Source organism: Antechinus flavipes, chromosome 1, assembly GCF_016432865.1.
Source record: "Antechinus flavipes isolate AdamAnt ecotype Samford, QLD, Australia chromosome 1, AdamAnt_v2, whole genome shotgun sequence".
Taxonomy (NCBI): domain Eukaryota; kingdom Metazoa; phylum Chordata; class Mammalia; order Dasyuromorphia; family Dasyuridae; genus Antechinus; species Antechinus flavipes.
The window spans coordinates 710,392,430-710,818,310 of NC_067398.1; the positions used below are offsets into that span (position 1 = coordinate 710,392,430).

The window sequence follows — 425,881 nt, forward strand, 5'->3', positions numbered from 1 at the left end:
CCTCCAATTTATTTCATTCCCAATCCACAAAGAACATTCTTGAAGGCTGCTTTTTAACTCCTTCAAATGTTACCATTCACAGCTGTGGAGGCTCTCAGAGAATTGACCTGCCCCTTGGCTTAGGCATATTCTTTAACATTTTCTTCCTTCCTTTCTTCCTTTTTGCCTCTTTTTGCCCACTTGCTTCTCTCTCTTCCTCAATTTACACCCCCATTTACACCTACTCTTTGTAGTCACTGGGGCCTACAAAGAAGAATAAGACCCCACAATCTGCTCTCATGGAATTTATAGTCTATCATAGAGGACAAGACAAGGAACAAGGATCATGACTATAACTAACAGTGAATTCTAATTTACATAAGAAAGGAAATAGATACTGTACAGAAGATTCCAGAGGAAAGAGACATCACTGTGGTACTCATGGAATGCTTGGGATTTAAGTTTGATTTTAAAGGATATCCGGGATTTGGATTCTCCCCTTTCAGTGAAGTTCAAGATAAGTGGGAAAAATACTCTAAATCACTATTGATTATAGAAATTCCAATTCAAACAACTCTGAGGGTACCATTTGTACTTATCAGATTGAATAGATGCCAAGAAAAATTTATGATAAATGTTGAAAGGGATGTAGGAAAACTGGGACACTGATGTGTTGTTGGTGGAGTTGTGAACTGATCTAGCCATTCTAGAAAACAATTTGGATTGCTACCCAAAAGATTATAAAACCATTAATAACTTTTGACTTAGCATTGCCACACTAGATCTGTATCTCCAAAGAGACAAAAAAAACCCAAGAAAATGGGTGTATATGTACAAAAACATTCATAGCAGTGCTCTTTGTGGTAGAAAAGAATGGTAAATTGAGGGAAAATCCATCAATTGGGGAATGGCTGAACAAGTTGTGGTATATAGATATAATGGAATATTATTGTTTTATAAGGAATGAGGAGCAAACAGGTTGTAGAAAAACCTGGAAAGACTTACATGAATTGATGCTGAGTGAAGTGAGCAGAACCAGATCATTGTACACAAAAACAACAATATTGTGTGATGATCAACCATGAGTGACTTAATTCTTCTCAGTAATACAATAATCCAAGACAATTCTCAAACACTCATGTTGAAAAATGCTATCTTCATCTAGAGAAAGAATTATGGAATTTGAATGCAGATTGAAGCATGTTTTTTTCACTTTTTTGTTTTATCTTTCTCATGATTTTTTCTTTTATTATATTTCTTTTTTCACAATATGTCTAATGTGAAAATATGTTTAATATGATATATTGCTATATAAAGCTATTGCTTTAATATATATATATATAATATATACATATACATACATATATATATATATATATATATATATATATATATATATATATTGCTAAGGCAATTGGGATCAAGTGACTTGCTCAGGGTCATACAGCTAGGAAACGTTAAATGTTTGAGACCAGATTTGAATTCAGGTCCTCCTGATTTCAGGGCCAGTGCTCTATCCACTGTGCCACCTAAGTTCCCCAATAATTTTTTTTAAAAAAGATAGGTAGACTGTATATTTAGTTCTGAATCATATCTTATAATTGGACAAAATCTCAGACATCATCAGGTCCAACTCAAACCTAAACAAGAATCTCCCATAAAAAGTCCCTGAAAAATCATAATCCTGACTGCCTGAAATATTCAAGGGAGAGGCACTCCATTTTATCCCAAGAAATCTGGTTTCATTTTTATTGATACCCACTGCAAATCTCCTTTTTCTAACTCTTTTCAATTACTTTTACATTTTGAATGTGAAATGTTAGAAGTCATCTGGTCCAGCTACTCATTTTTTAAATGAGGAAACTGAGGAAAGTTAGGTAATTTAGTATCATAGTAATAGAGCCAGTAGAAAATTTAGAGGATATCTAATCCCAAACTCTAACTTGATAGATGAAAAAATTAGAGTCCAGGTGTAGAGAGCAAACTCTGAAAAGGTGTACTTAAATGAAGGGGAATGGAATACTTATAGTTAAGCACCTACTCAGTGTGAGATAATGGTTCCTTACTTACTGTGATAGTGATGTAATGGTTGCACATGCTCAGTGTGCTATAGTGATGTAATCATCCTGAGTTATTTAAAGAAGTCTCAGACACAGAAGGTTCTCTCAGCCACAGACACAGAGCAGACTTGAGACTCCAGATTTGAGACTTCAGACTCCATCTTTGACCAGCCTCATGATGGCTCTCCTGCCTTGACACTCCTCCACTGAGACCAAGGACTCAGGCTGATCCCGAGATCCTCCAGAGAGCTGGTCCAGACATTACATCCAGGGATATTAATTTATTTGTCTAAAACCACACAGCTCTATTGGACTCAAACCATTCTCAAACCCAGGCAGGTCTTTTTCTGATACTTCCAATAGCACATTTTGCCTCCCAGAGCTAGAAATCAGAAGAAAGGAGGGAGAGAGAATGTGACATAGTGGGGAGGGTGCTGAATTTTGGGTCAGAAGACCTTGATCAATTTCTTGTTTTGCTGATTACTACCTGTGAGTCCCTTTCTCTCCTGTAAAGTGTCTCACTTTACACTTCTGTAAAATGAAAGTGATGGATTAGATGATAAAGGTTGTATCTGGCCAGAAAGTTAGAATTCCCAACTTTTCCCAATGTGTGTGCGTGGGGGGAACAGAGCTGCCAAACAAAATGAGCCCCACCTCATGGAGGACATCTATACCCCAAAGTCATTTAGCTGGAGTCTGCCTCTGTGAGATCTTTTCTGCTCCTTTCTCTCATGTTATCTCCAGCAACTAGAGTATGACAAGCTTTTGAGTGTGATATGGAAGCTGAGAGGAAGGTATGGAATGAAAAATGAAGGCTTTCCTTTTTTGCAATCACCCCTCCTCTGAGCTTGAGGAGGGCAGCCCACCACATTTTTATCTTCATCTGCAGATGCATATAAAACATGCTGTTTAGGGCAATGATGGATGAGGACCACTTTGTAATAGCCCAATTACTCCAACATAGGTTGGGGCCTCTTTGGGGATGGCAGATATATCAAAGATAGATTCTGCTAGGGAAGCCCAAGTTTTATTGTCACTGCCATGCATGAAGGAGCAGGAGTCAAGCTGCCCATCATGCTGATTCTAATCCATAGTGCCATTTCTATTCAAAGTGCCAGAGAAAAGGTCATAAGAATACCTTCACTTCTCTGCCCTCCTTTACCCCCCTGAAATTTCATCTTCTCTTAAGACAAAAAAGGTGTGAGGTGTTGATCTCAGGTACATTGAGTGAGAGAGAGAGAAAGAATGACCTTTTCAAGTCGTGAAGCTGAGCTGGTGAGACCCTATTCTGGTCAGGGCTCAGGTCCTTAGCTAGTAGCACTAGAAGAATTTGTAATCAAAATCTACTCCTTCCCTCTCCCACCTAACAATTCCACCTCTCCAGGTACATCATTAGATATCCCTAGAAAGCTTTCTTTCTTTTTTTTTCTTTAAAGCTTTTTATTTCTCAAGACATATGCATGAACAATTCTTTAACACCAGCCCTTGCAAAACCTTGTGTTCCAATTCCCCCTTCCTCCACACCCTCCCCTAGATGGTTAAGTAGTCCAATATATGTTAAACGTGGTAGAAATATATGTTAAATCCAATATATGCATACATCTTTGTACAATTATTGTGCTGCACAAGAAAAATCAAATCAAACCCTGGTAAGCTTTCAAGGGATATTTTTAATACCTGCAAATTCTCTTCATTTTCAGGTCAGTGATGAGGCAGATTTCTGAAAACTGGGGCCCCTGCTGTCCCCTCTTCTCTCCAGAGAAATATCCTGGAGCATAAGAATGATTTTTGCTTGAAGAGATTCTATAGCTTCCACATTTGTTGTCTTTTTGATCTCTCCAATAGCACAGAGAGGTAGACAGGAGAAGTATGATAATATGTAGTTGTTGGGCATTGTGCCCTAGAAGAACAAATATTCTCTTTCTTGGATTTGTTTCCTGTTCTTGCATATGGAGTTCAAATCCCACCACTGCTCCCTGATAGCTATGTGACCTAATATACCCCTTTTGATCTCCCAGAATCCTTATCCCATCTCACACTGACACTGATGAGTTGGGTTCCCTAGCAAGGCTATACCTCCTCAGAATTTAAGCAGTACCCATGAAGGGAAGTGGGGAAGTCTTTCTATAATATCATTAGCTCAAACCCTCATTGTGATATGTTCTCTCCAATATCAATTGCTAGTGATTAGTGTCCCAGTTTCATCTAACCAATTAACATCAATTGAGTCTTACAAAGTGATATTCCCTCAGAAGATATTGTATGAACAGAAATCCTGAACTAGGACACATTTTCCCCTGTATGACCTCAGTCCCAGGGAATAGTGGGATTAAAGCAATTACTACAAAGCATTTACCCCACCACATTTACTTCCAACTGTGGTATAGATGATGGATGAGTAGCTGTAGCTCCCTCTTGGCTGTATTCAATATAATTTTATGCTGGATCATGCAGGTTACTGGAGACTTTGCTCCTAATCAGGCTTAGCTGTTCATAAAATCAAGCATGCACTACAGCTCCTAGATCTCTGGTGACTCCATCTCCCAGTCTTTCAAAACTCACCAGGTTACAGCTTAGTCTGCTACTTGATTAGGAAGAAACAAATGCAAAGAGGCAATGAACAGAGACCCAAATTCACAGAATGCATGCAAGTCTGGATAGGGATATTAAAGCCTATTGGAGATCTCCCTCCCTACCCAAAGGCTTACATCATATCTTCTCTCAATCATAGCCAGGAAGAAAAGTACCATACTGTTCAATTAGCGTCTTTAGAGCACGCTCAGTTCTGGATCAGTAGTCAATTGAACAATTCCTCTTCTTCACATCATAAGACTGAAACCAGTGCCGGTGTACTCTCCAAAGACCACAAGAGTTATAATGTCACACAGAGCAAATCAAACATATCCTTAAGAACTGAGATTCCATTGGCCAGTCCAAATCTCCTTTTATACTAGGCAAGTAGCTTCAACTCCCCTGCCTTCAGCTTCCACATCTGGAAAATGCAACCAACATTCTTCACTCGGTAGATACCTACCCATCTGCCTGCTTAGGGAGAAGTGTTGAACTGATCATCCAGAACAGTCCACACTGGGCACATATGGAAGAATGGAGAGGAAGAGGTAATAGTGGCTGATGGCATGATAGGGAACTATGCTGCTCTTCTATCTCTAACATTCGTTACTCATTTGATGTTAGGCAAATCTCATAACCTCCCTTTGCCTCAATTTCCTCATCTATGAAATAAGTAGCTTGAATTAGATGTACTCCATTCTCTTTCAGTTCTAGAGCTATGAGTCTATGATTCTCAGGCATTATGCATCCCAATGGACTATTTTGTGTAACCCATTGGCAGATCTCTGTTCATAATTAGAGCTCAGAAATACCTTGGACAGCGGTCAGGTTTTGTGTTTTCAGATAGTACAAGTATTGTCTTTCCGTGCTGTAGACAAAACCTCATTCTATTCAATGTCCTGTCTTATCCAGTTCTTAAATCTCTATTCTTTCATTTGGAGGTCCATCTGCCTCCTCCATTTTCTCTTAATTCTTTGAGGCTTTGAACATTAGCCTTATTTCCCATTGAGTTTCAATGCTTTGTTCTGACTCTAATGAGAGCCAAGATTATAAACACATCCTAGTAAACACATTCTCATGGGACTGGAATCTCTTTTTCTCTCATGTTGTAAGTTTTCATAACATTGTCTGGAAAGTTTATAAATTCATTTATTGGAGAATTCTGGATCCATGTGCTTCAGTTCTTGACAGGATTAGGAATCTCCCAAAAAGTTTCCTGACAATTAACCAGGTTATTGAAGTCAAAAGAAGATTTTATTCTTGTTTATCTAGAAAAGGCATATTTGAGAAATAATACATGCACTTGTATCTATATATGTACATGAAACAATTGTAGTGTATGCATTTGCATGTGTGTGTAGAGGGGGGAGAGGGAGGAAAGGAAAAAAAGGAGACAGAAAGAAAGGATAGGCAAGGAGGAAGGAAGAAAGAGAAGCAGGGAGAGGGAGAGGGAGAAGAAGAGGGAGATGCAGTGTTTGTCTAAGACAGACACATGAAGAGTGAGTATCTGACAAAGGTACATTGTGTTAGAGAAGGAAATATTTATGTGAAAGTCAGATCCAAAGGATGTGTGTGAAAAAGAGGGACAGAGATAAAGAGAGTGTGTGAAATAGAAAGAGACACATGGGGAGAGTATGCATCCTCTAGAGACACAGTGTATCTCTGTGAGATAAACACAAAGCATGTCTGTGAGAGAGTCGTACACTGAGGATTGTGTTACTGTGGAAGCAAAGGACTGAAAAGAGAGCAGATTCCCATTAAGTGAGGAAAGGCTTATAAAGTATGGCACATAGATGTCATGAAATGTCATCATGCTATAAGAAGGATTACTAGGGAGATTTTGGAGAAATATAGGGAGGCTCATTTATATGATGCATGATGATTCTCTGTCTGTCTCTGTGTCTGTGTCTCTGTCTTTCTGTCTCTGTTTCTCTCTGTCTCTGTCTCAGTCTCTGTCTCTTACATACACATACACACATATACACACACTGGCCACAACAATGAAAATGGAAAAAAATAAAGTGAAATTTTATGCTATAATCTTCAATCAGGGTTTCAGAGAAAATACATAAAGAGGCACATATCTTTCTTCTTTGGAGAGGTATATCTATTGGGGTGGAGGGATAGACTACAAACGTGTAACATTCCATATACTGTCATGCTTGATTGATGTTTTGGCTAGTTTTGCTGAAGGATTGTTCCTCCCCCTGCTTTTTTCCCTTTGTTAAAAGAAATGATTCTCTCTGTGGAAGAGCCGAGACTTGTAAGTAAATAAAAGTAAATTAAGGGGATGTAACAAAATATATTAGTAAAATATTTTAAAAGAATATATTTAGGAGACAGGGGTATGGTATATGTATGAGAGACAGAAGGAGAAATCATACAGAGTGACCTGAGAGGAACACAATGTGTATGTATGTAACTGGAGGGAGGAAGAAAGGAAAGAGAGAGAAATAAAGACAGAGGAAGGAAGGAAACCAATAAAAAAGAAAGAAAGAAGGGAGGGAGGGAGGAAAGAAGGAAGGAAGAAAGGGAAAGTGAAGGGAGGGAAGGGAATATTTGTTTTTATGAGAGTTATAAAGTGTTTATGAGAGAAATGGATACTGTATATCTGTGTGGGAAAGATGCATTATGGATTGAGACAGAGACACGAGTGTAAGAGACACAAAGTGTGAGTATGAGGCATTTAAGTGTGAGAATAAGAGATTCAGAGTTTATATGTGAAAGAGACGAAGAGAATGATCATAGAAACAAAGTGTGTGTGTGTGTGTGTGTGTGTGTGTGTGTGTGTGTGTGTGCATGTATTTGCTAAGTAAGAGAATGTAATGATAGACTATATAACCCAATGAATTGAGGCAACAGCCCCTTCCTCCACCCACTTTCCACTCCTCTGGCTTTTTGGTACCCGAGTGTCCTCATTTCTAAATTGGGAAGAGTGAGATAGTTGGGATGGGGATTAGGCAAAGAAGACAAATCTGGGTTACAGCATTACAAATTAGGAAACAAGATGAGGGAGACAACAAAACCCTGGCCAAATAGAAAGGACAACAAGAACCCAGCTATTGAGTTAAGCTTGAGGTGGTGAAAATTGATTAAAGCTTCAATATGTTATCTCCAGAGTCTTACATAAGTCTCATTAGAAGTCCTTCCATGTAGAACAAAAGAGGCCTCTAGACAATGAAGAAAAGTAAAGAATAAGAATAAAAGAGGGGGTTATTCATGTAATTCTGCATTGCTAATACAGAGCAGCTTGGAATCCATAAGTGGAGTGAGCTAATTGGGGAAGACATAAATTTCCCTCTCTTCCTTGTCCTTCTGGAGGTGGTCTTCACAGATGGGATGACCATTTGCCAGGGATCTAATGAGATTTCCATCCATTTGCAGATTAGATCAAATATTTCTGGGATCCCTTCTGATTTTTCTGTGGTAGTGAAATTGATCACCAAATGAATGAATAAATGAACACTTAGCTTCTTTCTCTCCATAAGAAGAGGAATATGTCATCCTATCTGTCACTTCTCCTTATAATGACATAGTGTATTAAATGTCATTGTTTGCTGAAAGGGTACATTCAGGAAGTTTTGTTACATTTTGGTAAATAGAAGAAAATGTCAATGATGAGGTATGAGATGTACAAATCTTCAATAGTGAGTGACTGTTGCTATTCCTGTTTTTGGCTCCCATCCCTTCCAAAGATTCTCTGCCATATCTGATAGTCTATGTCTAGCACAGTGCCTGGCTTACATTAGACACTTAGTAGATGTTATTCATTCATTAATTGGATAAAATTAGAGATACATCCAGGAATATACTGAATCCATTTCAATCAAACAAATAAATAAATAAATAAAGCCAAATGGTAAATTTCCAGTGTGAGCATTTCACCTCAAAGATTAGCAAATGCTACAAATCCGGGCTTGACTTATTGTTCTGTCGATTTCTGGGCCTGAGAAAGTGATGAAGAAAATGTTAATAAGGCAGATTTAACTGAAAAATACATTCTGCAGAAAAAGGGAGGGGAAATATCCACAAATTATTTACAGCAGTTTTGTGGTATAAAAGAATTGGAAAGTGAGGGGAAGCCCATCAATTGGGTAATGATTGAGCATATTATGGTACATGAATGTAATGGAATACTATTGTTCTATAAGAAATGATGAGAAGCTGGATTTCAGAAAGACTTATGATGCTAAGTGAAGTGAGCAGAACTAGGAGAACATTGCACGTAGAGTAACAAGAACACGGTGTGGTGATCAACTATGATAGGCTTAGCTCTTCTCAGAAGTATAATGATCCAAGACAATTCCAAAAGACACATGCTGAATAAATGCTATCCACATACGAAGGAAGAACTATGGAGTCTGAATGCAGATCAAAGCATACTATTTTCACTTTCTATTTTTTTGTGTTTTTTTCCTTTTTCATGAATTTCCCCTTTTGTTCTGATTCTTTTTTCACAAAATGACTAATGTGAAAACATGACTGTACAGGTATAACCTATATTAGATTGCTTGTTTTGGGGGAGGGGTGTGGGAAAGGAAGGAAAGGAGGGGAAAATTTGGAATTCAAAATTTTACAAAAGTGAACGTTGAAAATTATCTTTGCATATAATGGAAAACATAAAATACTATTAAATGAAAAAAAAAGTGATCATGCATATATTTCCTCTACTCCCCAAGACTTGATGGTCAAATGTTTCCCAGTATGTCCCTTGATACAGTCTATTCTCATCACAGAATATCCAAGTTGGAATGCCATCAGAGACTAGATAGTCATACACATACCTAAAAAGAATTCTCTTTAGATGTATAAGAGATCATCCAGTCTTTGTTTGAAGATCTCCTGTGAGAGCAACATCCTACCTCTAGGAAAAGTCTGTTTTCTCTTAGGATGGATTTCTTTTTTAGGAAGTTTTTTTCCTTCTATCCATCCTGATTTTGCCTTTTTCTATCTTCTACTCATTGTTCTTGTGTGAACTCCCAAAATAACTAGGTCAATTCTTTCATTCAAATCTGTGAGATTTCATGAGATCATAGATTTGGGACTAGAAGAAATTTTAAAGACTTATTTTATAGATGGGTAAACTGAGGCCTAGAGAAGTGAAGTGACTTGTGTAACATCTCATAGATCCTAAGGGGTGAGATTTGAATCCAGGTTCCTTTCTCCCTCTTAGATTAGTTGAAAGAAACTTTGGCTGGTTCCTGTCCTTCATTCTTGAAGAGTATCAAAATGGCACCATTATGTTGGAGTCAAGATATCCTGTGTCCAACTATGGCTTATTAGACCAATATGAGCTCAGAAGGTCCTACCCCCATGGTCAAGTACAAATAGTTCATATGAACACTGGAGTGGATACACATAGAGGGCTGAAACTCTAAAAATGTATGCTTGAATCAAGGACAGCAGGGAACTTAAAGTTAAGCACCTACTCAGTGTGAGATAATGGTTCTCTAAACATATACTTAATGTGAGGTAATGGTTGCACATGCTCAGTGTGCTATAGTGATGTAATGGTACTGAGGTGTGTAAGAGAATCTCAGACACAGAGGCTCTCTCAGTCACAGAGAAAACTTGAGACTCTAGATTCCAGATTCCAGACTCCATCTTTGACCAACCTCGTGGTGGTTGTCCTGCCTTCATCACTTCTCTGCCTAGAGACCAACGCCTATCCAGAGATCCTCCAGAAGCTAGCCCAGGCATTACAGAGATGTCTCTAAATTTGTACATCTCACATCTCTTTTGAACAATTCCTCTTTGCTCACAGAGCATAGTGCCTTTTTGATCTGGGTGTGCTTTGCTCAACAATCCTATTGTCATGAATTTGCCATGAAGTTGATTCCAAAGTTCTTAAGAGTGTCCTTGAGAGTCTCCTTGTATCACTGTTTCTGACTACCATGTGGATGCTTGCCTTATGTGAGTTCTCCATAAAATAATCTTCTAGGCAATCACACATTTGACATTTGAACAACATGGCCAGACGATTAGAGTTGCACTCTCTGCAGTAGAGTTTCAATATTTGGCAGTCTAACTTTGAGAAATAACTTCAGTGTCTGGTATTTTATTCTGCCAGAAGATCTTCAGATTCTTCCTAAGATAATTCAAACAGAAGCACTTTAGTTTCCTGGCGTGGTGCTGCTAGGCTGTCCAGGTTTCACAGGTATACAATGTGGTCAGCACAATGACTAGAAATTCAATTTGGTAGACAGTCTAATATTTGTTCTTTCCCATGCTTTCCTTTGGAGTCTCCCAAACACTGAACTAGCTCTGGCTGTGTGTACCTCAGCCTTATTATTTTTGCTTACATTCCTTCAAAGTGTACTGCCAAGGTAAATAAATTTATGCCCAACATTCAAAATTTCCTCCTTTGCTAAACCAATGGTTCCATGTATGGATGGTGTGGTGCTGGCTGGTAGAACAACTGTGTTTTTTGGTGTTAATTGTTAGGCCAGAACAAGCATAGAAAATCAATCCATATTTTATTTTGTTGCATCTCAACTTCAAAGACTTCATTGACTACATAATCATCTGCAAACAAAAAATCATGTACCAACTCTCTCTCCACTTTCGTCTTGGGTTGTAGCCTTTTCAAGTTAAATAATTTACCATCAGTGCTACATTTTTCCTTGTTGAAAGCATCTGATAACACAGCTGAAAACATCACGTTAAAAAGCATGGAAGCAAGCACACAGCCTTGTTTCACTCCATCGGTGACTGAGAAAATGTGAGAGCATTGTCCATTATCAAGCCCCCCGACAAGTTTATCAGAAAACTGCTATGTGATACTGACAAACTTTTCCAGGCAATGAAATTTGGACATAACTTTCCATAATCCCTCATGACTGACCATCAAAGGCCAGAGCAAAGATCAGGTCAACAAACATTATATACAGACCTCTGTTCTGCTCCTGGCATTTCTCCTGAAACTGTCAGGCACCATACACCATATTGACCATTCCTTGGTCCCTTCGGAAGCTATACTGGCTCTCAGATAGATGAACATTTTCCATTTGAAGGATCAGCCTATTAATGAAGACTCTGGCAAGAATCTTACTAACGATGATTAAGAAAGAGACCCTCCCCTCTGGGATTGTCACAGAACTATTTCCTTAACTTCATAGAGATGGATAATCTGTCTGTCTCTTCTCCTTACAGCTGGATGGTTTATTAATTACCAATGTTTGCCACAAGAATGCATCCTTAAGGTTTTATTGCATTTATTGCATGAAAGACAAGGTCATGAGATGCACACATCTTCAGTAGTAAAAGATCATTACTAGTGATGTGTCTGAATCCATTTCTCCTAAATACTCCCTGCCACGGCTGGTAATCTGTGCCTACTCTTGCATTAAAGTCATCCAGAATTACAAGCTTCTCTTCTTATGGCACATTGATGATGAAACGCTCCAGGTTTTCCTACAATTTTTCTTTGACCTCATCAGGATCCGTCATGGTGAAATAATACACATGGATGATAGTGGTGGAGTGCTTTCCTACAAGGGGCAATTGCATTGTCATGAATCTGTCATTCAGTCCTTTTGGTAGGTATATAAGCTTGTTGACTAGGTTAATTTTGATTGCAAAACCTACACCAGCTTTATGATGTCCCTCTCCCCTGTGACCACACTAGAAAAATGGTGTATCCAGTCCCGATTTCAGAATTCTTCTCTTCATTTGCCAGCCTTGTTTCACTCAGCGCTGCTATTTTTAATACCTGTTGAGTTCTCTTACAAGAAGAGCTATTTCTTGTTCATATCTACTAGATTTCATGTTGTGTATAAGTGGGAGCACATTGTATATACTGATGGTGACCGGAATCATCTTTGTAGGACTTTGGGTACATTTTTGTATGTGTTTTGACCACAGGGTAGGATACCTGCCCGTCGTGGTAATCAGACCCGGGCTGGATAATAAAAAACAACTTTAGGGCACTTTTTCTAGCCTCTTTCTCATATCAGATGAGCCATGTGGTCTTTTTTATTTTTATAGCTTTTTATTGATAGAACATATGCATGGGTAATTTTTCAACAATGACCCTTGCAAAAACTTCTATTCCAATTTTTCCCCTCCTTTCCTCCACCCCCTCCCCCAGATGGCAGGCAGTCTCATACATGTTAAACATGTTAAAGTATATAATAAATACAATACATTTGTACATATTTAAATAGTTCTCTTGTTGCACAAGAAAAATCAGATTTAGAAAGAAGGTAAAAATAACCTGGGAAGAAAAACAAAAATGCAAGCAGTCCACAATCGTTTTCCAGTGTTCTTTCACTGGGTGTAGCTGGTTCTGTTCATCATTGATCAATTGGAACTGAATTGGATCCTCTCATTGTTGAAGAGGGCCACCTCCATGAGAATTGATCCTCATATAGTATTGCTGTTGAAGTGTATAATGATCTCCTGCTTCTGCTCATTTCATTTAGCATCAGGACTTTGAGATAGGTAAAAATATTAAAATGGCATGGGCAATTTGAGCATAAATTGGATTAAATGGGGCAGAGTTGCTCAAAGTCTTTGACCTCACTCTCTCTGCCAGAATATTCCATGTCCAATGGTAAAATAAAGTCAAGAGGACTGGTGATGGCTCAGGGTGAAGTAGACTTTGATGTCTTCAAAGTCTAACCAAGCTCTAAGTACTCCAATCACCAGTTTCAGCCACCTTCATGGCTTTTGGAACAAATTATTCTCATTTGCCCACTCTACTGGACTGGAGGGAAGAGAATCTTCTTGCTCTTGGGTTAGATATTCCACTATCTTACCAATAACTCTGAAACCCCTTGAGTATCCTTTTTCTGATTTAGCTTGTCTGAGGAAATTGTTTACATGGATGTGGCTACTGCACATTTTATAGCTTCTCGAAGTCACAAGTAAAAGTTGACTGAAGCAGGTGAACACCCAAAGAGATAAGCAGCTCTGAAAATGGCTTGACAGCCCTCAGAGGTGCTAGTTCTCCCTACATCTATGAAAGAATCATACAAAAAATATGAAAGAACTTTGTTTATAATTCTAAGGAAACATCATCCATCTTTAAGTTCTCACCTGATGCATCTTGGAGTGTTTTCACAGAATCCGTGTTGACAGCACTTTGATGCCATCCCAAGACTGATACTTCAATGGTATTCTACTCTGTGTGTATTGCCTGAGGTGATGGCCAGTCAGAAATAGTCAAAGGATGTAGTCCGGTGCATAAAGGAAAGCACATTGGACTTGGAGACCTGGTTTCCCAAGCCCCAATTCTGCCCCTAACTCCCTGTGTAAACTTGAGCCAGAATCAGGCCCTCTCTGAGCTTCAGTTTCGTTATCTGTAAAAATAAAGGATATGATAATTATGAGAAATTCAGAGAAACATGGAAATTCATACGAACTGATGCCTCAGTGTAAAATAAGCAGAAACAAGAGAACAACCTATTCACTCACTACAGTGAGCAAATGAAAGGACTTTTAAGAGGAAGTTAAACTCTGAGGAATGTTAAAATCAGTGGAGAACTTTGAGAAATTATTTATAATGAAATCCATCTCCCTCAGAGTGAGCCATTGGGGAATCACTAGGACGGCATATTGGATACATCTCAAAAAAAGTTTTCTTTATGAGATATTTGGGGATAGTTACTTTCTCTATCATACAGAGGGTTGAATCTGAAGACTAGGACATGTCTATGATGTAAAGACAAAAGATCTGAATAAAACCAATTAAAAAAGAAATGAAGGCACTGGACAAGATGATCTCAAAGGATCTTTCCCACTTGAATAGTCAATTTGGCACGAATATTCTTTGTACCAGAAAGGAACCGTGTTTTCAAGGAAAACGCCATATCTTCTAAGTAGGAATTTGGCACTAAATGTAGCAGATGTGAGATTGCTTTGATTGAAATCCAGGCCCTCCCAGGGGTACTCACTATAATGAACCAGCCCAAAGTCTCACTGCTGAGGAAACACAATTCATAGCGGAAACAACATCTCTATTGTTTGGGGGAGGGGAGTGAACAAGGGGACCCAGGCAGAGAAGCTTCTGTCTGCAAACAAGGACCATTTCCCACTGGAATCACTTTACACATTCTCTACATTTACAAGACTGATCTCTGCCTTTTGAAAAGAAAATGTCACAAGCAAATGTGATTCCACAATGAAAGCATTATGGCACCCAAGCAGAGAACATGGAAACAGTTGGCTCAAAGAAAAATGAATGGCTTCTTTTGGGTGAATGAACAGACAGGGATTTTCTTTCTCATCCATAAGCCATGAAGGATAGTTAAACAAGGCATGGAGACACAGGATTCAGGAAGCATGAAGGGACCTTAGAACATAGAACATTCAAAATGGAAAGAACCGCGTTTATAAAAAGGAAAATAGATCAGACTTTGGCATTGAAAGGGGTGTTAGAATAGAGAACATCAGAGCTGGGAGGGGCCTTAGCACAGAGAATGGTTGAACCAGAAGGACCTTAGAACATGGAATGTCAGAACTGGGAGGCATCTTGGAGTAAAGAATGTCAGTGTCCTAAAAGGGGTTTATAGAGAATGTTGCCTAACCTCTTACTATACCAGGTCTTACTGGATCAGGAAGGGGAATTAACTTAAGTCCAGGTCATGTTGATAATTAAAGGTAGAATTGGAACTAAATCCCAGGTCTCCTGCCTGTCCCTTAGGACTTTCTTTACCAAGCTATAATAATTTAAAAACTCTTTATCCATTTAAGCTGGCACTCAAAACCCCAATTCAATAAAGGGAGAGAGGAGTGTCAATCTGTCATCCTCTTCATGATCTCAATTCTCTACAAGTGGAAAGGAACGAAAGGTCATGCCTTTGTAGTTGACATTTCAGCTCAAAAGGAAAGGGAGATGGGGAAGAGTCTGCAAAGGAAGGCATACTCTGTTTCCAATATCCAAAGCAAGCATTTCTTGAGTCTCTGCTCAATGCAAGGAGAGAGATCATAGCATCATAGGCCTGGTGCTGGAAGAGACTTAAGAGATCATTTAATTTTATTTAGAAGGAAATTAAAACACTGAGATATTAAATGGCTTACCTAGAATCACCCTTCTAGTAAGGAAGTGTCTGAGGCAACATATGAACTGAGGTCTGCTTGGCTTCTGGCTCAGTGTACTATCCATTGTTCTCCTAGCTGCTTCTTTTAGGTTAGAGAATACCTGAAAATGTTTTTTAAATTAAATTTATTTAATTTATTGATTTAATATTTTCCCCAGTTATATTTAAAACAACTTTTTACATTTGTTTTGAATACTTTTGAGTTCCAGATTCTTTCTTTTATCCCTACTCCAGTTCCCATTAAGAAATCACATGTGATGGAGACTGAATATGGATGACAGCATAATATTTTCACCTTTTTTTTTTTGGTTGTAGGTGTTTGTTTGCTTACTTATTTCTTTTTCATTTTTTCCCTTTTGATCTGATTTTTCTTGCACAGCATGATAAATGTGGAAATATGTTTGAAAGAATTGCACAAGTAAATTGGATTACTTGCTGTCTAAGGGAGGGGAGAGAAGAGAGAGAGAGAAAAAATTGGAACACAAAGTATTGCAAGGATGAATGGTTAAAACTATTTTTGCATGTATTTTGAAAAATAAAATGCTATTATTGTTTAAAAATAAAGTAGTGATGTGAATAAAAAAGAAACCACATGTGAAGTTTATAAAACATTTCCCAAAAAGTCATGTTGTGAAAGAACACATAGATTTCCCATCCTAAAAAAAAAAACCTCAAGAAAAATAAAGGAAAATGTTCTTAAATGGAGGATGTGGAGGGAAGTAGAAATTCTAGAGTGTATTGGTGATGGGGGGGGGCAGGGTTTGAGGTAACAGAAGCAGTGGGAAGGGGTTAGATGAAGAGTGTTGGTATGGTAAATTGGGGGCAGAAAGAGGGTCAGCAGTCCTCAGACATAGAGAAAGAAAGAGAATATGGATGACAGGAAGTGGAGAGGGCAGAAACTGGGGGAAGTTAAGCCACATCATTTTATTTTTTTCAACAAGGAACAGACAAGATTATCTACTGAGCTTGGTTTGAGATCATACATTTAGGAAATGCAACTCAATCAACTTTTCTGAGCTGCCTTGTCTCTTTAAGGAATAGATTGCAATTTGGTGTAGTACATGGAAGGAAGGCTACAGAGTCTGGAGCCCAGGAAGACCTAGAGTCATGTCCTCTCTCTGACACTGGACAAGCTGGACAAGCCACTTAAATTTTGGGTGTTCTAGAAAACTCTGAACTGATTAAGATTAATAATAAGAGAATTCCCATCTTGTAAAAATGTAATACAAGGTCATGGAGTTAGTACAGAGCAGATTGGGGCTATACGTTTTGTTCCTTCTGTTTCCTACTATCTGTTATCAAGAGATAGGCAGACTGGCAACATGAGGGAAAACCAGAAAGGCATGATGGATCTGTTCCAGGCAACAAACAGAATGTGGTGCCAAGAGGATCAGGGTTTCTGGTAGTCAGAAACTCAGGCAGGGAAGAGGAAAACCCAGTGTTGCTCTGGTATCAGGTAACAATGAATAAGATTCTGAACACAGCGGCCCATCCTTAATAGAAGCATTGAAAAGAAATGTACATACAAAGGACACAGGAATGGAAATCAGGAGACCTGGTTCAAATCTTGTTTTTGTCATTTCTTGCTGATGCAACACTGGGCATCATGGAGCATCCATGGGATTCAGTGTCTTTGATCAAACAGACTCAATAGCCTTTTAGGTTCCTCCTAGCCCTAGACCTGTGATCCTATTCTTCTTCTTCTTTCTGAATCTATTTCCTCATATGTAAAATGTTTATAGGACTAGATGACCTTTGAGGTTCCTTTCAAATGTATGGCTAAGATGTTAACATCTCATTCCTATAGGAAAAAGAATATTGAGCTCAATGGAATAAAATAGACACCAAGTTACTGGAACTGGGATCCAAGTGTAGAGCTTGGTCACAGTGGACCTTATAAGAACACAGTTACTGGACTATCTCATTCTACTCATTCCAGTCACAGTTATACATAATGGCAAAGAATCTTGGGGTAAGGAAAACCTGGGTTCAAAAGCTGCCTTTGATGTTTACTAGCTGTGGGAAAATGGACAAGTCACATAGGAAAATGGAACATTCATTTCCTCATCTTTAAAAAGGGGCAGGTAGGTGATACAATGGATAGAACTTGAAATCAAGATTATTCTTCACGAATTGAAATCCATCCTCAGACATTTACAAGCTGTATAAAAATGGGCAAATGACAGTAGAAATTGGTGCATCCATTTCCTCATCTATAAAAGGAGTAGCTACTTACAATGAATAGAATTTGGAATCAAAAAGATTCATCTTCATGAGTTGAAGTCCATCCTCAGATACTTACTAGCTGTATGAAAATGGGCAAATGACAGTAGAGATTGGTATATCCATTTCCTCACCTATAAATGGGGTAGCTAGTTACAATGGATAGAATTTGGAATCAAAAAGACTCATCTTCATGAACTGAAATGTATCCTTAGACACTAGCTGTGAGAGAATGGGCAAGTCACTTCACTCTATTTGCCTCAGTACCTTCCCTGTAAAATGAGGAGAAAGAAATGGCAAATGATTCTAGTATCTTTGCAAGAAAATTTCAAATGAGATCATGAATAGTTGGACACAACTAAAAAATTACTGAAAAATGGATTTAGTAGAACTTAACCCATGGTGTGGTGTGGATGTATAAGGCTCAAAAGAGATAAATGATGATCTGTGCTTTGCATCACAGTGAAATTAGAAAATTGCTTATACTCTGAGGACCTAAGCATCAAACACATATATACTTAATTCTATGCAATTATCACAAATGGGAATATCTGGAACACCCCACTGTCCACAAAGCACCCTTCTTTGACCTGAACTCCAAGCTGGTTCTCTTCCAACATAACACATTTCTTTGGAGAGCATATATCTATCTCCTGATGTTTTTTTATGCTATGCCTGATATTTATGATCAGAGGGTCATTGAACAGGTTTATTTCTACTATTAAAGCTTGCAAGGAATCTTGAAGGTTTTTGATGTATGGAGGGAAAAATACTTTGTTTAAAAAAACCCTATAAGTTAGTCTTGTATTTTATCAAAATAAATGTTTTCTCCTAATCAACAAAAACCCTGCACATTGTGATCTTATATTCTCCCTATCTTTCAGTTACTTGTGATATGACAAACATATGGCTCATTATTGATTGTTGAATCTAAAAGCCTACCCAGTAATATTTGAGGATGCTCCTTACTATTCCTGATAACTCTCTTAAAGGCCTGTCCATCTACCCAGAAAAGATCAAGAGGATAAAGAATTGTTGTTGTCCAGATTTCATCTTATATTAGTATGGAGAGCCTAAAACTTGTATAGTAGTATATATGCTGCTATACACACATATACATATTATATATAGAGATATAGATATATATCTATATCTAGATATCTAGATATAAATATAGATAGAAGAGATATAGGGATAGAGATAGATAGATATATAGATAAATAGATAGATAGATGATAGATATAGATAGATCATCAGATCATCAGATGGACAAGGGACTTAGAGCTTAAAAGAAGAGAGAAAGCTGGGCTGTCTTTGGGATGTTGCAGAAATCCCTTATTGACCTCAGTGTCTCCATAGAAACAAATACACATCTATGAAGACCAATAATAGCTAGCATTTACATAGCTTTAAGATTTGCAGAATACCTTGTATATGTTATCTAATTTGATCTTTTGAATAATATTAGTCTACTGGTATTGTTGTATGATGACAAAACATGGCACACAGCAGTCTTCAAAGAATCAATGATGAGCATCCCATAGATAGTAATAGTGAATCCCTTGGGGTCTTGAGCAGGCTGCAGCATTGAACCAATGGGAAATTCCAAAGAAGAACAGATAGAAAAAAATATCACCAAGGAGTTTTGTGCTTGGGAAGGGATATTCACATGGCAAAAGTGAAAGATGACCAATGGAAAGCCAGGACTCTATTACTACTTTTGAAATGTTGAAGAAAAGTAAGGAAAGCCTTTGGGACATTGGGATAGACCTACTAGGGTGAACTTATGGAAGGACCTCATAGACAGTTTCCAAGAATGGGCAAACCTTTGTAGTGTGCCATAATCATGCTCATCATCCTCCCTCTAATTTATATATAATAGTAATTGGCAGCACTTATATAGTGTTTTAAGGTCTACAAAGTACTTTACAAACACCTTGTTTGATACTCATAACAACCCTGAAAAATAGGTGCCATTATTATTCCCCTTTTAGAGATGGGGAAAGTGAGGCAAATAGAGGTTAACTGATTTGCCCAGAGTCACACAAGTAATAAGTGTCTAAAACTAGATTTGAACTCAGATCTTCCTGACCCCAGGGACACCTCCTTCTTCGTTGTATCACCTGACTTTCTTCTACTGTTGTTTTTCATCTTCTGATTTTTTTGGGTGGCAGTCAGGGTTAAGTGACTTGACAAGGGTCACACAGCTATTTCTCTGAAACTGTGTTTTAACTCAGGACCTCTTGATTCCAAGGCTGATGCTCTATCCATTACACCACCTCTTCATTATTGAAGAGGACCAATGGCATCATGGCTGGTGCCTTGACTTTCTTTTGAATTGGATTTCAATGAGGCAGAGTTGGTCAAAGTCATCTTCCTCTGGAGTTATTAAAGAACAGTAGCAAGACAGAAGCTAATTGGTGATGGCCCAGAATGTAGGAGATGACCTTTAAGGTTTGTAAAGCTCTTTACTTATCTTAGGGGGCAGGTAGATCACTTAATCTCTGTCTTTTTTTTTCTACCAAGTTTTTTTTAATCTACCAAGTGGGAAAATAATATCATCTACCTCTCTGTGTTGTAGTAAGGATAAATGAGATAATGAAAAAGATTTTGCAAAACTGAAAAAAAATGCTAATTATTATTATTAGCTCATGTGTATAGAGGAAAATAAATGGAATCAAAGACTTTTTAAGTGATCAGAAAATCTTATCACTATATAAATCTCAGTAAACAATAATAAAATCCAACTTGGGAGGAAGTTTTAGAGTTCATTTGGTCCTATCTCCCCATTTTATAGAAGAGAAAACTGAGGCAGAGAGGAAGTATCTTTTCAAAGACCCATAGCCAGAGAATGTCAGAGAGGGGCTTCAAACCTAGGATACCTGTCATCAGACCCAAGGTATAATCATCATCTCTTCCTATTTCTCTCCTGAGTAATAAAGAGAGTGAAATATTTAGAGTTGTTAAGCTATCATGGGTCCATGCCCAGCTATTGTTGGCGGGGAATCGGATATCGAATGACCTAAGTCAGAACGAATCTTCTCACATCTTGTTCTACTGCAGTTGTTCTATTAATAACAAATTCCAATTTCCAGCATAAACACAACTCTCTATAATCTGGAGGATGACCAAAGGAGTGAGGGACAAATAATTACCCTGAGGTGGAGGTTAAGGAGAAGTCTGTGGCTGGATGCAATCCTTCCAATCCTCTCACCTGCAGAGGGAAGACAGTGATCCGAGGCTCATTAGAAGATATTAAGTGGAGCTCAGACCAGGAGAACCCCACCAACTTCAGTCCAGGAGCAGCTTGTAAGGCATTACCTGCTGACCTGGGACTTTGCCCAAGAGAGTAAGAGAATGGGACATAAACAAGAACCCATTTTTTGGCAAGAAGCCTTCTTGATCTTTCTTAATGCTTTCCCTATTGACAGCTAAGGGCACAGTGCACAAAGCCCTATCTGAGAGTCTTTAAGATTTGATTTTAAATCTGGTCTCAGGTATTTCTTAGCTGGGCAAATTACTATGTGCCTCAGTTTCCTTAGCTAGAAAACTGGATAATAACAAAGCCTATCTCAAAAGATTTTTGTGAAGATCAAATGACATTTATAATGTACCTGAACATAGTAGATGCTTATTCCTTCCCTTTTCCCATCCTATTCATTATCTCTAATTTACTCTGAGAAGATATCTTGTTTGTATCTAGTTATTTGTATATTTTCACCCATTAGAATGTGAACTCCTTGAGAATATTTTCTCCTATTAGAATGTGAACTCCTTGAGAATATTTTTGTCTTTTTTATATCATTAGCACTTCCTCCCAAATTGGATTTTATTATTGTTTACTGAGATTTATATAATGATAAGATTTTCTAATCACTTGAAAAGTCTTTGATTCCATTTATTTTCCAATATACACATGAGCTAATAATGCATTAGGGATATGCGTGTTCAAGGAGAACTAGTGTGATATTCTGAGCCGTTTTCAGGACTGTTCATTCACCTTTGGTGTCCACTTGATTTACTAAACTCGCATTTATTGCTCTGAGAAGCTACTGCTTGCAAAGCAGCCATGACACTGATAAAATGCTTTGGCAGACAGGCTACACCAGGTTAAGGGTAACCAAGGCATCTCAAGCCATTGGTGAGTTGGGAGACATCTACACCCTATATATGAAGACTTCCCCTGGTAGAATGGGTGGATGAGAATAACTTGTTTCAATGATCCGTTGGTATAAGAAATGTCTTCTTACGTCTTCAACGATCGTGAAGGTGGGTGAAGAAGATGACGTGGAAAGCTTAGAGCTTGGTCGCACATCTAAGACGCCAAGTTCATCCACTGCATCCTGGACCGTCACAAGTCATTCTGACTTTTGCCTTGCCACCTGACTTGGATGACTTTGAAAGAGAGTGAGGCTGATGATTTTGTGCAACTCTACCTCATTTAAATCTAATTTATTCAAGCGTCAAGACAACCATTCCTCAATTGAGAAATGATCAAAGGATATGAAGAGACAATTTTCAAATCAAGAAATTAAAATTATTAATAGGTATATGAAAAAATGCTCTAAGTCACTATTGATTGGAGAATTACAAATTAAAGCAGCTCTGAGGTACCATCTCATGCCTCTCAGATTGGTTAAGACGACAGGAAAAGATAATGATAAATATTGGAGGAGATGTGGGAAAACTGGGACACTAATGCATTATTGGTAAAATTGCAAAATGCAACCGTTCTGGAGAGCAATTTTGAATTATGCTCAAAGGGCTATAAAACTGTACATACTCTTTGATCCAGCAGTGCTACTAATGGGTCTGTATCCCAAGGAAATCATAAAGGAGGAAAAAGGAACCACATGTACAAAAAATATTTATAGCAGGTTTTTTTTTGTGTGTGTGTGATGGCAAAGAATTGGAAAATGAATAGTTGCCCATCCACTGAGGAATGGTTGAATAAGTTATGGTATATGAAAATAATGGAATATTATTGTTCTATAAAAATGATGAACAAGCTAATTTCAGAAAGAACTGAAAGGATTTCCATGAATTGATGCTAAGTGAAATGCCAGAACTGTTTTAGTCAGAATGGGGTAAAATTACAAAGCTTTAGTCAAGATCCCTTTTCGGACCTCTCTATTTCCACTTGGGGCTCCTCTCTTTCCAGATACCTATATTTCCTTTTCCTATGTCAACATCTGCTCTGACAAATTCATACATGCTGAAGACCAGCAGTTTCATAAGGGCTCACCTTTCCATATGCTTTATAGTCTACAAAGTGCTTTCCTCACAACAACCCTCATAAACACCAAGTTATATTATCCCAATTTTACAGGTGAAAAAAACAAAGCTAAGAAAAATAACTTACCAAAAGCCAAACAACTGAGACTTTTAGAGCAAGAATTTCAACCCAGAAATTCTGAAACCAATGTGAGAGGACTTTCCACTTTAACACATTTCTATTCAAGTGTATCATCCCACCCAACATCCAAGAATCACAGAATTTTAGATTAGATCTGAACCTTATAGATTCTGACTAGTCTGACTTTTGCATTATTGAGAATTCCTATTACAACATCTCTGGCAGAAGGGTCTTTAGGCATTGCTTGAAATTTTCTAGTGAAGAGTTATCTCTGAATCTCTGCTTTTCTCTGAGACAGTTTCTTCATCAGTAAAATGAGAGAGCTAGATTTTTGGTTTGACCTTAGAAGCCATTGAATTTCAGCTTTAAATTTCTACTTTTCTCAGTCACAGAAAAGCTATTAATTTATTACTGTGGTATAAATGTCTAAATCATTACACATCAAAGTGACCACAACATCTGGATCAAACTACTTATCAATGTCTATGTCTTGTCTCCTCAAAAGATTGTACTCATTGGGGCCAAGAATTGATTTTAGTTTTGTTTTAGTGTCTTCTGCACCTAGTCAAACAAAATAGTTAATAAATAACATTAGACTGGACTTTATTGACCTACCCCTACTTTTCTCCCAGTTTCATAGATGAGGAAATGTTAAGTGTCTTGCCCAATATCACACAGCTTGCACTTGAAGGGTGACCAAGTGGAGGGGCTCTATCTCTGAGTCAGAAGATTTGGGTTCATCTACTCCTGACATTTATTTTTGGTGTGATTTTGGCAACTTGCATCACTTCCATGCAGCTCGATATCTTCTTCTGTTAAATAAAGATGTTGGAATAAATGTTCCCTGTTACCTCATCTAGCTCTTGAGCTAGAATCTTAAGCCAGAACTCAAACCAGAGCTTTCTGAACCTTCACTCAAGGCAGATATTGTTAGATAATGACAGAAACCATAATGTGTGTGTGTGTGTGTGTGTGTGTGTGTGTGTGTGTATGTGTGTGTAGGGTAGGATAAAACATGACTAAACAACACTGAGGGGAAAAATTGCTGCAGAACTGAAAGTCTAGAAACCATTTCTACAAATGTTGTAGACTCCCTCATTTGTCCCTGGGTCAATGCTCTTTCCTGAGCCTGGGGCTCTTGGCATCTGCTAGAGCTGACTAAAGTGGAAGTGTCCCAGTGCCAAAGGGATTACCAACTCCTCTCAACACACCAGAAAATTAACTTTCCAAAGTTCTTCACAATTGGTCAAATCCACAAGCAAAGAGTGAATTAGAGCAGAGAAGCCAAGGCTGAGTCACCTCCTAAGTGATGACACTAATTCCAGATCACAAAATAGTCAACATCTTTTGAGGATCTTGGAGTATTGGTAACTGTAGATATTGGCACATATGACAACAGGAGATATGGAAGAGAGATCTGGATGACAAAGTTAGTGATCCTTATGCCTTGGAAAATGATTAGTTCTTTGGTAGAATTATGGTTAAGAAGATAACCTCATTTCTTTAGCATGAAAAGATTTACAAAGTACTTTCTTCAACAATCCATTGACATGAATTTTATTTATATTTATTTATTTTAAATGTATATATTTGTCTGTATATGTATTTAAAATATTTATTTTATTTATATTTAATTTTATTTAAAAGTGCCTTCTGTGTGCTAAGTACTGGGGATAAAAAAAGATAAATGAAATAACCTTTGCCTTCAAGGGGTTTACACTTTCCTAGAGGAGACAATGCATACATATGTATACAAAATAAAGCAAGCTAGTTTGACAGGAACATAGTACAAGCACACAGGATCATTTGGAATTAGTGCTTGAGCTGAATTTGAAAAAAAAAAATAGGAATTTTAGGGAGCAGCTAGGTGACACAGCGGATAGAACACCAGCTCTGAAGTCAGGAGGACCTGAGTTCAAATCTGACACTTAACACTTCCTAGCTATGTGACCCTGGGCAAGTCACTTAGCCCCAATTGCCTCAGCAATAATAATAATAATAATTTAGAAATGAAAAGGTAAGGATGGAGAGCATTAATAGTGAGGGAACAGGTCATAAAAGAAATGAAGATATCACATATGATACCTGCTTTTGGTTCCATGTGCCATGTGGGATATACACATGTCATATACCATTGTGGAACAATGCTTTTTTTTTGTAAAAAAACAAAAAAAAATGACAAGATTGTAGAGCATGTTAAGGGGAGTATATATGAAAAATTAGCCAGTTGTGGGTTTTCATTGCCAAATAGAGGACTTTAGATTTGAGCCTAGAAGTACTGAAGTTTATTGAGTAGATGAGTGATAGCTCTGTGATTTAGAAAAATCACACTGGTATCTGTGTGAAAAATGAATTAGAGAGGGTGAGAATAATCTATGACTGAAAGAACAATTATGAGGCTGTGGCAATGGTCAAGGTAAGAGATACTGAAGGTTTGAAATAGGGTAATAACTAAAGAGAAAGAGACCTGTGGAAGTAGAATGCAGAAAACTTGGTTTCTGACTGAATAATAATGGCTAACATTGATATAGCATTTACTATGTGCCACACACTGTGCTAAGTGTTTTACAGATATCCATCTCATTTGATCCTCATAGTAACCTTGGGAGATAGGTGTTATTATTATCCTCATTTTACAGTTGAGGAAACTGTGGCAGATGAAGATTAAGTGATTTACTCAGAAACATGCAATTACTTTGTGTCTGAGTCCATTTTGAACTTCCTCTTGCCAGATCCTACAATTTTAGGCTATACTAAGAATAAATATGGCTTCTGGGAATAAGGAATGATAGTTTTCTTGCACTCACTCTAATCATACTGTATCTGGAGTATTGTATTCCTTTCTGAATGCCATGATTTAAGATGACATGACAATGTTTTTCAAATAAATGAAAGATTTTCACCTGGAAATTTTGGATATGTTATTTGTAGTCAGAGAACATATCCAGGAGCAATGGGTAGATGTTGTAATGAAACAAATTTGGGTGGGCTATGAGGAAAATCTTTCTAATAATTAGAAAGGCTCTAAAGTAGAATGGAATATATCTGGAGATAGTAGTTCCCTATCATCAGAAGTATTAAAAAAAAAAAGGTTGAATGGTAACTTACTTGTCAGGGATGTTGTAAAAGCAGTTCTCTTATCAAATATGGATTAAGCCAGAGAATAGCTAGAATCCTTTTCAATCCCAAGATTCTGTCAAAACCCACTTCAATCAGTTAGTCATGAACATTTATTAAATACCTACTATCTGCCAAACATTGGGGGAACAGAGAAAGTCAAAAGACAGACCTTGTTCTCAAGAAGGTCGCAATCTAAAAGGAGAGGGCTCATACAAACAACCATATATAAAGAAATATGAACTATTAATAACAAGTGAGGGGAGTAGAGCCAAGATGGCAGAGAGTAGATAGGACTGCCCTTTTCCTGGCTTTCTTCAGAATCAACATTAGATCAAACCTCTGGATTTTGAGGTGACAGAACCCACAAATATTTGGAGTATAGCAAAGTTCCATCTGAAAATATCTTGAGAGGACTTTAGGAAAGGTCTATCTCAATTGGGCAGGGGGGAGATGTGGCCCAGTGTAGGCATAGCCTGGGGAGGTCCAGGACATAGAAGTCCCACATGGGAATCTAGTGGGAGACTCTTAATCAAAATACAGCAACATTGGCTACTCTGTTCTGATTCAGAAGTCAAGTGGATCAGCAGACTAGCTGTGAGACCTCCAACACAACTAAAGAAGGCAAATAGTGAGCCTCTGAACTCCAGCATTACAGGCGTGACTTGGCCAAACCTAACCAGCATAGGGGAAGCCTGCAGCACCAGTTCCAGTGCAGCATGAAGCCCCTGTCATCCTACAGAGGAAGCTCAGGACAATCTCCCAATTCCTTAAGAATGGAGTTCAATCTTTTAAAATGAGCAAAAATTAAGAATTGGACAAATAGAAATATCAATGACTCAATGAAATATCAATAATCTGTGAAACAAAACAAAACAAATAAAAATAGAAGAAAATGTAAAATGCTCATTAGAAAAACAACTGACATGTGAAATAGATCCAGGAGAGACAATCTTAAGAATTACTGGACTACCTGAAAACCATAATGAAAAAAAAAAAAAGCTTGGATAACAACTTTCAAGAAATCATCAAAGAAAACCTTCCTGATATCCTAGAACCAGAGGGGAAAATAACCTTTGAAAGAATCCATTGGTCATCCCCTGAAAGAGACCCCAAAATAAAAACTCCAAAGAATATTGTAGCTAGATCCCAGAATTATCAAGGAGAAAATATTACAAACAGACAGAAACAATTCAAATAACAGGAAGCCACAATTAGGATTTAAGACTTAGCAGCTTTCATTTTAAAGAATTGAAGGGTTTGGAATAGAATACTCTGGAGGGCAAAGGAACTTGGACTGCAGCCAGGAATCAACTACTAAGCAAAACTAAGCATTATCTTTCAGAGAAAAAGATGGACATTCAGTGAAAAGGGGGATTTTCAGTTATTTTTGATGAAAAGAGCAGAGCTGAACAGAAAATTTGATCTTCAAATACAGAAGTCAAGAGAAGTATAAAAACGGAAAAGGGGAAAGGAAAAAACTGTTTTTTAAAGGTTAAAATGTTTACTTCCCTATATAGGAAGATGACTGTAACTCTTGAAAACTGTCTCTTTGTTAGGGGCATACTTAGAAGGTGTAGGCATAAGTTGACTTTAAAAAAGAAACTAGGGGTCAAAAATGGATCAAATGGATTATATGGAAGAAGAGGAAAGTGGAGGTAAAATGGGGGTAAATTAATTCACATAAAGAGGGAGGAACCTATTACAGTTAAGGGACAGAAGGGAGGGGAGTAAGCATTGTTTGAATCTTAATCTCATAGGATTTAACTCAAAGAGTGAATATCATACATATTTAAGTTGATACAGAAACTTGTCTTACCCTATAGGGAAATAGGAAGGGAAAGGGGAAAGGAAAGTGAGAGGTTTATAGAATGGAGAGCAAAAGAAGAAAGGGAAAGGGATTTAAAAAAAGGTGGAAGGCACTGACAAAAGGAAGGCAGATTGAGTGTAGGAGCAAAAGGGAAAGGGGAAAAGGAGAGAGAAAAGTATAACTTGGGAAAAATAGGATGATGGAAAATACAGAGTTGGTAATTTTAACTGAATATGAATGGGATGAACTCTCCCATAAAATGGAAATGGATAGTAGACTGGATTAAAGACCAGAATTTTATAGTATGTTGTTTACAAGAAATGCCTTTGAAGCAGAGAGCTACATACAGAGTAAAGGTAAAATGCTGGAACAGAATCTATTATGCTTTATCTGAAGTAAAAAAAAAAATGATCTCAGATCAATAAAAAGCAAAAAATGCTACCATAGAAAATGAAGTAATATCAATTGCAATCATATATGCATCAAGTGGTATAGTGTCCAAATTTTTTAGAAGAGAAGTTAAGAGATTTGCAAAAAGAAATAGACAGCAAGTATATTAGGGCATAAAAACTCAAAATCAAATTAGAAGGCAGAAATACTTTTCTTTTCAATCATGATACAATAAAAATTACATGTAATGAAGGACCAGAGAAAAATAGACCAAAAATTAATTGGAAACTAAATACTTTAATCCTAAAGAATGAGTAGATGAAATAACAAGCCATAGGAACAATCAGTAATTTCATCAAAGAGAATCATAATTATAAGACAACATATAAAAATTTATGGGATGCAGCCAAAGCAGTTCTTAAGGGGAAATTTTGTATTTCTAGAAGCTAACATGAAAAAAAAAATAATTAGAGAAATAGAAGAGCAATGAATTAAGTATGCAACTAAAAATAGTAGAAAAAGAACAAATTAAATACTCCCAATTAAATACCAAATTTGAAATTCTGAAAATAAAGAGAGGGATTAATAAGACTGAAAGTAAGAAAACTATTGAACAAATAACAAAACTAAGTTGCTCTTAAAAAAAGAGAAGAATTAGAGAACATTTTGGAATTCAAAGTGTGTAATTTTGGTTATATTAAATTAAAAAAATTTATTACCAAAAAAACACAACCAAGATTAGAAGGGAAGCAATAAAGTGGGGAAAAAATTTACATGCAAGGGTTCTGATAAAGGCCTCATTTCTAAAATATATAAAGAATTGATTCAAATTTATAAGAATATATGCACCAATTCATAAATGGCCTAAGAATATTAGACAATTTTCAGACAAAGAAATTAAAGCCATTTCTAGTCACATGAAAAGTGCTCTAATTCATTATTAATTAGAGGATGCAAATTAAGACAACTCTGAGGTACCATTTTACACCTCCCAGACTGGTGAAGATGACAGGAAAAGATAATGATAAATGTTGGAGATATAGTGGGAAAACTGGGAAACTAATACATTGGAGTCATGAACTGATCTAACCATTCTGAAAAGCAATTTGAAACTATAAAACTGTACAAACCCTTTGACTTACTAGTTTCCCTACTGGTTCTGTATCCCAAAGAGGCCATATAAAAGGGAAAAGAATCTATGTGCAAAAATGTTTGTAGCAGTCCTTTTTGTAATGATGAGGAACTGGAAACTGAATAGATGCCCCTCAGCTGGGAAATAGTCAAATAAGTTATGGTATATAAATGTAATGGAATATTATTGTTCTATAAGAAATGATGAGCATCAAGGGAAAGTCAGGAACTAAATGAACACAACTATAAAGCACTTTCCATACAAATAAAGTCAGATTTAGTAAGTTGGACTTACTAGACTTCAGCTTTGGGGTAAGAATTCACTATCTGACAAAACCCGCTGGGAAAATTGGAAATTAATATGGTAGAAACTAGGCATTGACCCACACCTAACACCATAAACCAAGATAAGGTTGAAATGGGCTCATGATTTAGACATAAAAGAGTGATATAAGCAAATTATAAGAACATAAGATAGTTTACCTCTCAGATCTATGAAGAAGGAAGGAATTTGTGACCAAAGAAGAACTGGAACTCATAAATGAACACCAAATAGATGATTTCAATTATATTAAACTAAAAAGTTTTTGTACAAACAAAACTAATGCAAAAAGATTAGAAGGGAAGGGATAAATTGGGAAAACATTTTTGCATTTAAGAATTCTGATAAAGGCCTCATTTCTAAAATATATGGAGAATTGACTCAAATTTATAAGAATCTGAGCTATTCTCCAATTGATAGTCAAAGGATATGAACAGACAATTTTCAGATGAAGAAATTAAAATCATTTCTAGTCATATGAAGAGGTGCTCTAAATCTATATTAGATTACTTGTGGTTTAGGAAATGAGGGAGTTGGGGAATGAGGAAGAAAAATTTGGAACACAAGACTTTGCAAGGGTAAATGTTGAAAACTGTATTTTGCATGTGTTTTGAAAAATAAAAAGGTCATTATAAAATATAAAAATAAAAACATCCAGAGCTTAGCCTCACACACACACACACACACAAAAGAAAATAACAAATGAGGTTATAAGTATAAAGGTCTTTGCAAACCTGAAAGTAATATAGAAATATTCACTCTTCTTACTGTGCAAAGAAGCACAGAAACACAGAATAGAAAGGATCACATAAGTCATTCTATGCCTGAAAAATAATGCCCTCTTGGGTTCCCCATAAAAGAAGTCTTCTGGCTTTTATAACACACTATAGTGGAAAGAATCTTGGCTCTGAGATCAAAGGACCTGACTCAAATTCTGATTGCTACTTTCTACCTGTGACATGTGTGAGTTGGAAGATCACCTCGCTGCTTGTTTTCTTCATCTGTAAAATGAGGAGATTGGACTAAATGACCTTTAAGTTCTCCCTTGCCCCCTGTCATGTTGGGGTGGAATCCATAAGGGAGAGTCCTCACTATTATCCATTGGAACCTTCCTTTACATTCCCTCTGGCTAGATGTGACCACTTTTCTCTCTACATCTACAAACCTGGGCTGGGTTCCCCCCAGCAGGAATCAATAAGTGAATAATCAATTGATTGAAAAGGAATTACTGTTTGCCATGTGTCAAGCAGGGGCAGCTAGGTGCCACAATGGATAGAGTTCCAGGTCTGAAGGCAGGATGCCTCATCTTCCTGAATTCAAATCTGTTTTCAGACATTTACTAGCTGTATGATCCTGAACAAGTCACTTCACCTTGTTTGTCTCAGTTTTCTCACTTGTAAAATGACCTGGAGAAGGAAATAGCAAACCATTTTTTAACAAGATAACAAATGGGGTCATAAAGAATTAGACATATTATATATGCTTTCTTGAAATGGATATGTTACATATTTTGAATCCTCTCTTATGTTCTACTGTGTACATTACATTTTTTCTTTTTTTTCTATTTTGTATTCAAGTTTTAAATAAATACTTTAAAAAATCAGACATGGCAGAAAAATGATTGAATATGTGTCAAGTACTGTGCTTAAGCTTTTAAGATATAAACACAAAAGCAAAAACAATCCTCACCTTCAAAGAGTACAAATTCTAATGAAGGGAGACAACACATATAAGAAACAATGGCTAAGAAAGAGTATTTTTGTTTGGAAAGTTAGAGATAGTAAGTGCAACCACAGCATGACTGAAAGATTGACATGTAGTGTTGGTTTGAGGATGATTTCAGAATTGAAAAGGAGTAAAGGAAATCAGAGGAGATGTCTATAAGGAATTATGTATGAAACTTACTGGGCAGGATGAGATGCAAAATATAGTTTTCCTGAATGCTGGGTCCATTTTTTTTTTTTTTTGCCTTTTCAGTTTTTGCGAATCTCCTGGATCCTGACCTCTGGCTGATTTTTATATTCAAGATTCACCTTACTCTTTTCTATTGATTCTCATCTGCCTTCCTAATTTCTATTAGGGCAGCTCATGCAGATTTTGTGGGCCTCCAACAATTAGGCAAATTTTTATTTCTCCTAAATTATAAGATCTAAATTTGCCCTATGACTTTCACTTTAGCTTTTACTTCTGCCCTCAGGTTCCAACTTGAACAAGGTTAATCCCTCTTTGGTGGGATAGCCCTTCAAATATTTAAGATCAAACTTTCCCCATCAAAGCAAAACTGTGCAGTCCTCAGCACTAAAGTCTATGTTAAAATTTCAGTGTGTGCATTTACCCATTGGGGCACCAGCAAATGTTACTTATTGTTTTGCTAATTGTCTGGACTTAAGAAATGAATAGAGAAAATTACAATAATGAAGATTAGACTTAGAAGTTTGCTGTATGTAAACTTTGTTTTTTGAGAACTGGTGATTAAAAATTTAGCAGCATACTATTTCTAAACCCTTATGTTTATAGGCAAAACATAGAGATCAAAGGATTCAGATTTGTAAGTAACCTTAACATTCTTATAGTCTTATCACCTCTCATTTTATAAATGAGGAAACTTGAGGTCCAGAAAAAGTAAATAACTTTCCAAGGAGAGATTGTTGTCAAAATCCATGACTCCTTCCCTCCTTCCCCCCAGGAATTAGGGAGACTAATGAACTTTTCTATATATTTGCCTTGAGTCCCCTCACTTTTGTTTCTTATTCTTTGCTCCTCTATGTTCATGTTCCTTCTGCAATGTAGTGCCCAACTGGACCTAGTAACTGATCAGTGGGAGGACAGCAGCCCAATGTCCTCTTTTTCATCTATTAATATAGTCTAATGTTGCACTGGGTCCCACTGTGGGGTGGATCAATTCCCATGACTATTCTTCTCTTTGGATGAGGACATTTTTAGTCCCTGTTAAAATGAAAATATTACCTGGGAGCCTGAATCCATTAAAATAACAGCTCAAATTAATCAGATTATCTATTGGGGGAGGACTCTAGGAAAATAGGGACCTAGGACTAACAAGTTTTGATGGAAGGGAGTAAGTAAGGAGAGTTTTGAATGAAGATAAAGAAGAGTTATCATGGTGAAAATGTCAAGATACTGGATCTGAAGTCCAAAAGGAATGCTAGGGACAAACTATTGGCTGTCATCTGCTTGCTGTGTAACTTTGGGTAGGTCACCATACCTCTCTGAGCATTAATGAGTCTCTTAGATGAAAAGTGTTTAACCTCAGGTCTCTGAACTTAAAAAAAATAAACAAACAAAACTTCATAATTTGATAATAACACCGTGTTGCTGTATGATACCATTTTTTTTTACACCAATGGGATTATATAAGTCAGGGAAGGTAGACCTTTAAAATGAATTTTGCACATAGCGTATATATCTCTCCCAAAGAAAAAGAGTACAAATAGGTTTAGACAGTTGATACAAAATGCCCTGAAAAATGTTTTTCTTTTGGAAAAATCTCCAACAAATGCAATATGAAAATCTTCCTCTCCTACACTCTGCCTTCTGTCAAGGAATAATATCCTCATACATATTTCATCTTTTTAATTAAAAACTCTCACATATTTATTTTCTGGTCTACAGCTCAATGATGGAATGGAATCTTCAGGCATGCTTTATAGTGGGGCAAACTCCTTACTTTTTGGCTCTGCCCTGTGCTTATCGCCATGTTATGATTTGAGTCCAATATAAGAGACCCCTATGGGCAAACCAGATTATTCAGAGGATTTGTGAGCTCTATATAGTTGGGCAAGAAGCCTTCTGAAGTCATCCAATAGTATAAATGATTTGGATAGATAGTTCAGTTTAAAGGGATATAGTTCTTACTGAATGACCAACTACTAGACTTGTATCAAATGGATATTGAATATAGGTAGGCAAATGAAGAAGATGATTCAATTTGGAATCAGATGACCTAGGTTAGGATTCCATCTGTCTGCATTGCTCATTACTGACAATGACTGGTATGCAAACAGTGGTATAAAAAGCAAACCCAAAGACATGAATGACAAAAGACTAGAGCCTATTATATAAGGAGGGCCAGTAATCGTATTATATGTGTATTTCTATAGACAGACATTCAGTTATACATTGGTATCCATAGAATAGTCAGACTTAGAATGATAATTTCTTTAAAGTAGGGTCTTTTTTTCTCAAAAAAAACTTTGTGTCTTCAGTACTTTGGACAGTGTCAGTCACAGAGAAGCTGCATTATCTTCATCATCATTATCTTTGTCTTCATCATCTTCACCTTTATCATCTAGCTGAGAGTTATGTAGCACTTTAGGTTTACAAAGCAATTTATACATATCTCATTTGATCCTCACAATAACCTTAGGAAGTGAGTGTGATCATTACTCCCATTTTACCAAAAAAAAAAAAAAAAAACAAAAAAAAAAAAAAACAGGAAACTGAGTCTTAGAGAAGTTGTGACTTTTTCAGGATCACATCACTGGTATGTACCTGAAGCAAGAGTTAAACCCTGATCTTCCTGATTCCAGGCAAGATAGAAGAACAATAGGAAAAAGAAATGAGAGCCATACAGGAAAATATGAAAGCTTACAGGTGAAAGTCAACAGCTTGGAAAAGGAAGTATAGAAAAAAGTGCACAGAATCTCTATGGAAAATCCATGAGAAGACCTGAATAAGAATCAAATTAGTGGAGGGACTCATTGCATAGATAAGATCCACTGAAGTCTTGACCTGTATACCAAAGGCAAAATCAGATTCTCCAAACATCTATTTATGGAAAAGACCTAAGCTTAAAATATAGTTATAATTTTTTTCTCCTCAAACATAATCATAAAATAGTATGAAGGGTGGTGGCAGATTCAAGATGGCAGAGAGAAGCCAGGATATTGCCTGAGGTCTTCCCAATTTCCCTTGGAATATGCTAGATCAAGCCTTTGAACAATGTTTGAAGTGACAGAACCCACAAACATTCAGAGTGAAACAATTATCCAGCTTAAGATATCTTGGAAGGATCTCCGGAAAGGTTTGTCTCATTTGGACAGGAAAAACTCAGTCCAGTGCAGGTGTAGCACAGAGAATCTAAAGTCTCCCAGTTCTTAGACAAAGTACAGCAGTGTTGGCCATTCTGTTCTGGTTCAAAAGACTAGTGGCTCAGCTGTCTAGCTGTGAACCTCCAACCCAATCACAGAAGACAAATTGCAAGCCCCTGAACCCTGACATAACAGACAGGACTAAGCCAGTCCAACTTATTAGAGTGTTCCCACTGTGGTCAAGAGCCCTAGAGTGGAAAGTCAGTGAAAGACCACTGTTTCCCTGAAAAAGAAGCTTGGAACAATCTTCCGGGGCACCCCAAGAGAAGAACAAGAGAAGGGAATGAGGAAAAATGAGGAAATTTTTAGAAATGAGATAAAAAATAAAAAGAACTTTGATCATGGAAAGCTACTATGATTACAGGGAAGATTAGACTATAAACCCAGATGAGTACAGAAATGGCAAAATGCCTCCATGTGAAATCTCAAAGGGGAACATAATGGCTCTCATGCTCAAAGAGTTCTCTTGGAAGAGCTCAAAAAGGATTTTAAAAATCAAGCAAGATAGAAGAAAAATAGGAAAAAGAAATGAGAGCCATACAGGAGAATATGAAAGCTTCCAGGTGAAAGCCAATAGCTTGGAAAAGGAAGTATAGAAATTGAGTGAAGAAGAAAAAACTCTTTAAAAATTAGATTTGGTAAAATGGAAAAAAATACTCTGAAGAAAATGATTCCTTAAAAAATAGAATTGGCAAAATGGAAAGACAAAACAACTTTAAAAATAGAATTGGCATAGTGGGGGAAAAATCCACTGAGCAAAATAACTCCTTTAAATGTACAATTGACCAAATGGAAAGGAGTCAGGAATCAGGGGGGAAAAAAGCTAACCAAAGAAAATAATTCATTAAAAATAGTAATGGACAAATGGAAGTGAATGATTCAATAAGACATCAAGAATCAGTCAAACAAAACCAAAAAAAAAAGATTAAAAAAATAGAAGAAAATGTAAAAAACTTAATTGGAAAAAAACAATTGGAAATAGCTCCAGGAGGGATAATGTAAGAATTATTGGACTAACTGAAAATTACAATGAAAAAAAACGCCTGCACTACATGTTTCAAGAAATCATCATGGACTGACTACCTGCTAGCTAGGGAAGGGGGTGGAGGGAAGAAGGGGAAAATTTGCAACAAAAGGTTATGCAAGGGCCAATTGGAAAAATTACTCATGCATATGTTTTGTAAATAAAAAGCTTTAATAAAAATTTTAAAAAAAGAAATCATCAAAGAAAAATGTTCTGATATTCTAGAACCAGTGAGGTCTAGTCATTAGAAGAATTCACCACTCACTTTCTGGAAAAAGACCTCAAAATGAAAACTCCAAGAAATATTGTAGCTAAATTCCAGAATTATTAGATCAAGGAGAAAATACTACAAATAGTCAGTCAAAAAGAAACAATTCAAACATTGAAGAACCACAATCAGAATTATCCAAAACCTAGCAGTTTCCACATTAAAGAATAGCAAGTCCTGGAATATTATATACTAGAAAGCAAAGGAGCTTGGACTACACCCAAGAATCAACTACCTGTTATGGAATATTATTGCTCTGTAAGGAATGACCAGCAGGATGAATACAGAGAGGCTTGGAGAGACCTACATAGACTGATGCTAAGTGAGATGAGCAGAACCAGGAGATCATTATACACTTCGACAATGATATTGTATGAGGATGTATTCTGATGGAAGTGGATTTCTATGACAAAGAGACCTAACTGAGTTTCAATGGATAAATGATGGACAGAAACAGCTACACCCAAAGAAGGAATACTGGGAAACGAATGTGAACTATTTGCATTTTTGATTTTCTTCCCGAGTTATTTTTACCTTCTGAATCCAATTCTCCCTGTGCAACAGGAGAACTGTTCGGTTCTGCAAATATGTATTGTATCTAGGATATACTGCAACATATTTAACATATATAGGACTGCTTGCCATCTTGGGGGGGGTGGAGAGAGGGAGGGGAAAAAATGAAACATAAGCCAGTGCTTATGTAAGGGATAATGTTGTAAAAAATTACCCTAGCATGGATTCTGTCAATACAAAGTTATTATTAAATAAAATAAAATTTAAATAAAAAAAAGAAATTTTGCTAAATAGATTTAGCTAGTAATGAAATGTTTGGTGACCTATACACCTCATAAATAAACCAGGAAGACATTTATTTTAAGGATGATTTTTTTCCTATAAAAATTGATGGTATTGTGATCTTTCTCATTTTCTTTTAATTCTACAATTCAATAAATGCCATGGCAACCCAGAAATAAAAATAATCTAGGTTCTTTTTTTCTTTTGTTTTTCAAGGAAGAAAAAAATAATAATAAAACCTTGTTTCCATTCATAAAAAAAAAGAATCAACTACCCAGCAAAATTGATCATTATCTTTCAGTCACTGAATGAAATAGGGGGTTTTCAATAAGGCCAAAGCTGAACAGAAAATTTGATCTTCAAATACAAGATTCAGGAGCATAAAAAGATAAATAGGAAAGAAAAAAAAAACAATTACTATGTTTTAAAGGTTAAACTAAATTCCTACATGGAAAGATGATACTTATAACTCTTTCAGAACCATATTTTCATCAGGGAAGTTATAAAGAATACACATAGGCAAGGAACTGGAAATGGAGTGGATGCCCATCAATTGGGGAATGATTGAATAAGTTCTGGTATATGAATGTTATGGAATGTTATTGTTCTATAAGGAAAAATCAGCAGGATTATTTCAGAGAGGCCTGGAAAGATTTACATTAACTGATGCTGATTGAAGTGAGTAGAACCAGGAGAACATTGTATATAGCAACAGCAAGATCATGCAATGATCAAGTCTGATGTATATGACTCTTCAACAGTGAGGTTATTCAGGTCAGTTCTAATGGTCTTGTGATGAAGAGAGCCATCTTCATTCAGAGAGAGAGCTATGGGGACTGAGGGTGGATCAAAACATAGTATTTTCACTTTTTTTGTTGTTTCCTTTCATTTTATTTTCTTTTTCATTTTATTTTCCTTTTGATATGATTTTTCTTGTGCAGCATGATAGTTGTGGAAATATCTATAAAATAATTGCACATGTTAAACTTATATTGGATTACTTGTTGTCTAAGGAAGAAAGTGGGGGGAAGGAAGGGAAAAATTTGGAACATAAGGTTTTGCAAGGGTAAATGTTGAAAAATTATCTATGAATATGTTTTGAAAATGGAAAGCTTTTACAAAAGAAGGGGTATACATAGAGGGTGTCTATTAGTTGTCTTTAATACGATGATATAAAAAAGAAATTGAGGGTTGGAAAATGATTGTACTGGGAAAAAAGGAAAGGGGAGGTGAAATGGGGTAAAGTACATCACAAAAAACCTCTAATGAGCATTGTTTGAATCCTAATCTTATCAGATTAGATTCAAAGAGAAAATAGTAAACATATTAATTTGGTATAGAAATTTCATTTCACCCTGTAGGGAAGTAGAAGGAGAAAATTAAAGGATAAAAAAAAGTCTGTTATAATGGAAAGCAGATTGAAGGAGGTGGGGGGTGTCAGAAGCAAAATGCTGGTAAAGAGGGAAAAGGTGAAACTCTCTGGATAATTGATCATATTAATAATAAAATTAACAGAAATCATATGATTATCTTAATAGATGCAGAAAAAAATTTGACAAAATACAACCCTCATTCATTAAAAAAAAAACCACTAGAGGATAGTAATAAGTAGAATTTTCTTTAAAATGTTAAATAACATTTATCTAAAATTATCAGCAAGCATGATATGTGAGAATAAGCTAGAAACATTCCCAATAAAGTCAGGGGCGACAGAAGTTGTCCATTGTCACCATTACTATCCAATACCGTATTAGAAATATTAGCTTTAGTAATGAGAAGGAAAAAAAATTGAAAGAATTAGAGTAGGTAATGAAATAAAACTATTATTCTATGCAGATGATATGATGGCATACTTAGAGAATCCTAGAGAATCAACTAAAAAAAATTAAAAACAATGAATAAGTTTAGGAAAGTTGCAGGATATAAAATCCACACAAATCATCACCATTTCTATGTTTCCAACAAAGCCCAGCAGCAAGAGATAGAAAAAGAAATGCCATTTAAAATAACTATAGACAATATAAAACATCTATGAGTCTACCTGCCAAGAGAAAGCTAGAAAGTGTAAGAATACAATTATAAAACATTTTTCACACAAATAAAGTTAGATCTAAATGACTGGAAAGAATTGTTCCTGGGTAGACTGAGCTAATACAATAAAAATGACAATTCTACCTAAATTAATCTATTTATTTAGTGCCATACCAATCAAATGGCCAAGAGATTACTTTATAGAGCTAGAATAACAAAAATAATCTGGAAGAACAAAATGTCAAGAATATCAAGGAAATTAATGAAAAAAAAATGCAAAGAAAGTTGGCTTAGCTTTACTAGATTTAAAGCTACATTATAAAACAATAGTCATCAAAACCATTTGGTACTGGATAAAAAATAGAGTAGTAGAGTAATAGAATAGATTAGGCATAAAAGATACCTTAGTCAATGATTATGATAATCTGTTGTTTGAAAATCAAAGACTCAAACTTCTGAGTTAAGAAATCACTATTTGACAAAAAATTTTGGGAATGTAGAAAAAAAGTATGGCAGAAACTAGGCATTGACCAACATCTCACACTTTATATCCAGATAAGATTGAAATGGGTTCATAATTTAGATATTCAGGGTGATACTATAAGCAAATTAGTAGATCTGTGGAGAAAAGAGAAATTTATGACCAAAGAAGAACTAGAGAACATTGTGAAATGCAAAATGTATAATTTTGATTACATTAAGTTTAAAAAGTTTGCACACATAAAACCAATGCAGAAAATATTAGAAGGGAAGTAGAAAGCTAGGAAAGAATTTTTATAACCATTGTTTCTGAGAAAGGCCTCATTTCTAAAATGTATAGGGAACTAATTCAAATTTCTAAAAATACAAGTCATTCTCTAATTGCTAAATGATCAAAGGTTTGAACAGATAATTTTCAGTGGAATTAAAGGCATTTCTTAACATATGGAAAAAATGTTCTAAATCACTATTGATTAGAGAAATGCAAATTAAGGCAACTCTGAAGTACTCTTTTATACCTCTTAGATTGGTTAAGATGACAAGAAAAGACAATGATAGATGTTAGAGAAGATGTGGGAAACTGGGACACTAATGCATTGTTGGTGGAGTTGCAAAATGCAACTCTTCTGAAAAGCAATTTTGAATTATGCCTAAAGGGCTACAAAAACTGTGCATACTCTCTGATATAGCAGTGCCATTGTTGGGTCTATATCCCCAAAAGTTCATAAAAGAGGAAAAAAGGCCTATGTGTAAAAATTTTTGTAGTAGCTTTTTGTAGTGGCAAGAAATTGGAAATTGAGTGGATGTCCATCAATTGGGGAATGGCTAAATAAGTTATGGTATATGAATGAAATGGAATATTATTGTTACATAAGAAATGATGAGCAGACTGATTTCAAAAAAGCCTGGAAGGACCTACATTAACTGATGCTGAGTGAAGTAAACACATTGTTCACGATAACAGCAAGATTATGTGATGATCAGTTGTGATAGACTTGGCTCTTCTCATAATGCAGTGATCCAAGAGAATTCCAGTAGATTTGGAATAGAAAATACCATCAACATCCAGCTTTTTTATTTGTTTGTTTGCTTTTTCTTCCCCCCCTCCATTTTTTTTTTTGCCTTTTGGTCTGATTTTTCTTGTACAACATTATAAATATGGAAATATTTGTTTAAAAGGATTGTCCATGTTTAACCTATATTAGATTGTTTGGTGAGAGGGGCAGGCAAAGGAGGAAGGGAGAAAAAATTTGGAACACAAAATCTTATAAAAATGAATGTTGAAAACTATCTTTAGATGTATTTGGAAAAATAAAATATTTGAGAAAAATAGCATAAAATATTTAGTTACAACAGAATCACAAAATTAATTTTAGTTAGGACAAGATTTACAAACAGAATTAAGAATATCAATATGGAATAAACCTTAGAAATACAATGTCATAACTGGGAGGAATCTTAAATTGTTTTAATTGGGAGGACATTAGAACATAGAATATTCTATAACAAAAGGAAAGGGTTTTAGAAAAGAAAATATCAGAAGGAAGGGGACCCAGAATATATAATATCAGGATTGGAAGAACTCTTATACCAAGTATGTCAGAATTGAGAGTAATATTAAATATTGCATATAGGATTTGAAAAATAAAATCTTGAAATCATAGAGCAGAGAATGTTAGGCCTAGTAAGTATCTCAACACAGAGAAATAGAATAATGGAATTAAAAAGAATCTAAAATAATGTGAAACACGGGAGTCAGTATCCCCATTCTGAATCCTCTTAAGACTTTGCTCTCATATGGATGATGTCTGATTTTTGTGGCAATGGATGGTGTGCTAGACTGGAGTAAAAAAGGCTGGAATTCAAATTCAGACCTAAATTTAATTTCAAATCTAGCTAAATGACTCTGGAAAAATCACTTAATCTCTTTTAGCCTCATTTTCCTTATCTGAAAATTGGGGATATTAATTTCCCCCACCTCCCTGAATTATTATGAGAATCAAATCAAATATTTATAAAGCACTTAGCACAATGTATGGTACAGAATAGGTCAGTTCTTCACTCTGGATTATTGCCTTTTCTGACCTTGAGTTAATAAAGGAAAATTTCCCAAACTAAAGCTAAGACATTATACTCTATATTCCCCAAATAGGGATGTCAGGATCTCCAAATTTTCCACATATACTCACAATACAGTCTAGTTATTAGGCATTTGAGGGCAGTCTTCATTTTACCCTAGATAAAACACGTAAATGTTAAGGGCTCACAGGAGCCCAGGAACAATTATAGAAACAAAAAGGCACTTCAAATAGTCTATAGGCTCCCCTTGGTAGAAAGGCAAGTTTGGATTTGCTGTCAAGGCAACCCTCTGTCAACTCTCAAAGTCCCTCTTTTCAACAGAGATAGCCTCCCTGAGATTTGAAATCCAGCCTTAAATGCTTACCAGCTGTGTGACCCCAGGCAAGTAATTTAACCCCTCTCTATCTCTATTTCTTTACCTATAAAATGGGGATAATAACATAACCTACCTCTAAGAATTCTTATGAAGAAAAAGATGAGATGATATTTTTAAAGGCAATTGCAAAGCTTAAAGTGTTGTAGAAATATTAGCTATGACTTAGCCGTTGCTATTACTAATCTCATCATATGGATTAGAATCCCTTTGAAAGGAAAACATTTTCAGATTGCTGAAAAAAAGCAATTCTTTTTTCCATCAAAACTATATTATCCAAATAATTTACTTTCTTTGCTCTATAAGTAGGATTGTGTTCAGGATTATGTGAATTGTCCCCTGCTTTCTCCAAGGAGTATCCTGCATAAAGAAATCTCTCTCCAGAAGATCTAGTCATGGAGTTCTTTGACTCCAGAACGCTCAAATTTTGGGGCAGCCAGGTGGCGCCATAAGGGATAGAACTCTGGGCTTGTAATCAGGAAGATATCTTCATGTATTCAAATCTGGCTACAGACACTTAATAGCCATGTGATTCTGAAAAAGACACTTAACCCTGTTTGCCTCAGTTTCCTCATCTATCAAATGAAATAGAGAAGGAAATGGTTTATCACTCCAGCATTTTTGCCAATAAAACCCAAAATGGGGTCATGAAATGGCGGACATGACTGAGCAACAAGCTCAAATTTGGGGCTTCTGATGAGGCCATTTCTTGACAGGAAAACTAGATTCTAGAGTTACTTTGCTTAGCAAGCTAAAAAAATATTTCCTTTACACAGTTCAGAAATAGAGTCCTTGAATATCTCAGGTTCCATGTTTGTGCAATAATACCTAGTCCTCTTCTGAAGGAATGGAGAAGGGCGTGTGTATGCAAGAAAAATGAAGAGCTAATAATGGGAATCCAATAGAGAGCAACCAAGTTGTATTTATAGACCCTGATTTGGGGTGGGTAATCATTAGCCAGAGAGCCAATAGAAATTCCATATGTCTAATCAATAAGGTTCTAGGGGACATCCCCACATATCTGTTGTGAGATGCTCTTCAGTTGCCTCCAACTCATAAACAACATTTTTAAATTTCATCATCTCGATTTAGGAACTCTTCATTTTGCTGAGAGAATTCTTGATCCAGCCATCCTTCCCCAATACGTAGATCATACAATGTCTTTGGTGATAGGAAACTTAAACAATCTCGTTTCCTATCATTTTATAAATCTCAGGTACATCATCTATTGTCCTCTGGGAGCTTGCCTGCCCACAGAAATAAGCTCCCAGAGGACAATAGATGATGGAAATCTCCTCTAGAAATATTTATTCACTAAGATTATCAGAATGCAATTTTAGAACTGGAAAGGATCTCATCGAATCCTATTGGGAGGTGAGACTTAGAAAAATTAATAATTAAAATATTAACAATTATTGCTTTCTGATAAACACTTTATGATTACTATTTCATTTGATCTTCATAATAAAACTAGGAGGTAGATGTTATTCTTCACATTTTGTAGTTGAGGAAATTGAGGCAGACAGTGGTGAAGTGACTTAGCCCAGAGCCAGATAGCTAGTAAAATGACTGATGTAGGATTCAAGCACAGGGATTACTGACTCTCAGTGCAGTTTGCTGCCATTATAATCAGATGATCTTCAAGATGGAAGATTCACTAAATAGGCAAGTAGAGAAGCAGTAGAATGTACTGAGCTCGGAGTCAGAAGACTTGGGCCTAAAACTTATCTTAAACACCAGCTATGACTCTGATCAAATCCCTTCATCTCTTAATCTCAATTCGATCATTTGTAAAATGGAAACAATAATGCTTATGGTGCTTACCTCACAGGAAAGTGATTTGTATCTAGGTAGTCCAATGGATAGAGTAGGGGGCCAGGAATCAGGAAGATCTGAGTGCAAATCTGGATTCAGACACCTAGTTGTGTGAACCTGGGCAAGTCACTTCACTCTGTTTACCTCAGTTTCCTCAACTGTAAAAAGAGCTGGAGAAGGAAATGACAACTCCAGGATCTTTGCAAGAAAACTCCAAAAAAGGCCACCAAAATCCCATGGACATGACAGAATAGTGATAAAAAAGAACAAAATTATTTGCAAACTTTAAAAAACTATGTAAGGGCTATTACTAAAATTATTGTTATTATTATATTTTCAAATGTAGAAAGATTGGCTCTGCAATTACAATAGATAAACTTGATCTACTTGACTTGGTTCCGTGGTTGTATTAACACACTCAAAAGAAGTTAAGGAATGAAAAATTATCTGGATAATTTAGAGAGGGAAAAAACCCAACATCTTGACCTTCTTTGTCAAGCCAAGCCAAGTCTTGATCCCACATCTCCTTGGAAGACAGCAGATTTCCCTTCACTCCTGTGCTGTGTGTGGATGATGACAGAGACAGCATTTCTCTTTTTGGAGCCTCCATATTGGGTGAACCAGCCATCCCATTGGATCCATGCTTTAGAATGTCATTAGTTTGGAGTTCACAAAATCATTCCCTCCATCTCCATCTTTGATGCATCTCTATCAGAAAGACCCTTTCAGCCTCCACCTTTGGCTCCTTTGATAAGAACATTTCCTCTTTCTGGTTTCCATTTTGTTCAGCACTTTTAAAGCCTGTGGGGAAATGGATTCTGCTGGAAACATAGCAACAAATTTTAGCAAACCTGACCTGAATTTTTGGGGAGGCTCCAAACCTCCTGGGCCTTCGAAGTAAGATAGGGAGTGAGCAAGCAGTATGCATCTCTGGGAAGAAATCGGAACAGAGCCAGAAACATTTATTCTGATTCTTCTAGCAACAAAAAGCATTTCTTGCTTAGTTATATAATAACATTTCAATGGGTCTGTGCTCTCATAAATGTGGGTCAACTTTCCATTGCTGCAAGAGACATCTCCTCCTCATCCTTTGGGACTACTGGAGCAGGATATACACTCCTTGGAAGAAGAGCATTTAGATTAGTGCCTAGTTTGATAGATAAAACATTTATTAAGCATCTGTCATGTGCCAGGCATTGGACTTTCCTGGTGTCACATACACAATAAGTGTCAGATATAGGACTTGAATGCATGAATTTGAACTCTGAGGCTGATTCTTTATAGTATTCCAGGCCTTTGGATTTAGCCAATGTAGATCATTGATCACTTGGAAAGAGAATTGTATGGAGGATGGAATTGTAAGGAGAAAAGTCACTTTGGGAGGGGCTGAGAAGTGACAGGAAGCAAACCTGGAGCACTTCATCATTATATCTACCTCTAGTGGAAAGGACCAGATTACTCTGACTCTCTCTGTCCCAATAGTGGAAGTCTGTATAATGAATTAAGCTTGTAGTATCAATCTGAGATTTTTCAAAGTAGCCTTTGATCTTCACAATAAAACTGGGAGGTAGATGTTATTTTTCACATTTTGTAGTTGAGGAAACTCAAGTAGAGTTTTGCCTCTCTTCCTCCAGGTACCAGTGCTAGAGCCCACAAACAAATCAAATCCTTTTAAGCTAACTATACCCTTAAGCAAGTTTCAAATAGGACGTGAAGATAATTATAATCTGCAGGTATTTAAGAAGTAAATGTTGAATTGGGTGCAATTTGTACACAGTAGAAATATACTCTGTAGCTCTCAGATGATTGCTTTATACTATTAGGGGTACCTAGATTACACTCACTGTTGAGAGTATATGGGATACTCAGGGAGGACTGGCGTCTCTCTTCTGGTGACTTGCTGAGCCCTTTTCAAGCCTGCTCATCCACCTTTGGTGTCCAACTGCTACTCAGCTCTTTCCAGCGATTCCAAGAAACTGTAGCATAGGCAGTAGTCATGTCCTAGTATACCATCATGGCCAGAAAGCTAAAGCAGGTTGGCAGTAACAGAAGGGCCTCAAATCTGTTGGTAAAATGGGGAGTTGTCTACCCCAAACATGTGAAGACTTTCCCTGATGGAATGGGCAGATAAAAGTACTTTATTCCAATGGCTATGAGAGTCCCTGATTTACATGGTGGAGATATTAGAGTTTGAGATGACAGTGAAGATACTAAGGCTATCCACTGCATTCTGAGCCTTTGCTAGTCCTCTTAACATTTGTCCTGCCACCAGACTTTGATGGACTGAACTCTGGAAGAAAGAGTGAGGCTGATGGCTTTGTGCGATTCTGTTCTCCTTAAATCCAATTTGTGCAAAAATCAAGACCTATGAGGTCTTTTGAAAGTGAAGAATGGACAACAATACACTGATCATGAGATCATATAGGATGAATATTAATCAATTTTATCTAATGGATTAAAATATCATTGTTGAGACTGATGAATCTTGTCATTTGTTGCATTTTTGGCTAAAATTGAATACTATTAGAAGTATATGTGGCACATAAAAGAGCTGTGGATAAACAGATAAACTCATACATTGTTGATAGAATTGCAAAAAACCAGACTTATTTTGAAGAGGCAACATACTGATTTAAAAAAAACAAGCATGTGTTTCAACACATTAACTCCATCAAAAGTAAGATAGGTAAGGAAATTTAGAAAATAAATTTAAATAAAAGATAAAAAATTAACTATGTATTTGAGAATTATTTCCCCATTTATCAATTCTTCAATATGCTTCACTATTTCAAGAATCTGTAATTTCATAGCAGATCGTAACTTTTCTATGTTTATTAAGCGTCTCCCGTGTGCTGATAAGTACTAGAGATTATAATGATAAAAAATGGAAACAATTTTTATATTCAAAGTCAGATTCTAATGCTTTTCAAGGTGGTCTTTGATGGGATGTGGTAAAAAAAAATTCACATATACACACACAAACACATACATACATACATATACAAATACCCCCATGGCCAATCTGGTAATAAGCTGTTATAAAATTAGTATAGGGGTCTAGGTGATGTCAAAATGATAAATCATCAGACCTGGACATAGGAAAACTCATATTTGTGGGTCCAAATTTGGCCTCAGACACTAGCTGTATAAACCTGGGCAAGTCATGTAACTTGTTTACTTCAATTTCTTCACCTGTAAAATGACCTCGAGAAGGAAATGGCAACTACTCTAATTATCTTTGCCAAGAAAACCCCAAATGGGGTCAAGAAAAGTTGGCTATAACTTAACAACAAAATTTAGTTATTCTGGTATGTTCCAGTCACATGCTCCATCACTAGTATTATACTGAAAAACTCCATCATTATTTTTTGATTTGTTTTAAAATATACATGTTAAGCAATAGAAAATAACTGAATAAATTATAGTATATGGAAATTTTTAACTAGTGGGACTCAATTGTGATAAAATCTGGCGAACTCTGAGTTTGGAGTAAGCAGATTTCCACCTGAAGATTGATTCCACTATTTACTTCTTTTACCTTGATTATCTCTTCATATTTGGGCCATATTCCTTCTGCCCAGGCTTGGGCTAGCTGCCCTGAAAAGCATCCTAAATCTCTAAAGATTTCAAGGTGAATTTCTTTCCAACTTGGGAGAGGAGGATTCTATATAGGATTGGAACTGAAAGGTAGAATTTTCTGTCCAGCAGCATTTTGAAATATAATTCTGGAAAGGAATGCCAGAGAAGAATAGGAGTCTGCGAAGTTGGAGACTTTCATATGTACATTCAATCCTGGCTCAAAGTCACACAAAGGATACTTTTCATCATATAGTAAGTAGATAGAAAATACTTAAGGAAAAACCTTTCCATGGTCTGAAATGGAGCACAGAGCCCTCCCTGAAGCAGCCTCATAAACCATCCATTTAGAGGACTGTATAATCCAGACCACTCAGCACATGCCCTGAGCACATGGGCTTTCAGTGGTCAGTCTTTTCTTACTTTTGAAATGGTCACCCTCCTCCTCTCCATCTGTTAGAATCTCTACCTCTTTAAAGTACAGCTCAAGTGCCACCTTCTACACAAAGTCTTTCCTGATCCAACTCCTCCCCATCCCAGAATCCACACTGTTTTCCCTCTTCCAATATGTGTACCTTCAAGAATAAGCTCAAACATCACCTCTTCAGAAGACCTCCCCTGGTCCACCTCATCCCATTCTCCTAGCTATGACTTTTCCATACAGGATGACTTTGTATTTACTTTGTCTTTTCTATGTGCTCATGACTTTTGTATTTGTGTGCGTGCCTTATAATATATACATATTGTTCACCACATCAGAATGTAAAGCCCATGGAGAACAGGGATTATTTAATTTTCATTTGTATTCCCAACTTTTCGCACAGTGCATGGTACATAGGAAATACTTTATAAATGCTTGTTGATTGAATTTAACTTTGTACATAATTAAAATTTATATAATAAAGAGCAGAAGCTCTTTTCCTCTCCAGCCAATGGAATGGAAGCTCCTTGAAGTCAATATCAGTGTCAATTTTTGACTCTGTGTTCTCAAGTGTGTGCTTTTCAATTTGTGGGCACTTAATAAATATTTGGGGCAGCTAGGTGGTGCAGTGGATAGAGTTCTGGTCCTGAAGACAGAAGACTCTAAATTCAAAAACTGACCTCAGACACTTAAACTTAGTTTTAAGTTACTTCACCCTGCCTGTTTCAGTTTCCTCATTTGTAAAATAAACTGGAAAAGGAAATGACAAATAATACCAGTATTGTTGCCAAGAAACCCCAAAGGAGGTAATAGAGAGCCAGACATGATTGAAACAACTCAACAAAAAAAAAAGTTTGCCATATTTGTTGGATAAAATTTTAATCAAGGCCCACCCATCTTCTCTCTCTGAGCCTCAGTTTCCTATTCTGGATATTATATAATGTCTCTACCAGATCTAGACTGGATTATTGATGTACGACAATGGCAAATGATGAATAAATGCTTTCCTGTCAAGCTACCAGATTAGACAAATCCAATTCAACCTTCTCTTCCTAATGCTCATCATCTTCCCCCCCTGGAAGTCACATGGGCTTTTAAAAGTTCTCCTGTGAGGGAATAAAACAAGAAGCTAGCATGTGTTTGGAAAGGTCACAGAATTCAAATAAAGTACACGTTGCTTCCCATTTCCTCGCAATAAGATCAGGAAAATATCATAGAATGGCATAGACTTTGCATTCATTAAAAAGTTAGCTGTGGAACTGTAGAATGCTCTCGGATTCCTGAGCGGTCTGATGCCTGGAAATGGGGCTGGAGGGAGCTGAAAGGTCGAAGAGGAAGCAGGCTAATGGTCCAACTGAGAAATTGACCTCATGGCTGCCTGAAAAAGCTCAGATTTCCCAACAGAATTAGAACCATGCTTTACTGGAAACACAGAAGTAGGAAGAAGTACAAGGAGTGGAGTTTTTGTTTTTTGCTTGTCAGTAATTAACTTTTTCTGACTCTCTGTGATCTTAGGAAATCCCCTTCCCCTTATTTGGCCATCCTATGTGAAGTGGAGAGATTGGATTAGAACACAGCTTCTTAAACTGAATTGCGACTTACATGTCCTCACATAACTGAATGTGGATGGTCACAAAAAATTTGTCAACAGTTATCATATATTCCACCCAGATTTAATTCTTTATGCAGAAATAAACAAGCACATCTATCTCACTAGTAAACAAATTTGTTTTCATCTTTAATAAATGGTAAAAATCATATGTATAGCAAAGAATTGTTTGTAATTTTTTATGATTTCTTATCAGTAAATCTTTGATTTGTATTCTTATTTTATATGTCTATTTACCAGGGGTCATGTAAAAATCTCTCCAAGGTCATACAAAAATTTCTCAGGTTAAAAGAGGTAAGTAGAAAAAGTTTAAGAAGTTCTGGATTAGATAGTTTTTAAGGTTCCTCTCAGCTCTGACATTCCCTGTTCTGAGCCCCCCAACAACTTTTCTCCTAACCTCCCTCTCACTGTTCTCCAGTTCCTTCCTCCATCATTATATATAGTGTTATTGTATCATATCTGAGATGATCTTTGATGCCTCTTTTGGCCTCCTGAAGCTCACAATGGTAGCGTGTTATAATTCTTCAGTAATTCATCTAAGCTTAAGGAAGGAAAAAGCATAATGAAACAAAAGAAACAAAACATTATGTGTTCATGGCCACATGGTAGTTCAATGAAGAAGTAAGATAGCCATAAAAGGCCACTGATGTTATCACTTAACATGGACTGTATGACATGGGAGAAAATGGCACAGGATGGCCCAACATGTTGTACCCTCATCAGATAAAGTTCTGTGCTCTGTGTGCAAAGCAGAGTTGAACTGGCTCAGAAGAAATGTGAGATGCACAAAATTAGAGCATCTACCCCAATGTTCACAGGAGCTATTTGTGCCCGACCGAGCTTATGTTCATCTGATCAGCCACTACCATAACATGACTCTAACATAGTAATGCCATTTTGGTCCATTTTGAGAACGGACAACCACCATCATCCCAAAGACCTCTTTTTCTTCCTTCTTATTTAAAAGCTTCCAAGGAGACAGAGACAGAGAAACAGAGACTGAGAGAAAGAGGAAGAGAGATAGGAGAGAAACACAGAGACAGAGACAAAGATAGAAATAGAGAGAGAAAGAGAGAGAAGAGAAGAAGAGAGAGAGAGAGGAGAGAGGCTACGGTGAGAGGGAGGGAAAGAGAAAAGGAAAGAGGGAAGGAAAGACATAAATTGTCCATTTGAATATTTTGTTGCAGTTCTGGATTAGCAAACCAACTAAAAGACTTTTCATCACCATGGAGTAATTAACAGGAAACAATCAGAGGATATCTGGATGTCCTCTGAAGTGGGAAGAAAGGTTCCTTACATATGGAAACAAACTCAACAACAGCAGGTTTTATGTGGCTTGATGCCAGGCAGACCAGATAATAATGAGTGGCCAATCCTTAGTTCTTTCACTAAAAATTATCTGAGCAAGATATACATGGTAGATTTGTAATTTCATGTGCAGCTTTTTTATTGTATTGTTATAGAAATGTTTGTTTTGTTCCCAGAACTGAGAAAAATTAAAAAGAAATATTTTCTCTTTCACTATTAGCTAACATATTGGAACAGACACTATTTGAGGAGACAAAGGACCTGACTTTGAATTCGCCACCTGCCATTTAATACTTATGTCACCTGAGGCCAATTGCTGTCTCTCTTTTATCTATAAAATGAAGGGGTTGACTTAAATGACCTAAAACCTATTGACACATTGAGGTCATATCCTGACCCCCTTTTTGGGACAAATGATAAATTCTTGGGTAGTGAACATGCTGGTGGAGTACACCATGAAAATTGGCATTCACATCCAAACTCTGACAATTATATGTGACAATGAGCAAAGCATTTATTTTTCTGATGCCCAATTTTACCTTCTATACAACAAAGAAGCTTCTAATTGCACCTACTTTCAAAACTATTGTAAAAAAAAAGCTTTGTAAATTTTAAATTCTTATAGAAATATGCCCATGGTTATTATCTCTCTACATTGGACTGGGCACATTGTAGAGATTTGTGGGAGTGAATTAAATTTACCCATGAGAGATTGTAGGTCCTAATCTCCCAGACATTAGAGGATCTCTGAGATCATCTTCCAGTTACTTTGTTTTAATAGAATGGTTTTCTCAACACCTACGCAATCCCTAGTGAACAACTATCATTAATGTGCATTTATTAAGCACTTACAATTTGCAAGGCACTGTGCTGTGTTGGATATACAAAGAAAGGCAAAAGACATTCCCAGCTTTTACAGTCTATGCAACAGACAACCATTTAGGAAGTGTTAGAACATGTTTGTTGGATTAAATTGCAAAAAAGCAAACATATAGATAGGGGAGATGACCTGCCTAAGGACACATAGCTAGTAAACAATCTAGCTTTCAAAATCAGATCCTCTGAATCCAAATGCAGTATCTTTTTTATTGTATTTGCCAGATTACTCCTCTTTCATTAAAAGAATCAACCAAGATCAGGAAAAGAGAAATAATTTTTCAAAGGTTATGTAGTTAGCTAATAGCAGAATTTACACTCAAATCTCATTTCTTGGTTTCCAATCCACGGTTCATTAATCTCTCCCACACTGCTATCAGTGTTCCTGAGGAAGCATTCCTAAGGCAATCCAGATGGCTACCAGTAGAAATGTATGGCAAGGTCCATGGTGGGCACAGGCCAGCTGCCAGCCCCATTGACTGATCTGATAATTATCACCTCTTTCTCATTAACCAATTGCTGATCTCATGGCCCACACAGCTCACTAGACTGATTTGGCACTGAAGATCCCCAGGATTTGTTTCTGAATCCCATGAATGGGGTACAACTTCATTAAGAAGGAGAGGATTGGAGGGCTCACTTTCATAATCAATCAAGCAGAAAGAAAAGATGCATTTTCAGAAGGGGGTTCTCAGGGTTATGATGGAAGTCAGCAGTAGGGAGATGAATGGACAGGATGGCAAACCACTCTCGAGAGGGATAAAAGAAAATCCTTCAGCCCAATGTGATCCTTCTGTTGCTCAGAAAAACAGGTTTAAGATTAAAAAGGAAAGAAAAAATTGATCCATTCTTCTCTTATCCTTGCATTGTAGAGTTGTAACAAGGAAGTCTGGTTCCTGAAATAAATCCAGCGGAGAATGGGGAAAGGGAAGAATGGTTTGCCCTAGTCTGATGTGGCTGTACCAAGAGGGATTTGTTTAGTCCCCTAATCTTGAGGATATGGCCTAATGAGAAGAGACATTCCTTGTTACTCTGTAGGTAAAGATGAGTTGCCTTAACCCTGGAGCAAGGTTTAACCATAGGTGAGAATACAAGTCACAAAGGGTTGGGCATGGCAGTAAAAAGAAGGGAAACAAGCATTTATTAAGTGCTTGCTATATGCAAGACACTCTGTTAAGCACTTTGCAGATATTATATTATTTGATCCTCACAACTGTAGGAGGAAAGTGTTTTTCACATTACAGATGAAGAGATTCAGACAGACAGATCTTACACAGGATCATACAACTAGTATCTGAGGTCATATTTGAACTTGTTTTTCTGAGACTTTAAGCCCAACACTCTCCATTCACTATGTCACCAGTGGGGGTGATTGTTTGGCAGAGGAATGTACAGTTATCCCTTCCACATCACAACTTTCCCTGTCTTGGTTTCAATATATCATGAGTTGGAATAAGAAACTGAGGGAGAATTTGGGGGAAGTTTTGCAGAAACCACCGGTCCCAGTGACCAATCCTAAAAAAGCTAGAAACTCAAAAATGTATAATATCAACATTATTATATCTTCTGATACTATAAATAGACATATTTTTTTTCCTTCTCTGATATGAAAGGACTGATTTTCCAGCTGATAGGAATGTTATACCCTTGAGCACCATTATATGGTGCTTAGTCAAGATTGTCATGTGAAAAAGCACTTAGGGTCCTGTTTGGTCCCAAAGGGCAGGACCAAGTCCAGTGGGTGAGTTGGTGGAAAACAAGAGGTTTATAAAACAACCGGTTTAGGCTTGAAATGAAAAAAAAAACTTCCTAATAATGAGAGGTATCCCTAAGTAGAAGGCTGACCCAAGAGCTAATAGGTTCTTCCTTACTTGAGGTCTTCAAGCAGAAGATGAAAGACCATTTCTCTATAATAATATGGTATAGATTTTTTTTTTTTTGCTATGGGTTGACCTAGAAGAACTCAAATTCTTTCCAGCTATAAATTTCTATGATTCTGGGACAAATCAGTGGAAAAAATGGAAGAGAAGCAGGGATAGTGACAAGTATACCAGACTGGTAATCAGCCCACCTTCAAAATGAGTCATGTTTCTTTTCCAGACCTTAGTTTCCCCACATCTGCAATGGGAGTCAGGGAAGGATTCATATTTTCACAATCTACTTTCCCTGGTCTAATTGTCAGGCATGTCAGAATCAAATGGGTTAATGACTTTGAACAACCTAAAATATCAGAAATAGATGAATTCTGCTTATTCTCACTCTTTTATTGCCAAGTTTCATGGCTTCCAAAAAGTCAATTTCTCCTGGAATGAATAACTACTCTAATGATTTCTATTTCTCCAAACATCCAAATAACCTTCCCCATCAGCTATTAAACTTCTGTTCTCCATATGCAGAAGAGATGAGACCATTACCCGGATAACAGATCAAGGATGGCATTCCAACTGGATGATTCCAATTTCACATGATAGTGGTTACCCATGAGCCAATCAACAAAAACCTTTTGGATCCCTACTGTGTGCCTGAGTGCCCAGAAGGAAAGCAAAGTGTGAAACAATTCTGATTCTCGAAGAATTTACAAACAAAGCATATCGGAGTCTATATGGAATAATTACAAAAAAAGAATAAATAAAAGATAGTTAAGTATCAGACTGTTTAGGAGGAAGGGCAGACAACATCAGCTGTTAATAGATGGTAAGGTTTGTGTGTATGTCAAGGAAGTTGAGAAATCTATGAAGTGGAGACAACTTTTGAGAGAGTCTTCACAGCTGTGATTTTCTTAGTGAAGAAACAAGACCTTATACCTATATAGAGGCAGGTATGCTCTTAATCACATTTTATTGATAGAAAGTCCAGATAGATGAAGTAACATCCCCAAAGTCATTTAACTAGTAATAATCATCATCTGGATTAGAATTCAGATCTCTTGAGTCTTTTATTTATTAAGCACCTACTATGCACCAAGCATTCTGCTGGAGATCAAAAGGTAGATGAGGGAGAGAATTGGCATCCCAATTGAATGATTCTAATAAATGAGCCAATCAAAAAAAAAACTTGAGGGTTCTTATTGTGTGCTCAAGTGCTGGAAAAAGAAAGTGATGTTTGTGTGAACATCAATCTCTATTCTCAAAGAATTACCAACAAAGCAGATTGGAGTTTATACGGAATGGGGTATAGTATGGAGAATAAGTCAGAGGAAATATCAGAGAAATGGAGTGTTTTGTTCATGGAACAGCTAGGAGCCATTGTCACTGGATCAAATAATAGGTGGCAGATAGCAAGGTATAAGTAAGGGTTCGAGATTATGAAGGATCCCAGTCTTGTACACCTTTCATTATACTACATTGCTTCCAACAATCAAAATTATACCTATGGTAGTGCGAATGGTGTGTTGAATTTAAAGGATATCATGTTTAGAATTTGAATTTGGAAGCTCCTTCCTGATTTTACCCAGTCTATACTTCTGCTCCAGTAAATAGACTTATACTACTTCCTATTATAGATACCTTTCAAATCATTTGACCTCTACGTAAAAATTTCAACTTAGAGCTCTACTATCAATATCCTTTTTTGTTGTTGTTGTTGTTTAAAAAGTCCCCAAAGCATTTTAAAAGCTGTTATTCAGATAAGGGAGTAAGAATTATCCCAAATTGAAATGGGCTCTTTAGAGAGGCAATGAGCTCCTCCCCATTGGAGGTATAAAAGCAGAAACTGGGATAGCCAGTTGTGGGAATTGTTTGACTCAGGTTTCAGGTTTGGGTCGGATTATACTTTGCACACAAGGTTTAGGATTTAGTAACTCTTAATTCAGTGACTTTTCTCTAGGCTATGATGAAAACTTCCTCAGTTTTTTTTCACTATAAATTAGGAGCCACTCAAGCCCCAATAAAGGGAAACTAGAACCCAAGAAGACAATAGGAATGGAATGAAAAGGCTGAAGTCATTGCCCCTGGAAATGACTATCATTTCCAGAAAGGACACATACACCAGAGCAATATCTCTGTCTCCTCTCCCCAAGGGCTCAATGGAGAGGACACTTTAATTAGCAGGATGGTGCTGTTCGGGCCAAAGTAAAGAGACAATAAAGCTGCTCTCAGAGTGGATAAACCATGTGGACTCAAGCCAAGCACTTCATTCTGACATGGAAGTAAGATTAATGCCCCATAAAACAATGGGGCTGAACTATTAGTATTAGGCTGCTTGGCTTCCCGAGCAAATCAGAAAGCCACAAAGACTCCTGAGGTCTCATCAGCTTTTCCACATTCTCCTGTGGGTAAAGAGCCTCCCATTTTTTTCTGTTTTGGGAGAACATCCTCAAAGCTAAAGGCCCTATGGTCTACTCATATCAGGACCCCCATGTCTGCTAAGAAATATCTGCCAGAATTAATAACTGACTTTCTGGGTGATTGTGAATGAATAATGTTTGCTTTTTGGACCTCAATTTCCACATTTGTAAAGTTAAATATGCCCTTTCCTTTGTTTACCAACAGGTAAGATCGTTTACAACTCTGATTATTATGAGATTCTTTTGGGTACCATTTTAGGTCTCTTCATATTCTGATATCTCATGCTTTTAAGTCCTTTCTAGATTTATTATTCCATATGCTTTGTTCTAAGGTCCATTAGCATGAATATTCTATGCATATAACTTATGATTCCTTACTATAGTAAAATTCTATGTTCTAATGTCCTCTCAAGCTTTGATGTTCTCTGTCCCTGCCCTTCCCTCTTCCAATGCTTCTCCCATTTCTGATATTCCTGGTTCTAAGGTCTTCCTAGCTCTGATATTTTATAACTATTCTAAAGCTTCTTCCAAATCTCATTCTCTAATTCTCTGTCATCGTGAGTCAAAAGATTGCTAACCCTAGAGACAGAGGTCTGGCTTCAAATTCTCCCTATCGCTCCCTCTCTGATGTTAGAGAAAAGGCATTGAAAGTTGCCCAAGCAATCCTGGTGACAGTATCATATCACCAACTGCCAAATCCTGGGAATATTCATTTATGAAGCCACCTGGTGCTCCCTTCTCATGCCAAGATCTGAAGCCCAGCATGGCTGAGACCCCTGGAGACATTTGTGGCATCTCTTCCCTATCTCTCTTTGGATGTGTTAGTTTTTGTCCCAGTGTGATACTGAGGAGTATTTGTAGAGCTATGACAGTCTCAAGGTATGGATGTGTGGGAGAACAGCTAGCTTCTCTAGTTTTAGAGATGGTGCAGTGGGTAGAGTTTCCTTATCTGTAAAAAGAGATATAATAATAGGACCTATCTCACAGGGTTATTGGTACAATAGCCAATAAAAGCATCTGCTATATGCCAGGCATTGTAAGTCCTGGGGGATATAAAGAAAGTCAAAATATAGTTACTACTCTTAAGGAGCTTACAATCCAGTGTGTGTGTGTGTGTGTGTGTGTGTGTGTATGCGTAACAATACATAAAATAAGGCTGAAAAGGACAAAGAGGGTAGTAATGAAGTCCTGCAGTCAAATAGGAAATGCTGAAATGGCAGGTCTAGGTCGCCTCCTTAAATATAGTGAATATCTGCAAAGTCCTTTGCAAACTTTAAAGTGTTATATACATGCTATTTATTCATTCATTCATTTTTATTTGTTCATTTATTTGTATGCCTATTTATTGTTCCCTGATTGTCACCACCTTATCCCCTATTCCCTTTTAGGTGCTTTCAATCAAGTCATGTTGCTTTCCTTTAAATAGGTCAAATATAAGCACTTATGGCTTAAAGAGAATCAAGAAAGAAAAGATATTCAAATTTATAAGAAGACAAATCATTCCCCAACTGATAAATGATCAAAGGATTTGGCCAATTTTCAGATGAAGAAATTAAAAGCATTTCTAGTCATATGAAAAATGCTCTAACTCACTATTGATTAGAGAAATTAAGACAACTTGGAGGAACCATTTCACAGCTTTCTGACTGGCTAAGAAGACAGGACTGAATGCGGATCACAACATAGTATTTTATCTTTTTTGTTGTTTGCTTGCTTTTTTTCCTTTCTCATTTTTCCCCTTTTTGATCTGATTTTTCTTACGCAGCATCATAATTGTGGAAATATATATAGAAGAATTGTACATATTTAACCTATATTGGATTACTTGCCGTCTCAGGGAGGGTGTGGGGTTACGGAAGGGAAGCAAAAATGGGAACACAAGGTATTTGCAAGAGTGAATATTGAAAACTATCTTTGCTTATATTTTGAAAATAAAGAAATTGGCTAATATTAAAAAAAGAAATGAATGTTGAAAATTATCTTCATATGTGTTTGGAAAAATGAAATAAAATAATTTTTTTAAAAAGAAAGAAAAGGGATCATTGAACCTCTATCAATTTCAGTTTCCTTAACAGTGAAATGATTTATTCAGTTACATTACAAGATCCTATTCACATGGAGATGTAAGTGACATATCAAGATTTAGATTCACATGGAGCTGTAAGTGACATATCAAATCCTTCCCTGAGAGCAAGGAATTACAGAAAAGATTAGACAAATATTCCAGATCTGAGATCAACAGTGAACCAACACTATTGAAGGAAAAAATCATAGGGAGAAGAGCTTGTGGCTGCCCAGTTAGAGTGATTCAATGGAGAGATTATTGATTTGGAGATCAAGGGACTGGGTAAAATCCTGACAACTGTAAGATTCTTTGAGAACTCTTTGTTTATGTCTCACACTTCTAATCACTTGCCAGAGAAGAAGAAAAGGGGATGAGTTTTCAAATGGCATGTATTATGTGCCAGGCATTGTGATAAACACTTTAGAAATATCTCATTTGATTTTAAAAACAACCCTGTGAGGTAGGAACTATTAAGATCTTCATCATACAGTTGAGGAAACTGAGGCAAATAAGGATTTGTCCAAGGCCAAATAACAGCTAAGTATTTGAGGTCACATTTGAACTCAGATCTTCCTGACTTCAGATCTGGTTCTCTATCCACTACACCCCCAGAAAAGTGAGAGACTCAAAAGGAAGAACAAAATATAAATTTTGAGACATGGCCAATGTATGCATTTGTTTTGTTGGACTATATATATATATTTGTTATAAGTGCTTTCTTTTACCCTTTTTGTTTAATGTCGTGGCATGGAGGCCAGTGGAAGGAAGAACAAATAAAGACACATAAAATAATTAAATTCATTGGAACAGATTTTTTTTAAAGATGCTAGGTCACAAAAACATGTGAACCCAGATTCTTCCATTCCTCTTTTCTTCATGATTTTGCCTCTTTCGACATGAATACTTTCAAAAATATAACTACACTTTTTTGGTGCCTTGATTTCTTTCTCTGTAGAATGAGAGGTTGGACTTGGTGGCTTCCAAGGTGCCTTTCAGTTCACAAATTACAAAATTGTTTGCTTTCAGGGAGGTCTGCGGTGTCCTGAAATCAGCCCACTAAATTTCCCAAGGTCCCTCAGAGTCCCCTCTGGGAGATCTGTTCTGGAAGAAAAGTCAGGCTTTGGTTTTGGGCAAGCCACCTGGAATCTCTCCATAGCTGGAGTTGTTTTTTGCAAAGTCTTCCGCAGTTCTGAGTCACTCTGTCAAAGGAACAGCTGCCAGCACCTATCACTGCAACAGGGTCAGAGATTTCCTCCCAGAAGGCTGGACCTTTGTCAAGGATGCCAACTCTTTGGGAATTGAGGAAAGGTTCTTTGAGTGACAGCACTAAGGGGACAGCAAAAAAACTAAAACTCAGCAGATGTCCCACCCTATCATTCCTCTTTTGCCTCAGCATGCAAGCAGAATCTGAATTACAGCATGTCAGAGCTAGAGAGAACTTAAGTGGCTTCTAGTCCAGACCTTAGTAAGCAATCTTTCTACAATATTCCCAATAAAGGGTTTTTCAGCCCTGGTTTGAAGACCACCAAATGGAAGTAAGAGATGACCACCAGTTCCAGAAGCTTATTCTACTGCTATTCAACTCTTGGTACTAGCAAGGTATTCTACATTCAACCTAAATCTGTCCCTTTGGCGGCTTCCCTTGTTTTCTAAAGTCAAGGAAACAAGTTTAATTTCTTTTTCTAATTGACAATTTTCAAATATTCACAGACAAATAGTGTAGCCTACCCCCATTTCCCACCAGTTATCTCCAGGCTAAACATGGCCAATTCCAAACATACTCATATGGCATGAACTTGAGGCCTTTCATCTTTTTGGTTGCCTTCCTCTGGATGTTCTGTAATTTATCAAAGTTCTTTCCAAAATGGATGAATGGATGAATGAAACATTTACAAAGCTCCAATTCTCTGTCATACGTTGTGCAAAATGCTTAGATTACTAATAGAAGAGTAAGATAATCCCTTCTTTCAAAGAGCTCAATTAGAAAGGGGGAAACAAGACATAAGGGGGATTTCAGCTGAAAGTCAGATCTAAAGGTCCCATGGTCCTTAGGGAAAAAGCTAAGAAGATGGTGATACCTTTTCTTTAATGTCATTTCCAGTTTAGTTTCTAATGCTAAACCCTTTGACACAGTCAAGGATTTTGGTGACAAGAACTTTCTGTTATGGGTCTTCAATAGCTGTGACCATAGGAGCAGTTGCCAAATTGCATCTCCATTGGGGCTGCTTGTCTAGAACTGTTTTGAACTGGGATCAGTGCTATTCTCCAAGTTCTTGAGTTGAGGGTCCTGGGATATCTCCATCAAAATCCAAGGGGAATGGAGGGTCAAGTATCATCATCATCATCCTCTCACACGAAGAGATCCATTCTACATGTCTGAGTTAGACCTCCAGCAACCACAACAGATTTGTCTCCTGTGGTTTCTTCAGGGTGGCCTGCCACTTCCCTAGAATACTCTGATTACAGCACAGTAGTTCAAATAGGGTCTGATCAGGGCAAAAAACTGTAAGATTATCACCTTCTTTTTCCCAGATACTATGCCTCTCAGTAATACAACCCAACTTTTCTGGCTCCCTGAAGATACTACAAAGTCATATTAAGCTTGTAGCCCATTAAAATCTCTAAATCTTTCTCTGATAACTACTGTTTAGTCATACCTCCTCCAACTTATGCTATGAACTTGATTTTTTGATCCCAGTGATAAGATTTTACAGTCAAGACTTATATGTCAGACTAAATATCAGTTTTGAGATCTTTTAGAATCCTGACTCTAAGATGTTAGCTATTTAAATGCAAATTTAAACATTTCAAAATGTGCATAAAAGAGGTATGCCAGCTGGATGACTAACTTTGGGTGATATTTGAGAGCGTACTCCTAGTTATAGTTCAGCTTAAGTGGCCCTCTCAACTTCCAATTTGGAAAGTCTATGAGTCTAGAGTTTAGCCCTATTGGGGTTTTGACATGCATTTTCAAGCCCCGAGTCACCTATCTCAGGGGGATTTTAAAAATGATTCTAGGAACTCCTTGGGTCAGTCAGTCAACAAATATTTTATGAAGTATTTACTATGTGTTAAGCACAGTTTTAGGCATTGGAGATACAATGACCAAAAGAAATAGTGCAATCCTCACTCTAAAATTAGTCCATAAGTTACCAAATATGGGTAGGTTCTGTGCTGAAGGTTGAGGATTTGAAGAGAGGCAAAAATTCAGTCTCTGTCCTCAAGGACATTCTAATGTAAAGGTCCTTCACCTTTCTTTAAGTTATGGAGTCCTTTGGGTTCCAGTGAAGCTGAGAGGCTCCTTCTTAGACCAATAATTTTAAATTTGTAAAATAAAATATGTAAAATTACACAGAAAGTATGTTGAAATATAGTTATCAATTTGTTAAAAAGGTTCATGTGAACTTGAGGTCAAGATTTATTGTAGAGGTCTGGTTTCTACCACATGGTCTGTTAATGGAACAAAATTTGATATACAATTAAAAACCATTTGTTAAGTCAATATCTACTACATACAAGTCATTCCTTCAAGTACCAGAATGTGAAACATGATGTCAGGCTCAAGTAAATGTCCTCACATAAAACCTCATAGACCAATGAAGCAAAGAAGAATGATTAAATGCATCTTTAAAAAAACCACAATGCAATAAAAATTGTACTGAAGAAAAAGTCTTTGAAACAAGGATAAAAATTAATTGGAATTAACTAAATCCTAACGAATGAGTGAGTCAAAGAACAAATCATAGACATAATCAATAATTTAATTAAAGATGACAACAATGAGACATTATACTAAAATTTGTGGGCTTCAACCAAAGCATTACTTACTGGAAATTTTATATATCCAAATGTTTTCAGCAATAAAAGAAAAAGTAGATCAATGAACTGAACATGAAAATTATAAATAATAAATTAAATTTCCCCTATTAAACACTAAAATAGAAACCTAGAAAAGTAAAAGAGATTAACAAAACTGACAGCAAAACAAAAATTGTCATTAATTACTTTTTAAAAAGGAAAAAAATAACCAATATCTAAAATGCAAACAGTTAATTCACAGTCAATGAAGAAGAAATAAAAGTAAATATTTTGCCCAGTTAGAAAACTGATCATCTAAATAAAATGAACATTTACAAAAATTAAACTGTGTAGATTAACAGAGTAGGAAACAAAAAACTTAAATGACTTAATCTTAGAAAAATACATTGGACAAATAGTAAATCCAGTACCAAAAGAAAAACAAAACTGGAAGTAGATGGATTTGCAAATGAATTCTGTCAAACATTTAAAGAACAATTAAGTCCAATGATACCCAGAGTCTTTTAAAAATAGATTAAAAGGATTCCTACTAAGCACAAATATTGTCCTGATATCTAAGCCAGGGAGAGTCGAAATAGAAAAGGACAACTTTACAATAATTTCCCTAATGAATATTGATGTATAAAGTATTTAAGTAAAATAAAAACAAGGAGATTGTAGTAATATGTTACAAAGATGATAAAATTATGACCAGATACAAGGCTGGTTCAATATTTGAAAAACTATAAACACAATTGATTACATTGATAACAAAAACAATAAAAATTATATGATTATTTCAATAAATGCAGGAAAAGTTTTTGACAAATACAATACCCATTTCTGTTTTAATAAAAATGCTAGGAAGTATGGGAATTTTATGTTTTTTTTTTCCTTTAAATGATCTAAAATCAAGAGCCAGCATTATTTGCAATAGGAATAATTTAGAAGCAGTCTTCCCAGTAAGATCAATGGTGAAACAAGGATGTATGTTACTATCATTACTATTTAATATTGTATTAGAAATGCTAGCTATAACAATAAGACAGAAAAAAGAAATTGAAGGAATAAACATAAGACAACAAGAAAACAAAAATATGCTTTTTTGCAGACAATTTGATGATTTACTTTAGAGAACTCTAAAGAGTCAATTTAAAAAATTACTTGAAACAATGAACTTCAATAGAATTGCAGGATGTAAAACAAACCTATACAAATCACAAGCATTCTGTATGTTATCCACAAAATCCACTTGAAAGAGGTGGAAAGAGAAATGCCACTTAAAATAATTACAGACAGTATAAAATACCTGGGAGTCTACTTGCCAAGAGACATAGGAATTACATGAACACAATTACAAAATACTCTTTACACTAAGAAAGATCTAAATAATTAGATATTAATTGCTCATGCATAGGCTAAGATAATATAACACAATGAAAATGCTACCTAAATTAATTTTCTTATTCAGTGCCATATCAATCAAATCACACAAAGGATAGCTATATAAAATAGCAACATTTATCTGGAGAAAAATGTTCAAGAACATTAATTTTTTTATAGTGGGAAGAAGTAGGGTCTAGCAGTACCAGAAATCAAACTATACCAAATATATCATCAAATATAATCATGAAATATACACTAAATATACTGAATTTTTGGTATTCAGTAAGAAAGAGAGAGGTTGGTTAGTAAGAGAGATCAGTTACACAATATCCAGAAGCATATAAGTACAGTAATGTAGTAGTTAATAAACTCAAAAATTCAGACATAAAAACTAAAGAGTCTGACAGAAATTAGGCATGGATCAATATCTCACACTCTCCAACTTAAGTTCTAAATGTATACATGATTTAGACAGAAAAGGTGATATCATACACAAATTAGAGAAATATGGAAAAATTACCTATCAGGTTTATGGTTAGAGGAAGAGTTCTTAACTAAACAAAAAATAAAGAAGTTGGATATCTCAAAAGAGATCTTGAAGGAAAGGGACCCACATGTGCAAAAATGTTTGTGGAAGCCCTTTTTGTAGTGGCAAGAAACTGGAAACTAAGTGGATGCCCATCAGTTGGAGAATGGCTGAATAAGTTATGACATATGAATGTTATGGGTTCTGTAAGAAATGATCAGCAGGATAATTTCAGGGAGGCCTGGAGAGACTTACATGAACTGATGCTGAGGAAAGTGAATAAGACTGAGAGAATCAGCAACAAGATTATATAATGATCAATTCTATGGACTTGGCTCTCCTCAACAATGAGATGATTCAAACCAGTTCCAATTGTTCAGTGATGAAGAGAGCTATCTACACCCAGGGAGAGGACCATGGGAACTAATGTGGTTCACAACTTAGCATTTTCACTCTTTTCATTGTTGCTTACTTGCATTTTATTCTGCTTTTTTTTTTTACTGGTTTGATGTGATTTTTCTTGTGCAGCACAATAATTGTATAAATATGCATGCATATATTGGATTTAACATATATTCTTCCATGTTTAAGATATGTTGGACAACTTGCCATCTAGGGGAAGGCATGGGGGAAGAGAGGGAAAAAGGTTTTGCAAGGGGTAATGTTAAATAATCGTCCATGCATATGTCTTGAAAAATAAGAACTTTAATTTAAAAAAAAAGACAAAGAAGTTCACAAAAAATAAAAGGAGAAAAATTTTAAATTCTTTAACATTTTTCTTTAAAGTTTTGAATTTTAAATTTTATCCCTCCCTCCCTTCCCATCTTCCTTCCCTGAAACAGTAAGATATAGGTCATACAAGTACAATTATGTAAACCATTTCCATATTAGTTATTCTGTACAAGAAAACTAAAATAAAAGAAAAAAATGAAAGCGAACAATAGCATGCTTCAGTCTGTATAAACAGTATCAATTCTTTCTCTAGAGGCAGATAGTATGCTTCATCATTAGTCCTTAGAACAGTCATGGATCATTTCTTTGCTCAGAATAGCTGTCATTCACAGTTCTCCATCAAACAATATTGCTGTTAGTGTGAACTGTTAGTGGGAACAGCATTGTTCAAGTTCTGTTCACTTCAGTGGATATCAGTTCATGTGAGTATTTCCAGATTTTTCTGAACTCATCCTGCTTGTCATTTCTTATAGCACAATAATATTCCACTACAACCTTATACCACACTTTGGTTAGTCATTCCCTTAAACAAATTACAGTGTCCAGGAATTTGTTTTACTTGACTACACATAATTGTAAAAGGTATTTTTGTCTTGCTGTCTCAATGGGTAGAAGAAAAATTTGGAAGTGAAAAGAAAAGAAAATTAAATTTAAAAAAGAAAATGTTCTCCCAGGTAAATTATATCACGATATATCACCAAAGTTAAAGCAAAAACTTTTAATTTCATTGTTATTTATGTTTTCATCCATTTACCAAATGTTTATTATGTACCAAGCACTTTGTTAGAGTCTGATGATATGAAAATAAAATACAATGATATGAAAATAAAACACACAGCAGCCCCTGTCCTCACAGAGGTTATGGTCTATTTATTCTGCACACAGAAAAGCAAAGACAAAATATATGCAAAATAACTGCAAGGAAATTTCTGGAGGAGGAGAGAGCTAACATTTAGTAGGATCGGAACATGGTGCTTGAGCTGTTTTAAAAGAAGCTTCGTCTCTGTGAGACAGAACTGAAGAGTGAGTGCATCCCAGGCATGAGGCAAAGCTTATGTAAAAGCTCAGAGATGAGAGATGGAATAATGTGTCCAGGGAACAATAAGTTGTACAGTTTATCTATATCAGAATACATAAAGAATTGTAATGCACAAAAACTTTGGAAAGCCAGGCTAGAGACAGTTTGTGAAGGGCTTCAAAAACCAAACAGTTCTAGTTCAGTTTATCCTTGGAGTAAGTGGGAGCCTTCAGAGCTTCTTGAGCAGTACAGTGACATGGTAAGATCTGTCTAGCCATGTAGATATGCAAAAGACATAAAAGGAAACCCATATGCCAGGGCTTGTGCTATACTGACATAGCCGTAGAAAGCTCAGGGCTCCTATTCATAGGCATTATGGGAGGACAAATGGAGAAACAAGGGCATATATATCCACAGAAATGTTCCTTGTGATCATTCATGGATCAAAGACTGTCAATAAAGTGTGGAAATAAACTCAGTAAAAATCTTGATTAAGTTAGGTTAATTGGGGTGATCCCCTGACTAAAATTAATGAAAATCTGATCTCCAGAATTTTTTTTTAAAGCTTTTTCTTTTCAAAGCTTATGCACGGATAATTTTTCAGCGTTGACCCTTGCCTAGCCTTGTGTTTCAGATTTTCTTTTCTTTCCCCCTCTCCCCTCCCCTAGATGGCAAGCAATCCAATATATGTTATACATGTTAAAATATATGTTAAATACATCGAGAATTTTTTTAAAAAGAAAAATAGCTCAGTGATTTCCTAATGAAAATATAATTCAAGTAAGACAACACAAAACTGCCTGGTCCCAGCTTGAAGTTCTTGGGATTTTAAGACCTTAGGGGACCTGTTTTAAAGAATAGGGGCAGCTAGGTGGTGCAGTGGATAGAGCACCAGCCATGAAGTTAGCAGGACCTGAGTTAAAATCTGGCCTCAGACACTTAACATTTCTTAGCTGTGAGACTCTGGGCAAGTCACTTAACCTCAATTGCAAAAAAAAAAAAAAAAAAAAAAAAAAAAAAAAAAAAAAAAAAAGATATGAATGATTTATAATTAGCATGTGTTTGAATCCTGAAAACAAATAAATGAAATACATATGCATGTATAGATGGATACACAAATCTATGTATTTCTAGTATATTTTAAAATATTTCCTCCTTCAAATTCATTTATGGCATAGATCCACTCAAAGAAATCTTTTCAATCTAGCTCTGGATTTGTTCTCATTGTTCTGACTACCTTCTTTTCCACAGTAGAAACAAGCAGGAGCTCTAACCTATGCTAATCTGATCCCACATCTGTCACAGCTTTATCATCACAATCTCCAAAATGTTAATTCACTCCATGGAGATTGACATTAAGACCAAACGTGCCCTAAAGTTTAGCACCTGGAGGAAGCTTGCGTTCAATCATTTCTTTTTTTTAATTGCCTCCAAAACCCCCAAGTGGAATTTTGCTTGAACGAATGACCATCATACTTTCCACCATTACCAGAGATCACTTTCAAAGTCATAAACATTTTAAATTGCCCAGAGATCTGTACCTGAAGAATACCAGGCTTGCACCCCAGCTGACACTTTACACTGACTTGCACACGCTTGTGGTAACAAATCACTTTCTTTGCCTCCCGACACTCTCTGTCTTCCGCACCCTCAAACACTACTCACAATATATTCCATCACACATGACTAAGGACAAACCATCTCCCAGCTATGGCTATCCCCCTGATGGTCGACATCAGGAGAAAATCTTACCATTCTCTTATTGAGGATAAGGATTAGGTGGAAGAGGGACATTAGGTTACTTCTATGAGCAATTGTGAGCCCTTTTTACTATAATGTGCAACTTCCTGCCTTAATTAATCATAACTCCCCAGAATATAATATTTAATGCCATTAATTTAGAGTTTTCAACAAGCACCTACAATGTTCCAGGTATGATGCTAAGTTCTAAGAAAAACAAAGTCAAAAGAAAAAAAAATCTTCCAGGATGTTTACAATTTAACAGAGAAGATAAGTGCAAAAAGCTATTTATAAACAAAATATAAACAGTTAAACCTGGAGATGGTCATCAGAGGGAAGGCATTAATACAATGAAGATTGCGTGAAGCTTCTTGTACAAAATGAGATTTTGTCTGAAACTTAAGGAAAGTCAGGGAAGCCAGGAGGTTGGAATGATAGGAGAGAAAATTCAAGATGTGAGGTACAGTCAGTGAAAATGCTCAGATTTGAGACATCGGAGTGTCTTATGTGAGAAACAGCAAAGAGGTTAATATTACTGGATATGAAAAGAAGAATCAAGTGTAAGAGGACAGAAAATTAGGAAGGGGTTAAGACTTTAGAAGCCAAAGGATTTTTATTTGATCCTGGGGGTAATAGGGAGCTACTGACATTTACTGAGTGAGTGACATGCTCAGACTTGAGCTTTAGGATGATTATTTGACAGCTGAGTAAAAGATTAACTGGATGGGGAGAATTTGAGGCAGGGAGAACCACTAGCAGGGTTTTGTAATAGTCCAGCCAAGCAGTGATGAAGATCTGTACCAGTAAGAGGAGAGAAGAGGATGTAATAAGAGATATTGCAACAGGCCTTTGACACAGCTTGGATGGTGGTCCCCTTAACAATAACAGAGAAACTGAGAAGAAGGGAGAGTTTGGAGTGAAAGATAATGAGTTCCATTTTGAACATGGTGTTTTTAAGATATTTTCAAGACATTTACTTGGAGATGAGAAACTAGAAGTTAGGAGAGAGAATAGGGTTGTATAAATAGAGCTGAGAATCATCTGTATAGAAGTGATCATTGAATCCACGGGAGCTAAAAAGATCACCAAGTGAAATAGTATAGAGGGAGAAGAAAAAAGAGTCTTAGAACTTAGTTTTGGGAGACAGACCATTAGTGGGCATGACCTGGATGAAGTCCAGCAATGGAGACTGAGGAGATTCTAAACTGTTATCCTTCAAAACTTATCTTTCCCCTCCCTCCCCAGTCCACTCCCTTGTTCCCACCTTCCTAAATCCACCAATACCTCCATATGACTCACTCTAAAGTTATCCAACATTTTGGAATATAACAAACTTGTTTTCGTTTTGTGTACTCATTTAATTTAATTTTGTTTCTATGTTACTTCATTTGTTACTGGCCTCTTTTTCCAGGATTGTTTGTATCTTAAATATTCCCTGCTCCTCATTGCTTTCAGGCTTTTGCTCTACCACCATCATTTAGTCACATCTCCTCCTTGAGGTTCATTCCATCCATATTTATTATCCAATAAAGATCCTGAAAGCTGTTGCCTACTGAACTCCCAGACACTCTTCTTCTAGTCTCAATTGATTCAAGGCCTGGCTCATAGTCTTTCTCTCCTCCTCACATCCTGCCTTCATACCAAGGGACTTCAACATACAGTATATATTACTATTCCCACAAATACCTTAACCTTTCTGTTCCTTGACTTACCAAGAAAATCCCCCCAAAATATATATCCTTAACCACTTTTACCACCACCCCATCTCTGATTCCCTCAGGTGCATGGGATGTTCGGGACATCTGACGTGAAGGCTGTTAAGTTCTTTCCAGGGCTGTTCATCCACCTTTGTGTCTACGTGACATTATCCAACTGTCATTTGTGTCATCAAGAAGTTGTAGCATTCATAACAACCAAATCCTAGCAAACCACTAAGCTAAACCAGGTTGGGAATAACCAAGGGATCTCAAAGCCATCAGTGAGTTATGGGGATGTCTACCCAAACATGTGAAGATTTTCCCTGGAGGAATGGACAGATGAGAACAATTCATTCCAACAATCATGATGGTGACTGAAATAGGTGCTGCGGGATTCTTAACAGCTTGGTCAGACATTGAAGATGTCAAGGTCATCCACTGCATTATGGGTCATCACCGATCAGCCTGACTTTGGTTCTGCCATTGGACTTTGAGGACTTAGGAACTGAGACTGATAACTGTGCAACTCTACATCATTTAAATCCAATTCAGCTATGTCAACATATCACCTATGATATCTTTGGTCTTGTTTGAAATGAAGGACAAAGATACAATGATTGCAAAACTTCTCTGGGTTCTCAACATCTATGGGAACATATCTAAACTCCATCTACTGGATGATCCAAGGCCTTCTATAAATGAATCCTCTGTCCCCACAAAATAACTCCTATTTACACATCTTTGTTCATACTGTGCCCTCTGTCACAAACATCCTCCTTCCATCATTTATCCAAATCTTTGCCTTTCTTCACAGCTTATATAATTTCAAAACATCCCTCCCAGTTCTGGGGGTGGGGGATGGGGGAATAATCTCTATTCTATAAATGTTGCTCCCAGTCATAGAATATAAGAAGTGGAGCTGGAGCTAGAATCCAGTTCCTGATTCCATGCCCTGTGTTCTTTCTACTACTTTGGGGGTCTGAACCTTTTTAATTCATTGGCATAGCAATTTCTCAATGCGGATCCCTCTCTGCCAATGCAAATTGGCAACTGCTCTACAGTTTATACTTTTAGAGAGTTGTCTGAGAAATACAGATACTAAATGACTTGGCCAATGTCATATAGAAAGTACATATCAAAGAGAATCTTCCTTACTCAGAAGACAGCCCTTTACTAGTATATCATAGTACTTCCCTCCTCCTACATATCACTTGAATTGAGCAACTAGCAGGTCAAGTGGACAGAGCCCTGGGCCTGGAGGTAGAAAGACCTGTTTTCTTCACTCAGATTCTTACTAGCTCTATAATGTGTGTTCCTTGGCAAATCACTTTCCCCCTGCTTGATTCTCTTTTCCATCTGTCCTTGTGGGCAGGTTCCTACCTCCCCAGGTTGTTGTGAGGATCAAATTAGATCTTTTAAACTACTCTATGCATTTTAAAACACCATACTACTACACATACATACTACACATAAAACACATACTAAAACACCATACAAATGTTAGTTTCTATTTTTATATGATGACAAAGTTTAGATGACAAAGATGACCTTTGGACCACATTCTGTCCTCTCTAGTCTTTGTATGTCCATAAATACAGTGTATCGCATACAGTAGGTACATAATAAATGTGTTTTGTACTGTATCTCAAGATGAAGGGACAATATGGTATGGTAGATAAAGTCCTAGCCATGCGATCTTCAGGTTCTTTGTCTTTGTATAGACCATCCCTTTTGATTGGAATGCTCTCCCTTCTTATTCCTGTGACTTAAAGCCCTTCAAATCTCAATTCAAGCATCACCTTCTCCATGTAAATCAGTAAACAAACATTTATTAAGTGCCTACTATGTGCTAAGCACTACAAAGAAAAGTAAAAGATAGTATCTCCTCTCAAGGAGCTCACGATGCAATGGAGGAGACATTTCTTCTATGTACAAACAAACTATAGACAATCAATAGGAAATAATTTGCAGTGCAAAGACACTGGTGTTAAGATGGATCAAGAACTCTTTTCATGGAAGGTGAGAGTTTATCTAGCATCTCCAGTCCCCATCTTAGCTGCTAGTGGGTCACCAAAGAAAATTGCCTTATATCTTTTGGAATCTATTATGTACATATACACATATGTGTACATTATGTACATATATATGTGTGTATGTATAGGTGATTATGTTGTTTACCAAGCTTCTTAACCACTAAAACTGTTTCATTTTTAAAATCTTGTTAGTATCTAACTCATAATAATTCTTAATAAATGTTGGTGTATTGATTGGCTGATTGAGTTGGGGAAAATTGGATTAAAATCCCAGCTCTAACACTTACTAGCTACATGACCATGGACTGGTCACTTTATGTCTCTGAGGTCATTCTTTAAGACTTATCTAGTTAGTGATAGGTGGTTGGGACCAACATTAAGGAAGAAAAATGACACCGCAAGAGAATCAGAGAGCCCTGATTTGTGTTCCCCTATCCCAGCCGAGGAGTGCTTCATTATTCATAGCATGCTGAAAAGCCAACCTGTAGTCCATGAAGTGGATTCTCAGGGGTAGATGGAAAGAGGAACAAAAATCCAGGAAACTGGATTAGGCTCTGCACTGATGGAGAAAGGACCCACCCTGAGGAGATCTTATAGTTATCCATTTGAATTCTGTATTCAAAATTCTAAATGAGTAGGGCTTGATTATTTGGACTTCTTTGTAATTAGAAAAAAAAGTAATAGACACTCCCCTGGGCTGCAAGAGGAATGGTAAGACTACTACCTAGTTCAGCAGCTTCATCCCATGGATCCTAAATATTTATAAGTTTCTCAGTGGAAATAAAACTTATTTCTTCATAATTTTAAATACCTAACACTATAAATTAAAATATCTAGTGCTATAAATGAAAATCCTGATATTTAATGTATCTAACCAAAAAATGTCCCATGATTCATACCCTTTCATACATACACTTACCTTCCCCGCCCCCCAAGAAAGTAACACTGTCTCTTTAAACCATCCAGAAGACTGTGGGGGAGAAATGGCCCACTTGTCTACTAGTAGACCCACAGGGAAATTTCCTAATTCCCTTCCCTTTCCTTCCATCCCCATTTATCTTGGCAGAGATGGTAATAAGAGAATCAATGAAAGAGCTGTCTGCCCCAAGGTGATGGCTACAGAAAAGGGAACTCTGCCAACCCAGACTGATGTGAGAAAAAGGTCAGATCTGGGTTAGGTGTCTGTCCAATCAATACCGCAGCCAACTATTCTACAGTCAGATAGAGGCAACAACTCAACTCCAAGAAATAGGAAAGTCAGGAATAAGATTGCAGAGAGGGGAGTTGGAGTTAATCAGAAAGATAAAGCATAGCATTATTTATCAAGCTCTATTATGCTCCAGAAGAATGAATAATAATAACAATCATCATTATTATTATGATTATGGGAGTGCTGGTGACAGTTATGATTGCTGTTAAAAAAAGGGGAAGGATGAGGAAGAGAGATAGGAAGGGAGAGAAAAATAAAGAGGAGATAAAGGAAGAAGAAAGGGAAGAGGAAGAGAAACGGATGAAGATGAAAAGGAAGAAAAAGATGAAAAGGAGGAGGATAAAAAAGAGGAGAAAGAGGAAGAAGAGAAGACAAAGATGATGATGATGATGATGACAGAGATTTGACCTTTCTGCAGCATTTGGCACTGTTCACCATACTCTTCTCTTTGATACTCTTTTTCTCTGTAGCTTTTTTAGAGCACAGATTTCTCCTGGTTCTTCACCTACCTCTACTTCTCAGTCTCTTTTGCTGGATCCTCAAGAGCACTCACTTTATAATTGTAGAAGCACAATATCATGATTCATCTATTGTTCTTCCTTTCCTGGAGATCTTAGAGTATGGTCTTTACTCATATGCTATAGACAAGTACTTGTGCATACCCAGTATCCAGAGGAAGCAAGTTAAGAGTCTTTTATCTTATAAACAATGTTGACTTCTTCTCTGGTTTTCCCATCCCAGAAGAATCAGTTGCTGAAAGGTAAAATGAGAAAAGCCCCAAACATTTCCACTTAGAAAAATGGGTACAGAAAATTCTGTCATCAGGAGCCCTGCCCTGCAGCAACACTGTACTATTAAGGGCTAAGTGAGTCAGGTCAGACCAGCCTTGCCCTTTGCCCTGGAGATTCTCTTTCTGTGTATATAGCCCCTTAGTTTGGAATGGAGCAGTGTTTTATGGCATCTATGTCACTTTTAATATAGTCTATGCTCGCTTTTGTGATGATCATACTACATTATCACTTCCAACTGAATTTACAGAGCACTAATATTCCCAAATCTTTATTTCATAAACTATTTTCATAGAATGATCATCTGTACACAGGAAATTTTTGAACCGATGCATTTGTCTATCAAATTTCATCTTATCGACTCGGCCCAATCATTACTCCGGCCTGTGGAGATTGTTTTGGATACTGATTCTATCTAATAACATGTTGATTGAGTTTTCCAATTTTGTACTAACTGCCAGTTTGATAAACATGCCTTTATCAAAGTCATTGATACATCAATGATATTGACACGACATCGATACATCAAAGTCATAGAGACATTTCCACTCCAAATGTTCATACCGACTATTTGTGGCTAACCTGTGATAAAGTCTTCTGATCTCATCTTGAGCTGATCGGCCACAGTAAGACACACTACTTTGACCCCAATAGAGTAATGTCATTTTTGGTTCTCTTCAAGAACAAAGGAAAACTACCACTACACGATATTAGATTGAATTAAGGACAAATTAACATCAACCCTTTTAATGACTATTTTCTGTCTTGTTATTCAACTACTTCTGAGTTCATCTATCTTTTTTGTCTCGCACACATTTACCCATCATGTTCTCAAATATGGTATGGAGGACTTTATCAAATGCAATTAAATCTACACAAATTATGCCAAAACATTTTCATGAAATGTCAGCCCAATAACCTAGTTATTAAAGGAAAGTAGGTCATGCTAGAATGACCTGTTCTTGATGAACAGCCAGGCTGACCCAATGAACAATTCACTTCCTAAAATTTTGCTAGGATTCTAATTCAAACTTAATGATGTATAGTTTTCAGAGTCTAGTCTCTTTCTTTGGGGGGATATTTTAGGTAAAATCAACCTATTTCCAGTCTGATATCTCTCCCAATCTCCATGATATTTCAAAGATCTCATTGATTACACTTTCCATTTTAGTTATGGTATCTGTCAGTTTAATCATTACATCTGCTGTTTTAGCACCCAAAATTACATTTTCTCTGGGCTCCCTTCTTCCACTGGTGAGTCTTTCTGGGTCTTCTGTGCTATGAAAGGACCTAGGTTTGCCAATTTCCCTTATCCTCCCAGCTATGGTGCCTTCCATCAACACCATGTTTACTGCTATAGTTTCTCCACCCTCTTGTGGTCTTTCCAACTCATTTTTATTTTTTTTTTCTCATTAGATTGTAAGATCCTTAAGGGCATTTTGTTTTTGTTTGCATTTGTAGTCCCAGGCTTTAGTACTGTGCCTGGAACATAGCCAGTGCTTGATAAATACTTAGTGTCTTGCTTTGCTTTGCTTCAATTCATTATCTTTTCCCAATCTAACTTTTAAAAATCTCTTTTTTTTGTCTCTAGAATTCAATTCTAATCTCAGTTCATTATGAACTTTGGAGTTCCTGTCTGTCTTCTTAAAGGAACATATTATGGTTTGTATTTATTTTCTGTAAATTGTTCTTGCTTCCATCTAGGCTATGTGTAGATTGGTGAAGATATCAATTCATCCATACCAGTTCTTACCCACGTTTCCATCAGTACTAATGCTCAATCCTCCCAAAATGCTGGTACTATCTCCTGCATCTTTTCTGTATTTTTTTTTATTTTGTGGCTACCAATGTCATATGCTGGCGTCCAACTGCCATTCCTTGCTCTTGCCACAAAATAGGCCCACCTAACTCTCTGATCAGACATTTCCATTACAACATCTCTTATGCATCTTCTGACTGCATTCATCTTCATTTAATATACACTGTAGTTATCTTGAATTCACCATGGGTCTCTCCATGATTCTTTGGGCAATCTGCAAAGTTAACTAGTAAAAGATTGTGCTGTTCAAAGATTCATGAGCATACATCATTCGCAAGATTATTCCTTTTAAAAAAGATGGTCTCTGGGGAATCAGCTTGAGGTCTTCTAAAATTCTACAATTTTCCAAACTCATTCCAACTCTCTCTTATTTAACTTAGGACCCAAATCATTACTATCTTTAGTGTTTATCCCTAAAATTATACATACATACATAAATACATATGTATGTATATGTATATGTATTGTATATGTATGTATGAAACATATTGGTCAGACAGTTGCATATTGTAGTCTAGATAAAAAGCATATTATATGCATTATCTTTTCTTGTATAGATTAATAAACTGATATCTTTTAAACAATCAATAGTCTCATTGAGAAGTCCCATAATGCAGTGGATTCCAGTAGATATGGGAGCATTTCAGGGAACCTTACCATCCAAAGAGAATCCCTCTTCCATTTGGATCTTAAGAAAGCATTCTTTCTGGAAATGGGGAAAACCTTTGGCAAACATATATCTTTGTTTGTATCCTGCCTTATGTTAAATAGCGAGTCACTGAACAGAATGAGCCCTGTGGTCACCTTTAGTAAGTTCAACCTATTCATGAAAGAATCTGTTGAGGGAGAAATTTCAAACCCGTACATTAGTCTATTGAGTCAAAGGCTTTTTAAAATAATCAATATTTGAAAAGCACAGCAGCATCTTATATTCCTTGAATCTTTTATTGTAATGTTGAAATTAAATTTGTAGTCTGTTGAAAAGAATTACTTGTAAATATATCCTTATTCCATATTGGATTCTATCTCTATTTATTTAGACCCATACCCATATAAACACACAAAGGGTGATATATATACACACACACACATATGTGTATGTATGTATGTATTATGCATGTATCAAGGAAACCCTTAATAAGAATGTAGACCATTCTCACAAAAAGTCTTTTTTTATAAAATGAAGAAAATAAGCATATCGAATAGTCATTATTGATGTTCTCTAGTCACCTTGAGAAGTATTAATATCAACTGTAATTTTTTTCATCTTCCCCTTCCTGAGATTTTTTAAAAAACATAATCCCTCAAGAAGACCAAGAAATCTCCTGTGAATATATATAATATTTGTGCAATAGTTATGTCCAAGGGACATGCATAGAAATCCATTGTCTGGTTTCAGCCCAAACAAACCTGTGGAAATTTGGGACAGGTTTGGGTGGGAGGGATGTGGATTGCTTTTGGTCACATGTTATTGTTAGGGTGATGTTGTGTGGATGATGAAAAGTCTTTTAATTGGCTGCTGAACTGGAAGAAGTGATGACTCAAAGGTTGCTAAATCAGAACTGGGAGTATCCCTAAGAAGTAACCCTCTTTCCATGTTGTTTCCTTTCTGGCTGCAGGAGGCAGTATCAATCCAGGTCAGGCAATAGTGGCTATAAGCATGGGAGCATGATGCCTCCTAGTGGGGAGGAGAATTATAAAATCAAGAAAAGTGTGATACTTGGGATCCTGACTGGGCACCTCACTCCATAGAGAGTTATGTTGGGAAGGCGAGGCAAAATAAAACTATAAGTATTCATTAAGCACTTTCTATATGCCAGGCACAGTACTAAAGACTGGGAATACAATCTAAGAGGAATTCCACGAGGATTCCATTAGTAAGAAAAAGATCTCTGGGTTACCTTTTTGCTCACTTTATGCTGAGGATATCTCATGTATTTGTGGGAGAATGGGTCCCCAAATTGGGAATGATGGAACAATTGTTCTTGCTATATTTTCTCAGTAAATACCCTTTGTAAGAGCTAATTAAATCTGACTTCAAAGTCAAGTATGATAGCATGGGAGAGAAGGATTGGGAGGAGAATTAAAGAGAAAAGAAAAAGTTTAGAATAGCCATTGTAATGTATGATAAAGAATGAATTAAAGAAGAGTAAAAGGATAGTCTTGCTGGGGCCAGTAAAAAACAGATAACCTAAATGAATAATGGGCCTAATCTATAGCACACTTGTATGATTTCTTCAGGGCCATTTCATACACAGTGCTATTTCTTATCTGATGACCCTAAGTGCAAATGCTCTCCCACTTCTGAAATTATCTTGTACTTACTGATCTGTGACTATATTGGGTCTTCTGACTGCAGTGTGTTCTTCTTAAGGATGGGGATTATTTTTTTTTCCTTTCTGTTCCTATTCGTGGAGCAATATGTACAATATACTGGGTGCCTAACAGGTGTCTATTGGGTAGAAATCAATGTGAATAAAATGAGACCTAGAGTGGCAAAGCAATTTAGTCAAAGTTACACGGGTCATGAGGATCTCATAGGATCTTAGATCCAAGCTAAGAAAGGACCTCAAGGGTGACACAGGAACATCGAGTTAGAGAGAAAAAGATATGGGGTGTCAACCTTTTCATTTTATCATTGATGAAACTTAGAGCAAAAGAAAACAAATGGTTTCCCCAATATCCCAAAAGGAATAAGTATTTTAATTCAGGTCCTCTGATTCCAAAGCCAGAACTTTCCCCACCACACATGAAATTGTTTAGGTCACTGCTATCCTGAACACCAGATTACAATCTGAGGTCCAGAGTTGTTAACTATATTGTCCAAGGTCACATAAAAGTAGGTAGATAAAAAGGTAGGGATAGATAGAAAACATGGAAGGGAGAGAGAAGTAGAGACAGACAGACAGAGACAGAGAAAGAGAAAGAGAGAGACAGAAGGAGACAAAGAGAAACACAGAGACAGGGAGAGACATAAAGAAAGCAGGAGGGAAAGAGGAAAGAAAGGAGGGTGAAAGAAAGGAAGTGAGGGAGGGAAAGAAAGACAGAGACAGTGAGAAACAGAGATAGAAAGGAACAGAAAGACAGAGACAGAGAGACAGAGGCAGAGAGAGACACAGAGAGAGACAGGGACAGAGATAAAGAGACAAGGAAAGAAACAAAAATAAAAAAGGAGAAAAGGATGAAGGGAAGGAGAGAAAAACACACATAGAGAGGTAGAGACAGAAAGACAGAAAGAAAGAGACAGAGAGAAAAAGGAAGGAAGGAAGAGTGAATAGATAAATGAATGGATAGAGCAATGGATAGACAGATGAATAGAAATATAAAGGGATGAATAGATAAAAGGATAGATATATAGACAAACAGTTATTTTTTTTAGTGAATAATAATGCTTATTTAGAAGGTAAAGTGTATAAAAAGTACAATTAATATTAAATAAGTCTGGAAATCCAAGTTGGCACCAGATAATTTTTCTTTCTTTTTCTTTTCCTTCTCCAATTCATTTTTTAATTATAACTTTTTATTTACAAGATATATGCATGGGTCATTTTTCAGCATTGACAATTGCCAAACCTTTTGTTCCAATTTTTCCCCTCCTTGCCCCTGCCCCCTTCCCAGATGACAGGTTGACCAATACATGTTAAATATGTTAAAGTATAATAGTCAGACACTTATTAACCACTTATTATGTGCCAGGCACTATTTTAAGTGTTGGGGAAACAGATACAAGCAAAACAAAGAATTAGAAAACAATCTATCCTCAAGGAGCTTACAATCTAATGGGGATAAGACCATATATGAAAGAAGAGAGAGTCTAGAGAGTCAGAGGAAGAACAAAGCTGTCCAGAGTTCTTTGTGGAAGAGAGTTCTGGACAGGACCTCCCCACTCAGAGGAGGAGCCAGGAGGGCAAAGGTATCTTCAGGGTGAGAAGGCGATTGGCTCAGAAATAAAGGGTAGTAAATTGGAAGAGCCAGATCTGTGACTCCAAATTAAGCATGTTTCCATGGTACCATGCTAGTCTCATCTATCAAGTCTAGGTGTCTCCTATGAAACAATGATTTCAGGGTTTATTTAGTTTCTTTAGCTCTTACATTGACAGAAATAGAAATTTCAGCCACTGATAATCATGTTTTTCCCAAAATTTGCCCTACAATTTATGGGTGACGGTGTAGTGTGCTTTTCATGCTGAGGTCTGACTATTCTAATGTCAAGGAGTATTAATTCTGGTCACTGTGCATGAAAGAGGGCCATTTCCATGAGGATTATATAAATAAGATATGGTATTGAAAGAAAGAAAAGCTGTAAAAAGAAAATATTGCAGGCTAGAGTGATTGGAGTCAGATTATATAGGACCTTGAATATTAGGTTAAGAAATATGAATTTTAACCTATGGGTCCTAGAGAAAAGCAACTCTGAGGTAAAAAGTCTACACAAATGGGAAATTGTAGATCCAAGGATGAAGTAATGAATATGACTTTGTATCTGTTGAGCTTAATCTGATTGTGGTGAACCCAAATGAAACAGCCCAATGTACAATTGGGAAATTAAGAATAAAAGACTGGAAGAGATCATAGAGATATCAAATCCAATCCCCCATTTTTACTGAAACTTAGAAGGGTTAAAGGACTTATCCAAGGTCATATTGGGTAAATTTCAGAGGTTCAATTTGACCCTTGGTTCATTTTGAGAAAATATTCAATCATATTCACTCCTTTATTCTTCTCCCAGTTCTACTCCTGACTTTTGATATTTCTCAACCATATCTCAATAGCTTCCTCACCCTAGAACATAGCCCCTCCTCTGGCTAGGAAATTTCAACTAGAATCTCTATTTTGAAGTACTTGATCCATCCAAGCATACACTTTCACTCCCCTCCCTCAAATTCTCCTCTTGATTATTCCGACTTCTTCCCCATCCCCCTGTTAGTGTATCTTTTCCTCACCCTTACCCACTTTTCAACTCCTTCTAAAGTAGTGTTTTTTCCTATCAGGATGTAGTCCTGGAGCGAAGGGATTTCTTTTTGCTCGCATTAGTATTCACAGTGTTTAGCTCAGTTCTCACCAGATAGTAAGTGTTTCATAGCAATTTTTACCTTTCTAGCCTGATTCCAAGTCCAGCACTGTATCCAATAAATGCAACACTGGACTAGAACTTGAAGAGAAGGAAGAGCTGCAGAAATATTAGGGTGTCATCTGAGTGAAAGTGAAAGTTGAAGCCATGAGGAAAAAAAAATCAACAACTTAACCTTGGGAGACACACGTAGGGAATATGATGAGAAGACTATAAAGAATGGGAGAGGATAAGTCAGAGAGGTAAAAGGACATCCACAGAATGCCAGATCTGGGGATAGCCCTGATATTTGATGAAAACTAACTCGGCTCTATTTTTATTCTGCTGGTAAAAACAGGCCCAACTCCCAAACCTGGTTAGCTGTCTCAGAGGCCTCCATGGGCCCAAACAAAGAACTATGGAAGACTCATAAATAGTTAACTGAGAAAATCTTGGCAGTTTGAGTCAATCTGTATTACTTAAAATGAAACTCAAAATAGTTTCCCTTCTGAAGTATAATAAGTATTATTTTCACCTACAAGGAATAACCTGTGTATGTATATTTTTATTGCTCATCCAAGAAATTAAAGGAAGACTTTTATTTATTTATTTATTTTGCAGAGACAATTGGGATTAAGTGACTTGCCCAGTGCCACACAGCTAGGAAGTGTTAAGTGTCTGAGGGCAGATTTGAACTCGAGGGCTGGTGTGTTCTATCTACTGAGCCACCCTGCTGCCCCAAGGAAGACCTTTTTAATGACACAAGTATATAAATTTATGATGGAATACTATTGTACTTTAATAAGAAATAAGGAAGGAAATATCTTTAAAGGAAGCCTGGGAAGACTGGTATAAACTGATGCAGAATGTAGTAAAGAAAGCCAGGAGAAATAAATAGCCATTAGTATACTTTGCATGCAAATCATTATAAAGACACCAACTGCACTGTAAAGATAAATGATTTTGAAAGACTTAAGAACTCTTACAGATATAACGAAAAACCTCAATTGCAGAGGAGCCATGATGAAGCAGTCATTCAAAAACAGACATCATTTATTTCCTTATTAGCTACTTTCTCCACACCAGACACTGTGCTAAGTGTGAAGACACAAAGAAAGGCAACAAATAATTCCTGTTTTCAAAGAATTCACAGCCTAAAGGGGAACACGACAAGTAGGCAACTGTACACACAAGATATATCTGGGCTAGACTGGAGATTGTCAATGACAGAAGATGCTGGCATTTTGCTCCCTATATTCTAGAGAGAAATGATAGACTTGGGTTTCAAATTGAAACATTCATTTCTCCTGGACAAGGTCAATGAGAGAATCTATTTTGTTCGACTGTGCAATCGTGGTACAATTTGTTACGAGGCTTTTGTTTACCTCTTCTTTTCTTCAGAGAGTGGAGGAGAAGAGGAGACGAAAAATAGATTTGTGTTAATTGAAAAGCTAATTTAAAAAAAAAAAAAGCCTCCTTCCTTCTCAGACTCAAGTACCATGACAGCCCCTTGCTTTCAATTAATACATGTTTAACATGAATAGGAACATTCTAAATGATGTTTGAGTGAAAAATCCTGTTTCAAAAGAGAATTCTAATGAATTAAGACATCTTAGGTTCAAATTCCTATCTTATTATTTACTATCTCTCTCAATATGAAGATGTCACTTCCCCTTTGTAGAGTTGGTTTTTTGCCATCTGTCAAATAAAAGGGTTGGATTAATTGCTAAGATCCTTTTAATATCTAAAGCCTATGACCACAGGGATCCTTCCTCCTAACTTTCCTGTATTTCCCAGGAGTGGACAGCTCCATCACAGGTACTAAAAATCTATCCAATGCTTTGGTTCCTTCCTTGGGCTCTTCAATACCTCCCTAATTTGAACCTCAACTTGTTTCCAGGGAACATGGCTGCAAATGTGATAATAGTACTTAATGTCCAGCTTAATTCAGTGGCTTTTTTTCAGGCCAAAAGCAACAACAGCTGTTCCCAATGTTCAACAGGTCTGAGATTCATCCACTTAGCATCATGGACTTGGCAGGGATTGGGAGGTGGGAAAGTGGCCTGAGCCAAGGTCATTCTCTCCTCCCCAATCTTCAATTAGATAATTTCCTCAACCCAAAGTACTGTAGGAGAATGAACAATACATTTTAGGGTCAAAAGACTTGGAATTATATCCTGGCTCTGCTGCATATTAGCTATATAATGTTGGACAAAGGATGTACCCTCTCTATATCTCAGTTTCCTCTTCTGTAAAATGAGGCTGTTTGTACTAGTTGGTACATGGGTTTCTCACTTATGAAATCTTCTTCTGAGATTGAGGGATACATTCAAGGTTTTGATTTGTTTTTTTATTTAAAAATTCATAAGAAAATTGTACAATTAGGGAAGTTAATCATCTCTCCTGGTATCTTTTTTCTTTTTTGGTCTGACTTCTCCCCACTTCTAATTCCACAACTCTACCAACATTTTTCACCACCAATTAATCAACAAATATTTCTTTTTTTATTAAAGCCTTTGATTTTCAAAACATGTGCATAGATAATGTTTTAACATTGACCCTTGTAAAACCTTGTCTTCCAAATTTTCCTCCCTTCCCCCCAATCCTTCTCTTAGATGGCAAGTAATCCTATATAGGTTAAACATGTGTAATTCTTCTATACATATTTTTGCAATTATTGTGCTGCACAAGAAAAATCAGATCAAAAAGGGAAAAAAAATGAGAAAGAAAATAAAATGCAAGCAAACAACAACAGAAAGAGTGAAAATGCTATGTTGTGATTCACACTCAGTTCCCATAGTCCTCTCTCTGAGTGTAGATAGTTCTCTTTGTCACAAGACCATTGCAACTGGCCTGAATCATCTCATTCGACAAAACATTTCTAAAGTACCGACTTTGTACCAGACACTAGGTTAAATATTGGGTTGTTGTCGTTTGTCCTTCATTTTCAAAGAGCAACAACCAACAATCTAGGAATACAAAAACAAAAACTGAAATAATTCTTACTTAAAAAAAAAAGTTTCATTCTAACATTCAGTGTTCACTAGGGCTTTCTCCTACTCCCATTAAAATCTCTTTCAAGGAAGGGATCCAACATCAGTGAATTGTTCTTCAGAGTGAATAGTGGTCTTTTGCATTATCTCTGCCAGAATGATTTGTACTGTGGCTAGAGCAAAGTAATGTTCCCAAAGAAAAGAAGCTCCTTTCTTGTAAAAAAAGAAAGAGATTTTAGATTTCAATAAGCAAGTGGATGATGTGATGGTGTTTTAAGAAAAATAGCTTCCATTTATATAGAACATTATAATATTTGGGCTCACACCAACTCTATGAGGTAGGAAAGGAAGAAATTACCTTCCCCTTTTTACTGAAAAGGAATATGAGGCTTGGAGAGGCAAACTATCTAGCCCATGATCATAGAACTATTAAGAATTTTATTCTATATTTTCCTCTCTCCAAAATAAGCACCTTATCCCCTATTGGCGGACCTTCCTAGGGATTCTGAAATTAGAGTACTAGATAGTTATAGATAAAACCAGCCCATAGAGGCAAGATCCTCATGAACACAAGACCCTATTTTCATAGCTAGATTGATGGAGAGATATTAGAGATCATCCAGTCTCCTCATCTTAAATGTAATCTGATCTGAGATAAACAACTTAATTTTCTCCTTAAAAGGCCTAAGGAATTCTCAGAGGAATTTGTTCCCAGATTCATAAGTTTGGGAGAGAGTAATGATGTGTATCCAGGACTATAATCACTAGACTTCATACTGTTGAGCTTCAGAGCTGTTATCTCTCTATGGAAAAGTCTGAATAAGATGAGGAAACTGAGGCACCAGGAGTTTCAATGACATGCCCAAGATCACATAGATAAGAGAGTTTGATGGGGGAAAGTAGCTGAATATGGTAACAAGATCATTGGACAAGGAGAGAGACTCCCTTCACCTTTGAATAGAGACACAGCTTTGGAGGCAAGAAGATTTGGGTTCAAGTCTCACCTCTGCCCCAGCCTGACTGTGTAACCTTGTTCAAATTATTTAACCTCCAATCCCCTTACCACATCTGGGCTAATGGTCTTCAAAGCTTCTGGTGGTGCTGTTGGCATGGACTCCTCCAAGGCTTACTAGTTGTGCTCCTGACATCTTGCAGGCCTGTGCCCATGTTTGTATTGTAAATCTATCCTATGAACCTCCTAAATTCTTAGACTGAAAAAAATTACTCCCTCTGATCTTTTCTTTGTTTTGTGTTTCAAAATTAGGTTTGAAGTGTTATTTTCAAGTAGTTAAGAGGGGTCCATTGGGTGTATTCATCTGGGTCTTGACCAGTATTCTTCCATATTGTGCCCAAAATTATTAAATAGTTTTCATGAGATTTTTAGGAATTGGAAGGAACTTTAAGACATCAGTCGATATAGGAGAGAAGAGGATTCTGGGATAATTGTGGAGCAGGTCAGTAAATTTCAAATTCTCCAGATTTCCCCCACAAACAGAACAAATTCATGCCATAGAGATACATAGACTGGTAAAAAACCAAAACAAAAAAGAAAATTTGGGATAGAAGAGAGGTCCTCCTGGGAAAATTCAACAAGATTCAAAGAAAGACCCCAGACCTAGGATTAACCAGTGAAGTGAAAACACCTCCAGGCTAGTTCCAAGAAAGAGCCAGCAGAGATCCCTGGGGCTAGCCAGGTTTGGCTAGAACCTCAGCTTTTACTACAGGAACTTTCACCTCCAAGACAGCTTGAGGAATAAGGACTCTGAATTCAGAAAGACTTAGAGAACCTCTGCTAATTAGATATGCCAGGTCCATTTGTGCTGCTGAGACACAGCTCTGAGTAAGAAGGAACCAATACAGTGAGAGTGCAGAGGCAGTGGAGCAAGAACAGTCCTGGATGTGGGTACTTGGAGGAGGGTGGAGCTTTCGGGGTCCCAGATTAGAGAGGAGAGCTTAAGTGAAACCAAAGCACCATCCTTCTCATCCCAGGTTAGAAGTGCTTACCCTAATACTTCTCTCTCTTTTTTTAAAGAACACACAAAATAGAAAAGACCCCAAACATAGAAACTTACTATAAGAATAGGGAAGGTCAAGGTTCATCTCCTGTCTAGGAAATGATATATATATATATATATATATATATATATATATATATATATATATATATACATATATATATATATATATATATATATTATATTATATATTATATATATAAAACATGGAGGATATAGCAGCCTTCAAAATCTATAAAGAAATAAGGCGCAGAGGGAATAAGATAAGGTGGAGGTACAGAAGAATATTTAGATTAACAGGAATGGGTTAAAGTGTGTAAATTAATAGGAATAGGATAAAGAGGGAAGAAGGGAGGGTGGTGGGAGAAGATAAGGGAAGGATACATAGGATGGGGGAGTTAAGCAAGTTAAGGAACAGAATTAAAATAGAAGATTTAGCAGATATAGGAAATAAGAGATATACACAAACATTACAACAAGGATCAGGATAGAAAATATTTGAAAAAAAATTAGGACTAGTAATCATTGATTTTATGCAAGATCAAAGCTTAAAGATTTAATCATGTGAGAAATCTACATTATGTCAGCCCTATTAATAATGCTTTAGATGCATGTTTATAAAGAGTAAATGTGTATGTATATAAATGTGTGTCTGAATATATATGGATATGTATGTATGTATGTTTGTACATATATGTGTATGTATGGGTGCATTGGTGGGTGTAAATATATATGTGTGTATATACACACATATATACATATATATTTGTACACACATACATATGCTTAATTGTAGCCTGTTTAAGAGAAGTGGGGGGAATGAAAGAGAAAAAAAGAATAAAATAAAAAGTGCTCAGCAGAGTACAAAAGAATAACTTACCTGGAAGCAAAGGAAAGATGGACATTCATAAATGTAATCTTTTCTATTATTATTTATGCTTTCTTGAAAGGGAAATTTAATTATACATTTTGAATTCTTGCTGATGTTTTGCTGGGCACATGGCAATATTTTGTTTTGTTTTTCTTTTTTTTGTCTTTCTTTTTCTATTCTTTTTTTCTTATTTTCTATTCACTTCAATGGAAAAGAATTTAAAGATTTTAATTATAAAAATGAAATATTATATAAATAATATTATGAATAGAAATATAATATATTATATTATATTTCTATTCATAATATTATTTATATAATATTTTAATATATAATATTATTATATAATGTATTATTAAATTAATAATATAAAATATAAATATAAATAAATTATATAAATATAAAAATAAAAATAAACATTTCAAGATAAAAAAAGAGATCATTTAGTTTAACATTCTCATGATACAGATAAGAAAAAAATGAGATCCAGAGAAGCTGAATCTGTGAGTTAGCAAACATTTATTAAGAATCTATTAGAAAGCATTCTAGTATCCTTGCTAGGAAAATTCCAAATAGGATCACAAATAGTCTGAAATGACTGGATAACAAGCACCAGGAATTGACTAAGGATCAAAAAAAAAAAAAGGGGGGGGAGGGGGCAAAAATTAGCTGATTCAGGATTTGAATTCAAAGTCAGTGTAATGACCAAATCCAGGTCTTGATTCTCTCCTCTCTAAAAGTCAAGCTCTCCAAGAATTCTTTGAAACTCTAAGATGATAGTTGAAGATACAATTGAGCAACAGGGAGGAGCCCAGGAACTGGTCGTTTCCAAAAGTAACCCAAAGAGCTGGGGCTTCCTGGCTTGGAGGAGGATTTCCCTCTCTGTATTAATGCAATGACTCAGATCCTCCTAGAGGAACAGAGGGAGTTCTTCTCCCACCGATTATTACAGGAGTGTGAGAACAATTCAACTGCTAAAGTAATTAAAAACATAATCTGTGCTATTAAATTCTTCATTTATTTTTCCAGTGTTCTCTCTCCCCCTGTGAACCATTATCTGCCTTCCCTAATCACTCCTGACATGTCAGCTCTTCCCAACTCCCTCCAAAGTGCCATCAATGACAGGGTTCTAGACAGTTTGTTTTAATGTCATCATCGACAGCTCCTGTAATTACATACACACATGCCCGACCGCCCTCATTCTCAGGAATTTACTGCTGAGGAAGGTGTAGGCTTGACAGTTCTGAGCGATTCAGGGGCCCTGGTGAAGTCTGAAAAATGCACACTCTGATGTGAAGGGCCTCTACGAATGTTAGAGGATGCTCTGAAAGGGCTTGATTCTTGACTGGGAATCTAGATTGGATTCTGGAACCCCAGCTGCCCCAGCCTCAAACCAGCCCTACAGGATGACAATACTTCAAGATCTGAGAGCTCATCAGACAAACATTAAATAACTATTTGCCAGACACTGGAGACACGAAGACATGATTGAAACGCTCCCTGCACTCAAGGAACTTACATTCTCTCTGGGGAGACAAGAATATGAGTATACAAAAATACATTGAAAGCAATTAATGGGGAGCAGTGGAAGGGAAATTAACATTTAATTCAGTTGGTAAAGGACATGTCTTCTTCCCATGGAGATTTTCACCTGTTCTGTAATGTCAAGTCTTGGAGGGTTTGGGATACTAGATTTGGATTTCTCCAAAATCACACACACATAATGCATCAAACATAGGACTTGAATCCAGAGATTTCTGGATCTGGTAGTTTGCTTTTTACACATTACCTTTTCAGTTAGAGGAAATGGTAGTAGTAGAAGTAATAGTAGTAATAGTAAAGTAGTGGCAATGGTAATAGTAGTAATGCCACTAGTAGTAGCAGCAATAGTAGTTGAAATAGTAGCAGCAGTGGAAGGAGTAACAATAATAGTAGTAAAAGTAATTATAATAGCAGTAGTAGTAGTAGTAGCAGCAGCAACACTAGTAGCAGTAATAGTAATAATAGTAGAAGAATAGTAGTAGCAACAGCAATCGTAGCAGTAACAATAGCAGCAACAAAAATTGTGGCTGCAGCAGCATTAGCAATAGCTGTAATAGTAGCAACAGTAACAGTGGTAGCAATGGAAGTAGTAGTAGTAGCAGCAAAGCAATAGTAGTAGCAGCAGTAGCAACAGTAGTGGTAGCAGCAAAAGTATAGTAGCAGCAACAGTAACAGTAGGAGCAGTAGTAACAGTAGCAGCAATAGTAGTAAGAGTAGTATAATAGTAGTAATAGTTGTAATAATAGTAGTAGAAGCAGCAGCAGCAGCAACAGTAGTAATATTAATAACAGTAGCAGCAGTAGCAGTAACAGTAACAACAGCAGCAGCCAGTAATAGTAGTAATAGTAATAGCAGCAGAATAACAATAGTAACAATAATATTTATATAACATCTAATATGTGCTGAGCAATGTGCACAGATATGATTTCATTCGATCCTCACAAAAATCATGGGAAATAAGGACTATTAATATTCCCATTTTATGTTGAGAAAATGGAGAAAAAAAGTGTAAATGACCTGCCCAAGAGCACATCACTAAGTGTCTGGCTCCCAACTTCAAACTCCATCCACTGCTCCTCCTTAGCTTCCAACCAAATAAGCCCATGTTATGGGCCAGAACTTGAAACAAGGTGTTAAGTCACTGGAAATGATAGACAATGCTTATGTACTTACTTCACACCTTTAGAGTTCACACCTTTAAGAGAATTTATATAAGGAGGAACCCATTAAAGGACAAGCCCACTAGGGACTCTGGGAGAGTCACAAGTCAGGATTCAGTCAGGAGATTCACAAGTCCAGGAGATTCACAAGTCAGAAAGACAAGTCCACTAAAGGACAGCCCACTAGAGGAAGAGCCCACTCTCGGAGGCAAGACTGATTCATTCCATATTCCACCTTTGTGCTGGCTGGAGGCTTTAGATTCGGAGGGAGCTAGAGGCTGAAGCTGGAAGAGACAAAGGACTAGCGGCAAGAGGTCTTGGAACCAAGGAGAGAGATAGGCCTTTAAGAAAACTAACAGAGCTATTTTGAAGGAGACAATAAAGGATCTGGACTTTAACTGCTGACTGAATTTGAGGTGATTATTACCCTGAACTGAAAGGAAGGTTGCTCCCAGAAGCCCCACAAGAAATCTGCTCCCAGAGAACATTATATTTTAGAGAAGTGAACATTACAAGTCCATACTTGCAGAAGGAAGTTGTAATCATAAATAATAATGGAGTCTTATTAAAACAAGAGAAGGACAGTGGAAAGAAGGTGGTCTGGGAATCAGGAAACCCTGGGCTTAAGTCTTGTTTTTGACCCACACTAACTGTGTGATCCTGGAAGAATCATTTAATTTTTCAATGCCCTAAGGCAACTTTCCAAGAGAATTAAGTAGCCTGCCACCTCTCTAAACTGAGACCCCACTGAGAGTGGAGAAAAGTTTTTTGATCCTTGGACTCTCAATTTGTGGCCATTGATGAAGTCATAGTGAAATGAGCTCTATGAGTGTTGTTTTCCCCATTTAAGAAATATGGAAATTGAGGCTCAGGAAAAAGACAAAATAAGTAAAGACAAAGTTAGAAAACTTTGGTTTAAATCCCATTTATGAAACTTACTACCTGTATGACCTGGAGCAGAGTGCTTAGCATTCCTGGGACTCAGTTTCCCCATCTGTAAAAGGAGAGGCTTAAGAAAAATAGCTTTAGAGTCTCTTCCAGCTATAAATCTAGAAGCTTCTATCATGTTACCGAGAAGTTTCCAGACTGCATTGGTGAACGAGTTTCCACACATGACAAAATTAGAAGTCTATACTCAATCCATCAGGGAAACGGGATTATAAGGAAGATTCCCTCAGTCCATAAACTCAGACTCTTCATGGGGAGGCAAGAAGTTTTTTTTTTTAATTCTTTCTATTTTCCCACTTCTCTAAAGCTCTGGAAATGGGCAGCCTAAAACACTGAGCTTATTGGGATTGTCCAGCATTGTAGATTCATCCTGGGGCCTGGCAGCCTTGACTTCTGTATCTAATTTGTTTTATCCCTCAATTTTAGGATCAGTGAAGCTTCCTCAGGGCCATTACCTTGTTTCTCTAAAGCCCAGATCATAAGTATCTCTGAGCCAATAACCTGTCTCACCTCTCTGATGATAAAAGTAAATATAATTAAAAAGTGATTATAATCCGGCACCAGATACCTAAGCTTTCCCAGGCCTAATTAATAAGAAGCATACTAGCCTTTGCATGGAAGAATCGCTTTTAATCCAGTTCAGTGTGATTCAACAAGCATTTGGAGAAGCAAGTACTGTGTGTCAGGCATTGTGATGGGCACCGGAGAGGGCACTAACTCTCAGCTAGGTGGAATAGGAGATAGATCGCTGGATCTAGAATCAGGGAGACCTAGATTCAAATTCAGTCTCAGATATTTGCTAGCTGTGTGACCCTGGCTAAGTCACTTGAGCATGTTTGCCTCAGTTTCCTCATCTGTAAAATGAGCTGGAGAAGAAAATGGCAGACCATTGTGGCATCTCTGTCAAGAAAACCCAAATGGAGTCAGGAAGAGTCAGATGAAACTGAAAGGAATGGACCACAAACCTGTCCTCAAGGAGTTTACAGTCTGTCGTGTAATTTACCAATATTGTGTAAATTATTAACCACTTGTTAAAGCAAAACTAGTACTGTGTGGCTCTCTCACCAGTCTCAATACTGGGTACAAAGTATGAAAAGCTATTGGAACAACACACTGTATGATAGAATCAGAGTTCAAAAAATATCCCAGTGAATGGGATCATTAGGTCAAGTTTGGTAAAAAGGGGAGGCTAGGGACTGAATTTATGATTTCATCAGTACAGGAAGTTCCCTCTACTACTCAAGGGTGGCCCTTCTCTGCAAATTACAGGACAATTGCCTGGAATACAGTGGAGTTCAGTGATTTCTCTAGATTTGTGATCCACTAATGTCCCAGGCAGGATTTGAACCCAGATTTTCTTGGTTCTGAGGATGGCTCTCTATCCACTATGCCAGGGATTCCTAACTTTTTTCTGTCATGGATTCCTTTGCCAGTCTGATGAAACCTTTAGATCCTTCAGAAAATGTCTTTAAATACAAAAAAATACACAAGGTTAATAATAAAACACAGTCATAACAAAGTTTATAGAGCCCAAGTTATGAACTCCTGCACTATATATACCCTGCTGTCTCCAGCTTCAATGTCATGGGGGTAAATTTAAGTCTCATGTTTAAGTTTAAAGAATCAGCTTCTCTTGTAGAGGATGAAAGACACCTTGGCTAGGAAGAAATTTGTCCAAAAAGATCTGGAGGTTACAGTGGACCAGAAACTCAGTTTGAATCAATGGTGTGGTTTGAGAATGAAGAAAAGGCAAATGTGATCTTGGGCTTCATTAATATGACAATCGCTTCCAGAAAGAAGGACATAATCATCCTGCTGTATCCTACACTGATCTTGCCACATCTGGAATACTTCTGGACACCATGTTATGGGAGAGTCCAGAATAGGAAACAAATTAGGAATCCCATGCTACAAGATTACTTGGAATATAGACTTTTCTCTCTAAAGAAAAGATTCAGGTTTCCATAATAGCTGCCTTCAAGTATTTGAAGAGCTCTCCTATGAGGAAGGGATTAACCTTGTTCTACTTGAGAGATGGATGAGCTTTGTTCTCAGAAGGTGGAAACAGGAGAAGTGGATGCAAAGACTTGATGTGAGAAACAACTTCCTCACAATTCAAGACATGCCAAAGTGGAAGGTGCTATCTCAAAGAGGTAGTGATTTCCCCTTCACTGGAAGTCTTGGAGCCAAGACTGGAGGATCGCTTATCACGTATGTCATAGCAGAGATTCTTTTCAGTTACGGTATAGAGTAGGTGGCCACTAAGGAGCTTTCTAATTGATATTCTGGGATTCTGAGACAATCACATCCCATGACTGCCCCACAGTTTCATAGTCTTCACCAGTGGCAAGATAGCATGGTGAATGGAGAGCCAAGTCATGAAGACAGAAAGACCTGAGTTCAAGTACTGTCTCTGACTGGTATTAACTGGATGTCCATGAATAGACTATTTAATCTCTCAGGGCTCCAGACAGCTCTTTGAGTCCATAAATTACAGATGAACCCCTGATCTGTACCTGTGGTGGTCATTTCCCTACTAGGATCAATGATGGCACTTATTGTAAATATAAGAGAAGGCAAAAAGAAGGCAAAATTATTTCAAAGTAAATAATTACCACTGGGGGGCAGCTAAGCGGTGCAGTGCATAGAGCACCAGCCCTGAGGTCAAGAGGACCTGAGTTCAAATCCAAACTCAGACACTTAATACTTCCCAGCTGTGTGAACCTGGGCAAATCACTTAACCTCACTTGCTTCAGGGAAAAAAAAAGAATTATCACTGGTTCCTTTTGAATATATCCACATTTGTAAAATATTTTAGAAGGGAATGGTGGACAATTATGAATCATATCTCATAAAACAGCAAAAAGTGGTCTTAGGGAAAATAAGCTTACAGAAGGCTTAGTGAGAGATCCAATTAAGCCTGCTCATCCCAAGAGCATTTAAGGATGATACCGGAAAGAGGAAAACAAACAGACAAAAGTGGAAAAGATCTGTAGGGATTTCTATAACAAACTCTTTTCTCTAACAAGGAAAATAGAACTGCCACAGCTTGACTCTAACAGAGTCCTTGATGTGCTACAAGGGAAATAAAAGAGGGAAAAGTGAGCAGGAGAGGTCTACTTTGGAGGGGACAATTTTCAGGACACTCCATACTGATTCTCAATATACCTAAAAACGAGGAAAATACCAAAAGCCCCAGTCTCACAATTCAGACATTGTAATTACCAAAAGACTAGTTAAAATAGCAATAATCACTTGTCTGGATGCTTATGTACCAATCTCTAAAAAATCTTTATAAGAATAATCTACTTTCTTCATGAAGCTTTCCAGCATTTCCTCAACTGCTAATGCCTTCCTTCCCCAAAGTATCTTGTATTTAATTACTTTGTGTTCATAGGAGTATATATGCAGATATCTATATGTATGTATATGTGTGTGTGGGAATATATACATATTATACACATACATATTATATATATACATATGTAAATATATATACATACATATATATGTATATATGTATATGTATGTGTATATATATACATATATATGTGTGTGTGTATATATAGTATGTTGTTGTTGAAATGCAACAAAGTTTGATTCTCTGTTGCTTGGGTTAATTTTGGCCTAACAATCAGCATCAAAAAATATAGGTACCCCATTAGGCAACACTATACCATCCATACATGCAAACATTGGTTACAGCAAATAGAGAAGTTTTAAATGCTGTAGATAAATTTATTTTCCTTGGCAGATACTTGCCAGAAATGTCCAAATTGATAATGAGGTTGATAGACACATTGCCAGAGTTAGCTCAGTATTTGGGAAACTCCAAAGGAAAGTGTGAGAGAGAAGAGGTAATAGTTTGAGTACCAACTGAAGTTTTATAAAGCTGTTGTGCTGAATTGTTGTGTGTTTGTGAAATCTGGACACTCTATCAGCGCCGTGCCAGGAAATGGAATCACTTCTATTTGAATGTCTTACAAAGATTCTGAAGATCTCTTGGCAGAAGAAAGTACCAGACCCTGAGGTCCCTTCTTGAACTAAACTGCCAAGTATTCCAACTCTCTTGCAGAGAGCACAGCTCTACAGGGCAGGCCACGTTGTTCAAATGTTAAACATACACCTGAGAAAAAAGACTATTTTATGGAGAATTCACACATGGCAAGTGCTCATAAGGTGGTCAGAAAAAGTGATACAAGGACACTCTGTTAAGAACTTTAGATTGATTGTATGACACAGGAGACACTGGCACAGGACTGGCCCACATGGCGTACCTTTATAGTGCTGTGCTTCATGAGCAAAACAGAGTTGAATTAGCTCAGAAGAAATGTGAGGTGTGCAAAGTTAGAGAAGTCACCTCAAATGCTTGTAGGGACTATTTGTGTCCAACTGGAGATGGAAAATTCTGAGCTTAGTCGGATCAGTCACTGTCGAACACAGTGTTACTTGATTGTAAGCCCAGTAGTAACACTGCTGGATCAAAGGGTTTGCAAAAGAATCAAACATTTACTGATAATAAATCACAATTTTGTGATCCCCATATTCAGTTACATAATCCTGTATTGGGCTGCAACCCACAATTTAAGAGGCTTTGGCCAAGTGGACAGAGTCAGATCTAAGAGTTCAGATGTGACCTCAGATACTTAATGTGGCCAAGGAATAGCAATGGGCAGCACAGGATTTTAAGAGAAATTATCTGCCAAAGATGAAGGCCATGGAGTTTCCTCCAGTTTCCTCACATCCAATCTCTGTTTTTCATGGAGGATTCAAGGTACAGTGTACTTCACTGAGCTGTATGACCTTAGGCAAATCACTTCGTCTCTCTTTGTTTCCTTCAGTTTCCTCAATTGTAAAAGGTGATAATAATAGCACTTACCTCTTAGGACTGTTGTGATGACCAAATGAGATAATAGTTTTCACACCTGCAACATAGTAGGTATTATACATGTGCTTATCTTCTCCTTCATGGATTGGTTGATTGTACATGACTTGAAAAGTTATATGGAGCCATCTACCTCATGCCATACTTTAGAAAGAACGTTGAATTGGAATCCAAAGTGCTGGATTTGAATCATGTTTTTCCCCAATTTCAATTTGATGCAAATCTTTATTTTGTGCCCCCTAAAGGTTGAATTAGGAGATCTCAAAAACCAATCCCAGCTTCAAATCCATAATCCTATAATCCTGTAAGGGATTGTTGACCAATTATTTCTACCTTGCAGAAGTTATAGTCTAATAGAGAGCATACTAAGTTTAGGCATTTGTATCCAAGTCTGGGTCTCCTATCTTTGTGAGATGGGGTAGTCAATATCTGGTTCTAAAGTTCCTAAATTGCAATAAACAAACAAACAAATAAATGAATGAATGAATAAAATAAACAAACAAATAAGTAAATAAAAGAAATAGATAAATGAATCAATGAATAAATGAATAACTAAATAAATGAAATTTGTTGAACTATATGTTTCTAAGACCATTCAACTCTAAATGGCTCAGCTTTCTCATTTATAAAATGAAGTGGGAGAGCAAGACTGTCTTTAAAATATCTTCTGGTTTATATGCTATGATTCTAACAATGGATTGAGGGGGAGAAAGAAAGTCACCAGTTGCTTAAAAGATTTCTGCAGAATCTTCATCCTTTACTGACTCCTGTCCTAGTCTTTTCTGAACAGGGGAAGTTTTCTTTAATATTTTCCTTCCTGCCATCACTTTTTATCTTGCCTTCTATTCTCCATTAACATTAATTAATTTGATTCAATTAATTTCTGAATCTTGCCAAGACAAGTTCTGGGATTGAGAAAATAATTTCCAAACTTTTCCTGTTTTATGACTGTTTCAAAACTGGAACCTGCTTTCCACTATTATTTTAAAAATCCAAACAAATATCAGCTGAATTAGTAGATGGCAATATACTTTCATTTTTCAAAAATTACCACAAGATTCCTTTAAATAGTAAGATTTCCATGTGTGTTCAAAAGAGAAATCTTGAAAAAAACCAGATATGCCAAATCTACTTTCAGTGGATATATGAATTCCCAAACTTCCATTTTGAAAAGAAATTCAAAATTATAGGGAAAGAAGAAATGATTCACACATTTATATTCTTCGATCTAGAAATTTCACTAGTAAGCATAAACTTCAAGGGGACCAGATATAAAGAAGAGTATATATCGAGCCCATAGCAACACTCTTTTAAGGACTTAGAAACCATGAAAATGCCCATTGATTGGGGAATGGTTAAATAAGCTTGGTATGTGATGCTATATATATAATGTCAAACTCAAACAGAAATGAGAGTCACTAATCTGTATACAATCAACCCTGTGAGCCATATGTTGACTTAGTTTTAAAAATGTAATAATATCTATCTTTTTATTGTGCTTCTATTTATTTCACTAAATGGTCCCCAATGACAACTTAATTCAGTTAGGGCTTAATCTGGGGAATGTTGGCCAAGGTGCATGTTTGACACCTCTAGTATAGTGGATAGTATTGAACCCTAAATCAGGAAGAGGTGTTCAAGTATTACTTGAATCAATTTATCAGCTGTGGGATCCTGAGCAAACCACTTAATTTCTCTATGCTTCATTTTCCTCAACTGTAAAATGGGGGAAAAATCCAAGATTTCCATCTACTTCATAGAATTATTGAAAAGATCAAATGGAATAATTTGTATTAAACACTTTGTAAACCTTCAAGTACTGGATAAATATAAGCTATTGTAATCATGACAAGGAAAAATTCATTTGGTATTTCCTTTCTCATTTTAATGAATTACTGCATCTCCTTAATTAAATTTATGAGTACTAGATTGTGTCATTAGAAGAAACATCCTCCTTTTTGTTAATGTTGTTTAAGCTGAATCCTGCAAATTTATAAAATAAGGTTGATGGTTTTTCTTTGGACTAATAGGAAATAAAAATGTATCTTAAGTACCCAAAGCAATAAAAAGCCCATCCCTTCCTACCTTTCAGTCCCCCTGGGCCTTATTAGGAGATGGCATTCTACTGTACTCCACTGAGAGACCCAGAAAAGTTGTTTTTTGGCAATTCAGAGGTCCAAGAGGCCTGGAAGCAAGCAGCCAGACAGGTAAAAAGCTGGTTTACTTTTCAAAATAGATACTGGTGAAAGAAGATGTGAGATTGGCCCTATTAGTTATCTGAAGCCAAAAGTCTTTGGCAGACAATAAGGGGATACTAGAGGGTCTCTGGAAATCTAGTATTCAGAGCCCTTCTTACACAAAATGGCTTCTCCTTCATTTCCCAGTAAAGCCTCATGACTCCCTTTTATAGCTCAATGAGCTTGTTGAATTTGATTGGTTAATCCCCATCCATGGGCTCATAAAATGTCAGATCTGGGAGGCAACTTAGAACAAAGAATTTTAGAACCGAATAACACCCAAGAATCAATGATTCATCGAATGTCAGATCTGGGGGGAACTTAGAATGCAAACTAAAACATTGCATGTAAAAGCTTAAACCTTAAAACATAGAATGCCATGGTTGTGAGGCATCTTAGAAGACAGAACATCAGAGTTTGAAGGAAACTTAGAAGGTAAAATATCAGCGCTAGCAGAGACCTTAAGACGTTAAACATTGACTTGTCAGAACTGAAAGTATGGCCCTTAACTGAATAAGAATCTTTGCTATTATTTCTTCAACAAGTGATCATGTTTCTTCATTGAAAAACCTCAAGGAAAGGGGAATCTACTATATTCCAAGACAGACAATCCTACTTCTGGATGGTTCTCATTGTTAAAAAGCATTTTTCTTATAATGAATCACAATAAATAGAAGCGCTGATATTTAAATCCAGGTCTTCTGAATAAAATTCTAGCACAGGAGTTTTTAAATTTTGTGATATTGTGAATCCCATCACCAGTCAATCTGGTGAAGCTTTGGGACTCCTTTTCCACATGTATTTTTAAGTGCATAAAATGTAATACAAAGATTACAAAGGAAACCAATTATATTGAAATAGAACTACACATGTAACAGACAGCTAGGTGGTATAATAGATAGAATGCAGGGCCTGGGGTCAAGAAGATTCCTCTTCCTGAGTTCAAAACTGACCTCAGACACTTACTATGTGAGTCTTGGGCAAGTCACTTAACTGTGTTTGCCTCAGTTTCCTCATCTGCAAAGTGAGTTAGAGAAAGAAATGGCAAATCACTTCAGTATTTTTACCAAGACAATCCCCAATTAAGTCACAAAGAGTCAGACATAATTAAAAATATGACTGAACAAAATAACAAATATATATATAATATATGCATCTCTATCGATTTACATATAAAGATATAGACTTCCTGTATATAAACATGTGTACATTTATATATACGTACATATATGTACAGTAAATACATTTATATTTATACATTACATTTACTATCTCTATCTATCTATCTATCTATCTCTCTCTATATATATATATACACATAAATGTAGATAGATAGATAGAGACAGGATAAATAGAATAGATAGATGGCTAGATGGATGGATGAATAGATAGATAGATAGATAGATAGATAGATGGATAGATGAATAGATAGATGGATAGGAAAATAATGGACTCCGGGTTAATAGCCTTTGCTCCAATAGTACAATTTGATGACTCAGGCTGAGGGAAGGAGGATTTCTGTCACTCTTGAAATCACACTGTAAAATAGAAGGCAAGCTCTTTTCTCAGGCCTAAGTTGATCCTAGCCCTGTTTCAATCCAGGAGGAGTAATATCCTGTCAAACATGGGCCTCTCTGGTCATCAGCTTCTCCAGGTCTCCCTGCTAGGTTAATTGCTAGAATCCATTTGCCAAAATGCTCCTTCCTCCTTCATCTCCCGCTGGGTCCTGTTTGTCAATCTGATGATACTGAAATTGACCACAGGTAAGAGAGGCAGTTAGTGAAAAGTTCATTATTATAGCAAAGCACAGACAGATGCCCCAAATCTGGGAGGCTGCCCAACTCCTGCTGAGATTCATCCTCAAATGATGATGTTTAAATGGCCCAGAAGTAATGAAAGCAATTATGGGAAGAAGAAGAATCTCAGACCTCATCCTACCTTTTCAGGCATTTTTAACTCTGGTCCACTGTCTTATGAATCTGAGTCCAGTGCTCTTTTGACAACGTCAAACTACTTCGTGTCAAGAGTAGCCAGAAAGCACATGCCCCGCCATGTCACTATCTTGCTCTAAACCCTTCAGTGACTCCATAAGATTTCTAAGATGAAATAGAAAATCCCTGATTTAGAACTTAAAAAGTGACCAGAGTTACAGGCCTTTGTCATGTGAGGTCAGGAAAGAATATGTTTGGAGTGTCAAGTGAATCGCCACTGGGGCCAATCAGAAAGAGTGGGTCATGGGAGCAACTCACCAATAAGAACAATGCAGACCCCAGATGGAAGTTGTAGAGCTAAACAGATCTAGTCCCAGGGCACAGAAGCTGATGCATAAGATTTAACAACTGCTCATCAGGAAATAAGAGAGCTAAGGTGTTCAGATACCATCAGATGATAATGGCAATTCTACAACTTTGGAGGTTTGCATTCTCCAACATGTGTTCCATGCATGTGTAAGAAACATGTGTATCATTGTACATGCTTCTCCATTAACTTTATCTGGCCTCATGTATTCCCACGTATATGTTCTCCATGTGTTTCTTTGTTTGCCTGAACTGATGAAATAGCAGTCTATGGAAGAACATGTCTAATGTCCATAGTGAAAATCTAACCTTGTCACTTTATCTTCTCTGTTTGTTGATTAATTTTTTTGAGGGAGAAGGGCATTAAGAGTTTTTTACATGGATAAGTGCCATATGTGTCCAAGAAACATAGGGTAACACAGATCTTCAATGCTAAAGAGTTCCCTATGTTCTCTAGTAATGTCATAGCATCTTAGTCATCTATTGTTGGTTGGGCATTTGCTGAGTCCTATTTGGGATTTGTGACTTGTGACTTGTGACAAATCCCTGTGACCCTTGAAAAAGGCTCCAAAAGAATGGTCTTCTAATGGCCTCGGGTTTAGAGATGCCTTCTCTAGATGTGGTTGTTCCTGTTGTGTTGTTATTTCAGTCTGACTCTCCCTAACTCCATTTGGGATTTTCTTGGTAGAGATACTAGAATCCTTTGCCATTTCCTCCTCCAGTTCTTTTTACATATGAAGAAGCTGAAGCAAATTGGGTTAAGTGACTTGTCCAGAATCACACAGTTAGTATGTGTCTGAGGCCACATTTTAACTTAGGAAGAGAAGTCTTCCCAACTGCAGGACTGACACCCTATTCACTACACCACTGGCTGAATTATTTCATTGTCCTCAGTGATTTCTGGGGGAAGAAGGGATTTGTCCCTATTTTGTGTTGGGCTTAGCCATGCATCATGAATTCCTCCCAAAAAGATGAACTGGAGAAATCAATGGAAAATACTTACTTCACATTCAGAGCAAAAACCTAATCTACAGCCCAGAGAAATATACCTATCTTGTACCTGATTCGAACCCTCCCCATTAGTGTTGTCTACAGTCACACTTATCCTACTGACGAGTTTCAGACCCACTATTTCTCTATTGAAGACTGGTTAAGGTATGGAATGAATCTGCATTATGATATAAGAATAGTTGGTATTTTATTTATATATCTATTCACTTATTCATTTGTTTGCTTTAATCTTGGTGCTTGAAGAAACCCCAAGGGCAATTTAAGTAACCCCTCTTATTTTTCAGAGACCTAAACAAGTGTAGTAATTTGTCCAAGATCATCCAGGTAGCTAATGTCAGAAGTGGAATTTAAACCCACCTCTCTAACTCCAGAGCATGTCTACATCTGGCCATTGGACACAGATGTCTCTGGAGGGGAAAGTGAGGCAAGTGCCCTTGCCCAGCCCTCCCTTACTTAAATCCAATTCACTTGCATGTCATGGCATTACCTCTCTGACATCACAGTCCTCTTCAAGAATGAAAGACAAACAACAACAATAATAGCCTTTCTACCACTATATCCCATACGTGATCTTACTTGAACTTCACCATAAAGGAGGTGCTGTTATTATACTGATTTTTCCAAAGAATAATCCAGAACTCAGAGGATATATGACTAGTCCAGTGTCACAGAATCTGGTAAGTGGTAGAGTTGGAGTTAAAATCTAATTCAATTCAATTAATAAATTATACTTAGAAAAAACAAAAATGACTTGTCATAATCCTATTTTGAGTTCTTTTGGCAAAGATACTGGAGTGGTTTGTCATATATATAATCAACTCATTGTATAGATGAAGAAACTGAGGCAACCAGGGTGAAGTGACTTGCTCAGGGTCACACAAAAATGTCAGAGGCCAGATTTGAACTCGGTTATTCCTAGCCCCAGGCTCAGTGTTCTTTCCATTGAATCACTTAGATACCCCATGAATGCAAGTTAGTTAAATACAAATGTAATCCTCTTCCTACTACTTTTGGTGTATACTTAATTGCCACTTTTGAGTGTTCTTATGAAAACTTAGGGTATTGAGGAAGCATACAGTAATGGATGGCTCATTACTGGTTTGAATCCCCATGCATGAGCACCGAGTAATTTCCAAGGAGGAGGTCACAGGTCTAATATGAAGGACAGATACTCCAGAGGACATAACTGGAAGGATCCTCCCAGCTCTGAAATTCTCTAGCCCTCTAATTCTAATACTCATGATAGAATATAGGTTTATGGGATAAGTAGGAAGGGTAAGAGGGTAGAGGGAAGGGAGCAGTTATTTAAGTGAAGGAGATTTTCCTGGAACTTTTCTAGGTTACACTAATTCTACTACACATAAAAACCTGCCCTCTATGAAGCTTTCCAATTTGTTTTTCCCTTCATTATAATCAACTTACTTTTTTTTTTACTTACAGACTCTTCAGAGGGCTTCTCGACACCCAAAGATTTTTCCATCCTGATGGTATAGAACATCTTTGGATATATTTTGTCAAATTCAGTGATACCTTCTAACCAGAGATTCCTTTAGTTCAGGACCTAGAGCTATAGTCTGTGCATCAGAAAGACAGGCTGCCAGGTAGAGAAGGAGAAATATACATTCAGCCTGCAAAAACTGTTTCCCGGATCTTCTGATTGACCTCCAAATCATGAATTTGTAGGCTGGGAGCATTCATCTCATGAAAATGGAAAATAAAATCAGAGGCATTGAGAGCTTCAAAGAATCTTAGCCCTCCTTTATTAGAGTACAATTCTTTCTTTTTACAGAGGAGGGAACAAGATGTTTGTTTCATTCACCCTAAAATGGACTTTTTAGATTATGATTTCTTTTAAAATGCTAGAAATTACAAGGCACTTTAAGATTTGAAAATTGCTTTGTAAACATTATTTCATTTTATCCTCAGAAATAATGTTGAGAGGGAGACGCTATCATTATCTCCATTTTACAGTTGAGGAAATGGAGACAGATATTTGTTAAGAGTTCAAATGTTGGAGTTTGTTCTTCTCAGAGCACAGCCGGTTTAGAGGCTTGGAGCCCTTCGGATGTCTCCAAATCCAAAGGTTCTGTCCTTCAGCCTCTGCCTCTGCTTTCTTCTGCCTCCAACCAAGACAGAGATGGAAGGTCTCTCTTATCTCGCTCTGGGGAGCCCAGCCACCAACTTGCCGCGGAGAGAGGGCTTCTGGCGTCCAGCCACCAACTTGCCGCGGAGAGAGGGCTTCTGGCGTCCAGCCACCAACTTGCCGCGGAGAGAGGGCTTCTGGTGTAGCTCCCCTGGAATCCGTCAAAAGTGTTCTCTGCACCAGAGTCGTTCCTCTCGAGTCCAGCGCGATCAGCCAGCCAAGAGGAAAAAGTGTATTCTGGAATGGCTGTCTCGCCTTATATGTGAACCTTCTGAGAGAATGGGATTATGGGTTTTCTCCCATAGTGCTCTCTGGCCCAAAGAGCTTTAAGGTGTGGACTCTCTTGAAGTTAGAAAGTGTACTTTGTGAAGCTAGCATACTTGTGGACTCCAATGAGTAAAGGTGTGAACACAAGCCTTGTCTTAATTAGTTCTACTTAGTACCTTGTTTCAGGTTCTGGCCAAAACATCTTCTTGTAAGATTAGATCAACTCTAATTACTTAGCAGTTAGTAAGGATTCCAACAGATATTAAATGACTTTTCCAGAATCACAGACACCCAGTAAGTTTCTGAGGCCAGATTTGCACATAGGAATTTCTGACCTGTAGAAGGCCACAGATAGTGGGGAACCCTGAGCGAGGTATAAGACCCTTTAGTCCAGTAAAAGGAACCCTGCTGACAGTGTCTGATTTGGCTTGCCATCTCCCCTTAAGGGCTCTTGTTTTTCCTGAGAAGTCAAGGGGTGGTGAGTTGTAATTAAAGCAGAGTGATACTAAGTGGCAAAGAGACATTTACACACAATAGCAAGTTGTTTGTATGGTCCTTTAGTTAGCACATGCACAGTGTGCTATAGTTAGGTAAGGGTATTAGGGTATATGAGACTAATAGAATTTGTAATAAATGGACTCCATGTTTGACCATCCATGTGAGTCCTTCTTCATCACTCCTCTTCTAAGACAAAGGACTTGGATAGTTATCAAGAGCCTCCAGAGAGCTAGTCCAGACATTACACTGACCAGATGCAACACTTTATCTACTACATATTTAAGCTGCCTCTGATTTCATTCATGAAGATATGATTACAGAATTGCTTTTTAGCTATGGACCAATGGCACTAACAGATAATTGCACCCAAAATCAAAATAAGCAGACTAAGGACAGGCTCATAGTAGTTACACTCTCCAAAAAAAAATTATCCCTTCCCCATTAGCTTGTCACTAATGTCTAGCATTTTAGAAATTAGACATGCATCATCTCTGAATTATTGTAAAAGTCAGATACAGGTACTGGGAGCACTTTCAGGGGTTGTCTGATCATCAGGATGGTCTTAGAGTTCAACAGTCTTGGCGAAGATGAACTTCCTACCCCAAGCTTCTCTTGGAAATAACAGAGATCATTTTAGGAACAAAGCTATGTTTATGACTAGGTGAATTATTATTGTCTGTGGGAAAATAGACACCTAAGTACAAATTGAGTATGCTTGCCATCACGTTACTGTTATGGACTTCCTTCACCTCCTACATCAACTACTTGGTTGTCAGTGTAACACTAGGAATCTCCAAGAAAAAAAAAGTGGTTTAAGTCAGTTTTTCCTGGTCCGGCTAAAGATTATGGTTGCAGCAGAATGAACCCATATTACTCCAACATCTGTGTAGAAGGCACACTTTCCACAAAGGGTGACCCGTCATCACTGCTAAAGCATGATAATCATTCACGGGGAAAGAGAGAAGGAAATAGTAAGTTTTTGATTCTAGGGATTCTTCAGGCCAAGGCTAGATGAATTGCTGTGAGGGACAATGTCAACATTTGTTTTGAAGATGTGTTGGATGTCTCAAGAGTTGCTGTGAATCATTAGTCATGCTATAGTTCGTATAAAGCTGATATCGCCAATTCGGTTATAGAGGATGGCTTGTAGGGCAAAAGTGTTGCATCCTGCCCAAGTCTTGTTACACAAGATGCCCTCTGAAAACATGGCTTTTCCAATTGTTAGAATCTAGCATTCCATGACCTTCACTTCCTTAAGAATAAAAACTATTACCCTGGACTCCTTATGGTCCATCAGGAGAGATTCTCCCCCACTCCCTTGACTACAACATAATTCAGGGGAACAGCAGACTTTTCCTTGTGGTATTTTCTAAAATGAATAACCTTTTGGTTCACTGCAAAGCAATAATGTCTCCAACATTGTGACAAGACAAAACCTTGAGAGACAGAAGGGAAAAAAAATAAAGCATTGTCAGGGCAAAATGGGATGCCTGCAAAGTTGCCTGGAGCCAGTTTCTTCAGAAGGAAAGCAGAATCCCTGCCTGTGGGGAAAGCAAAGGACACATCGAATTCATCTGCTTCTTGGAAGGCTGGGTGAAAACTGTCATTTGGCCCAGACTGATGAGCGGCATTATTAGATTCTTTGGGCTTCTCTGCCCAGACTCTGAGGGACCTCATCTGCCCACGCCAGAGAGAGAGAGATGAGCTGCCGATGCATTGTGACAACGCATTAGTGGGGGAGACCTGAGCTGCTTTGAAAGGAGGAACATCAACTGGAAGCTGGGACTGAGGGAGAAAGGTTGAGCTATTTGAATTTCTGAGACTAGGACTTCAAAATTCATTTGGAGCCATTGAAGTAGCCACAGATTTGGAGTCAGAAACTTGACTTTCTTAATTGCAGCAATGTAAGAGGGTCATTTAAGGTATCTAAGTCTCAGTTTCCCAATCTGAAAAATAGGAATAATAATTTGGGCACCCTACATTAGAGTATATATATAAAAGACAGTTATTATTAAGAAATACATTTAAGAACTGTATTTGAAGGGAAGTATAGTAACTTTGGATTTGTTAAGAGAGATGTTGAATAGCTTTGCTGGAATGACTTTGATACCAAGCTGGAAACTATGAAATGACTACTAATAGCTGACTGCTAAGGTTAACACATAGAAGTTTCAAAGCCTTTTGTCTAAACTGAAGACTTAGAACACCTTGTGAGATATTATTACTCTTGTTTTTCAACTGAGGAAACTGAGGCTCAGGTTGACTTACCCTTTTACCTATGGTTACAGAGTTGAGTTATTAGATATCTCAAGAGGGATTTGGACCTGGATATCTCAGATTCTAAGTCCAGGTTTCATCCCACTATCCTATACTGGTTTCCAATGATAATGTAACATTTATGAAGAAACTAAATTAATAAATAGAAATACCAGGTTCACACAGAGAGAGACACAGAGAGAGAAAGATGAGAGAGGCAGAGAGACAGAGAGAGATCGAGATGGAGAGAGATCTGGGTTTGAATCCTACCTCTGACTCTTTAGCTATGGAAACATTAGTAAGTCCCTTAGCATTTCTGATCCTTGATTGCATAATCTGCAAAATAGAAAAATCGAATTCTGACATCTAGAACCCCTTCTAGGTCTTAACATGGGATCTTTGATGTCTAAAATGAAAGGTTAAAATATCTGAAGTGCTCACTTCCCAAATTAGTTGTCTCTTTGGAATCGCCATATCATGAAAGGAGCAAAGACGGTCTGCCTTTATTCTCCTTCCCATCATGTCCCTGACATTTAAATTCTGCCCCTCCTCCAAGCCACATTGGACCCCCACTTTTCAGCTACCTTTGGATGCTATTTCCCTTAAGAATGGAAGCTCCTCGAGATCAGGAGTTAGTTTTTTTTTCCTTATTATCTTCTTATCAGTTAGCATAGTGCTATAGCATATACCATATAGTAAATACTTTAAAAAGATTTGTTTCCTTTTTTCCTTGTGAGCCTTAAATGAGATCATCTGTGTAAAGTGATTTGGAGATTTTAACCCAAATGTCAATTGTTATTATTGTCCCCAGCCTTCCCTTTTTTGGTCCAACTTGCATTCTCCCCACCAGTTGGATAGGACCCCTAGAATATACCTTACCTGCCTCCATAATTGCTTACATGATTTCTCTCATCTCAAATGCCTTCTCTGTTTCTTTTTAATCCCTATTCAATCTTCAAAGCCCAGTCCAAATCCATTTCCTCCACGAAGGCTCTCAGCTCTCAGTAATATTTGCCTCCTCTCATTTCTTCTTGCTTTATTGGCTGCACAGACATACCTCTCCTCTCCTGACTGCCTGAAATGGTCATCAGTTTCTCTATAATCCATTTCCCTTATCTGACAGTGAGCCCCACTAGGTCAGGGGCTTTTATATCTCTCACAGCCCCCCCAGTATAGTACATGGTAGATGCTCAAAAAGTGCTTTGTTGATGGGCTGATAAATAGGTAATTTATTTCATCCCACCCACTATCACTCAATAGGGCTTCTTTAATTTCCCCAAGGTGATTTCTTACCTCCTCAGAGTGGAGTTGAATTTCAGAAGTAAAGGATCCCTTTTTTAAATGACTCTCTGTCAGGCTATACCACTACTCCAGTCACAGTGCAGATCAAATCACATCCCCCTCAGACACAGTGCCCTGCAGTACCTCTCTCACTCCTAGACATAAAAAGCCAATAATGCAGGTATTAACCTTGTCCCTGGCTCACATTTCTTTAACGGAGTGTTGACTGACTCAGGATTCCATGAAAACTGTGGAGTGTTTTATCAGGGAGAACAGCCCAGAGTCCTCCTGTAAGAGCCTCCTTTCCCATCCCACCCCTTCCTAAACATTCATGTATATTGCATCCTTCAGACTCAGCTCAAAACTTATATTAAAATCTCTGCACACATATATTGTATCTAGTATATACTGTGACATATTTAACATATATAGGACAGCTTGCCATCTGGGGGAGGGGATGGAGGGAGGGAGGAAGGGGAAAAGTCAGAACAGAAATGAATGCAAGAGATAATGTTGTAAAAAAATTACCCAGGCAATAAAAAGTTATAATTATTAAAAAAAAAACTTATATTAAAATCATAGGACTGAAAACTTTGAGTAGCCCCCTGGTTTTAGAGAAGAGAAACAGAGACCATGAGAGGGAAAGACTTGTCCAGTGTCATACATGTAGTGAGCAACAGAGCTGAGATTTAATCCTAAGTCCTCTTGGAGACAGTATGTCCAAGAAAATAAAGCATTGTGTTTGAAGTCAATAAGGCCTAAATTTGAATCACATCACTGTCATATACAAGCTGTACCACCTAGGGACAGTCATGTAATCTTGCTCAGCCTCAGGTTCTTTTTCTGTAAAATTGAGATAAGAAATAATAATGTGAACTTCCCAGAGATCTGGTGAGAATGGAGCCGGATGATGTATCTTTCTTTAAATTGCTATATAAATGTGAGCTTTTGTTATTGTTCTGACTCTAAATTCAAGATTCTTTCCATATACCATAATGCTTTCTCCAGGAAGCCTTTTTTTCATTAATTTAACCACTATCTAGTCATTAGGAGATACTCTGATACAAGAGGAATGGTATAGAGTGAAAAGACTTGGGTTCAGATCTCAGATCTGTCAATTTATGTGAGCCCATGGGCAAATTATTTCCTGCCTTTGAGCATCCTTTCAGGGTTCAATACAGCATTAAGCAGATTGCTTCCTACTTTGCTCCTTTCTTGACTTAATGTAAAGAAACAGCTTCTTAATCAAAACTATTGAAAAGTGGAATGGGTTTCCAAAATGGTAGATGGATATGAACAATTTTCAGATGAAGAAATTAAAACTATTTCTAGTCATAGGTGCTCTAAATCACTATTGATCAGAGAAATGCAAATTAAGACACCTCAGAGGTACTACTGCACACCTCTCAAATTGGCTAAGATGATAGGAAAAAATAATGATGAATGTTGGAGGGGATGTGAGAAAGCTAGGACATTAACACATTGTTGGTGGAGTTGTGAACTGATCTAATCATTCTGGAGATCAATTTGAAACTATGCTCAAAGGGCTATCAAAATGTGCATACCATTTTATCTAGCAGTGTTTGTACTGGGCTTATATCCCAAAGAGATCTTAAAGGAAGGAATGGACCTATATGTACAAAAAATATTTGTGGCAGCCCTTTTTGTGGTGGCAAGAAACTGGAAACTGAGTGGCTGCCCACAAATTGGAGAATGGCTGAATAAGTTATGGTATATGAATGTTATGGAATATTATTGTTCTATAAGAAACCATCAGCAGGATGATCTCAGAGAGCCCTGGAGAGACTTGCGTGAACTGATGTTAAGGGAAGTAAGCAGAACCAGGAGATCATTGTACACAGCAACAGTAAGATTATATGATGATCAATTCTGATGGATGTGGCTCTTTTCAACAGTGACATGATTCATGCCAGTTCCAATGATCTTATGATGAAGAGAGCCATTTATACCCAGAGACAGGACTGAGGGAATTGAGTATGGATCACAATATAGCATTTTCCCTCTTTTTTTTGTTGTTTGTATTTTATTTTCTTTCTCATTTTTTTCTTTTTTGATTTGATTTTTCCTGTGCAGCAAAATAGTTGTGTAAATATGTATGCATATATCGAATTTAATAGGTATGTTTACCATGTTTAACATATATGGGATTAATTGCCAGCTAGGGGAGGGAATGGGGGAGGAGGGAAAAATTAGAACAAAAGGTTTTGCAAGGGTTAATGTTGATTTTGCTGGCTCTTGCAAGTTTCAGCTAAAATAACAACCCTCAGCAACTAAAGCAGTGCATACAATGTAGTAGATGCCTTAAAACATTTGTTCATTTATTAATGCTCCTTTTTCTTCCATGTCTAAAGCATAAGGTCCTTGAAGGTAGACACTTTAGTATCTTGATCTTTGCTTGATTTCGTCTTTGCCCTGTAACTATTTAATGGATATTGTTCTTTGTTTAATATACATGTTACCCACTCTGGTTAGATTTTAAGTTTTTGAGGGCATGAACTATTTTGTTTTGGTATTTTGATCCTCAGTCTTTAGAACAGTATAAAGGGGTGCTTAATAAATACTTGATTATTGATTTAGGGCTAGAAAAGAGCTTAAAAGCTATTTTGTCCAATTTCTCTCCATTTTTAATAGATGAGTTTCATAGAGGTTAAATGATTTCATTCAGATCATACAGTTAGGGACAGAGTAGGGCTTTGAATCCAGATCGTCTGCTAACTTTCTACCATACTGATTTCCATTACCCCATATCATCTCTTTCTTGAGAAGAGTGAAGTCACTGGGGAAGAGAAGACCTTAAGAACATTTTTTAAAAGTAATGTTATATTTTTTCTCCAATTACATGTCAATACAATTTTTAGCATTCATTTTTACAATATTTTGAGTTCTAAATTATTCTCCCTCATTTCTTCCCCTTCCCTCTTCAAAATGGTAGGCAATTTAATGTAGATTATATATGTACTATCATGTAAAACATATTTCTATATTACTCACAGTTGCAAAAGAAGAAACAGATCAAAACTGAAAAAATCATGAAAAATAACAAAGCAAATGAAAAATGTATACTTTGTTCTGCATTCAATATCCATTCCTATTTTATTTGAATGTAGATGATACTTTCCTTTGTACTTGTCTTAGATCATTGTGTTTTTGAATAAAGTTGAATCATTCAGGGTTGACGATCACACAATGTTGCTACTCATTTTACCTTGCATCAGTTCATACAAGCCTTTCCAGGTTTTTCTGAAATCTGTCTGTTCATCATTACTTATTACACATATTACTCCATTACATTCATATATCACAACTTGTTCAGATATTCCCAGTTGATGAGGAGCCCCTCAATTTCCAATATTTTGCCACCACAAAAAGGGTATTATTTTCCACATGCAGGCCATTTTTCCTTGTTTAATTATCTCTTTGGGATATAAAGCTAATAGTGATATTGCTTGATCAAAAGGTACACACATAATTTGGTTGCCCTTTGTGAATAGTTCCAAATTGTTCTTCAGAATGATTGGATCAATTTTCAACTTCAGCAACAATGCATTAGTGATCAATATCCCCACATCTTCTCCAACATTTGTCATTTTCCTTTTTTTTGTTATATTAACCAATCTGATAGGTGGAAGGTGGTACCACAGAGTTATTTTAATTTTCATTTTTCTAATCAAAAGTGATTTAGAGCACTTCTTTACATGCCCGTTCATAGCCTTTGATCTTTCATCAATTGAAGAAGGGTTTGTACTCTTATAAATTTGACTCCATTTCCTATATATTTGAGAAACGAGGCCTTTATAAAGACATTTGCTATAAAGATGTTTTCCCAGTTCTTTTTCTTTCTTTCTTTCTTTCTTTTTTTATTATAGCTTTTTATTTACAAGTTATAATCATGGGTAATTTTACAACATTGAGAATTGCCAAACCTTTTGTTCCAATTTTTCCCCTCCTTCCCCCATCTCCTCCTCCAGATGGCAGGTTGACCTATACGTGTTAAATATGTTAAAGTATAAATTAAATACACTATAAGTATACAAGTATACAGTTATTTTGCTGTACAAAAAGAATCGGACTTTGAAATAGTGTATTATTAGCCTGTGAAGGAAATAAAAAAAAATTCTGCTTTCTTTCGAATCTTCGTTGTGTCGATTTTGTTTGTGATGAAGCCTTTTAATTTAACATAATTAAAATTACTTACTTTACATTCTATAATTATTTTTATCCTTTGTTTGGTCATGAACCTGTGTTTCACTTAACTTCTGCTCTAAGAATTTAGATGTGCCACCAATGAAGAGGAAATTAGAGCAATATTTAGGAGCTATTTTGCTCAATTGTGTGCCAATAAATCTGATAATCCAAATGAAATGGATGAATAGTTACAAAAATATAGATTGGCCACATGAACAGAGAAGGAAATAAATTACTTAAACAGTCTTAGCAAAAGAAATTGAACATGCTATTAATCAACTCTCTAAGAAAAAATCTCCAGAAACAGATGAAATAACATGTGAATTCTACCAAACATTTAAAGAACAATTAATTCCAATATTATGCAAACTATTTGGAAAAATAGAGAAAGAAGATATGTTGCTGATACCTAAACTAGATAGGGCCAAAACAGAGAAAGAAAATTATAGACCAATTTCTGTAATGAATATTGATGCAAAAATCTTAAATAAATTGGCAAAGAGATTGCAGCAAATTATCACCAGAATAATACACTATGACCAAGAAGGATTTATACCAGGAAGGCAAGGCTGGCCCAATATTAGGAAAACTATTAGAATAAATGACTGTGTCAATAACTAAATTAACAGAAATCTCATGATTATCCCAATAGATGCAGAAAAAGCACTTAACAAAATCCAGGACTCATTTTTATTAAAAACACTAGAGAGTATTAGAATAAATGGAGTTTTCCTTAAAATAATCAGTATTTTCTACTTAAAACCTTCAGCAAGCCCCATATATGTTGGAGATAAACTAGAACCATTCTCAAGAAGATCAGGGGTGAAACAAGGTTGAGCACTATCCCCATCACTATTCAATATTGTGACAGAAATATTAGCTTTAGTAATATTAATTAAAGGAATTAGAATAGGTAATAAGGAAACCAAATTATCACTCTATGCACATGATATGATGGTATACTCAGAAAGTCCTAGAGAATAAACTCAAACAATTACTAGAAACAATTCACAGAAACTTTAGCAAAGTTGCAGGATACAAAATAAATCCACATAAATCATTAGTATTTCTATATGTTACCAACAAAGTCCAGCAATAAGAGATGTAAAGAGAAATTCCATTTAAAATTACTGTAGATAATATAATATATTTGGGAGTCTACCTGCAAGACCAAGTCAAGCACTATATGAACATAATTACAAAGCACTTTCCACACAAATAAAGTCAGATCTAATCAACTGGAAGAATATCAAGTGCTCATGGGTAGGCCATGCTAATATGATAAAAATGAAAATTTTATCTAAATTAATCTACTTATTTAGTGCCATGCCAATCAAATTCCCAGGAAATTATTTTACAGACCGAGAAAAAAATAATAATAAATTTCATCTGGAAGAAGAAAAGGTCAAGAATTTCAAGGGAACTAGTGAAAAAAAAAAAGCAAATGAAGGTGGCCTAGCTGTACCAGACCTAAAATTATATTATAAAGCAGCAGTCATAAAAACCATTTGGTACTGGATAAGAAAAAAAGGTAGTCAATCAGTGGAATAGATTAGGTTCACAAGACACAATAGCCAATTAATATAGTAATCTTATGTTTGATAAACCCAAAGGCCCCAGCTTCTGGGGCAAGAACTCACTATTGGACAAAACTTGGTGGGAAAATTGGAAATTAGTACGGCAGAACTAAGCACTGACCCACACCTAACACATTTAGATATAAAAAGCAATACTATAAGCAAATTAGAAGAAAGGATAGTCTACCTCTCAGATCTGTGGAGAAAGAAGGAATTTGTGGCCAAAGAAGAACTGAAGTACAATACGGCATGCAAAATGCATAATTTAAGTGTAGAGGGCTGGAACTCCAAAAAGGTATGCTTGAATCAGACAACCAAGCACTTAAAGATAATTGCCTATCCAATGTAAGACAATGACTGTAATATTCTCTTTAAAATGTAATGTTCTCTGTTGAGGTTTTCTTGAGGTCTCTGGGAGCAGCCTTCGTTTCAGTTCAGTAATCACCACAAATGCAGCCAGATGTTAAAGTCCAATGCTTTATTGTCTCTTTCAAAGTCCTATCTCCTGGGGCTCTGCCAGTTTTTCTGGAGGCCTATCTCTCTCCTTGGTTCCGAAAGCTTGAGCTCCTGCCTGCCTTCTCTGTCTTCTGAATCTCCCCAAATTCATAGGTTTGTGCTTGAGCCTCCAACCACTACAAAGGAGGATGATGGAAAGGAGGACTAATGCACTTGTCCTTTTTTGGCCCTGAGAGTTTCTCCCTTATATGCTCCACACTGAGTTTACACCAATCATTATATCACTAGGAAACCATTATTTATTATAGGATTAAATCAGTGCTAAACCAGATTTAACCATTGTCTCCTTGATTCCATTAGTAATTCCACTTAATACCTTGTTTCAAGTTTTGGCCCATAACATCTCCTTGTAGGATTAAATCAATCATACCGAACCATGCTAAATTAGATAACTATTGTCTCTATCAATTCCATTGACTTAGTATCTTGTAAGAATCTTTTGTTTCAAGTTCAGAGTTCTGGCCTATAACAAATGACTTTATTAGCATATGTTTGGATAAATGGCTCTTCTCACCATTCGTGGTTACTGAATGTTTGGTGTTAAGATAATGATAGGCAAGGATTGGAGGGCAGAGAGAGAGGGGCCAGAGAGTCATTTGGTAGCAGGAAGAGGAGGAGAGAGGCTGGTGACTCAAGACTCCAGAATGCAGGAGAGATCTTTGGCAAGCCCAGTGGCAGTTTGCCTGCCTCATTTACTTTTCCTCCTAAAGAACAAGGATTAATTTATCCTGATTCTGGCTGACCCTGAGGACCCTGAATCCAAGGAACCAGTCCATACTCTACATTAAGTTAAAAAGTTTTTGTACAAACAAAACCAATGTGGACAAGATTAGAAGGAAAGCAATGAACTGGGAAAAAAAAATTTCACATCCATGAGTGCTGATAAAAGCTTCAAATGTAAAACATATAGAGAATTGACTCAAATTTATAAGAATATAAACCATTTTCCTACTGAAAAATGGTCAAAAGATATGAATAATTTTTAGATGAAGAAATTAAAGTCATTTCTAGTCATATAAAAAAGTTTTAAATCACTATTGATCAGAGAAATGCAAATTAAGACAACTCTGAGGTACCACTTCTCACCACTCAGATTGATTAAGATGACAGGAAAAGATAATGATGAATGTTGGAGGGGATGTGAGAAAACTGGGACATTCATACATTATTGATGGAGCTGCAAACTGATCCAACCATTTTAGGGAGCAATATAAAACAAAGAAGTATCAAACTGTACATATGCTTTGATCCAGCAGTGTTTCAATTAGGTCCGTATCCCAAAGAGATCATAAAAAAGAGAAAAGGATCCATATGTGCAAAAATGTTTGTAGCAGTTCTTTTTGTAGTGGCAAGGGATTAGAAACTATGGAATATTATTCTATATGAAACAATCAGTAGGATGTGAACTGATGATAAGTGAAGTGAGTAGAACTAAGTGATCATTATACATAACAACAATGAGATTATAGGATGATCAATTCTGATGGATATGGCTCTTTTCAACAACGAGGTAATTTAGGCCAGGTCCAACGTTCTTGTGATGAAGAGAGTCATCTGTACCCAGAGAGAGGACTGTAGGGACTGAATGTGAATCACAACATAATATTTTCACCTTTTTTATTGTTGTTTGTTTGCATTTTGTTTTCTTTCTCATTTTTTTTCCTTTTTGATCTGATTTTTCTGGTGAAGCATAATAATTTTGGAAATATGTATAAAATAATTGCACATGTTTAACATATATTGGATTACTTGTTATCTAGAGGAGGGGATGGGGAAGAGGCGGAAGAAAAATTGTAACACAAGGTTTTGCAAGGGTGAATGTTGAAAACTATCTATGCATATGTTTTGAAAATAAAAAGCTTTACAAAAAAGAATTTAGATGTAAGACTTCTGGGGGTGGAGCCAAGATGGTGGAGTAAAGTCAGGAAGCAGCTTAAATTTTTTCAGTTTCCCTCAAAAATCACATGAACTGAATCAGATGGAATGAAACCACTCTTCAGCTCAAGATAGATTGGGAAAACATCAAGGAAAATCATTTTCACTGGGGTGAAAAGGGTATTCATTCGAGCTCAGACAGACTCTGGGAAAGCCAGTGACAGGATCTTAACCACAGCAAATCAGCAGATGAGCAACTGAGATGTAAAAGAAAAAACAAGGGCAGCAATTCTGATTTCAGATAAAGCAAATATAAAAATAGATCTAATTAAAAGAAATAAGGAAGGAAAGTACATCTTGATAAAGGGTACCATAAACAATGAAATTGTAATACTAAATGTATATGCACCAAGTGGCAGAGCTGCCAAATTCCTAGAGAAGATTTTAAGCCAGTTACAGTAAGAAATAGACAACAAAAGTACTAGTGGAAGACCTCAACCTTCCCCTCTCAGAATCAGACAAATCTGACCATAAAAAAAAAGAATTTAGATGTGATACCTCTTGGTATATATATGTTTAGTGTTGATATTACTTATTTCTTTGTCCATGGTCCCTTTTATCAAGATGTGGTTTTCTTTCTTATTTCCTTTAATTAGGTTTATTTTGCTTTTACTTTGTCTACAATCAGGATTGCTATCTCTGCTTTTTTTTTTCACTTCAACTGAAGCATAGTAAGTTCTGTTCCAGTCTGTTATCTTTATTTTATGTGTGTTTTTCTGTATCAAGTGTGTAACTTATAAATAACACTGTGTAGATTCTGGTTTTGACTCCCCTCTGCTATCCATGTCTATTTTCTGGGAGAGTTCATTCCATTCACATTCTATTTCCCTCTCCTATTTTTCCTCCTATTTGTCTTCTCTCCTTTCACCTTTCCCTAATCAGTGTTTTGCTTCTGTCTACAGATTTCCTCAATCTGCTTTCTCTTTTATCACTTTTCCCCCTTTACTAAATCTCCTTTCCTCCTACTTTTCTATGGGGTAAGATGGATTTCTCTATTCAACTGTTTGTTCTTATCGTTTCCTCTTTACATCAGTGCTGATGAGAGTAAGGTTCAAGCAATATTCATCACCCACCCTCCCATTTTCCTTTTATTATAATAGATTTTTCATGCCTCTTCATGTGAAATAATTTACCCCATTCTACATCCCCCTTACTTCTGCACCCAGTATATTTCTCTTTCTCATTCTTTAATGTTTTTTTTGTCACTCCCTCAAATGTTTTTTATACTTGTATTCTGTGTCTATGTATATTCCTTCTAATTGTATTATTGGTGGAACAATTTTGAAAAATCACAAGAATCATCTTTCCATGTAAGAATATAAACAATTCAGCTCCATTGAATCTTTTATGTTGTACTTTTCCCTTTTCAGTTTCTCTTGGGTCTTGATATTGGAGATCAATTTTTTTATTCAATTATGATCTTCTCCTTATGAAAGTTTGAAATGCTTCTACTTCAATGAGTGACCATTTCCCCCTTGAAGTATTATGCTTAATTTCATAGAGTAGAGACTTTTGGAAGGTTCCTTTACCTTCCAAAATATTATGTTTCATGATCTCTTGTCCTTTCATGTTGCAACTACTCATTGCTGTGTAATCCTGATTGTGGTTCCCCATATTTGAATTATTTCTTTCTGGCCACTTTAAATATTTTTTCCTTGACCTGATGGTTCTGTAATTTTGTCTATAATGGTTTTGGGGGAAATTCCTTTGGGGAAATTTCTTTCCTGAACTGATCACTTTTGTATCTCCTTTTCCATTTGGCTAATTTTCCTTTTTAAGCAGTTGTTTTCCTTCTGAAGTTGTTGACTCTTGTTTATATAATTCTTTTGTATTACTCTCATCTCTTTCCCCAGTTTTTCTTCCACATCTCTTTTATGATTTTAAGCCCCCTTGTGAGCTTTTTCTTGAATTCATTTGTCATTTCTCTTTGGGATTTTGCCCATAGATGCTTTGATATTGTTGTCCCTTTCTAGGTTTGTATCTTGATCTTTTCTATCATCATATTAGATTTCTATGGTCAGATTCCTTTTTTTTATTGTTGTCTTTGCTCATCTTTTTTGGCCTTTTTCCTTTCTTTTAAATTCTCAGCTAGCTCTGCTTCTGGGGTGGCAGGGGCACCATCTCAGGATTTTTGTGCCAGGAGACACAGGCCTGGGCTGTTTACCTGATGCTGAACTGATGTGGCTCTGAGGCCCATTGGGGGGCGGGGGAGGGCTTTTGTGTATAGTGCTGCTACACTAAGGTGAGGTGGTGGTAATGATGGTGGCAGCTACCATTACTGGAGACCACAGGGGTCTGGCAGTCCACTTGATACTGAACTAGGTCCAAGTATCTGACATATACTGAGGCTTATGAGTTTTCCCAGGGCTACAGAGAAGCAGGGCAACTACCTGTTTGCCTGAGGCTACGCTAAAACATGTGGTTCTCAGAGCTGAAGTCTGCCCATTCCCCTGGCTATGTTGAGGCATGTGGGGGTTCTATTGTTGGCATTTGCCTGATCTACCACTGGGGCTCAGGATCTTCTTCTGGTTGGCTTAGATGGGATTTCCTGCTGGCTTATTGTGATGCTTCCTGGATTTCTTTCCCCTTTTGCTCAAGTGAAGCAGATATTTCTTGCCAACCTTCCAAATTTCTTGAGCTAAAAGAATTTCACCTTTTCTTTTTGCTTTTCTGTTGTTCCTGGATTTGTTTGGGGATACAAATTTTATAGTTGTTTGGAGTTGAATATGGAATTATGAGTAGAGTTATGGTGATTTACTGTTTACTCCACCATTTTTCTCCAGAACATTTTGGAAGTAAATCTTGCTTGAATTCAGGCTCCTCTCTGTCCCTCTCTCCACAGATTCTCCCTCTCCAATATCTGTTCCAATGATGTGAGCCACCTTAAAATTCTATTAGTTCAACAAGCACAAGCATTTACTGTATACACGGCACACTTGCTGCTGAGGATGTGAAAAAAAATTAAATTGTTACTTTTGAGGTTTTAATGATATGCAGATGAGAGGCTTGGGGATGATACAGCATGTCAAGATCTTTGAAGAGCACTCACTTTGGACTGAGGCAGAAGTGCCATCTGGCTTAGGACTGATCATGGCTAGATCTGTTGTCAGATGATGGAGAACTACACAATGACAGACAGTGCACTATCCATCGTGCCCCCTAGCTGCCTGGTTTTGGGGATCAAAAGACCAGAAGGACAGTGGATAGAGCACCAGCTCTGAAGTCAGGACTCAGACACTTAACATTTCCTGGCTGTGTGGCCCTGGGCAAGTCACTTAACCCCAATTGCCTCAGCAAAACAAACAAACAAAAACTAAAAAGAAATAGTACCTGTCCACCAGAAACTTACAGTCTATTGGTGGAAACAATATGTACACATGTAAGATATACATAAGATTTGGTGACCTGACACAAAATGCTAGATCTGATACTTACTAACAATGTAACCAAAACCAAATCATTTTCTTGTTTTGAGTCTCGGTTTCCTCATTCGTAAAATGTTCATCAAAATTAAAATTCTCTTCCTTGTACCTTCCAGGGTACTTTGAAGAACAATGATTTCTAAACCTAAAAGGGTTAGAGAAATGGAAGTGATTACAATTATTTACTGGGCAATCTGCCCTGCGAAGGTGGCAGACTCAATGACTTCTGCCAGAGGGGGCTGGATGGGCTGTCTGGTCCTGTCTTGGAGCCTTTGATAAGGTTAACTTCATTGCTAAGAAAATGAGATCCTGCTACTAGCTTTTATTGGTAATTTTTTCTTTTCTAATGCAGCTGGTTGGTATCCACCAAAGCCCTTCTGTGGGGTCAGCACTGCTCACCCAGAACCAGGGTGCTAAGCAATCTTGTCTGCAACAGCTGCCAGACTACCCCTCTCCACCCACTGTTTTGGAAACTCCTCAATTGTTGCAGTCCATCTGAAGAAGGCAGGGGGTGAGAAATCAGAAGTCACACTTCATCAAGGCCCACAGGGCTTCCAGTCTGAAAGGAAAAGGAGAAAAGAAAAAGAAAGACCTCAGGGAAACAGTTCTAATTTTCTCAAATGTTGAAGGGGCTCAGACCTTGTGTTAGAATCAGTCTAGGAGTATCAAGGGGAAAACTGGAGGAGAATAACTTCTCTTGGGCTTGCATCACTTACAGGCTGTGTTAATATGATCAATCACTTAATCCCTCTAAGTCTCAGTTTCCTCATCTGTTAAATGAACAAAATAATATTTGAAGTGCTTAATTGTTACATAGTTCAGTTGTTTTTATTGATCATCATCATCATCATCATCATCAAACAGCATGGTACAATAATTAAAGATTTTGGCATCAGAATCAAGAAGACTGTTTCATATATTGTATCCAACGATTACTGTCTGGATGATCCTCAGCAAATCATAAGTTCTGAAAGCCCCCAAAACCCCTTTAAAATTGGAACCTGAAGTGACATATCTGCATTGATAAGGGGAGGTTCTTCACTGGAAGTTCCCTACACTAATAAAATCATAGATCCTCCCTCCCAAAGTTTTATTATTGTTGTTGTTGCTGTTATTCATCCGTCTCTAGGCTGCACTCTTGATTTATGCATGTGAGACCCACACCACAAAAATCTCCTCACCCTGGAAGCTCACTGCACAGCTGGACAGCTCACATTGCAAGTGCCTTTTGTCCCTGCGGCCTCTCTCTCTGATTGGCTGGTTCCTCCCCAAACTTCCATTTTAAGAAGGAGCTCTGATGGCCATATCTCATTACTGATAATCCTGGATTTTCTCTCCAATACTTTCAGTGGATAAGAGCTGGATAGCTTCATCTCTTCCCCATGCCATTCTCCTTTTCCATTTCCTTTTATGTATTATCTCCCCCTCCTTACACTGTAAAATCCCCAAGAGTATGGACCACCTTCCTTTCTGCTCGTATTTGTATTTCCAATATTTAGCACAGTGTCTGGCACATATAAGAGCTATTTTCTTAACTCATGATGATGATGATGATGATGATGATGAGTAGGGGAGAGATAGGACATCTTGTGGGATTTCAAAATACTTAAATAAAAAATCAAAACATTACATCCAGAGAGAATCTTGGAAGCCATCTAGTATAACTTCCCTCAATTTTAAAATGAGGACATTGAGATCAAGAGGGATGAAGTGTTTAGCTCTAGATCACATGGGTGCTAAGCATCTGAAGGAGGATTTGAATCCAAATCCTCTAACTCCAAAGACATGGTTCATTCCACTGTACCCTGCAAAGAAGTAGCACAGGACAGTGAAGGAATAGTTGGCTCCAAAGGCCAATACTGGTACTGATGTGTCATCTGCCTGTGAGATCTTGGGTCAGTCATTGGATTTCTCTCCCTCTAGAAAAGGAATGGGTTGGACTGGGTAACCTCTGAGGTCATTGCTCTTTAAGGAGCCAGGATTTGGTAAATCCTCCACATAGTTATATCAAAGCCCATGTGTAATTTGGTGAACAACGTTTGAGAAACCCTCTGGTCAAAAAAAGTCTCCTAATTATAACATGGTTCCATACACAGAGGTAGCTTGGTTCTTGGTAACAGCCACAGGGCCTGTCGCATATGCAAAGTCTAATGTGTTTCAATGTTGCTGCTGTTTATATACCACATATATGTATATATGGTACATAGATAGTATATACTATAGTATATAGTACATGTATACACATATGTACATATAGTATAGTACATATATAGTATATATTTATACATAAATATTGTATATATGCTACATGTGTATTATGTGCATAAATGTATTTAAATATAACATACATGTGTGTGCATGTAATAGCACAGATGTGCACATATTATGCATGTTTTGCTAAAAATTTGCACACGTGTGCATAAACAATAAGTGCATATATGTTTGTGTGCAGGAAGACCTCATACATGGTGGGATGTATAAACACATATGTATGCCTGTATTGTATATGTCTACCATCTCTCTACATATATACACGTGATCGCATATACATAATCTCTATGTGTAGCATGTATGTGTGTATGTATATAGCTTCTCCCCTCAGTTGCAGCTCAAGCTCTCCATCTCCATCTTGCAGACAGAAATTCTTATAAGCACACCTTGTATCTAGCCCAGCCTGGCTTATCTTGCAATTTATAGGAGCTACAATGAGCAAAAGCCTGCAGCCTCTTCGTATGAATACCAATCCCAGAATAAACACATTTGGCTCTCGGATGCAACCTAGCCAAGAACAATATTCCTCCTGCATCAGCACAGAGAGGGCCCAGGAGCAGAATTCTTTATCCACAGAGCCAAGGCTAGACAAAGGTACAGCTGACTCCAAGGAGATGCTGCTCTCGGGGAGCAAGGAAATTATTTGAGAGATGAGACCCTCGTTGGTGAACAGGAAATGTCAACTGGAGGCAGAGACCTCCCCACGATTAAAGTGGGAGGAGGATCAGGTGGGGGCAGAATTTGGCAAGAGTTAAGATTGAGGGGATGGGGAGGAGGGGAGATCATTAGCAATGTTTTACTAGGAGGCAAATACAATTGTATTGGATTTCTGTGGGCTCTGCCAGTTCTGCCAGTTAACGTCTTGTGCCAACAAGCCTTCCTGTACTCACGTTCTAGTCTAAGGCTTCTTCACCTTTTGTGTGTATGTGTCAAGGACACACAAAACTTCCACCTCTGACAGCCTCATGAAGCCCGTGGATTTCTTCTCATTTTAAAAAGAAATTTAATGCATGGAATTAAATGCACACAATTGCAAAGGTAACAAAAATTGAATGAAATTAAAGATGTAATTCTTCCCCATCCATGTTTCTAAAGAATCCTTTTTATTTATTCTCATTTCCCTTTTTTCTGTGTTATTATCTATTCTTTTATTCATTCAAGAGGCTCTTGATGAAGAGCCTACTGGTTGCAAAATATTGTTAGTTCTCTCTTCTAGAGTCTCTCCCAAATCTAACACTCAGTTCTGCATTCCAAAGACTCTTCTCTCTCTGGTTATGTTCTCAAGTTCTAAGGTATTCTCCTAGATTTATGTTCTAAAGTTCCTTCCAGTTCAAATATTCAAGTATTCCAAGTGTCTTTCCACTTTAATCTTCTATTTTTAAACACCCTTCCAGCTCTTATAACCTGTGTTCTAAGGTCTCTTCTAGCTCTCACATTCCCTTTTTCTAAAGCTCCCTTCCCCCCAGCTCCAGAAATCTATGATGCTGTTACCTTTCTTCCTGTCTCTCTGTCTCTATCTCTCTCTGTCTCTCTGTCTCTCTCTCTCTTCCTCTCTCTCTGTCTCTTTGTCTTTCTCAGTCTCTCTCTGTCTCTGTCTGTCTCTCTGTGTGTGTCTCTTTCTCACACACACAAACATACATTTCTCACAAACATACACACTCAAACACACATTTCAATAATCTAAGACATAACTTGATTAAGTGAAAGAGAGGATGATAGGATTTTAGTAGAGGTAGAGAAGACTTCCAGCTCCTAGAAGAATTGAGAATGATACTGGGTCATGAAACTGAGCCTTAAGTGAAGGCCTGGAGTAGGACAAAGGGAGTCCCCCAAAGGAGAGAGGATAGGATTAGGGAAGCATGAGGAAGGACCTTGGGAGCACTGATGGGAATGAATGAGCATGGTATGCTTAGGGTTTGGTCATTGGATGTGTCTGACTGGATCACAGGCACATTACAGACTGAGGCCAGACTGTAAAGGACCAGACAAGGTAACTATGGCAACTAGGCTTAGTATCTTCCTCAGTAATCCTGACAGTGAATCAAGGACAAGACTAGTAATTCATACATTAAAGAAAAACTAAGAGTGTCTCATTAATTCTCCCCCCTCACACCTCAGTGTTTCTCAGGCTTACTGGAGTATTCAGGAGGATGGGCACCTCTGGGCTGAGGAAAGCCAATTCCTTTTCATTGCTGCTTATCCACCTTTGGCGTTCACTGTCACTCAACTTGCACCTGTGGCTCCAAGAAGCTGTAGTGTGCACAGTAGCCACACCCTATAAAACCATTTTGGCAAACTAAGCCAAGGTAAAGGTAACTATAAGGCCTCAAACCCAGCAATGACTAAAGTGGACAAGAACAATTTGTTCCAATGGCCACGAGGACAGGCAATGTGGAATGTTTAGAGACTGATCAGATGACCAAAATCAGCCACTACATCCTGATTTTTGTCCTGTCACTGGACTTCAGTGATCCTGAAAGAGAGAGTGAGGCTAATGACTTTGCCCAGCTTCGCCTCACTTAAATCCAATTCATGTCCAAGTCAAAATATTATCCTGCAATGACACTTGTCCTCTCTGAAAATGAAGGACAAACACTAGACCTCTTCTAGATCATGTTTAGTTCTCTGATCAGGCTGGGACTGCTTGTTAAGAAACACTCTGGGTTTTCCTACCTACTTCAACCAGGCCAAACCTCTGGCTTCCCAAGATATGGTGTTTTTTTTTAATTCAAGCCATCCATTATTGTTTGAAAACTTAAAGTTTCCAAACTTAAATATTGTGGTAAACATTAAAAAGAAATGCTCACTGTCCCAAAGAGCTTTACAAGTTAGCTATCAACCAATCAGCAAACATTTATTAAGTACCTGTTATATGCTAAACGGTGGGGAGAAAGGCAAGAATGAAATAATCTAGTTCACTTCTCTCCAAGCTCTGCTTCTAACTCAACTGAGTTTTACATTGCTGCTTTTACACCACTCTCCTCATATTCATAAGATTCTGTCAAAAACCTCCATTTTAGAAAGTGTTCAGGGCATATTTGCTCACTTCTGTTTCAGCTCTATTCTTGGCTCTCTGTACTTTTTAGTCACTCCTCCACACTTCAGTTTGTTGCTTCCCCCTATTAGAATGTAAGTTCTTTGACAGTAGAGATTGTCTTTCTTTTGCTTTTGCTTTTGCTTTCATTTGTATTCCTACTACTTAATTCCTAAGTTCCTGTAACACACTAAGAGCTTAAAAATACTGTGTATATATCTATCCATTCATCCATCTATAGATAAATAAAGCTATATCTATAAACAGATGTGGTTATATACAAGTGGGGTCAAGGACAGAGATAGAGATAGGGATTTGGGTCTTAGCACTATTGTATAAGAGAAAGATGAAGCATATGTATAAACAGCTTGACTGAACACAAATACCACCAGCAGAGATGAAATTCCAGATCCCAGGTCACCCATAACTGAAACCTTCAGGATATTTCACCAAAAAGTAAACTGTTCCAGCTTCCCAACCTGATCCAGACTCTTTTATCTTATATAGGATATTTATTGCCATTTATTGTTTCCTGACAAAAAGCATTTTGGGATGAACCCGCCTAAAATCACTCACTTAGTTATGTTCAATAGACCTTGACATTCTGGATTCTTGACTTTCTTGAGATACTCGCTCCCTGAAGCAGATTAAATTCTTAATAATGTTTGTTGAGGAAGTGATCAGTCTACTCTTTTCCCTACTCCTTCATCCTACAGAGAAGGTTTACAAGAGGAGGTGGGGCTTTGGCTGAGTAAGTTTTAAAAGATGGAGGGGGCAGGCAATTGGGTGAGCAGAGGAGAGGGAATAGCTTGCCAATGGGGAAAGCTGGTCAAGCAATGTCACTGAAATAAGAATAAAACAAGGAATAGGCACTAATAGGCTGGAATAGAGGGTTAATGTTGGGAAGGAAGGGGAAATAAAGCTTGAAAATCATTTAATGGAGCATCCATTGATTCATGAGTGATGGAGGAAAAAATCTGGATTTGAAGTCAAAGTATTTGAGGTGAAATTCCGCCTTTCTCACACAATGCTTGTGATAGTTTAAGAAACTTACTTTTCTCCTCTGGAATTAAGAAAAGGAAAAGTTACGGAATTGGACAAGATGATCTTCAAGGTTGTAGAATATTGGACAAGTCACTTAACATGTTGCTATGGCCTAAGTGGTCTCTAAGGATCCTTTCAGTTCTAGGTCTAAGCTTGCCTTTTGTGTGTCTTGAATAGACTAGCAGAAACTGAGCTCTCCAAGGTCCTTCCAGTGGAGAGAGTCCTGAATCTCTAAACCAAAAGATTGAGTTCCTATCCCAGTCATTTCAGTAATGGCTTGTGACTTTAGCTATGATACTCCTATCTCTGGACCTCAGTTTCCTCATCTATCCAATGGAAGTGGTCAATCTTGATTTAATCTTTGCATAGAGGTTTACAGAATAGTGAGGCACCAATGCACAAGTAAGAAGGCATGTATAATCTCATCACCCTGAATGCTCTGCCCATGGCAGAATTAAAGATTAAGAGTCCTTTTGGGCAAATCTCTGTTTCCCTGCTGGTCTTCCACTGGAAAACAGGAGATAGTTCTAGGTGACTCTATCTTCTCCTCAAGCCATCTTTTCCAACCTCTTCCTTTTTCAGTTACCCAAAGGAAGATATTACCTCCCCCTAATGGCCATGATGAAATATTGCAGCCCTATGTCAGGCACCATCTGTAGTATTCATTGGATCATGGATCTAGAACTGGAGGTCAAGTAGTCCAACTTATCATTTTTTGTATGAGAAAACTGAGATGTTTTCCAAGATCTTTTTCAAGCTTTCACAAGCTTCTCCAAGCTCTTACAGATAATAAATGATAAATCTGTTATTTGAACTCAGGTCCTCTGACCTGATATTCTTTCACCTGAACTATCTCACTTTCAACCCTTCATCCATCCATCTATAAATTCATTTATCGATCCATCTATCCATTTGTCCAATAATGTTTGAGAAGCTAAACATTAATGTAAAGCATGGCATTCCCTGTGCTAAAATCCATAGATTTAGAGATAAGTAAAATATTCTGTTTTCTCAAAGGTCTCACATTCTAAAAGGAGAAATAATATACAGATTACTGACACATAAAATTTATACAAAGTAAATTAGAGGCAATATTAGAAAGAAGACATTAGAAAGATATGGGGAAGACTTCTTGTAAGAGGTGGAATTTTATCTGGGACTTGTAGAAAGCCAAGAAGCCAAAAGGAAAGATGAGGAAGAAGATCATTCCAAGTATAGGGGACAATCAGGGGAAAGGAATGGAGTGTCTATCTGAGAGGAAAAGTAAAAATGTTAGTATTATATCATAGAACATGTGGAGGAGAATCAAGTATAAGAAGACTGAAAAACTAAGAAGGAGCCAGGTTATTAAAGGTTTTAAAACCCAAACACAGGATTTTATATTAAATCCTCAAAGCAATGGGAATCATTGGAATTTATTGAGTAGGGGAGTCAGACATCAGACCTGTATTTTGGGGAAATTCTTTTGACAGCCGAGTGACAGATAGATTTCAAGAAGGAGAGATGTGAGCAAGGACACCAGTCACAAGGAAGTTGCAATAGCCCAAATTTGAGGTGATGGGTTCATGCACCAGGAGGGTGGTATTCAGTAGAATAGAGAGAATGGGGAGAAAGGAGGAGTTTTTGTGGGGAAGGATAATGAATTTTATTTTGGGCATGTTAAGTTTAAGATGATTACTGGACATCTAATTTAAGATGTATAATAAGCAGTTGGAGTTAAGAAGAGAGGTTACAGCTGAATAAGTAGATCTGAGAATTATCAGCATAGAAATAGTATGGAAATCTGAGAGCTGATGAGATAATATGAAAGGAGAAGAGAGCCCAGGACAAAACCTTGGGATTATTCCCATTTAGTTAACGTGACTTGGATGAAGATCCAGCAAAAGATACCAAAAAGGAGTTGTTGGATTGGTAGGAAGAGAACCAGAAGAGAATGCTCTCGCTCTCTCTCTCTCTCTCTCTCTCTCTCTCTCTCTCTCTCTCTCTCTCTCTCTCTTTCTCTCTCTCTCTCTTTCCATTTCCCTCTCCACCCCTCCCCCACTCTCACATACACACAAGAATATTAAGGAGAGGAGGGTGAAGGAAAGTGAATAAATTCAAAGCAACAGAGAGATTAATAAAGTTATTGAGAAAGGTTATTGGATTTGACCATTAAGATATCACCAGTAACTTTGGAGAGAACATTATTAGTTAATGATGAAGACAAAGACAGACAACGAGAGGTAAGAAAGAGAATGAAAGGGAAGGAAGTGGAAGTACTGATCCCAGATGGTCCTTGGAAGAAATTTAGCCAGAAAATTGAGGGGAGATACAGGACAATATTTAGCTGGGATGGACAGATCAAGCAAGTTGTTTCTTTGGTTTTGGGGGGAGGGATTGGAATGGTTTTTTCTTTCTTTTTCCCAATTACATGTAAAATATTTTAAAATTTTAAAAATTTGAGTTCCAAATTCTCTCTCTCTCTCTCTCTCTCTCTCTCTCTCTCTCTCTCTCTCTCTCTCTCTATATATATATATATATATATATATATATATATATATAATATTTGTGAAGTTATGCAAAACACATTTCCCTATTATCCATATTCCAAAAGAAAACAGTCCTTCACCTCTCCTCAGAAAAAGAAGAAGAAAGTCGATTGAAAAAGGTCTTCTTCAATCTGCATTCACACTCCATCAATTCTCTCTTTGGAAGTGGATAACATTTCTCATCATAAATTTTTGGGATTGTCTTGGATCATTATACTGCTGAGTATAACTAAACCATTCACAATCTTCACTGTATGATATTGCTGTTATTGTGCACACTGTTCTCCTGGTTCTGCTCATTTCACTTTGCATCAATTCATATAAGTCTTCCAAGATTTCCCTGTACTCATTTCTCTCATCATTTCTAGCACAATCACATTCCATCACCACTATATACCACATTTTGTACAGGCATTCCCCATCTGATAAACATCCCTTCAGTTTCCAATTCTTAGCCATTACAAAAAGAACTGCTGTAAAGATTTTGTACGTGTGGTTCATTTCCCTCTTTCTCTGATCTTTTTGGGATACATATGCAGTGGTATTGCTGAATCAAATGTTTGTTTTTAAATGCTGGAGGAGACATAAGCACGTTTGTAGGTAATAGGGAAATAAATCAGTAGACAGGGAGAGATCGACGAGAGGCAGCTTTAAGTTACTGTAAGGAGAAAATCCCTAACAATAAAAGCTGTGCACTAGTGAAATGTTATGCATCAGGAATGAGTGAGCAAGCCCTCACTGGAAATTGTGAGGCACAGGTGGAATGCTTATTTGTTGGGTGGGTTTCAAGAGAATGCTTGATGGAGCCTGGATTAAATATTCTGGTCTTCTCATTTGCAATTGCTCTGAATATGCACTCCATTGCCAATTCTTGTCATTTCTTCCCCACTATAAACTGATCACCTAAAATCTCACTGCCATGCAGATAGACTCAGTGTTTGTTACTCAACATCACAAATTCTTCAATTTCCTTTCCCTTCTGATTGGGTAATTGGAGGGTGGACCAATAAACTGTCCCCAAAGTCTTTTTTATAAAAAGCTTTCTTATAAAAGCTAAGAACTTTGCTGGAAACTCCATCGAACACCTGCTTCTCTGCTTGATTTCTGGTTTCTTTCCTCTCCCCCTTCACTGCTGAATTTTTGATTCTTTTTTGTGTGTTGCTTTGTGTGTAAGCTCCTTGAAAGTAGGGAATAGCTTTCTTTTTATTTATGTCATCAGTGCCTGGTGTATAGAAGGTGCATATTGAATACTAATTGACTTGAAATCAATTTCTATCTTCATAACATCTCTGTTATATGTCTTCCATATTTCCTTTGCCATCACTACCACTCTGGTACATGCCTTCAGCTCCTCTTCCCTGAACTACTGCAAGAGCCTTCTAATTGGTCTTAATGCCTCAAATACCCCTCCCTCAACCCAATCCATCTTTCAGTTAGCTGCCACAATATTTTTTTTCTAAAACATGTCTAACCATTTCTTCCCCACACTTACTCCCTCCTTCTCTCTGTCTCTATCTGTGTGTGTGTGTGTGTCTCGCTCTCTCTGTGTGTCTCTTTGTCTCTCCTTTCTCTGTCTCTCTTGTCTCTCTCTCTCTCTCTTTCTCTCTCTCTCTCTCTCTCTCTCTCTCTCTCTCTCTCACACACACACACACACACACACACACACACACACACACACACAATCTACTCAATAAAACCCAGTGGTTCCCTAGTAGCTCCAGTTTCATACATAATGTCCTTCAGTTGGCATTTACAATTCCTCATGACCTTGTCACTTCTTACTTTTCCAGTCTTCTTACATCTTATTCCCCTCCACAAACTCTATGATCCAGCAAAAATGGCCTGTTTTTATTTCATCACACAAATCACCTCCCATCTCCATTCCTTTATCCTGGTTCTTCTCTATGTCTGGAATAATGTATCTTTTCACTTCCACTTTCTTGTCTCTGGACCCAGATGGCTCCCGGATGGAGGAGATGGTGAAGCTGGTGACTTTGCACAACCCTCCCTCACTTAAATCTAATTCACTTGCAAATCACATTGCCTCATAGATTGGAACCATCACCTTCCTGTCACGGTCCTCTTAGACAAAGAAGGGCAAATAACAACAACAAGAACAATTCATTTCTCTTTCTTCCTTCAAAACACAGCTCAAACCCCAACTTCTGCAGAAGGCCTTTCTGGATCTCTCTCCCACCCCATCACCTGATAGTACTTTTCTTTGAGATTAGCTCCCATAAATTCTTCATATAACTAAACTCATCTATTTACATGTTGTTGTTGTTTTTCTCCAATAAAATGGGAACTCCTTAAAGTCAGGGACAGTTTTTTTTTTTTTTTTTGGTATCCAGAAACAAGTATCTAATATGTGCTTATTGATTAAGTGACTACACAGACAACTCCTTTGTTTTTCACAAGGAAAATAAATCCTAGGAAAATGAATTAACCTGACTCTGATCACAGAGGTAGCAAATAGCAGAATCAGGATTTGAACCCAGACTTCTGATTCTAGATCCATTGCTCTTTTTTGTATTTATTTAACATTCCTACTGTGAAATGCTCTTGAGCGAACGCAAGCTCCTTGAGAATAGATAGGCATTGCTTTATTTTATTCCTTGAATCCCCAGGGCCTCATTCAGTGGCAGCACACAGTAGGCACTTGATGAACAAGCGCTGAATTAAATTGGAGTGCTACCGACAGATAACAGAGTAGTTGATATGTTGTTTGGCTTCCCATTGTAAATATTTGGTGAACTAAGGTCTTTTAATTCATTAGGCATTCATGCTGTCAGTCACAGATAATGTGCTTGAACTTCAGAAGTAGTTAGTGACTGGCACTAAGGAGAGACTCAGAAAATCATTGGTCTTTGAATAATTCTAATGCCAGATTCACTCAAAAGTTTTAGTTGTAATGAAGGCATAGGATCTTTTAAAGCTCTTACTCCCCCCAAAATGCTCATAAATGAACATTAATGGGTGGATTTCCTGGTTTTCCTTCTCTAATTCTTTTTTTTTATTTGAAGGTTTTTTATTTTCAAAACTTATGAAGGATAATTTTTCAACATTGACCCTTGAAAAATCTTGTGTTCCAATTTCTCTCCCTTTACTCCCCACTCTAGATGACAGGTAATCCAATATATGTTAAACATGGTAAAAAAAATATATGTCAAATCCAATATAGATATACATATTTATACAATTATCTTGCTGCACAAGAAAAATAAGATCAAGAAGAGAAAAATGAGATAGAAAACAAAATGCAAGCAAACAACAACAGAAAGAGTGAAAATGCGATCCACACTCAGTTCCCACAGTCCTCTCTCTGGACGTAGATGGCTCTCTCCATCACAAGATCATTGGAGCTGGCCCGAATCATCTCATTATTGAAAAGAGCCAAATCCATCAGAATTGATCATCATATCATCTTGTTGCTGTATACAATGTTCTCTTGATCTTGCTTCAGCAACAGTTCATTTAAGTCTTTCCAGACCTCTCTGAAATGATGTTACTGATCGTTTCTTACAGAAGAATAATATTCCATAATATTCATATACTACAATTTACCCAATCATTCTCCAAATGATGGACATCCACTCAGTTTCCAGTTCCTTGCCACTACACAAAGGGCTGACACAAACATTTTATGCACATGTGGGTCCCTTTCCCTCCTTTAAGATCTCTTTGGGATATAAGCCCAGTAGAAATACTGCTGGATCAAAGAGTATCCTTCTCTAATTCTTGACTTGAAATCAGAGTATAAGAGTTGGATAGTCAACCCCAAAAACATTTATTAAGTACCTACTATCTGCTTGGCATTGTGGTGTATCCCTAACCTTTAGAGAATTACATTCTTCTCCTGAAGTAGGTGGGTGGGAATGGGGGAATCAAACATATAGGAAGATCAGTTAATTCAAAATATATGGCAAGGAAACACAACTTAATTTTGGCAGTAAGGACACTACCAATTGAGAGCATAAGAAGAGGACTTTTTTGAAGATTGTGCTTATGTTGAGCCTCAAAATTAAAGCTTCTAAGAGGTGATGGTAAAGAAGAAATGCATTCAATCAACAAATCAATAAGTATTTATTGATTACTATATAATAAGTATATTGATAATATAATAAAGTATAGATATATAATAGATAAGTATATATGATTATATTGAATATGATACAATAAGTATATTAATTATATAAGTATATATGATTATATTGAATATTATACAATAAGTATATTGATTATATAAATATATATGATTATGTTGAATATTATACAATAAGTATATTGATTATATAAATATGTATGATTATATTGAATATTATACAATAAGCATATTGGTTATATAAGTATATATGATTAAATTGATTATTATATAATAAATATAACATGCCAGGTACTAGGTTGTATGGAGGCAAGAACAAGGAATGAAACCTCCCTCCTCCCAATCAACTTATATCCTAATGGGGGTGAGACACATATATGAAAATACAAAGAACATAAAATGAATAAAATACAAAATATATGCAAAGCTGCTAAATACAAGGCAGTTTGAAAAAAAGGGCAGTGGCAGCTGAGGGGATCAGAAAAGAATTCATGCAGAAAATAAAAAGGCAAAAGGACTTGGAAGATGGAATACCAAATTTGAGGCTGAGCTAGTAGAACACTTTGGCTGTGAGTACACAAAGGCGGAAAAAACAAAATAAGGCTGGAGAGGACTGGAGTGAGAAATAAGGTCAGAGGCCAATCAACTCAGTTCCTTCATTTTACAGAGGAAGAAACTGAGGCTCAGAATTGAAATGACTTGCCCAAGATCATCCATGAAATCAGTCTGTATGGAGATTTGTGTCACCGATTCCACATTGCTTCATAGATTGGAACCAGATGGGGAGGTTGGAACAAGATTGCAAAGGGCTTTTGATGCCAAGCAGAAGAGCTGGTGTGCAAAAATGAACCATAGGAGATTTTTCTTTCAGCCAAGTGGTCAGCCTGAAACTGGGGAGGATTATTTAGGAAATTGTGAGGACATTGCATTGGAAAAGGTCTGAGATGTTGGAAGCAGGGAGATCAAACAGGGAATTGGTTGGTTGTTGATTCTCGAAGAGGTCCAAAATGGTATCACTTTGGTGGAGTCAAGGTAAAATTATGGATGATCAGACCAATATGAGTTCAGAATGCTCTACCACAGGTCAGGCATCGACACTTGGAGTGGAGATACCACTTAAAAAAAAAAGAAGAAGCTACTGTCCAGGTAAAAGGTGAAGGGATTTTACATTCTAGACAGGAGTAATAGCTTATCTGAAAGCTCAAGATGGATGGATGGATGGATGGATAGATGGATGGATGGATGGATGGATGGACAGATAAATGAATGATTTGATGGGTAGATGAACGAATGAATGAAAATCATTTATTGATCATTTTCTATGTTCCAGTCAGGCATTGTGTTAAGTGGTAACGATACAGAAAAGGGCAAAGGACAATCTTTTTTCTCCAGGACCTCACAATCTACTGGGGAACTTTTTATAACTTTAGGGAAGTCAAATTAGAGCTCTAGATCACAGTTCCCTCCTTAGAAGGATTGGGGCATGAGGGAGATTTTAAGTTCTTGTTCAGTTCTAGATCTATAATCCTCCAAACCCTATGAGGTATATGAGGAACAAATGTAACACATGCCATTTTATGAAAGGAAACAAACTAAAACTAACATCAAAGTGTCATCAAGGGGAGGTCACTTCTGTTTCTGAAGCTCACCATTCTTGAACTCCACTCCTGCTAAGGGAGCATATATAACTATATACTCCTTTAATTCTAATTTAATTTAATGCTAAGGGGCAGTGTGAAGTAGTGAGGAGTGAGTTGGGCTCTGAATCAGGCTGATGGAGGTTCAAATCCTGTCTCTAACACATATACAAACTATGATACCCTCAACAAGTCCCACTTCCTCAAGTAAATCTATAAAATTATAAACTGAAGGGAGCAGCTAGGATAGAGCACCAATCCTGTGATCAGGAGGATCTGAGTTCAAGTCTGACCTTAGACACAACACTTCCTGGCTGTGTGACCCTAGGCAAGTCACTTAATCCCAATTGTGACAGCAAAAAAAAAATAAAGTGAAGACCTGTGTCTATACCTTACAAGATTTTTTTTTTTCACTCCAGGGAATCACAGGTCAGGACCAAACCCATCATCTAATAATAATAAAAACAATAATGACAATAATATTATTTTACTCCCACCTCTGACACACACACAACAACAACAACAATTTATTATAGAATAGCAGACTTTAAAGGGACCTCCAAGGTCAATTAGATCAACCCTCACCCAAGTGGTTAACTTTTCTACAGCATCCCAAAAAAGAGGCCATCTAGCCTCAACTGGATGACTTCATGAGAAGGGGAGCTCACCACCTTCCAGGTTTCCTATTCCACTTTTGAAAGGTTCTAACAATTAGGACTTCCCCCACGCCCACCCCACCACACACACACACACACACACACACACACACTCACCTTTTTCCTACTTTCACCTACTGTCCCTAGTTCTGTCCTCTGGGGCCAAACAGAAGAAATCTCCCATGTGAATTATTAATGTGGCTAACTCAGACCTGAGTGCACAAGGCATTCATAAGCTTATATTTTGTTGGTTTTTCCAATCCAGTGGAAAAAAATTACCTTCCTCGGGCTTGGAGGGGGAGGGGAGGAGGAAAGAATTTCCTTTTCTCTCCCTTTCTTCTTTCTCCCCTTCCTGGAGGAAGAGGAGAAGGTTCTTGTCTCACTGGAAGTGGGAGGGGGGGACACTCTTTGGATGTAAACTTGCCTTTGCTCTGGCTTCAGGCAGGAAGAAATGAGAAATTACAAATGCAGCTCCCATTGGCTCCCATTGAGGGCAGCTGCCCCTGCCCTTCTCTGGGAGGTGACTCTGCAGCCTGGACTCTTGCCCAGCCTCGAGCAGGAGCGGGGGCCACATGGCCTCCCATTGGCCGCAAACAAAAGCCAGAAAGAAAATCGTTGGCACATCCAAGAATAGCTCAGGCCTGGAGAGCCAACAAAGGCGCAGGCGGCCTGGGGAGCTTGCCCGAGACGCCAAGCTTGGCTCTGGCCCCAGCTTTGCTGAAGGCCACTAGCTCTCCCTGAGGGAGGGCTGCTGAGGCCCTTCTGCAGTGGCTGGTGGAAAACTTCAGCACAGAGCATCCTCCTACTACATTAGACTCATCAGTCAACCACACACAGCCATCCATCTGTGGAGACTAAAGTTATGCCCTACTAGGGAAACTGCATGGTATCATGGGAAGGATGTGGCTTCTAAAGCCCAAGGTCCTGGGTTTGAATTCTGCCTCCTAACTTAATCAGTTCCCCTCTTGCATCTCACTTTTCCTGTCTGTAAAATTAGGGAACCAAACTAAATGGCCTCTGAAGTTATCTCTAGTGCTGGGTTTGTGAGCCCATGGTCCTATGGAGATCAGTATTTGATCTCCCGGGGAAATGGTACTGTGGGTATGGTTGGGTACCGGGTTCAAATTCTGATCTTTTGTTTCCCATCTCTCTGATCTTGACCACATTTCCAGTAGATCATGATAAAAAGATAAATTGTATTCAAAGTAACTTAGAAACCTATTTAACAAGACACAGAAAGGAACTCTATGAATACAACTATAGAACACTATAAAAATAAAAGTAGGTATAAATAAATAGAAAAATATTAAATGCTAATGTTTTTAAAAATTAAATTTTTAAATGACCATTAAAAAAATAACAAGACCTTGAATAAATAACTTTCTCATTGGACCTCAATTTTCCCATCTGCAAAATGGAGTTCAACTAAATGACCTCTGAAATCCCTTCTAGCCAAAGATTTATCATTATGACATCAGTGACTGTGGGACTCTGAGCAAGTCACTTCCTTTGTTCAGATTCCAGTTTCACCATCTGCAAAATGATGGCCTCCAAGATCTTTTCATCTCTAGACCTAGAATCCTAAGTCCTATGAAACTTGAGATATGACCTCCCGTGTTGGAGGGAGGCAAATTCATCTTTGACAAGTTATCATAATGTTAGTATAAGATATTAAAACATACTTTGGGGTTAAAAATATTGAAAATATTCTTGTATTTGCACAATTTGATTAATAACATAACCATGTTCATATCTTATATTGGATTTGATTTAGATGAAATCCCTCGAGTATTTAAAAATATATAGTGCTGATATAAGAGGGGAAATAATTTTTAACAGAGCTAACTTATGAGAGAATGACATACTTTGAGAAGAAGGGTATTATATTTCCTTGAAGGTCTTCAGACAAAATTCAGTCTATGATATGGGGATTCCTTTCAGATATGAATTATATTAAATGAGCTCTGATGTCCCTTCTGGGGATAAATCTATGACCTTATGAGCCTTTCCTGGCTGATTAAACAGTGGGCATCACTGGTGGAAATATGCTGATAGCTGTCCACAAATAGGTTGTCTCATCCAATAGTGATCTCTTCCTCAGTGGAGGTTTCCAAATAGAGGCTCAATGGCACTTATCTTCATGAACTTCATCATCTAACCACCAGCACCACCGCCATCATTCATCACCATCTTCGTCACTCTGGTCCACCAGGACTGGGGATATTGCTCACCTCCAGGGCTGGCACTTACATTAGAGCCAACCCTTTCCTGAATCTTTCCCCTCCTCATCTGGGCCAAGGCCCCTGCACTCGCTTTCCTCCTCTTGATCCCCACAGCATTTCTCCCCCGCCAAATTGCAGAGTGAACCCCAAATCTGGAAATATCAATGACAAAGTCGCCTTAGAATAATAACAGCATCTCTTCTCTCTTCCAGCCAGCCCTGTCACATGCAGCTTAATTATGGTAATTAGGATCAGCATTAAAACATGATTATAACATAAAATCCGAATTAGCCATAGAACACATCCAAGTTTTTTTTTTTTTTTTTGGTAGGCTTATTGATTTTTCCACGTTAATCTGAGGGATACAGTAAATTCCAATGGATCTTGTGGTAATTATAAAGGAGCCTGGGACCAGAGTTCCAGAGGAAAGCCTATTAAGATCTATGTTTGGCAACTGAGAGAAAGATATTGATGAACATTTGAAGAGAGAATACAGTCCAGCTTTAGAGGAGGGAGCCAACGTTGAAGACACATAAGTGGGCTCAAGACCCATTTCTGACACATTTCAGTGGCAAGTCCCTTCACTATCAGTGTCTAGGTCTGAATAAGGTGCAGAGCAGGTGCTAATCGGCATTGGTAGATGGAATTCGCCGGTGGGATTTTCCTTTATCAATAAAGTCACAATAAATTTTCCTTTACCTAAAAAGGAAAGGGAGGGAGGCAAGGAAAGAAGAGGAAGGAGGGAGGGAAGCAAGAAAGAAAGGAAGGCAGGAAACAAGGAAGGAGGGAAAAAAGGAGGGAGGAAGGGAAGGAAGGGAAGAAAAGAGGGAGAAGGGAGAAAATGAGGGAGAATAAAAGATGAAAGGAAAGAAGGGGAAGGAAGAGAAGAAAAGGAGAGAGACAGATTACTCTGTAGTGGATAGAGTATGATGTTGGAAATCAGGAAATCCTTATTTCAATTTCTGCCACTGATACTCATTATGCTGTGTGCCTGACCCAAGGTTGCACAATAATTCTGGATATGGAAGGAGGATTGGGTCCAAATCCTGGATTTACTTTGTCTAGATGACCTTGGACTTGGGGCTTCCTTTTGTGACTCTTGATTATCTTTTCTAAAAAATGAAGGGTTGGATTCTAAGGGTCTTTGAGACTCCTTCCCAGTAGAAACCAGTAGAATCTATGATTTTGTGATAAATCTCTTAAATTCATTGAGGTTCCAGCTACACCCAGCAAAAGAACTCTGGGAGATGACTATGAACCACTAAATAGAATTCCCAATCCCTCTATTTTTGTCCACCTGCATTTTTTATTTCCTTCACAGGCTAATTGTACACTATTTCAAAGTCTGATTCTTTTTGTACAGCAAAATAATTGTATGGACAAGTATACATATATTGTATTTAACTTATATTTTAACATATTTAACATGTATTGGTCAACCTGCCATCTGGGGGAAGGGGCGGGGGGAAGAAGGGGAAAAGTTGGAACAAAAGGTTTTGCAATTGTCAATGCTGAAAAATTACCCATGCATATATCTTGTAAATAAAAAGCTATAATTAAAAAATGAAAAAAAAATCATTGAGGTTCAGAAAATTCCATAAAACTTAGCTATGGGTTTTATAACTATTGATAGGTAAGATAATCTCTTACAATGAGAGAATACCTCACCCTAAGAAAATCATAGATCATTCACATATTTGCCTATGAGGTCATTTAGTGTGCCTTTGAGCTATAACCAGGGTGTGGGGGAAAAAACACTCTTCTTTGCTCCTCTCCTTTTCTTTTTTCCCTCCCTTCCTTCCTCCTTCCCTTACTCTCTTCCTTCCTCCCTCTCTCCCTCCCTCCTTTCCTCCTTCTCTTCCTTTCTTCCTTCCTTCCTTCCCTCCTTCCTTCCTTCCTTCCTTCCTTCCTTCTTTCCTTCCTTCCTTCCTTCCTTCCTTCCTTCTTCCTTCCTTCCTTCCTTCCTTCCTTCCTTCCTCCTTCCCTCCCTCCTTCCTTCCTTCCTTCTTCCTTCCTTCCTTCCTTCCTTCCTTCCTTCCTTCCTTCCTTCCTTCTTTCCTTCCTTCCTTCCTTCCTTCTTCCTTCCTTCCTTCCTTCCTCCTTCCTTCCTTCTTTCCTTCCTTCCTTCCTTCCTTCCTTCCTTCTTTTTTCCCTCCCTCCCTCATTCTCTCCCTCCCTCCCTTCCTTTTTCTCTGTCTGTCTCTGTCTCTTTGTCTTTGTCTCTGTGTCTCTGTCTCTGTTCTGTGTCTCTGTCTGCCTGTCTCCCTCCTTCCCTCCTTCATTTCTGTCTCTGTCTCTCTTGTGTCTCTGTCTCTGTGTCTCTGGGTCTATCTGTCTCTGTCTCTGTCTCTGTCTCCCCCCCTCTCATTTTGGGGTTTCAAACACCGTCCTTCTATTTACTTCCTGTGTGACTAAGATATGTCACTTTACCTTTACCTGGGTTTTAGAACATATGAGTAGAGAATTTTTTGGGTTGCTTTTATTTTTGTAATTCCAGAGTCTAGCACAGGTCATGATGCACAGTAGGTTCTTTACAAATACTGACTGAACTTTGACTAATTAAATGTTTAGAGCTCGTGGGTTCTTAGAACAGCAAACAGAGAATATCTGTTTGCAAACATAGAACAGAGAATGTGTGATCTGGGAGGGACTTTAGCACAGAGAACATTCAGGGAATGTCCAAACTGGGAAGGGGTCTGGGCTAGAAGGGACGTTGGGACATATTGCAGCTATTGTTCTTATATAAGTCCAAAATGTGTGAGACATTTTGTAATATGATCTCTGACACAGCAGCACTAAAAGGCAGGTGTGGCACATAGACCTGTATTTCCTAAAAGAGGAAACAGTTTGAGAAGGGCTAAAGTGCCTTCCCAGGGTCACCCACATAGTTTTAGAGATTGGATCTGGACCCAGTTCAGTGTACTGCCAGTTCAGTGTACTATCCACAAGTACACATAGAATACAGACTCTCAAAGCTGGGGAGGGGGCTCATATTCCACTCCCATCTTTTTACAGATAGAGAAACTGAGGCTAGGAGAGAAGGGATGTGCCCCAAATCACAAAACAAGTAAATGGCAGGATTCCAAAACATAGCTCTTGTTTCAGCCTTTCGAGCTTCCTAGAAAAGAATCCTTTGCTTTATGAAGTTCTCCAAAATCTATAGAAAACAAAAACCAGATATTTCCATTTCAGGAATTCCCAGGCTCCTTTTCACAGGTCATTTCTCAAAGAATCCACTTGTCAGCTTCACCATAGGTTTTGCTACCTACCAGCAGAGATTCATTTCAATCTCCTGCGGCCTCCTGTGCTGGCCTTAATTGACCAAATGTGCTCCAGTGAGTGTAATTGGTCTCTTTGGCATAGACTGTCTTGTGAACTATTATTAATCAGTTCAGACCAGGGAATAAATGATCGTGGTGGCCAGTCCCAGAGGTATTGGATCTTAGTTTCTTTGTCTCAGGGAGTAAGGGAAGTGAGGGCAAAGAGAAGAGGCCTCAATTTCTCACTCCTGGATGGAAATGAAATGCTCATCAGGTTGCACTCCTCTCACCCACTGCAGAAGAAAAACAATCCACAAGAGTGTGAGTGAGTGAATGTGTGTGTGTGTATGTGTTGCTATGGAAAGAGGAAAGAAATGAAAATGATCAAAAAAATGTTATTTGACTTTGAAGTATGTTGTATGATCAGAAAAAAAAGAAATGAAGATATATGGTTAACATGACTTTCCTTAGGATCCCAGTTGTGAAATTATGATCTCTCTATTCCTCTATCCATTGAACCATGTTTTCTAAATATGTGGAAAAACTGAGATTTCTTAGAATCTCCAAGCTGCAAAGGACACAGAAGGAGCCGGGAGGGGCTTTAGAACATAGAATTTGTACCCGGAGGAGCTCTTAGAGCACATGACACAAAATTTCAGGGCTAAGGAAGATTTTAGAAATCCCTTAGTACAAACCCATCATTTTTAGGAGACTAAATTGAGGATTGGAAAGGAGAGTTGACATTGCTTAAGGTCAGATAATATGTTAGTGGCAGAGTAAGGAATCAAAGGTCTCCTGATTTCCAAACCATGTTCCTGGACACATACAAGCAAGGAAAGAAAAGAGAAGGGAGAGGAACAAACATTTATTAACTGTGCCAGACACTGAAGAGTTTTATTATTTCATTTGACCCCACAACCGCCCTTGAAGGAATTACTATCTATTATTATTTCCATTTGACAATAGAGAAAACAGACACAATCAACAGATAGATAACTTTTTCAGGGTCACACAGCTAAGTGTTTAAGATAGAATTTGAATTCAGGTCTTCTTGATACTAGGATCAGCACTTTATCCAATGTACCATCTAGCTTCCCCCAGAGAAATGCATATATAATAGCATCCATCATAGATATTCACTTTGCATATGTCTTGTATTTATATAGCTGCTTGCACCTTGTCTCCCTCATTGGAAATTAATTAAGAACAATGTCTTTGTCTTCATTTCTATCCCTAATGATTAGCACAGTGCCTGGCTTATAAAGTATTTGTTGACTGATTAATTACTTCAATGTTTTAATATACATGTAAATGACTTTGTTAATGAATATAATAGTACTCTTTAAATTATTTATTCTTGTCAAAATTTGTCCACATGTGTGCTTCCTCCATGTAGTGGGCTCACAGTGTAAAGTTCCACCATCATCAATGTAGATGGGCAAATTGCCTGTTACTTCTAGAAATGTTAGAGAGCTACCTAGAGTAGAGTTGGCAAATTTGTGGCCTACATGTGGCCTGCAAAACATCCATGTGAAGCTTGAACTTCATGTAAATGAGAAATGTTTAATAAAATAAATGAAAATACAAAAACATAGATAATGTCAATTTGTGGTTTTCCAAGTCAATATATGGCCTGAGGGATTTCTTCCTATCTGAGTTTGACAATACTGCCCTAGAATATTGAAAAATTAAATTATTTTCCCAGGGCCATTTAGTCTATATGCGTTTAAGGAAGGAAGTGAAGCTGGGTCTTCCTAATTCCAAAGCTTTTTCTCTTTCCATTTAACCATACTATCTCATTTAATATTATAGACACGCATATATATACACATGTTCATAAAACATTGAATATTGATAGAGACAGATTCCAACTGACACATAATATATAACATTAATTCCTTTTTTTTATTAAAACTTTTTATTTACAAAACATATGCATGGGTAATTTTTCAACAATGACCTTGCAAAACCTTCTGTTCCAAAATTTCCCCTCCTTCCCTTCACCTTCTCCCCTAGATGTCCAATCCATCTACAATCCAATATAATAACATCAATTTCTAATAGATGCATTGTAACAGTTCTAAAATTCCATGTTCTTTTTCCCAGTCCTGACATCCCCTGTTCTAAGGTCCCTCCCAGTCCTGACATTCTCTGTTCTAGGCCCCTTCCAATTCTGAAATTTTCTATTCCAAGCTGCTGCTGCTGCTGCTGCTTCTTCTTCTTCTTCTTCTTCTTCTTCTTCTTCTTCTTCTTCTTCTTCTTCTTGTTCTTCTTCTTCTTGTTCTTCTTGTTCTTGTTCTTCTTGTTCTTGTTCTTCTTGTTCTTCTTGTTCTTGTTCTTCTTGTTCTTGTTCTTCTTGTTCTTGTTCTTGTTGTTCTTGTTGTTGTTGTTGTTGTTGTTGTTGTTGTTCTTCTTCTTCTTCTTCTTCTTCTTCTTCTCTTCTTCTTCTTCTTCTCTTCTTCTTCTTCTTCTTCCTCCTGAGGCAAATTTAAATTCGCGCTGGTGCTCTATCCACTGTGCCACCTAGCTGCCCCAAGAGACCCGTTTTTCAAGACCAGGAGAAAAATCAAGGCTTCCCAGTTCAAAGACCAAATTTCCAATGAAATCTCGAGGAAAGAAGAGGACCTAAGTATTACTAACTGGCTAACAGCATCTTTGGTCGTTGCAGTAAAAGAATTCCATTAGTGGGGGTATTTAGGCTTGTTCGTTTTAGCCTGTCACTGTTGGCTAAGTCAGAGTAAGAAAAATAAATAAATAGCCATTCTGTACATTTCTACACAATAAATGCATTGTTTGTTTCTCTTACAGTTACCATGGCAGTGATGTCTTCCCGATAACTTTAGCTTTCTAACGTGATAGAAGCCAACAGAATAAAATTGCTCAAGGAAAATTGTTAAACAAAGACATTTCCTTTGCTTTCACCTCCCCTCCACTATCCATAGCACATGTGTATCTTTGGGGCAGAAAATGATTTCTTCCTGCAATCTGTAATTCTCTGAGGAATCACAGAATCTAAGAACTGAAGGAGGGGTTAAAGCTATAAGCCCTTAGATTGGTAGAACTGGAAAAGACATAAGAACCTAAAAAGTTAGAACTAGAAGAAATATTAAAACAGAGATTATCAAAATTGAGAAGAATGTTAGAATCTAGAATGTTAGGAGTGGAAAAGATCTTAGAATAGAAATTAGAACACAAACTATCAGATTTGGGAGAGACCTTGGAACATAGAATGTTAGAAGTGTAAGGGATTTTAGAACAGAGAATTAGTTTTGGAGAAGATTAGAACCTAGAAATCAGACTATCAGAATTGGGAGAGACTTCAGAACCTAGAATGCTAGTACTGGAAAAAACCTTAGGATAGAGATTCCAAGAGTAGGAAAAGATTTTAGAATCTATCTGATTTTAGAATCAGAGGTGGGGGACCTCAGAAACTGGAGTCTTAGAAATGAAAGGGACTTTGAACACAGGATGTCAAAATTTAGAAGAACCTTAGAACCTAGAGTGTTAGAACTGGAAGACACATTAGACCAGAGAATGGCAAGGCTGAAAGAAATATTAGAATATAGACTGAAAGACCTGGGAGAGAACTTGGAATTTAGAATGTTAGAATTGGAAGGGATCTTAGGACAGAAGATGTTGGAACTTAGGAAAACTTTTAGAATTAAGAATATTAGAACTGAAAGGGATCTTAGAACAAAGAATGTCAGAGCTGAAAAAAATTAGAAAATAGATTGTCAGTCCTGAGAGAGCCATTGGAACCTAGAATATTAGAGCTGGAAGGGATCTTAGGACAGAGAATGTCAGAGCTGAAAGAAATATTAAAACATAGACTGTCAGACTTGGGACATACCTTGGAAACTAGAATAATAGAACTAGAAGAGCACTTGAACAGAAAATGTCAGAACTTAAGAAAACCTTAGAACAAAGAATGTTACAACTTGATGGGTTTTAGAACAGAAAATCTCAGAGAACTGGAAGAGAGTTTAGAACAAAAATTATTAGAGTTAGGAGAGTCTTTAGAAAAGAGAATACCAGAAATTAGGAGAAACTTAAATGTTAGAACTAGAAGCAATCTTAGAACATAGAATATCAGAGCTGAGGTATAAAGATATTTCTAAAATATAGAAATAGTCTAGAATATTAACATAGAGAGTATAGAATCATTATGTGATTAAGCAAGTTGATGTATCTCTCTGAATCTTGGTTTCTTCATCCTTAAAGTATGGTCCACAGAAACATAGAATCTAAATTCTAGAAGGAAATCTCAGAGCATAGAATGTTGGGGAAGGCCTTAAAACAAATGAAAGGACATAGGCCCAGAAAAGTCAAGATAATTATTCATTCAGTCAATATAGATTCATAATGCACATACAATGAATCAATCTCTGTGGAAGTAAGGGGGATACAATTACACAGGTAAAATATTCCTTGCTCTCAAAGAGCTTACATTTTATTGGAAATATTTACAGATAAAGAAATAGAGATAATATAAAATAACTAAACAGTGATTGGGGGGGGGAGCACAAATCAAGAGGAAAATCAGGAAAAGCCTCTTGAAGGAAGTAGCACCTGAGCTGATCTTTGAAGAGAGCTAGAGTTTCTCAGAAGCAGGGATGAGAAACAAAGATATTTCAAATCAAAATGAAACCCATTTTAGCCTCAGTTTACCTATCTGTTGAAGAAAGGAATTAGATTAATTGATCTATGAGGACTTTCCAATTTCAATCTTATGACTCTGATATTTCCCTGATTCTAGTCAATTCAATCTTTTTTTAAGCTCCTACTGTTTTCAAGGCTTTCATCCAGTGACCCTAGATGCCTCCTAAGCTATCCTCCCTGCTCTAAAATATACGATTTTATGATTGACTTCGAAGAGGGCAAACATCTGAAGATATCACCAAGTGAAAAAAAACATTAAAGCAACCCAGAATTATGTTTTATAAGGCCAGAGGTTTTTATTTGTGTTCTGAAAAATGTGTGTGTCACGTTTTATAATGAGAGAAGTCTCCATAAATATACACTACTGAACCTTTTTATTGATTTTTTTCACCCTTCTGAGGATACTCAGATCTCAATCCTTCGATAGGGCAAACTCCCCTTGACATTGGAGGGGAATTTGACTGAGGTAAGAGGGTTAGAAGAGGATCTCTGTATTTGTCCTTCCTTCACTAGCTCTCCCTGAGCTCCTGTGGGTACCTACCATCCTATTTCAACCTCAGCAGGCATGCCTCTGGGAATGCAAATCAACCCATCACATCAGGGCTCCTGGATTACTTTGCATTCTGTAAACTTTATTTTGGAAATTTGGGAATTGGCTTCTGGTGAAATCTTTCCCGGGCAGTAACATCTCTCATGGTCCAGAAAGAACAGAGATAGCCTACCCTGCATATCAATGGGGGAACCACAAAGGCCTCAGAACATAGAATATGGGCAGATGCACTTAGCCAGGGCGTGAGCTTTCAGAGCTGATCCTGTTCTGGTGAGATAAGTTGGAGTTACTGTTCCCAATGGCACTGAGCATATCTGCTGGTTTTTAAGGACAGAGAGAAAAAGGGCTGATAAGAACTTTGATCAGACCCTCCCCAAGAGACTTTTGCAGTCAAATGTCTAGTTTATTCTCATCAAAGGACCCAGAGTGGATTTCCCTCTGCAGTACTAATATTGCTGCAAAGATGGCATTCTCCCTTTTTAAAAATCTATTCCAAGGCTTCTTTGTGATTTGAAGATGAAAGTTTTTTTTTCTTTTTTTGTCTCTTTTCTTTTTTGGTATTAATGTCCATCAGATACCAGAAGTTCTGATAAAAGATGGAGATATGGGGGCCATAGGCAGTGGGGTGTGACTTTTACTTACCAGGCATCATGTGGGGTCTACCCCAAAAAGCCTGAACTTGATATCAGAAAGTCTTGGTTTCCCAGATCAACTATGTATCTTTAAGCAATTTTTAAAAAGCTTTTTTTTTCAAAATATATGTATAATTAGTTTCTAACATTCAATCTTGGGTTCCAAATATTTTTCTCCCTCCCTTCCTTCTATCCCCTTCCTTAGATGGCAAGTAATCCAATAGATGTTAAACATGTACAATTCTTCTCAGTATATTTCTACATTTATCATGCTGCGCAAGAAAAATCAGATCACAAGAAAAATCAAGTCAATAAGGAAAAATGAGAAAGAAAACAAAAAGCAAGCAGATAACAACAAAAAAAGTGAAAATACTATGCTGTGATCCACGTTCAGTCCCCTCAGTCCTCTCTCTGAGTGCAGATGGTTCTCTCCATCACAAGTCATTGGAACTAGCCTGAATTACCTTGCTGTTGAAAAGAGCCAAGTCCATCAGAATTGATCATCATATAATCTTCTTGTCGCTGTGTATAATGATCTCCTGGTTGTGCTCATTTCCCTCAGCATCAGTTTCTCTAAATCTCTCCAGGCCTCTCTGAAATCATCCTGCTGATCGTTTCTTATAGAACAGTAGTATTCCATAGCATTCATATACCATAATTTATTCAGTCACTCTCCAACTGCTGGGCATGCACTCAGTTTCCAGTTTCTTGCCACTACAAAAAGGGCAACTACAAACATTTTGTATGTGTAGGTACTTTCCACTTTGTTATGATTTCTTTGGGATACAAGCCCAATAGAAACACTGCTGGATCAAAGGGTATGCACAGTTTGACAGTCCTTTGAGACTATCCATATCACTCTCCAGAATGGTTGAATCAGTTCACAACTCCACCAACAATGCATTAGTGTCCCAGTTTTCCCAAATCCCCTCCAACATTCGTCATTATCGTTTCCTGTTACCTTAGTCAATCTAACTGGTACCTCAGAGTTGTCTTAATTTGCATTTCTCTGATGAACAATGATTTAGAACATTTTTTCATATGACTAGAAATGATTTTAATTTCTTCATCTGAAAATTGTCTGTTGCTATCCTTTGGCCATTTAGCAATTGGAGAATGTCTTTAAGCTATTCTTTAACCTCTCTGTGTAAAATAAGAGTCACAGAATCACAAGATCTCAGAAATGTCATTTTAGAGTCTTCTAGTCCAACCAGACTTCCAACCAATTAATTAATTCACTCTTTACCAAGCATTCATTTAAGCAACCACTGTTTCCCAGTCACTGTACTGGGTACTGGGACTACAAAGACAAAAAAATGAAAAAAAGTCTCTCTAGGAAAAAAATAGTCTATTGGAGAAGAGATACATATACTGTGTGTGTATGTGTGTGTGTGTGTTTATACACACACACACACACACAAACACACCCTATATACATACACACACAAAATAAATACAATATAGCTTTGGGGAGAGGTCACAGCAGTTCCCCTCCATGACATATCTCAAAAGCAGCCATCCAGTCTTTGCCTGATGGCTTCCAATGGGATGAAACCCTACTACCACTGAAGATAGTCTGTATATGCTCTCCTAATTCACAGGGCTAAGAAAAGAGCAAATGGAGTCAACCATATAATGATTGTGACAGGATTCTGTAAGTCACAGTATCCTATAGAAATCCAAGAAATTGTTCTTTTATATATATATATATATAAATATATAGATAGTCCTACTAGATTCTCACTGTCTTCCCTCTGCCCTGGTTAGACACATCTAGAAGGCAATATTCATTTCTGGAGATTGAATTTCAGGTAGGTCACTGTATCTTTACTTGAAAAATGAAAAAGTTGATCCCTAAAGTCTATTCCAACTCTCAGTCCCAGGAGGGAACTTACTGTAACGTGGAAGTCTAATGAGGATGTACAGGGTCTGGAAAAATTTTCAATGAGGATTAGTCAAAGGGTCTAGAGATGTTTATGGGAGAAAAAAATAAAGACATAGGAATGGCAGGAGAAGTGACTACGAGTATTTGACTGCTGTGGGATTAGATGTGGTACCCTCAGATCCAGAGGGCAGAACCAAAAACGCAGCTGGATATCAACAGTAGTCACATTTAGATTTGATGTCAAGAACAATTCCCTTACAATGACAACTTTCCAAAATGAAATGGGCTATCCTTGTGGGGAGAGGGGAGGGAGAGTGATTTTGCCTTTATTGGAAACCCAGTTGGATAGTATCTGGTCCCTCCTAGTTCAGGTACCACTAATACCCACCAAATAACAACACTCCAGTGTCTTTTGGGTCCTCAACAGCTTGGGGGCACTTGGGGGCAGCTAGATGGTGCAGTGAATAGAGCACTAGAATCAAGAGGACACGAGTTCAAATCTAGTTCAAATACTAAACACTTCCTAGCTGTGTGACTCTGAACAAATCACATGACTCCCACTATCTCAGCAAAAAATTAAATTAAAAACAACTCAGCATCTTTTGATATTATGGTATCACATTATGACTCTTCATGATTCCATTTGGGGTTTGGTAAGACACTAGCGTGGTTTGACATTTCTTTTTCCAGCTCACTTTAAAGATGAAGAAATTGAACCAAACAGGGGTACAGTTCTTGCCCAAGGTCACACAGTTTGTAAGTGTTAGAGACTGGATTTGAACTCACAAAGATGAGTCTTCATTGCTCTAGGTCAGACACTCTGTCCACTGGATCAACCAGCTGCTCTTTTGGAATCAGAAGAGTTTGATTCAAACACTACTGACTGATCATGCAAATGAACAGAGTAATAGTCTAGGAGTCAGGAAGACCTGAGTTTAGATGTGACCTCAGACTCTTCCTAACAAGTTTCCAACTTCTATCTATCTTAATTTATTCTCAAGGTTGTTGTAAGCACAAATTGAATTAATATTTGTAAATCCTTTTGCAAATGTTAAATATAAATGTTAGTTATTCTTTAACATATTTAACATATATTGGTCTACCTGCCATCTAGGGGAAGGGGTGGAGGAAGGAGGGGAAAAATTGGAACAGAAGGTTTGGCAAAGGTCATTGCTGAAAAAATTATCCATGCATATGTCTTGTAAATAAAAAGCTAAAAACAAACAAACAAATAAATAAATAAATAAATAAATAAATAAATAAATTTTAGTTATTCTTGATGATGATGATGATGATGATTGTGGTAGTGGTGTGGTGATGTTGACAATGATGATGGTATAAATCAGGGCAAATCAATAAACCACTGGCTTTCCAATTTATTTTTTTGTAAAATGAAGACATTGGACTGGATGACATCTAAGGCAACTTCTAGCCATAAATCTATGAACTTATGATTACCGGGAGACCATTGCTTTTAAATTCTTTAGTCTCATCTCCTACTGATCAAATAACAAGCATTTATTAAACATCTATTATAGGATAGCCACTAGAAATTGGAGATTAAAAGACAAAAAGTGAAATGAAATCATTGTTCAAGGAGCTCACTTTATATCAGGGGGAGGGAAAAGACAATATTCATGAGATTGACAAAGATGACAAAAGACAAAAAGAATCAGTGTCGGAAGGGATGTGGAAAGGCAGAACTAAGGTAGTATTGGTGGAGGTGTGAATTTGTACAACTCTTCTGGAAAATGATTGGGAATTACACTGGAAAAATCACTAAGTCTTGTCTACCCTTTTCCCTACTAATAAAACTAAGAGTATATACACAAGGATATCAAAGTCAAAGGCTCTTTCTGTGTGTGTCTCTGTCTCTGTCTTTCTCTCTTACATATATCTGTTTATATCTTATATATTATCTGCTTAGCTATTATTTATATATGTAACATAAACACAATGTATGTATGCATTATATATGTAATATATATATATGCCTATATACATGTGTATACATAAACATATAAATTCTATATATGTTTGTATATAATCAAAGAATATATACAAAAATTCATAGTAGTACTTTTTATAGCAGCAAAGAAAACAAAGTAAGCACCCATCAACCAGAAAATGCTTTAGCAAGTTTTGATGTATTGATATAATAGAATTATAATAGCCAACATATATGAAGAGTCCAGGGAAACTGATTTGAAATAGTGAAGAAAAGAAAACCAAAGCAAGAAAAGAGTTTACATAAATAATTTTAAAGGTCAATAACAACAAAAGCCATCAGAACTCTGATGATTTAGAGGAATACCTCACTCCTCTCTACAATGGGTTAGCGGACTATAGCTATGGAATGGGGCATAAATTGTCAGACCAGGCCAATACAATGGGATTATTTTGCTTACTTCTCCTTCTTTTAAACAGATAATTTAAAACTGTAAACAAAGCTAGAAAGACACAGGGAAATCATCTAGTCTAATCTTTCCCCCATTTAATTGAGAAGGAAACTGAGGTACAGAGACGGTAAAGGGATTTTCCCTTAGCCATACAAGTAGCAAGCAGCAGAGTGAAGATTTGCATCCAGGTCTTCTGATTCCAATTATAGTACACGGTCCATTGCTCAACACTGTCTTTCCTGCCTCTTCCAAATATGAAAATCAAAAATGCAAGTACAGATTCACTCTGAAATGACTTTCTCCCTCTAAGCATCAGGCATTTCTCTTTCTCACTCTGTGTATGTGCCTCTGATTTCCTCTTTTCTCCATCTGTCTCTTCTTTTATTCTGTCCCCTTTCCCCTTTTCTACACATTCAATGTTCAAATCAACAAACATTCATCAAAGGCTGGCTATTTTTGAAGTGTGCGTTCCTTGGTCCTCTATTCCTTGTGCCTACAGGTGTTTCATCCACCCACTAGATGCCTTTCTAGTTCAAGAGATTTCTTAACCATGTCTAGGAACTTTCTAGGGTCCTTCTGTTAGAGCTGAGGTCAGTAGAGAGGGAAATTACGAAGATAGCAGACAATCGAATCCATTTCAGCCCTAAGGAGTACAGTAGAACAGAAGCTTGTGTGTGTGTGTGTGTGTGTGTGTGTGTGTGTGTGTATGTAGGGGTTGGGGGTAGGGGTGGGCAGCATCTTATTCCATTGGTTGTTTTTGTTTTTCAGGTGCACAGCACAACCCCTGGAACAAAGTAGCTGCTTAATCAATGCCAGTGGAATTGAATTGGGAAAAACAAATGAAATTCAGGGTTCTCCTGATAGCACCAACAAGTACATATTGAGAATGGGCTGCTATGACCCCGGGCAAGTCACTTAACCCTAATTTCCTCCAAAATAGAGAGAATGGATTTAAAAAAATGAAATTGACAGTGTTTCCATGATAGCAGAATGACTTGAAGTCTAAGTCCTGAGTTCAAAGCCTCTCTCCTCTACTGTGTAGCTAAGTAACGTCTTCACTGTAGGCTCAGTTTCCTCTTCTATAAAATGAAAATTGAACAGATAACCTCTGAGATGCCTTTCAGTTTTCATTCTGTGATATGGCCATGGGTCTCAGTTTCCCTATTCTATAAGGCAAATAATGATTAGGAGCTATTAGAATTAATTCTTCAATGAAGATAAGGGCTTCATGATGACATAAGAAGGAAATAAATTCTCTCTCTCTCTCTCTCTCTCTCTCTCTCTCTCTCTCTCACACACACACACACACACACTCACACACACACACACACAGTCTTTAATAAGGATTTCCAGCTTCACTGCTCCTTCTAAAGTAACATTTCTCCTGTTGTTGCTTGTGAGAATGCTCTCCATCTGCTCATTCTGCCTGCTAAAGAGGCCTGTGTATAGACACATTCAAACAAATGAGGGGTCTTCTAAACTGGGGAGAGCCAGGGATAGGAGAGACTCCATCAATTCAGAGGGAAGGCTTGACCAATGACTGACAGGTTCAAAGCCCAGAGTCTCCCTTATCCCATTCCTTTCCATTCCTCAGAGACAGAGGATAAGTCATTAGTGACTCAAAACAAGGCCTTTTCCCAGCAGGCAGGGGAAGCTAAAGGCTTTAACCTTTCTAGTTTTATGTGGATGGGAGCTCGAAGTCCTTTGCTCCACCCTGGCTCTGTGTGCTGGGGAGCTGGGGTGAAAGGAAGTCTGGGAGGGGATTGTGCCAACCTGATTAGAAAGGACTACTTGATTTAAATGGGGAAGTAAAGGCTAAGGAGGGAGAGACCTTTTAAGATCAAGTGTCATAGGCACTGGATCTGGAGTCAAAAGCCTTTGCCTGGAAGCCCAAGGCGTGTGACCTTGCACAAGTCATCTGCACTCTCTAGAACCAATTGTCTCCTTTGTAAAACCAGGTGGAACTCCGTGGTTCCGATCCCGTGATTCTATTGGGTGGAGGGGCGAGTGGAAATTGAAAGGAAGGATGGTGAAGAGGAGAATGTGCAGAGGGGGAGCCCAGGGTGAACTTTGAAACGAGGGGAAACCTTAAGGTGAAAGTCAAAGGAGAGGGCGAGAGCCACCAACTGGGATTCCCTACTGGGAGGCTGAGGGAGAGGGAGGGAGACTGGGGAGGTGGAGGGCGCCTCGAGAAAGAGGAGGAAGGCTGGGGGAGACCAGGCACAGGCTGGGGGAGGGCGCGCTCCGGCGGCCACGAGGAACCTCTTTCCCCCGCTCCCCCTGGACTCCCCTCCCTCCTTCTTTCCTTCCTTTCCCTCCTTCCCTTCCTGCTCACCGTTTTGCACAGCCTCAGCCCCAGCCCGGCTCCCTCTAACTGGCTCCCTCCCTCCGCCCGTCCCTCCCTCCCTCCGGCCCTCCCCTCCTCCCTCTCCCTCCTCACTCTGCCGCCCGCCCGCCCGCGCTCGCTCCCTCGCTCTCTCTCTGGCTGGCTCGCTGGCTGGGCGCTCCACAACAGCCGCCGGGATTGCAGGGTTGAGCGCGCCTCAGTCCGCCTCCCGCACGCCTGCCGGAGCTCCCCTGGCCGGCGCCCCCTCCCCCCAATTCGCCCCTCCCCCAGCCCGACGTCCCCTCCCCCTCACTTCCCTCCCTCTCTCCCCACGCGCGCCGCGGGACCGACCCGGAGCCTCCGAAAGCCTCAGCCCGAGAGCAAGGGAGCCGGCCGAGCCCCAGCCCTCCCTCCCTCCTCTTCCTCCTCCCCCCTCCAGTGTCTCCTTCCTCCTCTCTGTTTCTTCTGGTCAGCCCGCTCCGTGGGGCTCCCACTCGCTTGGCTGGTGAGCCCTCGCAGCCGCCGCCACCTCCACGGCGGTCTCCTCCAGGATGCCCGGGACCCGGCCGCCAGCCGCGGGGCTCCTGCCGCTCGCGCTGCTGCTTGTCCTTCTGCTGGGGAGCCAGGCGGCTCAGCTGGGAGGTAGGAGAGAGCTCCCCCCTCCCCCAGTCTGTGCCGTGGCAGGGGGCTGTGGAGGGGGCGCGGCGGGCAAAGTTACGGAGAGTGGCGGGCATCGAGACGCCGGGGTGGGGGTGCGCTGGGGAGTCAGTCCCGACCTAGGGCTCTGCGACGAGAGGGGAATTCCCTGTTTCCCTGCGCTCAGACCCCACGGAGAGCCAGGACGATCGACGTGGTGGTCCCGGGCTCCTGCCGGGTCAGGGCTGTCCCGGGCTCTCGGGATCCCTCCCCTCCGCTACACACCCATGCGCGTACTCCAGGCCACAACGACCTCCCCACCTGGGGTCCCCGGGATACGAAAGCGCAAACCGGACTCGGGGCGGAGGGCTGAGCCTGGTATCGAGGAAGGGTAGATGGCATCGGGACGTGCTGGAACCGTGACAGAGGGTCAAGGAGTTTACCCCGAGACCACTGGTTCTCCCGTCCAGGCGTTTTCAACGAGGATGTCCCGGATTGGGCGTGGGGGAGGGCTCAGATCTGTGTCCCCGCTTGCATCCCAGGGGAATCGAGCTCTCTGCGGGGACACCTCAGCTTACGGCCTCCCAGCAACTTCTAGGGCGTAGCTTCCCGAGGGGAAGGGCTGCTGTGAGCTGGGAACTTTAGGGGAGGGGGAGGGGGAAAGAGGGAGTCAGGTTCCTAGCTTGAAAGAACTCCCATATCAGAGAACCCTAGTGAACTCCATCTCGCCTCCTTTCTCACAGGCTGAGATCTCCAAGCACCACTAGCTTAGAGCGCTGAATAGAAAGTCAAGACTGTTTTCCATGACCCTGCGCTTTCCTGAGGAGATGGAAGGGTTTAAGAGAGCGCGGCTCCTTCCAACCCTCCCGGCTCCCAGTCCCTGACCCCACCCTCTTCCCTACTCTCTTTTCCCCACAGGTCCTTAGGATGGTCTCTTCAGAAAACTTGAGGGGGAGGGGGAGAGAACATTCCTAAACTCAGCCAGGGATGACCCGCAGAGTTAAGGATCTGGAACTCAAGGACTCTGAGGAGGCTCCATTATTATTTCTTTTTCAATGATCCCTAGCTACACACTCCCCAATACCGGGAACAGCGCCCCTCATGTTGAAAGAACTAACAGGGCTGGGGCGGCCCAGGTTACGGGGAGGGGGAGGGCATCCTAAACAGAAACGGCTTGGAGACAAACATTTGTCTAGTTTTGCTCCTCGTCCGAGCTAACTCTGACCCCAGGCTGTGTTGAAGAGGCTCATCTTTTCTCTTTGGGCAGAGCCCGGGTTCTTTCACACCTGCGTGTTCAGCACCGGAGCCTGCGGACAGCTCCCTACGCGGGGGCGCCTTGCATTTTCTCCTTCAAGTCTAATTTTTCCATCCAAAGCAGGCTTTTGAATGCATCCAACAGGCGCTATTATATCCAGTTGACTCTATGACTACGTGTGCAGACTAGAGAGAAAATAATGCATAACCCTTTGTTTAACAAAGCATATCGTTAAAGCCCCCGGGGTTGATGAGCCAGTCATATTCACAATTTACACCAGGCTTGGACAGTCTCACTCAAAACAATTGCTTGATTTAAATAAATCCCTTCTTGCCACAGCATGCCCCCGTCCTAATTAGCTGTCTCTTTCGCCACAAAGGCTTAATGCCTTTGAAATTTTCTCTAGCCCACCAGACCACCCCCTTTTGAAACTGGGCACTCATAGGATAAAGAGAATCCACCCTGTAGAGTCCCAAGATCATAGAAGTCATCAACCAGAGCGCACTCTGCCCTGGAGCCATCATTATCTCTGCCCATCGACCCTTCCCCCGTTCTTCACTGGACTCCCCTCTCACAGAAGGCAGGACTGAAAGATGAGATGATGAAAATTTGCATCAAGCCAGGAATTTTGATGGCGAGTTGTTTTTACCTTTGACAGATGAAGAAACTGAGTCCCAGAGAAGTGAAGTGATTTACCTTAGTGCAAACAGCAAGCTGGTGGCAGAGTCAGGGATTACAAGACTCCTGACTCCAAGTTCAATGTTCTTTCCACTCCAGATCCCTACTCTTCCCATGATGTCTCCCATTTTGTCCAGCTTCCCAATGTTGCGTGGCTAGCCGGCATGTATTTTTAATTAACTTTAGGTCAGCAACAAATTAAAGTCAACTGATGTAATACTTACCATTAATAACCCATGCTATTCTAACTTCAAGACATTGACTCATAAGAGAGTGAGTGAAGATAGCCAAGATATAATTCCTGCTAAGACGGTAGCATCAAAAATGGCTTTCATTGCCTTTGACCTTCATATTAAATTTCTGTTTTTAATGTTAAGAGGCATAAAGAAGCAATTCTTTAATGCTATGACATGACCTTGAGAATTATATAACATGACCTTTCTGGACCCAAGTTTCCTCATCTAGCCCAGTGTTCCTTCTGGATCTGATATCCTATGTTCTAGCTTCCTTTCTGAGCTTCAGCATTCTCTGTTTTGTGTCCCAACTATCCCGTTTTGTGTTCCGAAGTTTCTTCCAGGTCTGACGGTATCCATTCTGTGTTCTGAGGTTCCTTCCAGGACCAATGTCTCTTGTGAGTTCTCTTCTATCTTTCACTTTTCTGTCTCTTTAATAAAAGATCCCAAATCCATTCATGCTTGATCTAGAAATAGTCACTGATGGATAAAGCTTAAATCCTGGAGTCCCTTTTGGAGAAATTTGTAGTACTTAAAAAGTCCTTGCTTCCATGTGACTCCTCTTTTGTCCACATGCCATTTTATTTTAAGACATGAAAAAGCAAAATCTCATTCTTGGTAATATATCATGCCAGTGGTGGTATATCTTATGGGAAGACTTGTGGAACAAAATGGTAGAAAAATGAAGGCAGATAGTACCATAAAGGTGAGGTTTTATTAAATGAAATACTCCTTTGTGAATCTGAAATTTGCTCTTTCTTTGTTCTGAGTTAAAATGCAAGCTCAACTACATGTATGACCTTGGACAAATCCCTTTCTTTCTCTGGACCTCAGTTCCCCATTCTGTAAAATGAAAGGGATGCCCTCTTAGGTTCTTTCTGGTTCTAAATCCTTTGGTGCTATAAAATCCAAACTTAAGATTTTGCGGCCACATGTTTAAGCAAAGTCATTGCAAGTTTGTGTTTACTCTATGTTTCTTTATGAGTCCCTTGGATTCCCATTTATAGTTACTTCCCCAAGAAGATCTCTGCCTTTTGGCTGATGGAATCTTACTGGTGTTCAGATGATTCAGTTGGGCACAAATAAGTCAAATGATTCATTCCCTCCCCCCTTCCAGGAATAAATGATGTATCTCATCAGGCTGGGGTGCTTTGTTCTCTACATCGTGTTCCAAGATATATCCCTGCAAGTTGCATGGTGGGGAGTGGGGAAAGCTTATTTTTAGTGACATTTGCATTTTCCACTTCCCAGTACTGATCTCCACTAGGGGGTGCTCAAGTTAAGGGGGATAATAGATTGGAGAAAGCTGGTACAGAAGGAAGACAGATGTGATAGATTCTGACCCACTCAACCCTCAGATACATAAATGAAGTGAACCACTAAGAGAGAGCCCTGCTCTGATTTCAAATTGTTTTTTGTTCCCTCTGAAGGATCAATGTGGTGTAGGGATCAGAAAACCAAGATTCAGATCCTAACTCTCCTAATTCACTAGCTGGGGATTTTGGATTCGTGACAACATCTCTGAACCTCAGTTTCCTCCTCTGTAAAATGGAGGGGTTGGACGAATATGATCTATGTTCCTTCTAGCTACAAGTATATTAAAGTCCTATGATCTTCAGTGTCATATTCATATGAGAAATATTCATATTCAAGACAACTCAGGTTCTACATATTTTTGAGACATCACTTATAACCAGCCTGGCCCCAAATCATAAATCTATCCTCATATCCCACAGGCTTTACTTTGTATGTCTCTTAGTACTTACTGCTTTTATTATGGTTGTTTTCCTATGAATGATCATCTTCTATTAGACATGAAGTTCCATGAGGACAAGAATCAGGTCACGAAATGCTTAGTATAGTTCTCCGAACTCAGCAGGTACTTAATAAATGCTCGTTGAGTTGAATTGTTGAACAAGAATAAAGATGGTCTTTTTTGTGTCAAGGAGGAAGAAGAGAAAAAAGGAGATGTGGGATGGTGATTGGAATGACTATGAGGGAAGATTCTCCCAGAATGCATTTCTCTAACAGCAGGGACAGCATAAATGCACAAAGGTCCTTCTGTCCTTTCACCATTTCACAGCATGCAGTGGTTTAATGCACTGAACTGGATGTGAAAGGCCATGAATGAGCTATTAAAGGAGCCTGGTTGGCTCTGGCTTACTTCTTAGGGGCCTCAGGTGAGTGAATGCTTTGGAACAGGCAGTCAGAGCCCATCATGAGAGTTGGACTGACACAAAGAAAGCAGACCCCTGTTGCCAGAATGAAGCAGATGGCTGTGACAATTATCTGGGTGAACTGGGCCAAAGTCACGGGGTTTGAGAAGGAGAGGGAGTTGCCTGGATTACCCCACATGCTTGCCTTTGACTGCCGAGAGTTTGGCATCGGTTAATACCGATGATCCAGTTCCTTGGTGCTCAGCCTCAGAAACTGAGAGATCCCTTGTCTCAGTTTGCCTCCAAGAAGATATGGATCCTTGTGGACCCTTGCAAGGAGGCAATACACAGAGCAGGCTCATAGTATAGAAAGAGGTTCCTAGCTAGATTGTTCTTGCCTGGAAGAAAAGGATAAAAATCCAGAAATATTGTTTAAAAATACACATAAAGTAGGAAATGTCCTGGATATAGCAAGATAGAGAGGAGGAGGAGAAGAAACATAAGTGCATATTGACTATTGATAAAAACACCAGACGTAGAATCAAACCTCTCTCAGTCTCAGTTTCCTCATGAGTAAAATGGGTAGTTTAATACCATCTATATCAAAAGACTCTTATGGGAATCAAAGATCATTTATCAAAATATTCCAAAATTCTTTTTAAATTAATTAATTTAATAGTTTTCTCCAGTTCCCCAAAGTTCTTTATAAATATGAGTGATTATAGTATTAAAGCTGGTAGTTTGGTAGACAGGATCCTCAAAGCCAGGTTCATATACTGCCTCTGACATTTACTAATTGTGTAACCCTAAATGAGTCATTTAAAATTTCTGACACTTCTGAGCATCTGCCTTCAGTCTTCCACTAAAAATCCACTACCTTATTACACGAACTTCCCATAGCTCAGACTGTTTTCTCTTTTGTAAAGTGGGAAAAATAATCTCTACTCTCTTTTATCATAGATGGAAATATGATCTTAAAGGGCTGCAAAAATTTAATCCTTAAAGCATTAGATAAATGCCAACTCTCATTATTATTATTATTATTCAATTAGATAATAATCCCATATTAGACTGTAAACTCTTTAAGTCTGAGACTATCTTTTGCCTTTCTTTGTATTCCCATCATTTAGCACCGTTCTTGGCACATAGTAGGCATCTGATAAGTAGTTTTTGATTGAGATGAGGGAGGGTTTGTTCTGCTTTACAAATGTAATATACAGTAGTGATTATTATTATTCACCAACACGATACACTCAAAGTGACATATCCAAAGGAATGGAAAGAGGTGGGAGTCTAAATAGAAGGAGGGGCTCATAGAACTTGTCTGATTTTGGTCAGGGAAGTGCACTGGGCCCTCAGTTTTCTGCCTTGGATCCCTTAAGCTCAAAATGAGGAAGATGGAAAACTATCAGAACATTTGTCATAGAGGGTGATGTAGACCACTGTCCACTAGAGGTTGTGATGAGACCGCAGAAAGCCTCCTGTGCTCTGGGAATGAGGATTGAAAGAGCTCCATAGCTGAGCTCCTGGGCCCCAGGCGGTCTGTGGTTCTGGTAAACACCACTTTATTTGTCTGCAGTGGGCACCTGCCTCTTGGTGACTGAGTTCCTGCAAACATTGTGTACTGTATGTATGTAAATGATGGCTAAAGGTGTAGATGGTGGAGAAAATAGGAAGAAAATTCAGGGGGATCTGCCAGAGTCTAAGTGAGAAATAATCACTCAGACTGATTAATGTCATGATTAATATTGACAAGGCGTCTCCCACCTTTCTCACCACTGCCCTCATCCCATAACAACTTTTGGAGATCACAAACACAGGCATTAATATCCACTGTGTTATACAGAGGATCCAAGATTCAGATTCAGATTCAAATTGGACTTTACCACTTCCTAGCTGTTTGTTATAAGTAACTAGATGGTGCCATAGGGCATAGAGCATTGAGTCTGGAATCAGGAAGACTCATGTTTCTGAGCTCAAATCTGGCTTCAGACACTAGCTGTGTGATCCCGGGCAAGTCACTTAAGCTGTTTGCCTCAGTTTCCTCATCTGTAAAATGAGCTGCAGAAAGAACCACTCCAGTATCTCTGTCAAGAGAACTCCTAATGGGGTCATGAAGAGTCGACGTGACTGAAAAATGACAAAACAATAAAAACCTGTGTGACTTTGGGCAAGGCATTTGAATCTCTTAGCTTCCGATTTGGACAAGATTCCAAGGTTTCTTCCATCTTTAAATCTAAGACCTCTGTTTCATAGATTAGCAAACTGAGGCTCAGAGAAGGAAAGTGCCTTCCTCTGGATCATTCAGTAAGTGCAAGAACCAAACTTCAGGTCCAATTTCCTTACATAAAACACATGTTTCTTTTCTTTGTACTGAAGCCAAAATCCACTGGGATAGTTCTTGTGAATCCTAACACCAGAATAAGGGTATCTGGGACTGTATCTGCACTTTGGGTTTTAGACTGAGAGTTAAGAAAACTTTGATTCATATGTCACTTTGAATACTTAACTAGCTGTGTGGTCCTGAACAAGTTATTTAATTTCTGTTTGCCTCAGTTTCCTTATTTGGAAAATAAAGAGATTGGACTAGTTGGACTCCAAGTTTGCCTTCAAACCCAAGGTTTTGATCTAAAAATCTAGATACCCATATTTTATGTATCCCATGATGCTCCCTGAGTCTGCACTGGTACAAAAGAAAGCTATGGGATTGAGAAACAATGGCCTAAGAGCCAAGAGACCTGATTTTACTGCTCACTGGATGCCCATTGTATTGCCTCTATGAGCTTTAGTTTCTTCCTCTAAAGTGAAATGGCTAAACTTGTAGAATTCTGTTCTAGGGGCCCTCCAACCTCTTTGTTCTAAAGTTTTCTCCAGCTCTGATATTCTGCATTCCCAGGTTCCTTTTGGTTCTTATACTCTTATATTTTTGTCTTCCTTTCTTTTTGACATGCCTTGTTCTAAAACTTCTTCCAGTTCTGATATCCCCTGTTCTAAGGCCCTTTCTTTCCCCAATATGCCCTGTTCTAAGTCTCCTGTCAGCTCTGATATTTTCTGTTCTAAGTCCCCTCCCAGACCTAAATCTGGGATTTAGACCTTAAAAATTTAGACCTTTGATCTAAAGCCATCCCAGCTCTGACGTTCCCTATTCTAACATCCTTTGTTCCAAGAACATTCTCAGTTCTGATGTTCTTTGAATATCCATTCCAACTTTGGCATTTTAAGTTTCTGGGATTCGGATGCACTTATGCACAGCCTTCTGTTATCAGAGACTGAAACACATCCCTCTTCCCCTTCATACAGAAAGGCCAAAGTGTGCCCTTGCAATAAGTAAACTGCCAATCTTAGGAAACCCAGGAGAGAGAAAATCTCCCAACCCCAAACCTTCTGAAGTCAGGACTGCAGCAAGGCTGGGCTTTCCCAGCACATCACAGTCTTTCCCTATAGCTAAGTGGCTGCATTTCCCTTGGCAGCCAGGAAATTAAGAGACTGTCCTTGAAAAAGAAAGGCTCACACTGGTCCTTTGTTTGAGTTTCTCCTACATATACTCATCTAGCTCAAGGGATGGACCGCCTAAGCATACAGGTGTAGGAATTTGTGCGACCAGAGCTCCAGGCAGACTTGTAGGACATGCAGAAGCAAGCTTCCCCCAAATATACAGCAGTGTGAGAAAGCTTATAATTTGCATGACATGGTGTAATGGTTACTTAACTGGCATAGTGTCATTGGTGGGTCAGATGTTTGATTGGCAAATCAACTAGCCAGTCACAGAAGATGCAGGGACATTAAACACATCCCTTTCTCTTTTCCTCTCCACTGATTCATTGCAAGGAGAAGGTCCCAGGCAGCAGACTGAGGATGTAAAGTTTGGGCTGTTGCTCTTAAGATAGGCGCTACTCCTGAATCCTGAGATGGATGCTAAGTGGGATGCGGCAGAAAGCATGCTGGATTCAATTCTTTATTTTTTCACATATTACCTGTGAGACCTTGGTCTTTGGGTCTGGTTTTCTTCACATGCAAAATAAAAGGACTTAGATTAAATGACCTCAATGGTCCCTTCCAGTTCTACTTCCTGTCTCTACTCCCCTATTCCTTCCTACGTTATTGGAGTAAGTAGGAATGGGATCTTACCAACTGGAGTTTGGATATTCCAAAGTGTGGCAGCATCCCTCAAATGCCCTGGCCAGAAATCTTAACAATGACTAATGTATAATTGTGTTAGTCATTAGTCTTCTCCCCCTCACTCTCAACTACACTGATTCTTCTTGGATCTTGAATAAGAACTAGGACCAATGAGAGAATGACAGAAATGCTGATTTTACCTCAGTGAAGAGACAAATGACTAATGACAAACAATGCAACAATGGAAGAGATAATAATGCTTGGGTAGGTAGTGAGTTCCTTGTCACTGGGTGTATGGGGAGGGAATGTACTGGATGTGCCTTATGTTACCTCTATTGTAGAAGGACTAGACTACATGTTCTTTGAGCCTCTTCTAACTGAGACTACAATTTTTTGGACAGCTTCTGGAGTTCTCAAGCTGGTTGCTTACCTTCCTTTGAGAATCAAGTGCCCTGCTTTCACAACTAGAATACTATTAGCTTCATTTTCTCCAGATTCCTTCCCTATTCCATAAAGGATGGAAACTACTTTGCTCTTTCAATGTTTGCTCTCCATCCTCTTGCCAATGTTCTGATGATGTCCTCGGAAAATTAATGCCATAGGGGCAAGATCTCCTGCCTCAGAATCATGTGACTTGGGGTTAAGTTCCAACTATAACATTAATGCTATATGTTATCCCAAACAGGTTATTTTTATTCTGTGTCTTCATCTACAAAGTCACAGGGTTGACCTGGATGGACTTTTAACGGTTCTGACAATTCTATTTTGAAGTCCCTCCCCACTATGTTCTAAGGCTCTCTTTAGCTTTGACATACAGTGGTCACCGTTTAGTGGTAAACTTTTTCCACTTGTGACCCTTTTTCACCAGAGAAATTTTTATGTGACCCTGGGTACATAGGCACATCAAAGACATATATAAATAAAACACTTACTATAATGAAGCATACTCTCACAGCCCCCAGTTACATGACCCTACATGGGATCATGACCCCTCAGTTTAAGAAGCTTTGGTCTGTATGCTAAGAAGCTCCATCAAGCTTTGCCTCTTGGAGTCACTGATGTTAAGGTCAACCAATCAAGCAAAAACACTTGTTAAGTGCCTATTATATTCTAGGCCTGCTGTTAGGGGCTGGCAATAGAAGAGGAGGCCAAAGATAGTTCCTAAACTCGAGAAATTTACAATCTAATGGGGGAGACAACATATAATGAAATATATACATACATAATCCACATATATATAATAAATTATAGTTAGGATAAATAGGAAACATTTTACAAAAAAGATACTAGGATTAATCGAGGCAGGGGAAGGTTTTCAGTAAAAGGCAGAAGTTTATTTGGGATTTAAAGGAAGTCAGGGAAGTCAGTAGTCAGACAAAATGAGGGAGAGTATTCCAGTTGTAAAGTTCTGAAGAATGCTGGCATTTTAGGTCTTAAGTTCCTTTCAAACACACACACACACACACACACACATACACACACACATGTGTATATATACAGATATGTATATATAAATATCCGTGTTTTAATTTATTAATATATCAATAATTTAATTAATTTATCTTTAAAAATAAATTTAAATATTATATATATATATATATATTTGCTGAGGCAATTGGGGTTAAGTGACTTGTCTGGGGTCACACAGCCAGGAAGCATTAAGTGTCTGAAGCCAGATTTGAACTCAGGTCTTCCTGATTCAGAGCTAGTGCTCTATCCACTAGCACCATCTAGCTGCCCCGAAACACTAATATTTTTTTAATAACATAAGAAGCCTTTATTATATACCTGCTATATGCCAGGCACTGTGCAAGATTCTTAAAATTTAAAAAAAAAAATATGAAGAATGAAACAATCCTTGCTCTCTACCTATATACCTTCCATTCTAATACAAGGGACTTGTATAAAAATATGTATGTAAAAATAAAGTTAAGAAATGTAAGTAAATAAAAGGTTTATAAGATAGCAGGGCAGCTAGGTGGTACAGTGGCTAGAACACTGGGTCTAGAGTCAGGGAGACTCATGAGTTCAAATCAGGCCTTAGTCACTTACTAGCTGTGAGATCTTGGACAAGTCACTTCTCCCTGTTTGCCTTAATTCTTTATCTGGAAAGGGAAATACAAATGGCTCCCATATTTTTGCCAAGAAAACCCCAAACGAGGTCAGGAAGAGTGTGAAATGACTTAACAACAACAAAAGACAGTAACAGTTGGAAGATGGGAAAAGGCTCTATATAGGCGATGATGCTAGAGCTGTGTCTTAAAGAGAGGGATTTTGTGAAATAAAAGTGAAGAGTCCATTCCAGCTATAGAGAACAGTGATGAAATATGGAGTGTTAATGAATGAGGGATTGCAGAATAAAGGAAGGAAAGAAAATCATGCTTCAAAGCTAGATTCAGACCAGGTGGCGAAAGGCTTTGAAAGTTAGAAGAGTACGGATTTGATCCTAGGAGACAAAGGGAACTAGCTCCTGGGTTGATTGACAAGAGTGACATGGTCAGACTTTTAATTAAGGAAAATCACTTAGGCAGTACTGTAGGAGAGAGATGTCAGTGTCCCAGTATCCAATAGGCAGCAGGGAAGAGACTGGGACTGGATACCAAGATCTTGGAGAACATTCTATGTTCTAGGCTCCAGATTCTAAGAAGCCCAGGCCAGATCTGACATTCTGTGTCTTGATTCCAAATTCTCACAATTGTATGATTCCATTTACTCCAGAACTATTAGTCCCTTCAAGAGCCACCTATCTTAGGGAAATTTGTATTTTATGACCCCTATGGATAAAAAGCAAGACTTAGTGCAAAGGGATCTGGGAACAGGGAAATTTCAGGCATTATCTTGGGGAAGATGGTGAGAGAGAGAGCAATATCTTTTGGCAGGAACCAAATGGCCCCCATGAAAGAGAAAATGGGGATTAGAATGGGAAAGGAGAAGGTAGCATAGATTTTTAAAAATTTTTTATTACATATCTAACAGATAAAAATGTGCACTTTCCCCCAGGGCCCTATATTTGCTTGATATCTATTTGGCTTAGTTTGCTCATCTATAAAATGGGAATAATAATAGTATCTGCTTCCCAGAGTCATTTTGAAGAGCAAATGAAATATTTGTAAAGCACTTAGCACAGTGCCTGGCACATAGTAGGTGCAATATAAACTTTAGCTATCATCACCATCATTATTATTCCTAATCTTACGAGCAAGTCATTTTATCTCCTCAGTTGCTCAGTTTACATATCTACAAAATGAGGCAATTGACCTGGCTGATCTCTAAGGTTGCCTTTGATCCCTCAGTAGCTAGTGTTGGACTTAAGTCAGAAGGATTTGGAATCGCATCTCTGCTACTTGCTCAGACAGTTACTGAGCTGTGTGACTCTGGGAAGGTCAATTTCTCTCAAGTTCACTTTCCTCAGCTATAAAATGGGGCTAATAATAGCACTTTTCTCACAGGATTATTATGAGGATTAAATGAGATAATAGGGCTAATGCTTTGTAAACCTTAAAGGTCTAGCTATTATGATCAATCTCAGGCACCAAATATCACCAAGTAGATGGCCACTTATCTTGTGGAGAAGGTAGAAGGTTGACACCCTATAGGAGGTTTGAAGCTGAGTGAAAGGGGTCTTTGACTCTCTTAATTAGACCATTGTACTAGGCATAACTGAGGCTGACTGAGATTGCCCATGGGAAAGGTAGACATTGGACAACTGTGTGGGAGAGTCTGCCATGTAGAACCGTGCATCTTGAGAGCGCGATATTGAGCTTGGAAATGAAACTGAGTTGGGTTTTCCCAGAAGGCACGTGGCCTTTAAGAGGCAATGCTGACCGCTCACTATTAAATAAGTTGTATTTGGTACTTGTCCATTTTTTTCCTCTCCAACTACCAGTGTTTCAGTAAGCTTCCAGTTAACGATTGAGGGTAGGGAAAACTCTTCCCCAACTCCCTCCCAACAGTTTCTTTCTAACCACTAAGCTGTCTTTAACCTCAACCTTTGTTAATTGTTGTTGAGTCACTTCATTTGTGTCCAACCCTTTGTGACCCCATTTTTGGAGTTTTCTTAGCAAAGATACCAGAGTGATCTGCCACTTTCTTCCTCAGCTCATTTTACAGATGAGGAAACTGAGGCAAATGGGGTTAAATGACTTGTTCAGGGTCACACAGTTAATAAAATCTGAGACCAGATTTGAATTCATGAAGATGATTTTTCCTTATTCCAAGTCCAGTACTCTACCCACCATAGCAACTATCAGTTGCTTAATTAAGCAGGTCACTTTTCTGGGAAATTAGGTGACACAGGAAGTCATTTGTTCAAACGTACCTTCAGATTCTTGCTAACTGTATAACCCTAAGCAAGTCATTGCTCAGTCTCTTTTAGTTTCCTTCATTGTAAAATGGGAATAATAATAGCACGTTACCTCTCAGTATTGTAAGGCTCAAATGAGTTCATCTCTATAAACTGCTTAGAAAATATTAAACCATCATATAAATGATAGTTATCATCATCATCATCATCGATGGGGTCACCTCATAATTCAAAGCCTTTCCCAAAGACAACGGGTCAGTTCTGTGTAGGTTTCAAAAAGCTTGCTCCTTTCTTTCCTCCCCAGAGATGTAGTACAGATGGTTGAGACCATACATGGATATGAGAAGGAAGGTGATGTCATAGAGCCCTTGCTCTAGAGTGGAGTGTTAGATTACCTGATGTTTCATCTTCTGCTTTTTGTTTACTTCTCTATGAGCCTCAGTTTTCTCTGTGTAAGGTGGGAGATTTGACCAGGGCTTCTTAACTTGGAGTCAGTGAACTTTAGATGGATAGATAGACAGATGATAGATGATAGATAGATAGAGAGATAGGACAGAAGGATAAATATATAGATGATGGAAGGAGATAGATGAATAGAAGGAGAGATATATGATAGATGAATGGATAGATGATAGATGGATAGATAGAGGGGAGGATAGAAGGATAAATATATAGATGATGGATGGATGGATAGATAGATGAATAGGAGAGATAGATGAATAGATAGAGAGATATATGGATAGAGAGATGGGAGGATAGAAAGATAAATAAATAGGAGAGATAGATATATGGAAGGATAGATAGATCAATGTTGTTGTATCATTTCAGTCATTTTTGATTCTCCATGATCTTATTTGGGGTTTTCTCGGCAGAGATACTGGAGTAGTTTGCCATCACCAGCTCTTTTTATAAATGAGAGTTAAGTGACTTGCCCAGGATCCCACAACAATTAAATGTGTGAGTCCAGATTTGAACTCAAGTTTGCCTAATATCAGGGCCGGTGTTCTCTATTCACTGAATCAGATGGGTAAGATAAGATAAGATGATAGTTAATTATATTTCAATGAGATTGGCTTCATTTGTAATCCTGTTTTATTTTACGCATTTAAAAACATGACTCTGAGATGGAGTCCATCAGCTTTGCCAGATTGCCAAAGAAGTTCATTTATGTCACAGAGAAGGAAGTCACTTCCTTTTGGGAAGATGGTTTCTCCAATTTCCAACAGTGGGAAGTGGAATATGTTGCCTGAAGAGGTAGGAAGTGAGGCCCCTTCTTGTTAGAAGTTTGTAAACAAAATTTGGTTGAGTGCTTGCCAGCCAGCTTAATGGAGGGATCACAGAATGTAAGCATCAGAGACTGTCTAATTCTCTCGGGTTCCCTAGAAAAAAGTCAACATTTAATAAATGCTTGTTTATTGATGATGGATCATCGATTAATCACTTTGATTAATTGATCACATTTGATTGGAATTGATTAATTATCCATCCCAACCTCCTTGATTCACAGATGAGGAAACTAAGTACCAGAAACTGGAGTATGCTGGAGCCAGCTCGAACTTCCAATGGATTGCTGAATTTTCAGTCTGAACATATACTCCTTGGAAATTGGCAAATGCTAAAATCAGGGCTTGATTTATCATCTTATTGATTGCCTAGACCTAAGAAAGTGATGGGAGAAATACAGATTAAACTTAAAAGTGTGTCATGCAAACTATTTTTTCTCAGAGAGCTGATTGTTAAATACTTACCAGAACACTCTTGGATGCAGGGACTTTCCAAAAGTCACACATGTAGTAAGTTAAAAGCAGTAGGTGGTGCAGTAGAGAGAATCTTGGATGTGGCATCCAAAAGCCCTGAATTCAAATCTTGTCTCAGAATCTTACTAATTTCGTGACTCTAGGCAAGTCACCTAACTGTTTCTGCCTCAGTTTTTTTATCTATAATAATAAGAGCATCTACCTCCCTGAGCGTGAATAAGATAATATTTTAAAATGACTTTGCAAACTGTGAAACACTATATACTTATTAACTGCTGTTAATTGATAAGCAGCGGAGTCAGAATTGGAACTCAAATCCAAAAATGCTTTTTCCTCCATGTAACAAGGCCTTAGAGCTCTTTCTCTTTGCTCTTGCTCCTTGTTTTGTTTGTTTTCCCGTTGAATCTGGAAAAAGAAACAAATCCCACCACTGACTTTTAATATCATTGTGTCCATTGACCAACTAACTGCTAACTCTTCGAGTCTCAATTTTCATCTTTAAAATGGGCCCATATTTTGTCTATAAGACTAACTTCACATTGTTGCCACAAAGGTCACGTGAATTAGTGTGTCAGTCACTTTGAATCACTTTAAAAATCACTATAACCCCTAGATGAATGTCAGTCATTTTTAACGTTTATGTCATGGAAAGGATTCTCTTTCAGGTCTGGACCAGAAATCCTCCAGGGTCTCTTTTAGTTTTGAACTTTCCCAGGATTACATGGTGCTCAATAAAATCCATTCACAGGAACTAAAATGTCTCTTCTAATTCAAATATTCTCTGATTTTCCCCCCAAGAGTCAGGAAAACAGAAGCATTATTAGTAATGCTAATTAGCATTTATATAGCACTTTATAAATATTAACTCATTTTATACTTACAACAATCCTAGGAGGGTGGTACTATTATTACCCACATTTTACAGATGAAAAAGTGGAGGCACACAAAGGTTAGCTTTAATATAGTTACACAGATGGCAACTATCTGAGGTCAGATTTGAATTCAAGTCTTGCTAATTCCAGCTGCATCCTGCCTTTATCTACTCTATTACTACCTCCGTGGCCCTGTATTTATATGACACTCTTTAAGGGCATCCATTAAATAAATCAGGTATTTAAGCTATATAAATAAGTGGGATTCACCCCCACAGGATAAGGTTTTCTATAAAAAGATGAATCCAAGTCATCTCTGGCTCCTTCCCTGTCATCTTGGCCTATGCAGCTTGGAGACCTCCACGGGCCATCTTGCAAGTGGGAATGCTGCCATCTTACCAGATGGCCCAAATCAAAAGAAGCAAGATAGACCCAAGGAGGATCTGGATGGGCTGAGCGCCAAGCCAGAGATGACGAGCCAGGTACCCTTCTTGAGCTTCCTTGATGCCCTGCCTGAGTCCGGCTGGTGGCAAATCTAAGAAATAGGGCAGGAGGCCAGGACAGAGAAGGAAGTGATAAACACATGGAGGAGGCCTACAGAAAGCTGGGAATCAGTTACTAAGGGCAAGGGATCCAGAATTAATAAAAACAATATAGACCAGTAGGAGCCGGTGAATATAGACACAAAGGTCAAACTCAGGTTTGAATAAAAAAGTAGAGGGGAAGGAAAGGAGGGAAGATAAAAGGAGACATAGGGGAAGTGGAGAGGGAGGAGAAGAGAAGGGGAAACAAAAGGAGGGGAGAGGAGAAAAGGTAGAGTAGAGAGGAGGAGAGGGAGAGAAGAAGAGGACAGGAGAAGGGAGGGAAAGAAAGGTAAGGGGAGGGGAAGAGAGGAGAGGGGAAGGGAGGGAAAAGGAAGGAAGAAAAGGGGAAATATGAGAAAGAAGAAAGAATAGGGGAAGATAGGGGAAGAGAGGGAAAATAAAAGGAGGGTGAAAAGTACACAGCTATTGCCTCATCCAGAAAGCCTTTTAGATACTTCTAGTTGGGATCAGAAGTCAATCTTAAGAGTATGACCATTTAATGAACCCATAGCTGAGGTACAGTAAGGAAATATTAAGCGACATAACCTTCCTGAAATAGAAAATCAAGGGACAAGGGGCAGATCTTGACATCTGTTGATGGGAGAAGATATCACACACTCCCAGATTAAGCTTTCATCTAAGGTATCTTTGAACTTTGGGTGACAATATCATAAGTCTCAGAGCAGAAATAGCTCTTCAAGATGACCTGGTCTAATCCCAACCCTTCTCATCCTCCTAGATGAGGAAACTGGAACTTGGAAAAGGGAACACATTTGCCCAGAATCCTACAATTTGCTAAAATTATAAGTAGCAGCACTGAATTAGTCCTCGATAAAATGATGGGAAAAAAAGAAAAATAATAATAATAAAAAATACAATGATGGTACAGAGTGCACAGAGAGAAGGAAAGGAGCTTGCCCCGAATCACTCAGGCAAGTAGTGGCAAAACAAAGTCTAGAATCTAGGTTTCTTGATATCCAGTTGAATGTTCTTTGCTGTATGTTCTGCTATCTCCTATTTTCACATCATCAATATGATTCAGGGTTGAGTATATGGAGTATATGGAGAATGGAAAACATATGACTTCCAATAAGTATCAGTACTCTAAGTCCTTTTGGCTTAAAAAGGAAACATATTTTGGCTAAAAGATTCTTCGCAATTACCCATGCATGTTTTGTAAATAAAAAGCTTTATTAACATTTAAAAAATAAAATCCAAAATCCAAAATCCTTCATTTCACAAAAGGATTCAGTCTAGTTCACAATAGGATTCAGTCCTATTGTAGGAGTAAGGAATAAAGGAAGAAAAAAAGGTGCCATAGCAAAAGGTCAAAGCCCCAGCCAACAAAAGGGTAGTTGTGATTGATGTAAAAGTAACATAGAAATAACTGTTGTAAACCATGGGGAAATGAGGCTTTGACTACAAAAAGGTGATCTGCACCCATTTCTTAGGATCACAGTAAAATTTGAAGAATGAGGCACAAATGCCCCCATATCTACAATGGATTGAGTTTTCCGCTACAACAATCTGGGTGAGTATGAGAGGGTTTAATCTCCGTTATAACTTGCCATTTATCCCCAGTTGAACTAAATGGAAATTGTGCTAATTAATCTTATCACATCATTTTTATTTATTCCACAAATTAGTCATAAATCACCCTGTTCTGTTTCCAGACTCTTCATGGTCCTTTCCAGACTGGTTGGCCCTGAATTAGTTACACAGATCTGATCCATTTTCTCTAAATAGGGAGGAGAATGCAACCACAATTAGGAATCGGGAGCCGAGATCTTGGCTTCCAACTCCATCTGATCCTCAAAAAATGTTTGCTGTCCTAGTCACCAGTAAGCAAGGGTTTTATGGAAAAGATAAAGAATATTTATGAGATGGGGACAGGAAAGAAAGGGACCAGGCAAAAAGAGTGGGAGGTTGATGAAATATAATACTATCTTCTTGATAAAAAGATGAAAAATCTGGTCCCTTCCTTCTGCAATTCCAAGTTATCCCATAAATAGAATGTTTCTACAATATTTCTCACATATTAAAATGTGAGCTTCTTGAGGTTAGGTAGTTAGTTTTTGCCTTTTGTTATCTTCCCAGCATTCAACACATTGCTTAGCATACAATAAGTGCTTAATACATGCTTGCTGACTTCAGTTAGCATCAATAAGTATATGCAATTAGCATGAAAAACCTATATTTCACCCTTGAATTTGACCAGAGGAGCCCAGTATTTTAACATTATAATTACTGTCCAAGTTCTCGTCTGACGCTTCTTTGTAGTGTGAAGGTGATCCATCATTCCAAAAAGCTATGCCAGGGAAACCCTAACTCTAGCATGTCCTATAAAGATAGAAAGACTTCGAATACCATTACAATGAAGAATAATTTGTTATTTAACTTGGGGACAGGATGAACTAATTCAGAAAGGTTCCTTGCCGTGTTCGTTCTAAAAATAGGGGTGATGGAATCGATGGCCACAACAGCTCAAGAGAGTTTTAAACTCAGCTACGGAGGGGCCGTGATCTGAACAGGTGGAAGGTGAACCTCCTCACCAAGGAACCCAACTATTGGACAAACTATTATCATCAAGGTGCGAGAGCTTTCTTAAACTAGTGATTATCATTCATCATGGAACTTAACAGGTCCCCGAACCCCTTCTAAAATAATCATTCATGTTTGTGGAGAACTTTTTTGATTTTGGGGGGGTTTTGATAAATTTTTAAAATTTATTTTAAATTAAATTAAATTTTAATTTTAAATTCAAAATGAGAAAAGAATAAAAACATTGTTATCTATGTGGCAGAACATAGGAGAAGATTCATGAGCTCATTTGTTAAGTTTTCTCCAGATTCTTTGTAAAGAGGCCTTTCTATTCATTATCTCATTTGATCCTTATAACAACCACGGGAGGGAGGTAGTACAATTATTTTTCCCCACCCCATGACCTTCTTATTTCTTTTTTTATTTTAAATTTAGAATTATATTTTGTATTTTCATCACCACAATTTCTAAATATTTCTCTTCCTTTCCCTCTGTGGATTAAAACTTCCCTTATAATGAGGAATAAAGAAAATAGGTCAGTTCATCAAAACTGGCAACTCATCTGAATCTAAAAATCCATGCCCATAGAATCCTATATCTTCAAAGGAAATAAAATCCCTTTTCCTCTTCCCTTCTCTTGGTTAATATACTCACATAGTGTATGGCATTTGTTGTTATTGTGGGTCCTTTCATTTATGCTATTATGGTCCTTCTTTGCCTATTTTGTTTCCTGATTCTATTTGCTTTATGCTACTTCTGTTCAAGTCCTCCCATGCTTCTCTGAATTTTTCATAGTCACTATTTCTTACGTTGCCACGATATTCCATTATATTCATATACCATAATTTATTCATGTATTCCTCAATGGTTATTACCTTCCCATTTTAAAGATAAGGAAACTGAGAGCATTAGTTTGTCCAAGGCCATGTAGGTAGTAGGTGGAAGTGTTCATATCTATGTGATATGAATCATAAATCCAGTGCCCTTCCCATAACATCAAATTGTCCCCCTTGCCTCGGTATTGCATCCTGGCAATTTATGGTCAGCCTCTAGCAGTGACTTGTATTGTTCAGTGATTGTAATTGTGCTTTGAGTAAATTTCCCTGTATGTATGCAAGAGTGAAACTGCAGCATCTTGTTGCCATAATTAAGCAGGGAAAGTTGCTCTCAGCATGCCTGGGCAGCCTTCTATTCTCTTGCTGTGAAATTTTGAAGATTATTGATTACTCACTTAACATCATACATTTATATTTCTCTTTTTAAAAGAATTAACTCGATCTTCCTTGAAATGAGAAAAGACCAAAGTAATTAACTCACCAGTATAGGCAAATTGCCTAGACTGGCTTGCCTTGCCCCATCTCCTATGACCGTGCTTTCCATAGCTGAGAAAGGCTTTAGAACGGAGAATTCCAGAGCTGAGAGGAGACTTAGAACTGAAAATGTCAGAGCAGGGAGAGAAGTGGGTTAGAACAGAGAACGTCAGAGCTGGAAAGGACCTTAGAAGAGGAAATGTTAGAGCTGGGATGGGCTTTAGAACATGGAATGTTAGGGCTGAGAGGAGCCTTAAAATAGAATATCAGCACTAAGAGGGAATTTAGTACAGAAATGGTAATGATGGTAGAACGTAAAATGTCAGGACTGGGAAAGTTCTTAGGGCATGGAAAGTCAGAACTATGAGGACTCTTAGAACAAAAAATATTAAAATGGAAGAATATAAAATATATTCTTGAGCAGAAATACAAATATTGTTCAACAATCAACAATAAAACAATATAGAATATATATTACATATCAAATTATATTATATGTTAGAATATGGAATTATAGAATATAGAACTTTTACTTTTAGAAGACCAGAGTTGTTAAGTTGGAAGGGGTTTTAGAACAAAGAGTGAAAGAATAAGGGAAAGGGGAAATGAGAGATCTTCGAACATAGAATGTTGGACCTAATGGGACTTGAGAACAGAGACAGTAGATTTGGAAAGACAGAGATTGATGTGTGTATATATACATGATTCATCTCTACAAATATGTGAACTACACAACTAAAATGATGTATATGATAATACATTTGCAAAATATGAAGCTATAGAAATATAAAGTGATGACAAGAATAATAATTTCCGGGATTTCATCAATGTGATGATTTTCTCTTTCCACTGGGAATGGGAGCCATTCTACACATGAGGAGATGGTCTTTGAAAGACACCATGGCCAGGGACTTCATCCCGCTGGGGGTGACGAGGAACCTCTCTAAGGCTCAGCAAGACAGATACAGAATCTATCACGAGGCATGTATTCAAAGCCTTTTCAGCTTGGGAAGAGGTATAAGAGCCGCTTCCTAGTTATAACCACATCTAAATTATTGTATTTAATTCTGGGGAATCCTCTTTTATGGAGAACATTGATTTGTTGGCTCAAGAGAGCAATCAGAATGATAAAGGAACTCAATATTATGCAATATGCTGACCAACTGATGGTTCGCTTGGAAAAGTTAAGGTTTTGAATACCCACAATAGCTCTTGTCAAGTCTTTGAAAGGCTGCTACATAGAAGAAAGTTAGCCTTTTTTCTGCTTGGCCCCAGAGATCAAAACCGTGAACAATGGTTAGAATTTTCAGGGAGAAAATGTGAAGTCTGATGACAGGAAAAACTTCATAACGTCGAAAACTATCCAAAAGTGGAATGGCCTTTCTTGGGAGATAATGAGTTTCTCCTCAATGGACACATTGAAGGCTGGGTGTATCTTATGCTAAGGGAGGTGGATTTAGGGTGCTCCTTTAGTTCCAGGTTGGAATACATAGCCCCTGAAGTCTCTTCCAACTTTCAGATTCTGTGCTTTTCTGAAAGCTACAGGCAAATGTCATGCCATGTTGAGGCATTGGATAAGAGCATCAGGGGAAGTGACAACCCTAGCAATATTGATAATAACTGTAATAACCATGGCAATAATAGCCCACCATTCTAACATTCAACAGCCCAGCTCTCATCTGGATCATCTAATGTACTTCTTTCTTGCCGAAGATTCCATCCATCCATCAAAGCACGGGCTCCTTCTAAAGCCACTGAGAGCTCCCTTGAGGCTGTGTAGAAAAATCAGCTCATGGAGATGCTTGACTTTACTTGCTATTTTCTCTTGGGGCATTGCTTAGGTTTCCTCTTTTTCCTCTCCAAGGAAAATCCAGTTAATTCTTTTTTAATGAAGAACCAAAATGGATCCCATTAAGGAGGTAATCAATAACATCCTCCCCCAACTTTGCATGAGCAGAACACCAGACCGACCAGGCCTGCTGAGAACAACTTGCCTGCCTTTAATTACTGCAACAAGATGTTTCCGTCTCACTCTCTTGCACACTGAACAGAACTGTTGAACAACATTTGTATTTCTGCTCAAGAATCTATTTTGTCAGAATTTGGGACAAACGGGAATAACTAGTGGGCCCTTCGTAATTAAGAGACTGGGTACTGTTCTCTTGTTAAGGGTAGTCATTTTTTAGGTTGAGGGAGATCCTATGCCTTATGGTCAACTGTTATAGGGTGGGCTATTGATTATCAGATGACAGGATAATGAACTTTGACTCAGGATAGAAAGAAAATGGTGTAGGTTAAAATGTTACCTCTGACACTTTTTGGCTTTGGAAACACTAATGATTCCCCAGTATTTCCTGTCCTTGTCTGTAAAATAAGAATTATAATAGCTGTAGAACCTCCTGCATTGACCCACTTCATTGACCTACTACGATTCAAACAAGATAGGGTAATGTGCTTTGAAAACGTTAAAGTGTTATATAAATTTCACCTGGTGCTATTAATTGTTATTGTTTCACTTATGCTTATTTTCTGTGTGAGCTTAGGTGACTAATTTAACCACATCCCCACAGGCCTTCAGTTTCTTCCCTTGTAAAGTGAAGAATCCTTCACTCAATCAATCTAGAGAACTATAAGGTGCACTTATTCAAGCTCAAGATTTATGGCTCTGTGACTTTTTTGGGTCTCAGTTTCCTCCTCTGTAAAATGAAAGAATGGATGACATGGCTACTAAGTTCCCTTTCAGTTCCAGGTCTAGGGATGCTAGTTGCTGTAGTGGATATAATAATGAAATTGGAATCAGATAGATCTGAAGTTGAATCTTAGTAGCTGAGCAAATCATTCCATGGCTTTGTGACTCAGTTGGTTCAAATATAGGGATTGAACTTAATGTCCTCTAGGGCCCCTTCCAAGTCAAAATCTATGATTTTAAAATCCTCATACAAGGAACCACACTTTTCATTGGTGATGTTCCTTTCATTAACTCAGGTCATGACTTAAGTCTTCATGAATTGCTATGACTGGAAAAACCCCAAACTAAAAACTGAGCTAGGGGCCAGATTTCTGGAGATGAGCATCTGAATAAGTAGGCGGATTTTCCTAAAACTAGATCTAGCAGTGTTTCTCACCTTATCCTCATGGACAAGACGGTGTGATAGAAATTAAATATTGATAGTTAATGGAGTTAGAACTGGTTGAAGACTGGGTCCTTTTGTTGAAAGGAGCTCCCTGGTGGAAGACACCAAGCCCTGTATTGTTTGTCATTTTACTGATGACCTGAATGAGAGCAGGGATGATGTATTTATCGGATTTTCAGATTACGAGACCCAAAGAGGGACAGCCAATACATAGGATGACGGAGTCCAGATCCAAAAACTCTGGACAGGTATAGCAATAATCCAAGCCTTATCAAATGTAATTTAACAGAGACAAATGGAGAATGTTAGGTCTATGTTCAAAGGTACAGGAAGAGGATGGTGTGGTAAGATAATAAATAAGCAAGAAAAAAATCTGGAGGTTTTGACAATCTATAAAGAAAAAAAAGAGATGATTGTTTGAAAAGAGAATCTAAACAGATGCTTTGATAGTAAGATATATGAACAGAACCTTTGTCTGAAAAAAACAATAATTCTCCATTATACACTTCCCCAATAGGAAAGAACTATGAATTTATCAAGCACCTATTATATACCCCATACTGTACTAAGCACTTTAAAAATATTATTTCAGGGGGCAGCTAGTTGGTATAGTGGATAGAGCAGCAGCCCTGAAATCAGAAGCACCTGAGTTCAAATCTGGCCTCACACACTTAATACTTCCTAGCTGTGTGATCCTGGGCAAGTCACTTAACTCCAATTGCCTCAGCAAAAAAGAATACATACATATATCTGACCCACACAACTGCCCTGGGAGACATTGCTATTATTATTTTCTCTTTTCAGATGATGGAACCCAGGCAGATAGTGTTGAAGTGACTTGCCCAGGATCCTTATTACCCAGCTACTAAGTGTCTGAGGCCAAATTTGAACTCAGGTATTCCTGATTCCCAGTCTCGGACCTTTTTGTCACCACCAGCTTCCATGTCTCTGATAAGACTATACCTGGATCACTGTGTTCAGTTCTTCACACCACAATTTTATAATGATATATTAATTAATACCATAATTAATATTAATATCAAATGACATTAATAATGAATCTATAGAATTTCATAATATCCATTTATCAAAGCTAGAAGTTCCCAAAAGAGGCTAGCCAGATTACTGAGAATCTTAGAGAACATGTCATATGAGGATCATTGAAAGGAACTGGAAATCAATTATGTGACTTCAGGGAAGTCAGTTCCCTTCTGTAAGATGAGGGGATTGGTCTGTAAGATCTCTTCCAGCTATATATGGTTCCAAATCCAAAAAACCAATATTTGCCCTGGAGAAGAAGAGATCCTGGGGGCATGAGAACTGTCATCAAGTATTTGAAGGGCTGTCACTTGGATCAATTTCCTTCCATCCAGGCTTTACACACACACACACACACACACACACACACACACACACACACACACACACACCAGGCTTTATATATATATAACCTGGATGGAAGGAAATTTTTGTTTTAACATTTGATAGTTAGGTGGTATAATATATATGGAGTTGGATGAATCTGAGTTTGGATACTGCCTCAGATATTTACTAGGTGTTGACCTGTGGGCAGACACAGAATAGATGTAATGTTTTAAATGTTTAAATTAAAATTCACAGTATTCCAAATGAAGCCATATGGTTTGTTCATTGTTCAGTCTGACTCATTGGGGTTTTCTTGTCAAAGATACCGACATGGATTTCCATTTCATTTTCTAACTCATTTTACAGATGTGGAAACTGGGGCAAACAGGGTTAAATGACTTACACAGGGTAACAAGTGTCTGAGACTAGAGTTGAATTCAAGTCTTTCTGGCTCCGTCTATTGCTCTATCCATCTATGTGCCACCTATAGTTACCAAACTGTTCACTCATCTCAGTTTAAGAACCTCTGTTCTAATTTAATCCCTCATTCTATACCCAAAGAGGCAACTGAGTAAAAGTAGGAGGCCAGATGGGGGGGCCATTTAAGACCTTTAAAGAATACACATGCAAAACGATAAGGTGATGGGTGATGATCCAGCAAAAGAAAGGAAGGAGAATGGACAGACCAGGAAAGACATTGATATGGGCATCCAAGGGATGAGAGAGTATTCAAAAGGAGCATGGCAGTAAAAGAATTCAAGAATAAGCTCTAAATAAAGAAACAAACAAATGGCTTCTTCAATTTAGCAGCTAATGGATTCCTGGTAATTTTGCAAAGTTCAGTTTCATTTGATTAGTGATTTTGGAAACCAAAGTATAAGGAAATGAGAAGTGAATGGGATGTAAGAAAAGAGAGGCAACAAAATGGAGACGAGATTCCTTACGAAAGTTGTCAGTGAAAGGAGATTGGACAACAGCACGAGGGGATGCAAAGTCAATTGGTCCTGTCACAATAGGCTCATTATTGTGAGACTGTTATCCTTTTCAGAATGATAAACCAAGGCTTATACCCTAATGGTTAGAGTCTTTGAGAATCCACTGTCACTTCCTCTTCAAAATGGAACTTTAGGAGGGCACAATAATAATAGCTTAATTAATGAATTGGTTAATATTCTTTGCATAACCCAAGTTTAGATTTTAGCTAAAATTTATACTCTTGTGCACACATAACACATGAATCTACTTGTTACTCAAATAACAAACGTTTGTTTTTTATAGCTCAGACTGAGAAAAATGTAGGTATCCTAATCCCCCCAAAAAGGCAGGGAAATCCTCTCACAATGTCTCTAGGAAGATGATAATAATAACTATTATTTATATAGCACCTATTATGTGCCAAACATTTTAAAAATATCTCATTTGATTCTCACAACTCTGGGAGGTGATGCTCTCAGTATCCCCGTTTACAATTGAGGAAGCTGAGGCAGATGTGCTCACACAGCTAGTAAGTATCTGAAGCTAAACTTAGTCTCAAATTTTCCCAACCCTGAGCCCAGTGCTCTAACCATTGCACTACCTACCTGACTCACAAAGATAGCATCTGCATATAGATTTTGTGGTCTTCAAAGAAAGAAGCTGCCTGTTAGTCCCCTTACTAGAAGTCTTCATGCGAAGACTAGATGATTGTAAGATACATTGCAAGAGTTTTTTGGCTTCATTTTATTTTGTTGTTTGGACAAAGGAACCTCTAAGATCTTTTCAACCTATAATATTTTGGCATCCATACTGTTAAAGAATGTTAAGGAATCCCTTGTTGCCATATTTTCCAGAAAAACTGGATCTAGAAAATGCAAAAGACCCTGAGTATATTTAGGATGAAACCCCTGGTCTTGCCATAACCGATATGGTTTTTGGGGGGTTTGTATCCCAAGGACTGGGATCTTCATCGTTGAACAGTCCATGCAAAGTCCAAGTCAAGATTTATGATCATCAGATCCTAATACAGGGAGCCACACTTTCATTGTCACTGCTTTGCTCATCCCCTTTGGGATGGGTTTTGTACTTTTTCCATCCTTACTATACTTTCCTCCCTTCTCTTCCCCTCCCCTTTAGGAGAGTTCTGCTGTCTCCTACTTCCTTTGTTATACTGTTATAAATGTACAAACTCCTATATGGATTATGAACTCTGGGTTGCACGTGTGTATTCATATGTCCTGTCCTCAGTCTATCTGTAACACAATGCCTCATGGATGTGTGATGTTGTTTTTGATTAACGATGGTGAGGTGATGGATAAAATTCTCAGCCTTTCTCTCTGAATACACAAGAAGGGGGGCTGGCTGTCTTAAGTAGGTACATCTATTCTTTTAGGCGGTTAAAAGAGGGGAATTTGGGGGCGATGAAAGGATATATCTTGAATGGGACCAGAGCTTAAAGGAGTTCATGTCTTTCCTCTCTTTTTATTGACTAGCTAAGCTTTTTAGCCCATTATCCATTTGAAGTCTTTTTGACTTGTCTACCTGTGGCTGAGCCACCACCCTCAAACAGGACTGCAGGAGAGATGATGGTTAGATGCGCTAAGAATACATTAGAAACCAATGGCCAAGAGCCTCTTGAATGCCAGCAGGGCACAAGAACATCAAACCAGAGCAAGTGGGGTGAGTGCTCGATGATTTCAAGCCTCGTACTTGGGCTGACATAAAAGGACTGGTTTTTTATTACCACGAACAAGAAAAGTTGGCAGAGCGGATGAGAATGGAAATCAGTAAATGATGATTAAATCTGCTTCCCCCACGGCCCCAACCTGCCTGCATATTTTTTTTAAAAAACTATATATTATTGCAAGCTTATGGTTAACGTTGCTGTGTAAATTAAAAGGCATTTATAACAGAGCCTGACTGTAAAATTTGCTTCTGGCAAAAATTAGAAATCCCCAGTCTTACTCAGAGAAAGACATTTTTATAAATGTAAAGTTACCTGAATCAATTTCAAAACCCTCATAATTTTGATTAAAAAGAATGTGAATGTGGCTGGGCCCTGAAGAAAAAGAATGATTAGCTGAGTGAAAGAGGATTTTAATTTTCTAATTTCAATCTTTCCAGCACTCCGAGATGGTTCAGAGTTCTTCATGTTCCCACAATTTTCATTCTTTGGAGATTATAGTAGCCCATGATTTGTGGCCATAGCATATTAAATATAATCTGGCCAGGACAGGGGAAGGCAGAACTATTTCCTCCTTAAAAATTTTACCTGTCTTATGATCATATTAGCTTTTTTGGATTGTCATACTGTGCCATTGATCCATGCTGAATTTTGCGTCCTTAAGATTCTAAGATCTTATCCAGATGATCTACTGTCCAATTTCCCCATCTAGCCTTCTGAAGTTTCATATTATTAAATTTAGTCCAAGGTTCTAGACTGTCAGTTTTTTTAATTGAATCTATCACTGTCAATAAGAGTGTGAGCTATTCCTTCTTACTTTGTTTAATCTGGAAATTTAATGATCATTCCTTTTATGCCTTTTTCCTCATCATTAATAACAATATTAAAAAGCATGGGACCAAGTAGTGATTTCTGGAACACCCCATTCTCTATATGTGCTTCTAAAATACCATTAGAGGCCTTGTGACAGAGAAAGTCATCTGCACCTAGAGAGGACTGTGGAGACTGAGTGTGGATCACAACATAGTATTTTCACTTTTTTGTTGTTATTTGCTTTCATTTTATTTTCTTTCTTATTTTTTTCCTTTGTGATTTGATTTTTCTTGTGTAGCATGATAACTGTGGAAAAAATGTATAGAAGAATTGCCCATGTTTAACATATATTGGATTGGAACACAAAGTTTTGCAAGAGTGAATGTTGAAAATTATCCATGCATGTTTTGAAAAGAAAAAGCTATAAAAACAACAACAACAAAAAATTAATTAATTAAAATACCATTGGAAAATAAAATAAATTAAAATACCATTGTTCCATTAATGAATGCTCTTTGGACCCAGCCATTCAATCAAGTCCAAATCCACTTAATATACTATTTATACTATCTACCTTTCACTATCTCTCCCCCCACCCATCATCACCCCACCACATAAATAGAGCTCGAGAGATGTTACTGTCAGACTATTTCATATCACTTTTAATCAGCATCTTGTTATGGAAACTAAGTTACATCTGTACTGCAACGCAATTCATTAAATTTCACTTTAAAGCAACTGTTGTCTTGAGGAAATAAATCTGGGTATAGCCACTGGATTTTGGATATTAAAGGCATAGAAAGAAAAGAAATGTCTTCAACATAATTTTTACCTCAGGACCTCAGGAGCCATAATTATAGCTAGAAATTAACTCCTAGTCCTTCCTATTTGTCAAGTACCTTCAATATTCAACCAAACTTGCTGGTCCCTGCACATGAACTCCATCTCCCAGCTCCATTCTTTTGCATTAGCTGTCACCCATGCCTAGAATGCACTTCCTCCCCACCTGTATCTCTAACTTCCTTCAAGGCCACTTCTTATACAAGGTCTTTTTCTAGTCTCGTTACTTTTTAATTCACTTAGCCCATTCTTTCTCCAGTAAATTGATCTAGAGATAGAGGATCCCCATCTAGTCCAATTGTCTTTTACATGTAAGGAAATGGAGGCCCAGGGAGAGGGAAGGTTGCATAGGGAATACACATCAAAGGCAGATTTTGAACCCAGGTTCTCTGATATCAGAGCCAATGTTGTTTTCATTCTGCCCTAATTCCTCTTATTTATTTTCTATATTTTTATATTTACTTCTTTGTCTGCAAGTTGTTTTTCATATAGCCCCTACAATAAAATGTAAGTTCTTTGAGAGCAGAGATTATTTGATTTTTGCTTTGGTATCCCTAGAATCTAGTCCAATACTTGGAACATAATAGTTCCCTGATAAGTTATTATTAGCTTGACTGAAATGGAATGGACTTTAATTGCATTTATTTGAAGGTAATCTTCAGGAAAAAGTTCTGGTTTTTTCCTGACCTGCATTTCTGAAGTCGTTCAGTCATGGAGGCAGTGTTGCCCTTCTCCACCTCCTGTTCCCTGAAAGGCCCCACAGAGATGTTTGATAGGCAGCTCCCTGAGAATGAAAAGACAGGCAGATCGCCAATTTTGCAACAAGTTGTCATGAATGTCTGGGCTGTGAAATTCCACCCTATAAATATGTACACTGTATACAAAATTGGCATGTGCCATGCTTTTCTGAGACACAAACATCTGAGCAACGCCGGCCTATTTAACAAGAGAAAGGAAGCTGCCTGACCACTTAGGCTCCTCCCTCCTCTCTGGGACTCAAGTTCTTCCTTTGGAAAGTGAACAGCTTGGATCAAATGAGTTCTAAATCCATGGTTATGGAAGGAGGCAGAGGCACAGAGAATCATTTTTTTTTCAAAAATAAATATTCCAGAGGGCAGAAATGCCCATGCTCATGTTTATTCTGGACCCTGCCCTTCTGTCCTTCCAGCTTGTACTCTTTTATTTTTATTATAGCTTTTTATTTTCAAGACATATGCAGGGATAATTTTTCAACATTGACTCTTGCAAAACTTTGTGTTCCAAATTTTCCCTCCTTTCCTCCAACCCCTCCTCTAGATAGCAAGTAATCCAATATATGTTAAACATGGTAAACAAAAATTATATATACAGAAAGAGAGAGAGAGAGAGAGAGAGAGAGAGAGAGAAAGAGAGAGAGAGAGAGAGAGAGAGATGCTAAATCCAATACATGTATACATATTTATCTAGTTATCTTGCTGAACAAAAAAAAAAAGTCAGGTCAAAAAGGAAAAAAAAATGAGAAAGAAAACAAAATGCAAGCAAACCACCACAAATAGGTGAAAATGCTATGTTGTGGGGACACTCAGTCCCCACAGTCCTTTCTCTGGGTGCAGATGGCTCTCTCCATCACAAGATTATTGGAACTGGCCTAAATCACCTCATTGTTGAAAACAGTCACTTCCATCAGAGTTGATCATCGTATAATTTTGTTGCTGCTCTTTATGATGGTTCAGTTCAGTTCCCTTCACATCAGTTCCTGTAGGTCTCTCCAGGCTTCTCTGAAATAAGCCTCCTGATCATTTCTCATAGAACAATAATATTCAATAACATTCGTATCCCATCATTTATGCAGCCATTCCCCAACTGATGGGCATTCGCTCAGTTTCCAGCACTTTGCCATTACAAAAAGGGCTGCCACAAACATTTTTGTCCCCATGGGAACCCTTCTCTTCTTTATCATCTCTTTGGGATATTCTGGCTTACACTCTTGATTCAGGAGTCTGAATCCCACATAGGACAACAAATGGGAAGTTTCCAAGATAAACAAGAGTTAATCATCCATCTGTCCAAGTGCTTTACAGAGCACTCTTAAGTCTTAGTAGCCAGAATCACAACAGATGTTAGAAAAGCCTTCTTAGACTCCCGTATGCTCCAGTTCGATAATGGGCTGGTAATTTTGTCATATTGGGTTTTCCAAGACTCCTTTACTGATGCAGATAGCAACCCTTCTATGATTTGCTATCAATCAATTAATCAAAAACTAGCTAGCTATTAAGAGCCTACTGTGTGCCAGGCACTTTGCTAATTACTGGGAATACAAAGAAAGACAAAAAAAATTAATCTTTAAGGAGTCATTTTGTGCAAAATATTGGCGATACATAGTCCTTTCCCTCAAGGAGCTCGCAGTCTGATGAGAAAGACAAAATGTAAATAGGAAGAAATAAGATCAGAGGGGAAGATGCTGGGTCAGGGAGGGGAATTATTGGGAGAAAGGCCTCTTGCAGAAGGTGGGATTAGGCCTGAGATGTGAAAGAACCCAGGCTATGTTCAAATCCAACCTTCTGCAAGTGATATTTTTCTAATCTTCCATCTGTTAGTGCCTTTCCCTCTGATATTACCACTCTGCACATATCTTGTATGTACCTAGTTAGTGTACTGTCTTTATGAATCACCATGGTCAAAAGATTCATCATCCGGTGGCTGACCCAGTAATGATTAGCCCCTTCTGGTCTTAAGATGACAGCCATCTTTCTTGTTTCTAGGCTAATACTTAAAACATTTCCAGTGATGTAAGGCCTGCTAGACTATGTGTTTCACTGCAAAGTTTTCACAGACTCAAGATCCCTGCCTCAACATGATGACACATCCATCTTCCTTATCTCAACTGATTGCCACAACAACCCTGTGATGGAAGGTAGATAAATAGGATCTAGTGGAAAGAGCTTCCCCAAAAGAGTTGTTTCCCAGTTCCAGCTTTGGTAGGCATTGCAGCTGTGAGCTTGGCCAAGTCCCTTCTATTATTTAGGTTCTAGTTTCCTTTTTGGTAAAATAAAAAAGAGATGACCCCTTCCAGCTCTTAATTCTGTTATTATTATTTCCATTCAACATCAAAGGAAATGAGTATCAGAATTTCAAAATGAATTCCCAGTGTTTAAATGAGAATCTGTTCAATGATATACATTGGCAACTCCTTGCAACTCACCATTTTAGAGAATTGTCTGGGGCATTAATCAGTTTACAAAAAAAGCATTTCTTAAGTGTTTCTGGGTATACAAAAGCGAAAAACGAAACTGGCTTTTCCTTCAAGAAGCTTATATCCTTGCCAAGGTCACCTAGGTAAAATATATCAAGGGCAATACATGGGGTTTTGGGGAACTGTAGGTCCAGCTCTATGTTCACAAAGGCAGTGCCTCATTTCAAATGCAAAGCATGAACTAAATAAATACAAATGTAACTCCACCACACTTAAGTCTTCTCTTCTCCAGGCTAAATGTCCCCAGGCTCTTTGTATCCTTCTTCCTGTGCCAGAGCAGTCAGTCTACTTCTTCATCCTCATTTAGTACTCAAGGGTTATATGCGTCTCTTGCTAATCACTGTTCCAACAGAAAGGTAACAAAAAGGAGCTGTCCAGCTCCAGATAGTGCTACCTAGGAAGGCACCTTAATGAGAATTGTAAACATCCCCCTGACGAGACTTCTCTATGTTCCTTTGTTCTGCCTTTAGGTATTCCCATCTTTAATGGAAACAATAACCCTGGACAGATGAGAAAGAATGATAAAGGCTTCTTCAAGTTCTCACTATAAATTGTAATGAGTACCTCGTCTGGCAGGAAGCATTTTGATTACCTTCTGAAATGTGAAATAGCAGATTTATCTCCTGTGATCACATCAGGAGTGTTTTTTCCATATAAAAAGAGGTTCAAGAAATGCTGAAAGATTTAGGATAATGAAGGTAAATTGCTCTTACAACAGTAGGAAATTGTGAACAATTTGTGTCTCTTTTAACATGGAAAAATGAGACTGTTCCCTATAGAGAACAACTCTGAGTTTGTCACCAAAGGATCTATGAGAGAGCAACATGATTCGGATATTTCAGGAATTAATGTGAACCAGGTTGTCAGAGTGGAAGAGACCTTAGTGCACTGAACATCTAAGTTGGGAAGGAACCCTAAAAATGCCAAAGTTGGAAGAGAAGCTAGAACAAGGAACAGAGGCCTGAAAACAGAGAATATCAGAGCTACAAAGGGCTTTAGAACAGAATTGGGAGGGGCCTGAGAACAGAGAATTCCAGAACAAGAAGAGATCTTAAATTTTTTATTTTATTCAATGTCTTCATTTTGATGTCCACAGGCCAATAACACTGGAAGGACTCATTTTAAACTTTTCAGAAATCCACTTTGTGGCTTCCTTGGCAGGTGATCATCCAGTCCCTGCTGGTAAATCTCCAGGGATGGGGAATTCATACATTTTTGGGGCAGGTCACTCTGCTGCTAGACAACTTTAGTCGTCAGGAAGTTCTGCCTCATAATGGGCGTAATTTGTCTTCCCACATGTTTTAGGCACTGATTTTAGTTTTGTCCTCTAGGGCCATGCAGAGTAAATATTATCTGTCTTGTTCATGAAAGCTCTTCAGGTATCCAGAGGGAGAATCCTTTTAAACCTATCACCTGTGGTCTCTTGAGATAACAAGTTAGGTTAGAGTGAGTGTTTTTTCTTTTCAAAATCCATCTGAGGATCGGTGAAATCTGAAATATCGATCTTTTGGAATAAGAAAGATGCTTTCAGGCTGCCATCAATAGAGATGTTTCCCATTGAAGGCTATCTATGCTAGAGAATATCAATCCATGGGCAAACACTCCACTGGAGATGATGTCACAGCTTCATCTTTGTAAGGGGAGTGAATACGTGATCTCTACATCCTCTAAAATGCAGGAGTGAACAGCTAATGTTGGACTTTGAGCCCCCAAACCTGAAAAAAACATAAATAACTTATCCATCTGCTGGGTTATTGTCCTGTATTAAAATACTGGTTCTTATTTGATGTATTACTATGTAGCTTCTACCTTCTCACACACCAAAAACAAAAACAAAAAACCATCCATAGGAGCTTTCTTTTTCTAGATCAATTCAAATCAACCAATTATTATGCTCCAACTATTTACAAAGCCCTGCGTGGCAGTGTCTTAGTCATCTTAAAATCTCACTCAGTTTCTAGTAAAGTACTCTACAAACAATCCTTAGTAAGTTTCTCTTGAAGGTTTTGCTTCTTTACCTTATTTCTATCTGGCCTCATGCTTCTACTCTTGAAAATTTCTAAGCTTCCTTTAACCTCTTTTTTTTTCTTATCAGCTTAAGGTATTTTCCAGGGGTTCAAACATATTTTAAAATAACCCAAACAGGATACAAAAAGGAGGGTAAATTATTGCTAATAATAATAAACAGAAAGCAGCAGCAGAGGAGCTTTGGAAAAAAGGGAAGGATTTGGAGTGAAATGTTGACTTTTCTATATAAGAGCTGTGTGAATGACCCTGACCAAGTCAGCCTTTGTAGGAGTCCAGTTCCTCATGTCTAAAATGAAGGATTAAATTAGATAACATGGTTTTAATCTGGATCCAAAGATAGATTTAAGGGGATCCGTTACCTTGGATAGAAAAAAAATTAATCTCTAACTGAAGTCTGATTTTTTTCCTTCAATTATTTAAAAATCTGATTATGAGGAAGGATCTATAGGCTTTGACAGACTTTCAAAAGAACTTATGGCACCAAAAGGGTCAAGAACTCCTCCATTTAGAAAGACTTTGAGATTCCTTCCATATCTAAATATATGATCCTGTGTATTCTGGAATCATGTAGGAATGAGCCCCCTTACTGTTAGTATATGTCCTAGAATATTATCTACAATTTATCTAATGTGTGGATATGTGTTTGTACATAATTGTTTTCATGTAGTCTCCCTCGTTAGCTCAGTGAATTCAGAGATTTAAATGTTATTTTATTTTACCTTTCTTTACAACCCCAGCACTTAGCATAGTATCTGGCACATAGTAGGCACTTAACAAATGCTTGTTGTCTTAACTTGAATTGGAAATCACTCAGTATTTTTTTTCCTTATTCTGAATCTCACCTGTATCTCACCTAGAAGCACCTGAGTTTTTTGAGGGCAAGGATGGTTTTGATTTTGTATTAACATCTCCCGTGCCCAGAACTGGAGCCTAGTACATAATCTGTGTTTAATAAATGTTTATTGAATTTTATACAAATCTCTAAGGAGTTCCTATTCTTAAGGAGCTGTGATCCTACTCTACCTAAGATGGATAAAACACAAGAGAGAGTCAGCAAGTCCTCCTAAGTAAGTCAGGATATGCTTGGGCGTTTTTTCACTTGTCTGGGAAAGGTCTCTGGTTATAGACAGAAGAAGAAAGGAGAAGAGAAGGAATAAGAAAGGAAAGAAGAGAGGAAAGGGAAAGAGAACAGAGGAGAGGAGAAGAAAAGAGAGGAGATGAGAGGAGAAGATAAGAAAGAATTTGGTTTCATGATAAGAAATGGAATCCTTGCTATTATTCCAGGAAAACTGGACAATGCTGATGGGCTGAATGAAGAGTTAATAAATACACTGATGGAAACTAGCTGGGTTCTGTTGCTAAGCAACTGCCTCCATTGGGTTTTATACCATGTTAAGATAAAGACTTCTTTTTTAATGGAGCATTGGCCTTCTCTGTGATTGGGATGCTACTTCTTAATATTTCTGATCCCCAGTTGACTTGAGAGAGGTAGGAATGGAAGTTGAGTATAACTTTCCATCTTTGGACATCAGCAGTTCAGTCTCCTCATTGTAAAGTGCCTAGTACATGGAAAGATGGGCTCAGGAGAGTAGCTTGAAGGAATTATAAAACCTTCCTTGCCCTTCCTCTTTGAACCCTAGCTCATCTTTGCCTTTTCTCAAAGATATAGTTTGGGAATCTCAAATCTCTACCTTTACTCTTCCTCTGCTTCTTCAATGATGCTTTGGAGGACTTCAAAAGAGTAAAGAATTTCAGTCAATAATTAGCTGGTCAAAGAACATAAATAATTCTCAAAAGAGGAATTGCAGATGATTAACAGACATATAAAAGATTTCTTTTTTCATTAATTATAAGAGAAATGCAGATCAAAACAATCTTGAGGTTTCACTCATACCAATCTATTTGGCAAAGTAACAAAAGATGGGAATAGTCAATACTGGCAGCATTGGAATAATACCAGTTATTGATGGTTGTGAATTACCCCAACCATTCTGGAAACCAAATTGGAATTATTCTTAGAAAGTTATTAGATTATTCTTAGATAATTCTTAATAATAAATTATTCTTAGAAAGTTAACAAAATGTTGATGGTCTTTGGTTTAAGATCTAAGTATTGGGAAAATATCCCAAAGAGATAAAGATAGAAAGAAGTGTGCCCATATATACACTTTTTGTGATTGTGGAGAAATAAAGTAAAATTCTACCCATCAAGGAATGTTTGAACAAATTGTGGTAAATGAAAGTATCACTGTACCATAAAAAAGATAAATATAAATATGTGGCCAGGGTTCAGGCTTAGCACTCTAGAAGGTGCTCCAATTCAACTCTTGCTAGATTAAGAATCCAGAGATGCATAGACAGGCTTGTATAAACTGATACAATATGGTGTAGACAAGCCAAAGAAACACATGAAATACATAATGTCTAAGACTGTAAATTAAAAGAATGGGGAAAAAAACCTTAATTCTGTTAAATTTTAGTGCCCAAGCTTATCACCAAGGAAGAAATGAAAAAAAAAATTAAATGTATCTTCCTTGTTTTGTTTTGTTTTTGGTGGACTATGGATATGGAATTTATATAGTCAATCAGATTTGTGGGTGTGTTAGTTTTGTTGAATTTCTTTTTTCTCTTTATTTCTTATTCTTTCTAATAACAGATAGCTTTCTTTTTTATACCTACTGATATTTATAACAATAATTTCATTACTTAATGAAGCATTTTATATTATCCATATATTTTTAAATCATTTATTAGCTAGCTTTCACAATGCAATAAGGTTAGCAATAACTTTCAAAATGAACAAAATTAAACAAATTTAAGTGTAGTAGTATTAGCAGTGGTAGAAGTAATAGTAACCAACTTTACATAATGCTCTAAATTTTGAAAACAAATTTACATTTGTTATTTCATTTAAGCCTCAAAACAGTCCTGTGGAGTGCTATTGCCATCCAGTAATTTAAAGAATAAAAAGGAATGTTAAGTGACTTACCAAAAGTTTCATAGTTAATAAACAGCCAAAACAATATGTGAATCCAGAGATCTCTAACTCTTTTTTTTAATTATTAAAGCTTTTTACTTTTCAAAACAGTGGACAATTCTTCAACATTTATCTTTGCAAAGCCCTGTGTTCCAATTCCCTCCTTTTCCCCCATGCCCTTCCCAATTTGGCAAGTAGTCAATGTATGTTAAACATGCTAGAAATATATGTTAAATCCAATATATGTATGCATATTTATACAATGATCGTGCCACACAAGAAAAAAAGAGAAGTAAAATAAAATGTAAGCAAACAACAACAAAAAGAGTGAAAATGTTATGTTGTGAACCACACTCAGTTCCCTCAGTTTTCTCTCAGGATGTAGAAGGTTCTCTTCATTACTGAACAATTGGAACTGGTTTGAATCATCTCATTGTTGAAGAGGGCCATGTTCATCAGAATTGATCATCATACAATCTTCTTGTTGCCATGTATAATGATCTCCTGGTTGTGCTCATTTCACTCAACATCAATTCATATAGGTCTCTCCAGGCCTCCTTGCTGATCGTTTCTTACAGAACAATAATATTCCATAACATTCATATACCAGAACTTATCCAGCCTTTCTCCAATTGAGGGGCATCCATTTGGTTTCCAGTTTCTTGCCACTATAGGAAGGGCTACCACAAACACTTTTGCGGATGTGGGTCCCTTTCCCTTCTTTGAGAGCTCTTTGGGAAACAGTAGAAACACTGCCAGGTCAAAGGGTATGCACAGTTCGATAACTTTTTGAGCATAGTTCCAAATTGTCCTCCATAATGGTTGGATCCGATCACAGTTCCACCAACAATGTATTAGTGTCCCACTTTTCCCACATCCCCTCCAACATTCATCATTATCTTTTCCTGTCATCTTAACAAATCCAACAGATAGCTTTCTAGGCAAAGGGACAGAAAGAGATTTAGAAACATGAGTGACATAAATATAAAAAATGTCAAAATTTTAAGAAAAAAATTAAAAATAATATTAGAATCATAGAGCTAGAAAGATTTTTAGAACATAGAATACTAGGACAGAATGAGATTTAATCTAATTTTTAAGTTTAGAGGAAAGTTTAGAGGAACATTAAGCCATAAAATATTGAATGTTAGATCTGGAAAAGACTTTAATATACGGGATATCACAGTAGGAAATGCACTTAGGACATAGACTGAGTCATTAGCTGTCTCTAGAGGGACCTTAGAACATAGACTATTAGAGTGAAAAAGACTTTAGGAACATCATTTAGTGAAGCCATTTTTTTTTCTTTTGCAACGTTTATATTCCAAACTTACTGGTCAATTTAAAAAGTAATTAAAACAAAAAATTGCCTGCCCATCCGAGTTAAAGTCACAGAATCTCAAAATGTTAGTTTGAAGGGATCACAGAGGTAGTTTCTCCCACCCACAAGGACAACAAAAAAGGAATCAGAAGATGAGTTTTCACAAAGAGGGTAAAGTTAGCAGGTCTTCCATTGATGATTCACTCTCTAGCTTATAAAGCTCTTTCAAGTTCATCCTCATGGTCACTTCATTCTTCCAGCCTCCAAAGTCTATCAAACAGAAATAATTAACTGCATATTACAGATGCCAGACAGATGACAGGAAGTAACTTTATCCATTTAATCCTTCTCAAAACCTTGGGAGATAGGTACTATTTTAACCCTCATTTTACAGATGAGGAAATTGAGGGATGCAGAGAGGAAGTTGACTTGCCAAAGCTCATACAACTAGTGTCTGAGACCATATTTGAATTCAGTTCTTCCTGACCACAAATCCAGACCTCTATTTACCGTATCACATAATGATATTAACAACAGTGTCTGAGGCTGAATTTAAATTCAGATCTTCCTGACTCTACTATTGCCACATTACCTTACATGCATTTATTAAACATCTGTATTGAGCTGAGCCTTGTGCTAAGTACCGAAAATATAAAAACAAACAAACAAACAAAAAAACAAACAAAACAAAACTACCCCATCCTTTAAGGAGCTTGATTCTACTGGAGCTCAGTGCTACATTCAAGAGCCACAATATTTGAGACCAGTTTCTCTGCTCACAAACCCACTGTCTTCATGACTCCATATTTCCTTCTTTCCTTTGTCTGGGCAGGATAAGTATTTGCCACGAGCCAAGAGACCACCCTTTCCATACCTAAAATATCTAGAACCTGTGGGGTAGGTACTGAAGAACGTATGTGGACTATTTGCAACCCGGGAGAGTCTCAGAACTGATTAAGTTTCATGATTATTCATCTGAATCAAAACCCCTATTAGAACAGCACCAAGCATCCCTCCTTCCCAAATTAAAACTCAAACAAAGGGCCAAAGACATTTCTTTAATTATGTTGGCTTGATTCATCTACCTGATGCTTACGGGGAGAGGTTAATTTAATTGATTTTTCTATTATAAGAAGAAACATTTCCTCCAATGTTGGCAAAACATATTTATGTTCCAGAACTCAAGCTAAGGTACATTCAGTGCCCCAAGCTTGGGATTAATTCTATGCTGTCTCTGGGGCTTTGTAACAGTTTGGTGAATTTGGTTCTGCTGATTCTGGACTCTCAGCAAATGGAGAGAAACATTAGTTGCAGTACTGGGGAATCATTGGATTTTAGACCTTAACTGACTGAATTGTTTGTGAGAGTACATTGTTAGTTAGCTAATCTGGCCTATTTGCTGTTCCGCATCCATAATGTTCTAGGTCCCCCCAGAAATTGTGGAATATCTTCCCTCTGATTCTCTTCTTCAGAATCCCTGAGTACTTCAAGGCTCCATTCCGGCAGCGTCTCCTACTCAGGGAGTCTCTTGACCCTTCATTTTTAGCGATAGTGCTTTGCTAGCCCCTAAAATTAGTTGAGGATAATTTTGGCTATTCTTTGCCTCCCAAATGGTTTCCATGATTCATCTCTCTCCACTGCTATCTATCCTTCACAGAACTGTCAAAATGTAGAGCAGACCATAACATCCTCCAGTAATTAAACTCCAGTGGCTCTCTATGACCTCCAGAATAGATATTCATTCTTCTATTTGTCATTTAAAATCCTTTAAAACCTGGCCCCTTTCTTTAGTTGCAGTCTTTTTACAGATTATTCCTTTCCATGCAATCTACAGTCCAGGTTGGTGATTTTATACTCCAGTTTTGAAGACCTGAAGGGTAACCCTTCCCTTTAGAGTTGATAGACAATTTGATCCTAGAGGATAAAATAGATGTCAAAGTGGTTAGAGTGCTGGGCCTGGAGTTCAAAAGACTCTTCTTTGTAGTTCAAATCTTGCCTCAGACACTTATGAGCTGTGTGATTCTGGGCAAGTCACCTAACCTTGTTTGCCTCAGTTTCCTCATCTATATTTTTGCCAAGAAAACCTCAAATGGGATCCCAGAAAGTTGGACACAACTGAAAAACAATTCCATAACAATAAGAACAAAAGATGGATTAGTTGAATAATAAAGTGGAATCAGAGAAATCAGTGAAGAAATTGTTGTAGTAATTGAGGAGAATGAGAGGTGACAAGACAGTGGAGAGGTGGTGGATGTGAAGCATAAGGAGAATGGAGAAAAGATGGGACTTAGTGAGTGACCAAGAAAGCAATGTGGGATGTGCAGAGCGGCAATGAGAAAGTGAAGTGGCCTGGGCTCCGTATTCATTTCTGAGAGGGTAGTTGAAGGGTGAAGCATCCTGGGAGATGGAGATGGGCAAGGGAGAGTGGGATAGGGAAGTACTGAGTACACAGAATCATCAAAAGGTACCAGAAGATGTGGGAGGGTGGTAGAAGATAACAGCCATCTCCCAGGGAAGGATACTGTGGCCTCAGACTCTTGTCCAAGAAGCAGGACAAGATCTGAAGGGAAGAAGGGTAGGGTGGACAGGTTGCTGGAGAGGGCCCATGGATTAGAGTGAAGAGGAATGTCTAGTGATTGGCCTTCATTATTTTATTGAGATTAGACATTCAAATCAGTCCTAGGCAGAATGATGAGCTCTCTCATTATCTCTAGAACAAAAGACAAAACCTTCATGTCAGCATTCAAAGTCTTCCAACCCACTTTTCTTTTTTCTTTTCTTTTGCTCATTTTTCTTCCTTCCTTCTTTTTTCCTTCCTTCCCTCCTTCCTTCCTTCCCACCTTCTCTCCTTTCCTCCTTCCTTCCCCCTGCCCACTTGCCCTGCTTCCCTCCTTCCTTCCTTCCTTCCTTCCTTCCCATTTTCCCTTCTTCCCTCCTTTCATTCTTCCTTGCTTGCTTCCTCCCTTCCCTTCTTTGCTTCTTCCTTTCCTCTTTCCATCCTTCCCTCTCTTCCTCTCTCCTTCCTTTCCTTCCATCCATTCTTCCTTCTTTCCCTTCTTCCCAGTGGACACAAGACAAACATCAAATACTCTCTGCCCTCCATGGATGCCCAGGATATTGCAGGAAAACTACATAAGCTCACATGAGTAAATCACACGATTTCCACTGCATTAGAAGTCATTGGGAAGCCAGGATAGGCTCTTTATTTAATTTTTGTTCCTTGCATGAACTGTGACACCCTGGCAAATTGAGGTGCTAACTTTTTTTTGTATGGAGCATTTGAGCCTTTGTATAGGCTGATTCCCCACTCCTAACATATACTTCTTCCTCTCTGCCCCTTAATATTCCCTAGCTGGCCTTGAGTTCAGGTCAGGTGCTTGTTGCCTCCCACAAGAAATCTTTTTTTATCCCCAGTTCTCTCCTGTTGGATAATGTTTAGAATAATTTCCTGTTTTTTTTTTTTTTTTGGTCTGTGTACATATTGCATCCCCGCAGTAAATTATAACCTTTCCCAGGGAAGAGACTGTTTAATTTTTGTCTTTGCATCTCTAGAGCCCCCTACACCTCCTGGCACACAGTAGGCACTTACCATTAAATTGAATAAAGTTGGCTTGGAAAAAGTATGTGTGTGCGTCCAAATAAGCTGATTTGGGAACTTGTTTTATGACTCCTGTTTGATCGGAGAGAGGAGGGGGGAGCTTGGGAAATTGTACCAGCTCTTCCCAGACAGAAAATTGAAAATGGCATTGAAGCATTGGCCTTAAAAGGTAATCTCCCATGCTTGATGGATTCTCTGTAATTTATTTGGAAAGCTCAGGGGTAATTGGTTCCTAAAAACAGGCTCGAAATATTCTGTGACTTCTGAACTTAAGAATTTTTCAGAAATTTTCTTTCTTGCCTTAACCCCATCGCTACTTCTTACTTTCCACCACTTCCCCTCCCCCACAGTGTATCTTATTTTTGTTTAAATCATGATGAGAGTGGAATATCAGAGGAAAGAGCACTGGCCATCACGTCAAAGAATCTGGGTTTGAATCCCTTTGCTGTCATTTACTAAATGGCATGATCTCACTTTCCCTACAATTCATCAACATTTATTAAGTACCAGATATGGTGCTAAGCCCTGCAGATATAATTCATAAAAAAGAAAGCCAGTCCCTGTTCTCAAGGAGCTTACAACCTAATGAAGGGAAAGTTACACATACAAAAAAGGCAGGGAGGCACCTCTGTGAGGGCATTTTGTTCCATGGAGTTGAAACTGGGCAAAGCAGCTGATATAGAGTGGAGTGAGCCCTTTCTGCGACTGTTCTTCTTTTCTCAATGGGGTCAGGAAAATTTTTACATCAACTGATCTCAGAATTATGTGACCCCATGATCCTATGCAGCCTTAGTAGGCAGGAAAGAGCTCCTGGATGGGTGAGACAGTAGACCTGGATTCAAATCTTCACAACTTCCTAGCTGTATAATCTATTTCAGTCACTTACCTTCTCTGGGACTTAGTTTCCTCCTTTCTAAGAAGAAGGGAATACGCTAAAAGTCTCCAACAACCTCCCATCCCAATTCTAAATGTATGTTCCTATGCTTCTCAGGTTAGAAAACCTGAGCTAAAGAGAAAAAATGGGCTGGCTGGATCCTGGGAAGACTGGGGAAGGATAGAATGATGGAAGGAACTTTAAATTAATGATCTGATGCTCTTAAAGTTTGAGTCTGACCAGGCCACTTCCCTGCTCAAGCTCCAGCTTATTCTCTGTTGCCTCTAGAATAAAATATAACTGTTATATTTATCATTTAAAGCCCTTTCACAGTTTGGTGCCCATTTACACTGGATGTATTTTGCACGTGTGTAATAATTTACAGGAGGACTCTTTCAATAGAATGGAAGTCCCTTGAAGGAAAGGACATTATTTTTGCCTTTCTTGATATTCCCAGAGAATATCATCATGCTTAATCCAAAGTTAATGCTTAATAAAACCTTTGTTGATTAACTTGCTGACTCACTAGTTACAACCTATGTTTGGAGCTAATTGTACATTTAATGCTTTATTCATCCAATTAATCAAAAATAGTCATTAGTGCATAATAGGTGCCCGACATGGTGCTAAGGTGTGAGCATATAAAGACAAAAACAGTCCCTGTTCTTGAGGATCTTATATACTAATTGTAGAAACATGTGTATAAACTAGTATATAAAAAATAAAAGGTAATTTCAAGGGAAATTTAGAAGGGAAAGTAAAGGAACTCACATTAATCACTTTGTATGGATTGGCTGTTCTGAGGACTGTGGATGCAAATTAAGTTACAATTCAGTCCTTGCCCTCAAGAAGCTTATAATCTAATGGAAGGAAACAGCATGCAAGTGAGTAGGTGTATATAAGGTATAGAGAGAGGAAACGGTAATCTGGTGGGTCTGCTTGTTTTTGTCCAAATAGGAAATTCCATTTCCTGTAATGTTCTGGCTAGCTTTCTGGAGGACCTCGGGATCAGCCCGAGTCTTTGGTCTTAGTGGAGAAGTGGTGAAGGCAGGAGAGCCACCATGAGGCTGGTCAGAGATGGAATGTCTCATTTCCAGTCCTTCTTAGTCCTTAAATATCTTGATATGATTACATCATTACAGCATGTGTGAACTAGAGAACCATGACATCACCATGCCTTTCTTTCAGGGTTGCCCTCTAAACCCATCTCCTTCAAAGGACCTTTCCAGTTATTAGCATTATTCCCAATGGCAATTTTAATATATATATAGATTTCTTTATCTGTAAATTGCCTCTTCCTTACCCTTCTAATGCCTCCCTATTTTTTGGTCTTTGTATTCTGAGAAGCCTGGCAAACAATAGGGACTTAACAAATGCTTATTAAATTGAACTGAATTGAATTAGAGAGAAAAGGAGGAATAGTTCTGGAGCTAGAGAAGTTGATAAGGCTGAGGGGAGAGGAGAAATGTATCTAGGGAACATTATGGCTTCCAGAAAGCTCAGCTAAACAAATTCTACATAAATATATCAAGAGATAGGCAAGTTCCTTCCTTCCTACCCTCGATCTTCAAGTCAGTCAATGATTTTAGTAATCTTTCCACATGTCTGCTTGTTGAAATCATCCCCTTCCTTCCTTCTATTTTATGTTTGCTTATGTGCGCCCACATAGTCTCAATAGAATATGAACCCTTGAAGGCAGGGACTGTTTCATTTGTGGTTTTGTATCTCTCATACCTAACACTCAGTCTTAATAAATAAGTAGTGGATTGAATTGAATTAAAATGGGAAGACTCTCCAGCCAGACCTCCTTCAGGACAGAACCCTGAATGGTTTAAGCTGAAAAACAATCCATCTTTGGTTAGAAACAATCAAGGCTTTGATGGAAAAAATGGATTACCTTACCTCAGTTATGGCTCAGTTCTCAGCTGCTGGTGGACACTTTCCACCAACTGCCCTTAAAATGGTCTGTCTTTCTGTCCTACAGGACAAAGCATGGGTTGTGTTATTTGCCAGGGTGACTGATGGGAACTTGTGAGCCCCTACCACTCTATTGCATGCTGACTTTTATAGGTGGCCCTCAGCTGAGATCAGGAAACCAAATTCACTCCTAGGCAAGAGAAAGGCACATCATTTTCTCGATTCTCTGATCAAAAGCCTCATTTCATTATTCTCTGAGCTCTCTATTCTTCTCCAAAGCCAGAGAAGAGAAGGAAGAGAAAGTAATGAGATAGAGATTTAAATGAGCTGGTTTCCATGGAGGACAGAACCAGTAGTTTTCCTCTTTACAAGATTGAGATCCTTTTGCAAGGGATATTAGAACACTGCTCTCATGATTAAAAAGCTCCTACCACCCCCACCTGCACTATTCTTGAGTGTAATTCCTAAGACTGAGACATATGGTTTTAGGCAGTTGTTCTAGCACTGACTCCTGACAAACTATTCTCTATCTCTGTCTCTGTCTATCAGAAGCACACACATACACACACACACAAAAAAAACACCATTTTACCATGAGATGGGTGATCAAGTTACACTGACAATGAGTTAATGGGCTCTTACTAAAAAGAAGGTGGATTCAAGAAGAAAATAAGTTTGTTATTTAGTCTAGAGTCCCCAGTCCTGAATTCAAAATTTATCTTTTCCACTTACTGGTAATTCCCTTTCTCCCTCTGGGGATCAGTACACACACACACACACACACAGAGAGAGAGAGAGGGGGAGGGGAATATTAAAGATTGAGACTAGGTCACTCTGACCTCTAAGATATTTTACAACTTGAGATTTATTATCCTAAGATCATCTTGCAACCAAATACTGCTGAATCCCTTGAAACTGCTTTTTAAGGATAAAAGATTGACATAGAGAATAGAGAGAGGATGTGTCCATTCTAGTGGCTAAAGAACTGGTCCTAAAGTCAGAAAGACTTGAGTTCAAGTCCTTCCCCTAAAATATAATGAATTTGAGATCCTGAGCAAGTGCTTCATCCCCTTAAGCAACTCAAAGACTAGACATTGTACAAAAGGTCCCAACTTCCCTAAAGTATTGAAGTCCTGGATTTTGAAGACAGAGACAAAGAGACAGAGACTGAAGTAGAGGTGAAAGAGTTTTTCTTTTTAAGTATAAAAGATTAACATAGAGAACAGAGAGAGGAAGGTCATTCTAGTGGCTAAAGAACTAGTCCTAAAGTCAGAAAGACCTGAGTTCAAGTTCTTCCCCTAAAATGTACTGACTATGAGATCCTGAGCAAGTGCTTCATGACCTTAGGCAACTCAAAGACTAGACATTGTACAAAAGGTCCCAACTTCCCTAAAGTATTGAAGTCCTGGATTTTGGAGACAGAGACAAAGATTTAGAGACTGAAGTAGAGGGGAAAGATTGTTATAGTAATTAAATGGGCTGTAAATCTTAGAAATGCTAGGAAAATGAAATATCACCATCATCATTGAAAAAAAGGACTCCATTTGGTTAGAGTTAGAAGCCCTATGTTCCCAAGTTGGCTTTGGCTCTTTCTACCTGCATGATCCTGCTAAGTAACTTCCCTTCTCTAAGAGGTAGTTTTCTCACCTGTGAAATGAGGTTACAAACACCAGGAGCTCATAGTCTAATGGCAGATATTGTTGTTCAGTAGTTTCAGTCCTTTCTGACAAGAAAACTGGGGATTTCTTGGCAAAGATACTGAATGGATTTGCCATTTCTTTCTCTAGTTCATTTTATAGATGAGAAAACTGAGGCAAACAGGGTGAAGTGACCTGCCCAGGGTCACATGGCTAGTAAATATCTCAGACCAGTTTGGAACTCAGAAAGATGAGTCTTCCTAACTCCAGGTCCAGTGCTCTATGCACCGTGGCGAGACCTAGCTGCCCAATGGGAAGACAACATGGAAATGACAGTACAAACATACAGGGTAAATTGAAGATGCTCATTTGAAGGAAAGCACTGACTTTGAGGAGAATTGTGGGTATTGAGCATCTCTAAAGTCAGCACCTGAGGGCAACGCCTCGGGCACTCTTCTGAAGATATGACTATATAGTGTGTCTGTAAGAGACCTGGACATATAAAGTTTATGGAAACAGCACCAATTCCTTCAGACAAAAACTGTACGCACAACATTTAAATGTCTTTTATAATTTAAAAACAACTACCATGAAAATAAATGAGGTCATGTATGTAAAAAGCATTTGGAGACTCTGGCTTTCCAAGGTGTTGGGACTGTCTGGCACCAGTATCCTTCCTTCGTCAGATTTTGCTTTTCTGCCCTCTCTTGCCCACTGCCTGGAGGAATGGGAGCAGAGAAAAGGATGGGTTTGATCATATTTGAAAAGAAGCTACAAAGTGATTTTCTTGGCATTATCCATACCCTCTGTACCACAGTACTCACTGAAATAAGTTCCCCAATCCTAGTATCCAATTCCACCCACACTGAGTGTCAGGCAGAAAAGCAGAGTCCAGCAGCTGGGTTTGAAAATAAAAATCAATTGTAGAGAAACAAGGGCCTGGAAGCCAGGAGCCCTAGGTTCTAATTCAGCTCTGGCTGAGTGAGCGGTGGAATGTTATTAACCTTTTTGGGGTTAGACACACAATGAGATAGTGCTGGGTATAATTTTAGACTTGGAATCAGGAAGCCCTGAGTTCAAATGTGACCTCAAACATGTATTAGTTATGTGACACTGGGCAAGTCACTTCACTCTGTTTGCCTCAGTTTTTTCATCTGTAAAATGAGCTGGAAAAGGAAGTGATAAACTGCTCTGGTATTTTTCCTAAGAAACTGCCAAAAGGGATTACAAAGAGTTGAACATGACTGGAAGCTATTATATAATAAAAATGAATGAGAAACAAATTTGGAGCCAGAGTATTTGATTTCAAATTTCAGTTCTTATCTTCCTGGCTATGTGACTACCCATCTCTGCATCTTGACTTCCTCCTGTTTAAACAAAATAAAGAAGCTGGACTATGTGATCACTGAAGGTCAATGTAATCTATCTAATCTATCAATCTAATCTACAAGCATTTGGTAAATGTGTAGCTTATGCCAGGCACTATACTATATGTGAGAGGGAAACAGTCCCTGCCTTCAAGAGGTTTACATTCTAATGGGGGAAGAAAACTTCTAATATATATATAAATTATATATATATATACATATATTTAATATGTATAAAGTTAATACAAAGTAATTTGCAGTCAGTTTTAGCAGCAAAGGAAATTGGGAAAATCTTTAATTATCAGGTGGAATTGGAACTGAGGCTAGAAGGAAATTAGAGATTTTGGGAGGTAGAGGTGAGGAGGAAGAATATTCCATTCATGGAATACAGCCAGTGCTAAGGTACAGAGATGAGGGGTGTATATGTATGTGGGTGTTTATGTGTGAGTGTGTAAGGGTTTGTGTGAGTGTGTAGGAGTATGTGTGTGAATGTATGTAAGGAATATATATGAATTGTATGAGTCTGAGTGTGTGATCACGCATATGAATATATGTGTAAGTGCAAGCGTGCAAGAGGTGTATGTAAGTGTGAACACGTGTGAGTGTGTAGATGTGAATGTGTGTATAATAAAGAATAGACAAAAAAAACTGGGTAGAGTGTGAGGTGACTGAGGAGGTACAAATGAGTTAAATTGGGAAGGGTCTTAAATGTCAGATGATGGATGCAAATAAAAGCAAAAATCTTCCCTACTTTCAAGGATTTTTCATTCTAACAAGGGAAGATAACACATCAAAGAGAGCTAAAGGGATTGGAGTGGGAGGTTAAGGACCATCAACTTACCTTGGTGTTGAAGTGCAAAGAGTCAGAAAATTAGACAAAAGGAGAATGAAATGGCTAACTTAGACCCCCAGATGGAAGCCCCCACATGGAATTCATCAATGGGAAAAGGAGTTTGGCCTAGTGGAGGGAGACAATGGGGAGTCAATGGAGTTTTTTGACTGGAAGGCGGTCAGACTCACACTTTAGAAAAATCACTATGGAAACTGGATGGAGGTTGGATTGGATTTGGGAGAGACTTGATCCATGGAGATCCATGATTAAACTATTGTAGTTTTTTAGACAAAAGCTAAAGATAGCCTAGATTAGGGCAGCAGCTGGATGAGTGGAGAGAAGAGGACATTGATGAGTGATGATGCAGAGACAAAATGACTAGAATATATGGAAACTCATCATGAGGAGCCTTGGTGGAAACCTTCGTGACTCAAAGGATTATATTTGGGAGACAGGTGATTGGGAGGAAAAGTTGATGGAGATGGGTTTTGAATACAGGGTGTTTGAGATGCCTATAGGTCATCTGATTGGAAATGTCCAATATGTTGTCTGTAATGTGGGAAGGGAGTTTAGGAGGAAAATCAGGCTGGATATATAAATCTGGAAATTGATTGCATAGAGATTGTATTTGAACCCATGAGAGTTAATGAGGTCATCAAGGGAGAGACCAGAGAGAAAAAATAGAAGGTGGCCCAGGATGGAGCCTTGGGAAATATCCACAGTTTGGGATGAGATGTGAATAATGATTCAGCAACACAGAGGGAGAAGGAGAATAGTGTCATGAAGACCCTTAAAGAAGAGAAGCCATATAGGAAGAATGGGTGGTCTACAACATCAAAGGCTGCCAGAATAATAAGAAGAATGACGCCAGAGAAAGAGTCTTTAGATTTAATGACAGAGATCACTGCTAAGTTTAGAAAGAATGGTGTCATTTAAATAATGAGGTCAGAAGTCAGAATGTAAGATTTAACAAAAAAAAGAGAGGTGAGCAATAAAGGCATTGGATGGAGACAGCTTTTTCAAGGAGTTTGTCTGCCATGGAAATGGCAAGAGAGGAAGTCTAAATTCTATTCGATTAATGCAGGTTGTGACTGACACAGGAAGTGACTAACTCCAGTGTAAAAAAGTAATGGATGGCAAAGTCAGCATTGGAACCTTTGATCCCAAAGCCCGAGAATCAACTACAGATCCAGAGACAGAAGGAACTCTGAAAGCAATTGAATCATAGGATTAAAGGATCACAGGTCTGGAAGTGAAAGGGATTTCAGGGGCTCTATTCCTCCCCTGCATTTTGCAGATGAAGAAACAGAGGACTACGGAAGTTAAGCACCTACGGAAGTTACAGGTTCATAGATTTAAAATGGACTTTAGGGACTATCTGGACCTATATCCTCATTTCACACATGAAGAAACTGAGACTCGGGGAAATTAAATTACCAGGTTCATACAATTAGCACATGGCAGAACTGGGTATTTGAACCAAGGTCTGCCTCCATCTCAGCATCCATCCCATCATCCCACCTTCCTCAATCCTCATTATCACAGAGGTATCAACCAATTAATGCAACAAACATTTTTTAAAATGCCTACTCTGTGCCATAGCCTATGCTAAATCTATTTACATGCAAATGCAAAAATGGAGTAATAAGGAGAAGGTAGAAGAGCAAGGTCTTTGAATCCAGGTGATTCTCTATGAATCCAATAGTCACACACCTTTTGCAAGATCCTTTGAAATGTTTCCTTTCTTTGTAGCCCTAGTGCTTAGTACAGTGCTTAGCACATGGTAAGCATTTAATAAATGTTGATTGACAACTTCGGGCAGCTAGGAAGTACAGTGAATAGAGTCCTGGACCCAGAGTCCAGAAGACTAATTTCCCTGAATTTGAATCTGCCCTCAGACACTTACTGGCTGTGTGATCCTGAACAAGTCACTTAATCATGTTTGCTTCAATTCTCTCATCTGTAAAATGAACTGGAGAAGAAAATAGCAACCCACCCCAGTGTTTTTGCCAAGAAGACCCAGGAAGGTTCATGAAGGCTCAGGCAGGACAGAACAACTGAATAATGACAATTATCTGATTTCCTGACTGACTAATATGTTCCCCTCAAAAAGGAAAGGGAAGAGATGATTTAATAGTGAAGAAGTAGATGGAGAAGATAATGGAGATATCAGGAGATGGAGGCAGAGGGAAGGAGACAGGCCCACATGTATGCCTCATAGCCCGGAGGGCCTTCTGCCAACCTACAGTGGTTTTTCAGTTTTAGGTTTAGGTTTCAATTACCTGGTGTGATTATTTTGATCCTGGGAACCTCTGCAGAGAATGGACACTTAGCAGTGATGAGCTGGACTCTGGGGAAAGAGAAGGACTTTGTGTCTGATTAGCCAGATCCACTCTGAAGGGCACAATTAAGCTACTCTAATGAGACAGGGCTCCAACCTCTCACTGACAGATGCAAAGAACAGGTGTTAGTCTTGCCAGGTCTTTTTCAGGCAGGAGAATGACCCGGAAGCCACAGAGGAAAGGTCAGAGTGAGCCAGAGATTGCCCTTTGCCCTTTGACCACCTCAACAAGCCTGTATGGCTTCAGCTCAGGAAACTGAGACAGAACTGGAACTCAGGTGAGCAGGTAACTGGGGACCTCTTTCTTCCCCTTCCCAATGAGATATCCCTTGACACAAAGATTAAAAGAAAAATGGGATAAAGGAAAAATCATTTTAGCAAAACCAACCAATGAATCAAACAAATATGATTAGCTTCAGTATCCACAACCACGGAACCCTGTCTCTGCAAAGAAGAGAAGAACATTTTTATCGCTTTTTTGAAGACAGACTTGAGTACCACATTTTCAGAATTAGATTTCCAAATTAGATTGTTTGCTTTTTTCCTTTCTACTTATATTGTGGTAGTCATCATCTAAATTGTTTTCCTGATTCTGTTCACTACATTTTGGATCAGTTCATATAAAATCTCCCCATCCTTTTTTTGCATTCATCACATTCATTCTTTCTTATACTGTAATAATATTCTAATATATTTATGTACTGTAACTTGTCTAACCATTTTCTTATTGGGGGGTATCTAATTTAATTTGTTTTTAGTTTCTAACAACCACAAAAAAACACTCTTGTGAATATTTAATTATGTAAGGAAACTCGGATTTGTCTGCCTTAAGGATTTACACGTTGGATCTCTCTCTCTCTCTCTCTCTCTCTTTCTCTCTCTCTCTCTTTCTTTCTCCCTCTCCTTCTCTGTCTTTCTCCCTCTCCCTCTCCCTTCCCCTCTCCCTCCCTCTCTCTCTCTCTCTCTCTCTCTCTCTCTCTCTCTCTCTTCTCTCTCTCTCTCTTCTCTCTCTCTCTCTCTTTCTCCATTTCCCTCTCCCTCTTTGTCTTTCTCCCTCTCCCTCTCCCTCTCCCTTCCTTCCTCTCTCTCTCTCTCTCTCTCTCTCATCTATATGTAGAGAAGGTGGCAAGAAAGACAGAGACAGACATACAGGTAGAGAGAATATACATAATTGTTTTCATATTGTTTCCCCACATTAGAATGGGACCTCCTTGAGTTCTTAACACAGTGCCTGATAGAACAGGCACTTGATATATGATTGTTGATTGATTGACTCATAGTATCTATCTGTTTCTGTCTAGAGGTTACTTTTTCATCAAGTTGTAAAGATGTAACGAGAAGGGACTGTTAAGGTTATCTAATCAAACACCCTGGTTTTATAGCTGAAGAAAGCAAAGTCAAGAGGAAGAATCATTTGTCTAGATCTCTTAGTTACCTAATGGCAGAGCCCAGATTCAGACTCAAGTTCTTTTGCCTCTAAATTCCATGCTCTCTTCTTTTTAATATTAGCATACTGCTTTGCACAAAATAATAGTTTCATAAATGCTTGTTAACTAATAAATTAACTAATTTCTTTCTTCTATCCTGAAAAGTATTTCTCATCTTTAATGCAAGGAAACTCTAAAAAATGTTTTTGTGAGCAATCGAGTCATATGTGTTCAAGATGTGTGTGTATGGGGGTGTGTGTCTGAGAGACTTGGATGGGTTTGTGAAGAGAAAGAAAGAAGGAAGGAAGAAAGAAAGAAAGAAAGAAAGAATATAGAAAGAAAGATAGAAAGATAGAAAGAAAGAAAGAAAGAAAGAGAAAGAAAGAAAGAAAGAAAGAAGAAAGAAAGAAAGAAAGAAAGAAAGAAGAAAGAAAGAAGAAAGAAAGAAAGAAAGAAGAAAGAAAGAAAGAAAAAAGAAAGAAAGAAAGAGGGAAAGAAAGGGGGGAAGAAAGGGAAGGAGGGAGGGAGGGAAAGAAAAGGGAAGGAGGGAGGGAGGGAAAGAAAAGGGAAGGAGGGAGGGAGGGAAAGAAAAGGGAAGGAGGGAGGGAGGAAGGGAGGGAAGGAGGAAGTAAAGAATGAAAGAAAGAAATATGGAAGGAAGAAATTTGGATGGGTAGATGAATAAATAAATAGTTGGATGGGCAGATATGTGTATGGTTAGATGAATAGGTAAACAGGTGAATAAGTGGATAGTTGAATAAATGGCTAGATAAATAGATTATAGCTCAATAGGTGGATGATAGATAATGTATTAAGTGCTAACTATATGTCAAGCTCCATGGTAAATACCAGAAATACAAACACAAGCAAGGAAAAGCTCAAGAACATGTAAAGCAGTGCTAAAAAGAAAGTGGAGTTGGAGAATACTTAAAACAGCATGGGGAGAGGAAGCTAGAAAATGAAGTCCTTGGCAAAATAGGGCAAATCTAGGAGTTTTTGGTTGATCTTTGAAGATGATGGCTGGAGAATGGGTAGTAGGATAAGGAGATGATTATTGATAAATATCCTTATTTAAATAACTGATTATAATTTTGAAGTCAGAAAACTATAAAGGGAAGAGTCAAAGTTGAAATAAGTCATGGTCTCAGACTTTGTAAAACATATAGCCTGATAGTAGACCTTAATGTAATTCTTTCTATCTCATAAAATTATCTTGAAGGTCAGATGTGATGAGCCTGATATAGCCCCAAAGGGGCTATTCAACACCTGGGGCTACAGAAATCTATTTGAGTTCAAGATCCTTTGTGCATATGATTTGACATTTAATCAAAACCATAACTCACGAGCCATCAGTCCCGCCTCCACCCACAGTGTTTATTTCTTTTATTTGGCTAGTCTTAACTGATCTTTGGATATTTGACCTCTGGCGGGGGGGAACTATCTGCTGCTCTCTGCTACCATTTTCTGGGATGCAAAAGAATCATAGAATTTGAGAGGTGGAGGAACACAAGTGGCTGCCTTTTAGTCTAATCATGTACAAAAAGAATTCCCATTATAACTCATCCAACAAGTGGTTATCATACTTTTCTCTATGATTAGTGGTTACCTTTAAGTTTACATTCCAACTACTCTTTACAATCATATATATGTGTGTGTGTGTGTGTATATATATATGTGTGTGTATGTATATATATATATATATATGTATATATATGTATGTATATATATATACACACACATATATATACATATATATACATACATATATATGTATATATATTAGTTAGTTAGTTATATTTCTCTCATTAGAATGTAAGCTTTTCAAGGGCAAGGACTCTACTTTGACCTTTCTTTGTATCTCCAGAATTTGATGTAGTATCTGTCATTATTCAGTTGTTGTTGTTATTCAGTCAATTCAGTCATGTCTGGTTCTTTATGACCCCAGTTGGGATTTTCTTGGCAAAAATACTAGAGTGGTTTTCCATTTCCTTCTGCTCATTTTACAGATGAGGAATCTGAGGCAAACATAGTGAAATGGCTTGTGTAGGGTCATATAGCGGATAAGTATCTGAGACTAGATTTGAATTGAAGGAAAGGTCTTCTTGGCTTCAGGCTCAGCACTCTATTCACTGTACCACCTAGCTGTCCCATCAGGGAGATGAGTTCAAATAAGATCCTCACTACTGTGTGACTCTGAACAAATCACTTGACCTTTGTCTGCCTCAGTTTCTTCATCTATAAAATGAGGATAATAATAACATCTACCTCTCAGAATTGTGAGGATCAAATTAAATAACATTGGTAAGTGCTTTGCAAACCTTAAAGCACTATTTTAATACTCATTATTGTTGTTAATTCAGCCCAAAATTTCATTAATATTTTTGGCTGCTACATCATATTATTTGCAAATAATGCAAGAAAGACTAAATCTGAAAAATCAGTGATTCTCCTTAGATTGCAATATACAAAGATCAATATCAGTGTTATTGATCACTCTTATGGAATATCATCAATTTAGAATGGGGAGGGACTTTAGAGGTTATCTGATCCGACCCTCTCATTTTACAGGGAGAAAGACCAAGGTCACACAGGAAGTCCGCAACAGAACCTGGTCTCCCGATTCCTCGTCCAGAGCTCTGGTCCTAGCAGCCCTTGATTGCCTCCTCACTACAGAACCTGCCAGAAGGCCTTAGGCAGGACAAAATTTAGAAGGCACTGGGGCAATCGGCCAGCCTCCCCCATGGCTCTTTATAATTTGTTAATACATTACCCACTGAGCAGGCGAGTCAGGTATCTTTGCCTTTATATTCAAGGCCAGCAGGAATCTGTAACACATAATGAAATAAGGAAAATGTATATCTAAGCTCCTGGGGAATGACATATGGATTTTTCCAAAGATGCCTCCAGAAACCCCAGCTGAATTTTGATGTTCCCCATGTTCCCAGCAACCTCCCTGAATCCAACATATAGTCAAATTGGAGACAACATGGCCTAGCAGATAAAGAGCCAGTCTAAGAGCCAGGATACCCCGGATTCAGGTCCTATCTCTGATACTTAGTAGTTTTGTGACTCTGGGCATGTCATTTACCTCCTCACCACCACAAGTAACTGTCTAGAAGTATTTGTAAAGGAGAGGTACTAACTTGCTCTGGCAGAACAACTTTCCTCACCAGGGAGTTTCCTATAGTGGTAAAATAACACTTCCAATCTCTTTTCCCCATAACTTAAAAGGACAAGCCTTCAGCTATTTAAAGAGACCCATGACCAAAGAGGAAAATAGAACTAGTAATAAAGGAAAAAAAATAATAGACCTAAATTCAAAGCCTTGCGTGATCTTGAGCAAATCAGGACTCACTAGACCACAGTTTCCTGCTCTATGTGATGGGGAGAGCAGTGTGGGAAAGTGCAAAAAATGCTAGAATTACCATCAAGGGGTCTGGATTCAGATCCTGCTTCTTCCGTTTACTGTCTGTGTGACAGTTATCAAATCTACCTAATTTTCCTCAGCCTTGTTCATTCTTCTAAACAACAAGGGACATGGAGAGGGGTGGGAATCCAACTGGACAATAAGAATAGTTCAGATTTAGAGTGGGAGGTCAAAAATCTCCTTTATGATTAACTTTCTGTAGAACATCAGTCAGGTTTTTTCACATCCGTAGTCATCTGCTTCCTCATCTTAAAATGAGATTGGACTAAAAAGCCTGCAAGGCCCGTCCTGGCTCTAAGATTCTATGCTTTCAGGTGACTTAAGCGTGCATGCTTGGGCAGGCAGTGGTGGAGAGAATACTGGGCTTGGAACCAGGGAACCTGGGCATGAGCACCTGCTCTGATATTCACCAAAGTCTCGATGATTTCAGCAAACAGTTATTAGGGGCCTACCATGGGGCAGCAAGCACTGGGTTAGGCGCAGGGAATACCAAGGTCAACATGAAATCGTTCTTGCCCTCTAGGGGCTGACATTCTGCTGAAGCCTTTTCATCTTTCTGAGCCTTGGTTTCCTCATCTGCACAGTAAAGGGACTGAACTATAAATAGTCTCTAAGTCAAAGCTTGCTTTCCTATCCCACTGGATATTGTGGAAAAGTACTTTCTAAACTTGAATGTTTGCTTCAAAAATGATGACATTATATGTTTCTTCTTCACTAAGACTTATCGCAATCAAATTATAGTCATGGCATCATGGAAAGAATACTGGCTTACGAATCAAAGGACCTGAATTCCAGTCCTGCCTCTGATACTACCTTTGTGATCTTGGACAAAGAACTTAACTTCCCTAGGCCTCAGCTTCCCCTTCTATAAAATGGGGAGAGTGAACTAGATGACCTGTAAAGTTTCATTATTACTATTATTATTAATTAATCAATCAATAAACATTTACTAAGCACCTACTATGTGCCAGATATTGTGCTAAGTGTTATTATAAAATGTTAAAGAAGGGGAATTCAGTATTTCACCAGGCAATTTATGATGATTATTATTAATATTAATGATGATTATGATAGCTATTAAATACAAGTTTTATATCTATGACCTCTCTGGGCTTCTGTGTTCTCATATGATACAGGGTGGAACATTCATCTTCACCAATAAGAGAAGAGTCTCCTATCAATGAGTTTGGGGACAGGAGTTACATGTAGAATGGTGGGGTTGAATTAGATGACTTCTGAGATCCTAAATTGCTTTGCCTACATCATTTGAGCTTCACAGCAACACTATGAGATGGATACTATTGTTTCAATTATACACATTTTACAGATGAGGAAACTGAGCCTGGAAGAGGTGAAGGGATTTACATACACGTTCACTAGAACTAGACAACGTCAGAAGTTAATCTTGTATCCACTTCTTCCTGCTTCCTGGAACTATATATCCCAGGTCTTTGACGGCTGCGTTGGCCGGACATTTTATCCCCCTGACTCTTGACAAGCTAGTTCTCAGATGACAAAATGCTGCTGCTTTATCAAAGTGTGAGGGGCCATTCCGGGTTTCTGATGTCTGCGCCAGCTGGTAGAAACTCTGTCTGGTCTTTCTCTACTGGAAAATCTCTGACTACAGACCCGGGACTATGCCTTAAAGCACCATCCAAATGTGAGTTATTAGTATTATCGACTACCTGTCCAAGCGTGGAGGTCACCTCTTTGTGTATGTTTCTATTCCCTGGCACTGCCCCAATTCCCATCTTTTTTGATGTCCTAACCCCTTTGAAAGGCTCCCTTTTTAATCAGACTAGAAGGCGGCCTACTCTCCCTTAGTGGGAATATAGCAAAACAATCTGTTTGAGCAAGGTAAGAACCATTAGCCTCTCGGGTTTACATGTGGCTCATGGAGAAGGGGAGAGAGGGGAGCTGTGGGCTGCGGAAGGAATGAACGATCAGATTAAGGAACAGATCTGATAACCTCCCCAGAATAGCAGCACTCCTGAAAGAGCTAGTTTTAGAGATAACCACAAAACCAAAATCCGTTCATGTCCCAGCCACACACAGGCAGCCGAGAACATGAGGCGTAGTCATCGGGAATTAGAAGGGGAGTTCTAACTGTCAGTGACCCTGAAATGTCAGGGATGACATCTTAGGAAGGGCATGGAAGAGAGGGATGATGTCTAGAGGAGGCTGACCAGAGTGAGGAAGGACTGTGAACTTACATCATGTGAAGATGGCCAGAAGAAAGCCAATTAATCAGTAAACATTTATTAAGCTCCTACTATGTGTCAGGCACAGTCCTAAGCACTGGAGCTACAAAAAAAGGCAAAAGACAATGTCTGAACAATGTCTGCCCTCAAGAGGCCCTTGTTATAATAGGGAATGCAACATGCAAACAAATATCATACAAAGCAAGCTCTATATAGGATAAATTCATAAATGAAAGTCACTGAAATTAAGAAGGAAAGGGAAACGCTTCTAGTAAAAAATGATGGCATTTTGGTTGGGTCTCAATGGAAATCATAGAGGTTGGTAGACAGAGTGAAGGAGAGAGGTCATTCCAGGCATGGAGTCAGTCTGAGAAAATGTCTGGAAGTGAGAGAAGGAGGGTCTTCACAGAACAATCAGGAGGCTCCTGCACTGGATTTAAGAGCACATGTAATCTGGAAACTGGGGATGTTTATCCTGGCATTTGGGGACTGACAAAGCTAGATAGACCCCATTTGGTTTATTATGTCCAGTTCTTTTTTTTTTCAAGGCAGTTGAGGTTTTTTTCTTGCCCAGGTCACCCAGCTAGTGGGTATTATGTGTCTGAGGCTGCATTTGAACTCAGATCCTTCTGACTTCAGGGCTAGTGCTCTATCCACTGTATTATTTAGCTGCTTCCATTATATCCAGTTCTATAGAGTCCATGCCATATGAATATTATCTAAAGGAACTGGAAAGAAGACTCAGAAAAGGCAGGACAGAAAGTTCCAGAACTTGAGAATGTGTGAAATACAATGAGTTTCCAGGAGGCAGAAGTAGGAGACACAAAAATGACACTCATCTCTAAGTGGAAAGGGCCATTGTAGGGAGGTAATGAACTACCCCTCCCCGGAGGGTTTCAAGCAATAATCTTGACTACCACTTGTTGCGAGGCTGTGTGGGGGAATATTTTTCAGGTATGGTGTAGACTAAGAAGCATTGCGGGTTCTACCCTGGTATGAGATTTTGGTGATAGATGCCATCAAATATTTTACAACTTGTCATGTATAAGAGAGAGAGAAGAGAAGATTTGCTTCTCTTTGGGTCCAGAAAACAGAACCAAGAGCCACAAAGGGGACAAAATGGCAGACAGGTTTAGGCTTGATTCAAAGGAAAACTTCCTAACACTAGGTATTAGCTACTGGGTGGCTTGGTGGATATTACACTGGACCTGGAGTCAAGAAGACCCAAATTTCAACCCTCCCTTCGGCACTTATTAGTTGTGTAATCTCGAACAGTCACTAACCCTCTTCTTGCCTCAGGTTCCTCATCTAAAAAATAAAGATAATAATAGCTAGTTATGAAGATGATTATTAATAAATGCCAGCTATTATTAACATTTAACACTGTTCCAACATGGAATGAGCGTCCTTGATTAGGAACGGATCTCCTCTCCTTGGAGCTCTCCAAGCAAAGATTAGATGGCCAGTATCAGAAGATGATTGCTTTTCAGACAATGGTTGGAGGCGATAGGCTTTCAAAATCCTTCCTGCTCTGAATTTCTGTGAATCTATGAGAATATGAAAAGCAGATTTCATAAATGGCAATATAGAGATGGGAAAGGAGAGCCTAGGTTGACTTATTGAGGCCTGTTCCAGCCCTGACTTTCAGAAACACCAAGAAGACATAATCTGTTGGAGAGAGTGCTTGTTGAAAATCGTTCAGAAGTGGAAGAAGCTGTGAGCTCTGTTCAACTCACTCTGGCCCACAATCCTCCCCTCTGTGGTTGATGCAATGTTTGTAGTTGTTGATAATTTTATGCTACAAGAAACAAAAAGCTACAACTTGGAGACGTTACTTCCATTTCCAGGTTTTACTGGTGGTGTGTGTGTGTGTGTGTGTGTGTGTGTGTGTGTGTGTGTGTGTGTGTAAATGCTTGTAAGCTCAGCATGGAGCATCAATTCTGACAGCCTGGAATAATTGAGACTTTGAGATGGGTGGAAAACACTCTTGGAAGGGAGAAGCCCCGAGGTCTAGTCCAGCTCTGTGAACTTGGCCAAATGACTTGAAATCTTTGAGCTTTTGTTTCCTGATCTATAAAAGGAGGAAAATTGAAAAGGATGACTTTTCTAGTCATTTCCAGCTTGGATGTTCTCTGTTCTGAGGCTTCTCCCAGCTCTAGCATTTCCCTTTCTAAGCCCCTTTAATATTCCCTGTTCTAAAGTCCTTCCACCCTGACATTCCCTGTTGTAAAACTCCTTCTAGCTCTGACATTCTCTGTTCTAATTCTCTGTTCTTCTCTCAGCGCTGATAGTCCCAGTTCTAAGGTCCTCCCAGTCCTGACTTCCTTGTTGTAAAACTCCTTCCAGCTCTGACATTCTCTGTTCTAATTCCCCTCTCAGCTCTGCCATTCCCTCTTCTAAAGCCCTCCCAGCCCTGATATTCCCTGTTCTAAGTCCCCTTCCAGCCCTGGAAGCAAAATCACCCCACTTCCATGTGAACCTGAATTTTTAGCACTTGTGTCCTCCATCTTCCTTCCTAGAGCATCTCCCTCTGATTGATGAGAACAGGTAAAAATGGTTGGCTTCTCTCCTAGGGGAAGTATATTGTATGTCAAATGCACTGACCACAGCTCTGGTTGCTGGCAGAACCATTTGTGTCTTTGTTAACTGAGTATTGCCTTGTGTGAATGTAGCTGGTCATCTCAGCGGGTCGGTGCATAATATTAATAAGGTTCCGGTCACTAGTTCGTTCCTCGGGGGTGCCATTTAACCCAGTCACTGAGGCTGGATTGCTCATTGCAGCAAAGAACACTGACACGACATAGAACAGCAGATTTGGTTTAGAGAGACTGGGATGCTATGGATGACTCAGGAAAACCACCCCCTTCTCCTTGTGGACAGGATGGAGAGACCTCCTAGTGAGGAGCAATTATTTTTATCATAATATCAGAGAAAGTAGAAGAGACCTTAGACTGTAGAACATAATGTATCAGTTCTCAAAGTGAAGGCCAGACAAGAGGCTCATTGTTTTATCTATAAAAAGGACCTTAGATGTTACCTAGTCCAAACTCATGATTTTATGGAGATGAAATTGAATTCAGAAATGGTTAAGTGATTTGTCCAAGAGAACAAGTAAGCAGAAAAGTCAGTGTTTGAACCTTATAAGGTCCCCTGACTCCGAATCTCGTCCTCTTTACAGCAGGAAGAATCCTCAAAGCTTAGAACACTGAATGAGAATTAGAACCCTAAAATATAGAATGTCAGGGATGGGAGAATTCTTAGAACAGAGAACTGAGAGGGACCTTAGAACAGATGATATCAGAGCTGGCAGGGATGTGAGGGTATTGTTATCTGTCTTTTGTCTCAAAGAGGACCATGACATCAGGCGGGTAACGCCATGACTTGCAAGTGACTTGGATTTAAGTGAGAGAGGGCTGGGCAAGGGCACCTGCCTCACTTTGCCCTCCAGAGCCATTTGAGTCCAGTGGCCAGATATAGATCAGGAAAATGGTGTAGCTCTGGATGAAGTGAGAGACCTTAGCCTTTTTAAGGTAAAGTCTTTAACAAGTCTCAGTTTGGCTGAGGCAACACCCATTTAGTGATTTAGGCTAGGTAAGCAATGAGACAGAAAAATCCTCTTTTACATATATTTACATATGTGTGTATGTATATAAAATATACATATATATAATAGTATATAATAATGTATAAATATGTATGTATATTTATATATTTGTAGATATGTATGTATATATACACATGTAAATATACTTATATATAAAATAGTATATAATCATAATGTATAAGTATGTATGTATGTACGTGTGTTTATATTTGCAGATACGTGTGTGTGTTTGTGTGTAAACCCGGGAAAGAAAGACCAGAAATGAACAGTAACCCTGGAAGGATCCTTAGCTCATCCAGTAAGACTCTCTCCTATATCACCTTACACAACTAAATCCCAAAGGAAGGCAGAAAATGGCTCATTTGCTCAGTGAATTAGTGACAGAATCAAGATGTACAAAGAACAGTTAGCAGGAATGCTTTTCTAAGAATGGATTATTTATAATGAAGAAATATCCAAATAATGTATTTCGTTATAGAATGCAAATACATTATTTGAATATGTCTTTCCTGTCTGGACTTATTTCCTTACCTTTGAGGTGAAGGAACCATATTTGTTATCTGGCCCCAGTGAACTTATTTGAGCCTGTCAATTTAAAGATGTTTTTACTTCATCAATAGAAAGCTATCCGAAAACCAATAGAGGTCGCCATGAAAAGTAGCTCATTGACAAAACTCATTACTGCCTTGGAGGCAGGTCTACACCAGGATACCCTGGACTCCTTAAAGTTCTTCCAGATTGAAATCTATGATTCTCTCTAGACCTCAGTTTCTCTCTCTATAAAATGAGACAACCTCTTAAGTCTATTCTCTAGACCCAACAGTCCAAAGATGAGCCTCTGAGTATTTTTTTCTTTTGATTCATTGATTGACTAGTTAATGAGTCATCTTCCTTAGAGAAATGGATCCAATTTCACAACTGTCAAACAATGCCCTCGGAGCCCATACTGTGGGAGCTCCTAATGAGATCCTTCTTTCCTATCCTTCAGACCCCGGACCCCCCTTAATGGGGCTCGCACTATATGGAATTACCTTCTGGGACGCATAATCTGCTAGTATATCATTTCAAAACCACTTTATCTCCTTCCCACATTGATCTCCTATTGTTAGGGCCTCCTCACTCTGTGGTGGAGTTTTTCTGCCTCCTCCCCTCCATGTCGAGCTGTAAATGATTTGTAAACAAATGTTTAAACGGACTCAGGGGAGCGGCAGCCACTTCCCTTGGCGATGGGAATATCTTGGTCATCCTGTCTGATTCATGAGTATAACAGTTGGCATTCAGAGAATCCTTTAAGATTCACAAAGCACCTAGTGCTTTATTTTCGCCAAAGGAACACTACAAATCTATAATTTAGGGTCAACAGGTATTGTGATCCCCATTTTACAGATGGAGAAACTGAGGCAAAGTGAGGCGTGAAGGACTCGTAATATGTTTTAAGACATGGATACAAACTACTTCATATCCATTATTTCATTTGGTCCCATTATACAGAATCGAAGCTGTTGGGCAGTGCAAGTATTATTGTCCCCATTCAGTAAATAGGAAAACTGAGGTTCACAAAAAGTAAATAATCTTGTCAAGTCACTAAGCTACTAAATGATGAGGCTGGACTTTCCATCCATGCCTTCTGATTGCAAATCCGTCACCTTCCTTCCTGTACCCGTCCATATCCTTGATAGTAAACACAGTTGAGTATTTATTCAAAATCAAGGGGAATTAACAAACCAAGTGACTTTGGGATCAGCACACCGACAGCCAGGCCGGAAACAGGGCTGAGAGACCTAGAGTTTAGAGAACATTCAACATATGGAAGGCAGTCGGCGTGCCTTGGGCCCAGCTTGGGAATTCAGAGCTCACTCTATCTGACCTGACATCTCTGCACTTAATGAGAATATTCTCAATATCTAAATTAATTAACATAAAGAGCCCTGGTTATTAAGCACTGAGGGATCGGCGGCGTGGTTCTCATCATCTAAAAAGATGTCTCATGACAAGAGAAGCAAATTAACACAACCTGTCTACATTCCCTAGAAAAGGCTCCCCTAATAGTGGCTCTCATTGTCAAGTCATCAGAGGGAGACATCTCATAGTTGGGGATTATGAGAGATGGGGGGAAGGGGCAGGCACTGAGGCAGGATGGGAAAAGGAACATAAATGAATCTTGCTTTGGATCTCCACCCTTCCCCCTCCTCTGGCCACTCTACCATTTGTGACATACGTGTGACCACGAGCCCCCTCCCCGAGTCTCCCTTTCTCTCTCTGACACAGGGGATTAACATCCCTCTGAGATCAGAAATCTTTGAGTGGGAATAGGAAACTTCCCATTAGAAGTAAGGTAGCAGAAGCAGGAATCCCACGATATCAGTTAGAGATGGATAGAGGGTAGTTAGGAAGGTCAGGGTGTCGGGGAGCAGGGTGAGGGAGGGAAAGAGCTCCCTCCAGATTATCCAAGCATGGCAGTTTCCTTTAGATTCAGCACCCCGGGGCAAAACACTGATCATCCCATCCTAGTTATGGCTCTGATTACCTCATTTACATATTTATTGTGAGTATCAAATGAGATCCTAAGATTATAGATTGAAAACTCCCAGGAACCTTAGAGGTTATTTAGTCTAGGATTTCTTAAAATTTTTCTACTTACAACCCCTTTTTATCTGAGAAATTTTTACATGATCCCAGGTATATAGTTATATAAAATAAGTAGTTAGATATAGATAGATAAAATAGATACATGTGTGTATACATATATGTCAAACACTTAGTGATCATAAATTATAATACATTCAGATACAAGACCCCATAAGGGATCGCAAACCACAGTTTAAAAAGCTGTAGTCCATCCCTCATTTTCTAATGTTTTAGTGGCTCAACAAGGGTTTTAACTGGATTAAAACTCAAGCCAGCACTTTTTCCTGTGTACTGGCTATGGACATGTTTTGGAAACCATGTAGGATGGTAGAAATACATAGAAACAAAGGCAGAAATGAAAAGAAATTGAATTTGACGTCAGAGTTTTTTGGTGCAGGGAAGCCTTGCTGATGCAAACTAAAGTGAGCAGAAACAGGAGAATGTTGTACACAGTTACAGCAACGTTGTGTGATGATCAATTGTAAACGACTGAGCTATTCTGATTAAGATAATGATCCAAGACAGTTCTAAAGGACTCCTGATAAAAAATGCTATCTGCCGTCAAAGAGTGATCTGATGAATTCTGAATGCAGATGAAAAAGAACTTCTTTTTCCACTTTATTTTTCTTGCGGGTTTTTTTTTGGGATGTCTTTTATTTTGTGACATGGCTAATATGGAAATGTGTTTCGCATGACTTCACATGAATGATCAATAATTGCTTGCTTTCTCAAGGGGTGCGGGAGGGATTGGAGGGAAGGAAAGAATTTTCGGACTAAATCTTTTACATGAGCGTTAAAATTAATATAATTGGGAAACATTAATAAATAAATAAAATATATTCAAAATGTTTTTTTAAACTTCAAATACTATCTTGCTCTCCCACTGTCAGATTACCCTGTATGATCTTTGGCAATTGATTCACAATTATTAAGCACCTACTGTATGTCAGGACCTTGGGATTTAAAGAGGTCTTGCCTTCAGGGAGCTTATATTCTAAAGGAGAAGATCATATACACTTCTATAGAAATATGCAAACTATATACTCACCAGCTATGAAAATCTTGGAGAATATGGCACTAGCAATTAGGAATGGGGAGAACAGGAAAGTCCTAACAAAAAACACCTGGGACTCAAATTTCTTAAGTAGTAAAATGAGAAATTTGGGCTTGGGATCCAAGACCCTCCGTGCTCTAACTCCTATGGTTCTGCTAAGAGAGAATGTAAGAAGCTTCACTGAACAAGGACTATCTCATTTAGTGGCTAGGTGATTCCAAAGGGCACAGACCATGGGGCCAGAAGTCAAGAAGATACGAGTTCAAATTCAACCTCAGATGCTTATTACCTGTGTGACTACTTAAATTTTGTTTGCCTCAGTTTCTTCATCTAAAAAATGGGGGTAATAATAACACCCACCTCCCAAGAATTCTATGAGGATCAAATGAGATATTTGCAAAATATGTTGCAGCCCTTAAAATGATGTATACAGCTAACCTGTTATTATTGTTATTATTAAAAAAGGAAAGTTTGCCCAAGAAATTCAGACTCACCAAAATACAATACAGCACATTTTTGTAATAGAATATAATGGCAAACAATATATCCATTTATATAAAGAATATATCCACCGATAGAACGATGTCTACACAATTGTGGTACATGAACATCATGGAACATGACTGTTCTAAAAGAAACGGTGAATTTGTTCATTATAGAAAACATGGTAAGTTGTAAATGACCTTATGCAAAGTAAAGGAAATAACAAGCACAGTGATCACATTAATGTCCATGGGATAACCACCATTATGCTATTGAAAGGGAGTACTGCAAAATTATTCCGAACTTTCTTTCTTCCTTCCTTCCTTCCTTCCCTTTGTTCCTTCCTTTCTTCCTTCCTTCCTTTCTACCTTCCTTCCTTCCTTTCTTTCTTTCCTGAGGCAATTGGGGTTAAGTGACTTGCCCAGGGGGTGTTAAATATCTGAGGTCACATTTGATTTCAGGATTGGAGCTCTATCCACTGCACCACCTAGCTGTCCCAAGTCTGCAAAATTACCAAAAACAAACTTGCCCCTAAAGAATATCTATAAGAAGACACCTTTCTTTACTTATTTACTGAGGTGAGAGGGGGAAGAGTGGGCAGTAAATAAGCATTTATAAAGCACTTACTCAGTGTCAGGCATTGGGTTTAGTTCTGGAGATAACAAAAAAAGGCAAAGGACAGTTCCTGCCCTCACCGAACTTCAGTGAAGGAGACAGCATGCAAAGAACTAGGTGCAAACAGCAGATAGATATAGATATATGTATATCTGACTGTCTAGTTACAGTTATGTTTTTATATTATGTTATATTATATTATGCTATAAATTGCCATTCAGTTATTCTAATCATGTCCAATTCTTGGTGATCTCATTTGGAGTTTTCTTGGCAAAGATACCATAGTGCATTGCCATTTCCTTCTCCAGCTCATTTTGCAGATGAAGAAAGTGGTTAAGGGACTAGTCACACAACTAGTAAGTGATGGAGGCCATATTTGAATTCAAATCTTCCTGACTCTAAGCCCAGGACTCTATCCACTGTTCCTAGCTGTTCAATTGGCTGTAGACAGTCTTCTTTCGAAGATTACTCAGGCATGGAGAAGAAATAAAGGATAATAGTTAAGAAGGACAGATGGATCAAGTGAGAATCTTTGTTTTTAGGATGGGAAAGACAAGGGTATGTTTGTAGATAGTAGGGAAGGAGCCAGCAGAGAGAGATTGAAGATAAGTGAAAGTGGGAATGATGGGAGGGGAAAATCTGCTGGAGAAGACAGGTTGAAATGGAATCACGTGCACAGAGAGGGTTAGTATTTCGGTGAAGAAAAAAGCCACTTCCTAATGTAAATCAGGGATGAAGGAGAGGAGGCTGAAGATGTCATATAGGAGATGAGGAGGAGGGGAGATCCCATTTAATGTCCTCATGTGTTGTTGTTAGTTAATAAAGTATGAGGCAAGATTCTCTGCTGGGAGAGTGGGGAACCTTTGGGGATTTGAGGAGGGAAAACGTGGAAGAGGCAATAAAGAGAAAGGAGTATTCCTACTCCCTTACCTTAACCCATGAACAGTTTGGGAGAATTAAGTCCAGGTACAGCTAGTTCTGGGAAGGGAGGCCAGAGAATTAATAGATGGAAGGAGTGGGAAAGGGAAAACCATACCACAGTTATACTATGGCTGCACCATATTGCCTATGATGAAATCAACTTTTTCAATGTATTCCTTGGTTTTTCTGATTTCTTTCTTATTTTCTTCTGAAATTTTTTGAGTTAAATGGAAGTTTAATTTCTTTCTGGAAGGAATGACACAGGAAATGATCTAGATTATGAAAGAAAACAAAAGTTATTAAATAAAAAATTGTTTAAGGAAGAGACAATTGTAAAGTCATGGACTCATCTGCCTGTGTGATGATTGGACAAATTGAGGTCATGTCTTTGAGCATCAAGTATTGTCTGGTCAGGTACAAGTGATGGGCAGATTCACATCCCAGGCAAAGTCAGATCCATACGTGTGCCATGAGCAGCATCATTCCAACTGTCCATCTGCTCTGTTGCCATGAGGACCAGACGGCCAGGTACCACTACTTACTGAGCTTCACAGAAGGCTGAGATGGTTGTTGTCTGTCCTTTGTTCTTGAAGATGACCTTGACATCAGGGAGGTGATGCTGTGACATGCAAGTGAGGTAGATTGAAGAGGGAGGGCTGTGCAAGGTCATTTTCTCCTCCAGAGCCATCTGGGTCCAGTGGCGAGATAAAGATCAGGGTGACTGGAGATAATCTTGGATTCAGTGGGAGACTTTGGTCTTTTTATGCTAAGATCTTTAGGGTTCCAGTTTGACTGAGGCAACATGCATTCAGTGATTAAGATGAGATAAGAAATGAAGCAGAAAATGGTTTTTTTACCCACTCAAAAAAAAAAATCCAATTTGGGAGAGGAAGACCCTCAACATTTCTGGCCAAAACAATTACCATTTACATTCACCCTGAACCAATCAGGGTCCAAACAAATTCAAGTGGGGAGTGGTCTGGGATCTATTATTGTTGATCAGTCTATGGGAGCCAGAGTGATTTGGGTTTAAGACTTGATCCTTAAGAAAGAAAGCCAGCCCACGAACTCCAAGGTATCTATCTTGTAAGGTTTGAACAATTAAGTATTTAAATCTGAGATTAAATTAAGAAGGAGTTCCTATGGAAGACAGGTTAACTAACTGAGGATCTGCTATAGGATTAGAGACCTATCTCAGGTCCTGTCTTGTCTCCCTTTCCCCCCTATTCCTTCTCCCTTTCCCTTTTTTCTTCCCTTTCTTTCCTTCTCTCTCTCTTTCTCTTTCTCTCTCTCCTCTCTCTCTCTCTCCTTCTTCCCTCCTTTCTTCATCTCTCTCTCTCTCTCTCTCTCTCTCTCTCTCCTTCTTCCCTCCTTTCTTCATCTCTCTCTCTCTCTCTCTCTCTCTCTCTCTCCTTCTTCCCTCCTTTCTTCATCTCTCTCTCTCTCTCTCTCTCTCCTTCTTCCCTCCTTTCTTCATCTCTCTCTCTCTCTCTCTCTCTCTCTTTCTCTCTCCATCTCTATCTCTCTCTCTCTCTCTCTCTCTCTCTCTCTCTCTCTCCTCCCTCCCTCCCTCCCTTTCTCCCCTCCCTTCCCTCTCTCCTTTCTTTCCTTCTCTCTCCCTCTCTTTCCTTTCTCTTCCCCCTTTCTCTCTACTCATCCTGATGTTTTTAGAGTGGAGGGTCAATCAGAATCAAATTGCTGGTGCCTGCTCCTCTACTGCCATCCTTATTATACTCTCTTTGGCTTATATTTCCTGATCTCTGTTTCCTGCCAGTAGAAAATAAAGCACTTTGAGATCAGGGACTCTTTTTTTTTATAATGTCCCTAGATTCCTACATAATGCCTTACATGTTATAAGCCTTAATGTCTAACTTGAATTTAACTTAAAAATTATTTTGATATTTAATTCAATCTATCAGCAGGTATTTATTAAGCAAGACTTAGCATGTGGCAGGCACTCTGCTCATATTTGGAGATACAAAGAAAGACAAAAATGCTCTCTGCCCTCAAGGAGCTTAGATTTTACTGGGGAAACAATATATAAATAAATAGATCCAGAGACATCGAAGGTAACCTTGGAGGGAGACTCAAGTGGCTAGAAGGGAGAGGACCAAAGAGCTGAATTTAGTGCCCTGAGTGGAAGAGGAGAGGATGAGGGAACACATCCAGGCAAGGAGATCAGTCAGTACCAAAGCATGAAGGTGGAAAGTGGATCCTCATGTACATGGAACAGCAAATATGACTGTACTGCAGAGCAACAGAAGAGAGAAAAGTGCATGAAGGGTGGAAAGATTAGGAGAGGGCCAGCTTGTGGAGGATTTTCAGTGAACAACAGAGGAATAGATTTATATTTGATCCTAGAAGAAATAGAGCTATGAGACAGCACATGAGTGTCTTGCTCAGAGCTCTGTCTTCAGAATATCACTTTGGTGCCTGTAAAAAGGCTGAACTGGAGGCAAGGAGGTCAATGAAAAGACTTTTGTAAAGGCCCAGGCACAAGGGAATGAGGACCTGAACCTGGTGGTATCTATAAGAGTGGAGCCAAGGGGCCACATAGGAGAGGTGCAACAGAAATAAAATTTACAAGATAATTGGTTTTTGCATTTGATATTCTATGTTGTTTCCATGTACATATCATTCCTTCCTGGTAGAATGAATGAATGAATGAGCATTTATTGGGAATATTTTATCAAGTGTAACATTGTTTTAAGTACTGTGGTCCCTACAAGTATGGGACAGTCCTTGCCTTCAAGGAAAGATTTTGTTGTTCCACTTTTGTTTAGTTGTGTCCAATTCTTCATGAAGTTTTCTTGAGTTGGAGTTTTCTTGGCAGAGATACTGGAGTGGTCTGCCATTTCCTACTTCACTCATTTTACAGATGAGTAAACTGAGGCAAACAAAGTGAAGTGACTTGCCTAGAGTGACACGGCTAATAGGTGTCTGGGGATGGATTTGAACTCAGGTTCTCTAGAGTCCAAGCTTGGCACTCTATTTACTATAGCGTCCCCAGATTATAGTCTAATTTAACAATGTAAGAATAGCTATAATTTTTTTAGGGTTTTAGGGTTTGCAAAGCTAGGAATATTTCATTTGATTTTTACAACAATTCCGGGACATAAATGCTATTATTATTCCCATTTTATAGAATAGGAAACTGAGGCATACAAAAGTAAATTGACTCAACATCTCTTCTAACTCTTAGTCTGTGACCCCAAGATCTGAAGGAGCTGTTGCTGAGTACCTCCCAGACTAGGTGTCTAGAGTCTAGAATACAAAGTAAGATGTGGACAAGAAGTTTTTCATTGCAATTTCCTGGAACATAACAGTCACTCCAAAAACATCTTCTAAATCGAATTGAATTAGATTCATGGAGAACAGTCCCAGAAGGTCTATAGTTCAGGTGGATGTCAATTTTTGGAAGACTATTACTTTCTCATAATGGGGTAGGTTACTGTGGGAGGTAGTGAAATCCCTGCCACTAGAGGTATTAAAAAATATCCTGATGAGCATCTATAGAAAACTTAAAAAAAAAGATTCCTGTGTTGAGTAATGTGAGACTAGACTTGATTCAAAAATTCTGTAATTTTAAAAGTCTAAATTTTTTTTCTAAAATTAAGTGGCGAGATTTATTCTTTTTTAGGTTAAACGTGTGCGATTCTTTTAAGCACATTTCCATATTTGTCATGTTGGCTAAGAAAAATCAGACCTGGAGCAGCTAGGTGGTGCAGTGGGTAGAGCACCAGCCTTGAAATCAGGAGGACCTGAATTCAAAACTGGTCTCAGACACCTAATACTTCCTGGCTGTGTGACCCTAGGCAAGTCACTTAACCCCGATTGCCTCAGCAAAAACAAAAACAAAAACAAAAAAACTAAACTAAACTCAAGAAACAAACAAACACACAAAAGGTGAAAATACCAAGTTTTGCCACACATTCAGTCTCCATAATTCTCTCCCTGTATGTGATTGGCATTTTCCATTCCAAGGCTACTGGAGTCGTCTTGAATCACCTCATTGTTGAAAAGAGCCACATCCATCACACTTGATCAGCGTGTAATCTTGTTGTTGCCGTGTACAATGATCTGGTTCTGCTCACTTCACTCAGCATCAGTTCATGTAAGTCTTTCCAGGCTTAAAAGTCTAAAATCTTAAAACCACAAAGCGAAAAATCTTTGTTTCTCTAATTCTAAGGTAATAACAACAACTGTGTCTTACCTCTCTTGTAGCACAAAATTGCCGAGTGGTGAGACAATCAGAATTTCTCTTCATCTTCTTCCAACCACACATCATTCTGACAATGACATTACTTTGCTTCTCTTTCTGGCTTTACGATTATAAGGCATTTCCTGCTCAGTTCAGATGCTTCCCTGAATTGAGGGAGATTAAAAAGTATTATCCCACCAACCCCAAGCCATGGAGATTAAAAAGTATCTGAACCCAGGTTTGGAGCATGAGGGTCACAGTCTTGTCAATCTGGCATCCCATCAGCCCCGAGCCAGGATGCAGTGGTCTCTGGGATGGCTGCTGCCCCCTCACTAGGAATTGGCTTTCACCCAGATAATCGAAGGCGCCTACTCCAAGCCCCCGTTCTCTCCAAGTTTCCTGTGCCTGATTGTGAGCAGCAGGACGGCTCACTGACTGTCAGAGGCCATTAGACTCCAGGCTCTGACTAATTTGGGAGAAGGACAATGGGGTCTCTTCAAGGGCAAAGTGAAAGCAGGGGGATATTTCTTAGCTTGACTTTCCCTTTAAAAAAATAGGGAAAACAGAGATGGGAAACAGTGTTTTTCCCTAAGTTGACAAATCCACTGCCTCACTTACCAGGCTGAGAAAAAAAAATGACCTCCACAGCTGATGAAAATGGCCCTCCCCAATGGTTAGTCACCAGCCTTAACGGGGAGCCGGTGTGACTCCACCTACAAGGCAATCCAACTCAAGTCAATTGAATTCAGTTCAACTGTGCAAGCACTTGTTAAACACCCGCTATATACAACACTCTGTACGTTCAGGGAGCAATAAGACCATAGATTGTTAGTCTTGCAACTAAGGTCATAGATTTTGAGCTGGAAGGGATCTTAGAAGACAATTAATGTCGTGTTCCAGGTTGAGCATGTAGAGATTAAAAATCTAGTCCCCGCCTTTTAGGAGCTCCCAGTCTAGTGGATAAGACAATGTGAAAATAACTGGGGACATACAAGGTATAACCCTCCAATTTGCAAATGAAGAAACCAGGACCCAGAGAAGGGAAATGATTTTTTTTCTGACGTCACAAAGCTAATAATTGTTTGAGGGAGGATTTGAATCCAGATCTTAAGGATTCCAAGTCAAGCACACTGGCTGCTTGTTTTGCTGATTTGAATTGAATTGAATTTTCTGGGAGGCCAAAGACAGTGAGATGGAAAGAGAAAGAACTCTTCTTGTTATTGTCTGCTTGCATTTTTGTTTTTCTTCCCAGATTATTTTTACCTTTTTTCTAAATCCGATTTTTCTCGTGCAGCAAGATAACTGTCTAAATATGTGTACATATATTGTACTTAACATATACTTTAACATGTTTGGGACTGCCTACCACGTGGGGAGGGGGAAGGAGGGGAAAAGTTGAAACAGAAGTTTTGCAAGGGTCAATGTTGAAAAATTACCCATGCATCTGTTTTGGAGGGAGAGAGAGAGAGAGAGAGAGAGAGGAGAGAGAGAGAGAGAGAGAGAGAGAGAGAGAGAGAGAGAGAGAGAGAGAGAGAGAGACAGAGAGAGAGAGAGAGAGAGACAGAGAGAAAGTGCTTGGAAGAGCTGCGTTAAAACTCATCAAATGTAGATGAAGAGCCTACTGGTTGTCAGGCCCTATGGTCTATTGAATAGAGGGTGGGTCCAGAATGAGGAAAACCTAGATTCAGGCCCACTTCTGACACTGCATTAACTCAGAATATGTCACTTGGTTTTCTGACTCAACTTCCTCATCTGTAAAATGACCATCTCTGAGGTCCCTTTCAGCTACGGTCCTATGTAAACTGCATATGGAGAAGTCTTCCTATATGTAGGAGTACAGAACCCTGTTAAAAGAGAACTTTACATGCAATCTTTTTGCAATTCTTTCATTTTATACCTGGGGAAACTGAGGCCTTGGGAGACTGAGTCAGTAACAGGCATTAATTGAGCACTTACTCTGCTCTGCTAATCACTGGCAATCCAAATGCAAGCTGAAAGAAAAACAAAACAAAATGAAGCAGTTCCTGACCCAAAGGATGTTCATTGAGTCAGGGAGTGAGAGCACATGAAAGGAAGGGAAGGAGGGGAGAGCCGAGGGGATCACGGGAGCAGCCAGCCTGAGCGCTTCCCTTAGAATGGAGGCTCTGGGGAGGCCCATCAGTTAGGGAAGGGGCCGCAGGGAGCGGGGAATCTGCTCTTAGGGAGCAAGCACTGCGGCTGGGACTGGAATCCAGGCCCTCTGCCTGAAGATCCGGGTCCTTTCTCTCTGACCTTATATACAGCTAGCCAGGAGCGAGGGGGTTCGCCCCGTGCTGCTCACTTCTGGGGGCGTGTTGCTGCCCCGGAGCCTCCTCCCTTGGTGGCTGGCATCTCTGAGGCTCCCCTGGCGATGCCCTGGAGAGGCGGAGGCAGGAAGGCTAGTTCTGCCCCTCTTCACCCCCCCAACTCCCGGTAGCCAGGGATCAGGCAGGATAAGAAGATAGAGCCCCAAACAGAGAGCACTTGTAGCCATGTTAACTGTCGCTACTGGCCCTCTGTCTCCAGCAGCAAAGGGCGCTTGGTTCCCCGGTCACTGTGGGGTGGGGGGGGCAGCCATCCCTTTCTCAGTGTGATTGTGCCCTATTTGGAATGTCCTTTGGACCACTGCGTGCAGTCCTGTCTCCCCTTCTCCCGCTCCCTTTCTTCCTCTCTTCCTCTCCCCCCTCTCCCTCTTCCTCTCTCCTTTCTCTTTCTCTCCCTCTCTCCTTCTCCCTATCTGTCTGTTTCTGTCTTTCTATGTCTTTCTGTATCTCTCTGTGTGTCTGTTTCTCTCTATCTCTCTGTCTCTATCTTTCTCTGTCTCTCTCTCTCTTTCTGTCTCTCTCTGTCTCTATCGTCTCTCTGTGCCTCTCTCTCTGTCTCTCTTTGTTTTTCTGTTTATCTCTCTGTCTCTATCTCTTTGTCTTTGTCTCTCCTTGTTTCTCTGTTTATCTCTGTTTCTTTGTCTCTTTCTGTTTCTCTGTTTATCTCTCTGTCTCTATCTTTCTGTGTCTGTCTCTCCTCTCTTGGTCTGTATCTCTGTCTCTGTTTCTCTGTTTATCTCTTTGTCTCTCTGTGTCTCTATCTGTGTCTCTGTCATTCTCTCTGTGCTTCTCCCTATCTCTTTGTCTCTGTCCCTCTATCTGACTCTTTCTGATTTAGTTTCTGTCTCTGTCTCTCTTTCTCTCTCTGTCTCTCTCTTTGTGTATATCTCTCTGTCTCTGTCTCTCTCTGTCTCTCTCACTCCTACTAAAACACATCATTTTGCCCTTTGTGTTGTAAAGCACTTAGCACCATGCCTGACATATAGTAGGCACTTAATGAATGCTTATTCCCCTTCTCCATCCTTTCCCCCTGAGCTTGCTCCCAGGGCGGTAAGAGCTTGCTCCTAGGGCCGTAAGAACTTGCTGCCACAGCTCTCCAGAGCTGGAAGGGGTTAGCCAGCAGCCCTCCCTCTTCCCTCTCCAGGCCATCTTCCCTCCTCCCTCTCCCGCCTCTTTGGCGCTGCTGGGCTTGGGCCCTGTCCTGCCCACCTGGTAGAGGAGATAAAGTGGTTGCTCTCTGAATCAGCATCTGCAGATGTCTGCAGAAAGACTCAGCTCTGCCTTCTCTTGCTAAATTAAACCCTCGGCCGGCCCCGGCAGCCTCTGGGTAATATTTCCCCTGAGCCCGGCTGCCGGGGAAGGGCCGGGCACCAAGTCCTCCAAAGCCACGCTGCCCCCTCCCCCCACAAGAGTCCAGTCTGATTTCTTGTCTTTGCATCCAGCCCCGGAAATGGGCGGGTTTTCTGTCCATCTCGGGAGAGACAGGAGGTGAGCTGCCTTATGGCAACCAGGAGCCGGCCAGAGATGGAGAGGGGAGGAGGATTTCAGAAGGACCCTAATATATATTTGTTGGTGTTATTCAGCCGTGTCCAACTCCTAGTGACTCCATTTGGGGTTTTCTTGGCAGAAACACTGGCGTGGTCTGCCATTTCCTTCTGCAGCTCATTGTACAGATGAGGAAACTGAGGCAGACCAGATAAAATGACTTGTCCAGCATCACACAACAAGAAAGTGTCTGAGACTGGATTTGAACTCAGGTCCTCTTACCTTTTAGACTCCTTTCCGATCTTTAGTAGCAACTCTAGTTCAAAAGGTGGAACCTTTCTGGGCCTCAGTTTCCCCATCTGTAAAATAAAGGCTAGGACCACATGAGTTCTAAGGTCCGCCCTTCTTGAGCTCTGTGAGCACATACTATGACTGAGAAAGGGCAAATGCCATGTTCCATTTCCTAGGGAAGGATGAGTAAGTGAGCTGCCCAATAATGTGGAAAACTCCCGCTCTGACACCGTCCCACCATGAACATAAAACCTATTTTGTTTTTTCTTTATTAAAGCTTTTTAGTTTCAGAGCATGTGCATGGACAATTCGTCCTCATTAACCCTTGCAAAACCCTGTGTTCCAATCCCTTCCTTCCCCCACGGTCTCCCTCAGATGGCAAGTGGTCCAATATATGTTAAACATGGTAGAAATATATGTTAAATCCAAGATATGGAGACATATTATATAAGATCTATTTTGCCGAGGTGTCGTCTGTCCCTGTAGGGGAAGGAGCGCAAAGGTTGGAGGGCAGAGCTTAGGACAGGGAATTTAGAGCCGGATGGGGCCCGGAAGTTCCGAGCTTGGAGTTATTAATGGAGAACATTAACTCTGAGAGAAGTCTTCGAGATCATCTAGTAAATTGTCTACTCTGTGTTCCCCCCCAAGTGCCCAACTCTGTGCTGGGTTCCAAGGATGGATACAGAGACAGCTGTCGCCTTTTAGTGGCTTAAGGTTCACCCGGGGAGACAAGATGCCCATGGAAAAAGTAAAAATGCTACCATTCTAAAACATAAGTTTAAAAACGCAAAAGTGGTAACATTTTAAGGCAGAATATAGAGTTTGGCATTTGCAGTCTGCAAACCAGAGTTTGAATCCCACCTCTGACACCGGCGGCCCATGTGATCTTAGATAAGTCCCTTCTCCTGTCCCCTGGGTTTCCGTTCCTCTGTAGAATGGGGTCAAAGGCCCTTTGTGGCTCGGATCTGGGAACGGGCCGGGCTTCAGGGAGGATGCAGGCCTAGGGTGGGCGGCTGCAGACCGACAGCGGGGCGCGGGGCCAAAAGCCCGTTCTTCGTCTGGAGCCGAGTCACAGCGTGTTCTCTGCCTGGCAGCTCCCGCAGAAGACCGAGTGGCTCATAGTTAATGCCCCCCCAAATCTGGGAGCGCAGCTGAGTTGAATCATTCATTTGAGAACGACAGCGCTCTCTGGCCGCGGCGCCGTCTTTGGCAAGGAATCGACGGCCTCAGACACGGGCGTCCTCGGCTGCTGGGGCCCAGGGCCTGGCCCAGGGGAGGGGCTCAGTGTGTCGGTGCAGAAAGGATGGCAAGTTTACCCATAGAGCCCAAGAATTAGAAGGAACCCCGGAGGCCACCTAGACTCAGGAGCATTGTCTTAAAGCAGGAAAGACCTAGCCTTCCATTTTGCAGATGAGACTTTCCCAGAGTCACGCAACTAGTAGGTAGAAGAGGTGAGATTCGAACCCATCATCCTGACTCCCCATCTGCTGTTCTGTCCACTAAGCGATGCTGCCTTTTTCCTTTCCAAAATAGGAGCCAGACAGCTGGAAGACTTGCAGTGAGGGGCAGGCCACTGGGCGTCAAGTCCATTTAGACGTTGGGATCCATTGTTGCGGTTGTTCAGTCATGGCAAACTCCTCCTGATCCCAATTGGGGTTTTCTTGGCAGATACTGAAGGAGTTTGTCATTTACTCCTCCAGCTCATTTTACAGATGAGGAAACTGAGGACTGGTAGAATGAGATAGCTCTAACTGGAAGGGATAATGGAGTCCGTTAGTATAAACTCATCATTTGAGAGATGAGGAAACTGAGGCTTAAAGAGGTTAATCCATTTGCCCAAAGGGTTTCATGTTAGTTCTGCCAAGGGTTGTGTTCCTAACTCTGGAATTCACCAGCTTCTTTCTCACACTGGGACATCTCAGTGCCTGGAACCTTCTCACACTGCAGCATCCCTCTGCCATCCTGGCCTCCTTCTTCCATTGGTGAGTTCCATTTTGTGAACTATTCCAGACTGGCCTGCCCTCATTCTCCCCTGAACTGAGCCTCTGATCACCCAGACTTTGCCTCCTATGTGTCCTCTCCCCAATTCCTCCAGGCGGGGACTATTTTTTCCTTTTGCTTGTATGGGTATCTCCACTACTTGGCATACAATAAGTGCTTAATAAATGCTGATTTCTTTATGGCCTCTAAATCTAAGATTTTATGATTCCACCATCCAAAATATATTATTGGATCGCGCACATGCACCAATCATAGCTAGTCATGGATTGAGAGCTGAAAAGATCTCAGAAATCACTGGATCCAATATCACTCATGTTACATGTGAGGAAATTGAATCTTGTGAATGTTAAATGATTTCTTCTAGAATCCACATTGTCTCCTCCATGCATGCTCATGCCTTTCTATCCTATTCTTGAATCAGTCCATCCTACCCATGGACCCGTTCTTTATACAGTGCTCCATCCATTAGAAGTCCTAGTCATCTCTCTCTGTCTCTGTCTGTCTGTCTGTCTCTCTCTGTGTGTGTGTCTCTCTCTGTCTCTGTCTTCTCTCTCTCTCTCTCTCTCTGTCTCTTTATCTCTCTGTCTTTGTCTCTGTTTCTTTCTCTCTGTCTCTCTCTGTCTCAGTCTCTTTCTCTGTCTCTCTCTGTCTGTCTCTCTCTCTCTCTCTCTCTCTCTCTCTCTCTCTCACACACACACACACACACACACACACACACAATCTTCTCCTGGTTTGGCAACTGACTTGACTCTGGCCTTCCATGGCCAACCCTTCCCTTGATCTCAGTATGGATGCTCGTCCCTTCTTCACACAGCATACCATGAGTGTCTTTCTGCCCATCACATTAACAACCTCAGGGAGCTTCTGATTGTGTTCAGACCAGGCCATCATCCACCCAAGAACCCTAGCGCCCTCTCAGATTATACTCTGAAGGAACTGGATTTCTCCTGGGGAACTCGTCTCCCACAGAATTTGGCTAGTGCTGAAACTTCCTCTGGCCCAACTGGAATATAAACTTCCCACCTCATCCACTTAAGACCTCTTTTAGAACCAGAAGCCATGGTTTGTTTGAGTTTTCCCCTTTGGCTCACCTGAATCAGGGAGCTTATTAAACCCTTGAGTTGGGAGCCGAGGTCAAGCTTCCAGGCTCTCAAACAGCAGGGGATTCATTCTGGATCTGACCAATTTCAGAAGGATCCAAAATGACTTAGGAAACAAGGGTAAAACCGCTCATTTCCATAGACTCGCAACAATGCTTAAAAACGAGGCTTTAAACAACCAACAACAACAAAAAAAGTGAGAATTAGCCTGGTCATTGACAACAGCCTGGATTTTTTTTTTAAGTGTAAATACTGCAAATGTGTTACTTTTGGCTGGAGCCTTTGAAATTTAGACCTCTCCAAATATGGTGGAAGATGCTTGTAATACCTATTAAGGGAGGGGCAGCTGGGTGGTTCAGTCGATAGAGCACCAGCCCTAAAGTCAGGAAGATCTGAATTCAAATTTGACCTCAGATACTTAATACTTCCCAACTATGTGACCTTGGGCAAGTCACTTAACCCCAATTGCCTCCCAGCAGGATCAATAGGGCTGTCATTACATAGAAATTTAAAGTTTGCAAAGTGTTTTACAAAATTGATCTCATTCATCCTCACGACAACCCTAAGAAGATGTTGCTTTTAATATGCTATTTTGTAGATGAAGAAACTGAGGCAGACAGAATTAAGTGACTTGCCCAGGGTCATCCAGCTAGCAAGTCTTTTAGATTGGGTTCGAAACTCCGAGTCCAGGGTTCTCAGCAAAGACCACATGGCTATGTCATGACTTTCACCAGCCTCATATAACCAAGGGAGCTTAGAGATGGGCTGTAGCAGAGAGGGAAAGAGCATGGGGAGTAACAACACCCCCCCCCCCATGGCCTTAATAAAAGAACTGAGATTTGATCTCCTGGGGCCTGCCTTCCTGACTTTTCTGTCACCCCCATCAGTGTTTCTCCATCTTCCTCACATTTGGTGTCTTGCACAGCGAGGGCGGAAGATGCTATCGAGATCCCGGCTGTTTGCTCTTTGCACGGGTTGTCCTCCATACTTCAATCATGCTCTGTTCCCATCTCTTTGAATCCTTAATCCTTATCAATGGTGATAATCTAAGGGAAGTCCCATTAATTCACTGGAACCCTAACAATTATCTGAATTGCCACCCTCACTTTTCAGATGGGTCTTTCCTGGAGTCTCACAGCAAGAGAGAGAGAGAGAGAAGCAGGATGAGAACCCTTCCTGCTCCAGGCCCATCCCTCTATGTATCATGACCCACAGCCTATTGGCTCCTGTCCTGATTCCTCCTGCGTGCTGGTATTGTTGCCAATCTCCGGTGACCCCCTTTTTGCATGTTTTTATCTGTTTATTAATGTAGAGGGAAGGACAGAGCAAGTCTTTTTGTTCAGCATTGATTATCTTCACATAGTAGGGCCTTCAAAAATGGTTATCGACTCACTGATTTGTACCCTGTGGCTTTAGGAAAGTCACTTAAACTATCTGGGTCTCAATTTTCCCCTCTAAAAATGTCTGTAATGTTCTTCTTTTCTAAAATATGATGGTTCTCTAGGAGTAGATTTCTTTCTTTCTTTCTTTCTTTCTTTCTTTCTTTCTTTCTTTCTTTCTTTCTTTCTTTCTTTAAATTTATTTTTAAAATAACTTTTTATTGATAGAACCCAAGCCTGGGTAGTTTTTTACAGCATTATCCCTTGCACTCACTTCTGTTCCGACTTTTCCACTCCCTCCCTCCACCCCCTCCTCTAGATGGCAAGCAGTCCTATACATGTTAAATATGGCACAGTATATCCTAGATACAATATATGTTTGCAGAACCGAACAGTTCTCTTGTTGCACAGGGAGAATTGGATTCAGAAGGTATAAATAACCCGGGAAGAAAAACAAAAATGGAAACAGTTTACACTTATTTCCCAGTGTTCTTTCTTTGGGTGTAGCTGCTTCTGTCCATTCTTGATCAATTGAAACTGAATTAGCTCTCTTTGTCAAAGAAATCCACTCCCATCAGAATACATCCTCATACAGTATCATTGTTGAAGTGTATAATGATCTCCTGGTTCTGCTCATTTCACTCAGCATCAGTTCATGTAAGTCTCGCCAGTCCTCTCTGTATTCATCCTTCTGGTCATTTCTTACAGAACAATAATATTCCATAACATTCATATACCACAATTTACCCAGCCATTCTCCAATTGATGGGCATCCATTCATTTTCCAGTTTCTGGCCACTACAAACAGAGCTGCCACAAACATTTTGGTAAATACAGGTCCCTTTCCCTTCTTTAGTATCTCTCTGGGGTATATGCCCAGTAGAAACACAGTTTGATAACTTTTTGGGCATAATTCCAGATTGCTCTCCAGAGTGGTTGAATTCATTCACAACTCCACCAACAATGCATCAGTGTCCCAGTTTTCCCCTCCAACATTACACATTATCTTTCCCTGTCATTCTAGCCAATCTGACAGGTGTGTAGTGGTATCTCAGAGTTGTCTTAATTTGCATTTCTCTGATCAACAGTGATTTGGAACACTCTTTCATATGAGTGGAAATAGTTTCAATTTCATCATCTGGAGATTGTCTGTTCATATCTTTGACCACTTATCAATTGGAGAATGTTTTGATTTCTTATAAATTAGAGTCAATTCTCTCTATATTTTGGAAATGAGGCCTTTATCAGAACCTTTAACTGTGAAGATGTTTTGGGAGCAGATTTCTTGGGGAGCTTCTGGAGGCAACCTTGGTTTCAGTTCAGAGTAATAATAACCTCAAATGCAGCCAGCTGTTAAAATACAGTCCTTTATTGTCTCTGCCTCTCCTCTTCCGAATCCCCAGTTCTACCTGACTGCAGTCTCTGGTTTCTCAATCTCCTCAACTGACTCCTGGCTGAGGCTCCGAGAGCTTCTTATATATGATCTCTTAAAGGTGTGAACTCAAAGGTTGACTCCTCCTCCAAGAATGGGATTGTGGGAGCTGTGACTTGTGAATCTCTTCCACTGAGCTTGTGAATCTCTGGACTGAATCCGGACTTGTGAATCTTGTAGAACTCCAATGAGTACTTAGTGAGCTAGAGAACTTGCTACGTACCATGCTAAATTAGACAACCAACTTATCACTTTGTAAGAATCCTAACAAATGTCTCCTCTATCAAATGAGGAGGATGGACTCGGCGGTCCCTGAGCACCCTTTCAGAGCTAGATCTAGAATTCTAGGGTCTCTTGATCCATGGTAGAAACTGAAATTGCCTAATGGATGCACAAACAGTAAATAAACAATTGTTTCTTGATTCCCACAGTTTACTGACTATTTGGGGAGAAAGCAGAGTGGTAGCTTGGAAAAATACTGTTTATGAAGTGAAAGGGCCTGGGTTCCAGTCTCCTCTCTGCTACTTAGCACTTATGTAACCATAGCCACGTTCCTTCCTTTCTCTGGGCCTGTGTTCCCATCTGCAGTTTGGATTAGAGTGCCTCCAGATCGATGAGCCCATGACAACAACCCCAGTTAGCATCTGCCAGAGCTCCTCCATGCTTTTGTTCCTTGGGATTCCAAGTGTGTTCCGTAAGGAGTTCCCTTGACAGCTCCCCACAATTCCTTGAATCCTTTCTCCCTGGCTGAGACTGTGGGGCCTTTGGATGATTCTGCTTTCCCAACTCCCAGAGCTGTGGGGACTGTAAAGCCCTCTTGCCTTCTCCCTCCTTCTCTAGGCAATTGTGCCTGTGACTTTGGGAGATGACCTTGGCCCGCTCGGCACAATGGAAGCCAAGGAGCCGTTTATCTCCTGTGGCACATCCCCTCCTCTCTGTTCACTCTGCTTGACACTGCTGGCTCCTCCCCAGCTTTAATTTGGCCTCAGGAAGTTATTTGAGGCAGCCAGAGCTTGGCTTCTCTTTGTTTCTAGAACCTTTGAACATTTATTAACTTAATAGCTTCTATCAATCAACCATCAAACATTTTTCAAGTCAACTGTGTGCCAGTTGCCGGCCATATTAAGACAATAAATGAAACAGTCTCTGTCCTTAAGGACAGGGAAGGTGTGTAAAGACATATGTCTCCTCTATGCTAGCAGAGGCTATACAAAAGCAAAAAAACATATAATTTGGAGGATCACCACCTGGGAGGCTATAAAATACTAAACAATCAAGTACATGGAGGGTCAGACTTGGAGTCAGGGAGAATGGAAATATACAGAATCTGGGGTTAAGGGACTTTTTAAAAAAAAGTCTGGCTCCTCCACTTCTTACACATGACTTTGGTCAAGTCACTTTGCTCTGGGTAAATTGAATAGGAATAAATTAAATTAGAAAAATGAGTAAATAATAATTCAGTTGAACGGGTACACCTGGTCAGCATACCTTACTAAGCAATCTAGTACATGGAGGGTTGGATTTGGAGTCAGGGAGAATGGAAATATACCAGATGAGAGGTCAAGGAACTTAAAAAAAAATCTAGCTCCTCCATTTACTTATTACACATGACTTTCATCAAGTTATTTTGCTCTGGATAAATTGAATATGAATAAATAAAGTAAAATTAGAAAAATGAGTAAATAATAGTAAATATCACCAGCAAATATGAGAATACTGAACTAAGCTCTAAGGTCCTTTTGGTATTAACTCTATGAACCTTCAACATTCTAGACTCCCTTCTTTAGATGCTTTCCAGCTTATTAATATCATTCCCAAAATATAAGGTCCAGAAATAAATATAATACTTGTAGACATGATTTGACTAGAATAAATCATGAAGGATTATCATCACCTTGGCTCTGGACACCATCTCTCTCTTTTCAATTGAATGATGCACCACCTTGCTGGTTTATATCAAATGTGCAATCCAGTGGTAAAATCTCTAGATCTTTTTCAGAAAAAGTGTCCTGATGTCCCCCAACCTTTTATTTGTAAAAGTGATTTCTTGGACCTCACTGTATAACTTTACATTTATCTCCACTTCACTTCATCCATTTCAACACATTGTTCTAAGCCTGTAAAGATATATATTTTTTGGAAAGTGATAATTTGTCCTTCTAGATTTGTGTCAGGTGCAAATTTGATAAATGTATCTATCACCTATACCTTTGCCAAATCATTTATAAAATTATTAAACAGGATAGAGCCAAGCACTAAGCCTTTAATCTAAACTGTTCAAAATAGAGAACTGTCTTTTCTGATTTTTAAGATTTCCAGGAAATAGGATATTTTCCCCACCCCTCCATTCACATACAAAAAAACCTACCTCACTACATATTCATATATAAATATATGTGTGTGTATGTGTGTATACATTAGGCATATTTATATATGTATGTATCAAACAATAACTCATTACTCCAGGCAAGTACCTGCATTGACAGCTTGGATAATTTAAATAATTTAATTTAAATAAATGAGATGAGGTAGAGAGAACTCTAGCCTGGGAATAAAGAGAATTGGCTTCTGTTCTCAATTGCACCACTTATCAACTGTTCATCAACTGATCTTGTTTAAGTTATTGGCTTCCTTTGGGCCTCAATTTCCCCATCTATAAAATGGGCACGATAAATCCTGCCCTGATTGTGAGATCACAGATGAGAAAACACTTTGTAAATCCCAAAATGCTTGATTTGTGGAAGTATGATTATTATTTGAGGGCTTATTTCTCAGGTAGTGGTTGAAGGAATTTGTGAACATAAGTATCTTCTCATATCTGCTCTTTTCTGGGCTAGAAGAAAGAATACTGAAATAGAAGGGAGGAGTCTCCCCTTAGTAAAATTTAAACTTCCTAAAGGCAGAGATTGTCTTTACTTTGGCTCTAGCACCTAGCACTATCTAGTATCTATAGGCTTATTCACAGATGGATTAATTCATAGGTGAATTCAAAGCATTTATTGAGCTCTTACTGTATACAAAACAGTAAGTTCTGGGATAGAAATAGAAAGAAATGATGGTCCTTGTTGTCAAGGAGCTCATGTTACCATAAGGTACATAATACTTACAGGAGGGCTCTGATGGAAAGGCCCGGTGATCCCTGGAATACGGTGGCCAAACATATGATCATACATCTTCTCTAGCATCATTTTCATTGACAAAACTTTGACAAATATTAAATTGAGTTTAACTGGATTCAACTGAAACCCTGAGTTTTGCTCCGACTGTTTATGCTCACAAAAATAATGTGCTATTATTACCTCCATTTTTTAGAGGTTAAATGACTTTCTCAAGATGATACATCTAGTAAGTGTTCAAGGAGAATTTGAACTCAGGTCTTACTGACTGACTCAGATCTGATTTACTGAGAACTGAGAAGTTGGTCTATATGCAACTGAATATGCAACCGATATGCAACTGAATGAATAACCCACAGAACTGGTTCATCAGTGTATATATATCTTGGACATAGCCCATAAATGGATAATGAGCTAGGCTGGAGGAACACTCACTCAATTGCCTTTGGGATGTTATGCAGTTCATTTAATGGCTAACAAGCTTCTTTCTGAAACAAAGACCCGTTTTCTGAACTCCAGTGTCCTGCTAACGGCCATGGCTGCAAATCATGGGACACCACGGTTTCCAAAGAATCGAAGTTCAAGGTTTCTCAAAGGACAATGGGAAAAGGCATGGTAGATTGAGCAGGCTGCAAGAATAATAATAATAGTAGTAGTATTTGTATAGCATTTTAACATTTATGCTCACAAAAATAATGTGCTATTATTACCTCCATTTTTTAGAGGTTAAATGACTTTCTCAAGATGATACATCTAGTAAGTGTTCAAGGAGAATTTGAACTCAGGTCTTACTGACTGACTCAGATCTGATTTACTGAGAACTGAGAAGTTGGTCTATATTTTTATTTATTATTTTTTTTATAGCTTTTTATTTACAAGTTACATGCATGGGTAATTTTACAGCATTGACAATCACCAAACCTTTTGTTCCAATTTTTCCCCTCCTTCCCCCCACCCTCTCCCCCAGATGGCAGGTTGACCAATACATGTTAAATATGTTAAAGTATAAATTAAATACAATATAAGTATATATGTCCTAACAGTTATTTTGCAATACAAAAAGAATCGGACTTTGAAATCATGTACTATTTGGTCTGAATGTTTAAAGATGAGTCCCTCTCACAGTAAGGACCAAGTAATGGCTGCCTGATGTGAGCTGTTATTCTCTACACAAAGTCAAAAGATCTAGAAGTAGTGTTGTGAAGTGGTTAGAGCTCTCTACTAGAGTCAGAAGGATATATGTTTGAATTCCCCCTCAATCACCGGTTGGATGTGTGACTCTAGTACATCCATTAACTCTCTAAAGCTCTTATTTTCTCATCTGTAAAATAGGAGTGATTGCAGTACCTGCCTTGAAGGATTGTTATAAAGAAGCAAATGAGATAATGTGCATAAAGGGTCATGTAAATTTAAACCATTATTATTATTATGGACTACTAATTATAAGGGAAAGAAGTAACATAGCAAAGAGGGTAGAGATGATAGATGGTCTCTGAGTCAGAAAGACTCAGTTTCCTCAAGAGTGAGCTGGAGAGGAGCTGTTCATCTTCATTGAAAGTGGGGGCTTCTTCACTAAGATGGCCCCATGCCAATGAAATCACCAAGCCAGGCCAATTCCATTTACTAGAAGAAGATCTGTTGAGTCTTTGCCAAGGCTCCTGGAGAGGATTTATGGGAGGAGAAGCTGGGCGAGAAGAGTCTGGCCAGATAGACAAGCAGGGAGAGGCTCTTGTCTGTGTCACGGGAGGGAACTCATAGATGTGTGAGGTCACAGAACCAGGGAAGGAGCCACAATCATGGGCAAGTCACTTTGCTAGCTTCTCAGAGCATTGTTTTCCTTGTCCAAAAAGTGCGCTCGATGACCCTTTCACTCTTCACCTCCTGTGAATTGCACAGCTCATAGAACAAGCTCATAGAAATGCGGGTTGTCACTAAGAGAGAAAAAGAGAATGGGAGGGAAGGGAAGAGAAAATGAGAGATGCAGAAGGAAGGTTGGATAGATAGGTAGGTAAGTAGGTAGATAAACAGATGGAGTAGATAGATAGATAGATAGAAAACAGGATAGATCAATAGATAGAATTCAGAATAGATAGGTAGATAGATAGATAGATAGATAGATAGATAGATAGATAGATAGATAGACGGCAGGCAGAATTGATAGAAAGGCAGGATAGGTAAATAGATAGATATATACCCAGATGAATGGATGGATGGATAGATAGATGGATAGATGGATAGATAGATAGATAGATAGATAGATAGATAGATAGATAGATAAATGGATGGATTAGATAAATGGATGGATGGATGGATGGATGGATGGATGGATAGAGAGACAGATAGATAGCAGGATAAGTAGATAAGAGATAGAGACTGAGAGGGATAGGTTGAAGACAGACTAGGGAGGAAGATAGATGGATGGATATAGATAGATAGATAGATAGATAGATAGATGGATGGATAGATGAATAGAAGAAAGGAGAGGATAAATAAGGAAAGAGAGAAAGAGGGGGAGAGAAAATGAAGCAGAGCATAAGAAGGAAGGGGATGGATGGATTAGACAGACAGAAGAAGGGAGAGGATAGATAAGGAGAAGAGACAGAGACAGAAAGAAAGAGAGATAGAATCACAGAGACAGACAGGGATAGACATAGAGAGAAATGGAGGGTTTATTAAGCATGCTGTCGAGCACGATGCTAAGCATTTAGAATAGAATACAAACAAAAAGGAAAATAGAGACTTCCTGCCCCCAAGTCATTTAGAAGACTCAGTGACTTGAAGTCAGAAGTCAAAATCAGTCTCAAGTACTTATTAGCTGTGTGACCCTGGACAAGTCATTTTGTATGCTTGCTTTATTTTTCTCCTCTTTGAAAGGAAGATAATAATAGCCCCCACTTTCCAGGGTTGTTATGAATATTAAACTTTCTGCAACTGAAAGCCTTCCATAAACGCTGGCGATTATTATTTCCCAGTAGAGAAAGAGAGAACGGAAAAGGAGCAGGATAGTTGCAGGGGTGAGGAGGGCAATGAGGAAGCAGTCTGGGACAGCACAGTGGGATGTCTGGTGTGGGAGCTTCATTCTTATTCAGATCCCGAGTAATAATAGACAGCACATTTGTAATAATAGATAACACAGTCCTGAGTCCTGGGTTTGAATCCTGCCTTTGCCGTGTCTTACCCGTGTGACTTTGATCCTGTGACTTCACCTCTGATGGTCTCATTTCTGATGTCTGTGAAATGACCTTTAAGGTCTGTTTTAGCTCAAAATCTCTGATTCTGGGATCTGCCACTTAGTAGATGAGTGACTTTTGACAAATTCTTTAACCTCTTTGGGCTTCAGTTTCCTTGTCTGTAAACTGAGGGTTGTTGGACTGTACCCAGAAGCTTCCTGAGTTCAAATCTGACCTCGGACACTTTCCAGCTGTATGACCCTGGGCAAGTCACTTCAACCCTGTTTTCCTCAGTTTTCTCATGTGTAAATAAATCGATGGTGGTTGGACTATATGACCTCTAAGTCCCTTTTCAAGTCCAAACCTGGGCTCTTTCACTTGGCTATGTATCTCTGAATGGATTAGTTCTCTTTTCTGAGCCTTCACTTCAACGAGGGGGACTGGACTGGATGATTCTGAGTGCCTTCCCTCCTCTCACAGTCTAAGAATAGGAACTACCTAAAGAGAAGAAACGGGGCCATCTGTCTTCTCAGTTATCCCCCCCTTTGACAAGTCGGCCAAGGGGGCCCCCGAGCTTTGGCTAAAGAGAAGGAGGAAAAAACGGAGCCATCCCATCCCCAGTTTAGCTCCTGGCTCCCAGAAGGCACATCTGCAGAGCCAAGCCCCAGCATGATAAACAGCTCGAGAAGATGCATTGTTGGCGCCCGTTAATACACGGCAATTACGCAGTGTGCTTTCCTCATTAGCTAGAAATTGACACAGAGGCAATCCTACTTTTTAAATTACCACTAATCTCGCTGCACCTGTTTAGAAGAGAGGGGACAATGGCGGTGGGGGGGACTCTGGGTAATAACTGTTTCATGATATTTAGAAGCAAACAGTCCTAGTCGTTCTCCAAAATAGCTCCACGTTTTATTTTGAGAAGATTGCTGTAAATGGACATGACTTACCATGTAAGAGGATTCTCATTACCATTGATGAATGTTGAAGGATTGGACCAGAAAGCTAAAAAAAGAAATCTTCAAACCCAAGGGAGTGACGGGGCGAGTCACGTGACTGGGGCAAGAGGCTGGGGAAGGTTCTGTCTCCTTAAACAATTTTTGGATTTGACACCAGGCTAATATGGTGAAATAGAGATGAGTGAGAAAGGGAAAATGATTTTACAAGTTGGGCCAGCCTCTTGATGGTTCACTTTGACCACAGACAAAGCATCATGAGTTTTGAAATAGAGAAAGGACAAATTCAGAAACTAGCATGGGGTAAATGGGGCTTTGCCCTGGACGCACTGGGGGATATTTCATTCCTGTGACAGTTCTCTGTCTCCCTAACTTCACGGAAGGTTCTTCGATGATGTGTGAGACAGTGGGATGTCACCACCAGCGTCCTGATCCCATGCTTGGACTCTCCCTTTACCCCAATCTCTATGGAATAAGTGTCACAATCTCCAAGAAATGAGCTGTCCCCTGTCCTGAGATAAATGCATCCATGATCAGACTATCACCGTCTCCTCGCCAACGCGAAACAAACTTTCCTCAAGCACAGTTATAGCTCAGATTAGTTTATCTACCAGAGGATGCACAGATCCCTGGGATGCGAGCTATCATTAGAATCTTAGGGTCACAGATGTAGAACCCGAAGGGACCTTGGAAATCTCGTACTTTTACATCATTTTTGACAGATGGGAAAACTTTGTGGGACCTTAGCCAAGTCATGTGATCTGTCCCTGATCTATCTACAGTCACACAGGCAAGAGCCAGCATTTGAGCTCAGAAGAGTTGGGGCATCCCAAGCTAAAAAGTTGGCAGTCAGGCAAAATTAAAATGTTCCTTAGTTTCCCAAAAGAAACCTGTAGATACAGAGTTACACAGTAAGAGAACACTGAGCTTAGACTAAGGAGAGTGGGGCTGGAGTCCTGACTCTGATACTTAATTATTATATGACCTTAAGCAAACCATTCTCTATTTCCCCTTTCCCTCAGTTTCATTATCTGGAAAATGGGGATGATAATATGTATACTTCCAACTCATAGCATTATGGCAATCAACTACCATATAATGATTGCTTACGATATGCTGTGCTGAGAATGCAAATATAAAGAATGATACAATTTCTAATCTCAAGGCATTTCCATTCTAAAAGTGTTTTTAAAATGTATCAATATGTAGGTATATGTATAAATATGTGTTTATATATGTTTTACATGTTTATATATATAATTGTATATGTATTTGTTGTTGGGTCACATTTAACTCTCCATGACTCCATTTGAGATCTTCTTGGCAGAGACACTGAAATGATTTGACATTTCCTTCTCTAGCGCATTTTATAAATGAGGAAACTGAGGCAAAGTTAAGTGACTTGCCTAGGGTCATATAACTAATAAATGTCTGAGACTAGATTTAAACTCAAGAAGATGAGTCTTCTGATTCCAGGACTAGGGCTCTGTGCACTATGATGCACCTAGCTATCCCACATGTATAATGTTGCTAAAATAAATATATACATATATAATTATATAGAAAATATATACAAAGTAAACTTGGAGGGGTAGATACCTAGCTATCCCATGTATATAATGTTGATACATAAATATATACCTATATAATTATATAGAAAATATATACAAAGTAAACGTGGAGGGGTAGGTACCTACCTATCCCATGTATATAATGTTGGTGCATAAATATATACATATATGATTATATAGAAAATATATACAAAGTAAACTTGGAGAGGTAGGTACCTAGCTGTCCCATGTATATAATGTTGATACATAAATATATACATATATAATTATATAGAAAATATATACAAAGTAAATTTGGAGGGGTAGGTACCTTGCTGTCCCATGTATATAATGTTGATACATAAATATATACATATATAATTATATAGAAAATATATACAAAGTAAATTTGGAGGGGTAGGTACCTAGCTATCCTATGTATATAATGTTGATACATAAATATATACATATATAGTTATATAGAAAATATATACAAAGTAAACTTGGAGAGGTAGGTACCTAGCTATCCCATGTATATAATGTTGGTACATAAATATATACATATATGATTATATAGAAAATATATGCAAAGTAAACTTGGAGGGGTAGGTACCTAGCTATCCCATGTATATAATGTTGGTACATAAATATATACATATATGATTATATAGAAAATATATACAAAGTAAACTTGGAGGGGTAGGTACCTAGCTATCCCATGTATATAATGTTGGTACATAAATATATACATATATGATTATATAGAAAATATATACAAAGTAAACTTGGAGGGGTAGGTACCTAGCTATCCCATGTATATAATGTTGGTACATAAATATATACATATATGATTATATAGAAAATATATACAAAGTAAACTTGGAGGGGTAGGTACCTAGCTATCCCATGTATATAATGTTGGTACATAAATATATACATATATGATTATATAGAAAATATATGCAAAGTAAACTTGGAGGGGTAGGTACCTAGCTATCCCATGTATATAATGTTGGTACATAAATATATACATATATGATTATATAGAAAATATATACAAAGTAAACTTGGAGGGGTAGGTACCTAGCTATCCCATGTATATAATGTTGGTACATAAATATATACATATATGATTATATAGAAAATATATACAAAGTAAACTTGGAGGGGTAGGTACCTAGCTATCCCATGTATATAATGTTGGTACATAAATATATACATATATGATTATATAGAAAATATATGCAAAGTAAACTTGGAGGGGTAGGTACCTAGCTATCCCATGTATATAATGTTGGTACATAAATATATACATATATGATTATATAGAAAATATATACAAAGTAAACTTGGAGGGATAGGTACCTAGCTATCCCATGTATATAATGTTGGTACATAAATATATACATATATGATTATATAGAAAATATATACAAAATAAACTTGGAGGGATAGGTATCAGCTATGCCATGCATATAATGTTGGTACATAAATATATAATATAGAATTAGAAAATATATACAAAATAGACTTGTAGAGTAGGGACCTAGATATCCCATGTATATAATGCTGGTACATAAATATATACATGTATAATTAGATAGAAAATATATACAAAGTAAACTTGGAGGAGTAGATACTAGGATGTAGGAGTTAGAATCAAAAAAAGTTTCATGTAGAACAAGGATAGGGAACCTCGGACCACAAAAGGCCCGTTAAATAATTTGAATAATCAATCACAGGAGATGATGAACTGAAAGCTAATTATAACAACTTCCCACTGCTGGCAGAGTTCTATAAGGTTATAATTTTGTATGGCCCGTGAGTGATGTTATAAATATCCAAATGACCCTTGGCAGAGAAAAAGGTTCCCCACTCTTGATGTAGAACATGACATTTGGGTAGAGTGTTGCAGAAAAACAGGGATTCTAACAGGTAGAGATGAGAAAGGAGTGCCCTCCAGGCATGGGAACCAGTAGATTCAAAGACAAGGACATGAGAGATGGAAGAACAGCAAGAAATCCAATATGGCTGAACGGTGGGTTCCTGAATGGTGAATGATACAAAATAAATCTGAAAGCTAAGTTGGGGCCAGGTTGACATGCCCCAGAGTGTTCCTAGAATGGGAAGTTTGGGGAGCTCCTGGAGCAAGGGAGTGACATGTTGCGAATAAGTGCTGGAGTCAGACTGCTCATTAACATAGATTCAAAGACAAGAAGATGAGAGATAGAAGACTAGCAAGAAATCCAATATGGCTGAATGATTGGGTTCCTGAATGGGGATGATATAAAATAAATCTGAAAGCTAAGTTGGGGCCAGGTTGACATGCCCCAGAGCATTCCCAGAATGGGAAGTTTGGGGAGCTCCTGGAGCAAGGGAGTGACATGTTGCAAATGAGTGTTAGAGTCAGACCAATCATTAACATAGATTCAAAGACAAGAAGATGAGAGATAGAAGAACAGCAAGAAATCCAATATGGCTGAACAGTTGGCTTCCTGAATGGGGATGATACAAAATAAGTCTGAAAGCTAAGTTGGGGCCAGGTTGACATGCCCCAGAGCGTTCCTAGAATGGGAAGTTTGGGGAGCTCCTGGAGCAAGGGAGTGACATGTTGTGAGTCAGAACACTCATTAGCATCCCATTCCATTTCTGGAGCTTATTAGTAGCATGAATAAGACTGAATTTCACAGTGTCCTGAGCCACAGTCTCCTGATCTGTCTTCTAAGGGTGGTGATCCCTTAATTACACAAAAGAGTGGGCTTTTGTGAGCCTCACACAACATGACTTGCAAACTTTAAAATAGTTTGTAATGATCGTATTACAGTATGGAGCTCCCTCAAATGTGAGCTGCTGCTGTTTCGTACCGCCCTGCACCCACCGAATCCTTCCCAGTGGGGAACGGAGCCGCATACGGCTCCTTCCAGTGCAGGTGGAGGCTAAGGGGAGAGCTGGCAGCAGGTCTGTGGAGGACTGATGGGTTTCCATGGTAACCCTGCTTGGATCGGAGCCAGCCAGAGATCCCTATATAAATTCCCCAATAAAAATGTCGGAGGCAGGTGTGATTTTGACCTTGAAGCAAGTTTCCTCTGCAGAGGAGAGGCTTCACGGCAGCCACTCTGAGAAACACTTTAGAGCTGGTGAGAGCTAAGAGATGATGTGGGGTTCGGAGGTATCTCCGTGGCCAAATAATCCAACCCCCTCATTTGACAACTGGGGAAACTGAGGGCTAAGGAGATGAAGGGATTTGTCCAATATCACCCAGCTATTGAACATCAGAAGTAGCCCTCTACCGAACCACGTCCTCCTCCCCACCAAAAAATAAGGCTCTTCTCAATCCACCTTGAGCAAGGATTCCTCTGCTTATGGCTTCATGTATTTGGAGTCATAGAATAGTGGGATCCCAAAGAAAAGGGATCCAGAACGCATCCAGTGCTGAACAAGGGTCCCCCTATAACCTCCCCAACTTGTGGCCATCCAACCACCACTGATGGACAGTTCGCTGACTCCCGAGACAGCCCCCTGGCCTTTCGGATTGCTCGTATTATTCTGAAGCTTTTTCTTACATCGGAACCTAAATTCTCTTCTTTGATAAAGCAATCGGCTGCTACTAGTTCTGCCCTCTGGGGCCACCACAATAAATCTACTCTCTCTTCCACATGACAGCTTTTCAAGACAGCTAGCTTGCCCACCTCCTCCACCCCAGGGCAAATCTTTTGAAAATGCAGCCTATATCCTTGGTCCATAAGGGACCGAGTCCTTCTGCTTTTTTAATATTTTTTTTATAAAAATATAGTTTTATTATTTTTAAAGGTCAAAAATGATGTTCTCTCCCTCCCAATGTCCTCTCCTTCCCCTATCGAAACGAAACGCAATCCCTTGTAACTCCTCTGCATTGTCAAGCAAAACAAATTCTCACATTGGGTCAGGCCCCTAAATGCATCTCATTTTGCCTGTGAAGTCATTTAAAAATGGAATGGGGTGCCTCAGGAACTGGTGAGATCCCCCCACCCCTTAAAGTCTCCAAGCAGAAGTCAGATGATGCTGGGTTCTTGTTCAGACATGGGTTGGACTAGATGGCCTCTGGATGGTCTGATTCTATAAGATCTGGGAACCTTTATTCTTGGTGTAAGAGAAAGAAGAATGGGTATGAATTCAAATTCCAGTTTTGTCTGCCACTTATTGTTTGTGTTGCTTAGGGCAAGCCATTTCCTCTCAGAGCCTTGGTTTCTTCCCCTGTAAAATCATGGAAGAACTAGATTACCCTGAGAATTGTTTCCAGCTCAAGAGTTTACAATCCTACTCAGTACCCATTGAAGAAAGGAGTCATAGATAACTAGAGCAGCTAATTTAACCTTCATCTACAGGCAGAAGAAATGGAAGTTAAGTAAGAGCAAGGACTTGGCTAGTTAGAAGCAGTAATAGAACTAGAACCTTGGCCACCTGATCATAATAAAACCTTCCTCTCAATGAATGAGCCCTCTTTTCATGTTACATACAGTTTAGGATTCTTATAATTTACAATTTGTAAAGCTTTTTTTTCCATTTATTGCCTCACTTTATCCCCCAAACAACTCAGTATATTAAGCAGAGGACATCTTATTGTTCCATTTTACAGATTAGAAACACTGAGATTCAGGGCATTGTAGTGACTTCCCACACATTCATAGATAGTGACAGAAATAGCTAGGGGTAAAGAAGGTTGTTTTGATCTTTTTCCAGATGGAAAAAAGGAAAATAAGAAATGGCATGATATCTACGAGGAGTGGATTTGAAGCCAAAAGACCTGGGTTCAAATCTCAGCTTTGCCTCTACTAACTGTGTAACCTTTGGCAAATCATTTAATCTATCTGGGCTTCACTTCCTCACTTTTAAAAAAGGGGGAAGCTGGGAAAATAGATAGAGGCAGGAGAAGCTGAATTCAAATCCAGCCTCAGTTACTTAACCCTTTCTAGCTGTGTGACTTTGAGCAAGTTACTTTCCCCAATTGCCTTTTAAAAAAAAATACAATAAAAAAGGAAAGCTTCTTCAGCATTGAATGTGTAAGTTGGAAAAAAAACCCTCCATTCTAAATCTGATTGCTTCTGTGTGATTTTTGCAGGAGCCATTTACTCTCTGGGACTCAGTTTACTCCTCTGTAAAATCAGGGAAATGTACTATATGGCTTTCAAGGTTCTGTCGAGCTCTAGATTTATATAAGAGCTAGATCTTATAAATGTAAGTCCCTTCCTTTTTCTGAGCCTCAATTTCTTCACCTAAAAATGGAGATGTTAGACTAGCTAATCTCAAATGTTTCCTCCCAGCCTAAATTTATAGTCCCGAAATCATGTATTGGGACATCATTCACTAATCAGGATGAGAGTAGGATTGGCTTTTGTGTCAGAGTGGGCTCTCTGGAGATCCGTCACGTTAAACTTTGTGATAGAGGCTCACCTCAGGAGAAATGTGATCAAATTGTGAGTGGGAAAGTTGATCTTTAGGGACCCCCAGGCCCTCTTTCTCATTTCACTCTCCCACCTGCCCTGTGAAGTCCGGAGCCTTGCATTGCCCCTGTAGAATCAGCAGCTCTCTTCTCGGCAAGAACAAGCCCTCTCTTCATGTCCACATCTTGTAAGCTATCTCTCCTTCCCTGGCAGTAGCGCAAAGGAAAGTGTCTGTGGCGGCCCATCCATCCTGCCTCCAGTAATTGGTAATTCTGCCATTTCACTTGGCTCCCGTTCATTCATCTGTCCTGATGCTATTTCAGACTTGAAATCACCTTTCCATCAGAGAGCCAAAGAGAATCAGAAAGACAAAGGCCTGGGTGAAAAAGGGATTGGTAACAGTACCAAAAAAAGAGGAAGTCGGATTAAATGAAAAAGCAAAACAGCAACATCCCGGAAGGACCACAGCCGCTTGCCGCTTGTGCGTGGTCCCCAAATAAATGAACAGCAATCCATCAATCAGCCAATCAATAATCATTTCTTAAGGGCCTACTATGTGCCGGGGACTGTGCCGGGGACAGAGAGACCAAAAAATCGAAACAATCCCCATTCTCAATGTAGTTACATTCAAAGATCTAGAGCTGGAAAGAAACTCAAACATTATCCAGTCTGGGCGTTCTTTACCTTTTTGGGGCTCATTCAATGGAAGAAATGGCATATTGAAAGGGGAAAACTTATTCCCTGTGTGATTATGAGCACGTCCCTTAAACCCTGGTCTCCAGTTTCTCGTCTGTAAATCAAGGGAGTTGAAATAGATGGTCTCTGAGGAGCCTTTCAGAACTGAATCTGTGACATACTGTCCTGTAATGATCTCTTACTTAATCCACGTTGTAGGAGAAACAAAGATGAATCATTGTAGAATACAGCCCTTATAGGTTTCCTGGTTGAGTGTGAAGGCGGGGGAAGGAAGACAAAATGTGTGTATTCAAGTATCATCAACACAAAGCAAGTTTGGAATAGTCTTTTAAAGAGAGAATGACCGGGGTGTTTGGGCAGTCAGAGGATCAGTGCATCCCCATGGTTTTCTCCTAATGTCTAGAAGGCAATCCATGAGCTAAGGATCAAACCTAAGCATCATGATTATGAGTTATAGGACTTGTGGGTTATGGGATTGCAGAAGACAGTTTTAGAAGTGGTTCAATCTTGTCATTTTACAGATAAGGAAACTGAGGCTCAGAGAGGTCAAAGAGACTCGCCTAAGATTAGTACACAGGTTCCAAGTGGCAGAACGGTCCACTGGCCCACTGATTCCAAGTCTAGCTTTAAGTTGTGTTGCTTATGCAAAGAATATGGATAGTTTTCCAAGGAAGAAATCCAAGTTACCAAAAGCCATATGGAGAGAAAAAATGTTCCAGATCTGAAGAATGGGAAATGATTCAGCCAGCATTAAAGAGAGGGAGTCAGAGGGTATGGATTTACCTCAATCTGGGTTCTAGACCAGGTCAGGAGTAGTCAAAAAATTGGGAGGTCTCAAGGGATTGCAGTGGCCTTCTAATCTAATCCATACAAGAAAGGAGTCCCCATGGGAATATATCTACAAGAAATTATTCACCATCTGCTTGGAAAGGGAGAGGGGGAGGCATCTTGGGATGGCACCATAGGGATGACGATGCCCTCTTACATAAGGCAGTGAAGTGGGTGCTGCTTCTGTGACAATCTGATGCCCAGTCAGGCATCAGCTTGGGAGGCTGAGGTTTTCCATTCTCCTTCTATTACCTTCCTGGATCAAGGCAGCTGGCAACAATTCACCGGTTCCTTCGTGCTGTGGGAGGTGCTTGGACTGCAAATGGAAGCATGTGGTAAACCAGGTGGCCGAGGGAGGCCTGGCTATTTGCCCATTTCCAGTCTTCTGATTCTTGTTATTTTTCAAGGAATCTCAAAATGGCACCCATCATGAGTTCATGTCTAGAAGTCTGTTCATCACCCTGGCTAAAATGTATGTGGGGCTAAAGTCTTAAACTTACTGAATGTGGCTGGTGGTCTATTCTTATGGGATCATAGGACAGTAGAGCTGGGAGAGCCCTTAGAAGTGAGGCTATCAGAGCCAGAAGGGGCCTGCAAATAGGCAATATCAGAGCTAAGTGAGGGGCTTTAGGACAGGCAACATCAGAGCTGGGAGGGGCATTAGAATAAAGACTATCAGAACTGAGAGGGATTTTAGAATGGGGATATCAGAGCTGGAAAGTGTGTTAGAGAATGTCAAAACAGGAAAGACTTTTAGAACCATGGACAATGAAAGGGACCATAGGTGTTATCTACTCCAACAATCCCATTCTTCTCACCTCGATTTAGTTTCAACTCATCCCTCATACTGCTTCCAGACTAAAGGTCATTCTCTTGGCTGTAGTTGACAGGAGAAAGAAGAAAAAGAAAATGAAGGAAAAGTGGAAAAGGTGGAAGAGAAGAAGGATGAAGAAGGAAGAGGAGGAGAGGGAAGAAGAGAAGGAAGAGGAGAAAGGAAGACAAAGAAGAGAAAAAGAAAGAGATGGAAGAAGGAAGAGGAGGTGGAGGAGGAGGTAGAGAAGGAAGTGGAGGAGGAAGAAGAAGAAGAGAAGAAGAAGAAGAAGAGAAGAAGAAGAAGAAGAAGAAGAAGAAGAGAAGAAGAAGAAGAAGAAGAAGAAGAAGAAGAAGAAGAAGAAGAAGAAGAAGAAGAAGAAGAAGAAGAAGAAGAAGAAGAAGAAGAAGAAGAAAAGGAGGAGGAGGAGCAGGAAGAGGAGGAGGAGGGAGTGAAGGAGGTGGAGGAAGAAATGGAGGAGGAGGAGGAGGAGGAGGAAAAGGAGGAAATCTTCATAGAGAAGTAGATAACACATTTATGAAATGCTTACCATGTGCCAGGCCCTGTGTTTGAGGATACAAATGCAGCCAAAGAAAAAGACAGTCCCTTCCCTCAAGAAGCTTGCATTCTACTTAGGGACAGCAACACATAAAAGGGAGCCCAAAAGGAGAGTTGAGGGGAAAAGTGAAGCCCAGACACTCTGCAAGTACATAGGGGGAAGGCACATATCAAAGAAGCTAATTCCTTATTTTTTTTAGAACTTATTAGTGTGATGTCCCTCCTCCCCTATCATTTTGTATATATTTGTATTTTATCCATGAACATAGAAATAGTGATTTAGAGCTAGAGGAAAGCTTAGAAGCCATTAAGTCCAATCTTCACATTTTACAGTTGAAGAAACCAAGGCAGAGGAGAAGTGACTTGCTCAGAATCAAACAGCTGGTAAGTGTCAGAGGCAGGATTTAAACCACTTCACTCATACTATGCCAGATACAGGTTGTGTCCCCCCTTTAGAATGGAAACTCCTTGAAGGCAGCAATGTCTCCCATTTATTCTTAAATCCCCGGAGTCCAACTTATTGACTGACTGACAGAAGGACATAGATTTTTTTTGTGGTTTGCTCTTGTTCATCCTTTGTTCTCAAAGGGGACCGATGGCATGAAGGTGATATCTTGACTTGCAGGTGAAATGGATTCAAGTGAGCTTGAGCTATACCAAGTCATCAGCCTCGCTTTCTCCTCCAGAGCTATTGGAGTTCAGTTGCAAGAAATAGGTCGGCATGATTGATGATGGCCCCAGATGCAGTGGGAGACCCGGGCTTTTTAAGTAAGGTCTTTTCCAGTTTGTCTGAGGCAACATTCATTCATTCATTAATTAAAGGCTAGATGAGAATAAAGGTAAAAATAGGCTCATTAGCCTTCACAAAAGAATCCATCTGGGAGGGGAAGATCCTTATAGTTTCCCACACAAAAAGAAAAAAACTAAAGAACTCCCTAAGTTAAGAACTGTCTCAATAAGGAATGGCCTGCTATTTGGTGATAGCGAGCTCTTGGTCAGTGGAGGGAGTTGTTCCAGCAGAAGCAGGATGACCCACCTGTTTCGGATGTCATGAAGGGATGATTCCTGTTTCACATACAGATTGGTCAAGATGACATCTGAGATCCCAACCAGCTCTGAGATTTCTTTGTTTCCATGGTTGTCCTTGTTTCTAGCCTAGATAAACAAAGCCCTTTCTGTTATCTCCGGCGTTTCCCATAAGCCTCGGCAATCTTGGGTCCTGCATCTTGCCTGATAACTTATCTACAAGTTCCATGGGGATAAAATGGGCTATTCCAAACCCTATCCAGATTACTTCGGGTGGTTGAGCAGAAGCTCACACTAACCAGGGCTCAGGTTATCTCTAGTTCCCTGATTTAGAGGACGCTTCCTGCTAAGAGAAACTACAGGCATTTACCTCAAGCCCACGTTCCGAGCCTTAGAGAGCTGAGGAAGGGTTTATCGGTACCTCTGAACCTGATAGCATCTGTATTAGAAATGAGAATCCAGCCGTGCAGCTACTTAAGATAAGATTTAGGTCCTTCTTAGGAACTGCTGAAGAAATAAATGGCTTAAGATGACTGTGGCTGACTTTATCTGACGTCTCCAGCTGGCCTGGGGCTTTTTCCTCCATCAATCAGGATGGCCACGAGGCTGCCACAGTAAAGACCCCTTGTGTGAACTATAGCACCAGAAGTCCACTTAAGCCCTTCCCATGAGCACTTCTGGAGCGCCTACTGCATTCTAAGGTGCCATGGGAACTGTAAGAATAAATACCATTCCAGATGTCCAGTCGTGTATAATACAGAGTAGCTGGGAAGTAAAAACCACCTGGAAGAGTTAGATAACCATATGTAAGATAATATAGGATCAAACTGGTATTAGGAAGGGTTAGCACAATCAGGGAAGGGAGGCAGGAGGGGGAAAGAGACTAAGATGACAACTGCTGCCAATAATTCTAAGGAGGACACCAGCCTCCGTCTCCTACTCTGCGACTACCTGAAGACAGCAGATAAAAATAGGGACAGCACAGATCATTGGACTAGTGTTAATTAAACAAGACTTTATACTGTGGCTGGAGAGCTAAATGGAAAACCGGTTATTTAGTCAACCAAAATTAAAATGTTTATTATGTATAACCAAAGGGGAAAGGGAATAAATGTTTGTGAAGCACCTACTGTGTGCCACACACTATGTTAAACACCTTACAAATATTCTATCACCTGACTGATTTACCTTAAGAGGTAGATATTTTCATGATCCTTACTTTATAGTTGAGGAAACTCTAAAATAAAACTCATAGTTGAGGCAGAAAAAGGTTAAGTGGCTTGTCCAGGCTTACATAATAAGTATAAAAGGCTGAATGTGAGCTCCCAGCCCAGAATCCTTCCCTGTACCACTCTGGGCTTTGCCATCCACCCTGCTGCTGAATTTTTACATTTCAAGGTTTTTCTAGCCCACCTCATTCTCTAGCTTTCCTTTCTCGGTTGTGTCCCCCCTTTAGAATGGAAACTCCTTGAAGGCAGCAATGTCTCCCATTTATTCTTAAATCCCCGGAGTCCAACTTATTGACTGACTGACAGAAGGACATAGATTTTTTTTATGGTTTGCTCTTGTTCATCCTTTGTTCTCAAAGGGGACCGATGGCATCAGGAAGGTGATATCTTGACTTGCAGGTGAAATAGATTCAAGTGAGCTTGAGCTATACCAAGTCATCAGCCTCGCTTTCTCCTCCAGAGCTATTGGAGTTCAGTTGCAAGAAATAGGTCGGCATGATTGATGATGGCCCCAGATGCAGTGGGAGACCCGGGCTTTTTAAGTAAGGTCTTTTCCAGTTTGTCTGAGGCAACATTCATTCATTCATTCATTAAAGGCTAGATGAGAATAAAGGTAAAAATAGGCTCATTAGCCTTCACAAAAGAATCCATCTGGGAGGGGAAGATCCTTATAGTTTCCCACACAAAAAGAAAAAAAAAACTAAAGAACTCCCTAAGATAAGAACTGTCTCAATAAGGAACGGCCTGCTCTTTGGTGATAGCGAGCTCTTGGTCAGTGGAGGGAGTTGTTCCAGCAGAAGCAGGATGACCCACCTGTTTCGGATGTCATGAAGGGATGATTCCTGTTTCACATACAGATTGGTCAAGATGACATCTGAGATCCCAACCAGCTCTGAGATTTCTTTGTTTCCATGGTTGTCCTTGTTTCTAGCCTAGATAAACAAAGCCCTTTCTGTTATCTCCGGCGTTTCCCATAAGCCTCGGCAATCCTGGGTCCTGCATCTTGCCTGATAACTTATCTACAAGTTCCATGGGGATAAAATGGGCTATTCCAAACCCTATCCAGATTACTTCGGGTGGTTGAGCAGAAGCTCACACTAACCAGGGCTCAGGTTATCTCTAGTTCCCTGATTTAGAGGACGCTTCCTGCCAAGAGAAACTACAGGCATTTACCTCAAGCCCACGTTCCGAGCCTTAGAGAGCTGAGGAAGGGTTTATCGGTACCTCTGAACCTGATAGCATCTGTATTAGAAATGAGAATCCAGCCGTGCAGCTACTTAAGATAAGATTTAGGTCCTTCTTAGGAACTGCTGAAGAAATAAATGGCTTAAGATGACTGTGGCTGACTTTATCTGACGTCTCCAGCTGGCCTGGGGCTTTTTCCTCCATCAGTCAGGATGGCCACGAGGCTGCCACAGTAAAGACCCCTTGTGTGAACTATAGCACCAGAAGTCCACTTAAGCCCTTCCCATGAGCACTTCTGGAGCGCCTACTGCATTCTAAGGTGCCATGGGAACTGTAAGAATAAATACCATTCCAGATGTCCAGTCGTGTATAATACAGAGTAGCTGGGAAGTAAAAACCACCTGGAAGAGTTAGATAACCATATGTAAGATAATATAGGATCAAACTGGTATTAGGAAGGGTTAGCACAATCAGGGAAGGGAGGCAGGAGGTGGAAAGAGACTAAGATGGCAACTGCTGCCAATAATTCTAAGGAGGACACCAGCCTCCGTCTCCTACTCTGCGACTACCTGAAGACAGCAGATAAAAATAGGGACAGCACAGATCATTGGACTAGTGTTAATTAAACTAGACTTTATACTGTGGCTGGAGAGCTAAATGGAAAACCAGTTATGTATTCAATCAAGATTGAAGTGTTTATTATGTATAACCAAAGGGTAAAGGGAATAAACATTTGTTAAACACCTACTGTGTGCCACACACTATGTTAAACACCTTACAAATTTTCTATCACCTGACTGATTTACCTTAAGAGGTAGATATTTTCATGATCCTTACTTTATAGTTGAGGAAACTCTAAAATAAAACTCATAGTTGAGGCAGAAAAAGGTTAAGTGGCTTGTCCAGGCTTACATAATAAGTATAAAAGGCTGAATGTGAGCTCCCAGCCCAGAATCCTTCCCTGTACCACTCTGGGCTTTGCCATCCACCCTGCTGCTGAATTTTTACATTTCAAGGTTTTTCTAGCCCACCTCATTCTCTAGCTTTCCTTTCTCGGTTGTGTCCCCCCAGTTAAAATGGGAACTCCTAGAGAGAAGAGACTATCTCCTTTTTTTCTGTTTGACTCTTCAGAGGTTAGCACAGTGCTTGTCACATAGTAAACATTTAATTCATTCAGTCATTCGCTTTATGTGTGATGTTACACAGAGAATTTCTTCTTCTTTTTTTTTTTTAAGCAAGCTGTGTAAAATAGAAATTCAGTGTTTTATATAGACTCCCTTCTAAGTTTATGAAAATGTTTTTGGGAAAGTGCTTATGTTTAGAATTTTAAAATGCAATTAAATTGTATTTTTAAAATACTATAAATTCATTAGAAAGGCATGGAATGAATTAATATTTGCATCAGGATGGGGAAGTTCAATGTTGATCAGGAAGATCACAGAAGACCTCCTTGAGAAAGTTGCATTTGCACTGGGGACAGAGGAGCTCAACAGATGAAAGTAGCAAGCTCAGATATTCCAGTTACATGGACATCGTTAACATTAAGGTCTGAAGATATAAAGCATTTTAGGATCAGAAAGTTGACCAGTTGTGTAGAGAAAAGACTTCTAGATATAAACATAGGAACATAGGTTTAGAGTTGAAGATGATCTTAGAGGTTTTATAGTTGGGGAAACTGAGGTTCAGAGAGATCAAGTGACTTACTCAGTTACTCAGGGAGTAAGTAGCAGAACCAATATTTGAGTCCATGTCCTCTGTTCAAGAAGTGGGAAAGGTCAGATGACACCAAATTGTAGAAGACTTAGCACTTTGACTATTCCAGCTACAGAAAATTTTTGAACAGAGAAATCATATATCCCTGCACACAGTAGGTCCTTAATGTTTGCTGGCTTTGAATGAAATGAAGTGAAACAGTCAGATCTTAGGCAAAGGATGGAGTGGGGAGAGGAAGGAAGGGAAGGGAAATTGAGAAGGTCTCTTAGGAAGGTCTCAATAATAATCCAGGCAGGTGGTCATCAGAGCTATACCAGGTTAAGAAAAGAAAAGAAAATGAATGTGATATGTTGAAGAAATGAAACTAACAGGACCTTGTCAGGTTAATAAAGAGCATTTGTTAAACATTCATTGGGTGCTGGGTCCTGGGGATACAAAAAAAAAAAAAGTAATCTACATTCAATCCCTGCCCACAAGGGCTCTCCCTCTGTAAAAGAGGAAATAATATACAAACTAAGGACAAACGTGATAGATACAGGATCCTATGTGTAAGGCACAATGTTAAATTCTGGATAATCTCTGAGGGAAGGCACTAGCTTATTGGGTTTCTTGCTGAAAGGGGACTTAGCATTTGATTGGATATGAGAATTGAGGGAGAGAGGAAAATCTAAGATAGTCACAGTTTTCTTGAACCTGTGTTTTGTGAGATTCAGACTGGTTTCCAAATACTAGGTTGGATCAGTCATCTGGCTAAACATAGATAGATGTGGGAGGCCATAGAGGCTGCCAGATTTATGCCCTTTGGTCTAACCAACAGTCTACTGGTAAGCATTCATTAAATATTACTGAAGGGGAGTGGGGCTGGTTTCCTTGGATGGGAAGAGCAAGATGGTTCGTGTTCTCAAGTATGTGCACATATGTGTATGTGTGTCCATGTGTGCCCGGGAATGGTGGGTGGGGGTCAAATAGAGAGTTAGGGGAATAGCCCTTTGGCAACAGGAGAACATTGGTAGTAATTAGTATAAAAAATTGAGTTACTGACATTTTTTAAGAACTGAAGTTTGAGGAAAACAGGTTGAGTTGGACAAATAGTCAACTCCTTGATACGCCTTCCATTTCGTTGTCCTAATCTCATACTGCCCTGGGTTGTGTGAAGCAACTGATCTTTCCAACTGTCTCAGGCTCAGAATCTCTTTATACATACTAGAATGAATTTGTCTTAGCTTTTCATTTGACCGTTATTCCGCTCCCAACTCAAGGACCTCCTCAGCCCTGTTCTTCCCACTTCCCACTGCTGAGAGGCTTCCCAATCCCATCTTACTTCTGGTGGGATATGACAGAGGGTACCATTGTGTAAAATTGGGATTCTTGTGGAGAAAGTCACTCTGTATTTGAACTGTTCACCTTGTGGAAACTTGGTTCTAAATGCCCATTGGAGGAACAGACTCTCATTCCCTTCTCTGGGATGGAAAATAACAAGACAAAGAGGAAATTTCTGGGGGAGACTGTGCTTTGGTAGACAGTAGTTCTCCTTTCCACTCCTGGATGGTCAGCTGTCTTCTCATTTGTCACTTTTCAATTGGAAAGTGTCTTGAGATCTATGGGTAATTTACCTCTCTACTTTGGGTTCTTTATCCCTAAAATGAGGAGGAGATTGGATTCGAACAGGGTTTCTTAGATTTTGTTGCATCATGACAGCTAGTTAGGGCAAAAAATAGAGAGCTGATCCTGAATTCTAATCCTCAGATGCTTACTAGCTGTGAAGAAAACATCTTATCTCTGTCTGCCTCAGTTTCCTTAACTATAAAATCATAGTCATCATAGCATCTGCCTTCGAGGGTTGAGATGAGAATTAAATGAAATATTTATAAAGCATTTATCAGGGTGTCTGACACATAGTAGGCTCTTGATAAATGCTTGTTCCCTCCCTCATGGATCCTTTTGACAGGCTGGTAAACTTAGACTCAGAATGCTGTCTGTAAATAATTGAAAGAAATGCTAACTTTCATTTAGAAGTCAATGAAAATAAAGATATCATTTTTTTCCATCCAAGTTCATGGACTCCCTGAAATCTGTGCATGATCCTCGGGTTAAGAATATCTTTTTTTAGAAACTGTCTGTTCAGCTGGCTTTACAGTTGTTCAATTGTTTTTAGTCATTTCTGACTGTGACCCCATTTGGCAAAGATACCGGAATCATTCGTCATTTTATTTTCCAGCTAATTTTACAAATAAGAAAACTGAGGCAGAATAAAGTGACTTGCCCAGGGTCACACAGCTAGTAAATGTCTGAGGCCAGATTTGAACTCGGGTTTTCCTAAGTGCAACACTCTATCCATTGCATCACCTAGCTTCCTATCTTTGAAAATAAAAATAAAAATAAATAAATATCATAGTTAAAATTAAACGAAAGTTACTTTTGATTTTTGCATCATTATCCTCCACAGACTCATCCCTTTCATTTTTCTCCTGTCTGTATCCCCCCAAACACCAACCACTGGGTTTTCCTGTCTCCCCACCAACTATTATTGACTTTTCCTCTAAGATGATCTTTTGTCCACTCTGTATATATCTTCTATCTACCTGTTGTATTTATGTGCATCCTGTCTCTCCCATTAGAAAGTAAGCTCCTTGAGAAAAGGAACCCTTTCTTAACTTTTCTTTGCATTCTTAGTGTCTGGCATATAGTAGGAACATAATAAATGTTGTTGATTGGATGAGCAAGAGATTGAATCAAATATCCCACCCACTGTATTCTGCTGCTTCCCCCACAGTCTGGTGTTTTTACTTGTCCTTATGTTCACTGAATCTCAGAGATGGGAGGAGACTCCTCCCCCCAATAAAAGGGCATCCAGTCCCACATAACAGATTTTTATCCCCTCAACAATATGCCCTATAAGCAGTCAGCTGTAAAGTGGCTTTCCCAGCATCAAATGACCAGTTAATAGTAAAGCCACTCTAGAATTTAAATTCCTTGAGGGATGATTTTGATTTTGGCTTTACACACACACACACACACACACACACACACAAGCTATGTAACCCTGGACAGATCCCTCCCCTGGATTTCAGTTTCTTTATATGTAAAATGAATTGATAAAAGAAATGGAAAACGACTCCAGTATCTTTGCCACAATAATCCCAAATGGGGTCCTGGAGAGTTAGACACAATAAAATGACTAAACAACAACTACAAAAATACCCAAAGTTCCTGAGATCCTAAGAGGTTAAATGATTTACCTCATCCCATGCCCACTATGTAGCAAAAGTAAGGCTTAAACCCATTTTTTCCTGGTAGGGCTCCAAGACCAGTCCCATATAGAGTAGAGGACTCTGTAAAGAGCCCAAATCCTCAATGAACAGAGTTCAGTCAATATATAAACTCCTTGAGGGCAGCAGCAGTTTCCTTTTGTACCCACAGAGCCTTGCAAGGTACCCTGCAGATTTTCATGATCATAAAATGATTGTTGGATTCAATTGGATCTAATTGAATCCAACAGAATCTAGATTCTTGAGAAGAGAGACTCTTAATTTTTATCATACCCATGGTACCCGGTACAGTCCCTGGCGCATAATAAGTGCTTAATAAATGCTTATTGAGTTGAATTTAATTTAATTAGCCCCATGCTATCAAAGAGTCGATCTCTTTCATATAGTCTCGGAGTGAATACTACCTCAGGAATAATCTCATCTAGCCACATCCCAAAGCAAGAATTCCTCTATAATATAACCCCAACAAGTAAATCTGTGCCGAAATTCCTAAATTTACTTAAATTTTGATCTGTACCGAAATACCTGAGGTTATAAAGCACTCCCTACCTAGACATTTTGGTTTGCACTCAAATACTTAAAGGAACCTCTAAGCCCATCAGCCCCCACGGTCCCTACAAGAAACAGACTGTGACCCACCTTTGCTGCCAATCTTGGACAATTCTTGTGACCCCGCATAATTTCAGGCCACAATGGGCAGGAAGTCTTCCTAGATTCCAGTTGACTTAGCAAAGATACATAAGACAGGGGTGTTCATCAGTTATTTCATGCTTTCATTCTAATACTTGCAAGAGTTATTTCTTGAACTAAGAAATCCTTGTGACTCCCAAACTGCCTAGCACAGGGGCTAAACCCTTAGCAGACTCCTGAGAAATACCTGAGCATTAATTAGTTAAAGTGCTTGAGAGAAAAGAATACATTAAGTATTCCCACAGCTCCTAAAATCCATCATCATCTTTAAATTAGTAGATGGCGCTGGTATTGACTTTCCTGTTCTTTATCTAATGGGATTGCCTTTATCATTTAACTGATGCAGACGGCCTTGATTAGTTTCTGAGATGGTGTTTGTGGAACACAGCAAAATGGTGCTTTGTTGTTGTTTTTTACATATGTTATCTCATTTGGTACTAATGTTGACCTTAAGGGGTAGTTGTCTCCATTTTACAGAAAAAGAAACTAAGGCAGAGAATAATGAATTAATCACCAAAGGTCAGAAAGTTTGTGGTGGCAGAGGGGCTGATTTGAATCTAGATCTTTCATTCCATAGTAAATTTCTCAAATGATCCTCAGGATGACTCCTACCATCCCACGTCTTTCTTTCTTTCTTTCTTTCTTTCTTTCTTTCTTTCTTTCTTTCTTTCTTTCTTTCTTTCTTTCTTTCTTTCTTTCTTTCTTTCTTTCTTTCTTTTTGCTGAGGCAATCGGATTTAAGTGACTTGCTCAGGATCACACAAGTAGGAAATATTAAATGTCTGAGGCCAGATTTGAACTCAGGTCCTCCTGACTTCAGGGCTGGTGCTCTATCCACTGCACTACCTAGCTGCCCAATATTAATCACTTTTTACGAGAAAATATTGTGGCTTTGGTTGTTGTTGGAAAAGACTCATTTTTTTCTGAGTTGATTTGGATGGAATTACTACTCAGAGTTGGAAATGACTGAGATACCTGATCACTGAAGACCCTTCTGAATCCTAGGGTAGGAAGCCATCAACCTGACCCAGATGGGAGAAAAACTCAACACAAGTGACTTGCACATGCTTTCAAATACTCTAATGAACCATGATCCCATCAACGCCCATAGTTCCTTCAAGATGGGGGTTGCAGCCCATCCCTGCTCACATACTTTATTCTGTGCTTGTCCATGTTTCTACACTATTTCACCACTATGGAGCTAACCAATATGCAGGAAGCCTTCGTAAATCTTGTCTGACATTGTGTAAGAATGCTATGGTAGGGCAGCTAGGTGGCACAGTGCATAGAGCAGCAGCCCTGAAGTAGGAGAACCAGAGTTCAAATCTGGTCTCAGACACTTAACACTTCCTGGCTGTGGGACTCTGGGCAAGTCACTTAATTCTAAATGCCTCAGCAAAAAAAAAAATACTATTGTGACAAGACCATATTATATTTTTGATTCTTCATTTCTTTGACATCTTTTACTGGACTGTTCTTCGTGGTTCCATATTGGCTCTGTGTTGCAGCCTTTTTGGACCTACCATTTACTTCCCTGTTGCCCCCTAAACGATATTCATTTTTATTCTTCAGAGACTAAAATGTTCTGAGGCTTTAATAATATCACTGGGAGAATACTGATAGTAAAAAGATACTTATTTTCCAGATTATGACAAGCAATAAAACGAATGGCCTATAGAGTATGTCCATTGGGGTACATGTATTGATATTGATATCAATATAGCTATGTAAAAACCTGTATATCTCTGTAAAAATATAAATCTGTAAATATAAATATCAATTCTATACATCTGCACAAATTAGGAGATTTTTCCTGTCTCAGTAGGCCTGTTCTTTGTCTAATGAAACAGCTAAATGGATAGAAGGCTCAACCTGAAGTCGGGAAGTCATTGATCAGTCATTTTTCATTCGTGTCTGATTTTCTGAGATCCCATTTGGGGTTTTCTGGGCCAAGAACCGGAGTGGCTTGCCATTTCTTCTCTAGCTGATTTTGCAGTTAAATGACTTGTCCAGTGTTGCATAGCTAATATCTAATGTCAGATTTAAATTCAGGAAGAAAAGTTTTCCTGACTCCGGACCTGGTACTCTATTCACTATGTTGCCACCTAACTGCCCCAGTAAGACTTCAGTTCAACTATGACCTTATTCTTGTGTCACGCTGGGCAAATTATTTCAACTTTCTGAGCCCAGTTTGTTCATCCATAAAATGTGGAAAATAATAGCACCTACCTGCCTGAACCGATGTGAAATATTTGTAAACTGCTTTGCAAACTTTAAAGTAAATAAATAAACAAATCAACAAACGAATGAATGAATGAAAAATGAATAGATATAGATATATAACATGATTAGAAAAAATATACACACAAATATAAGAGCTGCTATACTATATAACTACAGATACAGAACAGACATAGATGTATTGATTTAGAAGTTAATAAGTATTTATTAAGTGACAAAAACTGGATTGAGCACTGGGGAGACAAGGAAAGGCAAAAACAATCCCTGCCTTTAAGGAGATTATAATCTAATGGAAGAGACATTCAGAATTAGACATGGAAAGAATAAGTTTATACATATAAACCTATATAACTGGTAGCTAATCTTATTATCGAGAAAAATCTTGGACAAACACTGCAAATGGACAATGGGTTAAACTTCTAGTTAAACAGGAAGAGGAAAGTGGACTAGATGGCTTTTGGAAAATTGCAATTTCTTGAATGAAGGGATTCTTGTGAGTCCTTGGAGAGCAGCAATTGTTTTTATCTTTTTTTTGTATTCCCAAGTTTTAGCACAGGGCCTGATACATAAATATTATGAGCCTCCCATGAGCCTCAATCTAGGTACTTAATAAATGCTAGTTGGCTGATAGATTGGTGAAGCCCGTGGACCTCTTCTCAGAATAATGTTTTTAAATCCACAAAATTAAATATATCGTATAACAAAAGAAGTCAATTATAGTGAAATATTCTTAAAAGTTTGCCAAGTCTCAGTCTTCCGTTCCCTATGTATCTTGTACATAGTAGGCATTTGTTGAGTGGAATAGAAATACTACTAACAAAAAACCATGACTGAGGTTATTTCAATTCCAGATACTTGGTGGGACCCCAGGCTGTAGATGAAACTCAAAATGGGAGGACAGAGGGCACAAAAGGTCACCAAATTGTCATAATAAAGACATATACCATTGAGGCTCATGGGAGAAACATGGAGTTATGAAAGCCCAATGACCCAATACATGCAAGACATGAATTCAAAGAATACATTATGGAGAATGGAGAAAGGATGGAGTTGTTTGTGTTTTAAACAAAGAGATCCCCAGAAAGAGAAATAATGGGAAACCATGTTAGGAGTCTTTATTTGGATACCAATTGCCAGGGATGTTTTGTAGGGGCAGGGAGGAAAGGCAGAGTTAGATCTTCATCAGTAAAAGATGGAGGTTGGACAAGATGAAACTCTTTCCCTGTCTAAATTTATAAGCCTATGGTTTGTAAAGATTCCAACATGTGCCAGTTTCTATCCCACTGGCAAAGCACACTGTATGATTATTAGGTTTAGAACTGGAAGGGATCATCTAGGATTAGGATCATCTAGGAGTCATCAAGTCCAACTGCTTATTTTACAGAATAGGAAACTGAGTCATGAGAATGGTTGCCCAGATAATTGAGGCAGGATTTGAATTTTGCTTAGGCCATTACACAACTTCTCCCTAAAGTGAAGACCCATTCTTGTAACCTCAGTATTCTTCCAATGATAGATAATGTGGGACAAAGTCCTAGACTATACCCATTCCTGAAGAATTAAAATTGTACGCCACACAAAAGCCATTGGGGAGACACAGAGTAAGTGTGAACTTCCTATCAGAAATTGTGAGGACATTTCATCAGAGAGGTCTACAAATAGAAATGGATATGGGTGCACCAGACACGATGGAACAATCAATCAATTCAGCAGCATTTATTAGGCACCTACTACATACCAGAAATTGTGCTAGGTTCTGGAGATCAAAAATAAAAATAAGCAATCCTTACCTTCAGAGAGATTATTTTCCTTTGGAGGAGATAATATATATATACATTTATAGAAAAAAAAGTTTGGGGCCCAGCATGGGGCAGGGTCCTTCTGTGTAGATTTTGCCAATTCCTCGAAGACCCACTTCTGACCAAATCATCCAGTGGACTTTGACTGAGCCTGTTAGGTGCAAATCAAGTCAACAAGCTTTTCTTTAGTGCCTCATATGTGCCTGAGCACTGTACTTGGGATGGTCTCTGGAAGAGCAGCAGTGTGACCCTGGGAAAAAGGTGGGTGAGGGAAGAACAACATGGCGGAGCCTCTTTCCCCCACCACCCGCATGCAGCCTCCTAGCCAGCAGTATCCTTGTTCAGGCTTCTTCCCTTCTCTATTCCCTGGATGGATTTCAAAACTGCTGGGGACGTGAAAGTGCCTTCTGGAAGCCAGGACTGGGTGGCAGCAGACGTGGATTCTGAGAGGGGAAGGAAATGACTACTCAGCCAAATTAGGCCGAGCAAAACCTGATCTCTCAGAGGGGAAATTATTTAAATAGCAACGAAATCAATTTCCATGGCATTAAATATTCTGGTCTGTGTTTTAATTGAGATGATTACGTATTCCCCAAAAAGAGAAATGCAGAAATGCTATTTGGGGAGTGAGCTCTTGCTCTCTCTCTCTCTCTCTCTCTCTCTCTCTCTCTCTCTCTCTCTCTCTTTCTCTCTTTTTCTCTCACACACAAACACACACTCTTTTTTTCTGTCTGTCTCTCTGAGTTGTATTTTTTCTCGTCTCTCTCCCTGTCTCTTTTTGTCTCTGTCTGTCTCTCTTTCTTTGTCTTTCTGTCTTTGTTTCTGTCTGTCTCTGCTGTCTGTCTGTCTGTCTCTCTGTTTTGCTCTCTCTCTCTCTATGTGTATGTGTGTCTGCATATGTCTGTCTCTTGTTTGTCTCTGTCTCTAACTCTGCTTCTCTGTCTGTCTGTCTCTGTCAGTCTCTGTCTTTCTTTGTCTCTGTCTATGTCTCTTTCTGTTTCTCTATCTCTCTATCTCTGTCAGTCTCTTCTCTGTGTGTCTGTCTCTTTCTGTTTCTCCCTCTTTGTTTGTCTCTGTCTCTTTCTGTTTCTCCCTTTGTGTTTGTCTTTCTGTCTCTCTGTCTCTTGTTTCTGTCTTTGTATCTCTCTGTCTCTGTCTCTATTTCTCTGTGTCTCTCTGTCTCTGTCTCTCTGTGTCTCTCTGTCTGCTTATGCCTCTCTCCATTTCTGTCCCTTTTTGTCTCTGTCTATGTCTCTGTTTCTCTTCTCTCTGTGTCTCTGTCTCTGCCCCCCCTCTCTCTGTCTGTCTTTCTATGTCTGTCTGCTTATGTCTCTCTTTCTCTTTCTCTCCCTCCCCTACTTTTCCCCCATGTTGCCTTTCATAAACTAATGCTAAGAAAGAATATATATTTGAGGCGTTTAGATTGCTTGTCCGCAGTTAGCCTGCCTCAGATGTGATTCCTCAGCTTTAACCTTAAATTGGTTATATTGTGTGCTATAAAAACAGCAAGCAGGTAACAAGGATTCCAAGAGCTCGGTTCTATTCCTGAGAAGAAAGATTTCAGTAATCTTCAAGCTATATTATTTTATGTCCTAAGCTCCCTCTTGGCCTTAACATTCCCTGTTCTAAGGCCCCTCCCAACCCTGACATTCCCTGTTCTAAGGCCCCTTCCAACCCTGACATTCCCTGTTCTAAGGCCTCTCCTAATTCTGGCATTCCCTGATTCCCTTCCCAGCTCTGAAACAGAACCATCCACCTCTCACTTCTCTTGAGGACTTGGGCAATGGTGAGGGCTTATCATCATGAAACTCATTTTTGATTTTTCCCAAGTCATACATTTCTTTCTGCCCTTTGACAGTTCTGTGAACCTTCTGAGGAAAGGATCGCTCCATCTTCCACGTCCATCATGACCCATCCATGCTCCCACCCCCAAGCTGTACATCTCCATAGGAGATGCTCACATATTCCCATCAGTCTGCATGAGAAAGGAAGTGCATGGAGACTAGCATCTGGCTCTCGTGACATTCTAGGCCAAGAGGCTGTATATGAAAAGGGATGGAGATCCATAGCTACACCTCCTGTCCCATGTCCATTCTGGCCAAGTCTCTGGGTTTGGTTAATTTAACTTTTGATTGCTTGGGATGGGAGGTTGATGCACTCTGGATGAGGGCTACTAGGTGGCAGAGTGGATAGAGCACCAAACGTTGAATCAGAAAGACACTCACCAACTATGTGATTCTGGACAAGTCACTTCACTGTATTTGCCTCAGTTTCCTCATCTGTAAAGTGAGCTGGAGAAGGAAATGGCAAACTACTTGCCAAGAAAATCCCAAATGGGTCAGGAAGAGTTAGACGTGACTGAAAAATGGCTGAACAACGACAACAACAATAGCAGCAACAAGACCACAATCCTGCATAAGAAACGAATGAAGGACAACTTCTTCCCCAGGGGGCATTGGGCAGCAATAGAACTGGGCCTTCTAGAGAAAAGAGGTTTATAGACAGGGGTTTTGTAACCATTCCCCATAACTCAAAGTATTTGGTTGGTACACCATCCCACACAGGCACAGGCCAAACTCAGCTAGAAAGAACTTACAGCATAGTGTCTGGGTCTTAAAACGCCAGCAAAGGAGAGACAGCTGGGCTCCTGTGGCTAAAGAGCCATCTATAGGACTACCTACAATGGCAAACCTGTCACTGGACTGATTTAAAACACTTTGAAGTGGACGTCACTTCAAAGATGCTGCTGTTAGAGATGTCTTGGTAAAGACAGTCCCATAGTGGAGCTGAGTAGAAGGTTACCCTCCCATGGAGAGGTTTAGGAAGACAGGGGATGGAGGATGAGGAAATATCCAGGACTTTGGAGCCCCGGCAAGTGAGTGAGAGAGCCAGAGGATGGTCCAAACCAAAGTGGATTATGGGAATAAGAGTCGATGGAAGCTGAGGGAATCTTGGGTGTGTGGAGGCTGACAGTGACAGCCCCAGTAGGTGCAGAGGAATTCAGTGTGAGTTGTGCAGTGGTCTACAGATCCCCCAATGCATTAATAATACCAGCCTAGAGCAGCAGGTATCAAATAATCATCCCAAGAGGGTCAAAAGATCTTCAGATTTAGAGGACTTTCTTCTAGGACTTACTGACTGTGTGGTCTTGGAGGAGTCCCTTATCCTTCATGGGTCTCAGCTTCTTTATCAGTTACATGAAACATCAATAGCCACACAATCTTTCTGTCTCACCTCAGTGGTCCTAGGAACTGAATTAACAAGTTGTTGAGTCTGCAAGGAAAGGGAGAGCCCCTAGTGAAGGAAGAAACACTAATGATTCAGGATGTGAAGGAAGGTTCATAAAATTATCTATTTAGAATTGCAAAGTACTGGGCCCCTTCCCAGATGATAGTAACTTCCCCCTCTCAGATTGCCATTCATCTGTTTCTGTCCTTGTCTCTCTGTTTCTGTTTCTCTGACTCTCTCTGTATGTATATATATATATATATATGTATATATATATATATATATATATATATATATATATATGTATATATATATATATATATATGTATATACATACATGTATGTATGTGTGTGTATATATGGTGTATATGTGTATATATATTTGTGTGTACACACACACACACACACATACACACACATATATATATGTGTTTCTGTCTTTGTGTTTGTGTTTCTGTCTTTCTGCCTCTAACTTTGTCTCTCTCATTGACTTTCTCTCTCTCTCTCTCTCTCTCTCTCTCTCTCTCTCTCTCTGTGTATATATATACATATATATGTATAAAATCAAGCAATATTTTTGTCTTTCTCTGCATAAACTATCTGGTTCACAGCCAACACTTAATAAATGCTTTTTTTCCCCATTCATTCCTACTTCAGACTTTGTTGTCTCTCCTTTATAAGCTTGGGTCCGACTTGGGCAGGGCTGTCTCTTCACCTGGCCAGCCCCTCTCAGAAGCTTCCCAGCCCAGGGTCCCCAGTACATCCCTTCTGTTCCCTGAGGCCTTAGCCAGTCGGACATACAGAAGAGGAGCGTCAGCTCAGGCTACGGCAAGTCAAGCCTCTGTCCACAACAAAGAGCTATAATTTCAAGCCAGATCCAATGACTCTGGCACCTTTCTCGAGTTATTGATTTAATTTCAATTCAATTTCGTGAAAAAAAAAACCCTACTTCTTGCTTTTGGCATGGTCCTTTAGATCCAGCAAAGCTGGCAGATAAGCTTAGGAGAAGAATGGGCCATAATATGCAATGACATTTCATTTTTTGTTACTTGAGTTTTTTAATTAATTTTTTCAATTAACAAACTTTTTTTCTCTCTCACACATCATCCCCGCTCCTATCACCACCACCTCAAGAAGAAAAAAAAAAAAAAACCCTTGTAACAAATATGTCTAATCAGGATGAACGATGATGATGAGCTCTGAATAAAATGGAACACTGCTGTGCCTTAAGAAATGACAAGGACGGGTGCAGAATCCAAAGTAACTTGGGACATTTCCTTTAAGAACAATTGGTGCCCTGGAGAGGGCAGCACCCACGATGACTGCCCTACCCCAAGGGAATTTCCTTCAGAAGTTAATGAAGATTTAGGGCTGATTACTTTTTCTTTTCCTACTCGTTTACTTTCTCTTTTTGATCTGATTTCTCTTATGCGGCAAGAGAATTGTATAAATATGTTTCTACATATTGCATTTAACATATATTTTAATATATATAACATATATTGGCTTGCTTGCCATCTAGGGGAGGAGGTGGAGGAAAGGAGGAGAAAATCTGAAACACAAAGTTAGGCAAGGGTCAGTGTTGTCAAATTATCTGTGCATATGTTTGAAAATAAGGAAGCTTTAAAAAAAAAGATATAGAGCTGAGATTTTTATTAGATCTGTAAAGTGCCTCATTGGAAAGTTGGTTAGGGGATCATGGCACTAAAGTTGGGACACTAGAGAACTAGACAACCAACTGCTTCATGAGCTAGATGACACCCCTCCATGGAGAGAAGAATTAACTTTCTCAAAGTCACATAAGATACTCAGGAAAAGAGTTAGGATTTGGATCCAGGTCCTCTGGTTCCAATAACAGAGCTCCTTCCACTGTATCACCCTGCCTCTCTAAAGTCTCTACTAATTCTAAGATACTTTAATTCAAGGACAACCTCATTTTTATTGGGCATTCACCCCTTTCCCACCAAACACTTTTGATATTCTAGGTCCAGACAAAAAATCTAAAAAATAGCTAGGTTTCTCAGTAGTTAGAGCATTGGGCTGGGATTCAGAAGATACAAAATGAAGTCTGACTTCACCCACTTACCAATTGTGTGACCAGATGTATTAACCTTTATCTGCCTCAATTTCTCCATCTGTAAAATGAGCCAGAAAAGGAAATGGCAAACCACTCCAGTATCTTTGCCAAGAAAACCCCCAAATGGAGTCACAAAATGCAGAACACATAATTGAAATAATTGAATCAAGAGCATAGTGCCCAACATCTAGTAGATACTTGGTGAAGGCCATTATTACTAGTATTGTAAATAATAATAATAATCCATCTTCCATTTGTCTTACTTCAGATATTTCCATCAGTAGGTAAAATGCTTCACTTGAACCTCAAAGATTCAGATATCACTTCTGAACCATCCAGTCCAGTCTGAATCTTTCATGAGGTCCATATATAGCTTGGTTTGGAATCCATTCTGACTAACTTGCTCTGGATTCCTGCCTCCTTCTCTTAAGGTAAAGTGAAGCCACAAGCAACAATTAGACACTTACTAAGTGTCAGGCACTGTGTTAAGTTCTGGGGTTGTCAAGAGAAACAGAAGAAAATCCCTGTCCTCAAGGAGCTTATGATCTAATGGAGAAAATCACACAGAAACAATCATGTATACAAAGTATAGATAAATAATTTGAAGATAATCAATGGAGAGAAGGTATTAGCATTAGAGAATTAAGGTTCAGGATCAGATATTTGGTGGAGAGAGGGACTTTAGAGTTGATTCAACCCAATCCCCTTCATATTATTGTGACACAGAAAGCTTACATTCTGTCTCTCTCTATATATATATACACACACACACACACACATATATAATACACACACACACATATGCATATGTATGTAAAGCTTTTTATTTTCAAAACATATTTGGGGGATATTTTTCAACAATGACCCTTACAAAACTTTGTGTTCCAAATTTTCCCCCTTTCTCCCATCCCCCCTCCAAATGGCAAGTAATCCAGTATATGTTAAACATGTGCAATTCTTCTGTACATATTTCCACAATTATCTTGCAGCACAAGAAAAATCAGATCAAAAAGGAAAAAAAAACAAGAAAGAAAAAAAAAGCAAGCAAATAACATCAAAAAGAGTGAGAATGCTATGCTGTGATCCACACAGTTCCCACAGTCCTCTCTCTGAATGTAGATAGCTCTCTTCATCACAAGATCATTGGAACTGGTTTGAATCATCTTGTTGAAAAGAGCCACATCCATCAGAATTGGTTATTTTATAATTTCTTGTTGCTCGTGTACAATGATCTCCTGGCTCTGCTCACTTCACTCAGCATCAGTTCATGTAAGTCTGTCCTGGCCTCTTTGAAATCATCCTGCTAATCATTTGATCATTTCTTTTCTTTCTTTCTTTCTTTCTTTCTTTCTTTCTTTCTTTCTTTCTTTCTTTCTTTCTTTCTTTCTTTCTTTCTTTCTTTCTTTCTTTCTTTCTTTCTTTTTCTTTTCTTTTTTTTTTTTTTTTTTTGCTGAGGCAATTGGGGGTTAAGTGACTGCCCAGGGTCACACAGCTGGAAGTGTTAAGTGTCTGAGGTCAGATTTGAATTCAGGTCCTCCTGACTTCAGGGCTGATACTCTCCCCACTGCTGCCCTTCTGCTGATCGTTTCTTACAGAACAATAATATTCCACCACTTTCATATACCATAACTTATTCAGCCATTCCCCAGCAGATGGGCATCCACTCAGTTTCCAGTTACAGAAAGGTTAAATTCTAAGATTACATGGGTAGTAAGGTCTGAAAGAGGTTATTTATTTCTATTCTTCTATGTCATTATATTCCATGCCTGGAATACTCTCCCTGCATGTACCTCTGACTTCCTTAAAGGATCAGAATCTGTCTTTTTGTAAGAAGTCTCTCTAGATTCCCTTCTATGTTATGGCTCTCTCCCTTTCCCCCAAATGAACCCATGATCTATTTGTATGTTGGATCTCAAGATAGACCCAGAGAGGAATGCTTTGGCCCCAGTAAGAGGTCATATAGTCTCTGCTTGAAGCCCTTCAGGATAGAGGAGCTCACAACTTTCCCAGCAGCACCCCCACTGCAGGACAGCTCCCTTCCCTAACATTCAGACCAACTGGCTCCTTTGAAGCTTCCACCTGCGGCTCCAGATTCTTTCTCCCCATTTTCCTTTAGGAAGGACTATGAAGCCCTGTAAATGATTTTTAATTGACGTTTTATGTTGTTTCCAGGCAAAGCTTTCCCCAGGAAGTGATAGATCAAGGTCTCAGTATCCCTGCTTCCTAGTCAGTCTTTGTACTTTGGAAGTGGGATTGGAGACTTGGATGGCACTGGTGAATGGGCAGTGCCTCAGAGTGGTAGTGGGAAGAGGGGTGGGGTAGCAGTGAAGGGACTCTACTGGCAATGTAAGAAAAGTCCTAATCACATATAGAAATTAGCCCATGTCCAGGAAAGGACTGCTTCATCCTCTCCCTCAACACTCCACCCCTCACTCTACCTCAGCTTGTCCCTTGGACTTTGACCTTGCTTTCTCTTCAAACCCAAAATATTGGGTTATTTTGAACTATCTCCTAGATAAACATTTTGGGGCAATGAACTAGCATTTCAGGAGTTCAGTAACTAGGGCTCTGAGCTGGACTAGAGTCAGAAGATTTTTTATTTTACTTTACAAAACATATGCATGGTAATTTTTCAACACTGACCCTTGCAAAACCACCTGTTCCAAATTTTCCCCTCCTTCCTCCCACCCCGTCCCCTAGATGGCAGGTAGTCCCATACATGTTAAATATGTTCAAATATATGTTAAAACCAACATATGCATACATGTGTATACAGTTATCTTGCTGAACAAGAAAAATCAGATCAAGAAGGAAAAAAAAAACTGAGAAAGAAAACAAAATGCTAGCAAATAACAACAGAGAGAGTTGTGTTCCAACTCTGTTCCCATGGTTCTCTCTCTGGATGTAGATGGCTCTCTTCATCATTGCGTAAGTAGGTTTGAATCATCTCAATTTTGGAAAGAGCCACATCTGTCAGAATTGATCATCTTATAATCTTGTTTTTACTGTGTGTAATGATCTCCTGGTCCTGCTCATTTCACTCAGCATCAGTTCATGTGAGTCTCTCCAGGCTTTTCTAAAATCATCCTGCTGATCGTTTCTTATAGTACAAGGATATTCCATAACATTCATAGACCATAATTTATTCAGCCATTCTCTACTCTTATCACTTGGGCAACTCTTACCTCTTTTCTCTGCCTCAGTTTCCTCCATTTGGGATCATAGCACACCCAGGTTCTTGTGAGAATCAAATGAGCTATTTGTAAAACATTTAGCACAGTGCCTGGCACATTGTAGGTACTTGATATATGCTGGTTCCATCCTCACTTCTTGCCTACAAGAGGACTAATCTTATGTCCCTCATTACTCAGAGGTGACCTTGCATTTAATGTTTCACTAGGTGCAACTGCTGATCTCTTGCCCTTTTGGGAACAGCCTTGCCTCACCCCCACCTCACTGGGGACAACTGCAGGAATCACCCTTCTCACTGGGGACCCCAACCTCTGACAATGGCTTTTGGCCCCATCATGGATAGCCCTGGGAGCTATACTCTGCTGGAGACATCCGTTGGGCTCCATCTCACTGAAGGAGAGAATTGGGACATAGAGATGTGTGGGAGAGAGTGGAAGGAGCCCTCCATGGGTCTTATCTTCAGCTTTTAACTTTTATAAGAAGATTTTCAGTGATTCAGCATTCAAAAACTGTGAGTGTGTGTGTGTGTGTGTGTGTGTGTGTATGTGTGTGTGTGTGTGTACCTCTGACCATCTATCTATCTTTGCTTTGTGGCTCAAGAAAATTAAAGCTAACGTTAGTCTCCAATGTACTGAGCCTCTAATTCTGCCTTATTTTTCATTTCCTCCTTACGTAGCTGGGCTTCCTCTCAATCACATTTGGATATCAAAGCAGCCCAGCCTCTGGTCAAAACAAAATGATGAAACATGGTCTCATCATCAAACTAATAAAGCAGGACAAGCCATTACCTCTTAGGCCCTGGAGAGCAGAGGCTCGGCCTGTTGTTCAGAGCCCTCTATTAATATTCCCTCCACTTGGTTGCAAGGAATAGAGTATGCTGGGATAGATCAATATTGTATCACTCACCCCACTAATAGTCTTGCAGCTGTAGCCAATGCATTCTGACCACTGTGTAAATAGCATGGCTTGAGGGCAAAGCTGGAGAAAAAGACTGAGTTAATGAAGAGGAAGCAGTAAGAGCTAGTGTGTAGAGGTGTGCTTTCAGCTGTCCTGCCTCCACACCTTTGCTCATGCTGTGCCTCTGTCCAGAGTGCCCTTCCTTTCCTTCTCAGTTTGCTGAGCCTGGGAAGGTCTCTGAATCCTGAAGACTTGGATTCTACTCTACAGATCTATAACTGACAACTGTGTCACTTCACTTCTGTCTGCCTTAATTTCCTCATCTGTAAAATGGATAATAATAACTTACCACTCAAGATAGTTGTGAGGATCAAATGAGATATATGTATAATGCTCTGCAAACATTGCTAGCAATCCCCATAATCCTTGACCTCTTTATAGCATTTGCATGTGGCTCCCTCTTCCCTCTGATACTTTTCCTCTCTAGGTCTTCAGTACCTTCAGTATTTTCTCTTCTCTTCCTCCCTCTTTGACAGATCCCTCTCTGTCTCCTTTGCTGGATCCTTCACCAGATCATGTCTATAACCATGAATGTCCTTCAAGACTCCGTCCTGGGTCCTCTTCTCTTCTCCCTCTATGCTAATTCCCTTGGTGATCCCATCAGCTCCCAGAGATTTAATGATTCTCCCTATGCTAACGATTGTCCAGTCTACCTCTCCTGCCTTAACTTCCCATACTGCATTTCCAATTGCCTTTCAGACATCTTGAGCCAGATGTCTAGGGGACCTTAGAAACTCAAGGTGTCTAAAACAGAATTCCTTATTTCCCCCTAAACCTCTCTAAGACAATTGAGGGCACCGTCATTTTCCCATCTCTTTGGCTTGCGACTTAGGGGTCAGCTGGAACTCCTCACTATTTCTCACCCCCTGAGTCCAAAGCCTGTCCATTTCATCTCTGTTGTTTTCATCAATTTTGTATCACTCACCCCACTAATAGCCTTGCAGCTGTAGCCAATGCATTCTGACCACTGTGTAAAAAGCATGGCTTGAGGGGAAAGCTGGAGAAAAAGACTGAGTTAATGAAGAGGAAGCAGTAAGAGCTAGTGTGTAGAGGTATGCTTTCAGCTGTCCTGCCTCCACACCTTTGCTCATGCTGTGCCTCTGTCCAGAGTGCCCTCCCTTTCCTTCTCAGTTTGCTGAGCCTGGGAAGGTCTCTGAATCCTGAAGACTTGGATTCTACTCTACAGATCTATAACTGACAACTGTGTCACTTCACTTCTGTCTGCCTTAATTTCCTCATCTGTAAAATGGAGATAATAATAACTTACCACTCAAGATAGTTGTGAGGATCAAATGAGATATATGTATAATGCTCTGCAAACATTGCTAGCAATCCCCATAATCCTTGACCTCTTTATAGCATTTGCATGTGGCTCCCTCTTCCCTCTGATACTTTTCCTCTCTAGGTCTTCAGTACCTTCAGTATTTTCTCTTCTCTTCCTCCCTCTTTGACAGATCCCTCTCTGTCTCCTTTGCTGGATCCTTCACCAGATCATGTCTATAACCATGAATGTCCTTCAAGACTCCGTCCTGGGTCCTCTTCTCTTCTCCCTCTATGCTAATTCCCTTGGTGATCCCATCAGCTCCCAGAGATTTAATGATTCTCCCTATGCTAACGATTGTCCAGTCTACCTCTCCTGCCTTAACTTCCCATACTGCATTTCCAATTGCCTTTCAGACATCTTGAGCCAGATGTCTAGGGGACCTTAGAAACTCAAGGTGTCTAAAACAGAATTCCTTATTTCCCCCTAAACCTCTCTAAGACAATTGAGGGCACCGTCATTTTCCCATCTCTTTGGCTTGCGACTTAGGGGTCAGCTGGAACTCCTCACTATTTCTCACCCCCTGAGTCCAAAGCCTGTCCATTTCATCTCTGTTGTTTTCATCAATTTTGTATCACTCACCCCACTAATAGCCTTGCAGCTGTAGCCAATGCATTCTGACCACTGTGTAAAAAGCATGGCTTGAGGGGAAAGCTGGAGAAAAAGACTGAGTTAATGAAGAGGAAGCAGTAAGAGCTAGTGTGTAGAGGTATGCTTTCAGCTGTCCTGCCTCCACACCTTTGCTCATGCTGTGCCTCTGTCCAGAGTGCCCTCCCTTTCCTTCTCAGTTTGCTGAGCCTGGGAAGGTCTCTGAATCCTGAAGACTTGGATTCTACTCTACAGATCTATAACTGACAACTGTGTCACTTCACTTCTGTCTGCCTTAATTTCCTCATCTGTAAAATGGAGATAATAATAACTTACCACTCAAGATAGTTGTGAGGATCAAATGAGATATATGTATAGTGCTCTGCAAACATTGCTAGCAATCCCCATAATCCTTGACCTCTCTATAGCATTTGCATGTGGATCTCTCTTCCCTCTCATACTTTTCCTCTCTAGGTCTTCAGTACCTTCAGTATTTTCTCTTCTCTTCCTCCCTCTTTGACAGATCCCTCTCTGTCTCCTTTGCTGGATCCTTCACCAGATCATGTCTGTAACCATGGATGTCCTTCAAGGCTCCATCCTGGGTCCTCTTCTCTTCTCCCTCTATGCTAATTCCCTTGGTGATCCCATCAGCTCCCAGAGATGTAATGATTCTCCCTATGCTAACGATTGTCCAGTCTACCTCTCCTGCCTTAACTCCCATACTGCATTTCCAATTGCCTTTCAGACATCTTGAGCCAGATGTCCAGGGGACCTTAGAAACTCAAGCTGTCTAAAACAGAATTCCTTATTTCCCCTTAAACCTCTCTAAGACAATTGAGGGCACCGCCATTTTCCCATCTCTATGGCTTGTGACTTAGGGGTCAGCTGGAACTCCTCACTATTTCTCACCCCCCGGGTCCAAAGCCTGTCCATTTCATCTCTGTACCATTTATTGAAAATGTGCCTTCTCTCCTTTGACTCTGTCATCCACCCACACCCAGCTTCCCAGTGCGAACCCCTATCGCTGCGATTTCTGCAATAGCTGCAGGGGCGGGGAGGGGGGTCTACTTCCATTCTCATCCACTCTCTTTTCAGCTACTAACATGGTTTTCCTAAAACCCAGCTCCAATCTCCTCCCCGCTCTGCCCTTCCTCAAGAAACTCCAGTGGTTCCTCATTACCTCCAGTTGCAGGTACGAATGCTGTTTGGCATTCTAAGCTCTTCATAACTCAGCCCCTTCCTTCCTTTTCAGTTTTCTTACATCTCCCTCAGTGATTTCGGCCTCCTGCCTGTTCCAGGCAGATCCTCCATCTCCCAGCTCCAGGTATTTTCTCCGGCTCTCTCCTATCCTGGAAAATATTCTCTCTCCTTCATGCTGATGACTGATCTCCTTGGCTTCCTTTAAGTCCCAACTAAAACCCCACTTTCCATAAGTATCTTCTTTAACCCCTTTGAACTCGAGTGCTTTCCCTGTTATTTCCTATTGACCGCGTGGAGCGGTTGCTTTGTATCTATTTGTTTTCCTGTTGTCTCCTCCGTTAGATTGTAAGTTCCTTCGGCGCAGGGACTATATTTTACCTCTTTTTTATCCCCAGCACTTAGCACAGTGCCTGATACATAGTAGATGCTTAATAAATATTTATTAATTGAGTATGGTAAGTAAAGGGTGGCTGAATTCAGGAAGACCTAAATTCAAAACCTACCTCAGACGCATACTAGCTGTGTGACAAGAACTAGGCAACCACTTTTGCCTTCTCTGCCTCAGTTTCCTCATCTGTATAATGGTGATCATAACAGCAGCTACCTTTTGTGGCTATCTTGAGGATAAAATGAGAAAATATCTATAAAGTGCTTTAAAAACCTAAAAGTGCTATAGTAAAGTTTATTTTTATAACTTGAAGACATGCGTGGAAGGCACAAACTAAGGAAGCTTTAGATATAGAAGACCCAAATACAAGGGGTTTCTGGGGAGAAAGAGCTCAAGAGAAGGGATTCCAGGCTGCAGGAAGGGAAATAGCAAGGATCAAGGAAACATTAGCACTCCAAAAAAGACCCAAGTTTTTTCAGACTATGTAGGGCAGTAAGTTTGGAAGGCCTAAGAAAGATTGAGGGGACTAGAGAAAAATGGTCTGCCCAGGAGTGACAGTAATGATCTTCTTGGAATTGGTAGAACTGTGTTTCAGTTAATCTTCATCACTCCATCAGCTAATGGCACATTGGATAGGGTGACCAGCTCTGGAGTTGGAGACTTGAATTCAAATCGAGGCTAGTTATGTGACTCTAGACAAGTCAATTAAACCTGTTTGCCTCAGTTTCTACATCTGTAAAATGAGATGAAGAAGGAAAGGACAAACCACTATAGTATCTTTGCCAAGAAAAACTCAAATGGAGACATGAAGAGTCTCATCAAAAAAAAAAGCAATTTACTTAGTAACCAAGTCTAATCTCTGCTCAACAACTATATGGATCACTCCATGTGATGTGGGAAAAATAATGCCAAAGGTGGAATTGGAGCCCATGGCTTCAAATAACTACCCTTGTTCCTGCTGTTTTTGTGGACTGGACAAGTCAAGGGTGGGGGGTGTGTCTAAATGTCCCCATGTGTAAAGTTGAAATATTAATATTTGTACTCCAGAACTCTTGTAAGGAACAAATGAGGAAGGATTCACAAAGCAGAAATCTCGACATAAGCGACAGTTGTCGTTAAAATGGAAGCCCACTGAGGGCAGGGGTTTAAAAAAAATTTTTTTGTAATCTGGTACAGTGGTGAGTGGTTAATAAATGCTTAGAATGCTAAGATCATAGATCTGGCATTGGGAGGGACCTCAGAGGGATACTGAATCCAACTCCTTCATTTACAGATTAGGATGGAGACATTGTGATTTGCTGAAGATCAACTCAGTCATAGAATCATAGACCTAGAACTGGGAGGAACCTTTGAGGCTGTCTGGGGTGAATCTGGAGTAAACCTCTTATTTTACATATGACACTGAAGACTGGAGAGATTAAGTAATTTGCCCCGCGTGCCCCCTGACTAATTTTATCTTTGCAATTATAAAAAAAAGTAGGAAAAAGTTGTAATACTGTAAATTATGTGATGATGACCATAATCCCTTAGTATTATAGAACTAAGTAAGAATTCCTCACAATGGAGCTGTTCTATCAATGGAATGGGTTGCCATGTTGAGATAATGAGTTTCCCATCATTAAGGGTGTTCAAGAATTGGAGGTCCTCCTTTTCTTTAGGGTCCAAAGTGCCTGGCTGGGAATGAGATCAGAAAAGGCCTTTCCTTCCTACCTCATTCATATACTGTTGATCTTTGGGGTCAATCATAGAATATTAGAATATTTATTATTATAGAATAATTAGAGAGACATTGAGCTAGGTGGCTCAATGACTGGACCCGGAGTTAGGAAGAACTGAGTTCAAATCTTACTTTAAACACTTAGTAGCTATATGATCCTGGACAAGTCACTTTTTCCCATGTTTGCTTTAATTTTCTCATCATGAACTAGAGAAGAAAATGGCAAATCATTCTAGTATTTTTGCCAAGAAAACTCCAAATGGAGTCACAGAGAGTCAATCATAACTGAAGTGACCAGACAACAATACAATATTATAGCTGAAAGACAGGTTAAAGATTATCTTCTCCAATCCCCTCAATTTATAGATTGAGAAACTGAGGCACACGGAGGAAAAAGACTTGCCCAAGATCATACAGGGAATGAGCTTCAGAGCCGGGACTTGAAGCATCTGTCTCCCAGCCTGCTAGGCTTTCTATTGCGCCTCAAGGCTTCATTTCAAGGTGCTCGATCCTGCTGGCGAGGCGTTCCTTGGCACGGCTCCCTATTTCTCGCCTCAGGGATCCCAGTTAATGGAACCTTCGCTCTGTTGGTTTATATCTGAGTCTTGGCTCCATGCCCCATTGGCTTGCCTAAGGTCAGCATTCAACCTTTTCATAATTGGGATATCTTTCTAACACCTCATTATGGAGCCACCTCATCTCGTGATTCATTTCATGCTTTGTTAAAGCAAGGACTGACGAAATGCTTGTGTTCAAAAGAGTAATGAGGGGTCTGTTAATGTCTGGGGAGTGGAAAATCAGGATTAAGAGTGACAGGCGTGCCCTTTAAGATGGAATCCACATGAAAATAAAGAGGATCTGGGACCCTGATGGATGCCATTCCCTAGCTTGAGTTATTGTTCATATTCCTCCCTGAACATAATCGAATCTACTGTTATCTTTTTCGATGTCCAACCCTTCACTTAGGTAGTTGGACACCTTGTGGGCAGGAATCATGGCTTACTCATAATTATATCCCTAGCACTTATCACAATGTGGGGCCCAGAGTATTGTGTACTCATTGAATCTAAGAGTTTGAAAGACCTTTAGGATAGAGAATATCAGACCTAGGAGTGTAGAGGGCTGAAACTCTTGAGTCAATGCACTGAGGTCAGGACAACCAAGGACTTAAAGCTAATTACCAATTGGACAATACTCTATGGGCATATGCTTGGAAAATGGCCCTTCCCACTATCCTGTGCTGGCTTGATGATTGGTGTATAAAAGAGAATTGTAGGAGGGACTAGGGGGTGGAGTAAGACTAGCCAGAGCCACTTTTGCGGTGGAAGAGGAAGAAGGTGGTTGCGGAGATCCTACTTCCATCCCCTTTACTTCTACCCCTAAAGACCAAGAATAAAGATCAAGGACTTTTGTTTATCCTGGGTGCTAGCGTGGTCGTCACATAGGAGGAGCAAAAATATAGAATGTCAGAACTGGGAAGGACCTTGGAAGAAAATATAGAGTTCCTCCCAATCTGGGGCTTGTCCAGTCCACAAATACAGCAGGAGCAAGGGTAGTTATTTGAAGCCATGGCTCCAATTCCACCTTTGGCATTGTTTTTCCCACATCACATGAAGGGATCCATATAGTTGTTGAGCCTTGGTCACTAAGTAAGTTGCTTTTTTTTGATTGACTCTTCATGTTTCCATTTGGGTTTTTCCATGGGTGGGACTCTATAACATGGAATGTCAGAACTGGGAAGGGTCTTAGAACAGAGAATGTTGAGCTGGAAGGGCTCTTAAAACAGAGGATGTCAGAGTTGGGGCAGGGAACGCGAAGAGGGTGGATGTTGAAGAATATGGAGGGACTTTAGAGCATAATGGCATAGCTAGAAGGGACCTCAGAATGGAACATGTTCAATCTGGGGGGGTCTCTAGAATATGAAATGTCAGAGTCAAAGGTGACCTAGAACATGGAATATCAGACCTTTAGAAGTCTATTCCAATACTTTTATTGTATAATTGAGAAAAGGAAGGAAATTGCTCGATAGCACAAAGCAACTCAATGGTTAGCTCTGCTTCTAGGAACCATCCATGATCCTAGTCTCTCTCCTGGATCTCAGTGCACTGAATATTTGATATTTCATGAAAGCATCCTGAGGATGGCTGAGCAGACATCAAGAACAACTATTTAAGATCAACTTGGAGTCCCTGTCTTCTTCTACTTCCTCCAAACGAATACAGTGAAGAACATGGAGGAGTTATGTAGGAGATCAAGCAGTGATGTCTAAAGGGTAGGAAAATATACTCCATGAGGATGAGAAGGTCACTAAGATTCAAATGTCCCCTTAATAAAACACGAAATGATAGCTGCCCCCAATTCATTTTTTAAATGTTCAGTATAAGACTTTACATTTTTAAAAATTCAATTATATCATCCTCATCAGTATTATTTAATGCAATTAAGTGTAGATAGAACTCCAAGTATGGAGTCAGAAAGATCTGAATTCAGATTTTACCTCAACAACTCACTCACTACCTGTATGATCCTGAGCAAGTTATTTAATCTCAGCCATCATTTCCTTATATCTGATAACAATATCTGTCTCACAGGGTTGTTGTGAGAATCAAATATATAAATCACCTTAAAATATCGAAGTTATGGGGCAGCTAGGTGGTGTAGTGGATAGAGAATCAGTCTTGAAGTCAGGAGGATCTGCATTCAAATATGACCTCAGGCACTTAACACTTCCTGGCTGTGTGACCCTAGGCAAGTCACTTAATCCCAATTGCCTCAGCAAAAAAATAAAAAAAAATAAATAAATAAAATAAAAATAAAATTATATCTTAATGTTATTCTTATCATTATTATTATATTTTGACCTACTGTTCTAGCCCATTAAGATCTTCTCAGATCCTGACTCTGTCATCCAGTGTGTTGGACATCCCTCCCCACCTGGGGTCACATTTCTTTAAGTGGTCCCATTTTCATAGAGGTCTGAAGCTGAGAGTGAGGGATTTGGGGCCCATGCTTCTGCCCACTTCCATACTGGCTTGCCCTCTGGAGCCCATACAACTGGAGGCCTCTTCAATTTCCACAACTTTCCAGGAAAGAACTTTCCCAGCCTCCCGTGACTGCACGGTATTGATATTACAGTCTCAGGGCACAAAAGGATTTCCAGTTCCCAGTTCCTGTAGAGAATACAGAGGGCCAAATTCAGCAGGCCCAAAGGAGCCTGTCTGACTATTCTGAGAGCCCTCCCTCTGGAACTGTTCCATGGAAGATGAAAAAAACTACCGCTCTCTTGGCCACCTATCTCACATTGTGTGGGCCAATCGTGGGAGTCTTGGCTGGGGGGAAGGGGAAGTGAGGAGTGTTCGCAACAGCCTTTCTCTGACTTCCTGAGCACTTGCATAATGCCACGTGTGGGTGCGGCATCTGTGCAAAGAGCCAGGTGGACGGCTCTGGAGACTGAGGCCGCCTCTGTGCTCTCTACCCTGCGGGACCAAAACAAAAGGCCTTTTAGTGCTTTCCAGCTCCTTCCCACTCCTTTCACCCTTGCTACTCCCCCTTCTCCAGCCAAACTCGGCACCACCACCTGCCACTGCATCGATACAACCCGCTTGAAGACAGCCTCTGTTCACAACCCCCTCCCTGGCACATTTTCCAGGACTCCTGCCTCTCCAAGACACTGTTCCCATTGGCCAAGAGAGGTGGTTAGCCCTAAGAGGAAAAGTGTTGCCTGGATTTCGAGATACTGACAGCGAGACCGAGCGATTATGAAGTCATTGAGGCAGTGTTTGGTTCCGGGCATTTCATGTCACCGCCCAACCAGCCTTGGAGTCTAATGGGAGGGACTGGGGCCTTCTGACATTCACCTCCACTTCTATGGAGCCCCGATTCACCTGAAATTGGCCGAGGGAGACAAATAGAGTCCTATAGCAGTGGTGGCAAACTCAAATAGAAATGGGGAGCTGCTAGCCCAACATAAGGCTCCCCGCAGGCCATATCTTGATTTAGTTTTATAACATAATGTCGTCTCGGTTTTTGTGTATCTTTCTTTTGTTCAATATTTCCCAATTTCATTGGAATCTGGTTCAGGCTGCACTCAGGAGTGTTGTAGAGCTGTGAGTCTAACACTTCTGCCCTGGAGGATGATAGCTGGAAATAGGATGACAGATCCATGGCTGGAAGGTCATCTAGTCCAACACCACAATTTTACAGGTCAGAAAACTGAAGCCCAATGGGATTGGATGACTTGCTTGGAGGACTTGCTCCATTAGGAGTGGGATGTGAAAGCAAGTCCACAGAGTTAATGCATTTTCCATTGTGCTCTGGAAATAGACTTTAAAATGGCAGAATATGAGTTTCCTAAGGGCAGAGGCTATTTATATTTTTCTTTCTCTCTCCACTGCCTTACACAATACCCCTTCTTATATGTATGCAAATGGATGGTGTTTACATCCCAGCATGGAAAATCTCTTCACCAACAGAAGTCAGACACATCCCTAGTTTCAAAGAATTTCTTAGTATTCAAAGAATAACACTTAGAGGTTAATTGACATGTTTCATGTGACTCATGTATATTAGAAACAGTCCTTTATATACCTAATGCTTAGCATAGTTCCAGGAATACAGTGGAGCTTAATAAATGTTTATTGACGGACTCACTCTGACTTGGTTTTCTTTCCTACTCCCATTTGTTGGAATTCTCTCCTTCCTCCAAGTTCTTTTGATCATACTTGTCTGAATGATTGTACGTGGCATTTCTCCCAAGTCATTCAGTCAGTTGATCAACAAGTATTTGTGAAATATCAGGCTCTAAGCAAAGCATCAGGAATACAAAGGTAAAAATCATCTAAAAAGGATTTCCATTCTTCTCCCTGCCCAAAACACTACTATATTCAAGGATAAATACTGTGCATTTTTGTTTTTACAACTTCAGTCTCATGTACTATACTTTGTACATAGTAGGTGCTTAATAATTGAACTTCACTGTATCCTTTTGCACCCATTACTAAGGATAAATTCATAAATGCAATTATGTCTTTCATGAATGCCCATCTTTTTTCTTCATGAGATTTTCCATCTTCACTCAATACCTAGCACTCTTTGCCCTTTGTGAAATAGGAAAATTATGACTTTTAGAGACAACCCTCCAAACCAGATATCTCTTTGTCCATAGTCGGTCAGAATTCCTGGTAATAGTTTACAATCTCCCTGAAGGCAAGGAGTGTATCATTTTTCTTCTGGTGTCTTCAGCACCAAGGATAGGGAGCCGAACACACTATTGAACTGAATTGAATGGGTGCTGAACTTGGCCCCCAAAAAGTGTTGACTTTTATTCACTTCCTCACTTTGAACTATGTCTGGTATACATGAGGTACTTAATAAATGTCTGTCAATTGACTGGTTCTCCCATTCAATCCCTCTGATGCTTCATCAGGGTACAAAGATTGCTTTGGTTACTCAAAAGTTATAACAGAAAAGGTTATAACAAAAGCTCTGGCAAGTCTTTCCTCAAGCAGGAAAGCCTTGTGAGCTTTGTTTTTACCTTTACTGGGGCTGTTATGCATTTTATCCAACAATCAGTCCCATCAAGTTCAAAGAAGAAAGCATGGTTCAGTGGAAGGTGCTGGAATGGGAATTAAAGAACCTGACTTCAAATCCTGTCTTCGCCACGTACTATCTGTCGGATCTTGGGCAAGTCACTTACCTTATCATAGCCTCAGTTTCTCCAACGATAAAGTAAGGGGTTGGAATTAATGACCTTTAAGGTCACTTTCAGCTCTAAATCTATGATCCTCTAATAATTTTCCTGTTCTGCAGTCCTCAGTTTCCTCACCTGTAAAATGAAGACATTGGATCAGATGATCTTGATTGAACATCTCCACCAGCTCAGTCTGAACCTTTGAAAAGGCTGGTCACAGTTTGGCTTGACCATGCACTGGATCTGGAGTGTGATTTGCCAAGTATATTGTGGAAAAGGACTCTGAGTTCATAGAGACACCATGTTTGAAGACAGACTTGGCTACTTATTGGCTGTAGAACTTGTATCAAACTTGTCTATACATACAACGTACATCTCCCCAGTCATTCATTCAATCAATCATTTGGCATCTATAGATTGTGTATCAGGTCTGACTCGGGGCACTGGGATAGTCTCCCCTTTATTGACTTCAGTTTCCTGACTACTAAAATTAGGGGTGTTTACTTGATAATCATTAAAGGCCCTTCCACTCTAAATCTCATGATCAAAAGGAACCCCTCAGAAAAGGCAGGGGATAAAGCAACCAGCCTTGGAGTCAGGAGGACTTGAGACAAATCACTTAACCCTGATTGCCTCAAAAAAAAAAGTAAATTACCCCACAGAGGAAAAAGTCAGAGAGACTGGAGATGTTATTGATAGAGTATACTCAGAGAGCCTGGGTTCAAATCCTGATTTGATACTTATCAACTATATGACCTTGACCAAGTCTCCTTCTCCATTACTTTGTACATTTCACAGGACTTCCACATTCAGCACACTTTTTTAATCATCACAGCAATCTTGTGAAGTAAGGTAGGGCAGGGATTGGATCTTCATCTGACAGAGAAGGGAACTAGAGTTGCAAGGTTCAAGATGACTTGCCCAAGATGATTTGACAGGTTAGTTATAGAAGTGGAATTACAATAGAATCAATTTTAAACTACGAAGGTTCCTAAAGATTGTGTTCAACATCCATCATTATTAATAGATGAGTCAAATGAGGTACAGAGAGATTGGATGGCCACCCCCAAGTCACCCAGGCAGGGAATCACAGACCTAGGGAGCAAATCCGGGATTTCTGACTCAAAATACAAGGCAATTTACCTTGTATGGCTACAACCCAGATTTCCTGACTACCAGTCACAGGCTTTCCCACGATTCCTTGTTGTATTATTTTGGGAGAAAACATGGTTTAATAAAACACTTGGGGGTGGGAAGAGGCAGATGTTTTGTTTTCTTGGCCACAAGGTTGACATAATCTATGGTTCTGTTCTTCTTGATTCTTTTTCAAATCAGTCTTAAACTGTCTGGATGCATTGACATACAGAGACAGACAGACAAACACACACAGAGACAGACAGACAAACAGGCAGAGAGAGAGAGAAAAAAAAACTGAGAGACAAAGAGAGAGAAAGAAAGAGAGGGGAGAGAGACAGAGAGAGAGAGAGAGAGAGAGAGAGAGAGAGAGAGAGAGAGAGAGAGAGAAATGCATTATTGAATTTAGATCAATCTGAGACTGTGGGCTTCTTTTCATTAGCTGTCTGGTGTCTCTCTTCATCTTCTTAACCTCTCTTTGAGAGAAGCTCACTATCATGCAAGGCTGATTTCCATGTACACAAATAAATCAGGGGGTACTCCATTCTGCTTCACTCCCTATCCCACTGATCCGGAATCAACTCATCTCCCAGCACAACCAAAGCGAATGGGTGGGGGAGGAGGAGCAGTGAATAAAGGAAGAGCAAGGTTCCAATGCTAATAAGCTGGAGCTGATGTCACCCTCAGTTAATCAGATTGTTAAAGATACAAGGGAGAGATCAAATCCTGCTGCCAAAAGCTATCTGGGCTCTTTCATGGGGAAGATGGATGGAGGGCCCAGCCAGAGCTCTGATGAGATTTAACTGGACATAAAAGAATGTTCATTCTTTTCTGAACTCAACATGAATTACAAGGGAAGCCCATTCATAGAGGTGAATCTAATACACAGAGGGCAATTATGGGATAATTACTCTGGTGTCAGAAACATGGAAAGGGGATTCTTTTTATGTACAAGTTCACACGCATAGAGCTTGCCGGCTCCTGAGATGGAGCCGTGTCTAGACGTGTGGATATCAGTCACTGTGGCTTCTTCAAATCACTAATCTGCAACTTGTTGCCCTAAGACTGTGTGTATCTTTCCCGAATTCTCCCAAGTATAGATCTTAGTCCTGGCTCAGTCAGGAATATCACTGCCACTTTATTAGCAAGTCACTTCCCCTCTCCTGGCCTCGGTTTCCTTAGCTGTAAAATAGGGGGATTGGGTTGAGTCGTTTCCCAAACCCCATTCGTTGTTGAAATTGTGTGAGACAACACGAGGTAGGTGATAAATGTGGTGTACTTAGTCACAAAATCCACCATGGCTGTCCCAGATTCACGATATTCCAAAAGATTTGGCTCAGTTTGAAGCTAAGCCTTTTGGGAAACCTATATATGTGCTGATAGATTACCTTTGTCCTACATCTCATACTCCAGAAATCTTTGAGGTAACAGGCTAGGCCCCCATTTTACAGATTATGAGAGGTCGTGCCTTACTCTAACTCACAAAAACATTGAGATGTGAATCCAAGTCCTTTGACTCTGAACATTCGCAATGGATGACTATGCTTTGTATTTGGGATAAATGACAATGCTTGGCGATGCTGTCATAGAAGGACCAAGAGCATGGGTCTGATACTATACGGTGCCAAACAAATGAATGAGAACAGGAAAGAGTCCATCGGTCATGAAAGATGCACTCCTCCTCTATTGAGGAGTTTTGTAAATGACTAATCCTGGAGCTTTTGAAGAGGAAAATTTAGCTTTAATGTCAATTAAAGCTACTGTAGTCCCAATAGTAATAGGCTCCTCTTTGGACTTCCTGCCTCTTAGCTCCCTCTTCTTCCGACCAACCTCCCTAGGTCTGCTCACAAGTCTGATCTTGGCACCACCTGCTCCCTAAGCCCCAAGGGCACCCTATTACATCTGCTATATAAAGGAAACTCCTTTGTGTGGAACTTAAATTCACATAAAAAAATCCTCAATGCCCTAAGTCGCCCCGTGTCATTTCAAGACTGATCCTATTTATTCCCTAAGGAAACAGTGAATTCCTGGGCAGACTTGGCCAGATAGAGCAGCTCCCTTGGCTCTGCCTAAATCCAAGGCATGGATTGAATGAATCCATGGATGAAAGGAGAAATACCAAGTCAGTATAATCATGTAGTGTTCAAATTGACCTCCATATCCCTGGGACATATAGATATTCATTTCCGGGTGGCATTTTTGGCTTTCCTCCAGGATGCTCTGGGAGTAACCAGGACAGGTCAGTTCAACTAAATCCTTGATTGACTCGATAGGAAAAGAAATACAGCATAGTGAGGAAAGGAAATGGGGATGGAGTGAAGTGATCAATTTGGAGACAGAAAACCCGGGTTTGAATCTGGCCTCTGATATTATCTATGGGAGCTTGAAAAAATCACTTAGCCTCTCTGAGTCTCAGTTTACCTGTCCGTAAAACGAGGAGGTTCGACTAGATGAAATCTAATGTCTGTGATAGCTCTAAATCTACGAGTTTATGATCCCATGACAACTCTGGGCCTCAGTTTCCTCATCTGGAAAATGAGAGTTTTTGTTTAGGTGACCTCTACAGTCACTTCTATTTCAAAAGCTAATGAAACAATAAAATGTGTGGCTGCGATAATACTAAACCGTGACTTGTGATTTTGAAGAATGAGGGCTCCAGGCTCCCTGAATTGGACATTTAAAGGTTGACACTCATCATTTGAGTAGCTTGTTCTTTTCTGGGGACACTAAATTTAATTCACCATCACTGAAGAATGGTGCAGATGATGACTCTGTTCTCCTGAGACCAACTGGGGAAATGGAGCCCAATAGATCATGACAGCCACCATTTCATCATCTTGGGGCCTCTTTAACTCTTTTCTTTTAGTTGCAGTCTGAATGGCTCAGAAACTTTGTGTGTGTGTGTGTGTGTGTGTGTGTGTGTGTGTGTGTGTGTATGGGATTTATTTTTCTTTTCTATTTGTTTTCATTATTAATTAATCAATGACAAAATGCTAATTGAGCACCTACTATGTGCCAGACATTGTTCAAAGCTTGGAAATACAGAGACAAAAATGCTTTTTTTCAAGAAGCCCACAATCTAATCTTGAGTAAAGTCTTCATTAGCTAGTAATTTATTCATCCAAGATAACACTGATCTGACCCAGCTAAGGAACCCTAGGTTCTAGGACTTAATAGTCTTACTCACTACCTTGGTTGGCCCACTTCATAATCAGTAACCAGCAATTTTATCTCCTAAAACAAATATCAGAGTCAGTAGCTCAAATGATCTTAAATAACTGAATAAATGATGTCCAAATCAAGTTCTTGTGAAAATGGGCAGCTAGGTGGCACCACAATGGATAGAGCCCCAGGGCCAGAATCAAGAAGACTCTTCAAATCTAATCTCAGACACTTACTAGTGATCTAACTTTGTAAGCCTTTCCCTATCTATAAAAAAATTTTTAAAAAGCAAGTCAGGGGCAGCTAGATGGCAAAGTGGACAGAGCACCAGCCCTGAAATCAGGAGAACCTGAGTTCAAATCTGGCCTCAGACACTTCACACTTCCTAGTGGTGTGACCCTAGGCAAGTCACTTAACCCCATTTGCCTCAGCTAAACAAAATAGGCAATTCACTACAATATCTTTGCCAAGAAAACCTCAATGGGATCAGGAAAAATCAAACACAACTGAAATGACTAAAGAGCAAAAAGATAGTCTTGTTTTCCAGACGCTTACATTCTCTGTTCTAAACCCCAATCCTGGCTCTGTGGTTCTGAGTTCCAAAAGCCTTCCTAACACTGACCTTCTGAGTCTAAATCTAGGATTACTGGGACCATTTTAAAATAGAAGTGACTCTCTGGAAATAAAGTTCATCGCCCACAATAGTCTTGTGGCCCATCAGAAAAGACAATTCTCATTTTCTGCTTTCGCACTTTGATAGCCTGGACTCCCCCATTACCAGTACCACCAGTACCAACACATCGTAATTTCCCTCCATCATCCTCTTATCAAGACGTTTTTTCCCTTCATAAACTGGTGTCTAAAGGTAACGTAACAATCGCAGTGAATTTAACCTTCAACTTTAAAGCCTGCAGAATCCATGCTCGTTTGAGATCTCTGAGGAGTTGGGGGTGTTGAGGAGGAGCGGGGGACAGGGGAGAGCCTCCTGCAGAGCATACTAAGTACATTCCTTAGCAACCCTGGTTTCCATGGAAAGGGCTGATTCTCCCTCTGGCTCAGCTGGATCTCACTTCATGAAACACTTTCTTTAGCTACAATTTCTCCCCCATTTTGCCCAGAGGATCCCAGTGAAGACGGAGCCACTGACTTTAAGGGAAATCTCGAGATACAGGGTAACAGTGCATCCAAGAACACTCTTGGAGAGTCCCAGTATCCAGAATTAGAGGGAGGACAATCCTCCCTTTGTTCTGGTTAGGGTACATCAATAGCAGAAGATACAGTTTGGGCTCTATAGATGGGGGTTGGGTATTAATATAAGCAAGAGATCATTTGGCTTGCTTAGTTGGTAATTGTCCTTCATTATCAAAGGGGACATTACTTTATTGGGATTAAGGTCCGGTGTGACTGACCGTGGCTGATCAGCCCAATAAGACCTCAGGAAGTTCTACCACAGGTCAGACACAAATAGTCCACGTAAAAATTCGGGGTGGATTCTCTGAACATCTTGTGTTCCTTTTGAGCTACTGCAATTCTGCTTTGTATAGAGCACCCACCTTCTTTTTTAATTTATTTTTTATTAAAAGCTTTTTATTGACAAGACATATGCAGGGTAATTTTTCAACACTGACTCTTGTAAAAACTTCTGTTCCAACTTTTCCCTCCTTCCTCCTCCCCCCTCTCCTAGATGGCAGGGAGTCCCATCCAGGTCAAATATGTTAAAGTATATGTTAAATGCAATATATGTATACATATTTATGCAGTTATTTTGCTGCACAAGAAAAATCAGATTTAGAAAGAAGGTAAAAATAACCTGAGAAGGAAATAAAAAATGCAAGTGGACAGAAACAGAAAGAGTGGAAATGCTATGTTATGGTCCACATTCGTTTCCCAGAGTTCTTTCACGGGATGTAGCTGGTTCTTTTCATTATTGAACAACTAGAACTGAGCACATCACCTTCTTGATGAGGGTGTGCCGTGCTAGGCAGTCCTATGTCAGTCTCCCATGTCACACAGTCAGTTCCATTCTCACTAAGTTGCCAAATTGGTATTGCTAAAGCACGGATCTGACCATGTCATTCCTCTGTTAAAAAAGCAAACAATCCCTCTAGTGGCTCTTGCTTGCCTCCAGCATCAAAGGCAAACTCTTCCATTAGGCTTTAAAGGCCATTCCCAAATAGGTTCCATCTGTTTTTTATTTTCCATTGTGGGTAGAGGGCTTTATTAACTGCAAAAGGTGAGGCAGGTTTTGTCACCGAGGGTCCATGAAGTAAGAGTGTGTCTGTCTGTGTGTGTGTGAGAGAGAGAGAGAAAGACAGACAGACAGACAGAGACAGACAGACAGACAGACAGAGAGACAGAGTGAGAGGATGTGTTACTATTTCATTTAATTGGTTTTCTTTATAATTTTTTAAATTCTATTTTACGCATTTAAATTCATTATTATAAGAAGGGAACCAGAGGCTTCCCCAAACAATCAAGAGCTGGGAGGGACCTTGGAACAGGGAATGTCAAAACTGGGAGGGACCTTAGAATAGGGAAGGTCAGAGCTGAAGGACCTCAGAGGTCCTAAAATACAGCCCTTTGTGATAAAAACCAGAGCATCAGAGAGGGAAGCAGATGTGCTCTGGATCCCCCAGGCAGTTAGCCAGTGACAGACTGAAGTCCGGCACTTCTGATTCCCAGTCACAGCTCATCTTGTCACTTTGGCTGATTCTCAACATCACTTAGACTGGGATGATGGTCAAAACTGCTCCTTTGGGCTAAGAATCCTTTGGGAGAACAGGTGGCCGAATGATCAGGTTCAGCAATAGAGAAATAGATTTAAAGAGACCTTCAAAGTCAATGAGTCCAAACCCTTCCTTTGTTAGAAAACAGTGGTCCATAAAAATGAACTAAGTGGCCTAGGATGCCACAGGTACCAATCAAAGAGCTAACATTTATATCACACCCAGGTACTTTACAATTATTATCTCAGTTGATCCTCACAACCCTGAGAGGTGGGTGCTATTATCATCCCCATTTTACAGATGAGAAAATTAAGGCAAACAAAGGTTAGGTGGCTTTCCAATTACATACTAGTGTCTGAGGTTTGATTTGAACTCAATCTGCTTCCAAGCCCAGAACTCTAACCACTGTACCACTTAGTTGCCCCCCAAGGTAGAAAATGGTAGATACATCTGGATTTGAATGCTTCTGATCTTCTGAGTGTACTACTCTATAGCCATGCCATATAGAATAAGTGGCAGAGGTGAGTTTGAATCTGGGCCTGTGATGGTCCAGCTAATAATCTTTATAAAGACCCAATAAAATCGGCCAACTGACAGCCTCGCTCCCCCTTCCTGAAACCGCTTCCAGACATACAGCCTGAGCACTGGGGCCAGGCCCATCTGGGATGCAGACAGAGCCTGTGCTCTCCTGGAATGATGGCTGGATTCTAATCAGTGTTATACAACATAAGCATTTGTTGTTGCCAGCAGCAAAGTACTGCAGTCCATATAGAATGAGTTGGAGAGACTCATTCCCTGAAAGCAAAACAGCCTCCCCAGCCGCACTGCTGGCAGAGCCATGCTCCAGGGGCAGTGCCAGGAGAGCAGGGCCCGGCAGTCAGAACTAGGGCTCTGGAAAAATCAGGGTCTCAAGCCCTGGGAATCCACTCTTTGTCCAGTTATACTTCAAATGTGGACACTGCTTGAGTGTAGATGCTGGCGGTGATGGCCCAAAGTGAACAGGGACAGAACATCACTGAGAGATGTTCAATGGCTCAGACAGAATCAGGAGGCAGAAGAGCTGTGCTCAGTATAGTTTAACTTCCTATTTAACATCTGGCAGGTCACTTTCCATCTCAGCTTCTTTCTCTATAGGGCTTTATATATATTATATATATATATATATATATATATATATTATATATATATATATATATACATACACACACACATATACATATTTATATATATTCATTTTACATACATGTATATATTTATATATATACATATTTATTTTATATTCATGTATATATTTATTTTATATGCATGTATGTATATTTATATTTATATATACACATATGTATATACATATTTATATATTTATTTTACATACATGTATATATTTATATGTATACATATTTATTTATGTATATTTATTTTATATGCATTTGTATATTTTTATATTTATATATACACATATGTACTTACATATAATTATAACAAATAAGATACCTTTCCTGATCCCCCCATTTACTAACATTCTCTTCTCTTGAAATGAATCTGTCCCCACTTTGTTTATCTATCTATCCATATGGTGAACTATGAAAATGAATAAGCAATGAGAACTAGTTCTGGAAATCCAGAAATCTCAGATTAAAAAAAAAAAAAACTCCTTGTACCAATACAAGTTGACATCTTCCCTGCAACTCATGATCTTAAAGAGCTGATATGCAAATTCATCACTTTGTATTTACTTGTCTTTCTGTGATTTGTACTAGATGCTCACCCAGGTCCTTCCAGGTCTAGGTACATGCTGCTCCCTGAATGAACTTGTTGAGGGAAAGTATGATTTTCTTTTTGTCATTGTATCTGGAGAGCTCAGCCTGTGTCTGGCTTAGGAGTGTAATGAATGTGCATTGAATTGGATTGGATTAGAAATCTAAGGGTTGGTAATTTGAATCAAGTCCAATGTCTGTTAAGTATCTTAAATGGCAAAACCCTGTGCTTAGCACTGGGGCTACTTACTTTTTAGGGCTCTACTCTGGATTTGCTATATCTGGCTTCTTCTCTGTCCCTGTGGTCCTCTCCTCCCATGGGTTAGTTCTTCCTGGAACTTCCATTATAAAGAAATGGGCTCAACTCAGTCATCCCTCATTCATCTCCCAGATCTGATCCTGAATCTCTGAACTTTGACTGCCTTGACTGCCTTCCCATCTAGAAGATCCCTCCATTGCAGTAATGGCTTCCTTCTGGAGCTTTGATTCTTGAAGAAGAATCCAGACCATTCATCTTTACTCTCTCCCCACCTCCATTGCCTTTCAGCTCCCTTTTATATGACATCTTCCCATCCCCATCCCCATTAGAATGGGATGTAGAATAGTATTTGTATTTCCAGTGCTTAATACATAACCTGGAATATAATACGCATTTAATGTGTCATTTACTTGTTGCTTTGACTTGATTATGGTCTACTGAGAGGATAGGATATATGTGTAAATCAGTATGATGGGTATGAGAAAATGGAGTGATCCATCTACTGTGCTGTGGGAATATTTGAGTATTAAGAGAGTGCTTCTAGCTGACAGTCATCAAGGAAGGCTTCATGAGGAGGGAGTACCTTAGCTGAGACATGAAGGAAGGGAAAAGGCTTTCAACAGGAAGAGATGAGGAGTGTCTTCAAAGTATGACGGAGGGAAGGATTGCCTATCCAAACGTATGGAAGCAGTATGAGGAAGGACAAGGCGAGAGAACATCTAGGAGACCATTTGGGCTGTACCATAGATTAATGAAGAGAAGTGGTGGGAAAGAAGCTTGAAAGGCAGGCCAGTACCACATTTGGAAGGATTTTCAATGCCTAAAGAATTTGAACTTCTTCCAAGAGTCAATAGGGAGCCACTGAGTGTTTTGAGCAGGAAAGTAACATGAACAGACCTACCACTTTAAAAATTAATTTGCCATTTGCATATAGGTTATCAATTAATACACATTTAGTAATCACCTACTAGGTGCCAGGCACTGGGCTAAATACTGGGTCTAGAAAAAGGAATAATACAGTTTGGCTTCAAATGACTTACAATCTAATGAAGGAGACAACACGCAAACAAACTTGCTATTTTGTTGGTATTGTTCAGTCATTTCAGTTGGGTCCAACTTTTGGTGATCCCTTTTGAAGTTTTTTGGCAAAGATACCGGGAGGTTTGCCACTTCCCCCTTCAGCTCATTTTACAAATGAAGAAACTGAGGCAAACAGGGTGAAGTAGCTTGCCCACTGTCACAAATCTAGTATCTGAGGCAGGATTTGAACTCAAGTCCTCATGACCCCAAACTCAGTGCTCTACTCACTGCACCACCTAGCTGCTCCAAACAAGCCATATACAGAATAAATAGGAAATAATTAGAAGCAAACATATTAGAATTAAGAAGAGTCGGGAAAGTCTTCTGGTAAGAGATGGAATTTTAGCTGAGATTTGAAAGAAGCTGGGGAATCAAAGGGGAAAGCATTTCAAGCATAGCAAATAGCAGATGAAAATGTCTTGAGTCAAAAAAATGAAGTTTCTTGTTCATGAAAAAGAAAGGAGGCCAGTATTACTGGATCAAAGAGTGCACATCAGGGACTAAGATGTAAGAAGACTGGAAAGGTAGGAGGAGCTGGGTTATGAAGAGCTCTGAATGCAAAATAGAAGATTTTGTATTTTATTCTAGAGGCAATAGGGAGTCATTGTAGTTTATTGAGTAGGGAAAGGTGACACTGAAAGAGCTTGACATGATGGGATTAGATAAATCACTTTGGTAAATAATCAAGGAGTGAGGGTACAGACCAGAAGATTGAGCCTGTTTGCTGATCTGTACAAAGGGAAGAGTTGGGCTAGATGGCTTTTGAGGACTAGATCTAGAACACTAGGAACTTTTCTGAATTTCAGTTTCCCCTTCTCTAAAATGTGGGGATAACCTCTGAGTGAGTTCTAGCTCTGTGATCCCATAATTCTATAATAAATGAGTTGATGACGCCAGTCATTTATGAAAGAGATGTTGAAGGCCTGGATTCAAGTGCTGGCCATGGGAATAGAGAGAAAAGTATAGATTTGTGCTGAAGAACAGGAAGTAAAATTAGCAACTGATTGAATGTGGAAAGTAAGGAAGGAGCTTCCAAAGACAAGTGACTGGGAAGACAATTGTGCTAATAATAAAAATATTTTTTTTTAAAAATAGTAATAGCATCTCTGGCTTCTATAGTTCCTTGTGCTTAATGGAGAAAATTTCCCTTTTTTGAGACATCTTTACCTCTATTTTACAGATGAGTAAATTGAAGTTTTGAGGGGCTAAATGACTCATCCAAAGTCCCATGTATATGATGTTGAAAAATTGAGTTTCCAACTCAAGTCTCTCTTGATTCCTAAGTCCAGCATTCTTTTTTGTTACTATCAATAGAAAAAATAAAAGTTGAGGGACAGATAGCAGAGAGGGAGTTTGGGGACAGGGTCAAAACAATGAATTCTATTTTGGACAGGTTGACTTGAAATCGCCAGCAGCAGATCAAGATGGAGCTGTCCAGCAAGCATTTTTTCTTTTAATGTGAGAAGATATTAGGAGATAAAATGTATAAAAATAGTACCTGAACACCTGAAAGAAGATGGGAACTCCAAGAGAGATTATGTCATTACAAAAGAGAAGAGGATCTAAGATAGAGACTTGGGGGACACTCACATTTAGGGGGCAGCAAAGGGAGGAGGAACTAGAAAAGAAGATTGAGTTGAGAGACAAAAGAACCCAAGGAAAAACTAGTGTATTGAGAGTCAGGGAAGGAGACTAAGGAGAAGATAGAAACAATGTCAAATATTAAAGAAAGCTCAATGAAGATAAGGATTGATTTAGCTGCAAGATAAAGATTAAGCTATTTAGAAGTGACTGATTATCCTGGAAAGGACATTTCATCTAATCAATGGGGTCAAAAACGAGACTGCAAAGAGTTGAGAAATGAGTGGGCGATTATTTTCTAGAAGTTTGGCATTCAAGGGGGAGAGAGATACAGAGAGATAGTGTGAGGGGATGACAGGAGCAAAAGAAAGGTTATCAGCTTGTTTGTTTCAAAGAAAACTTGTACATTTGTGTAGGTTTTGTGCAAGGAGACTAGAGATGAGGAGAAAGTGAAGATAAGGGGAAGTTGAGGGTGATTAATAGCAAGTGACTAGAGGAGGCTGCAAGAGATAAGATCAAAAACACAAGTGGAAAGCTTAGCTGGGGCAGAGCAAATGACTATGTTATCCTTTGAGACTAAGAACAAAGGATGAGAGAATGGGTAAATATGGAGAGAGGTTTTGAGGTATGGAAGAGGGAAGATGAGGAATTTCATAATAGATGGTCCATGTTTTCTCTGTAAAGTTGGAGGTAAGGCTATTTGTGGAGAGAGAAAGAACAGTGGGTTAGATGAACTTGTAAGCTTGAAGAGAAAGGAGAAATATTGAAATAGGCATTTGAGAAAGGCTGATGCAAAGCCAGTCATACCAGAATAAAACAGCAGTGAAATCCCAATTTGATTACCTAGCATTAATCTAGAGTAGTGTTCCCCCGGAAGAATTTGACAGCCCAGCAATGGGAGCAGAAAAGGAGAATTCTGGGAGTGACCTAGAGTTTAAATTAACAAGTTATGAATAGCTAAGTCCTGTCCAAATGTAGTGTTTTGTCTTCTAATCCTCTTCTTCTAAGGAAGGAAGAAAGGAAGAAAGGAAGGAAGGAAGGAAGGAAGGAAGGAAGGAAGGAAGGAAGGAAGAAGAGAAGGAAGAAGAGAAGGAAAGAAGAAAGAAGGAAGGAAGGAAGGAAGAAAAGAAGGAAGGAAGGAAGGAGGGGGAAGGAGGGAGAAGAAAGGAGGGAGGGAAGAAAGGAGGGAGGAAGGGAGGGAAGAAGAAAGGAAGGAGGGAGGGAGAGAAGGACAAAGGAAAGGAAAGGAAGGACAGAAGGAATAAAGAAGGACATTAAATAGCAAAGATGGGAATGACCTGAAAAACAAATCTCTCTCTTTGGTCTCTTCCAGCTTGAACATCTTAGGTGTAAGGTGCCAATTATGACAATCTTCTCTTTCTCTTAGCTGCTCCTAATTCTGACAGGCTATCCCAAAACTCTTTCTATCCTGACATTCCTTTCCCCAATTATTTCTCTGATCTCGGGAAGATCCCTTCTCTCTGAGCCTCAGTTTCCTCATCTGTAAGATATGAGCACTGAGCTAGTTCTCTTGCAGCTGTAAAAGTCCTTCGTCCTAAGCACAAACCAAGGGTTTATTTGCATGTCTTCTCTTCTTTCCTAGATGCTTCCCCAGATGGGCGGCTCGGGCCCTCGAGCCCGCACCACCTGCACTCTGAACAACTGGCCAACAACAAGATCAGTAAGGAGAACGCTGAGGGCAAAGTCAGCACCACGACCAGTGTAGCCCCGCCTGGGGAAGAGGCTGCAGAGCGTGAACTTGAGGGGACAGCGCCGGCCCACCTAGAGAGCCTGCCAGTATCCACAGCCCTCGCAGAGGCCCCTGGGAAGCACACCTTCCCAGCAAGGAAGAAGCCCCCCTCGCTCAAGCAAGTGAACACAGCAAGGAAGCATTTGAGACCAAAGACTACTCCTTCCGTACTTCAGAGAACCGCTTCCCAGCCTGCTCCCTCCAATCCAGGCTTCTTCCTCTTTACCGAAAAACCCCACGTGGCAGGAGACGCAGCCTCTGGTTCCCTGGAGGGCAAACACGGGCCAGCTGAGCAGCCCTCCTGGCTGGGCCGGAAAGGTGGTGGTGGCCCCACCACCCCGGCCCCTCTAGAGATCTCCCCCTACACCTCGCTGCCTCTCCTAGAACACACCTTGCTGCAAAGCCCAGAAGAGCCCGAGGCATCCATTCCCACAGCTCAGGATGCTCCGGGTGAGGATGGAGCCAGTCCCATTCCTCTGAAGGAGAAGATGGTGGAGAATGATCTAGCCAGTTCAGCCTCAGAAGAGAGCCAAGAGACAACCACCTCCACCATCATCACAACCACGGTCATCACCACGGAGCAGGCTCCAGGTCAGCAGGCCTTCGTTTCCTTAAGCTATGGCCTGGAAACCTTTGAACTTGGTAACGACCATGATGGCTGGTCATTAAGTAGCGTTTTGGGTGATCTATAAACTAATCAAAGGTTCCTAGCTCTAGACCTGAAAGGGATCTCAGAGTCCTCTAATCCAGTGCTCTGAATTTGCAGCTGAGGTAACAAAGGCCTAGAGAGCAGAAGTGATATCCAAGCTCACATAGATCTTTGAGTTAAAGGCACGACCTGAAACCTTTGACTGCAGTGCTCTTTCCACAGCACAATGAGAGGGGAGAGCTGAAAAGGAGTCTGAAACATTAATCCTAATTATTGATACCTTGAAATCAATCCCTTCAAGGATGAGACCTCTCAGGTTCTGATAAAAGCTTTCTGGAACATGTTTTACTTTGAGACAATCACTCAATCAATATAAGATAAGATTTAAAAAAAGAAAAAGAAAATGAGTCTGAATCTCTAAGCCCAGGTGACTAGATTGCTTATAGAAGGATGGATAGAGAGGTAGGAGACACCTCAGAGGCATTCAGCTCAACCTCTTGTTTTTCAGATGAAGAAACTGAGCCCCAGAAAAGTTAAATAGGATTATAGTTCTAGGGCTGGAACTCTCATTTTATAGATGAAGAAACAGGTCCCCAAAGCTTCAGTGAATTGCTTAGGTCATACTGGTAGTATATATAAGACATCAAGGGATTTGAACCCAGGTTCTCTGCCTTCAGAGTCATAACTCCTTCCAGTGTACCTTGACCTTCTCACTGCCAGTTATCCCACCCTCTATTATACTTTCCATTCTCCTCCCTTTGACCTAAAAGATGCCATACTCTTCCACTTCTCCTCTCATCTATATCTCCTCTTCTAGTCTGTTTAACGATTTCTCATCTTCATTCTGACCTCTAGCACAGTTGTTCCAAGAGGGTGGCAGTATGGAAGTCAAGGTGAGAGTCTAAAGGAAGATGGAGTGGAAAATGGCCATTGGATTTGATCATTGGGAAGTTTCCTGGACTTTCAAGAGAGTAGAGTGACAGATGAAGGCCATATTGAAAGAAATTGTTGAGAAAATGGGAAACGCACAAGTAGAGATTTCTAGTATAAATTTTGTCAATATATTTAACCATATAGGTATAAGAATGGGGGGAGATGGAAGAGAAGGGTCAATAAAGGAGTTATATTAGGACTAGGTGAAGAAGAGGTAGAAGAAACACAAAAGGAACTGGGTGAAGTAAACAGGGGTGTAAATAAAGGCATCCATGAGACTTCTACCCAGAGAGAAGGAGAGTGAGGGTGTTGATACCTAGAAAACCTTAAAAATGGGAGAGCTGGGAGGCCAGGCTAAGCCCCAAGTCCCTTGGCTTCCAATCCACTGGCCTTCTCACCAAGGCACAGCTGCCTTGAGGATGCCTTATGTTCAGTGAGCTTTTTGCTTTTCAAAGGGCCTTCCCACACATTATCTCATTCATTCTTCACAAGGATTCTCTCTCAAAAGACATTTATATGCCGTACACATTTACCGTTCTCTTCCCATCACCAAACAAGCATAATTTCCAAGAGACTGAAATTAATTCCAAGCTACTCCTTATCAATGTACAAAGCTCCAGTGTTCAAGCCACCCCTTTCTTTTGTTTCTTTTCCCTCTTTCCTGGCCTGAGCCTCCTTTCCTTCCTCTCCTTCATCTTCTACACAAATCTGTGCTTCAGTGTTTCTGCCGTACCAGGCTTTATACCAAAGATACCCAAGATCACAATTCGTTGTCCTTCCTCCCGTCCCTCTTTCTAACAAGATCCTTTATCTGTGTTATCAGAGCTTGTCCACTTTTCCCTCAGACCAATCCTGGCATAATGGAGTGAATACTGTTTGTATCTATAAGGCCTGGGTCGGTCATCAAGCATTTATGAAGCAGTTACTATGGGCCAGACATTGTGCTAAGCATCAGGGATACAGAAATATAGAGAAAGGGAAAAAAAATAACTGCTCTCAAGAAGCTCACAGTCTAATGTTGGAGATAACATGCAGATGAAGCATGCAAAGTGTAGACAAATAATATAAATATAGAATAGGGACAAGAGGGATGGAGAGAATTCTAAACCTATAGAATTCCCAGCAGAGAATCCAGTTAACAAATAATAAAGTACTTGATGGGGAATCCATAGTAAAAAGACTAAAAAATCATCAGAAGTCCAGTAATGAAGAACTTTCATTGTCAAACAAAGGGCTGTATATTAGATATTGGAAGTAACCGGGAACCCCTGGAGATTTTGAATGAGAGGTAGGGACATGGTCAGATTTATGTCTTAGGAAAAATCACTGTGGCAATGAGACTGGAATAGGAAGAGACTTGAGGCAGAAAAGTCAATTAGACAGCTATTACAATAGTCCAAGTGAGAGACAATGAGGGATTAGTAAGATGGCCGTTGTGTAGATAGTGAGAGGGGGGATATATGGGAGAATTGTGAAAATAGAAATAACAGTGTTTGGCAACAGATTGGGGAATGAGGCGTCAAGGATGACGTCTAGGTTGAGAGACCATCGGGAGGACGGCGTACCCTGGAACATCATAGCTGTGGGTGCCCCATTCACAGAAGGAAGGCAGGGCTAAAAGGAACAGTGAGCCAGGAGGCAGAAGCAGATATTTATAAGCCAGAGAAAGCTCTCCTGAGCTCAATGCAGCTCAGTTCAAATCCACCTTAGTGTAGTGATAAGTCTACAGAACCAGGAATCTAGAGAGTCGGGTTTAAGCTCTAGTTCTAGTGAGAGGCAACTTGGAGAAATAGGATTGGGCATCCAACTTAGAGTCAGGAAACCCTGAGTTCAAATCCGGCCCTAGAGAGTTTCTCCCTCTTCTTCATCTTCCTGTTTTTTCATCTGTGAAATGGGGATAATAAAAACACTTATATCACAGGATTGTTGTGAGGATCAAATGTGATTTGCAAACCTTTAAGTGCTATAAGAATGTGAGTTATTATTTTGTAAAGCTGCTGAGCCTCAGTTTCCAATTCTATAAGACGGGATTGGATTATGTGGTGTCTAAAGTTACTCCCAGCTCCAAAATTCAATGTTCTGGTTCTGACCTTTCGTGCTATAAGTTCTAATGGGCTAGTACTGACATTCTATGGTATATGTTTTAAAGTCATTTTCTTTTCTGATATTCTAGCATGCCCCTCACCTGTAACATTCCCTATTCTATGATTTCTCCCAGTTCTGACATCCCATGTTCTAAAGTCCCTAATTCTAACACTTGTTCTAAGACTTCTCCCAGTCCTGACATTCCCTGTTGAAAGACCCCTCTCAACTCTGACATTCCCTGTCCTAACATTCTCTCTGTTCTAAGGACCTTCTTATGTCTGATGTTCTATGTTCTAATATCCATCCCAACTGACACATTTTAAGGTTCTGGGATTCTAATATCCTTGAGCATGGCTCTCTGTTGTCAGAGACTAAAATGCATCTCTCTTCCCCTTTATATAGAAAGGTCAAAGTGTACTCTGGTGATAGACAGTCGACAAGTCTTAGGAAATTCTCAGGGGAAAGAGAAGCTTCGGCCTCCAAGCCTTCTGAACTTGGGGCTAAAGCAAAACTGGACTCTCCCAGCATGACACTGTCTTTCCTTCCAGCTAAGTGGCTACATTTTCCTTTCCCTCAGATATAACTTAGAAATGTTTAACAAGCTAAATAAATACACGATACAACATAGGCGATGCTAGTTTGTGGTTTTCTAAATCAATCTGCGGCCTTGGTGACCCATTCATATACGAGCTTGAGGAATTCCCTTGGCTTACAAGCTCTCAGCACCTTCAGAACGCTGTCTGCTGAACTAGCTGACCCTTTTGCCTCTGAGATTCTGTGAATGATTAATGATCACATGGGGACAGCCCCTGACTGTTAAATTAATATAAGTAGTAATTAATTCCACCATCCCTTGAGTTAATCCTTCTCTTTTCTCATTATTATTATGTTCGTAGGTAGGAAGGGCCTGCCTATCTAAGCTGGTTATGTTTATAAAAGGTTCCACCTTGCTTTAAAACTCCACAAACCACTCACAAGAGCTGGGGCTTAGTTCCATCACATGTACCTCCACCTCCCGGAACAAAATTGAGATCCCAAAGTGGCACTGAGTCAGAATATATTTCTTATTGGTCAGTAAACATTTATTAAGTATCTACTGTATACAAAGTACTATGCTAAATTCTGATAATAGCACAGAAAGGCAAGAAACGGTTCCCGTCCTTGAGTTTACAGTTTAATGGAGACAACATGTGAGCACCTATGTATAAACAAACTATATGTAGGATAAATAGGAAATAATTAATAGAAGGGATTAGAAAAGTCTTAACGAAGGAGGTACAATTTTGACTGAATTTGAGGGAAGTTAGGGAAGCCAGATAGAGAAGAGGGAGGGAATTCCAGGCAGAGAAAATGCTCAAAATCCAGAGACGGAGGCTCTTGTTTGAGAAACAACTGAGAAATCACTGATGAAAATCCTCATACCCTTTTATGAATGAGTAGTAAGGATGCCATTAATAAAATCTAAAGTAAGCCTTAGAGGTAGGTGTTGCTAGGCTTTTATTCCTTAAAATAAAGGCCCTTTCTTCTGGTTCCCAGAATTAGATTAATTCTGGTATGAATTAGCCGAGATAGATTGGGAATCCAGTTCTGACTTCAAATCCCATGCACATTCCCCCCTAACGTGATTATTCCTCCTCATCTCTTTGCCGTGCTGAGAATCTTCTTGCTGGAGGCTGCATCCCCTCCGCAGGGTCTAACAACCGGCGAGAAATTGATCGTCAAATCGCTTCAGATCATGACAGTTTTACAGCACAGAGGTAGCTCCTCTGGGGTACTTTCCTTACCATTTTTCGGTACTTGATTGGCGTGCTATGCATCCTCCCTGAAAAATGACCCTCAGAAATATCCATATGACTTCAGCAAATGAGCCAATTTGGAGGCCAGTTAATTATTTTTCCCCAGCATGCTTTGTTCAAGAGCCAAAAGAGAAGGAAAAGTAGGGGTAGAGAGGTGACGGTGGCTGATTGACAATGGAAACCCTTTCCAAATATGCATTCATGTTATATCGTGATTGCGCTGCAGTCTAGGGGTTTCCAAAATTGTTTTTCCCTGACTTCAGCTCCTTTCTTCATTATTTCCAGATTGAAAATTGAATGTTCAGTTATCTTCTTTCTCAGAACATGGGGCTTTGCCTCTGGGTACTGCCATCGAGAAAACTCACCTTCCTCTTCATGTTGAACATCATTGTGGTTCCTTGACTTAGAGTCTTCCAGTGGTTTTTGACTCCATATGGCAGAACTATCACCTGGGCCACAACCGGAAGGGTCTTCTCACTATGGAGAGCTTCTCCTAGGGATAGCCTAACCCCTCTCCTAAGAGGACTCCACCTGGTACATTTTCCCCTTCTCCAACTTCATGCATCCTAGGAGCATAGCTACAATGAGCTTCTCTCCATTTCAGTGTTTTCCAAATGCTTGTTTTTCAATCATTTTTCAAGTATGACCCCCTTTACTCATGATCCCATTTATGATTTTCTTGGCAAACACACTAGAGTGGTTTACCATTTCCTTCTCCAGATCATCTTACTAATGAAGAAAATGAGTTTAATGAAGTTAAGAGGAAACAGGTTTGAGTGACTTGCCCAGAATCATATAGCTAGTGTCTGAGGTAAAATTTGTACTCAGGTCTTCCTGCCTCCAGGGCTCTAACCATTGTGCTATAACTGCTGATGCACAAGAAAGATTTATTTATCCACAAAACTTTTCCTACCAAAGGGGCTCATTTATGTTCGCAGGGCTTAAAGCTAGAGAGGATCTTACAGGTCATCCTCAGTGACTAGTGTTGAAACTCACAATATAACATGAAACTTGTCCACACTCAGTAAGTATATTTAGACTATGAGTACAAACTTCCCCTTGGTTTTACCTTAACTCATTACTATCTCTAAACCTCTCCTGGCAGACAGGCAAGGACTGTTAAAAAAAAATTAGAATGAAAGCTTCTTGAGGGTAAGCATTGTTTTGGCTTTCTCTGTATATAAAACCTGGCACATTGTCTGCCTGGCACAGTATTTGAAGTGTTTGCTGATTGTTTGATTGATTTGTAAATAGAGAATCTGGATTCAAGTCTTAGCTCTTCCACTTCATGTCATTTCAGAGCCCTATGTCTCATTTTCCCCATTTGTAAAATGAGGGGGGACTAGATGAGGTCTCTTTTAGCTATGAACATCTGATGCTCTAACCCCAACCCAACCCTTTCACTTAGACAGAAAAGGAACCTGAGAGCCAGATTGGAAAAAAATGCTTCCAAAGGCCATGTGGGACAGGAAAAGAGTGGTAAATTTGGAGTCTGTGCAATTGGGAAACCATAATGGAATACTGTATGATCCAGGGAAATTCAGCCCTCTTCAAAATAAACATTTATTACATGACTATTATGTGTCCGGCGATATGCTAGGAGTCAGGGATACAAAAACAAATGGAAAACAGCCTCTGACTTCTAGGGAACTCCTAGTCTATGGGAGAAGAGAAGATGAATATTTCACTTCTTTAGGATTCAGTTTGCTTGATCTGTAAACTAGAGACACAGCATAGGATAGTGGAGAGAGAACTGGGGATTCACATCCTGTGGGGGGAAGAGAAGATGGACATTTCACTTCTTTGGGACTCAGTTTCCTTAGCTGTAAAATAGAGATACAGCATAGTATAGTGGAGAGAGAACTGGGAATTCACATTTTGTGGGGGAAGAAAAGATGGACATTTCACTTCTTTGGGACTCAGTTTCCTTAGCTGTAAAACAGAGATACAGCATAGTATAGTGGAGAAAGTATTAGAGCTGGAGTCTGGAAGACCTGGTTCAATTTTTGTCTCAGGCTTTCACTATGATTCTAGACAAGTCACTTCTCCACCCCATGCCTCAGTTTCCTCATCTGTAAAATGAAGGACTTATATTCAATAACCTCCCTTTCATCTTTAAATATGAGATCAATTAAAATGAGGACATAATCTCACTATACTCTTAATACCTAAAGTCTCTCCAAGATCTATGATCTAATGTCCAAATTTGCACAAAGATTAAATAGGAAAGACAAGATTAGAATTCCTGTCCTCTAGCTTAAAACTCTTTGCTAAATGGCACTGCCTGTCAAATCCCAACAGCTTAGTAAAATCTGTATTTTTGTAGTAAAATCTGTAATAAAAACCCTAAAAATCCCAAGTCCTCTTTTTGCATCCTGATCCTCTGACCCTCAGTGCCTTCTTTCTCTCTGCCACCTGAGCCTCCAAGGCCCCCAAGACTGAAGCCATAGAGGTGGCACAGTCAGGGTCGATCATTCTAATCTTTGGAATGGGTTTTGCTGGCCCATGGGAACGTTAGGATGGAGAAACACAGTTCTAACTATAATGTCTGCCTTCAGCTCTCTGCAGCGTCACCTTCTCCGATCCCGAGGGCTACATAGACTCCAATGACTACGCCCCACTACCCCTGCACAGCTTCCTGGAGTGCACCTACAATGTGACTGTCTACACCGGCTACGGCGTGGAGCTCCAGGTAACAAAACTCATTTCAGTGGGCCGAAGATGTTGCAGCTACGTGGGCAAGTCTGCATGTTGCAATAGTGTGGGCGTGTATTTATTCTCTAATTAGAACATGGTTCAGCATCTTTTCATAGAATCGTGGGAGCGGCGCTGGAGAATTGAATTGCACTCCCTCATTTTACAGAGAAGGAAACCAAAGTTTAGGATTTTTAAGTGATTTGACCAAAGTCATACAGTAAGATCAAAACATCCTAGATCAGGAGCTAGAAGGGACCTCAGAAATCATCTAGACCAATCCTTTAACATGACAGAAGAAGAAACTGAGGCTCAAAGAAATTAACTGACTTTTACAAAGATCACATTGGTAGTGTCAGAGAAAAGATCTGAACCCAAGTTCTCTAAGCCCAAAGTCAATGTTCTTTCACAGCCATCCTCTGAAAATAAATAAAGCTCAGCACACTTGAGCATCTGACTATTAGGAAAGCATGTATGCAGGATACATTTTTTTTTATTTTTGGAAAGATTTAATAAACACAACTATCCCTTGGCCAACCAATAAGCATTTAAGAACCTGCTATAGAACTTGGAGACTTTAGTCCCACAAATGACAGTGAAGTGGTCCTTCTCCTCAAGAAGTATATACATATCTACACATGTGTAGATAGGTATATTTATATGAACACACACACCCCTATATGCGTGTGTGTGTGTATATGTGTGTTGTCATTCAGTTGTTTTCAATCATGTCTAACTCTTCATGAGCCCATTTGGGGTTTTGTTGGTCAAGATACTGGAATGGTTTGCCATTTCTTTCTTCAGTCCATTTTACAGATGAGAAACTAAGATAAACAGGATTAAATGGTTTGCCCAGGATCACACAGCTAGTTGGTGTCTGAGGCTGGATTTGAACTCATAAAGATGAAAATTCCTGATTCCAGATCTGGCACTCTATCCATTATATTTTCTAACTGCCTATGTATGAATATACATATATGTCTAAATATTTTATTTATATATTAACATACAAGAGTTAAGTAGCCAATGGATAAAGTGTCAAACTTGGCGTCAGGAACAGTCATCTTCGTTGAATTCAAATGCATCCTCAGACACTTACCAGCTATGTGACCCTAGATAAGATACTTTAACCTTTTTGCCTCAATTTCTCATCTGCAAAATGAACTGAAGAGGGAAACAGCAGACCATTCTAGTATCTTTGCTAAGAAAATCCCAGATAAAGTCACAAAGAGTCAGATGTAACTGAAGTGACTGACAAGAAGAAACATTATATGTAAGATATGTATATGTACAAATAAATAGTATGGGAGGGGGTAAAGGATGACATAAAAAAATTTCCCAACTTATATTATGACATGGAGCTGACCCAAAGTTCTAGAAGTCTGTACCAGTCAAGAACAGTTCTAGCAGGTTTTGTGAAGCTGGGAAAGCTTTGCAGAGGGATACAGTGAGGAAATCGGTATCTTTGGTATAAAACCAAGCCCAGCTCATTGCTAAAAGACTCATCAATAGGTTGATTATGAGGGATGTTTTTGGTTTCTGTTTTTGCCACAACAACACTGGAAGACCAGGCTGAAGAGTGATGGTGATATGCCCCAGAAGAAGGGTCACCCTGGATGACAAAATGGCAAAATCTAAAAATATTAAGGTATCCCTTAGAAGGGTTTTCCAGTCACCATATTGTTACATGTTTCAGTAGAAGTACCAAGCAGCTTCTATTATCCAAATCACATCTGCCGTCTGGAGCGCACCTGTAAGAATATTCAAGTATATTATATCTTTGACCATATCTTATCTTGATTATAATCTAAGAAAAGCCACTTTCCTTTTCTCGGGATGAGATTCATTCATCCATTTGATAAACATTAATTAAGCTCCTACTGTGTGCAAGGCACTATACTAGGCACTGGAAATTAAAAGGCAAAATTAAAAATACTCAATTCCCTCAAAGAGCTTATATTTTATTAGGGGTACACCATATAGCCAGGGCCACAAAGTTCTGGGCTTGCACGGACATAATCCATCTTTGGGAGTTGAATCACAATAGTGATCTCTCTTTCAGACTGTCACCTTCAACTAAAGAAAAAACTTCTAAATGTACTTCATGCCTAGGTTTTCACAAGTCTGGGTAACAGAATTCACAGCTCTCATACAAACACTCCAGGTGACAAATGGCTATTAGATAGGTGTCCATCTTTATTGGATCCCATTTAAAAAACGTGCTTGACAGAAAGTATACCCAGGAGCCCATAAATAAATGCAGAAAACAAATTCAGCATTTAGAGTAGCACGCAATCCATTCCTCCAAAGGGAATTGAGGCTTCCAATGGGGCAGTATCTTCACACGATAGTGAAATCCTGTCTCGTGTAGACTCATATGGCCCCATGATATTCATAGTGCAATCCTATGTCCTGTATTTCCACTGGAAGAGAAACATATTTGGAGTTTCCATAAAAGCATCTTTTTTCTCATCAGACCTACACTTTCAAAATCATTCACTATATAATCATAGAATCAGTCAGTCAATAAGTATTTATTAAATGTCTAGCAGTATGCACTTAGCAGTATGTTAATAAGCACTGGGAATTCAAAAATCAGACCCTGCTCTCAAGGAGCTCGCGCTGTAATGGGGAAGGCAGCATACAAACAACTATGTACAAACAAACTATAGACGTGATAATTAAAGACAATTAGGAAAGGGAAATCACTAGCATCAAGAGGGATCAGAGAAGATTTCATGGAGGACATGGGATTTTAGCTGACACTTCAAAGAAGCCAAGGAAATTAGAAGATACAGTGAAGAGAGAAAATATCCCAGGCATAAATGACAACCAGGGAAAATCCCCAGAGTTGGAGATGGAGTATTTTGATCTTTTATTACCCTATGATGTGGCTTTAACCCCTTGATCCAGCAGTAGGGCCCATTCGAGTGATCCTCATCAGCTCTCTTTGAGATTTTCTCAGGAACTGTTCTTTTCTCTCCCTGGGGCCAGTTAGCCAAACTCTCAAACTTGGAGTTGTTCATGAGTCAACTTCCAAAACTAGCATTTCCCAGGAAAAATCTCTTCTCTGGCTATATTCCAGAATCACATAGCCTAAGAAATCAAGAACCCCCACCGTCCCTCCTCAGCTCAGGCAATACTGGCAGACGTGTGTGTGGTTCTGCCATATGATTCTGCAGGAACTCTTGATACTCCTCCACTACCCTGGGTGCCATCATCTCATGGCCTGGGCAAAACTACTTTCAGTTCTGACAACCACCCAGAAAGCCAAGAGCTAATTATGCAATTCCTACATGCTTCCATCCCAGAGCATCCATGAACCACTTTGGGAAGTGACTTATATTGGCTTTGCTTCCATCTCCCAAGAATCTAGGTTCTCTCTGCTGTTCTGTAGTTCATGTTAGAAACAAACACTCAAAAAAATATTGGAAGTGGCAAGTCACTGTGTTGCAATGGCAGCACATATACTAAAATTGGAATGATACAGAGAAGATTAACATGGCCCCTATGCAAGGATGACATGCAAATTTGTGAAGCATTCCATATTTTTAAAGGCTTTAGTTAAAATAATTTAAAAAAACAATTTAAAAAAAGAAAGCGGCAGCTCACTTCTTTTTAGTACATCTTAACAAAGGATTGGCTCCCACCAACAATAGTCTATCCTCCCAAGCGTTCCCAAGAATCCAACCAAAGACCCTATTAAACGGTCCCATTCACTGAAATTCAGACTTTAAGAGGCACCAAGAAGCAGCTCTGGATCCCATTTATGTCAGTCTCAAACAAATCTAATTAAAAGAGATAATTAGGGAAATTACATTTTATTAAAAGATATAGACAATGAAGAAATATAAAAAAAAAATTAAAGCAAGTCTCTCTGATAAAGGCTTTATTTCTCAAATATATAGAGAACTGGGTAAATTTTATAAAAATAAGAGACATTTCCTAATTGATAACTGATCCAGGAATATAAACAATTTCAAAAGGATAAATTAAAGCTATCTCTAGTTGGGAAAAAATATTCTAACTCACTATAGATTAGAGATAGACAAATTAAAACTACTCTAAAGTACCACTTCAGACTTTCAGAAAAAAAATGCTTGAGGGGATGTGGGAAAATAGGTACATTAATGAACTTTTGGTGGAGTAGTGAACTGATCCCACTGATGGTTGCATTCTGGAGAACAATCTGGACTTTTATCCATTTAGATAGATAGATAGGCAGACAGACAGACAGGTCCTTTTACTTTTTCTTTGATTTCTTTAGGTTTCAGAACTAGTATATATACCTGAATCAAAAAACAAGGAAGAGAACATATATATGTGTATGCATATATATATATATATATATATATATATATATGAAAATATTTCTAGAAGCTCTTTTTTTGTGGTGGCAAAGAATTATACATTGAAGGTATGGTCAACAATTGGGGAATGGCTGAACAACTTATGTCATATGATTTTGATGGAGTACTGTTGTTCTATAAGAAATGACAAGGGGATGGTTTTGGAAAAATATGGCAAGATCTAGATTAATTAATGTAAAGTGAAATGAGAACAATCAGGAGATCATTGTGCATAAAAACAGTAATCTTGTAATGATGATCAACTACAAAAGACTCAGCTACTCTGATCAATACAATGATCTAATATAATTCCAAAGGACTCATGAGGAAAAAAATGTTATTCACCTCCAGAGAGAGAACTAATGAACTCTGAGTAAAAATCAAAGTATAATTTTCTCATTTTATCTTTTTTTTTTTTGCTTTTTTGGGCAATATGGCTAGTATGAAAATGTTTCATGTGATATAATAGTATTTGCCTTCTCAGTGCATGTGGGGAAGCATGGAAGAGGAGAGGATTTGGTACTCAAAATTTAGAAAGAAAAGAATTCAACAAATAAAAAAGAAAGTTGAGATGAAACTGGATGATAAAGGGCTCTAAATGTCAAATCAAGGGTTTTATATTTTAACCTACGTGCAATAGAGAGATACTGAGGACTTTTGGATGGAAGTGTGACAGAGTAGGATCTAGTTTTATTTTGGTGATTATTCACAGGATGGATTGGAGGGAAAAAATACTAGAAGCAGGCAATTTCTAATTAGGAGTCCAAGTTAGAGATGCCTAGAGTCTGAATTAAAAGTGTGTGAATAGCAAAAAAGGGAAAGAATGAAGAGTTATTATAAAGGCAGGACTGACAAGTGTTGGCAACCAACTTGAATATGACAGAATAAGGAAGAAAAAAGTGTGGAGACACTGAAGTTGTGAGTTTGGGTAACTAGGGGGATGGTACCCTCCACTGAAATAGGATAAGGGATCCATGAAGAGAAAGAAGATAATGGTAACATTTTGGACAAGCTGAATTTGAGATGCTTATAGGATTTTGAGGTAAAAATGTCCCCAGGCAGTTGTTTATTCAGGACTAGCCCTCTAGAGAAAAATTGGGGTAGATATATAGATTGGAAACTCATCTGCCCAGAGATGATGCTTGAAACCATGGGTACTAATGAGATCACTAAGCATGAGTATAGAGAGAGAAAAGGCCCCAAGATGGAAACTTGGAAAATATCTTTTCTTAGAGAATATGACTGATGTCATCCACTGAAGAAGACTAAGCATAACAGATCAGCTAAAGAGGAGATTGTGTATGTGTGTGAAAGAGAGAGTGAGAGACAGAGAGAGAGAGAGAGAGAGAGAGAGAGAGAGAGAGAGAGAGAGAGAGAGAAAGAAGAGAGAGAAAAAGAGAGAGACAGACAGACAGACACAGAGACAGAGATAGAGACAGGGGGTAGCTATTTCAGATCCCTTCCTGCCTAGTGATTCTATTCTACTCTATATTATTCTATGTTATATGAGGATTATTCATGCTACTAGGGACTCTATCAGAAGACTTAGGTGGGATATAATGGCTGTAGAAAAGAGGTATATTCTTTAATCATATAATGAATGTGTTGGATTAGAATAAAGTCATCAGATAATCCCTGACATAATGGTTTCTTTTCATTTATTCTCCTTGACCCCCTAAGGAAGAATTCAGAACAATAGAAGATAATAGATGATTGCATCCATAGAGAAATGACCTTCCTATCTATTAGAACCATCCAAAAATGAGATTTCTTATCTCTTAAGGGAATGTTACAGTACTTAAGGATTTCCATCAAAGGCAGGTGAATTTATAAGGGATGTTGTGGATAGTGTCCATGTTATATATATTCTATGGACTATGACATTTATAATCCTTTCCAACTCTGAAACTCTGTGATTCTCTTGACTTGATTCCTGAAATTCACCAGCACTTCCAAGATATGTAATTTAGTCACTGTGGATAGCTCTCTAGTATAGATCCCAATTTTTCTATATCTTATCAACAACTTTATGAGTTACTGTGCTTTCTCTGTGTCTCTGTGTCTCTGTGTCTCTCTGTGTGTCTTTCTCTCTATGTCTCTCTCTTTTCTTTCTCTCTCTTTCCTCTCTCTCTCTCTCTCTCTCTCTCTCTCTCTCTCTCTCTCTCTCTCTCTCTCTCTCTCTCTCTCTCTCTCTCTCTCTCCCCTCAACAACTCACCACACCCTATCTCCAAATAAATAAAATATATTGCTTAACTAGTTAGGATGGTTCTTCCTTCTCTGGGCTATCCTCTACACCAAGTTCCTCCAGTGGGGCAGTGTAACTTCATTGTACCACGGAGTTGACATGATTAGTTATGTCGTCATAACTTTGTGAGATTGCATAGAATCTATTGCTACAGTGGGAGGGAATCTTAGGAACTGTCAAATCCAATACTCACATTTTACAAAAAAGGAAACTGAGGTCCATTAAAATCAAAATGCACAAACTGAGTCCTATTTTAAACAGACTGGAGGAGTTTATTATTTGATGACAACATAGGGTGACTCTCCTTTTAAAGGAAGATTCCTTCTTTAATGTAAATCATCCCAACTCTGAATAAATCTTTTTTGCCCAGTTGAGATTTTTGTATATTTGTGCCTCCTGAAATATTTGGAGGCCATAAAACATGATTTTTTTCTATAGATTTTAGCTAAGAGGGTTCAGAATAAGGAAGCCCTAGAAGTAGGAAGGAAGAATCCAGATTCAGTCTTGCCTAGTCGCACCTTAAACACCTATTTGTTTATTCAAATATTTGGTACTGAGAGGGAAGACCTCCACTATGGCTAATCATCCAGCAGATTGTAGAGGTCCAGATGTCATTAGGCTTCTATTTCCAGTGGTAGATGTCATGCACTTGAAAGGATTGGGAAGTGGATTTTATTCAGAAGTCTCAGTGCACCTGTGTGTGATTGAGGAGACAAATTCTTCCTCCTCATATGTTTTGTCTTTGTTTGATCTCTGTGCAAAAATAGATAAAAGGATGAAGATGAGAGAAAGGGGAAAGGAGACAGACAAATAGAAACATATAGACAGAGATTTTAAAAACTAAAAGAGAAGCAGATAATAGAAAAGGGGGAAAAAAACAACAGATAGAAAAAGATAAAGAGAGCTAAACAAATGCTGAGTCTTGTATTATTTCATGTTTTGTCTGAGCTCAAGATTCTTCCAAAGCCTCCTTTGTTCTATTTATTTCCCTCTTTCATCTTTTTTTTTCATTCATTTCCTTTACCTTCACTTCCCCATTGTCTTTTGTTTTCTCCTTATGGTTTTTCCTCTTCTTTTTTGTGTATTCCACTCTTGTCTAGGGCTCTTTTACAGTTTTCTTCTTTAATTGTTTCCTTCTTTCTTTCTTGTCCTCTTCTTTCTATCTTATTTTTCTATCTCTTTTCTTTTTGTTTTTTTTTTGTTTGTTTTTCTGTTTTCCCTTTTCTTTCCAGAGAAGGGTGAAGAGAGGGAGACAGAGAAAGGGAATACAAGAGGGTAAGAGAAACAGAAAGAAGTAAAATAAAAGATGAGAGCAGGGAGAAACAGAGGCAGAGAAATAATGAGAGCAAGAGCTGTTTAAGAGGGAAAGAGAAGAAAAATGCCAAAGGACAGACACAAGCCTCAGTATCATGGGACCATAGATTTAGAGCTGGAAGGGAGCTAAGAGATCATCCAGTCTGAAGTCTTCCCCTTATTTAATAGGAAATTGAAGTCCAGAGAGAGGAGCACTATCACAGGCACCATAATTATACTGATCTTGTTTCTCAAAGAGGCAACAATGATGCAACTGGATAGTCTAGTGAATAGGCTGCCAAGCCTGGAATCAGGAAGACTTCTCTTTCTGAGTTCAAATTCTACTTTAGCTCTGGACAAGTCACTTCACCTTGTTTGCCTTAGTTTCCTCATCTGTAAAATGAGGTGGAGAAGAAAATGGCAAACCATTCCTATATCTTTGGAGAGAAAACCCAAAATGAGATCATGATAGGTGGGACACAACTGAAACTCAACAAGTTCAACAAAAGAGGCAACATTGTTTATATAATGAACTAGTTCAGAATTAAAGGATGTGAGTTCAAATCTTGATTCTTCTACTATCTGTGGCACTTCAGGCAAGTACATAGCAGGCTTCTATTTCCTCCTCAGTAAAATATGAAGTTGGACTGAATGACCTAGAATGTCCCTTTCAATTCTAAATTTTATGTTCCTATGAGTAGTCCACAAAGGAAGCTTAGGGGAGACTTACGACTTGATGGGTTATATAGTGGAAGGTTTTGATTCATGGTTTAGAAACTCACGATCTTTGGTTCCTTGGACAATTGCCTTGAGTTCCCTGAGCCTTAGCCTTTAAAATAGAGGGATTAAACACTGAGCTCTAATGTTCCTTTCAGCTCTGTGATCTTATGATTGCTCCATTGTATAGTTCTTGAGTTCCGATACACAGTGGATGCTCAATGTATGTTTGTTTTTTGACTAATTGATACCATTCAATCTGGACTAAGCTTCTGGACAAAGTTGCCCAACTTCTGATTTCTATGAGGCAGCCCTCCCCACCATAATCCTATAGAGGGAGGACTAATTAAAGCCAGGCTTATCCTTGTGTCTACCTTCCAAAACTTACCTCACCCTGTCTCTCCTATCCTTGCTCCTTTCTTACCCAGGTGAAGAGTGTGAACCTGTCTGAAGGAGAGCTTCTCTCCATCAGAGGAGTGGATGGCCCCAACCTGGTGGTATTAGCCAATCAAACCCTCTTGGTCGAGGGACAGGTGATCCGAAGTCCAACCAATACCATATCCGTCTACTTCCGAACATTCCAAGATGATGGGATTGGAACTTTCCAACTTCACTACCAGGGTAGGAGCTGGACAAAGGTTTATAGTTTTGTATTATCTTGTGTTCTGTCTGAGCTCAAGATTCCACCAAAGTCTCCTTTGTTCTCTTTTTTTTCCTTTCTATTTATTTCCCTCTTTCATATTTTTCTTTAATTCATTTACTTACCGTCTCTTCCCTATTGTCTTTTCTTTCCTCCTCATAGTTTTTCCTCTCCTTTTTCTTGTACTCTTCTTTTGTTTTGATCTATTTTTACAGTTTTCTTAGAGAAGGTCATGTGATGAAAACAAATGTATATTTACTTTACTGAATATATATATATTTGATTGAGTGAGAAATTTGTTCAGGAATACATTTGGAGGAAAGACAGAAACCAAATAAGACAAGTGAGAGTTATAGACAGTAACCTTTGTTCCAATAGGTCCCTGTCCCAATTCCACATCCCACACACAAACCATTTTTCCATTTTTCCATTTTTCTTCTTTTTTAATACCTTCCTTCTTTCTTTTTTGTCCTCTTCTTTCTATCTTATTTTTCTATGTTTTCTTTTCCTTTTATCATTTTTGTTGGAATTCATGGGAGAGATACTGAAATACACAGGCTGCTGGAAATCCAAACCAGAATGGATCTCCTCTTGTGAGAGGATGATACAAGGAGACCGAGAGGCAGTTGTTGTTTTCTGACCTCTCTCCTCTTCCCTCTGCCTCCAATTCATCTCATTCCCAGTCCACAACACCTGTGTCAGCAAAGGCTGCTTTGCAAACCCTTCCGATGTTATGGTCCACAGCTGTGGAGGCTCTCAGAGAATTGACCTCTCCCTTAACACATTTCTTTGTTTTTTTTTCTTTTCCTTCATTTTTTCTCATGCATTTTTTCTTGTTTTCCTTCTTTTTTATTTTATCTCATCCTTATTTTCTTCATCCAGCTCCACATTTCCCTGGGGACTTAAACTTTCTCTACTCTTCAAGTTGTGTGGGTTTACAGAGAGTGAAATATCTGAATAAAAAGTGAGAATGGTGTCCCCAACATGTGGATAGCTAGAATCATCCAGTTTAGTAGCATGTGGACCAAATATATGCGGGCCGACTGTTTCATAAGTATTTCAACTCATGTGGACATAGGACATTGTCCTGTTTTTACTGTTGTTGTTTGTGTGTGGGGTGTGGTTTTCTTACCTATAACAGTATACGGTGGATTTGGGACAGGGACCTACTGGAACAAAGGTTACTGTCTATAACTCTCACTTGTCTTATTTGATTTCTGTCTTTCCTCCAAATGTATTCCTGAACAAATTTCTCACTCAATAAAATATATATATATATATATATATATATATATATATACATATATACATATATATATATATATATTCAGTAAAGTAAATATACATTTGTTTTCACCACATGATCTTCTCTAAGAAAACTATAAAATAGGAGTAGTAACAGTGTTGTTATTATTACTAATTCTTCCATCAAGGGCCAAGGAGAACCTGTCTAATAGCATCTTCACATAACTCTTCACATGTGTGAAGACGGCCATAAAGTCCCATCTCAAGATCTCCATCTCCAGGTCAAATCCTATTGTCCTATAAAGTCAACACCATCATGTTTCTCTTTCTATAGACACTCTCCAGCTGATCAGAAACCTTCCTAAAGTAAAGGCCAGTGAGATTCTTAAGTTCCTAATTTTATACACTAGGAAGGATACTATGCTATTCTTACATAGAACATTAGAGCTAGAATGTGCCTCCAAAAATATCTGGTCCAATCCACTTACTTAATCCATAATTTGTCGCCTGGAACCTGTAAACATGGTTTACAGTAATCAAGCTTAATCTCTTGGGACTTATCACATAATCATGTTAATTGGTCCATGATTCCACCCAAGGTTTCCCCCAGAAATATTAAAACTCTACAGTTCACTAGGCCTCCCTAACAAATGGAAATGTGTTGCAAGTACTCATACTAACAGAACATTAAATAAAATATATAGGATAACCTTTTTTTAATGCAATCAGTGATAGGAATTTGGTTTCCCAAACTAATTTCGAGGCACATGTCACAATCTATCTCACTACTCTATGATATGTGGTTTTTTTCCTCAGGAGATCAAGTCATAGAAGTTTATTTACTCCATTGATATACTCATAGGAATTTTTAGTGTTAGAAAAATGCTGAAAGATAGTGTGATATGATAATATTGAGCTTGAAATTGGGTTCAAATCCCACTCCAACCCTTATTGTTTACTCTGGTAATTGTTCTTTGGAGCTACTTCAGTTTTGCTTTCCTTATCAAGTACAGCACCTTCTCTGATACTGATATCAATCACTTAATTACTCTGAGTATTAAGCAATTCTTGAGGCTATCATTCTTATTTGGTATCATGGACCTTTTTAGGCATTTTTAGCCTTTTTAGCTAATAGGTTCCTTTCTCAGATTAATTTTTGTATTTTAATTCAGAGATATATGGTATACCTAAATAGATTGATATATTTAAAGCCCAAAATTCCTGGACACTAGATTAAGAACCCCTCCCCATGGTTATTATAGACCAGTTGCAATCTCCATTGATGAAGAACGCTCCCACATGGTGACTTCCTCCAAAAATTTCAAGTTAAGAAATATGATAAAATGCACAGTCTATGGTTGCCATGAGAAATCATCCTTCTTCATTAGTGCAAATTGGATTTCAGGATTTGAGGTGAATTCTTTGTTGTTGGATTGTCTTTTTTTTTCATCTTACAAAGGGAAGTGTTTGCTGTGTTTATTTATAGCCTTCATGCTGAGTTGCAGCTTCCCCCGGAGACCTGCTTTTGGAGATGTCACAGTGATGGACTTGCATTCGGGTGGGCTTGCTCATTTCCACTGCTATCTGGGCTATGAACTACAAGGCGCCAAGACGCTGACTTGCATCAATGCTTCCAAACCTCACTGGAGCAGCCAGGAGCCCATCTGCTCAGGTATGGTCTATGCAGGCAGATCAAGGGACGTTCATGCAAATGGATGGGGATAGTCCATTCAGGACCCTGACCTCACCTTTTCCATCTCAGATCTCAGAACCTCAAGGGAAGTGGAAGCAAGGAATATGGTTCTCCAAAGAAAAAAAGAAAAAAAAAGGAATGATTCCCCAGAAAAGGAAGAAGGAAGGGCAGGATCCTACACAGAATCACAGAATCACAATTTCAGAGCTAGCAGGGAACTCAGTGACCATATAGCCAACTCATATCTAAGTCAAGGCAACAAGCATTTGCTAAGTGCTTACTATGTGCCAAGAACTGTGTTAAATGATGAGGGTACCAAAAAAAGCAAAATGATGTTGTATAATAATCGGAAAGACAAAAAGTAAATACCTAAATATATACAAGATATATATTTGGAAGGCAATCTGAAAACAAAAGGCACTAATAAAAGGCAAGTGAGGAAACCTGAAAAAGTCTTCTGCATTGTAACATACTGAATAAGTGGTATATAGTTTCTCCTGGAATAGTTCCAACAAGAGGGACTCATTGTCTCCAGAGGATGGTTTTAGTCAAGGCTTATTGTTAGATATTTACCCCTAGAAGCCAATGGAGAGCAAAGAGAAATGTTTCAGGAGCTTCTGATTCTGAAGGCAGTGTGGTACAGTAAGAGATAACTGGTTCTGGAGTCAGAGAGCCTAGATTCAAATCCCAACTCTGATGCTTACTATCTGGTGATTTTGACAAGAAACTTAATGTCATCTGTCAAATGAGGGACTAGATAACTTCTAAGATCCCTCCAGCACAAAGTCTCTGATCCTATTATCAATGTGATCATATGTCTCTGGAATCACTCTACAAAACTGGAGAAAATAGGAAGATAAAAATAATAGTTCCTCAGGTTTACAGAACATTGGATATTTTCAAGACACTTTCATGTCCATTAGTCAATGTATTTCTCATATCCACCACTGAGAAGTAGAAAGAGACAAGGCAAGTATTTTGTGTTTTTGACAGATAAGGAAACTGAGGCCCAGGGGAGGAATGACTTGTGAAAGATCTCTCAATCAGTTGGTGCAACCTCAATTCTAGACCTGACTCGTATTCCTAACCTTTCTCTTTCTAACACAAGCATAGAATTTGTCCCAGCTATACCGCTTCCTAGCTGTGTGATGCTGGTCTGAGTTTATTCCTCAGATTCCTCATTTTCCAAATATGGGTCACTACCAACCACACATAATTGGGAAGAGAAATAGTTAAAATAATAGATGTTGAAACATTTTACAAAACTTATGGGTTCTCTAAGAATGACATGTGATGTGAGCATTAATACAATTACTATTGCTTGCTAGATGTGGATATAATTGCCCTCGAACATCAAGCTAAAACTAACAAATTGAACTTGAGAAGACTTAGAAGGTGGCAATTAAAGGAGAAGAGGGACAGAATTTCAGAATTTCAGAGATGGAAGGGACCCAGGAATCATCCCATAGAATCCTAGTTATATCTAAACAAGAATTATTTCTCCAACAACCCCACAAAGTGTTCATCCAGTCGATTTCTTAAGGTGTCCATTGAGGGGTAGTCCACATTTCCAGAGCAGCCCATTCTACTTTTGGAAGATTTCAGTTATTAGGAATATTATCCTTATGTAGTTCTTTCTTATCTGATATGAGCCAATCCACATTGTAGCAGGTGATGACACTATTTTCCCCATTTTCTCACGGGAATCCACTCTTTGTTTCTGTGACTTATTTCTCCTTAAATTATCTCCAAAGCTAGAAAATCTTGGAATTATTCCAAGAAGATCAAACTGATATTAAATTAACAATAATCAATTTACTTAATCACATAACGTTTACATAATACTTTATAAAGTTGGCCCATACTTTTCCACTAATGAATATGATATCTGTGAAGAGAATGCACATGTATGTCAGTCCCCAAGGTAAGTAGTAAGAGACATCTATTAGAAACTCCCAACTGTGAAACTGTGGTTTCTATATCCTCTTTCTGCCTCAGGAATTGTCCATAAAAGTTCTTTCAAGAGCATGGTTTCTATATTGAATAAATGTTTTCATTGTTAAACTGGTCTGACCCGTGCTGCTCTGGATTAATACTTCACTATGAGTAGAAGCTAAATTGGACAAGTCGATCTTCTAGTTTGCTTCTCTGTTCTACTTCTGAGCTGTTCTGCTTAGCAGGACTTACCCCTTGACAGCATTTGTAGTATCCATCATTTCCAAATTTGGTCTTAACCTTTAACTAAAATAGTATTATTATCTTTTGAGGAAAATGCAGCAAAGCAAGTTTATAGTAATATTGGTAAAAGTCTTTCCAACTCTATTAATTTGACAGGATTATTTTCCATCTCTCAGCAAACACAGGTACATTGCAAAGAGTTAGCTTCTGTCTTCTCTTTTGTATTCTACTCACTTCTCCTCCTCCCTTCCTCCTCCTCTTCCTTCATCTTTCTTTTCTCATTCTTGTCAACAAATAACAAAAGATAAAACCATGTTCTCTCCACTCCTCCTTCCATTTCTTTCCTCTGCCATCCTTCTTCTTGTCAACAATAAATAGCTTAAGAAAACAAACTATATCTTCTCAACTATTTCTTCCCCTCAGCTTCAAGCTGGCAGTTGAGAGATCAAAGTATATCCTTTCCAACCTATCACATGCAAATCAGTAACTGCTGTCTCTGAACATTCAGCAACTAATTTCTTTAGAACTAAGAAAGATTGATAGCCCAGACAAATAAACTGCCCAGGGTCACCCTCCTTACACTTACATAGTTCCTAAATGTGTCTTTCCACAAGTCTCATAAGTTCTGCCTTCTCCATGTGACAGTTCTTCAATACTTGAAGAGATATATTATATCCCACTCTATCCCCAAGCCCTTTTTCCTTTGGGCTAGCTATCCTCAATCCTTTCAAATGATCAAGGTGGAAGTGGAAGTTGATGCTCACTTCGAGTTTTTGTAGAGTCTTTATTTGTTGGTTTGGGGAGTTCATTTTCTATTATTCTTTATCACCTTCTCTCTCCATTTCTTTATCCTCCTCATTCTCCTTTTTCTTCTCCTTTTCTCTCACCCTTTCCTTCTTCTCCTTCTCCTTCTCTTTCTCCTTACAATAATAATTGCTAGCATTTATATTATACTTTGAGGTTTGCAAAGTATTTTATCTACTTTTATTTTTCTTGTTGTTCTTTTCCTTTTACCTCTCTTTTTCTGTCTTCTCTCTCCTTCCTCTCCTCGCCCTCCTCTTTTTTCTTATTCCTTTTTATTTCCTTTTTTATTCTTTCTCCATTTTGCCTCTTGCTTCTCCTTTTCTGTTCCCTTTCCTTTTCCTTTTCTGTCTTTTCTTCCTTCTTTTCTTTTTCATTCTCCTTCTTTGCCTCCTCCTACTTCTTCTCCCTTTTCTCTGCCCTTTCCTTCTCTTATTTTCTCTTTCTCTTTTTTTTCTTTATTCTTTATAAAATACCATTTAGTCCTCTCACATTCATTTTTATATCCATGCTAAATCAGAGAGGAATTAAACCCAAATTGTTGCTAAGCAAGACTGATGAAAAACCATGACCAGTAAATAAAAACTGAACAGAATCATCAGTTGATTTAATAAGGTAAGCAATGAAATCCAGGCACCAAAAGGGAGTTGGGCCAATCTTTCATCAGAAAGAGGCTCGATTCTGACCTTGTCAGGGTCTTCTTGGGAATGGGATACCCATCCCCCAGTCCTTTGAATGTACTGCATGAGAGAAAACTCTTTAGGAGTTGTTTTTTTCTAAAAGAGAATTAGAGATAAATATCAAAAGTACAAAATGGAGGGCTGTTATCTGAATGTCCCCTTCCATCTCACAGGGGGTCACTGAAGTCCAGGGAAAGGAAGTGACTTGTCCAAATTTACACAACTAGCAAATGGCAGAGCTAGAACTGAAATGCCAAAAGCTAAAGTATTCTGAAGCTATCTAAGAGGGGAATAGCCTCCAGGTATAAAAAGGCATATCCCTCCATACTTTGCTTTGGTCAGACCATATCTGGGGTCCTATATTTAGATCTAGGTGTACCATTTATGAAAGATGTTGATAAGTTGGAGCACATTCAGAAGGAGGGCACTCAATCAGTCAATAAGCATTTATTATGTACCTCCTAAGTGTCAGGCACTGTGCCAAGTGCTAGGCAGAGGGGTGAGGGTCTTAAGTCTACCCCCTTCTCTTCCTACCCCCAATTTATCTCATAGATACTTTGTATGTTTTTTTTTTCACATATACATAGGTATATGATATATAGCTATATATGGAAGAAGTAGCTTAATGGAATAAATAGGATGCTGATCTTCAAGGCAGGAAGACCTGGGTCTAAATCTAGTCTGAGTCACTATCCTGGAAATGACATTTGATCTCTCTGTGCCTCATGTATTTCATTCGCAAAATCAGAGAGGTTAAACACGATATAGTGGCAGCTAGGTGGCGCCATAGTGAACACTGTGCTGAGTCTACAATAAAGAAGATTCATTTTCTGGAGTTCAAATCCAGCCTCAAACCCTTACTAGCTGTGTGATCCTGGGCAAGTCACTCAATCTTATTCGCCTGTTTCTTTATATGTATAATGAACTGGGGAAACCACTCCAAATAAAACTGCAAATGAAGTTATGGAAAATCAGAAATGACTGAGAACAACAAAAATACATGGCAGCCTCTAAGATACCTTTTGACACTAAATCAATGAACCCTGCATAAGGTCATTCTCTCTTTCTCTGTCTCTGTCTCTGTCTCTCTCTCTCTCTCTCTCTCTCTCTCTCGTTTCTCTCTCTCTCTCTTTCTCTCTGTCTCTCTCTTTCTCTCCCCCTCCCTTCTCTCTCTCTCTCTTTCTTCCTTCTCCTCCTCTTCCTCTTCTTCTCTTCTTCTCTTCTTCTTCTTCTTCTCTCTCTCTCTCTCTCTCTCTCTCTCTCTCTCTCTCTCATCACAATATCAGTTTTTTTATGACAATTTTTTTTTGCCTTTGTCTTTGTATCCCCAATACCTAGCATAGCTCTTGGCACATGGTGGATGCTTAATAAATGCTTCTTGACTAGTTGGTTAAATTATTATAAGGATTAATTGAAGAAACAAAGAACATTTAACCTAAGAATTGTGTAAACCCAATTCTTCTGATGTGCAACCTCACTCTTTCCATCAGTTTCCCATCCCCCATCAAGGAATTGTGTTGTTGGTGTTCCTGGCTCAGTGTGGACCAGCCATACTAAAAAGGAGAGGTCAGGCCACAGATCACTTTAATTCTTTCTGCCCTTTTCCTCTCATGCCCCTACACAAATATAAGAATACAGATACTCTAGATCTTTCAGCCCTTACCCAAGGTGAGAACATGGTAGGGAAAGGGGAAGAAGTGGCCCCTACTTTCTCTGCCTATTCTCATTGTTGTATTTTGTATCCTTTGGACCCAGCTCCCTGTGGAGGGATTGTCCACAACGCCACCATTGGCAGAGTTCTCTCACCCAGCTATCCTGGGAACACCAATGGGAGTCAAGTGTGTGTATGGACCATTGAGGCACCAGAAGGCCAGAAACTACACCTACACTTTGAGAGGCTCTCCCTGAGTGATAAGGACAGGTAAGATCTTCAAGGAAACTACCAGTTTCTATACTAACCCCTCTTACTAGGCTTCAGAGATTCAGTCAATCATGCCACAGAACATGTAATGTCACAACTAGAAGAGATCTTAGAACAGGGGCCTTCAGAAAGGAAAATGTTAGAAGTAGGAGCAGCCTTACAAAAAGAAATATTAGAGCTGGGAAGAGCCTCAGAACAGGGAATGTCAGAGCTAGGAGGAGTCTTAGAATAGGGGATGGAAAGACTTAGAACAGGGGATAACAGAGGTGGGAGGGCCTTAGAATGGGAAATGTCAAGAGTTAAGAGCAGCTTTAGAATAAGGAATATCAGTGCTGGGAAGATCCTTAGAACACAGAATGTAAAGACTTAGAAGAGTGAATGTCAAATTTGGGGAGGGCATTAGAACAGACAATGTCAGCTCTGAGAGGCACCTTGGAATAAAAAAATATCAGAGCTGAGAGGGGCTTTAGCACATAAGACATAGAATTTCCCAGCTAAAGCATACCTTAGAGATCATCCAAATGTTGTGTTCTAAACTTTATTATGTCATGGATTCCTTTATCAGTGTCTTCTCAGAATTATGTTTTTAAACACATAAAGCACAATGTATAAGATTACAAAGGAAACTAAGGGTTAATCAAAATAAGGTATAATTTTTCCCATCAAGTTCATGAACTTCTTTAATATGTCTGTGGACCTCAGGCCAAGAACCCTTAATCTAGACCTACCTCCTCCTTTTCAGGTAGGGAAACAGAGACCCAAAATGTTCAAATTACTTGAAACACACCACAGAGTAAATAAAAGGCAAGCCCAGACTACACAAAAAGGTTTCCTGACACTCCATTGAGTGCCATCTCTACTGCCCCACAAAGCATCCCAAGAAATGCACAGCATTCCATTGTGGATGCCAATGTTTGTGTTTCCGTAACATTAGAAATTCAGTCTGGCAACAGATAATAAACTTCGTTTATGAGACCTAGTAAAAATCAACGGATAAAATGCCTGTTTATGACTTCATAAAAGAGACTTATTTAGTTGGTGGATTGTTTTTTTTTTCTTTTGCATAATGCCTGAAAAATAGAGATCCTGGCCAAGACCCAGCCTTCAGCTTTTTTAATAATAGTAAAAAATACCTTAAATTTGATGAGCACATTTCTTTTCATTTTAAATTAACATTTTATCGATGTCTTTTGTTTTTATATCAGTCATTTCCAAATGTGTTACTATATCCACTCACTCAAATAATCTTCCCTTTGTAACAAAGAAGAAAAGTTACATAAAACCATTAGTATAGAGATCACAGCTGATGACATATGTAACATATTGTGCCCATACTCCCCACATCTCCAAGGAATGGAGAATGTAGCCCATTATTTGTAGCACATTTTTCTTTTTGTTATTGATAACTTTGGTTATATATCTCTTTCACTTGGCATATGTTCTTCCTCTTCCAAGTAAGCCATCCCATGTTAAAAAAAAAAAAAAAGATGAAAATGTAAAGGTAAAAGGAGGGATTTAGCAAAACCCAAACAAGACATTAGCTATGCCTGACTACATGTGCAAAATATTCCATATCCCTCTTCTAGAATCTCTGCAAAGCAGGGAGAGAAGTGTTTTCTCCAAGACAAATAAATCTTCAAGCTATTTTTTCTTTGTTATAGTTTTATAATAGCACTTTTGCCTCCTTTTCAGAGTAAGAAAAAAAAAAGGACAAGAGTGGTAATGTGGTTTGTATGAAGTCATACACATGAGACAATAGCAGAACTGGGAATAAAACCTAGGTTTCCTGACATCCCTTCTAGTACTTTTCTGTGTCCTTCCCACCTTTGCAAATGAGTTGGGGAAGAACCTTCCCATAACCCTTCTTTGACGTCAAGTTTGTTCTTTATAATTTCACAACATTTATTTCCTTTTGTTTTATTATGGTTGTTCTTTCCATTTGCATCAATATGGTCTTGTTTCAATTGTTTTCTTAACTCTTCTTCACTTTGCATCACTTAGTATGTCTTCCCATGTTTTTCTATATTCATCACATTCATTATTTCTCAGAGAACAATAATATTCCATTGCTTTCATGTATCACAATTTGTTTAGCTGTTTGTTCCCCAGTTGATGGACATCTATTTTGTTTCCGATCCTTCTCTACCAGAAAAAAAAGGGCTATTGTAAATATTTTGGCATACATAGAGACTTTCTTTTTCCTGATGACTTCCCTGGGCATGAGCCTCATAGTGAAATTCCTATATCAGAGAGTAAAAACATTCTAGTCATTTTAGTTGCACAGTTCCAAATTATTTCCCATAACGTTTGTATTAATTCACCATTCTCTCAAAAACTCACTAGCATAACTATCTTCCCACAAACCTTCCAACAATGGCAGTGCCATTTTTTGTCATCTTTGTTAATTTGTTGGATATGAGGGAAAACCTCAGGGCTGTTTTGACTTTCATTTTTCTTATTATTGGGGATTTGGAGCATTCTTTCATATGGTTGTTAAGTTTTCATTTTTTCTTTTGAAAACTTTATATCTTTTGACCACTTATCTATTGAGGAATGGTATTTGTTCATGGAAAGAGAGGCAGAAGCAGAGAAACAGACATATATACACACACACACACCAAATACACATATTTTGTGCATATATATACATATAGTATTATAGCTATCTATGTATATTAAATAATAACTTTTGGAGAAATTCAATGCAAAGATTTCCCCCCATTTAACTTTTTCTCTATTTGTGTACCAAGCTGGTATTATGCCAATAGCCAATATTGTAACCAATAAAATTCTAGCCCTCACAACAACTTCCTGGTCCCCATTACTTTGGTTTCTTCCTCAGCTCCCCTTTCTCCTCTCCTCTTGAGTCCCTTTACTGTTGATTATTCCAAGCTGTATTGAATTTATCCCGTGCCTTCCCCCCGGGGTCTTTAAACTAAATGGCTACTAAAGCTTTCTCTCCATCCAAGGTCATAACTCTTCCCATTCATCCTGGCACTCTTTTTTAACCACTCTTTTGCTTTTAGTATTTCCCACACGCTTGCTGCATTTCACTGCATGATTTGAAAATTATCCCCAGAGTCCTGACATTTTAGGGGATTTTTGGACTCACTGCCAGACTAGGCACTTGGTGTAAAATTGAGAGACTCCTAGAGCCTCAGTGACTTTAATGTGCCCTGTAAAAAAGGACACTAAATATAGAAGTAAAAACTAGCTGTAGAAACAAAAGCATGTGTTCTTTCTGATCCGATCATTAACCTAGGGGATAGGGGCAATCAGATCAATTCCTGTGACCTAGAGAAAGGGGAAGGGAAGCAGAACACTTTAATTGTTCACCTCTTTCCCATTGACTGGGGAGACATTGTCTGGGAGAAAAATAAGGGGGTTTATGGGAAGGACATGGAAAACAAGGCAAGAGAATGTAAGAAACAAAATATCTTACCAAGAACTCCACTGACTCACTGATGAATGCAGGAAAGATTGATTTTACATTCTTGCAAGAAGGGGTGCCTTAGCGAATAGACACACTTTGAAACTCCAAAGGCAGCATTTTATTTCCTCTCCTGATTCCCCATTAATTGGATATTACAGAAGTTACAGGACATGAGTGTCCACTCCTCATTTCATAGCCAGTCCCTGCTCCCAAGGAGGTTCCATTCTAGTAGGGGGAAGATAACAGAAAGGACCAAGAACAAGATTCTTTTCAAATCTCAGGCCATCACCCCAGATTACAAAAGTCAGTCCCTGTCCCCAGGAGCTTACATGCTTTTGGAAGAAAATAATCTCCACCCTTGATTATTCTTTGATGTCCTTGTGGGTTTTAGTTTTCTAATTTAAGTTTCATTTCTCCAATTTGATTTTCATAAGTGTGAAAACCAAAATGCCATCCATTTCCCACAGGAAGACAAAGCAAGAGAAGTATTAATGTACATATCAGCTAGAAAAATCAAGGCATCTAAAACTGGGATCTCAGCGACCATCTGCTACAGTGATCTCATTTTACAGATGAGGAAGGAAACTGGGGCCCAGGGAAGTGTGTCCAAGGATACATGGGCATTAAGCATCAGGGCTGGGATCATATGATCATAGACCTAGAGATGCAAGGAAAATCAGAGACCATTTGTTCCAACACCCTTCATTTTACAGATTTAAAAAATGGAGGTACTGGGTGGGATATGTGACTTGCCTACAATCATACAAGTAGTAATTAGTAAAGGTAAGATTGAAACCCAAGTGCTCTGACATCATATCTTACTATCCATCACATGAGGGGATATTACAGCTTGATAATGTATCAAATAAAATTTGAATGATTAAATCTAAATGATTTATATATCATTTTGTTTATTATTAAATTTATAAATTATTACAATCATGTTGCAATATAATAATAAGCTATAATAATTGAAAAATTGATTGACTAATTCAATTAGATAAAATTGATGTTAAATTCACTAAATAATTTAAATAAGAAATTTAAGTAAATAAAAGTAGTTGATGTGACACAAAGGAAAGTGCTCTAGGTCTGGTCTTAGAAGACTGGATTCAAATTTTGGATCTGCTATCTATTAACTTACTCTTTGGATCAGTCATGCTCTCTTTCTGGGCCTCAGTTTTCTTCTCTGTAAAACAAAGCACTTGAACTTCTGAGATCCCTTTTAGCTCTCAAGATATGCTATTATGATCTTATGTTAATGTTTTGGTAGTCCATGTTTAATATATACTGGATTACTTGCCATTTAGGGGAGAGGGTGGGGAAAAGGGGTGGGAATTGGAACACAAAGTTTTGCAAGGATTAATGTTGAAGACTTATCCATGCATATGTTTTGAAAAATAAAAAGCTTTAATAATAAAAAAAGAAAAAGAAAAAAAATGCTTTGGTAGTCCATGAGGAAAGACATTCATTCCCACTTATTGATCTATAAGCAAAATGAATGGGGACTTCTCTTGTTTTTTCCCTCTTACTTATTTTCTCTCCCTGCACCTCCAGGATGATTGTCTACAGTGGCCGGACCAACAAGTCCACTGTCCTCTATGATTCCTTCCAAACGGAGAGTGTTCCCTTTGAGGGCCTGCTGAGTGAAGGTTCCGCCATCCGGATCTACTTCATGGCGGAAGAGGCCAGGGCCACCACCATCTTCAACATTCGATTTGAAGGTGACCTCCAACCCCTGGGGAGGGGATCGGGGCCAGAGTATGGCTGTCCACAAAACTGTTTGTCCCTAGATCTCGGAAGGGGACATTTGGGGAAGAGCAGAACGGAGGGAGGGGACTCTCAGAAGGAATTTATCCCTGTAGATATTAGTACTTTGTGAAACCAGGGCCTAAATTGGGATTTCCACTTTCAAATGGGAAACAAGTCTTTAACATGTCTCACCAGCTCTCATCGTGGGTCAGAGTTTATCAGCCTTATCCAGCTAGATCTATCTCATTCTCCAGGTGATTCTGTCACTGAGCATGGTTTCCAGCTTCAAGTCAGAAAAAGAAAATACCCCATTCTCCTCTGGGAGTCAATTCCATTTAGCCTAATTCAATTCAGCAATAATATAGCTACAGTAATAGCAACCAGCATTTATGCAGAGTTTTAAGGTTTGCAAAGTACTTTACATGCATTAACTCATTTGAGCTTCACAATAACTCAGGGATGTAAATGCTAGTAATATCCCCATTTTACAGATAAGAAATTCAGACTGAGAGAGCATGCCAAAGCTAATAAGAATCACACAGCTAATAAGTATCTGTGGCAGGATTTCCACTCAGGTCTATTTGTCCCAAGGTACTGAGTGACTATCTACTTCATAGCCAGGTACTGTGCTAGGGACTGGGGAGACAAAGATAAAACAAAACTACTTCTATTCTCAAAGAGTTTGTATTCTACTAGAGAAAAGCATATTTAAGGTAGGTCCAAGCAAGCAGATATAGTAGAGTTACCCACAAAAGCTATTCTTCTGCCCTGACAAAAGCTAAGAGTCTCAGAGCTGGAAGGAGCCTGAAAGATTATCTCTAGACCAAACCCTTCATTTTACAGCTGGAGAAACTGAGGCGAAAAAGGTCAAGTGACACCTAAGATCACACAGGGAGTTACTGTATATAGAGCCCACTGTGTGGTGTGTGTGTGTGTGTGTGTGTGTGTGTGTGCGTGTGTGTAGAGAGAGAGCGAAAGAGTGACAGAGACAGACAGAGAGAGAGAGAGAGAGAGAGAGAGAGCACCAACCCTATATTTTTATGCAGGTTCTCTGACTCCATCACAAGTACACATTTTATTACACTATCTTGATCTCTTTGCTTGTACTTGGGGATACATTTCCTATGGAAAGGGTACAGAGATCACAATTCTGAAAGAATGGAAAGAAGCACATGAAAATTTGATGGAGACAAGAGAGGAAAGAGATCAGATCTATGATCATATAAAATCCTAGGATTTAGGATCAGGAAGGACCGCTTCTCCTAATGGGCGGCCATCTGTGCCATGATATGATTTTTCAATGTGACCTCTCTCCATCTCCTCACGCCTCCTTCTCTTGCAGCTTTTGAGAAAGGCCACTGCTATGAGCCCTACATTCAAAATGGCAACTTCACAACCTCAGATCCAACCTACAACATTGGAACCACGGTGGAGTTCACCTGTGACCCTGGTCACTCTCTGGAGCAGGGACCTGCCATCATTGAGTGCATCAATGTCCGGGATCCTTACTGGAATGATACGGAGCCCTTGTGCAGAGGTGAGGTGACCCTTACAGTTCTCAAACCACACAACCTCCTTTATCATTAATATCCCCAAGAATCTCCCTCCAGGCCTTCCCTGAATCTCTGAGGCAGAAAGCCAATGAAGGTGATGATCAGAGAGGAACAAGGACCAGCTCAAAGCTAATGATAGCAACAAGTTAATGACAGCAAAAAATCTAGAACCCAAAGCTAATGATAGCAACAAGTTAATGACAGCAAAAAATCTAGAACCCAAAGCTAATGATAGCAACAAGTTAATAACAGCAAGAAAATCTAGAACCCAAAGCTAATGATAGCAACAAGTTAATAACAGCAAGAAAATCTAGAACCCAAAGCTAATGATAGCAACAAGTTAATGACAGCAAAACATCTAGAACCCAAAGCTAATGGTAGCAACAAGTTAATGATGGCAAAGAATCTAGAACCCACTTGAGGTCAATTTAATGAGCAATTAAGAGCCTTCTATGTGCCAGGCATTGATCTGAGTACTGGGGTTTTGAAGACAAACTCAAAGTAGTCTCCACCGTCAAGGAGCTGCCATTTTTCTAGGTGTGAGATGCATACAACATATATTAGGGAAAGAGAAATCACTAACAATTTGTTGGATCGCAGAGGATTTCCTGGAAGAGATGGCACCGAAGCTAAGACTTAAAGGAAGCTAAGAATTTTGAAAAATGGAGATGAGGAAATAATTTATTCTAGGTATGGAAGATAGTCTGTGCAATTTCTCAGATGAAGGAGATGGGATATTAAATTCTAGGTTGGAATATAATATTTGTGCAAAGGAGTGTTGTGAAATAAAGCTGAAAAGGTAGGTTGGAGCCTTCCTTGTGAAGGCCCTAAATTATAGGTGAAGGAATTAGAACATTTTTATTCTATACGTAAGAGAGTCATTGAAGATTTTTTGAGCGAATGTAATCTTAGACGACACTAAGAGGGGCATAACTTCTAGGAATAAAAAGATGGCATTCCCTACTCCATTCCACCTTAATCAGACTAGATTTATAATATAATTTTTAGCTCTGGGCATCCAGGTTTTTGAAAGATAATAATAAATTTAAGAATATTTATGATAGAATAATAAAGGGTCTTAAGTTCATGACATATGAAGATAAGTTAAAGGAAATGGGAATGTTTACCTTGGAAAAAAGAATGATCAAAACAGACATGAATAGCTACCCTGGAGAGGAAGAATTAGAAGCCTTCTGTTTGACAGATGATAGAACCAGGGGCAATAGGTCAGAAATAAAAAGAGGAAAATTGAAATTTAATATCAGGAAAATCTTCTCAACAGCTAGAGTTGTGAAATTGGCTGCTTAGAAAAATGGCAGGCTCCTGTCCTAAGAGATGGCACAGAGAGGCTGGTTAGCCACTTGACTGGCACATTATAGAGATTGTTTTTTGGATATCGGTTGGAGTAGATGGATTTTCCAACCCTTTCCGAGCTTCAAATTCTGTGTCTCTGAATGAAGAAAGGAGAATCCAGGACAGAACCTTGGGAAATAAACTCATTGCTCCCTGTCTTAGTGTCTCTATGTTGAACAGATCATGTTTTTCTCCTGAGCTAATCACTAGCCTGATTCAGCTGCTTCTCATTCATCATGCTGCTGTCCTCCACTGGGCTGAAGAGGATGAGAAATCTGCTTAAGCTCAGACTGAGCTGCCTAAACAAATTTAAATAAAAAGAATATCTTTCCTCTTTGGCAGAATGAAGTGATCTGCCAGCGCCCCTTGTGGGGGGGGGGGGAAGGTTTGCTTCTGAATCCTTTCCTGTGAATAAAACTACAGGATGGCAAAGGATCCTACAAAATATCCTATGGCATGAAGAAGGGGGAAACAGAAAAGGAAGAGAAAGAAAAAACTAAATGAGAGTCTAGGGAAAGAATAAAAGAAGAAAGGAAAGAGAGGGAAGAAAAGAAATTGAAGAAAGGAGGAAAAATTGATGGAAGATGAGAAAATGCATAAAGAAGGGGAGAAGAGAGAATTGGAGGGAGAAGTGAAAATTGAGGAAAGAAGAAGGGGAAGATAGAGACAGATTGGGGGAAGAAAAAAGGAAGAGAGGGAGGGATTAAGGGAAGAAGTAAGGGAAGGAGAGAAGAAAAGAACAAAGAGAGGAAAGATCCTGAGATAACTAAAGAAAAGGGAAGAATTTTAAAAGAAGAAAGAAGGGAAGAAAAAATAGAGGGATTGAGGAAGGAAAAGGGAGAGTCAGGACTTGAAGGAAGAAGGGGAAAATTGAGAAGAAAAAGAGGAAGGAAGGGAGAAAGTTGACTCCCAGCCCTTGGTTTATTCTGTCATGATCTCCCAGCCTCATAAAATGCCAGAATGTCCAAGGATCCCATGGATCATTTAGTGCAACTTTTCATTTTGTGGAAGAGGAAATCCAGGTGAATTTAGGGAAGAACCCAACCCTTGCTCAGACAGTAACTTGTCTCATTCCTGCTTTATGCTTTTCTAAAGCATCTTTTCTCTCTTTGTCTCACTTGGGCCAACCAATATACCCTGGGAGATAGGTAAGGCACTTATTATTGCCCACCACAATCGTTTTTTAACTAGAGAAACTGAGGCTCAGAAAGATTAGGTGATTTCCTCCCCATATTGGGCCAACCAATATACCTTGGGAGGTAGGTAAGGCACTTATTATTGCCCACCATCATCATTCTTTAATTAGAGAAACTGAGGCTCAGAAAGATCAGGTGATTTTCTCCCCCATATTGGGCCAACCAATATATTCTGGGAGGTAGGTAAGGCACTTATTATTGCCACCACCATCGTTTTTTAACTAGAGAAACTGAGGCTCAGAAAGATCAGGTGATTCCCCCCCCCCATATTCGGCCAACCAATATACTCTGGGAGATAGGTAAGGCACTTATTATTGTCCACCATCATTGTTCTTTAACTAGAGAAACTGAGGCTCTGAAAGATCAGGTGATTTTCCCCCCATAGTGACACAACAAATCAGAAGTAGAACTGGAGGCTTTCACTCTTTCCACTCGAGGTTATGGCATCTGTGACATTTGATAACACGACTTGTAGTAAGAAGAATAAAACTTGCCCTTAAATCCCTGGAGCCCCTTTAATACCTTCCAAAGCTGTCACAGATTCCCTCTCATTCACTCCTCCCCCAGCTGTGGCTGCTAAGCTATTAACACTCTGTAATAGACCTGTTAATACCAAGGACCGAGTTTACACAGCGCCCATCTCGGAGGCGATCCGAGGCACTCCTGGTTCTCCAAACTCATCACTCTCCATGTTTAAAGGTGCCATGTCAGCCTCATGCCAGGATAACTCAAACCCAGAATAATGAAACAGGTTACTCCTCTTGGCAGCCATCCTCGCCCGGTTCAGTTTGGCGTGAAATCACAGCCCTCGCCGCCCGTGAAAGATTGATCCCCATATTAAATGCGTGAGTTTAACAGAGCGGAATTTATGGGTGCTCTGGCCTGGACCTCAGTCAGAACATTCACTAGGTAAACACAAAGTTAGCTCTGAAATCCGGCCAGCCCCCACTTGGAGTGAGCACTCTGTTCAGTTCCTCAGAAGACAGGGAGGACTTCATCCAAAGAAAGTGATGGGAATGTCACAGGGGCCAGAGACCACGCGATGCTACTCTATATTGGCAGAAATAGAGAAAAATTTTGAGCTGGAAAGGATAGGAAAGGTCCTCTCATCTAATTGCTTCATTTTACAGATGGGGAAACTGAGGCCCAGAGAGATTTGGCTCAGTGATCTTTCCAAGGTCATATAGGGAAGAAAAAGAAGGAAATAGAGTAGAGTGGTCTTAACTTCTCCCAGCCTCAATTTCCTCATCCAAAAATTGAAGAGTAATCGAGTAACCTCAAAGATCCCTTTGGGGACTCTCATTTATGAAGGGATGTGCAATAGAAAAAAGTTAAAACTTATTCTGTTTAGCCCCACAGGCTAAAAAAGAATCAATGAAATTAGAGACAATTGAGCTGAATATAAGGACAAATTTCATGGCAATGAGAGAATCCCCAATTTAGGATGAGCTACCCCGGGAAGTAGCAAGTCTCTTATCATTGAAAATATTCAAGCAGAACAAGTTTAACATATATCCCATTGTTTACTGTCTTGGGGAGAGAGGAGGGAGAGGAAAGGGAGAAACATTTGAAACCAGATTTTACAAAGGTGAATGTTGATAACTGTCTTTTCATGCATTTGGAAAAATAAGATACTATTAAAATCTAAAAATATCCATTCAAACAGAGGCCGGATGCTTATTTGCCCAGGATGCTATAGAGGGGGTTCTCCTGCTCAGGCAGGATGTGAAAGGAGACGTCTCCTTTCTAACCTCTGGCAGATTTTCTGAAATACACCTTGGGACAAGCCAGTCCATACTCAAAGGGTCTAACTTCCCAGACCAATGTAGGATCGATCAGATCCCCTTCATGCTATCTCCTTCCCTTTCAGCCATGTGTGGTGGGGAGCTCTCTGCAGCAGCTGGAGTGGTACTTTCCCCAAACTGGCCTGAGCCCTATGCCGAGGGAGAGGACTGCATCTGGAAGATTCACGTGGGAGAGGACAAAAGGATTTTCCTGGATATCCAATTGTAAGTGTTCTCCTGCTCTTTGGGAAATTGATCATCAGCTCCTTGGATGGTCAAGTTCAACTGACATATCCACAGGTCATTGAGTGGGTCCATTTCAGACGGGACGTGTCATCGGGAGGAACTTTTTCGGGGCAGCGGCACAGCCGCGGGTTCCCATAGATCAGGGGTCCTCAAACTATGGCCCACGGGCCAGATACAGCAGTTGAGGACGTTTGTGCCCCTCCCCCAGGGCTATGAAGTTTCTTTATTTAAAAGCCCACAAAACAAAGGTTTTGTTTTTACTATAGTCCGACCCTCCAACAGTCTGAGGGACAGTGAACTGGCCCCTAATTTAAATAGTTTGAGGACCCCTGCCATAGATTGAGAGCTGTTCTTTTCCTAGTGGAAATAAATGTCAATGGCCAAGGATGGAAAGTAAAGATTACAGAATGTCCAACATGGTATATTAGAAAAAGAACTGAATTTGGAGTTAGTGGATCCATGTTCAAAGCCCCACTCTGTTATTTACTGCCTGTGTGCTACCCCGGCAAGTCGTTTAATTTCTGTGTGCCTCGGTTTCCCCATCTTTAAATAAGAACATTGGGAGGCAATTAGGTGGTGCATTGGATAGAACACTGAGCTTGGAATAAGAAAGACTCATCTTCATGAGTTCAAATCAGACACTTACTAGTTGTGTGACTCTGCCCCAGTTTCTTCATCTATAAAATGAGCTGGAGAAGGAAATGGCACTTTAGTGTCGCTGCCAAGAAAAACCCAAATAGCGTCACAAAGAGACCTGACTGAAATGATTGAACAACAGCCAAAAAAAATGAGAACATTAGACTAGATAACCTTTAATGTCCCTCCCATTTCTAATTTTATGGTCTAGATCCCAGCTTCTTAAACTGTGGTCCGTGACCTCAAATGAAGTCACTTAACTGAATACGGGTGAATTATGATTTATTATCAATAAAAGTTTGATTTGTAGATCTATTTTAGAAATTTGTATATTCAAGGCTCATAAAAATTTCTCATAATTTTCTCTCTCGATAAAAAAACTCATTAAAAAAAAGTCAAAAAGGAGTCATGAGGGGGAGCTAGGTGGTGTAGTGGATAAAGCACCAGCCCTGAAGTCAGGAGGACCTGAGTTGAAATCTGGTCTCAGACACTTAACACTTCCTGGCTGTGTGACCCTGGACAAGTCACTTAACCCCAATTGCCTCAGGGGGAAAAAAAAGGAGTCATGAGTAGTAAAAGTTTAAGAAGTTCTGATCTCGATAGTTGAAAACGACTAGTAATACTCTATTTAATTTAGCACTGTGTAGAATAAATAATTAAACATTTAATGTATTTAGATTTATTTTAACTTTTGAAAGGCAGCATGACACACAGAAAGAAGACTGAATTTGGATTCTATATGCTTGGGTGAAAATGATTCCCGCTATCACTCTCTATCCATGTGAACTTAGGCAAATTATTTTACTTCTCTCCATCTATAAAATGAAGGGCTGGTAAGAGGAATTCTGAAATCATTTCCTATAGTAGAGCTGCAGTTTTTATAATTCGTTGCATTTTCTACTCTTAAACTTCACACGCACACACACAAATATATATATATATATATATATACATATATATATATATATATAATAGAGAGGAGGAGGGAGAAAGCAAGGGAGAGGGAAGGAGAAAGAGAGACAGAGACAGAGACAGAGAGAGAGACAGAAAGAGAGAGAGAGAGAGAGAGGAAAGAGAGAGGAGGAGAGAGACAGAGAGACAGAGACAGACAGACAGAGAGAGAGAGACAGAGAGAGAGAAAAAGAGAGAGACAGAGAGAGACAGACAGACAGATAGACAGAAACAGACAGAGAGACAGACAGAGAGAGAAAGGAGGAGAAAGAGGAGGAGGAAGAGAGAGAGAGAGAGAGAAAGAGAGAGAGAGAGAGAGTGCTTCATCTAGACATCAGCAAAATGAATCCCCAAGAATTACACAGTGTTCAACAACACAGAATCCTGCTTTGTCAAGTAAAAAGGTTTGTTCTCAAAACCTAGCTTTCAGAAGATGAACGGTCCTACAATGTCCCATTGCGGGATGTGGGTCTAGTCAGTGTCAGCGTCTGGTGTCCATCCCTTCCTTCCTTGCTTCTCTGGAACCAGACCAAGAGGGCATAGGTCATTAAACGACTGAAGCACGGGGTCTGGTGTGGGAGTGGGGGAGGCAGCTGGTTAAGAATATGCAAGTCCAAGCTTTCGTTCTCTCGCCACTAATTCCTGGTGGTTTTACTCAGAAAGGAAGTGCACTCTTAGCCAATTTTCCTTTTCTACTGTATACTGCATCTCCTTAGGATGAAAAAAAAAGATAGAAAATGTACTGAAAATGTATATAAAATGATCTCAGGAAAGGAGAGCCCCAACATCTAGGGAGGATCAGGAAAAAGCCTGGGTAGGAAGCAGCCCTGGAGCTGAGATTTAGAGCTCAGTGTTCCCAGAAGTGGCTGTGAGCAGAGAGAACATTTCAAGTTTGTCGAAGGTATGGGGGCAAAGTTCCAAGGGGAAGGCTCCTCCTGTGATGCACTGGGAAAGGAGCTGGATTCTGAGTCTGAGAAACTAAACTCAAATCTATGAATTTCTGATTCCCCATGTGACCTTATCCAAGTCACCTGCATCTCAGTCTTCTCCTGTGTAACATGATATTATTAAAATCGCCAAGTTCTTAAGTTTTTCAATCATTGGGCTCTATTTGAGGGGTCTAATGACACTTACATTATGTTTTTGAATAAGTAAAAAACAGAAAAACAGAATAATGTTTTTGAATAAGTAAATGGGGTCCATAATAAATTTAGTATTTTACTTCCTTTTATATGTTATTTTCCTTCTTTACACCATAGAAAAAGGTAAAGATGATGGTAGGAATTGCCTTTTTGTTCATTGTATTCCTAGCACTTAGCAGTGTCTGACACATAGTGGGAACTTAATAAATACTTATTGAATTGGAAATTTTAGTTAGAAATGAATGAAAATAAAGATGATTAGGTGATAATTTTAAGATGTAGGTGTAGATTTTAAGGTGTAGATAGCGCAGTGGATATGCCATCTGATCCATGGAAACAAGTCTCTCAAGCCTCAGTTAATTCATCTTATCAATGGGATAATAGTGGCACCTATTCAGAATCAAATGAAATAACCCATGCAAAACCCTTTGTATACTACAAAGTATTGAATATATATATGCTGGTATTAGAATTTTCCCATCTGAAATCATGTATCTTTTGAAATCTATCCCTGGAGCCCTCATTCTAAGGACTCTTCCTGCTCTAAATTTGTTATCCTGTCACATTTGGAGAGCGAAGAAGAGAGAGAGACAGAGAGAGAGAAATGGAGAAAGACACAGAGAGACACACACACAGAGAGACAGAGAGAAAGACAGAGAGAGACAGAGACAGAGAGACACAAAGAAAGAAAGACAGAGACAGAGAGAGAGAGACAGAAAGAGAGAGAGAGAATGTGAGATAAACCTAGAAAAAGTCAGCAAGTGCTACTTTTGGGAAGGATCTTGAGGACCAAATGGGGTATCTGTATATGATCCTGGAGACTATAGGGAGATACTAGAGTTTATTGAACAGAAGAATAATATGGTCAGATATTCCCTTTATTCTTTTCTGTTACAAAAGTATTATCAATATCTTTTAAATCTACCCTGGTTCCTGCTTTTATAGACACTGGACAACTCCTGGATTAAATAAAGTTTCTATTTCTCTCTCTCTCTCTCTCTCTCTCTCTCTCTCTCTCTCTCTCTCTCTCTCTTTTTCCCCCTTTCCTTCTCTCCCCATTTCTCTCTCTCTCCCTTCCCTCTCTCCCCCATTTCTCTCTCTCTCCCTTTCCTCTCTCCCCCATCTCTCTCTCTCTCTCCCTTCCTTCTCTCCCCCATTTGTCTCTCTCCCTTCCCTCTACCCCATCTCTCTCTCTCTCACTTCTCTCTCTCTGTTTCTCTGTCTCTGTCTCTCTCTGACTCTCTCTCCCTCTTTCTTTCTCTCTCTCCCTCTTTCTCTCTCTCTCTTTTTCTGACTCTCTCTTCTCTCTCTCTCTCTCTCTCTCTCTCTCTCTCTCTCTCTCTCTCTCACACACACACACCCCCATCTCCCCCACATAATCATCCCCGTGCAGTATTCACAGAAAGTACTCAGTAAAAATGCCCCTGAACTGACTGACAGATACACCAGGCAGAGGGCACCTGGGAACTGGAAGAGGTCAGCTTTTCAGAACCTTTGAATTGGCCTTTGTTTTGTTGGAAGTTACTGCTGAAAAGGAGGGAGCAACTCCTGTAAAGCTTTCCCACAACCCTTCCAAAAAGCTCCGTGAAGCCTTAGAGAGCAGGGACATGGCAGGCTTGAATGATTTCTGCTTAGTTTCTGAGGCAGCAGTCCCAGAGCCAATGAATCCATTCAGTTCTACATCAAAGAACTTGGCCATTCGACCTGGCTCCTTGGAGAAAGTCGGTCCTAGAAAATGCTTGGCACTTCCTCGTGCTGGCAGGAGAAGAAAAGCGCCATACACTGGGGCGGCCCCTTAGAACCCAACTACTTAGAGGAAGTCCCAATTTTCTGGGCCCCTCCTGGAGTCAGTTTCATTTAGGTGCCTTCCTCTGGAAGCCTGCTAACCCTCAACTCCCCAGCCTTCGACTTGTTCACCTAAGGGAAAAAGGAGATCTTTGCCTGTGCAAAGTCAGCTCCGTGTGTTTTTCTGGAATATTTGATTTAGCTGCAATTCCCAACTGCCTTCTTTCACAGAGACCATGGAAGCATAGAGCATGCAATATCCAAGCTGAGAAAAGGGAATTGGAACTGGGAGGGGTCTGGGAACAGGGAATGCCAGAGCTGGAAGACACCTTAGAGCAGAGAATGTTAAAGCTAGAAAAGTTAGAATAGGGGATGTCAGAGCTGGGAAGGCCCTTAGAGCAAAGAATATCATCTGGAAGGGCCTTTAGAACAGGGGATGTCAGAATTGGGAGGAGCCTTAGAACAAGGGATGTCAGAGCTGGGAGGGACCTTAGAATAGGAAATGATAGAGCTAGAAAAACATCTTGGAACATAGAATGGCAGAGCTGGAAATAGTTCATCAGAACAAGGAAGAAATAATTAATATGATGGCTAAAAATTAAGGCAAATCTAATAGAAATAAATGTAAGGTTTTACACTTGGGTTAAAGTCATTTCCCACATGAATGAGGAGGAACTGGGGGGATACAACAGATTATATCAGAAAGTTCAAGAAGATTTGTGAGCTATTACTTCAGTATGTCAGGAGTTTGATAAGCCAAGGTATACTTCCCCCCCAAAAAAAAAAAAAAAAAAAAACTCAACCTGATTCTAGGGGATTGAGAGAGATTTATTGTCCAAGGCAGGGCAGGGGCACAGTGCTCAGCCCACATTAGACCATATCTAAGGTCTAGGGTTCAGTCCTGGGTGGAGCAGAGAAGGCTCCAGGGGTTGCCTGGGAGCAGTATTCAGCTATTTGTATTTCAGCTTATGAAGAAGGGATAATAGTTTAGGAAGAAGGGATAAAATAGCCCCAGAGGACAGAACCAGAAATGGGTAGGAAATGAAAAAAGACAAATTCGGGTTCTGTAACCATGAAACTACTCACCAAATGGAGCTATCCAAAAGTGCCATAAGCTGTTGGGATAGGTACTAGCTCGCTGAAAGACCTCATGCAGAAGCTGGATAAGCATTGGTTAGAATTAATATTCTGATGAGGTCAGACTCCATGGCCACTGAGGTTCCTTCCAGCTCTTTAGATACAGGACCAGATCAGGCAAGACCTAAGGATCAGAACAGGCTGGACAAATTTAACAGCTGCATGGGACTGAAAAAAAGGGACAGCCTCTGCTTCTTCAGTCAGAGCCCTTAGATCATCCCCCACCTTGATCTGTATATCCATGCAGGTTGGAGGGATAGCCATTCCACAAGAAGGGTTTTGAAAAACTTAGGACACTGCACTCAAGTTTGGACTCCAGATGGCTAACCGCAGTGATCTTGTTGTTCTTGCTGTTTACTCATTTTCGCTTGTGTCTTTATGACTCCATCTGGAGATACTGGAGTGGTTTGTTATTTCCTTCTCCAGTTCATTTTACAGATGAGGAAACTGAGGCAGACAGGATTCAGTAACTTGTTCAGAGCCACACAGCTAGAAAATATCTTAGACTGGATTTGGACACTCTATTCACTGCACCATCTATCTACCCTAAATAAATAGCAGCCATTACTAAAAATGTGTTGTTGAATTGTTGTTGAATTGAATTGAGAAAGGGGGAATCTTAGAAGATTTACTGGGGAGGATAGGTTTGAACTTTGTTTCTTGTGTCACAGAGTTAAAGGAAATTGTAGTTGACTTGACTTAACAATTGACAGTCTTTGAACAAACATTCTATCGAGTGTCTACTGAATGAAGGTAGTTAGGGACTAGGTGCTGATATTCTGTTGGGTAGATCACAACACATGATAAAGAGTTTGGAAACTAAGCTTCTGATCCCATCCCTACCACTCTCTTTACCTAAATGACTTCCATCTCTGAGCATATATTACCCATCCATTAGATGGAGATAATCATCTCTATAGTCAACAGCATGGTGGAATGAAGTGGGGAAATCTAGGACTCAGTGTCAGAAAGATATCAGAACTCCCAGCTCAATCACTTACCATCGGTGGAAACCTGGGCCAGACCTTTCTTTGTCTACAGTTATTCTTCCATAAAACAAAGTAGTCAGATACAATGATCCTTAAGGTCCCTTCTTGATTTGAATCCATGATCCATTAACATATAAGATTCCAACACAATTTTTATAAAAAATCTCTGTAGACTAATCATTTTACAAATGTGATATAGTAGTAGTAGTGGTTGTGATAGTAGTAGTACTAGTAGTAGTAGTAGTAGTATAGTAGTAACAATAGTAATAGTATAGTAGTAGTAGTAGTAGTAGAATAGTAATAGTAGTGTAGTAGTAGTAATAGTAGTAGGATAGTAGTAGTAGTGTAGTAGTAGTAGTAGTAGTAGTAGTATAATAGTAGTAGTAGTAGTAGTAATAGTAGCTGTAGTATAGTAGTAGTAGTAATAGCAGTGGTAGATGACATGATCCTTGAACCCAACTATCCATCATAAAACTTTCCATTAAAGTAGAGACATAAGATCTGCCTTTGTATCAACAGTATTAATATAACAGGGCTAGGTGCAGTTGAGTGGAGATGACCACTGAAGGCTTCCTGGAGGAGGTGAACCTATCTCTTTCAAAACTATAACAGAGAGGTGAGGGGGAGATCAGACCAACTGTACAAGCAAATATACAGGCTGCAGACCAGATCTCAGACTAAACTGAGACATTAGGTACAGGACTTGGCTCATTCCACTGGTATCAAACATTCTAGATTTAGAACTGGTAGGTTCTTGAGAGATCACAGGACCACAAAGTTTCTTTTCTTAGTTGGTTGTTACATTTTAATTTCCAATCTCCCTTCTTCCCTCCCTACCTCATACTAAAGAAAACCATCATTTGACTCAGATATATAAATAGATAAATGCCCATATATGTGTATGTATATACATATGCATATCTGTAAAAGCACACTATGCATACTTTGATTTACCGATTCTTTTTCTGGAGGTAGAGAGCATCTTCCTTCACAGGTCTATTGTAGTTGATTTAAATATTTATAATACTCAGAATAGCTTAGTTGTTCACAGTTATTCTTTAAACACTGTCTTTAATATAATGTTCTTTTACTTCCATTCATTTCACTCTATATTATTTCATGCAATTTTTTTCTTGTTTTTTTTTTTTTTCCTAAACTCAACCTGCTCATCTTTTCTTATGGCACAATATATTCCATCATAGTCATATACCACAATTTTTTATCCACTCCCTAATTGATGGGTATACCCTCACTTTTCAGGTGTTTGCTACCATAAAGACAGCTGCTGCACATATTTTTAGAACATGTAGGTTCTTTCCCTTCTTCCCCAACCACCTCAGGAAACAGACCTAATAATGATATTGTCGGACCAAAGGGTATATGCCCTTTTCTAACTCTTTGCACATAATTCAGATTGCACTTGAAAATGGTTGGATAGTTCAGTAATATATTAGTGTCCCAATTTTTCCACATCCCCTCCAACATTTGTTATTTCTACTTTCAATCTTTCTAGCTAATATGTTTTATGTGAGATTTTGTCTCAAAGTTGTTTGAATGTACATTTCTCCAATCAATAATGAGTTAAGAGTATTTTTCATATGTTTATATATAGCTTTGATTTCTTCATACAAAAACTGCCTACTCATGTCCTTTAACCATTTTGTCAATGGCAGAATGACTCATATTCTTATAAATTTGACGAAGCATATATTTGACATATAAGACAATTATCTGATAAACTATAAACATCTTTTCAATTTTCAGCTTTCTTTGTAATCTTAGCTACATTGTTTTCATTTGTACAACTCTTTTAAATTTAATGTAATCAAAACGATCCATTTTACATCCAAATGCCATCTATCTCTTGTTTATTCATTAATTGTTCTTTTAGCCAATAGTCTGATAGGTATATGTTCCATGTTCTAATTTACATATGATATCTCCTTTTATATCTAGGTCACATATCCATTTTGACCTTATCTTGGTAAATGGTATAAGATACTGCTCTATGTTTAGTTTCTTCCAGACTGTTTTCCAGTTTTCACAACAATCTTTACCAAACAGTAAATTCTTAATCCCCAAACTTAAATCTTCACATTTTTTCAAATACAAGATTATTATAATCAATTATCACTGTATAACATATGTTTATTCTGTCCCACTGATCTTAATTTAAGATCTGATACTGCTAAATCTCCTTCCTTTACATTTTTTCATGAACTCCTTTGATATTCTTGACCTTCTTCCAAATGAATTTTATTTTTATTTTTCTAGCTCAAAAAATAACTTTTAGTAATTCAATTGGGATGTCATTGAGTAAGTAGATTAATTTAGGTAGAATTGTCATTTTCATTATATAGGTTCTGCCTACCCCCATGAACAAATAAAATTTCTCCAATTATTTGAATCTGATTTTATGTTTGTAAAACATTTTATGATTATGTTCATGTAGTTCCTAAGTTTGTCTTAGCAGGTAGAATCCCAGGTTTGTTTGTTTTTTTTTTATTTTGCAATTATTTTAAATGAGGTATTTCTTACTATCTCTTCTTGCAGAGTTTTGTTGGTGATATATAGAAATGCTGGTGATTTGAGAGAGTTTATTTCATATCCCACTACTTTGTCAAAATTATTATTTCTACTAGCTTTTTGGTTGAATCTTCGATTTTCCAATCTATTATCATATTATCTGCAAAAAGATAGTTTTGTTTCCTCATTGCCTATTCTAATTCCTTCCATTTTTTTCTCTTATTGCTATTGTTAGCATTTCTAATATAATAAATAATATCGGTAATAATGGACATTATTGTTTTACTCCTGATCTTATTGGGTAGGCTTCTAGCTTATCCCCTTTACAAATAATGCTTGTGAATAGTTTTAGGTACATGCTTTTTATCATTTTAAGATATCATTTATACTATGTTTTCAAGTATTTTTCATAGGAATGAGTGTTGCATTTTGTCATAAGCTTTTTCTGTATCTATTGATATCATCATATGATTTTTGTTACTTTTTATTGACATAATCATTTATGTTAATAGTTTTCCTTATTTTAAATCATCTCTGCATTCCTGGTATTAATCCCACTTAGTCACAATATATAGTGTTTGTTATATATTGGGACCACAGATTTCCAGCTAGAAGGATCCTTAGAGGTTATCAAGACTGAGCCTCTAATTTTACAAATGAGGAAACTCAAACCAGGAGAAATGACGTGATTTTCACCAAAGTCACCCAGTTAACAACTGACAGAATCAGGATTTGAAAGCAGTTCCTCTGAGTCCAATGCTAGGACTATTTCTCTTTAAGTATTCTAGACTGACTCTTTCATTTTACAGAAGGGAAAATAGAATTGCAGAGAAAGGAAATAAGGTGCCCAGAATCATGCTGATAATAAAAATCATAAGATTGCAGATCAATTCTGGGGGGAAAAAGAGCCAAGATTTGAACCTAAGACTTCTACCTTCAACCCCAGTGCTTTTTCACCATATCAAATCTTTTCATTATACAGAAGAATAATTTTTTCTCTATATAACCTCTTTTTTGTTGCTGAATAGTATTTTGGTGTTTTTTTTTTCCAATTGCATGTAAAGGTAGCTTTCAACATTCATTTTTGTAAAAATCTGAGTTCCAATTTTTTTCTCCCTCCATCCCTTCTCTCTCCCCTCCCTAAGAGAGCAAGCAATCTGACATAGATTATTTTAAACATACTTCCATGTTAGTCATGTTGTGAAAGAGAAATTAAAACAAAAGGAAAAACCACACACAAAAAAAAATTAAAAGGGAGTGAAAATAATATGCTTCTATCTGCAGTCAATCTCGATAACAGAAAAGGAAATTGAGTCTCAGAAATGGGGAGAGATTTTCCCAAGATCACTTAGAGGCGAAGTAGCAGAGTTGGGATTAGAATCCATATCTTCTGATGATAAATCCCACCCCTCTTTCCATGACATCAGAATGTCAGCAGTGGAATTCTTGTTCAGCACATTGACATCTGGGACATCCCACCTTCATGTCTCTCTGTTCATTGGTCTTTCCAACCTAGAAGGACCTGCCACCTTATAGCTCAGAGAAAGGGGGGCGGGATTTGACTATCTTGTTTTTCAGTAATTTTCAATAAGACTGATCTGTCTCTGTGACAGAGACCAAGCTCTGTGAGGAAACTTGAAGGCAGGAATTCTGCTTTTCTCCCTCTGGGTGTCAAAGACCCAATTAACCTTCATTATGATACTGGCTTATTCAATTTTCCTTAAAGAGCTGGAATATACAAGAATCATCAGTGTGATCATATCTTATGTTTCAAGCTCAACTTCTTCCCTGAGCCTTGCTTCAGGAAAACCTGGCTTATGATCACTCACTACAGGAAGTGACACTTCCAAAAGACCTTTGGACTTGGGCCAAAGAGCCTTGGACTTTAATCCTGGTTCATCTTCTTCGTTTGCTGTGTAATGACATTGGCTGAGTCCATTTCTTTCTCTGAGCTTCATTTTTTCTCCTTTGCAAAATAAAGGTTGACGAGGAGATCTGTGGATTGCATAGTCCTAGATCGCTATCATTTTTGACTTCTATTAATCTACAGTAAGTTACTGATCTACAATCCTGTGTTCTGTGTTTTCAGATCTTTTTGAGCTCTGGGAGTCTATATTCTAAGCTTCCTCTCAGCTCTGCCATTCTACATTCTAAAGCAAATTACAATTCTGATGTTCTGTGTTTTGACGGACTTTCTAGTTCTGACATTCTATGGTATCAAACCATAAACACCCAACTATTGGAGGATCCAGATTGAAATTTAATTGAGAAATGTTTATCAAAAATAAATGAACATCCATTGCAACACAGATAATGTTAATTTGTAGCTTTCCAAGTCAGTATGCTGGCAACAGAGATCCATTTCTATTTTAATTTGGCACTATTGCTTTGCAACAGTAGTATTCTATGTTCTGTGTTCTAAGACCCTTTCCAGTTTGGATAGTCCCAGTTCTAAAGCTCCTCTCCACTCTGACATTCCCCATTCTAAGGCTTTTCCCAACACTGACTGACATTCACTGTTCTAAAACTCCTCCCACTCTGACGTTTTATAATTTTCCATTTCCCATCATTGCTCATAGGGCTGGCAGGTTTACATCCAGATTAAAACAAGTCTACAACCTCCTGGAGCATTTCTCCATTCAGCTTGCCATCCGGGGATATTGGGACCTGGCCCCAGTGGCAGCTAACATTTTATGTCCTTCTAAAGCTATTGGATGCAGATAAAACCCTCTAGCAGGCAGTACAGAGTGGGCTGAATTGACATAGGGTGGGGGGGGGAGAGAACACCAAAATAGCTGACAAAACAAGGGAGAACAAAAAAGAATCAAGCCCCAAACCTGCCCACCTTTGGCCCTACCCAGAGGTGAAGACAAAGAAGCTGTCGCATTCACGTATCACTTAAAGGTTGCAAAATGTTTTCTTCCCAATGAGGGAAGTGTTTATATCACGATCCAACAAATGTGTACATCCATCAGTGTGGATGGATTTCGCTCCAGTAGGGTAGATTGCAACCCAATCATGACTGCCCATGCAGGCGCCCCATATTGCTGCAGACTCTTCCAGCATTCTAGAGACTTTTGTCAGGTTTCTCTTGACCTCGCAAAACCAGTTGTCCAAATCCAACTCTTAATATGGACCTAATTTTTTTTTAATTTCTCAGTCCTACATTTCTCATTACCTTCTCTACATCACATCTGTGTATTACCTACTTTGTAATGTTTGATGGCCTGCCCTTAGCCATCATGCATTTCTCTCTGCTGTGCAGTTATCTTTAAGCTCAGTTTTTCAAAGACTCAGGCATTTTATGAATCTCAGAGCTATATAATATCATCCAACTATTGTTTAAAAGATGAGCCTTTGTTTAAAAGGAAAACTTGAGGCAATTCGATTTAGTGGACAATTCTCAAGGGCAATGCAACCTACTCTCTTCTTCTTTTTCAATTCTTGGTCTGGCCAATTGTCCATTCACTGCAGGGTCTGTTCAAGATAAATAGATGGTTTCGTTTGATATATATATGGATCCATCGTAACATGAACAATAAACATTTTTCATCCAATTGGTTTTTCCTGTGTGGATAATCAAACTAAGTTCTTTTGAATGCCAGAGTCTTATTTAGAAAATACTGCAGTGTTCCAGGGTTTGATATCATCATTCTCCATGTCATTAACAATTAGGAGCAGCTGAGCAATCTTACCAGCTATAAGGAAGCCAGTCCTCTTTGATTTGACTTTGAGCTGAACTTTCACCATGCTAATGACAATTAAAGGCTTTATTATCTTCATTTTAATTTTTTTTCCCTTTTAAAGTCTGAATCTATGACTTCATCCCTTTAGGGAACCCCTCCTCCCCGCAGTGAGAAAACTTTGTCCACTGATGCTGGCTGACAATATGTACATTTAAGAAATGTATATTTCCTAAATGGCTGGGAAACCAAGAAGTTAAACAGGAAGGAAGAAGACCAGTCTTCTTAACCAAGTCAAGTGCACTTTTCACAGTAACAAAGAGATTTCTCAAATGGAACTGGTGAGACGTGCCAGATAACCCTATCTCCAATAGGATACCTTCCCCCAAACAAAGAAAAAAATTTCATAATCCCCCCCCAAAAAGAATAAAATACATACTCAGATAAATAAATACAGTACAATTAGAGGAAAAGGAATATACTAACAACTAGGGAAATCAAGGAAGGTTTCCATGGGGAGTTGAATGTTAACAGAAAAAAAGGATTTAATAAGGCAGAATATATCCAGATGAAGGGGCAGAAGCTGGGAAGACATATGAAGGCCAGAGATGGCATGTTAAATCTTGAAAACCATTAGGAGTCAGGTTGGGCTAGACTGTAGAATGCATGTCTTAAGTATAAGAAGTATGGTCAGTTTAGATAGAAAATGCCATCTGCAAACAAAAGGAACTAAGGAGACTGAATGTAAATCAACTCATGCTTTGTTCACTCCTTTTTTCTGTTTGTTTTTTTTTTAAATCCATCCCATGGTTTTTCTCTTTTGCCCTGATTTTTATTTCCCAACACAAATCATAAAACAATGTATATTAAAAATAATTAAACTAAAAAAAAAAGAAATATAGACAGACAAACTGGAACCAGACTGTGAAGAAGATTGAATGCCAACAGTAGGAGCTGGCATTTTGTGTCTGCGTTACTATTTCCCTCCCCTGGGACATTCAGGGGAAAAAAAACAACCTTCCCAATATCTCGGGAACAAAAGAACTAATTTATACTACCATCATTTTCTTATTGTTCTGTAAGAATATAATATAAATAGTATAAAAAGCTATTCTTCTTAGTCTTCTCACGCTTTCATTTTTCTTAACCACTTTTCTACCTATCATCTTACTGGATAGTAAAACACTCCTGTGAGGGAGGCAAAGCAGACACTGCTAGTCTCATTTTACAGAATGAGAAACCGAAGCCCAGAGAGGCTATATGACTCACCCAGGATCACACAGTAAGCTAATGACGACAAACTCAGGACTAAAATCCAAGTGTATGGAGGATAGTCATGGTCAATAGATTCAGCTGAAGGTTGCAATAAACAAACATTTCTTAAGGACCTACTATGTGCAGGCACTGTATTCAGCACTAGGGTTACAGAGATAAAAAATAGAATAATTCCTTCTTAAAGAAATTTATATTCCATAAGGACAACAAACATCATATTTGAAGAATATATATGACAAGAATTGATAAGGCAGTGTCAAGAACAAAAGCCTTTTTATTCTGTTGTTATGATGTTATAGTCCTATATAATAATGATAAGATGATGATAAAATAGTGTCCTCCCCTCAAGACATTAGGTAAATACATATATACATATATAGATTCTCTTCACCTTTTTCTTTCTCTCTCCCTATTTTTTCTATTTCTCTCTTTCTTTCTCTCTCTCTCTCTCTCTCTGTGTGTGTGTATATATATATATATACACACATATACATACACACACATATACATACACACACATACATGTATATATGTATATATACATATGCATTTATATTTATTCATAGTTATATATACATAGTATATAGATAAAAATCTATACCTAAATATAGATAGAGGCTGTGTAGGTTGGTGTGTGTGTGTGTATGTATGTGTATATATATATATATATATACATACAGACTATCTCTATTGAGATAGTTTCTAGAGAGAGCAAGAGATTGTGTATATATATGTATATACATATATATTATATATGTAATATATATATATACACACACACACACACACCAACCTACACAGCCTCTCTCTATATATAAATATAGATTTAACAAGTATATTTCTAGGAAAGGAGGGGGAAAGAGAGAGAATCTGTGCATTTATACATATATACCTACTGTATAGGGTGAAAAAGGATATGTGTGTTTATACATATATGTATAGCTTTACATAGAGAAAGAAAAGAGAGAGGAGAGAGAAAGAGAGAGTCTAAGAGAGAGAGAGGGAAGGAGGAGAGAGAGATAGAGACAGAGGCAGAAACAAAGAAAAACTTGTAGGTAGATAGAACTCTATAGATACATCTATATAGTAGCAAGAGAGGTAGATCTATGATTTCATTGGTACAGAGAACTCCCAGAGCAAGACAAGTCTATTTGCCGATGCAGGTATGCACCTGTTCTGTAATTCATATTAGAAGATGAGTCTCTCTGTGTCTCTCAATTAGAAGAATGGAAAGACTAAACTCCCTCCCTCAGACCAACAGCAAACTTTCCATGTGCTTTGTAACCCTGCCTCTGGAGACAGAAGCAAGAGAAAGGCAGTGTGGAAAGTGGATAGATTTCTGGACTTGCCAATAGGAAGGAATGGGTTCAAATCCAGCCTCTGCCACGTGACTATGTACAAATGATTTGATCTCTCTAAGTGGCAAACTACCGGAAGCAGCAGGCAAGCTACGGTGGAAGGACTACAGAGTCAGAGGAAGTGATTCAGATCTTGCTTGTGAATCTCACTATCTTTATGACCTTGGACATATCACTTTTATCCTGACTCTCAGTTTCCTCATCTATAAAATGAGAAGGTTGGACAAGATGGCCCCTAAAGTCCGTCCCTTCCAGATCTAGTATTGTGGTATATAGTGAGTGCTTAATAGATGTCTGTTGCTTGATTGCCCGGGTGATCTCCAGGTCCCTTCCAACTCTAATGAGCATGGATGTTTTCAGCAGACCTCCTTGCTGCTCAGGGATGACCCCATTTGTCTTGATAAAGGATTTCCATTCCAATGGCCTTTTAGGAGTCCAAAACTCCCAATCTTGTGAGGCGGCAATGCTCTAGAAGACTGAAGTAGATATACAGATGGGTTGCAAGCCATGGCATAGGGTGTTCCCACTCTGACAAAATCTGGGCTATGTTGCACCTGTATGTAAGGCTTCCCACAACCAAGTACCCTCTAAGACTCTTCACTCTAACACAATCCAATATAAGTAAAGAGGTACACAAAGGAGGCATGACAGGCAGTGTCCCTTCCTGGGACCCCAATCCCACCATGGCTCTTTACATCCTCAAACTCACGATCTCCCCCCAAGAAGAACTTAGCCATCATCTAGCCCAATTCTTCTATTTTAGACAAAGGAAACTGAGGCATAGTGGGAACAAATGAATTGTCCATCATCACACATATAAGAAATAACAGGGCTAAGCTTTATAGCCAAGTCCTTTAGCTCCACACTAAAGCTCTTTCTCCTATTCCAGGTCCTCTGCCATCACAATCTTGATCTATTTAGAAAGCTTCCTAAGGAAGAAGTGGGATTTCAAAGCTGCTGAAGCAGCAGAAGGGAAGGGAGCCCCTGCAGCTCAGGGCGGAGGAGCATTCACAGCCCACAGCTCTGCTCAGGAAAGTGCTCAGAGCCAAAATCTCCTGCTTAGACAATGCAGACCATTGAGTCAGGGCTCCTGGAGGAGATGGGGAGAGGAGACTGACAATCTAAGAGGCTCGCTGGCCCCTGCTAGCCAGTGGGCCGTCCAAGTCAAGCCCCTCTTTCTTCCAACAAGCAGGAAAAAAGCCTCACACTTGGTCTGGGAGGCCTAAGCCCTGCTGCATTTAATTTATTTTTCCTAGCCTTCACTGACAGATTTAGTAAACCAATTCTGGCTTGATAATAAAAATATAATTCTATCCTCCAGGCCGCTCAGCATTGCCTAAGTGCTTTCTATTGTTAGTTATTCACATCAGTGATAGGAAAAGGATCCTGGAGTCACTTTCTAGCCAGCCTAGTGGATCTAAGAAATGAAGGGAGGCTGAGGGAACACGGCCATCACTGCTGCCGCCCCCATCACTACTACCACTGCACCACCACCATGCCAGCCAAGAGTCTCTCTCCGTGCCTAGTGGGAGGTTTGGGCCTTCGCGGACTGGATCAGCTATCTCAGGAAGGCCACATGAAAGAAATCTACCGCACATTCAGGCAGAAATGCTTGCTGGGGATTTCTGAAAAGAAATTGCTAACACAATATAGCCCAACAAATGCTTACCAAATACTTTCTTTGGGAGATTAGAAAGAGCACTTTTCAAGTTCCAGATCTCACTTTTCAGGTTCCAGATTTCACTTTTCAGATTCCAGATTTCAGTTTTCAGGTTCCTAGTGAGAAGAGTTGACAATTGGTTGTGTGTGGGATGGGTCAGGTGCAAGACCCCTTTCCCAACCCAAGTAACTAATCCGAGACATCATCAGATACAAAGAGAAAACATTTAATCCCTGCAGGAAGAGGCCCAAATACTCACCTGGGAATCATCCCAACTCCTGACATGTGTGGAACCTGACCTGCTTCTGACTTGTCTAGGGTTTAAAAGGCAAAGGACTTGAGCCTTCTCATTGTATAGACTAAAAGGATGGAACCATCCTTGACCAATGATCACTAATGCTGGCTGCCTCCTACAGGACATGTCACTTCCTGGGAATTCCTGTATCTCAGGTTCAAAGTTCATTCCTCCAGAGAGTAAATGACCTTTCCAAGGTCTCAGTTCTGGAAACAGGGACCGTGTTACTCAATACTGAGAAACACTTCATCCAATCAGTCCCATTCAGTTGTCAGAGAACCCGAGTTTGAATCTTGCCCTTCTTACCTGATCTCTGTGCATTCATGGGTAGGTTATTTAACCTCTCTCTGCCTGTTTCCTCATCTGCAAAATGGGGGGGTTGGACTACATTGCCTCCGAAATCCCTTCCAACTCTAAATGTAATGTATCCCAGAGTCCAATTTCCTTAGTCAGGAGAGTTCTGGGTTTGAATTCTTCATTGCTATTTAGTGGCTGGGTGACCCACACTTTAGACCCAGTTTTGTCATTTGCTAGCTCTCTCTAAGCCTTGGTTTTACTCCTATGTAAAACAAATATGGCAGTACCATCCTCCCAGGACTATTGTAAGGATTCGGTTAATGGGATATCCCAAGCAATAACCACCCAAGAGAAACTATGGTGCATTTCTTTTAGTGAGAAGCCAGAGTACATGTTGCCCAGAGGGAGGGGCCGAAGTTTTCCCAGGCCTGCTCCATAGGGTAGCTCCTACCATATATTGAAGTCCTATATATTCTGTGTCTAAACGCCGGCTGTTATTATCATTACTGTTTAGGGAGCACTGAGCTAGGTACTAAAATATAGATCATATAAAATATAATCTTTGACTTCACACAACTAACAGTTTAGAAGGTTTTCGGGGCAAAACGCAGATAAAATCAAGTGCCCCCCCAAAAAAAAAATCTTCAGTAAATTGAGGGAGGGTCAAAACAGAAGATGAAATCCATTAAGCCTTTCTTGGGGAGAAAAAAAAAAAACAAAACAAAAAAAAAAAACTGTGTGTCTCTCTTACAGAGCCCTAACTAGCAATTTTGGTGCCTGGGGCAAACAGCAAGAAGTCCTCAAAGCAACTTTGTAATTCAACACTTAATAATACAAGAGGTAATTAAGACAAATGCAGTGGAGCAGAAGGGTGAATTAGTTGCTATAGTGCCTCACAGATGGATGCTATTAACAACGTACTGAACTGCTAGCTTCTGGTTTTAACTAATTATTCGCACTAAGTAGATGCTGTGCTCAGTTCCCTCAAAAGAGGGAAGAGTTTTAAAATGTTTGTTCTAAATTCCAGTGCCCTGGGGCAAAGGCCTGATTGCCCTGCCCTAGTTACATAGCTGCTAAATCATGTGATTTGTGGCCTAGAAATCTAGATAAATACTAACCTTTTTCAATCCTATAGAATTTTTCTTTCTTTTTTTTTTTCTCCTGGTAACAAAAAGCATAGAAGAAAGAGCAGAAAGATGGATGACTCATTAGTTACTCGTAAAGAAAATACTTCCATCATCCTGCTTAAGGCAAAGAAACTTTTTCCCATCTTCAAGGACCTTTTGGTATTCTCCACCAAGTATCTTCCCAAAAAAGTACAAGAAAAAACACTTCCCAATGTCAGACCATGAGCAGCTGTTACTTTTGTGGGGTTTACCTCCCTTTCTGGAATTGTGTTGAACCTAACAACCAGCTCCTGATGATCCTTTGAATTATAGTGGTTGACCCCAGCATGCTTCAGGGTCAATGGGAATCAAAGGCCTAGATTCCAATCCCAGTTCTCCTACTCATTCTCTGTGGACAGACAGCCTTGAGTATTCAATCACTTTCCTACTCCACTTTGGTTTAATAATAAGGGAACAAAGGGAATAGAATAGGTTTTACAAGCTTCAAAAGTTTTACAAACCAGGATGCTATGATCTGAGGATTTTAGAACCAAGTCTCCCATTAATAGTTGTGCAAGTCACTTTCCTTCTCTTAAAACTAAAATGGCAGTATGGAGTAGTGGTTAGGAAGATTGTTTCAGATTTATTAGCTAGGTGACCCTGGTCAAATCATTACCTCAGTTTCTTTATCTGTAAAATGAAAGATTAGACTACACACTCTTCTGGCATTAACTATCTGAAGGCATAATCCTATGAAAATGAGGGATTGGATTAGAAGATCTCTAAGGTTCTTTCTGATGGGAAAGTCCTCCTCCGTTCTAAGGTTCTTTTCAGATTTAACTTTATATTCCTTATTCTCAGACCCCTCCCGGTCCTGATAACCCTTATATTCTAAGGCCCTCCCAACTTTGGCATTCTCTGTTCTAAAGTCCCTCTCACCTCTGACATTCCCTGTTCTAGGCCCTCTTCCAGCTCTGACATTTCCCGATCTAAGCATTTCCCCCCTTCTATCTCTAATATTCCCTGTTCTAAGGTCCTCCCAGCTCTGGCAGCCTAGGAGCTATCTGACCTCTCAAAAGTCTGGAAAGCCTCAGTCAACAGCTCTTGCCTCCCCTCTATTTGGCTCCAGCCATGGCAGTGCTCCAGAGAAAGGCCTCTGAGCTGCCATGATGGTTGCCATATAAGTACATAAAGACCCAAAGTGTCTTTGGACAAGGCACTTAATTTTTAGAGCCTGGCGTTAACTCAGCACAGATCAGAAATAACAGCCTCTGGAGAAAGAGCTTCCACAGATAGCAATTACACTAGTCCTGTTGTTTGTTATTAAAATGGTTTTATTACCCTAGTAGAAACGGAGCTCAGGTCCATAAAGGGCAGGCCGCTGCCAGGTAAGGAGACATAAAAGGCAGGCCATGGCAGAGCAACAGAGCCCCTTCCCTTAGGATTTCTGACTGTGCCAGAAGCTGGTTCATCCAGCTGTCCATGGTGCTAGTTACATCTACAAACCGGCTGAGTGGAATTCTGCTAAAATGGGGTCCATGGGAAGATTTGAAGGGGTGCTTGAAATTTGAGGAAAAAAAAGATATCTTTATTTTCATTAGTCTCCAACCGAAATCCAGCATTTCCTCCAATTATGTTTTGTTTTGTTTCTTAAATCATTTTTCCAAGAGGAGGTTACAGGCCTCAAGGGGGTCTGTGGTTACAAATATTTTAAAACTCATCCCAGAAGGACAATATCTATTGATTAAGGGCTCACTAAGTATCAGGCATTGGGGACTAGAGAAAGGCAAAAACTGACCTGTCCTCATGGAGCTAACTTTCTAATTGGGAAGAGAAGATATAGATAATGAGGTATATGCAAGATATAACCAGAGTGGTTGGAAGATCATATGGAAGGGGAAACATTGGCAGCTAGGGGGACCAAGAAACAGTCTCTTGCATGAACCAAGTCTTTTTCTTCCTTCTTGGTTGTAGTTTATTTTTTTTCCAAATACAAAGCGAGTTTTAACACTCAATTTTATGATTTTGTCACCCAAATTTTCCCTTCTCCCTCCTTTACCTCCCCCTCTCCCCAAGACAGCGAGCAATCTGATATAGACCATACATGTACAATACTTTAAGACCTATTTCTATTTGCCATATGCAAGAAAAATCAGACCAAAAGGGAAAAAAACACGAGAAAGAAAAAGCAAACAAAAAAAAAGATGAAAATACTATGCCTTGATTCACATTCAGTCCCCATAGTTCTCTCTCTGGATGTGGATGACATTTTCCATCCCATTTCCATCCATCCATCCCCAGTGGAAATTGGGGTCACCGAATTAGTAAGAAGAGCTGAGTCTGTCATGGTTGATCATCACATAGTCTTGCTATTACTGTACACGATGTTCTCCTGGTTCTGCTCACTTCACTCAGCATCAGTTCATGTAAGTCTTCTCAGGGTTTTTTGAAATCTACCTGTTTGTTATTTCTTATAGAATAATAATACTCCATTATATCCATAAACCATAACTTATTCAGCCCTTCTCCAATTTTGGGGGCAGCCACTCAATATGAAACAAGTCTTAAAGAAAGAATGATAGGAAATCATTGTCATGGATTTGGGGGAAGGCTTTTTTTAATGGATCTGATCAAATATAATATCTGACATTGATTTATTGTGCTGCAGGGGACCAGTCAATTTTCCTCTGAGACTCATTTTTTTTTCTTCTGTAATCTAAAGGGGTTGGAAGAGACAACTTATAAAATCTCTTTCATGTCTAATATTTCATCATCAAAGGCTCTTCCAGCTCTACAATTCTACATTCAGGGGTCTCTTCTGCTTCTATTATTCTATGTTACAAGACCCTTTAAGATCTGACACTCTCTTGTTCTAAGACTCTTCCAAGCTCTGACATTTTCTACCAGAAGGTCACCTCCAACTCTGACATTCTATGTTATAAGGTCACTCATAGCTCTGACTTTCTGTGATTCTGCTTACTTCCAAATAACCAACAAAATTAATTTTTTTCTAACTTTCTAGTTAGTTATTTTGGGGTCTTCACTAGATAAAATCTCCAAATCCTCCTTCCTGATATGAGCTCAGTTCTAGGTGGGAATCCTATTCCTCCTTTCTCCCTCCTTACCCTGCTGTTGCCGCCGCCACCCCCAACCTTTACTCATCCTTTGTCCTTCAGAAACACAGCACACATCCTGAATCTGGTTGTCTCCAAGAGTAGCCGTGGGAGAGTGTGGGAGCCCATCCTAAAGCTGGGACACTGTGCTCACAAACAGGCTCCAGGCACGGGGTGTTCAGACACCTCTGCAGTTGGATGTATTAGAAAGTATTAGAAAGCTACAGCTCCATTAAATAGCCCCTGATGTCATGGTGTTGTACAGTCAGCCAGGAAGTGCCTTTTAATGCAGTTTGGCCTTTCCCAGGGGAATGACAGGTTGTCAACTCTTGCTGAGAGCCATGGGGCTTTTTAAAGGGATGTGTGTGTGTGTGTGTGTGTGTGTGTGTGTGTGTGTGTGTGTTACTCTGATTATACTATGCAGATCTGCAAGGCTAGGAAGAGCACAGAAGATAAAATCAGGGAGCATATATTGAATTGTTTTTTTTTTTTCTCCCTTGGATATCTGAAAAACAAAATTGGAAGCTACAAAAATAGGAATCCATCAGACTTCTGGATATGGTGTCAGGGATACAGAATGACAGAAAACAGATGTTTCTATGGCTATTGGGCTGAGCCAAGAAGGAAGCAAAAGGGTGATGTCTCCTTCCACACTTTAGCAAATCAAACAATCTCCACCCAACCCTTCCCCTCCAAAAAAAATAAAAAAACAAGAGTTGCATCCTTTGATTACCCTGATTTACAAAGGGAATAGGCTAAATTTAGAATTAAATGATTCTGGTCTTTATGACTTTTGTGAAGGTGGATCACCCCTCTGACTCTTTCTAGCTCAAGACAGTTGAACCTGAGCAAACAGTCCATCACCAAGAACTTCAATGTTCTCATTTGGAAAATGGAGATACCACTAGCACCAATACAGGAAGGTTGTTACAAACAATAAATGAGTTAGTGAAGGTAAACTTTGATCTTAAAGCTCTTCATAAATGTGAACGATGCTCAGTCTACTCCAAGAATTTCAAGGGGCATAGAAAGAATGAGGGTATATCTGGGGAGGGATAAGGTGAGGAAATGTAGCTGGTGATCTGGAAAGAGAACTGGATTGTGGCCCTAGATGTGACAGTCATCCCATATGGGAACAGTTTGTACTTCAATTTTATCCCCCTGAAGGGGAGCAGGTGGGACTAGATTATCAATCATAATTGACAAAGTCCCTCCTGGTTCTGACATTCCCTGTTCTAAGGTCCTTTCCAACTTCTGATATTTTCTGTTCTAAGTCCCTTCTCAGTTCTAACATTCCCTGTACTAAGGGCCCTCCCACCCTGACAACCTCTATTCTAAGATCCCTCCCATCATGACATCCCCTCTTCTAAGACTCCTCCCAGTTCCAATATACCTTGTTCTAAGGTCCCTCCCAGCCTTGACATCCCCTGTTCTAAGGTCCCTCCCAGCCCTGATATACTCTGTTCTAAGGTCCTTCTCAGCCTTGACATCCCCTGTTCTAAGGCCCCTCCCAGCCCTGATATACTCTGTTCTAATGTCCTTCTCAGCCTTGACATCCCCTGTTCTAAGGCCCCTCCCAGCCCTGATATCCCCTGTTCTAAGGTCCCTCCTAGTTCTGACATCCCCTGTTCTAAGGCCCTGTTCTAAGGTGCCTTCCAGATCTCGTATCCTATGCTTCCTCCAGAACAAGCCCTATTATAACAGGGGTTTTGGATTACAACCAGTTTTTTTTTTCCTTCCAAATGATCAGTTCACAGCACTAGAAATGCAAGGAATAGTGCTATTTCCTGAACCAGGTTTCCTTACTATAGCTCTGCCACCGTGTTCCTCCCTCCAGTAACTAGGGCTGACAGGCTCCTGGTGAAACAAAGTCCTCATCAGTACACAGGAGGACAGGAGGATGAGCACTAACCTAAGTGTTCCCTGTGCCCGGCTGGGTGTGTGCGCAAAGCTCTGCCCACTGCCTGGCAGCTGATACAATTCATGCCAGGGATTTTTCATGCAGATGAAAATGCTCGTAGCTGTCCTGCAGCACATCACAGCAGAATGTTCCTATTCAGGGTCAAATAGACCCAAAGAAGAGGGATTTCTAGGCCTGACGTCAATCTCAGATTCAGTTTTCACCTTGGTGATAAGTGAGAAATCTGCAGAAGGAGAGAGAAGCAGAGGAGGTAGAAACCCAATTCCAGATTGCAAACCAGGCAAGGAAGAAATCCAGCAAAGAAGGGTGGGGAGGGGGGGGGTCTGTGGGAGTGTGCAGTGAACTGGAGGGCTGAAGGGAGATTTCAGGAAACCAAGAGATGTCTTTTCTTAAGCACCAGGGAAACAAAGAATAAAAGAACTGGGATAACCTTTGGAACTGAAAAGTCAGAGCTGAGAGAGGTTTTAGAACAGGGGATGTCAGAGCTGGGAGGGGCCTGGGGGTGTCAGAGCTGTGAGGGAGCTTGGAACAGGGGATATCAGGGCTGAAAGGGGCTTTAGAACAGGGGATGTCAGGGCTGGAAGGGGTCTTAGAACTGGCTATGTCAGGGCTGAGAGGGGCTTTAGAACTGGGGATGTCAGAGCTGTGAAGAGCCTTAGAACAGGATGTCAGGGCTGGAAGAAGCTTTAGAACAGGAGATGTCAGAGCTAGGAGGGGGCTTAGAACAAGGGATGACAGAGCTGGGAAGGACCTTAGAACAGGATATCAGGGCTGGGAGGGGCCTTAAAACAGAGAATGTAAGAGCTAGAAGGGGCCCTAGAACAGAAAATGGGCAAAGAGTATTTTCTACCAGTATGCACTTGTCTAACATGGAAAGGTTTTACAGTGCTCTTCGTATGCATAATTTCATTTCATTCTCACAATGGCCCCAATAGACGGATGATCTTATTATCTCCATCTTTTCAATAATGAAACTCTGACTCAGATGTTAAATTGACTGGCCCAGGGTCACCCAGCTAGTCTGTATCTGAGCTGGGATTGAGCTTCAGGTCTTCCTGATTGAACATCCAGCTCGAGAACTAAAATCGGGAAGACCTAATCACCAATCCTTGCTCAGACACTTAATAGCTCGGTGACCCAGAGCAAGCCGTTTCACCTCAGCAGATCTTAACCTCGGTTCTCTCTTCTGAAAATGGGATTAAAAGCACTTTGTAAACCTTGAAGTGCTACGTGCATACTAATTATTATTACATGTGATTATCCTGTAATGCTTGATTATTTACATTTTAATCTATGCTGACATAAGGTAACAGGTTTGAAGTGAAATCATCTGAGCAGTGATCTTTATTAGGGAAGGTGACTGATGCTGAATCAGAGAAAGAATTGATCTAAGAATCAAGATTTATTCTTTAATCATTCAGTCATGTCCGCCTTTTTTGGTGGCCCCATGGGCCACAGTACCTTTCTATCCCTTCCCCATCCCTCAAAGTCTGTCCACGCTCATGCTTATTATTTCCATGACACTCTCTCTCCATCTCTCCTTCTCCTCTTGCCATCAATCTCTAGCAACATGAGGGTCTTTTCCAATGAGTCCTGTTCTCATCATGGTTCCAAAGCATTTACACTTTGACCTTCCTTTGAATAACTTGAATTAATTTCTTTCAATATTGAAAAATCAGGAAATCGAGGTACAAACTTTCCACGTGAAACTGAGCATTTTGCTTGACCTTAGTCTCTTCATCTTTAAAATGAAAAGAATCTTTAGCCTAGGGTACTTGGCTAGATTCTAGGGGGTCTGAGATTTCATGGGGGAGAAGAGGAAACCATCGTTTTTGTTTTTGTTTCAACATAATTTATTTCATATTTGATTTTATACATTTAAGAACTTATTGTAAGAAGCAACTAGAAAGTGCAGTGGATTGAGCGCCCACCCTACAATCAGAGGACCCAATTTAAAATCTGGTTTCCAACACTTAACACTTACTGGATGTATGACTCTGGGCAAGTCACTTTACCCCAATTGTCTCACAAGAAGAGATCTTTTTGTTCGAAGGAGTTCCCGAGCTTCACCAGACACCAAAAATCCACCAAAGGTAGGGCAGGCACCCCTAGACTAGGTCATTTCTAATCTTTCCAGATGTATCTCTTTGCAGCTAAATCCCAGAAAGGGATTGTTAAACCAGTTCTATAGAAGGCAGGAAAAGTTCTGCTTCAGGAATCAGAAGACCTGAATTCAAGTCCCAGTAGGTCTGGTGATTATTACCTTTGCAACGATACTCCATTTTTCTGGATCTCAGTTTCCTCATCTGTAAATCTGGGGAGGTTGAACCAGATGGTCTCTGAGGTCCCTTCCAGCCCCAATCTATGATCCTAATTCTCTTTGGAGCTCCCCAAACCTTTCACTTTCACTGGCTAGTGGAGTGAGAGAGGGACAAGATGAAGGGGAAATAATACTGACTTTCCCCCTTCTGAATCAGGGAAATGTTTGAGGATTGACATGTAGAAATGGAACATAGAAACAGAGTCTAAAATAACTGGGAGAACAGTGCCCTCTGCTGACAGAAAGACCATCTCTAGAGATGCAGTGAGCTTGGATTTCTGTGCTTACCACAGTGCTAGATACATAGCCAAGGCTTGATAAATACTCGTTGACTGACTGACTTATTGGCTTTGGCCCAGACAAGAGAAATGGGCTCCTGGAACTTGGAGGGCATGATTGGGGTGGCAAGTGGAAGGGTAAGGAGAGGTGAGGCTGTCCCTGTGTAATTTGGATTTTAAATTTCATAACTTCCTTTCATCCAACCCAATTCTCACACTTTGTCCTGATTTTTGAAAACTATTTAAAAACCAAGAGAGAAACGTAAGATCTTCTGGCGAGTCTTTTCAAAAATGTGCTCCCTGAGTCTTCCCCTTTCGGGATTATTTCAAGGCAGTCTGGGGCAATGGAAAGTCCACTGGCCCTTAAGTGTTGGGCTTGTTCTGCCGGGCTTCCAACTTAGAATCAGAGATTTAAAGCTGAAATGAGTGGTAGAAGTCATCCCGTCACTCTCATCTCAGGAAAGAAAGTTGAAGCAAAGAGATGTCACGTAGGGTCTAGATGGCAGCACCAAGACTGTCCCTATTCCAAAGTACTAGGTTTTTCCCCACGGTATTATGATCCTAACTTTACATTGATTCCTAACCTCCTCAGGGTACATGATACAGGAGAAAGAACTCTAGATTAGGAAGCAGAGGACTGGGTTTAAATCCCAGTTGTTATATATCAAGAGCACCATTTATAGAGTTTTGTATTTCCTTTGTAACTGGGTAAATCATTGTAGATGATTGTAGGAAATTGTGAAAAGTTGTAGATGTGCTTTAGTTGATGAAAGACTGTCCTCATGGAGTTCCCTAAGCAAGTGAAAAAGCAGGGCTGGCTGAAACCAGGAACAAACTCAAAGAATAAACACATTTAATAGGTTCCGATTTCTGTCTGTCTGTGGATTTGGTCTTTGGCCATTCTTGTGTGATATATATCTGTGTCTAGATAGAGATCACAACAGAAGCACAGAAAGATAAATATCACAAGAATGACCAAAGACTATATATATACATATATATGTATATATATAAATATACACAGACACCATATATATAAATATACACAGACACCACATATATATAAATATACACAGACACCATATATATATAAACATACACAGACACCATATATATATATAAATATATACAGACACTATATATATATAAATATACACAAACACCATATATATATATATAAATATACACAGACACCATATATATATATATATATATATACACAGACACCATATATATATATAAATATACACAAACACTATATATATATATATACAGACACCATATATATATATATACAGACACCATATATATATATAAATATACACAGACACTATATATATAAATATACACAAACACCATATATATATTATATATAAATATACACAGACACCATATATATATAAATATACACAGACACTATATATATAAATATACACAAACACCATATATATATATAAATATATACAGACACTATATATATATAAATATACACAAACACCATATATACACAGACACCATATATATATAAATATACACAGACACTACATATATATATGGCAATGTGGTGCTAAAAAAGTACTGAATTAGGAGACTCAAACTCATATATTAGTAAGTTCAAGATTTGCTAGCCATGCTACTTTGAATATAATACTGGAACAAATCTGTACCCTATTTTCCTCATGTATAATATGGAGGTGATACTGCCAGATAGTACAGTGGAAAGAGTGCCTGACCTAGAATCTGAAAGACTCATTTTCCTGAGTTCAAATCCAGCCTCAGATACTTACTTACTGTGTGATCCTGGGCAAGTCACTTATTTCTGTTTACCTCAGTTTCCTCATCTATAAAAGCAATAAATGAGCTGGAGAGGGAAATGGCAAGAAAACCCTAAACGGGGTTACAAAGAGTTGGGCATAAATGAACAGGGCTCAACAACAACAACAACAAATCCTTGGAGGCAAGGATGGTCTTTGGCACTTAGTGATTGACTGGTGGATTAAGGCTTTTATATGAAATATATAACCAAAAAAGTGAAAAGAAAAACTTACAAGAGCTTAATTTTCAACTGAGAAAAGATTTAAACAAACTGGGTCTTTGGCAGAGAAAAAGACTTTTGGCAACCCAGAGAGGAGAAAAAAAGAGAGGAAATCTATAATAGGGGAAATAGCTAAGTGAGCAATTGAGGTCGCCATTATGTGCTTAGGAGCCCTTCTTCCTTTCATGTTGCTCTTCCTGGAGCGATTCCCTACTCATATATGTGAAGATGGATAGTAATCAGGTCTCCTAAGGTACAGAGTTTAAGACAAAAGACGCTATACAAATGGGGAAAATCGAGAGTCTGATAATGATTGATATATTTTATTCTATGGGGCCCAGGACTACATGCTGTGTAATCTAAGTAATTGAAAGTAACTCTGTATATGTCTGTTTGTCAATACTACCAAGTTCTTAGATCATCGAATTCGAGACTATTGAAAGGGAAAAGGAGTTTTAGAATATAGATCGTCAGCACTAGGAGAGCTTCAGACATTGAATGTTGGGGTTGGAAAGGTTCATAGAATACAGTGCTGTCAGAGATGGAAGGAACATTGGAATATAGAATATAAGGTCACAGAATCAGAAGGGGCTTTGGAAAGGAAAGAGCTGGAAAACATCCATTGCTCGAATGAGGAGGGTCCCTAAAAAATCTATCAGATGCAAAATGGACCTTAAAGACCCTCTTCCTGTCAATAAAAAGTTATTTTTAAAAAAGACGCTCTTCTCCAACACCTGCATTTTTAAAATGAGGAAACTGAGTCTCAGAATAAGGAAATTAGTTTCTCAAGATCAAACAGCAGGTGGATGGCAAAACTATAAGAACCCAGAAGTCTTCTCATCCCCAGATCAGGTCTTTCCCCTCCCCCACCTATATTCATTTGGGGCAGTGTGTCCAGACAGCATCTCTGATGCTAAGCAGAGCTAACCTGTGTCATCTCTAGAAGTAAAAGCAGAGGGCGTTGGCCAAGGAGTATGTTTTTTTTTTTTTTAATTGCTGATGTCTGGCAAGAGATGTCCACCGGATAATTTCCAGGGAATGTCTCAGAAGATGGGGACGCAGGTGGACTTGATTTACTGAAATAAATGGGAAAGGGAAGATGCTGGAAGGCAGATTTGATTAGGACTGGATGGAAAAGTCATGGCAGGCAGGAAGGAAACAAGCAATTTATGCTAGAACTGCATAAGTATGAGCACATTTTGATCCTCAATGACTCTGGGGAGGAGGTATTTTTATTATAATCCCCATTTTGCAGTTGAGGAAACTGAGTCACATAAAGGGTTACACAGTTGGACAGTGATCGAGCCTGGGCTCAAATTTAGGATTCCTGATTTCATGCCAAGTTAAAGAACAGGTATAAGGAACTACATAAAACTACATCTATCATTGCAAAAAAAATGGGATTCAGAGACTTTAGTAAAGATCTTTTAATGACTTTTCCTCACCTGTGATAGCTGTCAGCAGGTAATTAGTGGTACTTCATTGAGACAGGTCAGTAGCCACCAAAATACACTTCCAAAATTAGCCTATGGGACCATGTTGCTCCCCAGCTTAAGAAGTTTCAATGGCTCCCTTTTGTCTCCAGGATAAAATATTAATTCGTCTCTGTCACTTGAAGTCATTCATTATCTGGCTCCAGCCTCTATTTCAGGCTTACTTTCCCTTTCTCCTCCTTGAACAGTCTGTTTCACTCAAACTGATGTTCTTTCCATTTCCCATTTAGGACTTTAAATCCAAGAATTGGAATTCTAAAGAGTTCCTTAGAGTTCCTTGTCCATCTAAGGAAAATGAGCGCCAAACAGGAAGTGATGACCAAAGTCATAAAACTGAGATTTGAACTCAGGTCCTATGAAGGAGCTAAAAGTCATTGCTCTTTCTAATTTTAACTTTGTGATCCACTATGACCTTCAAGATTTTTAGACATTGTCAGTACAGTGTATTTCTTGATCTTACATTTGTGGAGTTTCCATAAAATCCCTAAATAGATTACTCTTTTGTTCACATTAAATTCCATATTCAATGTTTTCTATTTCATATTTCCCATTCCTACCAAGTTTTCCAATTCCCTGGTGTCTTCAGCAATTATTTTCTCACCTGGGACAGAGGCTAGGAGATATAGTAATCTCTTAAAAAATACTTTGTATGTTTTCTGATAGATTGAATCCAATCTCAAGTGTGTGCATCCCTCTCATGGAAAATTATCATATCTTGCTAAGTAGCACAGTGGAATTGGAATAACAAAGACCCCAAGCTAGTTTGCTGTCTCAGACACTTCCTTGCTATATGATCCTGTACAAGTTATTTTACCTCAGTCTTGTCTGTTTCCTAATCTGCAAAATGGAGATGATAATAATACCTACTTCTCAACATTATTGTGAGGCTCAAATGAGATAACATGTTAATTAATTCACAAAATTACTAGCTATTATTATTATAACTATTATCATTAATTTGGGTCAGGGCTTCTTAAACTTTTTCTACTCACAACCCCTTTTTGCCCAAGAAATTTTTATGAGACCCTAAATACGTGGGTATATAAAATAAGTATACAAATCAAATATTTACTGATAAGATTTTACAATAATAAATCATAATTTCATGACACCCACATTCAGTTACAAGACCCACTATGGGGCCCAAACCACAGTTTAAGAATCTGTGTTCTAAGTAATATATACATCTCAGTTCCTCTGCTAATCTGCAAGTTCCTCAAGATCCAACATTGTGTGCAGCCTTGCGTGTAGTATTTAGATTTCTAAAGTGACTACAATTTTATTTAATATCATTTTCCATTCACACATATACACACATGCCGTCTCCTTTTGCCTTCCAGCTTAAACCTGAGTAACAGTGACATCTTGACCATCTACGATGGGGATGAGGTCATGTCCCATATCCTCGGGCAGTACCTGGGCAACAGTGGACCTCAGAAGCTCTATTCCTCTACCCCGGACCTCACCATTCAATTCCATTCTGATCCCGCCGGCCTCATCTTTGGAAAAGGCCAAGGGTTTGTCATGAGTTACATAGGTAAGTATCCCATGTTGCAGCGTATTCTGTTAGTTTGGGTCCATGAGCCATATCTGCTGGGCCCATTCAGTCTTGGAATTGTTAACCCTACTATACCCTGATTTTTACATTGGAGGGTGTACAGGAAAATTATAAGAGGCAACAGCTGAAAAGCAGGCAGAATGTTGAAAGAACCGTCAGGAAAACATATTGCTCCCAAAAAGGCGGTAGACCACATGTGAGGAATGAGGCGGTATGTGTTCAAGCAGAACCTCTGGGCTGATTTTTTTTTCCTTCACTCCATTTCTTTGATAAAAAAAGAAGTTTCTCTGGCTCACAGTATAGGTCCCTAGAAGGATCTCAAAAACCGCTGCACAAAACTGCTGAAGCTTGGGACAGTGTATCCTGCACCTTGGAAACAGTCTTACTTTAACAAAGATTTAAAAGCTGAAAAAAAAGTTGGGGAAATGAGCAAACCAAAGAAAAAGATTCTGACTCTAGAAGGTTAATTTAGTGACAAGAAAGATCAAAACACAATATTTTAAAAAATTAGATAAAGTTTAAAATCAATCAATCAAAATGGAATCTTTCATTTCTACTGAGCAAGATTAATCAATCAGCAAATATTTATTTAGCTCTAACTATAAGCCAGATACTATGCTAAGTGGGAATACAGTAGTACTCCCCAGGAGTTCCCATTTTAATGGAGCTCACAATATAATCAGAAAACTTATTTTTAAAAATATTAATAATATAAAATAAAATAAAAAAGAAATTTCTGTGGCAAAGTATAATGTTCGGGCTTGCTTTCTGGAGGACCTTGGGATCAGCTCCAGCCCTTGGTCTTAGGGGAGAAGTGATAAAGGCAAGAGAGCCAACTTGAGGCTGGTCAAAGATACAATATCTCATTTTCAGTCCTCTTAGCCCTTATACACCTTAGTACAATTACACCATTACAGCACACTGATTATGTGTGAACTAGAGAATCATGACATCACCATGCTAAGGACTAAGTATATATGAACTAGAGAACCATCATCTCATCAGTCCCACTGAGTTAGCACCTTTTTGTAAGTATCCTTGTTTCAAATATACTTCTCCAAGAGTTCAAGCCCTCTACAGTGAAGGTAGAGATTAAAAAGAAATATCTATGACTGTCTTCATTACCTTTTTTTTTTTTTTTGAAAGAGGCAATGTTACAGATTGGACTGGGCACTGAGCTTGAAAGCAGAAAATGTGTGTTCAAATCCCACCTTAGTCACTTATTGTCCATATGCTCCTGGGAAGAGAACAGTTTTGCCATTTTTATATCTTTAGTGCCTAGCATGCAATAAGTGATTAATAAATGCTTATTCTGATTTGAATCCATTGTTGAGATGGGAAATCCATTCCTTCTTCGGGCCCCACGTCTTTCTGGGATCTCACGGGCATGACGGAAGAGCGATTCCCCTCCACGTGAAATTGCTTTTTACTCCATCCAGTCTGAGCAAAGGGCTCTCTACCAGAATCTCAGCATACCAAGAAATCTCTATGCCTGGTTTGCTTTTTTCCAGGCCAGCAATCATGATTCATTCTCACCAATTGTCCTCCCGCCCCTCAGAGAGAAGAACATGGCAATCGATTCCTTCTGAAGTCCTTGTTTATGTTTCTCTGGGGCCTCTTTACTCCCTGATTATGCTGATCTGTAATTTTATTCTCCTGACTCTTGTTTTCTGCCTTCCTACACAGAGCTTCCCACAGGTTCTCTGTCAGGGGTGCCCAGAGTGCGTGATATCAAATCTTGCGAAGAAGGGCAGCCATCATTAGTTGTTTGGCTGAAATGTCCACAATAATTGACTACATCTCTATTCAATTCACTTTAGAGTTAGAAGAGCCCTTCAAAATTTTACAAATCTAGCCTCCCTTGGCTTTTGTTTGTTTGTTTACAGAAGAACAAGACGCCCGGAGTCATAAAACTACACGGGAATAAAGCCTGAAATGAAATCCAAGTATTCTTATTCTTAAACAAATGGTCATGAATAATGTTTTCTAAATTTGGAGCAAAGTCTATATATGACCAAGCCAATCATCAAGACACTCCCTTGAATGAAGAGATAGATAGCTCAGAATATTTCTTTGAATAGTCCAGTGACTTTCTTGAATGAACAGAATTTTCTTTCTGAGTTGATTGTCAATGAAAAACATGGTTCCGTATTCCAACTATAGTCAGAGGCAGCGTTTTACTATAGTAAAAGGAATACTGGCTTTGAAACAATTTTTGGCTCTACTGTTCACCATCTGTGGGACCTTGGATAAGTGGTTTTATCTCACTAAGTTTCATTTTCCTCTTTTGCAAAGTGGTCATAATTAATACAAGCATCACTTAACCTCTCAGGATTGTTACGAGGAAACGATTATATGAATGGGAAGGATTCTCCTTGTTGTTACATTCCACACTCTGTCCAATGTCAACATTAGTTGGCGAAACGTGAATATCAGCCAGAAATGCCTGGCTAATGTTCAGTATTGGGGGAAAATAACAGTATGTTTTTTTTAATCACTCAACTTTTATGTTGTTTATGTAGCAGTAATAATACTTCATGTTTTCTAGTATTTTAAGGTTTGCAATGTAGTTTCTCAAAGCATTATGGTCTTTTGCCAATGAGGGATCTGAGGTTATGAGAGAAGAAGTTTTTGACCCTTAATTACACAACAACTGTCTAGGATTCAAAACCAGCACTCCATGACTCCAGAGTGAGCACTATTCATTACTCCCTGCCAGAAATAATAATAATAGCTGATTTTTAAAAAAGTAAATAAGAACTTACATTTATATGGTACCTATCTGGTACCAGGTACTGTGTTAAACTCTTTACAATTATTATCTCATTCAATCCCCACCACAATCCTGGGAGGTAGGTACTGTTATCATCCCTATTTTACAGTTGAGGAAAATGAGGCAGACAAAGATTAAGTGACTTTTCCAGGATCACACAACCTAGTAAACATCAGACCTTCCTGACTCTGAATCAAATCTTTTATCCACCATTCTCTATAAATGTGTTTTTTGTTTGTTCTTGTTTCTGTAACATTAGCCAATGTAGACTTAAGAATGGCCTGGATAATTCCAATACATGCATTATTTTCCTTTTCCTCCAGTGGTAATGGAGGAAACCATTTTGCTCTATGTAAAACAGGATAAGCCTGAGACTCAGGGAATGATGGGAACTCTGAATCTAATTGCAAGAGGGGACATATACAGGCACAGGAAAGAAGGAGGGGGGAGAGAGATGGAGGGAAGAAGGAAGAAAGGAAGGAAGGAAGGAAGAAAGGAAGGAAGGAAGGAAGGAAGGAAGGAAGGAAGGAAGGAAGGAAGGAACGAAGAGGAAGGGAAGGAGGGAGGAAGAAAGGATGGAAGGGAAAAAGGAAGGAAGAAGGGAGGGCGGGAGGGAGGAAGAAAAGGAGGAAGGGAGGGAAGAGGGAAAGAAGGTGGAAAGGAAGGAAAGGGAGGTAGAAAGAGAGAAGGAAGAAGTGAGAGAGGAAGAGAGGGAGGAAGGAAGGAAGGAAGAACGGAAGGAAGGACAGAAGGAAGGAAGAAAGGAAGGAATGAAGGAAGGAAGGAAGGAAAGATGGAAAGGAGAGATAGAGGGAGAGAGGGAAGAAAGAGGGAAGAAGGGAGGGAGAATTCACACAATATTTTCCAAGGGAGTCCAAGTTGAACCTCAACTTCTTCATCTGAAAAGTTCGGTGAAGGGGGAAGTACTTCCTCTCCCAATTTCACATGATGACATATTATGAAGAAAGTATTTTGTAATCCTAACAGTACTAGCTAAATGTCAGTCATTTTGTCAACAAGCATTTATCAGGTGCCTACTATGTGCCAGACACTATGCTAAGTGCTGAGGATACAAAGAAAGATAAATTCAGTCCCTGCCTGAGAAGACATCATAATCTAACAGAGGAGACTATGTAAATAACTGGGTACAAACAAAAGTCCTACTATGTGCTAGTCATTTTACAAATCACTGAGAATGCAAAGAAAGACAAAAACTGCCAACTATTGCAATTACTTGATAGCTAAATGCTTTAAGAACCCATTCAAAATATTCCCATAAAAAAAAGTACTTTAGGACTTGGTACATTCTCAGCTTATGCCAAACCAGGGCTTGCAGAGAGAAATCGTTTGGCCAAATCAATATTTTAAGCAAGAGTTTCAATGTGCAAACATATATGTTATGGCACAGGAAAAAAAGCCCAGAAGAGGGACCCAGAAGGTCAGGAATGACTCTGGAGGACAACATCCCAGTGCCAGAAGATTTTTCCCCCTTGGAATAAACCACAGAGTACTCCCGCCCGTCCTTGAGAACCCTGATGCAAGACTGCCCCCAGCATTGGACAGAGTGGCTATGGCAGGAAAGAATGCCCTGGGCCTGATCCCACTGGAGGTCTCTCTGAGATTCCAAAGTGACCTTTCCAAATGATCAGTGAGGTTTGCTATAATCTTGGGAAAGCCCAGGTCAAAAGTCACCTCCCAAAGCCAATTTCCCAAAGCATGGTGGGTTTTGGAGAGGATGCATTTGCATGAAACCTGTGCCTTTTCTAAATTATAGCTTCAAACGGGAAATGGGAGACTTTTCAGAGGATCCCAGACTTAAAATTTAGAGATCATAGATTCAGGATTATTGATTTAGAATTGGAAAGGATCCGAGTAGCCTTCCAGGTCAATCCTTTATTTTATAAATGAGAAAACTCATGAGCCTCAGATAGAATAAATAACATGACCAGATTCACACAGCTAGTAAATGTCAAAGGCAAAACTGAAACCCAGGTATTCCAGATTCCAATTCCACCATGCCATACTTGTGGTTGTTGCTGCTGCTATTCAGTCATATCCAACTCTTCATGACCCCATTTGGAGTTTTCTCAGCATAGATACTGGAGTGGTTTGCCATTTCCTTCTCCAGCTCGTTTTACAGATATGGAAACTGAGGCAAGCAAGGTTAAGTAGCTTGCCCAGAGTCACACAGCTCCTGAGTGTCTGAGGCCACATTTGAACTCTGATCTTCCTGGCTCTAGGACTGGTACTCTATCCCCTGCAGCGCCACCTAGCTGTTCACCTTCATTTTACAGAGGAAGAAAGTGAATCTCTGAGATGCTGATTGTCCAAGCAAAGGTGATACCAGGAAGCAGAGTAAACCAAGAAGTCCCCCTGATCTGTGCCTGTAGGTCTATGTGAACTAAATATCCTCACTAGTTCTATTATTTCTCCGCAGCTGAAGGATTACAAAGCTCTCAGTACCATCTAAATTTAACTCTCTGGGGCCAAGCCACAGTGCCCAAATTATAACTCTATGGCTAAGGTCAGGTGGAAAATAATAGAGCTAGAATTAAAATCCAGACCTTTGGATCCTAGCTTCAGGGTTCTCTTCACGTTACCCTAATGCTCCTCCCTTTATCCCAGATAGAGAATTGTGGCTCAGAGAATAGAACTGACCCATCTATGGTCATGTAGCTTATTGGTAGCTGAACTAGATCCAGATCCAGGCCATCCCAAACATCTAACCGATTTTTTCCCACTATTTTTGCCCAGACAGTGAGCATTTTACAACCTCCAATTCAAGGGCTTTCTTGGAATTTTTAAGAGGAATAAATATAGGGTTTCCTATTCCCCAACAAGCCATTTTAAAGTTCATTTTCCTGTCCCTGCTCTTCACAGACACCCAAGAGATTGCTTTTCCCAGTTAAAATCATGATGAAATCCCAGGAAAAGCCACTGCTTTTTTCTTAAAATTATCTTCCAGCAAATAAGTCAGGGCATTCTACTCTCCCTGACTCCCCAGAAGCATATAAGGAGAGCAAATTAATTACATGACATAATTAGCTCTCCTTCTTGAATCTGCTTGGTGGGCATTTCTGAGCAAGGATAACCAAGCTGGCACGTGGGATTGTTACTTACATAACAGGGCAGGGGATGGGGGGAGTCTCAATGGGAGGTCCATCAAAAGGAGAGTGAGAAGCTCAATTGGAGGGACTTCATTATGAATCAAGAAAACATTTCAAATGAAACCTAAGAGAATTGATAGTAGTCTGGAAGGTGTGATAATAATTTTAGAAATGGAAGGGATCTCACTAAGACCAACACCCTCAATTACAGGGGAGGAAATTGAGGTATAGAGCAGTTAAACGACTTGCCTAGTTAATTAGCACAAAGTTAATAAGTATCTGAAGTGCATTTCAAAGCCACAACTTCCTTTTTTTGAGGTACAGCAGTCTCATCTACTACTAATAATAATAGTAATAATAACCATAACTAGAATTTAGTCCTCACAACAAGCCTGGGAGAAAGGTACAATAATTAGTTCCATTTTACAGATGAGGAAAATGAGGCAGAAATTAAGTGACTTGCCCACATTTATACAACTAACAAATGTCTGAGATTTGGATTCAGACCAGGGCAGCTAGGTGACACTGCAATGAATAGAGCATCAGGAGTAGAGTCAGGAATACTCATCTTCCTGAATTCAAATCTGACCTCAGATACTTACTAGCTGTGTGACCTTGGGCAAGTCACTTCACCCTGTTTGCCTCAGTTTCCTCACCTGTAAAATGAGCTGGAGAAGGAAATGAAAAACCACTCCAGTATCTCTGCCAAGAAAGCCACAGAAGAGTCAGACGTGACTGAAAGAACTAAACAACAAACAAACTTTCTGCCGACCACCTAGTTGCCTATATGATACTAATGGAAGAAGAGGAATAACACCCAGTTATCAGAATATTCTTATTCCCCTTTTCTTGGGGGGTTCAAACTACCACACTAGGAAGATTGAGTTCTGTTCCAGGCACCATATTTAGAAACAATAATATTGATAACAACCCAAATTTATACAGCGCTATAAAGTTTATAACGGAGAGGGCTACAGTATATTCTAGATAAAGAATTATCCAGGAGAACTATTATATTAAAAATGACCCCCCAGAAAGAAAAATCAATACTAAAGCAAGAGTGAAGGAAACTATATGAATGTCCTTCATGCTCATGTTTTGTCAAGAAAACACCCTGCACACCCATATATCCCTAAGAAGATATAGATGAGATTTCAGACATAGATGGCTTGTGACCAGATACTTGGAAGATACTAAATCAATGAGCTATAGAGTACTAAAAATTCACTTCAATCCATTCCGTCGACTAATCAACAAGAATTTATTAAGCACCTACTATGTGCCAGCCACAAAGTTAAATAAAGAAAAAGCAAAAATAATCATGGCCTTCAAGGAGCTTACATTCCATAGGGAGAGACAATATGTCCAGAAACAGGTACATCTAAAATATAGATCAGAGGGGATGAAAGTGGTACAAAGATTAGGAAAAAGACCTGAGTTCAAATAAGATCTTACTATGACCTTGGTCAAATCACTCAATTCTCCATCTCAGTTTCTTCATCTGTAAAATGGAAAGTAAATGGAGGGTTGTTGTGAGGATAAATGAAATGTTTGTTAAAAAAAAAAAAAAACTTTGCAAACTTTAAAAGACGCTATAAATGCTACCTAATATTTTTATAATGCCACACTAACTTAATAATTGTTCGATAAATGAAGGCACATAGCATAGAATGAAGCAATTGGAGGAGAGATGTAATAAAACTACTGAAATTACACTGTTGAAACTTGGAGGAAATTTGAGAGAGAAAAAGAGGAGTTATTTCTGAGAACTGGAAAATGGATTCAAATTCCATCTTTGACTTTTACTCAGTGTGTGAACTTGGTGAGTTATGGGCCATAGTTTCTTCATCTGTAAAATGTGAAGATTAGTCTTTAAAGTCCCTTCAATGTCCAGATATTTGAACTATTTTCCTTCCTGTTTGATTCATCTGTATTCTCTGGGGAGAGGGAACATTCTACTTTCTCTAACTTCCCATAAGGATGGCAAATTAATTATGTGACATAATTGGTTCTCCTTCCTGAATCTGCATGATGGGCCTTTCTGAACAGGGATAGCCAAACTGGCACATGGGATTGTTATTTACATAATAGTTCAGATGATAGGAGGAGTCCATCAGTGGGAGAGGAAGAAGCTCAACTGAAGGGACTCTGATTTTTACAAATTGTGTGACCTTGAGAAATTCACTTAACTCTCAGAGTATCAATTGCCCTAATCAATTTAGTCAATCAACAAACATTTATTAAAGGTCTACAATGTCCCAGGTACTTTTCTAGGCATTAGAGATGCAATGACAAATGTGAAACAGTCTGGCCTTCAAAGACTTTACATTTTATTGAAAAAAAAATAGCAGGGCTCATGCATAGGTATTGCCAACACCATATAAAGCAAATACAAGGTAAAATTGGAAGCGAAAATGAAGATAATGATACCAGTAGTGTTTGTTTCCTAAGGGATCCTGGTGAAGTTCCAATGAGGTAACACTTAAAAGCATTTGACAAGTTTTAAAATGCTATATAAATGTTAGCTCTTATTAACATTATTAAATGAATGATATAGCTGACTCATAATAATATAAATAATAATTTATAATTATTATATAACATGATATAAAATCTAATAATTATAATAAACAATAAACAATAAAATAATTGAAGTCAATTATTTGTATCTTTCTATTAAAGAGGTATCAAGGAATGACTCCTGTTCAGATTTGCCTGAGATTCAGAATGGCTGGAAAACCACATCTCACACAGAGCTGGTGAGAGGAGCGAAGATCACCTACCAATGTGACCCTGGCTATGATATTGTAGGCAGTGACACCCTCACTTGCCAGTGGGACCTGACATGGAGCAGTGATCCACCCTTTTGTGAGAAAAGTAAGACAAATCTCAAGTTTTGTCCTGGGTCAATAATAGATCTGGTTGTAACTAGATCCTGGAGTTTGAGGATCTAAATATAGTAAATTGAGTTTAATGATTTGACCCTCAGATTTTCTTTTTTTTCCAATTCTAATTTTACTTATTTAGTATTTCCCCCAGTTACATTCAAAACAAATATTTTTCATTTTTTTTAACATTTTTGAGTTCTAGGTTCTCTCCCTTATCCCCACCTACAATTAAGAAACTACAAGTGAACTGATATAAAACATTTCCATAAAAGTCAAGTTGTGAAATAAAATATAGATCTCCCACCCTAATGAAAATTAAAACCCTATAGAAAAAAACTAAGTTAAAAATAGAGAGGGAAAGAGAGAAATAAAGAATGCTTCAATCTGTATTCAAACTTGATCAGTTCCTTCTCTGAGAATAGATAGGATTTTTCATCATAAATCCTTCAGAGTAGTTATGGATGATTGTACTACTGAGAATAGCAAACTAACTTACAGCTGGTCATTCCCAGAACATTGCGATTACTTTGTATACAGGACATTCCAGATTGTTTTTCCTGAGAGCCTCCTGCTCATCATTTCCCAGAGAACAATAATATTCCATCAGAGAAATTTGATTCAATTTTTTTACAATTACCATTTCTAATTGTATTTCCCCCACATTTATTCTCTCTCTCCTTTACCCTGTCTCTCCTCAAAGGTGTTTTACTACTGACCCCTCCCTCCCCCAAAATGCCCTCTCTTTTATCACCCATCCTCCCTTCCCATATCCCATTCTCCTCCTATTTTCCTGCAGGTTAAGATAGATTTCTCTATCCTTATTGAGTATGTATGTTTTTCCTATTTGAGCCAAGGCTGATGAGAGTAAGGTTCACTCATTCACCCCCCTCCTGTCCTTCTTCTCCTCCACTGTAAAAGCTTTTTCTTGCCTCTTTTTTATGGTAGATAGTTTTCACCATTCCACTTCTCCCTTCCCTTTTCTCCTAATTCATTCCTCTCTCACCCCTTAATTTCATTATTTAAAAAAGATAAAATCCTTTCACAGTCAACTTATACCCGTGTTCTCTGTCTATATATATAATCCTTCTAACTATTATAATAATGAGAATGATCTAATGAGTTACAAGTAGAAATGTAAACAGATAAACCTTATTAAATTCCTTATATCACTTTCCTGATTATCTCCTTATGCTTCTCCAGAGTCCTGTATTTAAAAATCAGATTTGCCATTCAGTTCTGGTCTTTTCATCATGAATGCTTGAAAATCTTCTGTTTTATTGAATGACCACCTTTTCCTCTGAAGGATTATATTCAGTTTTGCTGGATTGGTGGGCACTCAAACTTTCTTGATGTGACCTGGAATGGGACATCAGTGAATCCTTAAGTTCTTGAGAAAGATAAAATAAAAAGGACACTCTTTAGGCTTCCATGTAGGACAACACATGTTTTCATGAAATTAGCATTGGAAGGGAACCCAGAGATCATCAATTCTAATTTGTGGCTGAACAGGAATATACTCCAAAATGACAATTTTAAATGATCAACTAACTTAATGCTTGAAAATCTACATTAAAAGTGAATTCACTACTTATCAAAGCAACTCATTCTGCTTTCAGATAGCTCTCACTGTTAGAACATTCTTCTATGTGTTTAGCTACTATATGTTGTTCTCCATGTGTGTTTGTGTATGTACGTGTCTTGCTCTCCTCCTCCTCCTTCTCCTTCTCTTCCTCCTCCTCCTCCTCCTCCTCCTCCTCCTCCTCTTCCTCTTCCTCCTCCTTTTCCTCCTTCTCCTCCTCCTCCTCCTCCTCCTCCTCTTCCTTCTTCTTCTTCTTCTCTTCCTGCTCTTCCTCCTCCTCCTTCTCCTCCTCTTTCTCCTCCTTCTCCTCCTCCTCTTCCTTCTCCTCCTCTTCCTCTTCCTCCTCCATGCTTAGCAAGAGAAAGATTATAATGTCTTTGTGACTTTCTTTACTTTCTCATTACTGATATACATGTGCATGTGTGTACAAATATTTCTTATTTTTTTGTCTAGACATGTGATTTCATCACTGTGGGAAGCACACGGATTAATAACTTGTGCAAGATAAACATTTTTCTGGAACTTCTCACCTCGGTGAGAAACAGAAGACATAGAAATGGCAAATGGCTTCCAATATATTTCAGAGGCAAGATGATAACTCAGGCCTTTTCTGACCCCAAGTCTGGTTCTCTATTCACAATACAACATGACCTCATCTATAAATATAAATAGCATATGTTACTAATCTAATTCTTGAACATATGTGTATATGGCAAAACTAGACAATTTTGAAACTTTTTTTTCATGGCAAAACCAGATGTACTAGTATATAACTAAGAACTCTAGTAAGGTAAGAATGGGAGAGTACAACAAGCTGGGGTGGAGGTCAGGGAGCTTGTCTGGAGCATAGCTGCCAAGGGGAGGAACATCAAGAAGTTTAGAGTGAAGGAGAGGATGGGAGACGCTGGGATCCAGGGAAATAAGTCTTCCATTGGGTGATATTGTCATTCATTATCATCCAGGTTTCAACACCCTGGACTAAGACCCCAATCAACTTTCCTTATTTATAGCTCAAAGATTTACTTATACAATTATTTTGATGAAAGGGCTTGAGAAACATAAACATTTAGTTAACTCTAGGAACCAACAGTCTATCTCTTTCTCCCAATCATGTTATATATTTAGCTGGAAGGACAGCAGAGACAGACAGTGGTAGAAACAGGAAGACAGAAGCAAAGCCAGAGAAAAGAAGAAAAGAGAAGGGAAGGAGAGGAGAGGGCCAGTTGAGATTTTACATAGGGAAAAAATTCTTTCAAAAACTAATTAAAATATCCCAAAGAGCACTAAACGACAAAAATTCTTCCTATCCTTTGAAAATCACTTGAGTTTTTTTTCCTCTGATATTATAAGACCTTATATAATACACCCAGTGAAATGTTTTCTCCCCGAGAGCAAGCAACATTTTATTTTTGCAATATGTAGTACAGTTCCCGGTTCATAATAGGTCCTTACTAAGTGTTTCTGGAAATAAATCATATCCATTAATTTGGTGATAAGGCACCAGAGAACCTTGTGTCTGTTTTTTCTTGTCAGTTATGTATTGCACTGACCCGGGGGAAGTGGACCATTCAACTCGTTTGATCTCGGATCCCGTGCTCCTTGTTGGAACGACCATCCAATACACCTGCAATGCCGGCTTTGTTCTCGAAGGAAGCTCCCTCCTGACCTGCTACAGCCGAGAAACAGGAACACCCATCTGGACATCCCGACTCCCTCACTGTGTCTGTAAGTCATGTTTATCGATTGGATCCATATGGGCTCTGGAAACTTTGCTCTACTGCCTCTTGGCCTGATGTTAGGTAGAATATTTGGAAAGAGCAGACTCTACATTTTGGGCAGTTCCACTTTTGGAGAATTGGCGAGTACCCTGATAAATCAAAAATATTTATTAAAACATTGAGGGGGCACGGTGGGTGAATGATACAAAGCTACTTTTAGAGAGAAATGAAAAATAGTTGATTCCTCCTGCTACCTTTTGGGATTCAAGGTCACTCTATATCCCTGGGAAACAAATGGAGGATGCTAAAATTAAAGATTTTGGTGCTTAGCACAAGTAGTATAATATGGATTATCTTTCCAAAGTTCTACTCAAGTTATTCCATAAAAGAAATGATAAAGCAGTAACCGAGTTCCTAGACAGGAAAGGGAAGGGAAACTACTCAAAATAGGTTCATACCCTTACCAGGGCCAAATAATAACTCATCCAAAATTTGGTCAACACAGGGTGCATCTAGTGGACCACAAAATTGATGACACCAACATTTTTTCCATTTCCAAATATCCTAAAGCCAATTATGGGTCAGGCAGGGACAAAAATGTCTTGCCTGAAAAAGAACTGGGGATTTTAGTAGAGTCTGAGTCAGCAGTATGACGCCAATCAGTCAGTCAACAAACATCTATTAAGCATTCTCAGTGTGCTGAGTTTTGTGCTCAGCACTGGGGAATACAAAGGCAAAAAACTGCGGCTTTGAGGAGTTCAAATTAAAATGGAAAGATGCTAACAACGATGTATATGCACAATATATAACATGTCAATGCACAGTTGTCACAGAGAGAAGGCCACAGTAAGGGTTAAGATGGGGACTTGGAAATGTTTATTGCTAAAGGTGAAAGCTAAGGAAGCAAATGTAATCTTCTGATCCATTAAGATCCATTAAGAGAAGCTTAGTATCTACCCCGAGGGAGTGAAGAGTCCTGAGCCCGAAGAAGAGCAAATATAGTGTATTATCTTCTATTCTGAGAGCTGTATTTTATGGGAGTTATGGTAGAGAGCCTAAGGTCTGGCCCCATCAGGATCAATTAAAGGAACTAAGGATATGTAGCCTAGAGGAGAGAAAGCTTCATGTGGATACCTAGTAGTTCTGAATAAGTATTTGAAGGGCTGTCATGTGTGAGGAAATTAATTTGGGAGATGTGTTCAGCCCCAAAGGGTAAGAATTTGGAGTGATGGTGTAAAGTTGCGAGCTTCCAACAATAACAGCTGTCCCTAGATGGTCTAGGCTGCCTTGGGGACTGATGCATCCTCTCTCTTCTTCACTGGAGATCTTAAAACAGAAGCCAGGTGGTGAATACTTCTGGAGCAGTTTGGAGAGACAGAAGTTGTATTAGAAATACTTTGTTTTGCTTTTTAACTCTTAAGTGTTGGGATACTCTAAAGGCACATGATCTCTTGTGGCAAGGACAAAATGGCCTTAGCAAATATCACAGAGAAGAGACTTCCCCGATTTCTAAAGAGAATTTTACATCTCACTATCCTGAGAGTTAGATCTGGGGGGATCAAAACAGAGACTGTCAGAGGGAGGAAGAACCTTAGTGCAAACTAAGAAAAGAGTACATAAGGAAGGCCTGAATGTTATGCCAGTTTCCTTTGATTGTCCTACCTCAGTTTCCCTAATTGTTCTGCCTCAGTCCCCCTGGTTGCAACCCCCTTCTCTCAACCATTAAGACTGATATAACTTAGGGCTGGCTACTCTAGGATCATAAACTATAAATGTTTAACCTCAGATAAGGGGAGAGCTTCTATTTCAGACTTCCTGGCTTATTAGAATGTCCAGTGCTCACTCTGCCCCCTCTTTTGCCTTTGTTCTCCCTTATCACTAAAGTCCTTTAAAGAACTTCTGGAATCACACATTTGATACTGGATACTTTGAGATGTGAGTCTGATCCAGTCAATTAATTAAGCTCTCCAATAAATAAACTATTAAAAACTCTAATCACTATCTTGCCTCAGTTTTTCTGGCATTACATGAAAATAGAAAATGTCAGAATTATAAGGAGCTACAAAACTGAAGTCAAAAGTAAAACCTTAGAACAGAGAATGCTGAGAGCTGGAAAGGATTTCAGGACCATGAATTTATACAGATTTATAAATCTGTACAATTTATACAGAATCAAATCTGAAGCTCCTTTTTTCAGAGAAGAAAATTGTAACTCAGAAGGAATTTCCTCTTCTCCAATTCCCTTTCCTTCAAATTCACATTCAGCTCCTTTCAAAAAACTACAACCAGCTGATCAACCCTTGTTGGGTTGAATGTTTGCTTCTATTGACTGAATTTGGTCCCCACCAACCTGTTCCACATGGTAGGAATCATCAGGAATTGATTCAGTAAATGAAACCACCAAAGATCCAGGAAGGGACATTATAAACATAAACCTGCTATGAAATGCTAAACAGTGAGATGTTGCTAAAGGGGTGGAGGCTGGGGATTTTATAATGAAGTAGCAGTGTGATGGCCCTCCAGAACCCAAGAGACTTGCTGTGTTTTTTAAAGCCCAGGTCTCTGCTGCTCCCAAACTGCCTCCCCATAGGCATTATCTCTCCACACTGAGTTGTGGGGAATTCCTTAACAGTGAATGCTAATGGGTTCACAAGCCATGAGGGTGTGAGACATCACTCAGGGCTGAGGGCATTCAGCAGAAAAATTATAAATGCCAAGGCCTGGTCGATTATGCTGATAAATTGGTCAGGACCATGGACGGGGACTGCAGATGATCAGTGGCTCATTGCAACTACATAGTTTGGGGTTCTTACTTTGAGGGCATTTTTTGAGGTTGAGGTAACCTGACAGACGGTATTTTAAAATAGTTCTATTAATGAGAAGGCAGAGTATCCCTCCCTGGTAGGTGCACTTAGTTACTCTCTGTGGGCTTGGTAAAATCCACTCAAGTCTTCCAAAGCAAGGCACACTAACCGTGCTTGCAAAAATAATAATGCTAAGGATGATTGGATAAATTGCAATGAGAACTTTATGGGCAAATCTCCAGGAAACCACTTAGTCTGGCTATAGAAAGCATATTCTTGCAGAAGATGCAGACCTTGTGTAACTTCATGACCTTGGGGGCATTTGATGTATATGAACTAGTCATCTAGTCAAAGTTTTGAGAAGTCACATACAGATTGAAATTCCTGATGCTTATCTAGAGCATTATTGTTTACAGAGCACTTGATAAATATTATCTCTTAAGAGTCCCCCAACATTTTTTTTTTTGCTGAGGCAATTGGGGTTAAGTGACTTGCCCAGGGTCACACAGTTGGGAAGTGTTGAGTGCTTGAGGCCAGATTTGAACTCAGGTCCTCCTGACTCCAGGGCTGGTGCTCTATCCACTGCCTTACCTAGGTGCCCCCACTGCTCCATCTAGCTGCCCCTCTCCCAACATCTTAATAGAAACTATATAATCTCCATTATTTAAAACTCTGAACCTGTTAAGTGATTTGCCCATGGTCACAAAGCTAATGAATACCAGAAGCAGGAATTGAGCCCAAGTCTTCCTGACTGAGTTCAGCATTGTATCCACCATGCAGGAGTTTGGATTTTGGAGTGAGAAGGATGGGTTCCCAATATGAAAATGCATTTGAGTTTATGACTGAACTCTTTACATGTATGTGATGAGGCCTATTATAATTTAAAGACATCAGTTATTTGATAATATGTCACAGATATTTAGGAAATCACCTGAATGCACACACATGAATCAGAGAGTAGATGTATAGTCAGGGAGGCAACATCTTTAGTCATCTGGGAGAGGCCAGGGATAGGAAGCTAGCCTTAGAAGCAGGGAGATCTGTATCAAATCCTACTTCTGGCTCTTAAGAGCTTTATGACAATGTATAAATCATGAAAACAATGTGACATTGAATGTTCTATGAGTACTTTCCATCTTTGATATTTTATGTCCTAAACTCCATTCCTTCTCTGATAGTCTTTTTGGTAGGATTCCTCCTGCTTTGATATTCTCTTTCTCTTCTAAGGCTTTTTTCAGCTATGACATTTTCTGTTCAAAGTTCCCTCCTGGTTCTGACATTCTGTGCTCTAAGGTTGCTTACAATTCTGACATTTTGCATTCTAAGATCCCTTCTACCTGTTTACTCAGAAAGTAAGTGAGTGAATATATTCATGTTTAATCCTTTTTAGTCATTTTCAAGCCTCTGTGACCCCATTTGGGGTTTTCTTGGCAAATAGAGTAGCTTTCCATTTCTTTCTCCAGCTCATTTTATAAATGAGAAAACTGAGGTTAAGTACCTTGTCCAGCATCACACAGCTAGTAAATTTCTGAGGCCAGATTTGAACTTAGGAACTTGAGTTTTCCTGAATTCAGGCTTGCCACTTTATCGATTGTAGTGCCACCTAGCAGCCTATTCAGTGAATAACTATACTTTAAATAAGAATTCTTGGAACAATGGCATGAATCAAAAGATCTGTGGCAGTTCAGAGTTCCAAGAAATCCAATAGCTATATACAAGCTGTATACTACACATGTCCTCAGACTGGTCCCTACAGATTATACTTCATTAGATTTCTCATTATTGAAACAATCCTATTTTCTTTAGTGGATAAAAGTTTCTCAACCTTCACCATGTGGAGTCCTGCGTTTAGTTCTGGGCACTGCATCTTTGAGAAGACATTGAAAAGCCAGGGCATAGTCCAAGGAGGGCGACTAATATGACAAAATAGACTTGATCCATGTCAAGTAGGAATTGATTAAAGGATCTTAGAATGCTTAGCTTAGAAAAGAGAAAACTTGGAACATGTTTTCTTGAGGGATGGAATGAGTGGGAAAAATGAGATCATATATTTAGAGCTTCAAAGAACCATGGAATCTTCCTCTTCAGTCTGCTAACTTGTCAGATACAAAAACCCAGATCCAGAGAGATTAAGTGATTTATGGGTTTCATAAGGCTAAAAGGCTAAGTGGTAAAGCTAAGATTTGGACTTTGGTCCTAAAATTGAATCATAGAATCATAAAAATCAAAACTAGAAGCTAAGATTTAAGGGATCTAGTCCAACCCACAACTGGGGGACAGCCAGGTTTAGTAGTTTACCAAATGCCACCCAGATAGCACCTGTCAGAGATAGAATTTTCATCTACTATCTCTGAATCCAAATACCAGACAATCCATCACACCAAACAGTTGCCTTCAAATGTTTCGAGAGACATCACATGCGTCAGAGTTCTTTTTCTTGGTCCCAGTGGGGAGAAGTAAACTAAGTAGGGGACAAGTGCAAGGAGGTAATTTTGCTTATTATAAATAAGAGCTTCATGACAAATTGGTGCTTTCCTGAAATGGAAGAATAGGGCTTGAAATGTTTTCCATCACTGAAGGCCTTCTACTGAGGCTGAAGGACCTCATTTCCAAAATGTCTCCGAGGAGATCCATGCTTCAATCCAGGGGTTGGACCAGATAGCTTCTAGAGTTGCTTCCATGTGAATCTAAGATTCTAGGATTGCAACATTCTATTATGAGACTTTATGATGCTGAGTTTTAGTGGTTCCATGCCATCTGCTGGCATCTTAACAGCACTGCACAGTTTGGTTAAAAGTTAAAGATATTCCAGAGTATATGCCTGAAGTAACAGTAATTCCGAGCAAGTGTTGTGGTACAGGACAGCATATGAAAAAAGTCTGTTCTCGTTATGATTCAGCTGCCTGGGGAAGGGCATCAGGGCATACTAGTTTAGAGAGTTCCTTCTGAATCCAAATCCAAATCTCCTCTTATCAACTAGCTGAGGGGTCTAGCAGTCTCCAAAAGAAAGATGGGTTTCTTTATGAGGTAGGAGATTGAATGTGATTTATCTCTAAGGTACCTTTTTAACTCAAAAAGCCTAAAAGTGGGCTTCATGGCTGGGAGAGACCTCTTCCAGGCCAGTTGTCTGGTTCAAGAAAGAAATCACAGAATCACAGAATTGGAGAGTTGGAATGATTGTCTAGTTCAATCCATTCTCATGTTCACTGTATTATCTACTTGGGGCAGCATCAGATCTGGAGTCACAAAGACCCATCTTCCTGAATTCAAATCTGGCCTCAGACACTTACTAGCTGTGTGACCCTAGGCAATCATTTCGACCTATTTGCCTCAATGTCTTCATCTGTAAAATAAAGAAGAGAAGGAAAGAACAAACCATTCCAGTATCTCTGCCAAGAAAATCCACCCAAAGGGGTCACAAAGAGTTGAATACAATTGAATAATGACTGATATTATACAGTTTCTTCCCAGATATCTTCAAGGAGAGAGGAACCCACCCCCTCTCAAGAAAGGTTATTCCACTTTTTGACAACTTTAATTCTTAGGAAGCCTTTCTTGACTTTAAGCTCCAACTGGTTTCTTTGAGATTCCCAACCATTGTTCCCAATTCTTTGGGATTCTCCAGTCAAACATAGCAAATCTAATCCTGCCTCCTCCTTCACATACTTAAAAAACATTGTCATGGCCCCTTCTGCATCTTCTCTTCTCTAAGATGAATATATCCAGTTATATTCCTTGATCCTCATATGATTTAGATTCAAGTCCCTTCCATCTTTTCTAGGTATTCACTAACTTATTAATATCTTTCTTAATCCAGCTAACTCAGAAAAGACACTTAATGAGATCTGATAAAAACAAAAAACTAAAAAACACTAGTGGAACTATTGACTAACATGTTGGAGTTCTTGTTCTTCTCAAAACACAGCCAGTTTAGCTTAGAGCCCTCCGAATATCTCCAAATCCAAAGGTTCTGTCCGTTAGCCTCTGCCTCTGCTTTCTTCAGCCTCTAACCAGCACAGAGATGGAATGAATCTCTTGTCTCCTTCACTTGGGGCTCGGCTAGCTTTCTGTGAGTCTTTCAGACCAGCTTGGTCTCAGTGGGGGGCGTGCAGGAGCCCAGCCACCTACCACAGTGGTGTGAGATGAAGATGAATCTGGTTGTCCACTGAACTCTCACTCATAGCTTTATCCTCTGAAAACTCTTCGTCTGCCACCAGCCAGCCAAGTGGAATATATTCTGCCTTGCCTCAGAGAGAGGGCTTCTGGCGTAACTCCGCTGAAATCTGACCGAGAGCCTCTGTCTGTTTCTTTTATCCAAGAGGGAGGAATTGTGGGATACGAGAGAGAGGGATTATGGGTTTTCTCCCATAGTGCTCTCTGGCCCAAAGAGCTTCAAGGGAGGTGTGAACTCATAAAGGTACAAAGTTTACTTTGTGAAGCTGGAATACTTGTGAACTCCAATGAGTAAAGGTGTAAACTCAGGCCTTGTATTAATTAGTCCTACTTAGTACCTTGTTTCGGTTCTGCCCAAAACATCTTCTTGTAAGATTAGATCAACTCTAATTAGTTAGCAGTTTGTAAGGATTCCAACACCCTACTCTTAAAAACTCTACCTTTCTGAACATGGCCCAAGATCAGGTTAGCCTAGAACTCAAAGTTTTTGACAAACTGTTAAGCCCAGTGATTTGCTGTGTAGTTAACCATGTCACCACGTGATCTAATAAATTTCATAGTTTGTCTTGTAAGGAGGGAGGGGGACCCTACAGTAAATCTCATCTATCCAAAGACATTTCCCACATCACTTACCTACTTTCTGGGTTTTGTAAAATACAACAAGTACCTCAACCATTCTGCCCTGCTTTATTGAATGATTTCTGTAATTTTCCCTTTCCAGCAACATGGGACTTATAGAATCCCACAGAGACCATTTATGAAATATTCCTGCCTCCAAGAAACACCATATACATATACATATACATACACACACACACACACAGACATATATATATATCAGTCATAAAATGAAGCAAGTGATCACAAAAATGAATGAAAGAAAAAGCATTTATTTATAACTTAATATGCACAAAGCATTGTACTAAGTGCTGATATACAATTTGAAAAGTCAGACAATTGCCATTTCCAAGGAACTCACATTCTAATGGAAGAAACAGCATACACAAGAGAACAGATAGAGAGGCCGAGCAGTCCACAGTGTAGAGCAGCAAAGCAGCTAGTAACATTATGATCCTGATGGCAGTCATAGAGCGAGTGGAGCCTGATGCTTCTCATTCCACTCTGTGTTCTCTTCCCATTCCTTCCTTGGTTGCCCAAGGGGTTTGTACCCATAGGGAAATCTAAAAAAATCTGCCTCAAATAAATTCTCTAATGCTAGAGGAAAACTAGAGACATCCCATCAACAAACACTGGCAGGAAAATAGAGACATTCCTATTTTTGCATATTTGAATATGAACATCCATTCTGACATGATGTAGTCTCATTTATCTGGCCACAAAAGCACAAACACACATCTGGAAGTGGAAGGGACTTCAGAAATCATGGAAGTCAAGTCCATTATTTTATGGAGGATCAAATTTGGGATCAAAGAAAGGAAGTCACTTTCCCTCATCACACAAACTAATGAATTATTTGCTGCAAAATCTGAACTCCAAAGATCAAGTGTCTTGACTCTGAGTCTACTGTAATTCTCACTACATAGCACTGGATCTTTTGACAAGTAAACACTTAATGTGCATTATGTGTGTGTGTATTTATGTACATATGTATGTATTTGTGTGTGTGTGTGTATGTGTGAATGCATAAATAGTACTATTTTGTGGAGATGATGAAAGAGATGTAAACCCTCCACAAACACACCAGTCCTCTGGAATTTCCTTGCCCAATTGGTATAATGTCCAGACTAGCTCTCTGGAGGGCCTCAGGATCAGAGTCAGGATCAGTCAGAGTCAGGATCAGTCAAAGTCCTTGGTCTTTAGGAGGAGAAGTGAAAGAAGCAGGCAAGCTGCCACATGGCTTGCCAAAGATAAATCCTGGGCTCTGAAGTCTGGAGCCTGAATTCCCCTCTCCTCAGTGTGTTGTGACAGAGAGACTCTGACCCTTTCCCTCGGCCCTTCAATCCTTGCCTCCAATTACCTCATCACAACACATTTAGTAGCTAATCGTGAGGAGAGCCATCACATCACCATATGTCTATAGAACCATTATCACACCTTGAATAGGTAATTAGCCTTAAGTGCTCTGCTGTCTTAGATTCAAATATACTTTTCAGAGTTCCAGCCCTCTACAAATTAAAAAAGTGCAGAATTACAGAATTGGAAGGGAGGTCAGAGACCATTGAGACCAACCCAGTCCCTCCCTCCAACACACTCAGGTCTTCCTAGTGCAATCCACTTTTAATTCAGAATAGTTTAGATTGTTTGGAAGTTTTGTTTTGTTTTTCCTTTGACACCCGCGTTAAATTTAGTTATTTGAAACATTAACCCACTATTTATGATTTTGCCTCTCCATTCTATAGCTCTTTAAATACTTGAAGCAGCTATTACATCCCCCCTGAACCTTTTCTTCTCCAGATTAACCATATTAACCATTCCCAGTTCCTTAATCTGATCGTAATGATGGCAGGCATGAAATTGACTCCCTTCTTCATCTTGGTTGCTCTCCTTGGATGTTCTCTTCCTAAGGAGCTGTGCATGATTTAACATGATATCCCGGAGAGGAACTGATCTGGGAAGGCTCCAGAGGGATTATCTTCCAGCTTTACCATAGTCAATGCTGTCTTTCTTAATGGAATCTGGTATCACATTGCTTTTGATGGAGGGAAAGCAAGTCAAACAGGATCCACAGTTTAGCCTGTAAACAGACTCCGATGAAACAGCAGAGCTCCTATTTCAAGAGTCAAGTGATTGGCCTAGGCAATAAGTAATATAGGATTTTAGATTAAATAGAGATAACTATGGGTGCCAGTGATCTAGAAATGCAACCAAGGGAAGGGTTTGCTAGGCAGAAAGAATGGAGGAGCATTCTTGGAGGTCGGGGATGGGAATTATGTTAACAAAGAGATATAGAGTAAAGAATTGAAGAAGAGAACAATTAATGAAGAGACCTGATCATCTAAAGTGGTAAGGGAATAGGAATGGAAGGTTAATTTAAGCAGGATAAAAATACGAAAGAATTTGTTGGTATAGTATTTTATATTTTTCAAATAAATTTAACAATAAACATAGAATATCCAAATTTAAAGAGATTTCAGAGATCATCTAATCCGATGGTCATCTGAACAAGAATTTTCTCTCTTAGAGGCAGCTGGTGGCACAGTGGATAAGTGCTGGGATTAGATTCAGGGAGAGATAAGTTCAAATATGGCCTCAGATACCAGCCATATAAACTTATATAAGTGATAACCTTCATTTAGTTCATTTTCCTCAACTTTGAATGAAGATGCTAATAACACACTAGGCTTCTGTGAGGATTAAAGAGTATTTGTAAAAAGCTCTTAGCTCAATACATGGCACATAAGTGTCTATCTCTCTCTCTCTGTCTCTCTGTTCTACTAGAGGAATAGAATCTTTACATAAGCAAGTAAATAATAAATATGTGCATAGTAGCACAAAGTAATATAAGTAGGGAAAGAGAACTACCAATTTCCATATTGATACTTCAGGTTAGTACAATGTCTCTAAAGGTCTCAAGAAAGACTACAAGTAGGAAACGACAAATGAGCCATGCTTTGAAGAGAGGTAGAACATTCCAGGCATAAAAATATAAACTGTACAAAGGCATGGAGGTGGGAGATAAGGAAATATATCTTTCTGATCTTCAATATTTGGGAGATCAGCATTACTTACTAAATGTCTGTATTTCAGCCTTTTATTTTTACTATCTTAAGGCAGATTTTTTCCCATACTGCAAGATTTTTATTGTGTGATTCTGGACAATTTATTCCCATTCGGCAAGATTTATTGTGTGATTTGCCTAAGTTGCTCATCTGAAAAAAAAATCTGGAGAATAAAAGAAAATGTCAAACCACTGTAGTATCTTTGCCAAGAAAACTCCACATAGAGACACGAAGAGGACAGACTGAAAACTGAAACAACTGTATTACAAAAACAAAATTCATTAGAATGTAAGCTCCTTGAAGGCAGAGGTGATTTCCTTTTTTCCCTGTGTATCCCCCCATGCCTACAGCAGTTTGGGGCATGCAGTAGGTGCTTAATAAAAGCTTGTGGAGAGAATAAATGGTTGATTTGGTGCTTTGGAATTGATCTTCTACACAGCTGAAGCAAGAACTAACATATCATATGCCTGTTTGAAGCTCAATCTTCCTTTGTGCAGAGGGGGCTTTGCTATATTTTGCTATTATTTTTTAACTTAATATTAACAAGAAACAGTGGGAACAATGTTTGCCTATACATGAGTCCCAGATCTGACATTTACTAGCTGTGTGACCATAAGTAAATCACATCCTCATTCTAGGCTGCTTTTTCTCATTGGTAAAATATGGATAAAAAGCAATCAATAACAATTACTTACACTTGCTCCTTCACAAGGCTACTCCAAGGAAAGTATGCCATTAATTTTTTTCTTCCCTCCAGCCCCTCCCCACCCATTGGGAAGGCAAGCAATATGTTACCCATTATACATTATACATATGAATGCAAAATGTAGTCTAAGCAAAGTACTTCATAAATTATAAAGCCCTCTAGAAATGGGGACTATAACATTACTTTCCCAGGAAGGCAATCTGTCTGAAAACCTCTCGCTCTGAGGCTAGGTAGATCCTGGATTTACTATCAGGGCTAATTGCCACTAGCCATGTTGGCTAATTACCATGTGTTTTGAAGTCCTCTAAATAACAAGTCCCTGAGTCCTTGGACTACACAGTCACCTAATGAACTGTTACATCCTGCTTTCATTACAGCTGAAGAGACTCTGGCATGTGATAATCCAGGGCTGCCTGAAAATGGCTACCAGATACTATACAAGCGGCTTTACCTGCCAGGTGAATCTCTCACATTCATGTGCTATGAAGGTTTCGAGCTGATGGGAGAAGTGACTATCAAATGCATCTTGGGTCAACCTTCCCACTGGAGTGGACCACTACCTGTCTGTAAAGGTAAAGAGCTGAGTCTTCATTCATCATGGCCACATTGAAGGGACACTCAGACATGGAAAAGGCATGTACTTCCCAGATTCCTGAGATGATTCTGGTTATGATTGTTAGCTCAGAATGTCAAAGCAGAAAAGGAATATTGAATGAGTGAATGAATTAAAAAAAAATTAACACTTATTATGTAACAAGCACAATATTAGTCTGCAAATCACACATAGTAGTAGCTTAATAAATGCTTATTCACTGACTAATTACTGAGTTATAAATACAAAAGTAAGACCATTTTTTACCTCAAAGATTTTCCACTAGGGGAAGACATACATACATACATATATATATGTGTGTGTGTGTGTGTGTGTATGTATTATGTATGTATATGTATATATACAGAATATGTCCAGAGAGGAATTTTGTTCTGGGGAGTAAGAAAGATGGTGACTATTTCAATAAAGTGGTCCATTACCACAGCCTTTTCCAAACACTATGATAGCTACTTTATGGTTTATATTTCATTATATTTTATAGAAATATCATATAATTATATATTAGATATAATAAGTAATTCATAAATATATATATTATATAAATAATATTATATCATGACTTATTTAATTACAATTCTGATAGAATAGTTCAGAAGGAGATTGCTAAGGCTGGAAAGAATAATGTGAAGGATCAGGGGGAAAAACATGGTACATGGTCCCAGGGAGTCCAGAGCTGAGCAGTACTCCTACTATGTAAACAGAATTTGAGGATTTTTAAAGCCAGATAAAGCAAAGAATATTATCTGGAAGTTAGTGATCTTAGAAATCATCTAGTCTAAACTCCTCATTTTATAGAAGAAAATAAAGTCCAAAAAGGGAAATTATTTCCATGAGGTCACACAATGAATCAATGGCAGAGTCACAGCTTAAACTCATGTCTCCTGACACCTCACACAATAATCTCTCCCCACACAATGCCACATCCTCATGAAAGAACTCTGAACTTGCCTCTAAAAAGGTAGGGAATACTTTATTGTCATTCACATCTTAGATCTAGAACAGGAAGGGATGTCAGTGGTCCTCTTGTTCAACCTCTTCATTTTATAGACAAAGAAACTGAGACCCATGGAGATTAAGTGTCATTCCAAGGTCATTCAGGAGGCAGACTTCAGAATTTTTAAATTTTAAAATTGGGTCCTTTTTTTTTCTAGACCTAGAAGAATCTTTCTAGTATACCACACAATTTCCCCTTAAGTAAAAGGGCACAAATATAAAAAGGATGTATAGGGATGGAGTAGTCAGTTATCTTTGTGATAGAATTGAAGAGGTGGTGGATAAGTCCCTCTCCAGCTTCCATCCCTGAAGGAAAGTATTTATTCATGCTTTTTATTGATTCTTAAAATTACACTATTAAAAACTCATTCATTTGGCTATTTAAAAAACAAATATATGCAGGAAAGGTAACAGGAATGCTTATTAAGTCACTTATGATTTGGTGTAAATGATTTTTTTTAAAAAATCTCTTACTTGAATACTGAATTTTATAGAGGCTGAAGTTGGGGGGTAAAGAACACATAAAAGATAGACTGAAGAACTTTGCAGACTTCCCAGTTTTGTTGATGGAAGGACAGCCCTAATGTGTGTTTCTCTGTAATGATTTGAAGATTCTTTTTCTCAGGATACAAAGAGTTGAGTTTCAAAGACAAAAGTAACATGTGTTTCCTATATTGTTACAAAATAGCCTATGACCACCTTTGTTTCCAAAAAGTATCCAATGACTCTTTTTATTAAAAATATTCATACACAACTTTATATATAAAACACCACATACTCTGACAAAGTAGCCTTTAATGCCTACATTATTACAACATATTCTATAAGGACCTTTATTTATAAGAAGTACCATCTCTAAACCTTGCTATTAGAAAGTATCTACCAACTACTATGTAGTTACTTTGATACATAGCGCTTTACGGATACAAAAGTATACCCTTATGTATGTCATTACAAAACTGGTTCTAACACAAGCATATGTAGAGTTACAAGGTATTCTATAATTCCTCAATGATTACTGATTCTCCACCTTGTTAGAACCTAATCTATGACTCAATCTTCTTGGAAAATATTCTATCATTCACATATGTTTTATATATACCCTAAAGCAGGGGTCCTCAAACTACCACCAGTGGGCCAGATGCAGCAGCTGAGGATGATTATCCCTCTCACCCAGGGCTATGAAATTTCTTTATTTAAAGGTCCACAAAACAAAGTTTTTTTTTTACTATAGTCTGGCCCTCCAACAGTCTGAGGGACAGTGAACTGGCCCCCTATTTAAAAAGTTTGAGGATCCCTGCCTTAAAGTCTTAAAATGAACGCTATAATTCCCATTCTTAGAGGGTAAATAGAATTGAATGTTAAATCCTCTGTAAGAGGAGGAAAATTAATAGATTCCTTTCTGGATACATGGACACTAAAAGACAGAATATTGATTCTGACCGTTTCATAGACTCCTGGGTCTTGAACTGTTAGAGCTGAAAGGGACTTTTTGAGTCATCCAATTCAGTGAAAAAAGAATTGAATAGCCCAAAGTAACTTAAATAGCCAAGCTGGCCCAGCCTCAAATTCAAATCTTCTTGCCCATGCTCTCTCCATTCCATTAAGCTTCAAAGAGATCCAGAGTCACCTTACAATCACATCACATCATGAACATTCTTTGGTCTCTGACCACTAACCCACAGTTCTCCAGAGGATGCCATCTGATCTCCTAGGTAACTCTTTCTGTGGTTTCTGAGTTCTGACACTCAGTTCTAGCCTAGTGATTTTGGAAAGGGACTGTTTAAGTCCCTGTCCATTTCCCGGCAATTATAATGAACTGAAGAAAAGGAATTAGTTCTGTATTATGGGTAGACAAGGAAATGTGTGCTCTAACTATGTCTCTCTGTTCTCTGAAAACGGGTGAATAAAAATAGCTTTTTAATGAATGAGCTAAAAATCAAGAGACAGAGAGAGAGAGAGAGAGAGAGAGAGAGAGAGAGAGAGAGAGAGAGAGAGAGAGAGAGAGAGAGAGAGAGAGAGAGAGAGAGAGAGAGAGAGACAGACAGAGAGACAGAGAGAAGACTAAATTAGACAAAGCCAGTCTACATGTATTCTGTAACAGAGAAACATTTGCCAAGGTTCACTGGGAAGTTCTGTTGAACAACACTGCCTTCTGAGAATAAGACAAGATAGTGAGTGGCTCTGGTCCTTCTCATAACTAGCTCATCTTCCTGCTAGAAGCTAATCACATTCAGTTTCAATTCTCTTCAAACAATATGCATTCAACACCTGCTGTGCATAGAGCTCTTTCTTAGTTCTGGGGTGGATCTGGGGATGGGGGAAGGCAGACAAAAAGAGGCAGATGAAAAGATGAATAGTGTATCTGTACCCTGAACCTGAGACTTGAGATGGACTTTAATGGGTTGAATATAAGCCACCCTCTAAAATCAATTTTTTTGGAAGAAGGAAAGGAAAAAAAAGGGAGAAAGAAGAGGGAAGGATAAGTGAGAGGAGAGGAGAGAATGGAAGGAGAGAAGAGGGGAGGGGAGGAAAGAGAAAAAAGAAAGGAAATGAATAAAACAAAAAATAAGATCCCTATCTATGAGATCATCAAGCTATTTTAGTGTAAAGGTCCATGTAAGAACGATACTTAATTATCTCCCTCTTACCTGATTATTTATGTCTACCTAGATATCCATTTTCAAATATGATTGTATATACTCATATGTGTATCATATACATATACATGTACATATATGGGTATATACATACACACATGTGGGGAAAGAAACAGATAAAATTTTCATCAGTGTAAGAAACAGTCTCTGTCAATGCAGGTGTATACCTGCTCAGCAATTTCTAGAGTTACCAGGTAACATCTAGAATTTAAATAAATAAATGAATCAATCAATCCAATCTCACAAAGTTGGTCTTGAAACCATGTCTTCCTGACCATAAAACTTGCTATCCATTAATATGTGTGGATGTGTATATATGTATATATTTATAATTATATTTATGGAATATGTAGCATAATTATTTTGTATAGTAGTACCAATGCAGGATGCTACTATACTCTATATACAATTATACTATATGTTTTCCACACTATATCCACCAGTAACGCATATATACATGTGTATATACTTATATATGTAGCTATAGGTTTCTATCATTTTCTGTATATGTATACATACATGATGTATATACATCATGCACATATGCATATTTACACGCACATAAACACATATTAATTAAGGATTGAACCTTTTATTTCCATTGATAGAGGGAACACTTAAGTGAGAATACTTCTGCTACAATCCATCTGTATCTATAGGAGGTATCAAGATTAAACAAAATGTTGTTTTCCATTTGCTTAGCCCTCTTGTTGAGTGCATTGGAGTGAAGGTTCCTTTCTTTATTGATTGGACCAGATGGCTTTTGGATCCCTTTTCAGTTTGCATCTCTTAAGGATGAATGTATGTGCAAAATAACTTATGGTACATATGAGAAATATTATTGTATGAAGGAGAGAAGGGGAAGGGAGAAGGAGACACAGACACACAGAGAGAGCTTCAAAATCAACAAAATCTAAGTTTTGTTTCTGCCCTCTGGCACATAATAACTATGTGACATTAGGCAAATCATTTAAACTCTTGATGCCCCTGGGCATTTCTAGGTCCAAAATAGATTGAATAGGCAGGGTGCCCAGGAAACTTGTCTTCATGGATGGAACACTGGCCTTCCCTTTTCTACTCTCCCCTATTCTTGTCTCCTCCTCTCCCTTCTTCCTCTCCTCCTCCTTTCCTTTTCTTTTTTCTCCTCCCCTCCTTCTCTCTTTCTTCTTCTCTTCTTTCTACTCTTCTCCTCTCCCTTGCAAACCCACCTCAGACACTTTTTAAGTTGCTGACTTTAACTCCCTGAGCCTTCCTAAGAATTATAATAGATACTTTAGATAGCACCCCCTCTTCTGCCAAAATCCTCAATAATTTGCATTTGACAGTTTTGCATATACCAGACTCTGTATTAGGGACAAAAATTAAAATCAGCTCCTTCTCTCAAAGAGGGAGGGTGGAAGTAGAATATACATCATGGAAAATGATCCATAAGTAAAAAGTAATTTGAGGAGAGAGAGAGAGAGAGAGAGAGAGAGAGAGAGAGAGAGAGAGAGAGAGAGAGAGAGAGAGAGAGAGAGAGAGAGAGAGAGAGAGAATACTTCGAAGAGGAATCAGAACAAGCTTCCTAGAGAAGGTGTAAACTTAATAAATGTTAAAGAAAGACAATCAAACAGTGAGCATTTATTAAACACTATTACATTCTGGTCAATATGAAATGTGCTGAAAATACAAAGACAAAAAGCAAAACCAGTTCCCCACCTTAAGGAGCTTAAGCACCCCCTAATGGGGGTGATGACTTACATATAAGCAAGTAGGTACAAAATACATACAAAGTCAATGCAGACTAATTTTGAGGGAGGAGACAATAGTAGAGATAAGGCAGGAGGACATTCCAGATATGGGCTTCTATCAATGCATCATGCATGATGGGAGAGAGAAAGTGGAGTTCAGGGCAAATCTAGCAGAGCAATTTGACTGGAAAAGGGAATAATATGAAATAAGATCAGAGTGGAAAATTGGGGCCAAATTGTAAAATTTGAGGTGGAGAATTTAATTTAAATTCCAGGTGGAGAAATGTGTACTTCACCCTGAAGGCAACAGGGAGCCCCTGAAGATTTTGAGTAGGAGAGTCATAGTCAGACCTGTGTCCTAGGAAGATTGTTTTAGTGACTTGGGGGAATTTCCTTTAATGGAAACATAAAAAGATGCGGGGTCTCTGCTACCATGGGGCCATTATATTGGGATCACATACCTACACAAAGGCACAACAAAATGCCTGGCTCTGTGAAAGTGCCTGGTGGGAAGGGTTTCGACCGCCATTTTCTTTTCATACTTCACGGGAGTAGGATGAATGCATTTTCCAGGTTCCAACATTTTCCACTTTCTCTTTCAGTTAATCAAGACAGCTTTGAGCATGCTTTAGAAGGTGAGTTGCACAATGAAAAATCCCACCAAGACAACATAACAATGGGAGAGATGGGGCAGGTCACCGTGTGTCTTTATCAAGCTATCGCAAAACCCATTTCCAGCTCCGCCAACAGCTGCATGGGCGGTGCCATTGTGAAAAATAATTGGATATTCATTTCAGATGCCTAAATACACCAGGATAGTCATTTGGCACCAATTCCCTGCACAGGAAGATATAAAAGAAACTGACATTTCATATGCCGGAGAAGCAGTTTATTCAAATAACCCAGTGTAAGATTTTTTCAACCAATTAAGCAATTTGCCTCATCACTTCAGGGACTGCATTAAGCTTTCTGATGATAAGAAGCACACCTGGAAATGAGGACTAGGTTAAGTCAACTCATCTGATATAATTGATAGTTACTTTTATATGGGCCCAGAGACAGGGCCAGTTATGGAGGAGGAAGGGCAGGCAGCAGCCAGGGGATGACTTTTGCCCATGGGAGAAGCTGGAAGTGGTTGCCCTTGTGGGAAGGCAGTGTGCTGAAGGTGAAAGGGGACTAGATTAGCTATTTTGAACTTAGAGTGACAGAACCTTTGTCCAAAACAGGTATTTGCCATGTGCTCTTGGTCAAGCATTTTCCCTGCCTAAATCTCAGTTTCCTTGTCTGCAAAGGGTTGAATTAGATGATCTCAAAAGTCCTTTCCTGCTCTAGCTCTATGGTCCAACGAATAGTTTATTGCTAGAACTCTCCCCTTTTTGTGTATTTTTGGGGGATTAAGCAAACACTGAATTATGGGAAACTTTGACATGCCTTGGCCACTTGGTAACACCAAAAATCAGTCATATTAGCCCTTTATCATGAATTTATCATGAATATTTGATAGAAGGATTTTTTTTACAAGCAACATCCCTACCCAGTTTTTATTCTTAGCTCCATAAAAATAATACCGTACTGGGGTCCTTGGAGTCATCCAAGGGGCAAAGCCCCGGAAAGGGCTCAAAAAGGTGACTTTCAGAGACTCCAAATGCCTGGAGATGCAAAAGACCAAAACCTCCCACATTCATCTTCACAAATCACTCTACCTGGAGCCATAACTAAGATGATGCAACCAGAGCTTTGTCCCAAGCCAAGACAGAGTATAGAAAGACTTGCTAGCTTTTCACAGCATAAAACATCAGAAGGTAGTGCCAAGTAAGCAAGAATAATTAAACACATAGTTAGTGCTATCCTTTGCCACCTCTTCACACTTCCTCTCTCCACAGTGTCACATTATTGTGCTGGAGTACCAGAATGTCTCTCTATATCCCTACCATGAAAAAATTTTCCCCTCAATTGAGGTGATATTTGATGCTACCAGGACTGGCTTTGTGGTACATTTACTGGGTCCAGAACTCTCAGTTATATCACTGATCCCATCCTTTGTTCCCTTCCTTCCTCAACTAAGGCAAAATCCCCTTTCCTTCCATTCATTTCAAGGAGACAGCCTAGTACAGTGGAAGAGATGGTTTATTTTGAGTCAGAAAACTATATAGTTCATGTCTCAATACCATCCCTTGTTTTTGCCTTTGAGTCATTCAGTCAAGGGAAGGGAAGGGAAAGGAAGACACAGGATTGGGATGGGAAAACAACAGAACGTCTTATGGAGCAAGTGGTGGTTGAGCTGAGTTTTGAAGGAAACTAGAGATTTCAGGAAGTTGAAATAAGGGGAGGTACCTTGGGAACAGCCTCTGAAATGGCACACAGAGAGAAAATAGAGTATGTAGAAAAGCAATAAAGCCACTTTGCCTGGCCCAAAGAGCTCATGAAAGTATATCATATACAATAAGGTTAGATAGGAGGTGAAAACAAATCATAAAAGACTTGAAATGCCAAATAGAAGAGATTTATTTTATCCAGGAGGCTAATAGGGAGACATTGAAATATATCAAGCAAGGAAGTGACATGGTCAGACTTGTCACAGCTCCACAGTGACTCCCCATGAAACTGCTAAGAAATGAGCTCCTAACAAATGTTGCCTTTTTAGTAGCAGAAGCGGCAGCGGAGACCTCCCTGGAAGGGGGCAACATGGCGTTGGCCATATTCATCCCAGTGCTCATCATTTCCCTGCTGTTGGGTGGGGCTTACATCTACATCACCAGGTAAGAGCCAGCCATGATGAGGTTGTATGACTCCGTTAGCCAATGCCTCCATTCACCTTCCAGATTTCAATTAAGCCACATAGGCTTGGATAAAATGGGGCAGGAGAGGATACATCCATTCCTGTTGTCTCTGGGTTCTGCTTTTTGTTACTATTGTTGGCCAGCAAAATGATGGCAATTAGGTTTTATGTTAGCTAAGGAAAGAGAATATAGAAGGGAGTTGCAAATGTCAAAATCTGGGAATTATCTACTCAATTAACTAGTGTTTATTAAACCAAAGCTTCTTAAACTTTTTCTATTCATGACTCATTTTTGCCTGAGAAATTTTTATGTGACCCCAGGTATATAGGTATATAGAATATGTATGCATTTGCTTACATTTGCATACATAAATCAAACATTTATTGATAACACATCATAATTTCATGACCACTACATTCAGTTATGTGACCCCCATGTGGGGTTGCAACCCACAGTTTAAGAAACTGTATTAAACTCTTTCTATGTGTTAAGCACAGTGCTAAGTATTGAGGATTTTAAAAACTGAAATAGTTCCTGCCTTTAAGAAGTTTATATTCTATCAATCAATCAACAAGCAAGCATTGATATGTTTTCCAGCTTAATTATAACAGTAATAATATTGGTGTGATGACCATGCTAGCTAGTAGGATACCTTAGAATCAGCTGGAGCAAGGATAAGCAAAAGTCCTTAGTCTTTATTCTTGGTCTTTAGGGGTAGAAGTCAAAGGGATGGAAGCAGGATCTCCACAACCACCTATTTCCTCTTCCACCGCAAAAGTGACCCTGGCTAGTCTTACTCCACTCCTAGTCTCTCCTACAATCCTCTGTATACACGAATCATCGAGCCAGCACAGGATAGTGGGAAGGGCCATTTTCCAAGCACATGCCCATAGAGTATTGTCCAATCGGTAGTTAGCCTCAAGTGCTTTGCTGTCCTGATCTCAGTGCATCTACTCAAGAGTTTCAGCCCAATACATATTGATATATTATAAAGATATATTTATATATTCATAAGGTATTTTATTTATTTATTATTTGATGACTAAGTGAGCTAAAATAAATATTATTTCACTCACAACCTAGAGAGATAAGTGGTATCCCCATTTTATGGAAAAAGAAACTGAGCCAGTCAGAAGTTGAGTGACCTGCTCAGAGTCACACTATTACTAAGTGTCTGGGCCTGGATTTGAATGCAGGTCTAATCACTGAGTGATCTTGCTCCCTCATTATCAAGCTTAACACTTAGAGTCTCAGAATGGGACTGGAGGAGATATAAAGAAATCAGACAAATGTAAGGGTGAGGGCTAGTCTGTCTGTGAGTGTTGCCTTAATTTTGTAGCATATTAGTCTCATCTTCAATAGCTTTATTAAGCTCCTACTGTGAGCCAGGAACTAACTGAGATCTGGTAATACAAAAACAAATAATCTTCATCTTGAAATCACTTGTAGTTGAGCTGAGGGAGACAAGATAGATACAAAAGATTTCACATGAGATAGATTTAGGATAATTTGGGAGAAGAAACTCAAAACAGTGGGGATCCAGAAAGGCATTATGTGGAAAATGATGCTTAAACTGAGCCTTGAAAGAAACGAGGGCTTCCAGGGCACAAGAGCAAGCCTGTGTTTCTTCAGTGCTGTTCCATATTTCCTTGGGAGAATAATTCTTTTTATTCCTCTCGTGTTCTCCTCCAGGTGTCGATACTATTCCAATTTGCGCCTGCCCTTAATGTACTCTCACCCCTACAGCCAGATCACAGTGGAGACTGAATTTGACAACCCAATTTACGAAACAGGGGTGAGTTGATCTGGATTCTTGTTCTGATGCCTTCCTTTTCTTGGTTCTGGAATGATGGGAAAGTGAAACTGAAGGCTTAATTTCCTATAATTCCCTGGGCAGCTGTCAAACAGAAGCAACCTCCAGACTCTCTGCACTCCTTACCAAAGGTGATTAATGAGATCACCATTTTGGGTTTTTTTTGGATCTTCATTGAAAAAGATGCTAGAAGGGCTTGATCCCTTTTTATTGATAGAGAGTGACCCTGGTAAGCATGGTAGGAGAAGACATTTAAGTAGGCTAGAAATGTGAGAGTGATCAATTTTCTTTTTTATTAAAGCCTGAATCTAGAAGATAAAAGAGAATAGGAGCTTCTTAGGGAATGGACAAAAAATAACAGCAACTAATAGTATTTTTATTGTGCTTTATACAGTTACAAAAAGCTTTATCTCCCTTGGACAGTGAGGAATGGTAAGGAGAGAGCTAACCTTTGGAAACCTCAAGAGAGGAAATGATTGGCAGGGCCAAGGTCATTGTCCTTAACATCCTGATGATGACAGATGAGGTGATATCTAAGTTCCTCTAGATATAAATCTTATCATGTTATGTTTCAAGGACTAAGAAAATATTTTAGAGAGTGGCCCAAAGATGGTTGATTGTAAAACCAGGCATATTTAGTCTGGAGAAAAGAAATCTGGAGGAAGGGAAGGGAACTGGAGGTGTGAAGTATGATAACCATCTTTGGCAATTTGAAAGGATGACACATGGAAGATGGATGCAATTGGTTCTGCCTGGGACTGGAGGACAGAGCAAGGGACAATGAAGGGAAATTTCCAAGAAGAAAATGTAGGTTTAGTGTCAAGAAAAGCTTCCTAACAGTTCGCGCAATCTTGAAGTGATAGGGTCTGCCTCTGGATGTGGTAGAAACTCATCCTTTGGAGCGAGAATTCTGGATGAGCACTTGCTGTATAGACGATCTAGAGATGGAAGGGTTTGCAGAGGTCATGAGTTACCCAAGGTTGTGTGCATATATTAAGTGACAAATGCAGGATTTGAAACTAGACCCCAGGATCATGGATTCAAATGGGAAGGGAACTCAGAAGAAACTAGGGTCTAGAGAGGATGTTGTTGCTGTGCTGCTGCTGCAATCATTGTTTTTCAACAATTTGTCAACTGTGTCCAATTCTTCATGACTCCATTTGGAATTTTCTTGGCAAAGATTCTGGAGAGGTTCTCCATTTCTCCAGTTCATTTTACAGATGAGGGAACTAAAACCAACAGGGTGAAGTGACTTGTTCAGGGCCAGATTTGATCCCAGGAAGATGGAAGATTCCAGACTTGGTTCTCTATTCACTGCACTGCCACCTAGCTGTCCAAAGAAGTTACAGATAAAGAAAGTGAGATGAAATGTAGTTAAATGATTTGTCTGAAGTCACACAGCAGTATCAGAGGCAGGATTGAAACCTCGGTTCTAGAAGCATAGCTGGAGAGCTAGAAGGGAATTTGGAGAAAAATGAGGTCCAGTGAGAGTAAAGATGAGGAATCTGACATCCAAAGAGACTGAGTTACACAGATAGTGGGCCAGTAGGTGGCACCGTAATGAATAGTTCTGTGTCTGGATAGAGAGGACTCATCTCCCTGAACTCAAATCTGATCTCAGATATGAACTAGCCGTGAGACCCTGGGAAAGTCAATTAACCCTGTTGGTCTCAATTTCCTCATCTTCAAAATGAACTGGAGAAGGAAATGACAAAACCCACTCCATTATATTTGCAAAAACCAAAAACCAAATAGGGTCATGAAGAGTCAGATATGATTGAAAATGACTGAATAACAGCACAGATAGGAGGAACATTGTAGAAAAGAGTCTCATTCAAGTGTGGGTTATACTAGATGGCCTTTAAACTCCCTTCCAATTCAAATTCTGTGACTGTGAAACCAGTACCGGATTACCTTTATTTATTAAATTTTATTTTATTTATTAATTTATTAATAAATTTATTTTTATTAAATTTATTAAAATTTATTATTTTCATCAAATTTTATTATTTATTAAATTCATTTTTATTTTATTATTTAGTTTATTAAATTTATTAATTTAATTTTTATTTATTTTTATTAAAATTTATTTTTATTTATTAATTTTTAAATTAAATTTATTTTTTATTAAAATTTCTTATTTTTAATTTCTTATTTATTAATTTATTTAAAAGTTCTGCCTCCATTCACTCCTATCATCTTGTAACTTCTTTGATTTCTTCGCTCTAAAACAGGCAGTATAGCTTAGCATGTCACTGAACGAAAGGGATTTGTTCCAAAGCACGAAGCTAGGATGCAGCCAAGCCACTTTCCAAACTTCAGTGCCCAATCCAGCACCCATTTCCCCAGGCACCATGCAAAATTTAAATTATATACCCATTTTTTTTCCTCCTCTCTGTAACAGGAAACAAGAGAATATGAAGTTTCAATATAAAGACGGTTCTGCTCAGATGTGACCTTCAAGATGTGAATGACAATAGGACTTCCTCAGTAATTCATCCAGAGACCACGCGGCATTCGATTGAAACCCCTGGCTCTTCCATTGTCTTTCCTTTAGACTCCTTATTGAAGATTTCCTGTTTTCTTCACTGTATTTATTATATTTAAGTGGAAATAGGTGTGTGCGGCTGTTTGGGGTGGCTGTCCAGGCCAGGCACTTGGCACACTTTCAGTGCCAAGGGCAGGTGTGTATGTGTGTTTGGTTTAAAGGGAGGAAGATGGGCCATGATCTGCTGGTGAAGTCTCTCTGGATGATGGCACAAAGGAAAATGGTACATTGGCAAGGTTGCTGCGATGTCCAGACTTAGGGACACCAGGAGTAAGGCTGTGAAGGTTTTGGGGGGGAGGATGTGTCTCTAGTCAGCTAGAGATGTTATAGGCCAGATGGCTCAAGCTCCACAGGACCATGGTCTGGCCCTTGGAGATGAACCAGGGACATTGGCCAGTTTGATCTCCAATGTGATGCTGTGCTCTCATGCTCATCCTTTAGGTTTTAATGACATTTTGTCGAGGGGTACCAAATCTTACTAGTCCCTGCTCATTTCTTGCCACTTCCCTCCCTCCCTTTGGAGATTTCCAAGGGACAAAAACCATTGTTCTCATCATCCAACATTTTCAGCTTTATCTGCTCATATCATTGGCTGTTTGTGGAGGTAGATGCTTATTTCCAAAGTCTCTGAAGTCAGAGATATCTTCTTTCTCCAGCTTCGTCCTTGACTCAGGAAATTGGCACGAGAGGGTCAATGATTTCTCTAGGTCTCGTGGGAAGAGGAGACAAAGGGAAACCTGACCCCAGATTCACAGGCTGCCTATGTGGCTTCCTCCCCTGCTGCCCACTCTGTAATGATAAAGAGAGATTTGACATTCACTGTAGCTGCCAGAAATTAGCATGCATTTAGCCAGCAGGGTCTTTTCAACTCTGCTTGCCTAGGAGTCTTGGGGGATGTTTAGCTTTCTTTTCTCATATTTTAAAGACCGTGTCGATCTATGGATTCCAATTAAGGGCAAGATGTCTTAAGCTGAAAAGTTAGCTGAACTGTGTCTGAAATCCCCTCCCCCCGCCAACCCCTGCCATGTATTTCCCACTTTGATTCTCCTTCATAAATAGGGGATTCCATAAATCAACAAATATTTTATAGCACTTGTACCATGGCTGGAACCTGAGTGATAGAAAAAATAACTAAGAGAATAAAACAATCTCTGCCCTTAAGAAATTTGCATCCACCAAGGGAGGATAGACTGACTCGATCCATTTGCAAGTGTCTGTAAAGCACCTACTATGTGTCAAAAACTGGGAGAAATGCTAGAGACATAAAAATTTAACAGTTCCTGCCTTCAAGAAACTTAAGAATCTATGCGGGAGAAGACACATCCATATAGAAGTAGGTGCAAAAGACAGCCAAAGCAAACAGAAAGTAACATGGGTGAGAAGGCATTGGCCCGAAGGAACTCTCCCAGCTGGGTTTTTGAAAAGCACATTCAGAGGTCTAAAGCTGCAGTTCCCATTTCTCAGAAGGTCTAAGAGGGAGTGGGGCAGGGAGTTGCAAAGTGATGACAGTAAAAGGCAGAACTGAAGCCAATTATACATTTTTTTTCCTTTTAGGGCATTATAATGTATGAGGCAGGGGGTGGAATCTTGATTAAGCACCTGGGACTCTAGTAAAACTGAGAACATAATGTTGTATAAGTCACCTGCTGAACGTCTCCCACGTGGGTCATAGAAATCTCCTGGTAGATATTGATCTACTACAGTTTGGAGACCCCCGGTGATCAAAGTGATAATGAATCTAACTATCATCTCTTTGCATTTTTTTTCCTTTTTTCTTCTCAATGCTTCTTATGTTGATTGCCACTGTAGAAGAGGCCCCCGTTATCTATCTGCTTTTGTCCTCCTCTCCCCACTTGTATCTCAGGGTAATGGGAAGAATGCAGAAAGAATTATGAATTCGTGTGTGTAGTAGACCTGGAGTGAAAAGGAAAAAGAGCATCCCTCTAGGACTTCAATCAAGCTGATAATATTCACTGCTCTGAACAACTGTTGAGAGAAGTGAAGAAACTTTAGGATACAGAGGTTAGGTAGCTTTGGCAATCAGGGAAGGCACAAATCCCCTTTGGACACACAGTACCAGGGCCTTTTTACTGTTCTCCCAACCCAATCACATCAGATGGCTATATGTGATAGAAATCCAGCCAATGTAGAATTCTTTCCTTCCTTCCCCCCTCCCCACCCCCCGCTGAGGTTATCATTCAAATAACACTGGAGGTGAAGTTGAGGTTAAGAGTGGGGTGAAGGTATGAAGAAACTCTATACTAAGCCCATTGTTTTCCTCCCATTCCTAGCCTAGTGCATACTCAGATCAGTGGGACCTGTATTTACAACTCCTGAGTTGAAATCCCTTGGTATATGGCCCCAGATCAGGGAATGGATTTGGGTAGATATGGGAGTTTTTATTATCCCCTGCTTCCGAATCCAGCAATTCTGGAGTAGAAAGGGATCTCAGTGATCATTTCGTCCAATATATACTCTCTGTAATACTTCCAGTCATTCCTTGAAAATTCCAAATGGGATGGAACCAGTTGCCTCTCAAAGTAACTGGTTCCATTTTGGATATCTCATTATTGGGAAATATTTCCTTGCTTCCAGCTTAATTTATCTCCTCCCAACTTTTCCCACCATTGTTCCCGATTCTGTCTTCCAGGACCAAACCAAAATAATTCTCCCCTGCAACAGCAAAAAGATTATTTATTTCAGACTGATTTTTGGTGTTAAAAGCTCCTTTTTTCATAAGAAGAGCCCTTTGGGAATCTCAGTTAACAGACTGAAATACCTTGGAATGAATGGAACAACAGGTTTGTCACCTCCTCTATGGAAATCTAGACTTATTTCTGAATGGGCTGAGCTTCGAGACTTTCCCTTCATGGTTTAAAAACATTCCATACCCATGTTTTAAGTTCAACTTCCCCAAGATCCACTAGCAAAGTCCGATATGAGAACCATGTTTTGATGTTATTCCTCACCTCCCCCTTAAATATAGTCAAAATGCTTCCTGGGAATGAATGGCTTGTGGGATGTTTGGGGAAGTAAACCAACTATAAAGGAAATTCAATGTGGTTTTTTTACAGGTAAAACTCAGTCTTTTATTTATATTTGATGTTTCGTCTAACTCTGTGCCAACTGAAATGAAACTATATTCCGAAACATAATGTATTTATGAGAGAAAACTAAACATTTTCCTCCTATAAAGTCTTAACCCTAATCTTGCTCTCCCTAAAGGGATCCAAGCTGGGCATTCCTAGCAATGTTCCTTTGAATGGAAAAGTTGGTGGTATTTTTTGGGGTGCCGATGTCTTTTTTCCCAGTCTTCCTAGTGCAGTATCTGTAACCATGATGATGTTTTAAAAATCTGTTCTAGTCTAGAGAAAGATAGTATGGATCCTTGCAATGTAAAATACTTTGAAGAAGATAGCTTTTTCCCCCCACATATCTGACTGTGTATTTGTAATTCTTCAAGGCAAAACAAAACAAAAAACCAGTGCCAAAAATGCACCAGGCATGTCATTTCAGTTCATATATGTCGTTTTATAAAGATGATACTAAAATCATTGAGATTAAATATTTTGGATGTGATACTTCCTTGGAGGAATTTAAAAAGTCGAGTGGACATTCCTAATAAGCAAACCATGTGTTTAAACAATTGAAACTGAGTTTACAACGATTGAAGCTTCAGAAAAAAAAAAAATGTTGATTCAAACTTATCTGTAACCAGATTTCCATTGTTTAGAAACTTATCTGCTTGGCATTCCCCACTTTGGGTTCATGGTAATGTTGAATCAACATATCAGCTCACTTTGTCTCACACACAATCCCTCCCCCCAATTAAATGAATGATTTAACTGGCATTAGGAGCCCCCAAGAAGGAAACTCAATATGGATCATTTACCACTTTAAGTCTTATAATCTTAGAGTATTGCCAGGGACAGAGGCAGGTTAAAGGCCTTGCCTGGCCTCACACATCCATTGACGTCACTTCATCTTCCCAACTCGGAGGTGATCTCTCCATCCACTGTGCTGTTACGGTACAACATAAGTATTCCTATAGAAGCTAGATGGATGTGTGTGATAGCTTGAAATAGCCCTGGATTGGAAGTTAGAGGACTTGGTTCTAAGTATAGTATGACACTGGACAAGTCACTTCCTATCTCTACTCCTCAGTTTTCTCATCTATAAAGTGACGAGAGATTGGACTCAGTGATGATCTCTAAGATCCATTACATTTCTAAATCTCTGATCCTATGATATTTTTACATGATTATCTACCTACTCCTGAATAGTTCCTTAAGGCTATAAATTGCAGAGCAGATGCCTTTTGCAATGGCTAAGAGTTCCTCACTGGGAACTCCCTACACTGATGAAATCATTAATATAGCTAGATGTATATGTCTATATTTGCTACAAATATTAGTCCTTCTTATCATCCTGAAGGCAAAGCTCAGATGATCCTTTGAAGTATCAGATCAACAGCTTCAGACACCTCATAAGAACCAAAAAGACCCATGACACTGAGTAGTCAGGATGTCCTGTGGAATGGTATGGCTAAAGCTTGCAGAGAGCTGTCTCGGTCCTTCCTGGAGGTCACTCCGGAGGACACAGTGTCTCTTTTTGACAAAGAACAGATTAGCTGGAAATGAATGGCTCCCAGTATCTCATGGTGGACAATATCTTCTCAGGAATGACTGAGCCAGGTTTTGCCCCATGGATTTTCATCTTCCTTTTCTTCTCCAAATGAATGTGCTCTAGATTTTTAAATCCAGATTTGGGCCTCTAGAATTGGTACCTTAGAACTTTAAAATGATGAGACTGGGCCATTGTTTCCACATCTGTTAAGTGAGGGTGCAGGACTAAGACTCTCTGTGTATCAGTTCTCCATCAGTCATTTCCCACATAATCTTTTTAGAAAAGTCCTAAGTAAAATGGCAATACTTTATCTTCCTTTTCTTTTTTTGGAGGCAGTGATGGAAAGAGCATTGGATTTGGAGTCAGAAGCTATAGTTATGCTGCTAACTACCAGTGGGGCCTGGAACACATCAAATATCTTTTGGCAACAGTTCCCCATCTATAAAATAAGGGCATTGAACTAGCTGATTTGGGGGAGGGGCCCTTCTAGCCATAAGCTTATGATCCCCAAACTGCTTCCATTCTCCTACTTGTAAAATATCAACTCTAGTAACATAAATTAAGCGCAGTAAGTTGTACAGATCACCTTTGTCAAGTGCACGATGGTTCATGGCCAACTGGCATATCCTAATGGTGTCTGGTCTCGATCCAATGGACCTGATATTTAAGCCAATTGGCCTTTTAAGTACGTGAGATGTACTAGGGCTGGGCTACAAAACTCAACATGATTCTGAGACCATCTGAGAGTGCAAATTTGAACAAAATAGATTTGGGAGAATTGCTATGATCTAGAGTCATCTCTTCATCATACCCCAGAAAGTGCAGAGAAGCAACTGAACAGACAGGTTTATTCTGAGGTCCAGGCTTGTGAAGTGGGGCAGGTGACAGTGTTCCTTTCCCCTTAGAATACACATTAAATGTTTGTATTTTTGACTCACCTCAACTAGTTCCAGAGGTCAGTCAATCAAATATTTTCATTGACCGCCCACATGCTCAGCACCATACTGTCAACATGCAAATTTATCACCTGGACAACACCAAGATATCACACAGAACATAACAAGCATTATGGATTCATAAAATGCCAGAGTTGACAGGGACTTCAGAGTAAAAATAAGACTATCTTCCATAATGTTCTTGAAGAGGACCAATGGCATCAGGAAGGTGATGTCTTGGCTTGGGAGTGAATTGAATTTAAGTGAGACAGAGTTATGCCTTGATTTCTCCTCCAGAGTCATTAAAGTCAGTGGCAAAATAAAAGCCATGACTTAGAAGTAGTGAATGACCTTTGCCTTTCAGGCCTCAGTTTATCTGAGGTAACATCCATTTGGTGACTAAGGGGTAGGTAAGAATCAAGATAAGAAATAGTTTAATTTATCATAACAAAAATCAATTTATCAAATTGGGGGGAAATAGGAGCCTATCTGTGAAGAATTTCCAAGCAGGAAACTAGTATCTTCTGAATTGACTCATAGTATAAAATGAGGCTACTGAACCAAAACTTCCCTAATCAATAAGATTAGTAATGTACCAATTTAGGCAATTGCAATGCAATCACCAAGATCAACCAAGCGGTTTCAAAGGTAAATAACAACAATATTCAAATGGTACTATGATTTCATTGATTCAAGAGATTTCTTCAATGATACTAATAATATAAGAGCTTTTAACTTCACTAGTCTAGTTCCAATACATGCTTGAGCAAAGCTTGGGTTGCAGTTGCTAATTTTCCCATGCCAACCAACAATCAATCTCATCTTTTAAAGAAAGATATTCATAATAAGAACCTGGCTTCCAATCTTGTTGACTGACTGAATTCTACATGGTCATATTGTCACAGCTTAAAACCTAATGTCCGATGAGAAAAAGCTCACAGAATTATGGGATGTCACAGGTGGAATCAAGCTCAGAAGGCAACTTTTCAATCTATACCATCAAAATACCACTCCCCAAACACACTCACACAACAATCCTGAAAGTCATCCAGCCTCTGCTTGAAGACCTCCAATGAGGGGGGACCTACTACCTCGTAAGGCAGCTCATCCCACTTTTGGAGAGCTGTGCTTGATGGGAAGTGCTTCATTGTCAAATGCTCCAAGGAACCTGTGATTTTATGAATATGGATCTTCCCTCCAGTGATACAGATCACAACCATCCATGCCTTCTCATCCTAGGTGACTTGTTCATGTCCCCCAATGGGTTTGCCACAGGGGCTCTACCCAACATTCCAGGAAACCTACCTCCCTTTCTCTTGACAACATGAAATTTTCCTTCTATTGAGCCTAAATGTGCCTCTTTGCACCCAGTAAGATCATCTGGAGAAGAAATCTTCAGGATGCTAAATGAAGCCAATAGAAATAGAAGTGAAGAACTGAACTTAAATCCTTAAGTGTTCCCCCCAACTTAAATGAAAGATGTGTCATGAAAAGATAGGGAAAGTAGTTGGCAATTTTATGGACTCCATCCCATTCTAAGTTTTAGAAAATAACCTGCTAAAGAATGAATTCATCATTATCTGTAAGTCACATCTCTTTCCTGGGGGGGGGGGGTCATAAAAAAGGACCAGTGGAATAATAGTGAAGAAATCATAGCCAATGCAAATTCTCATGGCTCAAAATCTCTCCATTTGGGAAGGGAGAATGTGTCCTGTGCCACCATTTTTCTTATGACTCAGTTTGTGACTTTTTATAAGTGGTTTGTATGTAGTATAGGGGTTTCACAGCAGCCTGATTATATAAACTACTTCCTATTTTGTTCCTGAGGTTAGGAGTTTCCTCCTTCACAAGAACTAGAACCGATTTGTAGAGTAACAGAAATGTCTATTTTCATGCAGCTTTTTTTTTTTCCTGAACGTAAACTACAATTTACTATTTGCTTTTTAAAATGTCATACAACTTGAATCTTTAATCTCAATCCAGATGAACTGACTGTCTGCAGCAAAGCTTTCCCAGCCTTGGTTCCCATCCCTGAAAATTAGAATAGAGCTCATTCCCTGGCGCTCTCCATGGTACTGAACCCCCTGAGTGCAATAAATCTCTCATTTTTCATCACATCCGATGTGTGGTTATTTATCTTCACTGTCGATTTTTGTAGGATTTAGAGGACATTCAGTGCAAAATAATCACATCCCCCTTTCTGGCATTTATTTGCATTTCCGTGGTTATTTGATAAATGACTTAATCATCCTAGATGGCCCCCAAAGACCAGTGAAAGAATAGTGTGGGGCAATGGGAAAAGCTTTAAGCTAGGAGTGTGGAAACATTTGTGTATGAAGCCCAGACATACATTAACCTTTTGTGTTACATTAGTTGGATCATTTTTCTTTCCCCTTCTCCTCATCTGTAAAATGAGAGGGGGCTAGACTAGCTTTTTCCTACATCTTTCCAGCTCTCATAGTCTATAATGAGAGAAAAAGAATGTGAGATAAAAAAAAAATTGCTGCTCTAAGGTTGCTGTATATTCTATACTATATTCAAGTATAGAGTGTTCTAATATAATGGGCATAAAAAGGGTAGTTGGACAGATTGCTGCTCAATGTATAGCAATCCCTCTAATGAAATAGAAACCCCACAATATATCTAAAGGCCAATTTGGGTGGAATTATTGCAGGGGTCCTCAAAATTTTTAAATAAGGGGCCAGTTCACTGTCCCTCAGAGTGTTGGAGGGCCGGACTATAGTAAAAACAAAAATTTTGTTTTGTGGGCCTTTAAATAAAGAAACTTCATAGCCCTGGGTGAGGAGGATAATCGTCCTCAGCTGCTGTATCTGACCCACAGGCCGTAGTTTGAGGACCCCTGATTTAAAGCATCTTTTATCACTATATCTGTTATTGTGCCTCCAATTGAGTCCTCATCCTAGGTGCAGTCATATTGTGGAAGTGATCTTGAGTTTTCCTAAGTTCTTACAGTAAAGTCTGAATTCTGTTAGGGCCCAAAAATTGGCTGATGATGAACAGAATCCCAGAAATTCAGAGCCTTAGGGGATGACTAGCCCATATCTCCCCAAAAGAGTCTCCCACTGTAATATCCCTGACAAGTAGATGTGTGGCTTAAGTGTGAAGACCTTCAGGGAGGAGCAATCTATTATTTCTCCCAGTTTCCAGTTCCACTTCTAGACTCACTGGAAGGAGATTTTCCCTGATGTCAAGCTTAGATTGGCCAATCCATTAGTCTGAGTTCTTTCCTCTAGACTTAAACACAACAGAGCTCTTTTCCATATAACAGCCCTTTAGAAACTTAAAGAAAGCAATCATATGCCACCCCTATCCCCACTCCTCCAACCTACATTTTGCCAGAACAAAAACCCCCATTTCTCCCTGTGTAATCTGATTAGCTAAGCTTAGAGAGACTGTTCACAAAGTCGGCCACAGGGAAATGGATTTCTTAAGGCACAGCAACTTTCAAATACCATCTGAGTCATTGAAGGGAATGTCTCCATCCTTTGAATTAACTTTTTTTTCCAAGGGCAGATATTAATGTTGTGAAGTATTGGACAAAAGAAACACTTTTAAAATATTATTTCAGGGCTCCCTTCATTGGTCAGGGCTAGGTGGCAAAGGAGATAGGGCCTGGAGTAAGGAAGCCTCGATTTAAAATCCAGTCCTTAACACTTCTTGGCTGTGGTACCTTGGACAAATCACAATCACTGTTTTCCTGTTTCCTCATTTGTAAAATGGATAATAATAGCACCTACCTCCCAGATTTGTTGTGAGAATAAAATGAGATAATATTTTAAAGTGCTTTACAAATCTGAAAGTGCTTTATAAGATTAACTAATGTTAATTTTCTTATCATCAATAATAACTATTATCAAGTTGATTTTATGATTACAAATATTTAGTGATAATTAGATGACTTTTTAAGTCCTTCCTGATTTCCTCTGCCCTCTGACTCCCTGTGACAGTCTCCTGCTCTTTGGTAAGATCCATGTCCTAGGAACTACTTCACAAGGAGTGCCCAGCAGATGCAAAGCTCCCCTTATGACTCAACTTGAGATGGAAGCAGAGAGAGAACCTCTGTCTACCTTTCTCTCTGATTCTTCAAGGAGTAAGACCAGGGGGAAACACTCAGCCACCACGTTTCCAGCTGTCTCACAATTAGGGTTTCCCCATTAAAGATGACTTACATGGGAAAAATCTACAGTCTTATAGAGGAACCAAGGAAGGCAACCACACAAACTCTGTATTCCCCTAGATAACATTGATGGTGGTGGCAGTGATAATAACAATAAAAATAAGTAGGTAGTACCCAAGTATTAGAGTGCTGGACCTGAAATCAGTAACACTTAAGTTCAAATCCAGCCTGTGTCCCTAGATCAAGTTACTTTACCCCATTTGCCTCAGTTTCCCCATGTGAGAAACAGCAGAAAGAAATAGCAAACCACTCCAATATTTTGTTCAAGGAAACCAAAAACAAATGAACAATTATAATGCTACTAACAATGACAAATAGGCTCAAAGGCTACAGAAATATTTTAGAAATCAACAATTATCACTTCACAGAGCAAGCACAAGGGAAATCCAGTAAAAAAAAATCCTGGGTGTGGAATAAGGGCCCTATTCCAAATCTCAGTTCTGTTACTTACTAGCTGTATAACTACAGACAATTTCCTTAACCTCTCTGGTCATCTTTAAGCATGAGGTGATGGGAGCTGATGGTCTCTGAGGTCCATTCTAGATCAAAATATTAATTATAAAAGAATGATATCAGTAGACTGATTTGTCTCACGATTATTACTATCTAAGCTCCACTGAATAAGATGAGAAAAATGAGATAGCAACTTTCATTTATATCTACCGAGTAGTAAGTATTATAGCTGAGTCTGAAACCCAGGGCTTCAGATATCAAGTCAAACACCAAGTCCATTATATCATGTTGCCTTTAAAGAACTCATATCTGATCTGAGGAAAATGATATATAGATAATCAACTATGACATGAGATACCCTGAGAATGGAAAGAATATTAATAGCTGAGAATGATCAGAGCCTTATTCATGAAGGAGATAGAAACCCAGCTGAGTCTTAAAGGAAAATAAGGATTCTGAGAAGCAGAGATGAGGTTGGAATATCCCAGACATGAGGAATGGATTGTGGGAATACATAAAAATAGGGATGGAGTGTGAGAAACAGTTCAAAGACTAGTCTTGTCGAAATAGAGAATCTATTGAAAAAACCTCTATAAATTAAGGCAGAAGTGGTAGGTGAGAGCCAGATTAGGAAAATCCTTAAATGCCAGGTGAAGGAGTTTGCATTTTGTTCTAGATGTGACGAAAATTCTCTAAGCTCTATAATTCCATTGCACCTTGTAATGGTCTATTACATAGCACCTTTGCAAACAATTTGACTGGTAGGATTGTCCACATGATGGATGGTCCTTCATGATGGAAGATGGAGAGATCACTGAACTATAAGAGGATTTGTTTTTGAAACCTGGCTTTTCTACATACTATTAATATGACATTGGGAAACAAATTGGGAGGTTGAGTTGGTTGATTTCTTCCCTTCTTGCTTTAAATCTACAATGTTATCATTTGTTAGTTTACACAACTTTTATGATTTTTTAATGAAGCAAATGGGATTAAATGACTTGCCCAGGATGACACAGTTGGTAAATATTAAGTGACGGAGGCCAGATTTGAACTCGGGTCCTCCTGACAACATGGGTCATGCTCTGTCAACTGTATAGTCTAGTTGTCCCTTAACAACTTTGAAGAAATTATAATCTCCAGGCAATAAAATGAAGAAAATAAGTTATTTCCTTTCCCTTCCTTCCCTAGCATTAAATTCTCACTTTCCCTAGATTAAGGAAAGGTGCCATATCTAACAAAGATCAGCTGTTGCCTGAAGAATATTCATCCCACTAAAAATTCCATTTAATAATTAAATGGCAACTAAAGTTAAGTGAGTGCTGTGTCCCCTCAAACCACCAGATGTCAGCCAGTGACAACTCAGTTTCTTTTCACATCTTTTGAAATCTAAAACAAAGATATGATTTCCTTACCAAGACTCTGAAATTTATCAGAATCTCCTAACGTACACAGAGTATTCACTGCAAGAGCAAATACTGGAGTTGAATTTAAAATACTTTGGCCACATAATAAGACGAGAATCATTGAAAAAAGCTCTGATGTTGGGAAAGATTGAAGGCAAAAGGAGAAGGGAGACAGCAGAGCATGAGATGGAGAGAGAGTGTCATAGAAACAATGAACATGATCTTGGACCAATTTCAAGAGATAGTGGAAAATAGAATGGGGTGGTGTGCTATGGTCCATTGGATCACAAAAAGTAGATACAACAGTATGTCATAGTTAGGATTATTAGCTATAACATGGAAATACAGAATCTCAGAGATAGGAAGAAGTCTTGGGTTCCACCCAGACCCCAAAAAGACTGCCCTCTAAGAATCTCCCCAAAGTAGTCATCTGGTCTCTGCTGGAAAGCTCTAATGAGGGTGATACAATTCCTTCCCAAGACAGCCAATTATACTTTTGTTCAGAATTTTTCTTGATTTTAGGACAAAATCTTCTGCTTTATAACTTTGTAAGCTCTTTCCCCTGAGGCTAAACACAGATCTATTTCTCTCTCACATACTTGAAATTATCACCCAACCACACCTCCACACCACTGATCAAAATCACCTCCAAGCTAAACATGCCAAGTTCCTCTTCTCATCAGCTTGACTTCAGGCTTCTTTCTATCCTCTGAATTGTCTCTAGATAATGAGCACCAAAATGTGGCACCCAACACTGGATGCAATACTCCAAATATGAACTAATTAAGAGGCTGAGACCAGCACCTCTCTTTCTCTGCATCATGTTTCTGTTGAAGTAGCCTGAAATCACATAATTTTTATTGAATGCTGTAAGATCCTCCTGGTTCAAATCAAATTCACTAAAATAGGGCAGCTAGGGGATGCAGTGGGTAGAGCGCCAGCCCTGAAGTCAGGAGGACCTGAGTTTAAATCTGACCTCAGACATTTAACATTTCCTAGCTTTGTGACTCTGGGCAAATCACTTAACCCCAATTGCCTCAGTAAAATAATAATAATAATTCACTAAAACTCCATAATCTTTTAAAAAGGAACTGTTTTCTTGTCATTTCTTCACCACCTAAAAATATGAAGTTAACTTTTTGAGCCCAAATGTCAAACTTTGTATTTATTCCTATTAGATTTCATCTGGCTCAATTCAGTTCAGTGTTTTGGCTAAAAAAAAATTCAAATCTTTATAGTGTTATTGATCCCTCCAAACTTTGTGCCAGTTGACAATTTAGTAAGAATACTATCTATCAAATTCCATTTAGTTCAACAATCCTTTCTAAATACTTGCTGTATAGAGACACTGGATTAGGACTCAGAATATGTAAAGACTGAATGAAAAAGAAAAAAAATCTCTTCTCCCAAGGAACTTTCATATATATATATATATATAATATATATATATATATATATATATATATATATATGTGTGTATGTATGCATGTATGTATGCATGAATACGGAGACAATTGGAGTTAAGTGACTTTCCTAGGGTCACACAGCTAGGAAGCATTGTCTAAGGCCAGATTTGATCTCAGGTCCTCCTGACTTCAAGGCTGGTGCTCTATCCACTGCATCACCTAGCTGCCCCAAAGCTTACATTTTTATATAGGAGGAGAGGGGGGAAGATGTCATAACATTTAGGCTGATAGATAAACACAATCATATTAGAGGAAGCAGATAGCACTAACAGAAAAGGCTTCACAGAAAAAAGTGATACTTAAATCTTGATGGAAGTTACTTCAAGATGGAAGTTCATCAAAAATATAACCATGAAGTATGCCTTTTGCAGATGTTCCAGCTGCATGTTTTCCCGATGTCTGTCTTTCATGGATGATCTCTACCAATGCCCACTCTGCCCACTGACAATATGTGTATTTATAGAAGAAAGTGCTCTAAATGTATAAGGAGGGAAGTTGTTCTAGGCTACTTTTTAATGTCTGTTTCATTCTATTTCACTCAATGCTTTAGTTTTGACTTAATGGTATCCTCTAGCTAACCAGCAAAAATGTTGAGGGGGGTGTCATGAAATAGATATGGACCAATAGAAAACCTCGACTCCAGGGTACCTTTTTTGCTCATATTTGAGAGTCTCCCAGATGTTTTGACTATCTAAAATCTGAGGACTCTAATCAATATTAAGATGCCAATTTTAATTCCCACTCCACCTCCACCATTTGTCCAGAGGGTCCATGATGTCAAAGATTATATCTTATTGGTCTTTCAGTTATCCCCATCTTCTCTGTTATTTCTGGGAAGTATGAACAAGAGGTATATGGGAAAACCTGGCTGCTTTCAAATAGAAATGGGCTTCGAACCCACCACTTGCAGTTTTCCAATTTCTCCTCACAAAATAAGTAGCACACCCATAAGCTACTGTTTCCAGGCCTTCTTCCTGCCCTGAATCTCCAAAACAACACATTTCTATCAGGAAAGGTTTTCATTTTCTGACTTTTCTCTAAGGAGGGACAAGATGGAATTCCACTGTTATTCAGGGTTGCATTTTGGAAGAATTAAGCATTAGAGGAATGAGATTAGCTGGCCCTCAAGAGCACTTCTAGCTCCAGAACGTCCTGTCTTAATGAGACCTGGAAGGTAAACTTCATCTCATGACCCAGGACTCAGTTTGTTGAACAGGATCATTTCTGTGGAGGTAATCCTGCACTCAAGGCTGCTTTAACGCATGAGGATGCTGCTGAGGGATGAGCCTGTAGGAGGAGTAAGAGTCTGCTGATTAGCCCACCATGGCAGAGATGCAGTGAACTATGGGCAAAGCTACATTTCTTCTCAACCACTCCCAGCTCTTTCTCCAGCTCCCTCACCCTCTCCTACTCCTGCTCCTTTCCCCTCTCCCTCTCCTTCTTCCTATCCCTCCCTCCTTCCCTCCCTCTTTCCTTCCTCCTCCTCCTCTTCCTCCTCCTTCTCTCCCTCCTCCTCCTCTTCATTCTCTCTTTCTCTTCTCTCTCTCTCTGTCTCTCTGTCTGTCTCTCTCTGTGTCTTTGTCTCTCTGTCTGTGTGTGTGTGTGTATGTGTGTGTGTGTCTGTCTGTGTGTGTGTGTCTCTCTGTGTGTGTCTCTCTCTGTCTCTCTGTGTGTCTCTGTCTCTCTGTGTGTGTCTCTCTCTCTTTCTCTCTGTCTCTTTCTCTCTCTCTCTTCTCCTTCTTTCTTTCCATACCTACACACACACACACACACACACACACACACACACACACACACACACACAAAACCATAGCCTCTCTGATTTTCTCTTTCCCTCTTGGTCTCCTTTTTCAATCTCTCTCCTCCCCTCCCATGAATCCTCCTTCTCTTTCTCTCTTCTCTTCCCCTCCCCCAGGAAGGAGGGGGCTCTCCTCCTGTGTGTGTTTTCCCTATCTCTCCCTGTCTCCCCTTCTCACCTCCCCTTCATCCTCCTCTCTCACACTGTCTCTCCTCCTCCCCATACTATTCCTCTTCTTGGAGTCCTCCCATACACCTTCTTCCCCTCCAAAGCATCCCTGCATGATCAGAGTATCCTGCAGCTCAAATTGCTGCCTACCTCATTAGACCTCAGAGCTCTGAATTCTGCTGGGTCGGATCCAGACTCTGATGCTGACCAGAGAGGTTATACTGGCAAAGGTGCTGTAGTAGTCCCTTTGCAGAAGTCCAGGCGAATCAAAAGAAAGAACTGACACATTTAATTTTCAGCTTTGCCCTCTGTAAGGAGCACCAACCAGGCACAGGCCCACTCTGAATGCAGGAAGCTGCTGGGCTCTGTTTTCCTAACTGGCCACTTTCCCCGGAGGCAAGCACCCAAGAAGTGGGATTTTTATTTACGGTTTGTTTGTGCTCTCAGAGGCTCTCAATGCAGGCCGCAGATGTGCAGGGCCCAAAAGCCTGGACAAGACTCTTGTCATTATCCTGCCAGATGGTTTTACACCAATCCCTTGACAGGCGATAAGTGATCTGAAACCAAGAAGTCAGTAGAGCTCACTCCAAGACAGCTGGGATGAAATCCTCCAGTTTTCTGGGTCATTTACAGAAGGTGGAACAAACCCTGAAACCCACCATCATCTTATCTTTTTTCTAGAGGCGTTATGAAGGTGTACAATGTTTGGGACATTTCTCCCTTACATTCAATGGTGTGCTTGGAAATATTAAACAACTGGCTCTTCAACAACAACAACCAAAAAAAAAAAACATTTACACATAACACACTTCTAAATTTAATCTATACCATTATCACTTTCCCATCAATTTCTCAGATCTAGGGTTACAATCAATGAAACAATATTGAGCCCTGATTTGTAGTGCTTGCTGATTTTTGAGGTGTAAATGCTATACTGAATTTTTTACAATATGCCCACATTAGCCAACATATCCATGTTTGTATTCTTCAACTTTCCAAAAAAAAAAAAGGGGGGGGGGGACTTTAGGGATGAAAGGACATTATAGCCTTGTAGATAGAATGCTATAGTATGGCTTTCATAGACCTCTAAGAGGCAGTGTGGTGCAATGATGCTAACCTAGAGTCTGCAAAACCTATATTTATTTCTCACTTCTTGACCTTCTTACCCATGTGACAATGGAGAATTCAATGAAGCTACTGGATCTGTTTCCTCATTTCCAAAAAAAAGGAGTTTGGACTAGATATTCCCCAAAATCCTTCTGGCTCCGTAGCTATGACACTATGCCCCGAATTCAAACCCCATCTCTGACATTCGTTGCGTAACCATAAATGAGTCACTCTTGGCTCAGAAAACTTCATTTTCTTCATCTGCAAAGTGGGGGAAGATGATACTTGTACAATATTATTTCCTTCATAGGATTATTTAGAGGAAAGCACCTGGTGGACCTTAAGTCCTTATATGAATGATGTTATTGTTATCCTCGGATGGGTTTACAACAATTCTCTTATTTTTGGCATCCTGGTTTCCAGTCCCTGGAAGGGAAACCTTGTTGATGTGCTAGAAAAACATCTGGGATGAGAACTCACATCAGAATAAATCGCTCAGGAATATTCCGCCCACAGCTGCAATCATGTTTAAATGCCTTTGACTGAATTGAGATGGATGACTGGGACATTTTAGAATGTGGAATAATGCAGCAGTGATAACCGTAGATGGGCAAATATTTTTTCAACAAAACTCGTTGGGCCGAAGTATAAAAGAGAGCCAGAGTCAGAGGTCGTCAAACGGGGCTTTGCTGTCCACGTCCCATTCTCCAGAGTGCGCCTGAATCAGATTAAAATCTAATTGGGAAATAGTTAACAAAATAAATAAACATGCAAACAAAAATAATAAAATCTAGATAGCGATGCATTTAAAAACTAGGTCAATATTCAATCCGCAGAAATCATTTTGTACAAATCAGTGCCCTGTCTTACTTCTATTTACATTTGAGTTGATACCACTGACAGGGAGAGTCATAGTTTGACCACAAATTGGAGAATCTCAGAGATGAACAGGACTTTGGGGTTAGGAAGGAAACTAGGTTATCATTTATGTCCCCTGGCTCTCTTCAACAATGAAATGATTCAAACCAGTTCCAACTGTTCGGTGACGAAGAGAACCATCTACACCCAGAAAGAGAACTATGGGAGCTGAGTGTGGACCACAACATAGCATTTTCATGCTTTTTGTTGATGTTTGCTTGCATTTTGTTTTCCTTCTCAGGTTTTGTTTTTCATTCTTGATCCAATTTTTCTTGTGCAGCAAAATAACTATATATATATATATATATATATATATATATATATATATATATATATGTACATATACATATACATATATTGGATTTAACATGTATTTTAACATATTTAATATGTATTGGACCACCTACCATAGTGGGGGAAAGAAGGGAAAAATTTGGAACAGAAAGCTTTGCATGGGTTGGTGTTGAAAAATGACCCATGTGTATAATAAATACAATAAATATGTTTACTTATAAAATAAATAAAATATCATTTTATAAAATAAAATTAAATAATCATTTATGTTCTAATATTTAGATCAGAGGCTTTCTAAATAAAGTTACATGATAAAATTATCCCTATGTTGCTTAACATGAAAGCGACACCCAACATTTGCTTGTGAATATTCTGGCTGAGTTTATTAAAAACGATCAAGTACATGTAGACATATATTGTGTTTAACTCATTTAACATATTTAACATGCATTGGTCAACCTGCCATCTGGGGGAGGGGAGGGGAAGAAGGGAAAAAGTTGGAACAAAAGGATTTGCAACTGTCAATGCTGAAAAATTATCCATGCATATGTCTTGTAAATAAAAAGCTACAATAAAAAAAAAGAAAAAAAAAGATCAAGTGTTACAAGAGATGATTATACTTCAGATGAATATTGATTAAAGGGAGTGTGAATACTACCAAGGCTCTCCTTGTCAGGTGCTTCCAGATGGGGAGCGCGATCCATCGGACCGTTATAAGTTTCCGTTTGCCCACCCCAGCGTAAGCAGCCATATCCATGAAAGTCACAGGGTCAGTCCTCAATAGCAATATGGATTCTCCGTCACTGTTCATTTAGAGACTGTTTGCTACTAAATATATGCAACAGTAACTACGTTGTGTTTAGTAACAGTTTGTAATTCAGCAAGCGGCTCTAGCTCTTTATTTCTTCTAGATCGAGGGCCTGCTAGGTGGCGCCATAGTGCACAGAGTACTGAGCGTAGAGTCGGGAGCACCTGAGTCCAAATTTGATTTCAGATACGTACTAGCTGTGATTCTGGGCAAATCATTTTACCCTGTTTACCTCAGTTTCCTTACTAATAAAATGATCTGGAGAAGGAAATGGAGAACTGCTCCGGTATCTCTGCCTAGAAAACCTCAAAGGGGATCACAGAGAGTCAGCCATCTCTGGGGCTAAATGGATGGGGAGGGGCAGGGGATCACTTAACTAAGAAGCCACAGTTGTTGCTCAAGGTCATGCAGGTAGAAAGTACCAGAATTGGGTTCTAAATCCAAGTCCTCAGGATACAAACCCAATTGCACTTTGCACAATTTAACACTGCCTCATCGAGTGTGAATGGGCTGAATGCTACCTCCCTTTAGGAAATGGGACTAAGACATTTAATTGCTTGCTCAGTGCTTGTAGAGAAAGCCAATAAATAATAATATAAAATATAGTGAGACTTAATAATGTTCATTAATTTAACCACTTTATTAGGAGCCTGTATTGCCAGGTCTTGTGTTTTATTTCATTAGGAAATGATTTCAAGCTTCAAAGTATAAAGTACAACATGATACCAGGTGACCAAAAAGATGTCATAGAATCTTAGCGCCGCTGAAAAGGACTTTCGGGAAATCATCTAGATCAGAAGCAAAGCTGTTTAGTTAAAAGAGTACAAGTGAGGCGGCTAGTGGGTGCCGTAGTGTACAGAGCTGGGACTGGAGTCGCATCTTCCTGAGTTCAAATCTAGCCTCGGACCTTTACTAGCTGTGTGATCCTGGGCAAGTCACTTTCCATGTTTGCCTCAGTTTCTTCATCTGTAAAATGAGCAGGAGAAGGAAATGGCAAACTTCAGTATCTTTGCCAAGAAAACCCCAAAAGAGATGGCAGAGAGTCAGATATGGTTGAAAATGGCCCAATAACAACAAGAACTGGCTGAATGACCTGGGGAGCTATATCATGGTCTCAGCTCTGCCACTAAATAGCTGTGTGACCTCAGAACAGGAGTATGTTAACAAAGGTGTAACAACTGGCTTTCTGAAGGCATTTTATACTTTAAAGTTTAATCTACATTATTACCATTTTCTCTGTTGCTTTATTAAATCTAGAAACCAACAAAATAATGTGTCAAACTCCTGATTTGTAGGGTTTGCTAATTTCCTATGTGTAAGTACTCACACTGAAAATTTAACAATCTGCTATTGTGAGCTGGTTCAAGCTCACTCCAGCACACTGCTGCCTTGAGCACTTAATATATTTTGACTGAGCCTTAGTTACCTTACTTATAAAAGAAAGAATTGGATTAGTTATTCTATTAGTTATTCTGTCTTCCACATCTCTCATGCTTTTTAAAAAGGTTTCTTTGAGTTCTATATTCCAAGCCCTCCCATCTCTGACATCCCCTGTTTTAAGATGTTCCCATTTCTGACATCTCCTGTTCTAAGGCCCTCCCATCTCTGACATCCTTTGTTCTAAGATGTTCCCATCTCTGACATCCCCCGTTCTAAGATGCTCCCATCTCTGACATCCCCTGTTCTAAGATGCTCTCATCTCTGACATCCCCTGTTCTAAGGCCCTCCCATCTCTGACATCCCCTGTTCTAAGATGCTCCCATCTCTGACATCCCCTGTTCTAAGATGCTCTCATCTCTGACATCCCCTGTTCTAAGATGCTCTCATCTCTGACATCCCCTATTCTAAGATGATCCCATCTCTGACATCTCCTGTTCCAAGGCCCTCCCATCTCTGACATCCTCAGTTCTAAGAACTCATTAAGTTCTAGCATTCAGTGGTTTATAGTCCCTTTGAGTTCTAAATAGAAGGTCCTTCTCTATCCCATGGCTTATCCTCATCCTACCCTCTTCTTGATGAGATGAGGAAACAAAGGCCACAAGCCAAAACAAGCAAGCAAACAGGGCATCAGCCAGCATAATTCTGGCTGAAACTACATGAGGACACAGGGCCAAGTGGTCTTATTTCTCCAGTTCAAAAACCCAGCCTCCAAATCAGTCAGGGCAAAATCAACAGCTCATCCTCTTACATCCTTGAGAATAATACAGCACTTTGCTGCTAGTCCGTGGGGGATTATCTTTTTTTTTTCACATGTGCCACACACTTCATTAGGGAGCCAGAGAGGAGGAAGGTCACTAATGGTCTCCCACTGACAGTGACTCATCATTTATGAGTCATATGAATAAGAGGCTTACAGATGGCCCAGAGTGGAGAAACCAATCATGAATGTTTCCTAAATACCAGCAGGTGTTCACTAAAGTAGTTTCTCTCTGTGTCTCTCTGACAGTCTCTCTCTTTCTCTCTCTGTCCCCATCTATCTCTATCTCTGTCACTATGTCTCTTTGTTTCTGGCTGTCTCTTTGTCTGTCTCTGTCTCTCTCTACCTCTCTGTCTCTCTCTGCCTGTCTCTCTTGCTTTATATTGCTATCTCACTCTTCTTTCTCTCTTCTCTCTTTCTCCATCTCTGTTTGTGTCTCTGTAGGTCTCTATCTCTTTTTCTTTCACTTACACACCAACAACATACAACTGTGAACCAAAAATGTATAAATCAAGGAAACAAGCCCTGATAAGCTTTTATAAGTACCCACTATGTGCCATACCCACTATGTGCCAGGCCACAGACAAAACCAAAAATGAAATCGCTTCCTTCAAGGGCCTCTCATTCTATTGGTGGAAACACTGTGTAAATACAAAATACATATAGGGTAAATGGAGGATGTGGATAGAGACAAACTACTAGAGAAGCTGCTCATAGTACAGTAGAAAGAGCCATATGGTCACTTTTACTTCTCTGTGCCTCAGTTTCTTCATCTGTAAAACAGACTTCCATTGGGCTTCATGATGAAGGGGTGAGTTGTTGCACATGGCACAGTGGGGAGACCACTGATTTTGTAGGCAGGAAGACTTCAGTGCAAATTCTGCCTTGCCTACTTGATTGCTTAATTGATTGGCTGTTGTCTTTCGTTTTTGGAGTGAAGATGTATCTAAATTTGCATTGGCTGTTGACCCAATGTAAGATTGGCCCAAGACATTTCACCAAGGCTCATTTTCCTAGTCCCTAAAATGAGGCTCATTATACTTCTAGTACCTCGATATTATTCATCTATACCACTTCATGGGACTGTTAAGAGGCTCCAGTGAATGAATGTACATAGAGAAAAAAAACTTTAATAACTTTTTTTAAAAACTTACGTATCAGAGAGTTTGAGGGTGGGCTAGAAGGGCTGACTCTGACTTGTGATTTCATGAGCATAGACAATTCCCTGGGTCGAGATTTCATCTGTTTACACAAATTAGCAACTCCACAACTCAGATTGTCTTAAAGTTTCCCAGGTCCGAAGAGCTTACTAGTCCAGTTTTATGCACTCAGTATATATGAGGCAGAATTTGAACCCAAGGCTTCCTTTTCTTTTCACCAAATATACTTCCTCTTATAAACATAAGGGTTTTTTCCTATAATATTTCTTATAATTTTTTCTACAATGTTTTCTCTAAGTGCTCAGAAAACAATCAAATCCCAGAAAAATATAGGAGATTTTTTCCACAGTGGGTACACTGTGGTTCCCTGGTTCCAGAGTCATCACTGTTTCCACTACCCCTGAATTTACTCAGCCATAACATATATAAGACAGCCATTATGTGCTCGACCCTGTGTTGAATAATAGAGATACAAAAAAGGACAAAAACAGTCCCTGCCCTCGAGAAGCTTACTATCTAATGGGGGAGATAAACAATCATGTACAAAGGAGATATAGACTGGATAAAGTAACAGTAATCTCAGAAGGGAGGCAGTAAAATGGAGGAGTAGGAAAGACTTGTTACAGAATGTGGTACTTGAGCTGAGCCTTGAGGAAAACCAGGGAAGCCTGGGAAAAATCCCTTGACAAGAGTGTGCAGGCCCCTGAGGAACTCCTGCAAGAGATCAGACCAGCCACCAACAGATCACTTGTCAAGAGCCGGTCTCAGCACACCAGAGACTTCCTTGCAAAAGCAGCTTGAACAAACCAGTATGTGAGTGTGGGGAATCCTGGGGAGCCCCATGATACCTGCTCTCCCCTAGCGGGAACAACGGGGGATAAGGGGGTCTTGGCACATAGGTGCCACCATTTTTAACTTGATCCTGAAGCGGGATGTCATGAAACTCTTGCCACTTCTTCTGCTTCCCAGAGCAAGAATGGCCTTGGCTAAAAGGAACTCAGAAGTGGGCACCCTTAAAACCCAATGGTTTAAAAAAGGATGCTGACACGAATTTCCAGGAGTGGCTGCTTTACACTGCACCTGTCACTGACTTCAGAGCATTTCTAGTTTCTATGGCAATACCAAGTACAGACCCCTTTTTCTTTTTCCAAAAGAGCTGCTTAAAGATTCAAGTCAAGATGTCCCAAACTGCCTGTGAAATATTTTTATCACATGGTTAGGCTACAGAAGCGATATCCTGGTAATCATGAGTACTGCATAATGTACTGTTGTGGAAGGAGCACTGAGCTTTGGGGGCTGCCAAAAAAATGGGAAAAGGTTCATTTGCTCCTTTCCTTCTTTCCTCAACACATTTTATGCATCTATTATGTATGAGTCACTGTTGGAGATTTGCTAAAATAATAATAATTAAGAAAATCCCTGTCCTCAAGAGGCTAATGACCTAGTATTTTGGTCCTTGGTTAAAAGAAATAGGGCAATCCCTAAAATAAGATTGTAGAAAAGAGAAAAAAGGAAAGATGGGAAGGGAAGGGAAGAAAAGACAAAGGAAGGAAAGGCAAGGGAAGGCAAGGGAAGGGTTGCAAGGGAAGCGAAGGGAAGGGAAGGCAAAATAGGAATGGCAAAGCTAAGGAAGACAAGGGAAGGGTTGCAAGGGAAGGGAAGGGAAAGGAAGGCAAAATAAGAATGGCAAAGCTAGGGGAGGCAGGGGAAGGGAAGGCAAGGAAAGGGAATGAAAGGGAAGACAAGGCAAAAGAAGGCAAGGCAAGGGAAGACAAGGCAAAG

At 39.1% G+C, this 425,881-nt stretch overlaps 1 protein-coding gene and 1 non-coding gene across 4 annotated transcripts; both read left to right on the forward strand.

The window, feature by feature from the left end:
- Positions 1-150,510: 150,510 nt before the first annotated feature.
- Positions 150,511-410,243, forward strand: SEZ6L (seizure related 6 homolog like). Of its 3 annotated transcripts, none has more exons than XM_051973023.1 (17): positions 150,511-151,818; positions 297,059-297,796; positions 305,227-305,360; positions 314,396-314,588; positions 317,339-317,524; positions 322,960-323,125; positions 328,116-328,282; positions 329,653-329,847; positions 334,283-334,421; positions 365,783-365,979; positions 374,563-374,757; positions 377,881-378,072; positions 389,806-390,000; positions 396,027-396,059; positions 398,072-398,183; positions 399,897-399,999; positions 402,422-410,243. In XM_051973023.1, exons 1-17 carry the CDS (start codon positions 151,728-151,730, stop codon positions 402,449-402,451), a joined length of 3,066 nt encoding a protein of 1,021 aa, XP_051828983.1. In that variant the 5' UTR covers positions 150,511-151,727; the 3' UTR covers positions 402,452-410,243. The 3 variants fall into 3 exon arrangements, with proteins under 3 accessions (XP_051828983.1, XP_051828982.1, XP_051828985.1); XM_051973022.1 differs by having other exon boundaries at positions 150,513-151,818; positions 398,069-398,183; XM_051973025.1 differs by lacking the exon at positions 396,027-396,059 and having other exon boundaries at positions 150,513-151,818; positions 398,069-398,183.
- LOC127546185 (U6 spliceosomal RNA) lies at positions 308,810-308,915 on the forward strand. The gene has a single exon (XR_007950018.1). It is a non-coding gene; the product is annotated as a U6 spliceosomal RNA (small nuclear RNA).
- Positions 410,244-425,881: the final 15,638 nt, after the last annotated feature.

Bases quoted from the DNA above. Each gene is read 5' to 3' on its own strand.
- SEZ6L (XM_051973022.1), top strand. From the start codon at position 151,728: ATGCCCGGGACCCGGCCGCCAGCCGCGGGGCTCCTGCCGCTCGCGCTG. The intron at 297,797-305,226 runs GTCAGCAGGCCT...GTCTGCCTTCAG, and splicing joins CACCACGGAGCAGGCTCCAG to CTCTCTGCAGCGTCACCTTC. The intron at 396,060-398,068 runs GTGAGTTGCACA...TTGCCTTTTTAG, and splicing joins CTTTGAGCATGCTTTAGAAG to TAGCAGAAGCGGCAGCGGAG.